The sequence below is a fragment of the Podarcis tiliguerta genome (assembly GCF_965153285.1).
Source record: "Podarcis tiliguerta genome assembly, chromosome: 16".
NCBI classification, from domain to species: domain Eukaryota; kingdom Metazoa; phylum Chordata; class Lepidosauria; order Squamata; family Lacertidae; genus Podarcis; species Podarcis tiliguerta.
In genome coordinates, this window is record NC_139549.1 from 29,620,742 (window position 1) to 30,074,029 (window position 453,288).

At 45.0% G+C, this 453,288-nt stretch overlaps 8 protein-coding genes, 3 long non-coding RNA genes and 1 pseudogene across 24 annotated transcripts; 9 read left to right on the forward strand and 3 right to left on the reverse strand.

The window, feature by feature from the left end:
• Positions 1 to 37,675: 37,675 nt before the first annotated feature.
• UBE2L3 (ubiquitin conjugating enzyme E2 L3) lies at positions 37,676 to 64,230 on the forward strand. Its single transcript, XM_083418437.1, has 4 exons — positions 37,676 to 37,808; positions 55,223 to 55,318; positions 59,069 to 59,255; positions 60,666 to 64,230. The coding sequence occupies exons 1-4, from the start codon at positions 37,782 to 37,784 to the stop codon at positions 60,818 to 60,820; spliced, it is 465 nt and encodes a 154-aa protein (XP_083274563.1). The 5' UTR covers positions 37,676 to 37,781; the 3' UTR covers positions 60,821 to 64,230.
• A 7,468-nt stretch (positions 64,231 to 71,698) lies between these two features.
• On the reverse strand, positions 71,699 to 185,761 carry YDJC (YdjC chitooligosaccharide deacetylase homolog). 5 transcript variants are annotated; one of them, XM_083418367.1, is made up of 6 exons: positions 185,357 to 185,761; positions 85,009 to 85,187; positions 80,503 to 80,662; positions 78,860 to 78,959; positions 74,753 to 74,930; positions 71,699 to 72,745 (listed from the first exon to the last, which is right to left on the reverse strand). In XM_083418367.1, exons 2-6 carry the CDS (start codon positions 85,170 to 85,172, stop codon positions 72,391 to 72,393), a joined length of 957 nt encoding a protein of 318 aa, XP_083274493.1. In that variant the 5' UTR covers positions 85,173 to 85,187; positions 185,357 to 185,761; the 3' UTR covers positions 71,699 to 72,390. The 5 variants fall into 5 exon arrangements, with proteins under 5 accessions (XP_083274493.1, XP_083274491.1, XP_083274494.1 ...); XM_083418365.1 differs by lacking the exon at positions 185,357 to 185,761 and adding an exon at positions 97,526 to 97,644; XM_083418368.1 differs by lacking the exon at positions 185,357 to 185,761 and adding an exon at positions 96,910 to 97,215.
• On the forward strand, positions 106,468 to 118,917 carry CCDC116 (coiled-coil domain containing 116). The gene is made up of 5 exons (XM_083418260.1): positions 106,468 to 106,660; positions 107,623 to 107,741; positions 110,206 to 110,748; positions 114,180 to 115,088; positions 118,006 to 118,917. Exons 2-5 carry the CDS (start codon positions 107,682 to 107,684, stop codon positions 118,879 to 118,881), a joined length of 2,388 nt encoding a protein of 795 aa, XP_083274386.1. The 5' UTR covers positions 106,468 to 106,660; positions 107,623 to 107,681; the 3' UTR covers positions 118,882 to 118,917.
• On the forward strand, positions 124,837 to 130,510 carry SDF2L1 (stromal cell derived factor 2 like 1). The gene is made up of 3 exons (XM_083416312.1): positions 124,837 to 125,156; positions 127,703 to 127,899; positions 129,922 to 130,510. The coding sequence occupies exons 1-3, from the start codon at positions 124,949 to 124,951 to the stop codon at positions 130,198 to 130,200; spliced, it is 684 nt and encodes a 227-aa protein (XP_083272438.1). The 5' UTR covers positions 124,837 to 124,948; the 3' UTR covers positions 130,201 to 130,510.
• A 12,332-nt stretch (positions 185,762 to 198,093) lies between the features above and the next one.
• Positions 198,094 to 280,035, forward strand: LOC310666922. The gene is made up of 3 exons (XR_014506106.1): positions 198,094 to 198,542; positions 198,691 to 199,615; positions 279,925 to 280,035. It is a non-coding gene; the product is annotated as an uncharacterized lncRNA (long non-coding RNA).
• A 15,691-nt stretch (positions 280,036 to 295,726) lies between these two features.
• TOP3B (DNA topoisomerase III beta) lies at positions 295,727 to 322,457 on the forward strand. Its single transcript, XM_083418254.1, has 17 exons — positions 295,727 to 295,852; positions 296,922 to 297,053; positions 298,151 to 298,257; positions 298,408 to 298,482; positions 299,736 to 299,932; positions 300,634 to 300,790; positions 302,641 to 302,754; positions 303,808 to 303,898; positions 304,699 to 304,853; positions 305,499 to 305,604; positions 307,266 to 307,412; positions 309,315 to 309,488; positions 311,090 to 311,218; positions 318,147 to 318,296; positions 318,405 to 318,505; positions 319,687 to 319,888; positions 321,942 to 322,457. The coding sequence occupies exons 1-17, from the start codon at positions 295,783 to 295,785 to the stop codon at positions 322,421 to 322,423; spliced, it is 2,589 nt and encodes an 862-aa protein (XP_083274380.1). The 5' UTR covers positions 295,727 to 295,782; the 3' UTR covers positions 322,424 to 322,457.
• On the forward strand, positions 322,453 to 323,624 carry LOC310667174 (small nuclear ribonucleoprotein E-like; annotated as a pseudogene). The gene is made up of 2 exons: positions 322,453 to 322,486; positions 322,638 to 323,624. The product of its transcript is annotated as a small nuclear ribonucleoprotein E-like (transcript).
• A 4,026-nt stretch (positions 323,625 to 327,650) lies between these two features.
• PPM1F (protein phosphatase, Mg2+/Mn2+ dependent 1F) lies at positions 327,651 to 368,569 on the forward strand. The gene is made up of 7 exons (XM_083418334.1): positions 327,651 to 328,018; positions 342,139 to 342,269; positions 354,008 to 354,210; positions 356,936 to 357,124; positions 361,152 to 361,295; positions 362,039 to 362,132; positions 367,975 to 368,569. The coding sequence occupies exons 1-7, from the start codon at positions 327,840 to 327,842 to the stop codon at positions 368,340 to 368,342; spliced, it is 1,308 nt and encodes a 435-aa protein (XP_083274460.1). The 5' UTR covers positions 327,651 to 327,839; the 3' UTR covers positions 368,343 to 368,569.
• Positions 368,570 to 386,642: 18,073 nt separating this feature from the next.
• Positions 386,643 to 409,740, forward strand: MAPK1 (mitogen-activated protein kinase 1). Of its 2 annotated transcripts, none has more exons than XM_083418348.1 (9): positions 386,643 to 387,151; positions 395,960 to 396,142; positions 397,404 to 397,593; positions 398,130 to 398,246; positions 400,067 to 400,181; positions 400,898 to 401,029; positions 402,124 to 402,233; positions 403,639 to 403,766; positions 405,231 to 409,740. In XM_083418348.1, exons 1-8 carry the CDS (start codon positions 387,009 to 387,011, stop codon positions 403,753 to 403,755), a joined length of 1,107 nt encoding a protein of 368 aa, XP_083274474.1. In that variant the 5' UTR covers positions 386,643 to 387,008; the 3' UTR covers positions 403,756 to 403,766; positions 405,231 to 409,740. The 2 variants fall into 2 exon arrangements, with proteins under 2 accessions (XP_083274474.1, XP_083274475.1); XM_083418349.1 differs by lacking the exon at positions 405,231 to 409,740 and adding an exon at positions 405,037 to 405,180.
• LOC310666935 lies at positions 403,833 to 405,102 on the reverse strand. The gene is made up of 2 exons (XR_014506119.1): positions 405,017 to 405,102; positions 403,833 to 403,942 (listed from the first exon to the last, which is right to left on the reverse strand). It is a non-coding gene; the product is annotated as an uncharacterized lncRNA (long non-coding RNA).
• LOC310666895 lies at positions 409,320 to 426,409 on the reverse strand. 5 transcript variants are annotated; one of them, XR_014506062.1, is made up of 6 exons: positions 426,306 to 426,409; positions 424,381 to 424,463; positions 422,768 to 422,865; positions 416,157 to 416,421; positions 414,916 to 414,966; positions 409,320 to 409,476 (listed from the first exon to the last, which is right to left on the reverse strand). It is a non-coding gene; the product is annotated as an uncharacterized lncRNA (long non-coding RNA). The 5 variants fall into 5 exon arrangements; XR_014506061.1 differs by lacking the exon at positions 416,157 to 416,421; XR_014506060.1 differs by lacking the exons at positions 414,916 to 414,966; positions 416,157 to 416,421.
• YPEL1 (yippee like 1) lies at positions 422,782 to 448,339 on the forward strand. Of its 4 annotated transcripts, none has more exons than XM_083418444.1 (5): positions 422,782 to 422,877; positions 433,869 to 434,151; positions 439,152 to 439,195; positions 440,718 to 440,826; positions 443,300 to 448,339. In XM_083418444.1, exons 2-5 carry the CDS (start codon positions 434,035 to 434,037, stop codon positions 443,387 to 443,389), a joined length of 360 nt encoding a protein of 119 aa, XP_083274570.1. In that variant the 5' UTR covers positions 422,782 to 422,877; positions 433,869 to 434,034; the 3' UTR covers positions 443,390 to 448,339. The 4 variants fall into 4 exon arrangements, with proteins under 4 accessions (XP_083274570.1, XP_083274567.1, XP_083274568.1 ...); XM_083418441.1 differs by lacking the exon at positions 422,782 to 422,877 and adding an exon at positions 426,198 to 426,606; XM_083418442.1 differs by lacking the exon at positions 422,782 to 422,877 and adding an exon at positions 426,600 to 426,711.
• The last annotated feature ends 4,949 nt before the right edge of the window (positions 448,340 to 453,288 follow it).

Consider the following 453,288-nt stretch of genomic DNA (forward strand, 5'->3'; position numbering starts at 1 on the left):
CATTCTCTTGGGGGCCCCCAAAAAAATTAAAGGGAAAAAACCTGGAAGTACATTTCCAAAATATAAGATAAAAAGCAAATAAAGCAAGTTTCTAGAGACTAGATTATGAGTCTTTGTAAATTGTGTTTCTAAAGGAACTTTTGTTATTGCCAAATGCCAATGTGTTTGCATTATTAAGTTGGTTATGAATAAAAAAATCATTTTAAGTTAGAGCGTAATAATTATTTTCTTCCTAAGTGTATTTCAGTTCAACAATTACTTTGATGAAATACATATTTTGTTATGAGCAAATGGCTTTAGATACCTATTAGGTCCATAAATTACCATATAGCATATATTCAACACAAAAAAATGACAATTTGTTGTTGACAGACAGCTGGACATATAAAGGGCCCCATTACCTTCAGTAGCCTAGGGCCTCATCAAACCTAAATCCGGCCCTGATCAGACATTTTGGCTCCTGAACGCCACAAACCCGGAAGTGAGTGTTCCGGTTTGCGAACGTTTTTCGGAAGCCAAACATCTGATGCGGCTTCCATGGCTTCCAATTGAGTGCAGGAAGCTCCTGCAGCCAGTCGGAAGCAGCGCCTTAGTTTTTGAACCAAAGGGACTCCTGGAATGGATTACGTTTGACAACCAAGGTATGACCGTACAGGGCTGCTTTCAGATGTCTTCTGTATTGTTATGTACTGAACTTCTCACCCTGGGCCAGCAGGGGGATACTGTAGTTAGTTTTCACTCAGGTCCGCATATGCAAATAAGGATTTGAAAGTGACGTTCAGTGATTGGATAGTTACAGAAAGTTGTTACTGTTGCGTTGTAGTGGAGCTCTGTATAAGCAGGCTGGCTGAACCCTTCAGTTCAGTTCTGTTCTGGGTCTGTGAATAAACAAGAGCTGTCTGAAGAATCGCTGTGTCGTCTGATATGTTCACCCACAACTTAACATGTATAGTTACTTATATCCTTGGCTTGGGGGTTGCATAATGCTGTACCCTCCAACATTTCTTGAATGGAAACAGAAGAAGAAGAAGAAGAGGAGTTTGGATTTGATATCCCGCCTTTCACTCCCTTTAAGGAGTCTCAAAGCGGCTAACATTCTCCTTTCCCTTCCTCCCCCACAACAAACACTCTGTGAGGTGAGTGGGGCTGAGAGACTTCAAAGAAGTGTGACTGGCCCAAGGTCACCCAGCACTGCATGTGGAGGAGCGGAGACGCGAACCCACTACACCACACTGGCTCTCCCACACAGGGATGTTCCATGGGGAAGCGGGACATTCCGGGATCAAATCAGAATAGGAATATCCCTGGAAAATAGAGACAGTTGGAGGGTCTGCGCGTAACGTCGACACTTTCCCATTGGGCTTCTTGGGGGCTACCTAAAACAAGAGCTTAGGTAGACTTCAAGATTCCTGTATGGTGCCAGCTTTGCACGAGGGAGAGGGAGCACATCACTGTGTGCTTCCTGTTTGTTCCCAACACACACCCGGTTTCGTTGGGAACTGCACTTTCCAGAAAACCTAGACTCCGATGAGCAATTGTTCAGGAGGCTGGAACGGCAGTGAAATCTATCTCGGAAAGGGCTCTATATATAATGCCCAATTGCCATCCAATTAAGACTCTAGCCCATACATAATTTACGGGGATCATTAGTAAGTCAACGTCTGAGATAGATCCGTCCTTCTTGCATACACTCTCTCAATGGGAATGAAACACACTCCAGTGGTGTTGGGGAGGAGACCCCATACAACCCCGACAAGCCTGCAAAATATCATATCATCGTTAATCAACAACACAAACGCCATCAAGCAGAATCACGACAACCATCAGTGTGCACTGATAAAACATTAAGCGGAGAAGTGCGTATATTATGGAGTGTGACAAATTGGCTTAAGGATTAAACTGATTTTTCTTCTCAATTTTGTTTGTCAAGGGTGTTTGCCCTGCTTTTTCCCAGTCCCAATACTAGCTGTTGGCTCCTCTACTGTCTCCAAAAAGTTTCACAAGCCCCAAAAGCAGGTACAGTGGTACCTCAGGTTACAGACGCTTCAGGTTACAGACTCCGCTAACCCAGAAATAGTACCTCAGGTTAAGAACTTTGCTTCAGGATGAGAACAGAAATCACGCGGTGGCAGCGGTAGGCCCCATTAGCTAAAGTGGTGCTTCAGGTTAAGAAGAGTTCCAGGTTAAAAACTGACCTCCAGAATTAATTAAGTTCTTAACCCGAGGTTCCACTGTATGTCATGGGACGCAGGTGGCGCTGTGGGTTAAAGGAAATCAGCCCTGAGTGCTCACTGGAAGGACAGATCCTGAAGCTGAGGCTCCAAGACTTTGGCCACCTCATGAGAAGAGAAGACTCCCTGAAAAAGACCCTGATATTGGGAAAGATGGAGGGCACAAGGAGAAGGGGACGACAGAGGACGAGATGGTTGGATAGTGTTCTCGAAGCTACCAGCATGAGTTTGACCAAACTGCGGGAGGCAGTGGAAGACAGGAGGGCCTGGCATGCTCTGGTCCAGGGGGTCACGAAGAGTCGGACACAACTAAACGACAACAACAACAAGAAGTAATCCACCGAATGAGCTTCATTGTGGCTGAGTGTGCATTTGAACCATGATCTCCCAGGTCCTGGTCTGAAGCCCTTAACCACATGATTTCTCAACACATCCTTGTTACATGTACTGTGTTGCAATATCACCTATGCAGTGTTTAAAAGGATTTCTCCTGCAGCGTCGAAGAGATGAAGCACAGGCGCTTTTTACTGCACACTGAGTCCTGTTTATTTTTATCTATGGGATCTCTCATATCCTTTTCCGAAATTGCCCTTAGGCTGTCTAGAGGCTTGGCAGCCAGTTCTACTTTTTCCATCTACCAAACGATGCCGCCGTGCCCCTTCTTACTGAGCACCTAAGCAGCCAGTTCAGGTTGGGTGTTTAAAAAATGAAGTGGTTTCCTTGCATTATCCTGCTTTCTGAGGCTCTGCAGAAACCTCTCTTTGCCAGCTCAGCAAATTCCCATCCTTCCTCAAACTCACTGCACGACATCGGCAGGATCATGCCCTGACCAGGGGTTGGCAAGGCTTACCGGGTATGGGCCGGATCATTCCCACCGAGATCCTCCGTGGGCTGGACCGGCACAGCACGATGCCGGAAATCGTGTCTGCACATGTCCGCTGCACCGGAAATCGCTTCTGCACATGCCCAGATGCCAAAAATTGCACCTGCGCAGAAGCGATTTCCAGCATCTGGGCATGTGCAGAAGCGATTTCTGGCATCTGGTAATAGAGGAGAGTTTTGACTAAATGTGATCCACCTAGAGCAGGAACCGGCAAGCCACTCCAGTATCCCTGCCAAGAAAACTCCATGGACAAAGACAACAGGTATGCTAGCTTTATCAGCAGATAAAGATGACCCACCATCTGGAGGTCTGAGAGAAATGAGTTGAGTTGAAGGCAACCTAAGAGGTTTCAGTCTAAGCAACAAGGCGAGCAAAGAAGTAATCTGATAGGTTAAAGGTACCGGGATCATATGGAAACATGGATGTCCGTCTTTACTGTCTCCTTTAACCCCATGAAAACTCCTCTTCTACAAGCTAAGCTGCACCCAAACTTCCAATATCCTTGAGCACTGCTTAGAAATGATTGTAGCTAAGTGGTATACAAATGGTTTAAACCAATAAATAGTGTGCAATTCTCGAATCAAACTGAAATGCAGCTGTCTTTTGAAATGTGCACTTCTCTGAATTTTGCTTTTTTTTTTTTATAAATAATTTTTTATTAATTTACAACAAAACATAATAAACAAATAAAATATATTTCACATTTCATATTTCAATCTCTTAGTCCTTAATTTTGACTTCCTTCAGCTTTTCCGCAAATCTTTCGTAGCCATATTTGATTTTCGCATTTCTTTTTTTAACCATTGCCATTAAACCTATTTTTCCTTCACTTTCCTTTAGACAATGTCTCTCAAATATTCACAGTGCTCTTTTAAAACCTTCTAGCGTTATTTGTCCATCACTTAAGCTCTCCAGATATTTAACAAATTTCCCCCAGTTTTCTGTAAACTTTTGGTCTCTTAAGTACCTAATCTTTCCAGTCATTTTATCCAGTTCAGCATAATCTAGCAACTTAGACCTCCATTCTTCGAGTGTCGGCATTTCCTGTTGTTTCCACCTTTGCGCCAGTAGCATTCTTGCTGCTGTCACTGCATATTGAAAAAATTTGCTGTCCTTTCTCTTAATTTCTTTTCCCAAGATACCGAGCAGAAAGATCTCTGGTTTCTTTGTAAAAGTATACTTCAGAATCTTCTTCAATTCATTATATATCAGTTCCCAGAATTCTTTCACTCTCTTACACTCCCACCACATATGATAGAAAGAACCCACATTTTCTTTACATTTCCAACACTTATTACAAGTCTTATACATTTTTGCCAGTTTTACAGGTGTAATGTACCACCTGTAAAACATTTTCATCACATTCTCTTTCAATGACATACATGCAGTAAATTTTAAATTCTCTTTCCATAATTTTTCCCATTCTATCAATTGTATATTATAACCAAAGTCTCTGGCCCAGTGAATCATAACCGACTTTACCTCTTCATCTTTTAAATTCCATTCTAACAGCAAATTATACATTTTTGAAAGCGTTTTAGCCTCCTTATTAACTATTTCAGACTGGAATGTCGAGTCTTTATCTGTATAACCCCATTCTCTTACATCTTTCCTAAACATTTCATTCACCTGATAATAGTGCAACCAGTCATAAACATATTTTTTGACTTGTTCATATGGTTTCATTTTCCATTTTCCTCCTTCTTTCACTAGCAATTGGCTGTATGTCGCCCAATCGCCTCTCATATTGGTTTTTTTGACACTCATAACCTCTAATGGTGATAACCAGTGTGGTACTTTAGGTTCTAGTAGGTTTTTATACCTATCCCAAACTTCGATTAATGGGCCCCGGAAGATGTGGTCTCCAAAGCCTTTATGTACTTTTTTCTTATCCTTCCACAAGTACGCATGCCAACCAAATCTATTGTCATATCCTTCTAAATCTAATAGTTCCTTATTCTCTAATTTTATCCATTCTTTCAACCAGCAAAGACATGATGCCTCGTAATATAATTTCAGATCCGGCAGGGCAAAGCCTCCTCTTTGTCTTGTATCTGTTAGAAGTTTATATTGTATTCTCGGCTTTTTGCCCTGCCATATATATCTTGAGATCATTCTTTGCCATTCTTTAAATAGGTTAGTCCCCTTAATTATGGGGATAGTCTGCAACAAAAATAACATTCTTGGCAACACGTTCATTTTAATTATGGAAATTCTTCCCCAAAATGAGAATTTCATTCTTCCCCACACTTCCAGGTCCTTCTTGATTGCATTCCACACTGGTACATAGTTATTTTGAAATAAGTCAATATTTTTCGGAGTTAGCCATATTCCCAGGTATTTCACTTTTTTGACCGCCTCTATCTCCAGTTGTTGTTGCATTATTTCGATTCCACTTTGGTCCATATTCTTTACAATCATCTTGGTTTTTTTCTTGTTTAATTTGAAACCTGCCACTTCTCCAAACTTGTCCATCTCCTCTAGCACTTCCTTGGCCGTAGTTGTCGGCTCTTCTATTGTTACCACCAGGTCATCTGCAAATGCTTTAATTTTATATTCATTTTGCCCAATCGTTACCCCTTTCATATTTTCATTTTGTCTTATCGAATTCAGAAGAACTTCTAACACTGTTATGAATAGTAATGGCGAAAGTGGGCATCCTTGTCTTGTTCCTTTAGAGATTTTCAATTCTTCTGTAATAACATTATTTATTATAAGTTTAGCTCTTTGTTCTGTATAAATTGCCTTTATTCCATTGAAAAATTCTTCACCTATTTCCATATGTTCCAGGTTTCTCAACATAAAGTCCCAAGCTATATTATCAAATGCTTTCTCTGCATCCACAAATATCATTGTGGCTTGTTTATCAATCCTGACAGACAGATATTCCATTAAATTAATTACATTTCTTATATTATCTTTCATCTGTCTGCCTGGAAGGAAACCAGCTTGGTCTTTGTGGATATAATCTCGTAATATTCCTTTCAGTCTTTTCGCAAGTATCCCTGCAAATATCTTATAGTCTGTATTCAACAATGATATCGGTCTGTAGTTTTTTACTTGGGTTAAGTCTGAGTCCTGTTTTGGTAAAAATGTAATAAATGCCTCTTTCCAAGTTTCTGGGATGTCTCTTTCTTTTAAGATGTTGTTCATAACTTCCCTCAGCGGCGTTAGTACAATAGATTTCATTTCTTTATAATATCCTGCGGTGAATCCATCTGGCCCTGGAGCTTTCCCCCTTTTCAAATCTTTTATAGCTTCCTTTATTTCCTCTTCTTCTATTGGGGTATTTAACCACTGTTTTTTCTCAGTCGGGATCTTTTGCACCTTTTTCTCTTTTAGATATCTCTCAATTTTTCTCAAATTATTTTTCTCTTTCTTCTTATATAGTCCTCTGTAATAGTCCAAGAACCCCTTTCTAATCTCTTTCGGATTGACTATCTCTTCTCCTTCCACCATAATTTTGTTTATTGTGCTTTGTTCTTTCCTTTTTTTGATTTGCCAAGCCAACCATTTGCCGGATTTATTCGCGTGTTCAAAGTTGTTTTGTCTCAATCTTTTAATGTTCCATTCAACCTCTTTGTTTATTATCATTGCAAATTGGCTTTGTAATATTTTAATATTTCCTCTTGCCTTTGTATTATTCGGGTGCATAATTAATTTCTGTTCGTTGTCCATTATTTGCTTCAAAATTTCTTTTTTCCTCTTTTCTTTGTTTTTATTCTTGATTGAATTCTGTTGGATAAAGAATCCTCTCATTACTGCTTTACTTGCGTCCCAGACAACATTTATTTTTGTCCCTTTATTACAATTGTCCACAAAATATTCTGTCAATTTCTTCTGTGCTTTTTCTATTACTTCTTGGTCGTCTAGTAGATAGTCGTTCATCCTCCATCTGAAGGATCTTTCTTCATAACCTTTCAGTTCGAGTTTTATTGGACTATGGTCGGAAATTACCTTCGGTTGAATCTCAATTTGTTGAGTTCTTGGAGTGAGTTCAGTTGAAATCCAGATTTGATCGATTCTAGACATTGACTGGTTCGGTTCCGAATAATAAGTAAATTGTTTGTCTAGTGGGTGTTTAAGTCTCCAAATATCTATCAAGTTCAAATTATTAATCATCGAGAAAAAGGATTTTGGTAGTTTCCCTTCTTTACTTACTCCTTCTCTGCGTCTGTCCATTTCTAATGAAACCACTCCATTCATGTCTCCCATTATTATTATTTTTTGATCCATATATTCAAATAATTTTTCTTCCAAAATTTTATAGAACTCAGTCTTATTTCCATTAGGTGCATAGATCCCGACTATAATTAAATTTTCTCCTTGCCATTTGATTCTGACCGCAATAATCCTTCCGTCTTCATCCTTAAATATTTGTTGGGCTTCGATTTTATTGTTGATATAGATGACCACCCCTCTTTTCTTTTGTTTGTCTGAAGATATAAATTCATTTCCCAATCTTCTGTTGATCAATATCTTTTTCTGTCTTCTTGCCACATGTGTTTCTTGTAAACAAATTATGTCTAAATGTTTCTTCTTCAAAAATTGTTCAATTCTGTTCCTCTTTTTTTTATCGTTCATTCCATTGATGTTCCAATTCCATATTTTCAGCGCCATATCTTCCAGATTTTTAATTTTAATAATTTTTTATTGATTTTACAATTTAGCTTCTTCTTCCTCTTCCTCTTCTTCTTCATCCGTCTTCTTCTCCTTTTCTTCTTCCTCTTCTGATTCGCCTGTTGCTCCTTCATCCACTCCTTTGTCCTCTTCTTTCTCTGGTTTCAGCTCTTTATATTTTCTCAGGAATTTTCCCATCTCTTCTGAACTTGTCAGTCTGTGTCTTTTGCCTTTATATGCAAATGTTATCCCTTCTGGGAATTCCCATCTGAAGTCAATCTTGTTCTTTTTCAGTGTCTGAACCAATGATTTATAGGTGTCTCTTCGTTTAAGTAGTCTAATCGGAACATCTTTAAATATGATTATATAATTCCCGTTTATGTTCAGTCTTTTTTCTCTGTTCTTCTGCAGAATTGTGTTCCTCATGTCTTTATCTTTAAATGTAATTAGACAATCTCCTACAAATTTTCTCGCTTTTGTTGATTTTACTCTCATTCTGAATGCATTTTGCACCGTTTTTGCCATTTCTTCAGCAGGAATCTCTAACCACTGTGCTAGCTCGGAAATCAGTTTATCTTTTATATTCTCTCCCTGTGTTTCTGGTACCGATCTCAATCTTAAATTCACTTCTCTCTGCCTTAGTTCATTCATAGCAATTAGGTCTTTCATGTCTTCCTGTGCTTTGCTTAGTTCTCTCATTTCCATTTTAATTTTCTCTTCTTCCTTTCTGACATCCTTCATTTCTATCTTTGTCTTCTTCATTCCTTCCTCCAATGATTGCGTCCTTTTCACCACCTCTTTCAATTGTCCTTTCAATTCCTTTACTGTCTCATCTATTTTTTTATCCACATTTCCAATTTTATTATCTACATTTTCTAATTTTGTTTCCAAATTATTCTGACTTTGTTTAATGTCCGCAAACATTTTTAAAATCTCAGTCTTAAACTCTGTTTCCTGTTTAGACCCCTTTCTATCCGATGGTGTCCCTTCCACCCCCTTCTTCCCCGGATTTGACATTATATCTCAGTTTATGTCCCAAAATACCAATAGTTATTTCAAAACAATAACTTTAAACTCCAATAATTATAAATGATTATAAAACAAATTTTTAAATTTTCTGAGTTTTGGTTCATCAATAGTTCATCAATTGTCTCTTTTCTTCTTGCCTCCAATCAGGCTAATCCTTTTTGAATAAAGCAAATTATAAATTAAAATAAATTATCTTCTTGCCTCCACTCAGGCTAATCCATTATAAATTAATCGTCCTCTTCTTGCCTCTACTCAGGCTAATCCACTTTTGGGACCCAAACAAATTTATATTTCCCTCAAATTCCGGGGGTCCAGTTAGAATCCAACCAACAATTTTGATTGAAGACAGAAGTAGCAAAGTTAAATTAGTCAATCGGTACCACAAGGCACTTTAAAGTAGAGCCAAAAAGTGTCAGAGTTTCCGAAAGATCCAAAAAATACCGGACGTGGCAGAAAGTCCAAAGAAAAAGAAAGGGGAAATAAAAACAAACTGCTGTTTCTTTATTCGCCACCAGAGGGTGTAGCAAGTTGGAGTGACGTAGTTATAAAAGCAGGTAAATTTTCCGAAATTTAGTGGTTAATTTAACTTATTCCCCAAAAAAGAGAAGGTCTATTAAGACATAATTTATTGCTTAACAGTCCCAACTTCCCAGCCCGTAAATATTGTTAACTCTAGCCGTTTGATTATGTTGTAGAAAATGCTTAGTAAATAGTAATGGCGACGGGGGCTTCTCTTCCGTTCCACAGTCTATTGTTCCCTTCAAAAAATAAAGTCGCGGAAGCTCCCCTTTACAAAAAGTAATAGTCCCCCCTCAGTTAAACAGAAAGCCTCTTTTTTAATTAATTTTTGTCTTCTGTCCCCCCCTTATTTCCAATTATTTAAAGTTTTTTTTAGAACTTCCAAATATCTTATGGGGGAAAAGGAACGACGACCGCCAGGGTGACTCACTTTCCTTTGTTGCCGCTCTGCTCGTAACGCTGCGTCCTTCTCGATTTCGGCTGCCGGCTGAACTCGGAGAATATTTACTTTTACTCCCCGGGACTTCCTTATTTATTCGTAAATCCTTATTCTTCACTTTAATGCCGGTGCCGGGTTTTCAGTAATTTTGAGAGCGAAGCGCTTCCACGGCAAGCTCGGGCCTTCGCTATTTGGAGGTAGTTAATGGCGTCCCTCGACCCGCTGGTCCGCTCCGCCGTTCTCTTCACTTCTTACGAAGCTACCTGACGGCCGGGCGAACCGCTTCTGGTACCGCCGGGAACCTGACCTTCTGGACTCCCACCAGAGGTGCTTTTCGGGGGTTACTGCGCCCTGTAGCCCCCCTATCCCTCCAAAATAGCCTGGGATTTCCCTCCCGGAAAAATCCCCGCTTGCGACGAGATCGCGCTCCACCGGAAGTCTGACCTCCAGAATTAATTAAGTTCTTAACCCGAGGTTCCACTGTATGTCATGGGACGCAGGTGGCGCTGTGGGTTAAAGGAAATCAGCCCTGAGTGCTCACTGGAAGGACAGATCCTGAAGCTGAGGCTCCAAGACTTTGGCCACCTCATGAGAAGAGAAGACTCCCTGAAAAAGACCCTGATATTGGGAAAGATGGAGGGCACAAGGAGAAGGGGACGACAGAGGACGAGATGGTTGGATAGTGTTCTCGAAGCTACCAGCATGAGTTTGACCAAACTGCGGGAGGCAGTGGAAGACAGGAGGGCCTGGCATGCTCTGGTCCAGGGGGTCACGAAGAGTCGGACACGACTAAACGACAACAACAACAAGAAGTAATCCACCGAATGAGCTTCATTGTGGCTGAGTGTGCATTTGAACCATGATCTCCCAGGTCCTGGTCTGAAGCCCTTAACCACATGATTTCTCAACACATCCTTGTTACATGTACTGTGTTGCAATATCACCTATGCAGTGTTTAAAAGGATTTCTCCTGCAGCGTCGAAGAGATGAAGCACAGGCGCTTTTTACTGCACACTGAGTCCTGTTTATTTTTATCTATGGGATCTCTCATATCCTTTTCCGAAATTGCCCTTAGGCTGTCTAGAGGCTTGGCAGCCAGTTCTACTTTTTCCATCTACCAAACGATGCCGCCGTGCCCCTTCTTACTGAGCACCTAAGCAGCCAGTTCAGGTTGGGTGTTTAAAAAATGAAGTGGTTTCCTTGCATTATCCTGCTTTCTGAGGCTCTGCAGAAACCTCTCTTTGCCAGCTCAGCAAATTCCCATCCTTCCTCAAACTCACTGCACGACATCGGCAGGATCATGCCCTGACCAGGGGTTGGCAAGGCTTACCGGGTATGGGCCGGATCATTCCCACCGAGATCCTCCGTGGGCTGGACCGGCACAGCACGATGCCGGAAATCGTGTCTGCACATGTCCGCTGCACCGGAAATCGCTTCTGCACATGCCCAGATGCCAAAAATTGCACCTGCGCAGAAGCGATTTCCAGCATCTGGGCATGTGCAGAAGCGATTTCTGGCATCTGGTAATAGAGGAGAGTTTTGACTAAATGTGATCCACCTAGAGCAGGAACCGGCAAGCCACTCCAGTATCCCTGCCAAGAAAACTCCATGGACAAAGACAACAGGTATGCTAGCTTTATCAGCAGATAAAGATGACCCACCATCTGGAGGTCTGAGAGAAATGAGTTGAGTTGAAGGCAACCTAAGAGGTTTCAGTCTAAGCAACAAGGCGAGCAAAGAAGTAATCTGATAGGTTAAAGGTACCGGGATCATATGGAAACATGGATGTCCGTCTTTACTGTCTCCTTTAACCCCATGAAAACTCCTCTTCTACAAGCTAAGCTGCACCCAAACTTCCAATATCCTTGAGCACTGCTTAGAAATGATTGTAGCTAAGTGGTATACAAATGGTTTAAACCAATAAATAGTGTGCAATTCTCGAATCAAACTGAAATGCAGCTGTCTTTTGAAATGTGCACTTCTCTGAATTTTGCTTGCAGGAATGTGTGTATTTGTCAGAAGTGCCTTTTTATTTTTAAAAAGTGTGTCTTGGGATAAACTGACACTGAAATGCTGATGAATTTTCATGAGGACTTAGCCGGAAAATTGCAAGCTGCTGCAGAAATAAATTTAAGAATGCAGGGAAAAAGAAACAGGGAGAAGCCAGAACATAAAGATTTGCACATCCCAAAATTATACCTGATGGTTCTTTTCAGTAGCCCACGTTGCTTATTGGTTGATTGCATTCATTTCCCAACTTTTTTCTGCAAGGAGCTCAAGGTGGCGACAACCCTGTGAGGTGGATCATGCTGAGAAGCCATGACTGGCCCAAGGCCGTTCAGTCGACTGTAGAGATTTGAACCCTGGTCTCCCAGGTCTTACTCTGATGCTGTCACGACTGTGCCACACTGCCTCTTGCCAACCCACTTTGCCCAAAATCGCCAGGTGTATATTACACGCATTTCCAGTACCTACAATACGTGATCACACATAAAAGGTGTGGTCCCCTGCCCATCTCCCACAGCTATAAATGGGAGAGCTTGCAAGGCCCCATAGCTCAATGGAGAAGCATCTGTTGTGCTTGAAGAAGCCGGCAGTTTTGATCCCCAATGGCTGCCTGAATCCCTGGAGAGGTGCTGCCAGTCAGTGCAGACAACACTGAAGGAGGTGGGCCAATGTTCTAACTCTGCACAAGACAGCCTCCAAAGCCTGATGTGTCTGCAAGGGTACCTGCGTGCCTTGATTTCCAGTAATCAAAACCTCCTCTTCTGTTATGTACAGTGGTACCTCAGGTTAAGTACTTAATTCTTTCCAGAGGTCCGTACTTAACCTGAAACTGTTCTTAACCTGAAGCACCACTTTAGCTAATGGGACCTCCTGCTGCCGCCGCACCACCGGAGCACGATTTCTGTTCTCATCCTGAAGCAAAGTTCTTAACCTGAAGCACTATTTCTGGGTTAGCGGAGTCTGTAACCTGAAGTGTATGTAACTTGAAGCAAATGTAACCCGAGGTACCACTGTACTGAGTTGAATAGGATCCAAAGGCAATAGTCTGATTGGTCCTAGAACAATAGGATTCAGAATGCAGCAGTCTGATTGGTCCTAGAATAATAGGGTCCAGAATGTAGCAGTCTGATTGGTCCACAGGATCACCCAATCCAGCACCAGGTAGAAGTGAATCCGCAACCTGATTGGCCTACAGGTGAATCCCGGAATTAGCCAATCACGTGGGGCCCATTGTGTAAATAATGTATATAAAGCAGACATTCTGGGGGGGACTTCCATTCCTCCTCACCACTATGAGCTGAATAGAGGGCATAAAATCCACTCTTGACTCCTAATATATTTCATCTTCCTTTCCCCCTTCTTCTTTTTAAAGCTTTGGACACGACTGAATAAGCAACCTTTGCCTGGGCCCGGTGCCTGGCGGGTTAAGAAGCAGCGTAGCTATTAAGGGCTCCCCGGTGGTTGCGGTGCAGCCACGTGACTCCGGGAGCACCGTGTTGTTGCCTGTTCCCTGACCCCAGGCATGTAAACACAACCGCATTCTGGCAAGATGCTGAATGTCCCTGATTATGTAGAAGTTCTGGGCCAGCTGCCAGCCGGGAAGACCCTGGGCTTCTGCTTCCCTTGGCAAGGCGCCCAGGTCTGCGCTAACACGGCCGAGGTGGCAGGGGAGACGCGCAGCAGGGGCAACAGCAGAGCCCTGTAAGGGATTCCTCCCGCCTCCCCTCCCTCTCCAGTCCCAGCAGGCAGGAGCAGCAGACGTGTAAAAGCCGCCGGTCTCTGCATCCCTGCAAAGGATGGAGCGCTGCATGGCCTTGTCCCCAGAGGCTGCCACATTCCAGCACGAAACTGAGACTTCGCCAGGAACGGAGGCTGTGTGCCCCCACCGGTCAAGCAGGTCCGGCGCATTCCAAGCAACTTTCCTTCCTTTTAAGAACGGGGAGCCACAGAACGGCCCCAAGCACATCTGCAGATACAGTGGTACCTCAGGTTAAGTACTTAATTCGTTCCGGAGGTCCGTACTTAACCTGAAACTGTTCTTAACCTGAGGCACCACTTTAGCTAATGGGGCCTCCTGCTGCTACTGCGCCCTGGAGCACGATTTCTGTTCTCATCCTGAAGCAAATTACTTAACCCGAGGTAATATTTCTGGGTTGGCAGAGTCTGTAACCCGAAGCGTATGTAACCTGAGGTACCACTGTACGTCTTTCTGTTTTGACCTGCCGAGCAACGTCCAGGCAGGTATTGTGAATGGGCGGCAGATGGTCAAGTTTTTCAGGCCACATTTAAAGCGTGGCAATGGCAGCTGAACACTCACGGCTTCCCCTAAAGAATTATTCCTACTTGTTAAACTTACTAGTCGCGTTTCCTTTTTCTTTTTGGCACGGCAACTCAAAGTGACTTGCAATATTTCGCAACACGTTTATTTGGTCCTGTGTTTTGTGGACTCTATCCGAACTTCCTCTCGAAGGAGCTCAAAGTGGCTGGTGTGCATTGCAGATCCCCAACTGTCTATATTTTCAAGGGATGTCCCAGAGAGTGGCTGGGGAAACCCAACCAGATGGGAGGGGTATAAATAATAAATTATGACTATGACTATGATTTAGAGAAGCCATCCCGGTTTCTGATTTGATCCTGGAATGCCCCACACTTCCTTAAAGATAAAGGGACCCCTAACCATTAGGTCCAGTCGCGGACAACTCTGGGGTTGCGGCGCTCATTTCGCTTTACTGGCCGAGGGAGCTGGCGTACAGCTTCCGGGTCATGTAGCCAGCATGACTAAGCTGCTTCTGGCGAACCAGAGCAGCGCACAGAAACACCGTTTACCTTCCCACCGGAGTGGTACCTATTTATCTACTTGCACTTTGATGTGCTTTCGAACTGCTAGGTTGGCAGGAGCAGGGATCAAGCAACAGGAGCTCACCCTGTCGCGGGGATTCGAACTGTCAACCTTCTGATCCGCAAGCCCTAGACTCTGTGGTTTAAACCACAGCGCCACCCGCGTCCCTCACTTTTCCTTAGGATGTCCCTATTTTCATCCAAGAAATGTTGGAGGGTATGGAGTTATCCATCCCCCGAGCCGTCTGAAGGCAATCCTGTATAGGGAAATTTTAAAAAAAGTCTAATGGTTTATTATGTTTTTATATATGTTGGAAGCTGCCCCGAGTGGCTGGGGCAACCCAGTCAGATATGTGGGGTATAAATAGTAAAATTATCAGTATGGAATGGGGTGTTTCTTAATTGGAGAAATGTTGGAGGGTATGACATGGGTCTCCCTGTTCCATGTTTAATCCCCACAACAAGCCCTTAGACTAGCTCTGCTTTTTTTGGGTAAAAGGTTAAAGGTTAAAAACTATTTTTAAGCATGTGTCAGAATCCCTCATGACAATTTTGGAAGACGTGACCCCAAACACATGGAAACGTGAAATGCAATCTGCTGGCTTGAGGTTGGGACTCTCTGCCTCCTTCCTTGTGACGCAGGGTTTTGAGAGAGCTAAAGAATTAATACTCCAAAGGTTTAATTAAAGACACCGAGATGCAATCACAAACTGCTGATATCAAGATCTGCCAATTGAACAAATTGTATGGTTGTTGTTTTTATTCCATTGCATCCATCCCTGCCAAGATATCTGGTAGATTTGCCAAATGTTAAAATGAGGGTAGCTTTTACTCAGGCAAGGCTAAATGTCCTTCTGTTAGAGGCCTGGGCAGGCCGGGTCGTCCTCTTATATACCTGCTGGGATTGACAAGGCATCTGACCCTCACCTGAATCTCATAGCTCTCCTGACAAGTGCTTTGGTCCCCTTCTCAACTAAGTATCCCCTTCTCAATTAAGTGAATAGTTGGTCTCCTAAAAACTCTCAGCACCCTCAACCAAATACAGTTCCCAGGATTCTTTGGGGTGGCTTAAAGCAGTATAATAGTGCTTTAGATGTATGGTGCCTCAGTTTTGACCACCATATTAGAATGGGTGGTTTCCCAAAAGGTTTTTGACTGTGGCTGAAGGCCGGGGGTGGGTGGGGTGGAATTATGAATGGCATTTATTTATTTTTAACAGGAGAAAATTGTTGTTGATATGGGTTGCATATGTTGGAGATTCAGCCCAATATTATTTCGCCACACAGAAAAAGCCACTGAGATCAGAGCAGCAAAACGGAATGAAAGCACATATATTCTTAATCACTCCGGTGTTCTGCAGATGGAAATGCTGTACTTTTGGTGCTGAATGAAGGAGAATCTGGTTGTTCTGCAGCTGAATCGAAGAGGAACTTTGCTGTGGACTCCGGGGAAAGTAGCTGAATTATAGAGATGTTGGAAGCTGCCTTATTCCAGGTCAGACTTTTCATCTGGTGAGCGCAGTAGCAGAAATCTACGTGGAGATGGAGTTTATATGACATTAGAACATAAGGAGGTCCTGTGGCTGGGGCCAATGGCCCATTGGGTTCCAGCATTCTGTTCCCACAGTGGTCAACCTGATAGCATGGCATGAGCACAACAACACTCTGCCTACCAGCCATTCCTAGCAACTGGTTTTCAGAGGTATCTATTGCATCTGACTATGTATGGGGTGTTAGGGGAGGGGTGAGAGCTGGACCATAAAGAAGGCTGATCTCTGAAGAATTGATGCTTTTGAATTATGGTGCTGGAGGAGACTCTTGAGAGTCCCATGGACTGCAAGAAGATCAAACGTATCCATTCTTAAGGAAATCAGCCCTGAGTGCTCACTGGAAGGACAGATCCTGAAGCTGAGGCTCCAATACTTTGGCCCCTCATGAGAAGAGAAGACTCCCTGGAAAAGACCCTGATGTTGGGAAAGATGGAGGGCACAAGGAGAAGGGGATGACAGAGGACGAGATGGTTGGACAGTGTTCTCGAAGCTACCAGCAAGAGTTTGACCAAACTGCGGGAGGCAATGGAAGACAGGAGTGCCTGGCGTGCTCTGGTCCATGGGGTCACGAAGAGTCAGACACGACTAAACAACTAAACAACAGTACTTCTGGAGCAGGACACATCATGCTCCTTCTGGGATAGTTTGTCCACCTTTGGTCCTCACTCTGTACTCAACTCTCACCTGTGGCTCCCAGGAGTCGTCAGCATGCAACACCAGCCACACCCTGGGAATTGCCTCAACTGGAAGCTTCAACCTGAGTCTCAAACCCTCAGGGAGTTATGGACTTCCTCTGCGTGCGAAGACAGGCTCCAGCAGATTGTGTGGACCAGATCAATAGTGTTCCCAACGGTCAGTGGCGAAGGAAACCTCTCAGGCACCTGGGGCGGTGTGACCAGGGGCTGGGCGAACCACCCTGGGGGGGCGGTGCCGCTAGGGGCGGGGCATGTGGTGCCCATAGGGATGGAATGGGGTGCTCGGTGTCCCTAGAGGCACTGCAGCACACCTCATCCCTATGGACGCTGCATACACTGTGCCATGCTGTGCCGTCCCTATCGGCACTGCACGCCCCGTGCCATGCTGTCCCTATGGGCGCCGGGCACCACGAGGGGCGTGTTGGCCATAGGGACAAGACACAGTGCCCATAGGGACGAGACGGGGCGCGCAACACCCATAGGGATGGGGCACGAGGTGTCCATATGGGACGGGGCGCACAGCGGGGCCTCAGCCGCCCTGCAGCTGTGGGGGAGGCAGCAGGTAGGCAGTGCAGAGCCTGCAGGTGCTGAGATATGTGGCTCGTGCCGCCCGCCATTTTGTCACCCTTGTGTCATGGTTCAGTTCATGGGCGATTGAAGTCCTGGCTGGGGGCGTCAGGACTGGGGCGGGGTGGGAGCAGGAACGGAGGTCTGGAAGCCAGGAGTCGGGAGTCGGGAAGCCAAGAATCTGAGGGTCAGAGAGCCAGGAGTCAAGAAGCCAAGGGTCCGAAGGTCAGAAAGCAAGTAGTCACGAAGTCAAGGGTCCAAGGAGCAAGGAGCCAAGGAGCCAAACACAGCAAGGCAGGGAACGTGTTGCTGTGGCAAAGTGTGGAAGGGAAATGCTGACCTTATATTCCTTCCCAGCTCTTGCCACCAGGTGCTGTGAGTTACCAATTGGCCTCACCTGTGTGGGCATGCCTTGCCTCTTCAGAACAAACTTAGGAACGCTCTAGTCCTGCAAAATCCTCTTGGTCACAGGGCCTGGCTCCTGCACGCACTCCTAACACCCCATCAGGGTGACACCTGGGTGGGCCGCACACCCCGCACCCACCTTCCTACGCCCCTGCCAGCAGCGAGGAAGGCAGTTTCTGTAAATGCTGTGGAAGGGAGTGAGGGGCAGATGGGGCTTGTCAACCTGGGAAGGTAACCAGTCTAGGAGAAGAAAAATTCCAATCCTAAACCTCTGTTGCCCTGCAGAAGAAGAAAAGGCTAAGGAGTAAGCCCTAAGCATATCCAGAATGGAGCAGTGGCGTAGCGTGGGTTGTCAGCACCCGGGGCAAGGCAAGTAATTTGCGCCGCCCCCCCCCGCTGCACTGTCCCTCCCCCAGATAGTCCCTCGCTCTCTCTCCGCACTGCACCGCACGCCTGGCACCCTCCCCTCCACAGTGGGCGGCGACCCGGCGGCTCGGATCGGATTCGCACAGCCAGCACTGCAGTGAGAGAGAGAGAGTGAGCCAGGTAGGGGCAGAGAGCTGCAAGTGCGAGCGCGCCCCCCCCCAGATGTTGCGCCCGGTGCGGCCGGCCCCCCCTGCACCCCCCACGCTACGCCACTGGAATGGAGTCCCTAAGGCAGTTGGACGGTGCCTTGCACGTCTCCTTCCAGCAACTCCTGCAGCCAAGCTGGTGCCAAGTGTGTTGCTCTGCTTTCCTTTAGACCACATCAGCGAGGCTGAGACAGGGCTCTTGTTGTCTGGGCAGCCAGGTGCTGCTAAAGCAGCGGCTTAACTTCACCCCCGGAGGGGCATTCCTTTCTCTTTCAAGACAGACGGATGCCAGCCACTACCACAATTCCCTTGGACAGTGGAAGTAGATCATAGCTGTCATGGGTAATAATAATAATAATAATAATAATAATAATAATAAATGTTATTTATACCATGCCCTCCCCAGCATAGACCGGGCTCAGGGCAGCTAACACCCAATATAAAAACAAATTCATTGAATGAAATGCAACTTAAAAACAAGATTAAAATACAACATTAAAAAATTAAAATAAAGCCTCATTTCAATGGAAACTCGAATCAAAAACTTTTCAAATCTTCCCCCAGCCATGGGTTTCCTGCTGAACTGTGGTGGTTTCCTTTGGTGGGGAGAACATTGAAATCCTGAAGAATGTCGCTGCTGGAAACCGCCACTAACAAAACGGCACCAAACCATCTCTCTAAAAACTAGGGTGGGTACCAGAAAAGAAGGAGTTGTCCTTGGAAAATCTTGAAGGCTGGTGCATCCAAGATGAGTTGCCATTTCCAGAAAGCTTTCAACTTCCCACTAAAATACCCCTGCAAGTCCTGGATTAACTCTGCCACAAAATGTAACTCCTTCCGTAAACTCCAATGAGCGCTAATTTCCTTTCCACCATTCTCTCTCCTGGCTGGACAAACACCTTTTTTATATATTCTTGAGTAAGAGAGAGAGGTTTCAGCTTTTACAGAAGAACTGTCCCATAAATATACCTAGTGTATAATTACATATATTTTAGATTTCTTGCTTTATTTCAACAGCTGTCATTAACGCGTGTAATTGCACTATTTAAAAAGAGAGGGGAAATTACAGTCCCATTTTATGCCCTCCATAAATGAAACGAGATCTGGAACACCCTCGTCCTTGCATCCTTTTAACATCAGTGATGGGGAGCCTTAGCCTGGGGGGGGGGCAAATGCAGCTGTTCCAGCCACCCCCCTCCTCTGACTCTCCCCCAAGCCACACCCCTCATAGGCCCTACTTTGCACCCTCCTTGAGTGGCTTTGCCTGGCTGGAATGTGCCCTTCAACACTGGCCATGCCTCTTGCTTATCTGAATGGAGGAGGGAGAAGGGCGTGTGAAATGTATTTCTTTGTATTTGACTTATGAAAAACAGGGACCCTGGTGGCGCTGTGGTCTAAATCACAGAGCCTCTTGGGCTTGCCGATCGGAAAGTCGGCTGTTCGAATCCTGCGACGGGGTGAGCTCCCGTTGCTTTGTCCCAGCTCCTGCCAACTTAGCAGTTTGAAAGCATGCCAGTGCAAGTAGATAAATAGGTACCACTGCGGCGGGAATGCAAACGGCATTTCCTTGCATTCTGGTTTCTGTTATGGTGTCCTGTTGTGCCAGAAGCGGTTTAGTCCTGCTGGTCACATGACCCGGAAAGCTGTCTGTGGACAAAAGCCGGCTCCCTCGGCCTGAGAGCGAGATGAGCGCCGCACCCCATAGTCGCCTTTGACTGAACTACCCAATAAAAAAAATAAAAAATTATATATATATAAGAGTGAAAGGTGTGTCAGTGTGGTGCAGAAATTAGTCTACTGGATCTGGGCCATTGATCTTGTTTTTATATAATAGTTTTTATTTGGTTTTACAAAGTTAAAGTTTACATTCAAAGTCATAAGTAATACAAAGGTAAACAAATAAAGATTCACCTGAATCTCTGGACTTTTCCCCACCCTTCCATGAGTTCCATCTCCAGTCCTTTTCCGCTGCAAATTTTACGTCACTCCAATTTTTTTAAGTATCCCATATATTCCTAGTTCTTGTTTACACTACAAGTCTTATTCAGATCCTGCTAATTGTTTATAGTGGTCGATCTGGGCCATTAATCAACCACCTTCCCCCTGTTCAGGTAGGTACATTACTATTTATTGTTAATTTATTTGCATATTTAATGATTGCTTGTTGCATTTGCGTGTCTTTCCGCTTGCATTTTCCCTGTTGCCGCTTCAGCTTCCAATGCCTCCTTCTCCTCCCAGTTTTCTCTCTTTTCTGCCTCTGGCCACTCATCAAAATCCCACCACCAATCAGTGGCGTAGCGTGGGTTGTCAGCACCCGGGGCAGGGCAAGTAATTTGCGCCCCCCCCCCCGCTGCACTGTCCCTCCCCCAGATAGTCCCTCGCTCTCTCTCCGCACCGCACTGCACACCTGGCACCCTCCCCTCCACAGTGGGCGGCGACCCGGCGGCTCGGATCGGATTCGCACAGCCAGCACTGCAGTGAGAGAGAGTGAGTGAGCCAGGTAGGGGCAGAGAGCTGCGAGTGCGAGCGTGCCCCCCCCCGATGTTGCGCCCGGTGCAGCCGGCCCCCCTTGCACCCCCCACACTACGCCACTGCCACTGCCACCAATCCCCTGGCTCAGAGCTGTCTTCCCCTGAGGGTTCCCTGGCTGGTATCTCCCACCACTCCTCTGCCTCCAGCCTGTCCAGGGCAGATGACTGGAAACGTACTTAACACTTCATTGGATGCAAATCAATTTAGGGGAAACCCATCTAATAAGCATTAGATAGTCGCCAGGGCTAGCTGGCTGAATTAGTCCTACTTGGGCCAGCGAGGAGGCCAGGGGAGAATTAGCTGTGGGGTCTCAGAGCAGGTGATCTTCATAAAAGGGGAGGGGGAGGGAAGAGAAGGGAAATAAAAGATCAGGCTGAATTCAAATTAAAGGCCAGGCGGAATAGCTCTGTCTTACAGGCCCGACGGAAGGAGGTTAAATCCTGAAGGGCCCTAGTCTCATGGGACAGAGCATTCCACCAGGCTGGAGCCATCACTGAAAAGGCCCTGGCCCTGGTGGAGGATAGCCTGACTTCCTTAGGGCCTGGGACCTCTAAACTATGGACCTTAAGGTCCTCTGCGGGGCATTCCAGGAGAGGCTGTCCCATAAATACGAGGGCCCTAGTTAGTTGTGTTCCCTGTTTTCATCTGCACGCATTGTCTTGAATGAGAAAAGAGAAGAGGTTGACATGAGCCAACAGTGTGACACGGCAGCTAAAAAAGCCAGCGCAATTCTGGGCTGCATCAATAGGAATATAGCATCTAGATCAAGGGAAGTAATAGTGCCACTGCATTCTGCTCTGGTCAGACCTCACCTGGAGTACTGTGTCCAGTTCTGGGCACCACAGTTCAAGAAGGACACTGACAAACTGGAACGTGTCCAGAGGAGGGCAACCAAAATGGTCAAAGGCCTGGAAACGATGCCTTATGAGGAACGGCTAAGGGAGCTGGGCATGTTTAGCCTGGAGAAGAGGAGGTTAAGGGGTGATATGATAGCCATGTTCAAATATATAAAAGGATGTCACATAGAGGAGGGAGAAAGGTTGTTTTCTGCTGCTCCAGAGAAGCGGACATGGAGCAATGGATCCAAACTACAAGAAAGAAGATTCCACCTAAACATTAGGAAGAACTTCCTGACAGTAAGAGCTGTTCGACAGTGGAATTTGCTGCCAAGGAGTGTGGTGGAGTCTCCTTCTTTGGAGGTCTTTAAGCAGAGGCTTGACAACCATATGTCAGGAGTGCTCTGATGGTGTTTCCTGCTTGGCAGGGGGTTGGACTCGATGACCCTTGTGGTCTCTTCCAACTCTATGATTCTATTCTATGATTCTATGATTCTAGAACAGTGCTCGCTGGCTGCCATTTTTGTAAGTAATTGTGCTAAAAACAATAAAGCTCTCAAATATCTGTCCAGTTAATCAATTTGACTCCCATTTGAGCCATTTAATCCGAGCGATTGATCAACTAAATTATCGTTCCCTCTAATACGGAACACAGCTGGTGCGTGCCAACAGGACTTGAGCAAAAATGGGGCCAATGAGCAACAGGAAGGAGGTTTCGGCATGCGCAGGGAAATTGCGTACAAAAGTTTTAAAAAATTAAAACCTGAAGGGTTAATGCCCTGCCCCCTCCAAAAAAAAACTCAGCGAGGACTGAGCATGCTCAGTGGTCACAGAATGTCATGGGACATTCCCTGGAGACACTGGGGACCTTCTGCATGCAAAGCAAATGTTCCGACCACTGAGCTATGTGACCTTCCCTTTTCACTAGCTCAGGACAGACTAAGCATGCAAACCTGTGGGGAAATTTGTGCTGGCTAAAGCCCGTGGCGATTTGGCCCTGATCCCCCTACGGCGGTGCATATCTCCAGACACACCACCACTCGAAAACAGCTAGTAATATAAATACAATTGTCACAGATGTGCCAGCGGACTGTTCTGCCTAGGTTGGACTGGCAGTGTGGCGTTTGTTTAAATGGATTCCTTTGGTTTCACCGCCATCTAGTGGTGTACTCCAGCGTTGCTTAAATAAATAAATAAGTTATTAAACACCACTGCTTATGAAGAGTGTGGGATTGTAGTTGGGGAGCGGGTGGGGTATGTATTTCGACCAACAATTAAATCAAAGGAATTGACGTGCACTCTTAAATCTCATAATCCAGCAGACAATGGGACCTGTTCTGGCCAAGCAGGCTATTCCCCAAGGATCGCCATGGATCGCAAACTAGGACGCATGAAGCTTCCACAATTTATGCAATGGCTCAAAACGAGTCCCTAAATATAGAATCAGTGGACAGAAAGGGCTGCTTAGTACATGATCTTGCAGCTTGCAGAATCCCTGACAGATGGTCACCTAGGCCCTGTTGGCAATATACCGTAGTTTTCCGTGTATAAGACTAGGTAGACAGCATCTTAAAAAGTAGAGACATCACCTTGCCAACAAAGGTCCGTATAGTAAAAGCTATGGTTTTCCCAGTAGTGATGTATGGAAGTGAGAGCTGGACCATAAAGAAGGCTGATCGCTGAAGAATTGATGCTTTTGAATTATGGTGCTGGAGGAGACTCTTGAGAGTCCCATGGACTGCAAGAAGATCAAACCTATCCATTCTGAAGGAAATCAGTCCTGAGTGCTCACTGGAAGGACAGGTCCTGAAGCTGAGGCTCCAAGACTTTGGCCACCTCATGAGAAGAGAAGACTCCCTGGAAAAGACCCTGATGTTGGGAAAGATGGAGGGCACAAGGAGAAGGGGACGACAGAGGACGAGATGGTTGGACAGTGTCTTCGAAGCTACAAACATGAGTCTGACCAAACTGCGGGAGGCAGTGGAAGTCAAAAGTGCCTGGCGTGCTCTGGTCCATGGGGTCACGAAGAGTCGGACACGACTAAACGACTAAACAACAACAAAAAACCCAAAAAACATGTAAAAAAATTAGTCCTGTCTTATACATTGGTGCTTACAGAAAGCGGGCAGACACGCATGTTAGTCTGGTGGGTAATTTTTGATTTGCAATCGCTCCCCCCCAAAAGCTCAACAACTCTGGGAAATTTCCCCCCATTTTATTTAATTTGAGTCCCCCAAAATAGGGGGCGTGTTATACACAGAAAAATATGGTAAATGTAAAGCAGTACAGTGGTACTTCGGGTTAGAGACACTTCAGGTTACATACGCTTCAGGTTACAGACTCCGCTAACCCAGAAATATTACTTCGGGTTAAGAACTTTGCTTCAGGATGAGAACAGAAATTGGGCTCCAGTGGCGTGGCAGAAGCAGGAGGCCCCATTAGCTAAAGTGGTGCTTCAGGTTAAGAACAGTTGCAGGTTAAGAACGGACCTCCAGAATGAATTAAGTACTTAACCCGAGGTACCATTGTATTATGCTGCTTTTTAAAGCCCTGGGTTCCCCTCAAAGTATCCTGGGAACTGTAGGTTGTTAAGGGTGCTGAGAATTGTTAGGAAACCCTGCAATTCTGCTAGCAGCATTCCTTAGAAAGATGGGTTGTTACTCTGGGAACCGTAGCCTCATAATGGGACTTAGGTAGGGTTGCCATACGTCCAGAATCTCCCAGACATACCTGGAATACTGCAGTCGGAAGCAGTGTCTGGGAGGAAATCGGCAAAATGTCAGGGGAAATCCAGATTTATGGCAACCCACATTGTTGTTTATTCTTAAAAAATAGCTCAAAAATGTACTTGGAGGGGGGGGGGGGCGATTTTGACCAAAACCAAAAAGAGCTCAACTTTGGCCAAAAAAAGAAAGCAAGCTCAACTTGTGTGTCTGAATTTTCACTTTTTGAAATATGCCAGCCCTAAATTAGGGCTCTCCTAACAAGTAGATAGGAACGCGGGTGGCGCTGTGGGTAAAAGCCTCAGCGCCTAGGGCTTGCCGATCGAAAGGTCGGCAGTTCGAATCCCCGCGGCGGGGTGCGCTCCCGTTGTTCGGTCCCAGCGCCTGCCAACCTAGCAGTTCTAAAGCACCTCCGGGTGCAAGTAAATAAATAGGGACCGCTTACTAGCGGGAAGGTAAACGGCGTTTCCGTGTGCGGCTCTGGCTCGCCAGAGCAGCGATGTCACGCTGGGCACGTGACCCGGAAGTGTCTTCGGACAGCACTGGCCCCTGGCCTCTTTGAGTGAGATGGGCGCACAACCCTAGAGTCTGTCAAGACTGGCCCGTACAGGCAGGGGTACCTTTACCTTTTTAACAACTAGATACCTAACAGCTAAATATGACTTTGATTCCAACAACAGCAGCCCATTCTACTTGATCTAATATACATCACCTAGATTACACAAAAGTGAAATATGTCACATCAGAAAGGCATATCTCTAGTTGTCCCCCCAAGTCTGAGAAGCTCATTTGACCTCAGAACGAAACCAAGTCTTCAGTGCCGTCAGCCTAGTCCCATAGGATACTCCTAGAATCCAAAAGAGAAGGGACCCCAAGAATCATTTACTCCAACCCCAGGATAGATGGCCATCCAGTCTCTCCCAACAGAAATAATAATAATAATAATAATAATAATAATAATAATAATAATAATTACGGTAAAATCTGGGTGCGAGGCTGCTCTGCCACCCAGCTCGTCGGACTAAGTCCGCAGGTCCCTGCGGAGGAAAATGAGTTCAGCCGGAGACAGGAGCAAACTGCAGAAGATCCAAGTTTATTGCGCAACAGGTTCAAGGCGAGATTGAACAGCGAGAAAGGGGTGACATGAACTTTTGAAACTTCCCTCCATGTCCCAGAATACAGTGCAAAATACATCCCAGTTACATCATGAATACATTAAGAAGAGGTTGGGTTACACACATTACATTAAGAAGAGGTTGGGTTACACAGAATTAACATATGGAGGAGGGAGGGGGGAATATGCAGAGCTGGAGATATGTGCAGATAAGCACATCCTGAGTACCGGTGATGAGAAGACAATGGTCCATGTATGCATAGTCTGCCACCTGGCATTGCCCAGAGGAAAGGCTTGGCAGAGTGATTTGACAGGATTAGGGTCTTGACACCTTGCTTGAGGGATTATGGAGGACAGGGGAGGTGTCATGGAGTCCTAGAGAAATTGAGCAAATTGGCACGTTGAATTTCTATGAATTTAATAGATTTTAGTCCCTTTTGACATTGACAATTGGAAATAAATGGATATATTGTAGCGAAGAAGGAGGTGAAGAAGACATGCCCCCCCTTCCGTATCATAATAATAATAATAATAATAATAATAATAATAATAATAATAATAATTTATTTATACCCCCCCATCTGGCTGGGTTTCCCCAGCCACTCTGGGTGGCTTCCAACAAAATATTAAAATACAATAGTCTGTTAAACATTAAAAGCTTCCCTAAACAGGGCTGCCTTCAGATTCAGCACATTTTCTGAAAACTTTTTCATGTTGCTAGGCTTATACGATTAATACAATATTTTCTGCAATACAGTGGTACCTTGGTTCTCAGACACCGAAAACCCCGGAAGTCAGTGTTCAGGTTTTCGAACACTTCCTTCTGTGGGTCTGTGGCAGCAGCTGGGAACATGTTTTATTACATGTTCCCGATGCTCCCCCGGTTAACGTCCACATTTTTATAATACAGATAGATAGATTAAAAAGTGCAAAGTGATATAGAGATGAAACGAATTGTATATATAATTCAGTTCATCTCTGTACAACGTTATATTTTTAAGTGGGAGAGTGTTAGGGTTATATTAAACCTACATTAAACAATAAAACGAAACATTAAAAAAAAAAACCCACTGCAGAAGAAAACCAAATCTAAAACGTACATTCAAAGCACATGGGCAAAGCCAGGATTTTTGGTTTTTTTTGGGGGGGGGGTAGACAAAGTTGTTGAGTTTTTTTAGAAAATAAAAGTTGAGAAATCACAGCAGGGGAAGGCAGGCTTCTTCTGGGAGGGACAGAACCTCAAATAATTGATTACTTTCAATGCTTTTCAATAGTGTTTGTGAATCGAGGGGGGGGCAGCCCTTGGCTATGCTCATGACAAAGCAGAATAATTAACAGGAAACTTAGAACGATTTTAAAATAAAACAGATATAGAATACACATTTAAAACATAATTAGCGAGAGAATAAGGTATTGTAAAAGGCACACTGGTGGCGCTGTGGGTTAAGCCACAGAGCCTAGGACTTGCCAATCAGAAGGTTGGCGGTTCGAATCCCCGCGACGGGGTGAGCTCCTGTTGCTCGGTCCCTGCTCCTGCCAACCTAGCAGTTCGAAAGCACGTCAAAGTGCAAGTAGATAAATAGGTACCGCTCCGGCGGGAAGGTAAACGGCGTTTCTGTTCGCTGCTCTGCTTCGCCAGAAGCGGCTTAGTCATGCTGGCGACATGACCCGGAAACTGTACGCCGGCTTCCTCAGCCAATAAAGCGAGATGAGCACCGCAACCCCAGAGTCGTCTGCGACTGGACCTAATGGTCAGGGGTCCCTTTACCTTTAAGGTATTGTGAAACATATATGTGCTGCTGTTGCTGTCAGTGGTGGTTCATGTGGAAGCTCAGACTCGATGACCTTGGGCATAGACAGAGAGCATTAAAAAAATACAACAACTGGTCCATACAGCATTGCACATTTTGGATATGTTACATGAAAGCTGAGATACAATGTGGAACTGAACAGTTGGGGACAGTTGTACAAAAATGGAGTGAACTGCAATATGAATACAGCCTGTCCTTTGGCCATGGCGGCAGAGACCTGGATTTTGGATCCGATTGGCCACTGTGAGAACAGGATCCTAGATTAGATGACTTCTGAAAAGAAAATGTTAATGTATAACAAACAGAGGGACGCAGGTGGCACTGTGGGTTAAACCACAGAGCCTAGGACTTGCCGATCAGACGGTCGAATCCCCGCAACGGGGTGAGCTCCCATTGCTCAGTCCCAGCTCCTGCCAACCTAGCAGTTCGAAAGCACGTCACAGTACAAGTAGATAAATAGGTACCGCTCTGGCAGGAAGGTAAACAGCGTTTCCGTGCACTGCTCTGGTTTGCTAGAAGCGGCTTAGTCATGCTGGCCACATGACCCGGAAGCTGTACGCTGGCTCCCTCGGCCAATAAAGTGAGATGAGCACCGCAACCCCAGAGTCGGCCACGACTGGACCTAATGGTCAGGGGTCCCCTTACCTTTACCTTTATAACAAACAGAAACACACCCCTTGACTCTTTTCTACAGATAGCACCCAAGATAGATAGCAACCAGAATGCTAAAATACACACAAGTGTTACTAAAACCGTATAATAATAAGATTTTTAAAAGAAAAGTGTACATGAAAAGCAACAGTAATCAAACGCCAAACAGTTGCCCCGCGATCAATGCAAATATAAGTTGTGCTTTAAAAAATCAGGGTGAGACTGCACGACGATTGTCTTCACTTTAGCCTTTCATGATTCTGTTCACATCCTGTTCAAAACCTAATTTGTACTCTGGTGCCACTCAAACCACTTCCCCTTTCTCTCACTTTCCAGATAAGCTGGCTTTATGAAATGCAGTTGTTTTCTGTGTGCATTTAAATCTGCATGAATTAAAGATAACCAACAGAGGGCACCACTTCCAATGGGTTGACAAACCAATGCTAATTTTCAGCAATTGAATTTGAAATACTAAACAGCTGAATCAACATTCTCTAAAGTGTTTTGAACACATTTTCTGGTTATCTGAATTAATATTATTTAGCCCATTCCAGCCACAATAACATCATGTCACAGCGTACGTTTGAACCCCTTGGAATGCCCTCCAACTTAGATAAATAGGAAAAATCCAATTTCAAAGGGGCACTTTTGTCAACGTATTTGTTATTAATAAAATTATTGTTGTTGTTATTAATATCACAAGGATTGAAACACAACCCCTGCCTTCAAGCTTGCAATCAGGCAAAGCACAAAAGGCGGGGCGGGGGGAGGATGACTGGTATTGGATGGTAACGTTTTATCTCCATGCTGAATATTTGTGGCCCCAAAGTTACAAAGGATGAAATAACGACATCAGATCTGAGTTAAAAAGAAAGTTCTGCATGCAACAGGTTCTTCATCTATAAATTAAAGCTTACCAGTGAATTTGATGGATAGGTTTTCATTGCAATTTCTAATAAATAAATAATATCCCAACCCACGGTAAAGGTAAAGGGTAAAGGGACCCCTGACCATTAGGTCCAGTCGTGGCCGACTCTGGGGTTGTGGCGCTCATTTTGCTTTACTGGCCGAGGGAGCTGGCGTACAGCTTCCGGGTCATGTGACCAGCATGACTAAGCCGCTTCTGGCGAACCAGAGCAGCGCACAGAAACGCCGTTTACCTTCCCGCCGGAGTGGTACCTATTTATCTACTTGCACTCTGACGTGCTTTTGAACTGCTAGGTTGGCAGGAGCTGGGACTGAGCAACGGGAGCTCACCCTGTGAGTACCTCTGGTACCTCCGGCGGGAAGGTAAACGGTGTTTCCGTGTGCTGCTCTGGTTCACCAGAAGCGGCTTAGTCCTGCTGGCCACATGACCCGGAAGCTGTACGCCGGCTCCCTTGGCCAATAAAGCGAGATGAGCGCCGCAACCCCCGAGTCGGTCATGACTGGGCCTAATGGCCAGGGGTCCCTTTACCTTTACCTTGGTACCTTGGGTTACAAATGCTTCGGGTTACAAACTCCACTAACCCGGAAGTAGTACCTCGGGTTGAGAACTTTGCCCCAGGATGTGAATGGAAATTGTGCGGCGGCAGCAGGAGGCCCCATTAGCGAAAGCGCGCCTCGGGTTAAGAACGGTTTTGGGTTAAGAACGGACCTCTGGAACGAATTAAGTTTGTAACCGAGGTACCACTGCACTGCTACATCTGAGGTACACCTGTGCTTCTTTCTACTGCAAAGAGAGGGAGCCTGCGGGCCTCCAGGTGTGCTGGGCTATGTTTCCCATCATCCCTCACCACTGGCCATGATGACTGGCCCTAATAGGATCTGAAGTCCATCAATATCTGGAAAGGAAAAGGCTCCGCAGCCCTGATTCTATTGAATCATCACAGCTGCCTGCACTTTTGGACTTCCCTTGGTGACATGACTATGGGCGCCGTCACTTCGATATTGATCACTCTACCGTGGGCTTAACTCCTTTCCCCTCAGAGGAGCTTTGAAGCTCACACAAAGAGGGGTCACAAAGGGGTGGGTGGGTGTGATGTTCATGTGAAAGAGCCAGAATCGCTTTCACCACCTTCCATTCCAAGGGCTGCTGAGAGAGCTAAGGTACTCATTGTAAGAACATTAGGATGCTGTCCTGTCTTGAGTCAGGTCACTGGTCCGTCTGGTTCAGTATTGTCCACACTGACTGGCAGAAGCTCTCCAAGGTCTCGGGCAATTGCCCTTTCCCCAACTCTACCATGTGACGCTAGGGGTTGACCGTCCGCGTGCAAAGTGGATGGTCTGTCACTGAACTATGACCCTTCTACCCAGAAGATTGCAGTCTCAGCTCCCCGCTCTTCCTCAGAAGAATCATAGAGTTGGAAGAGACCACAAGGGCCACCGAGTCCAACCCCCTGCCAAGCAGGAAACACCATCAGAGCACTCCTGACATATGGTTGTCAAGCCTCCGCTTAAAGACCTCCAAAGAAGGAGACTCCACCACACTCCTTGGCAGCAAATTCCACTGTCGAACAGCTCTTACTGTCAGGAAGTTCTTCCTAATGTTTAGGTGGAATCTTCTTTCTTGTAGTTTGGATCCATTGCTCCGTGTCCGCTTCTCTGGAGCAGCAGAAAACAACCTTTCTCCCTCCTCTATGTGACACCCTTTTATATATTTGAACATGGCTATCATATCACCCCTTAACCTCCTTTTCTCCAGGCTAAACATGCCCAGCTCCCTTAGCCGTTCCTCATAAGGCATCGTTTCCAGGCCTTTGACCATTTTGGTTGCCCTCCTCTGGACACGTTCCAGTTTGTCAGTGTCCTTCTTGAACTGTGGTGCCCAGAACTGGACACAGTACTCCAGGTGAGGTCTGACCAGAGCAGAATACAGTGGCACTATTACTTCCCTTGATCTAGAATGATGCTATACTCCTTTTGATATCACCCCTTAACCTCCTCTTCTCCAGGCTAAACATGCCCAGCTCCCTTAGCCGTTCCTTCCAAAGAAGAGCTTTGGAAACCTCAAGAAGTCACAAAGTGTCAGGGCTGGCTCCGGGTCCCAGCTCACCAAGGACCAACGCTAGCCGGTAGTAAATTATCAAAGTCTTTATTGAAGAATAGATTCCATTTCAAAGCCTCAGCGTCCCAGCCCTACATCTGGACTCTAGACCGGCGAAGCTCCGTCTGAGTCTCCGCCCCCTGCGCACCAGTTTAAGACTCTAATCTTACTCCACCTCTTCCTTCTCTCTCTCTTCCTCTGGGTCCTACTACCCCCAGGGGTCTCCTCCCTCCGGGACTCTTCTGAGGCAGACGTTGACCCCTCTGACTCCTCCCCCTCTCTTCGGCGGGCTTTAGGACCTGGCTCCCTACCCGGGCTGCCCACCTTGCCGCCCTTCTGTACATTTGAACTTGGTGCGCGCGCGCGTTTAACTTTCCTGATGACCGTTTCCTCGCTCCCTGACGAGGGTGTGGTCCCTCCTGCCTCACGTTCTCCCGCTGCCCGCGCGCCCCCTGATCCCGATGCCTGGGACTCCTCCCCCCTACTGCGCTCTGGGGGGGACGCTGGTCCGGATTTCCAGCTGCTACTCTCTGAGTCCCCTCTGGCCCCTTCTTCCCGAGGTGCCCCCCTGGGCACTCCCCTAGCCCTGACTATGGGGGCCCCTTTCTGTGAATCTTCCGAGTCACTGGAGAGACTCAGAGACCTCGGACTGCTGTCTTCGCTGACATTTCCTTCGGACTCCTCCCCCTCCTGTGACTCTGTTCCTGAACCCCTGACATCCATCCCCCCCTCGAAGCCCCCCGTTCCCCCCTCCCCCTCCTCCGGCGGGGGTGCTGGGTGCTCCGTCGTTGTGGGGGTGAATGCCGGATACAGTTCGTCCCCCGTGGCGTGCATCCATCCGGATAAGTCCGGCTCGTCCTCCTTGTCTTCGCCGACCTCGATCTCCTCTGCTTCCATCTCTGTGCCGCCATGCTCGAACCCAACGTCCTCCCCCAGCCTGTCCATGTCCATCTCACCCTCGGTCTCCTCTGGGTCCGTTGCCTGCCAAGGACCCCTCAGCCACCTCCTGCTCCACCGCTCCTCTCCTCGATCGTCCCACCAAAACGAGCGGTCTGAGGCAAACCCCGAGGGCGAGCCCTCCGGGGAGCGTGTTTCCGTTGCTGGTTCCTCGTCCGAGGTGAACCCCTGGAAGGTGCTGGTTGAAAGCGTGGGTGTGAAAAGCCAGTCGTCGAAATACTCGGCTGGCATGGGCCTGTGTGGGAACAAGGCATGAAACTCCTCCTTGAGAAGAGGCTCGTTCAGGGCATAGTCCGGCACCCAACGGTTGGCGCTGGCCGGGGTACCTTCACTGGCGAGAAAGTATTCTACTCCCTCTTCCCCCCATCTCGAGTCTAAAATCTCTGTGACCTGGTTGATGAGTTCCCTTCCTGGCGACTCCCTCCTTGGGGGGGTCTCCCCATATGGGTCTGGTGCCGTGTCCTGCGCCTGAAATCGGTGAGGTGCTTTGTAGGGCGTGAGCACCGACCTATGGAATACTGGGTGCATTCTGGATCCCTCCGGAAGTGTCAACCGGAAGGCCACCGGATTGATCTGTGCCTCAACTTGGTAAGGTCCTAGCTGCTTATGTCTGAGTTTCTTCTTAGCTAGTGATCTGGTCGGCACTGCGTGGGCCGCTAACCACACCCAGTCTCCCACCTGTATGTCCTCCCCAACCCTTCTGTGTTTGTCAGCCTGCAGTTTGTATGCGTGCTTTGCAAGCTCTAACTGCCTCCTAAGCTGTTCGTGAACCTCCTGCAATTCTGCCGCCAAGACTTCCGCTGCCTGTGGCTCCCCCTCCCCCAGTCTCTCTAATCCTGGGAAGGTTCTGGGATGCCTCCCGTTGTTGGCGAAGAACGGTGTCACCCCCGTTGACACGTGCTTCGTGTTGTTGTAGGCGAACTCAGCGAGCGGCAGGTAGTCCACCCAGGTTGTCGGCTGCTGATTTGCATAGCATCTCAGGTACTGCTGCATGATGGCGTTGACGCGCTCCGCTTGGCCGTTGGTCTGCGGGTGTCTCGCCGACGCTAGGTTGATCTTGACGTTCAGGAAACCCATCAGCTTCTGCCAGAAGTTCGAAATGAACTGGCGCCCCCTGTCGGACAAGATAGACCGTGGCAGACCGTGCACCCTGAAGACGTGGTCTATGAACAGTTTGGCGGTCTGTTCTGCCGTGGCCACCTTCGCGCATGGAATGAAGTGGGCCATTTTAGTGAACATGTCCACCACCACTAGCACTGCCGTTTTACCCCTTGAGCTGGGTAAATCCGTGACAAAGTCCAGGGCCACCCTCTCCCACGGTTCGCTCGGGGTCTGCAGCGGTTCGAGCAGTCCCGCCGGAGGTTTGTGCACTGACTTGGCCCTTTGGCAGGTGTCGCACCTCGAGACGTACTCCGCGACTTCCCCCCGCATCTTGGGCCACCAAAAATCTCTGGCAACTAGTTCTGCCGTCTTCTCCTTGCCAAAGTGCCCGGCGGTGGGTGCGTCGTGCAACTGCTGCAGTACTTTCGCACGGAGGTCGTCTCCCGGTACATAGAGTGCTCCTCTGCGGATGAGCAATCCGTCCCATACTTGGAACTCGTCGTCCTTCACCGTGCCCTTGTGCACCTCCTCCATCTTGGCTCGTGCGAAGGGGTCCTCCTGCAGTGCTCGACGGACCGCCTCCAGGTCCACGGTTGCTGAAGCGCACGCCCACGCTTTCGGAGCGAAAATGTGCTTGGCCGCTGCTGGTGCCGCCTCTTCGAGGTATTGCGGCTTTCTGGACATTGCATCCGCCATGATGTTGTTGTCGCCTGGGATGTATTCTATCCTGAAGTCGAAATCCGCAAAGAATTCCGCCCATCTGATGTGCCGCTGGTTCAGGAACCTTGCCGTGCGCCAGTACTCCAGGTTCTTATGATCCGTGCGAACCTGCACTGTGTGTTTGGCCCCGACGAGGAAGTGCCGCCACGCCTTGAATGCTGCATGAATGGCCAGCAACTCCCTGTCCCAGATGGTGTAGTTCTGCTCCGACTTGCTGAGCTTCCTAGAGTAGAAGGCACACGGTCTCCAGTCCCCATGCGTGTCCTTCTGCAACAGTACGGCGCCCACGGCTCTGTCTGAGGCGTCTGTTTCAACCCTCATCGGTTTGCTGGGATTCACATGCAGTAGCTGCCCTTCGGACGAGAAGAGACGCTTAAGGTTCTGGAAGGACTGCTCCGGGTCCCAGCTCACCAAGGACCAACGCTAGCCAGTAGTAAATTATCAAAGTCTTTATTGAAGAATAGATTCCATTTCAAAGCCTCAGCGTCCCAGCCCTACATCTGGACTCTAGACCGGCGAAGCTCCGTCTGAGTCTCCGCCCCCTGCGCACCAGTTTAAGACTCTAATCTTACTCCACCTCTTCCTTCTCTCTCTCTTCCTCTGGGTCCTACTACCCCCAGGGGTCTCCTCCCTCCGGGACTCTTCTGAGGCAGACGTTGACCCCTCTGACTCCTCCCCCTCTCTTCGGCGGGCTTTAGGACCTGGCTCCCTACCCGGGCTGCCCACCTTGCCGCCCTTCTGTACATTTGAACTTGGCGCACGCGCGCGTTTAACTTTCCTGATGACCGTTTCCTCGCTCCCTGACGAGGGTGTGGTCCCTCCTGCCTCACGTTCTCCCGCTGCCCGCGCGCCCCCTGATCCCGATGCCTGGGACTCCTCCCCCCTACTGCGCTCTGGGGGGGACGCTGGTCCGGATTTCCAGCTGCTACTCTCTGAGTCCCCTCTGGCCCCTTCTTCCCGAGGTGCCCCCCTGGGCACTCCCCTAGCCCTGACTATGGGGGCCCCTTTCTGTGAATCTTCCGAGTCACTGGAGAGACTCAGAGACCTCGGACTGCTGTCTTCGCTGACATTTCCTTCGGACTCCTCCCCCTCCTGTGACTCTGTTCCTGAACCCCTGACACAAAGGTTGGTGTTTGCTGGCGTTGTATATTGATGGGGGACCAGAAGCATGTTCCACAGCTTATGTATATGTGTGAGTGTGTGTTGGCGTGTACCCAGAAGTATATTCACCACTGTATGGGTATTTACATATATATTGGTTGCTAACGTCACACCTCTCTCTCTCTCTCTCTCTCTCTCTCTTTTATATGTATATGGTAAGCCCACAGCTTCTGTGCATTTAACTTATGTGCAAACAGCTTTACACACTTGACAAAAAAATGGGGGGGGGGGATAAAAAGGTGGTAGGCATCCAGGAAAAAAAGACTTTGATTTTGATGATTTTGGCTTTAGGTACAATCCCAGAACGTAACCCCCACGTAAGTTGTGGACTTACTGTATTTATGTGTGCTTACCCAGGAGCAAAGCTGTCAACTTACAGATTTGAAAATAAGGGGCTAGCAGCCTCAAAAATAAGGGATCAGCAGCCAAAATAAGGGATTTCCTGACACAGGTATGTTCAACTTCTGAGCCCCTCCAAGCCAAGGGCAGAAAGCCCAGCCAGCAGCCAAACGAAGCCTCAAGCAGTGGTTCCCACAGCCCAGCAACCCGGCAAAGGGGATGCAGCAAGGAAAACCACCGTCACCTCTCCACTGGGAAGCGCTGAGCAAAGGCGAGTCCCCAGGCAATGCGGCCGATTTGATCGGCACAAGGCATGCAAGCTCCACACCCCCCCCCAGTCGTTCTTAGACTCCTTATTGGGTGAGCAACGCAGCCAAGCAACACAGTTGGAGCCTCCCTCCTCCCTGGCCAGCAGGGAGGGAGAGGAGCTGCTTCCTTTGAAACCCAGGAAATTTAAGGGACATCATCAATAATGGACAGCAGCAGGACACAACGCTGGGATAAGGGAGTTTCCCGCCAAATAAGGGATGGTTGACAGCTATGTCCAGGAGTATCTTCACCAGGTTATACACCTGTTTGCTTGTATGTGTACATATATTACGGTGTGTATCCACATGTATCTTCACCACTGTAGATGTGTCTATAAATGTGTGCATATTAGGGTGTATCCAGACGCATCTTCACTTAAGATGTGTGTACATATGCGCTCTGGTGTACCTAAGAGCATCTTCATCACGTGTGTGTATTGCAGGGATGCCAACTTGAATAAAATATGGGGGGTGGAGTAATCTGAGCCGTGCATAATTGATCAAAAGACGTGGCACACACACACCATGTGAATGGCAACACTGCCAACTTTGGGGGTACCTTGGCTCCTCACATATTTTATTGGGGTTGGCTCCTATACAGTCGTACCTCGGTTCTCGAAGGCCCCAGAACTCGTACGTTTCTGCTCCCGGACAATTGAAAACCGGAAGTGAGAGTTCCGGTTTTCGAACATTATTTTGGAAGCCAAACGTCCCACGGGGCTTCTGATTGGCTGCAGGAAGCTCCACTTTGGAAGCCGAACGTTTTGGAAGTCGAACGGACTTTCAGAACGGATTCTGTTTGACTTCCAAAGTACAACTGTATTTATTTGCTCAATAAAATGTCTACACTGCTTGATTGTTAAAAAAAGGAAATCCTCAAAAGCGGTATACAAAAACGGCAAAACCGAGAGGGGGAAAAATAGATAAATGTCGCAGCCATGCTTTGAAACATACAGAAAGTTTTGGGAATTATAGGGACGGAACTACCCAAACTGTACAGAAATCTATTCATGTATGATACTATCGCGGCAAGAATGTTACTTGCTCCAAAATGAAAGAAGTCCCAGTGAAAGAAGAACAGATACCAAAACTTACGGAACATGCAGAAATGGCGAAACTTACCATAAGAAAAAGAAACCAATGTAACTTTTTTTAATGAATAAAAGAATGGAAACGGTTTACTGAATATTTACAAACTGTAAACAGATAAGAACATCGGCAGGATTATTGCAATAACCTGGAGTTTTATAAGAGCATACCTCTAAAGTAGATTAATCCCTGAGCAGATTAAGTTAATTTGGAATATGCAGGGAAATATATACATAATAATAATTAAGCAGCTGCTGATATGCGGGGGGGGGGGGTGAGCTCTGAAAGGTTAAAACGACTGTAAAATTTGACTTCCGTGTGTGTGATGTCAAATGACATGTTGTTAGTTAGTGTTTAGTTGTTACGAGGGTATGGTATTGCTTTGTGTTGTTTTTTATGCAGTATGGGTTTTTTTTATGTAGTACAGTGGTACCTCAGGTTAAGTACTTAATTCGTTCCGGAGGTCCGTTCTTAACCTGAAACTGTTCTTAACCTGAAGCACCACTTTACCTAATGGGGCCTTCTGCTGCCGCCGTGCCGCCGGAGCACAATTTCTGTTCTCATCCTGAAGCAAAGTTCTTAACCTGAAGCACTATTTCTAGGTTAGCGGAATCTGTAACCTGAAGCGTATGTAACCCGAGGTACCACTGTATGTAAATTGTTGTGCAATAAAGCTTTAATAATTTTTATAAAAAACGACTGTAAAATTATGGAAACGTATAAAATGGGAAATCGCGAATAAAATAATGATGAAGAAACATACATAAAGTTGAAATTCCCCAAACTGGAAATTCCAAAATCATGTGCCTGCGTTATCTATCGGCAGGAGGTGCCTGCCCCATTATAACCCCATCGTGGAGCGCAGTGGGGGGGGGACTCCCCCCCCCACCCCCAAACGACGCCTCCCCCTCCCCTCCCCCGCGCGCCTCCTCCTCCCCCCTCCCTCCCTCCCTCCTTCCCGCCCGGCGCGTGTCAACTCCAGGAAGCGCAGGGTCTATGTAGCCGCCTCGTCCGCAGCCGCCGCCGCCATGCATTGTGGGGCAGCGGCAGCAGATCCAAGATGGCGGCCAGCAGGAGGCTGATGAAGGTAACATCCGAGAGCTCGCCCGCCGGGCAGGGCCGGGGCGGGGTGGGGAGCGGCGGGAGGCTCTTCGCGGGCCGGCCGGCGGAGGAGAGCGGTCCCTTCCCGGCTCCCGAAGCCCCCGCTCCCCCGCTTTCCCCTTTCCCCCCCCGGCTCGGGCCGCCGGAGCCGCTTCCGCTTCGCTCTTCCCTCTCTCTTTTTTCGCCTCCTCCGCCGGCGCCTGAGGGAAGCGTAGGCCTCGACTCCCGAGGGCGCCTCGGGAAGGGGCTGGAGGGCGGCGGCAGCGGCGGCGGCTTCTCCTCCGCCTCTTCCCTCCTCACACCGGCAGCCCCGGCCCGAGAAGGGGCTCCCGCGGTGACTAAGCAAAGGGCGGGATGGCGGCGGCGGCGGCGGCGCCAGTGGCCGCCTCCTCCTCCTCCTCGCTCCGGGCAACCCGCGTCCATTGGGGCGTCTCCGGGTTGGGGGAGCTCGGGGGTCCCCTCCGTCCAAGCCAGCCCACCCCACTCGCCGGGCCGGGGAGGAGGGAAGGCGGCGAGCCCAGACCCCGCTTCGGATTCGGGGCGGAGTGTCGCCGGGAGTGGGAGGAGGTGGGTGGTGGCTTCCGACGCTACAAAAGAGGAGACTCATTCGAAGTCGGTCCTTTGTGGGAACTGTGGAGGGGGGAAAAATTAAAAAAATATATATCGTTATTTTTGATCCAGTAGGCCGTGTGGGGTGGATCTCTCTTTTTAAAATAAGAATGGGAATTCTTCCACGTTTCTCGCCACCTCCCTCTCTTGAGTAATCTGAAAACGGGTTCAAAAGTCACTTCAGGTGGGGATGGCTTTGCTGCCTGCCTCCTTCCTTTTTTCCCCTTTTCCCGCGGCCTTCCTTCAAAAAGCCTTCAGATCTTCCAAAGTTTCTTCTTCAGGCACGGGATCAAAGCGGTGGCTTTTCATTTGGTTCTGGGGTTATGTAAGGAAGGAGATCTCTCCCCCCCCCCCCACCGGCAAGGATGGGCAACAAAAGAGGATGGGTGGGAGCTTTGGGAAGCATGTGCCACAATAACGGCTTGGCGTATACTTGGGAGTAAGTGTGACTACGTTAAGTGAGTTTGCAGCCCAAATCGGTTAGGCTTTTTAAGATGACACATATCCTGTGAATTAGTTTCGTTTTGCCCCGACGACGGATTAACACTGTACTAGTCCAAAGGAGGCTATGTGGTTCCCCTGGAGTGATACAGTCATATCTAGGATGAGAGAGTGACGTGTGCTCCACAGCCTTCATAAACACAGATTAAAAGCTGTTCTGCATATGCATCATCAGTATTTGCGCCACTATTAACGCATTCCTTTCACTAACTCGTATAGTTTACATCCAGATACGGCTTTTGCAGCTGTTGTAGCATGACAGATTGTATTATAATTGCGCTGCAATATTTGACGGGAAAAGGTGCCCCTTATGAATTTATCACAAGTTCATCAAATTAGTGGCAAGCTTCATCATAGAAGAGGCATTTCTCATTTTGTTTTTCACAAGAGGGAATGCCTCTTCTAAGATACCTGTCATGAATAAAAGTTGGTTTTGTTTTGCTTAAGAGATTCTTAATCATAAACCTGAAGGAGCATATCCACCCCCCTCGTTCAGCCCAGACACTGAGGTCCAGCGACGAGGGCCTTCCGGCGGTTCCCTCGCTGCAAGAAATGAGGTTACAGGCAACCAGGCAGAGGGCCTTCTCGGTAGTGGCGCCCGCCCTGTGGAACACCCTCCCACCAGATGTCAAAGAAATAAACAACTATCTGATGTTTAGAAGACATCTGAAGGCAGCCCTGTTTAGGGAAGTTTTTAGTGACTGATGTTTTAATGTATTTTTAATATATTGTTGGAAGCCGCCCAGAGTGGCTGGGGAAACCCAGCCAGATGGGCAGGGTATAAATAATAATTTTTTGTTGTTGTTCTGTGCATATGTAATTAGTTAAATGGCATTTAGTCAATGAACTATGTTTATAATTGGGTACAGGCATAGTAAGGTTGCTTTCTAATTTATTTGGTGAGTAAAGTTTACTGTCCAGAACTTGGGAAATGTGTGGACAATTGAATAAATTATGTCATTGAAATTGTTTTAATTCTTCTTAGGTGCTGACTGGGAACAGATTTCACTTGGAAAGCTCTTACAACTGTATATAAATCCTAACGGTTTTACCATTTGTGTAATCAGTTTTTACTGTCAGCATGGCTTTAAGCTTATGTGTAAAGCAAAAGTTGGGGTGGGTTCTTGTTTCAAGAAATAACCTGTTCTTTTAATTTAAAAAAAAAAATACTTAAATCCACTCTCTCTGTATTGATATGCCAGAAATAATAGTCTTGTACTTTTAGAGGAAGAGTGGTATATGGGTCTAGGGCGGGATACAAGTTCAACAAATAATTATAATAAGAGTAACTATTTTTCCTTGTCATCCCACCCGCACCACCCATCTGTCCTTAAACCAGTTATTTGCATGTTTTTGACTAATAGTATGCAGTTCCTAAAAAGTTTAAGAGGCAAATATATGGATAGTGACCAATCTGCACAGGAGAGAGTGCAGGACTTCCAGCGTATTTTTTGAACCCATACCTATGCTGGTAGGATTTACACACATAATTATAATATTGGTGTTTTAGACCTGTAGAGATTGTAACTAGAGCTGTAGTTCTCAAGCTGTTTGCTGCATAAGGTAAATAAGGAATTTTGGACAAAATATAACATGCAGCTCTCCAGCATACGATGCTGGTCTTGATGCTGTCTACCAGGATGGGCAAATTCTTGCCCTAGGACTGCTTGCAGCCTTCTGCCTAAGTGTAGGTGTGTGATGAATCTGGAAACGGGGGGTGGGGATATGCTTAAATGAATGGAGCAATGAAAGAAGGGGGGGAATCTCTTGTCAGTGATTATTTCAGGCCTCTTGCAAAAGAGATCTATCTCCTCTTAACCCTACCTGGTAGCACACTAGATGGAGAGGAAAAGGAGGAGAGAAGGGTGTGGCAGAAAGATGGAATAACATAGGCCTTGCTCAAAACTGGTTGTGGCCCTTCACAGTCCTGACAGGTAGCCCGCAGTGGATTACCCCTAAGGGAACATGGCCTTTGACAGTAAAAAAAAAAAAAGGTTCTCTACCCTTGCTGTAAGCCTGAGCTACTGATGTTAATAATATAGTTGTACAGAATGCTGCCACAGCATGTATATACATTTGTGTGTTAATCTTCCCTCACCACCCATGCATATCTGTTTGCTATAGCAAAGGAGGTGGTGCAATCAGCATTTCCTTCTGAAGAAGACCAAGAAAGAACATTATTCTTTATTGAAAAGGAAAGTGAAACTTTCATACTTATATCTGAAATGTTCCCCTCCAGGGTCTGTTCTTTGCTTAGTCTACTTCTCAGTTTAATAATATTTGCTGAATGAAGCACGGACTAAAAACGTAGTTTTAACCTAAGTTGCTTTTAATCTATATACTCTATTAGAAGTTATTAGTAAATTGCCAATTATATTCCTCACTGGTTCTAAAACTTAAACATGGCTCATTTAATGTTGATTTCAGTGAGAGCTTCACAGAATAATAATTATCAGGTACCGTATTTTGTATCTGAGCCATGAACCACTTTGTCCATAACAAACCCCTCCTTTATGTTTATTTAATTCTACTTGTATTTACCACTACTAGTCTGATACTGGATTTTGATCTAAAATAAAGTTTCCATAATATGAGATAGCATCATGGCAGCGTAAAGCAGTAGAAATTCTGGGGACTGTGTGTCCTTTTATTGACTGGCTTCTGTAATTTGTCATTCCCTCTATTTTTAACTTGGTGGGCTACAGGTTCCACAACCCTGAATTAGATCTTGGCATATAGATGAGAATTAGCATTTTACAAAAGTAAATGTTGAATCTGAAAGAAAAGAAAATATTATAATAAACTTCCTGTCTGTAACAAGAGTTATCTTATATACACTCTTTTATATAGTATTTTGAAACAGACAGTTACTGATGAACTACTAAGAACTATCTACAGAAACTGAAATAACTGAATAAGCAGAGATTCTCAGGCCTTGTCATAGCAAACCTTTCCCCAGGGTAAAATATTTTTAAGATAATTTAAATAGGGTGATTACATATTCAGACAGTTAGGTGGTTGACAGAAGTAAGTAAATGGAATATAAATGTTAAGAATTGCCTTTTAGAGCATTTCCAGAATATATTTTAGTAGAAGGGGTGGGGAATCTGTGGCACCCCAGATGTTGTTGGACCTCCAGCTTCCATCATTCTTTGCCATTGGCCATTCTGGCTGCAGTTAATGCTGCCTGGGTAATACTCCTGCTTTAAACAGTGAGTGGACATCTGAAACCTGGTTTTAAATGGAATCTAGAGTTTGTACTTGTGTTTAGAAGTTAATTCATTTTCTGAACACTAAATGGAAGTGGAGTCATCATTTCCCACCCTACCCTAGAGTAAGCTCATCCTCCGTGAGGGAGTCTTCCCAGACCCGCTGAAAGAGGCGGTTATTAAACCGCTTCTTAAAAAACCATCTTTAGATGCGGCCACGATGGCCAACTATCGCCCAGTCTCAAATCTTCCATTCTTGGGCAAGGTGATTGAGCGAGTGGTGGCTGAACAACTCCAGGCACGCCTGGAAGAAGCGGACCATTTGGATCCCTTCCAGTCGGGATTCAGGCCTCATCACGGGACTGAAACTGCCTTGGTCGCACTGGTTGATGATCTCCGGCGGGCTAGGGACAAGGGTGAGAGCTGTTTCCTAGTTCTGCTGGATCTCTCAGCGGCATTTGATACCATCGACCATAACATCCTTCTGGACCGTCTTGAGGGGCTGGGAGCTGGGGGTACTGTCATACAGTGGTTCCGCTCCTTCCTCCTGGGCCGTGTTCAGAAGGTTGTGGTGGGGGATGAGTGTTCAGACCCCTGGGCTCTCACTTGTGGGGTGCCTCAGGGTTCTGTCCTCTCCCCCATGCTTTTTAACATCTATATGCAGCCGCTGGGAGAGATCATCAGGAGGTTTGGGCTGGGTGTTCATCAGTATGCAGATGATACCCAGCTCTACCTCTCTTTCAAATCAGAACCAGTGAAGGCGGTGACGGTCCTGTGTGAGTGTCTGGAGGCGGTTGGAGGATGGATGGCGGCAAACAGATTGAGATTGAATCCTGACAAGACAGAAGTACTGTTTCTGGGGGACAGGAGGCGGGCAGGTGTGGAGGATTCCCTGGTCCTGAATGGGGTAACTGTGCCCCTGAAGGACCAGGTGCGCAGCCTGGGAGTCATTTTGGACTCACAGCTGTCCATGGAGGCACAGGTTAAATCCGTGTCCAGGGCAGCTGTGTACCAGCTCCATCTGGTACGTAGGCTGAGACCCTATCTGCCCACGGACTGCCTTGCCAGAGTGGTGCATGCTCTGGTTATCTCCCGCTTGGACTACTGCAATGCGCTCTACGTGGGGCTACCTTTGAAGGTGACCCGGAAACTACAACTAATCCAGAATGCAGCGGCCAGACTGGTGACTGGGAGCAGCCGCCGAGACCATATAACACCGGTCTTGAAAGACCTACATTGGCTCCCAGTATGTTTCTGAGCACAATTCAAAGTGTTGGTGCTGACCTTTAAAGCCCTAAACGGCCTCGGTCCAGTATACCTGAAGGAGCGTCTCCACCCCCATCGCTCTACCCGGACACTGAGGTCCAGCTCCGAGGGCCTTCTGGCGGTTCCCTCACTGCGAGAAGCCAAGTTACAGGGAACCAGGCAGAGGGCCTTCTCGGTAGTGGCGCCCTCCCTGTGGAACGCCCTCCCACCAGATGTCAAAGAGAACAACAACTACCAGACTTTTAGAAGACATCTGAAGGCAGCCCTGTTTAGGGAAGCTTTTAATGTTTGATGTATCACAGTATTTTAATATTCTTTTGGAAGCCGCCCAGAGTGGCTGGGGAAACCCAGCCAGATGGGCGGGGTATAAATAATAAATTATTATTATTATTATTATTATCCATTGCTATTTCAATAGCTTCATGGCAGGTGGTTGTCTTAAGTGCAGCTTGTGTCTTTTGGAAGTGGTCTGTAACTGGTGGTAAGCCAGACACACCTTTGAAGTTTTGAATGTTTTTATGTCTTCCATAAACACGGCTTTAACAATGAGTCCGTAAGTGACTGTGGAGGCCAGTTCTGGATCCACACGCCCTTCCACAGTGGGGACATTGGTTTCTGGGCGGGAGTTGATCACAGTGTGGATTTGCCAAGCATGCCTTCCTCTTAGCACATTTCTCCCTTGCGTCCTGAGTTTGAGTGTCTTCAAACTCTTTACACCTTTGGTAAAGGCTGCTCTCCAACTGGAGCGCTTGCAGGCCATTGTTTTCCAGTTGTCAGTGTTTATACTACATTTTTTAAGATTTGCCTTGAGACAGTCTTTAAACCTCCTTTGTTGACCACCAGCATTACGCTTTCCATTTTTAAGTTTGGAATAGAGTAGTGCTTTGGAAGACGATCATCAGGCATCCGCACAACATGCTAAAACTGTTATTATGGAAGACAATCTTACTCGGCTACGAGTGATCGCCAAAGAAGAAGAGTGTTTATTTTTCTTGGAGGTGTTGCTCATGCTAAACTAGGCTACCACTCAGCAGCAATTCCCGTACCATAGGTTTTTTTATGTTTGTTTTTTGCCGATGAGGCTGTTCTGCTCAGTGTTCAAAATTAACCAGGTGCATTATGCACCTAGCTATCAGACTCTTCTGACCAAGTAAAGATGCCTGGAGGTGCATGCCTGGGGATCATTGGATCTGGACTATTTTCACATACTAATACCACATCCTGTATAATTCTATTAGTTATATTTAATCTGCACAATTGGAATCAATTTCTGGAACCAAAAGGCTTTTTCTGTGCAGCCTGGGTAGGAGCAGTCACCAATAAGAAAAAGAGGAAGGAATAGGCCAAAGTATATGTGAACTGTCCCTGGATCAAGGGACTTTTCTTCTTCAAGTTCTCAAAGCTCTTAACCGAGCTCAAGGTTGTCATCTGAACTAGCCAGATGTTTAACTGAGAATCAATCACACTCAGTCCATCATTTGAAAAATAAGGCCTTTGAGCTCTCTTGCCCCCAAATGGCAGCTAGACATCCCATTTTGGTGACTGTAACTTGTTTCAGGGGCCATTTGGCGTCTAGTTTATATACCCGAGTTTCCAACACGGGTTCTGTTAAGTAATAGCATCTTTTCACATGTGGATTGGGCAACCATTTTTGCCACAACTTTCTTTAAATGCTTTAATACTCCCCCCCACTCCCACCTAAGCTCTGCACTTACGCTCAGTCTTGGTGTGCTGTCGCACCCTGATTTAAAATAAACTAAAAATGATAGGATATCTTGACTATTATCTGAGGACTAGATGGCATGTTATTGCTTTTGACTAACAAAAGTGTAGTTGGGTCACGCACTCCCTGATCTGTCTGTATGAACTCTAATTCTCATACAATATATGTAGTGTTTTACAAATAATATTTCCTTTTCTTGTATTATGGATTTAACTAGTAATTTATATCTCGGTACCAAGAGAGAGTAATTGAAATCTATACCATAGAATTTTGATGACTTGAATCTAGAGCATGGGTTCAGATAGAGGCTAACTAAAGCTATGACAAAATACTGGCCTTTCTGTTTTCAAAGCGGCTGCCTCTTTCGTTGATTCTGTTCTAGTACAGAGTATGAGCAAATGTGGCCTCCGGTGTCCCAGTCAAACAGCTGCCAAAGCAGGCTCAAACTCCTGTTTCTAATACAACACAGTAACCCTTTACATTTGGGGGCGAATGGGCCAGCACGGTTCAGCTTTGTCAAATGTCATTTTACCAGGATGTAAATAAAAAAATGGTATCTTCTCCCAGACATGAGAGAGGTAGGATAATTCATATAGAAAATTTATTTGTTAATACTTCAGTGTAAGAGCAGGGAAAGCAGCAGTATGCCTAATGCTGTTGTACTAAACATTTCTTCAAACTATTTATTTATTTAGTATGCAATCATTTCCCCATAAAAATCGTTTGAAGTGCACCTGAGACCATCTGCACAAGAGTGTGGTGGTGTTGCTACAAGATCCTTGTTCAGTAAACATAAGTTGCCAATGTAAAAGGGCTGGTAGTGGACTTGTTTCATTCCTTAAAAAGCTGTTCTGTGCTGAAGGTCATGGGCAAGTCCCAGCATAGCAGTGTCGTTTGGCCACTGTTTTGCTATTGGTGGAGTCCTTCTGTCCAATTCTGCGAGCCACTGTCTCAGTGTTGTGTGTACTGATACCATATTGTGTCATTAGCATGTTAAAATCTGTACATTGTCCTAGTTCGGGCATGCAGCAAACCCTCACATGGCGGTGTGGGGCTAATGCAGGGCTGCTGCAGAGCTCATAAGAAGGTACTCTTTGCGTTTTCTGTGCATAAACACCCAAATTCCTTTAAAGTGCTGCCACCATCATGGGAGATGAGCACTTTCATGAGAACCCAGTGGCCTTGCGTGAGGGCTGACCTATGCCACAAAATGTACTTTTTGTTTCTGTTTCTCATGGAAATGAAATGGACCACTTTCTGTTGGTGGAAGATACATATTTATAGAAGATTCTTGGCTATATGAAACCATGTATATTATCTACTAGTTAAGGTTGGTGAGATGAAAGGAACTGCCCCATGTTTACAGCAAATCATTTTGTGGCATTAAAATGACACCAGCTCCTTAGGGAAATAAGTTTTTAAAAAGTTTTGAAAAACCCAAATTGTGATTTTCACTTTTTAAATTTGGAGTGTTCAGAAACATTGAAATGTTAACACAGTTGTCTTCCAATTTCTGCCTGAAAGGCAAGGAAATAGCAAGCAGGTTGATTTTTAAAAGTTTTTGCTTGAACAGCTACGTAGTCAAACATTTACTTAGCTGAACTCCTGCATAAACTAATAGCGGCAAACACTCCCATGAAACTAACTTGGAGCATTTGTATTCAGATCTTTTGTAAATGAGCTGTTGACTCATCAAGCTATTTATGTTTTTGCTAGTAACTTTTTCCTGTTTTAAAAAAATCTGATATGTGTGTGTTTCGTTCGATACTCTGATGTGGTGGTACTGCACCAAGCAACTGGGCACAAGCTGACTAATATAAATATATAATAGTATGTTTAATTGTTTTTTAACAATTCTCCCCATGTTTTTATCTGTTCTTATTTTTATATGTGTTCCTGTCAGGGAAAAAGGCAGGAGATATATATGTCGTGTAGACCATAACGCTGGGACACGTTTGGGTAAAAATAATGAGTTTAAAACTTATAGATTAGATGGAGAGTGGTGGCCCATATATTCTTTTCTAACTTTATTTTCAGCTAAATTTTCACTGCCAGATACTCCACTGAACACATTATTTGAAAGCAAATAATATAATTGCATGTACTGAGGAGTTTCAACAGGTCATTGTTTGCTGTGACACCCCCCCCCCCCAGTTCATTGTTTTAGCTCATCCTTAACGTTAGCAAATGTGCTATTTTTAAATATGCATGCCAGCACGAATTAACATTCAAATTTATGCAAAGTTAGATGGGCGTAGTAATATATGTCTGTGTCTCATTTGAAAATGCATTTGCATTGTTACTGCCACTGGGGGGCTCTGGAGTTAACAGCGACGTCATTGTTCTGAATACTCTCATCAATATCAGACAGTATCCTGACATATTATAGTTCCACGATAGCCATATTGGAATTATATGCCTAGTTAGGAAGCTGCCTAATACCAAGTCAGACCCACTGATCCATCTAGCTTAGTGTTGTCTACACTGACTGGCAGTGGCTCTGCAGGGCTTCTGACAGGGAGTCCATACAATATTCAGAACAGGGAATAGAATTCCTCCCCTCCCCACCAATAAAATAGTGGAAAGGATCTTTTCTCAAATTTTAATTGCAATAACTTGAGACTTAACTCCTTTTTGTGGAGAGGGGGAGGATATTCTGAATCACTTCTTATTGGGAGTGGCAACATATGGCCTCCAAGCTGCATGTAGCTTCCAGTCATTTCCTTGTCTCTTCTTAGATTCTCAGTTTTTTTCTCTTTCTTTATTTCTTTGTTTGATGAAAGAGTCTCGTTAGAGTGAAGGCTGAGATTATGATTGATTTGTGTATTTAAGGTTTAGAAGCAAGAGTGCAAAGTTAGAGCTTCCAGTGTGTTCTAAATCTAAATGTGTGCTATCATTTGGAATATTTGAGCATAGTAATACTAGTTGGTGGGTGGAGATTCATTCTTTGATATATGCCTCAGGATTTGTCTCCTGAAAAGGAAATGATGGGCAAAGTGCAGAGTGAAAGGTACATGAGTGATTTCAGCAAAGGAGGTTGAAGTGCTTTAATGGTAAAGATTACAAGCAATACTATATGCTGGATTCCCGTCATGTTGTCACTCAGCATCGCTGAACTTCTGCTTCTCTTTTAAAATTGCCCAATTTCCTCAAAAGGGACTGCTCTAACGTTAGCATCCATTGCTAGCTAGCTGCTTCCTTCTGATTTGTGACATATTTTCCCCATGAAACTTCCAGAAGAGCATGTTGCCAACGCCGGAATCTTGTCAACAACAGACAACATTGCAGGTGGTGTAGGAATGGTTAACAAACAGAAATAAATGTGGCTGTATGTTGTTGTTTGTTTTAAAAGCCACCAACTATTGAAAATTCAGTATGAAGCCAGAGAGACAATAATATGTGATCCATGTTGCCATTATTCAGAAGTCGGGGGGCTTCGAAATGAAATAATGAATTTCAAAATGGAGATTAAGCAAATAAAAATGGGTTACCGGACGAAACTTGGCAGAGGCCTGGGTTCCACACCACCAATTTATCACATGTGGGTAGGTGGGAATCACTGGTGGTGTGGAGGTGCCAACTTCTAAACAAAACAAAACTTTGCTATGGAATCCCAGTACCTGCCAAAATCCCTTCACCATTCCCAGTGTTTCCTCTTTGGATCTGAGCATCTTCCCTGGACCTTTCCACTGCCCATCATGTGGACTCCTCTTCGAACACCCTCTTATGTGCCAAAGTAGCTGTTTCCCCAAATCCTGACTGCTGCCCCAGATATCACTGCTATATCCCAATCTCATTCTTCATAGTCACTGCCACCGATTCTATGCCCCTTTCTGTTTCACAGAAATGCGAGAAAATGGGACACTTTATATAGTTATTGTGGCTTGTGCTACTAATTTGTATCAGAAAGGGGAAAGGGTGGTGCCCTCGTGGCCATTAGTAGGTCAGCCCCTTTTATGCTACTGAAGGCATTGCTTCCTATCTCTGAAGATGGTTCAGTAAGATGTGGGAAGTCTGCTGTCTGCCTTTGGGATACCATGGGTGAGCTCCCCTTGGTCTGTCCCAGCTCCTGCCAACCTAGCAGTTTGAAAGCATGCCAGTGCAAGTAGATAAATAGGTACCACTCTTGCGGTAAGGTAAACAGTGTTTCCGTGCGCTCTGGTTTCTGTCATGGTGTTCCATTGCGCCAGAAGCGGCTTTGTCATGCTGGCCACATAACCCGGAAAACTATCTGCAGACAAACGCCAGCTCCCTCAGCCTGAAAGTGAGATGAGCGCCGCAACCCCATAGACACCTTTGACTGGACTTAACCGTCCAGGTGTCCTTTACCTTTTTTTTACCTTTAATCTTCCCCAATGTGACCACTCTGGCTTGGGTTAAATAGGAGTTTTAATTCAAAACACCTGCAGGGTTGTGGAAGGCCAGGCCTACAGATTGCTTTCTGACAACTAGGAGTCCCCTTTTCCTGTTCATTTTCAGTGTGAGCCTTGCCAATATATGTTTTTAAATATATATACATGCACAGCACAAGTGCTGAGTGAACTTTTAATAGCCATGTGTGAACAACTGAGCAGATACCATATCTGAAGACCATCCTGATTTTCTTTACAAACAGCTGGGCTGCCTTTTTCAGTGCCCTTACGTGTCTTATTGAGACCCTCTTATGGTCTGCACTAGCTTGTTTACTGCCAGACCGGACGCCTTGCAATGTTACATATCTTGACAGTTCTTCAGACAAAATTCTGTACGTAGTCATAACTATATTGATAGGTCTATCAAAACACATAATGTTAAATGTGTGCACTACAGTGGTACCTAGGGTTACATACGCTTCAGGTTACATACGCTTCAGGTTACAGGCTCCGCTAACCCAGAAACAGTACCTCGGGTTAAGAACTTTGCTTCAGGATGAGAACAGAAATCGTGCTCCAGCGGCGCGGCAGCAGCAGGAGGCCCCATTAGCTAAAGTGGTGCTTCAGGTTAAGAACAGTTTCAGGTTAAGAACAGACCTCCAGAACGAATTAAGTACTTAACCTGAGGTACCACTGTATAATGTTTCATTCACATTAAATAGTAGTATTGAACCACATCGCCTTAAATATCATTTTTTGTTAGCTTTTTCTAATCTGTTCCAATTAGGAAGACTTTTAAATACATTTTGATTCAGAATGGCTAATTGGTTTAGGATTAGGGAGGTGGAGACTATTTGTATTTGAGTTTCAGCTATGAAAGCTACTCTCTTAAAGTAACCGCTTAAAACTGAACCAATTGCTTTTTCTTACAAAGAACTGTGGGGAAAACATCTTTGTTGATCATTGCGTGGCACAATAGATTGTGTACTTACGTTATATCTTGTTGCTAAGGGCCAGGGGCTGGGCAGACTGCCGCAGGTGTCATCCACTGACAGATCTGGGTGACTTTGACTCATTTTTTGTGCTTAATAGCAGTCTGATCTCTTCAGTTGGTTCTTTCAACTAGGACTGGCCAGCCTTTGGTCTCGCAAATGTTGAAGGTTTTTAACTCCCATCTTTCCCAGCCTGTGGCCAGGGATAATGAGAGTTGTAGTCAAACATCTGGTAGGCTTTAGGTTCCCTTAAGCGTGCTGTAAGCATTTGACCATTTCATGGGCCTTTACCTTCAGTCTCATAGAGAACCCTGCTGAGTAACGATTATCAGACCTTTCTTCTGGTTGAGATTTTGTACTTCCTTGTGGGGCAAGAGTCAGGTAGAAAAGGGCAGTTGTATAAGAAAGGAGACAGGCAGATCAAAACAGAAAGGAAACCTGAAAAGGAGAAGATCCTTTCAATATTCCAGCTAGCATCTGTCTGCAAAAGCCTACCATATTTTTATGATTGCAGCAATCAATTAGTATTTATTTTGAAGTATATGATCAGCAAATAGGCTCGTTTGAAGAAATCCGTGATTATAATCTGGCATTTTTTCCTTAGTGATTTGAATGAACCTTGATACTAACAGAGTAGCTAGTTTCTATACTAAGGGAAGTGATTAGTCACACTAAAGGAGAGACTCAACAAAAACCTGTTGCCTGAGTTTCACATTCCATTGGCTGTTTCCTGCTTGTTTTATGTTTATTTCCATAGGTGTACAATAAGCTGTTTGCAGAGTGCCATGTCAGATTGGTCTGAGCTTTGCACAATTTTAGCAGTTTATTGAGACATTTTAAAAATAACTATACGTTGAGCCTTACAATGAACTTCCATCAGAGTACTTTTTCATTTCATGGGAATGCAGCAAAAGTTGCAGTTATTTTTTTTTTGTTATTGTGTGGGTACATCATGACAGTAGACACCAGTGGTAAATCCAGGTGGATCAGGCTTTTTTTTTTTTAGTCCTGGTCACTCACCTTATACAGTGGTGCCTCGCAAGACGAAAAGAATCCGTTCCGCGAGTCTCTCCGTCTAGCGGTTTTTTCGTCTTGCGAAGCAACCCTATTAGCAGATTAGCGCTACTAGCGGTTTAGCGGCTATTAGCGGCTATTAAAGGCTTAAGGGATTAGCGGATTAGCTGCTAAAAGGCTATTAGCAGCTTAGTGCCTTAGAAAAAGGGGGTGGGGAGCGGAAAAAAATCGCAAGACATTTTCATCTTGCGAAGCAAGCCCATAGAGAAATTCGTCCTGCGAAGTGCATTGAAAAACGGAAAACCCTTTCATCTAGCGGGTTTTCCGTCTTGCGAGGCATTTGTCCTGCGGGGCACCACTGTATCTGCTAATGATTGGCTTTGTTGTAAATACATCAGGAAGGACCATAGCTCATTAGCAGAGCCTAATGCTTGCATGTAAAAGTTTTTGGTTCAATCCTTGCCATCTCCAAGGATTTCCCTTTGCCTAAGACCTGATAGAGCTGTTGCAAGTTTGAGTAAGCTAGTCCTTCTGAACCTGGTACCCTCCAGCTATTTTGGACTACAATTCCTGTCAGCACCAGCCTGCATAGCCAATAATCAGGGATGATGGCAATTGTAGTCTAACATGCCTGGAGGACATCAGGTTGAGGAGGCTGGAGTAGACAATAATAGGCTAGGCGGTGTATAGTCTGGGAGCTAGAGTTTAAAAATGGGATGATTTCTATCTTTCCCCCCTCATAACCCTTGTCCCTAGTAAAATTACCAGTCACAATGTCCATTAGTAATTAGTAGCTGTCACTGAAAAACATTTTAATTATGTAAAAATAGAAGCCAAAAGTACATAGTATATATTTTAGGTCTATGGGTGATACCTAAGTTCTAAATAATCAGATTAGGCCCCGAATAAAGCAGCTTGGTTATATCATTTACACCAAGCTACAGAGACTGAGAGATCCCCTGTCTTTAGTTCCACCAGGTTACCTGAACTGTTTCCTCGTCATTTCTGTAGCAGCAGAAATGTGAAGAAGTGGCACCTGAGTATGTGTGTGTTTTCTTCCAATCCCCTCCTCCTTTCTATTGTGTGTCACGCTTTTCAGTTTGTAAGTCTGAAGGCGAGGACTGTGTTACTACTGATGATTGTAAGCTGCTCCGAGAGCCGTTTCAGTTAAAAAGAGTGTGGTAAAATGCATTAAATAAAAGCAAAGGGTTCTCACGACTTTCAGGTAGGCTATTGCTTGAGAGGCCTGGCCAGTTTTCAAGGGAAATAAATTCTCCTTGACTACACAAACAGTGTCTCCTTAGGGAAGGGGAAGTCAGTGGACCACATGCTTTTGCTTCTGTAGAATCAGTCTGAATCCTTTCTGCATGGGATCTCATTTTGTCCTTCCCATTTTAGTGATGTGAGGGCTTCTTGCGTGGATGAGTGCTGCCAGGTGAATAGTTTATTTTGGGAAGGCTTGTGATGAAGTTTGAGAATCTTTTTCAGTGCTCTTCATCCCCTTTGTTCATATAAGTTTGGATAGCATGTCTTTCCATAATGCCAGTTGACACTTCCATTATGCCAATCTATATTTATATACAATTACTGTTTGCTGGCATCTTTGGGTTTTGACAGTATAGCCAGTGTTTGCCTTTTCTTTGCTGTTCCTATGTGTTCTACTTGGGATCAGTGGACAAACACCATACCAGGTCTGTTTACCTTTAGCTTTCAGCAAGTTTACAAGTAGTAAAGTATTATTGCTATGGTAATAGCAATAGCTGTGACCTACCATAGCTAAAGGGACGCGGGTGGCGCTGTGGTCTAAACCACAGAGCCTAGGGCTTGACGATCAGAAGGTTGGCGGTTCGAATCCCTGCAACAGGATGAGCTCCTGTTTCTCGGTCCCAGCTCCTGCCAACCTAGCAGTTCGAAAGCACGTCAAAGTGCACGTAGATAAATAGGTACCGCTCCGGCTGGAAGGTAAACGGTGTTTCGGTGCACTGCTCTGGTTCGCCAGAAGCGGCTTAGTCCTGCTGGCCACATGACCCGGAAGCTGTACGTCGGCTCCCTCAGCCAGTAAAGTGAGATGAGTGCCGCAACTCCAGAGTCGTCCGCAACTGGACCTAACAGTCAGGGGTCCCTTTACCTTACCATAGCTAAGTTTGCACCTGTCACTTCGTGATGAAACTTCCCAGTCAGTGTACCTGCTACTAGATTATGGCACGACATCATAAGTAAGCAGGCACACTGGGGCAACTTAAGTATGACGGCATTTCAAAATTTATTCAACCCAGTTCAGAAGACCTGTGCTCTCTAGAAGTGTTAGAAACTGAGGTATGAAAGCTAGGAGTTAAATGGCACCTTAAACCTAGGTTATGGGTGCAACAACAGAATGTCTAGGTGCCTTTTTTATAAAGAATACAAAGCTGAAAATGAATGAACTGCAGCTAAAATCTTATGTTCATTTCCCACATGGTCTAGTCCTCATCTGAAGACTGCAGAAAACAAAGCCATGCTTCCCTTGCCTCCCTCCGTAATATTCTTAAGAGGGTCTCTTCAGAGAGTGGCTGGAAGTGAGGAGGCAGAAAAAGGCCCTCCTTTCCTTCCACTGTGCAGTTTTAATCTGAAATCTTAGGTGCAGTACTGCGCCCAGAGCTCAGAAACTGCCCACACTAATGAAATTCCCTGTCGCAAAATGCGCCTAGAGCAACGGGAGTTTCGAACGTTGTTCTCAAGATCCGAACATGCAGGGGATAACATTGGAGAATGCAATAGCGGTGCTTCTTCATCAGAATGTTGGCATTGCTGAGTAACACTCTTGTGCAATACCTCTGGATTAAACATGTTTTGAAAAACAAATGCAAATGAAAGTTGCCTCCCTTCCCAAACCATCAATCTCCCTGTTGCCCAGCAGGGCTGAATGAGGTGGTCTCTGGGGTATTGTTGGAAGACGTCAGGATGATATTCCTAGGGGAATATACCACACAGAAGATACTGAGCCAGCTAAAGACTTCATGGTCTCCGTGACAATTATGGGTGTCATTGCTCATTGGTCCAACACATCAGGCAGGACACGCCTTTGATGTAGTCTTTGCCCCAAGTGATAGGAGGAGTGGACTGTCCTCTGAGATTGATGGAACCTGATGTGTTCTCTAGGGTTTTTATTTTCTCTCTCGGTGTGTTTAAATCATGATTTATTTATTTTTTACTTTTTTAACAAACACTGTCCCCCTTTTTCATTACAAAAAAAATCTAAAAGTGGGTTACAATTGCAATATGTTAAATTAATTTAATAACTGCATTGGTTTAAAACAGTCAAACCTGCTCAAAAGGTAATCTTCATCTCTTGGCTTTGGCCTTAAGGCAATATACTGCAGTATGCTGATATAATTCTGACATATGCTTGTTCCTCTATGGATTTGGGGTATGTGAAGCACTTTCAAGTCTCAGTAATTTTAGTGGGAGTACCTGCTGTAGTCTTTCTCACTGAAAATAGTGGGACTGAAAGTACATTATTTTTATCAGTAGTGGTATTTATTTTATTTTATGTCTGGCACAAATTAGAGAAATGTAAACAAAACTTTCAGCATAGCCATGAAATGTAACCTGCCCAAAGTAAGAAGAGTGATGTTCAGCAGTTGATTCATTTTTCAATCCCCATCCGCTTAATACGAAAGGAAAAAAGTAATGTGTGTTAACTGTTTTCTGGCTTTTCTTTCTAACATTCTTTTTTTGTTATTCTTGATTTGTAGGAGCTTGAAGAAATCCGCAAATGTGGAATGAAGAACTTCCGTAATATCCAAGTTGATGAAGCTAACTTATTGACTTGGCAAGGGCTTATTGTTCCTGTGAGTGTGAAAGCAGCTTCTTTTGGTTCCAAAAGTGCTACTCAGGTCGTTTGTACCTGGTGATAATAATAAAAAATAGTAATTTTATTATTTATACCCCGCCCAGCTAGCTGGGTTTCCCCAGCCACTCTGGGCAGCTCTCAGCATATATAAGAACATAGTAAAACATCAAACATTAAAAACTTCCCGATACAGGACTGCCTTCAGGTCTCTTATAATAAAAGTCAGATAGTTGTTTATTTCCTTGGCATCTGAAGGATGTTCCACAGGGAGGGTGCCACTACTGCCTGTTTCCCTGTAACCTCACTTCTTGCAGTGGGGGAACCAGCAGAGGACCTTTGGAGGAGGACCTCAGTGTCCGGGCTGAATGATGTGGGAGATGTTCCTTCAGGTATACAGGGCCAAGGCCGTTTGGGCTTTAAAGGTCAGCACCATCACTTTGAATTGTGCTTGGAAACGTACTGGGAGCCAATGAAGATCCTTTAGGACTTGTGTTATATGGTCCTGGCAGCCACTTGCAGTAACCAGTCTAGCTGCCACGTTCTCGATTAGTTGTAATTTCCGGGCCGCCTTCAAAGGTAGCCCCACATAGTCAGTATTAAAACGGGAGATAACCAGAGGATGCATCACTCATGACAGTCTACAGGCAGGTAGGGTCTCAACTGGCGTACTAAGTGGAGCTGGTAGACCGCTGCCCTGGACACAGAATTGAGCTGCACCTCCATGGATAGCTGTGAGTCCAAAATGACTCCCAGGCTGTGCACCTGATCCTTCAAGGGCACAGTTACTCCATTCATGACCAGGGAGTCCCCCACACCCGCCCGCCCCCTGTCCCCCCGAAACAGTACTTCTATCTTGTCAGGAGTCAGCCTCAATTTGTTAGCTGCCACCCATCCATCCTCCAACCACCTCCAGACACACAGGACCTTCACTTGTTCAGATCTGAAGGAGAGGTAGAACTGGGTATCATCCGCATACTGGTGAACACCCAGCCCAAACCCCCTGATCTCTCCCAGCAGCTTCATATAGATGTTAAAAAGCATGGGAGAGGACTGAGCCCTAAGGCACCCCACAAGTGGGAGCCCAGGGGTCTGAACACTCCCCCGCAACACCACTTTCTGGACGTAGCCCAGGAGGAAGAAGAGTGCTCCCAGCTCCCAACTCCTCTAGACGGTCCAGAAGGATGTCATGATCAATGGTGTCTGAGGCTGCTGAGACATCCAGCAGGATCAGGAAACAGCTTTTACCTCGATCCCTGGCCCACCAGAGATCATTGACCAGCGCAACCGCAGTTTCAGTCCTATGATGAGGCTTGAATCCCGATTGAAAGGGATCCACATGGTCCACATCCTCCAGGCGTGCCTGGAGTTGTTCAGCAACCACCCACTCAATCACCTTGCCCAAGAATGGACGATTTGAGACTGGGCGATAGTTGGCCATATTGGCCAGGTCCAAATATTTTTTTTTAAAGAAGCAGTTTAATAACCTGTCCTCATCCTCAGAGGTAACAGATTGGAATTGATCCCATGCAACTTGACCAGACAGGACTCCAGCACTTTCCAACCCTGGCCTCACTACCACAGCGGAACCTACCTCTTTCCGAATCTGAGTGACTTTATCTGCAGAAAACTTTGCAGAATCATTGCAGGGGATCTTGGGTTCTTCACCAGCCCCCGATGATGAAGGTGGTTCTGTTAGATTGCGGACCACCTAAAGAAGGCTGCTGCTGTTTTCTGCAGATGCAAAAGAGGCGGCAAAGAAGGTCCTCTTCGCCAGCGCTTTCACCATTTAGTAGGCTTGACGTTGAGCTCTAACCCATGTTCGGTCCGATTGGATAGTTGCTCAATGAAAGCAACAACAAATGACTGTTCCCACTTAAAATTAGGCTGCCAAAATGAAGAAAGCTAACCAGGAAAGGACATGTGGGGATAAGCGGTGAGCTCAATCTCATCCTGCTGCTAAAAACATCCCTAAGCTTTCTGTATCTTCAGAGGCACCCTGTTCTTCTGCCTGCCCATCTTTTGCATTGATAAACTTGATGTTTAGCCGCTCCTGCCTTAGAGGCAAGATGGCTAGAGTTTTAAAGGTTACTGAATCTATGAGCACACAGTTGGTATGGATCCAAAAGAGTGGGGATTTCCCAAGATGTTTTCCTTTGTGCAATAAGCCTCCCTGCATCCCTTGGTTTCAGTTGTGATTTGCCATGTGGCGTTCTCAGTCAGCAACACAAGCACCTAAGCCTCTTGGGTGGTGCAGGGCTTTCTGAGTGCTGGCCATTGGATTCGCCTCCCTGAAGAGATGTCCCTGCGTAATTTTTAATCCCTCCCCTCCCATTTTTAAATGATCTCAAACTGCGTTTGCCTTCTGGTTCCTTGCAGCCACTGTTTCCATGGATTCATTTCATTAGTTCATTTGTTCTTTTAACTGGTGTTGCTCTTGAATGCAGGTTTCCTTACTGAATTTTAAACTTCAGCTTTGGGGAAAGTTTGGTTTTTAACACGATGTTTCAGACCAGTGAGGCGCAAAAATGGCAGCCGGCTTTTGTGTCTAGTGAGTGCCTAGGCACCCAGCTCTTTCCCTGATGCTTTTATTTCCTGGTAGAGAGAACGCTGTTATTGCAGCAGCGTCGGGGAATGAGGCAGAGAGCGTGAGCTAGGAGTGATCAACAGGGAGAGAAGCAGGAGGGGAGAGGAGTAGAAAGAGCCAGGAGGCATATATTGAGTGAGCCAGAGGGACAGCATGGTGTGGGTGTACTATGAGCAGGGAGAAGGCTTGAAGTGAAGGAGGGGAGGATGCACTAGAGGGATGCTCGCTACACAAACCACACATCATAGAATGGAAGCATGTGGAATTGTGCCTTTCGTTCTTGTTTTTTAACTGCAAGGGTATTCCACACACAAGTCGGATTTATGGGGTGCTGGTCCTGTTCCCACTCACTGAAGAACTGGCCTTTGAAGGAAAGGGTATTTGGGCTGTTCTGTAGATCAGAAACCTGATCTATGGAATATCCCTCTTGAAGGCTTGACAGGGAGTGACTACCTTTTAGACACCAAACAAAAGCTCTTCCAATCCCCAGGTCATTCAATGGATAATTGGCGACTCCTCATTGCTGCTGTTGGATTTTTGCTGTTTTTTGTTTATCCCTCCCATCCTCGCTGCTATCATATTTTTATTATGTATTTGTATGTTATTGAAAATGAGGTTTTATCTGTTAAGTCAGTGGGGGAAATAAATGTGTCCTTGGGTGGGGAGAGAGCTTCAGTGATAGCCAGGAAGGCAATTCTAAAAGTGGGTCAAGCTACATGTGGCGGAATAGAGGGGCATGGAAATTATCCATTCCCACAATTAAAGCTTTCCTTGGAGGGAGGCAGCGGTGGTGTTTTTCCAGTGACAGCAAGTTGCTTTGAAAAGCCTTTCTCTTGACCCCCCTGGCCTACAGTTCTTTTGCTGGTTTGTTTTATCAAGCCACAGCTTTTAGAGTTCAGTACAAATCTCCCAAGTTCCAGTTCATTCTGCAAAGCACTGTCTTGCATGTTGCTTCTAGTAGCCAACTTCATCACTAGACCCCTCTTTATCAGCCTGTGGCATCTTTTCTGTGACACATAACACAACTCCTGGTATATTGATTTTGAATCGTTCATATATTAATGTTTTTATGAAGGAAAACATTATAGCCATCCATTTTGTGGGTGATTCCTCTGAAATCTACCCATCCCGTATTGAACTGTTCTTAATATCTTCTCATTCCAGGACAATCCTCCGTACGACAAGGGTGCGTTCAGAATCGAAATCAACTTTCCAGCAGAGTATCCATTCAAACCTCCCAAGATTACATTTAAAACAAAGATCTATCACCCTAACATCGATGAAAAGGGGCAGGTTTGTTTGCCAGTAATTAGTGCTGAAAACTGGAAGCCAGCCACCAAAACTGATCAAGGTAAGACTTTCAGCAGATGGCCATGGTTTCTCTCAGACTAATTTATATTTTTAGTGGGAATTTAAGTAGAGTTAACTGTAAAAGGTTTTGTTTAATGAGGGTTTTAGTTCTTATCTACAGTGGGTGGGATGCAGCTGCCACAAGGGATGGCATACAACATCTGACCGTAAACCCACATAAAACATTGGCTGTACCATGGTTACTTTGACAGCAGCAGTTCTGTAATAATAATAATTTATTATTTATACCCCGCCCATCTAGCTGGGTTTCCCCAGCCACTCTGGGTGGCTTCCAACAGAACACTAAAATACAATAGCCTATTAAACATTAAAAGCTTCCCTTAAACAGGGCTGCCTTCAGATGTCTTCTAAAAGTCGTTATTTTTCTGTTTGACATCTAATAATAATAATAATAATTTATTATAATGTACAAACTCTTTATTGAAAGCTGGGAGAAAGAAAAAAGGAACTGCAAAATAAACCTGGGAAAAGGACACTATCGCTGCACAGTCATGAGATCAATTCCCTATTTTCTCACCTTATTTCCAAACTTATTTGGTCAGAAATACAAGCAGACGTTGGACCCTTTGGGATGCAATAACACCAGCTTGCCAAATCATTGCTGAGCAAGCCCAGAATGATTGTCGGGTTTACACCCCCATCCCTTCGTGTCCCAGCTTCAACCCATCAGCGTTTTGGGTTGCAGTTTGGAAGTTCAATTTCTCGTGGGTTTTAATAGCTTTGTTTATGTGGTATTGGTAGCACCTTTAGCGGGAGGCCATGGGCAGTTGAAAACCTCTGCTTGTTTAAAAGTACAGTGGTGCCTCGCAAGACAAAAAGAATCCGTTCCGCGAGTCTCTTCGTCTTGCGGTTTTTTTCGTCTTGCGAAGCAAGCCCATTAGCGGATTAGCGCTATTAGCGGTTTAGCGGCTATTAGCGGCTATTAAAGGCTTAAGGGATTAGCGGATTAGCTGCTAAAAGGCTATTAGCAGCTATTAAAGGCTTAAGGGATCAGCGGATTAGCTGCTAAAAGGCTATTAGCTGCTTAGATCAGCTGATAAGCGGCTTAGATCAGCTGTTAAGCGGCTTAGTGATCAGCTGTTAAGCGGCTTAGCGAACAGCTGTTAAGCGGCTTAGGGGCTTGGGAAAAAGGGGGGGAGGGGAAAAAAACCCCAGGAATCGCAAGGCATTTTCGTCTTGCAAAGCAAGCCCATAGCAAATTCGTCCTGCGAAGCACCTCCAAAACGGAAAACCCTTTCGTCTAGCGGGTTTTCCGTCTTGCGAGGCATTTGTCTTGCGGGGCACCACTGTAAAAGAAACCAATAGGCTTGGGTGTACCGAAATACTCTTTCCTCCCCCAGCCCCGCTCTCACGCATCAATACTGACATCTTCCGTGCTTTCTTTCGGCAGTAATCCAGTCCCTCATAGCACTGGTGAACGACCCCCAGCCCGAGCACCCACTTCGGGCCGACCTAGCCGAAGAATACTCTAAGGACCGTAAAAAATTCTGTAAGAACGCTGAAGAGTTTACAAAGAAATATGGTGAAAAGCGACCAGTGGACTAAAAAAAAAAAAACCCTGACAGAGTTGATGTCAGCCATGTGTGATAGAAGATCTGGAGCAGTGCATTTCAGACACACCACAAAGCAGGACTCTATGGGAAATTGACAAGTGCCACCTCTCGGTGTTAACTTGTGGCTGTTACTAACTTTCTACAGTTTCTTAATCAAAAGTGGGCTAGGTAACCTGTAAAGAAAGGATTAAAAATTTAAGATGTTCTAGTTCTGCTTTCTTTGTTTAAAATCACTGCTTCAATATACTTTTAAAGGATGCTGTTTCTCTTTTTTTTTTCCTTGTCAGAATTTATCAAAAATATCGTAGACTTATAATCTGCCCTTAAAAGTTCAAAAGGTTGTGGCTGTTATTTCTTATTTTCCTTACAATTCCTTCCTCCCACATTTAAGTTTCCCCCCTTATCCTTCCCTCTCCCCACCCAAAAACACCCCCCACCCCAAACAAACAAAACCCCACCATCGCACTGATGTCTTAGCAAAATTATCTCTTTGTCCTGGCAAAAGAAAAGACAAGAAAGAGTTGAATGTTTGGCAGTTTTGCTTCCTTTATCCCTCTTTAAAATGTTGCACTGTCCTTTGTGGAACTTGGTCTCAAGTTTCTCTTAACTCCAGTTTGTAACATAATAAAATCTACCACATGTACTCCGTAAAATAATCAGAACCGAGCCTAGATCTCGTGTAAATTCGGCTGATGTGACTACAATAATGTTTATTAAATGGGGAACTCCAAGCTTTGTGTGCATGAGTGAATTACAGTATGACTTAAGTCCTGTTTCTGAGAAATTTTTGATACAGGATTTTCTGTAGCAAAAAGGAATAGTGGGATGTGATGATTTTTATTTTTATTTTTTAGATTTATTTTACACTTCTATTCTTAGTATCTATGCAGACTATTAGAAGATTTAATTATTCGGAACAGCATTGCAATGGGGAAATTTGCAAATTAGGGACCAAGAGGTACCAAAATGGAGGGGAGGAAAAACAAAGTTCCCCTAGCCAACCCCGGCTTTTTCGGGAGGGTTACAGAAGTAAAACGTCATGCAGTGTTAATTTCAGAAAACAAATTGCAAGTCATTGAACACAGTTTCCACCTAATTACCCCTCTCCTGTGGAATTTACCTTCCCGTAATGATGGATTGTCTGATTGTTACTGGAAACACAAGAAATTTCTGTTCAGCAGTAAGTGGCCAGGGCATACATACTGCCATTCATAAAATTCTTACGCAAAATTCGCCGTTCTAAAATTGAGCTGTAATCATTTTCAGGGGTCAGCCAAACTTAAATGTATTTCTTTCTTTTTTTAAATCCCAGGCATTTCTTCTCAAGTAAGGTGAAGTTCTACCCCTTTATAACTTGAAACAACACCCTTCCGGTTTCATTTTTAGTGTTTTAAAGTTTAGGATACCCTAAGATGCGATCTAGCCATGTGACCAAAAGTGGCTTCTGAGCTGCTGAGTTTTAAACGCCTGGTTCGAGTGAGCATTTGGACCCCCATCCCTGTGGAAACTTAGTAGAGCGCAAGTAGAACATATCATATTCTATTTTGCAGGAACTTGCATTAGTAAACCTTTCCATGCCCCGGTGGGTAATTGTAAGGAGTTTGGAAGTAGGGCTTTGCCTTTTCTACATTTTAGGGCTAACGTACGTCAGGGGAGCAGTAGAGTAACCTTTTGGATTTTTAATGTTTTGTGTATGTCCCTCTCCCCCCTCCTCCTCCCCCGCTCCCAACTTTTGATTTCAAACCGTAAAAGATTGACAGCCAAGTACCTCTCTGTTGAAAAGTAAAAAAAAAACACAAAAAAAGTTTTTTCTTTTATAAGTTGGGATATGAAAGCATCTCTGTTTTAAGTGTTCTTAGACAAATTCTTTGGTAGGCGATTAAAGTAAAACAAAAAACAAAAAAAACTACCTTTTACTTAATGGACACTTGCATTTCCTTAAGTGTGTGTGTTCAGGCTTGGTGACCAGCACTGTCTATTTACCAAAATTTCCACAATTTTTTTGTGTCTTCATTTGCAGAAAGTTGGTACTGACTTTGTTTCATTCACGCTCACGCAGATTCAAAATAAACAAAACAAAAAAAAATGCCAAATTTCATCTGTCAAGCTGAAGTGTATGTAAATCCTGCATCGCCAGCGCTTCTCACTTGAGCCCCGTTGGGTTTTCACTGCCAGTCGCATCCGTTAGCATGGTTAGCCCCCTAGTTCCGTACACGCACAGCTCTCATGTTATCCGTCACTCTTGTTAATGTTGCTAGTGAGAATATATAGCTTTTCAATTGTAAACTTCTCAGGTCAAAACTGCCTATATGTGAACTGGTGCTCTCTGAAAAGGGCCTGTATTGTTCAAGGAGCCACTGTTGAGAAATCCCCACCTTTGTGCTGCTCTGGTGTTGCTTCCTATTACACCTAGGAATGGAGGCATGCCTGTTTTTGACCTCTCGTCTTGAGATCAGGCAATGTATAACAGTTCTTCGTTTGAGAGGCTAGTTCGCATGCTAGAAATGGATCTGTCCTGAGATGCATCGGTGCAGAGAATGTAACACACGACCCAGAACCTCTGCAGGCGCAGACATTGTCTTACGACAGCAGTTTCTGTAGGCACGGCGATGCACATTTTACTTTAGGTTCCCCAGTTACGGAAATGGTTTCTGCCAATTCCATTCAGCGACTTGCTCTCTCAGGCAAGGCTTTCCACTCTCCCCTAGAACAGCTGGGCCGCATCCGATGGAAGAAAATTCAAAACACGTGAGAACCGGAAGGCTTCAGATCCTGCTGCTACTTCTTTAGTTACAAGATTATCCCCCTTGCCTTCAGCTGTGCCTCTCTAAAGATCCCACAAACTCCTGCCAATCAGCAAGGAAGAGTTTTTGTAGGTGCATAAAGCGGATGGTCAGGTGGGCTTCTTGCAAAGGGGTGTCCCATTTAAACTAGTTCTCTTAAGAGGAGGGCCTCAGTGGCTAAGGCCAATTCTTGCAGCACTGCACGCAGTTCAGAGATTCTTCCCTTCCCACTCGACCCCAGTCCCTGAAAGCTGAGAAATGGTCTTCTTACTCCTGGATATTAAGAGGTTCATAAGGACAGGAGTTAGAGGGAAGTGGGAGCCTGCAAATCCAAGGCCCATTTCTTGTGGGGTGGGGGTTGCACCGGCCAACAAGACTGCCCCCCCATACACCGTAGAGCAGTGTAATTTGAGGCATGCATGAAAGAAGAGTACAATGGCGATGCAATGTCAACTCAGGCGTTCACACTTTTTTCTTCTTGTTCTGTCTGGTTCTTCAAACAAAGCTGAATTCTAAACTTGTCGTTTTGAGATCCAAGTCTACGCCACCTTTTCTTGTATTGGTCTAGGCTTTCTTGCAATTCCATTCTGCTACCCTGAATAAAAATGCTCTCAAAGGCTTTGTGGCATGGCTTACTTCCCTTGCATTTATTATTATTTTTAACGTAGGCTTTTCGGTCTTGGTGTTAGGTTTGTTAAAACGTTTCCACCAAGCAAACGTTAAGCTAAAGTCCTCCTATTTCCTCCCCTCCCTGTGCAACAATTCAATGTTAATATCTTTTCAAAGGTGTATGAAGAGAGGGTGGGAAGAATACTCTGTGTCTGTCTGGGTTAAATTCTAATGCCCTCTATCCTGTTGTCATGCGAGGTTTCATTTTGTAACATACGTAAATGCCACAAATACTCCTGTAGCACCTTTTAAGACCATTACAAGACAAAAGTTCATGGAGAAGAAGATAGCACGTCATCAGATAGAGAAAAGGCTGTAGCTCAGTGACTGAGCACCTTCTTCTAAATAATGATTATTATTTGCATGTAGATAGTCTCAGGAGACTTTCTAAAACCCTGGAGAGGTACTGCCAGCAGGTGTAGACAATATTGAGCTAGATGGACCAATTGTCTGAATCAATAAAAACAGCTTCACATGCTTCTAGATGTGGGAAGAGTTAATCTCAGTTCATCCACAGAGGCATGATTGAAAAGGAAAGGGGAAATGTCTTTGTAAACTGGGTTATGCTGGGGCTTTTGATGACTACCGTGCTCGCAACAAGCAAAAACTGGCTACCTGTTCCCTAACATGAATTCTACTATTTATTTTTATTTCTCAGAGGAGCCTGAAACAGTGTAGACGGGTCTCTTCCCCTTCCTTCTCACAGCATTTTTGTGATGCAGGAAGGGATAGAGAACCAGAAAACTTTCTAGTAGTTAGGGCAACAGAATAAATAATAATAATAATAATAATAATAATAATAATAATAATAGTAATAATAATAATAGTTTTTATTTATATCCCGCCCTCCCCAGCCGAAGCCGGGCTCAGGGCGGCTAACAACAATCAAATAATCCAACATTCTAAAAACATTTCATTATAAAAATTAATTAAAATCAAATTGATGGCAACCGTTAATCAAAATTCTGTGCAGATTGCCAGAGGAGGGAGTCAGGCTGCGCCCTGACCAAAGGCCTAGTGGAACAGCTCTTGTCTTGCAGGCCCTGCAGAAAGATGTCAGGTCCCGCAGGGCCCTAGTCTCTTGTGACAGAGCGTTCCACCAGATTGGAGCTGCAGCCGAGAAAAACCTGGCTCTAGTTGAGGCCAGCCTAACCTCTTTGTGGCCTGGGACCTTCAGGATGTTTTTATTTGCAGACCGTAGGTTCCTCTGTGGGACATACCAGGAGAGGCGGTCCCGTAGGTACGAGGGTCCTAGGCCGTATAGGGCTTTAAAGGTTAAAACCAGCACCTTAAACCTGATCCTGTACTCCACCGGGAGCCAGTGCAGCTGGTATAGTACCAGATGAATGTGATCTCACAGCGACGACCCCATAAGGAGTCTCACCACGGCATTCTGCACCCGCTGGTGTTTCTGGGTCAGCCTCAAGGGCAGCCCCACATAGAGCGAGTTACAATAATCCAGTCTGGAGGTGACCGTCGCGTGGATCACAGTGGCTAGGTCAGGGCGAGAGAGGTAAGGAGCCAACTGCTTAGCTTGGCGGAGATGAAAAAATGCTGCCTTTGTTATAACTGCAATCTGTGCCTCCGTGGAAAGGGAGGTGTCGAAGATTACACCCAAACTCTTAACGGATGGTGCTGGCACTAATTGCACCCCCGCAAGAGATGGGAGTTGGCCCCTCAATCCCACATCGTCCCGTCCCAGCCAGAGGACCTCTGTCTTCGAAGGATTTAACTTCAACCGGCTCCCATGTAACCATCCAGCCACAGCTTCCAGACATGTGGTCAGTGTGTCTGGGGCCAAGTCAGGATGGCCATCCATCAACAGATAGAGTTGGGTGTCATCGGCATACTGATGGCAACCCAGCCCAAAACTCCAGACAAGCTGGGCGAGGGGGCGCATAAAGATGTTGAAAAGCATCGGGGAGAGTATCGCACCCTGAGGCACTCCACACACCACGGAGTGGCGCAATGACAATTCCCCCCCAGGCGCCACCCTCTGTCCCCAACCAGAGAGAAACGAGCGCAGCCATTGAAGGACTGTGTGCTGGATCCCCACGTCGGCAAGGCGGTGGTCCAGGAGTTCGTTATCGACCATGTCGAAGGCTGCTGACAGGTCTAGAAGAATCAGCAGCCCCGACCCGCCTTGATCCAGCTGCCTGTGGAGATCATCTGTTAGGGCGACCAGAGCCGTCTCGGTCCCATGACCAGCGCGGAAGCCGGACTGGAATGGATCCAGAGCCGATGTTTCATCCAGAAACCTGCCAAGCTGTTCAGCAACCGCTCTCTCAATCACCTTACCCAGGAATGGAAGATTCGAAACCGGGCGGTAATTGGATAGATCTAAGGGATCTAATGATGTTTTCTTTAAGAGCGGGCGCACCACTGCCTCCTTCAGTTCCCCTGGGAATATCCCGGTGCCAAGGGACAAATTGATGATATCCCCCAGGGGGGCCCGCACCTCGTCTGGACACGCTCTAATCAGCCAAGACGGGCACAGGTCGAGAGGACAGGTGTTGCGCTTTCCAGCTCGGAGGAGTCTGTCCACATCGGCTAGGGATATCCGGTCAAAGTGGTCCAATACTGGACCCGAGGACAGTCAAGGGCCTCCAGTTCCTTTATTGTATCCAAATTGGCAGGGAGTTCATGGTGGAGCAACAGGACCTTCTCCGCAAAAAAGCTCGCAAATGCCTCACAGCTGTGTGTCAAATGGTTATATAATTTGGCTGTCCTTCAAGGGACGTTAAAGACCTAATTATACTAAATAATTGTGCCGGGCGAGAACTAGCAGATGCAATGGAGGCCGAGAAGTAAGACCTCTTAGCGGCCTTCACTGCCATCTCATAGGTTTTCATAAAAACCCTATAAGATGTTCTTGAGGCTCCGTCACGGGCACCCCGCCATACTCGCTCTAGCCGTCTGAGGTCCCGCTTCTTTTTCCGAAGCGCCTCGGTAAACCAGGGAGCCCGGTTTCTGCGGGGTCGCAGAGGGCGCTTAGGTGCAATCTCATCAATGGCTACCAGGAGCTGGATATTCCAGCCCTCAACAAGCTCAATGAGTCGCCAGGGGGAGCAAGGTCCCGCAAGGCTTGGTGGAATCTATCAGGGTTCATCAGCCTCTGCGGGCGAGCCCAAATTGGCTCGCCACCTAAGCAGGGTGGGGGTGGAAAGTCAATCCTGGCTTTCAGAGTGTAGTGATCAGACCATGGCACCTTCATCGAAGGAGACATGATCACATCTATACTGATGCCAAAGATCAAATCCATCATGTGGCCTGCTTGATGTGTGGGGCCCGAAACAAACTGGGAGAGCCCTAGTGTCGCCATGGAAGACACCAGGTCCAGAGCCTGTGAGGAGGGAGTGGTATCAGCATGGATGTTGAAGTCCCCCAATACCAATAGGTTAGGGAACTCCAAGGCCCAGCTGGCCACCGCCTCCAGCAGGCCTGACAGGGTGGCTGCTGGTGCGCTAGGTGGCCGGTACACCAGCCAGACAGCCAAGCTCACCTCAGAGCCCCGCACTAGGCCAACACATTCAATGCCGGGGATTGATGGCGATGGTAGAGCCCTGAAAGAACAATCTTCCCGGATTAATAATGCCACCCCTCCCCCCCCCCCGGCCCACAGTCCGTGACTGATGGAGGATGGAGAAACCCGGGGGCACCATCAGTGGTGTAGTGTGGAGGGTGCAGGGGGCCCGGCCGCACTGGGTGCAACATCTGGGGGGGGGGCGCGCTCGCACTCGCAGCTCTCTGCCCCCTGCTAAAATCCACGGGTTAGGGGGCACAAATTACTTGCCTTGCCCCGGGCGCTGACAACCCACGCTACGCCACTGGGCGCCATCTCTCGTAAGGTAACAGTTTCCCCTTCGCGCACCCAGGTCTCACAAGCCAGGTCACACAAGCCAGGTCGTCCCCCTGCGAGGTAAAGAAATCTCGCAGGGTGGCGGTTTTGTTGCCTATAGACCTGGCATTGCACAACACCAGTGACGGAGGTGAGTAATCCTTGCTCACCCTACCCTCGTCCCTCGGGATGGGGCGCAGATTGGAAGGGGCACAAGCTTATCCGTATCTCGATCCCCTTCGCCTATAACATCTGCCCCCACCGCCATACCTCCCTCGCCCCTCCACGGTAGCAATCCCAAGCCTCATACTAGCCTCCTTTTACAAAATAGAAAAACAAAACAAAACAAAAACAATTATACCAAAACAAAACCAATCCCCACCCCACTCAATATCCAACCCCAAACCAAAATAAAACGGAACAAAATAAAAATACATAAATAAAAAACACTGTTCACGGTGGTACAACAAAGTAATAACACCTTTAAAACACTTTAAAATATATAAAAACATTTTTAACATTTGCTGCTGCAGCACCAGTGTCCTCTAAAGCTGTGGCGGTGGTGAGCCTGGGCCCCGCCCCCTAGGCCTGGTGGAATTAGCCTGAGGAGGGAGCGGCCTTCCCCAACACTCACGGTGCAGCAGCAGCAGAATCTTGGGCTTCCTGCACCTCTGTGATGTCAGGGTAGTTCAGCCAATCATCAGAGGCTTCATCAGCACCAAGGCCCCTTGTTTTGCTGCAGTTAGTGAAGATGCATGTAAGGGAAGGCAATAATGAGGAAGACAAGAGCTTGTAAATTCATGCTGTAATTCAAAAGTATATCACCTCCAGTATCAAAGGCAGTATGTCTGAACAATCCGTGTTCCTGAGGACGCAAGGACAGAGCATGACTGCATCCACGTACCGTTTGTGGACTTCCTAAAGGCATGTTGGAGGCTTGACAGGACTTTGGCCTGATTCAGCGGGGCTCTTGATGTTCTGAGACAATACTGAGCTAGATAGCTGTCTGACTTTGCGTAAGGCAGCTTCCTTTGTCCCAGCAGTGAGATTTACTTCTGAGTGGGCATACTCAGTGCAATGTACAGTCCTTAGGGCTCTTATGGAAAACCTGTTATCAACTTACTAGATTCGGTGAGTCTTGGGTTGTTTCTGTTTTTTGCCTCCCACTTCCACCCCAACCTTCCAGCCCAGCAATAATCCACAACTGGGAATGTTGAAAAAGAATAAGGAAATACCAATTTATTGCGACCCTGATGATGGAACTGCAATGGCGACCTCAGCAGAGCAACGTGACATGCCTGGTCCGAAGTAATTTTAGCGGGTCGAAACTATCATTGTGCCTGTTGCCAGCATCCGTCTGTCTCGAGAGACAATGGAGTGAGCCTCTGGGGGGCGAAGTCAAACAGCTAAGGTGGCAGCCCTGAAATGACCTCTCCAGGGTGCTGGTTGGGTGTGTATGGAGGTCCTGGGCTGACAAGACCCGCCCTCTCGGCCTCGTCAATGTGATCCAAAGGAAAGCACAGCAATACGCTTGGCTGGGCTGCAAGAGTTGCCAGAAGGAGCCGTTCCTAGACACCATCCAACCCTCTCAGGGGCTCCACAATGAATTTGTGTAAGGTTTGCTCCATAGATGGGCTACCTACGTTTCCGAGCACAATTCAAAGTGCTGGTGTTGACCTTTAAAGCCCTAAACGGCTTCGGCCCAGTATACCTGAAGGAGTGTCCCCACCCCCATCTTTCTGCCCGGACCCTGAGGTCCAGCGCCGAGGGCCTTCTGGCGGTTCCCTCATTGCGAGAAGCAAAGCTACAGGGAATCAGGCAGAGGGCCTTCTCGGTAGTGGCACCCGCCCTGTGGAACACCCTCCCACCAGATGTCAAAGAGATAAACAACTACGTGACATTTAGAAGACATCTGAAGGCAGCCATGTTCAGGGAAGTTTTTAATCTGTGATATTTTACTGTATTTTTTGTTTCTATGGAAGCCGCCCAGAGTGGCTGGGGAGGCCCAGCCAGATGGGCGGGGTACAAATAATAAAATATTATTATTATTATTATACCTTCCCATCTGCCCCTCACTTCCCTCCACAGCATGAGCAGAAACCACTTACTTGACCCTTGGGCTCATTATTGGTTTCATCCATTCGGTCCGCCAGAGCCTCTCTTCGCATGCAGAAGTCACCTGGTTTAGCCGGCCAGTCAAAGCTGTTCCTGGGGTGCGGCTGCTGTCACATGCTGACAGCTTTCAGGAGCCGCAGGTGAGAGCTAGGTGTAGGGTGGGGCCCAAAGGTGGACAAACCATGATGTGTCCCCCACCAGAGGCACTATCCTTCCCCTGGCCCACCATAAACCCCATGATTGTGCTTAAGAGGTGGCTATTGGGATACGTAAGTGGGAAGTGAGACAGATCAGGGGTATTTCACTGGGAGCCAGACATGACTGACCACACCCTTTCTTCCACTCCCTGTATGGCTGGCTGTCAGCTGACACGAGGGGATCCCACTCATCTGCATACCCAAGGCAGCCTTTTGGTTCTGTCTGGTCCCAAGGATAACTCCAAGGAACAGAACCATATTAAGCCAAGAGTTGATCTGATGGCCATCTCAAAGCCAGAATAGACTGGATGCAGATGTTCAGTGAGGGGACGCGGGTGGAGCTGTGGGTAAAAGCCTCAGCGCCTAGGGCTTGCCGATCGTAAGGTCGGCGGTTCGAATCCCCGCGGCGGGGTGCGCTCCCGCTGTTCGGTCCCAGCGCCTGCCAACCTAGCAGTTCGAAAGCACTCTCGGGTGCAAGTAGATAAATAGGGACCGCTTACTAGCGGGAAGGTAAACGGCGTTTCCATGTGCGGCTCTGGCTCGCCAGAGCAGCAATATCACGCTGGCCACATGACCCGGAAGTGTTTCCGGACAGCGCTGGCCCCCGGCCCCTTGAGTGAGATGGGCGCACAACCCTAGAGTCTGTCAAGACTGGCCCGTACGGGCAGCGGTAACTTTACCTTTACCTTAGATGTTCAGTGACTATAGCATGCACAGTCCTCTTTAAAAAGAAATTGGGGCAGAGGGAGTTAATATTTTGTTTCCACATCGCCTGCATGAGCTGAAACCTTCGTTTAATTTGTGGGTAAACCCAGTTTGCCTCCAAAATGATTGGCACGGGGCCACTTGTGAGAATCATGCAACAATGGACCCCTGTGGTCTAGGTCTCTGCAAAGAATGACTTGTCTGTGTATGTCAGCTCCTAACACACAAAGCACTAAATTCGGGGACCCCACCGTTCCCCAAGATGTAATCCTTCAGGAATATTTCTGCCATTGTGCCAATAAATCGATTTGTACATTTCACATTCTGTTCGCTATCCTCATGGTGCAAGCGGTGTTTTTCATGCACACCGGCTGACAGCGTTCTACGCCAACCCAACTGCCCACAACATTCAGCAGCCTGCAAATTTGTTCAACAGCCAGATTTCCAAACTTGTGACAGTGAAGCTAGCATTTAACATCAGGACTCTCGTGTTTCTCCTTGCCTCTCCAGAAAAAGTGAAATAAATTGTCTGAACTAAGGACACAGATGCCAATTCCCCACAATTTATGTACGTGGTCCAGTTGAGCTTTTATTGGCGAGGCAGGTGGCTGACCTTAGTGAAGAGTGTTTATTTACGCTTTGTGCTGAGTTCAAATGCTCCCTGCTTCGAATCCCCTGGATAATGGACCAATATCTTTAGACCAGGCACGTCCAACTTCCAGAAGACTGTGATCTACTCCCACAATAAAAAAACTGACAGTAATCTACTCATTGAATTGACCACAGTTGTTGAGCTTTTTTGGGGGAGGGGGGCCATCGATCAGGATACCGTGATCAACCAGGGACACCCTGCGATTGGACATGCCTGCTGTAGACTAATAGTATGTTGAATTGGCAGATCCAAATGTGTATTTTTCTATACCAGAGTTCAAATCAGAGGCCCAGCCCACAACGACAGACCCATATAGTTTCCTATGCAATCGTTCCTGCTCCTAGAACCATCTTCTCTACAGATCCTACCCTGCTGGTCCTGTTACTGTCCAAGCCTTCCCTTCCTAGGGATACAACTTCTGCTGTGAAAATGGGGCACCACCTCTGCCCTGAGCTGCAAAGGGTGGAAGCTCTCCTTGCAAAGGGAGCCTCTGTGCCACACCATGCGGTCTACTTGGGGGGGGGGGTTGGTTGGTTCTTAACTCTGCACCTCACTCAGCATCACGCTTAGCCTGGCCCAGCCCAGCCAGCAACAACTGCAGCGTCACATCCCAAGGTCTTTAAATGCACAGAGCTGGATGTTCCTTGTCCTGTAGTGGCTCTGCAACTCTGCTTTCTTGAGCGTCTCAAGTTCGTGCAAGCGTTCCCAGGACTGCGAGAAATCGTCGGGTCCCTCGCCGCAGCCCCCAACTGGCGGGACGCTGGGGTATCCTGGGTGCGTCATCAGCTCAATGGTCACAGTTCTGGTTTCTTGATCTGAGCGTGATGGCGAGCCAGGAGGAATGGAGGAATCTTCTTCCGGCAGGTAAGCCGCTGTAGCGTTATCAATGGCCCCCAGGATGTTGGCGATGGACATGTTTTTGCCCATGGTGCTGAGGCCTATATATATATCTGGCCACCTGTGAAAGGAGGAAGGTGAGCGTTTAATCGCACAAGCAGTGCTGAAGGAGCAAGCATTTTCCACCCCCTGTTTTTTTTGCCCAATCATGAAATGCAATCTATTTGGAGCGAAATATTGTAATTTTGAGATTGCCGTGGTGCCAGACCCTTCCTGCTCGGTAGCATGCTGTGAGGCATAAAGATCACAATCGGTAGAATGGGGGAAGGGGAATTCATCTTCGAGCTGTCAGTTGATTAATGGAATCTTGGTTAATTAATCACATCAGTTTTACTTGGCTGATTAGTAGCTCACTGATCATGGCTGCCAGACTCCAGTCTCCTGGGATGGCATTGCTGAGGCTGCAGTATACATGGGAGGGCCTTCTCACGATGCTGGGGAGAGGGAAAGGTGGAGAACCTTGTGCCTTCCGGATGTTCTCGCCTACAATTCCCATACGATATACATCATCATTATTATTATACAATTAAAGGTAAAGGTAAAGGGATCCCTGACCATTAGGTCCAGTCCTGACCGAGTCTGGGGTTGCAGCGCTCATCTCGCTTTATTGGCCGAGGGAGCCGGCAGACAGCTTCCGGGTCATGTGGCCAGCATGACTAAGCTGCTTCTGGTGAACCAGAGCAGCGCACAGAAATGCCGTTTACCTTTCCGCCGGAGTGGTACCTATTTATCTACTTGCACTTTGACGTGCTTTTGAACTGCTAGGTTGGCAGGAGCAGGGACTGAGCAACGGGAGCTCACACTGTCGCAGGGATTCGAACCGCCGACCTTCTGATCGGCAAGCCCTAGGCTCTGTGGTTTAACCCACAGCGGCCCCCGCATCCCTCCTATTATACAATTAATTGTACATTTATTCAGAATCCAATTAAAACAATTTCATGTAATTAATTCAACAAAACAGATAGACATTATCTAGTGATACCAGCTTTTTTATTTTCTTTTTTACACCTCCAGTGCGCCCCCCCCCCCCGCTGCCTGCTTGCCTCTTAGAATCACCCTAGGTAATCTCACCCACCTCAAGGAGGGTGGTACTGCCCAATGTTTTAGAGGAAGAACGCTTTTGTTGTTGCAGAATCTTAGAGAATGGGAAAGGGAATACCTATTTGGGGATGATGTTTGCCTTTTGCAATATTTGCAAGAATTTATATTTTTTGGGGTGGGGTGGGGGGAAATCTGTTGTGAAATTAGAGTTGGTGGAGGAAGATTGGAAGAAATTTAAAGACTACAGAAATATTATAAAATTAATGAATGTTAGAATGATGTTGGATTGGGGTTAAGGGGTTTTTAGTAACAACGGTATGAAGGAATATGTAAAAACGGAATGTTAACAGGTGAAAATTCAAAGATATAACATATTAAGATCAAGATAAGGATAAAGTAAAGAGGGAAAGGATTTGCTGAATAAATAAATTGAATTGGAATACAAAGAGGGGAGGTGTGGGGAGGTCCGGGAAACAAGCAAATGCAAGATATGTTATGAAAAATTGAATTGTTTTTAATTGTTTTTCTTTACTACTTTTTTGTATTTTTCTTTTTTCTTTTTGTGAAGTTATGGAAAATCTTAATAAAATATTATTAAAAAAAGAAGAAATCTGTTGTGAAATTAGTGTCTGGACCATTTCACCCAAACAGAAGGCTCTCTCTATAAGACACACCAAGCCTTCTAGAGGCACTAGGACTATTCTGCTTATGAAATCTTGCGTTTTGGACACATGATTCTTCTTCCCCAGTCTTCCACTGGATCGCTTTAGTAATAGTTATCATTCGAGTTGTTTTAACTTGCCTACCAGTGACTCTCTCGTCTCCCTGCTCTTATTCTGGCTTGTTTTTTTAAAAAAATGATTGTGTCTTGCTTTTATAATAATTGTATTTTAGCCATTTTTTAAAAAATCCTGGCCTGTGGCCATAATAAACGGAAAGTCTCTTTAAGGCACTCGGTGAGCTGGAAACTACGGGAGCCGAGAAGGAAGCCAAGCACTGGCAAAAACCAGAGTTGCAGGTTGCTCACCTTATTTTGTGTTTCCTAAACACATCCACCGTGTTTAGGGAGTCCTTCTCCACGCCCAGGTAAAAGGCCATTAAGCGCGGGTCTATCCAATCGCAGCGAGGAAGATCTGGCTCAATGGGGACCCGAGTATAGGTGATCCCATAATCCTCCAGCACCTGTGCAAATACGTTTCTGATCTCTGGAAGAGAAAAGGTTACTAGGAAGTCCCTCGCCAAGGAAGTAAAGGGACCCCTGACCATTAGGTCCAGTCGTGGCCGACTCTGGGGTTGCGGCGCTCATCTTGCTTTATTGGCCGAGGGAGCCGGCGTACAGCTTCCGGGTCATGTGGCCAGCATGACTAAGCCGCTTCTGGCGAACCAGAGCAGTGCATGGAAACACCGTTTACCTTCCCGCCAGAGTGGTACCTATTTATCTACTTGTGCTTTGATGTGCTTTCGAACTGCTAGGTTGGCAGGAGCAGGGACCGAGCAACGGGAGCTCACCCTGTCGTGGGGATTCGAACCGCCGACCTCCTGATCGGCAAGCCCTAGGCCCTGTGGTTTAACCCACAGTGCCACCCGCGCCCCTTCTCCAAGGAAGTACAGGCCTTTAAAAAAGAGAGAGCATATTTTCTTTTGAGTCCAAGTCCATTACCGGCTCTGCTCTCTTCCTCCTGGCCGATTCAATTCCCTGGGAAGAGGAACTGACTGTGAAATCCCTCTGTAGCTCTGTGAGGGGAATAGGGGCCTCCTGACAACTCTCAGCATCCTTAACAAACTACAGCTCCCAGAATTCTCTGGGGGGAAAGCTACAGCTGTTTGTAAACTTTGGGGACTGAATTACTCTCTTTCTCTTAGTTTAAGCCTTTACAAGCTGTAAGGTCTCAGTGTTTGGGATTGGAGTATCATTTTGTTTCGTTTTATATAAGTTTTATTTATTTTTCTGTTTTCCAATTTAAAATACAGTGGTACCTCAGGTTGCATATGCTTCAGGTTATATACACTTCAGGTTACAGATTCCGCTAACCCAGAAATATTACCTCGGGTTAAGTACTTTGCTTCAGGATGAGAACAGAAATCGTGCTCCGGCGGTGCGGCAGCAGCAGGAGGCCCCATTAGCTAAAGTGGTGCTTCAGGTTAAGAACAGTTTCAGGTTAAGAACGGACCTCCGGAACGAATTAAGTACTTAACCCGAGGTACCACTGTACTAATTTTTACATCCTTAAGATATCAAAGGCTTCCTCTTCTTCTCTTTCCATGGTTCATTTTACATATTATAAATCCTTGCATATTTTACAAAAACTATAGCATTCAGTATTCCATTATTGCATCCATCAGAACTTATTTACACTGTTGATTTCATCTTGATGCTGCCAGAGCTTTCAGCTGTATGCAATGATTTCCCATATATCCAATAAACGTTTCCCAGTCTTCAATGTTATGTTCTTCTTGTACTCTTATTCTATATCATTTTGTACCATGGCAGAACAGCTTGTAATATTCTGAAGGCAGCGCCCTGGGTGTGGGGGTGGATAGGGCAGGAATACAGAGAACCAGTGCGGGTGAACTGCGGACTGAATGGGAACAGAAAGAGCTGGGTGTGAGTGACATGGAACTGGAACCAGATCCATTCTTAAACCAGCTTCCCAAGTGCCGAAACTGCGGCGTTGCCGGCTACTGCGAGAGACAAGGCTGGGGCCTCCCTGCTCTCCAATTGTCACTGGAGCACCTGTTCTTTGAGCTGGCGAAGCAACGAAATAGACTCCCAATAGGTTCTCGCAACAGCAGCGAGAATGTTGGCGGCCGGTTACTGGAAGGAAATAATACCCCAACAAAATGGGCATGGTTAAGTAAATTATGCGGGTATCTGGAGTTAGCCAAATTGACGGACGTAATAAGGCATAAATCGAAAACTATCGGACAGAAACAATGGGGATGCTTAAATGAATATTTACACAAACGGAGCTCAAATACGAAAGTTTGGTTGTGCTTAGACTAACCTTGTGAAGTATACAGAGAATACAAAGAATTGATGGATTACGAATTAAGAAAGGAAGTGATTGAAGAACAGATGTTAAGGTGAACTAGATAACCAAGAGGCGTGTTGTGAATGCGGTGGAAGTCTGTTATAATATTTTAACTAGGATTTATATACTGAAAATATGAATTTGGTATTTTGGTTATGGAAAGTATTTTTTCTCTTCTTTCTTTTCCTTGTTTCTTTTCATCTTATCTTTCAACTCTTTTCTTTTCTAATCTGCATTTTGAAAAATGTGTAGATAAATGTTTTTATGTCTTTATGTATTGTTCAGTATTGTTTCTATTTCTTTTTTTCCCTTTTATTTTCTTGTAATATTCAATAAAATTTAATAAAGACGTATTAAAAAAAAAGAAAAAGAAAAAAAGAAATAGACTCCTGCCAGGCTTAAGGCAACCTAAGCAGGACAGGTAACCTGACCCAAGGCAGCTGCCTGTGAGCTCAAGCCCTGGAGGGGTGCAGGAGGCAGGGGGGGTGGTGGCTCCAGTTCTTCAGTGTCAGAAAGCCCCCATAATCTAAGGCATGGGGGAGGGGAGGCTGTGTCCTTAGGGCTAGAGTGGGAACCGGCCTTGAGTCCAGAAGCCTGTCTGTGGGAGACCTCTACCACATGTGGTGGGCATGCAGTAAGGTGAAGGGCTTTTGGGAAATGATTTACAATGAACTTAAAAAAATTCTCAAATATACTTTTCCCCAAAAGCCTGAAGCCTTTCTGTTAGGAATGATGGGTAAAGAAATTAAAAAAGAAGATAAGATACTATTCTTATATGCCACTACAGCCGCAAGAATCTTGCTAGCGCAAAACTGGAAAACAGAAGTTATACCCAGTATAAGTGATTGGCAGGTTAAGTTGATAAATTATGCCGAGCTCGCTAGAATAACAGGAAGATTAAGGGATCAAGACGAACAGAAATTTCATGACAATTGGAATAAATGTTTGACTTATCTTGGAACTAATTTTCAGACGACACTGGCGGGGCTGAATTAACTCTAACAGTAAATGATACAGGATTAAAACGATAAAATACGTGAATACAAATTTATCTGATACTTACCAAGTGTGGAAGGAAGTCTACGGCTCGGTGGAGCCTAAAAGAATTTTGTGTTGTATTTTTGATTTGTTGATTTGATGTGATACGCGCAAGTTATGGTATAAATTTTGTATCTGTTCTTATGTATAAATGAGCAATATTAATAAAAATTTACTTGCAAAAAAAAAAAAAAAACAGAAGCCTGTCTCTGTGGTCCTTGGCACTCTCTCCCCAGGGCTTGTCTCCTTTCCAAGCCCAAGCGCCCTCTCCCCAGACCACGGCCTTTCTTCCCTGTTTCTGCCTGACTAGAGACGCAGGTGGTGCTGTGGTTTAAACCACAGAGCCTCTTGGGCTTGCTGATGAGGTTGGTGGTTCGAATCCCATCAACACCATGGGGTGAGCTCCCGTTGCTCTGTCCCAGCTCCTGACAACCTGGCAGTTCAAAAGCACGCCAGTGCAAGTAGATAAATAGGTAACGCTGCGGCGGGAAGGTAAACGGCATTTCCGTGCGCTCTGGTTTCCGTCACGGTGTTCCGTTGCGCCAGAAGCAGTTTAGTCCTGCTGGCCACATGACCCGGAAAGCTGTCTGTGGACAAACACCTGCTCCCTAGGCCTGAAAGCGAGATGAGCGCCGCAACCCCATACAGTGGTACCTCGGGTTAAGAACTTAAATTGTTCTGGAGGTCCGTTCCTAACCCTGAAACTGTTCTTAACCTGAGGTACCACTTTAGCTAATGGGGCCTCCTGCTGCCACTGCATGATTTCTGTTCTCATCCTGAAGCAAAGTTCTTAACCCGAGATACTATTTCTAGGTTGGCGGAGTCTGTAACCTGAAGCGTCTGTAACCCAAGGTACCACTGTAGTCACCTTTGACTGCACTTAACTGTCCAGGAGTCTTTTACCTTTTTTTACCTCTGCCTGACTGGAATGTGTCCTGGAACTCGGATGAGGCCTCTTGCTCCCCTGGGTGGAGGAGAGAGGGTGAGTGCGGAAAGATAAAAATCTGGACGTGCGGCCCTGGAAAAGGTGTCTCATCCTTGCCTAAGGTGTGGATTTGCCTTACCTGGGAGGACGTGAACATGCTGGTGTCCGTCCATGTGTTGAGGCAGGTGACCTGTGAGCTCACGGAACAAGTCAACCTGCGCAGTTAGTTCGTGTTTCACCTGGGAATGTAAAAGGAAAGGTAGGGCGGATGAGGAGAGTTGCCGTGTATATGAAGAAGACGCCCTTCATTTAGAAAACAAAAACAAAAAACAAGTGAGGAAGAAGGGCCAGATGGAGATGTTCAGAGGCTCTAAGCACTGGAAATTTACATAAATTAATAACTTATTTTCCTTATACTCCACCCATCTGACTGGGTTGCCGCAGCCACTCCGGGCAACTTCCAGCAAAAGCACAGGAACAACGACATCAAACATTAAAACTTTCACCAAACAGAAAAACACCTACAGAAAAATTATATAATTATTTAACTCTTTCAGATTTGTCAGGAAGGTAGGGCGCCACTACCAAGAAGGCCCTCTGCCTGGTTCCCTGTAACTTCACTTCTCGCAGTGAGGGAACTGCCTATGAAATACTACATAATTATTTAACTCTTTCAGATCTGACCGGAAGGCGTTCCACAGAGAGGGTGCCACTACCAAGAAGGCCCTCTGCCTGGTTCCCTGTAATTTCACTTTTCATGGTGAGAGAACCACCAGAAGGCCCTCATTGGTGGACCTGAGGGTCTGGGCTGAACGATGGGGGTGGAGACGCTACTTCAGGTATAGAGGGCCCCCACCCCTGCAAGTATTTCAAAATAAGAACAATACTAAATAAAATCTTATTTCTTTGAGATGACACAAAACTTCCATGTACGCTGAAATGTGCATGCATGCGCATGGTCCAACTATCTCACCATCGTTCGACACCAAGGATCTCCCAAACCTGGCCCATCAGACCTCCCCACTGTCCTGTGAAGGTGTTTTGGGGTAGCCTTGCCCGCCTGCCCCTACACCTGACGTCAGACATAATGTCAGGTGTGGGCAGGTAAGGTCAAAGAAAGCTTAAAGTGGGCTTTAGTTATTAACTTTCTGCCTAAGTTTAATGGTGGTCTTGTAAGCGAATAAAAGCATTCTGGAAAACGATATATAATGAGATGAAAAAAATGTTCAACTTTTGCAAAAAAAACAACAACAGAGGCTTTTTTATCAGGAATTATAGGTGCAGATATTCCAAAGGAGCAGAAAAGACTTTTTATGTATGCCATGACAGCCGTCCGGATATTATTAGCCCAGAGATGGAAAGAAGATAAAGTCCCTACCAGAGAAGAATGGCAAATCAAATTATTGGACTATGCCGAAATGGCAAAACTGACCAGGAAGCTCAGGACTCAAGACCAGAAATTTAACAAAGAATGGGGGGGGGGAAATATAATTTATCTTGGAGACCACTGTAAGCAGATGAAAACACTGGAGGTTTACAATAATGCTTGTAATGTAGCAATGGAAACAATGGAATGATATAAAATATGGATTATTGGAAAAAAAATGCAGTAGAAAAGAATCTGCAAATGTGGAAACGTATGATGGTATTGTTATAATTTTATACTTGCAAAACCAAATAAAAAGTATTTCAAATAATAATAATAATAAGCGCCACATGGTTTCTCCCACAGTCGATACCACCAGGGCTAGCAAGCAAAGCCCTGTATGCGTGTCTTCCTACCTCAGACATGTTCAGGAGACCATCGGCCAACGCTCTCCGGATCCCCATCTTTCCGTGGAAAAACCCTTCTTCGTTGAGCAACGTGGACTTGGCTTTCAATGCTGGACAAACAGGAGAGCCCTCAGAAAGGTTGGCATGGAGCCCTATTGGAATGTGATACCTAGGGAGGATATATTTCAAAACGCCAGTTAATTTCCAGCTCTCACTAACACACCACGTCCCTGTGACTGATGGGTTTCCTTGTGAAAGACACTGTGTCGTGTCTTTCAGCCCAGAGGCTCATTAGCTCCTAAACATCCTTGCGAGATGGGTAAGAATTACCCCGGTTTTCTTCAGAGCTACACTTAACACCATAGACAGTGCTTCCCTACATTTAAAACTGAGATTGATTCAGCAAACAAAAACAAAAAACAAAACCCCAGTGTTTTGGGTATTTTGGACTTCTCAACATTTTCACAGGAAGGCATTGTTTAGTACAAGAGGTGTGATGTTGGGAACTTTGATATGAACTTGTTGACCCTGGAGAAATCTCTTGATACCTGTGGCTGTTTGTGTACTTTTGAACTATACAGTGGTACCTCGGGTTACATACGCTTCAGGTTACATACGCTTCAGGTTACAGACTCCGCTAACCCAGAAATAGTGCTTCAGGTTAAGAACTTTGCTTCAGGATGAGAACAGAAATCGCGCTCCGGCGGCGCGGCAGCAGCAGGAGACCCCATTAGCTAAAGTGGTGCTTCAGGTTAAGAACAGTTTCAGGTTAAGAACGGACCTCCGGAACGAATTAAGTACTTAACCCGAGGTACCACTGTATTGCTTCTTAGCTGCCTTGGGTGGGGAGGGCGGGGTATAAATAAAAATTATTATTATTATTATTATTATTATTATTAGCTTCCCAGCCTTGGCAACCACCTATTCCAGTTCATTTTTTTATTTTGCAGGATCTGCCTAGGGGCCAAATTGGGCGCTTAGCCACCCCTGGTTTAAAGGACAGCTCAAGATAAAGGCAGGTTATCAGAAGAGGCCTTGCCCTTGGATAAAAACCAACAGAGTATTTATTTCAAACCTGCCCCGGCTTCTAATTTATGTAATAGGCCCGGGGTAATGAAGGAAACCCTCCGTAGGTGGCTGATAACCCAGGAATATTTATAGCAGCAAACGCCCACGCAGGGACAATCCTTTTAGTCAGCAGAGACGGTTAAAAGGATTAAGGTGCTGGCTCTCAACGACTATATTTATCAGAGGAGTAAGCAAAAAAAGTGTGACCCAGATCTGAGCTGCTCTCTTAAACCGAGGCTACGGGACCTACAGGTGCCGACGTAACAAGGTTAAGCTCGCATCCACGGTGCGATATCTCGCATGTGTAAGTGCTGGCAGGAATTGTTAATTACTCACGCATAACCTAATTAAGTGTCCAAGGCACAATCTGCATATGTTTTCTGGCTCCCTGCATTAGATTTCCAAGGTAGGAAAAGCCAAAAGAGGGGGCCGGCGTGTTGGGAAGGAAAACCAGCCCCTCAGAGTGGCTGCGATAGTGCACAAAAGCTGCCGCCACTCTGAACGCTCTGACCTGGATTCGAAGAAGCCGTTTCAGACTGGAGTCACGCGGCCTCGTGGGCCGAACTCAGCAGGGCTTGTAATCAGAAACGGGGCCAGGTGTTTTCTATATTTACAAAAAGTGTGCCGGTAAAGGCTGTCGGCTCCGCAGGCTGCTTTCAAAAAGAGGAGAGCATCGAAAAAGGCCGTGGGTGGCACCCAAGGTTTCCCCAGCCACGATCTCCAGTCCTAAAATAGCAGAGCTTTATTAGCTGTTGTTACAGTGGTACCTCGGGTTACATACGCTTCAGGTTACAGACTCCGCTAACCCAGAAATAGTACCTCGGGTTAAGAACTTTGCTTCAGGATGAGAACAGAAATCGTGCTCCATCAGCGTGGCAGCAGCAGGAGGCCCCATTAGCTAAAGTGGTGCTTCAGGTTAAGAACAGTTTCAGGTTAAGTACGGACCTCCGGAACAAATTAAGTACTTAACCCGAGGTACCACTGTATTTGTCATTATTACCCTTGTTTTTCTTACTGTTATTTTGGCCTTGCACATATGCGTCTCAAGGCGGTGTACACTAAAAGCAGCTTAAAAATCAGTTTAAAAACAACACACACACAAAGGTACCCATGGCAGAGACCTATTCATTCAACTGGAAAAGCATGTCAGAACATAGCTTCAAAGTGTAGATTGTGAGCGCCTATCATATCTCAAAAGGGATGTTATTTCACAGATCAGGAGTAGCCGCACTAAAAGCACTGCACTTAGTTGTGCAGAACAGGCTCCTGAGACCTTTGAAAGTTGCATGTGAAGCTCTCTCTGCAGACTGCAGAGTCGTACTGTGTATATAAGCGACAAGGCAGTGAGAGGAATCTGCCTTATCCTGAGCCAGACCAATGATCCATCTAGCTTAGTGTTGTCTGCACTGTCTGGCAGCAGAATTCTAGGCATTGCCTTTAAGGTAAATCCATTATTTTCTGTGCACGTACACCGGCAACTGATTTGGACTACTCCGATATCATCTTTTGAGGCGACTTAAGTTGTGTTTTCCCTGAAGCTCCACTGCAAGTAGCAGATCTTGCACAACATTCTCTCGAAACGGGAGCCCCTTGTGTTCTCGGCGTTCCTAAACGCTTAGCTTTGGAACATACGGAACAACTCCTCAGTGCTCTTCTTGCGCTAGAGCGACCCTGAGAGCCTAATCTCAGTGGCTGACTCTTCTCCTTTCACTCTGATAGGCGCCAGTCAGCACAAAGGGGGAGAAGGCTTCTTCCTCAGTGATGATGATGATAATAATAATAATAATAATAATAATAATAATAATAATAATAATAATAATTTATTATTTGTACCCCGCCCATCTGGCTGGGTTTCCCCAGCCACTCTGGGCGGCTTCCAACAAAGATGAAAAATACACTAAAATAAAAATATTTTACTGTATTTGTTGTTTCTATGGAAGCCGCCCAGAGTGGCTGGGGAGGCCCAGACAGATGGGCAGGGTACAAATAATAAATTATTATTATTATTATTATTATTATTATTATTATTATTATTATTATTAATACACTAAAATGTCACATATTAAAAACTTCCCTGAACTGCCTTCTGAATGTCTTCTGAATGTCAGGTAGTTGTTTATTGCTTTGACATCTGATGGGAGGGCGTTCCACAGGGCGGGCGCCACTACCGAGAAGGCCCTCTGCCTGGTTCCCTGTAACTTGGCCTCTTGCAGTGGGGGAACCGCCAGAAGGCCCTCGGAGCTGGACCTCAGTGTCCGGGTAGAACGATGGGGGTGGAGACGCTCCTTCAGATATACTGGACCGAGGCCGTTTAGGGCTTTAAAGGTCAGCACCAACACTTTGAATTGTGCTCAGTGGTTAAAAAGCTGCTTCCTATGTTCACGTGGCAGAACTCTGAAGCTCTGAACCATTTTCACTCACCTCGGATCTGTGGAAGCTGTCCAATCATAGTTCTTAAGGCAAATTTTCTCTGTACCACCCTGTGACCCAAATGCATCATTGCACCTTAGAGGCTAATCTTCCCTCGGTAGAATTACGGATCTGGCGTAGGACACTTAACTATTGGCTTCGCCTAAACTCAAATCGCCCCGGTCTAATGTCCCTAGTGCTGCAAGATTGTCACAAGAGCGCCTGGACTAAAACTGTCTATCGAAAACTTCACTCTTGTGGTTAATCACCACAACAGCTACTCACTTTGGGTTTTAGTAAAGCAAACAGTCTAATTTGTCAGCGCCTAAATGATATCAAGCATCAGAACAACTTGGCCACAATAAGGAAATTTTGCCCATGGTATGACTATTTTCCACCTTCCCACTTCGACTCTCTGGCACCTCTCTGCATCACCTAGCAATTCCAAAATATAGACACACTTTCCTCTCTCGAGATTGAATGTATTGCCCATGGCTGTGCTTGAGGGATGATTCCAACAGATTCCACACGAAAAATGCTTATGTCCCTGTGGAGATGGCAGTACCAAATCGATGGCTTGCACTCTTTTTAATGACTTGAGGAATGACATTATCACCCCTCTTTTATGGTCCATTCTGGGTCGCCCAGCCACTGCCACAGTGTCCTGTCTCTTGGCAGATCAAGATGAGCAGGTGACAGCAAAGGTTGCAAGGTTTTTAGCTGGGGCAATCAGAATAAGACCCACTACTTGACTATCGATTCAAAACGTATTTTATATAATTGACTTTTTATTTCTATTCTTTGTATATTGTATTGCCATTTTACTGCTACGGCTGATGGCTGACGCAAATAGAGATTCATTCATTCATTCTGAAGCCTTTTAACTAGGGATGCCAGGATTTGAGCCCAGGACCTGCTCGGCACAAAGCACGGGCTCCACCACCGAGCCAGTGGTCATGCTCAATTTCATGCCTGGCAGGGCTTTGTGAAACAGGTGCCTGCGTGAGAGCAAGAGACAGAAAGCAAGGGACCTCTCACCTCCTTGCCAGTTGTGCTGCATCGGACGCAGCGCTGCCGTTCACCAGGAGGGACACATTGGACACGCCGCCGGAGAGAAAAGACTCCACAATGCCTTGGTTTCTTCTTGGGCAGTAGCCAAAGTCATCTCCGGTGACTATGAGCTTCACTGCGGCTCTGGGCATCCTTAGGAGTCAGCCCTGGAAGTGGGGGCAGGGGGGGAGAATGCAAGAGGAAGTCTTGAATAAATGGCACAAGAATCAAGCCCGCCAGAGCGCCCTCAGGAAATGTAAGGACAGGTCTGGAGCGGATCAAAGCATGAGTCAGCGTTGGCTACAGCTGTTGCCACAGCACAGAAGTGAACAGTCTAGGTGCCGGTTCCATAATTGCTAGTATCACCTACGTTGCTCTGCCCATCCTCCGGGGAGTTTATTTTGCTATTCGAGGAAGGAAGAAAGGAAGGGCGCGTCTGTATGCAAAGTTACTCAACAGGATTAGCCTGGCCTCGCTTTCTCACACACAGCCCTCCCTCCAGATTAAAAGGTCAACAGGTTTAAAAATTCCTGCAACAGGGTGAAAGCGACGCAGCAGAAGCAAAGAGTTAGGTGCTTCCTGCTAAAAACCGACACCTTCACTGGGTGTGGGTGATCATTGCGGAGGGGCAGAGTTAGGCCAAATCCCACTTACACCTGGAAAAAAGCAGAGGCATTCCTCTGCCCAGCTCCAACGACCAGAGTTCGAATCCTCACATGGCCATGAAGCTCACTGGGTGATCTCGGGCCAGTCTCTCTCTCTCCTCCCCCTAGCTTACCTTACGGGATTGTCAGAAGCATAAAAACCCAGCATGCATTCTGCAGCATTCGAACCATAATACAGTAAGGTGCAATATAAGAAAGGAAAGAAGCAATAGAAAAAGACAACTAAAAGCCAATAGCTGCCTGGAGAGCTCAGTTGGTTAGAGAACGGTGCTGATAACGTCAAGGCTGCAGGTTCGATCCCCGTACAGGACAACGGCATACGGTCATCAGGGTCCCTTCCAACTCTAAATTCTATGATTCTGTCAAGGTTAAATTTGGACACTCTGCGTACAAGGACTTCGCAGGAGTGGGCGAAGGGGTCCTGCCAAACGAAACCAACGTGAAGCTGGATGGTTGGGGCTTGAGAAGAAGGTCCCGTCCCACGATAAAAAAATTGCACTGGGACTGTGAAGCTGCCTTAAAACTCCAGCAGTGGAGCAAAGGTTTCCCTTTTGCAGTTATTGACTTCCCTTTCCCCTCTCCGGCTTTCAGAATGGCTTAGAGCCCCTGAAACCGCTCCTTCTTTCCCAAAGTAGGAAAGTCCGGCATTGCGGTGTGTTTGCCCAGCGTCTAGGGCGAATACAAAGAAGGCACTGAGACTCCTCCGTTCCATTTGCGGAAGGAATGAGCTGTACTTACGGGCATCCTGTTGAATCTGCTGAGGAGCAGAGATGAAGGAGACTGGTTTGTCAGGACCGGCGTGGTTTAACCGCTCAAGAGTGTGTTGCCTAAGATAGAAGGAGACTGTCGAAAGCATAGTCTCGACTTCTGGAGGCGGGGATAGGCGTGGCCTGAGCAAATCGAGGCGCTTCTTTGCACAGTCATCTGGACTCTATAAGGAAGTAGCTAGAGAAGGCTTTGCCTTAGCCTTCACGGCTGGCTGGGGCTGATGGGAGATGTAGTCCAAAACATCTGGATTCTAAGCAAGGTTTTCAAAAGGGCTTGCAAATAAAAAGGAAATGGGTTAATTGACTGCTGGGATAGCTCAGTTGGTAAAGCATGGGACTCCTAATCTCAGGGTCAGAAGTTCGAGTCCTATGCTGGGTAGAAGATTACTGCATTGCAGGGGGTTGGACTAGATGACCCTCATGGTCCCTTCCAACTCTACAATTATACCGTAGTAAGAGCTTTGTAATAGTAAGTAGGGACGTGGGTGGCGCTGTGGGTTAAACCACAGAGCCTAGGACTTGCCGATCAGAAGGTCGGCGGTTCAAATCCCCGCAACAGGGTGAGCTCCCGTTGCTCGGTCCCTGCTCCTGCCAACCTAGCAGTTTGAAAGCACGTCAAAGTGCAAGTAGATAAATAGGTACCGCTCCAGTGGGAAGGTAAACGGTGTTTCCGTGTGCTGCTCTGGTTCACCAGAAGTAGCTTAGTCATGCTGGCCACATGACCCGGAAGCTGTATGCCGGCTCCCTCGGCCAATAAAGCGAGATGAGCGCCGCAACCCCAGAGTCGGCCACGACTGGACCTAATGGTCAGGGGTCCCTTTACCTTTACTAAGAGCTTTTTTAAAAATAATAATAATAATAATCCAGATTTTAAAAACCAAAAGAGTAAAATGCCAGGGAAGGGTAGCAGCTCAGTGACAGAGCATCTGTTTGGAATTGTTTGTTTATTTATTAAATTTGTCTACTGCCTCTAGGTCTGCAGATCTTGGGGAAGGTCATAATAATAAAATTACTGTATAAAAAACACAACATACATAATAAAAATAAGAACAAACCTCAAAATCCCCCCCTCCCACAACGCATTTTAAAAGTGCATTGGACGTCAATCTGCCAAAGGCCTGCTTAAAAAGGAATGCTTTTGCCTGGCGCCTAAAGGTGTATAATGAAGGTGCCAGACCAACTTCTCTGGGGAGAGCATTCCGCAGACTGGGAGCCACTGCAAAGAAGGCCCTGTTCTTGTGTTGCCACCCTCCAGATCTCTCGATGAGGAGGCACACAAAGAAGAGCCTCAGACGATGTTCACAGGGTCCAGATAAGTTCATATGGACAGAGGCAGTTTTTGAGGTCCTGAGCAGTTTAAGGCTTTATAGCCCAAAACCAATATTTTGAATTGGGCCCGGAAACTAATTCGTAGCCAGTGCAACTGGGCCAGGATGAGTGTAATATGCTCAAACCTTCTTGCAACCTGGCAGCCAAATTTTGCACCGGCTGAAGTTTCTGAACCACCTTCATACGTGTAACACATTGCAGTATTCGAACCTAGAGGTTACCAGAGCATAGACAACAGTAGTTAGGCTATCCCTGTCCAGATACAGGCATAGCTAGGCAAGCAGCCGAAGGTGATGGAAGGCACTCCGGGCCAATGAGGCCACCTGAGCCTCAAGCGACAGTAAAGGATCCACCCCCAAGCTATGAACCTGCTCTTTCAAAGGAAATGTAACCCCATCAAGAGCAGACAACATTGAAGCACCCACTAGGGAGCCACCCACTAACAGTGCCTCCATCTTATCTGGACTGAGTTTCAGTTTGTTGGCTCACTTCCAGTCCATTATCGAGGCAAGACACTGGTCCAGCACTTCCACTGCCTCACCTGCAGGTGTAAAGGGAAAGTAGAGCTCTCTGTGACCCCACTCAGAAGTTTCATGTAGATGTTGAACAACATACTGCAGTGGCGTCCAAACTTTTTTCAAAGAGGGCCAGATTTGATGAAGCGAAGGGCTGTGAGGGCCGACCAAAGTTGTTGACCTTTTTTTAATATTGAAGTTCTTGAGGTTTTTTTGCAATTTTACCCCAGGAAATAAGCTGCCACAGGGGCCAGATTAAAACGACCGGCAGGTTGGATTAGGCTCAAGAAACGGACTTTGGACATGCCTGGCCCAATCGCCTTCTAAATCCGGCCTGTGGACGGCCCGGGAATCAGCGTGTTTTTACATGAGTAGAATGTGTCCTTTTATTTAAAATGCATCTCTGGGTACCTCGGGTTACAGACGCTTCAGGTTACAGGCTCCGCTAACCCAGAAATAGTACCTTGGGTTAATAACTTTGCTTCAGGATGAGAACAGAAATTGCACGGCGGCAGCAGGAGGCCCCATTACCTAAAGTGGCACCTTAGGTTAAGAACAGTTTCAGGTTAAAAACGGACTTCCAGAACGCATTAAGTTCTTAACCCGAGGTACTACTGTATTTGTGGGGCCTGCCTGGTGTTTTTACATGAGTAGACTGTGTGCTTTTATTTAAAATGCATCCCTGGGTTATTTTGGGGGCAAAGGAATTTGTTCCTTTCCCCCCTCAAAATATAGTCCAGTCCCCCACAAGGTCTGAGGGACAGTGGACCGGCCCCCTGCTGAAAAGGTTTGCTGCCCTCTGGCATAGGGGATAAAACTGAACCCTGAGGAACTCCACACTGAAGTCTCCACGGGGCTGAAGAGCCCTCCCCAAACATCACCTTTTGGAAACGTCTGTACAAGTAGAACCGGAGGCTCCACAAAGCGATACCACCTACCCCTAACTCAGACAAAAATGCCATGGTTGACGGTATCAAAAGCCACTGAGAAATTGAGGACAATGAATGGGGATACATTCCCCGCAACAGAGGTCATCATACAGGGCAACCAAAGCAGTTTCTGTGCCAAAACTGGGCCTAAACCCCGATTGATGCATGCAATAGGTTCAAGGTGCAACCTCTAATGGCATCTTCAGGTAGAGAAATCCTGGAGAGCTGCTGCCAGTCCGTGTAAGCAGTGCTGAGCTAGATGTACTCAACAAGTCTGAATCACTGTAAGGCAGTTTCCTATTTTTCTTGTTGTTGTTGTTTAGTCGTGTCCGACTCTTCGTGACCCCCTGGACCAGAGCACGCCAGGCACTCCTGTCTTCCACTGCCTCCCGCAGTTTGGTCAAACTCATGCTGGTAGCTTCGAGAACACTGTCCAACCATCTCATCCTCTGTCATCCCCTTCTCCTTGTGCCCTCCATCTTTCCCAGCATCAGGGTCTTTTCCAGGGAGTCTTCTCTTCTCATGAAGTGGCCAAAGTATTGGAGCCTCAGCTTCAGGATCTGTCCTTCCAGTGAGCACTCAGGGCTGATTTCCTTCAGAATGGAGAGGTTTGATCTTCTTGCAGTCCATGGGACTCTCAAGAGTCTCCTCCAGCACCATAATTCAAAAGCATCAATTCTTCAGCGATCAGCCTTCTTTATGGTCCAACTCTCACTTCCATATATCACTACTGGGAAAACCATAGCTTTAACTATATGGACCTTTGTTGGCAAGGCGATGTCTCTGCTTTTTAAGATGCTGTCTAGATTTTTTTTTTCTTACAGAAGGCCTATATATATATATATATATATATATGCAGGTTTTGGTGTCCTCGGGTGTCTTCCCGTGTAAAAGTTGGGGTGTCTAGGCGACGTTTCGACGAGGTCTCACTCGTCATCTTCAGGCTGGTGCTTTCGGCTTCTTGTTACTGGAACAGAGCAGGATCTCAGTGTTTGAGTTCCTATAAATACTGTTGAGGAGGTGTGGTGTATAGCCTCCAATGTTCTGGGCAGAGAGGAGGTTCCCAGGCTAGTGTGCCTTTTCTTCTTTTGTTCCTTAATTACTTGAGGGATATCTTGAGTGATTTCTTGAGTGATTTCCTGAATCCCACTTAGGTGGGTCATTAGGTGTGGATTAGTTGCTAAAGCCTTCGTGTCTTGAACTCTTGAACTTTGTGAAGAGTTTTTCTGAGAAGATGGCTGTACTGCACTTGGTTGTGCTCTGGCTTGGCTTCGTGTATAGGGGCGAGCTGTGGTTTTGTGGCCTGTGCCAGCCAGATCTGTGTAGGGATTGCAGGGGGGTGCAGCATCCGGAGGTGCCACCCTGGTTTGGCTACTGGATGGTGTCTGTAATTTATCTGTGGAGAGGGTCTGGGTTTGGGTCTGGTGTGGTTGATTGGTGATGGCGTTCTGTGTGCCTCTGGATCTGGTGTCAGATTTTGTGGGGAGGGCTAATTTCCAGATGTCTGGCAAGCGGGATGTGTCGTCACGCTTGTTCATGTTGTGAGGGTGTTTCTCTATCTCGATGGCTTCCATGATTATTCTCTTGTGGTGATGTTCCATGTTAAAGAGCAATTTGGAATCTGCAAAATTAATTTCGTGTCCTGTTTCTTTCATGTGTTGGAAAAGAGAGGAAGTTTTTTCTTCTTTTTTGACGGCATTCTTGTGTTCTGCGATACGTGCATTTATTCGTCTGTTTGTTTGTCCAATGTACGTGGCTGGGCAGACTTTGCAGGGTATTTCATAGACCCCTTGGTTTTCCAACTGAATTTTATCCTTGGGGTTTCTGAGGATATTGGCTATTTTTTGGTTGGTGCAAAAGGCTGTTTTGATATTGTGTTTATGGAGGATTTTGCTAATTTTATCTGTAGTGCCCTTGATATAAGGAAGGAGGGCTATGCCATTGTTTTCTTCTGTGTCTTGGTTTTTGGGGGGTGTTTCTTTTTGGATTAGCTTCGTAACCCTGTTTTGCTGGTATCCATTGGCAATTAACACATTTGAGAGATTCTGTAACTCAGTTGTCAAGTGGTCTTCGTCAGCCAGGCGTTTGGTTCTGGAGATGAGAGTCTTGGCTACGGAGTTTATTTGTGCAGGGTGGTGGTGTGATTGTGCATGTAAGTAGCGGTTGGTGTGTGTTTTTTTCCGGTAGATAGTGTGTCCTAGGGAGCCATCAGGTTTTTTGTAGATTAGGACGTCAAGGAAGGGAAGTTGGTTGTTGGCTTCTATTTCCATAGTGAATTGTATTTTGGGGTGTAGGCTGTTGAGATGTGTGAGGAAGCTATCCAGTTTTTCCTTCCCGTGTGGCCAAATTACAAAGGTATCGTCAACATATCTGAGCCAAAGTTTGGGTTTGTGTTCTGACTTGTCTAAAGCATTGGTTTCAAAGTGTTCCATGTACAGGTTAGCGATGACCGGTGAGAGGGGTGATCCCATAGGTGCTCCTTCTATCTGTTTGTATCTTTGTCCATTGTGGATGAAGTACGTGTTGGTTAGGCAGTGGTTGGTCAGGTCCAAGATGTATTCGGGGGGATTGTATTTGTTTTGAATGGCTGTCAAGGCTTCATTAATGGGCACTTGTGTGAAGAGAGATACAACATCGAAGCTCACAAGTAGGTCATTGGGTTGTAGGTTTTGCTTCTTTATTGTTTCTATGAACTGGAAGGAGTTTGGAACGTGTGAAGAGATGGATTCTGCATAGGGCTGAAGTTGCTTGGCGAGAAATTTAGCGAGATTTTGTAGAGGTGAGCCTATGGAGCTGACTATTGGTCTGAGTGGTGTTCCTTCTTTGTGTATCTTGGGGAGGCCGTAGAGTTTGGGGCATCTGGATGATTTTTCTCTGGGGATGATTCTTAGCTGGATTTCTTCACTGATAGGAGAGGCTTTTATTTTGGATTTGGTGTTTTTTTCCAGATAGGTGGTGGGATCTGTTTTTATAGGTTGGTAGGTAGGGTCTTGGAGTAGATTTGATAGTTTTGCTTGGTAGTCCGATGTGTTCATCACAACAGTGGCATTACCTTTGTCTGCTGGGAGAATGATTATGTTGTTGTCTTTCCTCAGGTTGGTGAGTGCTTTCTGTTCTTCTTTGTGTAAATTGCTTCTGGGTGGTTTGCTGGAGCAGAGGATGTTGGTGACTTCAAGTCTGATTTTATTGGCTTCATCTGGATTGATTTTGGTTAGGCTAGCTTCGACTCCGCATATGATGTTTTCCGTGGGGATGCGTCTCGGGGCGACTGCAAAGTTGAAACCTTTGGAGAGTACTTTGGTTTCAGTTGAGGTGAGGATCCTGTCTGATATGTTATGTACTGTTTGTTTCATGGGTTGTTGTGGAGGGTGGCTGGGCTTCTGGCGTTTCTCTAGTTTGTGGAGTTTGTTGGTGTGTGTGTCTGTCTTGTGTGAGGTCTCCGTTTCAGCTCTCCAGACGGCTAGTTGTTTGCATTTGTCCCAGAGTGCAGGGTGGATTTTGTTACAGAGTTTGAGGTGAAGAGTGAGTAGATCTTTGTTGGTTTGGTTTAGTAGGTATCTTTTCTTGTGTAGTTCGTTTCTGATTAGAGATAGTTCAGTTCGTTTCAGGATCCTTTCGGTAGCTGGGGTTTTAGAGTGGAATTTAAGTTGGAAGCATGTGGGAATTAAGTTGTTGTCTCGGCAGTTGCGTAGGAACAAGAGATCACATAAGATGGTGGCTCTTCGGATTTCTAGTTTCTCGTAGGTTCTTGTCAGCTGGAAGGTTTCCTCCCCGTAGAGGTGAGATATTTGCTTTCGTAGATTTTCACGGGTACAGGAATGCAGGTTTTGGTGTCCTCGGGTGTCTTCCCGTGTAAAAGTTGGGGTGTCTAGGCGACGTTTCGACGAGGTCTCACTCGTCATCTTCAGGCTGGTGCTTTCGGCTTCTTGTTACTGGAACAGAGCAGGATCTCAGTGTTTGAGTTCCTATAAATACTGTTGAGGAGGTGTGGTGTATAGCCTCCAATGTTCTGGGCAGAGAGGAGGTTCCCAGGCTAGTGTGCCTTTTCTTCTTTTGTTCCTTAATTACTTGAGGGATATCTTGAGTGATTTCTTGAGTGATTTCCTGAATCCCACTTAGGTGGGTCATTAGGTGTGGATTAGTTGCTAAAGCCTTCGTGTCTTGAACTCTTGAACTTTGTGAAGAGTTTTTCTGAGAAGATGGCTGTACTGCACTTGGTTGTGCTCTGGCTTGGCTTCGTGTATAGGGGCGAGCTGTGGTTTTGTGGCCTGTGCCAGCCAGATCTGTGTAGGGATTGCAGGGGGGTGCAGCATCCGGAGGTGCCACCCTGGTTTGGCTACTGGATGGTGTCTGTAATTTATGGTTACTGGATGGCTACTGGATGGTGTCTGTAAACTCCTTCCAGTTCATAGAAACAATAAAGAAGCAAAACCTACAACCCAATGACCTACTTGTGAGCTTCGATGTTGTATCTCTCTTCACACAAGTGCCCATTAATGAAGCCTTGACAGCCATTCAAAACAAATACAATCCCCCCGAATACATCTTGGACCTGACCAACCACTGCCTAACCAACACGTACTTCATCCACAATGGACAAAGATACAAACAGATAGAAGGAGCACCTATGGGATCACCCCTCTCACCGGTCATCGCTAACCTGTACATGGAACACTTTGAAACCAATGCTTTAGACAAGTCAGAACACAAACCCAAACTTTGGCTCAGATATGTTGACGATACCTTTGTAATTTGGCCACACGGGAAGGAAAAACTGGATAGCTTCCTCACACATCTCAACAGCCTACACCCCAAAATACAATTCACTATGGAAATAGAAGCCAACAACCAACTTCCCTTCCTTGACGTCCTAATCTACAAAAAACCTGATGGCTCCCTAGGACACACTATCTACCGGAAAAAAACACACACCAACCGCTACTTACATGCACAATCACACCACCACCCTGCACAAATAAACTCCGTAGCCAAGACTCTCATCTCCAGAACCAAACGCCTGGCTGACGAAGACCACTTGACAACTGAGTTACAGAATCTCTCAAATGTGTTAATTGCCAATGGATACCAGCAAAACAGGGTTACGAAGCTAATCCAAAAAGAAACACCCCCCAAAAACCAAGACACAGAAGAAAACAATGGCATAGCCCTCCTTCCTTATATCAAGGGCACTACAGATAAAATTAGCAAAATCCTCCATAAACACAATATCAAAACAGCCTTTTGCACCAACCAAAAAATAGCCAATATCCTCAGAAACCCCAAGGATAAAATTCAGTTGGAAAACCAAGGGGTCTATGAAATACCCTGCAAAGTCTGCCCAGCCACGTACATTGGACAAACAAACAGACGAATAAATGCACGTATCGCAGAACACAAGAATGCCGTCAAAAAAGAAGAAAAAACTTCCTCTCTTTTCCAACACATGAAAGAAACAGGACACGAAATTAATTTTGCAGATTCCAAATTGCTCTTTAACATGGAACATCACCACAAGAGAATAATCATGGAAGCCATCGAGATAGAGAAACACCCTCACAACATGAACAAGCGTGACGACACATCCCGCTTGCCAGACATCTGGAAATTAGCCCTCCCCACAAAATCTGACACCAGATCCAGAGGCACACAGAACGCCATCACCAATCAACCACACCAGACCCAAACCCAGACCCTCTCCACAGATAAATTACAGACACCATCCAGTAGCCAAACCAGGGTGGCACCTCCGGATGCTGCACCCCCCTGCAATCCCTACACAGATCTGGCTGGCACAGGCCACAAAACCACAGCTCGCCCCTATACACGAAGCCAAGCCAGAGCACAACCAAGTGCAGTACAGCCATCTTCTCAGAAAAACTCTTCACAAAGTTCAAGAGTTCAAGACACGAAGGCTTTAGCAACTAATCCACACCTAATGACCCACCTAAGTGGGATTCAGGAAATCACTCAAGAAATCACTCAAGATATCCCTCAAGTAATTAAGGAACAAAAGAAGAAAAGGCACACTAGCCTGGGAACCTCCTCTCTGCCCAGAACATTGGAGGCTATACACCACACCTCCTCAACAGTATTTATAGGAACTCAAACACTGAGATCCTGCTCTGTTCCAGTAACAAGAAGCCGAAAGCACCAGCCTGAAGATGACGAGTGAGACCTCGTCGAAACGTCGCCTAGACACCCCAACTTTTACACGGGAAGACACCCGAGGACACCAAAACCTGCATTCCTGTACCCGTGAAAATCTACGAAAGCATATATATATATATATATAGTTTCCAGGCACAATCCCAGGTTTAAAGCCCTAAATCAGGGGGCTGGAAACAAAGACAGCCCTCGCACTTTTTGAAATACACCGTTTCAGAAAATGAATTCATAGCATAACAAACACGCTGAGACAAATTGAGTGACTGTAATGAATAGGATGCCATTCAAACCTAGAATGAAAGTGATCACTAATGTGGTTTTTTTTAGGTGACTTTTCCCTAAGAAGCTCATGTGCTTATGTCAAGAGGTCTTTGGCCATGCTAAAATTAGTATGCTAACCGTTTTTTGCGCTGTCACTTCCCCACCCCCCAAAAACACCATGCCTCAGAATATATCCTTTCTCAATAAAAAATAACTTTCCAAGAAAAATCTTTGAATTTGCTTGACTAATAAGACCTGAAGCTCCTTAAATGGGCTTTGTCGATTTGAAATATTCAGCTCCAATTCTTTTCGCTACTGGAAAAGCTTCTGAGATTTACACAGCACATAAAATTCACATGGTGTTAATTTAATCGAACTTTTTGTAAGTTTTATTTACTACATGCAAGTCAAACATCCTAAATCAGGTCTTAATTGATTTAGTTGCAGGGGGAGGGGGCGATTCTGGAAAATGAACCAGCATCAATTTTCTCTTTCTCTGCCTGCAAATTGAAGATAATGCTTTCTTACCTCTGAGAAACTGGGCTTGGATCCACAAATGTTTTGCCGTAATATAATCATTTAGTCTTTAAGGTATTAACAAAAAACTTATTGTACTGTACTAAAAATTGAACACAGCTAACACCGCCTGCGATTTATTTGCTGGGGCGATTCCAGGCCAGCACACCCAATTTCCTTATCGTCGTTATCAAAAGACGTTTCATATATTTGTATAGAGCTTTAATTCTATCAAGGTTTAATTGTTTTTTAACCGTCGCTCCCACTGTTCATACTGGTTCTTACTGCCACCTGTGAGCTGCCTTGAGTCCCGTGGGAGCAGTGGCGTAGCGTGGGTTGTCAGCACCCGGGGCAAGGCAAGCACCCGGGGTTGTCAGCACCCCCTAACCCGTGGATTTGCGCCCCCTAACCCTAACCCCCAGATGTTGCGCCCGGTGCGGCCGGCCCCCCCACTGCGTGGGAGGCCAAAAGGCATTGTATAAATGAACATATGATTAAAAATAACAGCCACCAGAAGGTCCGAGGGCTGTTCCCAGCAACACAAAATAAAAGCACTTTAAAACCAATTGCAATCTCACAACTGATGTGCAATGCCTATGTATACACATAGATCTATAGCGCTCAAGTGTCAAAGCGTAATCATTACCTCTCCCAGGTGATGGTAAACAAGGAAAAAGATCGACCTCCCTATTTCAGTTCCCCTGCTGGCCCCGATCCTCCCAGGCACTCCTCCTAAGCTCACCGGCCTCTCCACCCGCAAGTCTTTCCGCAGCATTCCTCTGCCCCCAAACGCAGGGCGCCATCGCAGATCGAGGAGATCCCACCTTCTTCCTTTGCCCCCAAGGCGATCTGCTTCACCTTCACACCTCCAGGCGCTTGATCCATATTTCGCAAAGCTGCAAAGGCGGCTCAGCCTGGGAGTCCTTTATTGTCCCCGGCGCGAATTGCTCCCATCCCAGCCTAATGCAACGGTGCGATCCTGCGCGCTCCAGAGAGAGGGAAGCCCCAATGTTTGCAGCGGGTTTTTTTTTTTTTTTGCAGCACCTCAGAAGGGATCCTGCAAAAAAGCGCAGCCCACCCCCGCAGCGACCCACCCCTCCAAGAAGGGCAGGATCTGCAAGCGTGTGTGTGCCCCCTAGATATATATATATCTATTTCTGCAAAGGTCCAAAGAAGGGCAAGGGAGAAGGGCCCGCTGGTCTCCCGTCCTCTCACCTCCCTGGAGATCCGAATCTCCCACGCAGCGGACCCCACAGGGGACTGCTAAGCTAAGGCGAGGACCCCCCACCGCCCCACCACACTCCTAGTGGCCGCCCACGTGTCCCAGGCTAACAGGAAAGGAGATCTCTTGCACTCACCCATGGTGGAACAATTGCAGCAGCAGCAGCATCCATGATCCGCTTCCAGCAGCAGGAAGCTATTTGCAACCTGGGAGGGGAAAAGAATCGGCTAGGTCGGAGCGGGGCGGCAGCGCCCCCTGACGGCACAAAGCGGGGACGCGTTGGGATTTAAGGTGGATTTTTTTTTCCTCGGGGGGGGGGGGGGGAGAGGCAGGCAGCTGGAATTAGTTTAAGGACCCCATCTCCAGCGCCCGTTCGGAGCACGTGGCTCCCTCCCCATCTCCAACCCCCAAATAAATCCTGGGAACTGTAGTTCGCCCCTGCCAACGTGCTACAACTCCCAGCACCCTTAGCTAACTAACCCAAATATTTGCTTCCAGTGTGGCATAAGAGCCAACTCCTAGGGGCTGAGGTCCTTTCACCTCCCCCCATAAAATATTTGAGGGGGCTGCCCCCCCCCCAAGTTGATGAGAATTACCATTCAAATCGTATAGTTAAAGCTATGGTTCTCCCAGTAGTGATGTATGGAAGTGAGAGCTGGACCATAAAGAAGGCTGATCGCCGAAGAATTGATGCTTTTGAATTATGGTGCTGGAGGAGACTCTTGAGAGTTCCGTGGACTGCAAGAAGATCAAACCTATCCATTCTGAAGGAAATCAGCTCTGAGTGCTCACTGGAAGGACAGATCCTGAAGCTGAGGCTCCAATACTTTGGCCACCTCATGAGAAGAGAAGGCTCCCTGGAAAAGACCCTGATGTTGGGAAAGATGGAGGGCACAAGGAGAAGGGGACGACGGAGGGCGAGATGGTTGGACAGTGTTCTCGAAGCTACCAGCATGAGTTTGACCAAACTGCGAGAGGCAGTGGAAGACAGGAGTGCCTGGCATGCTCTGGTCTATGGGGTCACGAAGATTCAGACACGACTAAACAACAACAACAGCCATTCAAATGGTGTGTGTTCCACATCACGTGATCAGTTATATGGTGATTACCTGCCCCCCCCCATATTTTATTCAAGTCGGCACCCCTGCAGTGTGGTGTAGTGGTTAGAGTGTTGGAGGCCAAGGTTCTAGTCCACATGAAGCCGCTGGGTGACCTTGGGCCAGGGGGAGGTGAGATATAAATGTACAAAATGCAATACAATAGGAGCTTCTGGGAGTTCTAGAGCTGCTTTATGGCCTGCTCCTTTCATCACTGTTATCAGAGCCAAAGAATTCCCAAGGTTCTTTGTCAGAAGTCATGTGCACTAGGTAAAGGTAAAGGGACCCCTGACCATTAGGCCCCAGTCTCTGGGGTTGCGGCGCTCATCTCGCTTTATTGGCCGAAGGAGCCAGCATACAGCTTTCAGGTCATGTGGCCAGCATGACTAAGCTGCTTCTGGCGAACCAGAGCAGCACACGGAAACGCCGTTTACCTTCCCGCTGGAGCGGTACCTATTTATCTACTTGCACTTTGACATGCTTTCGAACTGCTAGGTTGGCAGGAGCAGGGACCGAGCAACGGGAGCTCACCCCGTCGCGGGGATTCGAACCGCCGACCTTCTGATCAGCAAGTCCTAGGCTCAGTGGTTTAACCCACAGCGCCACCCACGTCCCCATAACATCACTGTTATCAGAGCCAAAGAAGTCCTGTGCACTGACTGGACTTTAAATGTGTGGTGTGGATTTGCCTATTAGTTTATATTTTTATCTTCCTGACCGTATGTGGTGTAGCTGTGGAAGGGAGCATAGCTCAGCGGTCGATAGACAATAGTGAGCTGGGTGCAGCTGTGGTTTGACTCCATATATAACAGCTTCTTATGGTTTAACCCCATCTTTAGTCTTCATAACAACCTTGCAAGGCAGGCGAAAGTCAGAGACCAGCCCAGGACCACCTCCATCCCAAATTGCCTGACCTCCTCTGCCCTCTCCATCCAGAGACACAGGACGCGTCTGCACTACACATTTAAAGCGGCATCGTACCACTTTGAAACAGTCAAGGCTTCCTCTAAAGAACCTGGAAAATGCAGTTTGTTTAGGGCACTGACACTTTCTTGGAGAACCCTATTCCTGCACTGAGCTACAGTTATCAGAGAGGTTTAACAATCAGTCCTTCTTTCCAGGGAAAAAGTGCCATCTGTCTCCCTAGAACAGGCATGCCCTACAGACACATGTGTCCCCCAGCTTACTTTTACACCCCAAATTTTTGTTGTTGTTTGTTTATTGATTTGTTTCGTATTGGGGCCACCTGACAAGGTGCTCTGCCCAGCTGCATAGAAAAAAAACATTCCACACATGATACAGTGGTGCCCCGCAAGACGAATGCCTCGCAAGACGGAAAACCCGCTAGACGATAGGGTTTTCCGTTTTGGAGGTGCTTCGCAAAACGAATTTGCTATGGGCTTGCTTCGCAAGACGAAAATGTCTTGCGATTCCTGGTGTTTTTTCCCCCTCCCCCCCTTTTTCCCAAGCCCCTAAGCCGCTTAACAGCTGATCTAAGCCGCTAATAGCCTTTTAGCAGCTAATCCGCTAATCCCTTAAGCCTTTAATAGCCGCTAATAGCCGCTAATAGCGCTAATAGCGCTAATCCGCTAATGGGCTTGCTTCGCAAGACGAAAAAAAACGCAAGACGAAGAGACTCGCGGAACGGATTCTTTTCGTCTTGCGAGGCACCACTGTAGTATGAAATGGCACAAGTTCAGAACAATTAAGATTCCATACCAGCTTGGGAGAATGTTTACGGTCCGATCCAACAAGGTTCTGCCTAGAGATACTGGATATTCAATCTGCAGAAGAATATTCTACAAAGGTGAGTTGTTGAAGAGGGTGTGTGAGGAATATTTGTTAGGTAAACTGTCAATTTGGCCGCTTGGTGGGCTAGGACAGATGTTGCGCTTGCATGTTCACCTGGGAAGGTACCACTGTGATGGCTCAGGTTTACGCCCTGAGAATTGGTGCCCAGGAGGCGAGGATATTAATAGACAAGATGTTAAATTGTTCTTATATGCAACAACAGTGGCAAGAGTATTGTTAGCCCAGAAATGGAAGCAAGAAGAAATTCCGACGGAAGAAGAATGGCAGACGAAATTAATGGACTACAGTGGTACCTCGCAAGACGAATGTCTCGCAAGACGAATGCATCGCAAGACGAAAGAGTTTTTTGTTTTTTGAGTTGCTTCGCAAGACGAATTTCCCTATGGGCTTGCTTCGCAAGACGAAAACGTCTTGTGCCTTTTTCTTAAAACCGTCAATGCATTCCTATGGGAAACCGTCAATGCATTTCCTATGGGAAACCGTGCTTCGCAAGACGAAAAATTCACAAGACAAAAAAACTAATTTCGTCTTGCGAGGCACCACTGTACGCAGAATTAGATAAAATGACAGGAAGGATTCGAAACCTGAGGAACCACAGATTCACAGAAGATTGGAAGAAATATACAAACTACTTGAAGAGCAATTGTAATCAGCAAATTACTCTAGTAGGACTACAGGAAGTTTTGTAAGGAGAAATATATGAAATATTGCAAAGTAGAGAAAGAATAGAGATATTAGTTATGAGATTTAAATGTAATAGTGAAAGTAAGTAATGTATATTAAGTGATTAGATTGGAAAATTTTCAGATGTGATTGATGGAAGTCAAAAAAACGGTATAAGATATGAAAGTATGTTTAATTATTGTTGAAAATGATATGTTGAAAACTAATAAAAATTTATATATATAAAAAGAGAATTGGTGCCCAGGACTCATGCAATGGAGGGCTTCTTCGTGGTGTCTTCTCAATTATTCTCCATCTTGCTGAACACATCAATCGCTCCCCTTTCCCCAATTTTTAAAAGTCATCCGCTGAAAGTAAATAGTTTAAGCTTTCTGGGAAGAGCAATCGAGCCTTCCTTTGTCTGCCAGCTGGGTGGGGACATGGGCAAAAAAAAAAAAAAGGTAAAGGTAAAGGATACCCTATGGGGTGCAGCGCTCATCTCACTTCAGACTGAGGGAGCCGGTGTTTGTCCACAGCTTTCCGGGTCATGTGGCCAGCAGGACTAAACCGCTTCTGGCACAATGGGATACCGTGATGGAAACCAGAGCGCATGGAAACACCATTTACCTTCCTGTCACTGTGGTACCTATTTATCTACTTGCACTGGCATGCTTTTGAATTGCTAAGTTGGCAGGAGCTGGGACAGAGCAGTGGGAGCTCACCCCATCACACGGATTCGAACCATCGACCTTCTGATTGGCAAGCCCAAGAGGATCCATAGTTTAGACCACAGCGCCACCAGAGCCACATGAAAGGGAGCATCAGAGAGAAAACGGGACAGAAGAAAGAGGGAGGGGAAATGGCCACGTCACAACAACACTGCGAGGTAGGTTAGGTTGAGAGGCAGTGGCTAACTGCCCCAAGTTGTCCCCCATGAATTTCATGGCTGAGTGGGGATTTGAACCCCCTACTGGACACAGGTGGCACTGTGGGTTAAACCACAGAGCCTAGGGCTTGCCGATCAGAAGGTCGGCGGTTCGAATCCCCGCGACGGGGTGAGCTCCTGTTGCTCGGTCCCAGCTCCTGCCAACCTAGCAGTTCGAAAGCATGTCAAAGTGCAAGTAGATAAATAGGAACCGCTCCAGCAGACAGGTAAATGGCGTTTCTGTGCGCTGCTCTGGTTCACCAGAAGCGGCTTAGTCATGCTGGCCACATGACCCGGAAGCTGCACGCCGGCTCCCTCGGCCAGTAAAGCAAGATGAGTGCCCCAACCCCAGAGTCGGCCACAACTGGACCTAATGGTCAGGGGTCCCTTTACCTTACTGCTCAGCTCAACACCCAGATTTGCATTGTTCTCATATCGTCCTGTAGATGGCAGCAGCCACACATCAGGCTACCTGTGGTTCTGAGGACAGCAGTAGAGACCTGAACTGCTCTCTCCCTCCACCAAAGGGCCTCTGAAGGGTTTCATCCTGCACACACACCCCAGGAAGAATGCCACGGCAAAGGGAACTTCAACTATCAGCCAGAAAAGAAGCAATGGTCTGGATGTTGCCTTCTCCCCTCCCTATCCGAATTGCCTTTTTTGCCAATGTAGACAGGTCCAGTGAGGACAACCTGTGACCATCAACTCTCATCACCCTTGAGCACTGGCTGGGGCTGATGAGAGTTGAGAGTCCAATGACACCTGGGAGGGCTGTGCCACTAAGTATAATAATATAAAATTAGAACAGAGCCTACCTTTATAAATACATCTGGCAGAAAACTCTACCTGTAAACAGACATCTCTTGCAGAAAAATGGCAAGGGAGTTGGGGAGGGGCTTGGCCAGTGGTCAGGAATGATGGGGACTTGGACTCCAGCAACATTTGCTTATTTATTTATGTTTATTTTATATAAAAGGTAAAGGACCCCTGGACGATTAAGTCCAGTCAAAGGTGACTATGGAGTTGTGGCGCTCATCTTGCTTTCAGGCCTAGGGAGCCAGCGTTTGTCCACAGACAGCTTTCCTGGTCATGTGGCCAGCAGGACTAAACCGCTTCTGCACAACGGAACACCGTGACAGAAACCAGGGCACACAGAAACACCGGCTACCTTCCCGCCACAGCGGTACCTATTTATCTACTTGCACTGGTGTGCTTTCGAACTGCTAGGTTAGCAGAAGCTAGGACAGCAGCGGGAGCTCATCCCGTCTCAGGGATTCAAATTGCCGGTCTTCCGATTGGCAAGCTCAAGAGGCCCAGTGGTACAGACCACACCACCATCTGCGTCCCTTGGTTATTTTTTATACCACAATCAAAGTGGTCCCCTTCCTACTCCATGTGTTCTGGATACATCCAAATCCAGGATTGTGATGTGGCAGGACAACTCTTCCAATGGGGGCTGTGTGATGACAGCCTTGCACTCGTATGTATATAGGGAGATAAGCACTGCTGCAATAAAAGGAAACGACAAGTTGTTCGTTTTACAAGAATCTTTTGCCACTTCATCTAACTTCCCGCTGGGCAAGGTGGCCGTTCAGACGTTGGGGGAGGAACCACTATGGGAGCTGGAAGGGGGCAATTCCACAAACTTCTTCCCACTTCCAACTTGCTATTGTCTCTGAATGGTCGCTGTGAGACACAGGGGCTGCGTTAGACTGGCCTTTGACTAGATCCAGAGGGGCTCCTCCGACATTCTTAAGAAATTAGGGCTGCAAGAACATAGCAGGCTGCCTTATACCACTGGTTCAGTATTGTCTGCACTGACTGGCAGCAGTTATCCAGGGTTTCAGCCAGGGGCCTTTCCCAGTCCTACCAGAAGTTGCTGGAGACCTTCGACATGCAAACAGATGCTCTACTGTTGAGCTACCACGTCTTCTCTCCGTGGCAACATTGGTCCATTTAGCTCAGCATTGTCTCCACTGACTGGCAGCTATGGCCCTTCCCCACAACTGAGCCACTAGGCGATGCTGGGAAGACAACCCAAGTCTCCCCCCAAGCCAGCCACGCTTTCTGCTCACGTGGCTCCTCTCCCTCCCATCCCTGTTCAAAACCTGCCATTCTTATCAGCTGGAATGTTGTCTTTGACGTGCCAAGATGCAGCAGACAAGGAATCGTTTGTAAAACACACACACACACATACCAGAACTCTTTTTTTTCTTTTTATGAAGGGGAATAAATCCAGGCCATACACAAAGGAATATGCAGCCAAGCGGCATTCTTCCTGCAATTTTTGCCTTACACATAGTTGTGTGGTGTGTTGGGACGGGCACGAAATTCAGGTTTCTCTAGTCGGGGTAGGGTCCCAAACCTGCAGAAAACGTATTTGTGCACCGGCGTGCGAGAGAAAAGCAACCTGTAGCCGATGAAAGCTTGCATAAAGGGCAAGGGGTGTTTTTCATCCCCCGGGGGCTGCAAACTCCTCAGGGCAAACCACTGGAGGCTGCATGCCAGTGGGCAAAAGTGGATATTCAATGGCACTTGGGAGACTCTTCCACCAAGCGCACAGCCCCAGCTTCCAGTCTGGTAAGGTAAGAAACTGCTTCATACCAGGTCTCCACTGATTTCTCCCTCCAGCCCAAGCTGACAGTGGCTGGCTAGGATCTGGGGCTGAAAGTTTCCCATTGCCTCCTACCTGATCAATTTTTCAAAAAGAGGAGATGCCGAGGATTGAACCTGCGACCTCCTGCCTACGAAGCAAGCTCTCTGCCACAGAGCTATGGCTTTTCAAATGGACAAGTGGAGGCTGGTGTGGATTTTAGAAATGCCAGCTCAAAGCAAGATAGTAGTAGTAGTAGTAGTAGTAATAATAATAATAATAATAATAATAATAATAATAATAATTTATTATTTATACCCCGCCCATCCTGCTGAGTTTCCCCAGCCACTCTGAGCAGCTTCCAATCAAGTGTTAAAAACAATACAGCATTAAGTATTAAAAACTTCCCTAAACAGGGCTGCCTTCAGATGTCCTTTAAAAAGAAGATAGCTGCTTATTTCCTTGACATCTGATGGGAGGGTGTTCCACAGGGTGGGTACCACTACCGAGAAGGCCCTCTGTCTGGTTCCCTGCAACCTCACTTCTCGCAATGAGGGAACCGCCAGAAGGCCCTTGGTGCTGGATCTCAGTGTCCGGGCTGAACGATGGGGGTGGAAACACTCCTTCAGGTATACAGGACCGAGGCCGTTTAGGGCTTTAAAGGTCAGCACCAACACTTTGAATTGTGCTTGGAAACGTACTGGGAGCCAATGCGGCTCTCTCAGTGTTATGTGGTCCCGGTGGCCACTCCCAGTCACCAGTCTGCCGCATTCTGGATTAATTGCAGTTTCAGGGTCACTGTCAAAGGTAGCCCCACGTAGAGCGCATGGCAGTAGTCCAATGCCTAAATCCTGCCCTGTCTTTTAGGACAACATCTGATCCAGGCTCGTAATTCCTTCTCTCCTGCAGCTAGAGAAAACTAGAACTCACCATAAGAGCAGCCCTTGCTCTCTTATATTGGCCATGGTGCCCACCTGAGAGGTGCCGGAACTGAGTTCCGGCTGAAAAAAGCCCTAATCAAACATGTCTGGAGGATACAAAGAGTGCCTTTCAGAAACATGGAACGTACAGCTCCCCTCTGGCTGTGATTTCCCTCAGATTGTGCTTTCAGAGAAAGATTTCCAAGTCTGGATTTCTTGCACCAACAAACTAGCTCAGTGTTTGAGAACCTGAAGTTCAGGGCATAAATGCATCACTCTAAGCCTCTCCCTATCAGGTACCTGATGTGCTCATCAGACCACACCTCTCCAGGCCACACCCCCAGGCCACATCCCTCACCAGATCTATTTTGGATCCTCCTTTGGTGGTTTGGCTGGTAGGAGTGGGTGCTTGATCTCTGCTCATTAGTCTCACTTATCTGGATGGAGGACTGAGAGGGGCGTGTCTGTGTGTTTGTAGAAACCAGCCCACTGTAGAAAGGTAAGATTGGCGTTCATTGCTCCGTCCCCACCTTTTGCCTCCGGCCACGGCCACCCCTCACACCTGGCCCTCTGGGCATTGCCTAGAAGGGAATGTGGCCCCTGATCTGGAAAGGGCTCCCCACCTTTGCGCTAGCTGAACTCGCGCTTTGAGAGCTGGGCTATGCACAGTGGCGTAGCATGGGTTGTCAGCACCCGGGGCAAGGCAAGTAATTTGCGCCCCCCCCCCCCCGTGCTGCACTGTCCCTCCCCCAGATAGTCCCTTGCTCTCTCTCCGCACCGCACCGCACGCCTGGCACCCTCCCCTCCACAGTGGCCGGCGACCCGGCGGCTCGGATCGGATTCGCACCGCCAGCACTGCAGTGAGAGAGAGTGAGTGAGCCAGGTAGGGGCAGAGAGCTGCAAGTGCGAGCGCGCGCCCCCCCCCCAGATGTTGCACCCGGTGCGGCCGGCCCCCCCTGCACCCCCCACGCTACGCCACTGGCTATGCGATAGGAATGTTCTATGCAAATGAATGGAATCGCACGGGCAAACAGACAGGATCCATTACCTAACAATGACAGAGCAAGATTCTCTGAGAGGCATAAGCAGTTCTTTGGCTTCCGTGTGAACATTTGAGGCAAGAGGCTTCCTCACGTTGGCAAAACCCCTCGATGCGAGGTAGCCCGCTGGGCAGGATCCTCAACGAGGAATTTGGAGAGGTAAAGAAACCCCAGGCTCGCCTCTTATAATTTGGGATTTTTCACCCTTAATGAACACAATTGTGAGTAGCAGTTTATGTTTTTTCAAAAAAGGCTGGCAGATTGAGTATGGGACGGATATGGAAGGGTTTGGTTGTCATACATGCATTAGAACTGGGATTTTTCTATTCTGATTGCCTCAACTTTCAGAGTTTCTAGTCCTCATGAAACCAAGTGCAGTGGCACCAATCTGGAAGACTGCTGCTACTGATATCTGACAGGCGCCTACAATTTCGATATTTCACCTCCTGCTTAAAACTATTTGGTTCCACTGAGTGTTTTTATAGAATTGATTGAGCGTAGCTCAATTCGTTCTGTTTTTATGACTATGTAATTTTACAACGTTTTAACGGTTTTGCTGCATGGCGTCGTGATGTTTTGAAAGTGTGGGCGGTTTATAAGTATTATATATTTATATCGAAATTAAACCCTCTGTCCCTTACCAGGTCCACATCTTCGCTCTTTTGCTACCAAACTCCGATATCATTCACACACCAAATATTTTCCCTCTATGAAAATGTTGATGAGCACTTTCCTTCCTAGACTTTTTATCAGGAATTCACTTTTGAATTCACTTTGTAAAATAATAGTAAAGGTAAAGGTAAAGGTACCCCTGACCATTAGGTCCAGTCATGGCCGACTCTGGGGTTGCGGCGCTCATCTCGCTTTACTGGCTGAGGGAGCCAGCGTACAGCTTCCGGGTCATGTGGCCAGCATGACTAAGCCGCTTCTGGCGAACCAGAGCAGTGCACAGAAATGCCGTTTACCTTCCCGCTGGAGTGGTACCTATTTATCTACTTGCACTTTGACATGCTTTCGAACTGCTAAGTTGGCAGGAGCTGGGATAGAGCAACGGGAGCTCACCCTGTCGCGGGGATTCGAACCGCCAACCTTCTGATCGGCAAGTCCTAGGCTCTGTGGTTTAACCCACAGCACCACCCGCGTCCCGTAAAATAATAACAACACTCCTATTTTGTTTGTGCAGGAAGAGGAGACAGAAGGTGTGAAAAGAAAGGAGGGGACAACCGCTGTCCTTTCAGCACCATGGTGAGTCGTAGATATTCCGGCTATCTGGCAGATGATGAGAGCCTCAGGGGACCTCAGGTAAGGCCCAAAGAGAGACAGAAATGGGTTGCCCTTGGCCATCCCATTCGAGGAAGGGGAGTCACCCAAGCTGAGTCAGTGTAGTGGTTAGAGTGTTGGACTGTGACCTGGAAGACCAGGGTTCGAATCCCTACTCAGCCATAAAGCTCACTGGCTGACCTACCTCACAGGGTTGTTTTAGGGGTTAAATGAGGAAGGGGAGAACCAAATATGCCAGGCACCTTGAGCTTCATGGAGTAAAAAGTGGCATAATAAACGCAACAAGCAAAGTGCCCTCTGGTGCCGCCCTACTTTGACATTGGACTTGTCAGTCTTAGGTGGCAGGAGGGGGTGGCAGCACTCAAAGTAGTGGGCAGCAGCAGAGCCGGCTGCCATCCAGGATACCTCAAGGACTGCCTGATCCCTTATATTCCTGCCAAATCGTAGAGTTCTTCAGGGGAGTCACTGTTAGTGGTTCCCCATGGCTCTGATGCATGGCTCATAACCACTAGAAGCCACGAGTTGAGTACAGTGGTGCCCCGCAAGACGAATGCCTCGCAAGACGGAAAACCCGCTAGACGAAAGGGTTTTCCGTTTTTCAATGTGTTTCGCAGGACGAATTTCTCTATGGGCTTACTTCGCAAGACGAAAATGTATTGCGATTCTTGCAAAAAATTTTCGCTCCCCACCCCCTTTTTCTAAGGCACTAAGCTGCTAATAGCCTTTTAGCAGCTAATCCGCTAATCCGTTAAGGCTTTAATAGCCGCTAATAGCCGCTAAACCGCTAATAGCGCTAATCCGCTAATCCGCTAATAGGGTTGCTTCGCAAGACGAAAAAAACGCTAGACAAAGAGACTCGCGGAATGGATTCTTTTCGTCTTGCGAGGCACCACTGTATTGTGGGCCCAGTTTTAAGGAACCCGGTTTTATCTGAACCTACCTGAATTTTGGGGACATGGGTGGCGCTGTGGGTTAAACCACAGAGCCTAGGACTTGCCGATCAGAATGTCGGCAGTTTGAATTCCCGCAACGGGGTGAGTTCCTGTTGCTGAGTCCCTGTTCCTGCCAACCTAGCAATTCGAAAGCATGCCAAAGTGCAAGTAGATAAATAGGTACCGCTCCGGCAGGAAGGTAAACAGCGTTTCCGTGCACTGCTCTGGTTCACTGCTCTTAGTCATGCTGGCCACATGACCCGGAAGCTGTACGCTGGCTCCCTCGGCCAGTAAAGCGAGATGAGCGCCACAACCCCAGAGTCGGCCACAACTGGACCTAATGGTCAGGGGTCCCTTTACCCTTTACCTTTACCTGAATTTTGCAATGCGGTTCTCCAAAGAATATGCATCTATGAATGAGAAAACATGCACAGAATGCATACATTAGTGAAAATAACATACACAGATGCATTAGATTTTAAGGAAATTGCTTACAAAAACGTGTATATTAGTCAAAACTGCATGCAAACCTGTGTTCATCAGGAGAAATTTGCACTCTGCCGATATATTTTCATGGGTTTTTTTTAAAAAGGGAAATTGCTGCAGAAATGTGGAGAGCTGAAATTAAGATTGAAAAATGAGAAAACTAGGGAACCAAAATCGACAGATTTGTTGAGCTCTTACTGGGGCTAAGCACCACTCAACTGTCAGTAGTGTTTGCTTCTGATGGCATTGGTTCAACTTGTAAAACCCATTGAGCTTCAACAAAAGGTCTTCAGCCAGCTGAAATGTAAACATTGGCTTGCAATGAAAAATTCAAATAATTGTAAAAGGAAGTGTTACCATTTAAATTGCTAGCATGAAGTAGGGACCCCAACAAAGGAAAGGAAAGCAGTGACTAGCCTCTACCTGCTTATTTCCTCACACTCTGACTAATCTGCCACAAATAAACATGAAAGCCTTATTATCACCCCCTCCACTCACCAGAGCTGCCAATTACCCAGGCCAAACCTGTCATAATTCCTGCTCTGAAAAAAAGTCCCAGAACAACACACCCCTGTGTTTTCCCCTCCACTATATCACTGCCTAGGGACCCGGGTGGCGCTTTGGGTAAAAGCCTCAGTGCCTAGGACTTGCCGATCACATGGTCGGCGGTTCGAATCCCCGCGGCGGGGTGCGCTCCCGTCGTTCGGTCCCAGCGCCTGCCAACCTAGCAGTTCGAAAGCACCCCCGGGTGCAAGTAGATAAATAGGGACCGCTTACCAGCGGGAAGGTAAACGGCGTTCCGTGTGCTGCGCTGGCTCACCAGATGCAGCTTATCACACTGGCCACGTGACCCGGAAGTGTCTGCGGACAGCGCTGGCTCCCGGCCTATAGAGTGAGATGAGCGCACAACCCTAGAGTCTGTCAAGACTGGCCCGAACGGGCAGGGGTACCTTTACATTTACCTTTATATCACTGCCTACATTGCTGGCGTTACACGCATTTCTGATACAGTCCCAGTAACTTCAGACCCGATTCTCCTTTTCACCCTGGTTTTTCCTTGTCTACAGCTGAGACAAGGAGACCCCTCTGACTGGAGGAACATCCTGAGGCCACCTTCCCGCTGCCAGTTCCGAGACCAGTTCGCGGCCACCACAGCTGCTGAGTTCAGAGCTTTCAGCCCAGAGAAAGGGAAACGAAAGCAGCGCTCCAGCAGTCACGGCGAAAGCAGCCACCTCGCCAACGAATTCTCGGAGTTTGTGGATTTCTTAGCTGACGAGGAGGTCCTGGAAAGCCTTCAGAACATCGTCGAGGACGCCGTGCGGAAGCTGCGGCGAGTGACGACCGAGGATGGAGACCCGATATTTGACATCGAAGAAGAATCTGGCTCCAGCATGGACAGCAGGTCATGGTCTTTCTCCTGCAGCTCGCAGTCTAGGTACCACACCACCTCGGCCACTTCCAGCTCTGAAGACGACTGGGAAGCATGTCTCACCAGCAGAAGGGAGCCTAGGCTCGAAGGGAAAATGTCCCTCCTGGATAAATATGCCGCCAGGCTCCCGAGGCTAGATGAGAGGCCCAGGGAGGGAGTTTCCGGAGGATTCCACGCAGAGGTATTTGGAGGACTTTCTTGACGGATCGGACCTCCCGCGCCGCGCTGAGAGTTCCCCGCTCTGATCCAGCCAATGTAATCCATGCACGGAAATAAACTTCTGCACAAAATGTCTGGATCCGCTACAGAAAATCCTGCTATGTGTGTGGGGGGGAGGTGTTTATGGGTGTGGAAGTGGTGTACTATATCCAGCAATTCCATAATGCATGTGCAAGGACATAGGATGGTTGCATATTGTTGCACCGCAGGACCCAGCAGTAGAAAGGGAGCCTTTTCTTTGCAGTTCTTTTCCAGCCACATGCCTGGTGGCCAACTCCTCCTGGAGCCATGGCTTTGAGCCTTTTTCAGATCACTGAACGCTCATTTCATTTACTGAGTCGGGTTGCAGACAATATCCTGCACAGACGCTTCTGTTTTTCCCTTTGCAATCTCTTACTGTTCTCATAAGCAGGTTCTTAGCCCTCAAGGCACTGTATGTTGTTCCTGGGGTGTGTGTGTGTGATGTGATTCTTTCAAAGCTAGTGACGGCATGGCAATTGGAAAGGTTTTCTATAAAACTTGAATGTTGCAGGATCCTACTGGACAGTGCCTGTGACGCAGCTAATGACAGATGAAAATCGCAGTTGCACTCCAGGCTTGAATTATGTTGTGACCCTACTGCAGGGGTGGGGAACCTCTGGCCTGTGGGCCATACCTGGCCCGTCAAATTGCCCAATTTTGCCTGTCAAGTTTTCTCCAAATCATGCTCACCTACCCAGCAAGCTGACATCACCAGTATTGTCAGCTGATGGGCAGGAGGACAGTGTTTAATCTTACACTGGCTGCACAACCAGGAACGAACAGGATCATGCAGCCTAGCTAGAAGGATTTACCATATTTTTTGCTCTATAAGACTCACTTTTCCCCTCCTGAAAAGTAAGGGGAAATGTGTGTGCGTCTTATGGAGCGAATGCAGGCTGCGCAGCTATCCCAGAAGCCAGAACAACAAGAGGGATTGCTGCTTTCACTGTGCAGCGATCCCTCTTGCTGTTCTGGCTTCTGAGATTCAGAATATTTTTTTTCTTGTTTTCCTCCTCCAAAAACTAGGTGCGTCTTATGGTCTGGTGTGTCTTATAGAGCGAAAAATACGGTAATCCCCATTCATCAATTGATGAATGAAGATTAAAGCCCTTGAGTGGGTGGTGGGGTTGCAGAGGGGAGAAGCCACTTAAAAGAGAAGCCGCTTTAAGACATTCTCCGTACTTCCAACAGGAGCGCAGATACTGCCTTAAAGCAGTTACCTTTGCAAGTGTCCCCATGTCCCCCATTTAAAGCACCAACAATAAGGGGTTAAAAGGAGAAGCATGGGCAAAGCCACGCAGGGGAGTTTAACTGGTGGGGTATCACAGAGCCTAGGGCTTGCCGATCAGAAGGTCGGCGGTTCGAATCCCCGCGACGGGGTGAGCTCCCATTGTTCGGTCCCTGCTCCTGCCAACCTAGCAGTTCAAAAGCACGTCAAAGTGCAAGTAGATAAATAGGTACCGCTCCAGCGGGAAGGTAAACGGCGTTTCCGTGCGCTGCTCTGGTTCGCCAGAAGCGGCTTAGTCGTGCTGGCCACATGACCCGGAAGCTGTCTGCGGACAAACGCCGGCTCCCTCGGCCTATAGAGCGAGATGAGCACCGCAACCCCAGAGTCGGTCACGACTGGACCTAATGGTCAGGGGTCCCTTTACCCTTTACCTTTATCCCTCCTCCAAAAAAATAACTGTCAAGACTGGCCCATGAGGCCAATCCTGATCATGATCTGTCCTGTGGACCCTAAAATGTTCCTCCCCGCTGCTCTAATGCTATAGAGCTCATCCTTGAACAATGAATGAACAATGTCCACATCTGTGTTAAGGAATCCTTCTTCCTGCGGGAAGGCTCCTCGATTCTAATTCCATTGGGCAGGGACAGCGTAGCAGGCATCCACAACTGGATGCAGGGACTGAAAGAGGGGTACAGGCTCCTCCAGACGGGTGTTTTATTGTGAGTGTATTCTGCAACATAGAACAGTGAATTAGTGGCATATTGGTTCTGCTTCAGTTTGTTCTGCAATGTTTCCCAATGCCATTATATCATTGCTGTCCGGACGGGCTGTAGCACACGAAAAATAAACCAGAACATTTGTGCTATAAAACATCCCGGGATTTCAGCAGGGAGTTATGGGATGTGCACTGACTGAAAAGGAAGCAGTGTGACTCTCCCACAACTTTTTGCAGGGGTGAATATGACTGAAAGCGGGAACACGTGTGACCTCCCTGATAATTCCATGTGCACAAATCGTCATGAATGCACAATAAAAAAAATGACATCTGGAGGGGCCCGTGGAAGGGGAGGGTGAAGAATAGTCATTCTAAGATGAGAATCACACTTTTCAAGAATGGTACCTATTGTGTGATCACTTATTAATGTGCAGCGATTATCACAGGTCTCCTTTAACAACTTTCCTTTCCTTTCTTTCTTTTTACTGTTTTGCTGTTTGTCCCTTTTTGGAGGGCAAACCCGCAGGAATGGTTTGATGTGATAAAAAAAAGGAAAATGAAAAAGTCGGGAAATAGCTCAGAGTACCCAAAGACACAGGAGAATGTGGAAATTGTCCAGAGAGTCATTCTGATTGATTGATCTGGGTTGCTAAATCATTTAGTTTGTAGGGGTAGACCAGGAGTAGACAACCTTAGACCCTCCAGATGTTGCTGGACTCCCATCAGCCCCAGCCAGCATGGTCCATTGTCACGGATGATGGGAGTTGTAGTCCAGCAGCATTTGGAGGGCAAGAGGTTGCCTACCCTTGATTCAGGGACAAATGTCTCTACTTAGGATGCAAATCCTAAACAAGATGGGAACGCTGGCCGTGCCTTTGGTAGCTCTGTGAAAGAGCACCTGCTTTCTATGCAGGAAGGTTCAACCCCTGCTGGAAAAGAACCCTGTCTGTAGCCTGGAGAGCTGCTGCCAGCCAGTGTTTACAATAATGAGTTAGATAGGTCTGACTTTGCATGAAGCAGCTAAGAGAGAGGAAGAGCAAGTGTGCATTTGGACAGTGGTTGTCCAAAACCCCAGGGAGCTTCTGCCAGTCACTATACACCAGTGCTTTTCCATCTTGGGCCTGGAGATATTGTTGGACTAAAACACCCACCATCCCCAACCAGCTTAGGCAAAGGGTAACGATTTAGTACAACAGCATCTGGGAGCCTAAGGCTGAAGAGCACTGGTGTGGCCAGTATTGAGTTAGATGCACCAATCGTTTGGTTCAGCGTAAGGTGGTTTTTTACATTCCTTCGTTGTCTTATCTGGGAGTTATGAAATGGTCACCTAGAATATTCAGACCGAACACACCCCCTTGTTACTTGTTTTGATGCTGTTATAATCTACTTTCTTTTCTCTTCCTTTACTTTCTCCTTTACTCGCTTGCAGACATTTTCAGAGCGATCAGGGGACAGTTATTATTTCCGGCAAGAACACTTCCACATTTGGGCCAAACTGGCAGAGTCTTTCACTAAGCTGCACCCCCCGCACAGAGATTATTTTGCAAAGTTCAGGAAACAGATCCCAAAGCAGACGATGTCCGTCGAGTCCCTGCACAAGGAGATCACCAGTGTTCTGAAACGGCCCACGCCCAGCAGCATCCCCTTGTACTACCCAGGAAACGAACCTTTCTCGGCCCTAGATTTCCTGGAAGAAAACAAAATCCTCGCGGCTCTTCAGTGCATAATAAACCAAGCAGTCCTCAAAGTCCTGGAGGTGACAATGGCGGATGGGTTCTCCTTTGTGGGCTCTTACGACGAGCAAGGCCACCCTCTGCTGCCGTGGGCCTCTTCAATGGAGGAGAGCGAGGAAGGAGAGGAAGGAGAGGGAGAAGAGGAGCTGAGGAGCGGCTCAGCCGACTCCGAGAGCGGAGAAGACACGTCAGAAGAGGGTGACTCCAAATCCGAAGAGGGGAAGGAGGGAGAGGGGGGGAAGAAGAAGAAGAAAAAGAAGAAGGGGAAGAAGAAGAAAGACAAGGGGAAGGAGAAGGAGAAGGAGAAGGAGAAGGACAAGGAGAGGGAGAAGAGGAAGAAAGCAAAGGGGGAATCTGTAACCCCATCCCCGGAAGAGAAGGGCAAGCCAAAATATACGCCACCAGTCCTTCCAAAATCGAAGCGGAAATCTATGGGGCCTGAGGAAGCTCAGCGCAAACCCAAATACGTGCCGCCTCCGCTGCCGAAAACGAAGCCAAGGCCGCCGCCAGAGGAGCCCCCACCCAAACCGAAATACGTTCCGCCCCCGCTTCCGAAACCAAGACAGAAAAAAGACTCTACCCAAGGAGCTGCTGAGTCCAAACAGGTACGTACTGTATTTTCCCCTCCATAGGGCGCACCTGACCATAGGGCGCACCTAGTTTTCAGAGGGGGAAATCAAGGAAAAAAATATGACCCCCCCCCCAACTCTGGGAGCAGCGGACAGGCTGCAGGCAGCCTGTGCGCTGCTCCCAGACTTTCTCCCTGCTTTTGCTGGAGCTGGGGGAATTCCCCCACCTCCCGCAAAAGCCCACAGTTTGGGGAGAAGCGGATAAAAGCGCAGTTGTATAGTTATTTATCTCCTTGACTTCTGATGGGACGGTGTTCCACAGGGCGGGTGCCACTACTGAGAAGGCCCTCTGCCTGGTTCCCTGTAACTTCACTTTGCGCAGAATTCACTTTGCGCCAGAATTCCCCCCACCTCCTGCAAAAGCCCACAGGAGCCGCACAAGGCTTCTGTGGACTTTTCAACCAGGAGGGAGAAGGGACTGACACGGCAAGTCAGTCCCTTGTCCCTTCTCGGGGAAAAGCCCCCAAGAGTGGTGCGCTCTTTAAAGGGTGCATGGCTCCTGCGGGCTTTTGTGGGAGAATTCCCCCATCTCCCGCAAAAGCCCACAGGAGCTGCGCACCCTTTAAGGAGTGTGCGGCTCCTGTGGGCTTTCCGACAGGAGGGAGAAGGGACTGACACGGCCAGTCAGTCCCTTCTCCCTCCTCGGGGAAAAGCCTCAAAACCAGGTCGGGGAGCAGCGCTCCGAAGGCTTCAGGCGGCTATCCCTGAAGCCTGGAGAGCCAGAGGGTTCGTGTGCACTGACCCCTCTAGCTCTCCAGGCTTCAGCGAAAGCAACGCAAAGCCTCCGGAGCGAGGAGGGAGTGCTCCCTCTGCACTTCGGAGGCTTCGCATTGCTATCGCTGAAGCCAAGGAGCCTGCATTCGCTCCATAGGACGCACACACACTTCCCCTTCATTTTTGGAGGGGAAAAAGTACATCCTATAGAGCGAAAAATACGGCAAACTTCTAAAGAAAGGGAGGCTGTGGCCCATCTGGGGAGTATGACAAGAGTCCTGCAGGCCTTAGCCACTAATAGAGATTTGGGGGTGGGGGAGAAGGTCTGAATCCGTCCACACTTAAACTTGCTTAATTTGTGCTTTCCAAAACAATATGTGAACTAAAACACAGCCGTCCTTTGAAATTTGCACTTCTTCTGGATCTTGCAGTGCTGTTTTCCAGCTGAGCGATGTATTGAAAAATAAAGTGTGAATGGAAATGCATGTGTTAGCAACAAGAATAATCAAAATGCATTGGCAAAAATAACAGTACAGTACCTGTTTTTGCTAATAAATAGTTAAATCCAACCTGATTTGCTGGTGGCGTGCTACTGTCAGTAGAGGAACTAATATTAATTGACTCAACCATCCCTCTCTAGCATCTATCCAGACAAGCAAGAAACATTATTCAGGGATAATAACAATAACAGTAACAACAAGAACAACAACAACAATAATAATATGCAAATAATTTATCTGTATGCCGCTCATCTGACTGGGTTGCTTCCAACAATTAAAACATCAAACACAGTAAAACATCAGGTATTATAAACTTACCTATACAGGGCTCATTTCCGGTATCTTCTAAAAGTTGTATAGTTATTTATCTCCTTGACTTCTGATGGGACGGTGTTCCACAGGGCGGGTGCCACTACCGAGAAGGCCTTCTGCCTGGTTCCCTTGGCTTCTTGCAGTGAGGGAACTGCCAGAAGGCCCTCGGTGCTAGACCTCAGGGTCCGGGCAGAACAATGGGGGTGGAGACGCTTCTTCAGGTATACTGGGCCAAGGTCGTTTAGGGCTTTAAAGGTCAGCCAACACTTTGAATTGTGCTCAGAAATGTACTGCAATACATACCAGCCAGGAAAAAATGACCAAGGAGGGTGTAAAGCAGGGGTGGCCTAGGGTGACAGCCTAAGGGCCCCATCCAGTCCCTGGGCCCCATCCCTACAGTAAAATATGAGCCAAGCCTTACTTTATTATCCTTTTAAAAATTCTAAGCCTTTTATCATATGGTTTTCAACCTTTTTTGGTCCACGGCTCCCTTGACCAACTACATTCTTTCTGCGGCCCCCTTGTGGGGCTCAGGAGCCCAGTTATGTCACCCCTCGACTTCAGAGCTGATAGCCTCTCACCCTTTTCCTAACACTCTCCCTTGTGGAGTGTTCCCTCTTCTTCCCTCACCTTGAGAATCCTCTGGGCTGCCGCCCCTGGTCTCTGAGCTGCCCCCCTGCCCCGGAAAAAGATGCCCCCTCACAGTGCCCCACAGGGGCCTGGGAAGCACCCCCTGGCCAACCCCAGGGGCACCATTCGCCTGAGGAGTTTGTAGCGAGGGCTGCTGCACCAAACAGCTGTGCAAACCTTTGGGTGGCAGAGATGTGAGAGGCTTCAGAGGGTGGGGAGGAAAGAGGAACAGAGGCTATTGTTGCCAGTGGCACCCCTGACCATCATTCAAGGCACCCCAGGGTGCCATGACACACTGGTTGAAAACCACTGTCCTGTGGCATTGTTAGGGACGCAGGTGGTGCTGTGGGTTAAACTACAGAACCTAGGACTTGCCGATCAGAAGGTCGGCGATTCGAATCCCCGCGACGGGGTGAGCTCCCGTTGCTCGGTCCCTGCTTCTGCCAACCTAGCAGTTCGAAAGCATGCCAAAGTGCAAGTAGATAAATAGGTACCACTCTGGCGGGAAGGTAAACGGCGTCTCCGTGCGCTGCTCTGGTTCGCCAGAAGCGGCTTAGTCATGCTGGCCACATGACCTGGAAGCTGTATGCCGGCTCCCTCGGCCAATAAAGCGAGATGAGCGCCTCAGCCCCAGAGTTGGACACGACTGGACCTAATGGTCAGGGGTCCCCTTATCTTTATGGCATTGTTAAGTAACTCTTTCAACACTTTCTGTCTTCCCTTTCCACTGTTCCAAGCCTGCTGTCTCCAGGCGTATCATCAGCCCCAGCGACATCAAGCGCGCCCGCCTCCAAGGCAAGCCCCTCCCAAAGCAAGCCATCATTGATTTCCTGATTGAAAACGCAGCCAAGCTCATCTTGTACAAGTACAACTACGAAACCCTTCTTTCTGAGAAGCTGGGCTTCATCTCCGTTCCCGTAACCAAGGTCCTGCTGGAGATCATGTTCGGCTACAAGAGAGTTAAGGGCAGTGGGATACGGCTGTCGTCTCAAATTGACTGGTCAAAAGTCCACGACGAGATCTACGCACCGCGCAAACCGAGGCCCAAGACCCCGAAGCAGAAAGACAAGAAGAAAGGCAAGAAAAAGAGAGTCCTTTGGGACCTGCAGAAAAAATCGGGGGAGAAGAAGAGCGTCCTCTTTAAATCTGACATGCCCACTGGCAAAGTCGTGGTGATGAAAAGCGCCGTGGAGAAGGAAGTGAAGTCAGGCATATTGCATAAAATAGAGTCCAGTAGCCAGCAAGAGGGCAGCCAAGAAACAGATATTTTTGATATAGTTGCTTTTGGAGAGGGCGAATCTGAGGAGTTATCTGTAGAGGGCGAAGGACTTCCAGACCAATTCGTATCAAGGAGATCTATCACTTCTGAAGAGAGCAAAACCTTGCTTGAAGCTCCAGATTCTGAAGACCAGTCGCCACTCGATGTGACGCCAAAGGCATCGTCTTCTCAAAATTTAAACATAGACCCTGACGGGGCCAGAGGGTCAGGGACTGTTTTGCCCGAAGTAGGAGCTCCAGGTCAGAACTCTGGAGAACATTTGAAGAAACAGTCGTCGTCTCGAAGGTCTAGCCTCAGTGAGGAAGGTAGCAAAACTCATCTGCCTAAAATCTAAAACTGGTATAATAGCAATAAAGCATATAGGTTTGTATACCCTCGTGGTTTTGTAATTTATATGTACTGTATATGCCCAACTATGGAATCTGTGGAAGGTCTCAGACAAGAAGTCCATTAGCTGATGAGAGAGAATAATATTTGCAGACTGTTATTTTACAACCTCTTTCGGCTTCCATTGTGGCGCATGGTGGAAGTTATGCCCTACTGACATTTCAGAGCAGTTCAGAACCTAAAGCAGGGGAGGTTGACCCATTAAGGCAAATGAGACACTGCCCCATTTACCTCTGCCCTCATCCAAGCCCTAGCTGCCTGCCTTCTTACTTACAAGTAGTCCACTGGCCATGAGCTTCCTCCTCAGTTTCAGTTTTGACCTTGTAGAACTCGGTAGGGAAGAGGATGGGGCCTTGCTCCACCTGCTACTGGTCTGCCTGCTTTCTCCTCTCTGCCAGTCCACCACTGAGCTGGAGATCAACAGATGCCAAATATTTTATACTTGCTTTAGGTAGAAATTCCATAAATGTCCGTAATTTATGTGCCTAAGGTTGAATCCAGCTCAGTGAGGCCTTACTGAAATAATGGACTCAAGTTGGTACTCAGCATGGGTTTCTTCCATATGTTGTTGGGCTATAACTCCCATAATTCCTAACCATTCATCATGCTGGCCGGGGCTGATGGGGTTTGTAGTCCAACAACATCTAGAGGGGACCACACTGGCTTCTCTGCTCTAGAATGGCCAAATGCAAAACCAAAGCAGACCCATGAAGATAAAGCTGGCTTGGTTTTCAGTTGGTTTGCTATGTTTTATGGGATAAAGTTGCTATTTAGGACATGGCTGAGATAGCACAATACCTCACTAGGGGACAGATTTAGTCCCATTTCATGGGTGCCCCTAAGCACACCCATTTACTTTCTCCCTTATAATCAGGCATAGGCAAACTAGGCCCTCCAGATGTTTTGGGATTACAACTCTTATCATCCCTAGCTAACAGGACCAGTGGTCAGGGATGATGGGAGTTGTAGTCCCAAAACATCTGGAGGGCAGAGTTTGCCTGTGCCTGCTTATAATGAACTAACAGCCTCATACTTGGTGTTGCTTGGGAATTCCAAGAAACCAAAAGAGTGGTGCAGTTGTGAAAGCTTAAGTCCAGTATCTTGATTCAAAATGGTATCCAACTGTATCCAAACATAGACAGAAACTCACTCCTTGATCTCAGGAAAAATCAAGCAAAATTTGGTTACCACATCTTAAGAGGTGTCCAAGTGCACAGTGACAGAATTTTCCAAAATGTATAACTGATACAGAGGGCCCCGGGTTCAATGCTTGACTTTTCCAATATGAAGGCTTAGATTATGGGTAGGCAAACTAAGGCCTGGGGGCCAGATCCGTCCCAATCGCCTTCTAAATCCAGCCTGCGGGTGGTCCGGGAATCAGTGTGTATTTACATGCGTAGAATGTGTCCTTTTATTTAAAATGCATCTCTGGGTTATTTGTGGGGCCTGCCTGGTGTTTTTACATGAGTAGAATGTGTGCTTTTATTTAAAATGCATCTCTGAGTTATTTGTGGGGCATAAAAATTCATTCATTATTTTTTTCCAAAATATAGTCTGGCCCCCCACACAAGGTCTGAAGGACAGTGGACCTGCCACCTGCTGAAAAAGTTTACTGACCCCTGGCTTAGGTTGACCAAGAGATGTGAAAGACCACTACTTGAGAGCCATTGCCCAGTCACATGTTCTTTATCTTTGGGCCCACATGTTTTGCTGGACTACAACTCCCATCATCCCCAGTTGGCTCATCCAGCGGTCAGGGATGATGGGAGCTGTGGTCCCACACAGAGAGGACTGGGGAGAGGGGCATATTTGGCTTCTCTATCACTGCGCTGGAGATTATTTGACTTTTTGCAAAAGTCAAAATTGTACCAGCAGAAAGGAACCCGGCTGCCAGGGATGGAACGTTTGATCTTTGATCTGAATGTCTTTATTTATCACTAAGCTCTGGCCTGCTGTGGTTCCACGAAACCACCTTTTGCTTCAAGTTCGCAAGAAATAGAAAGAGAAAACAATAATAAAAAGCTTCCTTCAAGCCAACTATGCGTCTCTGCTCCTTCTTCTATCCAGCAACATGGTCTGGAATGGAGCTCTCCATCTCAGTCTGTGGGTCTCCCAGTACATCCGCCACTGTGGGAAAGCGGCAATGAATTATCAGGGCAGTAAAGAAAAGACAGGCCAGATAATATTTCAACGCCAACCAAGTTCTTTGACAGCAGCTATTCTAAAGGCAATAACAACTTGTCGTTTTAGTTTTGCGTGTGCGTGTGTGTGCTGTTGTTGTTTTAAAAAATACGGCTGAAATGCATTGTGAAGGAGCAGAACACAAACTGTACTAAAAGCCTTGGGGGGTTGGTGACCTCCCAGAAAGATAAACAGGTGCCAGCTAAAGCCCCATAGGATTGATTTTCTATGGCTAAGCTGGCATCCCGAGACATCTGTTTTGCCCTGTTTCAGAAAAACAGCATGAGCCATTGTCGGCCTTAACAGGAAGGAGCTGCCGTTTCTCATGAAATACAAATGCATTATGTGAAGTGTCAGGCTGCAGCAGATTGCTTCCTTTCTTTCTTCCTCTCCTCGCTCCCCCCCCCTCGGTTTTTTGCTTCGCCTTTCCAGGCGGTAAGCAAATCTACACGGTTAGTGCAAAAAGGATGCGCAGACTGATGCTCCCTCCTAGCATCCCAACCACCGATTTAAGTAATTCTTCTTCTTTGGAAAAGTGTGTCGTCCCCGGGAGAAAAGACATGCTCTGACAAATTAATCTCAAATTGCCAGAATATTTGGAAAGGAGACTGGTTAATCCCTCATGTGACAGGTGGCTCCTTCGCTCTCAGCTTTGGGGGTGGGGGCTAAGAGAGGGCCTTCTCTGTGGTAGCCCCTAAGCTGTCAAATGCCTTCCCCACAGAGCTGCATTGTACAGTTATCTGCGGACGCTGAAGATGCACCTCTTTCCCTTGGCTTTCGCCGCTTGAGGTATATATTTTGACAACCACTTATTTCTGTGATGTAAGCTTTTTAAAAGCTGTTTTTGACATTGTGCTTTAATGGTGTAACCCACACTGGGAACTTAGGGTGAGAAGGGTTAACAATAATAATAATAATAATAATAATAATAATACTGAAAGGATTGGCTGGACCTCAGGCCTGGGGACCAAAGGGCTTAACTGGCCCTTGAGATGCTCCTCAGACCCCCATCCTCAGTCACACCCCTCCTGGTTCACAGTCTCCTCACGTGTGTTTGCCTGGTTGGTATGTGTCCCTGAACTAATTTTAGTCTTCAGGTGCTCGGCCGGGACCTATAAAAAGTAGTGTAATGGTTCTAGGGGTTGCTCGTGCGTAAGCCGGTGCAAACACCTGGCTGGGTTGCCTGAGTGAACCTTTCCTGTCCGGACAGCCACTCACCCGTGGCTGTCTTAATCGCTGGCAGAATCCGTCAGTGGGCGTTTCTTAAACTTCTTCCAGCAAAGAAGCTCTTTGATGCCAAGTCTTCGCCTACTCTCCCTGCGCGGAAGCCTTCTGCGCAAGGAGGGCATAGGCAGCGGAGGACCTCTACTCTCCCCGCTGGTCCCCGGCAAGGAGTCATGGGACCGCCTTGCCGCTTCCCCCATCTGCCCCCCTTCTCCACTGGTGCTACGCTGATTCTCTTCCCCAGAAGATGGGCTGCCTCTCCCACTCCCGGGACGCTCTCTGGAATCCCTCTGGATTTTGCTCTCTCCCTCCGGCACTGATGGCAGTTCCCTGACAAGTAGCTTTTAATGTGCCTGCCCCTTTTCAAAGGGCTGGTTTTGACGAATATAAAGCCTTAAATGGCTCATGACCGCCATACCTCAAGGACCGCCAGTCTCCATATGAACCTACACCTCTGATGGCCTTCCTTGTGTGCCTCCTCCACAAGAAGTCCAGAGGGTGGCAACACGAGAATGGGCCTTTTCTGTAGTGGCTCCCCATCTGTGGAATGCTCCCCCCAGGGAGGCTCGCCTGGCGCCTTCATTGTACACCTTTAGGCGCCAGGCAAAAACGTTCCTCTTCAACTAGGCCTTTGGCTGATGGACATCCAACACCCTTTTAAAATGTGTTGGGGAGGAGGGGATTACTGGGTTGTTCTTGTTCTTGTTCTTATTTTTATTTTTGTATTTATTTTTATTATGTATTTTATTTTTTATATTGTGATTTTATTATGTATTTGGTTTTTTATATTGTGATTTTATTATGTATTTTTATTATATATTTTGTTTTTTATATTGTGATTTTATGCTGGGAATTGCCCTGAGACCCGCGGCTATAGGACAGTATACAAATTTATGAAATAATAATATTTTATTCCCCCATGGAAGAGTATTCCTGTCGAGATAAAACAGGTGTGCATTGTCTGCACTTTCCTGAAGGAGCCGGAGATGCTTTTGTTCTGACGGGCTTTCCCAGGATGGATAAATGAGTTGTTATAGGAAAATTAGAGAGTTTGGCTTTTGCTGCCCAACTCCCCAAGTGTCTGAGTCCCCTAAGTCCATGATGAATAGATGGAGGCAAGTTTCATAGAAAGCAAGGCAGATCTTTATTTTTCTCTTTATTATTCCCTCCCCTCCTAGCAAGGCGTTAAGAGAGACCCCAAACAATAGAGCACAAACCCCTATAAAGACTTTGGAAATTGTGCACCCTGTAACCCAAGGACCCCCCCCCCCGACATCATACCTACATCACAGAAGGAGGTGGTCTGCAGCAGAAATTTGAGAGTGTGGCTTCTCTCCTGTCTGCCAGGATACCTGATAATGCCTTACTTAATTGCATTTTCTGGGTAGATTTAGTTCCTGAATCTCTTACAGATATTGATAGTTTGCTCAGCTTAACAGATACTTGCCAGACTGTATTTGCAGGGAGGTGCAGAGGCCCCTACAGTCCAAAGACAATTGGAAAGTTTTTCCCATTTCCTTCCTCCTTGCAGAGAAATATTTGAGTTCAATTTGGGAGAGTCAAAATGGCTTGCTCTCCTGTACTATTTCAGACACATGGTTTATATACTTATGTGTGTCTGTTTGCCTTGTACATTTATGAACATTTATTCTATATTCGAGACCTTAGAATTCTTATAACAGGGTCTTCGCCACATGTACCCACTTGTTAGGGTTTTAAGTCCTGCTTCAAATATATTTGTTGTTTGTGTGTGTGTTTAACTGTTGCTATTTATATGTAAATCGCCTTGAGGTGGTGGTTTAGAAGGCGATTAAATACATCAATGATAATAATGCCACCATGCAAATATATAGCTAATAAAATGTAACATATGGGTCCCAAAAGGCAATATTTGGATTAAATGTAGGTCCCAGACCTTAAAAGGTTGACGATTACTGCTCCACAGTAATATTGTATGCGTTGGGCCTTTAAAAAAACAACCTCACCCTGACAAGGCAGTTAAACAATTGCATGTATTTTGGTAATTGCCAATTTTTGTATGTAATTGGTAATTGCCAATTTTTCAAAAATGCCTAAGTTTATAATGTAAAGCGTCTTTCCTCCCAGCGGAACACTTTTCTGAAGGAAAGGACATAAAATCTGAAAAGGGCTAATTCTCTCAGAATTAGCGGGAAATGACTCCTCGACCTGCAGTTTGGGAGTTGAATTGTTTGGGGAGAGGACGGGGCTCGAACCCTTGTCTCAGCGGAGCCAGCCCCTGAGAGAGCCAGTTGGCCTCCTCAGCATCTCGCCTTTCGCATTTCGCTTCGGCCCCGCCCCTTTCTCGGGAAGGAGGGGTGGAGTTGGGGCAAAAGGCGAGGAGGGGGAGGCGCGTTCCTCCGCCACGCCGCAACACCCGATTGGCCGCTCCGCCGCCGCTGCGCCAATGAGCATCTCCTTCGTCGCCTTCGCGAGCCGGCGGCAGGACGGGGGAGCGCGTGGGCGCCGTTGGCAGCCGCTGATTGGTCCGCGCCGGGCGCCGGTGGCGGAAACGGTTCCTGAGGCGACAGTTCGCCGTTTACCTCAGCCGCCTCCTCCGCCGCCGTCGCGGTGCTGAGGGACTCGGGGGGATGCGGCGACCGAGTGGCCGCGGCGGCTTCCCGCCCCTGGCTTCTCGCTCCTGGCCGTTGTCGCCGCTCTCTCTGCTCCTCCTCGTGTGCGGCTCGGGCCTGGCGACGGGAGCCGAGGAGGGCGCTGTCACTTGCGGCTCGGTGCTGAAGCTGCTCAACACCCGGCACAACGTGCGGCTGCACTCGCACGAGGTCAAGTACGGATCCGGTGAGGAGACGACTCGGGCGGGGTTCGGACGGGAGGCGAGGCAGAGGAAGGGAGGGCGGCGGCGGCCGGAATCTGTTTCAGAGCGGGGGAAAAAGAGGAAAGAGCCGGGCGGCTGCCGGGAGGAAATGAAACCCCTCTCGGCCCCAGGCGGAGGCTGTGGGGCGGGTTAGACACCCGAGGGCCCGTCAGAGCCCAGCATCGTTTTCCCAGGCTTCAGAGAAAGGCTGCCATTAGCAGTACAGTGGTACCTCGGGTTACATACGCTTCAGGTTACATACACTTCAGGTTACAGACTCCACTAACCCAGAAATAATACCTCGGGTTAAGAACTTTGCTTCAGGTTGAGAACAGAAATCGCACAGCGGCAGCAGGAGGCCCCATTAGCTAAAGTGATGCTTAAGGTTAAGAAAAGTTTCAGGTTCAGAACGGACCTCCGGAATGAATTAAGTACTTAACCCGAGGTACCACTGTACAGTGGTATCTCGGATTAAGAACTTACTGTCTTTTTCGCTCTATAAGACGCACCTAGTTTTTGGAGGAGGAAAACAAGAAAGAAAAAAATTCTGAATCTTAGAAGCCAGAACAGCAAGAGATATCACTGCGCAGTGAAAGCAGCAATCCCTCTTGCTGTTCTGGCTTCTGGGATAGCTGTGCAGCCTGCATTCGCTCCATAAGACACACACACATTTCCCCTTACTTTTTAGGAGGGAAAAAGTGAGTCTTATAGAGCAAAAAATACGGTAATTCGTTCCAGCGGTCTGTTCTTAACCTGAGGTACCACTTTAGCTAATGGGGCCTCCCGTTGCCACCACACTATTTCTGTTCTCATCCTGAAGCAAAATTCTTAACCCGAGGTACTATTTCTGGGTTAGCGGAGTCTGTAACCTGAAGCGTCTGTAACCCGAGGTACCACTGTAGTGGCATAGGTGCTGGGGGGCCCCGAGCACCAGTGCCGGATTTACTTATAAGCTAAACAAGCTATAGCTTAGGGCCCCGCTCTAAAGGAAAAAAACCACTAGATGTACATTTCCAAAATATAAGATATAAAATAAAACCTACATACAGCAATAGTGTTTTGTGTTGTGTAGGCTCCTATGATGTAAGTAATGGGCCCCACCTGCTAGCCTGCTCCCTAAAATCTCACTGGTTTGCTCATTTCTATATATAGGGTGCCTACATTCTGCATATTTTGTTATGTACAAATGGCTTTAGATACCTATTAGGTCCGTAAAGTACCATATAGCATATATTCAACACAAAAAACAGTGACAATTGGTTGTTGACAAAGGACAGCTGGACATATAAAGGACCCCATTACCTTCAGTAGCTTAGAGCCTCATCAAACCTGAATCCGGCCCTGCTGAGCACCCACAAAATTCCCCATGAAGGGGCTGGGCACCCACAAGTTTCATCGCCAGGGCCATGCACGCTGCATGGCACCCACAGCCCAGGGCACCCACAGCCAAGCTGGCACTCCTGAGTATTGGTGTTGATAATGTTTAGTCCTCCTCTTCAGCCTAAACAGGTTCCCAGAGCATGGGCGTAGGAGGTGCCCCCCCCCAATCATGTAAGTAAATAAAAATACCTATTTTTAGTAGAAATGCAATTTCAACTAAAAGTAGAAATTGTAGAAAGATTTTTATGGGTTTTTCTGAGCCCTTGGGGTCAAAAGAAAGCAGTTTAAAGCAGCTGACATTTCATTCTGAATCTGCTTGGCAGAGGATAATTAATGACAGGTGGCTGTCCTGCACCCACCAACATAAATCATGGCCATGTCCCAGAGCAACTTGGGAGATGCCCGTGATAAAACAGCCCTCTCCCCTCAGGCTTTCACAGTCGGAAAATGAGTAAAGCATAAGAAAAAAAGGCATCAGGAGGGAGGAGGAAAAAACATACACCGGTGTGACAGGCCCTGAAAAGGCTCCCAGAGTGGTTTAGGAGGTGTTGGTGATAAAACAGGCGGTGCCCACAGACTTCTCAGTGGCAAAAGGCAGAACCCCAAAAGGAAAAAAGGGATCAAGAGTGAGGAGGAGGAACCGAACGTGGCCATGGTGTTTTACGAAAGAACAGGTATGGCAGGTATGCCCTGCCCCAAGGGTGTCTGAAGTGTAAAACAGACACAGGGAAACAAGTTAGGGAAAGAAGAAATGGAGGCGTGGGGAGAAAATGTGGCCATTTCAATTATGCACACTTTGATTTGGTTACCACGATACAGGGGTAGCTAGTGTGGTGCCGTCCAGTTGCTGGTACCCATAGGGGCTGGTCAGGTGGAAGCCCAAAGAGTAGGCAGAACTAGAGCCGGGGGGGGGGGGGGAACCTTGCAAACCAAAGGCATGCTACAGCAAAAAGAGAAGGGGCCTCACAAATCTCTGTAAAAGAAAGGGGATGTTCTGCTTTTTTGTTTGTTTTTTGAAGAGAGCAGTGTTCTCAGGAAAGAAAGAACAAGCAGGTGGAGCAACCTCACTTGGCCCAGTTTTATGACAAAGTCTTATTACCTGCCTCTGTATCTGCACACAATGACTATATAGCAATTGTTTTGTTTATAGGAAGTGGTCAACAGTCAGTAACTGGAGTTGAAGTTTCTGATGATGCTAACAGCTATTGGCGGATCAGAGGCAAAACTGATGGGTCCTGCCAGCGAGGAATGCCTGTAAAGTGTGGGCAAACAGTACGCCTTACCCATGTTAATACAGGGAAAAACCTGCACACCCACCACTTCCCATCACCACTCTCCAATAATCAGGTAAAACCAGAGCTTGTCCTTCATACTTGTTTACTTATTTAAAGTGTCTCAAAAAATGTAAGCAAATCAAAATGGAGTTTACTCTTAAATTGAATTGGAAAGTTATGAAGGCATGAAATATCTATATATTTAAGAAAAGATTAAAATATCAGTTGTGCTTTTCCATATGTAGTATACAATTTTATTATAAAGATATGCCATTCAATTCTATGCATGTTTACTCAGAAATAAGTCCCAATGCAGAATTGCTTAGGTCTCTTGCTATGTGTTATATCCTCCTCTCCTTAATTTCTCTCTTGATGCAGAAGAGAATGTGATTTGCAGAGGGGTAGCCCAGATAACACTTCTTAAGTATGCAGAAAGTGGTTGTTGCTGTGGCTTAGGTTGTATTCATAGTGGTGGACTATTGGTAACATGCCCCTAATTCACACTGATATATGTTAAAGGCTGGCTCTTAGATGTACAGTGGTGCCCCGCAAGACGAATGCCTCGCAAGACGGAAAACCCGCTAGACGAAAGGGTTTTCCGTTTTTCAATGCGCTTCGCAGGACGAATTTCTCTATGGGCTTGCTTCGCAAGACGAAAATGTCTTGCGATTCTTGAGATTTTTTTTCGCTCCCCACCCCCTTTTTCTAAGGCGCTAAGCTGCCTTTTAGCCTTTTAGCAGCTAATCCGCTAATCCCTTAAGCCGCTAATAGCCGCTAAACCGCTAATAGCGCTAATCCGCTAATGGGCTTGCTTCGCAAGACGAAAAAACCGCTAGACGAAGAGACTCGCGGAACGGATTCTTTTCGTCTTGCGAGGCACCACTGTACAACAGAAGATAACCTTGCCCCAGTCTGTAGTTTGTGAACTTCTTCCATTGTAGTTGCTATTGATTTGCTGTGGAACATGAATACATAGAGCAGAGAGAAAATCTGAGTGGCTTCTCTGCAGTACAGTACAAAAAATCTCCCATGACTCTAGATTCTATGGTGTGTTTAATGAAATGTCATTTAGTATTCATATAGTAATTAAAAATGTTCAAAATGATTCATATAAGTTAAGCTCTCTTATCTGACCTTTACTATAATGTTTTGCAGCTGGTTAAAACCAAAACAAGTGAAATAGTTTATAGAGTTATTAGAACAAGTAAAATAGTTCAAGAAAGAAACAGAATACTATAGATTATAGTGGGTCCTACAAAACAAATACCTTAAATGTCAAAAGGCAGGGCAAATACTAATACCCCTTACCCAGTATTATTATCCCTGTGTTACAGTAGATAGTCTGAAGGATTGTGGCTGAATTAAAGATGCCTACCAGGTCCAAGGCAAATGCAAGATGTTAACTGTGGGCTTTGCACTTCTATCCTTCATAGTTGATTTGTTCTTATTTGATCATAAGCAACTCACTGATAATGTACTTCATTTCCCACTTCCAGTTCCTGACTGTTTCAGTCACACTTGGTTTTGGCATTTAGATTTTAAAAAACAGAGTTACATTTCAGGTGTCAGGACTCTTTAGCCCTCCAGATGTTGCTGAACTACAACTCCAATCAACCCCAGCAAGCATGGTCAGTGACCAGGGATGATAGGAGTTGTAGTTCAGCAATATCGGGAGCAGGCATAGGCAAACTCACCCTCCAGATGTTTTGGGACTACAACTCCCATCATCCCTGACCACTGGTCCTGTTAGCTAGGGGTGATGAGAGTTGTAGTCCCAAAACATCTGGAGGGCCGAGTTTGCCTATGCCTGATCTGGAGGGTCAAGTGTCCCCTATACTCTGTTATATTTGTTGTAGCCAATTCTAATCCTACTCAGAGTAGACCCATGGAAATTAATAAAAATGACTAATTTAATTCCATTAACTTCAGTGGGTCAACCTTGAGTAGAATACAACACATTGCATTATTATTTTGAAGTGGGTACCGGATCATTTTATCATTTCCACATAATATTGTCATTCTGCTAGTGTGATGTCACACACACAACACACACACACACAAACAATATCTACCCCCACCCTTTTTGTTCTTATAGGAAGTTAGCGCCTTTGGTGATGATGGAGAAGGAGATGACTTAGATGTGTGGACAGTGCAATGCAGTGGGACATACTGGGAGCGAGACGACGCAGTACGTTTCAAGCACATAGGAACGGATGTGTTCCTTACAGTAACAGGCGAACAGTATGGCCATCCAATCAGGGGACAGCGGGAAGTCCATGGCATACATTCTCCTAATCATCACAACTACTGGAAGGCTATGGAAGGCGTTTTCATTAAGCCCAGCTTGGACTCTACAAAGCACGATGAGCTCTGAATGTGTGGTCGACATTTTATGTTAGAATCCACCAAAGTCTATGAGCTGGTTCCTTTCTTTAAACACCACCCTCATTTTCCAATATTGTTAAGACACTGGAATATATTTGCAAGTCAATGTTTTCATGAGTAACTGCAATTTTGGTGAATTCAGACTGGAAAGAAGCTAGATTTGCTGTTTGGGCCCCCATCTATTTTCAAAAGTCATTTCCTTTTTCTTATCTCATTCCTTCTTTCCCTTAACTAAGAAAATAGTCACTTGCTGTGTAAACAATCTAATCCAAAGTGCAATAAAACTTAAATTTTTGTAATTCTTTTTCAAGTTTTACATAAACTCATTAAAAATATCTGTATTGAAACCTTGCTTTTAGCAACAACCAGAAGGTGTGTGGGGTGTGGGTGTGCTATAATGTAAGTCTAGGAAGAGATAAAAAGTTTTGCAGATAAAATACTTTATAATCCTGCCAAAATATCTGTAGTTCAGTCCTATTCTTTTTAGCTCCCATTATGCATCATTTGCTGCTAGCGTTCATTTGTATCTCTTGGGAAATATGTAGATGAGTATTTTGGAGTAAATGAATTTTTAAAAAGTAGTTACATTTCACTAGTGAAGGGAAGGGGAAATTTCCTATGTGGAAGACCATCCTTAGAGAAGTACTGTAGGAAAATTGTTTCATACTCTTCACTAAATACACTTCTTTGTACAGCTTGGGTCAGTTTCATTTAACACCTAGTCCCTTTCCCCTCTTCATTTTGTATACTTAACATTAAACAGGAGCCTAGCTAAAGGAAACCCAAATATACTTTATGAGCACATACACAATCTGGAACCCAGTGACTTCCCCTTCACAAAGTCGCAATTACAACCTATTACACAAAGTGATTGATATTTATATATATTGAAAAAGCCAGATCCTTGCACAACTAGTCTTGATTCTGAATTGGATCATTAGGTTACTCTGCCACCCCAACATTGCCCCCATTTTATATCTGAGCTGAGTCATGTGGCTGCACTGCACTCATACCCCCCCCCCCCCCGGAAGGCACAAGTCTTAGTGGGTAGAATTGATGTTCTTAGGTTGTGCTCTTGACAAGGACAACAGAAGCTGTGATGGACAGCATCTGCATGAACCTGGATGGATGCTAAGATGAGCATCCCTTTTGGATAGGGTGGCCAGAGGCTGGAGGCCTTATTGAGAGCCAGCGCCTCACTTTCTGAAGGGCAGTGGATGACCACACTTATAGAGTGCAGTGCATATGTGTTCCATCAGAAGTTAATATGTAAAATAGAAGCAGCTTTTGGCCACTTGTGAGGCTGGGAGTGCTGATGGCATGGAACTCTAGGTTTATTATGCAGCGTAAAAAAGTCCAAATGGGAACTCTTGTGTTCCTATGTCAGAAGGCAGAGGAGTTTTCCTTGCCTTGGATTTTTCCTAACTTGGTAGAGAGCAAGGTTGATGAAATGTTCTTGGCAATGCCAACATTATTAATTTTTTTTGCCAGCACCATTCCAAAAATTTATGAAAAGTCGCTCATTTCCCTTTTCACTACCATGCATGTCAATGAAAGAAACAGAAGCATTTTTACTTCCAGAATTGTCTTGCTAGTAGGCACCATCAAGCAAGTTATACAAGCCTGCCATGTAGGAGGGCTTTCTAGCCCCCCCAAATATGCTTCAACTAGCTAGGACAATGGGTCCATACCCCAGGAGGGCTTTCAGCTGGAAGGTCTGATTTCTGAGCTGGTTGGCCTGCAGTAAAGGACCACTGGGGTAACTGATCTGTCAAAGCGGAAGGTCCAGCGACAGGCACCAAGAGACAACAGAAAGGTAAGTCTCACCAACAGGTAGAGATCACAATCACCATCACTAGACTCCACAGGGAAGGGGACCGCAGATTGCTGTTACAGTGTTGGCTTTGTATATAGAAGATCCCAGGTTCAAATCCCTAGCATCACCAGTTAAAGAAGATCAGGTAGCAGATAATGGGAAAGACCTCCCTGTGGGATCCCACAGAGCCACTCCCAGTCAGAATAGACAATACTAGGCTTGGTGGATAATTAAACCTGGTATAAAGTACTTTCCTGTAGGATTAGCAATGGGCATTGCTCAAATCAGCCTTCTTTTTCCTTAGCAGAGGAGGGGGTTATCTTAAGGCTAGGTCTAGTTTTCCTTCCAAAGATACATACTCTCCCTATAGGTTATTTTTCTACCTTAACACAGACTTCTTAGTACAACACTAATTGCATACAGCACCAGGAGATTTCACTCTATTTTATTAGCGACATCATTTATCCCATTTCAATGTGCTGTAGTATGGCCAGCAATAGCTAGTGATTTTCTGAGTTTCTGTTGCCCCTTCATGAACCTATAAAGAAATTTCTCCTGTAATACCCTGTTGTAATCATTTTGCTTTTTTATTATTCTGAGATGGATATGAACTGTTCTCTGTGTTCCCACTTAAGAAGGATCCAACTGGACTAAGGGGGTCATTTGAGGCACAGCCTTTCACTCTGCTGCTTCCTGGCTCTCCAGACAACATTAGCTGCATCGGAGTGTTTCATAGACTCATAACTTCCAGGTCAGTAGCCAGTATGCTGAATCAAGTCACTTGGAATTGAAGTTATGGCCGTAATGCTGATTTATATAAATTTTAAGCCATTCATTGATGACTTAAAAGTAAAGTGCTGGTCAGTCGATGAAAACGTCTTCAATCAATTGACAGCCACACCAGATACCAATTGCTACAATTTTAAACCACATTGTACTGAAATGTGTTGCTTTGCTTCATCTACTGTAGATTTGGAAGGTCTTGTTTGCTTTGCAATTTGGACTCGTCTTAGGATATCGTAACTCAATTTGACCTGATGGTTCTTGTGATAGAGGAGCAGTTTTCATCTCCGGAGGCTGTTTTGAATCAAGATGGTAGACTGAACCTTTCAAAATTGCATTGAATTTTTTGGTTTCGTAGAATTCTCCAATGACACTGGGCAAAAAGCTGCTAGACCTCTATATGAATTCCCAATAATTTATCTGTATGCCTGTTTCAGTTGCTTCCTTGAAAGAAGACTGTACTGCCCTTCTGCCTTGATATGAATGGACTTGCACCACTGCCTCTAAGTGGTTCTGCAATGGTAGTATATAATATGTTCTGCATATTGATACTTCTGTTAACTCCTTTTCTGCCAGGATTCCCTGTATTTGCCTTTCTGATCTTGTAGAAATTGCCAAAGGCTTTGTTGCTAGAGAAAGTAGATATTGGTTTACAAAGGCACTCCAAATGATTGATCTCTTAATACACACCATTGTTTTAATGAACACTCTAATCAGTAATAATCACATTTAAAAATAATCATCTCAGTCTAACATGAGGGAGAAGTGTGTGTGTGTGTGTGTGTGTGTGTGAGAGAGAGAGAGAGAGAGAGAGAGAGAGAGAGAAACTTTTATTTCCAGCTAGGGCCAGTGGTTGTTATGCATTGCCAGTTGCCTGCAACTAGTTGGATATCCATTTCACCCTGATCCAACTGAAAATACATGAAAAGCAGCTGGGACTGCATACACAGAAGCAACTGAACAGTTAGTCAGCATTAGGGATGGAGAAGAAGTTTCTCCTACTCCAGTCATCTATTCAACATGAGTTTTGGAAAAATATATCTATATAATGTTCCCTTGCCTGCAATGATGCTGCTGGCTTGGCCTCATTGCTGGCTGTGTTACCTCAGCGGAAACTGCTCCTGTCCTTCAGCAATGAAATCAACAGCTGCAGCCGCAGGCGGGAGCACGTTTAACAGCTGGACTGCAGAGCTCTTTACAGCGGCAGCAGCGTCTTGCTTGGTGTCTGGTTTACTGGGCTGGCGCGTTTGCTGAAGATTTTTGGTCGGGTTCCTTGCTAGCAGCTGCAGAATTAGCCAGCAAATGCTGTCAGGTGTAAAGGCTTCCAAGGTTTCCCGATTGATGCTCTTATAAAAGTATTGTCTAGTTCTTACCATTCACCCTCTCCTATACTGTGAGCTATGAGCATCATGTGACCCCCACCTCAGTATTTTTATTACATAACCCTCAAGTGTCCCGATTTTCCTGGGACAGTCCGGGAATTACAGAAGACACCTCGGTTTCTGATTTGATGCTGGAATGTCTCGGTTTTCCTTTTTCCTTCCCTCCACATCTTGGAGAACAATTAAAAGTGGTGGGTGTGGGTGTAGGTGCAAAAAGAGAGTCGTATTTACACTGAAAATAAAATACCTGCACCAAATGAAGGTAACGATGAAACTGGTATATGAAGCCATTCCTATAATGTTGAAGGAAAAGGTCACTGATCCACTTTAAATTCTTTAATTGCAATGCTTTGGCAGCCAGCCATGTCTTAGGAAACATTTGTTGTTGTTGTTGTTTAGTCGTTCAGTCGTGTCCGACTCTTCGTGACCCCATGGACCAGAGCACGCCAGGCACTTCTGTCTTCCACTGCCACCCGCAGTTTGGTCAGATTCATGTTTGTAGCTTCGAGAACACTGTCTAACCATCTCATCCTCTGTCGTCCTCTTCTCCTTGTGCCCTCCATCTTTCCCAACATCAGGGTCTTTTCCAGTGAGTCTTCTCTTCTCATGAGGTGGCCAAAGTATTGGAGCCTCAGCTTCACGATCTGTCCTTCCAGTGAGCACTGAGGGCTGATTTCCTTAAGAATGGATGCGTTTGATCTTCTTGCAGTCCATGGGACTCTCAAGAGTCTCCTCCAGCACCATAATTCAAAAGCATCAATTCTTCGGCGATCAGCCTTCTTTATGGTCCAGCTCTCACTTCCATACATCACTACTGGGAAAACCATAGCTTTTACTATACGGACCTTTGTTGGCATAGGTAAAGGTAAAGGGACCCCTGACCATTAGTTCCAGTCGTGGCCAACTCTGGGGTTGCGGCGCTCATCTCGCTTTACTGGCCGAGGGAGTCGGCGTACAGCTTCCGGGTCATGTGGTCAGCATGACTAAGCTGCTCCTGGCGAACTAGAGCAGTGCACGGAAACGCCGTTTACCTTCCCGCTGGAGCGGTACCTGTTTATCTACCTGCACTTTGACGTGCTTTTGAACTGCTAGGTTGGCAGGAGCAGGGACCGAGCAACGGGAGCTCACCCCGTCGTAGGGATTCGAACTGCCGACCTTCTGATCGGCAAGTTCTAGGCTCTGTGGTTTAACCCACAGCGCTACCCGCCTCCCTTCCTTAGGAAACATACAGAGTGTTGATTCTTTATTGTAAATGTTGTTGTTGGTTTTTTCCTTTATTGTAGATGTCTACTCATAAGTAGATGTCTACTCATAAGTACTCCTGCCAACCTAGCAGTTCAAAAGCACGTCAAAGTGCAAGTAGATAAATAGGTACCGCTCCGGCGGGAATGTAAATGGCGTTTCCGTGTGCTGCTCTGGTTCGCCAGAAGCGGCTTAGTCATGCTGGCCACATGACCTAGAAGCTGTCTGCGGACAAATGCCGGCTCCCTCAGCCCATAGAGCGAGATGAGTGCCGCAACCCCAGAGTCGGTCACGACTGGACCTAATGGTCAGGGGTACCTTTACCTTTACGGCGTTTCCGTGTGCGGCTCTGGCTCGCCAGAGCAGCGATGTCACGCTGGCCACATGACCCGGAAGTGTCTTCGGACAGTGCTGGCCCTCGGCCTCTTTGAGTGAGATGGGCGCACAACCCTAGAGTCTGTCAAGACTGGCCCGTACGGGCAGGGGTACCTTTACCTTTACCTTACTCATAAGTAAGTCCAATTGTATTCAATTGTTCAGGTAACTGGGTAAAGACTGCATTTTTACTCAGAAATAAGTCTCACTGAGTTCAATAGGATTTACTCAATAGGATGTTCCTGATAAACCTCTGTTTCCATCATTATTATATTCCACCTTTCTCTTCGACATAACGCAGCTTAGAGCCAAAATTTTACTTCATTCCATTTATCTGTTGAAGGTGTTGTACACAATCCCTTCCCTCACACATTATTTCTTTACAACAATCTTGCAAGGGAGGTTAGGGGAAGAGGTTGCAATTGGCTCAAGGTGACAGATATAGATGTGTACATGAAGTCTGTGTGTTCGGTGAGATCAAATACAGGAAAAGCTTCCTGATGGAGAATATCCCTATTTTCATTTGAAAAATGTTGGCGGGTATGTTATTATATCACCTTATAATCCAATCATAAGAATCATAAGATAAGGTTACACCAAAGCTCAGTAACTACTAGATTTCATATTTCAAAAAACGGTGAAACGTCTAAACATGTTGTTGTTGTGATTGCAACAGCACCGGTTCCATCTCACAATCTGCCTTGCATCTTGAGTGACTAATATGATTTTGTCGGCAAAACTCCTGCATTCCATCTCTAGATGGTTACAAACAGCAGGTTTTAGGAGCAACTACAAAGGGCGTTTCCGTGCGCTGCTCTGGTTTGCCAGAAGCGGCTTAGTCATGCCAGCTCTCTCAGCCAATAAAGCGAGATGAGCGCCGCAACCCCAGAGTTAGCCACGACTGGAACTAATGGTCAGGGGTCCCTTTACCTTTACCTTACACCACTCTGTGCCCAATGAAGAGTTTTGGAGATTTTGAAAGCTTGCTGGCAATTTATTACCTGCCCTTCATCCTAAAGTCTCAGGGCAGGTTGCAACAATTAAAACACAACAATGTGAATGAGCCAAAACTAACTGCAGAATTAATTTTATTTTATTTTAACTGTGACAGCCTTTAAGCAATTAACCAGGGATGCTTTTTTAAATAACAAGGCATCTAAATTGATTAATTGGTGAACACACTATAAGAAAAAAAATATTTTAAATATATGTACTTACTAAGCCTGAAGGTTACAGACACTATCTTAGAAATGGCTTTCAGGAGGTCCTATTTCTTCTATTACACCATCTAAAAAGAAAGTTTGTTCTTTTCATCCTTTTAAACTAGGGGTGGGGAACCTGAAGTCTGCTCACCACAGAACGCCGGGCAGCAACTCTCGAAAACCTCAAGCCAAGGTTTTTCCTAGCTTTGCCCAGATTCAAAGCTCCCAGCCCTTCTACTGTATGGGAAGCTAGTCTTCAGAACAGATGCCTGCATTTCCCTGCCCACCCTCTGTAATTTCAGTGTTGAAAACTGACGTTTGATGCCATTTTGGTTCTCTTCTCCTACCTATCTCACCTTTGTAACATACATGCAAGAGACAGAGGTGGCCACAACATGACAGTGTTGGGAACACAACTGCCCTAACAGTGGATCAAAAGATTTGCTTAGGGGTGGGTGTTATTTTCATTAATATTTGTAGTTTTATGCAAACTACAAAAGGATATCCATTTTTGAATGCATTGCTTGGCTGGAGAACTTCATTGCACAATTCGGAGAAGTGCAAACCTCAGAGGATGGCTATGTTTCAGTCCGTGTCCTATTTCAACAAGTACAAATTAGGCAGGTTTAAATGTGAACTGGATAAAATTTCTCCCGCACCCCTAGGCTTGCTTAGCATCACTTGTGAAAAAGAACTCTGGGAATTTTCATTCATAAGCAAACAGCATTTTCCCCCTGTTGTTTCTTAAATTGGCATGCAATGTGGATACCAATTAATTGGTCATGATGCACATCTGAATAACAAATTATTTTCTGCTTTAACTCTCTGATACTCACATCAATCCCTGGAAACCAAGTGTTTGATTCAGTGTTAGAAACTGAGATATGAAAGCCAGGAGCTAAATGGCACCTTAAACCTAGGTTATGGGCACAACAACAGAATGTCTAGGCATGCTTATTTTTTCTAACAAGAATACAAAGCTGAAAATGAATGAACTGCAGCTAAAATATTATGTTCATTTTTCACATGGTATAGTCCAGGGGTAGGCAACCTAAGGCCCGTGGACCGGATGCGGCCCAATCGCCTTCTAAATCTGGCCCATGGATGGTCTGGGAATCAGCGTGTTTTTACATGAGTAGAATGTGTCCCTCTATTTAAAATGCATCTCTGGGTTATTTGTGGGGCCTGCCTGGTGTTTTTACATGAGTAGAATGTGTGCTTTTATTTTAAATGCATCTCTGGGTTATTTGTGGGGCATAAGAAATCGTTCATCTCCCCCCCCCCCCCAATATAGTCTGGCCCACCACATGGTCTAAGGGACAGTGGACCGGCCCACAGCTGAAAAAGGTTGCTGATCCCTGGTCTACTCCTTCCCCTGCCCATTCCCCTAATATTCTTAAGAGGGTCTCTTCTCCAGTCTTCAAAGAGTAGCTGGAAGTGGGGAGGCAGAAAAAGGTCCTCCTTTCCTTCCACTCTGTAATTTTAATTTGAAATCTTAGGTGCAGTACTGCGCCCAGAGCTCAGAAACTGCTTGTGCTAATGAAATTCCCCATCGCAAAATGCGCCTAGAACAATGGGAGTTTCGAACACTGGTTTGATAACAGATTCTACTTCAGGCAAAAATGTACCTTGTGACGGAAGCTCCGTGCAGTTTCCACCGTGGCCGCTAGTTGGCGCTGCTCTATTTCCTTCATGCCTCGCCTGGCGTGTGAGTGATCTGACATAATTGCCTGCCTCCGTGAACCATGAAAAGCTCGCTTGTGTTGTTATGTGCGGGACATTCATGAGAATGTTGCAGGTTTGGCAACCCCCGCCTGCACTTCAGCCATGCTCGCTTGGACCGCTCGCAAATTTATACATGGGCAGGGTGGGAACGGCCTCGTCGCGGCATCCACTTCCTTTTCTCGGCTTTTGCCAAAGGCACCAAGGCTCTCAAAATGCATTTGGCTGCCTCTCTCTCGTCACCTCGCAACTGCCAGAAGTCGTAGCCAAACGCAGCTGTTTAAAAGCGGAGTTCAAAATGCTGGGAGCCCGCCATTCAAATCATGCATCAGGCCTTTTCCTAGAACTAGTCCCAACCAAAACAAGAAGCCTGCAGCCAAAACCTAGAGCAGTCTGGTTTGCTGAAAAGTCATTTCATTTGAATCCTCTGCCAGTGCTTGTATATTAGACGGACGAGGCTGTAATCGAATATACGCTGCCTTGGAAGGAAGCCCCATGGAAGTCAACGTGGCTTCTGAGTTAAATACACACAGGAACAGACCACAAAAGATTTGGAGTTTTAATTGAGTCTAGTTTATTTATATATCCTTGCAATTACCACACTCACAAGTGGGCTCACGGCTGATAAAAGCCTACAGCAGTTCTTTAAGTTCCTCACCAAACTTTTTACAAATCAATGAGTCGTCAAAACTAACAGGCATGGAACAGACCGCCTGAGGAATTAATAACAACACTCGGTTCCTAATAATGCATTGTGCAAACACGAACCAAACAGCAACCCCACAGCATTCAAAATCGAAAACCGCAACTCATTTCTGCAACCTGGGGCGGGGGGGGGGGGAGGGAGAATCACCGGTGGAAGTGTAGATATGTTGTGCGTGTTAACAGGTGCAACAAAGACATTTTAACGCACAGTTTAAAAGGTATAAACTAGAGAAATGCAATCCTTAGAAGCAAGAACCAACAGTCACCAAATATAAAATGCACAAGGCAGAACAAGAGCGTAAGCTTTTTTATTTTAAAAAACAACAAACTCGCCAGAGCTGTCAGATATATATATATATATTTATTTGAAATAGTAATAATAATTCTAGCAGAAGGGAAACATTTATTTGTGTGTGTGTGTGTGTGTATCACATGAAGTTTTATAAGGTAGTTTTAGAAGTCCAGTCAAAGGAGACTATGGGGTGCTCATCTCGCTTCAGGCCGAGGGAGCCGGTGTTTGTCCACAGACAGCTTTTCTGGGTCATGTGGCCAGCAGGACTAAGCAGCTTATGGTGCAACGGAACACCGTGACGGAAACCAGAGCGCACGGAAATGCCCTTTACCTTCTCACTGCTGTGGTACCTATTTATCTACTTGCACTGGCGTGCTTTCGAACTGCTAGGTTGGCCGGAGCTGGGACAGAGCAACGGGAGCTCACTCCGTCGCGGGGATTCGAACCACCGACCTTCCGATCGGCAAGCCCAAGAGGCTCAGTGGTTTAGACCACAGTGCCACCCGCGTCCCCGTTATAGGTACGGCACAATTTTTCAAAAACATCGCCATGCCTGCCACAGGTGCATGCCTGCCACAGGTGCCTTTTAATAGACAATGCAAGAGGAGGGGAAAGGGATGGCATGGGAACAAATGGGCAAACAAACTCAAAGTGGTTTATGATGTTGCTGCTCCTATGACAAACAGCAAGAATGAAAAGCAAAAGGTGCAGAGGTCATGTTCAGTGTGTGGGTTTAAGATTTACTAGGGTCTCTTTAGTTTTTGTCCCCATACCATGGAATACTCTTTAACGGGATGTTTCCCTGCCTTTAGGCCTTGATGTGTAAGATAATAGCCTTGTAGGATTGAGCCAAAAGTCCAATAGCCCAACAGCGAGCTTCCCACAGCAGCTAGTCAAATGCCCTCAGAAAGTTAACAGTCACGGCTCCATACAGATCTTGCTGTTTAGATCAGTTGCCCAACAGCTGATATCCAGCGGCATGCTGACCCTCTGATCTTGGGATCTTGGGATCTGGTCATCATTAATGAGGGAAGGATCTGTCCTTTTGGAGTCTCCTTGGTTTCCAGTCTTCAGTCCTGTTCTCCATTGTTCCCTAGCATTTTTTTTTTATTCCCTTGAAAATCCTTCAGTATTTTACTGCAAATTTCTCCAAACAGGCACATTTTTTTTTGTATGCAGTTTTAACTAACATACACATTGTTGCAAAAAGCACACACTCCAACAAATGCATTTTTGTATGTTATTTTCACCAATATATTCGTTTTTGTGCACACTTCCACAAGCATACAGTGTTTTGTAAAGATCAGCTAGAGAACTGCTTGCCAAAGTATGGCTGTTTCAGTTCTCATATAGTTTCAGAAAGTGCAAACTTGAAAAATTCAGCTTCAAATGTGAACTAAATTGAATTTCTACCCCATCTCTTGTCGTCACAACTAATACCTATTGATTGAGCCACCTGCCTCCATGAATGTGCCTGATCCTCCTTTGAAGCCATCTAAGAAGCCCATTCAGCATCTTAAAAAGTAGAGACATCACCTTGCCAACAAAGGTCCGTATAGTAAAAGCTATGGTTTTCCCAGTAGTGATATATGGAAGTGAGACCTGGACCATAAAGAAGGCTCATCGCTGAAGAATTGATGCTTTTGAATTATGGTGCTGGAGGAGACTCTTGAGAATCCCATGGACTGCAAGAAGATCAAACGTATCCATTCTTAAGGAAATCAGCCCTGAGTGCTCACTGGAAGGACAGATTGTGAAGCTGAGGCTCCAATACTTTGGCCACCTCATGAGAAGAGAAGACTCCCTGGAAAAGACCCTGATGTTGGGAAAGATGGAGGGCATAAGGAGAAGGGGACGACAGAGGATGAGATGGTTGGATGGTGTTCTTGAAGCTACCAGCATGAGTTTGATCAAACTGCGGGAGGCAGTGGAGGACAGAAGTGCCTGGCGTGCTCTGGTCCACGGGGTCACGAAGAGTCGGACACAACTAAACAACTAAACAACAACAAGAAGCCCATTACTGCATGTTAAGGTGTCCTTGTGCTTTCCTGTGGGTATAACCCTCTTTGAAACACTGTTCTAGTGTGGTTTAAAGATAGAGACCCCTAAGAAGAGAGAGCCTTGAAACTGCTCATCAGTGGCACCTGGGCACCTGCCTGAGCCGACACAATGGTCGCCAGGGGACAACCTTCCCAATATAGTGAGAGGTGTTATTTTTCTACGTGAATTGTAGTAATTACTGTATTTTCCGTGTATAAGACAGAATTTTTTCCTTAGAAAGAATAGTGAAAAATTGGGGGTCGTCTTATACACAGATAGCATAGTGGGGATGGGCGATTGGTGGCAGCAGCCAGCAGGAGATTGGCATTGGCGATTGGGCATGTGAGTGGTTGCTGTGTCAAGGCCTGCAGCAGCGCCAAGGCATGCGGGCTTTTGGCGGTGTGCGTGCAGAGCGTGCGATTTTCAGTGCAAGCTGTAGAGCGATTGGGCAATCTCTCCCCAAAGAAAGCTCAACAACTCTGGGCATTTCCCCCCCCCCCTAATAATAATAATAATAATAATAATAATAATAATAATAATTTATTATTTATACCCCGCCCATCTGGCTGAGTTTCCCCAACCACTCTGGGTGGCTTCCAATCAAACGTTAAAAACAATACAGCATTAAATATTAAAAACTCCCTGAACAGGGCCACATTCAGATGTCTTTTAAAGATAAGATAGCTGCTTATTTCCTTCACATCTGAAGGGAGGGCGTTCCACAGGGTGGGCGCCACTACCGAGAAGGCCCTCTGTCTGGTTCCCTGTAACCTCACTTCCCTCAATGAGGGAACTGCCAGAAGGCCCTCGGCACTGGATCTCAGTGTCCGGGCTGAACAATGGGGGTGGAGACGCTCCTTCAGGTATATAGGGCCGAGGCCATTTAGGGCTTTAAAGGTCAGCACCAACACTTTGAATTGTGCTCAGAAACGTACTGGGAGCCAATGCAGATCTGTCAGGACTGGTGTTATGTGGTCCCGGGGCCGCTTCCAGCCACCAGTCTAGGCCGCCGCATTCTGGATTAATTGCAGTTTCCGGGTCACCTTCAAAGGTAGCCCCACGTAGAGCGCATTGCAGTAGTCCAAGTGGGAGATAACTAGAGCATGCACCACTCTGGCGAGAGAGTCCGCAGGCAGGTAGGGTCTCAGCCTGCGTACCAGATGGAGCTGGTAGACAGCCGCCCTGGACACAGAATTAACTTGCGCCTCCATGGACAGCTGTGAGTCCAAAATGACTCCCAGGCTGCACACCTGGTCCTTCAGGGGCACAGTTACTCCATTCAGGGCCAGGGAGTCCCCCACACCCGCCCGCCCCCTGTCCCCCAAAAACAGTACTTCTGTCTTGTCAGGATTCAACCTCAATCTGTTTTTGTTGCGGTCTCCCAAAATAGGTGTCATCTTATACGTGTTATACACGTGTATAACATGGAAAAATACAGTATTTCTAGAGCTGCAGCTGTACATTGGCATGTGTACCTTTTATTCATTCACTTTATTTTTAAAAATTTATACAGCGGCACCTCGGTTTTCAAACGCGCCTCAGAACTCGAACAGGAAACACGGCTTCTGTTTTGAGTTTTCCGTACTGAGGCGTTTTGAGGCTTCCACTTTCGGTTTTTGAACGTTTCGGAACTCGAACAGACTTCCAGAATGGATTACGTTAAAAAACCGAGGTACCACTGTATATACCGCTTAATTGCAGGGGGATACCCTAAACAGTTTACAAGAAATATAAAAATGATCAATAAAATAAAAGTTAAAAACAACTGGAAGTGTTTCCAAATAATTAAAACGAACATCAAAAAGAGATTAGAACACATCAGCGTCTACATGTCTCAAAACAATGTTTTAAGCAGACATTGAAGGCTCCTGCTTGATGCCAATTTAGCCACTTTATTATTATTATTATTATTATTATTATTATTATTATTATTATTATTATTATTATTATTATTTTGCAGGGAGGGATGCATACATATCTTGTGGCCGTGAATTTCTTAAATTCATACCTATTGCGTGAGGTTAAAGTGTCTAAATTTTTCTCGGTTCTGCAGCTAGGCGTTGGGAATCGGAAGCCTCCGTTTCCTGAGCAGACGAAGATCGAACCTGCCTCCGCGCTCAGCCGTTGATTGCATTAGATAACATTGGCTTTGCTGCTTTCCATGGATTGTGCCTTGCTTCTTGGCTAATTAGATACTTGTGAAACAGCGTAAAAATAAGCGAAATCTATTGGGTGAGGGTGGGGAGAGATACTGTACATAGACACCACGTTTCTGCTTCATTAGAGATTTCATGGCAATGTGATCCAGATAAATGGTCTGTGTGCGTAGCTATATCTAAAGTAATGCTGCAGGCTATATTTATCCCTCGAAGTGCTAAATATAGTGGCAATTAGCCAAGCTCTCGATACCCTGCAACAGAGCCCTCCCAAGCTAACCATCCACACTCGCTTTCCCCCAAGGAGCCACAACCAAAAGGCCCATCTGCTATGCAGAAGCCACGGGTGCCCAGAGGCACATGCAACCCCCAATTGAACTCAAGTTATGGGGCTTTGAGCTCATCCTGGGAGCCGCCAGCTTGGCTAATGTCCCAAGTTTGTCGGCCAGCTGCAGTTGCTCAGCAGGAGAAGGAAGCTTGTGCTTCACCTCCCCCGATACATCCCCCCCCCCCATTTAGTTGTTTTATTACGTAAAAATAATAATATGCCACTTGATTGCAAAACAGCGACAAGCAGCTCTCGGACCAGTTTACCAAAACAATGACATTATCAGTAATGCCAGTTGAAAACAAGTATTTCTAAACGTTCCAGAATAATACTTAGAATCAACAATAAGCTTAAAAACCAGATTAAAACGCCTCTCAATGTTCCACATGTCCGGATAGGCTTGCCAAAACAAAAATGATTTTTTTTATTTATTCAAAATTATAACAAGACATATTATCCAAAAACATATCATCCTTGTCCCCCCCACCACCATTTTTCCTCCCTCCCCCCCCCCCACAAAACCCACCCACCCCCAGACTTCCCTCCGTTCCAGTCTTTGGTTTCTCTGAGACTGCTGTTTTCTGCATGTTACAAAGTTGTATAGATCCTCAAATTATTTAGCTGATTATTATCAATAAAAAGTTTGTGAATGTTTATTCAAAACCTGCCAAGGAGTCCAGTTCACTTTGTTGCGTCTTCAAATACTTTGTAAAGGGTTCCCATTCATCCTTAAAGTCAGTTATCCTTGTCCCGTAGCTTATATGTCAGTTTTGCCAGTTCTGCAGTTTTGCATAGTCCATCAGTTTTTCTTGCCATGATTCTTTAGTTGGCGTTTCTTCAGTCTTCCATCCTTGTGCTATTAGGACTCTCGCGGCTGAAACAAAAATGATTTTAGCAGGTGCCGGAAAGAGTAGAGTGAAGGCACCTGCCTGGTGCAAACAGGTAGGGCGTTCCAAAGTGTAGGTGCTGCCCCACTGAAAGCTCGGTCTCTTGCAAATGCCAAATGGGTATTAATGTGGCACCTGTAACAGCACCAGTTCTGCATATCGAAGCAATCAAGTGGGCATATTTGGGGCAAGGTGGTCTTGTAGGTAAACTGGCCCTAATATAAGTTTGTTCACTCTGTATTTAGAGCTTCTGGGGCTGAGTGTCCTCCCCCACATAAGAGCAGCAGCAGTAGCTCATTTAGGGACGTGGGTGGCGCTGTGGGTAAAGCCTCAGCGCCTAGGGCTTGCCGATCAAAAGGTCGGCGGTTCGAATCCTCGCGGCGGGGTGCGCTCCCGTTGCTCGGTCCCAGCGCCTGCCAACCTAGCAGTTCGAAAGCACTCCCGGGTGCAAGTAGATAAATAGGGACCGCTTACCAGCGGGAAGGTAAACGGCGTTTCCGTGCGCTGCGCTGGCTCGCCAGAGCAGCTTTGTCATGCTGGCCACGTGACCCGGAAGTGTCTCCGGACAGCGCTGGCCCTCGGCCTCTTAAGTGAGATGGGCGAACAACCCTAGAGTCTGTCAAGACTGGCCCGTACGGGCAGGGGTACCTTTACCTTTACCTTAGTAGCTCATTTGGCAGAGCACGAGATTCTTAATCTCAGGGTCACGGATTCAAGTCGCACCTTGGGCAAAAGATTCCTAAATTGGGGCGGGGTTGGACTAGATGACACTTGTGGTCCTTTCCAGCTCTGCAATTCAATGATCCTGTGAAACCTGCCTCAGACCCACCTGGTTGGACCATCAGAAGCTGCATTAGTGAAGTCAAGGGCCTTGGTTTAGCAGGCTGAGGGGTGGCTGGTGTCCATTGGGGCTGGTGTTGCAGAAAGGAAGGGAGACCAACAGTAGGTGGCGCTAGAGCCCACGAGAGGAGGAGACAACTCGTTCTAGCTTTGGCCCTGCCCATCCTGTTCCTCAATGAGCTCTAGAAGGGCAACACTGAGACGGAGGTTGAGGAAGCTGACAGGCGGTGCCCGCCCCCTGCCAAACTGGTTTCAGGAAGGCTGGGGGGGGGGGGGCTGGCTGAGAACAGACAGGTTGGTCTGGCAGTGCCTCAGAAGCTCTAATGGGCTATCCTCCACTGCAACCAACATTGTATACACCAGGGATCAGTGCACCCTGGACATTCTATCTATCCTGTACGTTTCCAGGCACAATTCAAAGTGTTGGTGCTGAGCTTTAAAGCCCTAAACGGCCTCGGTCCGGTGTATCTGAAGGAGCGTTTCCACCCCCATCATTCTATCTGGACACTGAGGTCCAGTGCCGAGGGCCTTCTGGAGGTTCCCTTGCTGTGAGAAGCCAAGTTACAGGAACCAGGCAGAGGGCCTTCTCGGTAGTGGCACCCACCCTATGGAACGCCCTCCCACCAGATGTCAAAGAGAACAAAAACTACCAGACTGAAGGCAGCCCTGTTTAGGGAAGGTTTTAATATTTAATAGGTTATTGTATTTTAGTGTTTTGTTGGAAGCCGCCCAGAGTGGCTGGGGAAGCCCGGCCAGATGGGCGGGGTATAAATAATAAATTATTATTATTATTATTATTATTATTATTATTATTATTGCTGCCTGGGCACACACCCTTCCCAGGCCACATCCCTTCCCCCAGCCCTGCTTCCCATCCACCCTGCGTGCTTCTGCCTGGAATGTGGGAATGTGCCCTTCAGCTGTGATAATGCGTCTTGCTTCTCTGGACAGTAAGGTGGGTGCAGAAACCCGCGACTTTGAATGTAGGTGTACAGCAGCTTCATGTGCAAATGGAAGAATAGAACCTGCTGATCCACCATTTCTGCCTCTGATCCCACCCACCTGGAAGGTTCCCCTGTTAGGGAATGCGGCTGAAAAAGGCTCCCCATCCCACTCTACACTGGGTGGCAGCAGCTCTCCAAGGTTTCTGACAGGACCAGGAGTCTTGCCCAGCCCGGCCCTAGCCAGACAGATGCCTGGATCAAACCAGAGACCATCTAAATGCAAAGCAAATGCTGTATCACTGAGCCATGGCCCCGTCCCTTGTAAGAAGCCTCCTTAGACTAAGACAGACCATTGGTCCGTTTAGTTCAGCATCCCTTACACACTAAGGCCATATCCACACCATACATTTAAAGCACTATGATAACACTTTAAACCAGTGGTCCTCAAACTTTTTTTCTAGAATAAAAATGTGCTTGCACGCCGTTTTTTTTTTTATTATTGATAAGAAATACATTGGCAAGCAAAAATGAAACAAGGAGCAGCGCTTGGTTTATAACAGTGGCGTAGCGTGGAGGGTGCAGGGGGGGCCGGCCACACCGGGCGCAACATCTGGGGGTGTGCGCTCGCACTCGCAGCTCTCTGCCCCTACCTGGCTCACTCACTCTCTCTCACTGCAGTGCTGGCTGTGCGAATCTGATCCGAGCCGCCGGGTCGCCGCCCACTGTGGAGGGGAGGGTGCCAGGCGTGCGGTGCGGTGCGGAGAGAGAGCGAGGGACTATCTGGGGGAGGGACAGTGCAGCGGGGGGGGGGCGCAAATTACTTGCCTTGCCCCGGGTTAGGGGGCGCAAATTACTTGCCTTGCCCCAGGTGCTGACAACCCATGCAACGCCACTGGTTTATAACACAGAACACAACTGCTCTATATCCAGAAAGTATAAAGCAATATTGCAAAAACACAAACATGAATCGTTCCCAAAATATAAACAAATCTTCTTCAGTGCCGTGTTTGAATAGCGACTCTGGATCACAACTAGAATTGTCCTCAGTGTCACTTGATGCTTTTCCTCTCATTTCAAGAAGATATCTATCCATATTCTGCAAATAAAATTATTTTTATCCTATGCTATCCTACACTGAAACGTTTAAATGTTTCTTTGGTTATCCACCACACTTATCATCCTCACTCTTTCGAGGATCACTGCTTTCAACCGTCACGGCTTTCCCCAAAGAATTCTGGGAGCTGTAGTTTGTTAAGGGTACTGAAAGCGGCTGGGAGACCCCATTCCCCTCGCAGAGCTACAAGTCACAGAGTTCCCGGTGAAGGGGAATCGACTGTTAATCCAACATGAGAGTTGTAACTTTGTCAGGGGAAAAGGGACCTCCTAGCAACTCTCAAACTACAGCTCCCAGGATTCTCTGGAGGAAGCCAAGTGGTGTGATACTGCTTTAAACCTATGGTGTGAACATGACCTAAGTAGCAGTAACTGTCAGGGCTGGATTTAGGTTTGATGAGGCCCTAAGCTACTGAAGGTAATGGGGCCCTTTATATGTCCAGCTGTCCTTTGTCAACAACAAATTGTCGCTGTTTTTTGTGTTGAATATATGCTATATGGTAATTTATGGATCTAATAGGTATCTAAAACCATTTGCGCATAACAAAATACGTATTTTAGCTACTGAAGGTAACGGGGCCCTTTACATGTCTAGCTGTCCTTTGTCAACAACAAATTGTCGCTGTTTTTGTGTTGAATATCTGCTATATGTTATTTTATGGACCTAATAGGTAACTAAAACCATTTGCACATAACAAAATATGTATTTTATCAAAGTAATTGTTGAACTGAAATACAATTAAGAAGTATATTAATAGTGAAATAATTATTAAGCCCTAACTGTATGTATGTATGGGATGCGGGTGGTGCTGTGGGTTAAACCACAGAACCTAGGACTTGCCGATCAGAAGGTTGGTGGTTCGAATCCCTGCGATTGAGTGAGCTCCTGTTGCTCAGTCCCTGCTCCTGCCAACCTAGCAGTTCGAAAGCACATCAAAGTGCAAGTAGATAAATAGGTACCGCTCCGGCGGGAAGGTAAACAGCGTTTCCGTGCGCTGCTCTGGTTCACCAGAAGCGGCTTAGTCATGCTGGCCACATGACCCGGAAGCTGTACGCCAGCTCCCTTGGCCAATAAAGTGAGATGAGCGCCACAACCCCAGAGTCGGTCACGACTGGAACCTAATGGTCAGGGGTCTCTTTACCTTATGTAGGTTTTATTTTATATGTTTTTGATCTTATATTTTGGAAATGTACATCCAGTTTTTTCCCCCTTTAATTTTTTTGGGGGCCCCCAAGAGAGTGGGGCCCTAAGTTATAGCTTGTTTAGCTTATACATAAATCCGGAACTGGTAACTGTCCAGGGTTTCAGTCTTTTCCTGCCTAGCTGGGGATGCTGGGAATTGAACCTAGGACCTTTTTGCATGCAGAGCAGATGCTCAGCCACTGAACTGCAGCCCAGGCTCTAACCCAGGGGTCAGCAAACTTTTTCAGCAGGGGCCCGGTCCACTGTCCCTCAGACCTTGTGTGGGGCTGGACTATATTTTGAAAAAATAATAATATTGAACCCATTCCTATGCCCCACAAATAATCCAGAGGTGCGTTTTAAATAAAAGTACACATTCTACTAATATAAAAACACACCGATTCCTGGACTGTCCGCGGGCCGGATTTAGAAGGCGATTGGGCCAGATCCGGCCCCCGGGCCTTAGTTTGCCTACCCCTGCTCCAACAGGACGAAGGAGATCGAAGCTTCCAGGTAGAAATGATCTCTCTCCCTCTCCCACCTCAGCTCTCTCGCAGATAATATCCCCGCAGAAACTGGTTGCCGCTGAGGTCCTGCGGCCCCCTCCCTCCTTCTCCTATGCCTGATTAGCACTTCCTTTGTCAGGGCCTGCCAGGCTATATCCTGTCTTCCTCCTCCCATGCTGAGCTAACTCCATGGGAGTTCTGCGCTAGGGGATCAATGGCAGGATGTAAAAAAACCTGGAAGTTAGCAAAGCGGGCTTCCTGCTGGGAGACAGCCAATAAAAAATGGCTGCCTGCCTGCGTCTGTAGGTGCTGTGTGCGTGCGAGGCAAAGTGCGTAAGAGACACGCAGGCACAGAGAAGAACTTAGGCCTGGTGTCTCAGTGTTCTTTCCTGACACAGCTTGTGGGCCAAACTTGCCCACGAAATCCACCTTTCATGGAATCAATTTGTCCCGATGGCCCACAACCGAGCGGCTTATATTTGGATGTGAATTTCCACATCCATTCTCCCATAAAGAAAAATCCGAGAGACAGTCCTGTTTTTTTAAGGGGGGCGGGGTCCAAACATCCCATCCACTCAAACAGGCCTCAGACAATTAAGAGTCAAAGACCCGGTGAAAAAGAAATAGGTTTTGCTTGGGGCTTAAAGCTATGTTATGATGGAACCAGGAAAGGCTTCCTAGAGAGGACATTCCACAAGCGAGGAGCCACCACTGAAAAGCCCTGTTCTCATGTTGCCATGACGATCACGAGGTCCAGGCCAGTTCGTATGCAGAGAGAGGCATTCTTTGGTGTATTGGGATCCTGATCTGCATAAGCCTTTATAAGTAGTTCATATTACTTCAGCAGTCATGATTTACCCCGGAGTCCTGGGACCTGCAGTTTACTTCTTAACAGTGCTACAGTTCCCAGCACCCTTAAACTACAGTTCCCAGGATACTTGGAGAAGTCGTGTGCTTTAAAAGTGCTTCAAACGTATGGCTGAACAAAAGCACTCCTGTTCCGTGGGAATACTTTGAAGCATTCTGTTGTGGATCCCACTAGTAAACATGTTTTCCTGTAATTAGAAGGGATCCTTTTAATCAGTGCAGAATGCAGCTACTAAACCCTAAATGGTGTTATGTAACCGATTGCAATGCTTAAATGGCTTCTGTCCAAGCAAAAAAGTTTTTCAGTTCAGTTTCCTTGTCTTTGTGCTCTCTTGAGCCAGACGCTTGTGGCTGAGTCTTTTTTTTCTTGTCTGCCATTCTGATGGTTGAGTTTCGAAGGTCACATCCAGCACACCCACCCACACCCACACCGATGTAATCCTAGAAGCTGGATCTACAGGGGTATTATCATAATTTTCTATGCTTCCCCAAGTGGTAGCAGATGCATTAATGACATTCAGAAGTGACCCGTTGAAGACTAAATGGGGCTCAGAGCATCACTTGTAAAAACATCCAGAGACTCGCCTGCCGACAGAGTTCACTCCCGCACCCCAGGCATGAGGCCAGATCAATCGATGCAAACGGGAAGGAGTTTGGCAGCCTCCTTGATTTCTAGGAATGAGAAACCAACACCACCAGCCTGAAGTGAAAGCTAGGCTGTAACTACACCAGCTCCCAGGGAGATTGCTCGACAAAAGCGATCCGGGAAGCAGGTTTAGCTCTCCAAGCTTCTGCATTCACAAGAGAATCGTAGGATTGAATGAAAGCAAACTTTAAAATTACGTTATTATCTGGGTGATATGCAAGATGCTTTTCTTATGATCATTCCTGCTGCGGCTGAGCTTGCAGGAATAAATTCTCCATTGATTGGCACCATGTGGCCGTCAAGCCAGTGTGCTGCAGTGGTTAGAGGGTCAGATTCGGATCTGGGAGGCCAGGGTTTAAATTGCCATGAAGTTAACTAGCTGACCCTGGACCAGTCACTGCCTCTCAGCCTAATCTACCTTGCAAGGTTGTTGTGGGCATTAAACAAGGAGGAGAACTTTACGTTGGTGCTGACCTTTAAAGCCCTAAACGGCCTCAGCCCAGTATACCTGAAGGAGCGTCTCCACCCCCACCATTCAGCCCGGACACTGAGGTCCAGCTCCGAGGGCCTTCTGGCCGTTCCCTTACTGCAAGAAGCAAAGTTACAGGGAACCAGGCAGAGGGCTTTCTTGGTGGTGGCACCCGCCCTGTGGAATGCCCTCCCACCAGATGTCAAGGAGATAACTTCTAGAAGACATCTGAAGGCAGCCGTGCAGGAAGGGGGGGGGAGCAAATGCAGAAGGGGGCACTGATACAATCTATGTGACCTTCTCAAAAGCATTATCTTCAAAACAACGATTCTTGCATGGAATATCTGCAGTGCCTGTGAGAACGACAGCCTAGGGAGGAGAAACAATTGGGCCTTCTGAGTCTGGTGAGGCAGATGTTACAGGAAAATAAGGGCAGAACAACAGGATCCTGACCTTCAAGGGAGCCCCTGAGTCCAGTCTGAATGACGCAAGGGCAGGAGGTCTGGAGGGCCTAGTAGCTGCAGACCAAGAGGCAATGGGGGAAGTGCCTTTAGGTTCAAGAGTGTGGTGTAGTGGTTAGAACATTAGACCTCTCACAGCACCATTAACAAGTGGCACTGTTTAAAGCCGTATGACTGTTTAAAGCCGTATGCTCATCACCTCATCGTGGTGAGTGGGCTTGCATATTCCTATGCCCCTTGTGAGCAAAGCCGTTGGGAGTATCGTGCTCCCAGCAGGGTCACCCAAGGCGGTACAGTCAAAGGGGAGGAGCCTGACCAAGAACGGTCCAAGACGTCCTCAACGGCAGAACAGGCGGAAGATAAAAAGTGGCGTGTCACAATGGCTGCGAAGGCGGGTGAAGGCTGCAGCAGATAAGAATATACCGATCGTCGTGATACTCATGCCATCGAGATAGAGTCTTACTGTGGACACTGTGCATTGGTCAGCGCAGAAATTCACGTGCAGGAATCTTCCAAAAACCCATGCCAAACCGACTCACTGTTAAGACCGTGTTCATGGAAGACAATCTTACTCGGCTACGAGTGATCGCCAAAGAAAGAAGAAGCAGCTGTAGATGGAAGCCGTGTTTTAGGCTGGCTTTACTGAGAATTGTGTGCCTAATTACCACTACTGTTCTGTAAACTGACAACCCTGAGTGCGCTTTCATAGAGCTTTTCTGTTTTTACTGGAGGTACCACATATCCGTATAGTTAAAGTTATGGTTTTCCCACTAGTGATGTATGGAAGCGAGAGCTGGACCATGAAGAAGGCTGATCGCCGAAGAATTGACGCTTTTGAATTATGGTGCTGGAGGAGACTCTTGAGAGCCCCATGGACTGCAAGAAGATCCTGTCTTCCACTGCCTCCCGCAGTTTGGTCAAACTCATGCTGGTAGCTTCGAGAACACTGTCCAACCATCTCGTCTTCTGTCGTCCCCTTCTCCTTGTGCCCTCCATCTTTCCCAACATCAGAGTCTTTTCCAGGGAGTCTTCTCTTCTCATGAGGAGGCCAAAGTATTGGAGCCTCAGCTTCAGGATCTGTCCTTCTAGTGAACGCTCAGGGCTGATTTCCTTCAGAATGCAGTCCGTGGGACTCTCGAGAGTCTCCTCCAGCACCATAATTCAAAAGCATCAATTCTTCGGCAATCATGGACAAAGACAACAGGCATTCCCTGTACTAGCCTTCCTCTCTTGATGGAATACTCTCCCCAGAGAGGCTCACCTGGCTCCAACCTTGCTAGAAGATTAGACAATCCATGGAATTTAAACCTATCGAGGAGTACTAGCCATACTGACTATGTTCTACTCCCAATTTCGGAGTCAGTTTGCTACTGAATGCCCATTGCTGGAAACAGCAAGAGGGATGAGTGCTGTTGCACTCAGGTCCTGCTAGCCAGCCTCACAAAGTCATCCAGGTAGCCACTGCGAGAACAGGACACTGGTCTAGATAGGACATGGGCTTGATCCAGCAGGCTTTCCTTGTGTTAGCATAGTTTCTGCGGCAATTCAGCCACCCTCTCCAGTGGCCTGCATTCCTCAATGGTCCAGCTATCTGTCTCCACGTTGTGGAGATGTTGTGAATGGAGCAAAATATTCTCTGAGTGCTGTCTGTGCAGAGTTTTAAAAAATGCCCTCCGTATTTCCAAATGCTAGAGCAATGTTAGGTATGCTATCCCAACCCTTTTACGGTGTCTCATTCTTAAGTGAGGATGAGTGACTCTTATCAATCTCAGTTTCCTCCCAATTTTTCATTTTTCCCAGTCTTAAGTTCGGCTAGACGCATTTCAATAATAAAAAAAAGGTCCTCGCTGAAAATTAAACAGCATTTTCCTGCAAATTGCTCCTAGTATAGATGTTTCTGCAAAGCAGTTTCCCCAATTTTGAATGTTATTTTCACAAATATCTGCATTTCTGCGCACCTTTTACCCTAGAGCACACATTGCTGGGCTGGAGAACTGAATTCAGTGCGGAATTTCACAGGAGGGGCTGCGTTTCAGTCTGCGCACTGTTCCAGAAAGTGCTAGTTCCAGGGGGTTCACCTTTAAAGGCAAACTGAATCAAATTTATCCCCCGTCCTTATTGTCAAAGACAACACAGCAAGCAGATCATTCTGAATCACCTCCAAGGCTGGCTCTCTAAAAAATCTGGACCACTGAATCCTCATCAGCTTTGTGGGGGGTTTGGTTTATTTGCTCAAAAGCCACCAACCCCCCCTAAAAAAAAGTTCTTGGGTTCCCCAACGCTGCAGATCCTTGGGCTTGCTCATCTTTCCAAGAAAGCAACTGCGATTGAACTGTGTCTGACGTAAAAGATATGTCCACACATGCCCATTCCACTTTCCCTTTCTTCCCTGATTTCCTCCCCCCAACCCCCCCCCCCACTGATCCTCTGGCGCACATTAAACACCCAGCATTGATCGCAAAGCACTTTTTGACTTCTCAACTATTTATGAAGATCGCTTTGCGACATGCATCCCAAAAATGAAATAAAAACCGTGCCGTCTTTTTAACGCCATAAGGGCTGGTCTGGGTGGGGTCGGGGGAGTGGAGCTTTTAATTGTGGGTTTAGGACTGGGGGGGAGGGAAACCCCCTCCTCCTCTTTCTCCCCAGAGTGTGAGAGGGGCTCAGCGACCCACCAAAGTGGAAGTAATCTCTCTTTCTCTCTTCCTCCTCCCCTCCTTACATTTGTCCTTTCCTGTTTCATTCAGGGATTGACAAACGGTTAAAGAGCATCAGCCCCCCCCCTCTCTTTGCCCCCCACCCTTTTCACCTCCCCTTCCCCCTTGATTGACTGGGGACCTCCTGGGACACCGGGAGGAAAGAGGCCTCGGGGTCGTGACCCCCAGCTTCTTCAAAGGCCCTGCCGCTGCCAGCAGCTGTCGCGGCTCCCACTGCCCAGAGCCACAGAAGGTTAGCAAAGGAAAATAAAAGCGGCGAGGCCTAGGCGGCTCTCGATCTCGCTCCCTCGCACACACCAGACCCAGCTCGTTCCAGCCGGAGCTGACACATGGGGAAGCCCAGGTCTCTCTGGCGAGGAAAGGGGGAGGGGGAAACGTGCGGAGAAAGGAGCTTCCTGGGAAGGGAGAGAAAGCAAAACGGGCGCCCACCCAGCCACACGTTGCTCCAGCGGCCATTTTGTCAATGGCCACCTCTTCTCTTCCTGCAGCATCTCTCGGCCGTTTCTCCTTCTGCCACATGCGAATGTTGTTAACGGGAGGGAAAGAGCGCTGCTTTCACATTTTTCGTAGGGGTGAGCGAACGGGTCAATCTGAGTTTCGCTTTCTCTCAGTTTCTCCCATAATTTCAAGTGCTGGGGGAGATTCACTTTGGACATGTGGATCGAAACGATGCGAGTCATTTCTTTCGATTATAGGCGATAGAAAACGAGGGCTGTAAACGGAAAATCAGTACTACGCATGAAAAGAAATCGAATATTTACGTTCAATCGAAGGTTCTGAATCCTGTGCGTAAGATGCATTGTGTTTTGAACAAAGGCAATATGAATCCTGAAATACTGTTCGTAGGAAGAGGGTGGGGAGTAATCTATGTTCCCATTTATATTTACTTTTCTAATACAGCTTGGTGTGAAAATTATATATATATATTTCAGTTCTCCACATTTTGTTATCCATTTGCAGGGTTTTTTCCCTTTAAAAAATGTCCTCCTGAAAATTAACCAGCATTTGAGCATGGATAATTCTCCTGATAAGACATATTTTTATATGACAACTTGCCTTAGATACACTTCGTTTTTGCAACATGATTTCCTCTAATATATTTTTGCCCTTTCCACCAATATATGCATTTTTATGCACACTTTACCCTACCATATGCGGGGGTTTTTCACATTATGTGGCTGGAGAAGTGCACTGCAAAATTCAGAGAAGTGGAAATTTGAAAGGATGGCTGCGTTTCGGTTCACACATTGTTTTGGGAGCGTGAATTGACAGCATTTGGAATTTGGATGCATTGACAGACGTTGGACTTAACTCTGAGTCCCTGCTTGGAGGAGCACGATTAACACCCCAGATGTAATCACAGTGAGACACTGTGTTTCGGAAAATAAGGAAGTTAAGTTTATTAAGGAAAATACATTCTTGATAGGAAAGTTCCTTGTTCCAGGTAACAAAGGTGGAGACACAAAGACCCCTGCTTGGTCTTCATTCTTAGTGGGAGAGAGAGAGAGAGAGACAAAAGGGAATACAGTGGTACCTCAGGTTAAGTACTTAATTCGTTTCGGAGGTCCGTTCTTAACCTGAAACTGTTCTTAACCTGAAGCACCACTTTAGCTAATGGGGCCGCACCGCCAGAGCACAATTTCTGTTCTCATCCTGAAGCAAAGTTCTTAACCCGAGGTCCTATTTCTGGGTTAGCAGAGTCTGTAACCTGAAGCATATGTAACCTGAAGCGTGTGTAACCCGAGGTACCACTGTATGTTTCCTCCCTCAAGGAGGGACGAAGAAGAAGGGAGGAACAGGAAATGAGGTCAACAACCATACTCTTATCAGTCTAGCCTCAGGTCAGCATTTGTTAGGTCAGAAAGACAGCCTAGGGAGTTTGAAGGCTTATTTCTCAACACAGTTGTACATTGGAAGTCCAACTGAATCCATTCTGGAAGTCTGTTCGACTTCCAAAATGTTTGGAAACCAAAGCACAGCTTCTGATTGGCTGCAGGAAGCTCCTGCAGCCAATCAGAATCCGTGGAAGCCCCATTGGACATTCGGGACCCAAAGAACATTCACAAACTGAATGTTTGGGATCCAAGGTATGACTATATATACTTGAAAAGGTAAAGGTAAAGGGACCCCTGACCATTAGGACCAGTCATGACTGACTCTGGGGTTGCAGCGCTCATCTCGCTTTATTGGCCAAGGGAGCCGGCATTTGTCCGCAGACAGCTTTCGGGTCATGTGGCCAGCATGACCAAGCTGCTTCTGGTGAACCAGAGCAGCACACGGAAACGCCATTTACCTTCCCGCTGGAGTGGTAGCTATTTATCTACTTGCACTTGGATGTGCTTTCGAACTGCTAGGTTGTCAGGAGCAGGGACCGAGCAACGGGAGCTCACCCCATCACGGGGATTCGAACCGCCAACCTTCTGATCGGCAAGCCCTAGGCTCTGTGGTTTAACCCACAGCGCCACCCGCGTCCCTAATATATACTTTATCCCCATGCAAACCCACCAGCTGTCAATACAAGCTGAGTTGCACCCCAACATTTCCAACACCCCTTCTTAATCAAGCTTGCTTCAGTTCACGAGATCAATCTTGTATCACAATTTCTGGTGTTGGACCTTGCCCAAAGCGTTGGTCAACGAGTCAGCAGCCATCTCTTTCACTTCTAGAAGCACCTTGTCCTGTGTATCTCTTTAGGACGTGGAACTTCATGTTGTTGCGCATCATGCTTGAATTCATTCCCTCTGCTTTTGAGAATTGTACGCAGGCTTGATTGCCTTCAAGCATCCCAATAGGCTCCAACTCAGGTATGCCTAAGTCTTGTAGACATCTGTATAGCCATCTCATCTAACAACATGCCTCAGCAAAAGAAACACACTCCACTTCTGGGGCAGACAGTGCCTGTTGCTTGCTTGTGGCCTGCCCAGCAGATAATTGACCCTCCGAAACGAAAACAAGTTTCCACTGGTTGACTTGTGATCTACAACGTATCTGACCCAAACAGCATCTGCATATTCCAGAAGCTTGGGATCTGCAGTAGCCGATACTTGAAAAGCACTGTGAACCTAAAGCTATCCTGCCACTCTTTTACCTGCTTCTCATTCTTTCTTGGTTGGTGGGCTGGTTTTCCTGCAATGGTATTACATTTCTACTGCTGTCGTCTTCTCCATACTTTGGAGAGTATCCTTTAGCAACTAGACTTGCCTTGTACCTCTGAATCTTGCCTTCAGTGTCAAGCTTCTTCTTGAAGATCCACAAGGCATCTTAGCGTTCCTCCTTGCGGTAACTCAGGTCAGTACCCAGGTCTTGTACTTCTGAAGCACATTCAACTTTCCTTTGGGTGCTTTCTTCCACTTGTCAGCCTCTACTTTGGGTAGGGTTTCAACTTCTTCCCCTAGTGTTGGCCTAGGAATAATCTCTTACAAGGTAGGGCAGTCTCACTTCTGTTTGCAGCAGTATTAGAAACAGATGTGAAAGCTAGGAGCTGAATGGCATCTTAAACCTAAGTTATGAGTACAGTGGTACCTCGGGTTACAGACGCTTCAGGTTACAGACACCGCTAACCCAGAAAAAGTACCTCGGGTTAAGAACTTTGCTTCAGGATGAGAACAGAAATCATGCGGTGGTGGCGCAGCAGCAGCGGGAGCCCCCATTAGCTAAAGTGATACCTCAGGTTAGGAACAGTTTCAGGTTAAGAACAGACCTCCAGAACGAATTAAGTTCTTAACCCGAGGTACCACTGTACAACAAAATGTCTAGGCACACTTTTTTTATAACGAGAATACAAAGCTGAAAATGAATGAACTGCAGCTAAAATATTATGTTTGTTTTTCACATGGTCTAGTCCTTCTCTTGCCCACCCCCTAATATTCTCAAGAGCAGGGGTTGGCAAAAAAAATTAGCCACGGGCTGGTCCACTGTCCCTATGACCTTGTGGTGGGCTGCAGAAGCGGCACCAGGGGGGAGCTGGAAGAAGAGGCAAGGGGGGTAAGTAGTCCTTCTCCCCACCCCCCAGCCACTGCGCTTACCTTCCCTGGGGCTGCCACCCACCACCACCGCTGCTTCTTCTCGTGGGTAGGCAGAGTGAGCTCGCCCGCCCCACTCTCTGGCCCACAGGAGCACTAGGGCGGTGGCAGCGGAGGGAAGATGAGTGACACGAATGGGCTGGTTCCGGAGAGGGGCTGCTTAAAATGGTGCTCAGCCAGCTCAGCCCAGCCCCCTTCCTCCTCTGGGCAGGGCAGGGAGAAGCCAGAAGGAGGGAGGGAGGAGGCACCGCCACGGTGTGTGTGGGGGAACGGAATGGCGCGCGGGGGGGGGGAATGGTGCAGCCCAAACGAACAGAATCCCCACGCCGATCCAGTCCGCAGTCTGGATCCTGAAGGCAATTGGGCCTGATCCGGACCGCGGACCTTAGTTTGCCAACCCCTGCTCAAGACGCTCTTCTGCAGTCTTCAGAGACTACAGTGGCACCCCGCAAGACGAATGCCTCGGAAGACGAAAAACTCGCAAGACGAAGGAGTTTTTCGTCTTCTGAGGTGCTTCGCAAGACGGATTTTCCTAAGGGCTTGCTTCGCTAGACGAAACGGCCCTGCCTCTCGTGTCATGGCGACGGTCACTGCACGCACGCACGCTCGCTTCCCCGCTCCTCTGGCTCCCTCCCACCTTCCTGCTGACGGCTCCTACGGCTCCCTCCCACCTTCCGGCTGACGGTTAGAGCCTTGCGCTGCTGCCCACCCCTCTCGCATGCTCCCCTCAAAGAGCTGTTGCCGCCAGCGCCTCTCTTTCCCTGGAGTCGCGCTCCTGAGCCCCGCCGCCCTCCAGCAGCCGCGTCACACGGTGGCCACAATGCGCGGGTGAGTCTGAGGTACCGGCTGCGGCAGCTGTCCTGCTTCTCTCCGCCGTTGTTAGTGTTTAAATGCAGTGGTGCTTCGCAAGACGAAAAACTTGCATAACGAAAAAACTCGCGGAACGAATTAATTTCGTCTTGCGAGGCACCACTGTAGCTGGAAGTGGGGAGGCAGAATAAGGTTCTCCTTTCCTTCCACTCTGCAGTTTTAATCTGGAATCTTAGGCGCAGCACTGCGCCCAGAGCTTAGAAACTGCTCAAGCTAATGAAATTCCCTGTTGGAACAATGGGAGTTTCAAACCCTGGTTTTCACAGTCTGAGCATATGGGTGTGGGCTCCATTGCCCCTTCTGGCGGTGTGGCTTCATCTGTTTCTGCACTCTCCTCTTGCTCAAATTTCTCACTCTCTGGGGAGTATCCCGCAAACGTTTCTAATTGTGTTGCATTGTCCAGTTTGGACCTCTTCTGGTCTGGCATGTGGATGCTGTAGACCAGGGGCCAGCAAACTTTTCCAGCAGGGGGCCAGTCTACTGTCCCTCAGACCTTGTGGGGGGCTGGGCTATATTTTTTTTGGGGGGGGGAATGAACGAATTCTTATGCCCCACAAATAACCCAAAGATGCATTTTAAATAAAACACATTCTACTCATGTAAAAACACCAGGCAGGCCCCACAAATAACCCAGAGATGCATTTTAAATCAAAGGACACATTCTACTCATGTAAAAACACACTGATTCCAGGACTGTTGCGGGCCGGATTGCGAAGGCGATTGGGCCGGATCCGGCCCCCGGGCCTTAGTTTGCCTACCCATGTTGTAAACCATTGACCCAAACACTCTAAGATGAGCTATACTGATTATCTGCTCACACAATAAAGTTCATATGGCGTCTTGTCTGTCATTCCCATCAGTAGATGGTTCTATAGGTAGGCAAGTGTAACTCCACTCATCCCTAACATCTTGTGGGTCCTCCAGTGCATCCCCACAGCAGACAACTCATTATTTCCAGCAGTGTGCAGTTCTTGTGTTCTGCAACACCATTCTGCTGTCGGTTTGCAAGGTGCTGTGATCTGGCTCCTTGTTTAGGCTCCGTGTTACTCCAGACACCTCCTCCCCTCTATTGTCTGAACGTAGCATCCGTGGCTTTTTTGGAATTTGTTGCTCCCTATATACCACATACCGCTTCAGCTTTTCAAGCCCTTGGCTTTCCCCTCTGAGTAGATACATCACAGGGTGTAAAGGTAAAGGTACCCCTGCCCGTACGGGCCAGTCTTGACAGACTCTAGGGTTGTGCGCCCATCTCACTCAAGAGGCCGGGGGGCAGCGCTGTCCGCAGACACTTCCGGGTCACGTGGCCAGCGTGACATCGTTGCTCTGGCGAGCCAGAGCCGCACACGGAAACGCCGTTCACCTTCCCGCTAGTAAGCGGTCCCTATTTATCTACTTGCACCCGGAAGTGCTTAAGAACTGCTAGGTTGGCAGGCACTGGGACCGAACGACGGGAGTGCACCCCACCGTGGGGATTCGAACCGCTGACCTTTTGATCGGCAAGCCCTAGGCGCTGAGGCTTTTACCCACAGCGCCACCCGAGTCCATCACAGGGTGTACCTTGAGTAATAATCGATAAAGATGAAACAGGGTGTGCTGCCTTGGCCTTAAGTCTTATTCTGAGCTTTCCTATCTATCATCTGTTGCTGCCATTTAAAAACTGCTCTCTCTCAAGGAAGAAATGATTTGATTCCAAACTTTTGCTCCTTAAATACAAACGAAAGTTTTGAAAGGATCGTGGCACTGAGCTCAGAAAACCAGCAAGCTTTCCATCTTTGTTTAACTGCAGTCATACCTCTTGTTACGTTTGCTTCAGGTTAAATCTTTTCAGGTTGCATCCCGGGTTGACCCGGAAGTACCGGAAAGGGTTACTTCCGGGTTTCACCACTCGCACATGCGCAGACGCTCAAAATGACGCCACACACATGCGCAGAAGCAGCGAATCGCGACCTGCGTACGCACAGACGCAGGTTCCATTCTGCTCATGTTGCGAACGGGGCTGTGGAACGGATCCCATTCACAACCAGAGGTACCACTGTACTGGCCTTCCTTGTTTAGAACTTTGGAGGAGTTCTAGAGAGTCCCCTTTCGATTTAAGGTTTAAGGAGACTATGCTACAAAAGCATTACAGTGGTACCTCAGGTTAAGAACTTAATTCGTTCTGGAGGTCCGTACTTAACCTGAAACTGTTCTTAACCTGAAGCACCACTTTAGCTAATGGGGCCTCCTGCTGCCACCACAGCACGATTTCTGTTCTCATCCTGAAGCAAAGCTCTTAACCTGAAGCACTATTTCTGGGTTAGCGGAGTCTGTAACCTGAAGCGTATGTAACCTGAAGCATATGTAACCTGAAGTACCACTGTACTTGACTTCTCTCTTTTTCCTTATATGCTATTTTTAGATTCCCCCCCCCACACCTGTTTAGCTGACTCAGAACGTTACAAGAACCTAAGAAGAACATGGTGGATCAGGCCAATGGCCCCTCTAGTCCAGCATCCTGATCACACAGTGGCCCAACAGATGACACAAGCAGGACATGACCACCAGAGAACTTTCCCCGCCTGTTCCCAGCAATCTCCCCCAATTGTGGAGGCAGAGCATAGCCAACACGGCTGGTGGCTACCAGTGGCGTAGCGTGGGTTGTCAGCACCCGGGGCAAGGCAAGTAATTTGCGCCCCCTAACCCGTGGATTTGCGCCCGCTAACCCTAACCCCCAGATGTTGCGCCCGGTGCGGCGGGCCCCCCTGCACCCCCCACGCTACGCCACTGGTGGCTACTGATCGTCTCCTCTACGAATTTGTCCAAACTCTCACAAAAGGAACTTGTGAATCACTCACCGAAGACACAATCAGGTCTCTCGCTTTCTGATCAGCTTCCCTCCAGACATTCCAGCCTGCCAGATCCTCGTCTCCCATCGGACAATCCTCTGTAATTACTTCAAAGGGCAGCTCTTGTCCCATCCGAGTTTCCATCTGAACGTACCATATCGAGTAATTTCCTTTTGTTAACTGGGTTATCAGCTGCTTCAACTCAGCCATATCCCCGCTTTTCCTTATCTCTCTCTCAAAAGCATAGTCTCTGGCTTCTTTTGAGAAGGTGCTCCACATTCCAGATTCAGACTGTCAGCTTTGTATTTTGGGCTAACGTAACCTGGACAGCGTTTGGAGTTTAAATGCACCAACAGGATCTGAACTTAACTTCGAATCACTGCTCTCGGAGGGGCATACTTTACTCTTGGATGTAATCACACCGACACACGAAGTTTGGGAAGATAAGAAAGCTAAGTTTATTAAAGGACGTGCATTGTTCGTAGGAAAGTTCCTAGTTGCAGGCCTCGGTCTTTGTTCTCAGAATGAGAGACAAAGAGAAGATGACTTCTCTCCTAAGGTAGCATGAAGGAAAGAGGAGCAGGAAATAAAGATAGCAACCCTTAAGAGTTATCAGTCCAGCATTGGAAGGAAGGTCAGCATGGTTTAGGTCAGAATGAGTATCTAGGAAGCTTGAAGGTTCTTCTCTCTATATTTACTTTCCCACAAGCCTGGTGGGTCAATGGTCTTGACCATGGGTAGGCAAACTAATTTTTGAATTATGGTGCTGGAGGAGACTCTTGAGAGTCCCATGGACTGCAAGAAGATCAAACATATCCATTCTTAAGGAAATCAGCCCTGGGTGCTCACTGGAAGGACAGATCCTGAAGCTGAGGCTCCAATACTTTGGCCACCTCATGAGAAGAGAAGACTCCCTGGAAAAGACCCTGATGCTGGGAAAGAGAAGGAGAAGGGGAAGACAGAGGACGAGATGGTTAGACAGTGTTCTCGAAGCTACAAACATGAGTCTGACCAAACTGCGGGTGGCAGTGGAAGACAGGAGTGCCTGGCGTGCTCTGGTCCATGGGGTCACGAAGAGTCGGACACGACTGAACGACTAAACAACAACAAGGCAAACTAAGGCCCGGGGGCTGGATCAGGCCCAATCGCCTTCCAAATCCAGCCTGCAGATGGTCCGGGAATCAGCGTGTTTTTACATGAGCAGAATATCTCCTTTTATTTAAAATGCATCTCTGGATTATTTGTGCAGCATAGGAATTCGTTCATTAATTTTTTTCAAAATATAGTCCGGCCCCCCACAAGGTTTGAGGGACAGTGGACTGAAAAAGTTTGCTGACCCCTGGTCTAAAACCATGCTTTTGAAGTGATTTCCAATGGACTCACTCAATAGGATACATTTTCCAGTAGGTGACTGAGGACCCTAGGCGAACTATTTAAAGTTGCATCCAACGTCACACACCAAGTAGACCCATTGAAATTAATAGGCACGACTGGTTTGGGGCCTTTAATTTCAATGGGTTTATCCTTATCAGCCCCCTGCTGAAAAAGTTTGCTGACCCCTGGTCTTGACTCACTGTAAGGCATAGCCTACTATGAAGAGGAGAGTTTGCCGTTCAGTGGTAGGACATCTGCTTTGCATGCAGAAGGTCCCAGGCTCAAACCTTGGCATCTCCAGGTAGACCTGGGAGAAAGCCCAGAGAGCCACTGCCATTCTGTGCAGACAATAATGAACTAGATGGAACAGTGCTCTGACTTGGTATAAGGCAGCATCCTATGATCCTAACTATGATCCTAACTTTAGATCTGAGAGAACTGCTGGATCAAGTCAAAGGCCCATCTAATTCAGCACCCTGTGTTCCACAGTAGCCTATCAGATAAGAGTAATGGAAATCTAATAATAATAATAATAATAATAATAATAATAATAATAATAATATTTATACCCCGCCCATCTGGGCGGTTCCCAAGAGAATATCAAAAACACAGTAAAACATCAAACATTGAAAACTTCCCTAAACAGGGCTGTCTTCAGATGTCTTCTAAAAGTCAGATCGTGGTTCATTTCCTTGACATCTGATGGAAGAACGTTCCACAGGGAGGGCGCCACTACCGAGAAGGCCCTCTGCTTCGTTCCCTGTAACCTCACTTCTCGCAATGAGGGAACCGCCAGAAGGCCCTCGGCGCTGGATCTCAGTGTCCGGGCTGAATGATGAGGGTGGTGACGCTCCTTCAGGTATACTGGGCCGAGGCCGTTTAGGGCTTTAAAGGTCAGCACCAACACTTTGAATTGTGATCAGAAACATACTGGAGGCCAATGTAGGTCTTTCAGGACCGGTGTTACATGGTCTCGGCAGCCACTCCCAGTCACCAGTCTAGCTGCCACATTCTGGATTAATTGTAGTTGCCAAGTCACCTTCAAAGGTACCCCATGTAGAGTGCATTGCAGCAGTCCAAGCGGGAGATAACCAGAGCATGCACCACTCTGGAGAGACAGTGCAGGCAGGTAAGGTCTCAGTCTGTGTACCAGATGGAGTTATGGATAGCTGCCCTTGACACAGAATTGACCTGTGCCTCCATGGACAGCTGTGAGTCCAAAAGGACTCCCAGGTTGTACACCTGGTCCCTTGGGGGCACAGTTACCCCATTCAGGACCAGGGAGTCCTCCACACCTGCCCAGCCCTGTGCCTGAAAGGAGCACGGCCATGCATCCTTATTTGCAGAGGAAAGAACTTTAAATGGAAGGTGTGCCAGAGAATAATCCTCTAACTGAAAGTGGCTTCTATTTATTTATTTTTAGTAAACATTATATATATGAGCGAGGGGCATGGGTGGCGCTGTGGGTTAAACCACAGTGCCTAATGCTTGCCGATCAGAAGGTTCTGGTTCGAATCCCCGCAACTGTGTGAGCTCCCGTTGCTCGGTCCCAGCTCCTGCCAACCTAGCAGTTCGAAAGCACGTCAAAGTGCAAGTAGATAAATAGGTACCACTCTGGTGGGAAGGTAAACGGCATTTCCGTGCCCTGCTCTGGTTCGCCAGAAGCGGCTTAGTCCTGCTGGCCACATGACCCGGAAGCTGTATGCCGGCTCCCTCGGCCAATAAAGCGAGATGAGCGCCACAACCCCAGAGTCGGCCACGACTGGACCTAATGGTCAGGGGTCCCTTTTACCTTTACCTATATATATGAGCAGCAGTCTTGAACACTTATTAGGGAATGAACAATGCAGCAGACAGTGGGATGTTCTCCAAGCATCTTGACTTAGTGAAGTCTATGCTGGCTTTGTCATGTACATAGAATGGAAAATGGCAGGATTCCCAAGGATGTGCTCTATGGGGAGGTGGCTCCAGGCCAGTTACAACTCTGCATTACAAAGATGTCTGCAAAGTGATATGAACCCCGTGACATGCAAATCCCTTGCATATGATCACAGCACCTGGAAACAGGTAGTGAGGTCATTTATCCACAGCAGTGACAAGAGGAGGAATGACCTCTGGGAGGAGTGCAGAGAGAGAAATGCCATGCTGCACCTATGGCAACAAAACTGGACACCTTCATCTGCCCCACCTGCAATGAAACATGTCTCTCCCATATCAGACTCTTACAGCCACAGCAGGTGCTATAACTCCAATGGTTTGACTTTACTGACCAAGGCGCACTCCTCCATCATTGCCCGAGACAGACAGATGCCAACAACAGTTCTTCAAGCAAAAAAAGCCTGAATTCTGCCATCGGGCTTCCAAAAAGTCGGCAAAGTCCCTCATGGGAGAGACTTTGTTGTTGTTGTTGTTTAGTCGTTTAGTCGTGTCCGACTCTTTGTGACCCCATAGACCAGAGCACGCCAGGCACTCCTGTCTTCCACTGCCTCCCGCAGTTTGGTCAGACTCATGTTTGTAGCTTCGAGAACACTGTCCAACCATCTCGTCCTCTGTCGTCCCCTTCTTCTTGTGCCCTCAATCTTTCCCAACATCAGAGTCTTTTCCAGGGAGTCTTCTCTTCTTATGAGGTGGCCAAAGTATTGGAGCCTCAGCTTCATGATCTGTCCTTCCAGTGAGCACTCAGGGCTGATTTCCTTCAGATTGGATAGGTTTGATCTTCTTGCAGTCCATGGGACTCTCAAGAGTCTCCTCCAGCACCATAATTCAAAAGCATCAATTCTTTGGCGATCAGCCTTCTTTATGGTCCACCTCTCACTTCCATACATCACCACTGGGAAAACCATGGCTTTAACTATACGGACCTTTGTTGGCAAGGTGATGTCTCTGCTTTTTAAGATGCTGTCTAGGTTTGACATCGCCTTTCTCCCAAGGAGCAGGTGTCTTTTAATTTCATGCCTGCTGTCGCCATCTGCAGTAATCAGGGAGCCCAAGAAAGTAAAATCTCTCACTGCCCCCATTTCTTCCCCTTCTCTTTGCCAGGAGGTTATGGGCCCAGTGGCCATGATCTTCATTTTTTTGATGTTGAGCTTCAGACCATATTTTGCGCTCTCCTCTTTCACCCTCATTAAAAGGTTCTTTAATTCCTCCTCACTTTCTGCCATCAACGTTGTGTCATCTGCATATCTGAGGTTGTTGATATTTCTTCCGGCGATCTTAATTCCGGCTTGGGATTCATCCAGCCCAGCATTTCGCATATAAGTTAAATAAGCAGGGAGACAATATACAGCCTTGCCGTACTCTTTTCCCAATTTTGAACCAATCAGTTGTTCCATATCCAGTTCTAACTGTAGTTTCTTGTCCCACATAGAGATTTCTCAGGAGACAGATGAGGTTATCAGGCACTCCCATTGCTTTAAGAATTTGCCATAGTTTGCTGTGGTCGACACAGTCAAAGGCTTTTGCATAGTCAATGAAGCAGAAGTAGATGTCTTTCTGGAACTCTCTAGCTTTCTTCATAATCCAGCGCATGTTTGCAATTTGGTCTCTGGTTCCTCTGCCCCTTTGAAATCCAGCTTGCACTTCTGGGAGTTCTCGGTCCACAGACCGAGCCTGCCTTGTAGAATTTTAAGCATAACTTTACTAGCATGTGAAATGAGTGCAATTGTGCGGTAGTTGGGGCATTCTTTGGCGCTGCCCTTCTTTGGGATTGGGATGTAGACTGATCTTCTCCAATCTTCTGGCCACTGCTGAGTTTTCCAAATTTGCTGGCATATTGAGTGTAGCACCTTAACAGCATCATCTTTTAAAATTTTAAGTAGTTCAGCTGGAATATCATCACTTCCACTGGCCTTGTTATTAGCAGTGTTTTCTAAGGCCCATTTGACTTCACTCTCCAAGATGTCTGGCTCAAGGTCAGCAACCACACTAACTGGGGTATACGAGACATCCATTTCTTTATGGTATAGTTCCTCTGTGTATTCTTGCCACCTCTTCTTGATGTCTTCTGCTTCTGTTAGGTCCTTTCCACTTTTGTCTTTTATTATGGTAATCTTTTATTATGGTAATGGGAGAGACTTGTTGTTGTTGTTGTTTAGTCGTGTCCGACTCTTCGTGACCCCATGGACCAGAGCACGCCAGGCACTCCTGTCTTCCACTGCCTCCCGCAGTTTGGTCAGACTCATGTTTGTAGCTTCGAAGACACTATCCAACCATCTCGTCCTCTGTCGTCCCCTTCTCCTTGTGCCCTCCATCTTTCCCAACATCAGGGTCTTTTCCAGGGAGTCTTCTCTTTTCATGAGGTGGCCAAAGTATTGGAGCCTCAGCTTCATGATCTGTCCTTCCTGTGAACACTCAGGGCTGATTTCCTTCAGAATGGATAGGTTTGATCTTCTTGCAGTCCATGGGACTCTCAAGAGTCTCCTCCAGCACCAATGGGAGAGACTAGGCTCTCTTAAAGATCAGTAAGCAAATCCTTGGAAGCAGCAGTGGGAGCCCAAACAATAGGTGAAGTTGGAGTCAATGACAGGCAAAGCCAACTCAGTCTGGATTTGTCCCCCATGGTCCTCCCTGTTAAGTTCTGCAAGGGCAACACTGAAATTTGAGGACAATGACTGCCAGTGCTGGTTAGGGTTAGGGTTGGGCTGGTTTTAAGAAGCCTGACATGGGGAGGTGGGGTGCTGGCTAAAGGCAGGCTGAGGCTGGTGGAGCACTGCCCCACTTGCTCTCATGGACCAGCCCCTCCAGGGAAGCAGAGAGTAAGACTAGAGGGGCAGTTTTCCCAGTAGAAGATCTGCACTGAAGCCTGCTTGACTTGTATATAAATGGTCTGAAGCGAGGGGCGAGCAGGGAGGTGTGCAAGCTAGCAAATGACTCAGGACTGACTCAGTGTAAGTCAGCTTCCTATGTTCCTAAATCAGCGAAGAAAAGCAGGTTCAAAAAGCACAAATGTAAAAAAAAAAAGACCAAAAAACAAGGCCCCTGACTCAACAATAAACAATCCACTTCACTCTTCTTATAAACACCTCATGGCAGACCATTCTCTCGTGAATGTTTTGTTTCCACTAACAGCTAACTTGTTGAGTGATGGTCGCCGAGTAGCCAAAATGACATTATTCACACAAAAGAGAGAGCTATCGGTGGGAATGGTGAAGCCCAGAGGTTTACACATGTCCCACAAACCTCTAATAATTCTAAGGGGAATAAAAGTGACCCCACACAACCCAGAAAGGACTGAATTAATACAGTGGTACCTCAGGTCATGGTGTGTTCCTATAACCCTTGTGAGCAAAGCCATTGGGAGTCTCGTACAGTGGTACCTCGGGTTACAGACGCTTCAGGTTACATACTCCGCTAACCCAGAAATAGTACCTCGGGTTAAGAACTTTGCTTCAGGATGAGAACAGAAATCATGCTCCGGCGGCGCGGCAGCAGCAGGAGGCCCCATTAGCTAAAGTGGTGCTTCAGGTTAAGAACAGTTTCAGGTTAAGAACGGACCTCCGGAACGAATTAAGTACTTAACCCGAGGTACCACTGTAATGGGGTGCTAACTGTTAGGGGAGGGCAGAGAACCCAGAAAAACTGTGTGTGCGCGCGCACGCACATGCACACAGAATGGAGTTCCTTGAAAAAGGACATGGCTGACTGGCTGGCATCCTGAACAGGCGCACCCCGCGCTGCAAAATTTTGCTGCAGGTCCCACGTGTAGCTCCTAATTCATCCTTCCAAACACTCCCCCCAGTGCTCTTTCTTACCTCCATGCCAGTCATTCGTCCATATTGTGGTGCATAACCACAAATCGTTTCCACTTCTGTTAATAATTACTAAACCCAACACTGGTGAGTATGTTGGGGAGAGGTAGAATCCACAGCACCATTCGGCCCTTTTCTATTGCCATATTAATAATCACGAAGCAGATTTGCAGAAAAGGGGACCACCACCACATTTTAACCCCCTTCAGGCAAAACTCAGCCAATGTTGGTCACTGTGAAGCCCACCTTATTTTGATGGCATTTAAAGCCGTATCACACACCACTTTACACAGTCGTAGCGTTCCACCCCCCTACCCACCCCAAAATCCCGGGAACTGGAATTTCGTCATAGTTGCTGAAAGTTGTGAGGAATCCCCTATTCCCCTCAGTGTGATGGCCTGGGAATCTGATTCAGAGGCTGAGCCTGAGGAATCCCAACCTGCACAGGAGTCCCCGCCTCCAGGGCCGGCTGAGCCAGGGCTGGGGCTTGAATCTGAAGGGCCTGCACCTGTGCTGGATCCTCAGGAGCAGACACCAGATGTATCCACTCTTGCTCCACCCTGGCGATCAATGGGGTGACAGATGTCGCAGCCAGATCGCCCTCACATCAATCTATGCTTAGAGGAAAGGGGGGGTCTCCTGCCCCGACTGAGGTGGAGGAGTGGCCAAACGACACAAGAGTTCGACATCCAGACCTGGGCAACTACAATTACATAATGACAGGGCTGTACAAAGATCTGTTGGAAGAACATCAAATTCAGCTAATTAAAGAACTGGGGCCAATTAAAAACTTTCTTTCAGAATGTTTGGGTTTGCTCACCTCCCTGATTGAACTAATCAGGAGGAAAGAGGACTGCCACTTTCACAAAGAAGCCAGCAATAAGCCAAATGGAAATAAAACCCAGCCCAACATCAAAGAAAGGAAAACAAGCAGAGCCAAACTAGTCCAAGGAAAAGTATTGGCCACTAGGAAACCTTCCTTAAAGGGAAAGAGTTCAACGCACAAGAAGAAGCCGAAGAATGTGAAATTGGGTCGAAAGGCTATGCTGCCCTCTCGGACTGGGAAAATGAATTTCTCAAAGTTATTCAAGATTCTGGAGAACTCAAGCACAAAGAACCCCAGCATAACAACGCCAAATAAGAGCCAAAGCCCAAACATTTTAAATAAGCATCAGGTGGCTAGCCCTTCAAGGCTAGTAAAACAATCGCTGCCCTCTAGTGGAAAACTAAAGAAAACTCCAGACCTAAAGCAAGAAACTCTCCAGAAGGGAGTACGAAAGAGCCAGAACTTAATTTTAATTAAACATAAACTAGTTCTCCTCCCTCTTTTCAAGCATGGAGGCCTTTCCACGCCTGCACAACAGAGAATTTATATACTTAAGAAAATTGACTTAGTCATCAGAGGCCTTATTCCAGCAGAAAACATTGTCAGCGTGAAATTTCTTCCTTTTGATAAGGCCCAAAACAGAGTTGTGGTGACCTTTAAGGACTGGTCGGTAACTAAACAAATCTTGAAAAAGAGGGACAGGCTCCAGAGGGCTGGCCTGTTGGTGACCCGCCTATTCGAAGAGTCCGGCATTCCATCATCCCTCTTAGGAACACGTAAGCCTACTAGTCTGCACACAGAATTGGAAATGGCTTCTGAAAACTACAAACAAGCTCAACCGGAGGCAGTCAAAATTTCCAAACAGAAGGCTAAGCTCCAAAAAAGTTCACTCCCTTCCAATGAACCCAAAAAAGATATTTTAAACGAAAAGGAGCTGTTCTTTTTAGCTTCCCTTGAGCAGATTCATCAGTCCCAGGATGCGTTAATAGCTAGGTTACAAAACATCAAAAAATCCTTACTTCCCCAAGGCTTTTCTGCTCCTTTGGAATTTAATTTTGCTACTAACACAACAAAGCCCTTATCCAACGAAGACTGGACGCAGTGCCGGTTCCTGTCCCCCGAAGAAGCGGGTTCTCCCACACAACCCTTAATACCTCAAACAACAACACACCAGGTAGATCTTGCCATGCCGATGAGTAGGAACGGCTCAATCTTTGTGGATGTCTTAGGATCCTTAGATGACATTCAGGTGGAGGATTGAAAGACAGACACAGCGAGGGGACACCATGCCAGGGAAACAAAACTCACTAGGTTAGTACCTACCACGAATGATCTTAACAGCTCACTCCACCTCTATAAAAACATCCATTCCATCATACTAAAGAACAAACGGAGGAGTCTACCTTTGTTCCCCTCACCACCATATTTCCACATTTATCGTGGAATGTGGCGGGCTGGCGGTCTAAGCAGGGCGATGCTGATTTTCTGGATTTCCTCTCAAAATTCCAGATTATTTGTTTACAAGAGACCTGGTGCCTAGACTCTCATCTCCCTTACTTACAGGGCTATGTGGCTTTTGCTACCCCTGCGAAAAAACTAAATAACTGTGGCCGACCTAGCGGCGGTTTGGTCACTTTTATCCCTATAGAGCAAGGGTACAGGGTGCGACAACTGCAGTGGATGAAGAGCAACAATTTTCAGATTTTACTTATCTCCAATAACACAGGAGGAGATTTTCTATGTTTTAACGTTTATATTCCCCCCGTGTGTACTTCCTCTCAGACAATACAAATCTGGGAAGATTTGGAGTCATGCTTGGAGAAGGCCAAAATAGAATTTCCTGACTGGAACATCCTGCTGGCAGGTGACTTTAATGCTAGGATAGGCAGTGACATCAATTCGTATGGCTCCAAATCCCAGTTTTTACCAGAAGCGGACTGGTTTATCCCTTGGAGTTCTGATGAAAAGGTCCTGAATAAGGCAGGTAATACATTACTGGAGATCGCCTTTAAGCATAATTTGTACAACCTGCATGGTACTTACATGGATAGGTCAGGAGGTTTTTTTTCTTTTATCGGCCCTCGCGGTGCAAGTGTGATTGACCATATCCTGGTCTCTCCAACAATTTTGGAGAGGGCACAGGGTCTCAGCACTTTTAACAGAACTGAGAGCGACCATCTTCCTAGAGCAATCTCACTAACTCCCCTCGAATCAGGGGGATTACAACAACTACATCGTGCAGTCCCTCCTCAAGCACCGGCCCCACGCAGGCGTAAATGGAACAGCGAGCTGGAGCTTAAAATTAAACAACACCTGCACTCTCCAGATTTATTGGTTCTGAGAGACCAGTGTCTTTTACCCAACTCTGATCCTTTTTCACTATATCAGCGGGTCTCAGAGTCTCTTTTCCCACTACTTACAAACTCCAGGCCTCCCAAACAACATAACAAATCGGGGGGCTGGTTTGACAAAGATTGCCGGAAGCTAAGATCCCTGCTTAGGAAGCAACAAAACAAGGTAAAACAGGAGAGGACTCTGTCATCTATAGTAAATCTCCACAGATGGCGCTCTTACTATAAAAACACCTTAAAACTCAAGAAATCCCTTTATAGGAAGGAACAATGGGAGGCACTTGATAAGGCGATTAAATCGCGAGACGATAGAAAATTTTGGGCAATAGTAGCACAGGGAGTCTCATCCAAAGGAAAAATTGTAAACAACAGTATTCCATCCGAGGTGTGGTTTCAACACTTTTTCCAGCTATACACACCCTCAAATATTGCTAATTCGAGTCCGTCCCTCCCATTGAAGAATGTTCATCTAGCTAGTTGGGATCCTGTTACGGAATCAGAGTGCCTACAGTTAATTAAAACATTAAAAAATGGCAAAGCTCCTGGTGAGGATATGATCCCCCCTGAGGTATTTAAGTCAAATACCCAATGGTGGGCCATCTTTTTGGCCAAACTTTTTACGGCAATAAACAACACATGTAAAATCCCAGCAAATTGGAAACTAAGTGTGGTAGCCCCTATCTACAAGAAGGGAGATATTCAAGATCCAGCAAACTACCGCCCTGTAAGCCTTCTGGACATCGCATACAAACTTTATACCCGGTACTTATTAAACAAGTTGGTAGATTGGGCGGACCATTCTAACCTGTTCAACCAGGAACAGGCAGGATTTAGAAAGGGCCACAATACGATAGGTCACTGTATGGTACTACAGACCCTGGTAGCTAAATATGCAAAAGCGTATAAGAGCAGACTCTTTGTGGCCTTCGTTGACTTGACATCTGCCTTTGACTCAATCTGTAGAGATAGACTATGGAAAAAATTATATGAAACGGACATTGATAGACGACTCTTAAAAATTCTCAGAGAGTTACACACAGATACTACAGTCAAAATCAGAACTGGGCCATCGGGAACTCTTACGGACCCACTGCCATTGGGGAAAGGGGTCAAACAGGGATGCCTGCTAGCCCCATTTCTTTTTAACTTTTATATAAACGACATTGTTCAGTACATGGCAAAGTACAAGTCATCGGCTCCAGCCCTTGAAGGTAAACGTCTGAATATATTGCTATACGCCGATGACATGGCTTTAATGGCACTCACCCGAAGAGGCTTACGCAGCATGCTGGAGGGGATCGCAGCCTACTGTTCCCATAACTCACTAAAGATAAACTATGACAAAACAAAAATTGTGGTGTTCACTAGAGCTCGCCACACCTTTAGATGGTTTTTAAACGAACATGTGATTGAACAGTGCCCCTTTTTTAAATATCTGGGTGTTACATTTCAGGCTACATCTAGTTGGCTAGCTCACTTTAAGGCTGTAACCATCCTAACACGAAGAACAATTGGTGTCCTGCTTAGTTTCTTCCATACCCGGGGAGGACAATTGGTGATCCCGGCATTAAGAGCTTTTGTTGGGAAAGCTATTCCCCAGATGTTATATGGGATAGAACTCTGGGGGTGGAACCAGAGGCTGTTGGAACGGCTTGAAATTTTGCAAAATTATTATCTCAAGAGGATTCTAGGCCTTCCCCAAGGAACCCCAGCAGCTTTCTTGAGGGTGGAGGTTGGATTACCCTCTGTGTCTGCCAGGGCCCACTTAAGATTCCTACGATTTTACATCAACCTTGCAAATACTTCAAACATCTTATTGGCCAAACAAGCCTTTGTATCTCTTCAAAAGAACACCACTTGGCGTCAAAACCTATCTGAGATCCTGGTTAGATACACCCTACCGGAGTTTAATATTCTCAAACTGTGGAGCCCGGACAAAGTTCGGGAATGGATCCTGGAGAGAGACGCTCTGTTAGATATCACAAAAATACAGAACCCAGCGTCCTCCCACTGGTTTCCCCGTCTGAAAACAGTCAAAACCTGCGCCAATTACTTGGCGAATATCACCAATCCCACCCTTCGGAGAGCTTTCACCATGGCCCGTTTTCAAACCATTCCTACGGCCTATCTGTCAGGCAGATATGCAAAAATCCCAGTAGAGCAGCGTATATGTCCTTGTCATATGAGAACCAAAGAGGATCTCACACATTACATGTTGTATTGTCCCATCTATTCGGCCTTCAGGGATGTGATGTTACAAACTATTCCCAAATCAATAGCCAACTCTGAGGACCAAGTAAAGTTTTTATTGGTGGACGCTGATCCACGGATTTCTCACGTGGTAGCGGTCTTTGTGGTGAAGGCTATGAAAACTAGGGTATGGTTCCTGGATGAAATGGTGAGGTCCCTCCCATTGCTCCCCTAACCTGTTGCTGTATCTTCTTCCCTGAAAGGCGGGGGTTTTTGGGTAGTTTCTTCGCTGGGACAGCATGGCATGAATTTTAGCTTATTTCTATAATTTTATTGTTCATCTTTTAATAATGTTTTATGGTATTTTGTGTAAAGGCATGGACCTCACAAATCTAATAAACTTGCTTACACTCTTGCTCCAGAGGTGATGGAGGACCCATTGCCTGCAGGTGCGCCTTTCTCAGCCCTGTCAGGGGAAGGTGAGTCTCCCTCTGGGTCCAGTAACCCTCCAACCTCTCCTGAGCTGCAGAGGCTCAGGGCAGAGAGGCGGAGGGAACTAAGTTCCTGCAGGAGGAGTGCTCACCTCCAGGCCAGGAGAGGCAAGTCACCTGTGGACTGGAGCCGCCCTAGGCCTCAGAGGAGATAAAGGCCAGTCAGCTCAGTCCCAGGTTGTGGGAGCAACATCGTTGGTAACCTGTTCCTGCCGGCACCCTGACCTGCTCTCCTGAGTTCCTGACCATCCCCGACTCCTCGCTTTGGACCTCACTTCGCCCCTGACAGCCTCCTTACCCTCGACCTAGGACCGGACTTAGACCACGCCGGACAGTAAACCCCCCCCCCCCCGGACCAGCACATTCAGAGAGCGACAATTGTCAGAGTTCCCTGGGAAGAGGGGTTGACAGTTATAAACCACTCTGAGAACTGCCTATTTATTTGGGAAAGTGGGAGGGGGGGAGTCTCTACAATGATATGGTACGATAGCACAAATGAAGCCAAAGTCTCTTGCACTGAAATCAATTGAATTTAAAAGTGCTCAGCTAGAAACAAGTTAATGAAAGATGAATATAAATATTGGATGTGTTTTTAATTGTTTTTGTTTTGATGTATTGTGTCCTTTGTTTTCTTTTTATGTATTGTAATGTATTGATTTGTATTGTTTATTCTTTCTTTCTTACTTTTTTCTGTAATCTTTAAACTTTTAATAAATATTATTTAAAAAATAAAAAATAAAAGTGCTCAGCTAGACCGGACCATGCCCTATAAATTTATTGCAATACAGGCAAACTCCCCACTTGCACATGACTGCTGACGAGTGTGCTGTTTTTGGTACCGCAAGTAGGCATGGTGGGGTGGGGAGATTAGGGTTCAGGGAGGGCTAATATGTGTTCTTCTGAACACAACCCCTGCATAAATCGGGAGTTCCCTGTATCCCTGTTTCTCATCCAAATGACTCTTTGACGTAACGGCCTCCTAAAAAGAGAGAGAGAATTCAGAAAGGGAAAAAAGGGAACCTCCACATTAAATAAGCCCATATAAAACCCAAATCTCAACTTTAAAAAACAGAACACAGGGCAACGTGCCTTTATTGAGAAATCATTTCATACAGTCTCATAAATGCTTCTGGTTCAAATGCTGCAAGCTGTCTTCTCCATACACCTTGCCCGACCTACAGAAATAGATTTCACTTTCTCCGTCGAATGAGAATTGATGACTCCAGAAATGTGTCCTAGAGATGGACATGTGTCTCACATCCACACCCCCCCCACCTCGGACATTCCTTGTGCCCACCTGTACAGTGGTACCTTGGTTCTCAAACACCTTGGTACTCAAATAACTTGGAACCCAAACACTGCAAACCAGGAAGTAAGTGTTCTGGTTTGCAAACTTTTTTCGGAAACCAAACATGCTCCATTTTGAGTTCCACACTTTTGTTTTGAGTGTTACGCTGAGGTTTGTCTGTTTTTGCTATTTACTTTGCATTTTTGTGGCTTTTTTATTTTGTTTTTGTGATGGTGTGGAACCCAGTTCAGCTACTGATTGATTGATTGATTGACTGATTGTGTGACTACAGTACATTATTGCTTTCATTTTATGGATCAATGGTCTTGTTAGATAGTAAAATTCATGTTAAATTGCTGTTATAGGGGTTGTTTTTTAAAGTCTGGAACGGATTAATCCATTTTGCATTGATTTCTGTGGGAAAGCTCGCCTTGGTTTTGGAATGCTTTGGTTTTGGAACGGACTTCTGGAACGGATTAAGTTTGAGAACCAAGGTATAGCCCTTACTCTCTTGTCTCTTATTAGCCCCCCCCCCGCCCCGCCCCACACCTTCAGACACTGCAGTGGCTTTCTCCCAAGCTGAGCTGGCCAAACATGTTTTGCATGCAGGAGGTTGCAGGTTCGATCCCCAGCGTCGCCAGCTTTTTAAAAAAGGAAGAAGAATCAGGGTGCCGGTGGCAGGAAAGTCTCTTCTCTCGAGAAACCTTGAGAGAGCTGTTGCCAGTCAAGAGTAGACAATACTGGGGTAGATCCGGAATATGGCAGATTCCTACATCCATAGAAAAGCTGCTTACAGAAAACAAGGGGTTGGGGAGCCCTCTTCTCCCTACAAGATGGTGGGACGCTCACAGCGCAGTCCTAACCATGCTGGCTCCATCCTACCAAATTCAGTGGGGTTCGCCCCCAGGTTAAGCAGGATTCGAACTGCAGCCTTAACTCTTCCATTGTTGTCATTAAGGAAATCATAGCAAGCAACTGGGGTGCTGTAGAGCAGGGCTTGGGACCCTTCGCTGCTCCACGTGGCCACTGGTCAGGGATGATGGGACTTGGAGTACAGCAGCATCTGAAGGGCAGCGGGTTCACCATCATTTCTTTCCAGGGAAGGCGCTAACAAAGGCTGTGTACATGTCACACATTTAAAGCGAACACAGCCCCCAAGCATACTGGGAATTGTAGTTTGTTAAGGGCGCTGGGAACTGTAGTTCAGCGAGGGGTAAAGCTTCATTATCCAGGAATTTTGGGTGTTGGGGTTTTTTGTTTTGGAGGGGGGAATATTCATTTCATTTATTTATTTTATTTCCATTTTACTTATCAAATTTCTATACCGCTCTTAATCTGTAGATCTTAGGGAGGTTCGCAACATAATGTATGGAGTGTACACAGGCAAAATCTTCATTCCATTCTATTGATTCCTTGCTGAAACACTTACAGTGGGTGCTGTTGAGTCTATTACCTGCACCTGTGAAATAAAAGCCTCTCTCGGATTTGCGTGGAAGTCAGCAGACAAAGAAAACAAAACTCTGGCCCCTTCAGCCTCGTTGGTTGCCAACCACTGGGGCAGAATAATAATAATAATAATAATAATAATAATAATAATAATAATAATAATTTATACCCTGCCCATCTCGGGTCAAACTACCTTCTCCATAGGACCAGCCGACCTCCCAGCCACAACTCACCTGGTCTCAAGAAACCGCCGAAGGTTACCAAATGCTGAGATGACGTTTTCGGGGGGGGTGAGGGAGAGAGGGTGGGCTTGGCCAGGGAAAAACGATCCTAAATGGTCCAACCCAAGTTGACCCCCCCCCCTTGCCCAATGCAGCTCTTCAGGGGTGGCTGACGCCCTTTCATTATTGCACTGCTAGCTGTAACTTTGGACAGTAGTGCAACAGGGAAAGAGTAGCAGACTGCCCCTTTGGAAACCTTTGGGGTCCCCCCCTACCTCCTAAGCCCCTCCCCATGCTCTGACACACCCAGCCACACCCACAAAATGAATGCGCACATGAGTCAGAGAGGGCTTTTCAAAGCAGCCCTCGAATCTTCCCACCCCGTTTGCGGAAAACCTCGGTTATACAGCGGGCGACAGTTAATTCCGCCTCCCTCCTTCCCGAATGTATAAAAACATCCCAGGAATCCAACACGACCTGCTGTGTTTACAATATATTATCGTAGCCTTTGGGGGGCTGCCAGAAGAGAAACGGGGGGGGGGGGTGAGGGGGTCCGCCCACGTCCAAGTGCCCAGGGACCACCACCTTTCCTCCCCACAGAGCTCAGGAGCTATTTAACAGCTCAAAGGCCCTTGCTGTCGGCAGCAGACCACGCCGGGCCAGAGATACAGATGGTCCTGGCTTCGTTTGGGGGGGGGGAGGCGAGGCTCCGAAAGGGCTGCTATTGTCCCTGGGCCCGCCTCACAGCGCTGGTTGCTGCAGTGAATTGATGAGCGCACTCTCTTTCTCCCCACCCCCATCAATTCCCACCCCCCCCTTCACCACCTTTCCCCCTTTCCGGGCCTGGTGTTTTACTCTGTTGTTCTAATCCGGTCTGAAGTCCGCTCCCGCCCCACTTTGCCCTTTCCCCCCTTTTGCTCCGGGCCTCAAAAGGTCCCTCAAAGAGAGCGAGAGAGAGCAGAGAGACCACCTGAAAAACAGGGAGGCCACCCACCCAGACCCTTTCAGGCCCTCTGTCAATCCCACCCCCATCCCCGCTTCTCCTGTGACTGATAATTTACAAAGGAGTGGGGGGGGGGGAATAAGGGATTTAACACCCTTCCACCGTTTTTTCTCCCCACATACCTTCGTATTGAGCAGGGGTGGAGTGGGGTGGAAGAGAGAAAGAGACTTTTATTGATCAGATAGAGCCCTTGTCCCCTTGGCTTAGGAAATCCATTCAGCCAGGCTTCCCAAAACCGAATCCGGCTGCCTTTCAACAGGCGTTTGTGTTCACTTTGCAGGTTATCGTTATTTTTAAATACTTTTCAGTAAAGCAGGATCGCAGAGCTATATAATGCCTCTGGGTCTATTCCTGGGCGAAATGTCATTTGCTGATCAGGTGAAATTAGCCGTGGGAAAGGAGTAATACGCTATCAATCTTTGGATCGATGTTTCTACCCTGGTTTTTCTGGCCCTAACAGTAAATCAGACATCCCGGCTTGTCGCGGTTTACTGTGTACAAGCAGTAGGCCGGTGCAGGTTGCCTGACCCGTCTTTTAATAGGTGCAAACGCAACTGGTTTAAAAGCACCAAACAAAAGATTTGACAGGCAACCTGCATTGGCACATTGCTTGTTCACAATAAACCGCGGCAAGCCAGAAAGTCTTTGGGAAATGCAGCCGGTGTAAAAGTACCAAAGGATAAACCCGACTTTCTGGCTTGTTGCAGTTTACTGTAAAGAAACAACATGCCGATGGAGGTTGCCTGATTAACCCCAACTTTGTTCTGCCTCTGACCAGGGCAGGAGGAAGGGGATGCGGTGGGGGCAGGCTGCCCTGGGAGTAACAACTGAGGGGGTGACGAAATGCCAGGCGGCACTCACCTGCAGCGCACCCAAACCATGCGTCTCTCCTGGGAGTGACATGGTGGCTTGGGCGCCCGCAGGCTCTGCCCCAAACGGTCCAGCCGCTGCCTCCCCCTCAGCTGTAGGGCAGTTGAGTGGGAGGAGGCAGGCACGTACGTCGCCCCAGGCGCCCAATCGGTTTGCTCCGCTGCTGCCTCTGACCACAGCGGGATAAAACAAAGCAGAAAGAAACTTTAGCTTCCTGTTATGTTTGAATCAGGGATCATCCCATAGTCAGCAAACCAGCAACAAACCATGCTTTAAGGTTGGTTAGTGCCTGTGACTTGTTATGTAAAGGTAAAGGGATCCCTGACCATTAGGTCCAGTCGTGACCGACTCTGGGGTTGCGGCGCTCATCTTGCTTTACTGACCGAGGGAGCCGGCGTACAGCTTCCGCATCATGTGGCCAGCATGACTAAGCTGCTTCTGGCGAACCAGAGCAGCGCACGGGAACACCAGAGCAGTACCTATTTATCTACTTGCACTTTGACGTGCTTGGTAGCAGGAGCAGGGACAGAGCAACGGGAGCTCATCCTGTCGCGGGGATTCGAACCACCGACCTTCTGATCAGCAAGTCCTAGGCTCTGTGGTTTAACCCACAGTGCCACCCGCGTCCCACAAGACTTGTTAGGGGGCAACAATTCAAGATCCCCGTTTCTGACGTGACGGGAAGCTGAGGGTGGGCAGGGTGAGGCCTTTGGTTTAGTTTGCACCTACCACATTCACACTTCCTGAAGCAATATACAAACCAAAAGAAAAGCTTCAAATTTCCACTTCTCTGAATTTTGCTGTGGACTTCTCCAACCAAATAATGTGTTCAAAAATGTTTCATTTATGTGTGTGTGTGTATGTGCATAAAGCCTATTCTTAGTGACATTATGCATGCTAAATAAAAAAATATGATGCATAACTAGGCATACTATAATAACAATAAGCTTTATATTAGGGGAAATTGCTTGCAGAAATGTCTATATTAGTTCAAAGTACATTAAAAATGTTGCTTTAGGAGAAATTTGCACTGAAACGCCAATGGATTTTCACAAGGACTTTAAAAAATGGTTAATTATAACCACAGACTGCTGCGGAAATGTGGAGAAAGGAATTTAATACTGAAGATAGGAAAAACTGAAATCGACAGATTTGTCAAAAGCTTTTTGGTCTGGAAAGGACCAAAGGGGGAGGGATCAGGCAGAATTCATCATCAAGCTGCTAGTCCACAGTAAACCACAATGAGCCAGAAAACCTGGGTTATTGATACATGCAAACAATGGTGTTCTTATTCCCAGCCCTCTTTCAATATCTCAAGTTCAATGCACTCGTAACTTGTGAAGTCTTAGTGGACTCAGTAGTAAATCTTTCTGAGTAATGATGCTTAATATCTGGTTGCGCAGGATCTAGCCTATTTTAAAAAATGAAGATGAGGCAGTTTCTTCTCTTAAGTCTGCCACAAACCCCGGAACAAAAATCTGTCTAGGAGAAGAACACAATGTTATGCAACGTCAAATAATATATTACTGCCCCCTTCTAGATCGCAAGAACTGTTGTCTTCATTTAACCAACCTGCCCCTTTTCTGCTTTTGTTTTTGGTTCAATTTCTACTTATTTATTTATTCCTTCCCTCGAAGAGTGCCCCCCCAAGGAAAAGACCCTATAAGCAATATTGCACTACTAGGACCCAACACAGAAGCAGAGGCAATATTGATAGGGTCTTACCCTCAAGGTTCTCAAATGGGACGTAACTTCCTGTATCAGGTGACTTGAGTAGTTTCGTAACGTATCTGTAAGCATTGCAATTTCACAGGGGGGAAAATGTTAGAATACCAGCCATCAGAAGCACAAGACAATCTCTTCCTTGCTTTTAGCAATCTATTCAATAACATTCTCTCATTAGCAGGGCTTTTTGCCTCTTACTCCCTTCTCGCAACCACCCTGCAAAGAAGGCTACAAACTTTCCCAGCTTAAGGGGGGGAAACCGAGGCAAATAGGCCAAAATGACCCAAAATGTATGCTTGAGGTTCAGCAGAAATTACATCCCAGCTCTCCTAAACCAGAGGTTAAAACTGCAACTTTGCACTCGCTTATATGAGAGCCAAGTCTCTTTCAATCCAGTGACCATCATTTCTAAGCAAGCAAGCATGGATCAGGCTACTGGGCCATTTTCAGACACGACACCAAAAGGGCTTTTTGAAAGGTTTCTGCATCCAGACGGCAAATGCAAAACTTGTTATACAGGTGTTCGCTTTGAAACAGCCCACTTTATCCCAGACTCACAATATTCATGCATGTACAGTGGCGCCTCGCAAGACGAAATTAAATCGTTCTGCGAGTTTTTTCGTCTTGTGAATTTTTTCGTCTTGCGAAGCACCACTGTGTATTGACGGTTTCCCATAGGAATGCATTGGCGGTTTAAAAAAAAAAAAGGCGCAAGACGTTTTCGTCTTGCGAAGCAAGCCCATAGGGAAATCCGTCTTGCGAAGCAACTCAGAAAACGAAAAACTCTTTTGTCTTGCGAGTTTTTTGTCTTCCGAGGCATTCGTCTTGCGAGGTACCACTGTATACAAATAGCGTGAGATGCCCCAAAGGTCCAAATATCCTGAAATGTGAGCTCAAACAGAATGTTTCTAGGAGTGCTTCAGTCTGTCATCATTCTGTCTAACAGCAAATTTGGGTGGAGGAGTTCTGATCATTTTGGAAGTGAGGTGGGCCCACCCCAAAAGCAGGAAATGGTTTTTACATACCCAGAGGACACACTAGGTATGGAGAAGTTTGTAAATGAAAACTTTTTAAAAGACCTGCGAGTTCCCTAACTTACAGAATGCAGAGGGCACAGGGATGAGAAAATAATAGAATAATTCATCTTGTCTACAAAATGAAGCTTCCTGGTATTTTTATACAGTCGTACCTTGGTTTTTGAACAGCTTAGTTCCCAAATGTTTTGGCTCCTGAACGTCGCAAACCCGGAAGTGACTGTTCTGGTTTGTGAGGTATTTGTGGAAGCCGAATGTCCGTCGGGGCTTCCGATTGGCTGCAGGAGCTTCCTGCAGCCAATCAGAAGCAGCGATTTGGTTTTCGAACGTTTTGCAAGTCGAACGGACTTCTGGAATGGACTCCATTCGACTTCCAAGGTACGACTCCTATTAGCAAAGAGCAGCTGTACTGGGAGCTCAGATTGAATTGATAGGTTCAAGCGGTTCTGGAGCTTCAATTCCAGGGATGTGGAACCTGCTTTTCCCCAGATGTGGCCAGACTCCATCTCCCTCAGCCAGCATGGCCATTGGTCAGGAATGAAAGGACTCCACTAGTAAAGGAAGGACTCATCTGAGAAACCACCTCCTTCTCTCCAGACCCTTCTGGGTGTTGAGAGCAGTAGGAGTCCCTCTTGGCTATTCCATCTCCCTCAGATGTTCAGGGGTGGCTCAGGAGACCCCTTAAATTGTGCAATTCCCCCCCCCCCAGCTTTTGGGCAAATGCAGTCACCCCTCTTTACCTCAGCCTTTGACACTTGAGACGCATGTTTTCAGGTCCCACCCTATTCCTGTACCCGGGATCTGTTTCAACTGTTTCTAATTCCCAATTTTAAATTGCTGTAACTCGACCTTGGACCAGCTAGTGAAGGGCAAGTAATAAATTTAATTCACAATAGTCATCATAATCATACTGTTGAGAGTTGCAAGCCAGAAATATACTGGGTGGTGGAACTGGTTTCCTACCCCTGGGGTATAAAACTGCCGGTGGTGAGGGAAATCTTATAGATGGAAGGGCCCTCTGTGCAATATACCTAAAAATTAGGGGGGGGGGGAGCATGCTCCCCCACCACAGAATTATTCCCCACCCCTCTTCTGCAGCTTGATGGCGACCATCAATTCATCGATTTAATTTATTGACCAACTTGAAAATCCTATATGCAGAAGGTCTCGTTTTCTAGCAGAGAAGCGCAGTCAAACTCACACGACGTAAACTGGTCTCGGGAGCAGACTAGATGCGATGTTAGGGCTGGTGTCCCAGATTTAAAAACCAAGCAAATGAACATAAGAAGGCGGTGTTGTTGTTGTTATTTTAAACATAAATAGCCAGCAAAAGGGTGGCGGCTGAGCCATATTGCGCCAATCATTCAAGGGAGACAGGGGAAGGTTTCTCAAGCTGAGGGCTGCGCTATCCCAAACTAAATTGACTTTGCTGCGTTCCAAAATTGGGTCAGGTCATGCCAAAAGTGGGTGGAGTCAAGCAGAAACACAAGTCACACACCTAGGCTCCATCTGCACTATGCATTTAAAGAGGTATCGTGCCTCTTTTATACTGTAACTGCTTCTTCCAAAGAATGATGAGAAGCGTAGTTTGCTAACGTTGCCAAGAACTGTATAGGGCCTGGCGCAAACACACCCCACCACTGCACGCGCAATTGGATTTACAAACCCAATGAGAAATTTCATTCCTATTTGCAAGTACAGTGGAACCTGTACAGTGTACAGTGGTACCTCGGGTTACAGACTCCGCTAACCCAGAAATATTACCTCGGGTTAAGAACTTTGCTTCAGGAGAACAGAAATAGTGCTCTGGCGGTGCGGCGGCAGCAGGAAGGCCCCATTAGCTAAAGCGGTGTTTCAGGTTAAGAACAGTTTCAGGTTAAGAACAGACCTCCGGAATGAATTAAGTATTTAACCTGAGGTACCACTGTAAGATTTCCAGTCAGGGGTCAAAAGACTGGTGCTCCCCTTCCCCCTGTCATGCAATGGTCGGATCCTGCCAAACACCCTAGCTGCAGCTGCCCCAGGTGGCTATTTGTGATTTTAAAATCCTGCCCGCGTGGCGCAATAACATGACTCAACGCCATGATCTAGAATGGCCCCAAGTGTCCATTTTTGGGGTGACTGCCCCAAGATAGTACTTATCTTGCCTGCATGCCAATTGCCCCACCAAGTTGACCAAAACTCACCAGGATAGTGACCCACCAAGGCCTCAATAAACTTCCTGTTCTTCCTGCCTGTAAAAAAAAAAATCAGAACATAGGAAGCAGCCATATATACCAGGTCAGACGCTTTCTCAACATAGCCCATGGATGGGAGAACATCTGTGGCCCTCCAATGTCACGGGAATACAACTCCCATCAGCCCCAGGCAGCATGGCCAGTGGTCATGATGGGAGCTGTAGTCCGTCAGCACTGGAGGCTCACAGCTCCCCCACTGCTGGTCTATTCTTATGGCATCTCAGTTCTCCAGGGTCTTGAACTGACGTCCTTTCCATCTCTTGTCATCTGATAATTTTTATACAGGCTGAAAATGCCACAGGGCCTTCTATATGCAGGCCCCAGGCTCTGTTTGGCTGGCTGGATTGTGAGTTGCCTGGGGCGCCCTAGGACAGTGTTCCCCAACCTTGGGCCTCCAGCTGCTTTTGGACTACAGTTCCCATCATCCCTGACCACTGGTCTTGCTAGCTAGGGATGATGGGAGTTGTAGTCCAAAATCAGCTGGAGGCCCAAGGTTGGGGAACACTGCCCTAGGACACACCCTCCTTTAGGGAAAGTCCATAGCTTAGTGGTAGAGCACCTGTTTTGCAGGTGAAAGCTCCTCAGCATCTCCAGGTAGATCTGGGGGGAAGAGGCCTGCATGATACCTTGGAGAAGCCATTGCTAGTCAGTAATGGGGGAGATGGACTGTTGGTCTGAATTCGTCAGCTTCCTAGGTTCCTCACACAGCTGCTTCTTACCGTATTTTTTGCTCTATAAGACTCACTTTTTCCCTCCTAAAAAGTAAGGGGAAATGTGTGTGCGTCTTATGGAGCGAATGCAGGCTGCGCAGCTATCGCTGAAGCCAGAACAGCAAGAGGGATCACCGCTTTCACTGCGCAGCGATCCCTCTTGCTGTTCTGGCTTCTGAGATTCAGAATATTTTTTTTCTTGTTTTCCTCCTCCAAAAACTAGGTGCTTCTTGTGGTCTGGTGTATCTTATAGAGTGAAAAATACGGTAATTAGCTAGATCTTCTCAGGCATCCCAATAACATTTTAAGCATTACGAGTTATTGGAGGGTTCAAAGATTCAAACAATGACAGATAAATTTAATATATTACTTTAAGCACAAAAGAAGAGCCTGTTGGATCCATCTAGTAGTAGTAATAATAATAATAATAATAATAATAATAATTTATTATTTATACCCCGCCCATCTGGCTGGGTTTCCCCAGCCACTCTGGGCACCTTCCAACAAAACACTAAAATACAATAACCTATTAAACATTAAAAGCTTCCCTAAACAGGGCTGCCTTCAGCTGTCTTCTAAAAGTTTGGTAGTTATTATTCTCTTTGACATCTGGTGGGAGGGTGTTCCACAGGGCGGGTGCCACTACCGAGAAGGCCCTCTGCCTGGTTCCCTGTAACTTGGCTTCTCGCAATGAGGCAACCGGCAGAAGGCCCTCGACGCTGGACCTCAGGGTCCAGGCAAAAAGATGGGGGTGGAGACGCTCCTTCAGGTATACTGGACCAAGGCCGTTTAGGGCTTTAAAGGTCAGCACCAACACTTTGAATTGTACCCGGAAATGTACTGGGAGCCAATGTAGGTCTTTCAAGACCGGTGTTATACGGTCTCAGCGCCTGCTCCCAGTCACCAGTTTCTAGTCTAGCATCTTGTACTCACAATGGCCAACCTGATGCCTTTAGGGTACCTGCCAGCAGGATTCGCACACAAGAGCACCCTTCTCTCCTGTGGTTTCCAGAAACTAGTATTTGGAAACATTTACTGCTCCCACTGCAGAGGCAGAGAAAAGCCATTCTGGCCTAGTAGCCACTGATAGCCATCTCCCTTCATGAAATTGTCTAATCACCTTTTAAAAGCCATCTAGGTTGGTGGCCGCCGATGCCTCCTTTCCTGTGGCAGTGAGTTCCATAGTTTAGCTATGTGCCGCACAGAACCTTCAGAGGTGTTTAAAGTGGGCAGTGTGTCTGGGTCCAATGATATTTTGATATGCAAATTGTGTGTCTTCATTTTGTGAAACACTGGAGCGGAATGCCATTGCTTGGTTGATATTGGTCAGTCTTCCCCAAAATGGCGACCTTCAGATGTTTTCGACTACAATTCCCATCAGCTCCATATAACATCCGTTTGAGGAAGGCTGTTTTTGGTTAAATGAGCATGCAAGCTTGCAAATGAAACGTACGCATCAGGAAGTTGGAAATTTGGTTTGAGAACAATTCATTAAAGGTCAGCTTTTTTTTTCTTGGCAATTTACATCAGTCCAGCCCTTTATATTACATAAACTTCAAGGTATACTCAGCCAAATAGTATCAGGATTGAGGGTGCTGGTTGTCTGACTTTTCTCCCCCTCTTTAATTACTCTGACTTCCTGCATATAACTGTGATTTGCTCAATGAGCTTTTTAAGTTGCAATCTTTCGCAGTCTGCATCTGTATTTGAAGCTGTTTTCACGATGTTGTTATTGTTCTATCACTTATATGGGGTCCTGGGCTCCTTTGGGAGGATGTGCAGAATATAAAATTTAATGAAGCATTCTCATCATCTATAGGAACTGAACTGGTGTAGGGGTCTCCAACATTAATTATATTTCAGTTTTCAACAGAAGTACTAGCATGTTCAGAAGGTAAAAGGTAAAAAGTAAAGGACCCCATAGCGGTTAAGTCAAGTCAAAGGCGACTATGAGGTTGTGGCGCTCCTCTCGCTTTCAGGCCAAGGGAGCCAGCGTTTGTCCACAGACAGCTTTCCGGGTCATGTGGCCAGCAGGACTGAACTGCTTCTGGTGCAGCGGAACACTGTGACGGAAGCCAGAGCGCATGGAAACGCTGTTTACCTTCCTGCCGCAGTGGTACCTATTTATCTACTTGCACTGGTGTGCTTTCGAACTGCTAGGTTGGCAGAAGCTGGGACAAAACAATGGGAGCTCACCCCATTGTGCGGATTCGAACCGCCGACCTTCTAATCAGCAAGCCCAAGAGGCTCAATGGTTTAGACCCCAGCGCCACGCACATCTCTACAGCATGTTCAGAGGAGTAGGCAGCTTGGTGTTTTACATGTAAAGGGCCCAGCATTCAGTCCCTGGCATCTTCAGGAGGGCTTAGGAAAAGACTTCAGTCCAAATCCATGGAGATCCACTCTGGGTCAGTGTAAACTAGCCCTAGCCATTTTTGCCCTAGCCATTATATATATATATAATATTTATGCCTGCTGTACACTGTCCCTGGTGCCTGCCTGGATGAAGGGTGGGTTTAGAATTAACAAATAAATGAAATGTATTTGGGGAGTTGTTTCTCCTAGAATGCTGTAACCTTTGCTTAACATAATACAAAAATCAACTACCCTGTACAATCCTATTCTTGTCAAGAAATGTATTATCATTTACCTGGCTTCTAAGTTGACACGTGTGGAATTGCTCTGCTGATATATACCACTTTTGTACAAATCAATAGGAATAATACTCAGAAAGAATGAAACATGGGTGCAAAACATTCATATACCGTATTTTTCGCTCTACAGGAAGCACTTTTCCCCCTCCAAAAATGAAGGGGAAATGTGTGTGTGTCCTATGGAGCTGCCTGAACCTTGCCGCCGCTCCCGGACCTGTTCTGGGGACTGGGGTCAGGGGAAGTTTGGGTTCCCCCGCCCCAGCCCCGCAACTAAAAATGAAGCCAAGACAGTGCGCGGGATCCATCCCGCTCGCTTTCTTGGCTTCTGCCAAAGCTGGCTGGAGAGGTTGTGCATGGCTAAAGAGGAAGCCAAGACAGCCAGCGGACTGTCTTAGCTTCTTTGCCGTTTGGAGCTGGGGGGGGGGGGAAATAATTTCCCCCCCTTTATTTCCCGCCCCCCTAAAAACTAGGTGCGCCCTATGGAGCGAAAAATACGGTAATAGTTCCAATAATTCTTCCAACATGCCTGTACCGCAGGCCAGTGAGATTTTGACTAGAAAACTGGCAAATCAAACGCACAGCCTCATCTTATCTTTACATGTTTTAGTTTTATTTTTAGAGTCCTGGCAAGGTAGATATGCCTGGAGCTAGGATAAAGGGACTTTCCTCAAGGCTCCCCTGGGGGAAGTTAGTTCAGTTGGCATCCAAAATAGCTCCGCTGATAGAGCATGAGCCTAGGTCTTGCCTATCAGAAGTTCGGCGGTTTGAATCCCCGCGATGGGGTGAGCTCCCGTTGCTTAGTCCCTGCTCCTGCCAACCTAGCAGTTCGAAAGCACATCAAAGTGCAAGTAGATAAATAGGTACCACTCCGGCGGGAAGCTAAACAGCATTTCCGTGCGCTGCTCTGGTTCGCCAGAAGCGGATTAGTCATGCTGGCCACATGACCCAGAAGATTTACGCCGGCTCCCTCGGCCAATAAAGGGAGATGAGCGCTGCAACCCCAGAGTTGGTCACGACTGGACCTAATGGCCAGGGGTCCCTTTTACCTTTACCTATATATATGAGCAGCAGTCTTGAACACTTATTAGGGAATGAACAACGCAGCAGACAGTGGGATGTTCTCCTTTAAGTAAAGTACAGCTTTTATGGGAGCAAGCTCCACTGAAAGCAAAAGGACTTGCTGCAAAATAAATGTGCATGTCACTAAAACAATGACGTTGCAGGAAACTGAATAGCTCAGTTGGTTAGAATGTGGTGCTGATGATGCCAAGGTTGCAGGATTGATCCCCATATGGGGAAGCTGCATATTCCTGCATTTGGGGGGGGGGGGGGTTTGGACTAGATGATCCCTGGGGTCCCTTCCAATACTACAGTCTTATTATTGCAAGCATACTTTCTTCACTTTTAAATTGCATGAAAGTATGTGTTGCAGCAAATGAGCAAATGTTGCAAGATTGATTCCCTCCTGTGAGAGAATAATGGCAGAAAAGGGCTTCCTCTAAGATTGTCCCCATCATCTACCATTTTACAAGTGCTTTATAAAAATATATACAAAAGAGAAAAGAAATAAAGAGACATAGACATCATAATCATACAATAAACCAGTGCTTGGAATGAACTAATTTGGACCAACTAGCTCATGAAAACAATTCCAAAATCTCTGAATTTCACCTGAAAGTAGTTTCCATGATTTTCAGGTAAACTGAATATGAATAAAGTTTCTTTCACAGTGGGATTTTGGGCGACTTTTAATTCAGTTCATACACACACACCGTGTTCGACTGCGGCCATTGCATTTATCATTTTTATCTATCTGAAAAGTGATGCAGCTGTTTAAGCTTAAAGATCATAATTGTTGGGGAAAGTAAATAAAAACATTTTTTTCACATTGCATCGTGTGTTTTTTTATGTTTTCTTAGTCTTACTCAAGCTGAGCAACTTGTAAAATTTTGAAGGCTGGGGAAATATTGCAGAGGACCACATGAACAAAATGTGAACTGAACTGGAACGGAATTAAGTTTCTTTTTTGGAGGTGGCAACTTGGAACTGGAACTAATTCCTATTTTGAAGGGGTGAACTTGAACTATTGGAACTAAATGAACTTTCCAAGCACTGCAATAAACAAATAAACCAGCACAACAGACAAAAGCACCACATTTTTTAAAAACAAAAACCATAATAAATCACATCAGTGCACAACTGATTACTAGACACAACTATAAATTAACTAACCAGGGGCAGCAAGAATATTATTGGCACAAAAATGGAAGCAAGAAGAATTACCGACGAAAGAAGAATGGAGGATGAAATTAATGGACTATGCAGAACTAAATAAACTAACAGGAAGGATTCGAAATCTGCAGGACCAGAAATTCACAGAAGACTGGTGTAAATTTACAGATTATTTGAAAAGTAATTGTGATGATCAGACTACGTTTGTAGGTTTGCAAGAAGTAGGTTTGTGAGGTGAATTATTGGAACTATGGATAAAGGGGAGGATGGTTAGTTAAGATAATTAAAGGCAATATGAATTTAAGAAATTCATAAGAAGTGGTTAAAACGGTGGATCATCAGAGGTGCTGATGGAAGTCCAAAAAAAAATTGTATAAGTGGTGAAGTTTTGTCGTATGTATTATAATTTATATGTTAAAATTAATAAAAATTATTATTAAAAAATAAATTAATTAACTAACCAGGAATGGAAACTTGTTACCCTGCTGATGCTGTCAGACTCCCATCAGCCCTAGTCAGCATAGCGCACTGGTCAGGGATGATGGGATTTGTAGTCTAACCATATCTGGAAGGCCATGAGATCCCCATCCTTGCATTAAACCACTGGCAAAGGATACTTTCAAGAACTTTTTATCAGTTCTGAAAACTTGTGTGCAAAGATTTTTCCTGGGGAAGTTTGTTCTGAAAGGTAAGACCGTTTCCCCGTTCGTTAGTAAATTTAAGAAACAGCCTCAACGTTTTCCTTTGTATGTTTGCAAGTGCATTTTTCATCCACGATCCTCTCCAACTTTCCTTCCCCGCTGCCATGTGGAAGAAACTTTATCGTAGCTCCAATATTTTGCTGACAACATAGTTGATCTTTGTACTTAATTTTTTTTTAATGAACTTTCCCACCAGTGTTATCTGATTAATTGCGATGCCTTCTTTTTAGTCAGTTTAAATGTTTGTTTTTTATTCATTCTTCTAATTCAGTGGTTTCCAGAGCCGGGGGGGGGGGGGGTAACTCACTCTGGAAGGCAGTGAGATTAAAGGGGGGGTGCTAAGGAGGTGGGGGAGGGGCCTCTGGAGGTGTCAATAACCATCAGACTTTGAAACGATGGTATCGCTGATTCCAATTCTTCAATTTGTTTTATTAATTAAGCTGAATAGTTTTCACACTGGGTTTCGAATAAATATGCAAGTAACTCTTCCCATTTCAAACTTTATGGTGCTATAATCTTCCTTCGTGGGCCACGCAAACCACAATTTTGAATAATGCTTTTTATGGGGAGGGTGAGAGGCAGTGAGGACCACTTTATGGAACCCAGGGGGCAGTAGCCTGAAAAAGTTTGGGAACTACAGATCTAACTGATTACTTAATCAAAGCTTGCAGCCCGTAGCAGCCAATGGATTTCAAATACAGTGGTACCTCAGGTTACAGACGCTTCAGGTTACAGACGTTTCAGCTTACAGATTCCGCTAATCCAGAAATAGTACCTCGGGTTAAGAACTTTGCTTCAGGATGAGAACAGAAATTGTGCGCTGGCAGCGGCAGGAGGCCCCATTAGCTAAAGTGGTGCTTCAGGTTAAGAACAGTTTCAGGTTAAGAACGGACCTCCAGAACGAATTAAGTTCTTAACCCGAGGTACCACTGTACAAATCTGCACTCCTCTTTAAAAAAAGATTGACAGGATAACTCCCACTTGACTCTTTTGTGGTTGGGTACAGTAGCGTAGCGTGGGAGGTGCAGGGGGGGCCGGCCGCACCGGCCGCAACATCTGGGGGGGGGCGCTCGCACTCGCAGCTCTCTGCCCCTACCTGGCTCACTCACTCTCTCACTGCAGTGCTGGCTGTGCGAATCCGATCCGAGCCGCCGGGTCGCCGCCCACTGTGGAGGGGAGGGTGCCAGGCATGCGGTGCGGAGAGAGAGCGAGGGACTATCTGGGGGAGGGACAGTGCAGCGGGAGGGGGGGCGCAAATTACTTGCCTTGCCCCGGGTTAGGGGGCGCAAATTACTTGCCTTGCCCTGGGTGCTGACAACCCACGCTATGCCACTGGTTGGGTACCATGTCCACATTCACCAAGAGGGTCAGGGTGCCTTCTTGGCAAAGGGCTACAGTTGCTGTTTTGGAACAGGCAGCCAAAAACAACCACAGAAAGCATCACTACATTGAAATCGAGGTGAGCAGGGCTTTGCCTCCTCTTTCCGCTGCCCCCCCCCCCAAAAAAAACTTTTCATTCTCTTTCTAATTCTTCGAAAAGGAAAGAAAAAGCATTCGCTGCATTTTTCGCATTCCAGCCTCGGCTTCTTAAGGTATCTTGCAAGCTGGTACAAATCCTACCAGAAAACGGGGATTCTTTCAGCCTTGCAAGAGCCAACCTGTTCCGATGCATTCAGGGAGGGTTCCTAAATCTCTCAAACTGCACTACCCCTCCTGAGCAGATGGCACCGTACTTTGCGGCCCGGGAAGGGGGGGGTGGAAGGGTCGCAGCGGTGAAGCCAGATCACTACAACAACAAACAAACACCCTGAACACTTTTTAAAGCACCTTCCTCATGTCCCCTTTCCACCGTAAGGAATTCCCCCCCCCATGCCTTAACCCATTCCGTCACCAGTTTACAACGCACGCTACAACTGCACACCAGATCACACCCCTTTCTCAGCAGAGGAGCAAGAATCTTCAGATGCTTCTGTGGTTGTTTTTGAAAACAAATGACACGGCTTCTTAAACCAAACAGGTTTTAAAATCACAGAATCATAGAGTTTGAAGGGACCCTGAGGATCATCTAGTCCAATGCAGGAATATGCAGTTGTCCCATAGGGGGATCGAACCTGCAACCTTGGCATTATCAGCACTGCACTATAACCAACTGAGCTATCTAGGCATAAAATGCAGACACCCTCCCCTACCCACACAAGAAGGTGCCTTATACTATTGGTCCATCTAAGCTCAATACAGTGGTACCTTGGAAGTCAAACGGAATCCGTTCCGGAAGTCCGTTCGACTTCCAAAACGTTCAGAAACCAAGGTGCAGTTTCCGATTGGCTGCAGGAAGGCTGCAGGGATGCACATTCGCAACCTGAAGCGTCCGCAATCCGCAGTGGTGCGGGTTGTGACCCGGCGCTTCTCCATATGCGCAAATGCAATTTAGTGCTTCTGCACATGCGTGACTGCCAAAACCCAGAAGTAACCCGTTTCGGTACTTCCGGGTTTCGGCGGTCAGTAACCCAAAAAACCGCAACCTGAAGCATCTGTAACCAGAGATATGACTATATTGCCTCCTGGCAGCTGCTTTTGAGATTTTCAGACATGAGCCTCTCTCAGCTCTATCTGAAGATGTTAACGAAGGAACCTGGGCCCTTCTGTATGCAAATCGGAAGCTACCACCAAGCTACAGCCCTCTCCTGCAAAATATGCCTTTCCCACATAGAAGTGGCCAGCTTTTCTTTATCCCACGACATGCAGGGGAATAGCGGGTTGGACTAGATGACCCACCGGGTCCCATCCAACTCTGCATTTCGATGAAAAGTAAAAGGAACAAAGCACACACCCCAATTCCTCTTGCCTCTATTAGAGCAATGAGTTTGCACGATTTCTTGCGGGCTGTTCACCAGATCGCACTCTGCTTCTTAAGATTTCAGCTCTATCGGCTTCCAAGTTTTGCATCCATCCACACAGGATTAATTCTGTTGCAAATCACCACGCCACGTGTACAAGGAAATTAAGAGCAGGAGCCAATGTTAGTCCTACTCAGAGTAGAGCCATTAAAATCAACAGGCATGGCTAATTTAGGTCCCCTAAATTTCAACAGGTCCGCTTTGAGTAAAACTCATGCTGGTTTCAACCCTGAACATCCTTTATGAACGGTTTGATTTTCAAATACCGTTGTGGGTTTTGACAAGTGTTATTTTCAAAAAGAGTAGACTCAAATCTTTCCCCCCATGGACTACTTGAAAATTAATGATGCTCTTGGCGGGCTGCTTAATGACTTTTCTGCCTGTTGTAGCTCTGCTGTGCTAAGAAAGCTGAAGAAACAAGTTATACAGGTGGTCACTGGTGAAAAGCTTGCAGGCATTTGCTCAGAGTTCGCCACCCGGAGTATGCCTTTCTCAGAGTGGCCATATCCACATCATACAGTGGTACCTCAGGTTAAGTACTTAATTCGTTCCAGAGGTCCGTTCTTAACCTGAAACTGTTCTTAACCTGAAGCACCACTTTACCTAATGGGGCCTCCCGCTGCTGCCGTGCCGCCAGAGCACAATTTCTGTTCTCATCCTGAAGCAAAGTTCTTAACCTGAAGCACTATTTCTGGGTTAGCGGAGTCTGTAACCTGAAGCGTATGTAACCTGAAGCATATGTAACCCGAGGTACCACTGTATATTTAAATCAGGATTATAGCACTTTCAACAGTCACTGCTTCCTCCAAAGAATGCTGGGAAGTGTAGTTTGAATTGCTAGGAGACCCCCTGTTCCTCTCACAGAACTACAGATCCCAGAAACCCCTGGGAAGAGAGGGTTGTGAAACCACTCTGGGGATTTTAGCTCTGTGAAAGGAATTGGGGGGGGGGTCTCCAAACAACTCTCTGTACCCAACAAATTACAGCTCCCAGGATTCTTGGGGGGGAAGTTATGTCTGTTTAAAGTGCTATAGTAATGTTTTACATTACTTTTTAGATTTTCTTTGTTTCTTCCTCTTCCGAACCACTGTTTATGTGCAAGTCATATTTTCTTAGGACAGATCCACACTCTGCATTTAAAACACACCCAGCACATCATGCAAGGAATCCTGTGAACCATAGTTTCCCCTGTTACAGAGATACAGTTCTCAGGGGCGGAGTTTGGGTGTGCAAATTTCAGCAGTGCCTTGTGCAAGGCCAAAATTTGGCAGGGCCACATCCGTCACCTTCCGATCTACGCATTTATTACATCATAGTGGCAACGGTAGGGGACGCGGGTGGCGCTGTGGGTAAAACCTCAGTGCCTAGGGCTTGCCGATCGCATGGTCGGCGGTTCGAATCCCCGCGGCGGGGTGCGCTCCCGTCGTTCGGTCCCAGCGCCTGCCAACCTAGCAGTTCGAAAGCACCCCCGGGTGCAAGTAGATAAATAGGGACCGCTTACCAGCGGGAAGGTAAACGGCGTTCCGTGTGCTGCTCTGGCTCGCCAGATGCAGCTTGTCACGCTGGCCACATGACCCGGAAGTGTCTGCGGACAGCGCTGGCTCCCGGCCTATAGAGTGAGATGAGCGCACAACCCTAGAGTCTGTCAAGACTGGCCCGTACGGGCAGGGGTACCTTTACCTTTTAGTGGCAACGGTGCTCTGGGCTCGGTGCCCAGTGCGGCAGTACCAGTAACGCTCCCTAAATCTGCCTCTGCAATTTTCAGGCCCTTTAACAAACTAGAGTTCCCAGGATTCCTTGGGGGAAGCCATGAGCTTTGAACGCGCATTGGGTGTGCTTTAAATCTAAGGTGTGGACCTGCCCTGACTTACTTACCCGCTTTTATTCTTCCCTTTGCTACAACTGTTTTAAAAGCTGTAAACCACTGAATAGCTCGGTTGGTTAGAGCGTGGTGCTGGTAATGCCAAGGGTGCAGGTTCGATCCCCGTATAGGACAGCTGCACAATCCCGCATTGCAAGGGGTTAGACTAGATGATCACCAGGATCCCTTCCAATTCTATGAAATTGTTCTTTTTCTCTCTTTTTCCATCTCCTACTATATCTAAAAGAACTGAGAAATTTGGTCCCTAGTCACCATAGCTGAGCTAACGTATTACAAAAGAATACATATGAACCAGCCTAAAAGGTTTACCGGGGAAATTGGTATTTATTTTTTTGTAATGTTTTGGAACAAGTTCAGTGATAATGCCCAAACTGATCCTGCTTTCAGCCTGCTGTAACAGTATTTCTAGCATTTGTTTATTTTATTTATTAATAATAAATAAAGAAGAAAATTTTAAAGTGTTTTTATTTGTTTTATAACTTGTGTGTTCACCACCTTGGGCTCCTTTGAAAGGATGGGTGGGATACAAATTTAATTCAAAAGCCCACCCAAATGATCACTGAATGTGCATCACTTGTTTTAAACTATGGAATACTCTGCCAGGTAGAGATTAAGCCGGCGTCTTCTGTTTCAACATTTAAATGCCCGCTGAAAATGTTTCTATTCTGCCAGGCTTAGGCAGCCAATTAAGAATACATCTTTCCATAATATTTAGCTGATTTGTGGTTTTTAACATTTTTACGTGGTTTTAGGCATAAGCGTTGCAAAGCGATTTGATATAAATATATTTTTTAATAAATAAATAAACAAAATAATCAACGCACTGTTTTTAATTTGGGGTTTTTAAATTGCTGGGACCTTACACTGAAGGGCAGGAAAGAAATTGAAATAAAAGTAATAATGCAATTAACCAGCATCAAGTGACCTTAATTAAGATACCCAAAGGAAATTCAGACACACACATTCCTTCCACATGTTAGGGGCACATCTTGGAGATTTCTAGTAGTAGCCGTTCAAAAGCTTTTAAGCACCACTTACAGCTCACAAACTTTGGTTAAAGCGTGGCTAAAAAAGGAGGGGGTGTCTTTATTTACTGCATGAGCATCCTGCCATTCCTCCAAGGAATGGTCTACTCAGGCAGACGGTTGATTCTGGAATGGCTGGTAGCTCTATGAATTAGTGGTCTGCTGTAGAGCAGCAAAGATTTCCATCCCCCTAATATTTTTAGCAATAGGTAAAGGTAAAGGACCATTAGGTCCAGTTGTAACCGACTCTGGGGTTGCGGCGCTCATCTCACTTTATGGTCCGAGGGAGCCGGCGTTTGTCTGCAGACAGCTTTCGGGTCATGTGGCCAGCATGACCAAGCTGCTTCTGGCGAACCAGAGCAGCGCACAGAAATGCCGTTTACCTTCCCACCAGAGCAGTACCTATTTATCTACTTGCGCTGGTGTGCTTTCGAACTGCTAGGTTGGCAGGAACAGGGACCGAGCAACGGGAGCTCAGCCCGTCACAGGGATTCGAACCGCCGACCTTCTGATTGGCAAGTCCTAGGCTCTGGGGTTTAACCCACAGCGCCACCGCGTTCCTTTAACAATAGCAGCAACAAATGATTCCATGCACACACCCTAAATTATATTGGTGAAAGGAACAATACTGGTGAAACCAGAAGCAGAATTTTGCGTGAAAGGATTGGGAGTTCTGTTCAGTTTGGATGCTCAGAACTAGTTCCGAGGCTGAATTTTTTAAAATTCCAAATATATGACATTTGCACCAAATCCCTGGCTAGTGAAAACAAAGACCACAACAAGCTTAACATCTGTACATCCTTGGCGCATGTTGTCCTCCCACGTCCATTTTATCCTCATGACCAAGCTCACCTAAGTTGACCAAGCTCCCCTAAGCGTGCTTCATGGCTGAGGGAAGATTTGAACTCGGATCTTCCCATTTCCACTCCCAACATTCTAATCACTCCCCACCACAAACAAAAACTATGCCAGCATTCCCCAACCTGGTGCCCTCTAAAGGGTTTTGTGCTACAACTTCCATCATTCCACAAGGAGTGTGGTGGAGTCTCCTTCTTTGGAGGTCTTTAAGCTTGACAACCATATGTCAGGAGTGCTCTGATGGTGTTTCCTGCTTGGCAGGGGGTTGGACTCGATGGCCCTTGTGGTCTCTTCCAACTCTATGATTCTATGATTCCCAGACAGCACAACCAGAAGGGGGAAATTTTGAACGCGCTTTCAATCTGTGTTTATGGCACAGTTCTTATCATAGCTGTCAACTTTTCCCTTTTCTTGCGAGGAATCCTATTCGGAATAAGGGAATTTCCTTTAAAAAAACGGGAAACATTGACAGCTATGGTTCTTACTGCCCTGGGTGCAAAGCATACATTTTGCTCGGGATCTGTGAGAGTATTTTGCAGTTAACAAGCGTGACGCATGAATTGTCTATTAAAATTCCATCCCTGCCTAGGAAAATGTTTTGCATTTCAATAGGTGCCAGCTTCCAGATTTTGGGAGAGAACCCCGGGATTCCTAGTATAAAGTTTCTAGGAAGCCCCACACTTGGTCCTTTTCCCAGCACTGATTTCTGTCACAACAACTCAGGGCTGGAAGATTGAGAGCACAGATCAGGGACAGGCAACATGGTCCACCCCTCCAGATGTTGTCGGGCTGCAACTCTCATCAGCCCCAGCTAGCATGGCCTCTGGTCAGAGATGATGGGAGCTTGGGTCCAACAGCATCTGAAATACACCACGATGCTGATCCCTCACATGTCACCCCATCAGACAAACAGCCAAAATCCTGAAAGACTTTGGAAAGGACCGTATAGCAGGACAGCACATGTGAGCCAGTGCTGTGCAGCGGTTAGAGCGCTAGACTAGGAACTGGGAGTAAAGGTAAAGGTAAAGGGACCCTTGACCATTAGGTCCAGTCGTGACCGACTCTGGGGTTGCGGTGCTCATCTCGCTTTATTGGCCAAGGGAGCCGGCGCACAGCTTCCGGGTCATGTGGCCAGCATGACTAAGCCGCTTCTGGCAAACCAGAGCAGTGCACGGAAATGCCATTTACCTTCCCACTGGAGCAGTACCTATTCATCTACTTGCACTTTGATGTACTTTCGAACTGCTAGGTTGGCAGGAGCAGGGACCGAGCAACAGGAGCTCATCCCGTCGCGGGGATTCGAACCACCGACCTTCTGATCGGCAAGTCGTAGGCTCTGTGGTTTAACCCACAGCGTAATTCATTTTTACTAGCAAACTGGATGCTGAACTAAACCAATTCCAGTCTGGGAGGAACGCAGGGAGCATTTGTGTGACACACTAACGTGTCATGACACAGAGTTTGGAAAGCTCTGCTGTATCCACTATACCACCCTGCCTTCCTAGAGTACTTCTGCTATGGGGCAGCTCTATAAATTACCGGTAAGTAGGTAAGCAAACATGGGCAAAGCAAAATGTCACTTAGAGAAGGATCTGAAATATTTTCCTTAAAGCTTGAATTTGTTTTAGTCTGGATTGTTTCATTTGTTGTTTTAATGTGTTGTAAAGCGCTCTGAGATTATTTATTCAAAATATAAAGTGGTATAAAAATGAAATTACTATCATTATTATTAATGTCTCATAAAAAAAAATATATGGCACCCAGACATTCCGCAGTGGCAACCGCAACCTAGGTTTAAGGTGGCATTTTGCGGTTAGTTTGTATATCTGAGTTTCTAACATTCTCAAGGTAGGGCCAGCAGTCTTTGTCAACATTTGGAGGCCGGACGCCATTTTGAATCAAGATGGCGGACCAAATTAACCCTTATTAAGCATTAGCTTCCACACACAGAGACAAAAACAAATTGATTCAGAGCCAGGAAAGATGTTCCCCAGCTAAGGTTGGAGCCTTGGGTTAGTGTGTGTTTGAACGAGCCCTAAAACTCGCAAATTACACTATCCCGTTTTTTAAAACTACAGAATTTGGGGGGTTTCGACCAATTCCCACGCAGCGCTGGGCACTCCTAGCGCTAGTTAACAATATTGCTACTACGCAGCCGTTCTGTTTCACATCCCACCTTTCCCCCCACAATGGAAACTCAAGTCTAAAGAAAGGAACAGGTCTCCTCCCTCCCTCATGCCGAAACCTCCCCTCTCTCCACAAACCACCCATGTGCGTGAATTTTTTTTTAAAGGCAAGAATCTGGCCACTGCAATGACTCAGAGAGAAAGTATGTCCTCCTCGGTGGAGGGACAGGATAATGAAGACGGCCGCCAAACAAACACCATTTTGCTCCTGAATATATGTGTGTGTGTATCATCCATCTGACTTCATCCGCCATCCCAATGAGCTGTGTAGGCAGGTCAAAACTTCACAAAAACACACACAGACAAACCTTCCTCAGCAAGTACTGATATCCTACGCATGCTCCTTTTTTAAAAATGAGAGAGAGGGGGGGTTCTCTTTAACAAGTTTATGCAATAACAGGATGGAAGCGGTTCCATCACCCTTCGCCACCTCAGGCGTATTTGATTCCTTGCATTCCAAACAGCCCCCCTGAAGTCCACTGCCGAATCGGACACAAATCTAGGAATGTTGCAGGCACACACGTGTGTGCAAGCACACACACAGACATGGACACACACAGAGAGAGAGAGTTTCCTTTGTACATACACTCCAGGAGGGGGGCCCTTTGCTTCTGAAGCCCCTCGCGCCCCTCCCATTCCCCTCTCCCTCTCTCCCAACCAAGAATCCCACCCCTTCTCCTGTTCACTGTGAAATTCCTTGGCTAGCCAGGGTCAGAAATAAGCCACCTCTGGAATGCAGAACCTCCATCTTCAGAGTGTCTCAGGAAGCCTTATCCTCCCCCAACAGACACCCCTCTCAAAAGGAGATCCGGTTCCCGCCTGCATTTTCCCTTTTTCAATTTTTTTTTTTTATTTAAAACACACACCACGATATATGATTTTTTTCAGAGTCACTCCCAAGACTTGCAGCTTCTTGGAATGCACTTTCTCAATGAATCATTGAGGCTCGGGGTTTAAGGGGCACGGTGAAAAAATTCAAAGCACCTACTGCTGCACCTTTTTTTTTTCCTAAGGTAGGAAAGACTTCATACCACACACAAACACACACACAGAGACGGAGAGACAAAGAAAGCCCTACTCAGACTCTCCAGCCGTCTCCCACCAGTTTTCGACTGCAACTCCCATCAGTCCCAGTCAACATGGCCTTCGTAGTCCGAAACATCTATAGAGGGCACCCGGTTGGAAAAGGAGGTTACACACAATCTCTCTCGTGTTTTGAGTCTGGCAGCAAAGCAGAACAGATGAACTTTGTTCCACTTAAAAAAAATAAAAGGAACACACCAGCTCCAAAAACATCCACATTTCCATTTCTGCAAAGGCCTTGTTTCCTAACCACCCCTCACCTCCATCTCCCACTAAATTGGACTAGAAAAGTCTTATCTAGATACATTAGGAATACTCCCGGCTTCTATATACTCCCACAAGACACAAGCTTTTGTCGTATTATTATGACTCTAATAGTAATAATAATAATAATAATAATAATAATAATAATAATGGAATCCCAGAGCCTTCCAGCATAGATCAAATCAATGCTAAATCCATCAAGGCTCTGCAAGGTGTTTATATATACTAAGCACTTAAATCTGAAGCTAGGAAAGAGCAATTCTGCGACCTGTATAAACTACCTGCCCATTATTTCCTGGGCATTTCTATTCTTCTTCCTTCCCACTCCGCTCCCCTTCCAATCATGACTCAGCCAGACCAGTTTGTCCACTGCTAGGAAAGGGGAGGCCTGCTCAGGTATTTGCAACACGCCACGTATCAGCAAGAGCAGTGGGGGCGCCTTGCAAGGCGAGACGGGGCAGATGGGTGCAAACAGGCCTAGCAGAGAGCAGGGAACGCTTTTCAGGCTGAGGGCCACATTCTCTTACGGGGGCCGCTTGCCAGTGGCGGCCTGGGTTAAGGAGCAAAAATGTGTGGGGCAATGAATGAGAATTTCATGACTACTTTCTACACTCTCTCTGTGTTCAAGTCAGGAGAGAGAGAAGTATTATCAGAACTCGAAGTTACCAGGGGTGTGGCCTGGCTGCTGAGGGCCGCATAAGAGAGGCCTGGGGGCCGCCTCAGCTCCCAGGCCTAATGTTCTCCACCCCTGAACTAAAGTTAATTAATAGAAGAGAGTTTGAAACCCGTACCTAAAAAGAACCCCAAAAAAAGAGGTTTCACGTCTAACAGCGGCATGCGACCATTTGCAGAAAGGCCTCGTCAATCTCCCCACCCACCCATTTTGCCTCCCACCGTGGAGATATCTTAACCTACTGACCCTAAAAAACAGTGGGGTGTCGTGGCTAAGATTGTGGGATTTAAATGTTACAACAAAAATCCCTCCTTGGTCCCAAAACTTAACTTGAGGCCATATTAATAGGATGCCACTATAAACAGCCATGGCTTCCCCCAAAGGATTCTGGGAGCTGTTGTTTTGTTATGGGTGCTGAGAGTTGTTAGGGAATCGCCCCGTCGTCCCCCCCATTCCACTCACACAGATACAGTTTCCTGGGGAGGAGTGGTTGTTAAGCCACTCTAGGAATTCAAGCTCCTAACATTTAACAAACTGCAGGATTATTTGGGGGAAGCCATGACTTTTGAAAGTGGTACCGCAGTGCTTTAAATGCATTGTGTGGATGCAACCTACAACTCCCACCAGCCCAGAGCTGATTGGAGCTGCAGTCAAAAACTTATACAGCAGAAAGGGGACCTGTGGCTCTCTAAATAATGCTGGGCTGCAACCCCTACCCCTCCACCAGCCAGCATGCCTAATGGTCAGGGAGGATGGGAACTGTAGTTCAGCAAAAGCTGGAGGGCTTCAGCTTCCTCACCCCTGAACTGGAGGACACTAGGTATAAGGGAGGCTGGAGTAGAGAAAAGTGCTTTAAAACTGCTAACTGATAAGTATGGTTATGAGTCGAGACAGAGCGCAGCATACCTATGGCAACAAAGCAATGACTGAAGATAAAAGGAATGCGAAAATGCATTCTCTGCTGAGGGTGTGCTAGGCAAAGGGCTGGAAATTCCTACGTGCCAAAATCCAAGTTTTAATAGCCAATCCAGGACTGGGAAGGTGGAAGGGAAAGAAAACTCCTTAGGTGCAAAGCAAGCTGTTATTTTTCAGACCAGCTTTACCCGGAATGTGGTGTGTACCTCAAAGCAAAGTTCAGTCCAAGGTACGTTTACTTGGAAGTTCAGTCCTACTGGCTTCAGTGGGCCTTACTCACAGGTAAGCATGGGATGGATTGCAGCCCTTGCCGGACAGTGAAATAACAAAAATGGGAGACAACAGGTTGCCTGTGTTTGTATTACAAAGCACACCAGATCTGATGCCTTCTGCCTTTCCGCCCGAATCCTTTTTCGAAAACAAGCCCCGCTGACACTTTGGTCCCATAGATCCCCCTTCAGGATACTGATCTGAAAGAGGAAGATGTCTGACCCCTGACATCATACTCAGAAACAGAAAAGCATGGCTGGCAAAGATCATCGCTAAAGCATTTGCGGATTCTGACAAGAGCAACACACACAACTCTCTTAAGCCAGGGGTGGGGCAACCTGTGTCCCTTCAGAAGTTGCGGGGCTGCAACTCTCACCAGCCCCAGTCAGCACGGCCCGATGGGTCAGGGAAAATGGTAGCTGCAATACAAGAACAGCTGGAGGGGGCACAGGTTCCTCACCTCTGCCCTGCCCTAAAGATGCAGCACAAACGATAGAAAAAAGATGCTCTAATTTCTTCTGGAAATGGTCTATCTGCACATTCCAGCCAGAAGGCAAATCCACAAAGATCCAATTTCCAGCATTACCGCATCTCTCTTTCCACCCCTCTCACTTCTCTCTTTCCAAAGTTATACAAAAAGGGTCCCTCTTCTCTCCCCACCCCCCACTTCCAAACTTCCAGTGCCCCTTCCCCACTTTCTAGCTGTTCAAAAACATTCCACCGCCTGCTTTCTGCCGAAGCCATTTCAGTGACCATCTCCAACTTATTGTTAATGAAGAGAGACCGATTCTTAACACCACGTTGCTGTTTATAAGCCTTCAAGCATCAGATAAATATCCCAGATTGTTGAAAAAACCCCCACAGATTTTCATTGCACATAGATCCTGTTATATACGTATCACCTCTATTGACGGGAAAAGGTTTTGTTTTGTTTAGAAAAGGAGGATTGTTTTATTATTTTGACCTCACCAATAATTCCACTTTTTAAAAATAAATAAATAGAAAGCCTATCCGCTTGTCAAACGTAACTAAAAGGGAACTTTGAAGGAAGCCACCAGAGAATCAAAACTCTGTGAGATACAGATTTTGTTTTCCTTATGAAAAGACTATATCTCTTCACCAAATTCATTCACATCTCCCTGGAACAAAACACAGGAAGACAAGACAGACCTAGCTAAGTCAAGGGCTGGTTCTGAAAAGTGGTATTTTACAGTAGCCTGGCCATTTGCACTGTCTTGGGACACATACAAACACCCACAGTTGTATACTGCAACCACCAAGAACCAGAAACCTAATAGAAACAAATTACCCTCTTAACATAAATTAAAACAAAAACTGGGTGCTTTCATCATTTTGGACCAGGTTTCATATTGGGTTCCCCCACCAAAAAACGACCATTATCAAGCTTTTAAAAAAGAAGGAAGTCCTCAGAAGTCAAAGGGGAGGGACAGGGAGCTTTTGTCTAGTTAAAATAGGATTCAGCAACCAGCAAAGTGAAGAGTGTGCTGCAACACTGGGCTGGATGTACGAGGACTGGAACCAAATGCTTTGACAATATTATTGCACTGCTTAATTTGTGAAGACAGTAGTGCAACACTGTCAGAGCCAGCGGTCCCAGCAGCCCATCAACGGCATTGTATCCAGCTAACCTTGGATTTCACACACACACACCTTTTTTAAAAAACAAAACAAGGATTTGTTAATACAAGAGATAGTTGCAACACATTAACTGGCAGGGCTGGCGATCCCCAATAAAATCAAAATCAGAATGATTTCAAGTTTTATCTGAGATCATCATTAGTCAAGGTTAGAGCAAGGACACAAACACACAGAAAAGCAGATTAATTGTGTATCTTTTCTTTCGTAGGGACTACAGGAAAACAGGACTCGGCTGTAACATAGGCAATGTAGGTGCATATACCATTAATTTTCTCTATTGCAAAGGGCTGGGTGGGTGGAAAGCTACTTCAAATTCCTAGGTTATCAGCTTTGTTTGGGTGTGCATATTTTTATTTTAAATCATGTCTATTACTGCAATCCTATGCACAAATCTGAAAGGATGTAATTTTGAGCTTTTGGGGACTTGTTTCCAAGTAAACATAACACAGGATTGCAGTGGAAGTTATGGAATGAGACCAGGAGGAAGGGTTATGGTTATCCTCTCTTTAACTTTATACAGTATGCTGCAATATATGCACATTTCAGTTCAATAGCAAAGACTGAAGAAGTCAAGCATTATTGCAAATAAATAGTGAAGACATTCACAACTGATTTGTTTTCACCAGCTTTTCCCCCAACATTTTCTAAAATGACCCAATTACACTGAAGTCCCCCTCTACCTCTTCCCCCAATTCAGCATCACAGACATTTGAAAACTTAAAAAAAAAAAGAGCACTTTGAATGTGTTGTGAACAATGTTGCGGAATCCACAGCATTTTCCCAGAGAGACCTGTCTATACGCCTACAGGATGTGGAATAATAAAACAATTGGTTTGCGTGTGGTATTGTAAAGAATGTGCCACCCTATAAAAACCCAGCCCGGAATCATTCCGAAGAGCGTTTGCAGAATTACAGTATATTTTTAAGAGTACACCACCAGAGGACACACACCCCATATATATATATATATAATTTTTTAAAAAGCAAAACAAACACCATGCAAATCAAAAACAACAGCATTTAAAATTCAGCCACATACGAAGCAGATGGTGGGCTATCTTAACATACACAGCATTTATCAATACACCATTACAGGGAAGGAACCGCCATTATTAACATTTTAACAAGAGGCGCAACAGAAAGGTGGGAAGGGGGGTGGGAATTAAAGCGCAGGGTGTCCCAATTCCCCTTTGGAATCCTACACAATAAACAGAACACATAAAAGTTTTTTTTGGGGGGGGGAGTGTTGCACGCTAGAGTCCTGGTTCCATTGACATACCTACATGCAACAAATCTTAATATTCTTTTCCCCCCACACATATGCATAAAGACCCTGGAGGAAGCATGGTCCCTACAGTTGGCCATTCTGGAGAGAGGGGAGGGTCTGTATCTGCCAGCCAATGCCCTTTTAATATTGCACTGCTAATCATAACTGCCAGTAGTACAACAGAAGAAGGGCTCCGGACAGCAAGAGTTCCCACTAGGCACAAGGGACTTCTCGGAGGGAGGCGCGTGTGTGTGGTTTTTTTTCCAGGTGAGATTTTCCTTTAAAACAGATCCATGGCAAAAAGGAAACAGCAAACAACACACACACACACACATACACACAATATCAACCACGTGGATACAGTGGGGAAATCTTCTTCATCATGTTTGCAAGACTTCAAAATAATAATAAATCAGCAATTCTTCCAGAATATAAATCAGGGACATCTTTGCTGCTTTTAAAAATAATAATAATAATGAAAAGCTACTTAAGCAGCATTATGATGGATAAAAGGGATAGGAGGAATAAAAATAAGGATGATGAGCTTTCCCCATCAGACATTCTCCAGATAGCAATATAAAGCAAATGCAAGAGGCTGGTGTGTCATTAAGTAAAAGACACTATTAGACTAGGAACTTTTAACGGTGGTTATTTGGATCAATAATGTTTCCTGACTATCAAATTCATCTGTTCAGGCTCTAGATCATTTACTAAGAAGAAGCCTCACTGATGTAAACAGAATTTACTTCCAAGCAGAAATGTACAGGAAGGGGCGAAGGTTTTCTTCTCCAAATAGATGTTCTAAATATAACATTTATAAAAGGACTCATTATTGTAAGCAGTTGGGGTTTTTTTTTGTTAACCATATAAGGCTGTAGTCCTATACTGCACACGCTTACCTGAGAGTGAGCCCTAGTGAAAACAATGGGACTTACTTTTGAGTAGACACCATATGCAAGATTCTATACACCACAAACATATATTGCAAACAGACACATTGTACTAACACATCTATTTTGAAATACTTAATGGTAATGAAAACAGCTATTGGCAACTGCATATCCGAAGTTCAATACAGTAGGTATATATATTTACAAATATGAACCTAATTCTCATCTAAACCATTTCATACTGGGATAGGGGGGTGGGATACAGCCTAAAGCAACCTTTTAGAAAGTTTAATCTGTCCCAAAATGACCAAGGGACTCTCTCTCCTCGCACACAAAAGTTAAACAATTTAAATAAAAACCCATGGAGCCAACCTTATACTTCATTCATAGCCTTGTGCAGAAAATTCCATCCAGATCAAGACATTTGCAAGGGGCTTGAATAGACTCATTCAAGGTGGCTATTGGAAAGGGTGATTTTGTTTTGTTTTGGGGGGTTTTTCCGTTTTTGTCCCAGCTAGTAAAAAGCGGTCCCAAACTTTTTAATAGTTTGCTTTCTAAATTGCCAGCACAAAGTTTTCACAGGGCAGAGGTGGGCAAATTAGTCAGACAGCTGAATTAATCCCGGGTTCCTGGTTTCCTTAAGGGCATTTCATTTATTTATATTGCCTCTTTGCTGCAGGAAGAGATCCGCGCACTGGCAGGAAAAGTGGAAGCAGCAACTCTGTAGACTTTAGAGAGTTTTAAAGACAGACAGAGAGAGAGGTGGAAGGAGGAATTAAAAATTAGACAAGGAGGGGGTAAAGATGCATTTTCCACTCGAGGAAGAAGTTTTCGAAATCCAACAGCCCTGGGACAATGCTGTAAGAAAAGAGAAGACCACACGCCGGATAGGAGACCCTGTGCCGAACTGGGGCAAAGTGCAAGAACTACCGTCGAAAAACACCCGCGCGCACCGCTCGGACTGTCGACCCTCAAAAATCTCGGCGCTCGCCGAAGCGGCGCGTTAGGATTTTTCTGTTCTACGGGATTTAAATGCGCAACCAGAATCGAGATCGCCTTGCTGTGTTTACTTGTGGGGCGGGGGGCGCAACCCACACCCCTCTTTAAAAAAAAGAAGAACACGTTTTCTTTCCCAGGCAAAAGAAAAAGGACTTCCTTTCAGTTAAGAGTGACCACCGCCAGCTACGTTCTTGGGGACCTCCAGGCGCCCAGCGACGATGAAAACTTCCCAAGCGCGCAGAGCGAGCGAACGCCAAGTCCCTTTCCAGATTTCCTGCCACCGACGTTTTGGGGGTGGCTGCTGAGGGGGGTGGGGTAGAAATCTAGGCTCCCCCCCATGCCCATTTTACAGATCCAGGGCCACCTCCCTCCTACCGTTTCTCAGGGATGTTTACATCGGTGAAACGGCCCCCCAAAGCCCAGACTCCCGACCTCTCCGCGCGTCCGAGGTTTTCTAAAGCGCAAAGTGGGAAGCTTAACTTCTCTCGCAGCTTCGCCGCGCTTGGACACCGAAAGACGCATTTAAAAGGCACGACGGGCCCGATCCTGCGGCCCTACGGCCTCTCCCTCTCTCTGTGTGTTGCTCCAAAACTCCCTTAATAAAAACTTTTCTTGGGGGCGGGGGGGGGGCACTTTGAGTCTCCCGATCGCCCAGAGACTAAATTAAGCCGTGGGGGGGGGGTATCTTTCTTTCACTCCTCCAGGAGAACAACCCGACAAGTTCCAGCACACGCGCCCAGACGAGAAAGCCCAACCTCAACTCTCTTTCGTAACGTTATTGCGGAGCCTCGTCGAAAGGCAAAAAGAAACGCGAAAGAAAGAAAAATGATCGGCAGATGATTTTTTCTCTCTTAGAATGCAAGGTGACGGGGGGGTGGGTGTGTGTGAGGGTGTTGGAGAATCCTTCCCGATCGACAGATCCTCCAAAAACGAAGATAAGTTGAAATTAGTTCCACCCCAAGGGGGACAAGAAAACAGACTTTTTTTTAAAAAAGTCATCATTTAAAAGTCCCGAAACAGGATGAGATGACTCTTCCCATCACACCCCCCACACACAAAAAAAGGAAACGGGGTGGGGGGAGGAGGAGAAAGAGTCGAGTACAATTCAAAGCCACCCACCTACCTCCTTGTAAAGTCAGATTTCAGATCTGGAAGGCGGGAGGAGAAGGAAGAAATAAATAAATATTAAAAGAAGGAGTGCTGGGGAAAGGGGAAGGCAACACATGACCGGACTTTCTCCGCTTCTTTTTTTGGGCTCATTCCACCCTTTCCAGGTTTTAAGTCGAGTTTGTTTTGTTTTCTCCAAAGAGTGGGCGAGGGGGGGGGAAACACGCGAAACATACAATAAAGCACACGCGCGCGCGCATGCACACACACACACCCCTCCAAAAGAAAGGAAAAGGGAAACCTGGGATGCAAAAGTGCCGTTACAAAAAAACCTCGCAAGTTCCCCCACCCTCAGCGTAAATATAAAATACATTCATTTAAAAAAAGAAAAGAAATAAGTGTTCCGCTTCAGGCCTGGCCGGTGGGCTTCCTCGCCTCCCTCTCTCTGCCCGCTCCCTCCCCACAGCGCGCAGACCCTCCCTCGCCTCTCCCTCCACCATCCTAGCTGCCCCATCGCGGCCGAGCCTTCCCCCCAACTCCCACCCACCCGGGCCACACGGGAGTCACTCACTCACACGCGCGCGCCCCGATCCCTCCGGCTTCACTTTTTATTTTTCATTTTTTAACACCCTGGATTAAAAACCTTCCTCTCTCTCTCTCTCTCTCTCCACGCCCCCCCCCCCCGCTTCCTGCAATCCCTCTTCTCTTCCCCACCCCCTCTGCACCTCCCCCTTTTCCTCTTTTTTCCCCATTTTTTTTTTTTTAGCCTTGAGCTCCCGCCATTTCCGCCCAGTCACCCGGATGCTACTCACAAAACAGCTCCAGAAAAAAAGAGAAAGGATCATTGCACCCACCAGAGATGCCAGGGAGATAGAGAGAGAGAGAGAGATCAGATCTAGACCAATGCAAGAAGAATAGAGGTTTCCCCTCCACTGGATATATATAGATATATATATTTATGAATGGTACCTGGGTGGGAGAGGGGGCGCTGGGTAGGTTGCTAAGTGGGTGGGTGGATAGGTGGGTGGGGAGCAGAGGGGGTGGGGAGACAGAGAGAGTCTTGGATCCCAGGAGGCGAGTCCGTGGGCTGAGCAAAAGTTGGCCAAAGGAGAGCCGAAGAGGCAAGCCGCGCACTTTTGGCCCGCGGCTCTCCCCACCCGGCCCGCGGCCCGCCTTGGGGTGGCTGGACTCCATCTGCGCGCTTTTGCGCAAGAGGCTGGCTGGCTGGCTGCTCGCGTCTCCCGGCTTCTCCCCCGTCCAGGTCTGCGGGTGGGCGTCGAAGGGAGGGAGAGTAGGGAAGAAAGAGAGAGGAGCTGGGAAGAAGGAGGGAAGGAGCGCGCGAGAGAGAGAGAGACAAGAGAGGGGAGAAACCCTCCAGTACAAACCTCATGGCTTCCCATCTCCAGCCTCCATCTTTGACTAGTTGACATTCACCTCCTGCCTGACCAAATTCTCCATTAGCATACTTCCCTCTCCATTGGTCCTTCCTTGCGCTAGTCTTTGCCACCGCCTCTCCCATTGGCTGGCACGGGGGACATTTAAAAATATCATCCCATCTCCCATTGGACGGCCCGGACTGTCGCGTCACAGCAACTCTTTATTTTAACAATGAATGCACAAACACATTCTTCCATTCACAAATTCCCCCCCCCTTCTCTCTCCCTGTACTTTTTTTGCCCGCCTTTTCTTCAACTAGATTTTCATTGATTTTTTTTGTGTGTCTGTGTGTGTGTGTGCATGTGTGTGTTTCAACTAAGGGGGTCCCGGTTGTAAACAGATAAATCAAAGGCGAACAGAGAGAAAAAACTTGTACAAATATTATTTTCTAAGGCTCCCTCTCCCTATCCTGCTTGAAGGGGTTGATGTTTGGAGGGCCATTTAATTCCAAGCGGCTTTTAGCGAAGAGGTGTGGTCACAGGGATGTTTTTTTTTCCTTTGCCAAACAGATTGTAACTGTTTTTCTAAGTGATTCCCCCCCTGTTCCCCCAGTACCAGAAGGCAAACTTCAGAGAGATTCGACATGGTTAATAAAGAAATTGCTAAGCTGTTAGCATTGTTGTCTTTAATTTTGACTCTATAAAAGAAAACAATGATTTTTTTCTCTCTCCCAACCGAGTTGTACAGAACAGTCGCTGGCCTGTTTAACTTCATACATGCAGAATCTAATAAGACCAAATTCGTTTCAATTGCAATTTACTAGATCCTCTACTTTATACCCGGTCTTTTCAATACTTCTTCCAACATTCAATTTATTTTCTTTTGCAAAAATTGATAATGAAGCATGATGGAAAGCATAATTATTATATTAAAAGTTTGGAGGGTCTCAGGTCTTCCCATAACCCTTCCTTTTCTAATAAAAAGGCTATACAAACAAAGAAAAGCAAGCTTGAAGCACAACAATTCAGAAGTTTGTTGACTTTTCTTGCTGCTGAAAGAGTTATGACCAACATTAAAAACAATACCTCCACGTGGCTGTACAATTATTCCTCCAAGGTTTCAATCCAATTTAATTTTGTTCAGAACCCAGGAATGTACAGAAAGGATTGTGCAATTTCTTTTTTTAAAAAAAGACCAAACAAAAACCAATTGATTTCCAGAAATGCATTTTCCCCCCTTTTCATACAATTCTCTTTGCAAATCCAATTGTGTTGTACATTGTGAATCTGAACTAAAATCTTTTCTATAAAAAAAAAGTTCTTTCAGATGACTATTTCATGGCATGGGGACATGGGAATGTACTTTTGTCCAAAATACTAGCTTGCATGTTTTTCCCTCATCCCAAATGGTGCTTAAATCTGATCTGAAATTCTTGTAGTCTTTGCTACACCTTTCCCCCAACAAAAGTAAATTAAGCGTCCTGGGCAAATAAGATAGAGACCGTTTCAAAAAACAACAACAGAATGCAACATTTTTAATGCTGCACCTTTGAGGTCTGATTGCTTTCTTCTAAAACAAAAAAATGGGGGTGTGATTGCCCTGTAAAGCAAAATGTGAGGGGGGTTGAAATTGGGTGGGGACATTTAAGCAATGGGGTTTGGGTTGGATTCCCTCTCTCTCTTTTTTGGGAGATGGGAATGATGAGGGTCATTGAGCTGTGAAATCTCGCATTCCTGTCCAATGGAGCTGAAATAATGGCATTGTTCCCTGGGAAAGAGGTTGCTTTTCTCCCCTACATTCTGCTGCCTGATCTGCAGGGACCTGATTGTGCAGTTAATCAGCAAAAAAACGTTTGATCTAAGGCAGGGCGTGAATTCAAAAGGGCGGGGAGGGACGGGCGGGGGGGGGGGAGGCGGGGAAATTCAAGAAGGATTCTTCTTTCTGTTAGGAAACGTTTCTGAATCCAAAATGGCAGACATTTGAAAGTTTGGGGGGGGGGGGGAGAGAGAACAGAAACTGTTCTGGAGTCCTTAGTCTGCAGTAGATTGCCACAAACAAGAATCATATAACTTCTTCTTTCTTAGGAAGTTGGGGGGGGGGGAGAAGCTGATGTCACTTTACTGCCGGGGGGAGCGGATAAAAACATGAGTGAAAGGCCAGCTGTCCCATCTCCTGGACCCCCTCCGATCTTTTGGGGTATATATCTTTTCCTTCTCATATTTTCTGTGCAATTGCAATGCAATGTTTGTGTGCGTGTTCTGTGCGGGGGGAGAGAAACTGAGTCCTGAATGCCACAAAGGTTTGTTCTTTGTAAGCCTCTTTAAACTTCACAATGCAACAGGTAAGGTTTGACTTGCTTCCCATCCCCCCCCCTTCTGCTCAGCAGTCCCTGACATAGATCCTCAGAAGCTAGACCCATTGAATTCAATGGGGCTGACTCCCGGGTAAGTGTGGTTACAGGAAACTGCAACCTAAACGTGGTATGGAGTCTCAGGAAACGTGCAAATTTCTATTTGCCCTGTTCTTTCTAAACTGAAAAAGAATGCCCTGACTCTGACGGTGGCTCTGTCCTTGTTGTTTATTTTAATTCATTCATTCTTAAGCTTCTTCTGCCTGCACATCCAATCTGAAGGAATCCAGGTCTTTTTTTTATAAAAAAAACAAAAAACTGCAATCCTAAACACTCTCACAAGGAAGGAATAATGGCAACTTTACTACTGAGTAAAAGCATCGGATTCCACCGTTGGTTCAATATTGTGCATAGGACTGCACTGTTACTACAGAGTTGTATGGTTAGTGACACATGTGGTTGTTGGGGAGGGGGGTAAGGAGGAAAATGGTGGTTTGCATTTCCAAAAGCAAATTCCTAACTTCACAATCTGGGGAAGGGGCGCGGGGGGGGGGGGGAGCCTACTTTTCCCATCACATTTGCAGCAACAACAGCAAAAAAGCATCTATTCCTTCATGCAAGAAATTGAGATTGCAAAATCCTTTTTATCTGTTAACAAAAGGCACACTCCACAGAGAATTTCTTCTGGGTGAACCTAAATGGGGTTTGTGCAGGAGAATTTCAGGATGCATTTGACGCAAATAAATAATTGTTTCCCGCTTTCTCCTTCCTTCCTTTTCTGTCCGTCCACCTTCCCAGTTAAAAGAGTTATTCAAACGCTCAAGAAGTTTCCTCTTCAGTTCTAGACCTAATTACACAAGGGAAAGGGAGAACTCAAATCTTTCCTCTCTTTTTCTTCTTTGCATCATGTTGGGAGTGCAGCTAAATCTATTAAAATGCAGATAATTTTTGTAATTTAAAAAAGATATCGTAGAATACATCCAGGCTATGAGTGGAGATCACATTGGGGTTTTTGTTCCAGAAAATGTAGACTGTTTTCCTGCCCTCTCCTCTCTCCCCCCCCCCTCCATCGTAGGGTCTTTCCATGTGATGTCATAAGGGCGGAGTTTCCAGATGTTTGCTTTCCTCTATCTGCCTCAGTTCAAGGCCTCATGACTGTTCAATCCAGGGCAGGCAGGCATGGCTGATTTTGTAATGAGACCCCTGCCACACTAATATCTTTTAACCATTTTTTTTATTGCCTTCTTTTTTTAAAAAAAAAAAGTTTGTTTCTATTTCCTTTTTCATTTGTCTGCTGCACTGGCCAGCACAAACCTTATAGCTGCTGCTCAACCACCTCGCACCATTAAGAAGTGTGGAAAAGAAAATGTACCAAATGAGGCAACGCCCATCTCTTCACTCTAGATGCAAAGATAAAAAAGTTATGAATGGGTGCTAGACTCAGAAAGGAGATAGTTGGGCAAGACAGGGGCCAGGGCAGGGGAGAAACGTATTGTGAATTAAACTACCAAATCAGTTTGGGGAGAGAACATTACATTATGTTTACTCATGCCTGACTCATTATTGCGAGGGCTTCTCAGTACAAAAACTGCCGGCTGAAAAACATTGTTAATATTTTGAAGAGGAGGAGACCTCAAGAAAACACCAGGGAGGAAACTGGTTGGTACTGCAGGTTTGAGGGCAAAAATTGAGAGGAGAAATTGCTACATAGGATATTGTGATCTATCATGTATAATTTAATATGTAAAAGTTGACAGGTTTGGCCAAATTTTCCCCTTTCCCTAAAGTATGGTCTTCCAACTTCTTTCTCAACTTTAAGCAGGTACTCCTGACATTAATGGATATATCTTAGTCTTCCTCTTACACTCTTTGATCTCAGGATTGTGACCATTTTGTTTGAACCGTCTGTCATTCAAGTTTGTGGGGGGGGGGGAATACTTTGTACATATGTTGCTGACAGCATTACTGAATTATATGATGCTAATACTATGTAGCAAATATAAGTGTTACATGTTAGAAAGTTGTAGCTAAATATGTGGGTTGTTGGTTTTTAAACAATATCATCACAAAATTGCTAGCCCTGCATCCAAAAAATATGTCTGGGACTCGGACGTTTTTATTAAATTTAAAAAAATTGTCAAACAGTGCAATTAAGATTTTAAAGTGTGCCCTACACGCTCAAATCATGTCCTTAGTTATACCATTAATTACTATAATAGGGTGTATACTGAGCTATTTTCTTAATAAACCCTTTCCTGATTAGATTGGAAATAAAGTGGGGGTGGAATCTGAGAGAGTTATTTCAACCAATGATTACTATAAATCAAAGACAGTGAGATACAGGCAGCCTCCAGTGTGTCAGATGCATTTCCTATCAATATTTGCTGATCCATAATTTTTTTTGGGGGGGGGGAGGGTACCTTCAAATTAAATATCTCCACAGAACAGCTTTTGCTGTTTCATTTGGGCATGAGGTAGGCTGAAGCTGCTGTGCTGCAAACCTGAATGAGTGAAGAATTGGGGAGGGAGCCCATCTGAAATGTGAAAATGATGTGTAAAAGGGGGGGGGGGAATGAGGCATTTAGTAAGTGCACCCAAAGTAAAACGAGGACAAAAAAAAGCCCTGTTTACCCCCCCCCCTCTTCCCCGCATCTCTAAGGCTGCTTAGACCCAGGACCTGCGTAAAGTCTGCACCTTCTTTTAGCTTTCTGGACCTCCCCACAAACCACACGCAGATCTGGAATCTGGGGAAGGGCATTATCCAGTTAATAAACCAGAAGCAAGCCACTCTTTACAATATCGATGATCCAACATGAAACGCAAGTTTGGAGACTCCTAAATGCAAGAAAAGCAAAACAAAATAAATCAAAGTTGCCCAGGCGATACATCCCCCTTTCTCTGAGCTTTGGGGATGATCGTTCAGAATAATGCCTTTAATTCTAAAACAACTCCTCAAATCGCAAACCTTACTCAAGTCTCTGTTGGCAAATCTTCCTCTCTCCCCCCCCCCGCCAAATAGGAGTCCAATGTTCACTCCCTCTTTACTCTTCCCTCCCCTCCCCCCAATGGGGAGGTCTTTACCTTCCTTTCTTTACACCCCCCACCTAAAGAAAAAAAGAAAGAAAGAAGAAAACTCCCTTCACTTCTGTTTCAGGCCCTGGGCATCGATTAACTCCTTCGGTGCTGCCCTTTCTAAGCAAGCCCTTGCCCCCCTCTCTCTCTCTCCCTCCCTCTTCCCACCGACACACATTCCGCCTCCTTTTGGCGTTGCTGCTGGAGGGATCGGTTCACACGCTGCCCCCACCAAGCCCCAGTTGCCTTTTTTCTCAACCGGCGACCCATTTTAACGACCCCTTTTGAAGCTGGTTTCACTTAATGGCTCTCTCACTCACTCTCTCTGCATGTGTGTGCGCTCCATCCGGTTTGAGATGTGTGTGTGTGCGCGCCCTCGCGCGCGCGTGGATGGGGAGGGCGACATGAAACGGATTGCAGGTTTTTCCTCTGTGCCCTGAAAGTGTGCGCGACAGCAGAGGGTGAACTCAGTGAGTGTGAGGGGGTGAAAGTGTGGGGGGGTGAGAGAGAGAGAGTTTGGAAATCTAGCCATGCAAGGGCGGTGGAAGCACCAGGCAGTGAAATGGTTAATAGCCACTGGTCTCATTGATTAGTATTGATGGCTTTTGAGAGTTTTAATAGATGCCTTGTTTGTGGGAGGTGGGGGGACCCCCCTGGCCCTGTATCTCCTCCTTGTTGTTGAATCCTGGCTTCTAATTGCAGCCACTGCATTCCTTCTGAGTGGGTGGTTTCACCTTTTCCTACCCAGGGAAGGCCTGTTTTTTGGGGTTGTTGTTTCTTTCTTTTTTTAAAAAAAAATCCCTTTCATGTGTCGGAAAATCAATAGGCAGGGACTCTGGGTAGAAGTTATAAAACACAGGCAACAAAACAAAACCTTCCTTTTCTTTCTTTCTTCCCCCACTCTCTCCTCTCACCCCCACCTCACCCCCCCCCAAAAAAAAACACAAGCCTGGGGTATTGTAAAACATTGCAGAGAATGTAAAGTCTTCAAGTTTTGACTAAACAAAAGGGTAATGTTACTTTCGCCAAACTTAAAAAACACATTTATTTTATTTTATTTTACAGCTGCTGCCTGGATCCTTATATCCGCTTGGAAGAGGCATTTGTGGCCAGAGGTTGTGTGTCTGAGAGTGTGACTGTGTTGTGAGGTCACCAATTTCTTTCACAACAACTTACCAGTCTCTGGTGCAGTGTGTCCAGGGACTGGAGTTTGGGTAGACTCCATCCCAGTGTTTAAATAGTTAAAAAAGAAATAAGGGGGGGGTGCAGAAATATAGTGGGAGGAGCCAACTAAACCTTTTTAAAAAACCCCAAAGTAAATTAATCTTTCTACTTGTTTAAAAAGGTAAGCAGCACAGAGTTGCTAGCAAATTCTGGGTGAGACAGATCAAGCTTTGAGGAGAAAGGGGCTCCCATTTTGTAACTTTAAAGCTCTTTCTAACCTTCCAAGTCTGTTTTTCTTTGTGTGCATGTGGGGTTTTTTTATTTTAAAAAACAAAAAAAATCCTCGCTTAAATTATACTCATCCAGCTTTTAAGTGGACTTTGTGATAACTCCCCCCCCCCTTTCCTTCTTCTTTGCCCTAATTTCTTTTCTATTGAGGAAAGGAGGGAAGGGTTGTTAAATGGTTTTAAAGGAAGGGGTTAGCATTGGCGAAATAAATCAATTCCTTTCTGGCATCTAACTTTCAATTCATAACATTGGTTTCATATAGCTATTTCATTAGGATGGAATAACTCACCTGTAAGTAATTATAGCTGACTTGCTTTCTAAGAGAAGCCCAGGCAAGTTTGGAGAACGAAGGAAGGTGACTTAACAGAAATATCGTGCAGCTTTGACATGGGAATATAAAAGCGAATTAGATATATTCTTTATTAAAGCACAAACCTATCTTAATGGTCTTTGTAAGCAATTGTTTCCATGGAGCTCTGCTTTTTCCAGGCTTTGCTACATACACACAGGGGTGTCTGGACTGTAGGATGCTCAGAAAGCCTTTGATCAGCAAGGGAGGTGTTACAAAATGAACTCAAAAAGTATTGTCCTAAATTTCATTTTGACTTTGCAAAGAAAAGCCCTTGCTACAAATGCGAGAAAACTCTTGCATTGCTTCATGTATTTGAAACAGGCACATGACATCGCTTCTCCCCCTTTTGCTCAGAAACTTCTTTTTAAAATATCTTGTTTTAACCACATGCTGCAAAATGGTTTAAATTGCCTTTCTCAAGGTCCTGCCTAGCACTATTTATATCTTTGACTTAATAAAAAATATATCTCTACATGCAATTAATTTTGTACAAAATATTATCTTTGGGATCAAACTTGGAAGTGCCTAAAGTGTTTGCTGTGGTTTATTTTCTGAAAGCAGATTAGTCTTCTGGTTTTTTTGGTTCACATTCGTTTTTATGTTGTAGCAATTGTTTTCTAACCATTGTAACCTGGGGAAATTCAGCAACATTTGAAGAAGCATCTTTCTTTCTTTTTCCACCTGAAAAGATTTGTAAATGTAAGAAACCTTTTCTAAATAATTTATTTTCAGCTCTGATTTACTACTGTGAGGCTATTATTTGCTTTAAACGATTTAAGAAAAAAATGACAAATTAAATGCCTTTTTGGAATAAAAAAGGAAGCACCCCTTTGCAGCCGAAATTGCACGTGTGATATATTTTTTTAAACTCAACTTTCAAGCCTTTTAAATTGAGGTTTCGCCTATGGAGGAGAAAAACAATTGTATTCTGAAATAGTCAAACATTTTCAAAAGACCACTATAGCAAATTCTGCAATTGTAATGCAGTTCAGATTTTGAATAATTGTTTTAATTTTAATCCAGTACATATTTGTGGTTTATTTTGAAGCAAGCAATTCATGGCAGCTTTTATCAAAAAAGTAATAATTAAAAATAGGATTTGATTTATGCTTTTGCCAGTGCAGCCCTTATTTTTCAAGAATCTGTAGTTAGCCTTCCTCAAATAAATACCTAACCCTAAGCAGCATGGAAGAGAAACATTATAGTCACCAACATTTCCCACAAAGGCAAAGGTTTAGAAGTCTTAACTTAGTTTTCTCCAGAATGTTTGAGTTGACTTATCAGTTTGACCCTCACTACAACTTACAGAGAGGCTTGTGGAGAGAAGATCCCTGCTTAGATCATAAGACAAAATTGTCTGTGTGGCTATAATTTTGATAGCTTCAGAAGAAGAAGAAATCAGCAGGGAAGTTTGATGGATTTATCTCAGGGTAGAAACTTGCTTCTTAAGCCAAAAATTAGTACCCAAAAAAGTCCATGAGAAAATCACTTTTCCTCCCCTTTGTGACATTTTCATTAGCTTATATGGCAAATGAAAGAAATACCTGTGGAGGGGGGGTCATTTTTACTATACTAAATAAAATGGCACATTTATATTGCTGCCATTTCTTTTAAAATGTGGCCATTTCTTTCAGTTTTTATAAGGAGATTTGCTTTTCTACATGAAAACATCTCTGTAAATAACCAGGGTACCAAAAACACAGTTTAGTTAAATGTTTCTGTTCAATTTCAATTAATATGCAATGAATTTGGGTTTTTTTAATTGACCTGAAAGCGCTGCTGAGGGGCTGTATAAAAATCTTTTTGATAATAAGAATACCTTATTGTGATGTATTCATCCATTTCTTTTAATTTCCATTTGAGCCATCTAAATCTTCACAACTACAGTCCTCCTTTGTAGACTGTTCAAAAAGAAAACAAATTTTCTTTCATAAACTTGATAATCAATATGTGTGAGATCTTGTACCTTGTTACATGAATTTATATCCATTCATTTCAGTGGGTTTCAACATGCCCAGATGGGCAAAGTCTTTTATTTGATTATGAGCATGCTTTTTTCTAATTGACATTTTAAGTCTCCTTTACTTCACTGTAGAAGTAGCTTCCAATTGCCACCAAATATTAGTAAGAATTTTCAAGCATTTACTCACTACTGTTCTAATTCATCCTGAAAATCTTAAGCATTAATTCCTGAATTATTATTATTTTTTACACATTCCCATGGAATGTTTCTGGTTGAAATCAATTAAAGGTTACAAAAAAAATGTTCATCAACATTCTTATATGTATATGAGAATGAAAGATGTTGAAACCATTCAAAAATCCTCTTTATCAGTTGAAAGGTAATATGAAAGCACGTGTGTGTGTGTGTGTGTGTGGCAACTTTGATTAAAATGTTACGGGCACATCCTAATTAATATCTTGCAAGCTGTCAAAAAAATGACATGTTCTCTCAATCTGAACAAATAACTTTAAACAAATGGATATTGTTAATTTTTAAATTTATTTTTTAAAAAACCCATTACCTGTGTAATATTGGCACATATTATTTATTACTGAAAAAATATTTATTGCTACAAATCAGTGCCTGGAATCATGAACTCAGGTTTCTAAAGCTTTTCCCAGCTAAGCATCACACCTGCCTTAGTCCCAACAGAGAGCTACAACTTCATCACAAATCTTCAGCTGTTGGGTTTATGGCTGCAGGGAAGCTCAAAACAAAATGCAGATAAAACTTCCTAGAAATTCCTCTTAAAACAAACAATTATTTTTTTTAAAGCAGTTTCTTTTTTTCCTCTCAGAGGGGGAAGGGGGAATTTGATTGTGGCACTCAAGCTGTTAACACTGAATAAATTGTTACAGTTATGCAAAAACTTCTTCAAAAATGGTTTCTTAAGGGTTGCATTTGTCCAACTTGATAATTTCCTATAGTGCAGTCCCCTCTTGAGCAGGAGGAATGAAGAATTTGGGGCTGTTCGATGCCTATTGCGTTGCCCTGATCTTTAAACACACACAGAGACACACATGGAAGAAGAAATCCCATCGATTTCAAGTGTCTGCTTAGGATTCCATCCATAGCATTTTCCCTAGCTGGGTTGATGGAATTAATTTAGTCTACCTGAAAGCACTCAAAACATTTTGATTCGCTTTGACCCGGTGTGGACATCCAAATATAGCCCGCGAGTTTGATTTTATAAGTCTAAACTTTTAAAAGAAAAACCTAGAAGTTGCTTAAGCAAACACCTGAGTGATAACCACACACACCTGGTCAAAAGAAATGGCAATGGACAAAGACTCTCAAAAGTTTTGTTAAAAGCGATTGAAAAGCAGAGGCAAGTAAAATGGCTGTTCAAGAAGTTGAGAAGTGATATATTGCCTATTTGCTTCCCAAAGAGGAAGGAGGAAGGAGCAAGTGATGGGGAAGGAGTGCTTAATTTTAGGTCAATAAGTCTACTGGTGTTGGGTACCCAAAGTGACTTGGATGCTAGGTTTCAACCTAGACATTTCTGCGGGCTCTAAGGATGAACAAGACAAGAACGGTTACAGAGGTTTGAGCACCTGCTATGGAAATTATTTGTAGCAATACTTAAAATTTTAAAATAACATATGGTGTGGAAAGCTGCTTCCTGCCAGCTCAGACAATTAGTCCATTTGGACCAGTACAGCCTACTTTGACTAGCAGTATCTCTCTAGGGTCTCAGGCAGTGAAAAGTGTCCACCTTCTCCAGCTATCTACAGTCCTTTGACTGCAGTTTATCAAAATTTGAACCCAGGACCTTAGGAAAACACAGGGAACTGCTTTGTGCTGGATGAGACTGTATGGGTGCGTTCAGACAACACTTTGCTCTGTTGTCTCCTGACATTTTCGTTACCTGATAATTCATGCATTTTATGTGATATTTCACACAATGTAAAAAGTCACTTCTGAAGCCCTAGACGAATATAGTGGAAATGTAGCATCTGTTTCTATGTTAATTGGTTTTTTAAAAAAATTCATTTACCTCACAAAAATCATACACTGTGATCTGATGTGACGAAAGCTGCATTCAAACAACAGGTTATTCCATTTTCCCCGATGCTTCCCTAAGAGCAAATGTCTGTGTTCTGCTTTGGTTTTCACAAAGCATAAAATCCACATCCAAAAATAAAGAGATGTGCAGCGCAGGTTTAGCACTCACACCCATGTAATTTGCTTCCAGGGGGTGGGGGTGGGAATCCATTTGCAAACGACATGGAAATGAGTCCTGAACTTGTGCTATAATCTGTTATATTTCTGGAAGTGGTTTTTGCACTGTGATGTTGCAGAAATCAACAGGTAGGGAAACATCAGGAAAATGGAATGAACCACCCTATGAATGCAACTGAATTTGTTTCATGGGGGGGGGGCATCTGGTGTACATCCCTTTCCTACCATTTATAATTTAGCACCACGTGACCGTATGTTGATTTTTAAAAAGCCACAATTCCAGCTACTGTGGTGTAAAAGGAGTATTAGATAGTGGGACAGAACTGCTAGCATTATAACCAGTAAAACTAGCATCAGTAACCTCACGTCCGAATGCAGCCTATTTGTTCATTTGGATCAGGCTGCATTCCCATCCCATTTTCTAATGTCCCTTTCACACTGAAGTACCTGTTCTGTTCCGTTACTGTGGATTTTCGCTCTAAATTTCACTCACACGGTGTGACAATGACAAGCATCCTGATTCCCCCCATGATTCTGCTATGAAAACAGCAAGAAAGAACTGTATGACCCCTCAAATTTCATCACCTTGCTCCCATGATTTTCCAGGTTAAGGGGCCTGGAATCTAATAAGACGGGAATGAGTGCTAAACCTGTGCTATATTCCATTAGTTTTCCAGAAGTGGCTCGAATAGGATGCAGAAATTAGCAGAGAAATGGAACAAACTGCTATATGAATGCAGCCCTGGCTTGTCTGCTCAGACGGGCAGTAGCTCTTCAGTTTCTCAAAGATCTTCCCCATCGCATTTTATCTGACACATTTTAACTGGAAATGTTAGGGACTGAACCTGGGAACCTTCTGCGTACAATCACGTGTTCTGCCATTGGGCTGTGTCCCCTCTCCACATAACACGAGCAGCCCTAAAGCTTGATATTTGAAATAAATAGCACCTGTTGAGTTAGTAAAGGGTAAAGGGGACCCCTGACCATTAGGTCCAGTCACGGATGACTCTGGGGTTGCGGCGCTCGTCTCGCTTTACCGGCCGAGGGAGCCGGTGTACAGCTTCCGGGTCATGTGGCCAGCAGGACTAAGCCGCTTCTGGCGAACCAGAGCAGCGCACAGAAACGCCGTTTACCTTCCTGCCGGAGTGGTACCTATTTATCTACTTGCACTTTGACGTGCTTTCGAACTGCTAGGTTGGCAGGAGCAGGGACCGAGCAATGGGAGCTCACCCCGTCACGGGGATTCGAACCGCCAACCTTCTGATCGGCAAGTCCTAGGCTCTGAGGTTTAACTCACAGCGCCACCCGCGTCCCTTGTTGAGTTAGTAGCCAAGAGCTTTTCCAAATATTAGTGTGTCGGCTGCAGTGTGTAGGTGTGTTGCGTGAATGCACCCCGTGCTCCTCCCGGGGCTGGAAAGGAGCTAGTTCAACCTCTGGTTTGCTAGTAAAACTGAATTATTGTTTCGTGAAAATGATGCATGTCCAGTAAGTGTGTCGCCAACATGAAAAGTCTGGAAAGTTCTGGTTGTCAGGTTGATCCCCAAGCAGAGAAAATAACAAAAGTGCACATCTCTACTGATATGGCCCATTGGTCAGTCTAGTTCACTGTTGTCTACACAAACTGTCGGTGACTGTCCAGGGTTCTTTTCCATCCTTGCATGAAGATGCTGGGAATGGAACCTGGGACCTTCTGCATGCCAGGCAGACTCCCTTCCCACTAAGCTACAGCCCTTCCCTACAGAAACAGCCATCTTACACTGAGTCAACTGGCAGTGGCTTTCCAGGGTTTCAGACTGGAGATGTTCTCGTCTCTACCTGGAGATGCCAGGTGTTGTATCTGGGACCATCTGCATGGAAAGCAGATGCTCTGCTACTGAGCTATGGTGCTGTGGTCTAAACCACTGAGCCTCTTGGGCTTGCCGATCGGCAGGTCGGTGGTTCGAATCCCTGTGACAGGGTGGGCTCCCATTGCTCTGTTCCAGCTCCTGCCAACCTAGCAGCTCAAAAGCACGCCAGTGCAAGTACAGTGGTACCTTGGTTTGCATATGTCTTGGTTTGCATACGTTTTGGATTACAAACACGTCAAACCCAGAAGTGCGTGTCTTGGTTTGAAATCTTTTTTTGGATTAACTCCCCCTTTTTTTTGGATTAAAAACAAAAAAAATTTGAGGCCTCATTGGCAAAAGCGCGCCTTGGGTTACAACCTGTTTTGGTTTACAAACGAACCTCCGGAACGGATTATGATTTTAAACCAAGGTACCACTGTAGATAAACAGGTACCACTGTGGCAGGAAGGTAAACAGCATTTCTGTGCACTCCGGTTTCCATCAAGGTGTTCCGTTGCACCAGAAGCAGTTTAGTCATGCTGACCACATGACCCGGAAAGCTGTCTGTGGACAAACGCCGGCTCCCTCGACCTGACTGGACTTAACCGTCCAGGGGTCCTTTACCTTTTTGTTTTTTAACATCCCCAGGGAAGAGACAGAAGAGGGTGGAAGCTTTCAAGTTTTCACATAACATTTCCCCAGAAGAAATGTAAAAGGTATATCATCTGCTACTTTTATGTTCTGCCCGAGGAAGCTGTTGTGTGGGATGTTGAAGGCTTGCTTTCTCCCACATTCACCTAAGGGACTAACAGACTCTTACTACCTAAAACATTATCTATCATTTCGATTCCCTTTGAAATGAAGCGTCACCCTCATTTGCTGCTCTTACTGATCACAATGGGTATTGTATGGTGGGAAAAAGTTTTTGCCTTGACTGTGTGTCTGGTATTCAGATTTCTATTTAGGCAACATTATTTTATAGCACACCAGCTTGTTCACAAGTTTGTTCTATTCTCACGCTGACTCAGAGGGGTTTACAATAATCTCAAGCCTCCGGATTTCCCTCTTCATAATAATAGTAAAAAGTTCTTGCAAGAAATTTATTACATGCAATTTTTGGTGCAAGTTTTGAGGAGAGCAGCAAAATACCAATGAAAAATGATTGCTTCTCAACAAATTAAAAAACCCTCCACTTTGGGGGAACTGAAAAGATGCTGACACAATGCAGCAGGGGAGACTGTTCTTATTCCCCGTGTGATTTAGGTGTAGAAAGGTATGTATTATGAATTAGATTTGTTGATTTGGGTAACCAGGTTTTCAGGGCAATCCTATGCATGTCTACTCAGCAGTTCAGTGGGACTGATGCCCAGGTAAATGAATGGGTACAGGATTGCAGCCTGTAAATGTCTGGATGACTGGAGTAACTCACCCTCGTTGGCTTAAAAAAGAAGACACCACAGTTTAATGTAACGTGGTGTCAGTGTACAAAACCTATATAATAGACCAATCTATATGATAGATCAAAAGGGACGCGGGTGACACTGTGGGTTAAACCACAGAGCCTAGGACTTGCCAATCAGAAGGTTGGCGGTTCGAATCCACATGACGGAGTGAGCTCCCGTTGCTCGTTCCCTGCTCCTGCCAACCTAGCAATTCAAAAACACGTCAAAGTGCAAGTAGATAAATAGGTACCGCTCTGGCAGGAAGGTAAATGATATTTCCGTGTGCTGCACTGGTTTGCCAGAAGCGGCTTAGTTATGCTGGTCACATGACCTGGAAGCTATACGCCGGCTCCCTAGGCTAGTAAAGCGAGATGAGTGCCACAACCCCAGAGTTGGCCACCACTGGACCTAATGGCCAGGGGTCCCTTTACCTTTTATATTATAGATCAATCTGTGAGCCTCTGGATATTGTTGTACTCCAACTCTCATTAGCACCAGCCAGCATGGCTAACAGTAAGGAATGATGGGAGTTGTAGTCTAACAAAATCTGGAGAGGCACAGTTTGCCCATCTCTGTTAAGAGCGAAATTCACCATTTGGAGATACAGTGGTACCTCTGGTTACGAACTTAATTCTTTCCGGAGGTCCGTTCTTAACCTGAAACCTTTCTTAACCTGAGGCGCGCTTTCGCTAATGGGGGCTTCCCGCTGCCGCCGCACGATTTCCTTTCTCATCCTGGGGCAAAGTTCTCAACCCGAGGTACTACTTCCGGGTTAGCGGAGTTTGTAACCCGAAGTGTTTGTAACCCGAAGTGTTTGTAACCCGAAGCGTTTGTAACCCGAGGTACCACTGTAATATCCCACCTTGCCTGTTGATGGTAATGAAAAATATGTTACTTACAATGATCAGGTGAAAAATAGTGTGTAGACTCTCCCTTAGTTTGGACGTTTGGACTGAACATCTATCAAGTATCAGCTGTTGAAGGGCATGTCCCACATAGCTGCTGGAACCAGTGCTAAAAGGCCTCACAGTTCATTTCACAGTTCAATATAAAGTGCTGCTGGTGTTTACCGTTAAATCAGCCCGGTACCTTCAATATGCTTTGGATTAGAACTCCCATCAGCCCCAGGCAGTACAACACTGCCTGATGGGAGTTATAGTCTTTGTAAGTTTTTTAATTGCTTTCAGCATTGTATTTTAAATTGTTGTAACCCATCCTGGGTTGTGGACTCTCCTTCCTCGGAGGTTTTTAAGCAGAGGTTGGATGGCCACCTGTCATGGATGCTTTAGCTGAGATTCCTGCACCGCAGGGGGTTGGACTAGATGACCCCACAAGGTCCCTTCCAACTCTAAGATTCTATGATTCTGTGATCCTGGGACCTTAGGGAGAAGGGCAGGTATATAATAATAATATTCCAAAACATCAGGTTGGTGGGCACCAGGTTGGCAGTGGCTAAACTAGGTGGTCTCAGGCAAACCATAGGTTCTTGGTCTCCAGTCTGTAATATGAGGTTAGCAATTCTTGCCCTTTTTGCAGGAATGTTGCAAGGATTCCAAGCCAGACAACTTCATTTCATTTCTATGATTTATACAACAATATCAGAGACAGTCAACCAAAGAAAGGGATACAAAAAATGAGTAAACAATAAACAGGTGATCCTCACCTATCAATAAAATTTCATTACAATACCTAAGGGGAAGGGGATTTAACAAATCAAGTAATCAACATAATGCAAAATTAATAAATGTGAAATCAATTGTTGCTAACAGTAAAAAACCTTCACTGTGTAACAAAGGCATAATAAAACAACACAGCATGTGCTTTAGTCGAAAATATAGACTCTTATGCTTATTGCTCCAGCATCCAATTTATCAAAAACACGAGGGCTGTGAAGCACACAGACAAACGCCAAGAATTCTGGGAACTGTAGTTGGTTAATTGTAACTCTGCAAAGGACATACTACACTTCCCAGGACTGTTTGGGGAAAGCTTTGTGCTTTAAATGCAACCTACAATGCACCATGAAAGCAGACAAATCTAGCAGAGGCCAAAAGGAGAACAGCCCATAAAAGGCTATAAGCAAAGTACTTTGACCACTATGTGAAGCACCAAGGAAATTATTCTGGTAAGAGGTAAATTGGTTTAGAAAGAGGGTTACACTTCATAGAATCATAGAATTGTAGCATTGGAACTCTGCTGCCTTAAAGGTAAAGGTAAAGGGACCCCTGACCATCAGGTCCAGTCGTGGACAACTCTGGGGCTGCGGCGCTCATCTTGCTTTATTGGCTGAGGGAGCCGGCATACAGCTTCCAGGTCATGTGGTCAGCATGACTAAACCACTTCTGGCAAACCAGCAGCGCACGGAAACGCCGTTTACCTTCCCGCTGGAGTGGTACCTATTTATCTACTTGCACTTTGACATGTTTTGAACTGCTAGGTTGGCAGGAGCAGGGACTGAGCAACGGGAGCTCACCCCGCTGTGGGGGTTCAAACCACCAACCTTCTGATCGGCAAGTCCTAGGCTCTGTGGTTTAACCCACAGCGCCACCTGCGTCCCTTTCTGCTACCTTAGTTTTTAAAAAAGTGTTTTAAATGCGTTATAACACTATGACACCAGACGGCGCTGTAGAGTTCCATCTTTCGCCAACATGATGTCCCATTATGAGGTTTACAACGCGCTTTCCTGAAATGCTTTCTGGATGTGCCTTGGAAGGGACCGCGAGGGTCATCTAGTCCAACCCCATGCAATGCAGGAATCTTTCTCCCAACATGGGGCTCGAACCCACAACCCTGAGATTAAGAGTCTCGTGCTCTACCGACTGAGCTGGCAAATGTATCCCTTGACACCTACACAAAAGCTACTGGGTTGCTTGCCACCCACACTTCTGGTTACCCTTCCAAGCTTAGTCGCCCCAAGGGAATTCCTAACCACCACTGGTGACCAAATAATATAGGATGCTGTCTTGCGCTGAGTCCAGTATTGTGAGTGGCTCTCAAACTCTCTCTCCCTGCCCTTACCTGGAGTTGCTTTGAAGGGAATTTCCTGCATGCAGATGCCCTATCACTGAATCACAGTCCTCCCACAATAAATGTCTATTTAGAATCCTATTTAGGATTAAGTACTTTTAGTGAGGGATGCAGGTGGCACTGTGGGTTAAACCACATAGCCTAGCTGATCAGAAGGTCGGTGGTTCAAATCCCCGCGACGGGGTGAGCTCCCGTTGCTCGGTCCCAGCTCCTGCCAACCTAGCAGTTCGAAAGCAAGTCAAGTGCAAGTAGATAAATAGGTAAGGTAAACGGCGTTTCTGTGCGCTGCTCTGGTTCACCAGAAGCGGCTTAGTCCTGCTGGCCACATGACCCGGAAGCTGTACGCCGGCTCCCTCGGCCAACAAAGCAAGATGAGCGACGCAGCCCCAGAGTCAGTCATGACTGGGCCTAATGGTCAGGGGTCCCTTTACATTTTTACCTTTAGTGAATGCTCCCACAGGGCTGGTCTATGGCATTTTGGTGTCTGAGGGTTAGACTTGAATGTGTTTTCTAGTAAACTTGGGTAGTTTTTTTTAAAGTATTTCCCTGAGGGTTATGCTTCTGGTATTCCACTCACACCATGCATTTAAAGCACTCTAATATCACATTAGGCGTCATGGCATCACTCAGAGAATCCTGGGAACTGTAGTTCATTAAGGGTCCCCTAGCAACTTTCAGCACGTTTTACAAACTACAGTTCCCAGGATTCTTTGGGGAAGGGTTTCGAAGTGGTTTAAGACTGCCTTATATTCGTGGTGTGGGTGTGATCCTTGTTTTCATGCTGGCTCGGCCAAACCTTGAACACAACCCTCCCCCTGCCCCAATTGTGGCCATGTTGAGGGCAATAAATTGGAGGTATGATTCCTCAATATATAAATCAGGCATCCCATTTTCAGAAGTATCATCTCCCTTTGCTCACCTTGAACCGAAATGGACCAAAAATGTTTAAAATAATAAGAAAACCTATATATTAAAGAGTTAAAAAGGGAAAAAAACCACTACCACTAACTTAATCACTTTAAAAAGCCATTATGTTTAAAGGAAATAAATGATCTGCAACCAATTAGGAGCAAAATGGTTGTAAAATATTTAATTTGTGAGTAGCATTTGGAATTCTGTAACGGCGAGGGTGTAAGAGGAAAGTAAGTGAAATTTATCATTCCTGACACTAAATTATCCCTCTTTGGTTCCAGAGAACTAGGCAGTGTTTTCTATTAGTTATAATGCGTTCATGAGCCTATGAAAGCCCAATTAACTAATAATTTTCAGTATCCGAACCCTGGGAAACCTTTCCTGATGAGCTCCGTTTGACTCAAGGAGGTCTGTGTTTCTCGAAGTGGAAGACTTGGCTGTCTAATGTGTCAACGGATTTGCTGGAGACTTGACCATCTAATCCAGAGATGGGAGACCTCAGTCCGAGGGAGGAGTTTAATGTGGCCCTCCATGACTCTCTATCTGGCCCCAGGAACTCTTCCTGGCCCCACCCTCACTGTCTATGTGTGACACCTCAAGTGCCATGAATTGCCTCCATGAACTCTGACTTTGCCTCTTCCTTGCCTAGAGGGAGAATAGAGAGGGTGTTGTCAGGGCGCACAGAAATGGTGCAGAATTAAAATTTGCATTTATTGCTTGGCCCATTTTTGCCTATGACCCTGCCAGCCACTATCCCAGGCTCGAGCATCCCCAACAGGTCAAATGGGGGCACTGCCTCTCCTCCTCCTCCTCCTCCTTTTCTTTCTTCTTTGGCGATCCCTCGTAGCCGAGTAAGATTGTCTTCCATAAACATGGTTTTAACAGTGGGTCCGTAAGTGACTGTGGAGGTCAATTCTGGATCCACACGTCCTTCCACAGTAGGGACATAGGTTTCTGGGCAGGAGTTGATCACGGTGAGGGTTTGCCAAATGTGCCTTCCTCTTAGCACGTTTCTCCCTTTTGTCCTGAGTTTGTGTGTCTTCAAAGCCCATGACACCTTTGGTAAAGGCTGTTCTCCAATTGGAGCTCTCGCAGGCCAGCGTTTCCCAGTTGTCAGTGTTTATACTACTTTTTTTTTTGCCTTGAGACAGTCTTTAAACAGCCTTTGTTGACCCACCAGCATATCGCTTTCCATTTTTAAGTTCGGAATAGAGTACAGTAGTACCTCGGGTCACAGATGGTTCAGGTTACAGACTCCGCTAACCCAGAAATAGTACCTCGGGTTAAGAACTTTGCTTCAGGATGAGAACAGAAATTGTGCTCCGGCAGTGTAGCGGCAGCAGGAGGCCCCATTAGCTAAAGTGGTGTTTCAGGTTAAAAACAGTTTCAGGTTAAGAACAGACCTCCAGAATGAATTAAGTACATAACCAGAGGTACCACTGTAGTTGCTTTGGAAGACGATAATCAGGCATCCGAACAACATGACCAGTCCAACGAAGTTGATGTTGAAGAATCATTGCTTCAACATTGGTGATCTTTGCTTCTTCCAGTACACTGGCATTAGTTCGCCTGTCTTCCCAAGCGATGTGTAAAAATTTTTGGAGACACCGTTGATGGAATCTTTCAAGGAGCTGGAGATGGTGTTTATAAGTGGTCCATGTTTCACAAGCATACAGTAAAGTTGGTGGTACAATAGCTTTGTAAACAAGCATTTTGGTTTCCCTGCAAATGTCCCAGTCCTCCTACACTCTGCTGCACTCTCAGAGCTCAGGCGATGCTGGATTTTGGCATCAGTGTCAGCCCTTGTAGAAAGATACTGTAACTTTCAAGGCAGGAAAAGTGATTGACATCTTCCAGCATTACACCACTGAGTTGGATTTGTGGTGCTGCAGAGGGATTGTTTTGTGCTTGTTGGTTTTTTGGGTGTTGAGCGATAGGCCAAGCATTTCCTTCTTTCTTATGGCCAGTCCAGGGGGTGGATCTGAGTTTACTCCTCCTTCTGAATCTCAGGGTTACCTCTGTAGAACTCAGCAAGGAAAAGGATGGGGACGAAACTAGAATTAGTAGGCTCTGACCATACCTGTCAACTTACAGATTTGAAAATAAGGGACCAGCAGCCTCGAAAATAAGGGATCAGCAGCCAAAATAAGGGATTTTGCGGGCAAAGGTATGTTCAACTTCTGAGCCCCTCCGAGCCAAAGGCAGAAAGCCCAGCCAGCAGCCAAACGAAGCCTCAAGCAGTGGTTCCCACAGCGCAGCAACCCGGCAAAGGGGATGCAGCTAGGAAAACCACCGTCACCTCTCAGCTGGGAAGCGCTGAGCAAAAGCAAGTCCCCAGGCAATGCAAGCTCCACCCCTCAGCCTTTCTTAGACTCCTTATTGGGTGAGCAATGCAGCCAAGCAACACAGTTGGAGCCTCCCTCCTCCCTGGCCAGCGGGGGGGGGGGAGGAGCTGCTTCCTTTGAAACCCGGGAAATTTAAGGGACATCATCAATAAGGGACAGCGGCAGGACACGGCGCTGGGATAAGGGAGTTTCCCATCAAATAAGGGACGGTTGACAGCTATGGCTCTGACTCTCATTGGCTCTGTCTCTGTCTGTTGTGGGATCTGGCTCTGTCGGGCTCCCTGCCTTCCACCCTACCAGTCTCAATGGGCGGCAGCCACTGCTGTTTTTAGCCTACATGGTGTCATGGACTGGCTGGAGGCAGAGGAGTGGTGGGAGGCACCAGCTGGGGAACCCCCAAGGGAACCCCCAGGGGAAGAAGGCTAAGAGCCAGGGGATTGGTGGTGGGATGATGATAACTGGTCAGAGAGAGAAGAGGGAGCAGACTGGGAGGAGGAGGTAGCAGAAGCTGATGAGGTAGCAGGGTTTAGTGAGCAGGGAGAGTGTGGCAGATAGCAGTCCAGGAGCAGATGCAGAAGCAGAGGCTGGAGAGGAGAAGGGCCAAGAGGCAGGCCTCTGTATCAGGGGTGCGTGCAGGAGCCAGGCCCTGTGGCCAGTAGGACTTTGCAGGACTGGGGTCTTCCTAAGTTTGTTCTGAATAGGCAAGGTGCAGCCGCATAGGTGAGGCCGATTGGTAACTCACAGCACCTGGTGGCAAGAGCCAGGAAGGGATATAAGGTCCGCATTTCCCTTCAGCTCTTTGCCACAGCAACACGTTCCCTGCCTTGGGCTTCTTGCTTCCTGATCCTTGAAACCCGGCTTCTTGACTCCCTGCTTCTTGATCCTCCGACCCCTGATTTCGTGCCTCCTTGCTTCCTGACCCTGGGACCCTTGGCTTCTTGACTCCCGGCTCTCTGACCCTCGGACTCTTGGCTTCCTGGCTTCTGGACCCCCGTTCCTGCTCCCACCCTGCCATCTTGCCCCCGGTCCTGACGTCCTCTGCTGGGACTTTGATTGCTCATGAACTGGACTGTGACACTCTAAAGACCAGCTGCAAGCAGTTCCCCTCCACCGTGATCTCCCAGAACCTGAAGAGGTATGAAGAGAGCTGAACAAAGACAGGTAAGACGGAGGAGCCTCAGGTTGCTTGAGAAGGAACCAGGGAAGGAGGAGGAGCCGTAGGCAGCTGCGGGAAGGCAGGGGCCTTCAGTCCTTGCAACTGCTTCATAGGAGCAAGTTCTTCAGGGAACAGCTGCTGTGCTCACTAGGCCAGGCCTAGCTCAGGAGGCCCGGCCTAGGGAGTCAACTTCACTGAAGCCATCTGAATTATTGCTGACCTACTCCTAGTGCTCAGAGGGACGCGGGTGCCGCTGTGGGTTAAACCACTGAGCCCAGGACTTGCTGATCAGAAGGTCAGCGGTTCGAATCCCTGCGACGGGGTGAGCTCCCGTTGCTCGGTCTCTGCTCCTGCCAACTAGCAGTTCGAAAGCATCTCAAAGTGCAAGTAGATAAATAGGCACTGCTCCGGCGGGAAGGTAAGTGGCATTTACGTGCGCTGCTCTGGTTCGCCAGAAGCTGCTTAGTCATGCTGGCCACATGACCCGGAAGCTGTATGTCGGCTCCCTCGGCCAATAAAGCGAGATGAGTGCCACAACCCCAGAGTCGGTCACAACTGGACCTAATGGTCAGGGGTCCCTTTACCCTTTACTTTACTCCTAGCACTCACTTCTGACACATGGCCTTTGCTGGTGAAAACAAAGCCACCCTTAGGGTCTCAGAAGTCATGACGTTTATCCAGTTGCCCTTTCCGGGAAGGGGGGGGGACACCCACAATGATGATTATTAAAATAACGAGCCTTACTAAGGATCTGGTTTAGCGTCTTCTAGAACATAGGTCTTCAGTCAGTGGACTGGGACCCCCAAGTGGCTCTCAAGGCCATAACTGGTGGGTTGAAGCAAATCTGTTGCTGCCGTTTCACCACCAGCTCGGCAGGAACCAGGGTGCAATTTAAAGCATTGGTTCTTGGCTTCTCCTCTGGGAAGGTGAAGCTGAGTGGCAAGACAGTGCACACTAGGGTCACCACCTCCCCACTCCAGTGGTGGTCAGTTCCCTGTTGGGACTGGTTGAGTGTAAGGCCGGAGGCCAACAGTAGGTGGAGCCAGAGCCAGCGAGGAGATGCAGAGCAAAATAATTCTAGCTTTGATCCCATCCTCTTCGCTGTTGAGTTCTGCAGAGGTAACCATGGGACTAACCCTAATGGGGGAAAGCGTACACATTTCATAAACTTATAGGATTGTAGAGTTGGAAGGAGGGGACCCCAGGCTTCAAGAGTTCAGTCTGTTTTGTGGGCTAAGAAAAAAAACATATTTTTTGAAGGAAAAAAAAGGTGATTAGAAAGCGGCGCGGCGGCAGCAGGAGGCCCCATTAGCTAAAGTGGTGCTTCAGGTTAAGAACAGTTTCAGGTTAAGTATGGACCTCCGGAAAAAATTAAGTACTTAACCCGAGGTACCACTGTACACTGTGGGATTTATTTCCGAGAAGGCATCTATAGTGTGCTGTTACCTTTTCCCCCCTTAAGTGGGCCACAATCCAACCGCGCTTGTGTCACCAGCGGTTAAAGGGATTGTTGTGTAAATATTAAGAACGAAGGCCCTTTGTCGGCAGAGGAAATGGAGTCGTCTTTAAAGACCCTCAAAATTCCCAAACACCACAGATTCCATTCAGCCTCCCCCCACCCGCCCCTGCCGCAAGATGAATTATTTCCTGCTTTTCTTTCTTGTAAATATCTTCTGCCACCCAGCACCTTCTGGAGATAAAAACCTGGAACAATTAGTCATTTGCAGACATGGAACTCGCAAGGTGAAAGAAAACAGCCTTCGCTGCTTCAGACCGTCTTTGATGGAGGCAGTGTTTATAAATGCCTTCCACGGCTATGTTAGTAATGTGCATTTGCCCATTAACTTTCTGAAACTGACCGACACGTGAAATGTGCCCTTCAGTAGAGCAGATGGTAACAAAGATTGTTTCATTCGTTTGGCTGCAGGACCCTTGCAAAAATAAACAGAAGCCTTGGGGAGTCGATTCCTATTTCATTGTGCTTCGGAAAAGCTCTCCTTGCCACTCAAACATCTCCTGTTCAAAACCATTCCTGCAAAAATTGGGATTGGAATCCGAAATTGCCGAGAATTATTTTGCTGTTGTGTGATGGGCACCTCCTGACGGGCCGAGGCAAAGCCAAACCAGGAGGCTTGTGAGCATAAAGTTACTCTTTCTGGGGTTGATGGTCCTTTGTTTGTTGTATTTCTTCATCCTCCGACTTCCTTCAAGGGGCAGTCTCTTTCTTTCTTTCTTTTTGAAAATAATATTTATTACTTTTCCAACAATTTAAACACTACAAAAAAACAAAACACAATACAATACAATACAAAAACACTACATATCACTAACACATTAAACTAACAAAACCAAACAAGAACAGTTTAAAACACCTCAAACAATTTCAATATCTTATCTTTCATTCACTTATTTCACCGACCTCCTCACACCTCCCTTTTTGTATTCCACTTCTATCAATTGTTTCAGCAATTCCTTTCCATCTTCCTCTGTTTTCTATCCTATAATTATCTTAACACATTCTAACCTTATGTTTTCCTTTAATATTCTATTAATCTATTTATACTTAAATCCTTATAACATTTCCACTAAAGCCATATAACTTCATTCCAACATTCTTCTAACATTCATTAATTTTACAGTATTTCTGTAAATAGTCTTTGAACTTTTTCCAGTCTTCTTCTCCCTGGTCTTGGATTCTGCCAGTCATTTCCACCAGTTCCATATAATCCATCAACTTCATCTGCCATTCTTCCCGGGTGGGTAGATCTTGTGTCTTCCAATACTTCGCGATAAGTATTCTTGCTGCTGTTGTAGCATACATAAAAAAAAGTTCTATCCTTCTTTAACACCAATTGGCCGACCATGCCCAGGAGAAAGGCCTCAAGGGTCAGTCTCTTTCTATCCTCACAACAGCTTGGGGAGATGGATTAGGCTGTGAAGCTCACCCACTTCGGTCATGTTCAGAGCATACATTGAAAGCACATTACTTTCCCCAAGGAATCCTGGGAAGCGTAGTTTAGACTTATAAACACCTTCTCCAGCTCATCGAAAGAGTCCATCAACGGTGTCTCAAAAAAAAAAATTACACATCACTTGGGAAGACAGGTGGACAGGTGGACAGGAAGAAGCAAAGATCACCAGTGTCGAAGCGATGATTCTTCAACATCAACTTTGTTGGACTGGTCCTGTTGTTCAGATGCCTGTTTATCGTCTTCCAAAGCAACTACTCTATTCCAAACTTAAAAATGGAAAGCATAATGCTGGTGGGTCAACAAAAGAGGTATAAAGACTCTCTCAATGCAGATCTAAAAAAAATACAGTGGTACCTCGGGTTACATACGCTTCAGGTTACAGACTCCGCTAACCCAGAAATAGTACCTCAGGTGAAGAACTTTGCTTCAGGATGAGAACAGAAATTGTGCTCCGGCGGCGCGGCAGCAGCAGGAGGCCCCATTAGCTAAAGTGGTGCTTCAGGTTAATAGCAGTTTCAGGTTAAGAACGGAGTAATGAGTAAGATTGTCTTCCATGAACACGGTCTTAACAATGAGTCTGTAAGTGACTGTGGAGGCCAATTCTGGATCCACACGTCCTTCCACATTGGGGACATAGGTTTCCAGGTGGGAGTTGATCACGGTGAGGATTTGCCAAGCATGCCTTCTTCTTAGCACGTTTCTCCCTTTTGTCCTGAGTTTGAGCATCTTCAAAACCCATGACACCTTTGGTAAAAGGCCTTCACAGCTGTTGTAACATATTGTTTGTTATCTTCCACCTGCTCTGCCATTGAGAACTTCTTGGATCATTCCTCCCCTTTGACCGCCTTGGATGATCCTGTTGGGAGTACAGTGGTACCTCAGGTTAAGTACTTAATTTGTTCCGGAGGTCCGTTCTTAACCTGAAACTGTTCTTAACCTGAAGCACCACTTTAGCTAATGGGGTCTCCTGTTGCTGCTGCGCCACCGGAGCACGATTTCTGTTCTCATCCTGAAGCAAAGTTCTTAACCTGAAGCACAATTTCTGGGTTAGCGGAGTCTGTAACCTGAAGCGTGTGTAACCGGAAGCATATGTAACCCAAGGTACCACTGTATGAGACTCCCAACGGCTTTGCTCACAAGTGTTATAGGAACGTGCAAGCCCACTCACCATGACAAGGTGATGATCCAGCGAGTGAGCACTCAGAGTAGACACTACTGGGGCAGAGAGGCAAGTTGTCTACAAATTAGGTAGCTACTTAGCTTTGTTTCCTTCGCTATGTTGTGGGGGGAATGACTCACACCTAGATCCATGACAGATGCTGCAGCTGAGAGTCATTGATTCATTTTAGCAAACCAGAGGAGCCTTCTGTTGCTGAGATCTGGCTGGAAGGATGGTGTGAAAACCTACATTCAGCATCCATATTTAGTGGTTTTGTGCTGCTGTTGTGTTTACAGGTAAATGCAGACCTTTACTGAGAAAACTTGCCTTATTTACTACAGTGGTACCTCGGGACATGGGTGGCGCTGTGGGTTAAACTACAGAGCCTAGGATTCGCTGATCAGAAGGTCGGCGGTTCGAATCCCCGCGACGGGGTGAGCTCCCGTTGCTTGGTCCCTGCTCTTGCCAACCTAGCAGTTCGAAAGCACATCAAAGTGCAAGTAGATAAATAGGTACCGCTCCAGCGGGAAGGTAAACGGCGTTTCCGTGTGCTGCTCTGGTTCGCCAGAAGCGGCTTAGTCATGCTGGCCACATGACCAGAAGCTGTACGCCGGCTCCTTCGGCCAGTAAAGCGAGATGAGCGCCGCAACCCCAGAGTTGGTCACGACTGGACCTAATGGTCAGGGGTCCCTTTACCTTTACCTCGGGTTTCAAACACTTCAGGTTACATACACTTCAGGTTACAGACTCCACTAACCCAGAAGTAGTACCTCGGGTTAAGAACTTTGCCCCAGGATGAGAACAGAAATCATGCGGCAGCAGCGGGAGGCCCCATTAGCTGAAGTGGTACCTCAGGTTAAGAACAATTTCAGGTTAAGAACGGACCTCTGGAACGAATTCACTACGTAACCAGAGGTACCACTGCATTTATTTTGTTGCATTTAGAAATCATTTTCCTGAGCACTCTCGCTTTGTTCTGCCCTTTACACAAGTGGTAAACCAATGACTAAACCCAAGAATATGATTCGTTTCACCCTGGCAAATCATGATTTCTAACCCACTCTTTTCATTTGATTCATTTACCAGCAGTGTTTATACCCTGCCCTTTAGCCTAAAAGGCTCTGGAAACAAATCAGTTCTAAGACAGTCCCTGCCCTGAGGCTCACAATAAAAAAAAAGACATATCAAGTGAGGAAAAAGCAAGAGGAAGGAAGAGGGGAGGAACCCCCCCTCAGCCATGGGCCTTAAACCATGGCTTGTTGTTGCCTTGGCAATTGCGGTTTGCTAAGGCAAAACAAACCATGGTCCTGGTTATGCTGAGCTAAATCTTTCATGGTTTTCTCAGCTGCTCAAAGGGTGAAATGGGGGTTGTCAGCTGTGTCCTTCCTTATTCTTATTCTTAAAGTAAAGGTAAAGGGACCCCTGACCATTAGGTCCAGTCGTGACCGACTCTGGGGTTGCGGCGCTCATCTCGCTTTATTGGCCGAGGGAGCCGGCGTACAGCTTCCGGGTCATGTGGCCAGCATGACTAAGCCGCTTCTGGCAAACCAGAGCAGCGCACGGAAATGCCGTTTACCTTCCCGCCAGAGTGGTACCTATTTATCTACTTGCACTTGACGTGCTTTCGAACTGCTAGGTTGGCACGAGCAGGGACCGAGCAACGGGAGCTCACCCCGTTGCAGGGATTCGAACCGCCGACCTTCTGATCGGCAAGTCCTAGGCTCTGTGGTTTAACCCACAGCGCCACCCACGTCCCATTCTTACTGTTAAATTTATATCCCACCCTTTCTCCAAAGAGCTCAAGGTGGTGTAAACACTTCTCAGACACTTGTGCAAACCCGGCTGTGTTAGGGGGAACTCTCTTAACTGTGTGGCAGCAAAACGGGGAGGAAAAGAAAGCTTGGAATCCAAGGCTTGTTTCTTATTGGATAATATCCATGTAAAATCACAGGGGCTTCTACTTGGCCCTCAGGCAACCTCCCTTAATGTGTTGCACATTTGTTGACTGATTCAGCAAAAGCCAGGCTGCTGTTCTTGCAGCCGCTCGCTGCAGCCCTTCCAAACATTAGCAAACATAATCCGAGCATTGATTTTCCCCGGATGGAAACCAAAGGAGAGGAATGGGGGAAATACACTGTGATCATCATTAATGCATTACTTTCCCCTCCTTGAAACACATATGTCAGCAACAGGTCAAAGCCTTGTTTAGTAATGCGTTCAGGGGAAGCTGGAGAGCTGTAGCTCAGAGGCAAAGCATCTGGCTTTGCATGCAGAAGGTCTCCGGGTTCAATCCCTGCCATCTCCCAGCGGGTGTGGGAATTCCCCCTGTCTAAAACCCAGAAGAGGCACTGCCAGTCAGTGTCAACAATACTGAGCTAGTCGGACCAATATCAAGCTAGATGAATATTGTTGTTGCTGTTTAGTCATTTAGTCGTGTCTGACTCGTCGTGACCCCCTGGACCAGAGCACGCCAGGCACTCCTGTCTTCCACTGCCTCCCGCATTTTGGTCAAACTCATGCTGGTAGCTTCGAGAACACTGTCCAACCATCATGTCCTCTGTCGTCCCCTTCGCCTTGTGCCCTCCATCTTTCCCAACATCAGGGTCTTTTCCAGGGAGTCTTCTCTTCTCATGAGGTGGCCAAAGTATTAGAGCCTCAGCTTCAGGATCTGTCCTTCCAGTGAGCACTCAGGGCTGATTTCCTTCAGAATGGATAGGTTTGGTCTTCTTGCAGCTGGCCTATCAAGAGTCTCCTCCAGCACCATAATTCAAAAGCATCCATTCTTCGGCGATCAGCCTTCTTTATGGTCCAGCTCTCACTTCCATACATCACTACTGAGAAAAGCATAGCTTTAACTATACGGACCTTTGTTGGCAAGGTGATGTCTCTGCTTTTTAAAATGCTGTCTAGGCTTGTCATTGCTTTTCTCCCATGATGAATATGCCTACCGTATTTTCCCATCTATAAGACACCCCTATTTGGGGGGACTCAGATTTAAGAAAACGGGGGGAGATGGCCCCGTGTATAAGACGCCCCCTAATTTTTGACATTCTTTTTTTAGGGGAAAAAACCCTAGTCTTATACACGGAAAAATATGGTATGTTCCAGGTATCAAATATCTTCAGTCAGCAATGGAGAAGCCATCAGAGGTTCATATCTTCAGTCCTAGAGTCCTCATGTTGGGGAATGTGAAACATAATGCACACTAGATGTAGTTTTCGATCACATATATACGCAGTGCTCTTTTTTTCTAAAAAAAAATGTTTAGGGGTACTCTCATTTTGACTCAAGAAAATCACCATTTCATAGTTCAAATCAGGAAAAATAAATACAGCAAATGGACAAAAGTACAAAGATTCACAAAATGTTTAAGGGTCTCCCCAGAAAAAAGCTCTCTCTCGCTCTCTCGCTCTCTCTCTCTCTCTCTCTCTCTCCCCCTCCCTCTCTCTCTCTCTGTGTGTATGCGTGTGTGAATGATTTCTTGGTTTACAAAAGTATATGCAATGTCTCTTTTTTCAGGTTACATTTTCTACAGATCAGTTTCATTTGTTGAGACATTAGTATTACATTAGGAAGAAAGCGGGGAAAGAGGTGGAGGGGGGAATGGTGAGTGGGGTGGGGTTGTGTGCTTCTATTCTACTTAGTGTATGTGTGAGGTTTTGTGTCGGTGTCACTTGTGTGGGTTCTCTTTACTAATCGCTTGTATTCCTTTGGTGGTGAGAGAGGTTGGGAGGGTGGCCTAGGGTGTGTCTGGTTGTCTTTGATTGGCAGTTGTGAAATTTGTTTTCGTGTGTGAGTGGGGTGTGGTGTGTGTGTTTGGATCAGGTTAGCCAGATTAATTTGAATGCTGTTGGCAGATTCTTGTCATTGTCTTGTTGAGTTGTGTATGTGATAAAGGGGAACCATACCAGCGTGAAGGCATCTTCTTCTATTTGTCCCCATTTCAGTTTCAGTTTGTTGGTTAGTTTTTCTAATAAGGCTGTTTCCCATACTATTTGATACCATTGGTCCATGCTTACTCCTGACAGGTCTCTCCCATGTCTGCCTATGATGCTTCTGGCTGCTGAGAGTAGGTGGGTTATGAGCTCTTTGTGTTGTGAGTAGGCGTTATTGTCTTGGAAGATATTTAGTAAGGCCAGTTCTGGGGTGACTTCTAATATTTGCTTAGTTAGTTTGCATATTTCTTGTATGATTGATATCCAGAAGAGTTGGATTTTAGGACATTCCCACCACATGTGGAGGTATGTGCCTGTGGAGGTGCATCCTCTCCAGCATTTTGGTGAGGTTCCTGGGCGTATTATCGATCTCATATATCTTAATCAATTACCCGGTGCGGTGATGGCTGGGAGAACATCAGAACAGATTCTTTCAGAGGTGACGTCCCAACTGTAGAATATCTATTTCCTTCTATATTAAAGTTCCATCCCACCTTTCCTCCCAAAGGAATCCAGGGCAGCAGACATAAACAACATCATGCAATTAAAACTTCTAAAAACAATGTTAAAAACAGTTAAATACTTCTAAAAAGATTTGCCTGGTTCCTGCTAGGATGTCTTTCTTGGCCCCTGGCAAATGCATTTTTTAATTTATCATAGAATTGTAGAGCTGTAAGTGATCCTGAGGATCAACTAGTCCAAATCTCTGCAACGCAAGAATCTCAACTAAGGGATCCATGACAGGTGGCCGTCCAACCTCTTCTTAGAGACCTCCAATGAAGAAGAGCTCACCACCTTCTGAAGGAGTCTGTTCCACTGCTGAACAGCTCTTACCGTCAGAAAGTTCTTCCTGATGTTGAGTGGGAATCTCCTTTCTTGTAACTTGAATCCATTGATTTGGGTCCTACCCCAGTCTGCCTTCTTATTTACAACCAGTCCAAGGGGTAGTCCTGCCTATTGACTTGCTCCTCCCTAGTCTCAGTTTTGCCCTTGTAGAACTCATTAGGGAGGACGACTGACCTGGAATAGCTCAGTCAGTAGAGCAAGAGAGTCGAAATCTTGGGGTCGTAGGTTTGAACCCCATGTTGGGAGAAAGATTCCTGTCCTGCAGAAAGTTGGACTGGAACCCTCAGGGTTCTTCTGATTCTCTAGGATTCTAGAACAGAGATGAACCTAGACTTATTTGGTTCTCCAAGATCATGCGAGAAGGAAAAATACCAAAGTCGTGGCAAGAAGCTAATATTGTATTAATTCACAACCAGAGCACAGTTAGAGAATTAGTTAACAATTACAGACCCATATCATTATTAAATAATGATTATAAACTGTTCACAGGGATATTAGCAAATAGGCTGAAATCGGTCCTAAAGGATGTAATAGACCAAGACCAAATAGGCATATAAGTAGCTGTTGTAATTTAGATATTACCGGTATATTTTATGTGAGGGAATCATTGGGAATTTTGGTTATTATGTATACAGTGGTGCCCCTAGATGCGAACAGCATCCATTCCAGAGCCCCGTTCGCATCTAGAAGCAAATGTAACCAGCGATGGCACATCTGCACATGCGCGCATCGCTTTCGCTGCTTCTGCGCATGCACGTGATGTCATTTTGAGCGCCTGCGCATGTGCAAGCAGCAAAACCCAGAAGTAACGCACTCCGTTACTTCCAGGTTGCCACAGAGCGCAACTCAAACGCGCTCATCCTGAAGCACATTCAACCCGAGGTATGACTGTATATGTTAAGCTTCAATAAAGATCATTGGGGGGGGGGTAATGGGGGGAGGAAAAAATAGAATTATTTGGTTCTCTCTGTTCTTGGCTCCGGCGCAACCTACTGTTGGCTCCCCTGCCTCCTGCCCTACCAGTCCTAATTGGGTGCCACCCACCACTGCGGGAGGGCCACAGATTCCCCTTTCCCACCCCACCCACACAAGAATGAACTGTGGAAAACAGCCACCCAAAGCTAGGCTGTTAATGCTGACCAAATGCCAGGGAGAATGAAAACATTTATTTAAGCCTTCCTTGAAGCGCGAGTAGACATTTGCCTGAATGAGACCTTCCCCTCAGAGGACCCCACTTTGCTTCAGGATAAGAACAGAAATCGTGCTCCGGCGGCACGGCGGCAGCAGGAGGCCCCATTAGCTAAAGTGGTGCTTCGGGTTAAGAACAGTTTCAGGTTAAGAACGGACCTCCGGAACGAATTAAGTACTTAACCCGAGGTACCACTGTAAAAACAACAACAACACAGAGGGTTGCACTGTATGATTTGGTGGGTTGCCAGTTTGGGGGACAAATTCTCTTTCCTCCCCCTGCATTATATTTGTGTTTTATTCTTTTATTTAGACGAATGTATATAGCGCTTAATGTAACAGAACGTAACAGACAACCCGGAGGTGTAAGAATTTTAAAAATCCTTCTCAGACACCAGGTTGTTCCTCTTTACAACATTTGTCACTGTCCTAAAGGGCGATAGTCTTCCATCTCACAGTGCTCTATTCAGTCTGATGTCATTCTCGGGCATTTCTGATCATGGGCATAATATGATGTTCAATATTTCATACTTGAAACCTTGTTATTTTGACTCTGCTTGTACTGATGGCGACTCATTTTGTATCAGTGCTCAGGATAAGATTTTTAACTTCTTGTTGCCACTTGCAACATGTGCTGTGAGGTTACTGCAAAAACGCCAACAATCATTTATAGAATCATCATCATCAACCGCTTAATATTTCAAAAATCCTTAAGTGGTGGACTGCCTAGGCAAGCAAGCAAGATATTATTAAAGCATGAAAACAGCAATGTAGCCTAAACTCAACAGAACAGCAAAATAAAAAGAAAGATGTAAAAGTATATAGGTAAAGGGACCCCTGACCGTTAGGTCCAGTCGCAGACAACTCTGGGGTTGTGGCGCTCATCTTGCTTTATTGGCCGAGGGAGCTGGCATACAGCTTCCAGGTCATGTGGCTAGCATGACTAAACTGCTTCTGGCGAACCAGAGCAGCGCACGGAAACACCGTTTACCTTCCCACTGGAGCAGTACCTATTTATCTACTTGCACTTTGACGTGCTTTCGAACTGCTAGGTTGGCAGGAGCAAGCCGTGGGGTCTGTGGTTTAACCCACAGTGCCACCTACGTCCCATGTAAAAGCAAAGAAAGGTGTATAAAACAAAAATTCAGAGGACCCATATTTGGAAAGCAAAGTCCACTGTTATGGGTCAGGGAAAAGCTGGGCAAATAAGATAAAGTGTTCGCAAGGCATCTAAAACAACTGATGGTTTCTGCTTTGTATATGGCAAAGGGAAAGGGAAAGGCATTCCATACTAAAAAGGCAACAGCAGAAAATGCCCATTTTTGGGGTTGCCACCCTAGGATATTCTGCAGGGGACAGTGCCACAAGTAGACCTTTCAAAGGCAGGCAGTCTTTCAGGTAAGCTGGTCCCAAGTTGTTCAGGTCAGATGATACCCTGGGTCCTTTCCAAACCTGTGGCCTCATGCATATGAGGTTAGAATCTGTAAGAGAAAAACCTGTTGAAATGGGCAGCCCAGTTTCTTTTGTAAGATAATGGCCTCAGCTGGTCAGCTAAGGACTGCTATTTACATAGCCAAAGAAGTTGCCCTGTTGCCGTAGAGACAAGCGCCTGGGCCTTTTCCAGGCTCACGTGGCTGGACACCTAGGATGGATAACAGTAGGAAAAGGGGGCTATATGTGAAATTTTTGGGGGGAGAGAGACAGAAGCTTGTCTTGCTCTGTGCTGGAGCCAAAGCTGTGGCTTGGAGATGTTGCTGGGAACCTAATGAGGAGGAATGATCTGTTGGAGTGTTAATACTATGAGCCTCTCCATCCCAGGCTCAGGTTGTATATATGTGTGGACAAAACCATATATCCTAAAGACACTACAGTCTCCATTGCCTTTCATTCCAAGGAAGACAAAACCCAGAGTAAATGCTGGAAATCCGCAAGTCTCTCAACACTTGAAGATTGCATGCAACAATATCTTAACAATAAGGCATTGAACATGGCGTGGTAGCTGATCAACAGCCAGTGCAGTTCCCTCAGTGTAGGGCGATGACGCTCTGCTTGTTTGGAGAGCTGTGTCCTGTCACTTTCTCTTCTGTGAAATGGGCATTTTGTTGTGCCCATGACAGTGTCTTCGGTTTCCAAATGTGCTTCTGGTCCCAAAAAGGTTGGTGACCCCTGCTCCGGAAAGTGTCTTCCACTCATGAAAGGGTTTGAGGTGGACTGAGGATGGCCTCAGAAAATCAGCACTACGTTCAAATATCTCTTTGTTTGTTTGTTATATTGGTCAATAACACCATGCAGCAAGTCTCTAGTCAACATGGAATGTGAGGTACAATAAATTATTCAACGTGTCCTAGAGCAGGGATTGCTACCTTTTTGGAGCTATTGGACCCATAGGGTAGGGTTGCCATACATCCGGAATTTCTTGGACATAGCCAGAATACTGCAGTCAGAAGTAGTGTCCAGATGGAAATGGCTAAAAATGTCCATGAAAATCCAGACATAGGGCAACCCATGTCGGCAGTGTCGTTTTTGGCGATTTCCCTTAAAAGCAGCTCAAAAACTTCTGTCTTTTGTTGCGATTTTGCCTTTAAAAACTCAATAACTTTTGTGTCCGGTCTTTCACTTTTTGAAATATGGCAAGCCTAACATGTGGAATTCTGAGGAAGTGCTGCAGGCGTTCACAAAATGGCTGACTCGGGTGTGTGAGGCAGGGGGGCAAAGCACAAAATGGCTACCACATCCGAAAGAGTCAGATAAGAGACAGGACCCCTCCACTCACGACCTCCACCCTCAGTGAGGGGAAAGACGCCTATGTCAACCACTACCAGATGCACACTCAGAAAGAAACTCTTTCTATCCCTCCTCTGTTCAGAACAAAAGGGATGGGGAAAGGGAATCTAATCTTGGCATCCAACGAGGTGTTCGATGCAGGAGAGGCTGAGACAGGAACAGAGCAGGAAGAGCAAACAACCTCTCCTGTATTGTGGATTTTTTTTGGGGGGGGGAATATTTATGGAGGCCTTTCATGGGTGCCATAGGTTGTACTGCCCGTCAATGTCGCGTTAACAACCCCTGCACTGGAGCTTGTGTAATCTCTTGGGTAACAAGAAGCACAAAACTGGAACAGGGAAGCTACTTCTTGCCGTGGCTCAGTGGGAGAACATGTGTTTTGCAAGCAGGAGCTCCCAGGTGCAATCCCCAGCATCTCCAGGTACAACTGAGAGAGACCTTTGTCTGAAATTCTGGAGAGTCGCTGCCAGCCAGTGTAGACAATATGGAGCTGGAGGGACCTGACTCACTATCAGGCTCTTGTGCAACCTTTTCGCACGAGTGTTTGCAGGGGAGCGCTTGGGGACTGTTTCCTTCCTGCTCGTGAGAATCCTGTGTACATGTGGAGTTTCTGGGCTAGGTTGCTAAACCGAGCACCCAAACATGAACTCCTGTGTTTAGCCTGGGGATCAGAGTGAAATTGACTAACCGAGAACTGAGGTCCAGATTTTGGAAGAAAGAATTCTTTTTTTGTGCAAGTCCCATTGAAACAAACAGGAGCTGTGCAACAGAAACCCAGGAGCTGCTCTGACTTCCAGGTTGTTGTTTTTTTTGCTCCCTGCATCAGGCTGTTTGTTAGCCTTGGGTAGCTTTCTATTTTATATTTTATTTTAAGCACACAACCTTACCCCCCACCCCCCACCCTCCGCTCTGCTTAACTTGTTCTCGCAGGAGTCTCACAAGGATAACATTTGACAACCCTTGAAGTTGACTTTCCATTTATAAAAATCACACTCCCACAGAGCTAAGACCTACAACGGGAATAGTGGTGGTCTTTATTAGCCTGGCCATTGTGTGGGGAACTCTTTTTTTCCCTTCAGTTTAAAGATATAATTCCCCCCTCCCTCAATGCACACACACACACACACACACACATACTTTTTCTCCCCACCCCAAACGGAAAGAGAGCAGAGGGTGAAAGGGTTGAAGATTAAAATGTAAACAGCAAAATTTATTATAATTACAAGAGTGTTTCAAATTATTTCCTTAAACGGCAACATAATTTACTCCTAGTCAAGGTCTCTATTGGTGGTGAAAGAGGAAACTGCTTGACCTTGGCGTGACCTCTGACCCCTTGGGTCAGCACCCATGGAATGCACAGATGTCATGGTTCATAAGCAAGGACATAAATGCTCAGGTTTCCCAGGCACAGAGGCGCCTGCACTTGGATGGGGCCAGCATGCACACCTCCCTTTGAACTAGCCACACACACCTGAAACAAAACTTAAAATAAGCACGCTGCCTCCCAAGGCAGGAAGGAACAGGGAATGACAGAGACAGAGGAGATGGCGGGCTGGCTCTAGGAATGGGCGGATATGGTGGAGCTGAGCAGAAGGGAAGGAAGGCAGCTGGCTTTGGATTTTAACGCAGACCCACCTAACCCGCCTTTTCCAAAATCATACGCAAGCTTGAACCTCAGCTGTCTCCCCGAAAATTCGTTCTTCGCTCCGGGTTTCGTGGCGCAGTTCTGCGACCAAATGATGTGCCCAAGAACGGATAGGTTAAGGGAAACTGTGCCCAGAGGGGTGTGTGCTAATGGGAAGGAAAGAAGATGCATTTTGCTCGTGGAGTTTGCCTGCAGAAGTGTCCCTGCGTAGCACAATAAATTCGCACGAGAACAATGGCGAATTTTCGCGAGGGCTTCAAAAATGGATTTGCAAACCGGTGCAGAAATGTGGAGAACTTGGGGCTGAGAAACCCCAAATCAAAAGATTTGCCCATCCCTAGGTGGAGTCTGAGGCAGGATGCAGAAATCTAGCAATTTGGGTTTCTCTCAGCTTCTCGTTTTTCCAATCTTAAGTTTTCCACATTCTTGCATAAGTTTATGATTATTTGGGGGGGGGGAGGAGGAAGCCTGCATGAAAATCCATACGCATTTTTGTGTGCATTTTGCCTTACACGCATATATACACAATTTTGCTTTAACGTATGCACTTTTTGCAAGCAATTTCACCAAACGGCAATTCATGTCTGTATGTAATTTTCACTAACACCTGCAATTCCCCACCCCAATACACATATTTTTGTACAGCTCTTTTTTGGGGGGGGGGGTTGGAGAACCGCATTGCAAAATTGTGCAGGTCTGAACAATGCACCTTGGTTTGCATTCAAGTGGAGTGCAGGAGTTTCTTCCCCATCCCTAGGCGAAAAGGGTATACATTCTGCTTTACATTCCAAGTCTTATACATTCTTACTCAGAAGTAAGTTCCATTTGAGTTTAAGGGGGTTGGCTCTGAAGTAGGTAGGGGTGGAGGGGAAATCCAATTCAGTTTGCATTTTAAAAGGAACTCATCTAATTTGCATTTTCCAAAACGATATGCAAACTGAAACATAGCAGTCATTTGAAAATTGCCCTCCTCTAATTTTTGCATTCCCATTGCCAAGTAATGTGTAGGGAAACGCATGTACTAGGGGAAAGTGAGCATAAGTGCACATAAGAGCACACATTTGTGAAAAACAGCATACCAAAAGGCATTATGTTAGGGGGAATTGGTTTGCAAAAATGGGTATACTAGGCAAAATTGTGTAGAGAAATGTGTATTTTAGGAGAACTAGATTAATTTTCATGAGATTTTTTAAAAAAGTGAACAGATGTAGAAATGTGGAGAACTGAATCAAAGAGAAACAAAAATCGACATCCCTGTTCCCAGGTGAGTATCGGAGTCCAGTCTCTAAGCCCAGGGCTATTGTAGTCATTTCATTTTAGAAGAACTGCAAAGCATTCCATTCCATTTCACCCCCTCACACACACACACACACACACACACACACACACAAAACAACAAATCTCCCCCAAATCCTAAGTTAAATTAGTATCCTTGTAATTATTACGTTTCTAAAGTGCAAAATACAAAAGACATTAAGAAACATTTCACTAGAAGGGAAGGGAGCAAAGGATGAGAAATCGAGTCCTGAGGCTTTGTTGTGCAAATAAAATGTTTTAATTCCACATCAGTGCAACACAAATTCAGTCCACAACACAGCCAGCTTTGACAGCCTCTTCTGTGAGGACTTATAAAGTCCTATCTTGCTAAAACAATATCAATCTGGTTGCTTTTTTTTTTTTAAACTATTGGCAGTACCGCACTTCCCCTTCCCTCCTCAAAAACAGCAGCTCAATAATTTAAAAATTCTTCTCCCAGTTAAATACAAATGCAAGAAAAGTCAATTTCAGCTCAAATACCAGTGCCGCAGGAAATTTTAATTTAAGGGAGGGATGATCAAACCACCCCTGGCCATACATATATTTTAAAAGAAGTGGGTTAGGGGAGAAATTCCAAGGTTTTAATTTTGAGATGGGAATCCTGTCTTATATATCAACTTAAAATTTATATTAAAGGGAAATTGGGATTCTAACGGTTCCTTTCAACTAGCTGCAGCCTACAGACCGCAAGTTGTGCTAAGCATGATCAAAGTACTTTGCAATTAGTTTGGTTTTAAATCACTATAATTGTCAGCGTAGCTTGTAATTGGAGAAACAATGTATAGGGGCAGCAGCAAACTTGCCCAGGTTGTAATCTTTAAGGGGAATGAAAGGAAGAAAAAGAGGGGGGAGGGGGGACCCTGAACTTTAGTTGATAATGACAGGAGTCCAGCTAGAGTCCAATGACAAAGGTGGCGGGCGGGTGGAGGTTTAAAAGCTTTAGTTAAGCATGCCAAGTCTACCATCTTGAAGAATGCGGTGGTCAGGCCTCAAAGGTCCCGGCAACCATTTCCACATGTCCGCAGAGATTTTAGACTTGGGCTTCTCAATTAGTGGCAATGTGTCTCATTAGTTCCGTTGCTTCCCTTTCACGTTTTCACACCACTTCAGGGCCTCCTCTGTCGAGGTCCTTTGCAATTCTGTCTCCACAAGGATGTAGGAAGTTGCCTTGCCCCGAGTCAAGCCGATGGCTCCATCTTGTTCGGTCCTGTGCCCACACGGACTGCCAGCAGGGTTTTAGACAGAGCCAGTGTGGTGTAGTGGTTGAGAGTGGTGGACTCGTAATCTGGTGAACTGGGTTCGCTTCCCCGTTCCTCCACATGCAGCTGCTGGGTGACCTTGGGCCAGTCACACCTCTCTGAAGTCTCTCAGCCTCACTCACCTCACAGAGTGTTTGTTTTGGGGGAGGAAGGGAAAGGAGATTGTTAGCCGCTTTGAGATTCCTTAAAGGTAAAGGTAAATGGACCCCTGACCGTTAGGTCCAGTCGTGACCAACTCTGGGGTTGCGGTGCTCATCTCGCTTTACTGGTCGAGGGAGCTGTTGTACAGCTTCTGTGTCATGTGGCCAGCATGACTAAGCCGCTTCTGGCAAACCAGAGCAGCGCACGGAAACGCCGTTTACCTTCCCGCCGGAGTGGTACCTATTTATCTACTTGCACTTTGAGGTGCTTTCGGACTGTTAGGTTGGCAGGAGCAGGGACCGAATAATGGGAGCTCACCTCGTTGCGTGGATTCGAACCGCCGACCTTCTGATCGGCAAGTCCTAGGCTCTGTGGTTTAACCCACAGCGCCTCCCTTAAGATTCCTTAGGGTAGTGATAAAGCAGATGGGGGTGTCTTACCCATAGAGGCTAGTGGCACGGGGCGCCGGGGCACCAAGTTCTGGAGGGTGCCAGAGAAGAGGCGGAGGCTGGATGTGGTGTCTCTGGCATCAGCTCACCGCCTTTGCCCGCCTCCGACATGCCACGCCGAAGCAGCACCGTGCCCAGATCCTCCGTCTGCCATGGCTACTGTGGCACAAAGCAGCCAGCTGAGCCAGGAGGTGCCGTGTCCAGCATCCGCCTCTTCCCTGCCAGAGGAGCTGCCCTCCAGCCATTGCCTGCCTCCTCCAGCCCCGCCAGCAGCGCCATCCTCCCTAAAAACAGGTGGCCAACTCTGAGAAATGGGAGGACGCTGCCGACACCGGAGGGAGCTTTGCTTAAGACGGATATGCTTAAGACGGCTCTGAAAGCAAGATATCAAATCCAAACTCTTCTTCCTGGGGCTTGAGCCCAAGACCTTCTGCCTGCAGGGCAGATGCTGTACCACTGAGCCATGGCCCTTCTTGCAATTAGAAGCTGCATTATAACAGATCCAGTGAGATGTAGTGAGATGAGAGCCAGTGTGGTGTAGTGGTTAAGAGCGGTGGACTCGTAATCTGGTGATCTGGGTTCGATTCCCCGCTCCTGCACATGCAACTGCTGGGTGACCTTGGGCCAGTCACACTTCTTTGAAGTCTCTCAGCCTCACTCACCTCACAAAGTGTTTGTTGTGGGGGAGGAAGGGAAAGGAGAATGTTAGCCGCTTTGAGACTCCTTCAAGCAGTGATAAAGCGGGATATCAAATCCAAACTCTTCTTCTTCTTCTCCAGATCAGGTCATTTGGCCATCTAGCTCAGCACTGCCTATGCTGCCTGGAAGCAGCTCTCCAGAGTTTCAGGCAGGGAGTCATTCCCAGCTTTACCTGGAGATGATGGGGATGGAACCTAGACCTCCAGGAGTCAGGGCAGATGCTGTATCACTGAGCCATGGTCCTTCTCCGTGAGGACCAGAGGTAACATGAGCAGGACTTTCACCCCAACGTTTCTCATTTAGAAACCTAGGAAGCTGCCGCCTACGAAGTCAGGCGCCAGATATATCTAGCCCTCCCTTGTAAATAAGCGCACAGATCCCACTAGCCAGCCAGAAAGCAGCTCATCTGCTGGGAGCTGGCAGACAAGGCACAGGAAGCTCTGGCCCTCCTCCAGCTGCTCATTGCATTTCTACATCAAGGGACAGGTTGCCAACCCAACCGTTAGGTCGTTGGTGGAGAAACTTCTCCAGCTTGAGGACCAAATTCCCTCTTGGGCAACCTCTCAAGGACCACGTGCCACAGATGGGTGGTGCAGTTGTGGAGAAACTTTGGCCTTCCAGATGTTGCTGAAGGACAACTTTGCTTGGTAGGCTGTGTTCCAGCTGTAGAAATCCAGAGGTTTCTTTCTAGACTTTCCAGTTCTCCCCATCCTCCCTCCAGGCAAGCAGGAGGCATCACAAGTGTTTCTTAGGACATTTTCCAGCCAGGCAAAAGTCCTTGAGGAGGGTGCAGTGCAGGGCCAGTGAGGAGCATGGGTTGAGGAGAGTCCTGAGGACCAGACAGAGAGACTGGGAGCTCAGGTTTCAGCTCTCTAAGGTTTCAGGCAGGAGTTTTCCCCAGCTATACCCGGAGATGCCAGGGATTGAAACTGGGACCTTCTGTAGGCAAGGCAAATGCTCTACCACTGAGCTATTGTCCTTCCCCTCCAATCTCATGGCCCTGATTCACTGGGATTGTGACACAGAGGAGGGGCTGGAACAGCTGACTTAGGAAGGAACATAAGCACCTGACGTGCGGGACCGAGCCTGATCTCTGACACTGATCTGGAGTCCCTTGAGTTGGAGATTCTCAAACACAGAGGCAAGACCCCCTTAGGCCTGGAGGATGGGGCTTGTGTACACCAGGGGTCTCACACGCCCCAGTGCCTGCTCACCAACACAGGGAACACACAAGGTGGGAGCTGACTGAGAGCGCTAGGCTCTAGGTCTTGGGTAGTAAACCCTTTGCAACCCAAGAGATACATTCTGTTCTAATAAAAATTATTATTAGAAGGAGATGATGGTGATGAAGAAGAAGATGAAGATACATTAGGTTCTGAGCAACCTTCTGAGGACCAAGTTGCCTGTGTTGGGTGGGGCCAGAGGCTAAGGAAGGCCAAGCAACAAATGAAAATATTACCTATGTTCATCAGGCTAGTTTCTGCACACCCTCTGCACACACCTGTCTGTATCCTCCTTCCAGACAAGCAAGAGGCATTAGCTGAGCTCAAGGACATGTCTCAGCAAGGCAGAAACACTTGCAGTTCGTAACAGGGCCACTGAAGGGTGTGGCCTTTGGGAGAGTGGGTGTGGCCTAAGAAACATTCTGAGGGCCAGGCATGGAGGGCCTGATTTGGTCTCCCAAACTGAGGTTCCCCGCTCCTGCTGTAGACCAAGGGTGAGCAGAAGATAGATCAGATCTACTGCCAGATCTCTGGATGATTTGCAAGTTGACTGGGTTTCTGGTTCCTAGTTGTCTTAAGAACATCAATGACTGAAATGTTTTATTCTCCTAAATTAGGTTGCTGAAAAAGAACACTGGCAGGGGGGTTGATAATTTTTTGGGAGTGGACTTGCAAAAGGGTAAGAGAGTATTGGGAAATAATTCATAATGAATTGAAAAGAAATGTTTTAAAGTACCTTCCCCCCCCCCCCAAAAAAAACCAGAGTCTTTTTTGTTGGGGATAATTCAGATGGAAATTTCAAGGTGTCAAAAAGCTTATTTATGTATGCCAGTACTGTTGCCCGTGTTTTGTTAGCCCCAAAATGGAAAATGAGCGACTAAAGAAGAATGGCAACTTAAGTTGACAGAGTATGTGCAGCTTGCAGACTTAACATATAGAATAAGAGAATAAAAAGAACATACATTTAGAGAAGACTGGAAAATGTTTATTGAATACAAGGGGGGAAATTGTGTGCACCTGAAAACATTGGCAGCATTAAGATAAATTCAACAGTGTAAATTAATTTTGATGGATGTAATAATGGAATACTGAATGGTTTAGTTTGTGTAAAATAGGCAGGGATTTATGATATGCAAAATGAACCATGGAAAGAGAAGAAGAGAAGTCACTGATATTTTAAGAATGTTTAAATGAGTATTTTAAATTCTAAAACAGAAAATTTAATAAAAATTATATATAAAACATTTTTGGGAGTGAATTTTTGTGTGGAAAGATTTGCAAGCTTAATAACAACAACATTTTTTATGCTCCACTCCTCTGGGTGTTTTCCAGCAAAATATTAAAACACTATTAAACATTAAAAGCTTCCCTACGCAGGGTTGCCTTCAGGTGTCTTCAAAAAGTCATATAGTTTGACATCTGATGGGAGTTCTGGTACTAATCAAATATTTCCGGACTGTCACCCTGCCCTTAATTCTTACAACCTATGTCCACATGGCTTAGCTACTACTTTGCTCTGGTTGGTGGCCTTCAATATTCCAGTAAAAAACAAAGAATATCCCACAAGCCTGATGGCTGCCCATTTCTGTTCTGGGCCAGTGGCCTGCCCCTTTAAGGCTTTACGCTCTTTGGGAAGGGGGCAGGATCCTGGACGGAATGGTCTGCTCCAAGAATGAATGGAGCTCCAGACCTTTATTGGAGTAAGTTGTCTGCTTGGAACTATCCAAGGTCCTGGAACTCTAGCCTACCTGATACCTGATCGTCTAACAGTGAACTAGTGTGTCTACTCTGAAGGAAGTCCTGTTATAGTCAAAGGGACTTGCTTCAAGGTATCCATTGTGCCTTGTCATCCTGTGGTCAAGTCAGACCAACAAGCACCCATGATCTCGAGGAGCACAGCAAACGTCCTTCTACTGAGCCAAGCCATTGGTTCATTGAGCTCAATATTGTCTACACCGATTGGCAGAATTTCTCCAGGGTTTGGGGCAGGGAATATTCCCAGCACTACTACCTGGAGATGCTGGGGATTGAATCTGGGACCTTCTGACTGGAAAGCAGATGCTCTCGCACTGAGCGATGGATCTTCCCAGCGTGGTGTAGTGGTTAAGAGTGGTGGACTCATAATCTGGTGAACCGGGTTCGCTTCCCCGTTCCTCCACATGCAGCTGCTGGGTGACCTTGGGCTAATCACACTTCTCTGAAGTCTCTCAGCCTCATTCACCTCACAGAGTGTTTGTTGTGGGGGAGGAAGGGAAAGGAGATTGTTAGCCACTTTGAGACTCCCTAAGGGGAGTGAAAGGCGGCATATCAAGTCCAAACTCCTCCTCCTCCTCCTCCTCCTCCTCTTCTTCTTCTTCTTCTTCTTCATCATCATCATCCTCTTCTTCCTCTTCTTCTTCCCCTGCTGTGCTACTTATGATAGGTCTTTCCTGCAGTCACCAACCTTTGAAACCTGGCAAGGCTTCAGAAACACGACCAAAACCCATCAGAAATGCTCTTCTCAGAAACCACACAGCTTGACGTTGCTTTGATGCATCCTTGCCTACGATTCCGTCAAAGCTGCAACAGAAATACTAGACTTTGCAACAAAACATTGCATCATAAAGCATTAAAATGTTTCAGCCAATCATCATCATCATCATAAATTATATATACCTCGCCCATCTGGCTGGGTTTCCCCAGCCACTCTGGGCGGCTCCCAACAGAATATTAAAAACACAATAAAACATCAAACATTAAAAACTTCAGATATCTTCTAGAAGTCAGATAGCTGTTTATTTCCTTGACATCTGATGGAAGGGCGTTCCACAGGGCGGGCGTCACTACCGAGAAGGCCCTCTGCCTGGTTCCCTGTAACCTCACTTCTCGCAGGGAGGGAACCACCAGAAGGCCCTCAGAGCTGGACCTCAGGGATAAGCAATGGGGGTGGAGACACTCACTCCTTCAGGTATACTGGACCGAGGCCGTTTAGGGCTTTAAAGGTCAGCACCAACACTTTGAATTGTGCTCCGAAACGTACTGGGAGCCAGTGTAGGTCTTTCAAGACTGGTGTTACGGTATATGGTCTCAGCGGCCACTCCCAGTCACCAATCTAGCTGCCGCATTCTGGATTAGTTGTAGTTTCTGGGTCACCTTCAAAGGTAGCCTCACATAGAGCGCATTGCAGTAGTCCAAACAAGAGATAACCAGAGCATGCACCACTCTGGCGAGGCAGGTAGGGTCTCAGCCTGCGTACCAGGTGGAGCTGATAAACAGCTGCCCTGTTTATAGGATGCAGGAAACTGCCTTACACCTTCCAAGTGTGACCACTAATCTATCTCACTTAGTACAGTCTACACTGACCAAGGAGTCGTTCCCAAGCCTTACCTGGAGATGCCAGTGGTGGAACCTGGGACCTTTTGCATGCAAAGCAGATGCTCTAACACAGAAATATGGTCCTTCCCCATATCATCTGTTCCACGTCCACTGAGCATGCTCAGTCCTCGCTGGGTGGTTTTGGCCCCTCCCCCTGTTTCCCCCTACTTCTGCCAACCTTGGGGTTCTCCTGAGCCTGCTCATCCTCCATCTTGGGTGCTGTTTTGCCTGTGTTAAGTATTCACACCTGGAAAAGGAGTTGGCTGTTACGATATTGGGTCCTTCCAAGGCACTGAAAGGTTCTTTGTGTCGTTCTAGAATAGGGATGAAGTTCAATATCAAAAAAACGAAGATCATGGCCACTGATCCCATCACATCCTGGCAAATAGAAGGGGAAGAAATGGAGGCAGGGAGAGACTTTACTTTCTCCATGATCACTGCAGATGGTGACAGCAGTAACGGAATTAAAAGACGCCTGCTTCATGAGAGAAAGGCAATGACAAACCTAGACAGCATCTTAAAAAGCAGAGATATCACTTTGCCAACAAAGGTCTGTATACTTAAAGCTATGGTTTTCCCAGTAGTGTTGTGTGGAAGTGAGAGCTGGACCATAAAGAAGGCTGAGTGCCGAAGAATTGATGCTTTTGAATTATGGTGCTGGAGGAGACTCTTGAGAGTCTCATGGACTGCAAGAAGATCAAACCTATCCATTCTGAAGGAAATCAGCCCTGAGTGCTCACTGGAACGACAGATCGTGAAGCTGAGGCTCCAGTACTTTGGCCACCTCATGAGAAGAGAAGACTCCCTCGAAAAGACCCTGATGTTGGGAAAGATGAAGGGCACAAGGAGAAGGGGACGACAGAGGACGAGATGGTTGGAGAGTGTTCTCGAAGCTACAAACATGAGTCTGACCAAACTGCGGGAGGCAGTGGAAGACAGGAGTGCCTGGCGTGCTCTGGTCCATGGGGTCACGAAGAGTCGGACACGACTAAACGACTAAACAACAACAACAAGAATGGGGCTGTGTGAAAGTTTTATTGGGGCATCGTCAACAGTTGCATAACCAGTGAAACCCAGCGGCATTGCTGGACAAGAAGCTGCTGTCAGTTAAATTACCTGTCCCCTCCAAAGCCCCCCCCCCCAATGAAATTTTGCTAGATTACAGTAATTGAGCGGACTTCTCAGGAGCACTGAGTTCAAGGCACAGTTATGTGCATTTGTGCTCAAAGCAGTCAGAGTATTTACTGAAAATACTAAGGGAGCAATTTTCACAAATAATTCCATTGTCCTCATTCTTAGTTGGTTTTCTTTGCCCTCAGATGATGTTGTCATGTAGTCAGACCATCATGTTCTCAACAAAATTCCTGATTTCCTGATATCACCCCAAGAAAGAAAAAGTAACTCTTAACTTTAAAAAAAAAAAATGGTGCTGGAGTAGGTTAAGTGAGTTAAAAATGAACTTTTTCAATGGACTTGAAGCAAGTGGCTGTTAAGGGGTCTGGGACAGCACCCCTGTTCTCCAGAGTATTGTTGTTTCAGCCTGTAGATTCGAACTCTTGAACATTTTACACAACTGTAGAAAAAATGAAAACTGACGCTTCCCTTGGAAATTAGTTGTGAGATCATGGTGCTGTGCCTTGCAAGCAGCAGTCTGATTGGTCCTAGAACAATAGGATTCAGAATGCAGCAGTCTGATTGGTCCTAGAACAATGCGGCAGTATGATTGGTCTGCAGGAGCCACCCAATTCGGCTCCAGATTCAAGTGAATCCACAACCTGATTGGCCTACAGGAGAATTCCGGAATTAGCCAATCACGTGCAACCCATTGTGTAAATAATGTATATAAAGCAGATACTTTGAGGGGACATTCATTCCTCCTCACCACTATGAGCTGAATAAAGAGCATGAAATCCACTCTCGACTCAGAGTATATTTCAAGAATGAATTAAGTTCTTAACCCAAGGTACCACTGTACACTTTTTCCAAAAGGTTTCCACAATTTTGGCCACTAGTGTAGATGCTAAGACCATGCAGACACAGGACTCAGTGTACAGTTTATCACACCCTGTATATGACAGCCTGGTAACTGAACTGACAGTCTCCAGGTTTATAATAGCTAAACTCCTTGGTTTCCTTCACGTAAACATTTCACTCTAATGGAACATTATACTTGAGGCCTCGCTTCTGTGGATGCACACTTATACGTATTGCATCAAGGCAGAGCAATAGATAAATAGGTATCTGGATTTAATAAACACCGACATTCTGGGCTAATAGGCTAGACAAATCTTAGCAGCAGCAGGAGAAGAAAGACTAAAATGAAATGCAAAAACGAAACAAAACAAAAACCCGGCAAGAGTTTACAGATTGTAGGAAAGCAACTGGAAACACTCAGCAGCATCAAAAGGAAGGAGGCAAAAGATGTAGATGGTGGGGGTTCTCTCATTCTATACTAATAATGTTTCCCAGTCTCTCTGCTATGAGAGTAAACATGCTGATGATCTCATATGTCAGTGATGTCTATTCGGGGAGCTAGGAAGATGGAAGGGGTGCCAGTTCAGAGTCTGTTTTCCAATCCATGAAAGAGAAGAGACGACTTAATCTGCTCTTTAAGGCAAGACCTGGTGCGCCAGAAGAGGGAAGGAGTGTGTGTTTGTGTGCGCGCGCCTGCCTTCTGGATCTATTGACTGGTTTTCATTTGTCTCTTATATAATAAAAACGTAAGGACGGTCATCACGCAGCCCTCACTGGAGAATTTTTGGTGCCGCGTCACAATCCTGGACTTGCATGAAGTCAGGGTGGAGTCGGGGAGCAAAAGCGAAGGCATGGCATGGGAACAAGAAGGGAGAGAAACTGAGAGGGGGAAAGTATACCGTTGTGCAAATTAATTGAAACAAACAATGTAGTTTATTGTACAAAACTCACTTACACATGTACAAAACTCACATACACGTACATTAGTAGCGGATATGACCTCCACAATTTTTAAGCAGCATTTGAACATGGTTTGGCATGGAGTCTACTAGTTTCGAACAGTCACTGTTGATTTTCGGATCCTTGTACCACATTTGAATCAGCGCCTAAATGAGCTTCTCCATAGTCGTACAGTCTACAGCAAAGAGGCGACTTTTGCATGCAGCCCACAAATGGGATTTACGTCTGGGGAATTCCCTGGCCAATCAAGTACCTGTATTTGATGCTGTGTCATGAATTTCTTCACCACTTTCGATATGGGACAGGGGGCTAGGTCCTGCTGCAATATCCCAGTACCGTCAGGATACCAGCTCTGGAATAACTCTGTTCCGTAGAACCTCAATATATTGTGGCGAGCGCATCATTCCTTCTATTGGCTGCAGGCTTCCGACACCATAATGATCAACTGACTTTTCGTGTTTGTTTTGAGTACAGGATTACGAGTAAGATAGAAAACATGCTTTGTTTCAAATAATTTGCACTAGGGTGTAGTAATTACTCAGAACTCTGAGTAAAACAAGCATGGAGGAAACTGAGAGCAAAATGGTGGTTTGGAATATTTGGAAGGACTATGGAATATTTGAGGGCTCCACATCTTTCATCTCTCTCACACAAGGTAGCTGAGGAATAGAAAAGGGAGAAGTTTGAGTACAGCAAGAAGGGTGAGACACTGGAAAGGGGAAAGATGACGGGGAGAAGTTTTCTTAAAGAGAGGTGGGTGGACAGAGAGCAAAATGGCAGTTTTAAACAACTGACCCCATCCGTTGGCTAGTGAAGGAGCAGCCGCTCCTGTTTTAGTTTACCTCTTCTCTCCTTTTCCCTCCTGTGCTGTATCTGTTGAATTGTGAGCCTGTAGACAGCGATCTTCTTACCTTTTAATGTATATACAGTCATACCTCATGTTACGTTTGCCTCAGGTTTTCAGGTTGCGTCCTGCGGCAACCCGGAAGTACCGGAAAGGGTTACTTCCGGGTTTCGCCACTCGCTCATAAGCAGATGCGCAAAATGACGTCGCGCGCATGCACAGACGTGGGTTGTGTTCTTTTCAGGTTGCAAACAGGCCTCTGGAACGGATCCCGTTCGCAACCAGAGGTACCACTGTACAGTGCTAACGAAACAGATAGTGATGACGATGATAACAACACCGGAAGTGCAATGGATCGACCATTGACAGCTTTGTCCTCCATGGATTTATTCAGCATCCTTCTAAAGCCATCTAAATGAGTGACCATCGCTTACCTATTGTAGCAGCAAATTCCACAGATGTACATGTACACTTGAAAACTTCCCATCTTCGTCACCAGTTTCTCAACTCCCAGATCTGGTGGTTCTAGGTCGGCTGTTGTTTTTGATTGCCCTCCAGGTATTTGAAGGCGTATATCTTGTCCCCAACCACCACCACCACCAGTCTTCGATTTCTTCAGCCTTTCCTGCTAGGGACAGGGCCGGCCCACCCATGAGGCAAACTGAGGGGACCACCTCAGGTGGCAAGATACACAGGGGCGGCAGATCAGGCCTGCAAGGAACGCATCACCCACTGCTGCAGCCATGGTGGCAGCAATGGCTGTGACACATTTTGTGGAGGCTAGATCTGCTGTGTCTTCATCAGCCACGTCCCCTGATGCGGCTTCTACAGTGGCCTCCTGGCCAATAGGAGGCGCTGTTGGTGCCCTCCCAACCTTGTTCCCGATGTAGATCTTTATTCCCCCTTTTTCTTGATGTAGATCTTCACTCACCCCTTCTCCCTTGGCTGCAGGGGGAGTGTGTGTGTGTGTGTGTGTGTGTGTGTGTATCATTTTTGGTTCACCACAGTTGACAAAGCATCTTGGGCCAGCCCCGAAGAGGAACCTATCATGCAACTTAAGAAGAAGGCAAGTTACTAAGAACTCAGTGCTGCTATTTTGAGGTTGCATTGTGTACTTCCTGATGTGAATGGAAATGGTAAGCAAGGTTTTGTGGACAGAAGCAGAGAGTCAGGCTGCACAGGGACCCTCAGAACACGGTGTGCTCAAATTCCCCTGATAGAGCAACTGTCATTCTGTCAAGCCCATTTACAAATAGCAGGAGGTTTACTTTCAAAATAAGGTTCCCCTCCCACCATATTTCCCTTCCTCTGATGGTTCAACCTTTAATATCCTCTCCAGTGTGGTGTAGTGGTTAAGAGCGGTAGTCTCGTAATCTGGGGAACCGGGTTCGAGTCTCCGCTCCTCCACATGCAGCTGCTGGGTGACCTTGGGCCAGTCACACTTCTCTGAAGTCTCTCAGCCCCACTCACCTCACAGAGGGTTTGTTGTGGGGGAGGAAGGGAAAGGAGATTGTTAGCCGCTTTGAGACTCCTTAAAGGGAGTGAAAGGCGGGATATCAAATCCAAACTCCTCTTCTTCTTCTTCTTCTTCTTCTTCTTCTTCTTCTTCTTCTTCTCCTGCCCCAATACGCCAGCTTCAGCCGACATGGATAGGCAACAAAATATATTTTTTTAAGGAGTAATGATCTCTATGAACAGCCTCAAAGTCAAACATTATTGGAGGTGGCAAAAGTTTTAAACAGGAGTCTCTAAATATCTGGTGGGTGGGTTTGTTTGTTTTTTTACAAAAATAGTAACATGAAAATATATCTAGCAGGTGACACAATTACCATGGAACAGGATAAAGAGAGGATTTTTTATATACAGTGGTACCTCGGGTTACATACGCTTCAGGTTACATACGCTTCAGGTTACAGACTCCGCTAACCAAAAATAGTGCTTCAGGTTAAGAACTTTGCTTCAGGATGAGAACACAAATCGTGCTCCCGCAGCACTTCAGGTTAAGAACAGTTTCAGGTTAAGAACGGACCTCCGGAACGAATTAAGTACGTAACCAGAGGTACCACTGTATATGCATGCACGCACACACACACACACACACACACACACTCATACAGTTAGTGAGACAGCATAATGCCTTGATTTGAAGTTCTCTTTTAAAGGCAAACCTACCTAATTCGCACTTCCTGAAAAAATATGCGAACTGAATCAGTCCCCCTTCAAAATTTGCACCTTTCCAAATTTTTCAGCGAAGTTCTGCAGCCAAGTACTGTGTACACACACACAAATGCGTCCATTAGGGTAAAATGTGCATAAGAATGCATATTAGTGGAAACAATACTTAAGAAATCATTATATTAGGGGAAATCGCTTTGCAAAAATGTGCCTGTTAGGCAAAATTGCAGGCCACAAGTGTGTTTATTGAGATAAACTTGCACTACAATAAAAGTGTGTTTTAAAATATTGCAACTTGCTGCAATGATGCGGAGAGCCAGATTTAAGGTTGGGAAAAAGAGAAAAATGGACAGGACCAAAATGGACTGATCCATCCATCCTGAAACAATGTGCAGGAACATGGCTACCAGATTCCACATTTCTTGAGTCTGAAGGCTTATAAGTGTTTTCAAGTTGTTCAGTCCACGCATGGTTTAGCCATTTTGAAGCCATAGCCGGCCCAGAGATGAAGGCTTTTCTATAGTCTGTCCATTCCCTTTTTGGTGAATTGAATGCAGTCAAAGGTCACCCTGGCCAGAGGCACTTTGATTGCCATGGCAACCATGACTTAATCAAACAATCCTGAGATTCCAGGTTTGTGGGAAACAGGCAGAGATCTGAAGAGACTGGAATTAATCAATCAAAGGGGGCAGGGAAGAAAATCCTAAGATATATGACTTATCCTTCCAAATCTATTACTCTGTCCTTAAACACACAAGAATTATGCTTGGAACAAAGCCCCATTCAGAAGGAATACCTCTGATTTTTGTTGTCTTGTTCCTTGCATTGAATTTCCTAACATACCTCTGTTCCACAGCAATCAGATGCCCTGCCACAGAGCAGGCGGGGTCTCGGAGGGGGAGGAAGAAAGGGGGAAACGGCAATTTAGGGGCAAAGGGGTCTGTTTACCATAAAGCAGGCCTCGGAGGTACCACTTAGAATTAAAGGAAACCTATGCACTTTGAAAACCATTCCCCTTTTGTGAATGAATGACTGGTCGCTGAGCTCTCTTGACAGGCAATGGCTGAACTTGTTAGGGCAACTCTTTTTAAAATAATAATAATAATAATAATAATAATTCAGAAGGGTAGCAGGGTTAGCCTCTTGCAGCAAAAGAACAAGCAAATACACTCGCGGCACTTTCAGTATTGTAGCATCAACTTTCATGGGATTCAGGGAACATAAGAAATGTGTGAGGGTTGCAGCCAATGCTAGTTCTACTCAAGAGTAAACCCATGGAAGTTAATGAACAGCACTAGCTTAGGTACATTGATTTAAATGGGTCTGTTCAGGGGAGGACTCACCTGGATACAAACCTTGATCTTTAAGGTGTCAAAAGACTCTTTAAACTTTTATATATTTATTTTAACTGGACTTTTTTTTTAAAAAAAAGAGGTTTTTTGTTTTCTGGACAGGCTCCTTTAACCTATTTTTCCTATCCTGGACACAGCCTGGTACCTCAGCAAATATAGTAACCAAAGTGCTGGGCCTGAGCTGGAAGAAACTTTTGAAAAGCAGAGCTTTAGAGCACAAATTTGGGTTAGGTGAATGTTTTGTACACAGCCCATGTCATGTATTTTCAGATTATTTTATATTTCACAGATGAGAACAGAATTACACCCCCCCACACACACACATAAAACAACCTCATTTTTATCCTGAAGACCAGCCTGCAGCAGCAAACCTAACTGTGTCTTTGTTGTTGTTTAGTCGTTCAGTCGTGTCCGACTCTTCGTGACCCCATGGACCAGAGCACGCCAGGCACTCCTGTCTTCCACTGCCACCCGCAGTTTGGTCAGATTCATGTTTGTAGCTTCGAGAACACTGTCTAACCATCTCGTCCTCTGTTGTCCCCTTCTCCTTGTGCCCTCCATCTTTCCCAACATCAGGGTCTTTTCCAGTGAGTCTTCTCTTCTCATGAGGTGGCCAAAGTATTGGAGCCTCAGCTTCACGATCTGTCCTTCCAGTGAGCATTCAGGGCTGATTTCCTTAAGAATGGATGCATTTGATCTTCTTGCAGTCCATGGGACTCTCAAGAGTTTCCTCCAGCACCATAATTCAAAAGCGTCAATTCTTCGGCGATCAGCCTTCTTTATGGTCCAGCTCTCACTTCCATACATCACTACTGGGAAAACCATAGCTTTTACTATACGGACCTTTGTTGGCAAGGTGATGTCTCTACTTTTTAAAATGCTGTCTAGGTTTGTCATTAGTTTCCTCCCAAGAAGCAGGCGTCTCTTAATTTCGTGGCTACTGTCACAGTCTGCAGTGATCATGGAGCCCAAGAAAGTAAAATCTCTCACTGCCTCCATTTCCTCCCCTTCTATTTGCCAGGAGGTGATGGGACGTAAATTCCACTGAATTCAGTGGGACTTACTCCCAGGTAAATAGGTATTGGCAGTGCTGGATTACCCAACAGGCAGACTAAGCATGTGCCAAGACACCAGCAAAACAGGGGCACAAAAAATTTTGTTTGAAAGAATTTGACATTTCAAAAAGAGCTTCAAAAAGTAGTAATTGCAGGGGAGGAAATCAGAATTTGTTAGACTCATTAATATGCCACTACACCTCCCCCTCCCCATTTTTCTGTTCTCTTTTTCTTACTTAGGTAAAGGTAAAGGGACCACTGACCATTAGGTCCAGTCGTGGCCGACTCTGGGGGTTGCGGCGCTCATCTCGCTTTACTCGCTTTACTGGCCGAGGGAGCCGGCGTACAGCTTCCGGGTCATGTGGCCAGCATGACTAAGCCGCTTCTGGCGAACCAGAGCAGCACATGGAAATGCCATTTACCTTCCTGCCAGAGTGGTACCTATTTATCTACTTGCACTTTGACGTGCTTTCGAACTGCTAGGTTGGCAGTTCGAAAGCACGTCAAAGTGCAAGTAGAGAAATAGGTACCACTCCAACAAGAAGGTAAACGGCGTTTCCGTGCTGCTCAGTACAGTGAGATGAGAGCCGCAACCCCAGAGTCGGTTATGACTAGACCTAAAGGTCAGGGGTCCCTTTACCTTTTTATCACATCCATAAATGCCACATACCCCCAAACTTTGGAACTCCCTGCCTACTGATACCAGGCAGGCGCCTGCTAAAAACATGATTGTTTATGCAACCCATGGCAGACTTGTAGAACGACAACATGTGTTTTAATCTCGTTTTTAGCTTAGTGTTGGTTATAATTATTTTTCTTAATGGATCCAATAGTTAACTGCTTTTTTTTTAATGGGCAAATGTATTGTTTCAATTTCCTTCTTTGTTTTTATTCCACAAGATTTATATACCCCTTGGTTGTTTTCTTCTTGTTTTTCTTTCTTTCTGATTTACAGTCAATGGGTATATAAATCTTGTGAAATGAATGGAAATGGAAACTCTCCCTGTCTGTAGGGCTCTGCTAATCCGCTTTACCAGTAAGAAGGTGCCAAAATGTATGCCTTGTTTTTCCGGAGCAACCTAGAAGAGGCTGTCAGGTCTGTTCTAAAGACTCCTGATTGTTCTCGGATACCTTAAACATTAGCAAATAAAGCCAGGGCCTCAATTCGCCTCTGGGCTTTCCCTATCATTTCAATGCTTTGAATTTTTACTTTCAGCATGCAGGAATCATGGTGCTTAGTTGTTAAATCTAATTTGAAGAGTGCTCTCTCTCTCTCTCTCTCTCTCTCTCTCTCTCTCTCTCTTTGCAGGGAGGGGGATGAGAGGGGAGGGGCTAAAACAGCTTTGATTGTTAGAAGAAATGTTTAATTTAGCCACAGGTAGGGATGGGAGAAATATTTAATTCGGTTCACATTGAAAAGCAAACATGCATCTTCGCACTTTCCTAAATAAATCTGCAGGCTGAAATGCAGCCATCCTTCCAAATTATCAAGGAATTCTGCAAGGTGATTCTCCCAGACCCTTCAAGTGTCCCTATTTTCCAGCGACAGTCCCGGATTCACAGAAGCGGCCCCGGTTTCTGATTTGATCCCACTTTTCCTTAGGACGTCTCCCTTTTTTCATCGGAGAAACGGTTTTCCCAGTAGTGATGTATGGAAGTGAGAGCTGGACCACAAAGAAGGCTGATCGCTGGAGAACTGATGCTTTTGAATTATGGTGCTGGAGGAGACTCTTGAGAGTCCCATGGACTGCAAGAAGATCAAACCTATCCATTCTGAAGGAAATCAGCCCTGAGTGCTCCCTGGAAGGACAGATCCTGAAGCTGAGGCTCCAATACTTTGGCCACCTCATGAGAAGAGAAGACTCTGGTGTTGGTTAAGATGGAGGGCACAAGGAGAAGAAGACAGCAGAGGAAGAGATGGTTGGACAGTGTTATAGAAGCAACCAACATGAATTTGACGAAACTCCGGGAGGCAGTAGAAGACAGAAGTGCCTGGTGTGCTCTGGTCCATGGGGTCACGAAGAGTGGGACACGACTAATCGACTAAACAGCAACACATGTTCCCCTGCCAAGTAATGTGAGCAAAAATGCATATACAAGGGTAAAGTATGCATGTATTGGTAAAAAAAGAATTATTACTACGTAAATTTGTATACTGCCCACCATCTGTAGATTTTAGGGTGGTTCACAACATAAACGATAAAAACACAAAATACATAATGAAAACAATAATGAAACAATAACACACACACCCTCAGCCCTACCCACTCCCACAATACATTTAAAGGGGCATTGGATGTCAATCAGCCAAAGGCCGGGTGGAAGAGGAACATTTTTACCTGGTGACTAAAAGTCTATATTGAAGACACCAAGTAAACTTCCCTGGGGAGAGCATTCCACAAATAGGGAGCCACTGCAGAGAAGGTCCCGTTCTCATGTTGCCACCCCCTCCAGACTTCTTGTGGAGGAGGCACACAAAGAAGGATGATTGCAGGGTCTGAGCAGGTTCATATGGAGAGATGTGGCCCTTGAGATATTGTGATCCTGAGCCATTAAGGCTTCATAGCTATCTCTGGTTACGAACTTAATTCGTTCCGGAGGTCCGTTCTTAACCTGAAACTATTCTTAACCTGAGGTACCACTTTAGCTCATGGGGCCTCCTGCTGCCGCCACGTGATTTCTGTTTCCATCCTGAGGTAAAGTTCTTAACACGAGGTACTACTTCCAGGTTAGCGGAGTTTGTAACCCGAAGTGTTTGTAGCCCAAGGTGTTTGTAACCCAAGGTACCACTATACAATGGTACCTTGGTTCTCAAACTTAATTGGTTCCGGGAGTCTGTTTGATGAGATGAGAGGTACAATCGAGCCAGGGGCATCCTCCTTATCCAGTGTTATGTACTGAGTTGAATAGGATCCAAACTGCAGCAGTCTGATTGGTCCTAGAACAATAGGATTCAGAATGCAGCAGTCTGATTGGTCCTAGAACAATGCAGCAGTATGATTGGTTGGCAGGAACCACCCAATCATGCTCCAGATAGAAGTGAATCCACAACCTGGTTGGCTTACAGTAGAATTCCGGAATTAGCCAATCATGTGCAGCCCATTGTGTAAATAATGTATATAAGGCAGATACTTTGAGGGGACTTTCATTCATTCCTCCTCACCACTATGAGCTGAATAAAGAGCATGAAATCACTTTGCGACTCTGAGTATATTTCATCCAGCTTATTACAGGACATGCTTTTCCACGGCAATGATAGCCGGCTGGGTTGCTTCTCTGGGAAGCAACTTGCTGCTAGGGGGTGTAAAGAGAACAGATTGGTCTCGTTTAATCATTTGGCCCCTGTATTTCAAGATACGCACCGATCAGAGAGGAATCCCGCTCGGCTCTGAACTGCGGTAATTATAACATAATGTGGAGTCATTAGAATTATTACTGAAATCCCTTTAAGAACCTCTTGAAGCAGACAAATTTTATGATTATAACAAGGAAGAGCCGTAAGAGCGGGATTAGCTGGAGTATCAATATTTATATTTTGCTAATTGAACGGAGACTTCCTTTCGGTAGGGGCTAACGTGGAGCACATTCTTTCGCCGCCGCCGCCGCCGCCGCCACCCACTCAAACCCACAAAAGCTAAAACAGCAAGACAAGCCGCTCCGTTATTAGGTAAAGGTAAAGGGACCCCTGACCATTAGGTCCAGTTGTGACCGACTCTGGGGTTGCGGCACTCATCTCGCTTTGCTGGCCGAGGGAGCCGGCGTACAGCTGGTCATGTGGCCAGCATGACTAAGCCGCTTCTGGCGAACCAGAGCAGCGCATGGAAACGCTGTTTACCTTCCCGCCGGAGCTGGGACTGAGCAATGGGAGCTCACCCCGTCGTGGGGATTCGAACCGCCGACCTTCTGATCGGCAAGCCCTAGGCTCTGTGGTTTAACCCACAGCGCCACACTTGTGCATAAAACCACACTGCAGATTTCCTATGCAGCTATTGGTCAGAGAACTAACAGAGATCATAGGAGACCCCTGGCCTCTGGCAGCGGCTGGTACCCATTTTAACTGGTGGTGTAGAAGGCAGGGAGACCCAACAGTAGGTGGAGCCAGAGCCAATGACGAGCAGAAGCTGAGCCAATGACAGGTGGAGCCATTGAACTCTAATTTTGCCCCGTGCTCATCCATGCTGAGTTCTACAATGGCAACACTGAGACCAAAGAGGAGGGAGCTGACAGCCAGCACCACCCGCTGCGCTGGTTTTAAGTAGGAAGTGGGGAGAGTGGGGGGCTGGATGAGGGCAGACTGGGATCGGTGGGGCAGTGCCCGTTTGCCCCAATGGAATACAGCTTCTTGGCACCCCCACCACTGCGATTCTTGGGGTGCTTCTGGACATTGGGCAAGTTGTTGCTCTTAGTCGCAATCGTAATAGTAACTCAACCATTCCGGGCTTCTGGAATCAAACAATGTTCTACAAGCTAGGGAGCCAATCCTGGTTTTCCAGCCCAATTTTGGATGGATCCTGATCATTGGGCCGATTTCCCGGAGGTCTCTGGCTCTCTAATGCTAGAGACAAGTCTTCCCAAGTGTTTTGCCAATTAACGCTGAAGGTTCTTTCAAGGATCTTTGGTAGTCAGCGTATGAGGGAAAAGATATTTTTATTCGGACAGAATAGGAAAACCTCCTCAAACAGCAATAAAAAACCCCTCAAACAGTAAACCTTAAACAACAATTTAAAAAAACCCTCTTACGCTGAGAAATAGCCCCTAAAGAACAATTCCAAAGAAATAATTCCCCCACCAGACCTTCACCTACATACAGCACCAGACTGAGCCATTAGGGAGTCTCAGCAGTGTTTGGTCCCTCACCTTCCTCGACTATGTTGCCCTGAGCCATTTGTACCTGCCTCAGCCATGCAGGGCTGGATGTCTTTACGGCTGGCACCTATGGCAATTCGGGCTTCTAATCTGGGCAATCCAGCCCCAACTGGGCCACCCACAAGGGCAGGAGTGCTCCAGCAAGGAGTCACAGGAAGGGTTGGTTGCACAAGGCCAAACCTACATCTCCTCAATTTTTTCTTGCACGTTTTCCACTACACCAAGACAAGACTATTGCTGGAGGCAAGACCCAAAGCATACTTCTTTAGACCTACTTCAGGTTTTTCTTAGTTAAACTGAAGGATCTGCTGAGTCACAGGATGGTCTATGGGAATGTTTTTTACTTGTAGCTGTTGCAAGGTTGAGATATTGTTTATGATTGTGTTTTTCTGTTGCTTTGCCATCTCTCTCTCTCTCTCATACACACACACGCACAAACTTACTTTTTTGAAAATAGAAATTAATTCAAGATGCAAAGGGAGAGCATTAACATAACAGGCTTAAGACAGCTCAATAACTATACATACAGATAATCTTAATAACGTTCTTCAAAATTTCTTTACAGGGTGTCAAGGGAAAGAAATAGATCAAAACGTCCTTAATCTAGAATACTTTGGGGGGTGGCAGCAGGCACTATCCTTCAACCTTTTGTTGTTGTTTAGTCGTTTAGTTGTGTCCGACTCTTCGTGACCCCATGGACCAGAGCACACCAGGCACTCCTGTCTTCCACTGCCTCCCGCAGTTTGGTCAAACTCATGCTGGTAGCTTCGAGAACACTGTCCAACCATCTCGTCCTCTGTTGTCCCCTTCTCCTTGTGCCCTCCATCTTTCCTAACATCAGGGTCTTTTCCAGGGAGTCTTCTCTTCTCATGAGGTGGCCAAAGTATTGGAGCCTCAGCTTCAGGATCTGTCCTTCCAGGGAGCACTCAGGGCTGATTTCCTTCAGAATGGATAGGTTTGATCTTCTTGCAGTCCATGAGACTCTCAATAGTCTCTTCCAGCCCCATAATTCAAAAGCATCAATTCTTTGGCGATCAGCCTTCTTTGTGGTCCAGCTCTCACTTCCATACATCACTACTGGGAAAACCATAGCTTTAACTATATGGACCTTTGTCGGCAAGGTGATGTCTCTCCTTTTTAAGATGCTGTCTAGGTTTGTCATTACTTTTCTCCCAAAAAGCAGCTGTCTTTTAATTTCATGACTGCTGTCACCATCTGCAGTGATCATGGAACCCAAGAAAGTAAAATTTCTCACTGCCTCAATTCCTTCCCCTTCTATTTGCCAGGAGTTGATGGGACCAGTGGCCATGATCTTAGTTTTTTTGATGTTGAGCTTCAGACCATATTTTGCGCTCTCCTCTTTCACCCTCGTTAAAAGGTTCTTTAATTCCTCCTCACTTTCTGCCGTCAAGGTTGTGTCATCTGCATATCTAGGTTGTTGATATTTCTTCCGGCAATCTTAATTCCACCTTGGGATTCATCCAGCCCAGCCTTTCGCATGATGAATTCTGCATATAAGTTAAATAGGCAGGGAGACAATATACAGCCTTGTCGTACTCCTTTCCCAATTTTGAACCAATCAGTTGTTCCATATCCAGTTCTAACTGTAGCTCCTTGTCCCACATAGAGATTTCTCAGGAGACAGATGAGGTGATCAGGCACTCCCATTTCTTTAAGAACTTGCCATAGTTTGCTGTGGTCGACACAGTCAAATGGAAAGACACAGTCAAAGGAAGGAAATAGATAAAAACGTCCTTAATCTAGAATACTTTTGGGGGCGGCAGGCAGGCACCATCCTTCAACCTTTACACTTGTGTAATCAATAAACACTTTCCATATTTTCCTTGGGTGAGTCCTTTATCATTTCTCCCCTGGTTACTCTTAGTTTTGGTGTTAATTTATCTAAAATACCTTCTTGCCAAACTTTGGTATATTTTCTATGGTCCATTGCAGGGTTGGGAAATATTTTTGGCCCAGCAGGCCAGATCATGCCCATCACCCAATGTCACGACAATATCATATGATTGACAGTTGTGTTGTCCCACCCACCTGCCAAAGTCCATTATGTAGTGTTCTGTAAGTTCCCCATGCAGCCATGCAGCCAATCCAAATGCTTCTCTATCTGCCCCACATCACATATTACGCAGGTGTGGGGCAGGGGGCTGTGGTTTGGGGGAAATGGCTTCATGGGCCCATTTGTGACCGATTCCAGGGCAAATGTTACCCATACACCAGAGGTTTTTCACCCCTGGTCTATTGTATACAGTGGTACCTCGGGTTACATACGCTTCAGGTTACAGACTCTGTTAACCCAGAAATATTACCTCAGGTTAAGTACTTTGCTTCAGGATGAGAACAGAAATCGTGCTCCGGCGGCACGGTGGCAGCGGGAGGCTCCATTAGCTAAAGTGGTCCTTCAGGTTAAGAACAGTTTCAGGTTAAGAACGAACCTCCGGAACGGATTAAGTACTTAACCCGAGGTACCACTGTACTTTAAAGCGTCCTGTGATTATTCATTGGCAAGTGCTATAAAAATGGATTACATAAATGTAATGTACATAAAATTAAAAGTGGGGAAACTGGGATTTCACCACCAGACCAGCAGGGAAAGATATCAGTTAGGTGATGAATGTTCACAAACAGAACTATTTTGGAAGGATGGCTTGGGGAACTGGTAAGATGCATCCAGCAAGTATTTATCAAAAGCCTCTGAAGACACTGAGAAAGCAAAGGGGAGTTCAAAAGCAAGAAAACATTCAGTCTTCACGCAACTGACAAGGCTGTAATGTTTCAAGAATTCCAGGCATCCATGTGGCTGTTCCATTAAACACCCCTGATTAGTGAGCGGTGCTGATAAACCTCAGGGGCCAGAGGTCAACACTGTGGAACTGAAGGTACCCCAGGTATCCGAGAATGCCTTCAGGATTTGGATTCCACGGGCACAGTTAACCCTTCCTCCACTCGGAAGAAGAAAGAAAGAAAGAAAGAAAGAAAGAAAGAAAGAAAGAAAAGGAGGATGTTGGATCTTGCTAATGTTTGCCTTAAAAACTATAGCTAAGACCCATTCATTTCACTGAGTATGTAAGAGCTAAGCAGACCTTGATTAGGGTACTAAAAATATGTATATCTGCCTTTCAACTTATAAAATGTTCAATGCAACTTACAACATTTATAAAATTAAATTAGTAGCAGTAGCAACTACATTTTTATCCCGCTCTTCCTCCCCAGCACAAAAGTGCTAAACAATACAATTCAAAATAAAACAAAAACATATTTAAAACCTTCTGAAAATATTAAGAAGGGAGGAACACAAGCAAAACAGACACATATTCTCACAGGTAATAATTTCAAGGTTGCGAGAACAGTCTCTTTCAGTCATCAAATAAATGCCTGGGTAAACAAAGGAATGTTTTTAAGTTCCTCCTGAAAGTTAAGAATGAGGGAGACCGACTTACCTCACTGGGGATGGCATTCCACAAATGAGGAGATGCCACAAAAAAGGCCCTGTCATGAGTTAAAAGCAAATTAGTAGGAATAGGAATAAAAATTCAGAGATAGGTTCAGAACAGATTATTCGTTGTTTGTTTGTTTTTGGAAAAACGAATAAAGTGCTTAATCAAAGAGTTCTCTAAGTGGTATACAAATAAAATGGTAGATTAAATATAGTTTACAATATATACTGTACATACAAATAACAAATAACAACAACAACAATAATAATTTGTTTATTTGTACGCCGCCCATCTGACAGCGTTGCCCCATTGATGGCTTCCAACATATATAAAAACACAATTAAACATTAAAAAGCATTAAAAAGTACAGTCGTACCTTGGAAGTTGAACGGAATCCATTCCGGAAGTCCGTTCAACTTCTAAAACATTCTGAAACCAAAGCGTGGTTTCTGATTGGCTGCAGGAAGCTCCTGCAACCAATCGGAAGCCGCAGAAGATCCGTCAGACGTTCGACTTCCAAAAATAGTTCACAAACCAGAACAGTCACTTCCGGGTTTGCAGCGTTCGTGAGCCAAAATATTCAAGAACTAAGCTGTTTGAAAACCAAGGTATGACCATATCGTCAAAATGAGAAGAACTTTTAAAAGCTAATGGAAGTAGCCTTAATGTATCTTTGAGTGAGCTTCTAGGTACAGTGGTACCTCGGGTTACATATGCTTCAGGTTACATACGCTTCAGGTTACACACTCCTCTAACCCAGAAATAGTGCTTCAGGTTAAGAACTTTGCTTCAGGATGAGAACAGAAATCATGCAGCGGCGACGCAGCAGCAGCAGCAGCAGGAGGCCCCATTAGCTAAAGTGGTGCTTCAGGTTAAGAACAGTTTCAGGTTAAGAACGGACCTCTGGAATGAATTAAGTACTTAACCCGAGGTACCACTGTATGTTGGTAAATTCATTCCAAAGAAATTGATAGAAACAATGTTGATTGGGTAGGTCAAATGCCTGACAGGTAAAGGAATATCTGATCAATATGAAAGAATGTCATTAAGGAGGAGGTTCAAGACCAGTTTGGAGGAGGTTCAAGACCAGGAGAGAAAGAAACATCACGGACAGAATAATTGCCACACACAGGAAGAACAAGAATATGGTTTGAATGCCTCACTTGTAGAGTTATAAATCATTTAATGAGTCAAGACGAATAGAAGTTATTAATACTGCAGTTGTTGTATAAGGGATCATTATTTTGAATGGAATGTAGTTGATATTACAGTGGTACCTTGGGTTAAGAACTTAATTCGTTCTGGAGGTCCGTTCTTAACCTGAAACTGTTCTTAACCTGAGGTACCACTTTAGCTAATGGGGCCTCCCGCTGCCGCCGCACGATTTCTGTTCTCATCCTGAAGCAAAGTTCTTAACCTGAGGTACTATTTCCGGGTTAACGGAGTCTGTAACCTGAAGTGTCTGTAACCTGAGGCGTCTGTAACCCGAGGTACCACTGTAATATGATTTTGGAATGCAGAAATAAAGAAAATCATCCAACCATCAAATTTAGCACGTTGAGGGGGGGCACCAAAATTATATAACTCAGTATTTGAATGATTGGTATTAGTACTTGTATTATATTTTGGTATTGTCATAATGAGGCTATTACTGGGACGCGGGTGGCGCTGTGGGTAAAACCTCAGTGCCTAGGACTTGCTGATCGTATGGTCGGCGGTTCGAATCCCCGCAGCGGGGTGAGCTCCCGTCGTTCGGTCCCAGCTCCTGCCCACCTAGCAGTTCAAAAGCACCCTTAAGTGCAAGTAGATAAATAGGTACCGCTTTATAGCGGGAAGGTAAACGGCATTTCCGTGTGCGGCTCTGGCTCACCAGAGCAGCTTCGTCACGCTGGCCACGTGACCCGGAAGTGTCTTCGGACAGCGCTGGCTCCCGGCCTCTTAAGTGAGATGAGCGCACAACCCTAGAGTCGGACACGACTGGCCCGTACAGGCAGGGGTACCTTTACCTTTACCTAACTGAAAATTTATTTTAAATTTTTTTTAAAATACCAAAAGTGGATCACGCCCAAAGGCTCATCTAGTCCAGCATTCTATTCTCACAGGGCTCAGCCTGTTGCCTAAGAGAAACCCAAAGCGGGACAAGAGCACAAGAGCCCCAGGCTGTGGGGTCCATGCTCCCCTCTTTCTCAGCCAGCTGTAACTTCAGCCCTCAGCAGGACACAGAGGTGAGCTCCCCCAGTTGATCTCAAGAAGGCGTAACTCTTTCTTCCATCAAAATCAATTGAGGCACGAACCTTTGTCATGGCTTAAAGGCCGTGAATAGCTCATTTCCCATATCCTAGGGCCGGACTACCAGCTGCATTAGCTATGCACATGTTCCCCCAGTGTGGGGTGTATGGAGTGGAGTTGCGCAAATGGCCAGCGGAGGCCTCCCCAGTTTTGGCTTTTATCCGTTGCTCCAGTCCTAGCACTATCCAGCTATGTTTTCCTCAAATTGGATCTGCTGAAATTAATGGACCCAAGTTAGACATATATATCAACATCAACAGGTCAGCACTAGCACTGAATGCAACCCCTGATCTGGACTGGGGGCCACACACATGCAATTTGAGAGTGGGGCTCCTATTTATTGGATTATTGGATTATTATTTTTCCCCTATGCAAATTCCTAGACCCACCAGGATCTAGTAGCAGGGACCAAAAGGCTAGAGACCCCTATCCCCTGCCCCCATCCTAGGATCCCAATGCAGACGGATGCCCCTGTGCTGTAAATCTGCATTTTTAAAAATGTGCAGCTAAAAAGCAGAGCAACTGCAATTAATCCAGAAACTGCAATTAATCCAGAATGCGGCAGCTAGACCGGTGACTGGGAGTGGCCGCCGGGACCACATAACACCGGTCCTGAAAGTTCTGCATTGGCTCCCAGTACATTTCCGAGCACAATTCAAAGTGTTGGTGCTGACCTTTAAAGCCCTAAACGACCTCGGTCCTGTATACCTGAAGGAGCATCTCCACCCCCATCGTTCAGCCTGGACACTGAGATCCAGCACCGAGGGCCTTCTGGCAGTTCACTCATTGCGAGAAGCAAAACTACAGGGAACCAGGCTGAGGGCCTTCTCGGTAATGGCGCCCGCCCTGTGGAACGCCCTCCCTTCAGATGTGAAGGAAATAAGCAGCTATCTTTTCTTTAAAAGACATCTGAAGGCAGCCCTGTTTAATATACAGATGGTACATGACACCAGTCAAACTGGCAAAAATCTATCATTTGCCCGATAATAAATGTTGGAAATGTAAAGAGGTTGAAGGTACATTCTTTCACCTTTGGTGGACGTGCCCAAGGATTAAGACCTTCTGGGAGATGATTTATAATGAACTGAAAAAAGTGTTTAAATACACCTTCCCGAAGAAACCAGAGGCCTTTCTCCTGGGCATGGTCAGCCAACAGGTTCATAAGAAGGATAGGACTTTTTTTATGTACGCCACAACAGCAGCAAGAATACTCATCGCACAGTATTGGAAGACACAGGAGTTACCCACGCTGGAAGAATGGCAGATGAAAGTCATCGACTACATGGAATTGGCAGAAATGACTGGCAGAATCAGAGACCAGGGAGAAGAGACGGTGAAGGAAGACTGGAGGAAATTTAAAGACAGAAACACTAGAAGATAACGAATGTTTGATGACATCAGACTGAATGTAAAAGGTTATTAGTAAAAAAAGGGTAAAGAAAAAGATCTAATAAGATATAAGGAAATGTAATTATATTACGATATTAAGATTATGATAAAATTAAATTATGACAGAGGGAAGGAATTTGCTGACAGAATATATGATTTGGAATACAGAGAAGGGAGGTCTGGGGAGGTCGGAGAAACAAGTTAATGCAAAGAATACAAGGAGATAAAAACTGTTTTTAATATTTTTATTCTTTTTTTCTCTTTTTTATATTTTCTGCTGCTTTGTGTTTGTATGTTGCTGTGTTTTCCTATTTTTTCCTTTTTTGTTGTGTTGTTTTTTACCTTTTGTCGTTTTGTATTTATTGTAAAATCCAATAAAATATTATATATATATATATAAAAAAGAAGGCAGCCCTGTTTAGGGAAGTTTTTAATATTTAATGCTGTATTGTTTTTAACACTTGATTGGAAGCCGCCCAGAGTGGCTGGGAAACCTCAACCAGATGGGCAGGATATAAATAAATTATTATTATTATTATTATTATTATTATTATTATTATTAACCAAGTTAACAGAACACACACAGCAGCAAAGTTAACAGAACAAACATTGCCACTGAGTTAACAGAACAAACATCGCCACAAACATAACACATCATTTGGCTCTTAGTTTTTATCACTTCTGAGGAGACACACTCTGCTAGGAGCTTACCCTACACAAGTCTCGCGGAGATGAATGGAAGCTACCCCAAAGTGCTACCAATTATGCCCTAGGTTTTTGCATTTTCTCCGTGTCTCTCCTTCCCCTGAACTTCCTTCCAGATGTGTTCCTCCTGGACTGACCCAGCTGTCAATAGCTGTTAATTTCACTGCCGCCTTTCCAAATGTGCTTGGAAACAAAACAGGAAAAAAGTAAATTGGAGTGGGGAGGAAAGCTATTAATGATGACAAGGAACGATACGTTTGTACTCCTGCAGCTCCCATCCGTCAAAGTTTCAATAGGCGTTACAAATATAAGCCCTCCCGATTTCCCTTTGCTGGAGAGCCGTGCAAGATCCCACAAGAGGGAAGGGGGAAGAGAGATTCCTTCTCTTTGCAGGAGAGACAGCCAAATGCTTGGCACAGACTTCTACACAAACCACCCATTCGTTGTTGTTTTAAATGTCTGTAGCCCTCGTGGTCGGGACGCGGGTGGCACTGTGGGTTAAACCACAGAGCCTAGGACTTGCCGCTCAGAAGGTAGGCGGTTTGAATCCCCACGACGGGGTGAGCTCCCGTTGCTCGGTCCCTGCTCCTGCCAACCTAGCAGTTCGAAAGCACGTCAAAGTGCAAGTAGATAAATAAGTACCGCTCCGGCGGGAAGGTAAACAGCATTTCCGTGCGCTGCTCTGGTTCGCCAGAAGCAGCTTAGTCATGCTGGCCACATGACCTGGAAGCTGTATGCCGGCTCCCTCGGCCAATAAAGCGAGATGAGCGCCGAAACTCCAGAGTCGGCCACGACTGGACCTAATGGTCAGGGGTCCCTTTACCTTTCCTTGCCCTTGTAGTAGTGTACAGCAGCAGCCTTTCACAAATCTGGGCCTCAGTTGTTGTTGGACTACAGCTCCCATCAGCCCTGACCATTGGACCACACTGCCTGGCAGTAATGTAGCGGCAAATTCAGGTGTGCAGGGTCCCTTGTCACAGCCTCTTCCGCAACAGCCCCTTCTAAGATTATATAATGATCTTATAATTATAGAACAATAATAATTAGGCATGCATTGCAGCAATCAGTGCAGATTGCCGTGTGTAGCTTTTCAGATAGATCTTCTGTTTTCCACGCATGGGCATGGGCAAATAATTTTGAGTGCTCCAAGATCTCCTTTTTGAGTGACTTGAGTTGTGTTTCCCTTTTACTGCCATTGTACGTAACAGAACTTGGACCCCATTCTCTTGAAACGGAAGCCCCTTGTGTTTTCAGTTATTCAGTTATTCCTAGACGCTTAGCTTTGGAGTATACAGAACTATGTACCATAGTTTTCTGTGTATAAGATGTTGTTTTTTTATTATAAAAGAATGTTATGAAGTGGGGGTCATCTTATACACAGATAGTGTAGAGGGGGGACGCAAGCAGGAGATTATCAGTGGCGATTGGGCGTGTGATTGGTCGCTGTGGCAAGGGCTGCTGTCGATTGGCTGCCACTGCGGTTCTTGGGTGGGTGATTGGCAGCATTTTGCAGCGAGCGGGCAGACAGTTGGTGGTTTTGGCGACGTGTGCGATTGGCAGCGTCGGTCAAGCAGCTGAGTGATTTTCAGCAACGCCCACCCCAACTCAACAACTCTGGGCAATCTCCCCCCATTTTCTTAATTTGGACTCCCCCAAAATAGGGGGTTGTCTTATACACGGGGGCGTGTTATACACGGAAAAATACAGTACTTCCCATGCCCTTTCTCCAGAGGAGACAGTCCTCAGTGGCTGACTCGCCTTGTTTTCGCTCTGGCTCCAATCAGCTCATGTGGTCGGGCAAATAATTTGGAGTGCTCCAATATCCAATTCGAAACTCCATTCAGGAGCAGTGCTCTCACGCTTTTCAAGGGAAACAAAACCTGGACACTTTTCTTGTGTTGTGGTGGCCTTTTATTTCATACACAAGCACCAGTGGTATGGCAGATCAATTATCATCAACACTGCCAATAATTTCACAATCATAGATACAATACACATTGTACTTCTCATTTGACTGGTGCCGACTTCCCTCTCTCAACTCCCAGTCTAGTGCCTGATCTTTGACCTGGATCAAAAGCACCGCATCCCAATTAATGTGAGAAACTCTTTTTAATGTTTGATTGTCCTGGTATTGTTAAAGGTGGGGGTAAGAAAGAACCTACTTATTTTGAAATAGTTTGTTATGTTCTTTACATCCAATAAATTTCTATTATTATTATTAGGTAAAGGTAAAGGTACCCCTGCCTGTACGGGCCAGTCTTGACAGACTCTAGGGTTGTGCGCCCATCTCACTCAAAGAGGCCGGGGGCCAGCGCTGTCCGGAGACACTTCCGGGTCACGTGGCCAGCGTGACAAGCTGCATCTGGCGAGCCAGAGCCGCACACGGAAACGCCGTTTACCTTCCCGCTAGTAAGCGGTCCCTATTTATCTACTTGCACCCGGGGGTGCTTTCGAACTGCTAGGTTGGCAGGCGAAATACACAAAGGAGTAAGCCCCATTGAACTCAGACTTACACTGATAGGGTTGGCAAATGTAGTTCCTCACCCTGCCGCCACTGGGATTTCTTTCTAAAGTTCCTATTTCCTAATTTGAGGCAACTGGGTTGAGAGAAGTCTATGCTTCCTTAGGTAAAGGTAAAGGGACCCCTGACCATTAGGTCCAGTCGCGGAGGACTCTTGCACTTTGACATGCTTCCGAACTGCTAGGTTGGCAGGAGCAGGGACCGAGCAACAGGAGCTCACCCCGTCGCGGGGATTCGAACCGCCAACCTTCTGATCGGCAAGTCCTAGGCTCTGTGGTTTAACCCACAGCGCCACCAGCGTCCCCTTTATTATTATTATTATTCATTAAATTTAGTAGTCACTTTTTGCCATTGCAACTTAACAGTATTTTAAGGGGAAAGAAACAGATGCAAGGGCAACCAATATTATAAAGGATCTGGAAACGGTTGAGGGAATTCATCAGTGCCGGATTGACGTATAAGCTAAACAAGCTTTAGCTTAGGCCCCCCCAAAACATTTAAAGGCGGGAAAACTGGATGTACATTTCCAAAATATAAGATAAAAAAGAAATAAAATAAAACCTACGTACAGCAATAGTGTTTGTGTTGTGTAGTCGCCTATGATGGCCTGCTCCCTGAAATTTCACCGGTGTGCTCATTTCTATATAAAGGGTGCCTACATTCTGCATTTGCAAATGGATTTAGATACCTATTAGATACCATTATAGCATATATTCAACACAAAAAGCAGCGACTCATTTCTGCAGCCTCAAAGAATCCTGGGAACTGTAGTTTGTTAAGGGTGCCAGGAACTGAAGCTGTGTGGGGATAAATTTCAGTTCCCATTCCCATGACTCTTGGGGGTGTGCTTTAACCATGTGGTGTGTGCGGCCATACATTTAAAGCACATGACACCACACGCCGCCCCCCCCCCCAAAAATTACAGGAACTATAATTTGTTTAGGGTGCCAGGAATTGTAGCATTGTGAGGTTTAACTACAGCACCCATGATTCATGAGTGTGTGGCTTCAAATGTATGGTGTGTATTCTTTATCATTATTATTATTATTAGCCTTGTGACCTTGTGGATGGGGACTCTATATGGTGGTTTGTTTTGTATTTTGTTGCCTAGTTTACATGCTTCACTTTGCTTGTTTCACTTTATCAACCTTCCAGGCAATGTGGGCAAATGGAGAGAAGAGGGCAGATCACAGGGGATGGGACTTGCTCTTAGAAAATTAAGCTAATGATATAAACAATGGGCCAAAATTCACCTGACCCTTTAGGAGAAAGTGGCTTCCTTTTTCTATGGCACCCCAGTCAGAGGGTTACTGGGGTTAAGTGCCATTTTTATTGTTTTACAGGCAGCTGCCCTAGACAAAGAGGGAAACTGAAGGGGGCAGGAGATCCACTGCAAGGGATGTAGGGAAATTAAGCGAGAGCGAGTTTGAAAGGGCACCCAATCAGAGAGGGCAACAGATGGTCGACTTGGGCAATGCAAAACCCCGGAAGTAACAAGTTGTGGGAAGATCACCCTGTCCTTCGTAGCTCTATCCCGATTTTGGCTGTGCCTCCCACTTACAGTTTCCATGGCTTCTTTTCCATAACTCTGGAGTTTACTCCAGTGGTGGCTAGGGCCCATTGGGGCTGCTAGGGCAGAAAGCAGTGAGCCCAACAGGAGGGGGAGCCAGAGCCAATGGCAGGTGGAGTCAACCAATTCTTGTTTTATTCCCATCCTCCTCTCTGCTGAGTTCTGCAGGGGCAACCCTGAGACTAAGTTAGAGGAAGATGACTGCCAGCAGCACACACTGGGTTGTTTGTAAGTAAAACAAGAGTGCAGAGAGGGGGTGTTAAAGGAAGGGGGCCAAGGGAAGAAAAGAAGGATATTAAAAATACAGTGGTACCTCGGGTTACATACGCTTCAGGTTGCATACGCTTCAGGTTACAGACTCCGCTAACCCAGAAATAGTACCTCGGGTTAAGAACTTTGCTTCAGGATGAGAACAGAAATCGTACTCCGGCGGCGCGGCAGCAGCAGGAGGCCCCATTAGCTAAAGTGGTGCTTCAGGTTAAGAACAGTTTCAGGTTAACAATGGACCTCTGGAACGAATTAAGTACTTAACCCGAGGTACCACTGTAATAATAATAAAAATTGGGCATTTATTTATTTATTTATTTATTTATACATCCATACATACATATATACCTCGCCTTTTTCCTTGATGGGACTCAAGGAGCTTTTTACAGATAAAACAATAAGTGCTTACAACTTAGAAAAATCAATCACTGAAATACAGTTAAACATTGATAGAATACACACACACATATACACATACATACATACACACATACATATACATAAAGTGGAACCTCGATTCTCAAACCGCTCTGTTCTCAAACCCAGAAGCGAGTGTTACGGTTTTTGAACGCTTTTCAGAACCCCAAATGTCCGACGCAGCTTCCGATATGCAAAAAGCCTAGCTGTCAGCCAATCGGAAACCGTGCTTCGGAATTCAAACGTTTCAGAAGTCGAACGGTCTTCCGGAACGGATTACGTTCGATTTCCGAGGTTCCACTGTGTGTGTGTGTGTGTGTTTAAAACATGTCAATAATTATAATTAAAATAGCACATCATCAGTGCTTTCATTAAAAGAAGTCAATTCCCAAAAACCTGTTGGAACAACAAAGTCTTCACCTCCCAGTGGAAGCATAGCAAGGAGAGAGCCAGTCTAGCTTCTCGGCAGAGAGAGAGTTTGGGAGCTTGTTCCTAATATAGTGTGCAGACGCGCTGTAGGCATCTATTATGATTATGATTATGATTATGATTATGATTATGATTATTAGTCACCTTTTACATATTGGTCGAGGTGATTTACAAACAAATCACATGACTGATGGCTGACTTACAAACATTACAAAATAGACATCTAAGGCTCAGACAGTGCTATTTTTCTAGAAAAAGAGGTGCAGGAACTCAAGATGAACTTGTTCTCGTAGAATGGCAATGGTGCCCACCTGAGAGGTGCCGGAACTGAGTTTCGGTGACTTCTGGCTGGAAAAAAGCCATGGGCACAGACCTTTTTAATCCAATTGTAAATGCTTGTTGAAACAAAAAAAAAAGGGACCCCTGACCATTAGGTCCAGTCGTGACCGACTCTGGGGTTGCGGTGCTCATCTCGCTTTATTGGCCGAGGGAGTTGGTGTACAGCTTCCGAGTCATGTGGCCAGCATGACTAAGCTGCTTCTGGCGAACCAGAGCAGCGCACAGAAACGCCGTTTACCTTCCTGCCGGAGCGGTACCTATTTATCTACTTGCACTTTGATGTGCTTTCGAACTGCTAGGTTGGCAGGCGCTGGGACCGAGCAACGGGAGCTCACCCCGTCACGCGGATTTGAACCGCCGACCTTCTGATCAGCAAGTCCTAGGTTCTGTGGTTTAGCCCACAGTGCCACCCGCGTCCCATTGTTGAAACAAAAAACAAACCTTAATAAGTTTTAACTATTTTGACCCGAGATGGTGAATCTGTGGCTCCACAGTTTTTGTAGAACTCCAACTCCCACCAGTCCCAGTCAGCACGGCCAGTGGTTGGGGGTGATGGGAGTTGTAATTCAGCAACACCTGGGAAGTCACAGGTTCCTCACCCCTGATATAAACCAAGTTCCATATCCTTTAGAAGATGATTGGTTGATCTTTTGGAAACTGTCAATCAAATTTCTGCAGGGTTCAATAAAGGTATAAAAACCAAATGTGATATTAACAAGAGAATTATGAAACTAATGAGGGTTTGTTTCATTGAAAATGAATGGAAGAATGCCCCTCATGCCCCAATAATTTTTTTAAAAAATGGGACTGGGGCTTTACTAACATTTTACTGTCCTCTGCAACTATGGTCTGGTTTGCGTGTCATGCTAAGCTTAACGTGAACATGCAACTGTGTTTAGCGTTCCTGCACAAACCACAAAATGTAAAGCTTGCCATACCAAAGGATCCTGCAGCACTCAGACACCACCAGATCAAGAGAAGGAAAGGAAGAAGAAAAAACACGGGTTCTTCCCTCTGGATCATGAAGCTCATATGGGGACTGAATAATTGCTGCTGCATGAACCATTTAGGAAGTTATTTGTATAAAAGCACTACTATAATCCTTGCCAACAAAGGTCTGTATAGTAAAAGCTATGGTTTTCCCAGTAGTGATGTATGGAAGTGAGAGCTGGACCATAAAGAAGGCTGATTGCCGAAGAATTGATGCTTTTGATTATGGTGCTGGAGGAGACTCTTGAGAGTCCCATGGACGGCAAGAAGATCAAACCCATCCATTCTTAAGGAAATCAGCCCTGAGTGCTCACTGGAAGGACAGATCGTGAAGCTGAGGCTCCAGTACTTTGGCCACCTCATGAGAAGAGAAGACTCACTGGAAAAGACCCTGATGTTGGGAAAGATGGAGGGCACAAGGAGAAGGGGGCGACAGAGGACGAGATGGTTAGACAGTGTTCTCGAAGCTACAAACATGAATCTGACCAAACTGCGGGTGGCAGTGGAAGACAGGAGTGCCTGGCGTGCTCTGGTCCATGGGGTCACGAAGAGTCGGACACGACTGAACGACTAAACAACAACAACAACTACTATAATCATGGGATGGAACAAAAATCATACTGATTTCTCAGGCAAATAAGGGCTTATCATTGCTAGGTTCATACAGGCTAATAACCTTCTCAATGTGAACATTAAAATATAGACTTCAATAATAGCAAATAGATTAAACAATTATTACAGTGAAGTATATCAGTATAGACTGAATGGGCTTTGTAGAAGGAAGGACAATAACAAAAAATCTTAGAAGACTGATAAATACTTTTTTTAATAGCAAAAAATAACAGCCCCATGTGTTACTGTTTTTAGATGCCAAGAAAGCACTGGAATGAGTTGAGTGGTCACACTTGTTTAAAACACTGCATTAATTGGGAGAGGAACTTGGGAGCTGGATAAAATGTTTATATTCCCAACCCATAGCCCAGGTGCTGGCGAATGGCCAATTGTCAGAAAGATTTGTTCTGATTAGAGGGATGAGTCAGTGTTGCCCTCTATCTTGGCTTTTATTTGCTATAGCCATCAAACCATTGGCTATAGCTATAAGATAAAATTTAAACATAATTGGTGTACAATATGGATGTTTGGCTTCAAAAACTGAAGAACGAGCACAGTTCGTAGTCTTTTTGAATGGACTGAAAAACTGTGGTCTGCTATGACAATGATTAAATTAGCTGACTAAATGAGAATACAAGTCAATGAACCTATTAAATTTATGGAGAAATTGAGGTTCTTCTTCATGTTTTGGAATAGTAAGTAGAATGACAATGCAAAGCCATGGGTTGGTTTTAATTTATTGTAACATTATTATTTGGAGCCTCTGTATATTAATATAGTGCACATTTCTGAAATAATAATAATAATAATAATAATAATAATAATAATAATAATAATAATAATAAAAATTAAAAATTAAAACTGACTCTTCCCTCTGAGTCATATCTCTGAGTTAAGTTGATATGGAGACCGAGTAATTTGCTGCTGCATGAGATTAGTGTCAGTACAGTGGTACATCTCAAATCTGGTTTCTCTCATTCCACCGCACCCTGCTTTTCTTTTTTTAAATACCCAGAAATCATATGTGTGCAGAATAGAACACACATCTTCCAAAGGAAGCAGAGCTGACCTCCCCACTGTGGGTGGTGAATGCAGTTTTATTTAAGTGGACTTTTTCTTAGCTCCCAGTTTTTGTTATACAGGCATCCCCCCACTTACATGCGATTGACTTGTGAGCGACTGCGTATACATGTAAAGGGACCCCTGACCATTAGGTCCAGACGTGGCTGACTCTGGGGTTGCGGCGCTCATCTCGCTTTATTGGCCGAGGGAGCTGGTGTACAGCTTCCGGGTCATGTGGCCAGCATGACTAAGCCGCTTCTGGCGAGTCTCTTTTAGACTGTGGGCACCTCCAGGCTGCCACTATTCTGCAGTAGGCTCCAGTCACAATACTGGCAAATCGTTCCGTTCAAGTTGATCTGGTGCTCATGCAAATTTGCTCTCCCTACCCTGCAAAAAAAAAAAGGAACTTTGTACAATAATGAAAGTAAAAGAAAATGACCAAAGTTTGCTTGATGCAATACAGTGGTACCTCGGTTTAAGAACAGCCCTGTTTACAAACTATTCAGTATACGAACGCTACGAAACCAGAAGTAGTGTCCCAGTTAGCGAACTTTACCTCAGTCCACAAACGGAAGCCGAACGGTGGAAGGGCACCGGCGGCGGGAGGCATCATTAAGGAAAGTGCACCTCAGTTTAAGAACAGCTTTGGTTTAAGAACGAACAGACTTCCGATGTTCAAAATAACATTCATAAAAAAACCGGAGGCATTTTTGTTAGGGATTGTAGGACAAGACTTGCCAAGGAAAAGAAAGAATTTATTTATGTATGCAACAACAGTGGCAAGAGTCTTGATTGCACAAGGATGGAAGAATGAGGAAACCCTGACAAAAGAACCGTGGCAAGAGAAATTAATGAACTATGCAGAACTGGCAAAACTGACATGCAAACTACGAGACAAGGACAACTGTGATTTTATAGAAGAGCGGGAACCTTCTACAAATTACTTAAAAAGACAACAAAATGAACTGGACTCCTTGGCAGGTTTTGAATAAACAGACACAAATTTATTGAGGGTCAACATAGTAGATAGATAATATAAGGATGTATATAATTTTATAATATGCATAAGTTAAAATTGGGTGAGAAATCGGAGAGAGTAGCTGAGGGAAGATCATGAAGATGATTTGTTTGGATAATTTGTTACGTGAAAACTGTTAATAATTTAAAAAAAAAAAATGAACGGACGGACTTCCAGAATGGATTAAGTTTATAAACCAAGGTACCACTATATTGTCTAACCTCCCCGCAAAGAAATAAAAATCAGCAAATAATTGGTGTTGTGTGTAACCTTTGCACAAACTTCATGCAACCAGGGGATTGGACTGGATGATTCTTGGGGTCCTCTCCAACTCTACAATTATGTGATTTTATGAAATCAGGATGATTGCTCAATAAACAAGTTGATGTAAGTAACTGGCTGCATTCCATACCATTTCGATTTGATGTCAGCCACCTTCTTTGCAGCATTAAAAATGTTGAATTTAAATAAATGAAAGTAACAGCAGCAGCAGCAGCAACAACAACAGATAATAGTTTGCCCGTTTATTTGTTGTTGGTGGGTCAAGAAATGGCAGAGCGAATGAATCAACAGCAAAGACTCAAACCAACACTAAAGTCCTAGGAAGAGAGAGAGAGAAAGAGGGGGGTGGGACTGGCATGTAAATAAATGGAGTTAAAACAAAGCAGTGTTGGTCAAAGGTGATCTTTTGAAGATGGATTCCAGCAGATGTCCTCAGGAAAGGAATCCCAAAGATAAGATCCTGAGGTTGAGAGCACCCTGCCTCCAGCCCAATTCCAAGGGGACCACAAGGACAGGGCGCAAGCAAAATGCCTGTCAGCTCCAATTACTGGATAGAAGCTACATATCCTATTGGCATTAAAGCAGCTCAAATGAATGCAAGTTAAAGAAAATATCTCTCTCCCCCCCCCCTTTTTTTTTTTTGTTTTGCTCTCCTTGTCAAAGACAGGATTGACTGGGCATCAGACCACAAGGAGGGCAGGGCGGGGAGCCAGATTAGAACTCAGATAAAGAGAGACAACTTTCAGGAGACGGGTTCTTTCAGAGAGCAAACCTGAACATGCCTACTCGGAAGTAAGCTACACTGAGTTTGATGGGGCTTACTCCAAAGTCGGTGTGTAGAGAATCATAAAACTTTGGTTCCTAGCAGCAAGAAGGGAAAGGGTATCATGCTGTTATATGGCTTCCAACATTTCTCCAACGAAAATAGAGACATCCCATTCTATAATGATAATTTTACTATTTATACCCCCACACATCTGACTGGGTTGCGCCAGCCACTCTGGGCAACTTCCGATATATATAAAAACAAAATAAAACATTGTTTGTTTGTTTTTTAAAAAAACCTTCTCTTTACAGAATTGCCTTCAGACGGTTCAGGGGTCAGATAACTCTATACCCTCCAACATATGAAAATAGGGACATCCTAAGGAAAAGTGGAACATTCCAGGATCAAATTAGAAATTGGGGTGGCTTCTCTAAATCAGGAACGCCCCTGGAAAATACAGACACATGGAGCGTCTACTATTAATGAGCAGGGATGGATGAATTCATCAGTTTTGGGTTTTCCTCAGTTTTCCAGTCTCACGGTGGGCAGGGGCATTTCTGCATCAGTTTGCGATTTCAAAATTCATCAGCATTTTAGTGCTCTTACTCATTTATTTGCAAGCACTTTCCCCAAATAGAATGCACTTTTATATGTGATTTTACTAGTGTGTGCCTTTTTATGTTCACTTTGCCCTAATATAATACATTGTTGTTCACATGATTTGGTCAGAGAACTGCATCACAACATTTGGAGAAGCATTAAGGGCAGCTGTGTTTTGGCCCAAGTATCAGTTTGGAAAGTGCAAATTACATAGGTTCACATTAAAATATGAATCAAAATCGAATTTCTCCCCCATTTCTACAAATGACACATTATACCCAAATGTATATATTTAAATGTGGTGGCGGTTTTTCTTTTGAGGGGGTAGGACGGAGTTTGGAAGGGGTGATTTTCGTCAAATAAGGGTATGCGTTTAATGGAACCCTGCTTTCTTTTTCTGATGAACCCTCCCTTAACTGCAGGATTGCACACACATCTCTAAGAGTAAATACAGCCCCAGTATCATGTGGGGAGGGGGAAGTGGTCAGGAGTCGGGGAGATGGAGTGGGAAAGTAGTATATACTACAAAGAGTCACCCCAGATCCCACAAGTGTCATTATTTTCCAGGTACGGTCCTGGATTTGCAGAAACCATCCATTTTTCTGATTTGATCCTGGAATGTCCCATTTTTCCTTATGACATCCCTATTTTCACTGGAGAAATGTTGCAAGAGTATGGAGTTAGGAGACCCCTGAGCCAAGGAGATAAGTTACTATACAACCTTTAGAAGAAATCTGAAGGCAGCCCTGTATAGGGAAGGGTTTTTTAATGTTTAATGTTTTATTATGTTTTTATATGGGACATGAGTGGCACTGTGGTCTAAACCACTGAGCCTTGGGCTTGGTCGGCAGTTTGAATCCCCACAACAGGGTAAGCTCCCATTGCTTGGTCCCAGCTCCTGTCAACCTAGTGTCAAAGCGCAAGTAGATAAATAGGTACCGCTCTGGCAGGAAACTAAATGACGTTTCTGTGCACTGCTCTGGTTTCGCCAGAAGTGGCTTAGTCATGCTGGCCACATGACCTGGAAAAACTGTCTGCAGAAGCGGACAAACGCCGGCTCCCTTGGCCTGTAAAGCAAGATGAGCGCCGCAACCCCAGAGTTGTTCGCGACTGGACTTAACTGTCAGGGGTCCCTTTACCTTTATGTTTATGTTTTTATATATGTTGGAAGCTGCCCAGCGTGGCTGGAGCGGTTAACTCAGCCAGATGGGTGGGGTACAAATACAGTGGTACCTCGGGTTACATACGCTTCAGGTTACAGACACTTTAGGTTACAGACTCCGCTAACCCAGAAATAGTACCTCGGGTTAAGAACTTTACTTCAGGATGAGAACAGAAATCGTGCTCTGGCAGCGCGGCAGCAGTGGGAGGCCCCATTAGCTAAAGTGGTGCTTCAGGTTAAGAACAGATTCAGGTTAAGAATGGACCTCCGGAACAAATTAAGTACTTAACCCGAGGTACCACAGTAATAAAATTGTTGTTGTTGTTGTTGAATAGGATGTCCCCATTTCCACCGGAGAAATGTTGGAGGGTGTGCAAGGTCCCTCCTGAAATGGCTTTTTCCTCTAAGAAGCATCCGTCAAGGTTTACATGTTCCTTTGTGTGTAACATGCAGTTTGGGCAACAGCTATCTATGTGTGTGTGACACTTAACACACAGGAAGCAGCCGTGGGGGCTGTTATTTTAGAGCCAATGGGGCACTGCCCCGCAAACCTCAGTGTGCCTGCAGACGGCCTTCACCTGCCTGCCTTCTTACAACCGGTGAGTGTGCCACCATTTGCCCAAGGAAGTTTTAGGTGAAATTTCAGCCGGTGGGGGCATTTGCAGAGATGGTCTCCTTTGCAGCCATCTCTCTCCCTCCCTCCCTCCCTCTCCCTCTCTCTCCTGCACAGGTGACCAAAGCTCGTAACACCCATAAACCAGTTAAGACCATAAACCAGTTAAGGCCAATTCACTTGACCTAATTGGCATGCGGAGAATGTGGGCCGCATTGGATGTGCACAAAGCCCGGCACATTCTCAGCATGCCGCTCTGGGAGCACAGATTGGCCCCGGGGCTTTGAGTCTCTGTCATTCCTGGGATTCTGTCCTCCCATGAACAAGCGCTAGACTTACTTCCAAGTAAACAGGCCCAGGAACGAGCTGTTAGCCTCTAAGGCGTGCTGCATCTCTTATGCTTTTTGTCCTTGTTGTATAGAGTGGGTGAGATGGCCTAACGTGTTCGATGCATTAGTTAACTCAACTCAGTGAAGACCTGTATTCACATTTCACCAGGATTCAACAGTGCAACAGTAAAAGATCTTCCTTGTATACATGCAGCCCTCAATTCAGGGGTGGGGAACCTCAGGCCTGAGGGCCAAATGTGGCCCCACAGCCCTCTCTGCCTGGCCCTTGGGACTCCCCCAGGCCACACCTCTTACCACCTCTGCTTTGCAAAGCTAAAATTTATTTTAATTGCTCCAGCCACTTTGGCCTCTGGACCCCCCCACCATTTGCATGAGGCCCCCATTAGGCTGCCCAGAAAAGAATGGGGCCCATGGACTGCAAAGGTTTTCCCACCCATGCCTTAGCCCCTTGCAAACAGTCTACGATCCTGAGGATCCCAGATACCTTGGCCTCAAAGGAACTAACAAGCTCTTTGAGAGCTGGGACCCGATTGCTCACAACAACCAAGACAGCCACCCTTTGTGCCAATACACTAGTTTTTATGTATTTATTTCTAAACAGAAAATAAATAGGACCAACTTGCTTACTTTCTACTTTCAGACTGTATTTGTTTATTTGTTGGAGTTGTTTGCTTGGAAGGCAAATAATTTAAGATTAAGGCTGGGGGAAGAGTTGGCTTCCGTGCGCTCTCTTTGCCGTTCTGATCCACACTTGTAAAATTGCTAGAAAGGCTTCTGGATTAAAACGTGAGTTTAAAATGCCTACTTCTCTCTTTGGCATTGCTTCTTAACGCTGAAAATCTGCAAAACAAATACATTTGCAATATTGTACTACTGCCCTCTAATGGAATGGAATGGAATTGTTTCACTTGCTTTGTGCTCGTCTGTGGCAATGAGATGATTTGCTTGCAATACTGTAGTTTGTTAGTGTTTCAAGGAACAATACTCTGTTCTGATGCACCACCCTTACTAATTTCACACTCTTTCTTGAGAGCACAGAAGGAGGTGAATGTTATGGGTTCAGGAATCTGAGGCACCCAACATTTTTAACATCAATTGGCTTACCAGTGCCAGGATGCCTCTGTTGTTAACAATTGTTTTGGGAATTACCACTATTAATTAGGTACTTTTCACTCACTGCATTTCATTTCCCTCTGGTCTCACTGTCTGAAGTCCCTCTGTCATACCATGTGTACCTGCAAATCAGGATAATACGTCATACATCTGATAAAGAAGAATGTAGTCCACAACAGATAATGCCACAAGGTCTCTAAGGCCCCACAAGACTCCTTATTGTTTGTACCTCACAGAGTCGCTGTGAATATAAAAGGTAAAGGTACCCCTGCCCGTACGGGCCAGTCTTGACAGACTCTAGGGTTGTGCGCCCATCTCACTTAAGAGGCCAGGGGCCAGCGCTGTCCGCAGACACTTCCGGGTCACGTGGCCAGCGTGACATCGCTGCTCTGGCGAGCCAGAGCCGCACACGGAAACGCCGTTTACCTTCCCGCTAGTAAGCGGTCCCTATTTATCTACTTGCACCCGGGAGTGCTTTTGAACTGCTAGGTTGGCAGGCGCTGGGACCGAACAACGGGAGCGCACCCCGCCACGGGGATTCGAACCGCCGACCTTTCAATCGGCAAGCCCTAGGTGCTGAGGCTTTTACCCACAGCGCCACCCGCATCCCTATCCCTATCCCTATCCCTATCCGCTGTGAATATAAAATGGTTCAAATCCCACACTTAGCCACAAAGCTCAGAGGGTAACCTTGGGCCAGCCGCAGTGTCTCAGCAGGGTCTACCCTACAGGTCTGTTGTGTGGATAGAAGCGGGGAAGGGAGAACTCCTTGAACCTTGTTCTCCTTGGATATAAATGAAGTAAAACAGTGAATAAAAATTCTTATTTATTATTTGGGATATACTTGGTGGGATATAAATGCAATAAAATAACACAGAATAATAAAAAGAAGATGAGAAAGAATGCTGTAAATCCACTTCAGAGCAACTTGGAGAAAATGTAAAAAGGTAAAGGTACCCCTGACCATTAGGTCCAGTCGTGACCGACTCTGGGGTTGCGGCGCTCATCTCGCTCTGTGGGCCGAGGGAACCTATTTATCTACTTGCACTTTGACGTGCTTTCAAACTGCTAGGTTGGCAGGAGCAGGGACCGAGTAATGGGAGCTCACCCTGTCGCGGGGTCGAACTGCCGGCCTTCTGATCAGCAAGTCCTAGGCTCTGTGGTTTAACCCACAGTGCCACCCGCATCCCTTGGAGAAAATGTTTTGTTGTTGTTTAGTCGTTCAGTCATGTCCGACTCTTCGTGACCCCATGGACCAGAGCACACCAGGCACTCCTGTCTTCCACTGCCACCTGCAGTTTGGTCAGATTCATGTTTGTAGCTTCGAGAATACTGTCTAACCATCTCGTCCTCTGTCGTCCCCTTCTCCTTGTGCCCTCCATCTTTCCCAACATCAGGGTCTTTTCCAGTGAGTCTTCTCTTCTCATGAGGTGGCCAAAGTATTGGAGCCTCAGCTTCAGGATCTGTCCTTCCAGTGAGCACTCAGGGCTGATTTCCTTAAGAATGGATGCGTTTGATCTTCTTGCAGTCCATGGGACTCTCAAGAGTCTCCTCCAGCACCATAATTCAAAAGTGTCAATTCTTCGGCGATCAGCCTTCTTTATGGTCCAGCTCTCACTTCCATACATCACTACTGGGAAAACCATAGCTTTTACTATACGGAATAATAATAATAATAATAATAATAATAATAATAATTCTATGATTATTCTAAATTGTAAAAAAATAATAATAATAAACAACACAATAATAATACCCTATACTATTGCAAAAACAAAGAAACAGAACTTTGATAGTAATGCATTTTATCGAAATAGAATTTAAAAATAAATAATAAATGATCATTATAACAATACATTACTAATAATAAAACTGAGTATTAATCTTATCATTACAAAATCTAAAAATGAGTAAAAGAAACAAGAAATAATGCATTAATTACTATGATTAGAAATAATAACAAACAAACAAATGCAACAATGCTTTAATAATAACAATAGCAGTTAGAAGGATGCATTTTTATTATTATGAAAATTTAAAAATAAATAATTTTCCCTGAGTTGCGGGGGGGGGGCGAGAAACAGGGCATGAATGAATGAATGAATATACATAAAACAATAATTATTAACAACAATGCTAAAAACTTTCTTGCTTAGGCAAGCCGACCAAGCTGCTCAGAGAGCGGAGGTTATAGCATTTTGACGTTTTCAAGCTGGGCCGTGACTTTTCCCCCGGTTCTCCCGTGTTACCTTTTTTACTATTTGCGGGGCACATCACGTTTTTGTAAAGGGGAAAAAATGAAACGAAACCCGTGTCGTGGTTTGGAAAGAAACGAGTCAGTCAGTCCCCACACCGGGGTGTGTGTGTGTGTGTTGTGCGCTTAAAAACCAACAGCACACAGAGAGAGACACCTCGAGCCGAGCGGCGGGGCAGAGAAAGGAGAAGGGAAGAGGGAAGTTGGAGGAGGGGGGCGTTTCTATGGCAACGGAGACGCCTGGAGGGATGCAGGGGACCAGGAGCATCTCCGCCTCTCCATCCACGCCTGGGAAGGGGAGGGCCCGAGGGTGACCCGGCAGTGGAAGCCTCGGCAATGGCCGCCGCTGCCGCCGCCGCCTTCTGAGGCCGCCCCGCCGGGTGAGTAGGGCCGCCTGCCTCGCCTGTGTGGGGAGAAGGAGCGGGGAGATGTGGGGTGGGGGACATTTTGAAGGGGGTGCCAGGGGGCGCTTCTCCAACGCCCCGCCCCGCCATGCGCTTCCATGCTGGGCCGCCTTTTAGCGTGAGCTGAGGGAGGGGGAGAGGCAGGGAAAATGACGTAATTATTATTATTATTATTATTATTATTATTATTATTATTTTAAAACCCCAAGCAAAACCCCAAATTCGTTTGGCGTCGCCGTGGAAGCTGCTGATTTCTTTTATTTGGAAACGACGCCTTTTTCAATCCTGGTAACAACTTTTAAGAGAGAGGAGAGGCCTTGCAGGCAAGGCGGTGCAGCGACTTACTTCCTCGGTGCTGCAGGGGAGGAGGGTATCGTGTGTATCTGAAACTTGACTACACGCGAAGCGCGGCTGTCCACGCGAAGGCCTAGTTTACGTGTTCGCTTGGAAGGAAGTACGGCGGGATTCGGCGGGCGTTTGCTGCCTGCTTGCGTAGCATTGCAAAATAAAATATGAAATGTCGTATACAGGGAGGCAAAACTAACAGGGTTAATATATTGGATTTGTTTTTTATTTTTTTGGTCAACGATGCATTTTGACTTATTGTAAGCAATATTATTATTATTATTATTATTATTTATTTAAAGGCAAGGTATATTGGAACTGGCATTTAAAACATTAAGGCCGCAGTCCTGTGCGTAAGCATTGGAGAGCCACCCTTCCGCGGAAATAAATAGATGACTGGAATTATTAACAGCACATTGTGTGTGAGTTCTACAGATTTTATTTAAAAAATAGGATTGCCTAATTTGGACCTTTGGAGATAGGGAGGCTTAGAAGTTAGAATAAATATGGGTGTTAGTTTGAATTTTTACTTGCCCTGTGAATATATTCTGAGACAGATAATGATGGTTTTTCAATGTGCATACATAAAATGCTCCTAATAGAGTCTACAGAGCTGTTAAAACATGCCTGAAACATGAGCTTGAGGAGAAATGTGATGTTTATACTTACACCAATCTTTGCAGCATCAGGCTATGAATGGTTCTTGGGGTCTCAGTACTTTTGGCTGGGCATGTATCCACTGAGAGTGGAATGCATGGTCTGCTGTTGAATTTTGACAGTTCCTGAAATCATTTCAGAGTTGCAAAATGAAGTCTTCTCCTGTCTATTTTGCTGGTTTTCTCACATATCCGGTCTTAATAAATTTATAGAACAACTAACTCTGAACTAAGTTGCAGTAGACTGAACTCAGCTTTAATATGCATGTTTTTACAGGCATTTAAAAAGCCAGTATCATCGTTCCCATATTTTATTCAAACTGGAGAGTTAGCAAAATGTTTGCTCAACCAATAATCTTTGCTATTTTCCTTTTTTAAAAAGAGATTAGTGTTACTTCTCCTTATTTTTGAGTATGGCAGCTCCATAGAATTCCCATCAAGTAAGCTCTACATAAAATGGAATTAACCTTTTTTTACATTTATGTGCAACGTACTATACATATTTAAATTCCATGGGGCTTGCTTCTCGGTAGACATGTATAGGGGCTGAACTGTTACTCTCATAATTTAGCTGGAAGAGACCTTTAAAAAGAAATCACTGTACTACACACTGGGATTTGTGAAGATGTGAATACTGGGTGATATATAGTTGCTTTTCAGTGAAACAAAAAAATTGAGAGGGGAAATACTGAATCTCCAGGTCACCAGTCCAAATAAGTGATAAATAAGATTTGTTTTCTCTCTTTAGGTTGACAAGACAGAATTTTCTTGAGATTTGATTAACCTTTTCACTACCGGCAGAAGATGAAGACGGTTCTTATGGTAGCAGAGAAGCCTTCTCTGGCTCAGTCCATAGCCAAAATCCTTTCAAGAGGTTAGGAGGGATCTGCATCCTTTTTCTTTAAAACTTTTGCTTGTTTTAACAGTATTTTTGTAGTAGCATTTAAATCAATTTGGTCTGGAATCCCATTCACACAACTTGGGAATAAATCCCCATTGAATTCATAATAGCTAAAGCAGGTTCAAAAGTGGTATTCCTCTGAGAATCAGAAAGGAGGGAAGTGAAGTAGGGCTGTAGACTTTATATCCTGCTTGTGAGCTTCCTGCTTAGAAACAAGATACAGTTACAGTATGCCTCATTTTATTTGGGAGTTCAGTTCCGAGGGTTACGCACATACGCAAAAATTGTGTATAGCTCTCTGCCTTGCCTGGGACTTGACCCGCACTCTTTCAACCAGCTCACCTTCAACTGCGTATGATTGATATTGCACGTCAAATGCTTGTAAAATGGGAGGTTATTGTATTAGATCAGGGCCTGGGCAAATGTTGCTGGACTACAACTCCCATCATCCCTAAGCATTGGCCATTCTGATGGGAATTGGAGTCCTACAACATCTGGAGAGCCTCACATTCCCCACTACCGAAGTAAGAAGACTTGTAGTGTTGTCCTCCTCCCATTCCTATTGAAAGTTTCCCAAACTTGGGTCTCCAGCTGCTTTTGGACTACAACTCCCATCATCCCTAACTAGCCAGCCCAGTGGTCAGGGATGATGGGAATTGTAGTTCAAATACAGCTGGAGACCCACATTTGGGAAATCCTGGCCTAGATAATCCACCAAGGCAGTTTCTGTTCTGAAGTGTGACAGGAATTGATCCTGGAGATCTGCTTTCTCCAGGAATACTTGGATTTGGGTTGCCACCCATCGATCACCCTATTAAAATGGAAAATGAAATACTGGATGACCGTCTAATTTACTACATCCAAATACGTCCTCCCTCCTATAGTGATTAAGTGGTCCAAATGCAACTGTAATTTATTTTTCCTAAACGATGCTTGCCTTCCTTTATTCCCAGGACAAGATTAATCTCTGTCCAAAAAAAAAAATGTAACATGAGACATTCTTAATATCTACTGTTACCATTAGCTTGTCTTCTTCTTGTAGGAAATATGTCCTCTCGCAAAGGACTGAATGGGGCATGTTCAGTGCATGAATACACTGGATCATTCATAGGACAAAGTGCCCGTTTCAAGATGACATCTGTCTGCGGCCATGTGATGACACTGGATTTTATAGGTATAGCATCACCTATTGACTACTTCACACTTTTATTTGGTGCTGTTGTTATTTGAGGCCAAAAAAAAGTGGGCAAGAATTTCTGCAGAGCTGACTGAAATGTTTAGGAAGCTGAACCCTGACACTTTCTGAAAAAGCCAGCATCTTACTGGCATTTAGGGTGCACATGCAGATCAGAAGCTCAGCTTGCTAAAAACTTCCAGCAATTTCTCAAGGATCAATTAATTACTAAAGCAGTATAAATCATAGTTTGCCTCCAGACCAGAATTAGAAACCACAGTATGAATAAAGTTCTTTCTTTTTAAAACAAAAAAAAACCTTGTTTGGAGGCAAATAAGGATGGCAGTAACCACTGTTTGCCCAGTTCAGATATTACAACCCACTATAGTTAGTGTTAACCAAGGTGTGATAGAGGGAATTGAGGATACGCAAGGGAAAGAAAGTGTGTGCGAGATGGAGGCACAACCCCAACAATCAGACCGTGGTTTTGCCTTGATGTTTCACTGGGGCATTGTGTGAGAATCAACCCTTAGATTGGAAGGCAAAAGTAGACAATGTTACCTTAGCCATCACCTTTTATATACCTGCTTCAGAGAATATAACTGGTTGCCAGACTGATCTTTTGTACTTGTCAGATAAAAAATACACGTACCTCTGAGCTACATAAGCGTCATCCTCTAAGACCATTTATTCTTTTGAGGGCCACTTTCCCTTGGGGGTAAGCAGTTGGGGGCCACATACCAATAGTGTGTGGAGCCATTCCCATATTTTTCCTCTTCTCCCTGTCCAGAGAGCTGCCAGGGAGAGATAAAGTTGTGCTTGCCAGAGGTCCAAACCGATCTCTTGCAGAAAATTCTGGAAATTGCCTACTCCTGCTCTAAGGTAAAGGTAAAGGTACCCCTGCCCATACGGGCCAGTCTTGACAGACTCTAGGGTTGTGCGCCCATCTCACTCAAAGAGGCCAAGGGCCAGTGCTGTCCAAAGACACTTCCGGGTCACGTGGCCAGCGTGACATCACTGCTCTTGCTCTAAGGTAGATAGCCACAAAAGGCTTTGAAGATAATGAGACCTGTATTTCATTCTGTTGCCTTTCTCAGGAAAGTACAACAACTGGGATAAAGTGGATCCAGCCGAACTTTTCAGTAAGGCCCCTACGGAAAAGAAAGAAGCAAATCCTAAACTCAACATGGTGAAATTCTTACAGGTATTTGCTGTTCTGAGGGTTTTGTTTTTGTTTTTGTTTTAAAACAAGCATTACACTTGTCTTTGAACCATGCACATTTATTTATCCTGTTGTATGACACCCTGCGACACACCTGCCTTCTTTACAATAACTGGACCATGTGTATTTTAGGTGGAAGGGAGAGGTTGTGACTGTATTGTTCTGTGGTTGGACTGTGACAAGGAAGGTGAAAACATCTGCTTTGAGGTAGGATTCCTGTGCCCAATTTTTATTCATTATTTAACTGCAACATTTGAGTTGGTATCTATGGATTTAAACAGTTTCTTTTATAGTTTGTAGAAAAATTCAGGTCTTCTAATCCAGAAAACTGGCAGGTAACCTGTCTGTTGTGAATTCATATAAACAATACAGTGGTGCCTTGCAAGACGAAAAGAATCCGTTCCGGGAGTCTCTTCGTCTAGCGGTTTTTTCATCTTGCGAAGCAACCCTATTAGCGGATTAGCGCTATTAGCGGTTTAGCGGCTATTAGCGGCTATTAAAGTCTTAAGCGATTAGCGGATTAGCTGCTAAAAGGCTATTAGCAGCTTAGTGCCTTAGAAAAAGGGGGTGGGGAGCGGAAAAAAATCGCAAGAACACGCAAGACATTTTCGTCTTGCGAAGCAAGCCCATAGGAAATTCGTTTTGCGAAGCACCTCCAAAATGGAAAACCCTTTCGTCTAGCGGGTTTTCCGTCTTGCGAGGCATTCGTCTTGCAGGGCACCACTGTATTCATTTTGATATTTTACTGATGATGATATGCCCCAATGTCTCTGCATTGCCAGTAAACCATGGTTTATTATGGCATACAAATTGGTCCATTGTACTCATTAAATCAGTATTATTATCTCCCTACTGCAGATGGGGAGGCTAAGACTATGTTGGCAAAAGTTGCTTGAGTGAATTCATTGCAGACGAAATTGGATCCAGGGATTCCCTGATTTGTAACTGGGTTTCTTAGCTCATGGAGAAATAAATGGGCAAAGCATTTTTCCAGTCCAGAAATCTGCTAAAACCTATGTTGAAACCGGTAAATGTGAAAGGGTTGTTGTGTGAATTCTGCCAGACTTCCCTCTAGGCTTGAAAGTGTAGAAATGGAGGACTAAGATACTCACATTTCTTGTTACGACCTGGCCTCCCTATTTTTCCAAAGACCTTTCTCATGCTACAGCAGCATTTTGAAGAATGGCGCCACAATCCACAAAGTGGATTGGTTTTCTGTGATAAAAGACCTGAATTTCTGGATGCACCTCTCTCAGGAACTTCTGTTGCGCAAGCTTCGTTGAAATCAATGAAAGACTCACAGTCATGATCTTGAACAACTCCCATTTGTTTCCATGGTGCTTGCAGAGGAAATGTTCCTATGGTGTACCTATTGACTTCATAGGCAATTGAGAGTGGATGTGTCTAATTTACAGCATTTTTACTTTAATTAAGAAGCATTCTCTGGTTTCATCTCGTAGGTCCTGGATGCTACTGTTCCTGTGATGAATAAACCTCGTGGCAGTGAAAGGACTGTATACAGAGCCAAGTTCAGTTCTATTACGGACACAGACATTTGCAATGCCATGAACAACTTAGGGGAGCCTAACCACAATGAGGCTTTGTCAGTAGATGCCCGCCAGGAGCTGGATCTGAGAATTGGCTGTGCATTTACAAGGTATCCACACAGCATCCAGAGCGCCGCAGTTTCCTCATGCCTGATGTACAAGGAAGATTATTTCACACTAAGTTACTCAAAAAGAATCACACAATACCATTCGCACTTAACTAAGCCAAACTATGACTTAAGGCAGACATGTGAATGTGTGAGTTCTTGGAGAAGGGATCACAGCTGTGTGGTCCTCCCCCAGTCCTGTTGCCATCACCCTACCTAGGGCTAAGCCCTGGTTTGGGTCAGCATGTTGTCTGAACTCAGGCTCATAGTCTGGAGTAAGGCATACCACAAACTCGGGTTTGGAGAGCATCCTAAACCAAACCATAGCTTAGTCCTTAGTAGTGTAGCTGGACTGGGGGAGGAATGCAGCAACTATTCTTTCCCTGGGAACTCGTATGTTCATGATAACCTATGGTTTGGCTTAGCATTTATGTGTGAACTGGGTCATTCATTGTGCAGATGGTGGCCACTAAAAAAAGAAGAAGCAGTTTTAAAACAACACGTTTTAAAATTATAAAATGTAAGAATCACATCCAGTAAATTTTGCATGTGACATTTACGTACAAAATCACTGAAACACATTTTAGATGGTCTAACAATATTTCCTGAAATGTTAGATATATGTAGATCATTGGCATTAAATAGGTTTCATTATCAGCATTGAAAACTAATAGCTTACCTTAATTTCTTTATCTTTCTCATAGGTTTCAGACAAAATACTTCCAGGGTAAATACGGCAATTTAGACAGCTCACTAATCTCCTTCGGACCCTGTCAAACGCCAACTCTAGGGTTTTGTGTGGAGCGACATGATAAAATCCAGTCTTTCAAGCCTGAAAATTACTGGGTGTTGCAAGCCAAGGTTAGTGATATAGAGATTCCTGTCTCCCTGAAACTAATTGTGGTAATAACTGAATAAGAATTTGCTTCTGTCCACGCTATTAATATTAATTGCAAAAAAGAAAAGCTTAGCCCAGGTTTCAGAATTGTGTTAAAAATTCACAGGATCGAGTTGTATCCAGTGGTAGCTTCTATTATCACAAGGCAGGGCCACCCATTCTTACCAATTGCAGCCTTCTATGCCATCTCTGATCAAGAGGGTCACCCAACCTGGAGGGACTGGTGACAGCCAGGTGTTCCGCCCTACAGAAGAACTCCGCTAGCACAAATCCATGATTCAATACAAGCCTTTAAAGTGGACCATCTTTTCATGGAATATGCTTCAGGTTAGATATAAGATCAACTAAAGGAGCTGTAGGGACGTGGGTGGCGCTGTGGGTTAAACCTCAGCGCCTAGGACTTGCTGATCACATGGTCGGCGGTTCGAATCCCCGCGGCGGGGTGCGCTCCCGTTCCTCGGTCCCAGCGCCTGCCAACCTAGCAGTTCGAAAGCACTCCCGGGCGCAAGTAGATAAATAGGGACCGCTTACTAGCGGGAAGGTAAACGGTGTTTCCGTGTGCGGCTCTGGCTCGTGACTGGCCACGTGACCCGGAAGTGTCTGCGGACAGCGCTGGCTCCTGGCCTATAGAGTGAGATGAGCGCACAACCCTAGAGTCTGGCAAGACTGGCCCGTACGGGCAGGGGTACCTTTACCTTTACCTTAAAGGAGCTGTAAGGAGCCTTTGGCCATTCAGAGGTTACTGGACAACAGCCCCCATCATCCCTGACCATTGGCCACCCTTGCTGTGGCTGATGGGAGTTGTAGTTGGGCTACATCCGGCGGGCCAAAGGTTCTGCACACCTGAAGTAAAGGGTCTTACAGTGCAGCCACCATAGAAGTGGAAAAGCACCGGAATGCTGAGACTGTACAGAGTATTCACCCATGGACTGGGACTCTTTTAACAGGCAAATTTGACAGGGCTTGAAGCAGTGATGCTGGAGGCTGGGATGGAAACTAAACGCAAACAGTTTCAACTCCTTGCCTCAGTTGCAGCAGCAATTCAGTTTCTTATGTCTTCTCAGTTCTTCCCTCTTTGCAGAAAATTTGAATTTTGAAGTATAACAAACAAATCCCTGTGTAACTGAGATAGTTGCAAATGGGTTTGTGACTTAAATACAGGACAGTCTTAGTTCTGTATACCTGAAGGAGCATCTCCAAGGGCCTTCTGGCAGTTCCCTCACTGCAAGAAGTGAGGTTACAGGGAACCAGGCACAGGGTCTTCTTGGTGGTGGCGCCAGTTCTGTGGAACACCCTCCCATCAGATGTCAAGGAAATAAACAACCACCTGACTTTTAGAAGACATCTGAAGGCAGCCCTGTTTAGGGAAGTTTTTAATGTTTAATGCTGTATTGTGTTTTTGATATTCTTTTGGGAGCAGCCCAGAGTGGCTGGGGAATATTATTATTATTATTATTATTATTATTATTATTATTATTATTATAGGACCAAATTCATTAGTTTCAAAGGGGCTGTATCATGAATCACAAACAAATTGTAGGCCACCTTGGCAGGAAAGCAGTGTACAACTCTAGTGAATGAATTAAATAGAAAACTGGATCTTTGTCTTGGTAGTGTGCCATCACAAACTGCTTTTGTCTGCTGTTAGTCTTGGGAGTTTGGCATTTCGCAGCATGCTGCTAAGGGCAGCATCTTAGAATAAGCCACCTCAGTGGTTCACTTTGGCTTCTCCGTTATGTCTGTTACAGAACAGGTTACTGCTGGAGAAGAACAGAAGATACTTCAGCTTTTCTGTTTATTTTCTTCCTGCCAGGTTAGCCATGAAAAAGACTGCTGCCTGACACTCGAGTGGGACAGAGTGAGGGTGTTTGACAGGGAAATTGCTCAGATGTTCCTAAACATAACAAAGGTTGCGAAAGAAGCGAAGGTAAGGCTATGAGAACGTTGTACACGGGCTGAATTCTGGTTTCAGAACTCCTGTTGTTTCACTGTTAAACGTTCAAATAATGCCTAGCATCTTCTCTCACGGTGTATCAGGGTCTCCAATCTCTGGAGGCCAGAGATCTCGCTCTCAGAATAGAAAAGAAGGTGGGTGTCTTATCCTGGCATCCAATGAAATGTGGGCATGTTTATGAGGGTGTGTTAAATGTAGGAGAGGAATTGCTCAGGAAGAGCAAACTGTCTTCTGTGCATTGTGGATTTTGATGGGGACATTTACCAAGACCTTTCACACACACACACTAGGATCCACAGGCACCACTTTGGCAACTCCTGGCAAACTGTTTTCAGTTACTGTATGGTACCTAAAGTGTTGGAACTAAAAGTACAGTGGTACCTCGGGTTAAGTACTTAATTCGTTCCGGAGGTCCGTTCTTAACCTGAAACTGTTCTTAACCTGAAGCACCACTTTAGCTAATGGGGCCTCCTGCTGCCGCTGCGTGATTTCTGTTCTCATCCCGAGGTAATATTTCTGGGTTAGCGGAGTCTTTAACCTGAAGCGTATGTAAACCTGAAGCGTATGTAACCCGAGGTACCACTGTATTGTACCTTGGCTCCCGAACACCTTGGGAGTCAAACGTTTTGGCTCCCATATGATCGAAAACCGGAAGTGAGTGTTCCGGTTTTCAAATGTTCTTTCAGAGCAGAACGTCCAACATGGCTTCTGCGGCTTCCGATTGGCTGCAGAAGCTTCCTGCAGCCAACCAGAAACTGCGCTTTGGAAGTTGAGCGGACTTCTGGAATGGATTCTGTTTGACTTCTGAGGTACAATAGAAACATGTTGCTAGCTTCCTCATCTCCATACTAAATTGGTGAGAGAGAAATTTAGCTCACAATTCTTTACCAATGTGCCTGAAAGTAAGCCCAATTGCACCTAATGAGACTTACTTTCAAGTAGGCATGTATAGGACCATGTTATTGGTTGGCCTTCCCTTCTGCTTCCCCCTCATATCTCACCAAGGGACTTATTTCTGTGTTGTAGATCGAGTCTGTGAGTAAGAAGGAGAAGGCTAAGCAGAGACCTCTGGCTCTGAATACTGTAGAGATGTTAAGAGTTGCCAGTTCTGCATTGGGTAAGTATGTGGCCCAGTGGTATCCATCTTGTTTAGCTCACAGCTCAGAGACTTGGGCCATTGCTGCAGTGCTTTGCCTGCAGAAAATCCCGGGTTCAATCTCTCACAGCACCTGATGCCTGATGGTAAACGGACATTTAGGAGAGTGAGTTCCGGTTGGAACAGAGAGCACTTGGCCAACTGGACAAGTAATCCTATCTGGTATGTGGCTGCTCTCTACATTCCAAATTGTTGTTGTTGTTGTTTAGTTGTTTAGTCATGTCCGACTCTTCGTGACCCCCTGGACCAGAGCACTCCAGGCACTCCTGTCTTCCACTGCCTCCCGCAGTTGTTCAAACTCATGCTGGTAGCTTCGAGAACACTGTCCAACCATCTCATCCTCTGTCGTCCCCTTCTCCTTGTACCCTCCATCTTTCCCAACATCAGGGTCTTTTCCAGGGAGTCTTCTCTTCTCATGAGGTGGCCAAAGTATTGGAGCCTCAGCTTCAGGATCTGTCCTTCCAGTGAGCACTCAGGGTTGATTTCTTTCAGAATGGATAGGTTTGATCTTCTTGCAGTCCATGGGACTCTCAAGAGTCTCCTCCAGCACCATAATTCAAAAGCATCAATTCTTCGGCAATTCTTCTTTATGGTCTAGCTGTCACTTCCATACATCACTAACTGGGAAAACCATAGCCTTTACTATATGGACCTTTCCGAATTGTGGAAAAGATTAAATCTGGAAAAAGTCTCTAAACATTTGGTTATGAAATAAGATAATTTACTTTTTGATTAAAAAAATGTAAATATTTTGTTTCTAGGAATGGGACCACAGCATGCCATGCAAATAGCTGAACGGCTTTATACACAAGGCTATATCAGTTATCCTCGAACAGAAACTACCCACTATCCAGAGAACTTTGATCTGAAGGGCTCTTTGAGGCAGCAGGCTAATAATCCTTACTGGGCTGAAACAGTAAGTTGTTTGTTTTTTTATAGCTTCTATTTACAGTGGTGCCTCGCAAGACGAATGCCTCGCAAGACGGAAAACCCGCTAGACGAAAGGGTTTTCCGTTTTGGAGGTGCTTCGCAGGATGAATTTGCTATGGGCTTGCTTCGCAAGACGAAAATGTCTTGCGATTCCTGGGGGTTTTTTTCGCTCCCCACCCCCTTTTTTTAAGGCACTAAGCTGCTAATAGCCTTTTAGCAGCTAATCCGCTAATCCCTTAAGCCTTTAATAGCCGCTAAACCGCTAATAGCGCTAATCCGCTAAACCACTAATAGGGTTGCTTCGCAAGACGAAAAAACCGCTAGACGGAGAAACTCACGGAACGAATTCTTTTCGTCTTGCGAGGCACCACTGTATTTGAAAAAGCATTGTGAAGAAAATGGCACCTTTTGCAAACTGCTACGCAAATAATGAGAAATATAAAGGGCATGATCCGGCCACAGTTGAGCTCTCCTAAGTACCATTGCTTTCAGTGAGTTTTTTTTTAAAGCAGATGCTTAAATGTTTCCCACTGAAATGAGTGGAAGATCACTGAACCTTAGACCGATTGTGGTCATGAAGAAAAATCTGCATTCATAACGTACATATGCTTTCTTTTGGTTTCCCCCCTAGGTAAAAGCATTACTGTCAGAAGGTATTAACAAACCAAGGAAGGGTCATGATGCTGGTGACCATCCCCCAATAACACCAATGAGAACTGCCACGGAAGCAGAACTAGGTGACTGATTATTCAGAAGTTTAAATATCTAAAGGCTGGTTACCATTTTTTAGACCTCGTGGAAATTGCTGGGCCTGCAAGCAGTTATTTACCCTAGGGGAGGGGAGGGCATGGCCTCATAATACAGTAAAGTTGACTTGAAAGTATTTTTCTTAGCAGTTATTCATAAGGCTTAAATTTTCTCTCAAATACTTTTTTTTAGTATGTTTATGAGCGTGAATGACGCCAGTTGTTAGTCTCAATTATTTGGGCTACACACTGAAAGTTAAGGTAAAGTTAAAGGTACCCCTGACAGATGACTCGGGGGTTGCGCTTTCATCTTGCTCTATAGGCCCAGGGAGCCGGCGTTTGTCCACAGACAGCTTCCAGGTCATGTCGCCAGCATGACTAAGCCGGTTCTGATGAACCAGAGCAGCACATGGAAATGCCATTTACCTTCCTGCCGGAGCGGTACCTATTTATCTACGTGCACTGGCGTGCTTTCGAACTGCTAGGTTGGGAGGAGCAGGGACTGAGCAACGGGAGCTCACCCTGTCGCGGGGATTCGGACCGTCAAGCTTCTGATCGGCAAGTCCTAGGCTCTGTGGTTTAGACCACAGCACCACCCACGTCCCCAGAGTTAACTTAGTACCCTTTAAAATGGTAAAGCAGTCCTTTTTCTAGAACTTTTTAAAAAAAAAATGTTTATTTGGTTTTCCAAATTAAAATTTTACAGTCACATTATCCAATTTACAACATAAAAAACAAGATTCCAAGGAATCTCTTGGACTTCCCTCTCCCCTTTGTGGGTCCTTGTTAATCATTTCCTCTTGCATCTTTTATGATAATCCAAATCTTTTACCTCTCCATTGTGTCCAAAATTCACCATTAGACTACAGGTGATATTCCAATCCCACTAATGATTTTAACTGTTTGCAATGGTTTTTAAGATAAGTTACAAATTTCCTCCATTCCTTATTAAAATGTTCTTCCTGATTTTGGATTCTCCCAGTCATTTTGGCCATTTCGGCAGAATCCATCAATTTGATCTGCCATTCTTCTCTGGTCGGGACTTTATCTTCTCCTTTTTCTAGAACTTAAAGCAGTCATCGTTGGTCTCACTTGTATTCCTTCCTGCTAAAGCAACCTAGCTTGCATGCAGAATATTCTAAATTCAATCCCTAAAGCAACCTAGCTTTGTAGGCGGACGATTCCAAGTTCAATCCCGGCTGTGTCCAGATTTGGCTGAGAAAGACTCTTTAAAACCCTTGAGAGCCCATTCTGTCAGTCAGCGTTGACACCACTGGGTACATGAACCATTAGCCTGACTCAATATAAAACAACCCTGTGTTTCTTACATCTTAACTGAGAAGCCATAAAAATGAAAGATTGGTATTGAGAGTGAACCTTCCTTAGTGAAAGGGGGGAATTAAGTGGGAATCTTAACCCCAGTGACTTAGGAGTATGCCCCACTGAATTCTTTAGGACTTACTTCTGAGTAGACATGGTTGGGATTGTGCTGTTAAACTTATTTTGGCGCAGAATCGTAATGGATATGGAGGCATAAGGATTTAAAGAAACGTACATGAATAAGTTAGCATCTTCCCCCCTTAGAATTTGCCTTTCCTCCTGTTCTTCTAAAGTAGTATGCAAACTGGAGTGAAAAATATCTGTATTTCTAGGCGGTGATGGATGGAGATTATATGAATACATTACAAGGCATTTCATTGCCACTGTCAGTGCTGACTGCAAATACCTCCAAACCACCATTGCTTGCAGCATTGGTCCTGAACGTTTTACCTGTATAGGAAAGACTGTTATTTCACCAGGTAAGGAAGGAGCAAAGAAATGTGCATGTCTCATTCTCCAGATATTTCTCAATTCAGTCATATTTTTAATCCTTCTGTGCATTTGTGTTTATTGCTCGCACAGAAAGTATCAAATCTCACACCAGCCTCCCTATAGGGTTGTTGAGAACCACTGGTTTTACCTTTATAAGTTATGATATCACCTCTGTGTGTAAATTTATATATCACTTAGTATTTCTGCTGCTTGGGTTATTGTTGGGTAGAGTTTCTGAGCTAACGAGCAAGACTTATCTTCAATCTATATCTCAAAATTCTCCCATTGGTACTATTTGCTGAAATCTAACTGCACCAGGACCCAATATTTGGAGACACTTATCTTTGTCTCCCTGAGAACTGCTTTTACAGCTCTCAAACAAAGCCTGCGCCCGTCTTAGGTGGAAGATACAGGAAAATTCCAAGGCATTTTAAGATTCTGTATTTGTGGGGTAGGTGAAGTAGAAGATCTTCCCCATTACATATGCCATTGTCAGCTCTATCAAAACCCCAGAAAGAGATTTTTGGAACAGATGTTGGCACCGCTACAGGGACAGAACCCTGAAGTGAAAATATGTTGGCTATTGTCTGACTGCTTGTCACATATAAAGCAGTCTTATTTGCAAAAGCCACTTTGTGCTAGTCACACTTTGTGCTAGTCTTTGTGCTAGTCACATAAAAGACAACACTGTAGATTGTTCAGGGGACTCATTAATTTGATTTATTGTAAATGGTTGATTATTTCTGGATCTTTTAAAATAGGTTTTATTGGATTTGCTGGTTTTGTAACTGGATTTGTAATGGCTTTTAGTCCAGTACAATAAAAATAAATGATTGATTGAGTTTCTGTGCCTCTGGAAAATGAAGTCAGTGAGACTTTCTAGTATCTTTGGTATATAATTTTTTTTTAAAAAACAACATCAACAAACACCACCGGAGTCTTTACAGACACCAGGTACCATCTTTGTATACTTGTCCCCCGTATGATAACATTTAATACTTTCTTACCCACAACTGGGGTTACAGTCATACCTTGGAAGTCAAATGGAATCCGTTCTGGAAGTCCATTTGACTTCCAAAACATTCAAAAACCAAATTGCAGCTTATGATTGGCTGCAGGAAGCTCCTGCAGCCAATCAGAATCCGAGGAAGCCCCGTTGGAGGTTTGACTTCTAAAAATAGTTCGCAAACCGTAACAGTCACTTCCGGGTTTGCAATGTTTGGGAGCCAAAACGTTTGGGAACTAAGCTGTTTGAAAACCAAGGTACGACTGTATGATAGAATACATCTCACTGGGATTTCAAAACGTACTTAACTGGGGGTCTGTCTGATGTCAGAGCCAGATGGGAACCAACCAGTTAACCTCTAGCCAGAGGCCGGTTGAGATGTGGAATTTTTAGTGAATGTTAGATGAATATTGGAATGAAATTATAAGGTTTTAGCAGAAGTGTTATTAAGAATTATATGAACATTAGTGTTTAATGTGTTAAATTGGGAAATTGAAAGTTAAATTATGTTATGATAAACTACAGACTAAATTGAAGAAGAGGGAAAGGATTTGTTGAACCAGATAATTTGAACTAGAATACAAAAAAGGGAGGTGCGAGGAAGTCAAGGAAATAAGCTAATGAAAGGTCTGGATACAAAAATTTGGATTTGTGTTTTTGTATTATTTTTTTCCTTATGTTGTATTGTTGTATTGTATTTTTTCTTTTCTTTATTTTTCTGTTGTTGATGTATTGTTTGTTGAATTTGTGTATTGTTTTTCTTTTACTGTTTTTCCTTTATAAGTATAAAATATCTAATAAATTTTTAATAATAATAAAAAAGAGATGTGGAATTTTTAGAAAGTAACAATCCTGATTAATCAGAATTTTAACTTTGCTATAGGTTTCACTGAGATTATGCCCTGGCAGAGCATTCCGCCAGAAGAGAGTCTCCCCATCTGCGAGAGAGGCACAGTCTTCCCTATCAGTGAAGTTAAGCTGCTGGAGAAACAAACTAATCCTCCTGACTATCTGACTGAAGCAGAGCTCATTACTCTGATGGAAAAACATGGCATTGGTAGGAAACAGAAGGGAACAGATCACTTTCTTTCATCTAATAATGAACCGGCGTTTCTTCAAATATTGGCAAAATGCCATTGGTGGTGTTAGTGTTGCTGTATGTTGGAAAGAGTGGGAGATGTCTGTATTGGAATATTAATATCATGCTCACATAAAATACTTTTTTCTTTTTGCTAAAATCCTGAAGTTCATCAGCTGGAGTAAGGTGCAAAATGGTGGTTCAAAGCAGCAGACTTAGGGTGGTAGTCACCTCAGTTTTCAGACCCACTGAAATGAACTTCATGGCAGCCATTAAAAAGCAAACTTACCATAAAGCGGTGGGGCATTATCTTGTGGGAGATGACCCCAGGAGGAATTAAACCTGGTACTTTTAACGAGGGATATAGAATGCAGTACAGTGGTACCTCGTTTATTCATTCTGGAGGTCTGTTCTTAAGCTGAAACTGTTCTTAACCTGAAGCACCACTTTAGCTAATGGGGCCTCCTGCTGCTGCTGCGCCACTGGAGCACAATTTCTGTTCTCATCCTGAAGCAAAGTTCTTAACCCGAGGTACTATTTCTGGGTTAGCGGAGTCTGTAACCTGAAGCGTATGTAACCTGAAGCGTATGTAACCCGAGGTACCACTGTATGTTTAAACTAATTTGGTGTTCAGGAACGAGAACTCTGAACTCAAAATCCCCAGCATTGTGTTTGCGACCACTTCATTTCTTAGATTGTCAAGTTTGTGTTACTGTTTCGTAAAAGCTTTTCCTCTTATTTTGGCCACTGCTTTGTGTCTGGACTTTTTATTTTAAGGAGCAGGAGGCTTGAACTTGTGAGCCAAAGGAGAGCAAATATTTAGAGAATTGGGGTGTATACACAAAGAAGGGATGAACATGAAGCTTTCCATTTTGGAACTTGGAAAGTCTGAGGGAATAGAACAATAGAGAAAAAGTGGATGAAGAGATTGAGGCCGCAATCCTTTGCACACTTTACTTGGAAGTTCAGTGGAACTTCCTTTCTATAGGAATGCACTGTGAGCAGTGGCGTAGCGTGGGTTGTCAGCACCCGGGGCAAGGCAAGTAATTTGCGCCCCCTAACCCGGGGCAAGGCAAGTAATTTGCACACACACACACACACCCTGCTGCACTGTCCCTCCCCCAGATAGTCCCTCTCTCTCTCTCCGCACCGCACCGCACGCCTGGCACCCTCCCCTCCACAGTGGGCGGCGCCCCGGCGGCTCGGATCGGATTTGCACAGCCAGCACTGCAGTGAGAGAGAGTGAGTGAGCCAGGTAGGGGCAGAGAGCTGCGAGTGCGAGCGCCCCCCCCCCCAGATGTTGCGCCCGGTGCGGCCGGCCCCCCCTGCACCCCCCACGCTACGCCACTGACTGTGAGCTACAGATCAAGTCCCCGGTTTGAATGTTGCCTCTGCTATGAACTCACTTGGTGGTCTTAGGCAAACCGCTCTCTCTCTGTCTCCTTGCAATATGGGGGATAATAATATTATTGAATATTAACCTTACAGGTTTACAGCTTGATAATGCACATGAGCTACTTTGAACTCTTTTAAAGTGCACTCCAAATGCTAAGTGGTATTATTATCATCATTGCTATCAGGAACGGATGCCAGCATTCCAGTGCATATCAACAACATCTGCCAGCGCAACTATGTGACGGTAGAGAGCGGCCGCAGACTGAAGCCTACAAACCTGGGCATTGTTCTCGTGCACGGCTACTATAAAATAGGTTGGTTTGTGACTGCTTTTCTGTACAGTTTTTCACAATTGGAGATCCTAGCTTCCATAGAGCTGAGACAGTTTTAGGGCAGTGCCACCAGTTCTTCCACACATGGGCACTCAGTCAAGGAGGGCACCTTCTCAAAATCTGCAAAGCTCTTGTCCACCTTTGAGAAAAAGGCATGAGGGTTCTAGGATCCAGAATATGGCAGCTAGACTGGTGACTGGGAGTGGCTGCCAAGACCATATAACACTGGTCCTGAAAGACATACATTGACTCCCAGTACGTTTCCGAGCACAATTCAAAGTGTTGGTGCTGACTGTCAGGGAAGAGTTAGAAGTTTTCAGTTTATCAGAGGGAGAAAGCATTCCCCAAGGGGGGAGGGAGAGCAGTGAATCTAATAGAAGGGAGCAAGAGGAACAACAGGGAGGGACTGGCTGTTCACAGGAAAGGCAAGGGTTAAGTTCTAGCTCAGATTCGGAGGAGAGGAGATACAGGCCAGCTCTAGCCAGGAGGTTAGAAAAAAGAGCGGGAAAACGAAGGGAGAGGCGCCTTCGCCATTTTGAGGGTGACTGGTCATGGAGAAGCAGAGCTCAGAAGGTATCTGAAATAAGTGACTCTGAGGAAGAATAGTTAAAGTTGAGAACCGTTTATAAGATTGTTTTGTTAATACGCAATAAAAAGTTTTATAAAGAACAAGAAGCATTTGTGTGGTGATCTGAAGAGGACAACGACCAGTCCTGACAGAATACCTTCTGCTCTGCGCCTCTTCACTATACGTAAAGAAGGAGAAGCCAAAATGGAGGGAGCTGTGGCGCCAGTTGGGCAAGGAGAAACCCCAGCGCTCCAGCTAACATTACAGGACTTATGGCGACAGAACTTACAGTTGAAAAGTCAAGTCGACGTACTGTCAGCAGCACTGGGAGAACAAAGAACCATGCTGCAAGCGATGTGTGGAGATAGAGTGAGTAAAACATTTACTGTACGTCCGCGTAGCTTCAAGGGAGAAAGCTCTGAATACATGGCTTTCAAGACAGAAATTTCTTACATAATTGAGATAAAGGATAAAGAATTTCAATCTGAGCGAGAGAAGGTTGCTTATGTGATTAATTTCTTGGAAGGGAGGGCTAAGGACTGTGTTATACCCCTAATATCTCGAAGGGATGCCGCCCTAGGAAATCTACAAATGTTTCTGCAGTATCTAGACACGATTTTCTTAGACCCTGCGCATGAAGTAACCACAGCAAGGCAGTTGTTGAGAATGAGACAAGGAAAAGACACTGTGGGAGTTTATTGGTCCAACTTTAGTTTGCTGGTGCAGAAATTAAAATGGGATCTGAATTCCCCAACAGTTGCAGCCCTTTTTAGGGAAGGACTGAATAATGAGATTTTAGACCAATTGGACCAAATGCCAGAACCTAGTTCCTTGGACTCTCTGGTCCGAACGTGCCTCCAATTGAGTCTACGCGTGGAACGGAGGGCTAGTGAAAAGAAGGAACAATGGCAACCACGGTGGCGGGAAAACAATATTATTGAAAGTACAGAGAGCAGAGCGGGCAACATGCCAGGACGAGAGCGGCCAGAGCCCATGGAATTAGGAGCAGCCAGACCCCTCCCAGTTACTACCTCTTCCATGGTAAGAGGAAATGCAGGGAGAGGAAGAGACATGAGGCGTTGCTTCGTCTGTGGAAAACCAGGGCATCTAGCACGACAATGTCGCAATCGTAAAGGATGGGAGTCTCTATCTGGAGCAGACATGGGAGAAGACAATTGCCCAAAGGAACTGCATCAGGGAAACGAATGTCCCCGGCTGGAAATGGGAGCTTGCAGCCGGGTGGAGAAGCAATAGAAGGCTCTCACGCAGAACCACCTATCCCAGGACTAACGGTGAAGGTGCAACTACAACTACCCAATGGACACAGGGTCCAGGTAGAGGCGCTGTTAGACTCAGGAGCGTCAGCAGATTTCATAGACCAGAAATTGGTACAGGAACACAAAATCGCTTTGTTACCTTTGAATTTCCCACTGCGAGTGAAAACAATTGACGGCAGACCGCTACTGTCAGGAGAAGTGACTTATGAGACTCCACCAATGAGAATGGATATGGGTCATCACTCAGAGACCAGGGCATTTCATGTGACCAAACTAGCTGGACACCCAATGGTGCTGGGCATGAGTTGGCTCAATCGTCACAATCCGGTGATTGCCTGGCATCAAAGGTCTTTGGTTTTTGGTTCAATCTATTGTATGACACATTGTTTGGGGCAAAAGGGAAAAATCTCAGTGGAAGTAATGGGAACAGAGGTAGAAGGGAAGTTGATGGGGAATGAAAGTGAGATTCCGTCACAATATATTGCTTATCGGGATGTTTTTTGTGAAAAAGAAGCGGATAAACTTCCACCACATAGGCCCTATGATTGCAAGATAGATCTAGTCCCTGGGGCACAGTTGCCACCAAGCAAGATATATGCCATGTCGGAAGTAGAATCTGCAGCATTGAGGGAGTTCCTGCAAAAGAATTTGCAGAGAGGTTTTATTAGAGAGTCCACAGCCTCGGGGGGTGCTCCCGTCTTTTTTGTCAAAAAGAAAGGGGAGGAAGGGGCACCGAGATTAGTATGTGACTTCAGAATCCTTAACAGCCAAATGAAGCCTCGCGTGTGCCCACTGCCACGTATAGATGACCTCTTAGAGAGAGTAAGGTCAGCCAAAGTCTTTACCAAGCTTGATCTACGAGGAGCATATAATCTGATAAGGGTCAGAGAAGGGGATGAGTGGAAAACCAGTTTTTGTACTAAGTATGGTGCATTTGAATTCTTGGTAATGCCTTTTGGCTTGCAAAATGGCTCAGGGGTATTCCAAACCTTCATCAACCACGTCTTAGCAGGTATACTGGATCAGTTCTGTGTCTCTTATTTAGATGACCTCTTAATATATAGTGAAAGCATGGAGGAACACGTAAAACATGTCACACAGGTGTTAGAAAGATTGAGGACCAACAGGTTATATGTGAAGTTAGAGAAGTGTAAGTTCCATACACAAAAGGTGGAGTTCCTGGGATATTGCATTTCCCACAAAGGGGTGCACATGGACCCCAGTAAAGTTCAGGCAGTGGTGGAATGGGAGGCACCTAAGACTAAGAAAGATCTTCAGAGGTTTTTAGGATTTGCTAATTTCTATCGTAAATTCATAGGTAATTACTCCAAAATCACAACGCCACTGACTGATTGTCTAAGAGGCAAGGGGCCATTCAGATGGTCTGAGGAAGCACAGAAGGCCTTTGATAAACTAAAGGCGGTGTTTGCTTCAGAAAAATATCTTATGCACCTAGATCCTAGTAAACGTATGAAGGTAGAAACTGATGCCTCTGATAGGGCTATTGGGGCCATTCTGCTGCAACAGGACAAGGAAGGGGACTGGAGACCCTGTGCCTTCTACTCTAGAAAATTAAATCAATCAGAACAAAACTACACCATATTTGATAAAGAACTTTTAGCTGTGCATGCTGCCTTTAAAGTGTGGAGACATTTTTTGGAAGGGGCGTCACATCAGGTGGTGGTACAAACAGATCATAAGAATTTAGAGTATTGGAGAACTGCTAGACAGCTAAACCAAAGGCAAATTAGGTGGGCGGAGTTTTTTGCTGGGTTTAATTTTAGGATTGAGTATATACCTGGGCATCAAAACGTTCGTGCAGATGCGCTATCGCGCAAACCTGAGTATATGGAAGGGGAAGCACCTCCCAAGTTGCGAGAAATACTGAGATCGGATCAGTGGGGGTGTGCAGCCGTAGTAGTGGACGGCAGGGAATTCCAGCAATTGACAGTAACAGATGAGTTTGCACAAAAGAAAATGGAGGAACTGAGAAAAGGTAGAGGGGAAGAGGAAGGTTTCAAAGAAAAAGATGGATTGTTGTACAGGAGAGGGGTGCTGTATGTACCTGCAGGTGAATTAAGAGGTAAAGTGTTGAGGCAACATCATGATAACCCGACTGCAGGACATTTTGGTAGAGAAAAGACCCTGTATCAGATCACACGACAGTTCTGGTGGCCAAAGTTGAGGGAGGAGGTAACGCAATATGTAAGAGGTTGTGAAGTATGTCAACGAGCCAAGGCACCCAGAGCAGCTCCCGCAGGGTTGTTGCAACCTATGCCCACGCCGGGAAGGCCTTGGGATGTGGTGTCTATGGATTTTATAACGGATCTACCGTCATCCCATAGGCAAACAGTGATCTTTGTGGTGGTTGACATGCTAACCAAGATGGCACATTTCATACCATGTACCAAAATTCCGACCGCACAGGAAACTGCAAAGATGTTTTTAGATAATATTTTTAGGTTGCATGGTTTGCCATCACAAATCATTTCAGATAGAGGGGCCCAATTTACATCACAATTTTGGAAGAGGTTAATGCAGTTACTAGATGTGGAGCTAAGCCTCACGTCGGCGAGACACCCGCAAACCAATGGGGAAGCTGAAAGAACGAATGCAACACTACAACAATATCTGAGGTGTTATGCTGGTTATCAGCAGAGCGGGTGGTTAGAGAAGTTGAGTCTAGCAGAGTTTGCGTATAATAATGCAATGCATGTGTCTACGGGCAGAGCCCCATTTGTGGCAAACTATGGCTTGCACCCAAGGGCATTCCCAGGTCAAGAGGAGCAGTTAGCAGTACCAGCAGCAGAACAAATGATAGAGGAGTTGAGGTGCATTCATGAGATATTGAAAGAGGATTTGGAAGAAGCTAAAGAGGCTTACAAGAGAGCTGCAGACAGGCACCGGCGAGTTGGGGAAGAAATCCAAGTAGGGAGCTGGGTATGGCTGTCTACCAAGGGACTACCAATACGAGGGAGGTGTAAAAAGCTAGAACCAAGGAGATTGGGACCTTTCCAAGTAAAGGCTCAAATTAACCCAGTCGCTTTCAAGCTTCATTTACCTGAAAATATGAGAATACACCCTGTATTTCATAGATCTTTATTGTCAGTGTTTGTACCAGCACATAAGTATCAAATTTCAAGGGAACCACCTCCTTTTCCCACCATGATGGGGGAAGAGGAGGCTGAAGTGGAAGAGATATTAGACTCGAGAATAAGTAGGAGGAAATTACAGTATTTGGTTGCATGGAAAGGGTTAGATGAGTCTGAGAACTCATGGGAATCAGCAGAAAAAATTAACGTTCCAGAATTGCAGAGAGAATTTCATAGAAAATATCCCCACAAGCCAAAACCCCATAACTGGCATCTTCAAGAAATTTTTGAAAAGACAGATAGCGAGGAAGAAGAGTTCAGAGGGTTCGGTCCTCCAGAAACAGAGGAGAGCGAGGAGGAGGAAGGGGGGCTTAGGGGAGGGGGTGATGTCAGGGAAGAGTTAGAAGTTTTCAGTTTATCAGAGGGAGAAAGCATTCCCCAAGGGGGGAGGGAGAGCAGTGAATCTAATAGAAGGGAGCAAGAGGAACAACAGGGAGGGACTGGCTGTTCACAGGAAAGGCAAGGGTTAAGTTCTAGCTCAGATTCGGAGGAGAGGAGATACAGGCCAGCTCTAGCCAGGAGGTTAGAAAAAAGAGCGGGAAAACGAAGGGAGAGGCGCCTTCGCCATTTTGAGGGTGACTGGTCATGGAGAAGCAGAGCTCAGAAGGTATCTGAAATAAGTGACTCTGAGGAAGAATAGTTAAAGTTGAGAACCGTTTATAAGATTGTTTTGTTAATATGCAATAAAAAGTTTTATAAAGAACAAGAAGCATTTGTGTGGTGATCTGAAGAGGACAACGACCAGTCCTGACACTGACCTTTAAAGCCCTAAACAGTCTCGGCCCAGTATATCTGAAGGAGCGTCTCCACCCCCATCGTTCAACCCAGACACTGAGGTCCAGCTCTGAGGTCCTTCTGGCGGTTCCCTCGCTGTGAGAAGCGAAGTTACAGGGAACCAGGCAGAAAGCCTTCTCAGTGGTGGTGCCCGCTCTGTGGAACTCCCTTCCATCAGATGTCAAGGAAATAAACAACTATCTGACTTTTAGAAGACATCTGAAGGCAGCCCTGTTTAGGGAAGTTTTTAATGTTTGCTATTTTGTCATGTTTTTAATATTCTGTTGGGAGCCTCCCAGAGTGACTGGGGAGGCCCGGCCAGATGGGCAGGGTGTAAGTAATAAATAATAATAATAATAATAATAATAATAATAATAATAATAACAACAACTAGTACTAGTAGTATTACTGCTACTACTATTATTATAGGACCCTCATGCCTCCTTTGCAAAGCCCCGCACTTCTTACCTGGCTTTGGGAAGGCTGGAGAGAGTGTCAAATTTTAGCCTCGCACAGGGTACCATATCACCAAGGTCTGCCCCTGCACAGGAACAAGAGTCTAGCCAAAGGAGAAGTTTATTTTTAAAATGCCGTTTAAAAAACCTCTCTACATAATAACATTGCTGGAGGATATAGTCCATCAGATGGAAACATGTCTGAACATGGATACAAATGTTAGCAAATGCTTTTAGACGTTAGGTGCAGTCCACCGACATCGCCTGCACAAGAAACGTGAAATAAACGAGAATGGCCCTCAGGGAACAGTATGCTTTTGCACAGATTACCGTATTTTTTGCTCTATAAGACTCACTTTTTCCCTCCTAAAAAGTAAGGGGAAATGTGTGTGCGTCCTATGGAGTGAATGCGGGCTGCGCAGCTATCCCAGAAGCCAGAACAGCAAGAGGGATCGCTGCTTTAGCTGCGCAGCGATCCCTCCTGCTGTTCTGGCTTCTGAGATTCAGAATATTTTTTTTCTTGTTTTCCTCCTCCAAAAACCAGGTGCGTCTTGTGGTCTGGTGCGTCTTATAGAGCGAAAAATACGGTATTTGAACTGGGCTCATAGCAGGGAAGATCCTGGCAGACTGACCTCTCTGTACACCCAACCTGAATATTTGTTCTACCTCTGGTTTTCCTCTCAGATGCGGAGCTCGTTCTCCCCACAATCCGCAGTGCTGTCGAGAAACAACTCAACCTTATCGCCCAAGGTAAAGCAAATTATCACCAGGTCCTAGAACACACCCTGGATATCTTCAAAAGGAAGTTTCACTACTTTGTTGATTCAATTGCTGGTAAGGGTTTTTCCGCTCTCGAATCTATCTAGCCTTGCGTGTTGAAATCAGGAAGCAAACAAAGCATGCAGTTGACATTTCTGTGACTTGTTTTTTTTTTTGTGGCAGGCATGGATGAATTGATGGAAGTGTCCTTCTCACCGCTTGCTGACACAGGCAAGCCCCTTTCCCGCTGTGGAAAATGCCATCGTTTTATGAAGTATATTCAGGTAATGTAGAATTTAAGAATTGTTCCACAGTTCTCTGAAGTACTGACCACAACTCTGCATGTTTCATTTTCTTTTTAAATACAGTGGTACCTCGGGTTACAAAGAACTCAGGTTACAAACACTTCAGGTTACAGACTCTGCTAACCTCTGGTAGTACCACGGATTGAGAACTTTACCTCAGGATGAGAACAGAAATTGCACCTTGACGACAGCGCAGCAGCAAGAGGCCCCATTAGCTAAAGTGGTACCTCAGGTTAAGAACGGTTTCAGGTTAAGAACAGACCTACGAAACAAATTAAGTTTGTAACTCGAGTTACCACTGTACAAATATCAGGCCACTGAAGGAAGAAATGCATCTGGCCTTATACTTATTAAAAAGCACTCATTTTGGTATTCTGCTTTTATAAAGGTTGTAAGAGTGCTGTTTTACCTCTTACATTTCATAAGTGGAATGAAAAATAAATACCGTATTTTTCGCTCTATAAGACACACCAGACCATAAGATGCACCTAGTTTTCGGAGGAGGGAAACAAGAAAAAAAATATTCGAATCTCAGAAGCCAGAACAACAAGAGGGATCGCTGCGCAGCGAAAGCAGCGATCCCTCTTGCTGTTCTGGCTTCTGGGATAGCTGCGCAGCCTGCATTCGCTCCATAAGATTCACACACATTTCCCCTTACTTTTTATGAGGGAAAAAGTGAGTCTTATAGAGCAAGCAATACGGTATATATATTTACCTTAACTCTTCTTCTTTATAAGCTGAGCACTGTTAAGACTAAGTTAACTTATCCAGAAAGTTAAAACTTTCTGCCTTTAGGTTTCTGAGTCTTACACTGTTTTGAGTCTCTTAAAATGATAACCGACACTTTGAATTGTACCTGGAAACGGACCAGTATCCAGCGAAAGTACTGTAATGATAGTGCCATATGGTCCAAAAGCTGGCTTCTTTCAACACTCTACCCCCTTCATTCTGGAACAGCTGAACTGCCCAGATACTTTTCAAAAGCAGTCTCAAGACAAAATAACTGGATAACAGGATTTTGTAGGCAGCAGGTGAGACCTGCCAGGTCAATGACATTCGATTTAGGCTTTACCCCTTGCCAAATGAAGAGGTCTTTTGAGTAAGATGACGAGAGGCAAAGCCATCACCTTTCTGAATGTGTTTTCCTTAATTCTTTGTAGGCAAAGCCGAGCCGTCTGCACTGCTCTCACTGCGACGAGACCTACAGCCTTCCTCAGAATGGGGTCATCAAACTCTACAAAGAGTTGCGATGCCCGCTGGATGACTTTGAACTGGTGCTGTGGTCCTCTGGGTCAAGAGGGAAGAGCTACCCGCTGTGTCCTTACTGTTACAACCATCCCCCTTTCAGGGACATGAAAAAAGGTTAGATTTTCTACAGTGAAAAAGGCTTGGTCATTTTTGTGACACATTTTTAAATAATAGTCTCTCACAATTTTTTAAGAAGAAAACAGCTGCAGGTGTCATTCTGACAGCTCTGGAGAACATACTTGAAAAACCATATTTTGAGTCTCAGGATCTCTACTGATGACCAGAATTTCACTAAAGGGAATGTGGCCGCAAGTCACCCCTATGCTTAAAATTGTATCAGAATTGTGTATACATATGTTTACTTGCAAGTCAGTCAAGGGCAAATAGATTTCTGACTTGTATTATTACTATCACTACTCCTCCTCCTCCATGGTTAGACAGTGTTCTCGAAGCTACAAACATGAATCTGACCAAACTGCGGGTGGCAGTGGAAGACAGAAGTGCCTGGCGTGCTCTGGTCCATGGGGTCACGAAGAGTCGGACACGACTGAATGACTAAACAACAACAACAACACTCCTCCTACTCCTCCTACAACTACTATTAAATTTCTGGCTTTTATTCTTATTATTATAGTTAGTTAGTTAGTTGCTTTATCTTGCCCAGGGCATCCCAAAGCAACTTACAACCAAATCTATATGTATATATGCTTCTGAGAGTACAGTTTCACTTATAGGAATTAACCGCTTAGGAGCATTCTCATGAGTCAAATCTGTAGGGGTTTTAAAAAGATTCCCCACAGTTAGTAAACGAAAGCTTAGATGGACTCTGCTGTCCATAAAGTGTGATCTGTTTTCTACTTGCTGGGCAGAAGAAAACACTCTTTCCTCCCTGTAGAAGAATCCTAAATCCAGCCATGGTTGATCTTCATCTCATACACAGGGCTTTTAGGAATTTATATGGTCATGAGTGCATCACAAACCACAGAATATATGCTCTAATGCAGGGGTGGGGAACCTTGGACTAGGGGGCCAAATAGTGTCCTCCACGCACATCTACCCAGTCCTCAGAATCCAGTCCACACATTCACTCTGGACAACATCTCTCACCACCCGTCCTCTCAGAGACACTCCATCCCTACTTTTCTCAAACTTCTGCTGTTGTTTAAAACTGTCTTCCTCTCGGTGTTACTCTACCCCCACTTTATTCAAACTTCTGAGGCTGTTTAAAACATCCACTTCTTTTCCTTTTAGCATCTCTCCCTTCTTGCTATACTCTCACTTCTCCCTCTTCCATTCTCAGCTGCCTCACATGAGAGATGGAGAATGCAGAACCCTCAAATATTCCATAGTAGTTTACTCAAACTTCTCCCATTATTTAAAACCACCACTTTTGGCCTCTCGGTGGCCTCCTTCCCATGCCATGGCCACTTCAGTTGTGCAACCTGCCTTCACTTCTGCTCCTCTACCCCAAAATCCAGGATTACGATGTTGCACTACAAAACCTACTATTGGAGCTGCATGATGACATCCTTAGGTTTTTATTAGAGAGAGAGAAAGTGAGAAATCCAGCTTGCACAATGAGAATAAAGATGCAAAGCATGTGTCAGCTTTCAGAGCTGCCTAACTCGCATAATTTGGAATTTGAAAGGTTAAAGGTAAAGATAAAGGGACCCCAGGCCATTAGGTCCACTCGTGACCGACTCTGGGGTTGCAGCGCTCATCTCGCTTTATTGGCCAAGGGAGCTGGCATTTGTCCGCAGACAGCTTCCGGGTCATGTGGCCAGCATGACTAAGCCACTTCTGGCGAACCAGAGCAGCGCACGGAAACGCCGTTTACCTTCCTGCCAGAGCGGTACCTATTTATCTACTTGCACTTTGACGTGCTTTTGAACTGCTAGGTTGGCAGGAGCAGGGACCGAGCAACGGGAGCTCACCCCATCGCAGGGATTCGAACCGCCGACCTTGTGATCGGCAAGTCCTAGGCTCTGTGGTTTAACCCACAGCGCTACCTGCGTCCCCTTTTGAAAGGTTAGGTTACACAAATTATTGGGAAATAGGTTGTTTTGCAGAACTCTGGATGCAGTTATTTCCCCCTCTCTCATACAGAAGGGGCCAGGATGTGAGCTGCAAAGGTCCCTCACGGTCTTTGTCGCTCCTTTTCCTCCAGGAATGGGCTGTAATGAGTGCACCCACCCCACGTGCCAGCACTCCCTGAACATGCTTGGAATTGGGCAGTGCGTGGAGTGTGAGAACGGGGTCCTGGTGCTTGACCCGACCTCTGGGCCCAAGTGGAAGATGGCCTGCAACAAATGCAACGTGGTCGTGCACTTCTTTGAAAACGCCCACAAGGTACGGGTGTCGGCCGAGACCTGCGAGTCGTGTGACGCCGCGGTGGTGGACGTGGATTTCAATAAAGCCAAGTCCCCCCTCCCCGGCAATGAGACGCAACACTCTGGCTGCGTGTTCTGCGACCCCGTCTTCCAAGACCTGGTTGAACTGAAGCATGCGGCGATGAAGCACCCCATGCATCGCGGAGGGCAGGGGAAACGGCAGGGCCGGGGAAGAGGAAAAGGCAGGAGGCCTGGAGGGAGGCCGAATCCGAAGAAACCCAAGGACAAGATGGCCGCTCTGGCTGCTTATTTTGTATAATGACCCATTGAGCAATAAAACCCCATACAATGTCTGTGTCGCAGTTTACTTGGCCAGCACCTCGTAAGCACCATAGAGCGTGTCTTTGTGTTGCACCTATAACAGGAAAGACTATAATGGCTGGGGACTTTTCATTTAGGGAGAAAGGAGGTGTGAGGGATAAAGCGAGGAGGGAGAGGAGGGGACCGTTGGCTGCCCTGTTCCGCCTAAGTAGGGCTCATCCTGTTGGGAGTCGTTTGCAGCCCGGCTGCTGGCCATGGCCAAGGCCAGAAGGTGCAGAAAGTGATGGTCAGCCCATCAATTTCCTCTTCAGATACCTACAGAATAGGTCCAGAATTCAGGTGTGGCTGTATGAACAGGTGAGCATGAGGATAGAAGGCTGTATTATTGGATTTGATGAATATGTGAACTTGGTTCTGGATGATGCTGAGGAGAGTCACACGACAAAATCAAGGAAACAGCTGGGTCAAATCATGTTAAAAGGAGACAATATTCCTCTTCTACAGAGTGTTTCTAACTAGAAATGGCTATTGAGTCTGTTTTGCTTATTAGTTTAATCTTTAAACCTATAGAAGAAAATATGCAGTGGTTTAATGGTATCACTCCGAATTCTACCATTGGTGTCTGAAGAGTGAAGAATGAAGCCAGTTACTTAATTTGTGCTTTCATAATTCTCAATAACTTTGGTGTTGAATTGTAGTTCTTTATAAATAAAACTTTTTGTAAGTAAAAAAAAATTAGGGAGAAAGGAACATGGTAAGTGGTCTATAAAATTTGTGCAGGGTGTTGAGAAAATGGGCAGAGGAGGTTTTATACCTCAATGCAAAGGTAATCAAATGAAACTGATAGATTGGGGATTTCAAAACAGATGAAAGGAAGAAGTTCACACTTCGTGCAATGTACAAAACTCGCTGCCACATGATTTGGTGATGGCCAGTAGCTTGGATGGCTCTAAAAAGGAGGTTAGGCAAATTTGCGGAATAGCATGCCAATGGCTGTTAGTCATGATGGGATGTTATCCAGTGTTCTTTGTGGACGGGTCAGTTTTAATGATGCATCGAATGCAACAGTTGCACTAGCGGAAACTTGTTGCGTAGCAAATGGCCGAGTGGGAAATATACCACTAAGTGGCTCTAACTTAGCACTACATTGCATACAGCTGTACAGCTGTACAGATTTCCAGGTTCAGAAACAGTAGTCCTATTAAAACCAGAAACCAGGGAGCACAAGTTTTAATGTATTTTTAACCACCTGTTGGAAGCCGTCCAGGGTGTCTGAGGCAACCCAGCCAGATGGGCGGGGTAGAAATTATTATTATTATTATTATTATTATTATTATTATTATTATTATTACAGGGGGAAACTATTCCCTCCATGGCCTGCTTATGAGCTTCAGAGGCAAGAAATGTGATGCAGAATTAGATGGCTTCTTGCTCTGACCCAGCAGAGGTATTCTTAACGTCTGGTTATTCTCACTTTAAATGTTTGTTAACTGCTCTTCATTGCATCGGTAGTTCCAGAGGTTGGGTGCATGAACAATTTTAAAATACAACGTTCAGAGTAAAACACATGCAAATATTCACAATGCCCAGCAAAACAACAATGGACAATAGATTCCAGTGTTAATACCCAACAAACAAATGTATATTCAGCGGGTGCCGAAAACTCACCAAGATCAACGCCAGTCGTATATCGGAGGGGAGAGACTCCCATGCTGGTGCAGCCAACGAGAAGGTGTAATGTGCTTCAGGTAGATCTAACACTACTAGGAGGGGCTTCCCCACAGATCTTAACACTTGGGCAGGTCTGTATGGGAGAAGGCGTTCCTTCGCTTATGTTCGTAAAAGGCCTTTCGTTCCCCACTTAGTTTGCAGTCTTGCACCCAGACTTTCTAAAAAATTCCCCATAGGAAGTTCATAGGCTTTGCTTCAGCAGCCTGAGAAACATTTTCTCTTTTTCTTCATATAATTGCTTTTCTTTTCATTTTCTATTACAGTAAGCCCACGTGCCTAAAGCCAAAACCGCATAACGTCAAAACATTGGGTGCAATGGTGGGCGGGATTGCCATAGTTATTTTCCTGGAACTGCCCCTTTCCACCCCCTTTTTAATTTTTTGCCTCAACACATAAAGCTAAATGTGCACAAGTTAAATGCACATGCATTGTGGGCTTATACCTACAAAAACCAGTAGCAACAGGAAAGAGAAGAGATTTTCCCAGAGGTTAAAATCTGTAATATGACCTATATGTCTTGCCCAGTGTGTCATTAAGGCTTCAACAAGCTCATTTTTTGTTTCCCACTCTAATAACAAATTGTACATTTTGGACAAAAGTTTCTCTTTCTTTTGTAAAAGTTCTTTTTCGAATTGGTCCAGAAAACAATTACAGTGGTGCCCCGCAAGATGAAATTAATTCGTTCTGCGAGTTTTTTCGTTCTACGAGTTTTTTCGTCTTGAGAAGCACCAATGTGTATTGACGGTTTCCCATAGGAATGCTTTGGCGGTTAAAAAAAAAGGCGCAAGACGTTTCGTCTTGCAAAGCAAGCCCATAGGGGTCTTGCGAAGCAACTCAGAAAACGGAAAACTCTTTCGTCTTGCGAGTTTTTCGTCTTCCGAGGCATTCGTCTTGCGGGGCACCACTGTATTTCTATTTTAATTTAAACATTTCATGTAACTGATGGTATTGTAACCAATCCGTAACATGGCTCCTTACATTTTCATTACTTTAAATTTGAGTTCCCCCCAGTAAAGTACAGCAATTCCCTGTAGATTGCCCACTGTCTATCCATACTAACTTTCTTTATTATGTGCTCTGCAGAGCAGAGAAAAAGTAACCTGTGAGGCTGGACTCCCCACACCCAGCGATTCCAGAAGCTGAAGACAATAGGAGTCAGAAGTCTGTTCCATTTGGAATTTTTAAATTTGTTTTATTATTGTAATGGTTTTGGCTATTTTTTACAGCGGTGTATTCTGCTGCTGTAACCCACTCTGGGATCATATGGTTGAGGCGCTGATAGAAATCTTCTGAACAAACAAAGCATTTCTGCTGTAAAAGGCGATAAGACAGACTTACAAAGAAGCCACCAGAGGGAGAATTGGTAGTGTTCTTTCTTGTTTTCCTTCAGCTATGCCAGTTGTGTCATGCACTAAATAAATAACCTTGGATATGTAGCAATTGAAGAGAGTGGATTTAGAGCTTGTACTGCATTTTCTAAGTCATTATGCCTGTAAGGGCAGGTTTCCTGTTTACCATCACTATGTCTTTGGCTGGCAACAGCCTGGGGTGATGGAATGCCTGCCACACTGTTGTTATTGTTCATGTGAATTAGTTGGCCGGCTGATAGGGCCAATCCTGATGCTGTTACTAATCCAGAATGCGGCAGCTAGACTGGTGACTGGGAGCGGCTGCCGAGACCACATAACTCCGGTCTTGAAAGACCGACATTGGCTCCCAGTACGTTTCTGAGCACAATTCAAAGTGTTGGTGCTGACCTTTAAAGCCCTAAACGGCCTCAGCCCAGTATACCTGAAGGAGCGTCTCCACCCCCATCGTTCTACCCAGACACTGAGGTCCAGCGCCGAGGGCCTTCTGGCAGTTCCCTCACTGCGAGAAGCCAAGTTACAGGGAACCAGGCAGAGGGCCTTCTTGGTAGTGGCGCCCACCCTGTGGAACACCCTCCCACCAGATGTCAAAGAGAACAACAACTACCAAACTTTTAGAAGACATCTGAAGGCAGCCCTGTTTAGGGAAGCTTTTAATGTTTGATGTCTTACTGTATTTTAATATTTGGTTGGTAGCCACCCACAGTGGCTGGGGAAGCCTGGCCAGATGGGCTGGGTATAAATAATAAATTATTATTAGTATTAGTATTAGTATTAGTATTATTGCCTACATGCTCTCCAGAAGGAGCTGTGAGCATGCCAGGCATTGCACCTACTTGTTCACTTCAGTTGGCAGATGTCTCTGTGCATGATTTGTGTGTGTGTGTGTGTGTGTGTGTGCGCGCATGCATATGTACACAGAGAACCAAAGCAACAGAAATATCAGTATCGTTTCTGTTTTAGTCACTGCCCCTACGCTGTTGATGATTATTTACCACCTGCCCTTCCAAGAAGGCTGCTGCTTGCAATAAAGTCGGCGCTCCTATGCCTTCTTACCTGGGAGTAAGCCCCCTTAAATTCAGTGGAACTGAATTTACAAATGAATTCACAAATGAATGGCACTGGAAATCTGTTAAAACATTTTCAGATAAACATGAGTGGCGTAGGCAGAAGGGACAGATTTTCCAGCCGCAACAGGGAACTAAAGGTGCCTAGACCTTCAGTGTACTCTCTTCAGCGCCTGCTAAAAACATTCCTGTGTAGGCAAGTCTGCTCAGCGGCTTAGAAAGCTGAGGCAATTCTAATCTGTTTTGGCATTTTAACTTTTGCATGCTGTGATTTTTTTCTTGATTTTACCGTTTTGTCTCCTGTAAACCGCTTTGAGGTGTGTGTTTTTTTTAACCAAAGAAAATCAAGTGGTGTGCCAACTTCATGATAATGATGATGATTACCCACACATCTAACTGGGCGGCTTGCAGCACATATAAAAACATAGTAAAACGTCAAACAAAAAAAACTCCCTGATACAGGGCTGCCTTTCAGATATCTTCTAAAAGTTGTGTCGTTATTTCGTTGACATCTGATGGGAGGGCACCCCACAACAACAACAACAATAAATGTTATTATGTATACCCCACCCATCTGGCAGGGTTACCCCAGCCACTCTGGGCGGCTTACAGCATATATAAAAACATAGTAAAACGTCAAACATTAAAAAACTTCCTGATACAGGGCTGCCTTCAGATGTCTTCTAAAAGTTGTGTAGTTCTTTATTTCCTTGACATCTGATAGGAGGGCACCCAACAACAATAACAACAACAAATAATGATAATGATGGTGATTATTATTATTATTATTATTTTATTATTATGTATAATAATAAAGGTTGTGTAGTTCTTTATTTCCTTGACATCTGATAGGAGGGCGCCCAACAACAACAACAAATAATGATGATGATGATAATGATGATAATAATAATAATAATAATAATTTTATTATTATGTATAATAATAAAGGTTGTGTAGTTCTTTATTTCCTTGACATCTGATAGGAGGGCGTTCCATAATGATGATGATGATGACCGCCGCTGTCCCCCCTGCCCCACACCCCTTTCGCCGCCGCCGCCCGGCCCTGACAGGAGCCGTTTCCAGGCGGGGCCGGCGCCGCCACTCCGCTTCCCTTCGGGGGTCAGAAGGCAGGGGAGGCGGGGAGAGGAGGAGGTGGAGGCCGGGCCGCGCGGCGGAGTCCGCCTCCCTCCAGTCAGGCAGCTCGCGGGAAGCGCTCGGGTGCTCGCTCGCTGGCTCGCGCGTGGAGGCCATGGCGTGGCCCGAGGCGGCGCGGGGCTTCGTGGGGACCCTCCTGAGGGACTTCCCGAGGCCGCTGGGCCCGGACGACGCGCCGCCCTGGAGCCCGGCGCCGGGCCGCCTGGGGTCCCTCAGCCAGGCCGAAGCGCCGGCGGAGCTGGCCGAGTTGGCCCGGACCTTCTTGGGCAGCAGGTAGGGGCCGGTGAGAGAGAGGCCCCGGGGGGAGCCTGAGGAGGGGCTGCGGGTGGCGGAGCGAGAGGCGGCGCGGCGGAAAGTTGCGCCCGGGGCGGAAACTGGGCGCGGAGTTGGGAGAGCGAAGCTAGGGCTGGGTCTTGCAGAGCGGGCAGGGAGCGGGAGGTGCACACGTGTGTGTGTGTGTGTGGATTGTGGGGTCACTAGTGCAAAGGTGAGGCAGCAGCATGAGTACATATGGATTGTGGGCTCACGAGTGCAAGGGTGAAAGTGTCTCAAATGCATATGGATTGTGGGCTCACGAGTGCAAGGGTGAAAGTGTCTCAAATGCATATGGATTGTGGAGTCAGTAGTGCAAGGGTGAAGGTGTCTTGAGTGCACATGGATTGTGGAGTCAATAGTGCAAGGGTGAAGGTTTCTTGAGTGCACATGGATTGCGGGCTCACAAGTGCAAGGGTGAAAGTGTCTCAAATGCATATGGATTGTGGAGTCAGTAGTGCAAGGGTGAAGGTGTCTTGAGTGCACATGGATTGTGGAGTCAATAGTGCAAGGGTGAGGGTTTCTTGAGTGCACATGGATTGCGGGCTCACAAGTGCAAGGGTGAAAGGGTCTCAAATGCATATGGATTGTGGGGTCACGAGTGCAAGGGTGAGGCAGCGTCATGAATGCATATGGATTGTGGAGTCAATAATGTGAGTGAGGTCGTGCTTTGAGTGCATATGGGCTCCTTAGGGAGGAAGGGGGGGTATAAATTCATTTTATAATAATAATATGTAGCACAGTCCCCGTGCCAGTTTTTCAAAAACAGATGTCTTGTGGAAGTGATAAAATTCTTCAAAAAGGTAAAATAATGTCAGAAATGTATATGATATAATAAAAACTAATGTATATTAAACATTGCCCCCTGAAGGTCAGTACTGCGCCCCTCTGAAGTCTGCAGCCTAGGCAGCTGGGTAGTTTGCCTAATGATAGCAGCAGCCCTCTAGGTAGGAAGAGTGGACTTACTAAAGTAGGACTAGGGTGCATTATTAGTGCATGTGTGAGCTCACATCGTGAATGCACAGATAGGAAGGGTTGACTTATTCAGGCAAGTGTATAGACTGTGGAGAGCATCATCAATAGTGCATGTGTGTGGAAGGTGTATTTGAATGTATGGATGGGGTCAAAGGGTGCATTCTTGGAGTTCCTGATGCATGCAGGAGGAAAACAGGATTTTTAGGGCATGCATGTGGGGGAATTTTATGAAAGTGTATGACTGGGGTCATAGGTGCACCTATGGGGCAGGTGTGCAAGCATATGGATGAAGTCATAGGGTGTGCATGTGGGGTTATTAGTGCATGTGGGAGAAGGAGGGAATTGTTAGTGATTATATGAAAGAGTGGGTGCAAATGACTAGTTCCTGCTGGAAGAAACATGGAAGAGAAGTGAAAGGAGACTGTTTCAAAAAGAAGGGGCCACCTTGGGAATTGAACAGTGACTGCTAACGGTACAGGCAAGGCCTACAAATGGACTGCAAATCCTAATGTAATTGTTTTTATGGAAATAAGCAGTTCTGCCCCAGTGGGAGGGAGCCTGGGTAACTCACAGGTGCTGCTTTGAGCACAAGGAGGGCAAGACATAGTTTTAACAACTACCACTTCTGCATTTAATGGATGGCTGTGGGTTAAACCACAGAGCCTAGGACTTGCCGATCAGAAGGTTGGCGGTTTGAATCCCCTCGACGGGGTGAGCTCCCATTGCTCGGTCCCTGCTCCTGCCAACCTAGCAGTTTGAAAGCACATCAAAGTGCAAGTAGATAAATAGGTACCACTCCGGCGGGAAGGTAAACGGCGTTTCCGTGCACTGCTCTGGTTCGCCAGAAGCGGCTTAGTCATGCTGGCCACATGACCCAGAAGCTGTACACCTGCTCCCTCGGCCAATAAAGCGAGATGAGCGCCGCAACCCCAGAGTCGGCCACGAGTGGAACTAATGGTCAGGGGTCCCTTTACCTTTACCTTAAGTGAACTAGGCATGAAGTGAACTAGGCATCTAGTTTTTTCGCTTTTCAACTTAATTAGAAACAAGGAATGGATACCAGCTGCAAATACAGGACTAGACAAACTTGGCGGTTTCGAAGTTTTTAGCCCATTTTCTAGGGAGTTGGAAAATTATCGGATACAAAGTGAAAATTAGATTACTTCACCTAGGAAATTTGTTGGGGGGGAGTGAATCAAGAAAACCCACACTGCTGGGTGAACCACAAGCCAAATTCATGAGTGCTGCTTCAAGAGGAATTTGGAGTGGTGTGCCCCACCCAATAATTTTTGGACTGTTGACTTCAAATGTTATTCTGAAAATGGCAAAGCATTGCTTTTCTACTTAACTCTCAAAGGTATGAAATGTATTCGCGCATGGGCTAAAATGTGTTGAGAGCTTTGTGTGTGTGCAAATACCTGCTGTGGTAGCGGTAGGTGGTTTGAACAGAACCGGGGAAGAATGGGTAGAAAAAGCACCTACCTATATTGCCAGAACTGTGCAAATGTGAAGCAGTGCCCATTATAGAAGAGCCACAAAGCAACATTTATTTGGCTTTTGAGAGGTCCGGCTGGGCCACTGTGGAGCTGTTGTGATTTTGGAGCTCTGTTGTTCAGATACACAATTATTTGCATTTGATTGCCACACATAATAATAATAATGATAATAATGATAATAATAATAATTTTTATTTATACCCCGCCCTCCCCAGCCAAGGCTGGGCTCAGGGCGGCTAACAAGCAATAATAAAAACATGTTGAATGAATGCAACTTAAAAACAAGATTAAAATACAACATTAAAATATTGAAATATTAAAATGCAGCCTCATCACAGGAGGAGAAAGGAAAAAGGAAAAAGAAAGAGGTGGAGGGAATCAAGTTGGCTCCAAGCCAAAGGCCAGGTGGAACAACTCTTGTCTTACAGGCCCTGCAGAAAGAAATCAGATGCTGCAGGGCCCTGGTCTCATGAGGCAGAGCGTTCCACCAGGCCGGAGCCAGTGTTGAGAAGGCCCTGGATCTGGTTGAAGCTAATCTAACTTCTTTAGGGCCCGGGACCTCTAGGGTGCTGCTATTTATGGACCTTGAGGCTCTCCGTGGGGCATACCGGGAGAGGCAGTCCCATAGGTACGAGGGTCTTAGGAGGATGCGGCCATTAGGAATTTTGGGGCAAAGTGCCCTCAGTACACTGATGACACATGGCTCTGGTTCTCCATAGCATCTGAGTTAGGTGAGGCTGTGCACAAGCTGGGCACGGAAATGGAGACTGGGTTGGTAGTTCCTGCGTCCTGGAAACTTGGCCTCTTCTGGATGGGGTTGCACTCCCTCTGAAAGAACAGGTGCAGCGTTTAGGGTGCTCCTGGGTCCATCTTTGTCACTGAAGCTCAGTTGGCCTGAGTGGCTAGGAGTGCCTTTTGCCAGCTACAGATGGTTTGCCATCTACGGTCGTTCTGGGACAGGAATGGTCTGGCCACAGTGATCCATTCACTGGTATCCTCAAGACTCCATTACAGTGGTGCCCCGCAAGACGAATGCCTCGCAAGACGGAAAACCCGCTAGACGAAAGGGTTTTCCGTTTTGGAGGTGCTTCGCAGGATGAATTTCCTATGGGCTTGCTTCGCAAAACGAAAATGTCTTGCGATTCCTGGGGGTTTTTTTCTGCTCCCCACCCCCTTTTTCTAAGGCACTAAGCTGCTAATAGCCTTTTAGCAGCTAATCCGCTAATCCCTTAAGCCTTTAATAGCCGCTAATAACCGCTAATAGCGCTAATCCGCTAATGGGCTAGCTTCGCAAGACAAAAAAACCGCTAGACGAAGAGACTCACAGAACGGATTATTTTCGTCTTGCGAGGCACCACTGTATTGAAGTGAGCGCACACTATGTGGGCCTACTTTTTGGTTCCAGCAGTTGCAAAACACTGCAGCTAGACTGTTGATGGGGACAGACTCATAGCTGCCAACGTTTTCCTTTTTTTAAGGGAAATTCCCTTATTCCGAATAGGATTCCTCGCAAGAAAAGGGAAAAGTTGACAGCTGTGGACAGACTACTGCCAGCACATAACTCCATTACTCTAAAGTATGCACTGGCAGCCCATATGCGACTGGGCCTGGTTCAAGTTTCTTGCATTTATTTACAAGGCCTTTAACAACTGGGCCCAGAGTACCTCAAGGACTGCCTAATCTAGTGGTGTCCAAACTTTTTTCAGAGAGGGCCAGATCTGATGAAGTGAAGGGCCATGAGGGCTGACTAAAGGGCCAACCAAAGTTGTTGACCTTTTTCTTTTATAATATTTTTATTAAAGTTTTTACATAAAAAAGAAAACAACAGAAAAATACAAAAGTACAAAAATACAAAACAACAAAAGCAACAACACAAAAGAGAAAAAAAGAAGAGAAAAAAACAGACGAATAAAAACAATTCCATCTTCATAGTATTCCTTGCATTTACTTATTTCCCAGACTTCCCCACACCTCCCCTCACTGTATTCCAATTCATATATTTAATCAACAAATCCCTTCCCTTCCCTTCCCTCCCTGAATTTTAATTTTTATTTTAATTCAAAGACAAACCAATCTTTGTCTTAATTTTAATATCTTAATATATCTTGATCACCTCAAAATCTTAATATATTAAATCTTTTAATTTTACACCTTTTTGCTAATAACCTTTTACATTCAATCCGATGTCATTCTAACATTCCTTAATCTTATAATATTTCTGCAAATAGTCTTTAAATTTCTTCCAGTCTTCTTCCACCGTCTCTTCTCCCTGGTCTCTGATTCTGCCAGTCATTTCTGCCAATTCCATATAGTCCATCACCTTCATCTGCCATTCTTCCAGGGTGGGTAGTTCTTGTGTCTTCCAATACTGCGCAGTAAGTATTCTTGCTGCTGTTGTGGCATACAAAAAGAAAGTTCTATGCTTCTTTCGCACCTGTTGGCCGACCATGCCCAGGAGAAAGGCCTCTGGTTTCTTCGGGAAGGTGTATTTAAACACCTTTTTCATTTCATTATAGATCATTTCCCTTTTTTTAGAATTGAAGTTGTTGAGGTTTTTAGGATTTTACCACAGGAAATAAACTGCCACAAGCACTGAATTAAACCAACCAGCCCCCAAAACGGACTTTGGACATGCCTGGCCTAATCCATTATATCCCTGCCCGATCACTGTGGTCTTTGGGGAAGTCACTATTAGTGGTCCCTCATGGCATGGATGCAGAGCTCAGATCTACCAGGAGCCAAATTTTATGGAAATCATTTCCAGTTAAGGTTAGACAGGCCCCCTCCCTGAATTTTAATTTTTATTTTAATTCAAAGCAGGCATTTTAATTGAAGTTTGATTTTATAGTTTCAATCAATATTTATATTTGTACAGTGGCACGGTGGTTTAAGAACAGCTTAGTTTATGAACAACTTGGATTAAGAATGCTGCAAACCTGGAAGTAGGTGTTTTGGTTTGTGAACTTTGCCTTGGAAGCAGAACATGTTGAGTGTGTTCCATTTGTAAATTGAGGCCCCCGCTGCTATGGGAAAGCACACCTTGGTTTAAGAACACTTTGGTTTAAGAACGGACTTCCGGAACGGATTAAGTTCGTAAGCCAAAGTACCACTGTATAGTATCTTTGTAAATCAGGCATAGGCAAACTCGGCCCTCCAGATGTTTTGGGACTACAACTCCCATGATCCCTAGCTAAGAGGACCATTGGTCAGGGAATTGTAGTCCCAAAACATCTGGAGGGCTGAATTTGCCTATGCGTGTTGTAAATGAATTGGAGACTAGTGTGGTTAAGGAGTAAATAAATGGTTGTTGTTTAAAACACATCCCAGTGCAGAAGAGACAGAGCAATGTCTCGATGTTGGGAAGAGGAGAGTGGGGGTTCTTAACTGTGAATGGAAGAACAAAATCATACTAAACTGTAGTAGAGCATCCTGCAAAATGATTTCACCTCTCAAATTGTGATAAATAAAAGCTTGATGGCTTATAAATATTGGTCACAATTTGTTTTTAAAAATCCTTGGTAGGTTGCACAATGGTTCCTCTCCTGAGTCAGAATTAACCAGTTATCCTATGTGTGTGTGCACATGTGTGATTAAAGAGGCACTACAAGGTTTTGCTATGACTGACATGGCACTGTGGTCTCACATTGTCCTTTCCTGCTACTGCCCTGATTTATAGCATTTATATTTTTTGTATGAAAGTTTTGGGTGAATTTCTGCTGTTGCTGCGTCTGTTGATCTGTGTTAAGTACCTAACCACCTTGATAGTTTTGTTAGCTAGCAAAATAAGCTAAAAGACTTCAGATTTTGTACAGTTGCATATATTATTATTATTATTATTATTATTATTATTATTCCCCACTTTTCCCCCTGATGGAACTGAGGGCAGCTTATAGATAAAAAAGAACTGACAAAAACCATAAGAAAAACAATCATTAAAAACAATTAAACATCGATAAAATTAAAACGATATACATATATAAAATACATTAAAACCTAAGCATCATTAAATAAGTTTTATGAAATGAGATGAAAGGGATTTAGAGAGGATTGTAAAACAGTCAGCTTCTTGTGCATTAAAAAATTGTCAGTTTGAATTAAAAATTAAACTCTTCTGTTTTCATAGTGGTGTTTATTGTTTTACTGTCCTTTTAATTTAAGAGATGCAAAATGTTCACTCTCATTTAATTTTCTCACATTAGCAATGGCAGTAAAATGGTACAATCAGCTATATAAATAGGGCCAAACTAGACAAGACTAGTTTGGATCCTTGGATCTTTTGTAAATCAGATTGATCCGGTCCTTGATTTTGTTGTGACGCTGCTATTTCAGCGTGCTCTTCTGTTTTTGTCTGCTTTTGTTTTAAATGATGGTCTTGTTCCTTTACGGCTCTTTGCTTTTTAATTGGGGTTGTTATCTTATATTCTGTATCTTCTCCTGGTATCTTTACAGGTGAAGAGTAGGTATAAATATTTTAATAAATATTTCGGGGACAAAAATTTTTAAAGCTTGATGTTGGTTGAATCTATTAATGTCTTTCCATCTTTTTTTCTTTTCTTTTTTGCATGGGATATGGTAGAAACTTTGATGCTCTCCTGAGAATAAGCGCTTTGTGGCCAGGGCCGTTTCTCTTCTACAGTTACATACAACTTATCTACCATGTTCCCTATGCTCTTTAAAAGTAATGTTTGTTGTCTACTATTATGGGTTAAACCAGGCTTCCTCAACCTCGGCCCTCCAGATGTTTAGAGGCTACAATTCCCATCATCCCTGACCACTGGTCCTTCTAGCTAGGGATCATGGGAGTTGTAGGCCAAAAACATCTGGAGGGCCGAGGTTAAGGAAGCCTGGGTTAAATGCAAGCCTTCAAAACTCTCCTAAATGAAAGGCTTACTTTGTGCTGTCAAAGCAGGGAGAGATCAGTGAAGAAAAGAGAGGGAGGAAATAAATTCTGCTTCCACTAAGGAACAGGGGCAGTTCCGTAACAGGCTGCGTACAACTAATTCATTTCTTTGGGGAATGCAGGGGATAGGAAGTCCAGCATTCTGGTTTCTGTGTGTGGTGGAAAAGGGACCTCAAGACTTTCTGTAAATAGAGATGGAACTATATAATTTGACAGGCTAGAGCCTTCCATTTTTTTGTTAATCAGTAAAGAGAGTCTCTTCTGAAACACACATAACTATACAGTTGAAATTTCATTGTGTAAACCTAGAGGAGGGGCAGTTATAGGGGCAAAGCTGGAAAAATCATAGGTGGCTATTTTTTTTGTATGGGTGCATAGGTGTATAACAATCTGAAATATTAGTTCATTCAGCCCTTCCAAGGGTGTAGCCCAGGGGTCAGCAAACTTTTTCAGCAGTCCCTTTTTCCACTGTCCCTCAGACCTTGTGGGGACTGGACTATATTTTGAAAAAAACAAATGAACAAATTCCTGTGCCCCACAAATAACCCAGAGAAGCATTTTAAATAAAAGGACACATTCTGCTCATGTAAAAACACCAGGCAGGCCCCACAAATAACCCAGAGATGCATTTTAAAGAAAAGGACACATTCTACTCATGTAAAAACACACTGATTCCCGGACTGTCTGCGGGCAATTGGAAGGCAATTGGGCTGGATCTGGCCCCCGGGCCTTAGTTTGCCTACCCATGGTGTAGTCTTTTGCTATATAAAATTTACAACTTGAGCCTCCTTTTCTGTCTTTCACATTAGTTAGTTCAGTCAGAGCCTTTAATTCAATTGTAACTGCTGAACAATTTAAAAACAACCCCGAAAAGGCCTGGGTCATATTTGCAAATGGTGAACACTGTGTTTTCCTTTTTGTTTCTAAAGTTAATATTAAATCAATAATACCCCCGTTCTTTCTGGGGTTAGAAAAAGAATGGTAAAATGTGTAGCTGTGTTTAATGTATTTAAAACTGTCTTTGGTCAAAACATGCTTTGATGAAGAATGTTTTCATTTAAAATTAAGACTGATTTGTGGCAGTTTGTGATTTGACATGTTTCTTTGAAAATGTTAATTTTTCAACTAAGGGTAAGCGCTTCATTGTTAAATTCTACTAAACACTGGATTCAAAACTATTTACCTAGCTAAAGCAATTTTAAAGTCAACTTAGCCTCTCTCTATTAAGGAATGCTCCCTATTTTATATTTATTATTCTCCCCAGTGATGAATTGTTACTTTGCTTAAAATTTTAAGCATGCAAATAGGCGAACGTGTGCAATTTTCTGAATACTATTATTATTAATAGATCATTCAAGTTATGTCTGAAGAACTGTCCTGAATGCAGACATGGTTCCACCTTGGTTATATTTGTTGCAACTAAGCTGTAGCATGACAGCTCAAAAAGTATCTGTACAGTGGTTCTGAATTAGCAATTTTGTGGTTCAGCGTCGGCTGGTATGTCTGCTTCAATAAACTCATTTCTCAATAGTAGACAAAATGTTGCTAGACTGTCCATTAAAAATGTGTTTCCCTTAGGACACAGGCCACGCTTCATTTAAAGAATTTTTGACCTGCTCTTCAACTGGAGTGAGGGAGAAGGCTTTGGAAATGCTTAAAATACCAACAATAAGACAGTCCTTGCCCTCAGGTTTACAGACACAGTATAAAAGGAAAAGAGATTAGGGAGGGAAGAGGAAAACAGCAAGCCCACTGCTATAGCCTGACAGAATGACTAGATCACTCATTGGTGCTTAGACAGTCTCTGGCAAGGGATGCCTCCCACTAGGATTTGGGATTGTTTTTGGCCATGCTTCTCTTCCCAGTCCCCAGCTCTAAGTTTTATGGGGAGGTGAACCTCCAGAAGTTGGAGATGGGAGCAGGGGTTTAACTGTGCTTTGGTAGTGCACCATGAGGTTACGGAAAAGACCCTGTTCTGTTGTGATAGATTTCAGTTGGCCATGAAGGCCAGCTAAAATGTCTGGACCTTGGGAGAACATCTTGAAATAAATGGTCAAAGGCCTGGAAACGATGCCTTATGAGGAACGGCTAAGGGAGCTGGGCATGTTTAGCCTGGAGAAGAGGAGGTTAAGGGGTGATATGATAGCCATGTTCAAATATATAAAAGGATGTCACCTAGAGGAGGGAGAAAGGTTGTTTTCTGCTGCTCCAGAGAAGCGGACACGGAGCAATGGATACAAACTACAAGAAAGAAGATTCCACCTAAACATTAGGAAGAACTTCCTGACAGTAAGAGCTGTTCGACAGTGGAATTTGCTGCCAAGGAGTGTGGTGGAGTCTCCTTCTTTGGAGGTCTTTAAGCAGAGGCTTGACAACCATATGTCAGGAGTGCTCTGGTGGTGTTTCCTGCTTGGCAGGGGGTTGGACTCGATGACCCTTGTGGTCTCTTCCAACTCTATGATTCTATGATTCTATGATTCTAAATAAATTAAAACCCTTCCCCGCCCCCAAAGTGCAACACATTGTTGTAAAGCTTGGGCTGTGTCTCATCCTTCCTGACACTCTTTATGTTAATGCAAGGAGGAGCTGAACAGTAGCTGCATATTTTGCATTCCTGCCCTGGAGCTAGAGCTTGTTATAGAGCCTCTGTGAGGCTCAAAATTACTTATATCCCCAAGATTCCAAAACTGCCAAGACTTTTCCCAACTTTTTTTTTTATTCCTTTTCGACCACAAGAATTCTCAGGGAAGGAGTCTCCAACTCTTCCACCCAACAGAACCTGGCTGTCTGAGACTTTGTACTCTTGCTGTTTCTGTGGGTAAGAAACGTATGTAATTGGAGTAAAATTGCTCCTGAGAGCTCCTGGGTTTGAAAGAACAACTGTTAATGACTTGACCAGATTTGTTTTGGCATTTTACAAGTATGCTTGAACTGTTGCACTGGGATGTTCTGCAAAAGGGGACTCACCCGTAGAGCTTTCATTGAGAATTTTGGCCAAGAGATTAATCTCAACACACACACACACACACACACACACACCACCATCCTTATATTGCCCCCAAACCAACAGATTAACAGACAACCAACCAATTTATGGTAATCTCCTAACCTGTTAGCAACTTCTGCCTCAATGCTTACCCTGGTGATGGGCAGCCTGTTATATTGGTCTGCAACTCCTTTACCATTAGCCACTCAGGTTTGGACTGATGGGTATTGTAGTCCAACAACACAGGGAAGACCACAACCAGGTTACCCATTCCTGGCTTAGATAGATACTGACTGAGATATTCTAGCTAGCAATGCTGTTTACACGTCCCTAATAATTCATTGAACTTGGCAGAGCTTACTTCTGAGTAAGCATACACACAATGGTGCAACCCGTTTACTCATTCCAGGTGCCTGTAGGCTTGGCAGGCTTACTAGGTGGCGAAAGAGAGAAGCAGACTGAACACGCTCGTAAATTATTTCCAAGCCAACCCGAATATGATAATGATAGACCCAATTAATGGATGGGTACAAAAGACTTGGGACGCAGGTGCCGCTGTGGGTTAAACCACAGAGCCTAGGTCTTGCCGATCAGAAGGTCGGCGGTTCAAATCCCCGCGACAGGGTGAGCTCTCGTTGCTCGGTCTCTGCTCCTGCCAACCTAGCAGTTTGAAAGCACGTCAAAGTGCAAGTAGATAAATAGGTATCACTCAGGCGGGAAGGTAAACGGCGTTTCCATGCGCTGCTCTGGTTCGCCAGAAGCGGCTTAGTCATTCTGGCCACATGACCCAGAAGCTGTACACCGGCTCCCTCAGCCAATAAAATGAGATGAGCGCCGCAACCCCAGAGTTGGTCAAGACTGGACCTAATGGTCAGGGGTCCCTATACATTTACCTTTACAAAAGACTTGGGATCAGGGCCCATATTTTAAGAATTCCTGCTCAAATTAAATCCTGAAAATGACCCTTCTCTTGTTTTGGGAGGTGGGAATCCTACCATGTGAACCTAGCTCAGACTTGTAAAATAACTTCAATAGCCTTCCTTCCTTCCTCTTTTTTTTACTAGCCTGCTTGGGGCTGGCAGAAAAGAGACAGAGAGCACCATTCTCCTTGAAGCAGCCCCACTGCTTTTCTGCTAGGTGCAGCGGAGGGGTGGAGAACTCCAGCCTTCAACTGTGTACACACCATACGTTAAAAATACATTTAAAGCACATGGCTTCCCCCAAAGAATCATGGTCGTTGTAGTTTACCCCTCCCAGAGTTTTAGTTCCCGGCTCCCTTAACAAACTACAGTTCCCAGGATTCTTTGAGAGACATCACTTGCTTTAAAAAGCGTGCATATGCAGCCTTCGCCTGCCAGCCTGCTCAGTCGCCTGCATGGAATTGCTTCTCAGCTATGGCTGTCCGTCTACTGCCTTAAATGCACATCTGCCCAGCTAGAGCTTGTTATATTACAGTGGTACCTCGGGTTACATACACTTCAGGTTACAGACTCTGCTAACCCAGAAATAGGGCTTCAGGTTAAGAACTTTGCTTCAGGATAAGAACAGAAATCGTGCTCTGGCGGCACGGCGGCAGCGGGAAGCCCCATTAGCTAAAGTGGTGCTTCAGGTTAAGAATAGTTTCAGGTTAAGAACGGACCTCCGGAACAAATTAAGTACTTAACCTGAGGTACCACTGTGTATGTTATGTTACCCGGGTGAAGGGCAAACCATGAGATAACAGAATTCTGTTTTCTCACTAGGAAATAGCAGTTTGCCTTCTGAAAGCACGGATATATTCATGGCTGCTCCTGCAAATCTTTCCTCTCCCATTAATGGAGCTGCTTCAAAACAAAACAAACCCTCATCCGCTCAGCATTATTCCTTTTGATGTGCAGTGTGGCAGCCACATTCCCTACGCTCACCACAAGCAACAGTTGACCATTTTGTGACCCTTTCCCCTTCTTATTCCTCCTGCCCCACTATTTTTGTTTGGTTCTTCTAAATCTGTTCATTCTCCCTTTGAAACAGTGCTGTGTTTCTCCTTATGTGAAAGAAAACGGCAACCACGAGTCTGTAAGTGGTGATGTACACAGCATACATTTAAAGCACCTCCCCCAAAGTGTCTTGGGAACTTTAGTTTGTCAATGACACTGGGAATTGTAGCTCTATGAGGATTCTTGAGGGGGATGTACTTTAAATGTACTGTGCGTATGCAACCATAGCTTTCTGCAACAATGCTATTGATTTCTCATGTACTATCACTATCATGCTCATGTACAGTGGTGCCGCGCAAGACGAATGCCTCGCAAGACGGAAAACCCGCAAGACGAAAGGGTTTTCCGTCTGCAGAGGCGCTTCGCAAGACGAATTTCCCTATGGGCTTGCTTCGCAAGACGAAAATTGACGAAAAATTTTGAGGGTTTTTTTTTTTGCTCCAAAACCCCTTTTTCTGAATCGCTAAGCTGCTAAAAGCATTTTAGCAGCAAAACCGCTAATCCCTTAAGCCTTAAAAAGCCGTTTTTAGCCCTTAAAGTGCCAATAGCGCTAATAGCGCTAATCCGTCAATGGGCTTGCTTCGCAAGACGAAAAAACCGCAAGACGAAAAGACTCGCGGAATGGATTCTTTTCGTCTTGCGAGGCACCACTGTACACACTAGTACAGCGACTAGCACAATTGCTCCTGAAGAAGTGTGCATGCACACAAAAGCTCATACCAATAACTAACTTAGTTGGTCTCTTAAGGTGCTACTGGAAGGATTTTTTTTATTTTGTTTTGACTATGGCAGACCAACACGGCTACCTACCTTTAACAATTGCTCCTGTTAAGAATAAAATATGACTTAATGCTAGGCCAGTTTTTTGGGGGGGGGGTGTTTGTTCACCTAGCTTTCCACTTTGCTTTTTCCGAACAGGAAGCAAAGTATTGTTCATGCCAAAAGATGCAGTTTGTATCCTGCAGGAAATTCTGGGAGGGAAGAAGGATGCTATTGTTGACATCAGTTTCCGGCACAGAATCCAGTTGCTTTGAGAAAGAGAATAACAGGAAGTGCCTCGGATTAGCTCATAGTAACTGAAAACAATCCCCTTGCAAGCATGCATAGAATGGGCAGAAGTCCTTCCAATGTAAACTGGATCTTATATGTGTGAATCCTAAAAATGAAATACATAGATAAGAGTACAGTACAGAATAAGTTGCTATGAGTTGTACTACTCTGGAGTGAACTGTGGGTTTGGTTCACTTTTTTTTTTTTTTGGCACAGCCAAAAGAAGTTAAAATGTATCAAAAGATTATTACTCTTCATTATACAAATCTGGCAGTATTTACTTAATAGGAACAGTATTGTTACCTTGTATTTCCATCATCCCTTCCTCCAAATGCTGAACAAAAAACCACCACCACCATAATAATAATTTTATTATTTATACCCCACCCATCTGACTGGGTTGCCCCAGCCCAGTGGCGTAGCGTGGGGGTTGCAGGGGGGGTCGGCCGCACCGGGCGCAACATCTGGGGGTTAGGGTTAGGGGGCACAAATCCACGGGTTAGGGGGCACAAATTACTTGCTTTGCCCTGGGTGCTGACAACCCACGCTACGCCACTGCCCCAGCCAACTGCCCTGCAAATCATGAAGAGTAGATGTGTGAGTCGGAATCGTAAACATGCTTCATTTTAGACTTTCATCAACTGTTTTTCCTTGGCTATGCAGTCCATTTCAGTCTCTTTCCTTTCTTTCCATAACAGGAATGCACCGCCACTCCTTGCAGCATCTTTGATTCATGCTACCATCCACGATATTTTGCAGACGGATCTTAACGAGTTTAAAAAGCAGAATGTGGAGGGGGAGGAAGCTGGAGATCACGAGACGGAGCCTTGTAAGTACCTATATTTGCCTCCCAAAGTAATATGGGAGTCTGAGCCAGTGGCGTAGCGTGGGGGGTGCAGGGGGGGCCGGCCGCACCGGGCGCAACATCTGGGGGTTAGGGTTAGGGGGCGCAAATCCACGGGTTAGGGGGCGCAAATTACTTGCCTTGCCCCGGGTGCTGACAACTCATGCTACGCCACTGGTCTGAGCTCAAGGTCATTACTATTCACGCAGATGTAACTCAACTTCTTTTATTTTCATTAATTTAAAACATTTTTACACCACTCTCCATCAAAATTGACTCCAGGATTGTTTACAGTAGTTTATGTGACATCCAGGTAAATTTACAATTCTTAAAAGCATCATCATTGGCACATTTTTAGACTGAAAGAGAACAGTACTGGCACCTTGAGGGCATTCCACTAATGGCATAATCACAGCCAAAAAGGTTAGCTAACACAGTGCAGGAGGTTACCAGAAAATAGCTGTAAGCTGGTGTTCTTGATGTTGCTAGATGGCAGAATTAGAAATAGTGCTTTTATTGTTTTCTGTCGTTTCATTGCACAAGACACCGCACAGCTGCAGAACAAAGATAGCCCTTGATGAAAACCGTAAGGTTGTTGCAACAAAGCAAAGGAGAACAGTAAGACAACATTGATCAGCATGACTAGCGGCATTTGGTCTTTCTGCACCAGCCCAAGGAATTGTTGGCATTCTCCTATTTTGAAAAATGGGGACTACCAAGATCCAATTTTCATGTTAATTTTTGATGATGGCAGTGAAGTTGCTAACCAGGGTGGATTTGATTTAAATCAAATCAATTTAAATCACAGTTTAAACCACAGTTTAAATCACTAGTCAGTAAGACTTGATTTAATTTTTTTTTTTTTTTTTTTTTTTACAGAAAGACTCATCCTTGCTGATATAATCTTAATATTTACAACCAGATGAAGGTTTCATTTTTGGAATAATAAATTTTCAGAGTAGTTTTTACAGTTATATCAAAAATTACTGATTTGGTTATACTATTAGAAATACATAGACAGATAATTATGAAATTAATGTGAGGTTTAATAAGTTAACTGTTAATATTTGGACAACTTTTCTGCTGTACTTTATTGGAAGGAGAAAAATAATCATTTCCTTAATAACAATTTAAACAATTTACAGTCATACCTCGGGTTACAGACGCTTCAGGTTGTGCGTTTTCGGGTTGCACACCACGCCAAACTCGTAAGTACTGGAACGGGTAACTTCCGGCTTTCAGTGCTCGCGCATGCGCAGAACTACTAAAAGTCACTATGCACAGAAGCGCTGAATCGCGACCCACGCGTGCGCAGACGCGGCGCTGCAGGTTGCGATTGTGCCTCCCGCATGGATCACATTCGCAACCTGAACGTCCACTGTATATATAACTAAAGCAGTAACATTATAGGATATGTATCCATGTTTGTTAACTGATGTGGTTATACTTTTTTTTTTAAAAAAACCACACACTTTATGAGTTTTAGCACACATGAAAAACTTGAAACAAATCCTTATTTCCTGATGAATAGGCTTTGGACTATAATGTAACCTAAATACAATACTATAGAAATATTTTTTTCTCCAAAAGCATTTTATTTTAAAAATCCAATTTAAACTAAAAACATCCAATTTAAATTTTAAAATTCCATTTTTTTATTTAAAAAAAAAACATTGATTTTTATCCACCCTGTTGCTAACAGTGTTTTATGTTCAATCATGCAAATGGCGTGGGCAGAGAAACCTGTCACTGCCATTGCAGAGAATGGAATGGTTACTGTATTTACAGGAAACCCAGTGGAGCCCAGTAGTTCCAATCCTGTGGGTTGTCACAGTTTCTCAGCCTTGTTTTTCTGTCTGCAGAGTGGAATTCAGATGGATGTAGGGATTAGATCCAAACAACTATGAGCAGAAGTGGGGAACGCCACTAGTGTGGTTCTGCAAACGTTTACACATTTGCACAGTGCTATAATCAGTTGCAGTTATTCGGCTCATGCGAGACATTGCAAAAACTCTTGTCTAAACAGATTAACCTCCTTAGGTTTGACCTCTCTTTTCTTGCACAGCGCTTTAGGGTAAAACAATCCTTGGGAAAAACATAGGAAGCCACATTATACCAAATCTGACCATTGGCCCATCTAGCTCAATAGATGGGGCTCTCCAGAGTTTAAGGCAGGGGAGATGTCAGGGATTTAGCCTGGGACATTTTGCACGCAAAGCACCATTGAACTGCAGACATCCTGTGAGCAGGGAACACCTCCCACAAGCAGAAGGGGAACCTTTGGATTCAAGCCAGCAGTTTGGGTTTCATACAGTAAAAATTGCAAATCACCTGGCAGACTAAAATGCTATACACATGCATATTAATGATACATTTCCTGTTCTGTCCCCCAAGATTTGATCTTCCTAGTTGGCTTTAATATCCTATTTGGGGGCAGTTAAATAGAGTGTTGCTTACTGTTGCGGAAGGATGTGGCTTGATGTCACGCAAGCGTGAATGAAAAAGCAAAAACGCCCTTCCTCCCTCTCTTCGCTAGAATTTGGTGGTGGATGAAATTGACAACGGTGCGGCTAAGACTGCCATGCAGACATAAACCCACATGTACCTAAACTGTCTTGAAGCAATCATAGCCACTTATTATTATTACTCAGCTCTACAGTAATCGAGCCTCTCGCTTTCCCTCCCAACCATTCCTCTCTCCAGCTACTCTTTGTATCTGTCACCAACATTACCATCTGTTCTGTAAACCGAGCACGAAGCCTTTGATCCCTCCCTCTTCTCCCTCCTACTCTTATACTTCTCTGTTCCTTCGGTTTTCAGGGGGATGCCAGTTCTTGTTTTACATCACTCATGCAAAGTTTATATTCCACCTTTCCTCCTAGGAGCTCGAGACCATGTGTGTGGTTCTCTCTTCTCCTCTCCTCACCCCATTTATAGACAGAACAACCCTGTGAGATAGATCAGGCTGAGAGGAAGCAAATTGCCCAAGGTCACCCCCTGAGCTTCCTGACTGAGTAGGGCCCCAGGGGTCAGCAAACTTTTTCAGCAGGGGGCTGGTCCACTGTCCCTCAGACCTTGTGGGGGGGCCAGACTATATTTTGGAAAAGAAAGATAAAAGAACGAATTCCTTTGCCCCACAAATAACCCAGAGATGTATTTTAAATAAAAGGACACATTCTACTCATGTGAAAACGCCAGGCAGGCCCCACAAATAACCCAGAGATGCATTTTAAATCAAAGGACACATTCTACTCATCTAAAAACACGTGGATTCCCAGACCGTTCATGGGCTGGATTTAGAAGGTGATTGAGCCAGATCTTGCCCCCGGGCCTTAGTTTGCCTATCCATGGAGTAGGGAGTCGAACTGTGGTTTCCCAAAACCTCATCTCTCTCTCTCCGTCTTCCCCCTGCTAGGGTGTTCATCCTCCAGCGCAGGATGTTGTTGAGAATGTATGCAGTCTTTCCAGGGTTGTTGCAAAAAATGTTACAGCAAATTTGGTTGTGTTGAATTTTTACTGTTTGACAAGGTGGCCAGAATTGTGGCAGACAGCACCCAGAACATGGAGAAGGAGGCTGGGGAGGTTCTCAGAAAAGTAGAGGGACATAAATAGCCGCAGGAGCCGTAGGGAGGTGAGTCAAAGCCAAGGTGCAAGAATGAAGCAGTGGCTCCAGCTGAACCTTTAAAAACGCACACTAAATATTTTAAAACTGGTGAAACATGTAACAGAATCATGTGTCTGGATATGCCCACGGAAACAGGAACATTTTCAGCAGGCACCTAAAAGAAAAAAACAGTGGTGGCACCTGCCTAATGTTTAGTTCCAGAATACAGGTGCTGCCACCTTAAAGGAACAACTCTTTGCAAATGCAGAATGGGCATTGCATGGCACTTGCAGAAGTGCAAGTTCTGTAGCTCCAAGTCGGTACACGTGGGGCAAGGCAATCCCTTAAGAAAACTGGTCCCAAGGCTTTACATACCAATAGGCTTTTTATACTCCATATACCTTGAGTTCAGCCTGGGATTGAACTGGCAGCCAGGGCAAATCTTTGAGCACAGGTGTGATATGCTAGGGGACTCTCACTCCTCCCGGCAACCGTTCTGTAGCACTATTCACTAACTGCAGTTTCCAAACCAAGATCGAGAGACGCCCCATGTGGAGTGCTTTGGGGAGTACATAATGATGGAGGTGCCCAGCATTTCTGTGTCTTAACGTTCCCCTCGCATAGTGCACATGGCACCTTTCTTGGCTGAAAACTCCCATCTTGCTCTGGTTTTCTCTGTTTGCTACAACTTTATTTTCTCCACTCAAACCTCAGTTGCCTTCACAACAATCCAGTGGTTGTCAGTTTGATTTTATTGTTCCTTGCATTTTAAATTGTTCTAGACCTTTTTTTATTATTTGGTTTGTTTTGCTTTTATCTGTTGAGGGGCAATATATCCAGGTTATATGGTGTTCCCTAATCAGCCATGAAGTTTAACTTGCAGATATTGGGTGACTCCCCATCTCTCAAACTAGCCTACATCACTGGCCTGTTGTGAGGATGAAATAAGAAGGGGGGGGGCAAGCACTCCACCCTGAGCTTCTTGGAGAAGGATGGGATCTAAAAGCAGTATATAATGCGATGATTTTGCCAAATCCTACGTACAATTCAGTTCCTCTCCTCAAGCAATCTGTTGGGTAACTGTTTCCTCTGAATCAAAGTGAAGTAATAAGTTGGCTCCATCTGTTGGGGATTATGAAAACTGCATGTCATTTAATGACAGAGAGTGCAACATATTGCATTTACTGTGACTTTAAAGGGTAAAGGGACCCCTGACCATTAGGTCCCATTGTGACCGACTCTGGGGTTGTGGCGCTCATCTTGCTTTATTGGCCGAGGGAGCCGGCGTACAGCTTCTGGGTCATGAGGCCAGCATGACTAAGCCTCTTCTGGTGAACCAGAGCAGCGCACGGAAATGCCGTTTACCTTCCCGCCGGAGCGGTACCTATTTATCTACTTGCACTTTGACGAGCTTCCTCGGTGCTTTCATTTCTTTTCTAGCCTTGCTCTTTTTCTGAAAAATTTCTGAATGGAAGAGTATAGTCTTATATTTGTTTGATCCCTCAGATTTGCACAAAACTAGAAAACTTTAAAGGGTAAAGGGACCCCTGACCATTAGGTCCAGTCGCAGACAACTCAGCGGTTGCGGCGCTCATCTCACTTTATTGGCCGAGGGAGCCGGCGTACAGCTTCTGGGTCATGTGGCCAGCATGACTAAGCCTCTTCTGGTGAACCAGAGCAGCGCACGGAAATGCCGTTTACCTTCCCACCGGAGCAGTACCTATTTATCTACTTGCACTCTGACGAGCTTCCTCAGTGCTTTCATTTCTTTTCTGGCCTTGCTCTTTTTCTGAAAAAATTCTGAATGGAAGAGTATAGTCTTATATTTGTTTGATCCCTCAGATTTGCACAAAACTAGAAAACTGTGCTGAGATTTTACAGTGGCCAGACTGTGTGCTTCTTGCTTACTTCCTGGGCAGGGATTCTTATTTTTTAAAAACAAAGTGCACATACTCTGTTGGTACTTAACCGGCATAGTAGAACCAGCAAATCAGATGGCAGGAACAAGCTCCCAGCGCCACAAAGCTTGGCTCAGTGTCTCGTAGCAATTTGTAAGCAATTTGTAAGCAGTTGGTCAGGTTGGATGTAATCGTCCTTTCCCCTGATATTCAGAAATAACTTGATTACTGGCAAAAAAAAAAGGTTCCTCCCAATAATGTTCCATATAGAATGAGTTACCAGCAGAAGTTGGTTAAAAAAACACCTAATTTTTTTAAAAAGGGAGGGGGGCTGAATGAGATAAAGGTGTCACATCAAGAGAAGCTTGTTTACATTTGGCAAACAGCTGTTGGGGATCCTCAAGCAAGTGATAAGATCACATGGAGAGAAAGTTGGAAATAGTTCTTAACCCCTGGCCTCCAAAGCCTGTCACCAAACAGGGCATATTTACAAATCGGCCTGAAACATGAGAGGCTGCCTATTGTTTCAGACCATTGGTCCATCTGGTTCAGTATTGTTGACACTAACTGGTAGCATCTCTCCAGGATTTCAAAACGGGGTAGAATCATAGAAATGTAGAGTTTGAAGAGAAGAAGAAGAAGAAGAAGGGTTTGGATTTGATATCCTGCTTTATCACTCCCTTTAAGGAGTCTCAAAGCGGCTAACATTCTCCTTTCCCTTCGTCCCCCACAACAAACACTCTGTGAGGTGAGTGGGGCTGAGAGACTTCAAAGAAGTGTGACTAGCCCAAGGTCACCCAGCAGCTGCATGTGGAGGAGCGGGGAAGCGAACCCGGTTCCCCAGATTACAAGACTACCCCTCTCAACCACTACACCACACTGGTGTACACCATTTGGTCCAACCCCCTGCAGTGCAAGAATCTTTTCCGCAACATGGGGCTCGAACCCATAACTGAGGGTATTTCCCCTCTCTTTCTGGATGTGCCAGGGATTGAATCTGGAACTTTATGCATGCATAGAAGATGCTTTCCTTATAAGCTATGGCAACCAGGGAGTTGGGCTGGATCAGTAGATTATGGCATATCATAGCAAGAAAGGGATTTTCACGGTACCTTTTCTTATCCTACCCATGCAGCTGCATGTGGTGAGATATTTGTATATCTCAATGAAAATTAAAGCTTTATTTTGTCAAAGAAAATACTAGTTTTCATTTTTTTAAAAAAATAATATTTATTAAATGTTAAATAGTTACAAAAGGAAAAATAAAAAAAATAAAAAAAGAAACAATAAAAAATTTAACAGACAAGACATCAAAAATAAAAAGAAAAAACAATGCCACAGAACAACAAGAAAAAACTAAAACATTTAAAAACACATCCAAATTTCATTTCTTTATCTTTCATATGCTTGTTTCCTCGACTTCCTCGCGCCTCCCTTTTTTGTATTATAGTTCAAATTAGCTGGTTCAACAAATCCTTTCCCTCTTTCTCAATTTTTGTTCTATAATTTTATCCTAACACAGTTTAAGTTTAAATTTTCCACTTTAACGCATTAACAATTAATTTTTGTATAATTCTTAATAACACTTCTGCTAAAACCATGTAACTTCATTCCAATATTCTTCTAACATTCATTAATTTTGCAATCTTTCTGTAAATATACTTTAATTTTTTTCCAGTCTTCTTCCATCGACTCTTCTCCCTGGTCTCGGATTCTGCCAGTCATTTCCGCCATTTCCATATAGTCCATCAGAAAAAAAATACTAGTTTTCAAACCGTACTGTTGACATGTGGGTCCATGGTTTTCAATTTCACACAAATTGTTTCCTGCAGGAAGCTGAATTGGTAAGGTCCCTGCACAAGAACTGAACCACACTGAAATGCAGCACCTGTTAGCATCCCTAAATATGTGCTTATTATTTAAGGTGCGCATTGCTATGTTTCCCGCTGTACAGTTAATATAGTGCAAACTAAGCATATTTATTCTCCAAAGTAAACCCCACTGAATTCAATATGGCTTGTTCTCATGTAAAAGTGCGTAAAATGGCAGCCTTAATGTATAAATCTTCGAAATAGTCCCTCTTGGTTTAGGAGTCGGTGCAACAAAGCAATAGTTCTCACTTAGATCTGCGGTTCTGTAACTAAACAGAAAAGGAAACAGGCTTGCTATGCCGCATAATACCTTTCCAGAGGCAAAAATTGTTTTACAGCAGGAAACGTGTAATAAATAGAATTCACTTTAATAAAGCCCGTCTGTCACTTCTGCAAAACACCTGAAGTGACATACAGTAAAATGGAAATCCAGCCCCTCCAAGTTCAGCACAGTTTTGTTCTCTTCTATTAAAACCAATGGGAATAACCTGAAATAACTTGGCTGTTGGTGGTTTATGCCTGAGTTACCATTGGATACAGTTGTTAGCCACATTGTTATGCAAAGTATTCTTCCATCTAGTCTGGGTCACAATTGCTGTACAAGCAGTTTAGATTTCGAGATGCTGTGTTGCTACTGAGGATGGGACAGAAACGTGACTCAACTTGCCTTTGAAGCCAAATCTGTCAAATTTGCAATTCTTGAAACAATATTGAGGACCAAAACACAGCCATCCTTCAAAATCCACACTTACTTTAATTTTGCAGTGCAATCCTCCAACAGAACAACGTCTACAAAAATGCATATATTAGGGTGAAATGGTCATAAAAATGAATATATTAGGTGGGAATGCACATAAAAATGAATATATTAACGAAAATAGCAAGCCATAATGCAATACAGTAGGACAAATTGCTTGCAAAAATGTGGTCAAAACTGCATAAAAAAATATGATTCTTAGAAGAGGTTTGTACTACAGTGCTGAAGAATTATCATTTTTTTAAAAAAATGCAAATTGCTGCAGAAATGTCGAGAACTGAATTTCAGAGTGGGAGAAACGAGAAGCTACGAGAGCTAAAATTGACAGATCCCTCCATCACTACTAGGGACTGCCTGTGTGCTTTTATCTTTATCATCATGTTGCCTGCTCTACCTGTACTTTTGTATATAAAGATATTATTATTATTATTGGCATTGGTATTCAAAATCAAAAGTAACCATATCAGTCCGTAAGTTTAAAAAAATAATAATCAAAAATCCATCAGATGTCAAGCAAAGCCGGCAGGGAGGAGTAATGTTGGCTGATGCTAAAGCCCTGTCGTCTTTTGTTTAGTCAGACTTCAGATGGAATGTGGGAGGTGGTGGCAGACAATGGGACAAGGCTCTGCTAGCAAGGTGCTAGGCAGGTTTCAAGCAGGGTTGTCAGGTAGCAGGGCTGGCCCAAGACATTTTGGCACCTGAGGCGAACCACGAAACGCCAAGCCCCTCCCTGCCAGGAAAGAAGGGGTGAGTGAAGATCTGCATCAGGAATGCAAAGGGAATAAAGATCGACAGCAGGATCTGCTGCTGCCCCTGCGGATCCTGCCGCCTGAGGCCGTCGCCTCACCTTGCCTCATGGGTGGGCCGGCCCCACCTTTCAGGGAGCAGGGGACACAAAATAAAACAGTAGTTGGCACTAGGATTAGCTGGCGCTCGTGCGATACTTTTTCCTTTCATAACGGAGACATTGGATCAAGCACCAGAGAGACGGGGGCATACGTTAAAAAGTTCACGAAATGCTGAGGAGTTGCTTTAGGGGGCAGCATAGCTTGCTGACATTCTTCCAAGTTCTTCTTTTGAAAAGCATTTATGGAGTGTTCCAGTGCTGCAGTACAGTGGCGCCCCGCAAGACGAATGCCTCGGAAGACGAAAAACTCGCAAGTCGAAAGAGTTTTCCATTTTCTGAGGTGCTTCGCAAGACGGATTTCCCTATGGGCTTGCTTCGCAAGACGAAACGTCTTGCGCCTTTTTTTTTTAAACCGCCAATGCATTCCTATGGGAAACCGTCAATACGCATTGGTTCTTCGCAAGACGAAAAAACTCGTAGAACGAAAAAACTCGCAGAACGAATTAATTTCGTCTTGCAGGGCACCACTGTATTAACATAAGTGTGCTCAGCATCTGAAAACAAAAATGCACTTTTTTTTAAAGCAAACAAAGGACAACATGGTGCACACTGGTCAGAGGTGGGGAGCGGTTAATGGTTTCTTATTGAATGTGGCGCTATGAGCGTCAGCCAAAAGGTGCTTAGATCACAGGCAGAGAACCTGTGGCCCTCCCGGTGTTATTGGACTGATGCTCTCATTAGTCCCAGCCAGCATTGTCAATATTGGTAAGGGATGAGGAGGAGTTGCAGTCCAGCAACATGTGGATGGCCACAGGTTCTCTCCCTGTGATCTGAGACAGGATACAATAAGGCAAAACGAATGAGAAGGGGGGAAAGCAAAATAAACAAGTTCTGGCACCGGCACGTTCATATTACAATGGTGCCTCGCAAGACGAAATTAATTCGTTCCGCGAGTTTTTTCGTCTTGCGAAGCACCACTGCAGTTAAACACTAACAACGGCGGGGAAGGGTGGGGAGAAGCAGGGCAGCTGCCGCAGCCGGTACCTTGGACTCACCCGCGCCTTGTGGCCACCACGCGACGCGGCTGCTGGAGGGCGGCGGGGCTCAGGAGCGCGACTCCGGCTGCAACGCTGGCAGCTGGCGGCAACGGCTCTCTTAGAGGAGCGCGCGAGGGCGGTGGGCAGCGGCGCGAGGCAGCCGGAAGTCGGCCATCAGCCGGAAGGTCGGAGGGAGCCGGAGGAGTCGTCAGCCGGAAGGTGGGAGGGAGCCGGAGGAGCGGGGAAGCGAGCGTGCGTGCGTGCAGTGACCGTCGCCATGACAGGAGAGGCAGGGCTGTTTCGTCTAGCGAAGCAAGCCCTTAGGAAAATCCGTCTTGCAAAGCACCTCAGAAAACAAAAAACCCTTTCGTCTAGCGAGTTTTTCGTCTTCCGAGGCATCCGTCTTGTGGGGTACCACTGTAATACGTAATGAAGTTACGTCCAGTGAAATGTTTACTTTTAAGGAGGCAGGACCAGGAGTGGAGAAGGCCAATGACAGCCAGTCTCATCCTGCAGAGGGAACTTGGTTGTCTGTTTTCTCCCTCTGATACTGTGGACTTGCCCTGTTCTAAACAACCAACACCTTCGGGAAATGAACAGCAAGAAGCACAGTTTTTGTATCACGCAATCATATCATAATTTCTTTGTGAATAGTCGTCCCACACGAGTCTGGCGTGAAACGCCCACCTCAGGTGGCACAGGTGCAAAAGATGGGGCTCCACGTACCTCACAGTTTCCGTTGCCGCCATCAGAATGCCCTCTGGGCTGAGAAGCCAAGCAGCAATACTTTGTGGAATGCCCTGACTCTTGCCCCTGACTCTGCCATTGTGGGTGGGGGCAGAAGGCGGCAATTTCTGTCCTATCTCAGGTAGCAAAACTGGAGAAGCTTTCCCTGTCTCCTATGCTGAGCAACACAACCTTAAAAAGGTAAAGGGACCTCTGACCATTAGGTCCAGTCGTGGCCGACTCTGGGGTGTGGCGCGCATCTCGCTTTATTGGCCGAGGGAGTCGGCGTACAGCTTCTGGGTCATGTGGCCAGCAGGACTAAGCCGCTTCTGGCAAACCAGAGCAGCGCACGGAAACGCCGTTTACCTTCCCGCCGGAGCGGTACCTATTTATCTACTTGCACTTTGACGTGCTTTTGAACTGCTAGGTTGGCAGGAGCAGGACCGAGCAACGGGAGCTCACCCCATTGCGGGGATTCGAACCACCAGCCTTCTAATCGGCAAGTCCTAGGCTCTGTGGTTTAACCCACAGCACCACCCGCGTCCCTAACACAACCATAATCAGTCCTTAATGAGAAGAGTGGAACAGCATTAAACACCATTATTGCTGTTTTATTAAAATCATGCAGTATCTTAGGTAAGTACAGTGGTACCTCGGGTTAAGTACTTAATTTGTTCCGGAGGTCCGTTCTTAACCTGAAACTGTTCTTAACCTGAAGCACCACTTGAGCTAATGGGGCCTCCCGTTGCCGCTGCACCGCTGGAGCACGATTTCTGTTCTCATCCTGGAAGCAAAGTTCTTAACCCGAGGTACTATTTCTGGGTTAGCGGAGTCTGTAACCTGAAGCATATGTAACCTGAAGCGTATGTAACCTGAGGTACCACTACAAAAGATGAGAAAAACCTCAATCAGTGGCAGGTTGAAGGAGAAAGTCAAATGATGCAGCCAAAGATGACTTCTCTCTCATTTTATTTTCATGACAGTGCTGGATGGAGGCCCTTTGCAGCGCTGCTTCTTTAACAAACTCTGGGACGTTTGCTGCAAGTGGCAGAAGCAGCCGCCGCCGCCTCCGAAGCCGCTTCATCGCTACCTCCAAGTTTCCATCCATGCAACCCGTAATACCCGCCGGAAAATGGAGGACAGGCATGTTTCCCTTCCAGAATTTAACCAGCTGTTTGGCTTGACGGTACGTTTCTAGGGCTCAGGTGAGAGAAGACTGGTGGCGTCAGGACAGAAGTCCAGAGAACCACAGCAGGAGTGAGCTAGGGGCAGGGGACCCAGCAGGGCTGGCATACCGCATTTTGAAATAAGTGAATTAATACATGTTACCATCTAAACTTTCATAATAATGCTTCAGATCAGTGTTGGAAAAAGTAGCCTTCCACTGTGGCTTCCGTTTCAACCATTGTTTACTGGTCTATTTTTGAACCTATTCCACAAAAGGTAGACTCTCCATCCTTGGAGGTTTTGAAGCAGGAGTTAGATGACCCTGCTATCACCCTGCATTTCAGGGGGTTGAATCAATGACTGTTGGGGTACCTTCCAAAACTACCAATTCTATAGATTCTCTGAAAGAGGGCAGTGCCCCCACAACACCTGCAGGAGCGTCTCCACCCCCATCACTGAGATCCAGCTCGGAGGGCCTTCTCGGTGGTGGCGCCCGCCCTGTGGAATGCCCTCCCATCAGATGTCAAAGAATTAAACAACTACCCGACTTTTAGAAGACATCTGAAAGCAGCCCTGTTTATTGAAGTTTTTAATGTTTGATGTTTTATTGTGTTTTTAATATTCTGTTGGGAGCCGCCCAGAGTGGCTGGGGAAACCCAGCTAGATGGGTGGGGTATAAATATAATAATCATAATAATCATAATAATAGTAAAGTCCAGGGTTTAAAATGATGCAACTGCACAACTGTGAGAGAGCGCAGGTACTCACAGATAGGGAAGGAGCAGATATTCAATTTAATTCACACTTTGGAAGCACTACAGGAACCAAAGCACAGAAAATTTGAACCTTCTCTGAGTTTACAGTGCAGTTTCCCATCCAAATAACGTTCTCAAAAACATATATGTTAATGAATGTTAGAAGAATACTGGAATGAAGTTATATGGTTTTAGCAGAAATGTTATAAAGAATTAAGTAAAAACTGATTGTTAATGGGTTAAAGTGGAAAATTTAAAGTTAGATTTTGTCAAGATAAATTATAGAACAAAAAATTGAGAAAGAGGGAAAGGATTTGCTGAATTAGCTAATTTGAACTAGAATACAAAAAAGGGAGGTGTGAGGAAGTCGAGGAAACAAGTAAATGAAAGATAAAGATATGGAATATGGATGTGTTTTTAAATGTTTTTGTTTGTTCTTGTTGTTTTGATGTACTATTTTTCCTTTCTATTTTTGATGTATTGTTTGTTAATTTTTTATTGCTTTTTTTCTTTTATACTTTCTTGCTGTAACTATAAAACTTCTAATAAAAAACTTCTAATAAAAACTTCTAATAAAAAAAATATGGTTTTTAAAAAACCATATATGTTGGGGTCAAGTGTCAATGAAGATGCATATATTAGACAAAAACACTCCATTTTAGAGGAAATTGCGAAAATGTGCATATTAGGTAAAATTGCTGGAAGTTGGATGAAGATCGCGACAAGAGTTCACACCAAGTTCTTTGAGGAATCTGCTATAGAATAGGCATTGGTTGAGCACACTAATCTCAAAACTATTTGCTAAGTTATTGTTCTGACATAATAAATATATTAATCTGAGTCTTGAAAATCCCTGTTCTCCACCCCCCCAGGACTAGTTCTAACTATTGTGATTTGGAGAGTGGGGTTCAGGAAAATTGCTTAAGAGATGAAAAGGCTGCTCTAGGTACATGCCCTGTGCAAGACAGTGGGTTGTAGCCAATGTAGTGCTGCTAAATGAACGTCATTTAGTGGTATACCTGTTCCACCAGCCAAATGTTTTGCACCAGCAAAAGGTTGCTGCGTAAGAAAATGCAAAATCAGGTCGCTGCAGATTTCATTTCACAATACAGTGGTGCCTCGCAAGACGAAATTAATTCGTTCCGCGAGTTTTTTCGTTGTGCCAGTTTTTTCGTCTTGCGAAGCACCACTGCATTTAAACACTGACAACGGTGGGGAGGGGCGGGGAGAAGCAGGGCAGCTGCCACAGCCGGTACCTCAGACTCACCCGCGCGTTGTGGCCACCGTGCGACGCGGCTGCTGGAGGGCGGCGGGGCTCAGGAGCGCGACTCTGGCTGCAACGCTGGCTGCTGGCGGCAACGGCTCCCTGAGGGGAGCGTGCGAGGGGGGTGGGCAGCGGCGCAAGGCAGCCAGAAGGTCAGCCGGAAGGTTGGAGGGAGCCAGAGGAGCCGTCAACGGGAAGGTGGGAGGGAGCCGGAGGAGCGGGGAAGCGAGCGTGCTTGTGTGCGTGCAGTGACCGTCGCCATGACATGAGAGGCAGGGCCGTTTCGTCTAGTGAAGCAAGCCCTTAGGAAAATCCATCTTGCAAAGCACCTCAGAAAACGAAAAACCCTTTCGTCTAGCGAGTTTTTCGTCTTCCGAGGCATTCGTCTTGCGGGGCACCACTGTATATTTGAGCAACCTGTTGCACAGCAAAGTAGCACACCTGTTGCATTGGATTACCTTGGGTCTTGTTACTGTTTATGCTTCTACGTCCCCCGTATTGGTTATTTTTCTACTTATTTTTTATTTATTTCATTAAAAAATTATATGCCTCTTGAGTGTAGAAAAACCTCACAAGAGTTTTATGGGGGGGAAAGATACAGCAATGAAATTGTCACTGAAAAAATTCTTCAGCCCAGTAGGGCCATTCCGATACATTCACAGAAGAAGTCACACTTGGTAAAAAATTATCTTTGCCTTCTCTTTACATGTCCTTGCCTCCGGAAGGATGACGTGGACCGAGCGTATTTCGCCGTGTTTGATGGTCACGGAGGAATAGATGCGGCTAACTATGCAGCCACTCACTTGCACGTAAATGTGGCACATCACAAAGACCTTCTGAAAAACCCGGTGGAGGCCTTGAGGGAATCTTTCCAGAAAACAGATGAAATGTTCCTTGCTAAAGCCAGGAGGGAGGTGAGTGGAGAGAGGCGAGGACTGCAGTAATTGTAGATTGTTGGCTTGCCAGTGGGTACAGGGAAGCTGAGTGCTGAGAAATGTGCCCTCTTGGTAATTGGCTTTTCTGTAGCGTTGCAGAAAATCCCGGGTAAATAATTTATTGGTTCACTTAATAGACTTTTGCCTAAGAATCATTGTCCACAAATCAGTGGAGGTGAAAGGTTTAATTTAGGCCAACGTTGATGGATGTTGGGGTCTTTCCAGAGGGGTAGCCATGTTTTTTTTTAAGCCCAGTAGGTTCATCCTGGTTACTTTCTGTTCACTGTCACTCATGCAAGGATCCAGGGAATGATGGGCCGCAGTACATATGCCAAGAACTAGGAGAAACTGCATCTGGGATTAGGCTGCTGTAGCCGATTCCTTCTTTCTAATTCAGGTAAATTGGGAACCTGAGCTATAAGCAGGGTGGTTTCTCTTGTTTGAATGGTAGCATAGTGTGAGAGAGAGTAAGTAAGGAAACTCGTATAGTGTAGTATTGTAGATTACAAGGTGATTTGGTGGGCCAGCCATTCCAAAATAATGCTGAAATGGACAGGTTGCAAATCAAAGTGATTTAAATAGCAAGGGGGAAAGTGCTTTTTGAAACCTGTTTTCCAGCTATGCAATTTGTATATTTTCTGAACAAGCATGTATGCAAGCTGTTTACTTTAAAAATTCAAAACTACATTGGTTTGCAACTAAATAGAGCATTTTTTAGAAAGTTGAAGCATAATCTAGACCTCTAATTGAACTGTTTAGAAACAAGGTGGACATTTGCGAAGGTTAATCAACTACCATTTGACACTCCCTATGCACAGTCCCTAAGCACAATCACTGAACCACAAAATGCCCAGAACTTTCCTGAGGCCAGACTGGCAGTTAGTACTAGGGAGCGGGTGGCACTGTGGTCTAAACCACTAAGCCTCTTGGGCTTGCTGATCGGAAGGTCGGCAGTTCAAATCCGTGCAACGGGGTGAGCTCCTGTTGCACTGTCCCAGCTCCTGCCGACCTAGCACTTCGAAAGCATGCTAAAAAGTGCAAGTAGATAAATAGGTACTGCTGTGGCGGGAAGTTAAATGGTGTTTCCATGCGCTCTGGTTTTCACCACGGTGTTCCGTTGTGCCAGAAGCAGTTTAGTCTTGCTGGCCACATGACCCGGAAAGCTGTCTGCGGACAAATGCCAGCTTCCTTGACCTGAAGCGAGATGAACTCTGCATCCCATAGTCACCTTTGACTGAACTTAACCATCCTGGGGTCGGCTTTAGCTTTTACCTTACTAGGCAGAATAGTAGCTTTCCTTCCAATATATTTTATTTTGGGTTTTGTGACATGAATCTATTGACCTATATAAAGTGTCCTATGGGTGGTTCTCACAAAACAGATCAACAAAGTTAAAACACTAGAAACAACACTGTGTGTGTGTGTGTATTTACCGTATTTTTCGCCCCATAGGGCGCACCGGCCCATAGGGCGCACCTAGTTTTTTGGGGGGGAAATAAAGAAAAAAAATTATTTCCCCCCCAAGTGCGGGGCTGGGGCGGGGGAAGCCCGAGCTTCCCCCGACCCCAGAACAGGCTGCTATCTGCAAGCCGTGGGATAAGCGCGCCCCAAGAAGCGCGCCCCAAGCTTCTGGGTGCAGGCAGCTCTCCGCAAGCCGTGGGAGAGCTGCGTGAAGTCGCGCAGCTCTCCCACGGCTTGCGGAGAGCTTCCTGAAGCCTGGAGAGCGAGAGGGGTCGGTGCGCACTGACCCCTCCCGCTCTCCAGGCTTCAGGGAAAGCCTGCATTCGCCCCATAGGACACACACACACATTTCCCCTTCATTTTTGGAGGGGGAAAAGTGCGTCCTATATGGGGAAAAATACGGTATATCCCTGCCCATGATCTTCACTCCTCTCACTATACCAGGCTCAGCCACCAAAAATCTCTTCTCATTAATTACTCCAACCATTCTCCTCTACTGTCCCCATGTGGCTAGAATTCCCTCTCTCTGTCTGTGACGACAGTTCTGACTTTCCCCATCTGTACTATCCATTTAAAGCATTGCCGTGCCACTTTAAGCAGTCATGGCATCCCCCGAAGAATCTGGGAACTGTAGGTGCTGAGAGTTGTTCGGAGGCCTTTCTTTGCCTTAGGTAAATTAAAGGTAAAGGTACCCCTGACCATTAGGTCTAGTCGTGACCGACTCTGGTGTTGCGATGCTCATCTCGCTTTATTGGCCGAGGGAGCCGGCATACAGCTTCCGGGTCATGTGGCCAGCATGACTAAGCCGCTTCTGGCGAACCAGAGCAGCGCACGGAAACACCTTTTACCTTCCCGCTGGAGCGGTACCTATTTATCTACTTGCACTTTGATGTGCTTTCGAACTGCTAGGTTGGCAGGAGCAGGGACCGAGCAACGGGAGCTCACCCCATCACGGGGATTCGAACCGCCAACCTTCTGATCGGCAAGCCCTAGGCTCAGTGGTTTAACCCACAGCGCCACCCGCGTCCCTTTCTTTGCCTTACAGAGCTACAATTCCAAGAGTTCCCTCGAAGAGGGATTGATTGCTTAACCACTCTGGGAATTCTGCCTTTACTCTTCTTGATCAGAACACAGGAAAACAGGAACAGCTTTACTGCTTAGTGAGCCAGCACACTTTGTTCCAGCTGAAAAGTGCGACAGACTTTGCTTTTTGAATTAAACCTGATCGTTCAGAAAGAGGGGCTTGTTATATTCCTGAGTGGGCCACTACCACCCCAACCCCCCCGCTTGATGAATACAGCCCACAACATTGTTCTGAGAATACTGCAAACCTCTTGTTTGTTTGTTTTAATATTTAATGCTTATAATTTATGTTAATGCAAGCACTAGATCTCTCTATCTGATTGTACCTTCTCACGTTGACCACTGCGGTGGTTGATTGTAATAGATGTTTGAAAGCACTTATTGAAAAGGGCATGACTGCCAGCACTGTATTGAATAGAAACAAACCAAGATCTTTAGGAGCATCTTCTGTTGCAATAGTTTTTGAATACATGAGTGGTGTCGGATGATACAGGCAATTTGGATCCTTTCCAGTCTGGGTTTAGGCTCAAAATTGGGGCAAAAACAGCCTTGGTTGCCCTGATTAGTGCCTTACACTGGGGAAGGACTGGGTGTCCACAAATTAGAGGAGGTGAAAGGTTTAATTTAGGCCAACGTTGATGAATGTTGGGGTCTTTCTGGATCTCTCAACAGCTTTTGATTTCATTGACCATGCTGTCCCTCTGGATCGGTTGTCTGGGATGGGACTCCTCAGAGGAGCAGCGTTAACAGTGGCTGCATTCCTTCTTGGATAACCAATCTCAGAAGATGGTAGCAAAACATTTATCGGCCTACAGCATGTCTCAGAGTTCTGTTCTTCCCTCGCCCCCCATGCTTGTTGTCGTCTACATGAAAGTGCTGGGAGAAGTCATCTGGAGTACGCAATAACTCCCAGCACTCTGGGAGAAGTCACCCAGAGTCATCCAGGCACACAGTAACTACTGTATTTTTTGCTCTATAAGACTCACTTTTTCCCTCCTAAAAAGTAAGGGGAAATGTGTGTGCGTCTTATGGAGCGAATGCAGGCTGCGCAGCTATTCCAGAAGCCAGAACAGCAAGAGGAATCGCTGCTTTCACTGCGCAGCGATCCCTCTTGCTATTCTGGCTTCTGAGATTCAGAATATTTTTTTTCTTGTTTTCCTCCTCCAAAAACTAGGTGCGTCTTGTGGTCTGGTGCGTCTTATAGAGCGAAAAATACGGTAGTTGCGTTTTATTTCTTGACATGTTTTGAACAACCAGATAGAAGTCATCACAACAATAGCAACAAAAAGGCTAGTGTGAATTCACTCTAATGCTTTTTACATCGCTAATAGAGTTTCTATTATCTTTGATGCACGGTTAAATAATGAGTACCAATTCTCCCCACACAGTTTCATTTCATCCTTTTAAAGGCTCTTTATAACATTCCCTCCCCCTCCTCTCTCTCTCTCTTCAAACTATACAGAAGCTGCGCAACGGTAGCACAGGTGTGGCTGCCTTGATTGTTGGGAACAAGTTACATATAGCTTGGCTTGGCGACTCACAGGTAATGCTAGTCCAGCAAGGGAAAGCTATAACCCTGATGGAACCTCACAAGCCAGAGAGAGAGGTAACTACTGCTTCTTTGAGTTTCCCCCACAAAGCTCTTGGCCTCTTGTGTATGTACACCAGTGTGGTGTAGTAGTGGACTCATAATTTGGTGAACCAGGTTCGATTCCCCGCTCCTCCACATGCAGCTGCTGGGCGACCTTGGGCTGGTCACACGTCTCTGTAGTCTTTCAGCCTCACTCACCTCACAGAGTGTTTGTTGTGGGTGAGGAAGGGAAAGGAGATTTTTAGCTGCTTTGAGACTCCTTAGGGGTACTGACAAAGTGGGATATCAAATCCAAACTTCTTCTTCTTCTTCTCTTAACACCAGTCCTGAAAGACCTACATTGGCTCCCAGTCCGTTTCCAAACCAGGCAGAGGGCCGTCTCTGTGGTAGCGCCTGCCCTTTAGATGTCAAGGAAATAAACAACTATCTGACTTTTAGAAGACATCTGAAGGCAGCCCTGTTTAGGGAAGTTTTTAATGTTTGATGTTTTATCGTGTTTCTAATATTGTGTTGGGATCCACCCAGAGTAGCTGGGGAGGCCTGGCTAGATGGGCAGGGTATAAGTAATAAATTATTATTATTATTATTATTATTATTATTATTATTATTATTATTATTATTATTATTATTATTATATTATCATCATCATAGAAATTACTGGCTCCTTATATCCCTAGGCTGGTTGGTACTGTGCTTCCTGTGCCTGTCACACCTACAACTATAGATTTAGTGAGCTTTTGTTGTTGTTGTTTATTTAGGATGAGAGACAACGCATAGAAGCCTTAGGAGGTTGCCTTATCTACATGGACTGCTGGCGTGTCAATGGAACCCTTGCTGTTTCCAGAGCTATCGGTAAGCCATGTCCTTGAAGAACATCAGCTCTAATGTGTTCATTTACCATATTTAGCTCTAATGAAATATTGTCAGCATGTAAGTGTGATGGGGCGACAGTTGTTTGTTCTACCGCCGTTCACAACTTTGCGTTCCGCATCAGTTTGGAAGTTATTTCAAAGCACAGCCTTGACAGCTAGAAACTTCACAAGTAACACATACACAGGGAATGGTTTGATACTGCAGGGCTTTTGTGGAAATCTGTAACGAGCAAGACAAAAGCAGCCATATCCTAACTGCACAAGGCCATTTGTGTGTTTTTTCTTACCAACAGACACTGCAGCATTTTCCTAACCTTGGACTGAATCGCTGCCGTTATTGCACCTACATTAATAATTGTTCCATGTGGTACATTGCCATAGTAACACAAACCTGACAGTGCACACCGAAGAATACTGCTCTTGCAGCTCCTTCCTCGAAGCAGCTGTAAAACTATTTTATTATAAACGGCCTCGGTCCAGTATATCTGAAGGAGCGTCTCCTCCCCCATCGTTCTGCCTGGACACTGAGGTCCAGCTCTGAGGGCCTTCTGGCGGTTCCCTCACTGCGAGAGGCCAAGTTACAGGGAACCAGGCAGAGGGCCTTCTCGGTAGTGGCACCCACACTGTGGAATGCCCTCCCATCAGATGCCAAAGCGATAAACAACTACCTGACATTCAGAAGACATCTGAAGGCAGCTCTGTTCAGGGAAGTTCTTAATATGTGACATTTTAGTGTATTTTTCATCTTTGTTGGAAGCCGCCCAGAGTGGCTGGGGAAACCCAGCCAGATGTGCAGGGTACAAATAATAAATAATAATAATAATAGTTGTGCCTCCTGAAATGGCTCAAGCATTCACTCCTATTGAGAAGTCGTGGATCGTTTCCCCTCTTCACTCGATAACTTTTTGCAAAATGCTGTTGGGGGGGGAAGCTTTTTTAGGGCCAAATGTAATATAAAAATGTGTTTTAATAAATAAATAAAGGTAAAGGAACCCCTGACCATTAGGTCCAGTCGTGGCCGACTCTGGGGCTGCGGCACTCATCTCGCTTTACTGGCCGAGGGAGCCGGCATACAGCTTCCGGGTCATGTGGCCAGCATGACTAAGTTGCTTCTGGCGAACCAGAGCAGCACACCGAAACGCCGTTTACCTTCCTGCTGGAGTGGTAACTATTTATCTACTTGCACTTTGACGTGCTTTTGAACTGCTATGTGGGCAGGAGCAGGGACCAAGCAACAGGAGCTCACCCTGTCGCAGGGATTCAAACCGCCAACCTTCTGATCAGCAAGTCCTAGGCTCTGTGGTTTAACCCACAGCACCACCCGCGTTGATAAATAAATAAATATCCTAGGTCAATTTTTGATAAATGTTGATTATCATGCTGAGTGCTTCCTGTTTCTGCCATGTGAACTGCCTCCTTCCGTGAGTTATCTGAAAGCCCTGCTCTATGCTCCTGGGAATAAGACTATAGTGGTACCTCGGGTTAAGTACTTAATTCGTTCCGGAGGTCCGTTTTTAACCTGAAACTGTTCTTAACCTGAAGCACCACTTTAGCTAATGGGGCCTCCTGCTGCTGCTGCTGCGCCGCCGGAGCACGATTTCTGTTCTCATCCTGAAGCAAAGTTCTTAACCCGAGGTACTATTTCTGGGTTAGTGGAGTCTGTAACCTGAAGCGTATGTAACCCGAGGTACCACTGTATGTGTGAAGCAATAGGCACCACAGTTTTGGCATGGTCTCCCGAAAGTGACCCACCATTAGGGTTGGGCGGTATCTGGTTTTCAGCATTGTGGTATATATCACCCAGCTCAATATCACGATACATCACGATGTCTGAAATCAAGATGGAACTATGTAGAGAGGCATTGGCTGGCTTCACAGTTTTCCCCACATTGTTATTTTTGCATAGCACACACACATTAGGGCTGGGCAGTATAGCGATACAGAATCAAAAAATTGGTTTGAAGTCCACATCGTAGTAATGGTTTCATAACATTCAACATGGCGATTGTGTGTGTGTGTGTTATAGATATAGATGTATATATGATAAGGGGGAAACCGTGAAGCCAATCATCGCTTCTCTTGTGATTCCCTATTGCTCTGTACTATAAAATAACAGTTGCAACAATATGTTATAGGTAAAGTAAAATCGTATCAATTTTAGATCCCTAAGTAGTAGTAGTTTCTGTGACATTACCCCATTCACTTCTACATGATTATGTCCTTATTTCAGACCTCATAGTATATTGCTATATCAGAATATTTATCTGTGGAAAGCCAGCCCTAACACACATCATGATTCACGATATATTGCCAAGAAAAATTATGAAACTGTATCACAATATCTACTTCAAACTGGTTTGGGGCAACATAACACCCAGCCCTTCCCACCATGCTCTAATTCTTCTGTTATTACTTTTATATCCCCCTTTTTCCTCCATGGAACTGAGGGTGTCATCCATGGTTCTCCCCCTCCCCATTTTACCCTCACAACAACCCTGTGAAGTAGCTTAGGCTGTGACACAGCAACTGGCTCGTGGTCAGTTTCATGGCTGAGTGGGGATCTGAACTCTAGGTGCCCAGCTCCTAGTCAGACACACTAACCCAGGGGTCAGCAAAGTTGTTCAGCAGGGGGCCGGTCCACTGTCCCTCAGACCTTGTGGGGGGCCGGACTATATTTTTGGGGGGCAAATGAACGAATTTGTGGGGGTTGGCCCCACAAATAACCCAGAGATGCATTTGAAATAAAAGCACACATTCTGCTCATGAAAAATCACCAGGCAGGCCCCACAAATAACCCAGAGATGTATTTTAAATAAAAGGACACATTTTACTCATGTAAAAACACACTGATTCGTGGACTGTCCGTGGGCTGGATTGAGAAGGCAATTGGGCCTGATCCAGCCCCCAGAGCTTAGTTTGCCTACCCATGCCTAACCACTAAACTACACCGCACTGATATTTTTTTGTTATCCAACTAACACACCTTTCTCTAAACGTTAGGGCAGAAGTCCTTTTTTACTTTTCTCTTCAATTGTAGAATGTGTCTTAAACTAAGATTACGATGGGGCGGGGTGGGGCGTGATGGCATTGCTGGGGGGTGGACTAGATGATCCTTGGGGTTACTTTCCAACCCTGCAATTTTATGATTCTAAGCAGCAAAGTACCAAAGCTTCCAAGAAAGACAAAAAAATCCAGAAGGGGAAACAAACCAGAGGCATTTCCAAATTAATTCATAGAAGCGTTCCTTAATTTTGATTAACTGCTTTTACAAGTAGTTGCATATTTTACGTGTTTAACCTTCTTGCGGGGGTTGGGGGACAGAAATGCAAAATAATGGGCTTTAACATTTAAAATAATTCTATATGTACGTGGGTGTGTTTGTTTCATCAGTATCTCACTGGTGAAAATCTACTCCCTTGCCAGTATTAGACATTAGACATGACGCTGCCTACAGCAAAGCAAGACTCAGAGTTTTCAGACTCCAACTGTGTGTGAAGAGGAAGAACCATTTGCTGCAACATTCATATCACTGCATTGAGAAGTGCCCTGGAAAACAGAATAATAAGCCGGAGGACTGCAGCCGCATTCTGGGACTCGTTTAAGACGCCATTTCAAACCACGGCTAAGGAAGCTTTGCGTGAACTGACAACGCCTGGTTTGCAGTACCAAGATTGGAACCTATGGTTTGACAGAGATTTGCAAACCATGGTTAGTGCTAAGTTTGGCTTGGCGCGATTCCTGAATTAAGAATGCATAGTTACTGCCGTTGCTCTGCCTTCGAAGCTGCTGCACCATGGAGACGAGAGAGAACTTAGGAGCTTATGAAACAGTGTGCCGAGAGGAGGGAAAACAAAATCAGACAAGCAGTTCTGATCCACAGTTTGCATCTTTGGGAGCTTCAACAACGGCTGGGATTCTAATCTGTAGTTATCACAAATTATGGTTCTCCCATAATTCAGAGATAGGAAGGGATTTGACAGTGAGGTAGGGGAACCAGGAAGGCGGGGCCTAAAGTCTCTTCCTGTTAGACAGGGGGTTGGTCAGAAGTTCCCATCCATCTTACTGCCTAACACAAGGAAGGCTGTTGGAAGTGGGGAGTCAGAGGTGCCCAGAAACTCTCTTTCTTTTTAAGTAAAGAAAAATAAAGAAAACGGCACAAAAATATCGGTCCTTGGCTGACATGTTGTTCATCACAGGAACTCCTTCAAGCCATGCTGTTTTCCTATGTTTCTCTCCCCCCCCCCAGGAGTTACATTAAAGCAAATGTAAATCAAGGCAAAATCTACAGGTTCCTGCTTAGGCAAAACATTTAAGGATTTCAAGGGAAGCTTTTTATTAAAAAAAAAACCCTTCGGGAAGATCAACAAGATTTTTCACTTATCCACGGAAAACCTTCAGTTCTAGCTCTGTAGTCCTGGTTCACCACCTGCCTGCAATGGGATTTTTGAAAGACCTTTACAGCAACAATTTCTTCCCCAAGAGGCCTGTGGGTGGATGCCTGTGGCATGACTGGGGTGCATGCAAATGTACACACGCTCTTTTTTCCATGCACCACATTTGATCACACACAGAGACAGACAACTCTTTCCAAGCAATGACTGCACTTGCGATAGACAGCCAAACCCCTGCTTTCCAGTGCCTTCTCTGCTGGGGAAAAGCAGAGCAGACTTCTTTCCATCCTAGCAAGGATAAATTATGCTTCTTCCAGCCCATTACCTGTTTGGTGTGCTAAGGAGAAGGTTTGAATGGAGAGATAGATGCACGAAGATGACTCTCCCTATCTGACTAAAGGTAAAGGTAGAAGGACCCCTGACTGTTAGGTCCAGTTGCGGATGACTCTGGGGTTGTGGCACTCATCTCGCTTTATTGGCCGAGGGAACCGGTGTACAGCTTCCGGGTCATGTGGCCAGCATGACCAGGTCATCTGGCCAGCATGGTGAACCAGAGCAGCGCACAGAAATGCCATTTACCTTTCTGCCGGAGCGGTACCTATTTATCTACTTGCACTTTGACATGCTTTCAAACTGCTAGGTTGGCAGGAGCAGGGACCGAGCAACGGGAGCTCACCCTGTCGCGAGGATACGAACCACCACCCTATCTGACTACCTTCCCATTAAAATAGAGAAGTGCAGAGAAGTGCCCTTCATTGGATCAGAAGTGCTAGCAGACCTGGGGTGGGGCAGGGTGGGAAGATTAACCCCCCCCTCCAGCTTCTTATTTGTTTGAATGATTTTTAATTGTGCTTCATCTTCGTGTGGTTTTTAACTTTCTGAGTACACCACTCAGCAATTCTGAATATTAAGTAGTATACAGATACCTGGAATGAAATAAATATACACAAGATCACTGTCCCTGCACTGCAGTTTGCAATGTTTTCTCCTCAGCTGTGGGAAGGCCTTGTCAGGTTGCAAAGGTTGGCTTGGCATGCAGATCACCCACCCTTGGTTTAAAGCAGGCATGTATAAAAGTCTGTCTTGGGGGCCAACAACATTGGTCGGCCCTCACGCATGTTCATTTCATCAAATCTGGCCCTCTTTGAAAAAAGTTTGGGCACCCCTGGTTTAGAGCAGCGTTTCCCAAACTTGTGTCTCCAGCCATTTTTGGACTGCATTTCCCATAATCCTTGACCACTGGCCCTGCTAGTTAGAGTTGATGGGAGTTGTAGTCCAACAGCAGTTGGAAACCCAAGTTTGGGAAACCCTGATTTAGAGCTTCGCCTTAAACAGAGGCAAAGGTTGACGGCTCAGAAAAGGGAATGGGGCGGTTGGGATTTTGTACCTCGTATGGTAATTTACTTCCTTCTCTCCTGCTTGCTTTTTCAGGCGACCCACTCCAAAAGCCTTATATCTCTGGCTGTGCCGATAGTGCGTCGTTTGAGCTAACTGGTGCCGAAGATTATGTGCTTCTCGCTTGCGACGGATTCTTTGACACCATCCAGCCATTTGAGGTGGTGGACCATGTTCTAGAGCACTTAATGCAAAACAAAGGGGACGGCCTCAAGACTGCGGAGAGGCTGGTGGCGGCCGCAAAGGAAAGTGGATCCACTGACAACATCACTGTCCTGGTGGTGTTTCTAAGGGAGCCCAAAGACATCATGTCCGACTGCCTCAGAGACCCTAGAAGCTGCTCTGCTGATGACTGCACAGGGAACCCACTCTTTAACTTTTTCAGCTCCGAGAAGAACCATTGAAATGGAAGACAAAAGGGTGACTATCAAATCCATTTAAAGCACAACATCCAAACGTAAGCAAATTCAAATAGGGGTGGGAATCCTTTTACCACTGGAAAATGAAAGCTATTGTGTGGCAGACAAGATTCAAGAGCTTAAGTATTTCAAAACCCAGGGTGTCTTCAACTAAGCTGCTCAAGAGTAGGCCCTTTAGAAATCAGTGGACCTAAACTAGTCATGCCTATGGATTTCAATGGGTCTGGTCTATGGTTCTTCCAAAGCTCCGGCCAGTGTCTGGATAGTACCATTTTAGATTGCAGGTTCAGGGAATGCATAACTGAATGTCCCTTCGTGCAAAAAAGAAAAAAAAATTAAAATCCAACAGCCCTCTTAGATGCAGCTAAACGATACCTGAGTGAAGGCTTCTAACCTTGTTTCTCTCTGGCTGCATTTCATCACAGTGGTAAACCACAGTTTGAAATAATACATGGTTTAACATCCATGAGTGCTTTCCGGACTGCGCTCTGCAGAGGAGAAAATGAAGCCAGAGTTTGACTTGATATGACCTGGTTTGTCTCCTCCAAACAAACCATGAGCAGTAAGTCAGAACCAACATTGGCTAATGGTTTGTGTGGAGGAAATGAACTGTAAGGCTCGGTTCATGTGACTTGTTTCCTCTTGTGCATGACGCAGGAGCAGGGAAATTTAAAAAGGCTTGTATACCACAAAGAAATGATAGTTCATTTTAAAAAAAATTATTTTAATGTTGAGTGCGGACTAGGTCTCTGACACAACAGTATTCTGTGTGGAGGGTTTTGTTTTGTTTTTAAATGAAGGAGCATTCAGTCATGCAAATCCCCATCTAAAGCCTGACATGAAACAACTCAGACACAGGGCCTCAAAAAGTCTGGTGGTTTTGCATTTACTTCTTTGAAGTAGTTTTAAGCCTGCCCATTCATATCCCTGTCTCTTGGGCAGATGGTAAAATAACATACTGTATGTTAAAGATCAATACTCGGAACCCTCTGGAATACTGTATTTTTTGCTCTATAAGACTCACTTTTTCCCTCCTAAAAAGTAAGGGGAAATGTGTGTGCGTCTTATGGAGCGAATGCAGGCTGTGCAGCTATCCCAGAAGCCAGAACAGCAAGAGGGATTGCTGCTTTCACTGTGCAGTGATCCCTCTTGCTGTTCTGGCTTCTGAGATTCAGAATATATTTTTTTCTTGTTTTCCTCCCCCCAAAACTAGGTGTGTCTTATGGTCTGGTGCGTCTTATAGAGCGAAAAATACGGTAATTTTAAATATCATTTCAAGGGGGTTGCATTTAGATGCTACTTAATGATAAGCGTGAATAAGCTACCACACCCTCACCAAAGATGAGTGAATTGCTGTGGACAGATTCAGTATTAAACAAAGTACCAGATACTGGAACATCACAATATTGTCTTGCATAAGAGCTGACGTCCCCTTCTCTTCATTGCATACCAAAGAAAATATTACTAAGGAATATCAAGAACATGTTAATTAGGCTTCAGAAGAAAGGGAGCTTAGATACTGAAATGGAAAATGCATTTCCGAAAATAATACCTACTAACGTACCAAACTATCAGCATAGGAAACGTCTATAAGAAGGTGCCATTACTTGTAAACACCATTAGTGTCATGGAGGCAATTTAAATGCAGTGGGTTGCAGCCAGTTCACAAACACAACTCTTGATTGAGCCTTATCCATTCCATTGAGTGTACAAGGAGACAGCATTCAATGGCTTTTCAGGGTTTTACCCTTCCATCCTACTGGTGCCTATTAAGTACTAAGGACAAAATATTTTGTCATCTGGTTTGAAAAGACATTGGCCAGGTTCACATGGCGTGTTAAGCTATGGTTTGTTTTATCCATGGTTTGTTGGAACAAACCAAAGTAAGTCTCACTGATGAGCAAATTAACCATAGCTTGTTCCGCCTAATGTTGATTTCATTTTCTAACCACTCTTGCCACACATCCTATCTGGGGAGGGGCACCAAAATAATCCAGGATTACGCCAGGATAGTAGGCGTAGCAAGAAACTATGGTTAGAGCAAGCCAAAGTTTGTAAGCCAACTTCAATCCATAGTTTCATATTCTGGTTTGGTGGCCACAGGCAAACCATAGATAGTTGACTGAGGTGGGTTAACAAACTACAGCTAAGATAAGCAGACCATGCCTTCATGTTAAGAACAATGGGCTGGTTTGAACATGTTATGTGCATCTCATTGTGAATATAACATTTAGTATTTTATTATTTTTATACTCTTCTGTGGCTGAGGACTTTTTTAAGGTGTGTTATGTTCAAAACTTTATTTATATCAGGATTTAGATGTATATAACTGCTATTTTTTTTGCCACTGGTATTTAAAACTGGCCATTCTCAAGTGCCATATGTCATTCTGACACAGATGCAAAGGGCTGCTTCTTCTGTCATGATGTGTGAAGTGTTAGTTTTTATATTCATTTTGAAGAGGTGATCTATCATGTTAATTTAAATACTTGTAAAGCACTTAAGGCTTTCTTGATGTATGCAGAAACTGGTGTGGGCAAGAACCTTTTCATTTAAAATATTATTGCGGGGGGCATGCTATTTTAAAAGCTTTCCCAAGAAGGTGTGATTTTGATCTAAAGGAAATGTTCGGTTGCCCCTTTAGCGAGAGGAAAGGACGCAGGTGGCGCTGTGGGTTAAACCACAGAGCCTAGGGCTTGCTGATCAGAAGGTCGGCGGTTCGAATCCCTGCGACGGGGTGAGCTCCCGTTGCTCGGTCCCTGCTCCTGCCACAAGACATTGTGTGTTGTTGGGGGCAGAAACTTCTCTAAGAGAGGTGTGTCATTTGCCCTTTAATAGTGGCCTCCTAATAGAGCAGATTCGGTTTCTCTTGTGATCTGGGAAGGTTTCCAGTTTGCCAGAAGTACTGCAGATTGGTGAGGCAAATGGGTGGCTTTTTAAAGGAGGACTAATGAACCTGCAGGGACGCGGGTGGCGCTGTGGGTTAAACCACAGAGCCTAGGGCTTGCCGATCAGAAGGTCAACAGTTCGAATCCCTGCAACGGGGTGAGCTCCCGTTGCTCGGTTCCTGCTCCTGCCAACCTAGCAGTTCGAAAGCACGTCAGAGTGCAAGGAGATAAATAGGCGGGAAGGTAAACAGCGTTTCCGTGCGCTGCTCTGGTTCGCCAGAAGCAGCTTAGTCATGCTGGCCCCATGACCTGGAAGCTGTGCGCCAGCTCCCGCGGCCAATAAAGCGAGATGAGCGTCACAACTCCAGAGTCGGCCACAACTGGACCTAATGGTCAGGGGTCCCTTTACCTTTACCTAGGAGCTATTCGAAAGTGAATCAGACTCCCTCAGAAGGTGGTGGGGCCCTCCTTTGTTGGAGATTTTTAAAGAGAGGTTGGGTGGCGTCAGGGATTCTTCAGCTGCGATTCCTGCATGACTCTTGGTGGTCTCTCCCAACTTTACAATTCTACAATTCTATACCATCAATCAAAGCACAGCTGTTTGAGGCTCAAACAACCCATGATGCCAGCAGACCTGTTTGTTTAAACTTGGCTCTGTTCCAATCAAATAGGTTGGTTTTGTTTTCAAGCACAAAAGGGAACACAAGCGGAACACACACACACCCCACAGCCCATATCCAAAATTCCTTTTCCTCTAAATGCACTCTGATTCCAGAGATGAGCATAGCTGGAAGACAAGTATCTCAAAGGAGCTATACTGAAGGAGGGAGCAACGTTTGGCACCCCTCATCCGCACACATCTTTTGCTTTTAAAATACATCCCTCCCACTTCATATGTGATTGAAGCTGGCCTGCCATTGCAACGTACAGTTTGAACCCAAGGACTGTACCCAACATACCCTGTCCAATAGCACAAGGGCTCTTAATGTTGTGGAGCAGGAATCCCGTGCAACAATTGCACTAGAGGAAACTCATCTAGCATTAGCAGCAACCTGCTTATAGAACCAAGTCTGTCTTGGTAGTCAGACTTGCACTGCTGAACACTCTCCTGTCAGATGTCAAAGAGTTAAACAACTAGATACCTTTTCATAGACATCTGAAAGCAGTCCTGCATTTTACTGGACACTGCCCAGGGCTAACGCAATCAGATGGACGGGGTATAAGAATTAAATTCTTGTTATATTATAAGTGTTCTCTTTAACAACCACAGGTGCGAAACATTTCGCAAGCAGAATAAGTACACCGCTAAGTGACTTTAATTTAGCACTGTTTTGGATACAGACCTGAGTTCAGGATCTGAATGTTGTCCGTTCCTGCTTGTGGTTAATTCCAGTGTCATTTAACATAGGAAACCATTTGGGGGAGGGGGTGACTGGTGGGACCCACGCTTGATCCTGCCTTGTTCCAGTGTGTGTGCCTTGTGCCTCTTGGATTCTTGTGCCTCTTGGATTCAATGTGTGTTCCATATTCTGAAACATTGATTTAAAAAGAACACGAGATATTGTGTGTTGCTGGGGGCAGAGTAGATAAATAGGTACCGCTCTGGCGGGAAGGTAAATGGCATTTCCGTGCACTAATCTGGTTTGCCAGAAGCGGCTTAGTCATGCTGGCCACATGGCCCGGAAGCTGTACGCCAGCTCCCTCGGCCAATAAAGCGAGATGAGCGCCACAACCCTAGAGTCGTCCACGACTGAACCTAATGGTCAGGGGTCCCTTTACCCTTTTTAATGAACCTGCAGTATTTGAAATATCTCACCATAAAGTCTCTTGGACTTTAAGGATTGACTCATTGACCTGGTTTACAGTAAGCCGAACCTCCTTTCTTCGGGAATTGGTTGTGCAGTGGGAGTTCCCCATGGGAAACTCAGTCACCTGGGTGATCCAGCCGTGTCTCTACTTAGCCCACAGATGACATCAAGCAGGGACCAGGTGGCCCTGGTTTGTGGAAAACGGCCTCAAAGGCAAAATAAGGACCCATGCCAGGTCAAATTTGGCCAGAGGTTCCCCATCCCTGGCTTTCTGGGACCACACAAACATGTGGGGTCTGGGAACAGCTCACAGCTACTTTGCTCCATGCTGCTCCCACACAAGGTTAAGCTCGATGCTCACTAACTTTGAGTTGGAGCCAAAAACAAATGCACACATAACCTCTGCCATGTTACATACACACACTCAATGCATGTGTCAGGTAGATATTGTTACAGGTTGGAAATGTGATGCAGAACAACTAGTACATTTTAGTTGAAAAACACGGATTCTTTTCTTCGGAATCTGTTGTTGTTTCTTGAGAAATTGCTTGATCGAACTCCACACCAAAAGGCTTCCCCCTGACCATTTAAATCCTCAACTCACTGACCATTTAAATCCTCACTGTACTCTTCAAGCAAAATATTGGAGTGGTGTCCTTTTGAAAAGCCTTGGGCAGCAATCCCCATTCCCACCGAAACTAAATGGCAAAACTCTTATATATTTCAATGAGGCCTAGCCACTTATAAATTCCAACCCCATATATGTATACTTGTAAAAGGAATATTAATCAAGTCAAATATACTAGATGGACCTGCCACCACTGGTCTATAAACTAGAAATGCATAGCTTACTGGTGTAAACAGGGACATTTTCCTTCCCAAGGGAAAAAAGGCTTCCTGTCACATCCTGTTAATCTGTTTGACATGCAGTGTTTTGCAGAACCTTTGAGAGAGCAAGAGAATGCGCAGAACAATTTTTAGAACAATGGGGGAGGGGATTTTTTAAAAAAAAAATTAAGTAAATCCACCCTCTAATAGTGGTAAGGGAGGGATGGGAAAGCATTTAAGAATTATTAGTGCCTGCTTTTGAAAGGAAGGTGGGCTGGGAAATAGAGCTACATATGCATTGCTTCTTATCGAGAGATGCAGAGCACTGGAGGAAGCCAGAAATCTTATGCTGGGAGGGTGAATCTGATAAATATAGCTATATAGAGACATTGGATGGTACAAGGCGGCTGGCAGAGATGATCAGAACTGTCTTAAATAGGTTTGGGGTAGGGAGTTCTCAAAGCATATAGATGCCCATGTGTTTGTCAATCCTAGGGCATTTCCCAAATACAGCGTGCAAGAAATAATGTGTGCGTGTCAGTACTTGCATGTACAGAAATGATACACACACACAAGGGTACATGCAAGTACTGCCACACACCTGAGCCTGCTGCTGTAAATGAATTTCCTGAAGGGTGCCGATGGCTTGGCTTGATACTGCAGGTTTCCTTCTGATAGGATGAACAACGAAGGGGTTGTTTCGGCAGATTTGGCAGCTGAATATCATTAATCACAGCAATGACTTTAATCATTGACACTGAGTGGAACACTCAAGAGTGGGATGATGCCTTGCTTCTGTTCCCCACCCCCAAACCCCCCACAGCTTCGCTTCTTTTTCATGCGCTCCCAAAGCAATTAGAATCTTTTTCGCAAAAAGCTCTAAAACTTCTAGAAAGAAAGTTGCCCTCGTTTGACGTGGGCTTTGCTCTCCGTGTTCTGGCAGTGCCTGCTTTTGCCTGTTGGCTTCATCACCTGAGCCAAAGCGGTCATGTTTCAGGTGAGGTGGGCAGCATCCTGAAAATCTCTTTGCCAGGTGCTGGGTGGCAGAGGATGACTCACGCTGTACTTTACCCTCATTTGTGCCCAGGTCTCTACGACTAGAAAGGGAGCACAGTCTGTGAACCACCCTCCCTTCTAAGCAAGCTTCCTATATCCTAGTTTCTACACACATACACCTCTCTGTTTTTCAGAGGCACCAGGGACACATTCTAGCCAGGCAAGAACACTCAAGGGGTAGTATTAAGTGGAGGCCCACAGGCCAGATAGAGAGGCCTCCGTTTCACTGGTAGTCAGTGCACGAGTCAGGCATAAGAACAGTGTTTCCCAAATTTGGCTCTCCAGCTGTCGTTGGACTACAAATCCCTTCATCCCTGGCAACTGCTCCTGCTAGCTAGGGATGATGGGAGTTGTAGTCCAGGGACATCTTGGAGGCCGCAGAGGTTTCTCATCCCACAGCAAAGTGCCTTTGGAGAGCTAAATGCATGGTATGCTGGCAACATCAGCCCTGCGTACTTTGAAAAATCATGGAATCATAGAATTGGAGAGTTGGAACGATGGCTATGGGGCAGCGGTTCTCAACCTGTGGGTCCCCAGATGTTGTTGGACTACAACTCCCATCATCCCTGAGCTCTGGCCTTGCTAGCTAGAGGTGATGGGAGTTGTAGTTCAACAACATCTGGGGACCCACAGGTTGAGAAAGGCTGCTATGGGGGTAATGAATTCCTGTTTAGTCCCCAAAATCAAGTTGACTTTAATTCAAAGGAAGAGGATATAAAATATATATGTTTCATAGTCAGCTGTCAGTTGATGGAAACTAGCTGCTGCTTATACTTCCTTTATGGATTCAAACCCCCCCCCCCCAATTTATTACCTTTCTTAACGACAGGGATGGTTTAATACTACTGTTTGCTATCTATATGTTACAATGTGTCAAACACATAGACTTTTAACTGCTGTAAGTTTTATTCAGTGGGAATGTATAGTTATACGAGCCCAAAATACGGGTGGGACAGTCACTGTCGGATAGCCAAGTCCTCCTGTTCCATCTTGCCTCTTCTTTGCCTTATTTTCTGGTCTTCTAACTAGAATGACCACTCACAGCCTCAGACGTCTACTATTTGGACTTGAATTCTCCCTGGAGATTCATCACATCAGGAGCTGCCCTGCTAAACTTCTTCCAGGGCTTAGATTCCACTGACAAACTGCGGACGTCAGATTCATACTACACAGTTTTGCAAAAGCAATAGAAATGCAGTCGTAGGGCCAGAACATTCAGTGTGCGGAAGACTATAAAAGTAAAGGAAGGTCATGAAATCAGCCCTCCATGCAAGCATTTATATGAATGCATATCCTGTAGAGGAGCAGCTTAGGGATGGGAGGAGGGGGCATTTGTTTCTGTCTGCATTTTAGTGAGAAGCTAGCTAATGCACACTTCTGGAACCAGTGCGTGAACCCAAACACAATCATTGTGCAGGGCACCAAAACTAGGGTCTGGAATTTGTCCGGGATTTCAAATTATCGTCCGGTGGAAATCGGTAAAATATCACACAATGAAATGTGCGTTGATTTCCCCAAACCAGCTTTTGTGCCCCGGATTTTTACTTCTTGAAATACGGCAACCCTAACCAAAACATGTATTTTGACCCTTAAAAGCATTACCCACTTGACTGCACATCATTAATAAGGTTTTTTTCCTACTTCCCAGCCTACTTTTTTAAAGAGCAGATTCTCAGACAACATAATTCTGCCTTATTGTTACTGTTACTGTTATTATTACGATGATGATGATGATTTTTGCAGCATACGGCCTATATAAAGAGCCCACTCTCTGGACAGTCTGTGGCCATCTTTGCTTCGGCCAAACTGGAGACGATCAAGCTGCTACGATTAATAATGCAACATGCTTTTTGTCGAGCCGTTTCTCCAGCATTTGGCATATTATATAACTACAGAAATACAAGCAGTAATGCTCCTCTTCTGTAACTACTCCTGCAGATTCCTCCCCGCCCCCCAAGTTGTCAGTATTAATGACTTTGAGAGTACTTAGCTGTTGCTTTATCTTGGCAGCATTCCTTCATTCTGCCCTGTTGCTTAACCAACCTTGAAAGGAACCCCAACAAAAATTATGTTTAGAAGTAAGGAAGTTTTTATTCTGTGTGTCATTTCAAACGTAATCCTATTTATTTTTAAACACTGTCTGCTGATAACAAAGACTGGAAAAGGGTGGGCTTTTATAAACTGTTGCTCTGGTACTTTGGTAGCCAGAGGTTTGTTAGCTTTTTCATAGTTACGATATGTGCATGAACTGTAACCCTGTTCTTATTAATCACGATTATATGCTTATTCAGATTGTAACTTCTTTAAGCACACAGATTTTCCTAATGGTGCTTGTGTATATTCTGCAATATTCCCCGTTATTTATTTTTGCATGAGGTTGGTTGGGTTTTTGTGTGTGTGTGTGTATTATATATGTAATATGTGTATATTATATAGTATGTGTATATTATATATATAATTTTTCCAGTATTCGCACAGAGTGCCTCATGTACCTATTTGCGTACCATCAGGAAGAAAATGCGGAGAACATTGGCGGGGGGAAAATCACTGGCTATAGGATGTGATGGTTTGAAGTGTTAATAAACGACGAAAATGTTTCATTTGTCCTTATCTGCGCTTCATTTACAAATGGCTGAAATGTGAGGACTTAATTTTAAAGAAAACAGGTGTGCTTTTCCCCAATTCATGGACACCAGAATCATGTTTACTTTGGGTTCCAACCCACCTCCCCAGTTGTTATTCCATCCACCCTTTCTCTTTGCCAAACTGTGAAAAAGAAAAGCTTTGAAAAGAAAATGTGGGAAGGGTGTTTCTGGTGCTGCTTCCACACAGCTGGATTGTAGCTACATTGTTTTCCAGCTGTCACAACAAGTTTTTTGTTTTGTTTTCTGGGAGAGAAAGTGGGAGTGGGGAAAGAAAACCCACTGCACCCTAGTGATTCTGGAAAAGATGGAACTGCAATGTCTCATAGCTTGCAATAGAGTTTACGTGAGAGGGGGTATGGGGAACCTTTGACCCTCCAGATGTTAATGTACTACAACTCCCATCAGGCCCAAGCAAGCGTGGCCAGGGATGATGGGAGTTGTAGTTCATCAGTGTCTGGAAGCCCAGAGGCTCCCTACACCCACCTTAGAAGAAAGGCTGCATGGGTTGTTATCATAGCTGTCAACTTACAGATTTGAAAATAAGGGACCAGCAGCCTCAAAAATAAGGGATCAGCAGCCCAAATAAGGGATTTTGTGGGCACAGGTATGTTCAACTTCTGAGCCACTCCAAGCCAAAGGCAGAAAGCCCAGCCAGCAGCCAAACAAAGGCTCAAGCTGTGGTTCCCACAGCGCAGCAACCCGGCAAAGGGGATGCAGCAAGGAAAACCACTGTCACCTCTCCGCTGGGAAGCGCTGAGCAAAGGCAAGTCCCCAGGCAATGCAGCCGATTTGATCGGCACAAGGCATGCAAGCTCCACCCCCCAGTCATTCTTAGACTCCTTATTGGGTGAGCAACGCAGCCAAGCAACACTGTTGGAGCCTCCCTCCTCCCTGGCTGGCAGGGAGGGAGAGGAGCTGCTTCCTTTGAAACCTGGGAAATTTAAGGGACATCATCAGTAAGGGACAGCAGCGGGACACGGCGCTGAGATAAGGGACCCTCCCGCCAAATAAGGGATGGTTGACAGCTATGGTTGTTATGGTTGTTGCTTTTTCATGCCACCAGCTCTGCAAATTTGGTGCTTGAAATTGAAAAAAGGTGCCATGTTACATGGTGAGTTTGGCAAAACATCCCATCCTCTACCACTCCACCTGCCTAGGACAGAGGGAGAGATGACAGCATATCTCCCTCCTAGGGATGTAGTTGAAATTTGATTCAGTTCAGATTTAAACATGAACCTATCTAATTCACACTTTTCTGAAACAAGGTGTCAACAGAAACACGGCCATCCTTTGAAATTTGCACTTCTCTGCATTTTGCAAAGCAGTTCTCCAGCCAAACCATATATGCAGGCATTAAAGTGTTCATGCAGAGTGCAAATATTAGTGCCGATGACACAAAAAATGCATTATGTTAGAAGGAAATGCTTTGCAGAAATGTGTATATTAGGCAAACTGTGCATAGAAATAGAAATTCGCACAAAAATGCTGGTGAATTTTCACACCCTTTAAAAAAAATATAGATCACAAACTGATGTGGAAATGTGGAGAAACAAACTTAGGAATGGAAAAATTAACTGAAATAAACCAAAACTGACAAATGTGCCTATCTCTATCCCCCCCATTGCCTCAACTGAAACTAACTGCCACCTGACTTCTCCACAAACTGCCTCCATTTTATTTTATTTGTTTGTTTATTGAATTTATATACCGCCCTATACCCGCAGGTCTCAGGGAGGCTTACAGAATAAAATCAAAATAATCAAGATAAAAAACAATAACCCCCACACACAAACACATTTTAAAAGGGTATAGGATGTCAAATCAAATCAACTAAAGGCCTGTTTAAAAAGGAACATTTTTGCCAAGCACCTAAAAGTGTGTAATGAAGGCGCCAGGCAAACTTCCCTGGAGAGAGCATTCCACAGACGGGGAGCCACTGCAGAGAAGGCCCGTTCTTGTGTTGCCACCCTCCGGACCTCTTGAGGAGGAGGCACACGAAAAAGGGCCTCAGAAGATGATCTCAGGGTTTGTGTAGGTTCATATGGAAAGAGGCGGTCCTTGAGGTACTGCGGTCCTGAGCCACCCTGAACTCCATTACCAGGAAGGCCTACTTGGCTCCAAATTTGCCATCATTTTGACGCCATTTTGTTTCCCCAGGCATTTGGGCATCAATGATGACTTATTTTGAACATTTCTCTTTGACAAGGGATGGGATTTGTCAAGCAATGACGAGCAGCTAAGAGGAAGATGGGATTCTAGACCCGTCCATTACCTGCCATACTGGCTATTTGCAAAGCTTGCAGTCTGATATGATACAGTTACTCCTCTTATCTCATTCGTTGCATGTGTACATCTGAAGGCAACCCTGTATCAGGAAATTCTTAACGTCTAATGTTTTACCATTTTTTATGTGCTGTAAGTCGCCCAGAGTGGCTGGGGAAACCCAGCCAGATAGGCAGAATATAAATTATAAATTTATTATTCTTATTATTACATCAAGCCTCTAGAACCAGCAATTCCTAGCCTTTGGTTCCCAATTCCTAGCCTTTGGTTCCCTTCAGCTGCTGTCTGAAGACTGGAATTGCTGCTAGTGTATTTGCTTTTCAAAGCCACTAAGAAGAAACCCCACTTTCTGATCCAAAACAAGAGACTTGATCTTTGCTCTGATTTGTTTTCAAAAATGTTAAGTATTGAACCACAGCACACAGAATGGTAGCTATTGATGTGACCTGAAAGGATCGTGCTTTGAGCCTTCTGGCAAAGAGGGGAAAGGCAAGGTAGGGATTATCAAAGCAGAATGGTCAATAAACTTTTCCTCTTTCTGAAAAATAAAATCATCCCCCTGTCAAGTGTTCAAAGCTTTTGAAATAAAATACAGTCAAAACAAAACAATTTATGCCACATTATAAATGTCTATGCTAGTATTGAGACTTCTTCCAGGGAATGGCAAAGATATTAATGGGGTAACTGTATTAAATACAAATGCAAGAGTTGCCAAGTAAATTAGAAGAATCAGGAATGTTTGTTTATAACTGGAATATTGTTCTATGCTGGAATTTGCAAAACAATCCGGATAGGCAAAGAGCGATGAGATCCTTATAGACTGGAACATAATATTGTTGATGAGCTCCAAGGGCTTTAGTAATTTTCATGATGTGATCTAAATAGACTCTTGTTTGCTGTGAAAAATCAAAATCTTGTGTGTGAAATTTTTTTATTGTACTTTGTTTCTACACTTTATTGTTGATAAGCAAAACACGTAGTCTAATGGCATCTTATTAACACAGATGCGTGTGGCCCCTTTATCTTCAGCACATCTCAACTTTTCTTAGAAATGTCAGAGATACCAACCACCTCCTCTGTTTCGTGGCCTTCTGACACCTCTTTATATTAACTTTTTGTGTGTGTTTGTGTGTCAGCTGAGAATAACCTTTCATATATCTGATGAAGAAGGCTGTAATCCAGGAAAACATAGGCTGCAATAAATCTGAGCCTTTGCTTAAGGACATTGGTGACATCATCTGTGGCCAAACCTTATAATTTCCACACCCAGCAACCTCATGCACCTCTGTTCTGTCATCTGCATTGGCTTCCACACATCTTGTTAGTGTTGTTTTCATTCCAGAATGCAAACCAAGACTTAGGTGAGGAACCGTGACTCTCTAAAAGATAATGTGCAACATGCCTTTTCAGGGGTAGTCAACATACTGCTGTCCCTATATCATTGGCTTCCACCTCCCCTAGATCCTAGCCAGCATGATAAACTGTCAGGGATGATCAACCTCTGTCCATCAACAACTGTCCATCAACATCTAGAGAACCACAGATTGCCCACCACAGCCTTTGGAGACTGCTTCCCACATTAGAAAACCATTGCAAGATTTTAACGCATCTGATGAAATGAAAATTATGCATTGTGCATTCAGGAAGCTTTTTCTCCTCCCAAATACTAGCCCTCAGGGTCGTCCGGTGAAGATGAATGTTGGAAGATTCAGAACAGGCCAAAGAAGGTTTCTTCACACAACCATGGAACGGTGCTCCCATGGGTGGCTTCGAAAGAAAATAAGACATATTCATAAAGGGCAAAGCTTTCCATGTCTACCAGCCATGATGGCTACGTTCTTCCACGGCTGTTGCAGGCAGTATGCCTCAGAATCGCAAGTGGGGAGAATGGTGGTTGCGTTCATGCGACCACTTGTAGGCTTCCCAGAGGCATGTGGTTGGCCAGCGCAATAAATGTGTTTCTATCCAACGTAGCGGGACGCGGGTGGTGCTGTGGGTTAAACCACAGAGCCTAGGACTTGCCGATCAGAAGGCCAACGGTTCAAATCCCCGCAACAGGGTGAGCTCCCGCTGCTCGGTCCCTGCTCCTGCCAACCTAGCAGTTCCAAAGCACGTCAAAGTGCAAGTAGATAAATAGGTACCACTCCGGCGGGAAGGTAAACGGCGTTTCCGTGCACTGCTCTGGTTCGCCAGAAGCGGCTTAGTCATGCTGGCCACATGACCTGGAAGCTGTAGGTCAGCTCCAATAAAGCGAGATGAGCGCTGCAACCCCAGAGTCGGCCACAACTGGACCTAATGGTCAGGGGTCCCTTTACCTTTACCTTATCCAACGTAGCACCAAGTTAAATACACCGGGGCGTATATTTGCACAAGAGAGTGCACAAGCAAGTTGCCTGTAACTTTGTTGCACAATAGATGCTGCAGTTGGTTGCACAGTGAGTTTCTGCAAGCACAACTGCTGAGTTTGGGTTCCTCTGTTGTGCAACATTAAAGCTCACCAGTCCGTTAGCGCAAACTCTAGCAGCTTTTGGACTGTAGTCCGTTACTCTCTATTGGTTTGAGGGTGTAGGGTGTTGCTTATGTCGCCTGTGACTTTCCAGATGAGGTGGTCTATAAATGAAAGTAACACAAGATGTTACTTGCTGATTGCATGGTCGGCGGTTCGAATCCCTGCGGCGGGGTGAGCTCCCGTCTTTCGGTCCCAGCTCCTGCCCACCTAGCAGTTCAAAAGCACCCCTAAGTGCAAGTAGATAAATAGGTACCGCTTTATAGCGGGAAGGCAAACGGCGTTTCCGTGTGCTGCACTGGTGCTGGCTCGCCAGAGCAGCTTCGTCACGCTGGCCACGTGACCCGGAAGTGTCTCCGGACAGCGCTGGCGCCCGGCCTCTTAAGTGAGATGGACGCACAACCCTAGAGTCTGTCAAGACTGGCCCGTACGGGCAGGGGTACCTTTACCTTTACCTTTTTAACACAAGATGATGACTTGTTACTGCAGACCTGCAGGTGCTTCGATGCATGTAAGACCCATTCAGTTCTATGGGGCCTACAAGGGCTGAATGATAAGCAGGACCACAGTTTTTGCCATCTGTTCCTCCCCCTCAACGTGAAAGCTGCTCCGATTATGTAATAAGAGGATGAAAAATATTTTTGTACCAAGTAACATTGTCATCTGTGATCTCTCTCTCCCCCCCCCTTCATGTTCCTGACCAATTTTAAAAAAAGAAATTGCTGGGGGGGGGGACCTGTTTCATGCTGTTCTACTCTGTCGCGTTGGGAAACTGTTAGAGCAAACAGGTGCTTGGGGTGGCTAGATTTACACTTAGCGAGTTTATCTCTCTCTGAATTGCTGGTCTTTTAGACTACGTTTTACTTATTTTCTATTTCATTAACTTACCGTATTTTTCGCTCTATAACACGCACCCGACCATAACACGCACGTAGTTTTTAGAGGAGGAAAATCCGTAGGCATGCCACCCGTAGGCATTCCCTCCATAACACGCACAGACATTTCCCCTTACTTTCTAGGAGGAAAAAAGTGAGTGTTATGGTGCAAAAAATACGGTAACTTGTGTTTTTCAGACCACCCCTCAGGGCCAAAACAGACCTCTTAAAAGCGATTTATAACATAAAATCTGCAGCAAAGAACTGCAATAGCTGCCAGTTTGCTCCTGGGGGAAGTTAGTGGTGTTACTATTGGTCTATACAGCCTTCTCCACCCTGGGATGATCAGCCAAAAAATACTGAGGCTGTTGTCAAGTTAGTTTAAGAAGAGGGAGAGGTATTTTGCTGGAGGAAACTGGTAGCTAATGTGTTTTCATGATACACAAATGTTGTAGGAGGCATCCTCTCAGAAGAGGCTATCTTCCTATCTTCCTGAGCCTCTTGGGCTTGCTGATCGTATGGTTGGCAGATTGAATCCGTGTGATGGGGTGAGCTCCCATGGCTTTGTCCCAGCTCCTGCCAACGTAGCATTTTGAAAGCATACCAGTGTGAGTAGATAAATAGGTACCACTACAGCAGGAAGGTCAATGGTGTTTTGCTGTGCTCTGGCACTCGTCACAGAGTCCCGTTGTGCCGGAAGCTGTTTAGTCATGCTAGCCACAAGTCCCAGAAAACTGTCTGCAGACGAACGCCGGCTCCCACTGCCTGAAGCGAGATGAGCGCCGCACCCCATAGTCCAGTGATGGCCAAACTGGGCCCTCCAGTTCCCATCATTCCTGACCACTGGACCTGTTAGCTAGGGATGATGGGAGTTGTAGTCCAAAAACAGCTGGAGGGCCAAGTTTGACCATCACTGCCATAGTCAATTTCATCCACACTTAACCATCCAAGGGTCTTTTACCTTTTATCTTTACTGTCTTTTTTAATATGCTGCTTGCTGATTTGGAAGTTTCTCTGTAAAAACCATGTAATGGCTGTACAACAAAGCACTGGATATAAAGAGCTGAATGTGCGCAGAGTTATGAGCTGTGGGTTTACACACTTAATTTTTGTGATCTGGTTGCTAAAATGACAAGGGAACAGCATTATCCATACCATCAGTATCTGTTTTTGCACTGGATTTGTCAGTATGGTGCTCTCCAGATGATTTCAGACTCTAGCTCCCATCAGCCCCAGCTAGGGTGGTCAGTGGCCAGGGAAGATGGGACTTGCTGTACAAAACAGCTAGAGGACAGCAGGCTTGCAATGCCTGGAATAAGAACCAGTGTAGTGCCATGATTAGTGTTTTGACTATGACCTGGAAGACCAGGGTTCAAATCTCCACTCAGCCACGAAGCTCACTGGGTGACGTAAATTCTGATGGGGTGGTGAATTTGACGCATGTCTCAAATCTACGCTGCGAATAACTGTTTTCGTCTTTTCCTTTAGCTGAAATGTTTTCCTTAATAAAGCTGAATAAACAGTTGCTGTAACCTCAGGCTTACAATCTTAAAAGGCACCACAAAAGGGAAAAAGGAGCCTGTCAGAGCAAGGGGGGGGGCAAGAAACCAGATCTTAGTTACAATGTTGTTATAAGGACCAGCTGGAATAGAAAGAATTAAAGGAGAGCACAAAAGTGGCTGGTCTCTCAGCGGAGTGGCACACATTTCATAGCACAGCTGCACCATGAGGCAGTGCTAGCATGTTCTCTTTTTTTACCATGCAATATGCGAGCTTAGATGCAGGCTGTAATTAGCTGGTGGAATTGATGCCATATAAAAAGCAGGAAGATCTGCGCTTCACATACAGGCTTTTGTACCACTGCAGTGCCTTCAAGCACGGGGTCTGTTTTTTTTACAGCATTCTTGCAGGCATGGATATGAGCTGTGGTTATTAGAGCATTGATTTGAGACAACTGACAGTAATTTTTTAATAAAAAAATTAAGATGCTATACCTTTTTTAAGCCAAAGTGCCACAAATTCATGACACTTTTTTGGCTTTGCTGTTGGAAACAGTACGTCTCATGCTGAGTGCTAGGAATCACAGATGCGCAGAGTGCTGTTTGCAGGCTTCCCACAGGCATCTGGCTGGCCCCTGGCCTGATCCTGCAGCCTCATGTTCTTATGTTTTTGCAATGAATTTTCACATGTGCACAGAAGCATGCTGTGATTTGAAAGTGGATTTGGCAGGGTCCCATATATTGAAACGTGGGTTTCAATACATGAGACGCGGGTGGCGCTGTGGTCTAAACCACAGAGCCTAGGACTTGCCGATCAGAAGGCCGGCGGTTCGAATCCCCGCAGCGGGGTGAGCTCCCGTCACTCGGTCCCACCTCCTGCCAACCTAGCAGTTCAAAAGCACGTCAAAGTGCAAGTAGATAAATAGGTACCACTCCGGCGGGAAGGTAAACGGCGTTTCTGTGCGCTGCTCTGGTTCGCCAGAAGTGGCTTAGTCATGCTGGCCACATGACCCGGAAGCTGTACGCTGGCTCCCTCGGCCAGTAAAGTGAGATGAGCGCGCAACCCCCGAGTCGGCCACGACTGGACCTAATGGTCAGGGGTCCCTTTACCTTTACTTATGTATTGAAAAACAAATCACGAGCATTCCTGCAGCTCTAATGGATCCGTAATAGATTTAAATAAGGCAGTCCATATGCCAAGATGTCGGCTGTAGTTTAGACAATGGAAGCTTGGGGTTTGCCAGTGGCTGTTTCTTTAATCGGGCCATCAAGGATCTATTAAAATCCTCCCCACCGCCACGTGTGGATCAAACCCGCTTAGCTACCCGAAGAAAAACTTTAGGAATATGGCTCCACGGTTTTTAGGAAGCATAAGCTTTAATTTAAAACTACTTTGCCACGTGCATTTTTCCATCCCAGTTTACTCAGAAGCAAGCCCTAGCGCAGTACAGTTTACCCTCTCAGGCAGGTATGCATGAGACTGCAGCCGTCTCAGAGTGAGATCCCACCTTAACTGCGAATCGGAACAGGAGCCTGCTTAAAAGGCTGCAGGGGAGCAACCACGTGACCCACAGCTTTCTTCCCTCCCCCGCCTCCTCTGCGGCTCTGAAGTTACCGCAGTCCCCGCAGAGGCCACGCCTCGCCCGCCAGAGACCACGCCCTCCCCAGGCTTCTCTCAAGCCCGTGCAGCCAAAGCCACGCCCCTTTCGCGGCGGCGGCGGCTGCTCGCTGCGGCTCGTCCCCTTAAGCGTCCCGCCCACCTCCAAACCCCGCCCAGTTCGCCTCGGCGCGCGTTCGCCTCGGCGCGAGAGGCGACGGGCGAGGAAGCCACGCCCCCTCCGTTCCCCTTTTGCAGCTTATAGGTTTGGAGCAGACCCCGCCCACCTCCCCTCAGCTGCGCCGCCCCATTTTCCTCGCCGGCCGTTGCGCGCGCGCGCGCTCTCTCTCTCTCTCTCTCTCTCTCTCTCTCAGTGTCGCGTGCGCGCGCGCCACGTAAGCCCCGCCCCGTTTCCCTCAGCGGCTCCTCAGAGAGCGGCTGGCGGTTTGTGTGGTGGCGCCGGCGGGCCGGTCCTTCTTGTGTGCCTCTCGCTCTCTTTCTCCTCCACACACACACCCAGAGACACGGCCTGCCGGGCAAAGGGAGGGTGGAGTCCAGCCCCTTGTCGCCTTTCCTCTCCTCTTCCCTCCCTCTCATTTCCCCCTCCTTCTTCACCCCCACTCCCCTCCTCTTCCTCCTCCTCCTCCTCCCCTCACGGACAACAACATGGCGGCGGTGTCGGGGGCAGCGGCGGGCAGCTGTGCCAGCCTCGCCGGGGGCCCGGAGATGGTGCGAGGGCAGATCTTCGACGTGGGGCCTCGCTACACCAACCTCTCCTACATCGGGGAAGGAGCTTACGGGATGGTCTGGTAAGAAGGCGCTAATTCTCTCCTCTCGCTTCCACTTCTCTCTCTCTCCCCCCCCCCTTCACCCTTCGCTGTTGCTGCTGAATTTCCCCCTCAGCATTATTATTTTAATGCAAGAAAGCGCCCTTGGCTTACGGGGTTAAGGGTTAGGGACCTTCCCTTCCCTTCCTTCGGAATGAAAGCATGCATGGGATGGAGATCGGGGCCAAGAGGTTGCAGAGCGCGACGCCTGCAGTGCCATTCTGCGCGTGTTTTACTCGGAAGTAAGCCTATGCGCGGAGAGTGAGTACCCAAGGGCAAGAAAGGGAAACAGGACCGCAGCCTTATGTATGGGAGAGAGAGAGAGAAATCCTTTCCTGTTTTTCTGGCTCAGTATAAGGTACAGCTTGCAGTGCGATCCAAGAAAATAAAAAAATCTTGCATACCGACCTGTTAGTCGTTGGATTTTCCTTCTCACTTTCCTCTGCCTCCCAGTTTTTCAGAGGCTCCTGCGCCCTGCAAAGATGCCTTGCTGCAGCCCATCCACAGTGTCACTTCTTTGCTGAAATCCTGTTGTGTGTGTATGTACAGCACCTGCAATGAGCATTGGTGCACTGTATTTAGATTGTGTTAGGGAGGCAGTGTCTGTTGGGAAAGCAAAATAGTATCATACGTAGACGAGCCTTGCTTAGAGGTAAGTGTAGATTTACAAAGTGCAACTCAAGCTTGTGGATGTTTACTTTACAAGCAAATAGCAGTGGCTTCAGTGCACTACCCCCAGGTAAATGTGCACAGAATTGTATATGCAAAGGGCTGGATTTCTTTTTTAAACCACCTCTTCTCTGCCAAACCATTGAATCAATAAGAGCATTGGAAGCTGCTTTATAACCGAGTCAGATCTATTGTCCATCTAGCTCATTACTGTCTACACCAGGGGTCAGCAACCTTTTTCAGCCATGGGCCGATCCACTGTCCCTCAGACCTTTTAGGGGCCGGACTATTTTTGTGGGGGTGGGGGTGGAAATGAACGAATTCCTATGCCCCACAAATAACCTGGAGATGCATTTTAAATAAAAGCACACATTCTGCGCATGTAAAAACACCAGGCAGGCCTCACAAATAACCCAGAGATGCATTTTAAATAAAATAACACATTCTACTCATGTAAAAACACGCTCATTCCCAGGCCGTCTGCGGGCCAGATTGAGAAGGTGATTGGGCCGCATCCAGCCCCCGGGCCTTAGGTTGCCTACCCCTGGTCTACACAGACTGGCAGTTACTCTCCAGGATTTCAGACAAGGGTTTCTCCCAGCTTCACCTGGACTCCAGGAGATGCTGAGGATTGAACTGTGGGGACCTTCTGCATGCAAAGTAGGTGCTTTTATCATTGAGCTATGGCTGTTCCCTGTGTTTTCTGTTGAGCAATGTGGAAGCTGTTGTTGTAGGTAATAGGGTAGTATATAAATTCAAATTCTTATTTATTGTAGTTTGTAACATTCATGAGTCGCCTCTCCTTGGCCAACGGTACCCTAGGTAATTTATACTGATAAAAACAATGTAAATATAAAATGTAAAGCCAAGAGCTCAATAATTATATCACTGTGAACATGAAACAAAATGATAGTGTTTGTGTGTTGCGGCTTAGCTGATATATTTGACTTGATTGTATATGTAGTGTGGGAGCTTTCTGGGAGGGCATGGGATGCCTCTAGAAGCTAGGAAGCTACCTGATCTCTCATTGCTGAAAGAGTAAAAGCAAGGTGACATCTTTCCCCCAATTTATTTTGTCTTAAGGAAAAGTGAGAGAAGAGATCCTTGGTTGGATTTAAATAGCATTAATAACTTGTGGTGGGTTGCCACTGACAGTATGCTGTCATGAGCAAGAAGAGATGGAGATGCAAGTGGAAGATCAAAAATTGGGAGGAAATGATGGATCAAATGCCATCATTTGTCACATTTAGTTGGTACTTATAGGAAGTATGAAGAAAACAATTTGCTGTTGCATGTGTATTGTGCTGGTTAACTCACATCCTCATATATCTGTCAAAATATGGATAAGAGAAGCTGTGGCAGTAAGGTGCAAGACATTGTTGTCTAAGCTATATTGCTGTTTGATCATTGCTGGCATTTTCTCTTTTCTTGCTCTGCCAAATGTATTGTAGCAAGTGCAGTAGAACTCTGGCTTACTGTAACTTGGTATCTATCAGTAGTGTTTTAAATTTGCGAGAATGACTGAATATATCTTATTTAAATATCCATATGTTGTTACGAAACAACATACAGTGTACAGCGAATAATGATGGATGAGAAGTAGTGGTGCATATGTAGGCAAAGTCTCATTGTGCACACAAAAATCAGAACCAAGTGGTGATAAAACCACATTTTTTGCTTAAACTGCTTTTGGTAGAAGTCTACAAAACTGAGATTCAGTTTTTGTGTGATTCATTATTACTAAAATAAGTGCATTGAAAGTATTTAAGTCTCAGGGACTTCACTGCAGCATAAACATACTAGTCTTGCAGTGAATGAGCTTTCTTTTTTTAAGGAAACATGTAATGGAATATAGTTGGTGAAAGTTAATAAATATTTAAACATAATTTGACATTAAATATTATCCACCGGAGTCAGAGTGTATCTCTCACATGTACACACCTTTCCCACTCCATTTAAGACTAGGCAACTGCTGCCCTAGAACTTTCTTCAGTTTATTCTGTGTAGCCTAGCATCGCCTAATGGCTTCTTTGTAGGCATCACTGACCAGAAACTCTGAAAGAAGTAAATACGCAATAAGTCATCAAAAATGGGACAGGTTTAGGTTCACTAGCTGGCTGGAAATTAACATAGGTGCAGTGATTGCATTTGCAGTGTAGTGCACTTGTGTGTGTTATGAAGGCTTTGGTGGGCACAGTCCACTGCTCTACACAGCTTAACAGGTGGTGACTGGCACTGTTTTGGTCTTCCAGGTACAGTATTGTGGAAACCAGCCAACCCAGAGTCATCATTTCTTCTCATTCAAATGTCTGCCTGTTGTCTCACCCTAAGCCACTTTTCAGACAGTGTAGTATCTGTGAACAAGGAGGAAATAATTTTGCTCACAGTCTATGCTCAGCAGCACTTTGCATCAGGCGCTTTTAAGAAAAGTTTTTTTCCCCTTAGAAAGGAACATTGCACAGTGTACTCTGCCCTAGGGGAACTTTTTTTTAAAAAAGCAATATTAATAAAAGTTAGCATGTGAGCAGTTGTTAAGCAATAAATAACACTGATTTAAATCACATTTGAATGCATTTTTTAAAATAAAAATCACTTGTTGGATGTTTATTTTAGTGATAAAATGGTTTATTCCTTTAAAAGCTGTATAGGTGAATATAAACTGTGAAAACTGTAGTTTAATCTAGTTAAAAACTAAAGTATAGGCATAAGCTATTCAACTGCAGTCAGTAAGTGACCATAATGTGAATACTTAAGAAAAGCCTTGATCGTGTCTTAGTGTTACAGTAATAAGATTGGAATAAAGTTTATAGAAGTAGAAATGTCAGTATTAAATGTAAAGATGTCATAAACTTATGCACATGCTCTAAAGCAAAGAAATTGTTGGAAGGTTGTGTTAATGTAAACATGTTCAGGACGAGTGTTGGGCTAACTCTGTGACTTTGCTTGAATCACTTAAGATAACTCCACAACAAAAGTGATTTGAAGCCAGGAGTAGTAGTTGTTTATTTAATTTGTATACCGCCGTATACCTGCAGGTCTCAGGGCGGTTCACGGGATAAAATCATGATATAAAAACACAGAATACATACTCAAAATAAGAACAAGAACAACCCAATAACGTACGTACGTGCCCCCCCCCCCCCCCACGATCACCACATTTTAATAGGGCATTGGATGGCAGTCAGCCAAAGGCCTGGTTAAAGAGGAACGCTTTTGCCTGGTGCCTAAAGGTGTATAATGAAGGTTCCAGGCGAGCCCCTCTGGAGAGAGCATTCCACAAATGGGGAGCCACTACAGAAAAGGCCAGTTCTCGTGTTGCCACCCTACAGACCTATTGTGGAGGAGGCACACGAAAAAGGGCCTCAGAAAATCATCTCAAGTGACAGCAAAGGATCCAGGAGTACTCCCAAATTATGAACCTGCTCCTTCAGAGGAGGTGTAACCCCATCAGGAGCAGGCAACCTCAAAGCCATCCGATCTAAGGAACCACCCACTAACAGTGCCTCAGTCTTCTATGGATTGAGTTTCAGTTTGTTGGCTCTCATCCATTCTATTATCGAGGCAATTCCACTGCCTCACCTGCAGGTGTAAAGGAAAAGTAGAGCTGATTGTCATCAGCATACTGCTGACAACGTACTCCAAACCTCCGGATAACCCCACCAGCGGTTTCTTGTAGATGTAGAACAGCATAGGAGATAGGATAGATCCCTGAGGAACTCCACATTGAAGGCTCCACAGGGCTGAGTTGAAATATTCTAGATGAACTCTCCTTGTGGATTGTGATAATTAGCAATGTTACTTTCTTGCCTCCCTCTAGCTCACGGGTGTCAAACACAAGGCCCGCGGGCTGAATCCGGCCCGCCAGAGCTCGTCATGTGGCCCGTGTAGCCGCCAACGGCCGCCAGCCTTCACCTTTTATTCTCGCTTTTTTTTTTTTTACACAAGAAAGCCGCCTCTTCAGCGCATGCGCGGCAGCCTACAAGCCAGAGAACGTCTGCCCTCTAGCGGCGCCGCGGCCCCCGATGAATTTGAGTTTGACACCCCTGCTCTAGCTCATTGCACGCACCAAAATCTGGTTCCCCTCCCCCAACACAGTCCCTGTTGCTGCTCTCATCTTTTGAAGTTTTTTCTCCGCCCACTCATCCTGACTTGGCTGATGTGATGGCAGAATTGGCTTCTTTGCAAAATCCTGCCATTTCAGCTCCTGGTTGCTTGCTTTTTTCACTGCTTGTCAACCTTCAAAATTCATCTTTTATATTTCCTTTGCATCTCTGGATTGCTGAGGTATATATTCCCATGCTACCTCCCTTCAGCTTTCATGCCATGCCTCATATGGCTTTCCCCTTTCCCTCCTGACAATATTCCAATTTCGCTGGTGATTCAGCATTCATACAAATAACCTCATTGACCCAGCTTTTTTTCCCACATTCTCTTCTACACTGACTTCTTTTCAACCTCCACTGAGAACTCTTAAGAACTCTCTGACCCTTTTCCTGTGGAAATCTGTCTTGGCATTAGCACTCATTTCCTTCCCTCTTCTGTGTCTTGCTATTTCTATGATTTGTAAGTGGCTGTGGTCCTCTTGAAAGTGTTCTCTTCTGCCTACACCTTAGACTCTGTAAGAATGTAAGAAGTTGCCTCATACTGAGTTAGGTCATTGGTCCTTCTAGCTGCATCTGGTCTAAACGTCCACCATCAACTCCTCCCTATCCCATATTATTTGCTTGCTGTTCTGGCTTTTTTTTATATAATTCTTGAAGCATCTCTGAAGAAAATCAAGATTTGACCAACTTTGCCCATTTTCTTCTCTGCTGTCTTTCTAGCAAAGCACCTTCTAATGTACACTCACTAAACCCTAGATGCTTCTTTACCTTTGCTTTGCCAAGGCCTGCACTTCTGCTAACTGCCTTTTGCTCAGGGCCTTGTTGACAAGGATAAATATTGCTTCCCACACTGTGCCCATTCCCTCCCCCTTCCCATGGTAAGTTGATTTAAAAACCAGTCCTTTTCATATTGCCAGGAGCTGGAGTCCTTTTGGAACCCCAGCCTGCAACATGGAGTCCACCTGTGCACACTTGGGGGGGGTACAGCCTAGCAGTAAAGTTGTGGAGCCCATGCAGTGGGAGCAGAGTCCAGTGGTAAAAGGGTTGTGCCCATGCACCTAGGGGCACAGTGAGTGAGTGAGGAAGCAGAACCCACAGAAAAAGGCATTGCCAAGGTGTACTACTCTTCCATATGCATAGAAGTTACCTGCCACTAAGCAGTGTATCTATGCATGACATTAATGACTCTGCTTACTTCACAAGCAAAAGCATTAAGTGCATAACACAGTTTGTTGAGTGCAGCTTACATGCTAAGTCACAAGTATAAACTACTGTAATGAACTTCATTACAGGACAGATCACAAACTGCAATCAGCTTACAATAGAACAGCTAAATTTCTGAATAGGATTGGGCATTATGATCATACTACACCACTTGTACTGGTCCTCAATCTGTTTTCAGGCCCAAATCTGACTTCTGGCGCCTTTTACAGCTTGGGACCAGGATGTGTGTAGCATTTTTTTGCAGCAATAAGAAAAGCTAATTCTATTCTAGGTTGCAGCAACGGAAGTATAATGTCCAGATCAAGGGACGTAATAGTACCACTCTATTCTGCCTTGGTCAAACCACAGCTGAAATACTGTGTACAGTTCTGGGTGCCACAATTTAAGAAGGATATTGACAAGCTGGAATGTGTGCAGAGGAGGGCAACCAAGATGATCAAGGGTATGGAAACCAAGCCTTATGAGGAACCAGTTGAGAGAGCTGGGTATGTTTAGCATAGAAAAGAGGCATCTGAGAAAATATGATAGCCATCTTCAAATATTGAAATGGTTGTCACATGTAATATGGAGCAAGCTTGTTTTCTCCTGCTGCGGAAATTTCAACTAAATATCAGGAAAAACTTTCTGATTGTAAGAGCTGTTCGACAGTGGAGAGGTTGTGGACTGTCCCTCATTGGAGGTTTTTAAGAAGAGGTTGGATGGCCATCTGTCATGAATGCTTTAGTTGAGTTTTCTGCATTTCAGGGGGTTGGCCTCGATGACGCTTGGGATCTCTTCTAATTCTACAATTTTACAAGTCTTTGACTGCCTGTCTCCCTTTATGCCTATCTTATGTTAGGTTCTTTGACAGCCTTCAGTTGATTACCATGCCTTCTCTAGCTTTCCTGGATGAAGGGTTTCTCAGTCTTGGCTCCCCAGTTATGGAATGCTTTTCCCAGTAAAATTTATGGGAATATTATCAACAGATGGGCTTTCCTCTCTCTGTATGTGCATACTACAAAGATGATGCATTTCATTTATTCATGATGTAGAATATTTCTTTTCAGTTAGTGGCTTTTCGTTAATCCTTATACATTGGATATCTCTGTGTATAATATTCACAGAATATTTTGATGTGTTTTAATATGCTATATATCTAGTTTTTTATATTTTGGTGACCTTTTGTCATACATAAAATTTTGCTAGATATACACAATTATAGACCATATTTAGCATTGTCTGAAACACTTCTCACAGTTTGTTTCTCTCCAGAAAACCATGACTGAAAAGCTCTTAACTTCAGGATTATGCGTATAACTTTTATATTATATCATAAATTGTAGCACTTTTTCATTTTAAAACATTGCCTGAATAGGAATTGCACCTATAATAAATATTTGATTTTTTTTTGTAGTCCTTTTTTGTTCACATAGTAGTTCACATAGGGACTTAATATGTTACGTGACAAAAGGCTTTAATTTAATGGAAAATTTAACCCAGGTCCCTGTGTATCTAAGCTTAAAAAAAGCAATGGCCAGGACATTGTTCAGCCTGAGTGACCAGTGCCTTATTCAGTAAAGAGAAATGGCTTCTTTTCTAACCTGTCAAGCATATACCGGATTATAAAATAATTCTTCCTCTCTGTTCTTTGGCTCATCAATTTGGTTAATTTGGTTACTGATATAATGTCCTCCTGTTTGCTGTATTTCAGTGTGTATTAACTCTTATTTCCTTATTTAAAACATCAGTTTTCTGTTTAGTTCTATTCATTTGTTCAGGCAACTGTTACCTTTCAAAAAACCTTATTTCTCCCTGGTCACAACAATGGGACAGTATAAAGGTTTGGTGGAACAAGCAATCTGAGATCTAGACTACTTTAATTCCTGCAAGATTGAATTGGCTAAGTTTCTCTCAAAGACATGAGGTGGTGTGCCATCTTTCTAATTAAAGCTGAAATCATGGACATTTTAATGAGGCAGGGAATCTGGAATGAAGTTTGAAATTATGCTTAAAAGTAGGATCTTGAATGCCAATATTCAAAGGAGACAACTAATCTTGTGAATATTTTGACAAATTTCCTGTCTACTGCTTTTCACATCCTGAAAAAACTTTGAGAAGAGTTAAAGCAGCAAGTGACTAACTGTCACCTGGATAATTTTGTTGTATTTTGTTCAAAATTATTTAACAGGACTTACAACAACAACAACAACAGAACAATATTATTCATACAATTTTATTTATTTATACAATACAGCAAAACAGCTTACAGCACATATAACAAATCGTAAAACATCAGACATAAAAAATTTCCTAATACAGGGCTGCCTTCAGATGTCTTCTAAAAGTCATATAGTTGTTTATTTCTTTGACATCTGATGGGCACCACTACCAAGAAGTCTTGTGCCTTGTAACATCACTTCTCACAGTAAGGGAACCGCCAGAAGGCCCTTGAAGTTGGACCTCAGTGTCCAAGCTGAATGGTGGGGGTGGAGATGCTCCTTCAGGTATACTGGTCCTAATGCAAGCTACTAATGCAATGCAAGCTTCTATGTTTTAAATAATGTTTTCTGACATAGTGTCTAAAGCTTTATCTAATATCGTTAAAGTTATTATGATGGCACCATTATTATCTTGCCACCACTGGTTCTGAGAAAAATGTTAAAGTGCTGAAACCTCACAGTATTTTGGCAGATAAATTGAATTTTGTTATCTTCATGATTGAAAAAGGCTATGTCAGCATTTCTAGACAACCTGGGCCTTGTTCTGTAGATAATGCCATTAATTTTTTGTTTAACATTGATGATTCTTCTTCCAGTTCAGCACATGACAATGTGAATAAAGTTCGGGTGGCCATAAAGAAAATCAGTCCTTTTGAACACCAGACTTACTGCCAGAGAACTCTGAGAGAGATCAAAATCTTACTGCGCTTCAAACATGAAAATATTATTGGGATCAATGACATTATCAGAGCTCCAACAACTGAACAGATGAAAGATGTGTATCCTTTAAAGATGTATGCCCTTGTGCTCTCATTGTTTCAGCTTTCTGCTCTGTTTCACTGTTGATTATTTATCTTGGTGTTATCCTAAATTATATGTTCAAGACTACTTCCTTGATCTTGTCATCCAGTGATTCTTGCTGTTTTAGTAGTTGTACTAAGCCCAAAACTTTCTGTGTGTAATGCAACAGAACCTTTTATCTGTTGAGGACTTCAATCCCTTGTGGGTAATCTGCTGGAGTGAGGGCTGCATGTTGACAGAGGGTGGGGTGGGGCCAAGGCTAAAAGTGGACTGAGTTTCAAGTGTAGCATAGCTCGCTCTTTGTATACCCCATCCCTTTTTCCTGTGCCACCCGATCTCTCTGTGCTTCCCTCAACTTCTGTCTATTTTGGCTCCTTCCCCCACCCTTCCAATGACAGAATCCCTCCCCCCCCACACACACATACTTCCATTGTTCCACTTGGTTTGATTGTACAATCGTACCTTGGAAGTCGAATGGAATCTGTTCCAGAAGTCCGTTCGACTTCCAAAACGTTCAGAAACCAAACCAAAGCGCAGCTTCTGATTGGCTGCAGGAAGTCATGGAAGCCCCATCAGATGTTCAGCTTCCAAAAATAGTTCACAAACTGGAACACTCCTGGGTTTGCGGTGTTCAGGAGCCAAAATGTTCGAGAACTAAGCTGTTCGAAAACCAAGGTACGACTGTATGCACTTTGGGGAGTTTCCCTCTCCTCCCTTCTTATCCTTCTAGGCCCATCTCATGGTTCACAGCAAGCCTTTTTCCCCATGTCCAGTTGTCTTTCTGGAGAGGATTGTTTGAAGCAGTCATATGGATTTTTCCAAGAGCCCAACTGATTGGCATGATTCCATATCCTATTACAATTTGCTATTCTCAATTCGTAAGCAATCCTTGTACCATGCAAATGTTGCAATTTAGAATCATAGAACTGTAGATTTGGAAGGGACCATGAGGCTCACCTAGTCCAACTACAGCAATGCAGGAATCTTGCCCAACATGGGGATCAGACTCACAACCCTAAGATTAAGAGTCTTGTGCTCTACCTACTCAGCTATTCTTAAGTAAGACTACTATGACATTAGTTATGGGTGATGTGCTTCTTTATTGATTAACCATCCAGCAATATTGCACATTTTTTTCTTCTGAAAATGTAGAAGTGAAGTTTTAAAGAACTTGGGAGCTGAGCAACTCCAGTATTATGTAGTAAAATGTTGGTTTGTTTGCCTTAATACGATTTACAGATACATTGTGCAAGATCTAATGGAGACAGACCTTTACAAGCTCTTAAAGACTCAACATCTCAGCAATGACCACATCTGTTATTTCCTTTACCAGATCCTGAGAGGATTAAAATATATCCATTCAGCCAATGTGCTGCATCGTGACCTCAAACCTTCCAACTTGCTGCTAAACACCACTTGTGATCTCAAGGTTAGCAAGTATCTTTTTGTCAATATAAAAGTACCCATGTCAATATAAAACTTACTCATTCGCTGTTTTAAATCAGTGGATTTCTGTGCCAAGAAAGATCCCAAAAACTAAGCTGTAACAGAGACTATTAGAAAGGCATGTGTACCATTGTTGTGGTGTTTGGCAACGAAGTTTTAGCACACGCACAAAAGTTGTTTATGCATGGATTGAAGCTTTGTTCATTTTTTTTGTTCAGATGTTATCTCCATTTCCTTAAAGAATGGAACCTGTAAATATTCCTTCTTGTTGCCATGGGACAGCTATTCTGCAGATTCTAAAAGACAGAAAGCACATTTACAGTTTTTATTGCAGCTTGAAAATCTGAGAGGGTTTTTGATGATAGAATCATAGAAATAGAGAGTTGGATGGGACCTTGAGGGCCATCTACTCCGATCCCCTGCAATGCATAAATTTTTGCTTGCTTAGGAATATTGATGTGACAAAAAATAAAGAGAAAGCTGTGCCTCCTATAACATCTTTGTTTGATTTGATATTAGATCTGTGACTTTGGACTGGCTCGTGTTGCAGATCCAGATCATGATCACACTGGGTTCCTGACAGAATATGTAGCTACGCGTTGGTACAGAGCTCCTGAAATCATGTTGAATTCTAAAGTAAGAGCTATGCATGGAAGAGTGCTTCATGTGGTGCTTGAAATGTTTAATAACAAATAATAATACATATTGTTATTCTTATTACTACTGTTGTTGTTGTTGGGCTGCCTTCAGATGTCTTTTAAAAATCACATAGCTGTTTATCTCTTCAACATCTGCTGGGAGAGCGTTCCACTACAATGTGGCTCCTGGAAAATCTAATTAAATCCTAAATTTTGTACATGAACAAATTGCACCCCGATATTTAATTCACTGACAGTAACCATATGAGAGTTTGCTGGCTCAGTTGAATGTCTTGATTATGTGTTTAACCAACTGTGCTGCAAACCAGAGCTAGCTTTGACTTCAAGTAGAAATTCTTGATTGCCTATCATTGAAATTTATGTTGCTTTCTGAGAGATGAAGCTGCTTGTGTATGGCTTTTTATATAATTACCAAATTGAGGCCACAGTACCTAGTGCTGCTACTTTTTAGCTTTGGAATGGAACTGTGAATATGACAGGAAATAAACTAGCAGCCCAGTATTCATTTGGAATTTTAATCCCTGGAAGAAAGTGTACATATGCAGGCATGCAATTATCACTGATGAGAGACAGGAGCTGGCTAAACTGGCAGAGCACAGTGGAACACACGGTTGTGGGTTTGCATCCTAGGTTGCAGAAGCAGGCAAGCGGGAATGAAGGCAGTCTGAAGCTTAGTAGTAGTGGGATCCAACTCACATAAACCCAAAAAAGTTAAATGGACCATGTTCTAATACTTGTCCATTCTTTTTAGCATGTATATCTCAAATCTTACGTCTTGAGGTATATACAAAGTTCTAGTGCAATTCAGAAATCCATGTTGTCAGGTTTTTAATTATTTCTGTATCATCTCTTTGTGTACAAAATATGCTGTTTATTTTCATATGAAATCAGAAGTTAGTATCATTTTACACATGAGCAGCTCAGGCTAAGTGTGTGGCTTGCTTAACTCAGCAATCATTGAAGTCAGAGTTTCCTGATACTTTGTTTATATCAAAAGATCACACTGGCTTTAGGGCTTGGAATAAAAAAAATAAGAGTAATCTTTGTGGGTTTCACATAGTAACAATTAGATAAAGTTTGTATTTTATGTTTCTAAGACTGCATTCCCATGCAGACATGTCAGGGTGAGTGCAAGTGAGTCCAGCTGAAAGCAATGATTGAATATGCACCTTATGATAAACCATAGTTTAGCATGATGTGAATAAGCAGGAAATGGCTGTAGTGAGCCTCAGGCTTACATGCTCCCCTCCCCTTTTTTGTTCCTACATGACGATAAGGAATCTGGTAGCTTTTACTTAGCGACCGTTCATAATGTTCTGAACCAACCAACTGTGGTTATTCTTAACGACAGCTAGTTTAAAACAAGGCAGCTTGACACTATTGCTACTGACGTTGGCTTGTTAAGACTAATTGTGGCTAAGCTTAATAGTAGGTCTCCGTCCCAACAGCATGGCAAGTTGTGCTTAAATCAAAAGAAGAAGCTTCTAAACTTCTCATGGCTGAACTGTGGTTTTCTGTGATAAGCAAATATAGACATTGAGACTGACTTATTAGTAATCCTCCATAGATTACATTGTAGGTGTCTTCTGTACTTTTGTGCTTACCCTTCATATTTATAAAACACAGTGCTCGCCTCATTGTTCAAGAACAGTTATATAAATTCTGATTCATCGCAAGTGCTAGGACTGGAATTCTGGATTTCAAAATTACCATATCTTGGCTCTCTTAAATTGTAGTATGTTGAACAGTACAGCAAATGCTAGCAACAAGTGATTTCCCCCATTTTTCTTCTTGTAGGGTTATACCAAATCTATTGATATCTGGTCTGTAGGCTGTATTTTGGCGGAGATGCTATCAAACAGACCCATCTTTCCAGGAAAACACTATCTTGATCAGCTGAACCACATCCTTGGTAAGATTTCTATATATAACTATAGGCAAAGGCTGCTTTTGTCTACTAATTGCCATTTCTCTCCAGCCTAGTGATTTGATTGATGGTACCAGCTGTGGCCATCTATTCATATTTTTATTTTAAATTCATGCTGATTTTCTCCCCTGTTCTCACCTCTCCTGCTCTGTATGTAACACTCTGCACTCCTCCACCAGGCAAGGGCACAATCCAGCAGAAACCTCCTTGATTTAAGCGCCACAGAAACAAGTAGAAAACGAACAAGAGCAAAATTCCTCTTCAGTACCATCCTTTGATACAAATTTTCATTATCCATTGGTACACAGATATGAACTAGTTTGAGATAGTTAAAGAATACCACGTAATTTCCCTTCAGTGCTGCTCCCAGTTAATTTAAGATACAGCTTCCAGATTACTAGCAACTGCTTCCAACCAGTTTCCAAAGTCAGCCACTGAGCAGGGGTTGAATCTGGAGGTAACCAGAGCAGGGATAGTGTCAGGAAAGGCAGCAGCTGGTGAAATAACCTTAATTAGTGGAAGGTGCTCAGCACCACAAATGACAGGTGGTTGTTCAGTGACACACCTGCATCTAGTAGTACACCCAATCTAGTAAATGATAACAGATTTAAGAAACTTGATATTAATTTAATCTTTATCAAATGCATTCAAGTGCTTTATTTCCACAATAATACTCTTTTCTCTATTTTATTGAATTGTAGGAATACTTGGATCTCCTTCTCAAGAAGACTTGAACTGCATAATCAATTTGAAAGCCAGAAACTATTTGCTTTCTCTTCCGTACAAAAACAAGGTGCCATGGAACAGGCTGTTTCCAAATGCTGACCCCAAAGGTAACATGAAAAGATTGAGATAACAACTGGAATATAGTGATGCAAGATTTGTGACCATTGAATGTAGCAAGGGCTGAAATCTTACCCGTTAAATTTCCCTTCGCAGAATATAACTATATAAACTATGTTATATTTGTGTTTGGTATCAGATTCATTGCAGCTTGTAAAGAGCTTAAATCACCAAAAAGTTAGAGATTTGTAGTTTGCTAATTTCTGTTCCCAGTTCATATTCATTGGGGCTAATCACTTCATGTGCTGGTGGTCGGTGGCACTCTGAAGGATGGTTGCTCACTCAAGGCATTACTTGGCCAAATGCTCGTGAAACTGTTTTTAGCTGGTGCTTTTTTCTTTCTCTTTTGGAGTTGGGAGTGAACCTCTATCAATTGTGCTTGACTCCAGATTAACAAAGCTTGGAAATAAGGCCCAGGCGCTATGGACATGCACACAGTGCACATGGGCTTTGCATTTCATGTTTGGGTGAAATCTACACACACACACACACAAAAAAAAAACGCTGTAAAAATAATGCTTTTTTAAAAAAACGTTTTGAACAAATATATTGAATTTACCATAGCTCACTGTCGCCATCTAGTGTCACATTTGTATTTTGCCCTTTGCAACACACTTAAAACATTTTATTTGCAGCTGTATAGCTGAGTCCTTGGTGATGAGCAGAGGTAGGGAGCCTCCTTGGCTTCTTTTGCACCCTTCTGGGGCAGAAAGACATAAGTACACTGACTGTGGCAATGTCCAGCCAGATCAGAAGCAGAGGGCTGGCAAGTACCCCAAGACAAGCACCCTTGCAAGTAATTTTCTTAGGAGCAGATGAGCAGTTAAGTCCAGTCCAAAGTCCCATAGAGCATTCAGTGTTGCCTTGGAACCTGTTAGGGAGTTTGTGGGATTTGGTTTGTTCTCCTATAAACTATTTTTCTTCCCACCCTCCAATCTCTGTGTTCTGAATTAGGATATATATGTCTTGTGCTGCTTGCTAAACATATTCAGAACCGCTCTGAATCATGCATGAAGGGAAGAACAGTGCTGAATTAATATGGCTGCATTACAACACAAACTGATTCTAGCTTTCTCTACTATAGCTCTTGATTTGTTGGATAAAATGTTGACCTTCAACCCTCATAAAAGAATTGAAGTGGAAGAAGCTTTGGCGCATCCATATCTAGAGCAGTATTATGATCCAAGTGATGAGGTAGGGGAACATTTTATTTTACTTGGTTTGAAATCACTGAAATTCTTTAAATAGATGCTTAGAATAGTTTGGGGAATAGAGGAAGCTAGCAAGTAAATCACAAACAAAATTCATAATTTTATATATACTAGTAAGTAATTTTATATTTACATTTACTGGCCGATCTGATCATTTTTACATTTCCCTTCTTTTGTCAGGCTTCACTAACAAAATCACTGTTAAAGTGACAAAATTCTGTGCAAGCGTACTCGCTAACATTCAGCAATCCATTCTAGTGTGATTGTGAGTGTGTGACAATGCTCACACATCCTAGCCCTTTGCCATTCTCTTAATTCCAAATACATTCGTACCTTGGATCTCAAACGCCTTCGCTCCCAAACAAATTGGCTCTTGAACGATCAAAACCTGGAAGTGAGTGTTCCGGTTTTCGAACCATTTTTGGAAGCCGAACATCTGGCACGAGTTCCGTTTGGCTGCAGGACGGTCCTGCAGCCAATTGGAAGCCGCGCCTTGGTTTTCAAATGGTTCCGGGAGTCGAACGGACTCCCAGAACACATTCTATTTGAGATCTAAGGTATGACTGTAGTTGTTTACTGGCCTGGAAACTGTAAAATTGTTTTTGTTTGATTGTAATTTAATGACTGATCTGTGATCATAGTAATAAAGATTGATTGATATTTAGATATTTAGATGGGGTAATATTAGACAATTGACACCATGTGACTATCAGATGCCATAGGTATTAAATTCTGAGAGGAGTGCCACATTTTATGTAGCAAAAACAACTGTTCCATCTACAATAGCTACACCACTGTTTCCCATGACAAGTGTCTGTCAACACAGGTGAACATATGATGAACAATTCCTGTCAGTCAGAGCCCCCAGATGTATGTACGTACTTGTTTATGTCCATGTATCTGTCCAGACTTTGGGCATGAAGCATTTGTGTTTAGATCCCACAAACAATGCCATTGTACAAGAGCCATAAGCTCATGTTATTTGTAATAACTTGCTGTATTACACAGGAAAAAGATTTCATACACTTCATTGCGTTCTTACTTAACACATTCTGTTAGACACTTTCACTCTGACGAATAGACATGACTGTCTTCACATAACTAGAAACAACTCAGACCTAATCTGACAAGAACACTGCATGAAAATTTCCTATAAAAATGTAAGAAGTAACACACAGTTGGCCTCTGCTTCCTCTTTGGTTACTAAATGAATCGTAAAACTAATTTTGCTATGCTTTATTATTTTTTAAAGACATATCCTGCTTTTAAACCATCTGGTCCTCTAAGTTGTTTACCTTTAACCTCTCTGTTACCTCCCTGTTTCCTATGATGGTTTGGAACAAATTTGTAAACAGGTTTAGTAAAAGATTTCATGTTGCTGTTGTTAGCCTGTAGCTGAAGCACCCTTCAAGTTTGACATGGAGCTGGATGACTTACCAAAGGAAAAACTGAAAGAACTGATTTTTGAGGAAACTGCTAGATTCCAGCCAGGATACAGATCCTAAATGACATACAGGTACATTGATTCTTAGCCTAACTGTGTAAAACTGGTGCAAGAAAATAACAGACACAAAATGTGTGATGACATTTTTCTAAAGTAATTATTTTATAAATCTTGAATTACTGGATATCATTCTTGAGTAATCTTGGGTAGCTTGGGGCCTTATGCAAGGGAATTCCCTGCTAGCCATCCTAAAATCAAAAAGACAAAAGTTCGGCCCCAACTTGAAAAATGGTCCAAAAATAAAAATAATTAAAACCGCCCAAAATTCAAAATAAAGACTCAAAATCACAAAGATAAAAATCCAAATAGCCTCAAAAAGCAAAATAGAAGTCAAAAACCCTCAAGTCTCAATGCTGTGTTGCAAAGGAAAGGGGAGGAAAAGGGCAGGCGAGTTGGAGGATCAACACTAGAACAAAAGAGCCCTTGTGACTTTGAGGAAACAAAACAAAAAAATATTTCTCCAGTTTAAAAATCATTTTCAATAATTAGTAAAAAAAAACCTCAGAAATCTCTGGAATTCTTTCCTATACTGGGCCCATAACCTTATGATGGGCATTATTAGGTAAGTGATGGAATATAATTAACTATATTTTATTCCCCTACAGACCCAGATACGTGGGTTAGCAGCCAAAGGGATCAGCTTAGCGCTTGCACTTAAAAGTATGGGACTGAGTAGAGTTTAAATCCCATCTTAAGCAGTTTAATTGAAAGCATAGGACTTAGCTGTTAGGCTGATTTCTCCCTTTATTATCCCATTTATCAAAGAAACAGGCTACAGACTGAAAATTAAGTTTAAAACATATATTTTACTCACAGTCAAGCATTTGTCCTTAGCAGCAGAAACAAATGCAGGTGAAATATTTTTGGGGTACAAAATGGAATATTTTCAAAATGGAATCTAGGCTTGGGGGCAGACTAAGACATGTTCATCTGCTCACATGGTATGAAGGAGAGGGGGGGGACAGGAAATACTTATTTTGCTTCTTCCCCCTAGGAGAGAAGGGGGAAATGACATCACACGTTTCTATAGTCTGAGTTTGCCTATCAGCAATACAGCTCTATGGTCTTAACCCCCTCACATGTTGACTAGCAGGAATATGCATTGTTAGATTTGACTGCATATCTCCCACACTACAAATGTTAGTCAAATGTGCTCTGGGTACACCTGGGGGTAGAGCATAATTTACATTTGATTAGTAAATAGTGGACACAATTGGATATTTCAGTAGAGTATTAAATCCAGTACTGTTTGGATTATTTACCTGCTTTACCCTTCTTAAAGATCTTGCGGAAGGTCTTTCAGAATATTTAAGTGAAGACAGGAGAGAAATACTTTTCAAGAATGTTGGTTCAGCTGCCTTGGTTTGCTTTTTTGAGGGCTGTAATTTGATGGTTGTGTCTCCTTTCTACTTTATCAATAAATGCACACACGGTTCTTTATTAAAACTTGTTTCCTCTTTGCCTCCCCCTCCCCAGGAAAAAGGAGTTCAAGGGCTGGACATACTCCACATAGATGTTATCTTCCTGGTTCTTTATCTATGGTCATGCCTTGTGGCCTATTTCAGCTTATCCACTAACCACTTCAAGCCATTCAGGAGAACCATTTCTGGTAGTCCTGGCTTTTATGCTTTCAATGGATTCTTTATTTATGCCTGAAAAAATTGTCACTGATATTCCTGTGTGTAATGTCCATTACTGACCTTTATGCAGTACTGTACTTCCATATGCACCTCCTGCTGACAATACTGCTTCCTTTTCTGTTTTGAAAGATGCAGTGTTTCACCCCCAGATTTTAACCTAGAAGGTGGCAGACAAAGATTTCTACATCGTGAACTGTTTTATTTTCTAGATTTGTTTTGTTAGTAGCATTTTTATTTTTTAAAGAAAAAGCTAGGGCACTTTAAGTCAGTGGCATCCTCCACTCTTTTGCACTTCTTTAAGCAGTAGTGGTTACTAGCATGCACAGTGCAGATGGACAGAGTGACAGCATAGGCTACATTAATATTAAAATCATGTGCTTGCTCTGATTTCTTCTACACATGTAAATTATTTATTGCAGGGCATTTTACTAGGACATCCAGAAATCTTGCTTTGTTAACCAAACATTAATGATGGGCGGGGGGGCCATTCTGTCACCTCTTTCAGCAGTCCTAGGTACGTCAACAATTTTCAATTTGAATGGTACTCCCAAAGCATCTACTGTCATATTTGAAAGATATTCATGTCCTAAGCATGTTTACTCAGAAGTAAATCCCAGTGACTTCAGTAGGACCAGTAGGTATTCTTAGAATGATAGCCTTGCAGACAGAAAGTAGCAGCTCAATAGCAGTGAGAGAGTAATTTAGATAACCACATTTCATCCTCGGTAGTTTTCTGTTGTGGAAAGGCGCCATGTGGTAATCATTAGTGAGTGGAAATACTCATATGAATATGTGAACTCACTCTACATATTAAATACCAATGAAACACTTCAGGTATCTTTACAATCTTTGAATTTACACGGAGGGCTCTGACAAAGGAACACTGCATCTTTGAATAAGAAATTTAGAATTTACCTTGCTGTAATCTTCCCTGTGGTGATAAGCTCTGATTTGATCTACTGCTCAGTTAAATTGTTTATTGATAATGCTGATTTAGGGCCACCAAACGAAGCTATCACTAAATCATGTTTCATTGAACACTTTACCTTTTCTAATGATAGCTCTTTAAGTATTTGTTTCTGAAACTGTATCATGTGGAGTTTACTAGGTGTAATGTTCCAGTGCAGTGCCTCCTTTACTTTCCCCACTGCTCTGTGGTGAGAAATTTGCCTTGTTTAAGATAATTACTGTGCCCTCGCATGACTGTTACAAGCTTTCTGTGCAAAGATGATTGTCTAAGTGCCACATGCCTACAATTGAAAAAGTTACCTCCGAGTTGTGTTGAATTAAATTCTATCCAGCAAATAACTTAGGAAAAAAATAGTTTTGTTTTAGCTGTTTTTTCTCTGCTCTGTTGTGTTTTGGCAGCAGTGAAGAATAGACTGTATAAAGAACGCTTACTAATGCGAACAAAGACGCACTTGTAATTAATCAAAAATAAATTTTAATCTTGTATCTTTACATTAACCTTTCAAATAATTTTATTTGCTCTTTGATAAAGCATTTAGATGGGAATCTGACGTCTGTTGTATTAAAGGACACTTGCTGGTGATAGCACTAATTTTATCTGCAGTATAATTTAGAAAGCATTAACCTAGACTCTTGACAGCTCTATCATTTTACATATTTACTGAGATTGACAGAACAACTCCCAAGTAATGATACATAGGATGGTTCCAGGCCCCTATCCACCTCAAGTTAGTGATAACCAAATCCCATTGAAAGCATTGGGACACTGGCTACTCACACCTAAACTAGTTTTGATTGGTTCCAATGGGGCATGCTGCACAATCCTAAGCATATTTACTTGTCTCATTGAGACTTAAGCTGCAATCCTATGCACACTTACCTGGGAGTAAGTCCCATTGAACTCGATGAGGTTTACTTCTGAGTAAATGACTTTAGGATTGTAGCTACAGGCACTTTAACGGAATTTGGGGCCCAGTATAAAAGGGTGCTTATAGGACCCAGAATCCAAACATTTTCTTAATGAATAATTTAGGAATTTGTTTAAGCAGACTAACTTTTAGTAAACAAAAGTTTGTCTTCAAAGGGCATTTTCTATTAACTCTTATGGTCCATAGTACTACTTCTTTGTAAACCACGAGTAGGGGACATAGTTGGGAAAACTGCGAAGATGTCAGTTTTGTTAGGATTCTACACTTCGCTGTTTGTACTTGGGTGGAAACTTTTTACAAATCATATCTTAGCCAGATGCCTGCACCTCATTCAGTTTATAGCCCTAGGCTCTGCCTGTACGATCATTACAGAATTAACTTGGTGAGTTTTGACTGTTAGAAAAGCTCTACTGAAATAACACCACCGTTTTATTAAGAGCTTTGCCAGCTTTTCATTTACTCCTTGCAGTTATGCTTTGGAGATTTAACTTTAGTAGTATGAACATTACCTTGGATTTACAACTCTACAAAAGAAGCCATGGGCACAATTTACTAATATCTGGTGCTTTGAGGCATTACTTCTGTCTGCTTTTAAAACAGATTGACTTGAAAGCACTAATTGCAGACATCAAATGTTTTAAGGCGTGAAATTCCACCTTGAGCATAAAAGCAGGATTTTCAACAGGAAATATTTTTAAGATAAATGCTTATACAAATGGGTTTTTATTACCTGTCTATTTCTGCATGACTGTCCCAGGAATTCCTACTAAAGTGATGGAGAACATGAGCTCATGTTACCAGTATAGGTATGCAGTTATACTAAAGTTTGTTCAGGGATCTTTGGTATAAGAAATGCATATTTTGGGTTTGATGTGAGTTGAGTGCAGAATGTGCATATTCACCGGTCACTATATGAAATCCTTTGGATAGCTTCATATTCAGCTTGGAGACTATGCATTTTGATCAGGCAATATATACACAATTCATTCTGTCAGTTTGTGCACATTCTTCGTTCAGCTCCTGTAAGCTGCAACATATGCAAGCTGCCAAACATTCCAGTCTTCGGCTAGTAAGACCCTGCAATTCAGTGGTATAATCCAAGAAAATTATGTTTCCTGGCTGTGATTGATTGAACTTTTGCTTTCTGAGGCCTACTCCCTCCTGCCCCAAGCCATACGTGTGTGCCATACATGGGAAGCCTTGTAATGTGTGTTTTAATTGGTAACTTCATTATCACATAGGTAAGATATGAGAGCTGCAGGAGGACTTTGGTAATTGAAGGCAACCAATTTTGTTTCTGCTTTAAAATACTTAAATATGAAGCCGCCTTATAGAGAGTCAGATCATTGGCACATCTACCAAAGTACTTGCAGTGGCTCTCAAATATCATTAATGGGGAGGTTTTTCCCAGCCCTGCTCTGTGATATTCTTTTAAGCCGGAGATGCCAGGGATTGAACCTTGGACTTTTGGGCCATGCGGACCTTATTGCTTCTGCTACTGAGCATAATGTGCTATATACTACGTGCTACACTATGGTATATTTATAATTTGTCAGAATTCATCAGCCAAGAAGCTGTCATGGGGATTGTAAATTCTTAAAGGGTACGTTGGTTTCTGTAAGTTCAGTATCTATCCCAAATGCTTGCTTAATAAACCAATTTTTAAAATAGCTCAGATAGGGGTATACATACTTATGATTTCACTTTTAGTCCTTTGCATAGTACTTCTATATTTATAAAGCAATGTTTTGAAGCAATCCCAAGTTTAAGGGAAAGTATTTTTGTAAGTGTTGCAGTTTAAGTCCAAGAAATCCTTTTCACATAAGTCTAAAATGCATTTATGCTTTGGCTTGAATGATTTGTCTGAAATACAAGACGCTCATGAAAAGTGCACCTTGGTGAAGTTCATCCTAGCCATCAGTGTTGTAGCATGTGCTGTGATCAGAACTGAAGTGATATCTTGGAAGAAATTCACCCATAGGACTAACCTTGTGACCCCAGAAGAAACTTGTAAAGGCTGCAGCAGGTTTACTTACTATTGTTGCCTTTTCTTGTGGTGTTTCAGCGTAGAGCACTCCCAAGGAAATATTTCTGCTTTTGTATTTGCTTTGTACTGTTGGTGCCTTAGTCATGTACCCCAAACATCCCGCACAGCTAATTTTAGTTAATGGTAAGATTTAAAACCTAAAACGAAAGCAAAATTTTATAAAGGTTTTCTGTATGTTGTTACATTATAACAACTCAACGTTTATATTGTGTGACAGATTTGTGATTTGTTTATTATAATATGTATAGAATGACTGTGAGTAGAAAAGGTTTATATTTCATCTTCTGTTGATGTAAACGTATATACTTTTTTTTAATTAAATGTCTTTTTAGTATATGCCATCTGATTCTTGTACAAACAAATGTGAATAAATCATTAAATTGTGATCCTGGATTACCAAAGTAAGAAAGTATTGTGCATATGTAGAATGAATGTGGCAGCTGCCTTTCTTTAACAACAACACCAAAAAACCCAAGAACAAAATGTTATTTGAGGACACATGAAGATAGCGTATTAAGATTTTCAGCACCCAAGTTAAAGCTGACTCTCTTAATTAACTTAAATCCATTTTTGCCTAAATAATAAACTAGCACTTCCAGGATTTAAAAATAGAAAAAGTAGTATAGTCCACTACTTATTATGTTCGGGTTAAGCTATTTACCAAATAACCCTGTGCTGAGGGACAGGGGATTGGGGAGTGGAATACGCTGCCATTTTGCTTGCGGAACAGCCACAATATCCTGTGTGCTGTTCCCCTTCCTGTGCTAACAACTGCTGGAACAGCACAAAACACCAGGTACCCTCCCAATCTCCATGGAAGCACTGTCAAAGCCAATTGACAAAGCACTGTCAAAGCCAATTGACAAAGCCAATTGACAGAATTGCCCACGGAGTGAGCTGAGAAATGCCTGCCAATATATACACCACTGTGTCACAACCTGGTGACACAGCCAGCAAGTGGCCAAGTCACCAGGCACCACTCCAGGCAGGAGCTTGAGTCCCCTTCGCTGCTCATGAGTACCATTTTGGAGCATAATATGCATAACGAAAAGAAGACAGTTCACATAACGCCCACATCACTTCCTGGGCAGGAGACCTGCAGCCAACTTAGGTGCGCACCCTTGGGGCAATATTCAAGAGCTGAGGGGGCGGGGAGACATTCCACCCCCCACTCCATTGCATGGCAGCGGTTGCTAATTGCATGGCATTAGGAATCTTGTGTCATGGAATCGATCCAGAGTAGATTCCAATGCATAGTTAGCAGAGTAACAACTTGCAACACGTTGCAGGATTCCCCCCAAAAAGACCAGAGGCAATTGCATTTCATCCAGCAGAGCTTTAATTGCTACTGAAGGCAAATGAGCATAATGGTCACAAATCCAATACAGTGGTACCTCGGGTTACATACGCTTCAGATTACAGACTCCGCTAACCCAGAAATAGTACCTCGGGTTAAGAACTTTGCTTCAGGATGATAACAGAAATCGTGCTCCGACAGCGCGGCAGCAGCGGGAGGCCCCATTAGCTAAAGTGGTGCTTCAGATTAAGAACAGTTTTAGGCTAAGAACAGACCTCCGGAACGAATTAAGTACTTAACCCGAGGTACCACTGTACACTCAGGATTGGCACTGTCCATAAGGAATTCAGTTGCAGCAGACTTCACTTAAACTTACAGTAACTTATAATAAGTCTAAACCTTGACACTAAGCATACTATATAAAGAACACCACACCAGAAAGAAGATAGAAAGAGAAAGTGAAACCCAGGCTCCTCCTGGCCTATAATTATAGTCAGCATGAGCTTGACAGAAGAGATAACAGAACCAGTTTAAGCCAGCTGTACTCGGCTTCTCGAAGGAATAACCCAAACATCAAGAAGTTTCTGCTTGTTTCTTCCACACAGAGGAGCTTCCAGTACCCTCTTGAATGAATTAGAATAGGAAAGATCTCTATGCATCAGATCAATACTTTCTGTACTAAGAAATGCAAACTGACAATCTGGTCTTCTGACGTCGTCATATTACACCTTCCTGACCATTGGCTGGGGCCAAAGGGAGTTGGGAGTCCAACCCACCTGGAGCACCACAGGTTCCCCACTCCTGGCTTACACTTTGCATGTACAGGTGCTGGGTTTGAATCCAGGGTACCATCCCACCCTAGGAAAGAGGGGGGGGAGGGACCTGAGGGGCAGGCGCTCCTGAGCCAATCAGGAAGAGTGCTGCATGGGCCAACTGCCTTCCCCATGCATAGGACAGCCAATCCCTTCCCCTGACAACTCACATGACCAATCCACCATTGCCCTTGCTATTTTGCCTGACAGGCAGCATCCCTGTCCTCCAACTAACTGACTGCCTCATGCACTGTAACAGCAGCAGCACCCATTCTATTTGTCCATCCTGAGACATCCCTACTTCACAATTCAGACTAGAGAACCCTTGCCCTTGACAGTTACAGCCAAAGGGCAGCTGAAGCCAAATCAAACTAGAGGGAGGAGACGAGACGGGGATCCCTGTCGGCCACACCCTAGCAACAAAGAAACTGTGTGGCAAAATTAAAGCCTTTACCAAACCTATGAAAGGCATCCTAAAAGGAAAAAGAAAAAGTGTGGCGTTCCTGCACAGTTACTCCTGTGCGTAGGGCAGCAACAGACATCACGATAACAGGTGTAAAGTCCCTTCGGGCTCCAGTTCCCCTGGTATAAGACCATGTTTGCCTCACTGTTACAGAGCTTGCAAGGATCCAGGAGCCTGGCTGAAGAAAGCACAACATCTAAAAACTCAGTAACAGTTTACTAAAATAGCAACCAGGGGCCTTCCTGAAAAGGATGGTCTTTACAGTAGAAGACCATCAGGTATGGGAGAATTTCTGGGCCAGGGATTCCAAAGTCCATGTGCACTGAAAAGGAGCTTTTTCCAGATTCTGCACGAGGGAGGAATTATACCTTTAAAAAAAATTGGCCCACCTCCTTGAGAAAAAGAAGTGGGAGGATAGCCATATTCCTACCATATTCTCCTCCTACAAGCCTATCTATAGGAAGGAGCTACGTCTACAGATGAAGTGTGAGGAATCTTCAGCCCCACCAGCTGTTGCTGAACTGCAACTCCCATCCTCAGTGGCTATTGGCTATGCTGGCTGGCACTGGCTGGAGTTGTAGTTCAGCAATATGTGGAGGGTCAAAGGTTCAACAAACCTCCATATTATTCTACCACCGGCAGCTTCCATCTCAGGAGAACCACAACTGACTGCAGCAGGCTAGCCCTACATATCTTGAAGTGGGTCCTAGAAACTTATGTCCAAAGCATACAGCCTAGTTTTTCAGGTTCTCCCATCCCAAGAGAAACCCGCTGCATCATAGGTGGCAAAAGAGCTATGTGAAAAAATCCACATTCACATGAACTTGGCAATTTGCTAATGAACTTGCTAAGCCCACTGCAAACCACAGAAGGGGGATGGGGAACCTTTGACCCTCCAGATGTTGCCAAACTACAACTCCCATCATCTGTGGCTATGCTTGCTGGGGCTGATGGGAGTGGAAGATCAGCGACAAATGGAGGACCAAAGGTTCCTCCTCTCTGCTGTAGACCTGATTCCTGTTCCTCCTTATGGCACAAGTTTTCAAAGGGGAAAAAATAAGAGATTAATAGATGTGAAAACATTCAAGATGGAAATATTAGCTCCTCCATGGCTGTATCCCCAGGAGACTCTAACGCCTATAGACTTAGAAGGATGCCTGCCTGCATTGCTACCAGAAGCTATAGCAGAAAAATGAAGCAGCAGTGTGGAAATAATAATCACTGTGCAGATCTATTTTTAAGCTGCTTACACTGCTTGTTTAGCGGGTTGTCACCGGCATGTGAACCCTGCAGATTACAATCGCTCTCCCAGCTGCGAGAGAAGGCACTCAGCTTGCAATTGTTTGCTTTTAGAAAGTTGATGCTGCCACCCTCTTAAATTGGCTTTTAAGACAGGCAGCCAGCCAGCAGTGTATACTGCATTAATATAATTCTGTGAAATGCATGAAGGTTCCCAGTTGTGAAGGATCAGGACTCGTGTGGGTCTCCTGACTAGGTCAAACCAGGCTTCTTGAAGTTAAAAAACTGCTCTGGTTCCTTCTCTCACACTTCAAGTGATATGCTGGAGCTGTGCAGGAAAGCTTACAGCAAGGCTAGGCAACCTGTGTCCCTCTCCTGATGTTTCTGGACTCCAGCTCCCATCATCCCTGACCAATGACCCTGCTGGCTGGGGCTGATGGAAGCTGGAGTCCAACAATATCTGGAGGGTCACAACTTGCCTACCACCTGACTGAGACCCTGGAAGAAGAAGAATGGAGGCAGTAGCAACCCAGCTGAATTCTGTGAGGCCTTTGTGTGTGCGTTGCTGGTGGTGGATCTCTGCAGACTGTGGATCTAGGTGCCATGGAGAACAAAGCAGGGGTGTGTTCCTCCAGATGCTCCTGAAGTATCACTTCCACCACCCTTTGGTCATGCTGGCTGGAGCTGATGGAAGTTGGGAGTCCAACAGCATCTGGAAGGAAGCCATCCCTGGACTAGAGGCTGAGTCATATGTAATGCCCTGGGTATTCTCATTCAAGTGGTAGAGTCGCCATTTATCCATCACCAAAGAAGACGCTGCTTTGCCTGTACGTATATACTCAATTTATATAGGAGACAGTTTTAGGGGGGGAATAGCCATAATTTAAATAGAATTGCAACAGGTTGTATCCAACATTAGTCCTGTTCAGAGTACATCCATATGGTGCATTGATTACAGTGGGTCAGCACTGAGTTGGCTGCAAAAAAATGACATTTCACTGTAATGTCCGCTCAGTCTGCTGTCTAGATTCTGATTGCTGATGGGCATCTTCAAGGATTCTGCTTCCCTACTTTCTTAAGGTTCTCCAAACAGAGGGCTGTCCTCTGTAATGGAAGGCATACGGCCAGCCTGGCTAGCAGTCTACTCGCTTGAGTAGCGTCATGTGTGGAGTGAGCAACACAGTTACGCACAGCAGCGGTAGCTATTGCAGTTTTTCTGCTATTACCGGTAATTCATCACAAAAGGCTTGTGGCTTTACAAATATTATGCTCAACTTATCATTAGGGATGAGTCAGGGCCAAAAGAAATGTGACCCGGAAGATATCCATTATCAGGTCTCCTAAAGTGCCCCCCCCCACTCCTTAGCAGAGATGAGGCCCATGGGAAGCTGCCTTATATCAAGTCAGAGCAATCGGTCCAACCTGCTCAGTACTGCATACACAGAGTGGCAACAACCTTCCCACTGTTTTTGGTAGAGGACATAACCAGGTTTACCTGGAGATGCCTAGGATTGAACCTGAGACATTCTGCATACAAAGAGACGCTCTACAACCGAGCCTTGCCCTTTCCTAAACTTGTGGTCCTCTGTGGTTAAACAGTAACTCCCATCTTTGCCAACCATGGGCTATATTGGCTGGAGCTGATGGGAGGCGGAGTCCAGAAACAACTGGAGAGTAACAGAATCCCTAGCCCTGGTTTAAAGCAACTGCAAGAGGATGGTTTTTACTGCAGCAGTGGTGCTGGAAAATGCGTCAGACTGCACACTTGTTAAGATCTTCTCTTGGGACCCTTCACAAGCTGCCTCTATGTTGCCAACTGAAGTGATACCAATAAGGTTTTTCTTATTATTATTAGCAATAAGGAAGGATACAAATAGATTGTCCTTTCCCCGTGCCATTATCCCGATCTAAATCACAACCCACCCACCCCTGAAGCTGCCTCTAGAACATGGGTAGGCAAACTAAGGCCTGGAGCCGGATCAAGCCCAATTGCCTTCTAAATCCAGCCCGCGGACGGTCTGGGAATCAGCGTGTTTTTACATGAGTAGAATGTGTCCTTTTATTTAAAATGCATCTCTGGGTTATTTGTGGGGCATAGGAATTCGTTTATGTATTTTTTTCAAAATATAGTCTGCCCCCCCCCCCCACAAGGTCTAAGGGACAGTGGACCGGCCCCCTGCTGAAAAAGTTTGCTGACCCCTGCTCTAGACTCAGTTTGTAAAAGGACACACACTTTTATCGTGTCTGTATTCCTGCCCCCCAGTGGGAGTACTGGCAGAAGAGTGGGTGGGCAGGGGGTTGGGGGGGATTTAGATCAGGAAAACAGCACAAGTGGAGGAAAGCTTCAACAGTAGCACTGCTCCAGTAGCACTGCTCTAATCAGAATTGGAGCCGCTCTCCACAAGTGCTTTAAAAACCGTGAAACATGTTGCAGCAGTTAAGGGCTTGTGCAAACTAAAAATTAGAAAATGTGTTGGGAGTGGCCTTTGCAAAAAAGGAGAGGGAAGAAGGAGGTCTAGAAAGTAAGGAAAATAGTAGCTGGGTGAGGTCACTGGCTTGATGGCTATTTGCATACTTTTGCTCACAGATGCTAAATTTAAGAGCCCCCATTATACAGAATTGTCTCCTCTGTAAACAGGTTCTGCTTGCAGCAGCAGCAGCTGCAAGGATAGGTGCAGCCGTGACATCCAAATAAGGAAAACTGTATTCTCTGTACATCAGAAATGGGTTCTAGTTGTTCCAAAGGCTGCTTCAATAAATGCAGAGCTATAATTACAGCATATAATTAGATGAACCAGAATCCTTTGCACTAGCACCAGAGGAAGAGGTTTAGGTTGGAGAAGTACGATGTGGGAGACTCCTTTCAAATGCCTGTTAGTTTTGGCTGCTAGAAGTCAATGATGGTCTGTGACTCATCTAAGTAGTGCATGATGTATGTCCCACTCCCCCACCCCAAGAAAAAATCTCCAGACCCGGCCCTATTGTTAGGAAGAGAGAGGCAGTCACCTCGGGTGGCAGAAATGGGAAGTGGCGGGTATGTGTTGGAGGGCAAAACTGTGTGCGCCACGTAGCCCACCCTTTGCATCTTAAGCTAGGATGCTGCCTTCTGGGAATGTGCTCCTGTCCACAGTCTACTTAACAAACAAAAAAACAAAAAACCTGATACATTTATTTTCACATGCTGTGTACAAGCAAGTCACAGCTATCCATCGCAAGCAGATAATGCAATGAGTAGATACAGGGAAATGATGCAACAATGATAATTCAGCATCTATAAGTGGGAAAATAACAAAAGTAATACACATTGATCCAGTACTTTTTTTTCTTATAAACAATGTTTAGGGGTACTCTCATTTTGACTCAAGAAAATCACCATTTTATAGTTCAAATCAGGGAAAATAGATACAATAAATGGACAAAAGTACAAAGATTCACAAAATATTTAGGGGTATGCGTACCCCTGTGTACCCCCAGAAAAAAGCACTGCTTTTATCCCTCGCTTCCCTAGGCAATGCCCCGCCAGCCCTAAAAGTGGGCATCTCCTTCTGGAAGCGCTGGCTTGGCTGGCCTGCTTTTTAAAAGAACTATTCTAGGGTGGATGTCAGAGCGAAGTTACTTGCGGAGGCTGCCTTGCCAACAACAAATAACGAGGTTTGTGACATCCACAGGGCAACGAAGAACATAATGTTTCCTTGCGAGGGACAGAATGTTGGTGGTTCTGTTGGTCGTTGGTGCGTCTGCAAGGCCATTAGCTACAGGATGGCAAAGTGCAGCAACCCTTTGGCTCAGCTCTTGATGCAATAATTATATGTTTAAATGGTTTGAAACGCCACCAGGTTTTTTTTTTGCCACCGGCTGGTGAGATGGAGGGAGAGGCGGAGGTGGGGGGGGAATGCATTTAATTTATGGCCAGAGAGAACAATATAGAAAATCTGTTGCTGTGGTAGCATGCTATCTTACCAGTCCGTTGGCTGCAAATAGGAGATAGTCAGTTTTTCACACTACTAAGAAATTGTCAAAGGGAGGGGTGGCAAAAACAGGGGGGGGGGGACATCTTTATAAAAAAAAAAATTACAGACTTGCTTACTTAGAAGCAAATCATTCTGTGTTCAATACTGACAGGGGGAGAAATGTGACTCAGTTTGCATTTCTAGGCGAACCCACCTCGGTAATCCACACTTTCCAAGCCAATTACCAAACCAAAACACAGCCACCTTTGGAAATCCACACTTCCCCAAGTTTTGCAGTGCAGTTCTTCAGCCAAGCATGGGGTAATGTGTCCGCTGAAATGCATATATTAGTGAAAGTAACATGCATTATTCTGGAAGAATTGCTCTGAAAAAATGTGCATACAGTATTAGGCAAAACTGCATGGAAACATGTATATTAGGAGAAATTTGTATTAAAATGTGGGTGGTTTTTTTAATAAGGACTTTTAAAAAATAAATAAATTGCAGACTGATATGGAAACAGGAGACGTGAACTTAAGGCTGAAAAAGGAGAGGCTGAAATTGAAAGGTTCACCCATCCCTAATGGTCAGTGGGGACATACTCCCTGGTAAGTGTGGACCTTTGGCTGAATGTGAATTGTGAACCCCACTCGCTTCTGTTAATTCGCCCTTGTCCAACTAATGCTCTCCCATGCTTTCTCCTTCCTAAACCAGATGATTCCCTCTGCAATCGATGAAGCTCCCCTAAAGCACAAGTAATCTCTGGATTTAGGGCCACTTTGATCTGTGGAACTGGCACTGCTAAAGGTGCCACATGATACTCGTTCTGCATTGGTAAGAAATTGATCTTTTTGTGCACTTGCACCTGGGAACTCCCTGTCCATTGACATCAGGCAGGTGCCTTCACTGTCCTCTTTCTGGCTCCGGCTAAAAACTTTTTTGTCTAGCCAAGCTTATCCAGACACATAGAATATTGAGAGGCATTTTAATCTGGCTTTTAGCTTACCATTTATTTTAATTATTTTTAAATGTTTTATACAGTTGCTTTAAAATGTTTTTACTGATAATTCTATTGCTTTATTCTCTTTTTACAAACTGCTCTGAGGCTGTTGCTTTGTTTACAATGAAACGGTGTAAAATTCTTGTGGAACAATTTTTTGAAAAAAATTATCAGACTTTAATACCACATTTCAGCCAGGTCCATAAAACGCTCAAGGAGGGTATAAAGTAAGGCTGGGGAGGGGTGTGATCAGGGGAGAAGCTGAGGTGAAGCTGTGGCCTAAGGAGATTCTTGAGGGTCAGATATGTAGGCTTGGAGGGTCATATCTAGGCCCCAGGCCTGAGGTTCCCCAACCCGGCAGTAAAGTATAGTCAACCAGTGCTAGGCAAAGCAAAGGTAAAAAAAGGCCAAGGACCCCTGGACGGTTAAGTCCAGTCAAAGGCGACTATGCGGTTGCGGTGCTCATCTCACTTTCAGGCCAAGGGAGACGGAGTTTGTCCACAGACAGCTTTCCGGGTCATGTGGCCAGCAGGACTAAACTGCTTCTGGTGCAACAGAACACTGTGACGGAAACCAGAGCTCATGAAAATGCTGTTTACCTTCCCGCTGCAGCAGTGCCTAGTTATCTACTTGCACTGGTGTGCTTTCAAACTGCTAGGCTGGCAAGCTCTGGGACAGAGCAACAGGAGCTCACTCAGTTGTGGGGATTCAAACCGCTGACCTTCTGACAGGCAAGCCCAAGAGGCTCAGTGGTTTAGACCACAGCGCCATACTAGGCAAAGTATGGGTTGTAATATGACTGCCTGCTGATGAACCTATTAGAGTCTAAGAGCAACATTCTGCACTAGATGCAGTCTCCAGGGAAGCCCAATGTAGAGGGCACTGCAGCAATCTAAGCAAAAGTTTACAAGAGCATGCAGCAGAATGGCAAGACTATCCTGGTCCAAGAATGACCACAGTTGGTCTCACCAGCTGGAGTTGGCACCAGGCCCTGTTTCCCACCTGGTTCTCAAATGGCAGTGCTGGATCCAGGAGTACCCTCCCCCCAACTATGAAGCTGATGCTCTTAGGGGGAATGTGACTCCACCAAGGGCAGGTCATACATCCAGTTTCGCGTCATGAAAACCGCCCATCGGTACACCCTCTGTCCCGATAGGATTCAGCTTCAGTTTATCAGCCCTCAACCAACTCATTATTGCCTCCAGAGCTGTTGTTAGCCCCTCCTTCTATGATAAATGTTTGCCCATTAAGGAAAAAAAAACCCTGGTTGTTGCCTATACAGTGGTACCTCAGTTTTCAAATGTAATCATTTCTGGAGGACCGTTCGACTTCCGAAACGTTCAAAAACTGAAACCTCAATAGCCAACAGCTATCTTGGACTCAGCGGAAGCCGCGTAGCATGTTCGACTTCCAAGGTTTGTTCAAAAACCGAAGCATTTACTTCTGGGTTTTCGGCGTTCAAAAACTGAAACGTTTGACTTCTGAGACGTTCGAAAACCAGGGTAGCACTGTATAATGATTTATCATTTTTAGAAGACATACAAAAAAACAAAACACAAAATTCCACCACAAGATGGAGCCATTGTAATACTATATCTATGCATGATGGCCTATTGCTATAACCATGTTGTCTGGATCCCACCAGCAAGACATGTCGTAGTACAGTGGTACCTTGGGTTACAAACACCTCGGGTTACAGACTCCGCTAACCCGGAAGTAGTACCTTGGGTTAAGAACTTTGCCCCAGGATGAGAACAGAAATCGTGTGCCAGCGGCGCAGTGGCAACAGGAGACCCCATTGCTAAGGTGGTACCTCAGGTTAAGAACAGTTTCAGGTTAAGAACGGACGTCCGGAACGAATTAAGTTTATAACCAGAGGTACCACTGTATAGAGAAAGCAACAAAGGGTATTGAGGCACACTAGAGAATAACACATCTATTATGGTATAATATTCTCTCAGCCCCAGCCAGTGTGGCCTAAGCTCAGAGATGTCGGGAGTTGTATAGGAATGCAGGGGAGATAGGATGTTGCCTTATACTGAGTTTATACCATTGGTCTGTCTAGCTCAGCAGTATCTACACTGACTGGCAACAGATCTCCAGTATTTTGGGCAGAGACGCTCTCCAAGCCCTACCTGAAGATGCTAGGGATTAAACCTGGGACCTTCTGCATGCAAAACCAATGCTCTACCACTGAACTATGGCCCTTAAGAAACCATGTCGGCCCAAATGGTCAGGGATGATGGGAAGTGGACCCCAGACTCTCTTCTACCTTCTTCTTCCCAGATCACCCTGCTAAAAACTCTCTTTTCCTGTCAACTCACACCCATTTACCCTGACAACTTTCCAAACTCTGTTCACAGGGCAAGGGGGAATGACAGTTCTCTTGCATTGCTGATGGCTGTCAATGGCCCTGTATTGTTTCTTAATGTCCATAGCTTGGCCGGGTCATTTTGCATAGGCGAGCCCATGAATTCCTCTATAGCTGGTATTTCTAGCTGCACATCCCAAATAATCAAAATCCTACCGTTTATTAATTTTTAGGGTTTAAGGGAGTTCCCCCCCAAAAAACCCCACTATAACAATATCTAGCGTATTTAATGATCCTTAAAGATCACAGCCTTCTCTTAAATTACTGGGCTCTTTTTATCTCACTGCTCAGACTCTGATTCACTCTTTGAATATGTAAACAGGGGAAGAGGAATCTGTGGCTCTCCTGATACTTCTGGTCTTCACCTCCCAGCAGCCCTGGTAATTGGTTTCGCTTGATGGGGCTGATGGGAGCTGGAGTGCATTCGGAGAGTCCCTGGTTTCCCAGCCTTGATATAAGCCTAACCAATCAAAGGTGAGCTCAGGAGTTGTTATTCCTGGATTAGAGCCCATGTAAAGGGCTATGGGACGCAGGTGGCGCTGTGGGTAAAACCTCAGCACCTAGGACTTGCCGATCGCATGGTCGGCGGTTCGAATCCCCACGGCGGGGTGAGTTCCCGTCGTTCGGTCCCAGCTCCTGCCCACCTAGCAGTTCGAAAGCACAATTAAGTGCAAGTAGATAAATAGGTACCGCTTTCTAGTGGGAAGGTAAACGGTGTTCCGTGTGCTGCTCTGGTGCCGGTTCGCCGGAGCAGCTTCGTCACGCTGGCCACGTGACCTGGGAGTGTCTGCGGACAGCGCTGGCTCCCGGCCTCTAGAGTGAGATGAGCGCACAACCCTAGAGTTTGTCAAGACTGGCCCGTAAGGGCAGGGGTACCTTTATCTTTAAAGGGCTGGAAAACCAGTTGCTGGTAACTGCAGGAGGGGAACGCGCTCTTCTTAGGTCATTATGGCATGTTAAGTATTTTACGTAAGTCCTGTTTGGAGGAAAGGCTGCGTGCATGGGTGTATTCTGGGGGTGGGAGAGAGCAGTTGCCTCCCCAATCAAGTAAATAAATAAAAATACTTAACTAAAAATAGAAATTGCAGAAACATTTTGACAGATTTTTCTGAGCACCTGGGGACAAAATAAAGTAATTTAAAACAATTGTTGTTGAGACATTTTATTCCGAATCTGATAGACAGAGTCAGACAGAGGATGATGACAGGTGGGCGCCCTGTCTCCCTAACATAAATCCTGGCTATTGCCTATGGCTGTGCCCTTTAATCTGAATGGCAATTAAACCTGCTCTGCTTTATTTATAAAACTGCCTTTCACCAAAAATGGTTGCAGGGTTCAACAACAAAAAATTAAAAGGTAATGTAAATCACAATAGAAAATAAGCAAAAACGTGTTTTTTTAATTCTAGTAACGTACATAAAAGGTAAAGGTAAAGGTACACCTGCCCGTACGGGCCAGTCGTGTCTGACTCTAGGGTTGTGCGCCCATCTCACTTAAGAGGCCAGGGGCCAGCGCTGTCCGGAGACACTTCCGGGTCATGTGGCCAGCGTGACGAAGCTGCTCTGGCGAGCCAGCACCAGCGCAGCACACGGAAACGCCGTTTACCTTCCCGCTATAAAGCGGTACCTATTTATATACTTGCACTTAAGAGTGCTTTCGAACTGCTAGGTGGGCAGGAGCTGGGACCAAACAACGGGAGCTCACCCCGCTGCGGGGATTCGAACCGCCGACCATACGATCGGCAAGTCCTAGGTGCTGAGGTTTTACCCACAGCGCCACCCCGAACGTACATAAGTAACAACAAAAATGACTTAATCCTTCAGACTCAAAGCTTGACAACAAAATGTGAGTTTTTACCTGACACCAAAGAGAATAAAAAGTTAGGTCAAAGTCATTCTACAGATGACAGAGTCACCACCACAAGGGCTCTTCCACAGGCCCGCACAGAACTCATCTCATTTAACACAGAGACCACCCAGAGACTGTCTTTGGTTGATCTTAACACACCAGGTTGATATTGGAAGTGTTAACAGGACCCCAGCTATTCAGGGCTTTAAATGCCAACGTAAGCCCCATGAACTGAGTGTGGGACGTTGGATTATTGTTCATTATGAAGTGGTCCAGCATTAAATGAGAGTGTAGTGAATTAGCAAAGAAGAGCCTTCGAAAAGGTCTCAAGACCCCTTCCCATGCTGAGTGGTGCATCCTTCTTTCAGGGGACCTCCTGTGCATGTGGTAAAGAGTGACATCATAAGTGCTCACAAGTAGGGCTTTTAAGTCATGTGCATCAACCTACTTCCCCATAGTATGGGCATCCTGAACCTGCTGTCAAGTCTTCCTGTAATGTTTTGGCTGTGCATTGCTTGGCATAGGACACTGTGGTTGTGGAGATTCCTAAAAGTAAAGGTGAGGAAAGCTCTTTTAATTATGCCAAATGTATATGAAGGTAAAGATGCATACTTTATAAGGCAACAGAAAAGTAGCTAACTTCCTGCTATAGAGTACGTTGCGAACACTGGTGCAATGGTACCTTTGAGCTCTTTAAAAAAAAAAAAAAAGCTTTTGTACTGCTGAATTGATTATAATTGTTTCATTGTTTCATTTAGTTGTATTTTTTTATTTGTCATTATTTGATTGCTATATGCATACCTTCTGTGCTATACAACATCTCTAAATAAATAGGTAAGGTAAAGGTACCCCTGCCCGTACGGGCCAGTCTTGCCAGACTCTGGGGTTGTGCGCTCATCTCATTCTAAAGGCCGGGAGCCAGTGCTGTCCAAAGACACTTCCGGGTCACGTGGCCAGCGTGATAAGCTGCATCTGGCGAGCCAGCGCAGCACATGGAACGCTGTTTACCTTCCCGCTGGTAAGCGGTCCCTATTTATCTACTTGCACCCGGGGGTGCTTTCGAACTGCTAGGTTGGCAGGCGCTGGGACCGAACGACGGGAGCGCACCCCGCCGCGGGGATTCGAACCGCCAACCATGCGATCGGCAAGTCCTAGGCGCTGAGGCTTTAACCCACAGTGCCACCCGTGTCCCCTCTAAATAAATAAATAACATTAAAAGGTTACAAGGTCATAATCTTGCAGATTAAAAACCGTTACCTGTTCCAGATGTTTATTTTCCTTACGTTATTGAGCTTCACTTCACATAAGGGGGCTTCTTAACGCATCAACGTGGCCATGAAGAGGAAATGCACCACCAAAAGGTGCTGGTTTGTATAACATTTGCATATGCTAATTAATATGCATAGATTTACATTTTAAAATAATTCCTTTTGTTTAAATATAAACTTCTCCAACTTCGACTGTGTAATAGCAAGGAGACAACACAAATCAGGAGTTGGGGGCTTCGTTTATGTAGCCAGTTTCACAAAAGATTTTCTCCCAAAGAATCCTGGGAATTGTAGTTTACCCCTCAAAGAGCTATAATTCTCAGCACCGTTAACTACAGTTCCCAGGATCCTTTGGGGGCAGTCATGAACTTTAAAAGTTTGGCGTGTGCGCAGCCTGTGTAATCTTATGCTTGACTATTTAAGAAGAAGTCCTTACTGTGTCCTGTATAGACTTATCCATGGGAAAGCATGCATAGGATCGTAGCCTTACAGTGCAATTCTATTCCAGCCTACTCAAAAGTAAGTCCCTTTGGCTGCTGCCTAAATGAGATAAACAAAGAGCAAAATATGAGGCTTCGTTTGGTCGGTATTGAGTATACATTTCCAGAGTTAAAGCAAAATACATTACTTCTGGTGAATGAGTCACCATAGCTGCTAGTGGGGTGTGAAAATTTGTGCCCTGGTTTTTATTTTTGTTTTATATCTACCCATGTATTACCTGAAACCAAAGGGGCACATTGGTTGCCAGATGTGACATTTTTTCAGCTCCCCACCCCTACTATAAAGATTTTACCTGAAGGACATCAAGTTGATAAAGGTTGGCAGACCCGGGTCCTCTTCATCAGATGCACAGTTGTTCTTGAATTACCAGTTAATCTGGGAAGGGCAGGGGGTTAAATGAAGAGGCCAGAAGGAAAGGGTATAGAAAAGTACAGTCAGTGATAATTATTAAGAGCAGCCATTCAGGGAAAGCACACAAAACAATTGTGTTGAAACAGACATCCTGGTAACAGCAAGGCAATTAACAAATGTAGTGTGATAAAAATCCACAAGTGAAAGCACTGAACCTTATGATTAATTTATGTATCAGATTGATATATAAAAACACAACCAAAACACTCAACATCTCTCCCTCTATATTATATATTACAGCAAAATAGGACAAAAATTGACAACTCAATTTGAGCCTGAGAAGTTTACAAAATAATCACAGTGACTCTTCACAAGGGCTGTGGTAGGTGAAAACCATACAAAATACTCCTCTGGAATTTGTCTTCACATATTTCCTTGACAAAGAGAAATTAATGGTTATCTTATGATAAATCTTTAATAAAAGTAAAGAGAAATTATCTAAACGTGTTGGGAATCCACACAGTGAACTTTATTCGTTTCTATAACAACCCAAAGTTGAGCGGCACCATAAAGCATTAGCGTTTGTGGACTTCATCAAAGCATGAATTGTTATCCTTAAGATTATCCGTGCAAATAGTTGCCAGCATAGGAGCCAACACCTAGGGGCCAAGGTCTCTTTAGCCCTCCCAATAAAATATTTGATGGGACCGCACCCCCCGCAAAAAAGCTGATGGGCATTGCCATTCAAACTGTGTGCATGCAACGTGTCTTCTGATTATGTGGGATAAGGTTTACCTGCCCTCCCCCCAATAATTTATACAAGGTGCTGCTTTTTAAAGGGCTGTAAAGAGCTGTGTTATAATATGCATCATTCATGGGGCATTTTAATGTTAGCTGTTATCAATAAGTGCAATAAATAGCTCATCAGCTAATTAACAAGTGATGTCATTAAAAAAAAACTTTACCCATATTATTTATTTATATTTGTATACCGTTCTCGGTAGATCTCAGGGCAGTTTACACAACATAAAAATACAAGATAAAAACCACACAAAATACCTATTTATCTATGTATTCTGCATCATTATTGCATTCTCCACACGCCGCCCTTTGCAACAACTGCAACGTTGTTGCTTTTAAGAAAGTGGGGGGGGGGAGGGAGTTTATGACTCGTGATTGACAAGGTGCGAAGGCGGCGGCAACATCCCACGTCTATTATTTTATACAGTATTTATATATTCATTTAACGGCTACAAACTCCCGCCTTTCCCAGAGGCGTATGCGCCTTGCCTCAAAGTCCGCGCGCGGGCCAAACGCCGCCGTACTGCCCCTCCCCCCCCGGCCCACAGCGCTTATTAACGGCAGCGCGCAAACCTCGCGCGCCTCGCCTCGAAAGTCCGCGCGTGAGGGACAGAGAGCGCTAAAAGGGGGCGGGGTTGTTTTTTTACAAAAAAACCCACACAACCCGAAAGACCGTGTGGGAAGCGGAGGGGGTGTTTAAAAACCACGAATCCACGTTTTTTTAACGGCGGCTCAGGAGCCTCAACTGCGCGCGCACCAAGTGTGGGCGGAGTTAGAGAGAGAGAGAGAGAGAGAGAGAGAGAGAGAGAGAGAGAGATGGGGAGGGGGGCGGAGAGGGCAAGGCAAATCACGAGCCTTTCGCGTCGAAGCGCGCGCGCTCAAGGGGGGGAGGAGCCAAAACGCGAGAGTTCTCTCCCCCCCCCTTCTAATAAATTAACGACACCGCGCGTGCGCCTTGGGCTGAAGTGCGCGCGAGCCGAGGGGGCGGAGAGAGAAGGGGGAAAGAAAAAGCAGAAGAGTCCAAGCAAAACAAAAGCCAGGCGAGGGGGCGGGGCGGCGTTAAACCTGAGGGGGGTCGTGAAGGAGGAGAGAGCGGCGGCGGCAACGGCAACCACGACGACACCGGCGACCGAAGGACGAGCAGGATGACTTCTCGGTCGCTTCTGGGCCCTGAGGAGAGCGGGGGGGCCCGGCTCGGGAGCAGCAGCAGCGGCGGCGGTTGGCGCTTTCTATGACCCCCCCCCCTCTCCTCCCTCACAGGACAAACAAGCCCACCCACCCCGCTGCCCGCCTCGCTTCGGGGCATGGTCGGCGGCGCTCGCTGAGGAGGCGGCGGTGGCGGCGCGACCCTGGCCCCCCACAGCAGGTAGCCACTCTCCACCTCCACGGCCGCTTGGTGTTCCCCTGCCCTTTTTCCCCGGCTGGGACGAGGAAAGAAAGAAAGAAGAAAGGGCGACTGGGCTGTGTGTGTGTGAGTTGGTGTTTGGCGGGGGGGGGGCATCTCGATAGGGTGGGGGATACGCTCCCCACACATTCCAGGGTCTTGTCTCCCTCCCTCCCCCTTCTCTTTCATTCCTCCCCCCCCCAAAAAAAAACCCACCTGAGGATTGTGAGGAGTTCAGGTAGTCCTTCCTGGAAGGGTTGTCATTGATGGGGGGCAGGATAAGTTTATAATTGGGGTGGACTTGTCCTTTTCTCCGCCCCAACATTTGTGATCCAAGAGGTATTTTTTTGGGGGGGGTGAACTTTGGGGCTGATAACGATCCCTTTATCTGTATGGTTGCCTCTGTTGAAGGGAGGTAGAGTATTTATATTTTGTGTGTGTCCGGTCAACTTCTTTATTGACTATGTTTTCATATTCCCTGGAGGTTCAGAGGCTCTCAAAGGAACTTCCCAAAATGATGTTTGTTGTTTGGGCGATGATATCCTGCCTCTACGTAAACCAGCCAAGGCTGCTAAAAAAAAAAAGAGGATTTCGAAAATATGAACAGGCTACAATTCTACAGCTTATGTACTCAAAATCCACACTCAAGTTAAGTGGGACTTATTCCCAAGGTGTAAGTATGTAGGATTGCAGCCTAGGAAGACAGCAACAGTCATACAAAAGGACAGGGAAGCAAATTGCATTTAGATAATGAGCAGCTGACAAACAAAAGTGTTATAGAAGTACTTCCGAAAAATATTTTAAAAATTACTCTGTGATAGTGATGGCCTTGACTAATACTTACTAATTTGCTAATAACTGCAATGTTTATATTCTATTGCATCCTCTTGGCAGAGGCAACTTACAGCAATTTCAACATCATCTGATCTCTTGGAGCCTCTTAAGATGAGAACCTTAAGTAATGTGGCCTGTTTGGCCTGAGGAGAAAGAATTATTTTATTTTTTAAAATTTCCTCAACTTAGTAAGTGATATTATGAGCCTCGTAGTAGTCCTTGAGTGCTAGATTTATTTACTTGAGTTTTTTTGGTGTCCTGTTGTGACACTGAAAGTTTAGAATGGCTAAAACCAATTTTAGTGGCATCTGTGGGCCTCATGTCTTTTCCAAGGGCTCACCGTTAAAAGATAAATAAATCCTGAACAAAAAAAGAGAAACCTCCAACACATGGAGGAAAAGAATAGTTGTTTTTCTATTTGCTGTAGAAGGAAAAGAATTGTGCATCCTTGAGAAAGGTCTGATCAGAGCTGCTAGCCAGGGACTCCTGTTACCTCCTGTTTGTCTCAAATGGAAGCCCAGTTTCTTAATGTACTCTGCACAGGCTCAGAAACCCAATAGCATGCACTTTAATGCTTTGTGTGTTCTAGAGTTTTTTTCAGATTCAAATTTAAGCATCAGTTTGCATATACACAAAAGGCTCCACTCTTCCTTCTCCCTTGTTTGAGCAGTCTGAGAAAGGAGTGCAGGGGGATTTGGCTTTTGCAGCCTGTGGAGGTAATAGGGGACACAATAGCCTCCATGAGGGTTTTTTGTTTACTTGAAGGTTTAGAAAGAAATTGTTTTGCAAGGTGGGTGTTGCTGTTTTTAATTAGCATGTTACCGAGAGGGGGACAAGAGCTTATCCTAGCCAATTCAGTTCTGTAATCTTCTGTATGCGTCGGTGATTTAATTTCCTTCTCACGCTCCGCACTCCCTTTGCCCCTCCATCTTTCAGGGCTGCGCACCACAAGGGCGGTTGTTTACCCCTGATCATAGCATCGCAGAAATTCCCTGCAAGATGCAGGCGGTCCTTGAGCCTGTTATCTGGGGCAGTAGAACAGTAAACATCTCTGGGTCGGTTTTGTGTCACTCTGCCTCCGCAAGCTCTTTGTCGGTTTGGAGCTGGGATGCGGGGAGGGGGGGCCGTTTTGTTTGCTGCTCGGATTCGCACATTTTTCTATGACGATCGTGTTGAGCAGCTGGGGGGGGGGGTCGTCTATACGTGCCGCCCCTTCTGCAGTTTCTTGTGGTTTTGGAGCCTGCTAGGCTGCTATTCAATGGCTCGAACAAGTAAGCTCCAGAGGTAAGGGGATTTTCGTTCAGCTTCAGCTGCAGAACCGGATCTGTTTTGCTTTGCTTTGTTTGTGCCTGCATGCTGGCTTGCTCTTTTCCGTCAGCCCTCGAGGCTTTTTCCTCGCCAGATCTTTCGCTTTCATTGATTTAACCGCAGAAAAGAGAACTTGCCCTTTCTCCCCCTCCCCTTTCGGTTTCGTGGTGGTTGGAATTCGGAGCAAAGTGGAACTGGAATTCTGGCTCGAGCTGATCGCCCTGCGGCTGGACAAGGAAATGAAGCTGGAAAAACACCTTTCCTCCCCGACCTTGTACCAGAACTGGACACCCCCCACCCGGGGCAAGTCGAAGCCAGCGTGCTTCGCTGCGCTCTAGGTCGACCCCACCGGGGGCGCTCAGACACTGTTTATAAACAGTGCCAGAAAGTGAGCCGTTTGCAGCCGCCGTTGGCCTTTTGTTTTGATCCACCGGGCGCGGACTGGCTGTGGCAGGGGCTGGCTGCTGCTGCTGTTGTGGGTAGGCTGGCTGGGACTTTGCTGCTGCACGTCCGTTCATCTCCCCTCCCCTCCTCCGTGCTGTAATGTCCAAAGCAGACTGGAGGTGCATGTTTATTTTTAGAATGTTGCTTCTCGCAGTGCCCTTGCCTTTCTCCATGAAAAGTTGCCTTTTCCACAAGGCTCCGAACCCATTGTTTCTACACTTCAGAGGAAGAACAGGCAAAAGAAAGGGTGGGAGGAGATGGTTTGGTTAAAATCAGAGCAGGCAGTGATGTTTTGCTTTGTGGTCTGAGTGTGTGGTGAGGAGTTTTCAACTCCACTAACAACAGCCCTTGAAAGTGAAGATCATATCTGCACAAGTCTTTTGTCTCTTTATTTTAGCATTGTTTGAAGTTTAGTAAGGGTGAGGTCTATGGAATGGTCTTATGAAAATGTGTTTTCACAGAAGCCACTTTAGCACTGTCTATAATGCAGCAACATCTATTTCTGTGTATACATTTGATGCAGTCTGGATTGCTGGTGGATCAAAAAGGTTCTTTAGCGTTAACAGACTTCATGGGAAAGTTAATGGGGGGTGGGAAGCAACTTAGTTTCAGTTAAATGAACAATTGTCCAGCCACATTTTACGTGTCTTACATAACAAATCTTAGGGGTTTTAAACCAACTGTGCATGTTTCTTCAGAAATAAATACTTCTCTCCTTATTGCAACTTACTCTCAGATAAGTATGGATAAAGTTATAACCCCAATTTTTGTAGTTCATATTTAATAGAAGCCCTTTTAGTAGCTTGGTAAAAACATGAATGAAATTAAGGCTTGTTATAGTACAAAACCTCTATAAATATAATGTATGAAATAGCAGTGGGAAATGCTGTATACTAGAATCAAATGACCTGTTGCTTGTGTTCCTGATAAAAGCTATTTAATGGTTTGAGAATATCTTAATATTCTGTAGATCTGTTGTATGCTGATAACGTTCTGTTGCAGCTAACATGCTTAAATATTTGTTTATACATCCGGGTGCAGAATTAGGACAGCCCACTATGCTTAAGATTGGCTGCTGCTTGCCTACTAAGATTACGCTTTCCTTCAAATGACATCATGCTGGTAGACAGAAGAGCTAACATTGTATGCATTCAGTGTATGAATTGTAATATCACATGAAAATAACACTTATTTATCCATCTAATAAAATGGGTAGCACGTTCAACTGGGAGTAGCAAGGGCATGATGAAAATGAAAATTGTGTCTTAATTGCGTCTAGAATGAATGTTTGAAAAAGCATGTTTTTGAAAAAAACATATGTTCCAATGCTTGAACCTGTTTTCACATGGGGCTTGGCAGAGAATATCAGATTTGTACAGCATGCCCTTGTGTATAGTTAGTATTTTAGGAGACAAACATTTTGATGGCTTTTAAAACTCCTTTAGTGTTGTGAAATGGAATGGGGGGGGGGGGCTTGAGTAGCTGTTATTAAGATCTCAATCAGTTTTGCTTACACATTTAAAAGGGTAGTCTTTTCATAGTTCAGTAAATTTGAACTCTGCTGCATTTTCATCTCTCTCTTTTTGGTACTTCTGTAAACCTCAGGATTTGCCCACACCTGTAGTGTGTGGATGGAGCTGTTTTGGTTGCAGTAGGTATGGCAATTCATGTAGGTCTGTTTCAAGGAAACTACGGTACTGTTGGTTGTTTATTCCTTTCTATACCACAAAACTGAAAGCTATGCAGTGTACAATATGACTTCAGTTTAAAACCAAAACAACATAACAAATACATTTGAACCAAACTACATTAAAAAAACAAACAAACAGAAGCACAGAATGGGTCACCTAACAAGAAGGTTCTAAAAAACAAGTTAATCCTTTTCATCAGAATGCTCCCTGAAATAATTAAGTATTGGTGCCTAAAACTCATTATAGTTGGTGCTAGCTTGATTTTATTAGGTAGACTGCTTATAAACCAGGTGCCACCACACTAAATGCACAATCTGTCACTGCCAGGCACTCTTAGATGTACCTTAATGGCAGATTGCAGATATCAGAGAAAGGTATATGAATAGTACTTAATCAAGGGTTCAGAAATTTTTGGTTTAACTTATTAGGCAGTTATTACCCTTGAGCCCTCCTTTCCCCTATATCTTCCGTCTGTGCCTGTGGCGGTGGAGTTTGGGAGGAAAAAACTTTGTCTTGAAGATTTGACAGATGGTTCAATCTTATGCAACAGCCCAGTCAAAAATACAGAAAGACCCAACCCTTGATTCCAGTGCTTTATAAATGCTTCCAGAGACTGTGGGGAAGCACTGAGAAGGTCCCGTTGCTTTTTCTGAAGATCTGTAAAGGATGAAACAAGACCTCTCCCCCCCCCCCCCGAAGTTATCTGTGCATGCCAAAGAACATGGGAGGGGGTCTATTCATGTTTCATTTCTCTCAGGATTTTTGAAGAATGCAAAACTCTCCACAGATGAAGTGCAAAGGGAAGCATATTCCTCCATGTTCTCTGCAGCTCCTCAAGAACTCAGGGAAAGGACTAGTCAGCAGAGGGATGATAAGGGGTTATTGCACTTCCTTGCACCACTGGGGGGGATCTGTGCATCCCTGGTCTTCGTTAACAAGAAACATAATTGTGAAGTTCATGAGCACACTCTGCACATAAACTTTAAAGTAGGATAGTTGAAAACTGATGAGTTTACAAATTTAAACCAACTTTAAACAAAAGTTAAAATGAAGCCAGATTAAAATATCTGAATGTAAAACAAAAAACATTATGTTCACACAAATAATCCTTTAAAACTGAATCTGTGACATTATCACATGCATTGAAGCATGTAAACTATTTTTATTGATTTTCAACTTACAAAACACAATTAATAAACTTTATATGTGCTGCCATTGGCAATACAGTATTAAAATTCCTTTACTTTAGAATTCCCTTCTCTCTCTCTAAGAACTGGATTAATTACTGCCATTGATTTTAATAAATTTAATTTTGAGATTTGATTTTAGGTAACTGCCTTGCCTCATGTTGCCTACCTTTGTTCTGCAAGGCACAGGTTCATTAATTTTAAGAAGGTTTGTGAATCCAACATTATATCTAATTATACATTTATATTGTCCAAAGACTGAATTACTGCTTTCTCCTCTTCCCCACTCCCCCATTTATCTTGTTACAGGAATTATTCAGCCACCACTATGACTGAATAATTAACCAGAGGCTGAGAGCAGTCACTGCAACTAACCATCGTTTAGGACCTAAACTATGATTTGAGCTTCCAAACATTAAGCAAGCACTTTTATGGTTTAGAACAGTTTGCTTTGGCCCTCCTTTCTCCCAGCATACAAGTTCACAATTTCATTTCCCATCTCTTTGTTGAAGCAGCCTCTGTAGTGACACCCATATAACACTAGTTTTTAGAATTCAGACATTGCACCAAACCATGGCTTGCAAACCCCATATTACCTTAATGGTTGTCTCCTGTTCTTATTTGCTGTTTCTGGCTGCATAATATATGGTACTGTATTGACAACAGTCCTCTTTGGGGGGAGTTATTGTTTACACTTGTTATTGCTACCACACCATAATCTTTGTGCCTTTCAAATTTTTACTACCAATGGAAAATCCCAGGTTTCTTGACTGTCCTTGATGAAATTGATAAAGAAATGGTTAAAATGTTGATAGTGTTTTCCCACCTCTATGTTCACTTATATTGATTTATTATGGGATACAGCATTGGTACTAGATGTCTGTGGTCTCCAGACCCTAAGTTCATTATTACATATTAGAATCAAATGAGACCACCCTGAAGCTTGAGAATCTGAAGAGAATGTGTCTCTTGCTTCAGCTGGCTGATAATGAACAGAGGTTTATGAGTGTCCGGCATTCATGGAGTGATACCATCTGCCAAACTTCTGGAAATTATCTTTTTTTGCGCAGCAGTATTTCTTTTAGAAAGCTGTTTGAAGAGGCTACACTGCGAAGTTTTTGAATCCACATAGTTCAGTATTTATTTGGGCTTTGGCTGTGTTTAAACATCCTTATAAACTATGGCTTATTGTGATGGAAATGAGCCAAGGTGAGCCTTGGACTCATATGCTCCCTTTCTTTCCCCTCCTTCTCCAGTGTGGCTGCAAGTTGCTTGTTTCATTCAAACCTGACAACCTGTGGTTAACTACGGTTTGATTTAAACAAACAGACTTCAGAATGCACTTACTTTGTGAGGAACCTATGGGCAGAAAGTTTCATAGTTGGCCTACCCAGCAACTATTTTGTGTTGGCTGAGTGGAATGTTAGTTACGCTTGCCTTTTGTTCATCCAGCTGTTTTGCCACCCTTGAGTTTCCAGTGCTTGTGTTAGCATACAGCCCTCTGTTGCAGTGTTCCCATCTCCCTTTTGTATGGGAGGTTGGGAGCACCTCAGTATTACAGTTCAAGAGTAGGGCTCCCCTCTCCTCTCCCATGTAGGACTCTGTGGCATATACATGCAGGCATGATATTTTAACAGGAAGCAACACTGCATGTAACTTAAGGTACTCATTTTATTTTAAACTTACACTAATGATGAAATGGAAAAGTTAAATGTTTAATTAGAAATATGTACTATAAAAAGACTTGCAGTGGCTTATATGCTTCTTTCTTCCGTTGCAGGTTTTGATTGTTTCTTCTGTGGCGTTTGTGTGGAAGCTGCCACACACACTCCAGAACAACAACGGCTTTTGCTTGCATTTTCCAGTGTTTCTTTTGTCAGCAAGTTCAGCAAAGTTGTAATTCTTCAAGTGCCAGCCCTGATCAGAGTGAAGAACTGGCAACAGAGATGGTAAAAATGACAAAATCCAAAACGTTCCAGGCTTACCTACCAAACTGTCATCGGACCTACAGTTGTATCCACTGCAGAGCCCATCTAGCCAATCATGATGAACTAATTTCCAAGGCAAGTGGCCTGTCTCTAGACCTCATGAATGCATGATCTGGTGCCTGTTTGTAACTGCCATAATGAGACAAAAAGATACACCAAAAGCTATGTGTTTCAGGGTCTATTAGAAATACACTGCATAAGAATTTACATAATGTATTTCCAGATTACATTCTGTTTGTGTTCAGGTGCTACTTCTTGAGGTGTGTTTGGTCTCTTCTCAGGCCGGAATGATGTGTAATTGAAATTTTAAAAGAAGTGCTCTTAATGCGAAGCACATTGATCAGGGTTGTGGTCACTTGAGGTAATGTGACTAACCTGCTTGTTTTAGTTTGGTAGCATGATTCTTCTAAAGAGAATCACTGTGTAACTTACACTATGTTCAAATGTTACTGTGTTCTTAATATTCAAGTACAGAAGATCTAGTATTCAGACATGAAATCTAAACCAACTAGCCATCCATGTGAAGAAAATAGTCTAATGGATTGAAGTATGCAGAGATGTATATCTGGTCAGCTGGAAAAGAAGGGTGGGTGGGTTTTTTATTCTGTGTATGTTCTGCAGCCAGATCTGTCCAGTGAGAGCATTCCTGAAGTGAGGAAGCATGCTTTTCAAAACTACTTTCTTTTGTTCCTTGTTTTTCCCCTTCATGCATTCTTTTGAAGGACTTTTGGTAACAACTGTGAATCAAGGCTCTTCTTTGAGATCTGTATATATGAAGAAACCTCTCACCAGGCAGTTTCCCCAATTCCTATGCAAGGATTTGGGAGTTTCTATGTTTCTGAAATGAGAGACCATATTCTCCCAAGCTTATATTCATATTCACCTGCTCTGTATCCGCTCTTCATGTGCATTGGGGAGGAATTTGGACCCCAGGAAGAGCATCATCTAATATTGATTTTCCTTCACAGCAATGGGGTCTCTCATGATTGCTATATGCTGCGATCTACATGCATATATTCTGAAGAATATGCATTTGTTAGCAGTTGCTACAGCACTGGTTTGTGCTGCAGATTGAAGCTTACCACACAGAAACACAATAAAGGAAAAATGACAAGAGAAATGGTCCCTCCACTGATTTTTGTTTCTCCCCCTCACCCCCAGCCAATTTTGCACCAAAATTAAGGGAATAATTTTTTTAAACAAAGTATATTCTGTAAAGAAACCTCACATAATTTTGTACTTCCTGTGTGTTAAAAATAGTATTGTATTCTCAGGTAAAAGCATAATAAACAATCTACCAAACATTAAAAATGGTTTCAGACTGACAATTTGTCTAACACCCATCTTCTTTAATTGTTACAAGTTTAGTATACTGTGACTAATAAGTTGGTGGGACAGGGTCATGTAACTGTAAAATATGCCTGGTAATTAAACGTCGTACCTAATTAGGTTAATTGGTATAGTTTTTAGATGACAAGAGAGAGGTGAGGGTTTCCGCTACAGTTATGGATTTTTTTCAATGCCTGGTTTTCCTAATTAGGTATGTTCACAAGACTGTGATGGGATGAAAATTGACTACATAGCAGTAATTTAAAGGTGTAAATGATTGGGTATGCCTGCTTTAAAAACAAACACTACAGTGCAATTAGTTGACTCACTGTTGCCCTTAAAATAAAACCAAACACTCCCTGGTTTGCAAACTACATGGCATGGTGATATGTGAATCACTCACGCTGCTGAAAAGATGGGAGGAAGATTGCTTTCCAGTGTATCTTGCAACCCACCAATCCTGGTGCTCATCCGGAATTCCTGTTTCTTCCAGCAATGAATATTGGAGGGCAGATTTCCTAGGAATTCCCACTATTGCAGTAACATACTGGGTAAATTTCCAAAGAGAGGTATTAGCAGCTGAGCTTCAATCATCCTCATGCACTAACATTGAAACAAATATTACTAATTGCTGAGGTGTGTGCGTACACTTTGTACACAAATGGCAATGGCTAGTGGATGATACAGATATGTGTGATACTGTGATTGTGTTGCATACAAATTCTGTAATGAAGGGGTGTAGCACCTTGTGAATCTGATCTTACTGGCTTAGCTTCATTTCCCTCCCTCTAGCCCTCCCACAGGCTATTTATTTGCCTGAATAGCGGTACCTCAGGTTACAAACACTTCGGGTCACAAACTCCGCTAACCTGGAAGTAGTACCTCGGGTTAAGAACTTTGCCCCAGGATGAGCACAGAAGTTGTGCACAGGCCCCATTAGCTAAAGCTGTACCTCGGGTTAAGAATGGTTTCAGGTTAAGGACGGAGCTCCGGAACGAATTAAGTTTGTAACCTGAGGTACCACTGCAATTTTTAATCTTATTTTTTTATTCAACTGCAAGACCATTTTACCCTGCTGATGTATATTGGACATGGGTCTTGTTAATAGCTCTTGAACAATTAAATAATATGAATCACAGGAGCCAATACTTGGAAAGGCAACTAAGTTGTAATAAAACAGGCACTAAAAAAATTCTTAACCCTGAGTATTGTAAGTAACAATAACAACTTATATAAGTGATAAATTTGTGACTCACAATTTTGCTGTTTGCTGCACATCAGTATTTTGGCACATGTTTTCTCGGGCACACCATATGTTAAAATATATGGTGTATCTTTCTCTGATCTCTTCTGACAGGGTGGTAATGAAAACCAAATGAAGTAATCTTGGAAATTTTGCTGGTTTATGGAATAGACATCATTTTGCAGCCATTTTTATGTCTTCAAATTCCTGTTTGAGATCTGTATTCCCCTTTGACCTATTAGGTAGCAATGATGATGAATTCAAGAGGTTCATTTCAACTACTGTTTTTTTCTAGGGACTCTAGGAAGGTGCTTTGGTACAATTGCATTCCATATGAATACAATGTGGTTTCTAGGTGGTGCAGAATCCCATCTCCTCCTGTACAAATTTGCAAGTAGTGCGAAAGGGACTGTCACCTCCTGTTTTTTTCTGCTTGGCATCTGGTACTCCGAGGAGAACTATTAATACAGTGGTACCTCTGGATGCGAACGGGATCCATGTATCCATGTACCCGTGTATGCGCGAGCGGCGAAAACCGGAAGTAACGGTTTCCGTTACTTCCGGGTCACCGTAGAGTGCAACCCGAAAATGCTCACTTCAACCCGAGGTATGACTGTATGGGGATTCTTATTTCAGATTTAAAAAATAGATCGTACCACTGTGTAGCTGGAGATTCCTAAGGGTTGGTGGCATCTGTTTCAGTGAAACTTGTGAATGCTCCAGCTCATGATAATGTTAGCACGTTTGTGTGTTACTGTATCCTTTATCAATTCTCCCATTTAACTGTAAATGGACACAGACATTCCTTCAGGAATTCTGAATCTTCCATATGTGATACTTTTTAGCATCATGGACTCTAGAGCCTTTGTGTCTCTGCCATCTACACACTGCAACATTTTCTGCCACTTAGTTAACAATGTTTCAAGGACTGACAGTGTTTGAAAAAAATAATTATTTAGGAATAATATACATGTTGTTTTAAATTTCTGACCTATGGGAACTTTTACGTGCTCTATAATGACAATCTTGCTGAATCTTGGCATTCACCAGGTCATAAGTAACTGCGTAGAGCTCATTTGTAAGAGGTTGCTAGATAACTGCTATGTACAGTTTTACTGAATATTACCATTTTGTCTCAGATTGGTTCTTTCTGACTCTTGTTCACTAAGAACATTCTCAGATTCATATTACCTCCTGCATGGCCTGATAGCTTAGCACAAGAATTAAAGACTAGCTTTAGTTAGCTTTTTGCAGGGAGGGGGATCTGTTTTTTTAACCAAAAAAGGGAGCCATCCAGATTGGTAAAATGGGGAGAGGAGGACCTAAGACTTGCTGCTTGTTCTGGTGGGTTGATTCTAATTTGTTTCCTGCTCCCCCATCATCATCTGCCCTTCAGACAGTGCTTGACCCAGGGGTGCCAACTTGAATACTATATGGGGGGCAGGTGAGCACCCCCCCACACACATAATCGATCACATGCCATGGTGCACACACAGCATTTGAATGGCAATTCCTACCAACTTTTTTGGGGGTGGCCCCCTCAAGTATTTTATTGGGGGGCAAAGACCCTAGGGGTTGGCTCTCCAGACTCATTTTTTAAAGCACCAGTTATAACTGAGTGTCAATTTTAAATCTCCAGTTTTAACTGTGTCCCTTCTAACACATTAGAACCCTGTAGTGGGGTGGGGAGCACTTTGACAGCTTCACACAAACACCCCAACTTGAAACTCTAATAACTCCAGAACCAAATGGAGAATGCCCAGTGAACTCATATGTTTTCTAGTTATCCAATTTTAATTTTCTGTAATCCTATACAATTACACCTGTGTCATTTTTTGGCTTAGTTTAGGGAATAATGACCAAAGTTAATTAAAAGCAAAACTTATTTAAAACTTATTTATCTTACTAAATAAGCAACACGGAAAAGTAGAGGGCAAAGTGAGTGCTATAAATTATTGAGAGGCAAATCCATGTATTTTTCACATGCATTATTTCAATAATGTTTCAATAATATAAGGTAGACTGTTACTGTCCCCATATTACTGATGGGGAAGGAAGAGAGAGTGGATTGCCTTAAAACAGTGTGTGTTAATGGTAGAGTGGAGCTACAGACTTCTATAGCTAAGGATTTGAACTGTGCCAGATCTTTCTTCGCTATACTACATTATGTTAATTACCATACCTTTTCTTTTGTCTATTGCAGCAGTGTCAGACACTGTTGGCTTAAAGAAGGCACTATACCTAGCAGTAGTTGCACAAACACTTGGGGAAAGATTTGGTTTTGAGATTAGAGATTAGACAATGAGTTTCCAGCCCCATGTGGCAGATCGGAAGAATAATTACTTGGAACAATACATGCAGCTGAATTTGCACTTAACATACAATGTGCTAGTTTCAAAGTTCAGGTGGAATGCTTTGATTTGCCTCTTCATTGAGACAATGTTTTAGTGTTTTTTTAAAAAAATATTTATATATATATATATGTCTTTTTTTTCTTTTACAGTCCTTTCAGGGAAGCCAGGGGCGAGCCTACCTCTTTAATTCAGTGTAAGTGCAATTATTATTTTCTATGGACTAGGAGGACTATTTTACAACAATAGCATGTGAGTGGATTGGCTTGTTGCCTTGGTTTACGCAAGGACCCAAGTCGAGCCCTATGGGATAAACCCAGCGGTCCGTCTAGTCTAGCAGTCTGCTTCCCACAGTAGCCGGCAGATGTCTTGGAAGCCGTCAACATGGCTGAAATACGGTAGCCCTTCTTTGCTGTTGCTCCCTAGCATCTGGTATTTTGTGGTTATCAAATACTTTGAATGGTGTGAGAGAAGGGTTTTGCTCTGCCTGCAGAAGGCCACACATCCTTCAGTCAGGCACATGTGGAAGGCTTCTGAGGGCTGAACGACTATGACTCAGTAATAGAGTGCATGCTTTGCATGCAAAAGAGCCACAGTTCAATCAAGTCTAGATGAGAAAGGTTCCTGGAGAGATGCTGCCAACCAGTGTAAACAAAACTGAGCTAGGTATACTAGTGGGCTGACATGATATAAGACAGCTTTCTGTGTTCCTCTTAATTAGCATTGCCAAAAAAGTTATGTTTGGAACCAGCGCATATGGAAACATAATTCTAACTAACTGTAGATTTTACAATGCAACTTTTTTCTTCTTTAGAGTGTCTATTAAAATCCTTTCAAGGTAGGTAATAACTTCTGTTGGTGGCATAGTTAAATGAAACATGGGATGCTGATGGTGCTGTGGTCCAAACCACTGAGCCTCTTGGGCTTGCTGATCAGAATGTCGGTGGTTCGAATTCCTGCGACAGGGTGAGCTCCCATTGCTCTGTCCCAGCTCCTGCCAACTTAGCAATTCAAAAGCATGCCAGTGCAAGTAGATAAATAGGTACCACAGTGGTGGTAAGGTAAACAGCGTTTCCGTGCGCTCTGGTTTCCATCATAGTATCCCATTGTGCCAGAAGCAGTTTAGTCCTGCTGGCCACATGACCCAGAAAGCTGTCTGCGGACAAACGCCGGCTCCCTCAGCCTGAAAGCAAGATGAGCGCCACAACCCCATAGTTGCCCTTGACTGGACTTAACTGTCCATGTGTCCTTTACCTTCACCTTTAAAAGAAACATAAAAACAAAGCCATAGTTAAAACCAGGGCTTTTTTTTCTTTCAGCTGGAGCTCACCAGAGCTCAACTCCAGCACCTCTCAGGTGGGCACCATTGCCATTCTAAGAGAACAAGGGAGAACTTCATAATGAGCTCCGGCACCTCTTTTTCTAGAAAAATGGCACTGGTTAAAACAATTTACCTGGTAATTAATACTAGGTCGGAAGTCGCACAGATGTTTTATTTGGTTTGTGTTCAAAAGCTTGGTGTATGCAAGGAGGAACAAGCAAAGCATCTTGGCTTTAAAATAGCTTCTTTGTGTGACGTTGGAAATATTTGCCAAAAATCCTGGTGTGAATGATCTTGAGATTTTGCATCTAGCATTTGCATATATCTTTATATTAATGGGAGGGGAAGGAAGATTCTTACAAAATGACTTATGCTTTTCCCACTCTCTCTCTTGCAGGGTGAATGTGGGCTGTGGTCCTGCGGAAGAGAGAGTTCTTCTGACAGGCTTGCATGCAGTGGCAGATATTTATTGTGAAAACTGCAAAACCACTCTTGGATGGAAATACGTAAGCATTTGCCCATTTTTGGACATGCAACTGCTTGGTTTTGTCTGGTCATTGAAATAGGCAATGTGCAAATGTGGGACTATCTATGTTGTCGCCAACTAAGTACTACTCTGAGCAGACTCACTAAAGTTGAGTCTACTCTACACTAAAGTTCAGTGGGTCTAGTCTGAGTACCCCAACATTGATACACTCTGGGTCTTGTGTTCTTGTCAGACTGGTGGCATGATAAGAAGCCTGAGGATAAATTGACCAATTCTGGCTACAATTCAGATCCATGGGTAAAAGTTCTCCACATCTTAAAGAGGCAACCCGATCTTCCATCACCAGTTGGCCTTCCTCTAGTGGTCATTGTAGTTGTAGTTATTGTTGTTATTACCACCCACCCACCCCGAGAAAGGCACAGGGCAGGCTACAGCAACGTAAAAAGCAACAGTTTAAAGCAAATTACCTCCAGACCTGGAGTAGGTCCTAGAACTATGAATTTCAGTTCATATTTGCTGCTTTGAAGTGTGGCAGGTGCCTGACACAGACCCTGCTTACATGTGGTGAGGGACTCATAACAAGCAGTTTTCAGAGCCCCTGAATTTGCAAGGGAATCTTTTATTCCACCTGCCGGGGATTCTGCTTTTGTTACTGATGCATGAGGACCTGTCCTTCTGCCATCCCTCTTACTTATTTGAGTGCAGGACTACTGCCACTGGGGAGGGGGGTGCTCTTAGGGAGAGGCTGGGTTCCTAGAATTTTCCGTTTTCATAGTACGTAGTCTTCTCTTTGCAAGATGTAATGAAAAGCATACTGGTAAAAGTCTTCCCAAGTAAGAAGTAAATTTCCCATTTCCCAGGAGCATAAAGGCATTTGAATGAAAATTTATTTTATTAACATTACTTGTATTTTAAATTCAAAGGGTTGTATCCAACTAAGGTTCCATTCACACTATGCAATTAAAGCACCATGCTGCCACTTTAAACAGCCAAGGCTTCCCCCCCCCCCAAGAATTCTGGGGGCTGTAGATTGTTAGGAGGCCCCGATTCTCCTTCCAGCGCTATAATTCCCAGGGCAGTTTAACAATTTTTCTCTCTTCCCAGGGTGATGTGGCCAAAGCCCTGCTTTCAGTGGACGCATTGAAATTAATGGTCCACCATTAGCCACATCCATTACTTTCAATGGGTCTACTAATTTTAGTTTGACTGACTTTGCGTTGCTCTGCTTTGCTACTCCCCCCACCCCTTTCTCTGGAGTATGCTTAGGCCTCCCTCATTGCCATACGTCCGGCCCCACACCTCAAACGGCATCAACAGAGGACATTGACAGGGCTCCCCCATACATTTACTCCTTTTTCACTGGAGCAGGATTGCCTGGGTGGAGCTTACCTGCCAGCACCACGGGGACTTTGTGATGCACCCAGTATTTCATAAAGCATAGGATATTGATTCTGACACTGGGCGGGAACCGGCCTCAAGGTCATCTCTGCTGTAACTGTACCTAAAGGAAGTTAATTTCCATAGGATTTGCATTCCTCAAAATCTGATATTGTAGATTATAGGAATAAAACAAACCCAAAAGTAATCTTCATTAAATTCTGGTTGTTGGCATTGAATAGTTTCTCAATGGCAAAGAAGCATGGGATAGCTTTAAACCAGGCATGTCCAACTCCCAAGAGACTGTGATCTACTCCCATTATAAAAAAACTGGCAGTGATCTACCCATTGTCATTGGAGGAAGGAGGAGCGTGCGTGGGGTGGGTGGGTAGATTGCCCAGAGTTGTTGAGCTTTTTGGGTGGAGGATGCACAGTTTTTTTAGCTTTCCCCCCCATAACTTTTTGTACACGATAGGGAACCCGTGATCTACCAGGATCAGCCCGGGATCTACCAGTAGATAGCAAACTACTGATTGGGCACCCCTGATTTAAACCAACTGGGAGGACCTCTGGCCCTTGCGCCTAACTAGACCTTTTAGGCTTTCCAGTGAGGCTGTTCTGGGCTGTCTATGCCCATCTACCATTTACCTGACACCAGGAGCTGGTTAGATAAAGCCGTGGCTGCAAAGGAGCTATCAGGAGCCTTTGAGTTCTCCTGCTTTTGGCGCTGCTTAAATATGGCGCCAAATACAAGCCCTGCGGCTTTTGCTCAGGTCAATCTTCTGATCATATGGAATCAGGTGACTGGTGCTCACCTGACAAATATGCCCATGGAGGGTTGGCCACTGATTGATCTAGTCCTCTGGTTGAAAGTGGTTTCCACTCTTGCTTTAAATCAACAGTCATCTGCTAATAATTTAGTTCATTGCTCACCTTTGTAAGTATTGACCTGTTGAGGTTTGAACCAGGTCATCCCTCTTTCGTTCATACAGTGATGCCGAAGTACAGCAGTTAAGCTGAGCAATACTCTTGCCTTGCCCCTAACAGATACGTTAAGAAGCGTTCATATTTGAAGCGGCGGCTAACGGAATCTAATATTTTATTTTCTTGCCTAGGAACATGCGTTTGAAAGCAGTCAGAAATACAAAGAAGGAAAATTCATCATTGAACTTGCCCACATGATCAAAGACAATGGCTGGGAGTAATTGGGAACACTTCTCTCTCTCTCTCTTTGGACAATTAACCTGTGGAACATGCTTTATAAAGACTAATGCAAAAAGGATTTTGGTTCGGCTGGCTGAGAAAATCGCTGCGTTTTTGAAACCTCCCAACTGAGTAGTGTAATTTTGTGCCCCCCCCCCTTTCCCCAAAAGGCCATCTTTTGCCTTTTCCTCTTTGTGTAAGTTTCCCTCTTTTTGTATATGTATTCCTGTGTGAGCAGTTGTTTTGGATCGACTTTTTCTACAAACTAGAGGAATAATTCCCTAATTTCAAATTACTTTTAATAGCTAGCGCTCTCTTTTGAACTGTGCTTTTTAAATGCTCCTTCTGTGCATGCTTTTTGCCCATCACCTGCCCCGGAATTTTGTTGAAGGCCTGCGTGAACAGTCCTAGAGGGGATGTAAGGCATGTTCCTTCCCCCTGACCCCAGACATAGCAATTTCTGTGCTCTCTTTGCAGTGAGAAGGACATAACATTGTAGTAACCATTAGTTCTTTTCTTTTTCTTTTTTTAAAGTACTGCAGCTTGTGTGTATCTTTGGGCAGGTTGGTTAAAGGTTTAGTCATTTGTACTGGCTGAGGTTTATAAATCCTTGCTTTTATTTAAAGAAAATGAGAAGCGAGGGTGGAATAATAATTTACAAGGTCAACTAACTTATAAGGTCTGACCGAAATCAAAACATTCCTAAGAAAGTTTAACTTTGCTCTTTTAAGAAAGAATGTCTTAGCAAAGTTTTCAAGATCAAAGGATGCAACTATATGCAGCTCTTATTTTTAATGTCATGTAAAATGTCTCGGTACTGTACCTTTAACAGGGACTTGTACATCCGCTGAAGTTTTTATGGCTGGTTCCATGTAGCTACGTAGTTTTTAATGCACTGGATAAAGAGGTTGATATCGGTGAAGTGATTTGCTCTTACAGTCCTTAAACACACAGGATTATTTTTGTGTGTGAAAGTGGCCAGAGCCTCTAGCTGTTACCTGTGGGAGGTTGGAAGTTGGGGAGCAGGTAAAAAAAAAAAAAGCAAATTGACTTCTTCATGCTAGGTTTTTTAAGGGGCGTTTGATTTGCTGGCTGAATCATCCCTGAGCACATTTTGTAATAAACAGTTATGTGAAATAAGCATCAACTTGTAATTTCCCCCAGCTGCTGCTTTTTGTGGGGTGACTCAGTCAGACACTTCCACTATGTGTGTGTGTATGTGTGTGAATGTAAAGTTCACTGATGGGAACTTTTCTGCACACTGTTTCAAGAGATTTGAATAATTTTTATGTCATGATTTTTGCATTAATATTCTAAAATTTATGAGAGGAGGAACGGATTGGAGGATATTTTACACTAACACCACATAGCTGCTGATAGCATGAATAATATGGAAAGCCTTACATTGGGAAATCTGCTCCTTTCTGATACAATGTCTTTTACATGGCGTAAGAAAAACTTTGCATTGTTCCTCTCTGCTGGCTGCTGCTATCCTCGTCTGATGGGCTTTCAAGTCTCTACTGCACTTTAGCTATATCTCTCATGTTAAAAGTAAGAGTAATCTTCCCTAAAGAGGAATTGTCCTTTCCCTCTTCTGTCTGAAGAATTATTTCCCAAGCAAACCATCTGGGTAGTAGCATGGTTACACTGTGATGCAAAAAAAGGATATTGAATATATCTGTTTAAATGTGTGTGTACATAGTTACCTCTTAGGCATTCAAATCCAAAGAGCTGTACTAGTGACAGCTAGATTCAAATTTTGTTTTGCTGAATGACCTTTTATTCTGGTGCTTAATTTAATATGAATGAGGGTTTGTGTGTTTTTTTATCCATTAATCTTCAGTACAGTACTTGATCTAAATGTACACTAGAACCAGGAGTTATCTTGACTCACGCCTAGACAGCAGCAGCTTCAGCCGCCCTTATAGACCACAGGCCGCTGAAGTTTCTCTTAAGAGGAGCTATTTCCTCGTGAGAAGACTTGGCTCTCTGGTATCCTCCTTAGTGCTGCCATCACAGATCCTTCCAGTCCCATTGGACTAGGAGTAATCAGCATGGGAACCTAGAATAGGCAGGCACTGTGTGTCTTGTGGGTTAGTGACTTGTGCAAACATCTGTCTGGTGTGCCTCGCTAAATATCAGTAAACTGACTTTATTTATTTTGTATCGCTTTCAAATCGCTTTATCCGAAAGGTCCGGTTTTCCTATCTTCCCTCCACTGCTTATGGCTGAAACAGTAAATAACTTGAACTATATTCTAACTGGTACAGTACCCACTGCCAACCATGTAAGTACTGAAATCGTAAGCAGATGGGCACTGTTGTTGGCTCACGATGCTGGCTGTAAGCCGTACCAGCTATGAAACTGTCGCTAGAAGCATATCTTTTTCAATAGCATGGTTCCTCCTTGGTTTAAATGTCTCTCACCTAGTACTTACAGGAATTAGAGGACAATTTTCAGCCAGGTCTTTTGGGCAGGAGTTTGAGAGACAAAATCCAACCTCTTTTTATCAGTGCATTATTCATATTCTAAACCTAAATCACTTAGGTCTAAACTACATGTTGGAGGCAAGCATGTAACTGTAGCCTTCCTTAAAAGTTGAAAATTCACTTTGGGATGAAAAGAGTAGAGACGGGAGATGCTTAGACTTTTCCCAGCTCCAAATCATTTCCCCAAGTATTCTCCCTCTGCCCCCAAGGTTTCAATTGTATGTTTGTATTTTGGGGGCAAGCCGTGGGTAGGGCGTGAAGAGGGGCTGGAGTGGAGCTCCTCTTCTCTCTCTTGCTTTTCCATTCTTACTAATTCTCCCAAATGTTTTATGATAAAAAAAGAGGGGCTTTTAAGAAAGCACACTTGCACATATTGTGTAGTTTGGCCTTCTGGGTACAAGGTTTCACCTAAACCGTTTGTTAAACCTGGATGCCAAAAACTTGAGATTTTTATTTTTTAGTTGGCACCTGGAGTATCAAATTGCGGGTAAAAATCTAATGCAAGGCATTTGTAGTGATAAGGCATTTAAGAATACCAAATAGAGCAATATTTTTATGGATTTTGAAAAGGGGATGGGAAGGGTGGTAGAGAACTCTAAATCTAAAAATGATACTGTAGGTATCAAGTAGCATTGCATATTAGATCCTTTGGGGGAAATGAATGATTTTACTTGGCATTGTAGGAAGGTCTTTAAAACTGGGTGCTTCAATTTTACAGGTTGGGTATCAGTAGGATCCAGATACTGCTGGATGTTGGTTGATGTATAAAAGGTCAGTCTGGTTACTGAACTTTCCAGCATTACATAAGCATAATACTTGAACATTTTTCAAAACATTTACCCTCTTAACCATTTTGAGTGTGTGTAATGTATTCTATTTAAGGTTTTGTGTGTTCTTTCTGGGTAAGTTTACGCTATCCCTTCAACTTGAGCACTTTTGTTACCTGTTATTTTTATTACTGTTGGTCTTAACATTTATTAAATATATATATATATTTTATAAATTGTAACAAGGATTTTTTGTGAACTTCTGTGTGCTACCTACTAGCTCCCCCCCCCTTTTTTTTTTTTTGGACTAGATGAACTGACTACAAGCTGGTTCTTGGGAAGAATGTTCATTCGCACATACAGAAAATGTGCTCGCAAAGTGTACATGTATTGAGGTGTTTTTCCCTTTGAACTCAATAGCCATGGTTAGCATAAACTAACCAAACAGTATGGCATGACTGAGGGCCAGATCAGGCAATTTTAAAAATCTCCATGTGGAAGAAGGAACGTCTAATCTTGCAGAACCACATTGGCAGGCTCCCAGCAAAGTAAACGCTAGGAAATATTGCCATGACGTGGTCATGCTAGATCAGATGCTAACTTCCTCCATGCAGATGTATCTATAAGGATGCTGATGTGAAGCTTTTTTGTGCATCTGAACTAGCCCCACTGTGCAACTTTTCCCCGCCCTTCCATTTTTTCTAGCTCCTTTGGTGTGAGCGTTACAATAGTAAGAACCAATTTCATGAGGCGGTTATTTCTCTTAACAGCTGTGGACGGCTTTTAACCACTGGAAGAAAACACCAGGCTTCCAGAATATTAAGTTGCATTATTTCACCACTTGTCCCAATAAAAGCTTGCTTCTCGGCCTAATCAGTCTTGTTATACATATGGATTTGACTTGCTGTGCTATTGCCATGAATCCTATTATGTAACAACCCAGAACAACTTGAACTCGCCTCGGCCCGTTTGTTCAACAAGGCTAGAGAGCATTGCTTTCCTCACGGCCCAAGTTTAACTATATTATGTTGTGAAGTTGAAATTACCAATGTCTCTCTAAATTGCTTTATTACCTGTATGATGAACCTTATGTCACAGGACTGTGTTATGCATAACCGTTACTGAAAGCTCCCTTGGTGTCGGGTGAAATTAAGACTTCAGAGGAGCAGTGTTTCCCTTTTGAGGGAAAGGGACAGTGCACTTTGGTCATTAATATGAATGTCAGCATTAATTGGGCTGTACCATTTTGATTTCTAATAAATCTGAAATGTGAGATTTACAAAAATATGCTGTTTTTTTCAGAGAAGATTATGGTCTGCTATGATAAACCTGTTTTATGACGACTCAACCCAGATAGCCACAGTTTCTTATCCAGCTTTGTATAATGGTGAAAGGAATGACAGCAAATGTTCAAGTTAATGGTACACCAATTGTGTAGAGGCAACCACCAGTAATCTTATGCTACCATGAACAGGGATTTCACAGAAGCAATGTAGGGTCCAAAACACAGGAGTCATAGCAGGTGCCCATTGACTTGTGCCTCTTTGCTGGAACGCTTTTGGAAAAACACTTACTTTTTGCGCAGCTGATGTGGCTTCTTTCTGGTTTTTGTCTTGGCAATACTGTACACAAGTTGTTGTTTCCCGTTATTGTATCTACTTGAGGTATCACAATAAACGTTTTCAGTTTTGTTGAATTTTGTGCTTCCCCCGCCCCTCCCCCTTTAAGAGGATGGAGAAGAGTCACATTTTAACGAGAAAGCAATTCTTACACAAAACTTGGAAGTTCCACTTTCCCTGGACCGCTATTAGGGTGTAAAGGGCAATTGGTGGTGGCTGCTACTGATGTGGGAGAGTGATCTGCTGGTCGTGGTGTAAAATCCAAAAATGAAAAAGCAGCAGCAGGGCCAGCACCTGAATGTTCACGGTTCTAGTCAGCCATGCCTTCCCCCCACAATTGTCTCTTCTATCCTTTCCAGCAGTCAATTCTCAGTCCATGGCAACTGAGCATGCTTGGCGTTCGCTGAGCTATTTCCCTGTAAATAATTATTTCTGTCCTACTTCCTTGCAAGCTTGGGATTCCCTTGAGTTTGCTGGTATGGTTTTGGCTGCATAAGGCTCAAAACCTGGAAAGCTGAAATCATCATCAGTATGTCCTGTTCTCGATCAGTCTGCAAATTCAGTTCCCACCACTGATACCTTATGTATTCCATATGCAAATAAAGAAAAGTATGGTAAATTTTCTTATTCAGCTTAAGTATAGTGGTAGGAAGGAGATAGTGGCGGACCAGCTATCCCAGACTAATATTGAAATGCTAAGAAGTGTTGGATTAAAGCACAAATGCAAATTCGTAGGCAAAAGGAAGTTAGGAGTCTTAATTTTCCTCCATTCTTGGATTGACCAATCATGATTCCAGAATTAGGTATCACTGCCTGCCTGCAGATGGTCCTTTCACAGGGAAGGAGGCAAAAGTTAAAGAGAGCCTATTTTTTCCACCCCATATAAGGCAGAGGATCGCATGTCTGAAGACTGCCCATAGGTTTGCAGAAGAAGGGAAGGAATCCAACCAGAGTCAATAGAGGATAAAATTATGTCAAGCACGTTGTGTTCAAAATAAAACCTTCCTCAGGGGCTCTGTAAAAACGAGTGTTTGCTTCTCAAATACTAGAAAAATTGGAGCATAGGCAGGGCACAGAGAAAAGGGTGCCCTGACCCCACCAGTTCTGGCTCCATTCACGACCAGCATGCAGCCCTTTGACATATTAAGCAGCCTTCAACTGCTGGAAAAAAGTCCCTCCACTTCTTCTATAGAGGCTTCTGTTGGGGAAATAACACCAGAAGGAGCAAAGGTGTTCGCTCAGAGTCGTATCCTCAGAGGCCTTGGGAAAGGGTTCACCAGTACAACCTCCTTCCAAGGACAGCTGCAGCATTGCTTGCTGTCAGGAAAACACATGACTCATAAATTTTACGGCTAAGCAGGAGCACCAAGTATTGGTCACTGTAATTTTCCACCCACACTCCTCAAGTTCGTATTGTCTTTTTCTTTCTTTCTTTCTTTCTTTCTTTCTTTCTTTCTTTCTTTCTTTCTTTCTTTCTTTCTTTCTCTCTCTCTCTCTCTCTCTCTCTCTCTCTCTCTCTCTCTCCTTCCTTCTTCTCTTCTCTTCTCTTCTCTTCTCTTCTCTCTCCACTAAAGCCAAAACATAATTACAAAAGATAATGGCAATCGGACACTTTTGGACCTTGACACAACATGGATGCTGTGTAAAAGTTGTTAGCAGCTCAATGTTTAAGTTACCTAGAGAGATTAGAACCAGTGTGGTGTAGTGTTTAAGAGCAGTAGACTTGTAATCTGGGGAACCAGGTTCGCTTCCCTGCTCCTCCACATGCAGCTGCTGGGTGACCTTGGGCCAGTCACACTTCTTTGAAGTCTCTCAGCCCCATTCACCTCACAGAGTGTTTGTTGTGGGGGAGGAAGGGAAAGGAGAATGTTAGCTGCTTTGAGACTCCTTCGGGTAGTGATAAAGCGGGATATCAAATCCAAACTCTCTTCTTCTTCTTCTTCCTCTTCTTCTTCCTCTTCCTCTTCTTCTTCCGCAAGGAGGATGAAGCTGTGTTCCATTTCCACTGTTGGGAGGCAACATGCATCTGAATGCCAGATGCTGGAAAATCACAAGGGGGACCAACAATGTTGCGCTCAGTTCCTGCTTGCGGGCTGGCCACACTGCGAACAGAATGCTGGACTAGATGAGCTATTGGCCTGATCCCAGGTGCCCCAATGGGAAACCTGCAAGCAGGACTTGAGCCCAATCGTGCTCTCCCCTATTGTGGTTTCCAGCAACTGGCTTTCAGAAACATTACTGCCTCCCCAAAGGCCAAATGTGGAGAAAGAGAATACCTCCATAATGGCTAGTGGCCACTGATTGCCTGATCCTCCAGGAACTTGTCCAATCCTCTTTTAAAGAATCCAAGTTAGTGGCCATCACTGCCACCTGTGTGTGAGAGAGTTTCTTAGTTTATGTGCTGTGTACTTAATTTTATCCTGAACCTTCAAACAACCAGCTTCATTGAACCTCCATGAGTTCTAGTATGATGGGAGTTCACGAATTGTTGGCAGCAACAACTGGAGGATTGCGCCAGTGTCTACTCAAGGGCTTCCCAGAGGCATCAGTCAGCTACTGTGGAAGCCAGAGGCTGCACTAGATTCCAAAAGAGCTCTTCAACATTGCTCTGATCCTATAGGGCTCTTCCTACATTTTTAGGATGTGACCCTCTTGAGTAACCGGTTTATGTTAAGTTTCTCTTGCTGTGACTTGGTTGGCTCTTGATCACATAAACTAATGCCTTTTGGGACAAGGAGGTCTTTGGCATGATTAAAATTTGCCGGAACTGAGCTCTCACAAAAATAGCTAAAAGCATTAGGGAAGAGATTTTAAAATAAAGCTGCTGATATGTTTATAACACCCTTATACAAATCTACGATGCAGCTATACTTAGAATATTATAAACGGCTCTGGGTTGCACCATTTAAAAATAAAATAAATCTGTTTCCCTGGAAAAGGAGCAGAAACGATCAAGGAATCAGTGTGCCTGCCCTATCAGAAAAGGCAACAATATTGGGGGCTTTATTTGCTTAGAAAGATAGCCGCAATAGGAAGTTTATAAAACATGCAGCGGATGGAGAAATTGGGCCTTCTGGACAACCGCTTCCATCACCCCCCTGGTCATTGGCCATGTTTGCTGAAGCTAATAGGAGATGTAAGTCACCAACATCTGGAGAGCCAGAGGTTCCCCCCCCCCCCAGCCACCAACCCAACCTTATTTTGAAAGAGGAGCCAAGAAATTAATGGAGAAAAAGCTGCTGGCGATTAGTCAGGTTTGCCAAATGGCACTTCCAGATTCAACAGCCTCATGCTCCTGAATGCCAATGGCTGGGGAGGCGGCAAGAGGAGGAAAGGGCTGTCCTCTTGGCTGCCCTGCTAATGCGTTCACCAAAGCCATCCGACTGGCCCCTGTGGGAAGCAGGAAGCTAGATTAGGGGTCTGATTCAGCCAAGTGGCTCTTATCTTAGTTCTGTATCCCTGTGGTTGGAATGTACGTAGGTGGCCACTCAGACAGCTGGCTGTAGACAGAAGCAGCACGGATCGCCCTATATGGAACCTTGGCCTCCATAACAATTTGTGGTGTGGGAGGTGCGCATGTTGGTGTGAAAACAACTTAGGCTCTTGTGAAATCCAAGGCACCTCTCTGCTTGTTTGGTTTCTCTTCTGTAATCTCAATAGATGCTATCGGCTTTCAGGAGGCATCTCTTCCCCCATGGGGAAAAAATTCCCCTGGAGCTCCATCTGCTGCATCCATTGCATTGTCAAGATAGCGGCCAGCTTGCTTTGCACTTCAGTCTTTTATCAATAATTCAAATGGATTTTTATGCAAACCCCTTTGAGGTTTCGACAATTGTATTTTTATTTTTTTTATATATAATATTTTATTTTCCACATTCAATAAACAAAAAAAAAGAACAAATCGACAAACACATCAAAAGGAAAAAAGCAAAAGAAAAACAATACATACATTATACAAAAACATAAAGAAAAATGAAAACGGTAAGAATAAAAGAGTTAAAAACAAATATTGTATCATTATATTCTTCAGCATTAACTTAGGTCTGCGACTTCCCCATGCCTTCCCACTCTGTATTCTAGGTCTTATATTCTGGTAGTAAACTCTTTCCCTCTGGCGTATCTTTGGTTCAGATTAATATTATTGTCTTATTTATCCTTACATTTCCCTATGTCTTATTAAATATACTTTCTTTAACATTGTCATTTTTATAATAACATTCTTTTACATTCAATCTGATAACCTCAAACGTTCGTAATTTTATAATGCTTCTGTAAATAGTCTTTAAATTTCCTCCAGTCTTCCTTCACCATCTCTTCTCCCTGGTCTCTGATTCTGCCGGTCATTTCTGCAAGTTCCATATAGTCGATGAGCTTCATTTGCCATTCTTCCAGCGTGGGTAGATCTTGCGTCTTCCAATATTGCGCGATGAGTATTCTTGCTGCTGTTGTAGCGTACATAAAAAAAGTTCTATCCTTCACTTGAACCTGTTGGTTTACCATACCCAGGAGAAAGGCTTCTGGGGTCTTTCTAAATGTGTATTTAAATATTTTTTTCAATTCATTATAAATCATTTCCCAGAAAACCTTAATCCTTGGGCACGTCCACCAAAGGTGAAAAAAGGTACCTTCTGCTTCTTTACATTTCCAGCATTTGTTATCAGGCATATGATACATTTTTGCAAGCTTGACTGGTGTCATGTACCACCTATATATCATTTTCATTATGTTCTCTCTTAAGGCATTACATGCCGTAAACTTTATTCCAGTGGTCCACAACCTTTCCCAGTCAGCAAACATTATGTTATGGCCAACGTCTTGAGCCCATTTAATCATAGCCGATTTCACTTCCTCATCCTGTGTGTTCCATTTCAGCAGCAAATTATACATTCTAGACAATATTTTTGTTTTAGGTTCTAATAGTTCTGTTTCCAATTTTGATTTTTCCACCTGGAAGCCAATTTTTCTGTCCATTTTAAATACCTCCATTATTTGATAATAATGAAGCCAATCTCGGACTTTACTTTTT

What these genes read in the sequence shown, in the direction of transcription:
- UBE2L3 (XM_083418437.1), top strand. Translation starts at nt 37,782, where the DNA reads ATGGCGGCCAGCAGGAGGCTGATGAAG. An exon ending in CCAGCAGGAGGCTGATGAAG is followed by an intron (nt 37,809 to 55,222) that starts GTAACATCCGAG and finishes CTTGATTTGTAG; the next exon opens with GAGCTTGAAGAAATCCGCAA. An exon ending in AGCCACCAAAACTGATCAAG is followed by an intron (nt 59,256 to 60,665) that starts GTAAGACTTTCA and finishes TTCTTTCGGCAG; the next exon opens with TAATCCAGTCCCTCATAGCA.
- YDJC (XM_083418367.1), bottom strand. Translation starts at nt 85,172, where the DNA reads ATGCCCAGAGCCGCAGTGAAGCTCATAGTCACCGGAGATGACTTTGGC. An exon ending in GCATGTTCACGTCCTCCCAG is followed by an intron (nt 74,931 to 78,859) that starts GTAAGGCAAATC and finishes TTTCTCTTCCAG; the next exon opens with AGATCAGAAACGTATTTGCA. An exon ending in TTTAGGAAACACAAAATAAG is followed by an intron (nt 72,746 to 74,752) that starts GTGAGCAACCTG and finishes CTCCTTTCACAG; the next exon opens with GTGGCCAGATATATATATAG.
- CCDC116 (XM_083418260.1), top strand. Translation starts at nt 107,682, where the DNA reads ATGGTGAGTCGTAGATATTCCGGCTATCTGGCAGATGATGAGAGCCTC. An exon ending in CCGGAGGATTCCACGCAGAG is followed by an intron (nt 110,749 to 114,179) that starts GTATTTGGAGGA and finishes ACTCGCTTGCAG; the next exon opens with ACATTTTCAGAGCGATCAGG. An exon ending in GAGCTGCTGAGTCCAAACAG is followed by an intron (nt 115,089 to 118,005) that starts GTACGTACTGTA and finishes CACTGTTCCAAG; the next exon opens with CCTGCTGTCTCCAGGCGTAT.
- SDF2L1 (XM_083416312.1), top strand. Translation starts at nt 124,949, where the DNA reads ATGCGGCGACCGAGTGGCCGCGGCGGCTTCCCGCCCCTGGCTTCTCGC. An exon ending in CGAGGTCAAGTACGGATCCG is followed by an intron (nt 125,157 to 127,702) that starts GTGAGGAGACGA and finishes TTTTGTTTATAG; the next exon opens with GAAGTGGTCAACAGTCAGTA. An exon ending in CACCACTCTCCAATAATCAG is followed by an intron (nt 127,900 to 129,921) that starts GTAAAACCAGAG and finishes TTGTTCTTATAG; the next exon opens with GAAGTTAGCGCCTTTGGTGA.
- TOP3B (XM_083418254.1), top strand. Translation starts at nt 295,783, where the DNA reads ATGAAGACGGTTCTTATGGTAGCAGAGAAGCCTTCTCTGGCTCAGTCC. An exon ending in ATTGGCTGTGCATTTACAAG is followed by an intron (nt 299,933 to 300,633) that starts GTATCCACACAG and finishes TCTTTCTCATAG; the next exon opens with GTTTCAGACAAAATACTTCC. An exon ending in AGTTGCCAGTTCTGCATTGG is followed by an intron (nt 303,899 to 304,698) that starts GTAAGTATGTGG and finishes TTTTGTTTCTAG; the next exon opens with GAATGGGACCACAGCATGCC.
- PPM1F (XM_083418334.1), top strand. Translation starts at nt 327,840, where the DNA reads ATGGCGTGGCCCGAGGCGGCGCGGGGCTTCGTGGGGACCCTCCTGAGG. An exon ending in AGATCACGAGACGGAGCCTT is followed by an intron (nt 342,270 to 354,007) that starts GTAAGTACCTAT and finishes TTTTCATGACAG; the next exon opens with TGCTGGATGGAGGCCCTTTG. An exon ending in ACCAGCTGTTTGGCTTGACG is followed by an intron (nt 354,211 to 356,935) that starts GTACGTTTCTAG and finishes TGCCTCCGGAAG; the next exon opens with GATGACGTGGACCGAGCGTA.
- MAPK1 (XM_083418348.1), top strand. Translation starts at nt 387,009, where the DNA reads ATGGCGGCGGTGTCGGGGGCAGCGGCGGGCAGCTGTGCCAGCCTCGCC. An exon ending in ACACCACTTGTGATCTCAAG is followed by an intron (nt 397,594 to 398,129) that starts GTTAGCAAGTAT and finishes ATTTGATATTAG; the next exon opens with ATCTGTGACTTTGGACTGGC. An exon ending in TCCAAATGCTGACCCCAAAG is followed by an intron (nt 401,030 to 402,123) that starts GTAACATGAAAA and finishes TCTCTACTATAG; the next exon opens with CTCTTGATTTGTTGGATAAA.
- YPEL1 (XM_083418444.1), top strand. Translation starts at nt 434,035, where the DNA reads ATGGTAAAAATGACAAAATCCAAAACGTTCCAGGCTTACCTACCAAAC. An exon ending in ATGATGAACTAATTTCCAAG is followed by an intron (nt 434,152 to 439,151) that starts GCAAGTGGCCTG and finishes TTTCTTTTACAG; the next exon opens with TCCTTTCAGGGAAGCCAGGG. An exon ending in CCACTCTTGGATGGAAATAC is followed by an intron (nt 440,827 to 443,299) that starts GTAAGCATTTGC and finishes TTTCTTGCCTAG; the next exon opens with GAACATGCGTTTGAAAGCAG.